General features: G+C 42.3%; 3 protein-coding genes across 4 annotated transcripts; 2 read left to right on the top strand and 1 right to left on the bottom strand.

The window, feature by feature from the left end:
- Positions 1–13,875: 13,875 nt before the first annotated feature.
- LOC118096288 (mucin-5AC-like) lies at positions 13,876–80,188 on the top strand. The gene is made up of 52 exons (XM_060276395.1): positions 13,876–13,948; positions 16,442–16,513; positions 18,411–18,672; positions 20,342–20,456; positions 21,965–22,055; positions 23,648–23,757; positions 24,183–24,396; positions 26,222–26,347; positions 26,607–26,724; positions 27,790–27,928; positions 28,960–29,070; positions 31,113–31,182; positions 32,255–32,392; positions 32,496–32,660; positions 33,202–33,296; positions 34,786–34,912; positions 35,649–35,904; positions 36,348–36,400; positions 36,744–36,844; positions 37,799–37,950; positions 39,009–39,147; positions 39,242–39,355; positions 40,395–40,574; positions 41,530–41,769; positions 43,032–43,188; positions 43,606–43,734; positions 44,146–44,290; positions 47,067–47,110; positions 47,199–47,387; positions 48,100–48,924; positions 49,354–49,569; positions 50,380–50,471; positions 51,075–56,955; positions 57,668–57,781; positions 58,632–58,897; positions 59,771–59,939; positions 60,520–60,767; positions 61,315–61,498; positions 62,227–62,458; positions 63,074–63,252; positions 64,007–64,080; positions 65,721–65,811; positions 68,361–68,392; positions 69,800–69,977; positions 71,481–71,585; positions 72,677–72,720; positions 75,446–75,568; positions 75,774–75,869; positions 77,381–77,509; positions 77,818–77,869; positions 78,434–78,545; positions 80,014–80,188. Exons 1-52 carry the CDS (start codon positions 13,876–13,878, stop codon positions 80,186–80,188), a joined length of 13,542 nt encoding a protein of 4,513 aa, XP_060132378.1.
- A 3,774-nt stretch (positions 80,189–83,962) lies between these two features.
- On the bottom strand, positions 83,963–122,317 carry TOLLIP (toll interacting protein). 2 transcript variants are annotated; one of them, XM_035121759.2, is made up of 6 exons: positions 122,149–122,317; positions 103,147–103,296; positions 102,019–102,201; positions 99,800–99,952; positions 97,264–97,354; positions 83,963–87,369 (listed from the first exon to the last, which is right to left on the bottom strand). In XM_035121759.2, the coding sequence occupies exons 1-6, from the start codon at positions 122,179–122,181 to the stop codon at positions 87,155–87,157; spliced, it is 825 nt and encodes a 274-aa protein (XP_034977650.1). In that variant the 5' UTR covers positions 122,182–122,317; the 3' UTR covers positions 83,963–87,154. The 2 variants fall into 2 exon arrangements, with proteins under 2 accessions (XP_034977650.1, XP_034977660.1); XM_035121769.2 differs by lacking the exon at positions 122,149–122,317 and adding an exon at positions 121,697–122,117.
- A 57,914-nt stretch (positions 122,318–180,231) lies between these two features.
- BRSK2 (BR serine/threonine kinase 2) lies at positions 180,232–563,659 on the top strand. The gene is made up of 22 exons (XM_060279665.1): positions 180,232–180,545; positions 389,083–389,177; positions 447,534–447,619; positions 461,336–461,476; positions 475,528–475,644; positions 487,949–487,982; positions 489,851–489,919; positions 492,277–492,423; positions 497,490–497,521; positions 498,699–498,863; positions 501,169–501,266; positions 504,090–504,240; positions 508,082–508,147; positions 515,413–515,436; positions 522,734–522,794; positions 525,287–525,899; positions 529,620–529,668; positions 539,463–539,586; positions 541,840–542,020; positions 543,971–544,060; positions 549,635–549,682; positions 563,399–563,659. Exons 1-22 carry the CDS (start codon positions 180,452–180,454, stop codon positions 563,620–563,622), a joined length of 2,709 nt encoding a protein of 902 aa, XP_060135648.1. The 5' UTR covers positions 180,232–180,451; the 3' UTR covers positions 563,623–563,659.
- Positions 563,660–576,716: the final 13,057 nt, after the last annotated feature.

Raw genomic sequence — 576,716 nt, 5'->3', positions numbered from 1 at the left:
CAGCCTGGGCAGAAGAAAACCGACAAGGTCTACACACTATCCTTTCTTTTGTTCATTCTACCTCTGTTCCTCTCACACCCTCTCTCATTCTGTTATTTGTTTGTGGGGGAAAGTCTGACATTCTGTTTTGTACCTGGCATCTAGCTATGAGTTTTGCAAGAGCTGGGTCCAACTTTGAAGTCTGGCTCATCTCTTCCTGACCTGGAAGGGCAAGAACCAGACAACCTCCAGCTGGCGGTGTTGATAGAGATTATTGCACGTGTGCTTTGGGCTGCCTTCTTGCAATGCTGCTTTGGTTTAGTTGTTTAGTTGTGTCCGACTCTTCGTGACTCCATGGACCAGAGCACACCAGGCACTCCTGTCTTCCACTGTCTCCTGCAGTTTGGTCAAACTCATGTTTGTAGCTTCGAGAACACTGTCCAACCATCTCGTCCTCTGTCATCCCCTTCTCCTAGTGCCCTCAGTGTTTCCCAACATCAGGGTATTTTCCAGGGAGTCTTCTCTTCTCATGAGGTGGCCAAAGTATTGGAGCCTCAGCATCACGATCTGTCCTTCCAGTGAGCACTCAGAGCTGATTTCTTTCAGAATGGATAGGTTTGATCTTCTTGCAGTCCATGGGACTCTCAAGTGTCTCTACCAGCACCATAATTCAAAAGCATCAATTCTTTGGCGATCAGCCTTTTTTAATATTCGGTTGGAAGCCGCCCAGAGTGGCTGGGGAAACCCAGCCAGATGGGCGGGGTAAAAATAATAAATTATTATTATTATTATTATTATGGTCCAGCTCTCACTTCCATACATCACTACTAGGAAAACCATAGCTTTAACTATATGGACCTTTGTCAGCAAGGTGATGTCTCTGCTTTTTAAGATGTTGTCTAGGTTTGTCATTGCTTTTCTCCCAAGAAGCAGGCATCTTTTAATTTCGTGACTGCTGTTACCATCTGCAGTGATCATGGAACCCAAGGAAGTAAAATCTCTCACTGCCTCCATTTCTTTCCCTTCTATTTGCCAGGAATGATGGGACCAGTGGCCATGATCTTAGTATTTTTGATGTTGAGCTTCTGACCATATTTTGCGCTCTCCTCCATATTTTGGACTTTCCTTTCACTTCCAGGCAATCTGCAACTAAGCAATCTTTTGGCTTTAGCCCAGCCACTTCATCAGCTCTGAATCTACTTGTACTTGTCCTCTGCTCTTCCTCAGTAGCATGTTGGGCACCTTCCAACCTGAGGGGCTCATCTTCCAGCGTCATAACTTTTATATGCCTGTTGTCTTTCTCCATTGAGTTTTCTTGGCAGGGATACTGGAGTGGCTTGTCAGTTCCTGCTCCAGGTGGATCACGTTTAGTCAAAACTCTCCACTATGACCTGTCCATCTTGGGTGGCCCTGCATGGCATAGCTCATAGCTTCTCTGAGTTATTCAAGCCCCTTCGCCACAACAAGGCAGTGATCCATGAAGGAGGCAATGCTGCTACTCCGATTCAAATTTAATTGGTATAAAAACGACAACATTTCTATATCCATGTGTTTTCTGTGATTGATATCTTAGCAATTTGGATTCAAATTGGTTTGTTGGCCAAAAGTGGGTATTTTTTATTGTGGAAGAAATGTTTTTCATCTATGGATATTTTCCATCTGTTGACAGAAATGTTAGTCGTAATGTTTGTTAGCTTGTTAACATGGATTTTGATATTATAAAATGAATAAACATATATGTGTGTGTGTGTGTGTGTGAATTTTGTTGTTGTACCCATATATTGAAATGTGCTCAATTGCTGGAATAAGGTAGGTGAGCAGGAGACAATGAGGAGTACAGGCAGGGTCAGAGGTCTTTAGGGTTGACAGTAGGCTCCTTGCTAGAGTGTGGGCCTCAGCAGGTGCCCATCAATATGAGCCTCTGATGCTGGTTCTGCTTCTGTGTTCATAAGGCACTAATGCTCAATATCTTATATTTTCCAGTTCTCATCTATTTTCCTGTGAGTGATATGCTCTGAAATATGTGTCATATGCTGCTTCCCTATTGTCCTAGGAACTGATCTAGAGATGTACAGTACACAGAGTTGCATGCTACCCATTGCTTTATTCCTCAAGAAAAGCTTGGTGATGCAGCTCCCTAGCCAACCAATGTTTACAAAAAATTATATCTTTGTGTGAGAGTGTGTGAGAGAAATTCATACTTAAATGCTGGCAAATCTTTGTGAGGGTTTTCCCCTCCCCCCAAAAAATCATATACTGCTGCAGAAATGTGGACAACTGAATTTAAGATGGGGAAAATGAGAAATTGAGAGATCAAAAAAGTTACAGGTCTTTCCTATAACATGAGAGCCAAGCATAGCAGTAGCTATAGAATATTGTCCACATTCCACAAGGTAGGAATGTGCCTCCTGGAATTGGCTCTCATGAGCACTGAGCACTATGCAGTACAATCCAATGCATGTTTGACTTTGTTTCAAGTTATCTCAGTTGAAAACATTAAATCTAAGATGACAACCAGCTTAAACAGGACAATCTGGTTTCATCCCATCTCTGAGAAGGGATGAGCTTGAACTTTGCTAATATTTACATAGCAATATTTGGGAACTCCTTCCAGTGTGCAAATAACCCAATATGTTGAGGGACAATCAGATTGCCCTGGCAAGTGAACATCCTGGGAGTCCCTGCATGCAGAGGAAGATGCTCTATCACTAAGCTATGGGCCCCCTTCTGTACTTGGCTATAGTATGACTTCAGTTGTTACTGGCTATCTACTTTGTCATCCTGTCATTTACTAAAATACTTAGCTAAACAAGCATATCAAATATATTGTTAAGAGTTTGTGGGTATCAGATTCCCAAAAAATCACTGGGTCCAGAATTGTTAAAATATAAGCCAGCCCTGTTTCCTGATCAGGTAATCGCCAGGGGGGATGGGCAATTAAGAGAACAAAAGGAAGGTGATGAGCCCTTAAGAAAGAGCCATTAAAAAGGCAAAAGCTCTGTGCCAGATCGCAAGTGGGTGGGGTTCCTCCTCCAGCTCTGAGTTAGAAGAGCATGCCAAAACATGCCAGAGTTTTGAGGCAGAGTTTGAGAATTGGTTGGGATGTGACCTAGAAGGAAAAGGTTGCAGTCTGGTAAAGGCGGCAAGCTGGAAAAAGGACCCGAGCCTGGTTGAAACTATGGAACCAAACAATAAAATTCACAGCATGTACTGCTTTGAAAGAGAATGTTTGGAAGATGATGTATAGATGGCATTTAACCCCGGTGAAATTAGCAAAAATGTATAGAATGAGTAATAGAATGTGCTGGAAATGCAATGAAAAGGAAAGGGACTTTTATCATATGTGGTGGAAATGTGAAAAGGTTAAAGGCTATTGGGAAATGATATATAATGAACTGAAAAAGATTTTTAAGTATACCTTTCCCAAGAGACCGGAAGCCTTTTTGTTAGGAATGATAGGTCAAGAGGTAACCAAGGAGGATAATACCTTATTTTTGTATGTGACAACCGCGGCAAGGACATTATTGGCCCAAAAATGGAAGACCCAGGACTTACCGACAATCGGAGACTGGCAGACAAAGATGATTGAATATGCAGAATTAGCGAGACTGACTAGCAGGATTCGAAACCAGAGGGAGACAAGGTTTCTAAGGGATTGGAGTAAATTTGTGGATTATATGGAAAAGAATTGTAGAGGTTTAAAGACACTTGCAGGCTTGAAATAAATCCTACGAATTGACTTTAAAGACTAGATATAAAGGAACTGCGAGATAAGAGCGGATTAGAAAACCTATTGAGGGGAGGGAGGGAAGTCAAACTCGGCGGAGTATTTTGTAATGAGTAATGAGAATTGTTAAAAGAGTGATGTATGTATTTTGAATGTTTGTTTGTTTGTTTGTTTTGTATATTGTTTTAAATGTGTTTAATCGGAAAATTTAATAAATAGTTATAAAAAAAAGGAAAAAGGACCCGAGCCATGGCTGATGTTTGCTTGAATACACAGTTGCAGCTATGGGAGAAGCAAGACTATCTTGGAGTGCTGTGAACACCTCCATTGTAGGGTCGGGTTGTATATATGTGTAAATAAACCATATATCATAAAGACACAACAGTCTCCACTGTGCCTAATTTCCAAAAGGAAACATGAACCTTGGGTAAAGTGTCTGGAACCTCTAGAATCTTCCACCGCTCAAAGATTGGAGTGACGTGCAATGATATTTATTTAAAACATTTTTGCTCAATTCAGGAGTCTGGATACTGAGGTGCCACGTGTGCTTTTCATGTACAGAGGTATTTGCATTCCATTTAAGTTGCTGGTACACATGCACACAGTTTCTTGTCAGGAAGCCCTGTTCTTTTTCTGTTCTCCATTCTGTTTTCCAAGTTTTATGAACCATGAAGGTGTAAACTTGGGGTGTGCAAACAGCTAACCACTGATTCGGACAAAGCAGCTTCATCAAACATCCTGGACTGCATGAAAAGGATCACATAACATTGTGTAATAAGAAGGCAAATGTATTGACCTACTGATTAAGCATCTCAGATTTAGCTATACATTTAGACCAGCAAGAATGTTGCTTCTAAACTCAGTGCAGCTCAAGAGCAACCAGTCAGAGAATAAGGAACAGATTTATTCAAAGGTCAACAACACCCACTGCATTTCAGGTCAAAGATAAGAAATGTATTAACCTTCAGACGTGTAATATAATTTATAAATTTTCTTAACATCATAACTGAAAAACATTTGCATCTCATTAAAGCAGCAGCAATAAAATGAAAAGGACCCCAGCCCCTTGGCCTATGTATGAATATGGCTGATAGAGTGAATCAGGGAATTTGAATACTTAATTACATTCCCTTGGTATAATAAGGTTCATGCTTTGTAGTCCTGTCTTATTTAACCATTATGTCTATGCTGTAGATAGTTCCATGCATTAACATACATGTGCTTTATTTATTTCGGTTTTATTTTATGCCTATTTGACAGTGATCTATAATTGTATTTGGACCATGGGTGTTGCTTGAGGGGGGGGACAAGGGAGCAGCTCCCCCCTAATCAAGTAAGTCAATAAAAATACTTAACTAACTGAGGTTCTGCCCTCCCCAACATAAAGCCTGCCCTCCTAACACAAATCCTGGCTATGCTCATGATATGGACTAATGTATATAGTCATCAGATCTTGTTTGATAGCACTATGTTTTGCAGAATTTTGGATAAACTTTTTCAAATCTAATAAACATTATTAAAAAATAAAATATAAATATAAACAAATATTTACATTTTAATGAGCCTGCAAAGCAAGATAAAGCACAAAACATTACAGATGCTCGTGCAGACAAGTGATAATACCCTTGATATCCTTAAGTAATTCCTTAATTGTAATTTATGCTTTTAGAGAAGGAGCTTTACAGAAGCAAGAATGGAGTGATCTGATATAAAACGAATCTAACTGTCTGTATTTTGTAAGTAATAGTGAACTAATTCTTTGAATTTGAAAACAAACAAAACAGTCCATCTGTGCATAAGTGGGAGACTAGGAGAAAAGTACCAAGGGTCACAAAAAATACAAAAACAAAAAATAGGGAGGGAAATGTAAGTAATGGGGATGACAGACCAGCAAGGACTAAGCATGCTTAGTAGGCACTTAGGGTGATAAAAGATCCAACCAAATCAATAGACTAAGTCTATTAATTTTAGTGGGTCTATTCTGACTATGACCTTATATGCTGACTGTTGGTATAAAGGGGTGGAGAAGGGAAATGACCAACCTGGAAAAAGGCATGTCTGGTTGTGGGGAACCCTGAACAGGACTAATCTATACGAGAGCTGGGCCAAAATTTGCCTTCCATTTTGCAATACCCTGCATCTCCTTGTTAATTGTAGGGTGACTGTCTGCAGTTTTTTATGATACAGTGAGAATTGCAGGGTGGGAGAGAAAAATTGGGGGTGGGAGAGAAAAATTGGGGGTGGGGGCTGCATTTGCCTTATTTTACTGATGAAGGTGGCTCAGGGATTTTTATTCTTCTTTAAACACTGTGAAAGTAAAAGTCCTGTGTGTGTGCTCACAGCAGTACAAAGCTGTCTCCATGCTGGCTTCCAGCCCAGCAGCACTTCCTGGAATAACTATGTCACTACTACGCAACAACATTTAGTCACACAAGCACCCCAGGAGGTGTTGCTGGGCTGGGAGTTAGCAAAGAGAGAGATGTGGGCTGTTGTGGATGTGTGCGAACAAGATTTTACTTGCTTTTTATGTACACAATGTGTACATACAGTACACATACGTTTTACATACAGTAAAATAGGGTAAGCACATCCCCCTGCTCCTGAGAAACAACAAAAACATTCTCCCAATTTAATTTGCACTCCACGATTTTCAGGGGCATGTTCAGTTTGGGTCCTATTTCTTGTGTTATCATGGGGGCATTGGGAGAGAAGCATTAAACCGTGGAGGATCTTGGGGTCTCAAATTTCAGTGGCGCCCTGTGCAATGCCAAAATTTAGAGCCCTTCTGCCTCTTGCGTTTCTTTCTAAATCAAAGATGCAACGTCCCCACTGGCACTCCTGGGGCTCTGCGCCCAGTGCAACCAAACCGGTTGTGCTCCCCTAAATCTGCTTTTGCATTAGACCCCCTCTGCTCATTCACCACAGTCCTGATCTTGGTTTGGCATCTGAGCAGCTGCTACTAATAGTTTATGAAACCATGTATTTAGCATCTGTTGTGCTTTGGCCCTAAATGTGCAAAAAGACTGTATTGAAAATAAACCCCTCAAGAAAATGGGCAGTAATCTATTGTTTTTCAGTGTGCACTTGGAGACTGAAAATCAAGTAGAACAGATGACATGACTAGCAAGATAAATATCATAAATGGGGAGGGAAGTGGAAAAGCTAGGACGATGGCACACAGCATGTCTTAAGAAAACCTTAAGAAAACATGCAGAAGAGTAAAAATCAACAACTTACCAGCATGTTATGCCTCACATCGAATCTGAAAGGCTCAGATTCAGGTGAGGATTCAGCTGCCAGCCAGAATTTGACTTTTAAAAGTGGCACCTGAAGCAAAATGGAGAATATTATTTGGATCCTATTGATTTGAAAGCAGTAACAAAATTCAGTACCAAATTCGGCACCATCAATTACAAGGTTACAAGTAATGTTGTAAGCGGGGGAAAGGTAATAATGGTCTTTAATGGAGTGTAAAATGGAGACAAGATGCATTATTATAGCTTATGTCAGAAGGGGTGTTATGCAACAGAAAACATTATGATCTGAGGGAGAGTGTCTCAATTTATCATCGCAGGCTAGGGTTTTCAGAGGAATCTAATTGAAATCTGATGATGTAATTGGATCATTGCTTCAAGGCCCATTCACTTCAGTGAGACTCCAAGACAGTTTAGACTTTTAGCAGAAAGTAATGGAAAAGTTTTTCCTGGGCTGTACCATTTTGTGCTGAGGGGGCATACTTCGTGTTTGAATGGCTCCCTGATCCCTTCAAAAGCAGCAGCAGCAGCAGCAACCACCTTAGTGCACACAGAAAAAGAGCATGGGGAGACAGATAGATTGAACTCTTGTCTCTGACATGCTCAAGGACTACTCTGATTGTTGCACACCTGCTCCTTCAAGGGAATATGATGAATCTTTATAGAGGCATGGTATAAATGTTGTGGTCCTAGGTGGTTTATGAGAAGCTGACCACTGAAGTGAAATTTTTTAGGGGGAAAATATATAAAGACCAAATTTTACACAATTTGTCTGATTTTCTCAATTATACAGCAAAATTGGAAGATCTGAACAGAATACCAGCATGGTATGCACTTATACAGAACCAATAATTGCATCTTCTCTTCAGACTCTGGATACATTTGATGGTCACAATGAGTTATGATTTATTATATGTTTCTGTGAAGGACTAGACATATAATCTCTCTTTTACTAATAGTTGTCGTTATGATTAATGAATGTAATATAATAAGTGGTCCTGGGAATTAGTTTCTTCTAGTGTTTGGAATTACATATATTTTGTTTCATTCCATAAAGTTTCTTTTGCAAATTGTTTTATTTATTTATTTATTTAAAAAACTCATCCAGAACACCAACCTGTGAACCACCAAACCAAGTGCCTCCATCTTGTTAGGATTCAGCTTCAGTTCATGTGCCTTTCTTTAACCTTCCAACCAACCGTGTTGCTTTCCACACAGGCCTATAGCACAATCATCAATGGAAAATTCCATGAAACAGCAGTACATGCAGGTAGTAATTAGAGTGACAAACATGCATACTGTGTCAATATTCTTTTCAGCAAGTGATAAGTATCTATGTTGCCACAGCAAGAACTTTACAAGAACAGTTCCCTGCTGGCGTACATGTTCAGAAGATATAAATACTATAGATGATAAGAATTACATTCATATTGTGCCTCTGGAAAGTAAATAGTAGGCCTACAGCAGGCATCCCCAAACTGTGGCCCTCCAGATGTCTTGGCTTACAACTCCCATGATCCCTAGCTAACAAGACCAGTGGTCGGGGAATATGGGAATTGTAGTACAAAACATCTGGAGGGCCGAAGTTTGGGGATGCCTGGCCTACAGCATGGGTGTAATCATTGGCTTCATGCATATTGAGATTACTTGTGGTCCAGAACTCAATGGGATACAGGATTTACTAGGATTTTTTGTTCCATCCGTCCAAAAGCATAGAAGGAGTGTTTTGTGCCTTCTTGAATTTCCTTTCCTTTCCCCCAGTTTTGCTTCATCTCACAAAATAAATATGATCTTTTAAAAACTGTGAATATAGCCCAAATGCTCCTATATTGACTAAATATACTGTATAGAGAGGGGAGAAGCAAAAAGCTGAGATATCTGAGGAGAACAAGGATTCTTAAAAATCAAAGTTTGGGACTTACCAATTTATTAATAAATAAGCTAATAAGAAAATAACTTTTGATATACAGTATTTCTATTTCACCTTAAAATATTTCTTTTTGTTTAATGACACATATAACATGGCATAAAGCAGAGCTTTCCAAACTTTTCATGTTGGTGACACACTTTTTAGACATGCATCATTTTGCGACACAGTAATTCAGTTTTACTAGCAAACCAGTGGTTACAATGCGACATAGCTACACACTGCAGCCGACACAGTAACATGTCACCACACACAGTTTGGAAAACTCTGACATAAGGTCTGTTACTGGGTCCTAAAGGGCTACACATGCTGTTCTGCATTTGCTGCTCCCCCTCTTCCTCTGTCTATTTGTATGTCACGTTTTGACAAAATGGTGCCCAAATGGTGCCAAATTGGCACACAACACATCAGATGAACAATAAGTTTTTTAAAAATCTGTTTTCCCACTCCCTTCCCACATAGCCTCTTTAGGATTTAGTCCCCCTGCCCCACTGCACAACTGCCCAGCCCAAATCAAGTCCCTGTGACTGTTTGGGGGGCGGGGGGAGATCATATGAGACAATGCAGTCATAGTTCTCCCTGGTGACTCCCATGTAGTTTGACCCTTAGTACCAGATGTAGGAGCAAACTTTTCTTGGCCTGTTTGTTAGCAAATAAGCGCCTCTTTGTCCTCTTTTTTGGCAATACAGAAGTGGCCTTCCTATTCTTTAGAAATGTTCAAAGCCTTTAGGGCAGGCATGGGGAATGTGTGGCCCTTCAGATGTTGAACTTTAATTCCCTGCATCCCTGGCTATTGGCCGTGCTTGTTGTTGTTAGGGCATATATGGTAAACCCTTGTAGCTGCAATTTAGATAGATAGTTAGGTAGGCAGGCAGATAGTTCATTGCCCATTGTTTAGGACAAGAGGAGTAAGACCTGAGGTAGGTTAGTCATGATTAAATAGCTGTTGGGGGGTGGAGACCCTGCTGGTGCCTTAAGGAGAACAAGAAACCATTTTAATTTACTTAAGGAGGCTTCTTTGTAAGGCACAGCAATCCTTTTGATCTCATCTATATATATAAAAATGTAAAAATCTTGAAAGTGTGTGTTCCACCTTTCTCCGTAACCGCTTGACCGATCGTCCTGAAATTTTGACACAACGATCCAGGCCACTCCCCGAGCGTTGCTGGGGACAAAAAATCCCATAAATCACACACCCCGGCAGGTATAGACCTGGTTTCCCACCAAGTCAAACAGCACCCTCAAGTGGCGTTATACCCTCCTCTATCTCCTCCCTTCCTGTGAAATCTAAGCCACACCCACAAACCAAATGACATCAGCAACCAAGCAACTGAAACCACCAAGGCGGCCATTATCAGACCCCTAGGCCCTGCCAGGCTCCTAGGCCCCCCACTAGGCCCGGGGGGGGGGGATAACCTACAGCAACACACTTGGGGGCACAGCAAGGGTTTTCTACTTTACAATTTAGCACCACTACCCCCCCAAAAAAAATCCCCCACCAAATAACCAACATTGCCAAGTGGAGGTAGGGGCCTGCCTGGGGGTGGGGGGTCTGAATAGGGAGCAGGGATACGTAATGGGTCAGAACAGGGTGGGGGGAGACACAGGGATGAAACCTGCCCTCTCCACAGTATCTTGCCTTGACTCAGGGGGACTCTGAGGCTCAGGGGGATCTGAAGGGGGGCTATTACCCTCCATTTCACAGACTAACGCACAGCAACGTGTGCAGGGCCAGCTAGTTAATCCATAAAGCAGCATTGCTTGTGAGTTCTGAAAAGATATTCGAAGGAAAAAAGGGGAAAGTGTCTAAAAGGTGTGTGGGAGAGAAATAACTCTCTGAAAAGACAGCAATTGATTCTCAAACAACAATGAATTTCACAGCTGAATTGAAAATAACCAATTTCTAGAACAGTCAATAGATAATACCAGGCTCCCAAAAGTATTTGAGCAAATAGGTCTGTTTGCTCAAATGCCTTTATTCTCAAACACCTCATTTTCACATAGTATTATTTGGTTTTTCTACTTGGCTATGAAGTTTGGAGAGAATTTGAGAAATAGCTGCTGTGCAGATGTGATAGAAGCCCTCATCCTCTTCACATCTTATGATAGTGCGTTCTGATATTTGCTTTCACATTGAGTAAAGAAAATAATTTCTTAGAACTGTCAGTCCTGCAAGGACACAAAGCAGACAAGTATCTGTATATTACAGGACATAGGAAGCTGCCGTAGACCACTGGCCTATTCTAGCTCAATATTGTGTACACTGACTGGCAGCTGTCATCCAGAGTTTCAGCCAGGATTCACGCAAAACGTGGGCTCTATAAACAAACTGTGACCCTTCTCCATTTTAGTGTAACAAACAAGTCCTTCTGAAAGGTCTGGGCTGCAACAGACGCTCGTGGGGCCACGGCGGGAGAGCGAGCGGAGGATGAGGGGCACAGCGCTGTTTTTAATAAACAACAACCTGGACTTGTTGTTTCTGATGCGCAAAAGGCTTTAACAATTTGGTTGGTTCTGAATATCTCAAGGGAAGAACTGGAGGTGAATTGTGGATGGGGCCAGCCTCTCCCCATGTGCTAACTTAAAGCTGTTTTATTGGAGCCTGAAAGCAGCCTGTTCCCAAGTAGACAGGGGGAATCTGTCAGATGTGATGGCATTTGAGGACGTCCTGTTCTGTACGAGATGGTCTCTGTGCATTTTGGCCTTTGTGTTCCTGCTGATCCTTGCATATAAACAGACAAAACTTAATTCTTTGGAAAGGAAATTAAGAAGCAGAGAAGAATTAATTCAGGTTAAGTAAGAATGCAGTGTGCAGGGAGGGGGGAGGCCACCGCTGGGGCACCCCTGGGGTGTTTGAAATATGATTGGCTGGGGGGTGGTGCCAGAAGGTGATCTCGCCTAGGGCGCAAAAACCCTAGCACCGGCCCTGATGGGGAGCTGAGTGTGGTACATGCACAATGACAGAGCCAATTCAATGCTGCAGCCACAATGGCCACACTGCACTGATCTTGGTCATTCTCCTCTGCATACGTTCCAGCTTGTCAGTATCCTTCTTAAACTGTGGTGCCCAGAACTGGCCACAGGATTGCAGGTGGGGTCTGACCAAGGAAGAATAGAACAGTACTATTATTTCCCTTGATCTGGACACTATACCTCTGTTGATGCAGTGTAAAATAGCATTAACTTTTCTTGCTGCTGCATTGCACTGCTGACTCATGCTAAGCTTATGGTCTACTAAGACCATCTTTTTCACATGTATTATTGCCAAGTTGGGCATCACCAATCCTATATTTGTGCCTCTGGTTATTCCTGCCTAAGTGCAGAACTTTACATTTGTCCCTACATTTTGTTAGTTTTGCTCCAGTTCTCCAATCCGTTACAGTCATATTTAATCCTGATTCTATCTCCTGAGGTATTAGCTACCTAAATTTGACAAGAAGGTCCACTTCAGTTCCTTCATCCAAGTCATTTACAAGGATATTTAAAAACACCAGGCCCAGAACAGAACCATGCAGCACTCCACTTGTCACTTTTTTCCAGGATGTCAAGGAACAATTTGCGAGCACACTTCAGGTTCACTGTTTGGAGAGTCACTTCTGGCTCTCCTCTTGATATCAGCCCCAGGCCCGGCTCGCCCATTGGCTCTAGTGGCGCATTGCGCCAGGGCACTCAGGGGGCGCTCAGGGGCACCCCAGCAAGTGGGGGAGCTGCGCGGCAGCCTCCCTTTTCCCTCCGCCAACCGCGCCACTCAGGGGAGAGCAGGGAGGTAAGCGGCGGGGCAGCCCTTCCTCCTCAGGTCCCACCCTGTGCTCCTCAAGCGGCGCAGCAGAGATGCGGCAGGGCCAGCGGTCACGGGTGTCCCAAGTGGGAGGACCTCTGGCTTTGGCGACGGCGGCCCTGCTGGTGGCAGTGACGGGGCGCTGGGCTGGCAATGGGGCCTACCGGATTTGGAGCTCGGCGAGGCCGGCGGAGTCGTACTCCCCTTGGCAGCTCCTCCGCAGGCCTGTGTACAACAAGCCTCCGCTGGGCAGGGAAGCGGAGCTGGGCGAGCTGGGCCGGCCTATGCGCCTGGAGCTGAGCGCTGCCGAGCAGTGGCGCCAGGAGGAGAGCATCCGGAGCCACCAGAGGTGAGTGACTCAGAGCCAGGAGCCGTGCAGGCCGGAGGGAAAGGGGGGGCGGCGATATTTTTTTTGCGTCTGGGCGCTGGGTACCCTTAAGATGGCCCTGATCAGCCCCTTACAGAGGATTTACCCAGAAGCACAATGGCTGCTAGCCATGATGGTTATGTTCAATATCCACTGTTAGATGCATTATGCCTCTGAATACTTGTTGCTGGAAAATGCAGGAGGGGAGAGTGCTCTTGTGCTTGGATCCTGCAGGCTTCCCACAGACATCTGGTCAGCCACTGTGAGAACAAGATGCTGGACTAAGGTGGGCCATTGGCCTGATTCAGCAGTCTCATTGTATGTTCAGAATAGAAGGTCTCAAATTATCATAGTTTTTTATACCTCAAAAAGCTTTCACTCCTTCTCAGCACTAACAAGGTAAAAAGAGGTGTTTGCCACACTAGATGGGCATCACTTAACACAGTAACCAGAATATTAAACAGTGACCTGCCTGTCACTCAGAAAACCACAGATTGACTCAAAAGCTCCTTGACTTTTTTTCCAGGATCTTCAATGGCATTGCCCGGGGAAGAAATATTACCTTTTTGATTTCTAATTTCCTTTATTAGATGGAACCTTGACAAAAAAAAATATACCTCCCAAAAGGCAAACATGCTTGGCCAGTCATCAAGGAACTGAAAGCGCATCCTCTATTTACCCCTGTATCTGCTATGATCCTCACAGCCCCACCTTGTTAGACCATGTCAAACAAGCTGGGAAAATAGACAGAACCTCCTGCTATATAAGCCCCTGAGAGTGCAAGGGAACTAGTCCTTCTGGCCAGAAGCGGGCTGAGTACCTGAACACCGAACTCCATCCAGTATGGGGTTTGGTAGAGGGATGAGGGTGCCATTATGGGCCCTAGCATTCATGATCTGCAGCATCCAACAGAAAGGTAATTTGCTTTGCTTCTTTTACAAGAAAAAAAAAGTGCCAATGCAATTGAATATCTCAATTCACTTTCAAAATTATACCTCATTCTATTTTGTGAGTCATGCAAATGTTTGAATTTCAACGAGTTTTTCACCCTTTTAATACTGTTTCAGTTAAATATTTAACAATTCCGAATAAACTAGGATATTTTAATATTGTACTGCCTGAAGTGAAAACATTTAGTGACATCTTAATGTGGATTGAATGGGGATCAAATAGAAAAGTACGATTTGTGCCTCTCCTTGAAAAGTTATAAAAGTATGAAATGCATGTTTCCTGGTTAGAAGTCTGTCAGAATACTAACATACTAACATTTTAAAGTTGCATATTGCTGTATTTACTTGACTATAATTCTCACCTTGTAAAAATGAAGGTGTGCTGTTACGCCTAGCCGATCATGTAATGGTGCCCGCATACCACTTGGAGAGTGGAGCGCGGACGCACCATTTCATGGCTTTGGGAAATGGCTGTATTATTCCCACAGTGTGTGTTAGATTTGATGGCACATTTACATTCGACAGCAAGGTTCTGGAAATTGAGTGTGCATTAGATTCGATGGTGCATTAGACTCTAGTAAATACGGTAGTATGTACAACAGCTAAATTCCAAAGGAGATAGACAAAGAGGTGGGCATCATTTTGCATTATCCCTCTACATACAGTCTTGTTCATATGAATGTATCTGATGTGTAAATTCGTATGTGGGTGTGTGTTATTTTTAAGCAAAGTAGCTCCCCAATGCAATATCCAAATGTTACCACCCCAGAAAAAAAAGCACTGAGATGATCCCTAATTTACAAATAAGTCTGGGAGTTGCTTACTGAAGACCCACAAGTCTTCAGGCCTGAGCTCATCTTTTAATCAGGTCCCTCATTTTGTTTCCTGAACTACATTGGCTAAGAGGCAGGACAGAAAAGGCACAAAAATTCCCTCTATGCAGGGCAGCAGGGGAGAAGAATTAAAACCCCTGCTTAGTCCCAAATGTTATCTGTCTCACTGTATGTTAAAGGGTACTAGAGTCTCATTTGAATCAGGAAGCATTACTGATGCCATGTGAATTGCATCCTGGGATCTGATTGATTGGTACAGTTCCTTACTAGGATTATTTAAGCTAACACCTGTATTCAGTGCCAAGGTTCAGCACTGGAAAATGTGAAATAGAAATGAAGACGAATTGAGAAAGGGTGTTGAATCTCAACCAAAACACCTGACATAAATGAGGGGTAAGGCTTTTTCAGGGCAGGTGTAAGATTTCTAGGCAGGGTTTAACATTTTAGTCATCATCACTATCATCATCATCATCATCATCACCATCCAAGAGCATTATTTTGGAAGCAGATTCCATTAAAATCAATTGCACTTGCTATCAATAGAACTTGAATGCTGGGTATTTAGAGGTCTTGTGCCAGGTTCACTCCTTTTTATTATAGCCAAAGCCTCTTATCGCAGAACAATCTTCCATTTACTTTCAGTGAGAGCCAGTGTGGTGTAGTGGTTAAGAGCGGTAGACTCGTAATCTGGGGGACTGGGTTCGCGTCTCCACTCCTCCACATGCAGCTGCTGGGTGACCTTGGGCTATTCACACTTCTTTGAAGTCTCTCAGCCCCACTCACCTCACAGAGTGTTTGTTGTGGAAAGGAGACTGTTAGCTGCTTTGAGACTCCTTAGGGTAGTGATAAAGTGGGATATCAAATCCAAACTCTCCTTCTTCCTCTTCTTCTTCTTCTTCTTCTTCTTCTTCTTCTTCTTCTTCTTCTTCTTCTTCTTTCTTTAGATTTTTATCTATGTTTGTCTAATTTTATACCATCAATTAAACCCCCACAGATATCTGTGAGATGTTTTAGAGCAGTGGGTGGCAATATATCTAATAACATCCTCCTGCAGTAACATCCTCCAGAGCCAAGATGATAAAGATTTGAAAGACTGATTAACTTTGGCTGGATTGTACCCGTTCATGATATCTGTTAGTTTGATATGCAAACTTCATTAAAAGGAAAATACATATTTATAATTTCAATGAAATTGAGAACCACTGTCAGCAGCTGGTATAGTTAGAGCAGTGTTTCCCAACCTTGTGCCTCCAGATGTTTTGAGACTACAATTCCCATCATCCCTAGCTAGCAAGACCAGTGGTCAGGAATGATGGGAATTGTAGTCCAAAAACAGCTGGAGGCACAAGGTTGGGAAACACTGAGTTAGAGTATCCACCAATCTCAGTCATGCATATTCTACACTTTGTGGTGAGTGTGCTTTTATAAGAGTTTCACACACTGCTTTTCGATTGCCAACTTTTGGATTGCTATCTTCCACCATGGGCTTTCTGCACACTGGTGCAAAAGCACAATCATAGCATTTCCCAGGCCCGGAAAGCTGAGATTATGACTTTAATTCTTTAAAGAATGCACACAAATGAACATACATACAAATTATGGTTTTTCTGTTCCCTTTGTTTGTAGCTTCTAGTGCAGAAGGTGAATCGGGAAAGGTCACCATCATCCCACCATTGACAACTACGCCAGTTATAACATGTAAGTCTACCCATAAATTGTCTCAGTTATTTCCTTGTATCTATTAAATATACTCATAAAAAAGGCAAAATGGATAAGGTCAAGAAACAGATGAATAGATGAGTAGATGATTCAACAGGTAAGTAATAGAACAAACATCTTGGCAAATTTGAAACACACACACACACACACAATGCATTCTCTTTCTGTGCAAGGTCCTCCCTGGGTCTGCACTCCCGGCACCCCCTCTTATTGGTTTTTGGTGCCAAGTAAAAATGGTTTTATTTACTTAGGTTTTTTATTGTGGCATATTGTGGGAGGGGAGGGGATTTGCTGCTGCTTTTAAATTTCAGATTTATCTGAACTGTTTTATTTGTTGCAGTGCTGTTTTTACTCTTCTTGTTGCTTTTATCTTGGCTTTATTACTTGCTCATTTTGTTTAGTTTGATCTTTATTTTTATCTCTCCTAACAATGTACTAAACAAAGAGAAAGAAGCAGAGAGGTTATAAAAGCAAGTTAAGCTGGTGGACATATAACACATGGACGCTGCAGTTCTTTATTCATGTACTGGGGAGCAGGGACTGTAGAACTCAATGGGACTTACTTCTGATCTGTATAGGACTGCACTGTAAATAACCTTAAATAAAGTCCAGCCGAGGATGTTCCACTTTGTGCAAGTGTGGGCACCCAGGGAGGCTGCACAATGCAGACCACCACAGAGATGATATGAAGAACGAAAGGATGCTCCCAAACACTCTTTGGTCGCCTCAGAAGTAAAGAAAGTGCATGCAATTTATTTTCTCATTAATTGATAGAGAATGGTTTTGTTTTGTTTTGTTTTGTTTAAAAAGTAGGTCTATTATTTCCAGATCTAGTATATATCTGCAGATATTTGCTCACCCCTAAAGAAAGGTAGAAATAAAGGGATATGCCTCACACTTCCTTGTGACCTTTGAAGGATTTCCATCTAGAGCAAAGAGATAACTGAAATCTAAACTATTTACTTTCCTTCTGTGCTGTCACGGTGTAAGCACTTACTTATTTCTCATTGTAATGAGATTACAAAATTCCTGCCCAGGTTTTGGCAGGGGGTGTAAGGGGATGAAGGTGACAGTCTTTGTGACAGTCATGAAAGGTCAAGGCAATGACTATATGGCGAGAGCTTGAGTATACACTATTTTCTTCCCAGCTCTGGAGATCTGTTACACCTTTGTAGATTTTACACAATAAATTGTTGTTGTTTAGTCGTTTAGTCGTGTCCGACTCTTCGTGACCCCATGGACCAGAGCACGCCAGGCACTCCTGTCTTCCACTGCCTCCTGCAGTTTTGTCAAAGTCATGTTCGTAGCTTTGAGAACACTGTCCAACCATCTCGTCCTCTGTCGTCCCCTTCTCCTAGTGCCCTCAATCTTTCCCAACATCAGGGTCTTTTCCAAGGATTCTTCTCTTCTCATGAGGTGGCCAAAGTATTGGAGCCTCAACTTCACAATCTGTCCTTCCAGTGAGCACTCAGGGCTGATTTCCTTCAGAATGGATAGGTTTGATCTTCTTGCAGTCCATGGGACTCTCAAGAGTCTCCTCCAGCACCATAATTCAACTCCATGGACAAAGACAACACAGTAAATAGGACTGTGCTTTCCCTTCTCCCCTTCACAGGTTTTAGTTCCCTTTTAGTGGTAAATAACATATTGCATGGTGTTTGATCCTCTATTCTCTAATTTTAACTTACGGTATTTTGTACTCAGTGTATATCCTGCAGTGGAATCTGATTCCAGTTGTGGGTAACAAAAGGGCACAGGGCTTCCCCTACTTCTATTGAACATGCTCTGTTCCACTTAAGTAATCAATTCTGCCATAACTCTAGTTTGTCAGTAAAAAGTGTACAGTATACCTTTACAACCTTTTGTGAATTTGCAGCCTTCAACTCAGCTCACAATGGGCAAGTCTGCAGCACATGGGGCAACTTCCACTACAAGACGTTTGATGGGGACATTTATGATTTCCCTGGGACCTGCAACTATGTCTTTGCCTCCCATTGCAACGCTGCCTTTGAGGACTTCAACATCCAGATCAGGCGCACAGTGGTGAACGACATTCCCACTATCAGTTCTGTCACCATGCGGTTGGATGGGATGGATTTTGTAATGCAAAAAGATGCCATTGTGGTGAATGGTGAAAGGTAATAACACAGACTTGTGTCCTGAGCAGACCTACTTCCTCAAATATTCCTTAATAGGCAGATAGAGCTCAGTCCTACCATGATCTAAGAACCAATAATCATGAAAGGTCCATGGTAGCCACTTCTAAATTGGGTGTCAGTGTCCAGCCAGTGGTGTGCAGTGACTACCATATTCAGGATCAATCTGTGCTCCAACTCCAGAAATCCCCATGCTGAAGCACACTGAGAAATACATTAATGAAGCCATTAAAGGCTGTTGAAAGCCCAAAATTCCCAACCACAGAGGAGGCTGCTTGTGGCCTCCAGTAGGAATGCTGTGGATATAGCCTATCTTGATTTCAGCAAGGCCTTTGACAAGGTGCCCCATGATATTCTTGTAAAGAAACTGGTAAAATGCGGGCTAGACAATGCTACCATTCAGTGGATTTGTAACTGGCTGACTGACCGAACCCAAAGGGTGCTCATCAATGGCTCCTCCTCATCCTGGAGAGTAGTGACTAGTGGGGTGCCACAGGGTTCTGTCTTGGGCCCAGTCTTATTCAACATCTTTATCAATGACTTGGATGATGGGCTTGAGGGCATCCTGAGCAAGTTTGCAGATGACACCAAATTGGGAGGGGTGGCTAATACCCCAGAGGACAGAATCACACTTCAGAATGACCTTAACAGATTAGACAACTGGGCCAAAGCAAACAAGATGAATTTTAACAAGGAGAAATGTAAAGTACTACACTTGGGCAAAAAAAAAATGAAAGGCACAAATACAGGATGGGAGACACCTGGCTTGAGAGCAGTACATGTGAAAAGGATCTAGGAGTCTTGGTAGACCACAAACTTGACATGAGTCAACAGTGTGATGCAGCAGCTAAAAAAGCCAATGCAATTCTGGGCTGCATCAATAGGAGTACAGTATAGCGTCTAGATCAAGGGAAGTAATAGTGCCACTGTATTCTGCTCTGGTCAGACCTCACCTGGAGTACTGTGTCCAGTTCTGGGCACCACAGTTCAAGAAGGATACTGACAAGCTGGAACATGTCCAGAGGAGGGCAACCAAAATGGTCAAAGGCCTGGAAACAATGCCTTATGAGGAACGGCTTAGGGAGCTGGGTATGTTTAGCCTGGAGAAGAGAAGGTTAAGGGGTGATATGATAGCCATGTTGAAATATATAAAAGGATGTCATATAGAGGAGGGTGAAAGGTTGTTTTCTGCTGCTCCAGAGAAGTGGACACAGAGCAATGGATTCAAACTACAAGAAAGAAGATTCCACCTAAACATTAGGAAGAACTTCCTGACAGTTGGAGCTGTTCGACAATGGAATTTGCTGCCAAGAAGTGTGGTGGAGTCTCCTTCTTTGGAGGTCTTTAAGCAGAGGCTTGACAGGCATATGTCAAGAATGCTTTGATGGTGCTTCCTGCTTGGCAGGGGGTTGGACTGGATGGCCCTTGTGGTCTCTTCCAACTCTATGATTCTAGGATTTGCTGCTGTGGTCATCATAGCCGCATGCCCTTCTAATTTGTCTTGGCTGGGCATGAGTAATTCTGCAGTCAGTTCTGTAACGGGATAGTTCAATCATTCATGATGGCAATTTGGCAGTTATACACCCTCAAAGAAAGTGACATGTCACTTTGCTTTGAATTACATCCAGTATTTCTGATGCTTTCTCATCAGGGTTCAGCTGCCTTACCCTGGATCAGGATTCAGTATTGAGAAATTTACCATCTATGTGAGAGTGATTGTCAAGCTGGGTCTAACCATACTGTGGAATGAAAAAGACAGTCTAATGGTAAGTGCTACATAATATTGACAAGTGTGAGCCCAGCAGAATGTGGCAGTGTAGAATGTTCCTGTTCAGTATTCCAGCCTACCAGCCAGCAATGCCTTCCTTCACAATACCCAATTCCACTCTCCCTTCCTGCTGCTTTTCTATTTCCCCACCTGCACCAGAAACTCAAAATTCTGTCACCACTGAGCATGCTCAGTCTTCACAGGGTTGTTTGGGGGGAGGGGTCACCCCTTTAGAGCCCCCGTAATATTTTTCTACTTCTGCACGTCCTGGAGTTCCCATGAAGCATGCTGATGCATCCCTCATATTTTTCACTTGCTCTGGCTTCATCATAATCATCATAACCCAGCAGCTGAGTTTACTTTTTGTATGTATGATGTCACCTGAACAACATTACAAATAAAATCATATTACCACGAGGCAGTTTGTTGTATAGGGTCTTTGCAATATGCTCTTATGTCGACTCATGCAAGTTAACATCACAGATTTTCAATAACTGGTGAAAAGAAACCACCCAAATAATTGCTTCTAAGAACAGATTGGGCATTGATATGCACAAGGCTCTTTGGGGTATTCATGCCTGCCTGCCTGCCTGCCCGCCCCCCTCTCTGTGTGTACACACACACACACACACACACACACACACACCCCTAACATCCTGTTCTGTTCATAATAAGTTCTTAGTAAAAGGTAAAGGACCCCTGACAGTTAAGTCCAGTCGTGAACGACTCTGGGGTTGCGGCGCTCATCTCGCTTTACTGGCTGGGGGAGCTGATGTTTGTCCGCAGACAGTTTATCCAGGTCAGCATGACCAAGCCGTTTTTGTCGAAACCAGAGCAGTGCATGGAAATGCCGTTTACCTTTCCGCTGGAGCGGCACCTATTTACCTACATGCACTTTGACATGCTTTCAAACTGCTAGGTTGGCAGCTGGGACCGAGCAATGGGAGCTCACCCCATCATGGGGTTTCGAACCGCTAACCTTCCGATTGGCAAGCCCTGTGCTCAGTGGTTTAGACCACAGTGCAACCTGTGTCTCCTTACTTACTTACTTCCCTTACAAATCTTATTTGCAGTCAGTTTCCAAGATATGTTTCCACTTGATGTTTTATCTCTATTTTCAAAGAGATGGAAAGACGTTTGGATTACACATTTAACATATTCACATTTTTGCAGGAGGTGCCACCTGTTGCTTCAATTTTTCATTTTCTAGTAAAATTTCACTTTTATAGCCCTAACCTTATCTATAGATTGCAGAACAGGGAATCCCATTCAAAGAACAGAAAGCATAAGTGGAGAAGAGTCAACTGCATATATATATATTGTTATGAATAGCACAGAGTGGCTGAGACTCACAAATGATACCCCAATTTTCTATTCACTAAATTTGAATTGCAACATTGATGGAAGTTATCTTGGTGTCTCAAGTTCAGCTGCTGTCTTGAATTTTCAATCTATATCATGGAGAGTGATATTAACTTTCATCAATTTTCTCCTATAAAATTTCAGCTGGAACTTGATAAAAAATATGCCAATCAGACCTGTGGACTTTGTGGGGATTTTAATGGCATTCCAAAATACAATGAGTTCTTTTCAAACAGTAAGTATCAAAAACACTGCTTATTGAAATTGGGGATCAACTATTTATATGTCATGATTCACTGAGTGCTGTGGAACTACAATCTCTTCAGAAGTTTGGCTTTTCATCCATTTCAAAATATTTTAAGTGGTATAAGCAGTGCTTTTGGATGGGGGGGTACTCATATACATATTGATAAAAATGACAGCACATTTTTTTCATTGGCAGGGAAAAAAATGAGGTGCCAGGAGTCTGTTCTAGTGAGCACCTATCATAAAAAAGCCCCGAGGATAAAAACCTGGTTGATTTATCTGATATCTGTCATTCTTTACTTTTAAAAACAACAACACACATTGAATATTTAGTTATTAGGTGAAATTCACTTTTCATGCTCATCAAAATAGATTTTCTTTTTTTAATTTCTTTCCCCCCCCCAACATAATCTTTATTAAATTTTTAGAAGTAAACACTGATACAAAACAATTTTTCTTGACATTCCCAGTTGTTTCCTTGTAGTACAGTTGATATCAAATGTATTTCACAACCTAGTAAATAATATATCAAAATAGGTCCCATATAATCAGCAGATAATTTCCATGAGATTTTCAACATATGGATGATATTGATAGCATTAAGTAAATAAATTAGTGATTGGAAAAACATTTCTGTTTCTGGGGTTCTAAACCAAGGCCTCCATAGTGCCCTCAGACACAAGCTGTGATGCATAAGACCCTTTGCTCTTCCCAATGTTTTACCGTTTTAATTTTAAAAAACCATGATGACATTTTCTTGTTGAGCAGAAGAGTTGCTTGCTTTTTCTGTCTGTGTTAATTTGTTTGGGCGGGGTGTAGATGTTTTACTTTTTTTGATAGATGGTTCAGCATTGCTGCTTTAACTTCTGAAAAATGAGTACTCTTGTTTCTCCTCTGCTTGTTTTTGCTGCAATCATACTTACCTACTGCGATTGCTGTTAGGGGGAATGTTGGCCAATGGTGTTTTAACGTCAATAGAGAAGACATACTGGAGCTTGTACATTGTCAAAAGTCCCTTTGAAAGTTACTGTTGCTACAGGGGAGCTGCTTTTCTCCCAAACAGCCTCAGTAAACAGTCATATGATCTCTCTGTGGAATCGACAGCCCTCCTGGAAGGGTAGCAAATCTGATGCTGGAACCCTCACTCACATAGATGGTTGTTTAAACATTGCCTTGGCCATACAGGAGCTGCCCATGAAGAAGCGACTTCCATGCAGCTAGGGTTCAGAATCATGTGCTGTTCCGATACAGTCAATAGCTCTTTCCCCATTGAGACAGGTGTGTGATTCAGCCCATGCTGACCCTTTTCTGTCCCATTGGCTGACAGAGAGCCATGTGATCTGTACCGTTCTCCCAGCTGGTGCTCTGAGGGGTTGTCCCAGTGGGAGGAAGCATCTGGTTTTCCACAAGGTATTTACTGTACATCCCATTGTGCTATAATGCTTTACTAAGAGTAGGGGAAAGAGCCATGTGACTATCCCTCTCAGCATCTCATTTGCCAACCTGGAACGAGAACCTCTATGCAAGATACTTTCTCATATGAATCTCTTTGAAGTCATGGGTTGCTGTTTTTCATTACAGGGGATGACATAACTGCTTTGCAGTTTGGGAATATGCAGAAGCTGAATGGGCCGACAGAAGAATGTGAAGATCCTACACCGGTATCTCTGAGCAACTGTACCGATGAATTTGTAAGAATTTTTTTGCTTATTCTTACACTTTACATTTGTTTTAGTTCCAAAGGGATGCTTAAATCTTAAGGAAGAGTTGTAATGGCAGAGAAAATATATTGTTGTTTCCTCAGTTCCAGAAATTAATTTTATAAGCTCCTTGTTGCAAAAACCTGATTTCTTTTCCTTGTATTTATGGCACTTTACAAAGTGCCATACGCACTAAATATGTCATTGTCATCTAAGACAGGAATGGGTGAACTTGTCATTCTTCACATGTAATTGGACTCTCCTACCAGCATGGCCACTGATGAGAAACATTGAGAGCTGGAGCCCAATGACATCCAGAAAGCCACAGATTCCTTATCCCTGATCTAGGATCAGTTAATCACCATTAAAATAAGTCCTTCTTGATAAAAACTTTTTGCTTTTGCTTTTCCATCTAGGAGTTTTGCCAGCGTGTACTGACTGGCTCTTCATTCTTTCAATGCAATGCTGTGGTGGGAGTTAATGACTACATTGAGTCTTGTGTGCAAGACCTGTGCCTCTGTAAACAAGATGATCTCACCTCCTGTCTCTGCGACACTTTTGCTGAATATTCCCGGCAATGTGCTCATGCTGGTGGGGAACCTCAGAACTGGAGAAGCCCAGACCTGTGCCGTAAGTGTAAATCACAGCTAGTCAATTATTTCAGCTGGACATTTGATACAGCTTGACATGATATTCAGCAATTACTCTGGTGAACTGGAAGTTAGAAGATGCAACCCAAAGTAGAGTACACACAAAGTTGCATGCTTATAAAGGTATTAATTAATTAATTAATTAATTGCATTTGTATACTGCCCTATACCCACAGGTCTCAGGATGAGCACCTGGCTAGTGGATGAGCACCAGGCTGTAAGAAGCTGAAGTGTTTCCACAGATCCCTATATTTAGTTTGTCCTATTTATGACTTGCATAAGTAGCAGGTGGTGGGAGATAGAGAGATACATCTAACTTGCAGGTGATATGTAGCTGAGAGAAACTGAAAAAGAAGCGGACTAGGGGACATGGGGACAGTTCAAAGTTATATGAATATATCATAACACTGTGTTTTTCGCAATCAAATGATAAATGCAACTAATTTAGAAGTTTAGATGTTCATCTGCTCATCAACTCTGCTGTTTTGGGGAATGGTGAATCTGGGAGGTATGATCTGCAGCGCATACAGGAAGTCATCAGAGACGCCCCAGCTTATATTGCTTCTGCTTTTGAGAGGACTTCCCCCCCCCCCCTACAGTCTTACCACTTGAGCAATAAACTATGAAAGGAGAGAAAGTCCATAAGGCAGATGTGTTCAGAAGGAGATATTAATAAAACATAACTAATGTCTATTAACCAAATGGTAAATACCAGCTAGGCCACCTGGGCCCGCAAAAAAGTGGAGGCACATATACCACTGAGCAAATGGCAAGCCACAATACATGCCCGGTTGGTCACATGATGTGCAGGGCCACTCCCTTTTGACTGGAGGGTCAGATCCAACAGTGGCTAAACGTCTGAGAGGGCCACTTTGACAAGTGGGTGGGGCCTGGCCTGAATTTCCAGCTGTGGCCTGAATTCCAAAAGTGCAGAATGGCTTCAATCAAAGAATCAGGACAACACTCTTAAGTCTACTTCTGATTCTTCCTTCTGGCACCATTTGCATTTGATACTTTTTTCTGTCACCTTGCAGGGCAGCAGAAAAAGGCACTAAATTCAAAAAGTGTCAGATTCAAGCCACAGCTTGAAGCTTCCCACACCTAACCATATGAAACCAGGCACAGGGGAGCCAGCCAGATTCAGAAGTCAGGTGGGCTGGTGGTTCCCCACCACTGCTCTAGCATAATGAAAAAAATCATAGGAATTATAATAGACCCCAGTGACAACATTAATCAGTTGTGGTATCTGAACATGATTCCCAATGAAAGTTCAACTGTATTTGTGAGTTGCAGTAAAGGTAAAGGGTAAAGGGACCCCTGACCATTAGGTCCAGTCGTGACCGACTCTGGGGTTGCGGTGCTCATCTCGCGCTATTGGCCGAGGGAACCGGCGTACAGCTTCCAGGTCATGTGGCCAGCATGACAAAGCTGCTTCTGGCGATCCAGAGCAGCACACGGAAACGCCGTTTACCTTCCCGCTGTAGTGGTACCTATTTATCTACTTGCACTTTGACGTGCTTTCGAACTGCTAGGTTGGCAGGAGCTGGGACCGAGCAACAGGAGCTCACCCTGTCGCAGGGATTCGAAACGCCAACCTTCTGATTGGCAAGCCCTAGGCTCTGTGGTTTAGACTACAGCACCACCCATGCCCCTGATAGTTACAGTAGAAAAGCATTAAATGCAACACACAGAAGGCAGGTCTCTGTTCTAGGCAGAATCACTACAGTATAAGGAATTGTTTATTAGCTGAGTGTGCTGCGTGTATCAAAAGGGAACTGAGTTATAATTAATATCCTTCTTTTCAGCAATGGAATGCTCTTCCAACATGCAGTATCAAGAATGTGAATCACCCTGTACAGACACTTGCTCCAACTCTGAAAGATCTCAGCTGTGTGAGGACCACTGTGTGGATGGTTGCTTCTGTCCACCAGGTAAGCTTCCACCTTTGTATCCAACTGTTGTAGCCCTTTACACACTTGCTCAGTAGTAAGTGCCACAATCTTAATGGGGCACTTGCCTCATGTTATTCAGTGTGCAAACAAGGAAATCTACAGAAAAGGCATGTTGTTTTTAGGAAAAGAGATGGTACAATTTTAATTTGTGTCAGGGAAGCTGTGCATGTAACCAACTATCATTTAACATCTTTTAGCCATTATGTTTAACTTATGTTTAAGTTATTTCTTTCTTTAGGAACTGTATATGATGACATTGACAATGCTGGCTGCATCCCCCATGAGCAGTGTTCATGTGTTTACAACGGAAAATCCTATGCTCCAGGGACAACTTTTTCAGACAACTGCCGTTCTTGGTAATTGACAACCTTTAATATGATGAACAAATACTTTGTGTAGGAATCTAGGCTTGATCCATGATTTCAACATTTTAAAAGCTCTGCCTAATTATTTGAATGAGTTATTTCTGAACATGATTCCCAATGAAAGTTCAACTGTATTTGTGATAGATTCCTCACCTTGGCCTCTGCCTAGTGCAGGGGTCGGCAACTAGGGACAGAGGGCAACTAGGTCGGCAACTAGGGCCCACAGCACCACCCGTGTCCCATTCTGCTATATACCGAGCTGCTATTTGGGCATGACCAAATGAAGCCAGTCTTCTGTACAACTCAATGGGTCAGGATTACCACTGAGATTGTTTAGTAGTTAAACAAATTCTTCAGTAACAATAGGATCCTAGGAAACTGCCTTCTGCCAGATTAGGCTATTTGTTCAACTTGACTATTGTTATCTACTCTGACTGGCAGGCAGAGATCTTTCCCATTGCATGCTACATCACTCTTTTAACTAGAGATTCCTGGAATTGAATCTGGAACCTTTTGCATGTAAAGTTGTGCTTTCCACTGAGCTGTGGAGCCCTTCATAGGGAAGAATTCAACATTGCGCTAAGGCAGCTTTGGTGGACTACAACTCCCATCATCCCTAGCTACCAGGACCAGAGGTGATGCGAGTTGTAGTCCAACATCTGGGCAATCATTCCATCAGGGCAAGCATTTCGGTCCTCTCCCTACTTCCCCCGCATGCTGTTCCAGGGGTTCTCCTGACACCCCCCCCCAAGCAAGCCAAGTTCAGAGGGCACCAGGGGGCGTGGCAGGAGGAGAGGAAGGAAAGGCCTATTGGGCAGGCAGTCCTTGTGTGGAGCTTCCACTGATGGGACGAATTAGATGAGTCCCACCCATAGCTTTTAAGTTCCCACATGTTGACTCTTTAAACACAAAGCTGTGCTGGTTCCTACACTTTACAAACGTTTCCACATACACATCAATGAATGGAACTAATAATGGAAAATAATATAAGCTAATGTCAGCGGCAATATCTTTCCTTAAAATGTATATTCATTCTCTTTCTTCCTTTACTTCAAGTTCCTGTCTTGGGGGCCAATGGAACTGCACAGAACTCCCATGTCCTGGCATTTGTTCAGTAGAAGGTGGATCACACATCTCCACTTTTGATGAAAAACGTTATAATGTCCATGGAGATTGCGTTTACGTTCTCTCAAAGGCAAGTCACTTAAGATGTACTGTTACTATAATTAGCAAAAATGTCCCCATTACCACAGTGCTATACAGGTACACAAACACTCATTAATCCTCTTTCTGGGATTATAAAACCAGTGTACAGTCATACCTCTGGTTACGTTCGCTGTGGGTTGCGTACATCACGGGATACGAACACACTGAATCCGGAAGTACCGGAACAGGTTACTTCCGGGTTTGGTGATTCGCTCATGCGCCGAAGCGCCGAATGACATCATGCACATGCACAGAAGCACTGAATCGTGCTGCGAGCATGTGCAGATTCACCGCTTCAGGTGGCACACTGCTCAGGTTGCGAACGGGGCCCCAGAATGGATCCCGTTCGCATCCAGAGGTACCACTGTAATTGTTCCAATAGTAAATCCCTTGCTATGGATATGATGTCACACAGCTTATTTAGTTTCCCTTTACAAGTTTTAAATCCCTCTCACTTCCTTATTACTTCTACATTATCACATCATTATTTTCCCTAAAGCAGTAGTGTTTTTTTAGATGTGTAGAAGACACAGACTCAGAAGAGACACCTTTGGGGAAAATTAATAAAGCGGGTTGGGGTTGGGGGTGGGATTTCATTTCAGGAGAATTACCTATGATACGACAATGAAACTGAAATAAAGTTGTTCAGGGAGATGCCACACATTCAAATAAAAGGCCTATGAGAGTGCCCTAAAACAACTAGAAAAGTTTGCTGACATATTTTTAAGAAGCCCAATATATTCAATATCTATAAAGGGGGGAAGTAGCAGATTTTCCTGTTCAACAGTTTTGATTCAAAATGTCTACTCTCTCATTTAAAAGATTCTGAATCAGTTTCCCTAGCTAAAGCAACCTTTATAAGAAGTTAAGTCAAATCCTAAAACCAAAATACTTTTGAGTTCAAGGAAGCTAGAACTGTGCATCTGCGATACTTTTTCAGTGCAATCTTAATTTCTGGGAGCTATTGCAGTAAATTTGCAATGCAGATGGTAATTCTTGGGTGTTTGCTTGCTTTTTTAGTTTTGTGGAGACGATACATTTAGTGTTCTTGGAGAACTCCGCAAATGTGGCCTGACAGAGACTGAGACATGCTTGAAGATGGTTGCCCTCAACATCAATGGAGACCAGACTGTAAGTTTCTAAACCCAAGGATAGAGAACATCTTTTAAGGCACAATGCCTTAAAAGACCGGAGTAACTAGGGTTGGAGGGTATTCAATTCCATTCACATTTAAAGGCAAACCTGGCTAATTCACACTTTCCAAAATTATATGGGGATTTAAACACAGGCACTCTTCAAAATTTGCACTTCTCTGAATTTTTCAGTACAGTTCTGTAGCCAATTTGTGCAAAAATGCATAAACTGAAGCTTAAAATACACTTTAAGTACAATTTAAGTGTACTTAAAAATTGAATTAGTGAAAATAACATGCAAAAATGCATTGTAGTAAGAGAAAAAGCTTTGCAAAAATGTGTATGTGAGCCAATTTGCACACAAACAAAATTGGATAAAACGTTTCTATTAAAATGCTGACAAATTTTCATGAGGAGTTTTTGTAAAAATGCAAACTGATGCAGAAATGTGGAGAACTAAGCTTGAGACTGGAAAAACAAGAAACTGAGAGAGACCAAAAATGACGGATTCACCCATTCCTAGAACAGAATCTGTATGTGAAGGCAACTTGCTTTTTCGAGCTGATGCCCGAAGTACTAGATCAGGGGTCGGTGAGGTTTACCTCACCTGGGCCAGGTCACTCCAGCAGAGATCCCTCCATGGGCCAGATCACATGTGTGTGTGAGCACACTCACCCACGATTTTCATCATTTGCACATGCGCAGACACAGTTTCTGGCGCCGCAGAAGAGAGTCCCCGTGCTGCGCTGCGCCGGTTTAGCGCAGCACGCAGGGACTCAACGAGTGGGCGGCTCGGTTCAGGGGCAGCTCATGGGCCAGTTAAATGACCCCCGTGGGCCACTTGTGGCCCATGGGCCTTAGGTTGCCTACCCCTGTACTAGATGTCAGAATAATAAAGTATCAAATAAATTGCCCTTATGTATTCCTGAAGACAATGGGTCAAATCCAGACAACCAGTCAGTGGAACTGTACTCATGGAAGTGGGAGGTTTTTGTTGATATCCCACACACCCAAGGAGCTACTCCAAAGAACTGTAGGGCCTTCCAGAAGAACATGGGAAGCAGTACAGTAAGCTGCAGGAGAAAGTAGTAGAAATCATCTCTCCTCACTCTTTTTTGTAAGTAGGACTCTCTGCTGGGATGCCAGCTCCACCATGAAAAGGTGTTCTTCCATGACAATAATCAGCTCTGAAAAGGCATCTAGTCCATGAAAAGCAAAATGACGTAGCACCTACAAAAGTTCAATTAGAGAATGACTGCAAAATACGTTTTAACTTGTTTGGATTAATGTCATCGAAAGAACTATTTGAAAGAGAGAAAGAACGGGGTGTGGGGGTGGGATAATCAGCTGAGGTTTTAAATCATAAAAGCCAACACTGTCGACCATATTGTTCAGAGCCTATCATCTTTCTGTTTTTTACCAGTTTATGAAATTATGGTGTAATTTGTGCCCTTTACTGTTCACAGTAATGAATGCACAGAGAGATGGAAAGAATCAGGATTGGATCGATGGAGCATCCTTTGAACTTCTTTATGAACAATATGCTTCTTATGGTTGGCAATCTGCCAAAAGCTTTGCCTTTTTTAACATGCATATTAGATAGATAGATGATAGATAGATAGATGATATACTGTGTTTTTCCCAAAAAATAAGCCACACTCCGAAAATAAGCCATACCCCGAAAATAAGCCATAGTGATAGGCAGTTTAACCTTGTAGGTTAAACTGTACCATACTTAATTTTAAAAAATAAGACAGCCCCTGAAAATAAGCCACCGTGTTTTTGTGTGGGTTTTTTTAAGGAAAAATAAATATAAGACGGTGTCTTATTTTTGGAGAAACACAGTAAAAAGTGGCCAGCCTCAAAATCAACCATTCAAGATTGGTTATATTAACACTGAACACTCCCTAATTCCACTTATCTGATAGCAGGACCTGCATGTAACAGTTTTTACTTTCCCCCCAATAAAGTTTATTAGAAGAAACAGAAGATGTAATTTATCACCAAACTCATTATTACTCCTTTCCTCTTTGTCACCAGACCATTGTGATCAGTCCTAATGGTGGTGTATTAGTCAACTCGCTCTACACTCAGCTGCCTCTCTCAGCAGGTATGTTGCATGTCAGACACCTCTGTTTTGGCAGCCTTAAAAGTTTTGAAATTTTAGGGGCAAGCTCAGCAGAAGGGTTTGTTACTCCACCAGCTAGCAAGCTTTGATTGGGTTACTATTTTCCCATTTCTAGTTCTGCAGGGGAAAGAAAGTTGTGTTTGTGTAGAGCAGGTGTGGGGAACCTGTGGCCCTCCGAATGTTGCTGGACCACTACTCCCATCAGCCCCAAGAAGCATGGCCAATAGCAGAGTTGATGGGCATTGTAGTTCAGCAACACTTGGAAGACCAAATGTTCCCCACAACTAATGTAGAAGTTTCCCCTGGAAATAAAGAATTCTCTTACAAACAGCCATGTTTTTAATAACATCCAGCCTCAGCTGCTATAATAAAATGCATTGTATGTAAGGCAACCTTTGAAAGGAACTTCCAGATTAGGGTAGCAAATTTGTTAACCAGGACTCTCCATAATGAGCATATAAACTGCTGCTGTTTACTACAAGGTCCTAAGCTATCTCCGTAGATGAGACCAGAGTATGTGAAGGACAGCCACCTCCTATAGGAAACTACTCATCAGCTGAGATATATTTTGTGAAAGGTCTTTCACCTGGTGTCCAGAGATTAAGGAGTTGGCTGCCAGAAATAAGCCCTTTTTTGCACCCCATTTATGGGACTGCCTTCTGAAAGATGTCTGGTGTCATCGTTGTTATCATTCTGGTGCCAGACTATTCTATCATATTCCCCCAATCCTTTGATGGTTACGATTTGTTAGATCCATGCCATATATGTCACATTATTGTTTCAGTTCATACCACTTAATCATCAACAAAACTGGGGCAAATGATGATATGGTGGCCAATGTAGATTGGGCTGATGGTTGGGCACAATCTGAAAGTAAACATATAACTTGTTTCAACTTGTATCAAACCCTTCACACATCCATCCAGCCCACAGTCACAACATGCCAATGTGCTTGCATGAATTGGCCTTCACAAACCTGGTTCTTCTTTTCCTGAGTAATGGATGGCAGTTGCAGCTCTGAATCTCATAAGAATGGTGTCTTCTTTGTCCATAGCTAATGTAACCATGTTCAGACCTTCGTCCTTCTTCATCATGGTGCATACAAACTTTGGCCTTCAGCTAGCGATCCAGCTCGTACCCACAATGCAATTGTATATTCATGTGGATCCATCTTTCCGAGGAAGAACTTGTGGTAAGAAGTATTTTAAAGCAAAAAGAAATTTGCGGCATGCCTGGGGGGGGGGGCAAAGTATTGTAAAACTGGACTATAAAACTCTTTTGGGTTTCTTTCAAAGGTCTCTGTGGAAACTTTGACAAGCGCCAGATGGATGACTTCACAGCCATAAGTGGAGTGGTGGAAGGAACAGCATCTGCATTTGCTAACACCTGGAAAACTCAGGCTGGATGTCCCAACATCAAACAAAATTTTGAGGACCCTTGCACGCTTAGCATTGAAAATGGTAGGCATATTTGAGAATTATAAGCAAGGCTCACAAACACTTCAAAATTATAATTCTACAGTACCTAGCTCATGGGGGAAATTAATTAAAGAACTGACTGAAAACAAATATTAATAAATGGGGAAAGCGAGGGTAATAAATAACAATAAAGCCTTGCAAATCAAGATCCTGTGGCCACAATCTAAACTGAAGAAGTTAGGTATGCCTACCCCCCTTTGAAATAAGTGGATGTATACATGGCTATCTCTTTCTTAAACTGTGGCTTGTAAGTTTTGCAAGTATTCTATAAACTAACAACCCTATGCATAATTGGATATATTAGGTATCTGTAGCATGCACATATTCAAGATTTAGATCATTTCCTTCCTCAGTCCATAACTTTAGGAGGCTCAGCAATGAGTGAACAGCAGTGAGTAGAAGAAGCATTGTAGCAGCACCAGGGTATCCTGTCTAGAGTCAGTGATGTAAGTTGAGGCAAAAGCTGCCATTTGCACCTATAGAGATTCCCAAAATGATATGGATTAATTTATTTTCTTTGTAGAAAAATACGCCCGTCATTGGTGTGGATTGCTGACTGACTCTGAAGGACCTTTTGCTAAATGTCATGCCTCAGTGAATCCAGCTTCTTATCATACGGTATGTAGCTACCTGTTACCTCTCATTGAAAACAGATTATTGGAGGGCGCTGAAAAGTATATTTAACAGGGGTAGGCAACCTGGTGTCCTACAGTTATTTTGGACTGCAACTCCCACTGTCCATGACAATTGGTCATGCTAGCTGGGACTGGTGGGAATTGTCATAAACATCTGGAGGGCACCATGTTGGCTACCACTAATTTATAAGGAAACATACTGCTAGGACAAGACCAAATGGGTGGAACTAAATGGAAGGTGTTATCAGTATTGGATCACTGGGGTCCAATCCATACCATCACATGTTTCAGGGATGAGGCAAGGTTTGTCATCTCAGAGAAAAGCAGAAATCAACAACTGGAGAGGGTGAAACTGATAAGGGAGTAAGGGAGCTGAGTGCTGGGCAAATAACATAGGCCTTGCCGAGGCAGTGAAGTGCTGAGCATAAACAGAATGCCCAGAAGTGAAGATGTGAACGTAACGAAATGTGGCTGGCACTGGGCACCACACCACGGGTTCCGGCACTTACCGCAGGGCCTGCAGCATGCCCAAGCAACGCGTCTCTCCTGGGAGTGATGTGGTGACTTGGGCACCTGCAGGCTCCATGCTGCCTGAAACGGCAGTGTGGGACTTGCGTCTGCCCTCCGGCTCTCCCTCAGCCACCCTACAGCTGAGGGGGAGATGGCGGAGAGGCTCCATGCAGCACGCCCCACCCCCATGGGTGGCTCACCCTGCCCCTGCCCCCAGCTGCAGGACGTGCAGGCGCTGCACCTGGCACCCAAACAGAAACTCAGATACCACAGACAAGGTTTTCATGCCATTCCATATCACCACATATAAACTTTTCAAAAGAGTCAGTTCACATATTCTCCTCTGAATCATCAACTGATGAGTTTTGCACATGTATGATCTCACTGGCTTTAAGACTTCTGTGTCAGATGAATGTCTGAACTCAATGAGTAGTATTCACTGATAGTCCTACTCAAAGTAGACCCACAGAAGTTAATGGCCATGAGTAACTTGGGTTCATTAATTTCAATGGGTCTAGTCTGAGTAGGAATACTTCCGTCAGCTCCTGGATCTAAATATAAATAAATATTTCCCCCTTTTATTCATATACCCGCCACATGATACTTCATTTTGCTTTGAAGCATAATGCTTATAATCCTGAGCTGCTTGCAAATAATGTTGATTTCCCTTTCCAGTTATTAACCAAAATGTAAGACTGACAATTGTGAAACTCAGAACTGAAAATCCAATTTGGGTCAGCAATTGTTATATTGCTAAAATGGCCTGAAGGCACATGCTACAATTCTACTGCTGAAGCCAAGTACATCGTGCCCCTGCCTGCTAAGGGATGAGAGATGACACTGAATGGGATATAAATTAGTCTGAAAAAAGTTACAAGTGAAATCTAACCTAGGCAAATTGAGAAAATGATAATTGACTTGGAATGGATTGTTTTTAATAAGAGCATTTTCCTCTTCCCTAGAATTGCATGTTTGACACCTGCAACTGTGAAAGAAGTGAGGATTGCATGTGTGCTGCCCTCTCTTCCTATGTTAGAGCCTGTGCAGCTGAAAAAGTAGAGCTTCCAGGATGGAGGACCAATGTCTGTTGTAAGTCTTCTAAGCAGCCATCTCGGGTCTTAAAACAAAAGAACTTTTCGTGCCAATGAATCTTAGCATTCTCCTTGTCTTGCTGGGTTCTTTTAGTGATGGTCTGGAGTAATAGACTTCAGAACACATCCCCCCCCCCAAATAATTCCATTAAAAAATTAATAAATGATGGATCTAGTCATGGACATTCATGCCTTGATTTTATCTAGGCTAGGTTTCTGAAATGCACTCTATGTGGAGATGCCTTCCAAAAACATCTGGGAGCTGCAGATTTCACAATGCAGCAGCCACACTACTATCTGAACACACAAATGCCACTCTAATTTCACTGGCTATTTGCTTCTGGTCTCAATTCCAAGTACTGGTCTTAACCATTAAATTCATAGTCTGGGACCTGGATACCTAAAGGATTGCCCTCACCCATAAGAACCTGCCCTTCCAGGTTCTGCTCTGTGTCTCCTTGATGCTCTGTGGCAGATAGGTACTAGGGACAGAGCATTTTTAGTTGTGGCACCCTCACTATGAAATGCCCTCCTGAAGGTCTGCCTAGCTTCTGTTTCAGCAGGCATTTAGCTATCTATATAACCACATGTATTCTTCCTTTAGTAATTTAACTTACTATTTTTTGATTCTTTTTTGTAAACTACTGTGTGTATGTCTGTGTCTTAGGACGAAAAGGCAGGTCACAGAAATGCTTTCAATCAATCAATCAATCTGTTTGTTTTTCTCTTTCCAGCCAAATACACCACTTCATGCCCCAAATCCCTGAATTACAGCTATTCCATCAGTTCTTGTCAACCTACCTGCCGATCTCTGAGTGAACCTGATGTTACCTGCAATGTCAAATTTGTCCCAGTTGATGGATGCACCTGTGAAAGTGGAACCTACATGGATGATTATGGAAAATGTGTACCTGCTAACAAATGCCCATGCTATTACAAAGGGACGTCAATACTCTCCGGTGAAGTGCTCCACGACGTTGGTGTTTTGTGGTGAGAGGATTTAAGCTGCTACCTTTAACTTTTTAGTACAGCCTTCACCAACCTGGTGCCCTCCAAATTGTAGGGACTAGCAAAGGATCTTCTAGCATTATCAGAATACATGATTAAGTAGTGCCAATATCTGCAATGCTTGCATTTTGTCCCAAATTCTTTTATCGCTACCTAACTATTTTCCCCTCCATATCTTATAAATAAATAGACCAAAATGCCTAAATACATAAAGAGCAACAGAATTTGGAAAAACATCCAAATTAGTGACCTGTATGGTCCCATTTTCAGATTCTAAATATTCCTAAATATTTGCTGGAGTAAACCCAACTGCTCTACTCTGTATAGGGCACAACTACAGACTCACAACTTGAAGGCTCCAAGTTTTGAAGCACAACCATAAAGTGAATGCAAAAGCAAACCTAATTCCTCTTTCTTTTACATAGCACATGTAGCCAAGGAAAGTTGAACTGCATTGGTGATCAGGACACAAAACAGGGTAAGGAGAATATATCTAAATATGTAAAATATGTTATATATACTTACTTTCCATCTTGGAAAGTTGTAGACGATTGGGCTGCGTTCCTTATTTTGTTAATTAATAGCCTTTTATATTGTAGATGGCTACAAAATGACAACTGGCCACAATTATTAAATATTCAATGGAAAAACATATTCATTAAATTCTTCAAATTAATACGGGCTTCCTAGTTAATTATATAATAGTTCCACAAACCATAGCAGACTTCTGTTCAAAAGGTTTGTCTGAGGTCTTCCTGTTCTGTGGTACCCATGCCTGTCCTTCCATCTCTTACACATTTTCTCTCCTTTTGCCCTGCTAGTCTGCGTTGCCCCCATGGTCTACTTTAACTGCAGAAATGCCACTGCAGGCCAAACTGGAGCTGAATGCCAGAAAAGCTGTCAGACTCTTGATATGCACTGTGTAAGTATGTAGGACCGGATTATATTTTAAGAGACCGTGCTATCAATCAGAGCGTCCTTTGCTTTTGCCATGAACTTATTAGCTGACCTTGGACAAGACACTCTCCTGTCCTCACCCTCTTTCCCATCTAGAGTAGGGGGTGAGGGATCTCAGGATGTTAGCTGAACAGGGCCCTCCCAGCCTGCATATCCTCAGGTCTCTTTTCAGCCCATTCCCCTCCCTGGTCCTACTTCGTTTCCTCAAGTGCTTTTGTCTGTTTGGAATGTGTTTTGAACCGTGACAAATGCCTATTGCTTGCCTGGATGAAGGATGGAAGATGAAGAAGTGTGTGAACCTCTGCCTTTTGCATGATCAGAATGTAGCCTACTGTACATAAGGTTAGGGTTACATCTGTTGCTCCACTCACTTTTACCTCTGACTCAACTTACCACTGGCATGAAACTCCTGGAAGCTTGTCCACAAGAAAGGTGAACCTCGGACTGAAAACATTCCCCATCCCTGAGCTGCAGGATTATAATGCATATATTGGAACTTTGCATAATTTGTTACTTTTTTCATTAAATATACATACCACTAAATAACACACACACACACACACACACACACACGGTTTACAAAAAAAGCAGGGGATAAACATAGGATCTTCCATTCTCTTCAGTGTCAGGGAAGGAACAGTCTTCACATGCACCAGCATCAAAGATAAGTGGACCAGCCACTGCTCATTCAAACCTTAATGTAAACACTGGAGACCTCCTGCCTTGCAAATTGGGGCTCCTGGGTATGCACAGGGGCTGCTGAATTAGGTGTTAGTTCACAATTTAAAGAGCATAGGCTTTTGCCCACTTGAATTCCCATAGCCTACAGTCTTTTGATCCAGCCCTGTTTTAGTGGACCAATTCAATTGTTATCAGCATTATTCTCTCTTCTGAAGTAATGCTTTCTTGGCTTTTACAGTACAGCACACAGTGTGTCTCTGGCTGCATGTGCCCTGCTGGGCTGGTGTCAGATGGTAAAGGGGGCTGCATCGCTATGGAAGAGTGTCCATGCATTCACAATGATGCCACATATCAGCCAGGAGAGAAGATTAAAGTCAACTGTAATACCTGGTAAGGACTTCTTAAAGAGAATGCCTCTTGTTACCATCATCTTATATATTCCTAAAATAACTAACATGAAAATATAAATAATTATCAGGTTGAACAACAGGTTGGCAGATAAACATAGAGTCACTTCACATATGACATTATTATTATGTGGCTATGACATTTTTTAATTAATAAATGTGTATTCTATTTGTCAAATTAAATTTTCCAGGGTGACTTATGTAAAATCCATATACAACAATGAACATTTTAAGGCACTGTAGAATAACAACATCGTGAAAGACAGCAGATAAAGTATAATTAAAAACAGTCAATTCATACTTTAAAGTTCTTTAAAAGGCCATAGACAACAAAGTGGCCCTCATCTGTTGACAAAGAAACATAGCAGCATGGGCACCAGCTAAACCACTCTGGCTGTTCCTTAGATGGGCTGTGACCACTGAACAAGCTCCCTTCCTGGTCAGCCCCTGTCACACTCCAAGTCAGTGGGCACACCTAGAAGAAAGTTTCTGATGGTAACCTTTGTGCATTGACAGGCTGATGTGGAGGTGAATGAGCCAAGTAACCAAATATAGCTGGATGGGAGGAACTTCATACCCTCAATAGCATAATGATACATTATACACACAGTCACACACATACATCTTGCTTATTTCTGAACAAATCAGGAAAGTGTTATAAGGGAGGTCTGGGCACCTGGTTGGGCATTGTGAGAACAGATGCTGGACAGGATGGGCCATTGGCCTGATCCAGCAGGCTCTTCTTATGTTCCCCTTAGGCTAGTCTACAATATGGTACAGTGAACTTGTAACGTTCTTGAGTGGCCTATGAAAGAACTTACATAGCTCATTTCTTTTAATTCCCACCTTTCTGATGTTTTACAGGTTGTAAGAAATAACACAGCTTCCCTTGCTCTCCCCTCCCCTCTCTACACATTACCTATGATTAATTTAAGAGATAAGTCATTTAACCCTGTGTTAAAGGAATACATGCTAGCGTATATCTGCACAAACCAAGGAGTCACTTTAAAATGCTCTGTTTTCTCCCTTCTTCTCCTTCAGCGTATGTAAGAACAGGATGTGGGAATGTACCAAGGACAGATGCCTAGGTACCTGTGCTGTTTATGGAGATGGGCATTATATCACCTTTGACGACAAGCGTTACATTTTCAGTGGGAAATGTGAATATACACTAGTTCAGGTACTGAGCAATTTGTCTTGGCCTTATGAATGGAGAATTCAGCTGAATACAGAATGAAGTCATCTCTTCCCTTATTTCACCCTCCCCTTCTTAGGATCACTGTGGACAGAACAGCTCTTCCCCCGGAACATTCCGAGTCATCACCGAAAATGTTCCCTGTGGTACTACTGGAACCACTTGCTCAAAATCTATTAAAGTCTTCTTTGGGGTGAGTAGTGTTACCAGTACTATTAGGGAACAGCATCAAGGTTTAGCATGAGATGATTTGATCTGTATACTACGTTTCAAACAAGCAACTAAGTGAGGCGCGCGCGCGCGGGGGGGGGGGGTGAACTGGAAAGAGAGAGTGAGGGCAAGAGGAGAGACTTCTATCCTCTCACCACCTACAGCCACCCCCTCCCTCCTACTAGTCTTGCACCTACTGAGCCTCTCACCTTCAGGCAAGCCAGCACCAGCAATTGAGAGCAGCAGAGACAAGGCCACTGCTACAATTGTTTTAAATGTTTCTAATTTGTGTGGTTTGTTGTTGTTTGTATGTTTGTTTTTACTGAGTGAGGGGAGATACGTCTGAGAAGAGTCTGAGAGGGGAATGCCCCAATCAGAGTGGTTCAGGATAGGGAGGAGGTATAATGTGGGGCAGGCCGGGTAAGGGGCACATGTCACAGGCAGTTAGTGACTGTGCCATGTGCCAGCCCCTTCTCCAACCTGGGTAATTGTGGTTGTCATATCAGCCAGCCCTTGGTTCTGCAGGTACTATTGCTGAATGCCAGGTCAGCTCTGAACAAGACCTTCCTCATCCCTGGTCTGATTATGGATGAGGAGGCCAATCTGCTCTGCATCACTGAGACCTAGGTGGGTGAGCAGGGTGGAGTTGATCTCACCCAGCTGTGTGTGTGTGTGTGCTTGCGTGCGCACACACGCACACACACAGAGACACACCAATATTTGGTGCAGCATTAGGGCAGACTTGAGGGTCGGGGAGGGGAAGTTGCTCTGGTCTGCAGAAATTCTCTTTCTCTTGGCTTTCTGAGCAGTTGGAGGTGGATCGCATCTAGAGTGTGTGTTCCTGGCACTGGGCAACCAGGAAAGATTAGGAGTTCTGGTTTACCACCCACCTAGCTGCCCAGCAGTCTGCCTGCCTGAATTTTCTGCAACACATTATACGTAGGGTTGATGGATGATGAACACCAGTTTTAGTTTTTGAACATTATAATGACTTTTCCCCATTATTTATTTTGTTCCCCCAGAACTATGACCTGATTCTCAGTGAGGAGCACCATGAATTAATACAAAGGGGTGATGGAGGCCAAGTACCTTACAAGATTCGCTACATGGGCATGTATTTGGTTATTGAAGCCAACAATGGGCTGATCCTTTTATGGGATAAGAAAACCAGCATATTTATCAAATTACGTGATGATTTCAAGGTGATGCACTTTTTACAAGACTAGTGCCTTTTACATCTTAAGTTTAAATGTGCATAATTTAGATGCAAATCCCATGCATTTCCATGACAATTATTTCAATGTAAGTGTGCTTAGAGCCACACCCTAAGAGCTTGTTTTCATGACAGAGACCATGGGGAGGTCATCTGAAATAGCCTCTGCAAAGAGGATGGTCCATAAGGGAAACTACTTCAAATGCCTTGTCTCTTCAGTATATATTGGTTCCCCTGCATGACTGGCTTTCACGCAACTGCCTCCACCGGGGTTGTTTGAAGATGACATGGGACCTATCAAACAAACAGGGCTATTCCACAGGGAGCTGCTGCCGCATGGAAGAAGTTGCAAGCAGCCTCTGCTTGTCATCCATATTGTAAAAAAAATATCATTAGTCAACAGGAATATGATTCTGATTTAGATGAGTATCTGTCTGCAATCTCACCTTGCAAGCATCTATTTTTCAATTGACCCAGAAAACACAAAGTTTTGATAGGGAGACCAAATATAATAGTTCTGTTATCATTTCAAAATATGATCAATGTTTGAACATTTCAATGAATTTTATACCAATGCAGTATATTTTCAATATATGTCTGTTGTCCTTTTAATCAGCATATGGCAGTAAGACGGAGAAGTTATGAATAGACAATAACTTGTAGATTAACAATAACTGAGAAATCGAATACAATATAAGATTCTTTTTTTGTATTTTTGAACAAATACAAAATAATCTTCATAGAAAGGAAAGAAAAAACAAATCTCTTACCTCCAGGCACACATGGCTTGTGTTTTCTAAATGCAACAAATAATGATAGTTTCCTGTAATAAGAGATGGCAGCGTGTTAATTGACCAAATGAGAGAAAATCAAAAATTAAGTTGGTCTAAGAGGTTCATGCAATTTATCTGTAACTCAAGTGTTTTCATTGCTTCTTTGTGCAGGGTCAGGTCTGTGGTTTATGTGGGAACTATGATGGCAATGGAATGAATGACTTCACTACCCGGAGTCAGTCTGTAGTAGGTGATGTGCTGGAGTTTGGTAACAGTTGGAAGGTGTCTCCCACATGTCCTGAAGCCAAATGCACAAAGGATCCCTGCTTCAAGAACCCTTACAGAAAGTCCTGGGCACAGAAGCAATGCAGCATCATCAACAGCAAGGCCTTTGCTGCCTGCCACTCTCAGGTATACCTTGGGTCAGAACTTTATTGAAGTCTAGAATTTTTCAGGTGTTCACCACCATTTCTGAGCAATTACAAGTCTGTAATTATACATGTGGTGGTTTCATGGATTTCAACAGTTCATTACAGAAGGCACGTAACACCCTACAGGATGTCACCAACTCTGAAGACTGTCTAGTAGCACCCTTAAGTAGTGACTTTCACAACCCTCTGCTATGCGACCCACTACTGTCATATTCTAGATTTTGGAGTGTGTTCAATGTAAATTTTTATCACTAGATCCTGTTTCTAATGCTTTGGATTGTGAAGGAGCCATTTGGAAAAATACTAATAAGAAGAGTTCAGGCTAAGTCAAGACAGACCATTTAGAAAATTAGCTCATGCTGATATCATTTCTTCCAATTTTTTTTTAAAAGTCCCTAATTGACTATTATGACCCATTTTATTGCCTTCTGTTGCTAATCAATTCTCGATGTGAATATTCAGCTATGAAATTTTAACACCCTAATACAGCAGGCAAGTTGCATGTGCATAAATGGAATTTTGCTTAGAGGCCTGTATTTCTGCCAGTGCAAAAAGATAATGGGAGGGCAGTTCCAGGTTTCTGCAGTCTTCTGGAGGGAAAGAGTGGGTATGGGTGTCAGTCCGGATACCCCTTCCCCTCCCCTCCTCTCTCCAAGACGTGATCCACGCTGCCTGAATGAGCAGTGCACATATTCTTCAGTAGGTTGTGTGAGCACACCAGTTGATGTACAGCCTTCTGTATGAACACTCTGGATCAGGGCCTCTATCTTCACCACTTAGGGCAAAGTGTGAAAGGGCGTTAAAAGTGCCTTCCAATTTCACCTGAAGGTTTTGGAGGTATTTTTAAAAATGCAACTAGCAGTAGCACTCCCTGAAAGGACACTTTTCATGGAGAGACATTTTAGATGTGAACTTCTCGCTGACTTTGAATTTCTTACTGTCCTTTTGTTTTGGTTTTTGTTGCACTGTATGCAAATATTTAATGTAAATAGAATCAGCTGGTATGGCGGAGAGGCTGATGATTACTGTTTATACATTAAATGCAAAGATGCATTTAGACCTCACATTTAGTTTGGCCCTTTGGATCTTTTGCACACTAGCCAACAGTCTATGAAAGCAATTGCAAACCCAGGGGGCAGGGGCGGGGATATTACCAACAACTTCTCAAACACAGTGTCGCCCATGGAACAAGCTTAGGAAATGTCAGCAGGACCCATAGCTGATGCTTCAATGTTTTAACAGGTTGACCCGACAAGATATTATGAAGCTTGTGTAACTGATTCCTGCGCTTGTGACACGGGGGGAGATTGTGAATGCTTCTGTACAGCTGTAGCTGCGTACGCTCAAGCATGTAGTGAATTTGGAGTGTGCATATCATGGAGAACACCATCATTCTGTCGTGAGTACTGGCCCTCACTTGAATGTATACTGGAAGTGGGAGAAGGGTGAAGGGGAAATGAGATAATTTTTCCATTAGGTATATATGACAATAAACAGCACACTGAAGAAAATGTCTGGGTGTGTGTGTGTGTGTGTGTGTGTGTGTGTGTGGTACAGTACTGTGAATACCTTCAATGAATCAGCAACTGCCTAATGTAGGATGACTGATATAACTATGTTGCAGTATATAGAAATAATTACATTCATTTTCAGTGCTCTCTTTATGCCTTTGCTTACCACCTCCTTATCAATTTAGGTATTGGCCTCATGAGCATACTTTGTCACGGTGCCCACCATTATTTTAATGGCATTGACAGCAATACAGATCCATGTTGGAATGTCTGGTACTCAACCTTTTTCTTTTGGTTCCCCTTAGCAATGTTCTGTGACTATTACAATGCTGAACGAGAATGTGAATGGCACTACAAGCCTTGTGGAGCCCCATGCATGAAGACATGCAGAAACCCGAGTGGGAGATGCCATTATCAGTTGCCTGGCTTGGAAGGTAAGAAGACTTCTGGTGCCTTATAGTGCTCATTAAGCCAGCTATGCACAACATTGAATAGGTTTCAAGTTTGGGGGAGTGTTGTTGGCTGTCTAAATCAATAGAAAATAGGTCACTTTGTGTTCTCATCTTTTTGGGCTTCAAACGGCTTGCAGTCAGGCTTAAATTCTATGAGCCAACCTAGATGTGATCAAGGGCTCATTCCACACACCTGCAAATGACCACACCCTTTTTCCTTTCATGGAAAGTTGGAAGCATGTGGAAAAGCTATTGGTGGAAAGATCCCAGCACTGGATTAGATGACAAATTTTAATTAAAATCCCCCCCAAAATAAAATAAAATAAAATGGAATTGCTGTTTGACAGATTTTATATATTGCTCTTATCTCCCTCATACCTTCCTTTGTCTCAGGCTGCTACCCACACTGTCCAGCAGACAGGCCTTATTTCAATGAGGATGAGATGACTTGTGTTGATGTGTGTGGCTGTTATGATGATCAGGGTAACTACCATCCACTAGGAAAAACATTTGACTCGAGAAAGACATGTCAATCATGGTAAGTATGTATAGCCTGACAACACTAAGAGAAATGATCATAGTAGAGTTTAGTTTCCAATTACAGTAGCACCTCCAGTTACGTTACCCTTGGTAACGTAAACTTCAGTTTGTGAAAGCAGCAAACCTGGAAGTGTTTCGCTGCGCACACATGCGCAGAAGTTGTCTACAACTTCTCTTTGGGTTGTGAAAACCTCGGGATCCGGCCGGACCTCTGGAACGGATCCCGTTCACAACCGGAGATATCACTGTACTCTCTGTATACCCCTTGAGATGTTATTCTTGTTGAATCTAGAATGAATCTTGTTGCTCTGATTGCATCTTTTATCATATACTCACAATATACCATTAGAATGAAATATGCTGAGAATCTAATTGGTTGAAGTAATATTTTTAATGGGATTTTACATATACAATAAATCCTAAAAACCAGAACAAGAAAATTATTAGAATATTCCTACAATTCAGTGTGAAAGTGGTAGATGAAATCACAGACAAAAAGTAGTCATCATGTGTGCCTTATATTTAGCAAGTTTCTCTTTGTATTATGGGTTTCTTTTTCTGTTCTGTGGACCAAACAGATAGTGATGAATGTGAAAAGTCACATGCAGAAGGTTCAATCCAGAGTAGGCACTGACAGTGACGATATTTTCCATATAGGATGCCCATATAGAATGTGTAGGAGAAGAGGTTGGTGTTACAGTAGAAAAAAAAACAACAAAAGAGGAATAAACCTTAAATGTAGCACCTACTTAGTCCCAGACACTGCCAAAAATAACTATGAAGAATAAGAAACAAGCTGTCAAATGGTCCATGATTGGAAGTGGGTGGGCAGATTTCATATTTCATATTAATATAATATGAAATTCACAGCATGCTATAGTCTGCAGGAGAACAATATGAAAGTATTCTATAGGTGGCACTTTACTCCCAAAAAACTTGCAAAAATGTATGGAGGACCAAGTCCCCAATGCTGGCGTTGTAAAAAAGAAATTGGAACATATTACCACATGTGGTGGACCTGCCAGGAAATTAAAAGATATTGGAATAATATATATGAAGAAATCAAAAAACTATTTAAACAACCAATAAAAAAAAGGCCGGAAATATTCTTATTAAACATACTACCACCAGAAACTCCAAAAGAAACAAAATTCTTACTGCTGTATGCAATGACTGCGGCCAGGGTACTAGTGGAAAGAAAGTGGAAGAGTGAAATCTTACCCACTGTATTGGAGTGGCATACACTCATGCTAGAATACGTACAACTGGCTAAACTTACTGACTCAGTAAGAGAATCATCAACACAAAAAATATCCAAACAGCGGAAGGTCTACAAAAAATATCTAAAAGTGTATTATCCTAATAATTCCATATTGGCAGATATAGAATAACGTTTGTAATATAAAAATGAGATTAAGGAAAAATAGAGAAGAAAGGAAGAAAACTATAATGAAGACCCGTAGAAAACAAAGAATTTGAAACTGTAACATTGGAAGGACGGGAAGTGTCTAAGAGGGAATAAATAGGATGTAACATAAAGATGGTATACGGTTCACATTGCGAAGAAGAATTTTTTTTGAATTATGCATTTAGGTTTTTTGTATTTATCTTTTTTGTATGAGATACGATGAGGAGAAAATGATCGTTGTATTTATATCATGCATATGTTCTACTTTGTATTATTTTAAACAATAAAGTCTTACATTTATTATTAAAAAAAAGGAAGTGGGTGGGCAGAGCAATTCAAACCCTTTCTAGGCCAGGCTTGGGGTATGTGTGGAATGGGTAGAGGTGTTCCTCTGCCCTGTTCTCCTAGCTCTGCTACCCTATGACTGGTGCCCATTGATGTAATGGCACATATGCAGCACTTGCCCTTCTACCTGCCAAAAGCCAACAGAGGATAGCATTGAAATAAGGAAGGCAGCGTGATTTTTCCTGAGGTAGGAAGGGGCTTCCTTTCCATTTCTGGCAATCCAGATAGTAAATGTTGCCGAATGTATATGGAGGACGAAAATGGTTGGAGGTACATTGAAAAAGGAATGATTCAAATAAATTGCCTTCAGCTATGCACAACATGGGAGATAGGATCAATGCAAGCAGACCTTAATGTAAGAGCAGGGTGCTACAAGTAGCTGTTTTTCAGCTATGAAATACGATGGTGCCTCCGGTTGCAGATGGGATCTGTTCCAGAGCTCCGGCCGATCCTGAGGTTTCCGCAACCGGAGGTGCTGCTTCTGCGCACGCGCGTGGCACAAAAAAGCACTTCTGCGCATGCATGTGTGGCAAAACCCGGAAAAACACTTCCGGGTTCGCCGCATGCGTATCCCAAAGGATACACAAGAAGAAGTGAACACAAATAGAGGTACCACTGTATTGGATAATATACTGTATCTTTTAAAAAGTAAATACCCTGTTTCTCATATTTTAAGACATACCCATAAAATAAGCCATAGCAGGATTTTTAAGCATTCAAGGAATATAAGCCATACCCCGAAAATAAGACATAGTGATAGGCGCCGCAGCAATGCCGGCCGCGGCAGGAGGAGGAGGAAAAAATAAGACATCCCTTGAAAATAAGCCATAGTGTGTTTTTTTGAGGAAAAAATAAATATAAGACATGTCTTATAATATGAGAAACACGGTATTAAATGAATGCTTGAGGGGGCAGGGGGGAAACTTTGAAATTAACTTCCAGATCAAACTAAGTATAAAATAAACACCAGAATGCAGTTTTATGATTCCTGGGTCTCACGTTTTCCTATCATTTCTTACAGTACATGCACCAGTAAAGGCATAGAGTGTAACTACGATGCCAAAGGTAAGCTGTATGTAGTGAGTTATGAATGGCACCTTATATCATATTTCATATGATGTTACCTAACCATTCTTACTCTGTCAATTTTCAGCATGCTACTGCTATTATGAAGGAAAGACATATATCTACAAGGATGTCATCTACAACACCACAGATGGCTTGGGCTGGTGCATGACTGCAACCTGTGATGTTAATGGAACAATCCACAGAGAACTATTCAGATGTGGTGGGACTACCACAATACCACCTACAGTTTCAACTACAGCACCAAGTGAAGCAGGTATTTCAATCCAAATCTTTTGCTTCAACTCTTTCCAAACTTCTCTGAGAGTAAGTTCCATTGAACACAATGAATAATACTTCTGAGTAGACATGCACTGCACCACACCAAAGAGCAGAGAAGCAGTTCCTACCACTGCAGTAGTAGCACAAATAGCACCACATCTTGGATGAGCTGTTAAAATCAGAGGTGCCATACAACACCACACAAAGGGACATTCTTCTGTTAACAGAGCCAGCACAAATGAGTCCCACTACTGCAACAGGGCTTGTACTAATGGAGCAATCTCCTTAGTGCTACTTAGGTATTTGAGCTAACACCATAACATAAATTTTACCAATTATCTCAACCAAACTAGATGTAAATGTGACATGATCAAAAGCAAGCATTTATAAAGTATGTAAGAAAATCAAGTGATAATGAAAAACGTTACAAATCTTCTATAACATAGGAAAATATCCCCAAATACACCATATTCATATACACACGGTTCCATCGGCTCAAGCATGGCAGCTCCCCAGATGGAATGATCTGTTTCCACCAATGTGCTCTTCTGGTTCCCCCTGCCCCCCAATCCCTGCCTCATCTATAGAAACAACATGTGAGAGGGGTTACATGGGAGAAGCAGAGAGGAGGCAGATGACAGATAACAGATAGGGAGATTTATGAACCAACTAAACCGGATTAAAATAACCAATTTTGTTTCTTACAGAAACCACTACAGCGCAAACAACAGTATGTGTCCATAGAACATGTGAATGGACTGTATGGTATGATGTCAGCTACCCTAAATTTGGACGAGACAATGGGGATTATGAAACACCAGAGAAAATAAGAGAAAGAGGAAATAAAGTATGTAAAATGCCAGATGAAGTGGAATGCAGAGCTCAGCGCTTTCCTAATGAAAAAATAGAAACACTCGGACAAAATGTACAGTGCTCCAAGTCTGATGGTTTGATATGCAACAATAAGGATCAGACACCACCAATCTGCTTGAATTTTGAAATCAGGTTCCTATGCTGCCTATACACACCATGTGGTGCATCAACATCTACACCAATTACTTCAAGAAAGCCAGAAACAACTCCAGCAACACCAGAAATAATAACAACAGAATCCATAACTACATCTAAAGTGACAGGGGGCATAACTACTACCCTGACTCCCCTTGTTACCACTACGCCAGGAAGCACCACTCCCGTTTGCCAACCCAAATGCCAGTGGACCTCTTGGTTCAGTTTTCACACTCCAAGCTCTGACCCTGGGGATGGCGATCACGAGGACATTAAGAGCATCCAGGCATCGGGGGGTACCATCTGCGAGCACCCTGAAAAGGTGGAGTGCAGAGCAGTGGACTACCCAGACCTCAGCGCATCTGAACTTGGACAGAACATGGTGTGCGATCCTACCATTGGACTCCTTTGCGAGAATGCCAAACAGAAAGGGAAGTACAAGATATGTTATGACTATGAGATGAGAGGACTGTGTTGCGACTACAAGCACTGTGAAACCACGCCAACGCCACTGGTCACAACAAGTGCCACCGCCACAGAAGCCCCAGGTAGCACGGTGGGCAAGAGCACAGCTCCAGCATCCTCCACGGCCTCTACGCCACCTCCCGTTGTCCACACCACCACTGAAAGCACCACCCTTGTGTCCACAACACCAGGAGTAGCCACAGGAAAGCCAACAACCACAGAAACACCAGGCAGCACGACAGGCAAGAGCACGGCTCCAGCATCCTCCACGGCCTCTACGACACCTCCCGTTGTCCACACCACCACTGAAAGCACCACCCTTGTGTCCACAACACCAGGAGTAGCCACAGGAAAGCCAACAACCACAGAAATACCAGGCAGCACGACAGGAAGGAGCACGGCTCCAGCATCCTCCACGGGCTCTACGCCACCTCCTATTGTCCACACGACCACCGAAAGCACCACCCTTGTGTCCACAACTCCAGGAGTAATCACAGGAAAGCCAACAACCACAGAAACACCAGGCAGCACGGCAGGCAAGAGCACGGCTCCAGCATCCTCCACCGGCTCTACACCACCTCCCGTTGTATTCACCACCACAGAAAGCACCACCCTTGTTTCAACAACTCCAGGAGTTACAACCGGAAAGCCAACCACCACCACCCAGTCAATGCCAATTTCCACCCTGCCTCTCACAACACCAGGCTCAGTCAGCACAGGTGCCATTTCCACTGGAGTGGTCCCCACTGTGACAGCCACAACACTCCAGTCCACTCCTGTTTCCAAACCTTCCTCAACAATACCAACCACCGGGACCACTGCGCAAACCCCTCCAGTCCTGCTGACCACAACCACTCTGGCTCCCCTTGTTACCACTACGGCAGGAAGCACCACTCCCGTTTGCCAACCCAAATGCCAGTGGACCTCTTGGTTCAGTTTTCACACTCCAAGCTCCGACCCTGGGGATGGCGATCACGAGGACATTAAGAGCATCCAGGCATTGGGGGGCACCATCTGCGAGCACCCTGAAAAGGTGGAGTGCAGAGCAGTGGACTACCCAGATCTCAGCGCATCTGAACTTGGACAGAACATGGTGTGCGATCCTACCATTGGACTCCTTTGCGAGAATGCCAAACAGAAAGGGAAGTACAAGATATGTTACGACTATGAGATGAGAGGACTGTGTTGCGACTACAAGCACTGTGAAACCACGCCAACGCCACTGGTCACAACAAGTGCCACCACCAAAGAAGCCCCAGGTAGTACGGTGGGCAAGAGCACAGCTCCAGCATCCTCCACGGGCTCTACGCCACCTCCCGTTGTCCACACCACCACTGAAAGCACCACCCTTGTTTCCACAACACCAGGAGTAGCCACAGGAAAGCCAACAACCACAGAAACACCAGGCAGCACGGCAAGCAAGAGCACGGTTCCAGCATCCTCCACCGGCTCTACACCACCTCCCGTTGTATTCACCACCACAGAAAGCACCACCCTTGTTTCAACAACTCCAGGAGTTACAACCGGAAAGCCAACCACCACCACCCAGTCAATGCCGATTTCCACCCTGCCTCTCACAACACCAGGCTCAGTCAGCACAGCTGCCATTTCCACTGGAGTGGTCCCCACTGTGACAGCCACAACACTCCAGTCCACTCCTGTTTCCAAACCTTCCTCAACAATACCAACCACCGGGACCACTGCACAAACCCCTCCAGTCCTGCTGACCACAACCACTCTGGCTCCCCTTGTTACCACTACGGCAGGAAGCACCACTCCCGTTTGCCAACCCAAATGCCAGTGGACCTCTTGGTTCAGTTTTCATACTCCAAGCTCCGACCCTGGGGATGGCGATCACGAGGACATTAAGAGCATCCAGGCATTGGGGGGCACCATCTGCGAGCACCCTGAAAAGGTGGAGTGCAGAGCAGTGGACTACCCAGACCTCAGCGCATCTGAACTTGGACAGAACATGGTGTGCGATCCTACCATTGGACTCCTTTGCGAGAATGCCAAACAGAAAGGGAAGTACAAGATATGTTACGACTATGAGATGAGAGGACTGTGTTGCGACTACAAGCACTGTGAAACCACGCCAACGCCACTGGTCACAACAAGTGCCACCACCAAAGAAGCCCCAGGTAGTACGGTGGGCAAGAGCACAGCTCCAGCATCCTCCACGGGCTCTACGCCACCTCCCGTTGTCCACACCACCACTGAAAGCACCACCCTTGTTTCCACAACACCAGGAGTAGCCACAGGAAAGCCAACAACCACAGAAACACCAGGCAGCACGGCAGGCAAGAGCACGGCTCCAGCATCCTCCACTGGCTCTACACCACCTCCCGTTGTATTCACCACCACCGAAAGCACCACCCTTGTTTCAACAACTCCAGGAGTTACAACCGGAAAGCCAACCACCACCACCCAGTCAATGCCGATTTCCACCCTGCCTCTCACAACACCAGGCTCAGTCAGCACAGGTGCCATTTCCACTGGAGTGGTCCCCACTGTGACAGCCACAACACTCCAGTCCACTCCTGTTTCCAAACCTTCCTCAACAATACCAACCACCGGGACCACTGCACAAACCCCTCCAGTCCTGCTGACCACAACCACTCTGGCTCCCCTTGTTACCACTACGGCAGGAAGCACCACTCCCGTTTGCCAACCCAAATGCCAGTGGACCTCTTGGTTCAGTTTTCACACTCCAAGCTCCGACCCTGGGGATGGCGATCACGAGGACATTAAGAGCATCCAGGCATTGGGGGGCACCATCTGCGAGCACCCTGAAAAGGTGGAGTGCAGAGCAGTGGACTACCCAGATCTCAGCGCATCTGAACTTGGACAGAACATGGTGTGCGATCCTACCATTGGACTCCTTTGCGAGAATGCCAAACAGAAAGGGAAGTACAAGATATGTTACGACTATGAGATGAGAGGACTGTGTTGCGACTACAAGCACTGTGAAACCACGCCAACGCCACTGGTCACAACAAGTGCCACCACCAAAGAAGCCCCAGGTAGTACGGTGGGCAAGAGCACAGCTCCAGCATCCTCCACGGGCTCTACGCCACCTCCCGTTGTCCACACCACCACTGAAAGCACCACCCTTGTTTCCACAACACCAGGAGTAGCCACAGGAAAGCCAACAACCACAGAAACACCAGGCAGCACGGCAAGCAAGAGCACGGTTCCAGCATCCTCCACCGGCTCTACACCACCTCCCGTTGTATTCACCACCACAGAAAGCACCACCCTTGTTTCAACAACTCCAGGAGTTACAACCGGAAAGCCAACCACCACCACCCAGTCAATGCCGATTTCCACCCTGCCTCTCACAACACCAGGCTCAGTCAGCACAGGTGCCATTTCCACTGGAGTGGTCCCCACTGTGACAGCCACAACACTCCAGTCCACTCCTGTTTCCAAACCTTCCTCAACAATACCAACCACCGGGACCACTGCGCAAACCCCTCCAGTCCTGCTGACCACAACCACTCTGGCTCCCCTTGTTACCACTACGGCAGGAAGCACCACTCCCGTTTGCCAACCCAAATGCCAGTGGACCTCTTGGTTCAGTTTTCATACTCCAAGCTCCGACCCTGGGGATGGCGATCACGAGGACATTAAGAGCATCCAGGCATTGGGGGGCACCATCTGCGAGCACCCTGAAAAGGTGGAGTGCAGAGCAGTGGACTACCCAGACCTCAGCGCATCTGAACTTGGACAGAACATGGTGTGCGATCCTACCATTGGACTCCTTTGCGAGAATGCCAAACAGAAAGGGAAGTACAAGATATGTTACGACTATGAGATGAGAGGACTGTGTTGCGACTACAAGCACTGTGAAACCACGCCAACGCCATTGGTCACAACAAGTGCCACCACTAAAGAAGCCCCAGGTAGTACGGTGGGCAAGAGCACAGCTCCAGCATCCTCCACGGGCTCTACGCCACCTCCCGTTGTCCACACCACCACTGAAAGCACCACCCTTGTTTCCACAACACCAGGAGTAGCCACAGGAAAGCCAACAACCACAGAAACACCAGGCAGCACGGCAGGCAAGAGCACGGCTCCAGCATCCTCCACCGGCTCTACGCCACCTCCCGTTGTATTCACCACCACCGAAAGCACCACCCTTGTTTCAACAACTCCAGGAGTTACAACCGGAAAGCCAACCACCACCACCCAGTCAATGCCAATTTCCACCCTCCCTCTCACAACACCAGGTTCACTCAGCACAGCTGCCATTTCCACTGGAGTGGTCCCCACTGTGACAGCCACAACACTCCAGTCCACTCCTGTTTCCAAACCTTCCTCAACAATACCAACCACCGGGACCACTGCACAAACCCCTCCAGTCCTGCTGACCACAACCACTCTGGCTCCCCTTGTTACCACTACGGCAGGAAGCACCACTCCCGTTTGCCAACCCAAATGCCAGTGGACCTCTTGGTTCAGTTTTCACACTCCAAGCTCCGACCCTGGAGATGGCGATCACGAGGACATTAAGAGCATCCAGGCATCAGGGGGCACCATCTGCGAGCACCCTGAAAAGGTGGAGTGCAGAGCAGTGGACTACCCAGACCTCAGCGCATCTGAACTTGGACAGAACATGGTGTGCGATCCCACCATTGGACTCCTTTGCGAGAATGCCAAACAGAAAGGGAAGTACAAGATATGTTACGATTATGAAATGAGAGGACTGTGTTGCGACTACAAGCACTGTGAAACCACACCAACACCACTGGTCACAACAAGTGCCACCACCAAAGAAGCCCCCGGTAGCACGGTGGGCAAGAGCACATCTCCAGCATCCTCCACGGGCTCTACGCCACCTCCCGTTGTCCACACCACCACTGAAAGCACCACCCTTGTTTCCACAACACCAGGAGTAGCCACAGGAAAGCCAACAACCACAGAAACACCAGGCAGCACGACAGGCAAGAGCACGGCTCCAGCATCCTCCACCGGCTCTACACCACCTCCCGTTGTATTCACCACCACCGAAAGCACCACCCTTGTTTCAACAACTCCAGGAGTTACAACCGGAAAGCCAACCACCACCACCCAGTCAATGCCGATTTCCACCCTGCCTCTCACAACACCAGGCTCAGTCAGCACAGGTGCCATTTCCACTGGAGTGGTCCCCACTGTGACAGCCACAACACTCCAGTCCACTCCTGTTTCCAAACCTTCCTCAACAATACCAACCACCGGGACCACTGCACAAACCCCTCCAGTCCTGCTGACCACAACCACTCTGGCTCCCCTTGTTACCACTACGGCAGGAAGCACCACTCCCGTTTGCCAACCCAAATGCCAGTGGACCTCTTGGTTCAGTTTTCACACTCCAAGCTCCGACCCTGGGGATGGCGATCACGAGGACATTAAGAGCATCCAGGCATTGGGGGGCACCATCTGCGAGCACCCTGAAAAGGTGGAGTGCAGAGCAGTGGACTACCCAGACCTCAGCGCATCTGAACTTGGACAGAACATGGTGTGCGATCCTACCATTGGACTCCTTTGCGAGAATGCCAAACAGAAAGGGAAGTACAAGATATGTTACGACTATGAGATGAGAGGACTGTGTTGCGACTACAAGCACTGTGAAACCACGCCAACGCCACTGGTCACAACAAGTGCCACCACCAAAGAAACCCCAGGTAGTACGGTGGGCAAGAGCACAGCTCCAGCATCCTCCACGGGCTCTACGCCACCTCCCGTTGTCCACACCACCACTGAAAGCACCACCCTTGTTTCCACAACACCAGGAGTAGCCACAGGAAAGCCAACAACCACAGAAACACCAGGCAGCACGGCAAGCAAGAGCACGGTTCCAGCATCCTCCACCGGCTCTACACCACCTCCCGTTGTATTCACCACCACAGAAAGCACCACCCTTGTTTCAACAACTCCAGGAGTTACAACCGGAAAGCCAACCACCACCACCCAGTCAATGCCGATTTCCACCCTGCCTCTCACAACACCAGGCTCAGTCAGCACAGGTGCCATTTCCACTGGAGTGGTCCCCACTGTGACAGCCACAACACTCCAGTCCACTCCTGTTTCCAAACCTTCCTCAACAATACCCACCACCGGGACCACTGCACAAACCCCTCCAGTCCTGCTGACCACGACAACCACCCTGGCTCCCCTTGTTACCACTACGCCAGGAAGCACCACTCCCGTTTGCCAACCCAAATGCCAGTGGACCTCTTGGTTCAGTTTTCACACTCCAAGCTCCGACCCTGGGGATGGCGATCACGAGGACATTAAGAGCATCCAGGCATCAGGGGGCATCATCTGTGATCACCCTGAAAAGGTGGAGTGCAGAGCAGTGGACTACCCAGACCTCAGCGCTTCTGAACTTGGACAGAACATGGTGTGCGATCCTACCATTGGACTCCTTTGCGAGAATGCCAAACAGAAAGGGAAGTACAAGATATGTTACGATTATGAGATGAGAGGACTGTGTTGCGACTACAAGCACTGTGAAACCACGCCAACGCCACTGGTCACAACAAGTGCCACCACCAAAGAAGCCCCCGGTAGCACGGTAGGCAAGAGCACAGCTCCAGCATCCTCCACGGGCTCTACGCCACCTCCCGTTGTCCACACCACCACTGAAAGCACCACCCTTGTGTCCACAACACCAGGAGTAATCACAGGAAAGCCAACAACCACAGAAACACCAGGCAGCACGGCAGGCAAGAGCACGGCTCCTGCATCCTCCACCGGCTCTACGCCACCTCCCGTTGTCCACACCACCACTGAAAGCACCACCCTTGTTTCCACAACACCAGGAGTTATAACCGGAAAGCCAACAACCACAGAAACACCAGGCAGCACGGCAGGCAAGAGCACGGCTCCAGCATCCTCCACGGGCTCTACGCCACCTCCTGTTGTCCATACCACCACTGAAAGCACCACCCTTGTTTCGACAACTCCAGGAGTTACAACCAGAAAGCCAACCACCACCACCCAGTCAACGCCCATTTCCACCCTACCTCTCACAACACCAGGCTCAGTCAGCACAGCTGCCGTCTCCACTGGAGTGGTCCCCACTGTGACAGGCACAACACTCCAGTCCACAGCTGTTTCAAAACCTTCCTCAACAATACCCACCACCGGGACCACTGCACAAACCCCTCCAGTCCTGCTGACTACAACAACAACCATGGCCCCCCTTGTTACCACTACGCTAGAAAGTACTTCAACTGTGTGCCTTCCAAAGTGTAATTGGACCTCCTGGTACGATTTGCACCGTCCTACCAACAGTCCAGATGATGGCGATATTGAGAATTTTGAGACCATCCGAAAAGCTGGTGGAAATGTTTGCAAACATCCACAAGACATTGAATGCAGAGCTGAAAGTCACCCTGATGTCAGCCTGTATCTGCTTGGTCAGGAAGTGCAATGTAACCTCCATGTTGGACTTTTGTGCGAAAATTCAAAGCAAACAGATAAGATGTGTCTGAACTTTCAGGTTAGATACCAGTGCTGTGAATACAAGCCTTGCCATCCTAGCACAACACCCCTGAGCACACCAGGTGTAGCTACGACAGAAACACCAGGCAGCACGGCAGGCGAAAGCACAACTCCAGCATCCTCCAAGGGCTCTACGCCACCTCCCATTGTATTCACCACCACCCAAAGCACGACTCTTGTTTCCACAAATCCAGGAGTAACCACAGGAAAGCCAACGACTACAGAAACACCAGGCAGCACTGCTGGCAAGATCACAGCCCCAGCATCCTCCACAGCTTCTACGCCACCTCCCATTGTAGTCACCACTACCCAAAGCACCACCCTTGTTTCTACCACTCCAGGAATTACAACAGGAAAGCCAATCACCACCACCCCTTCGACTCCCATTTCCACCATCCCTCTCTCAACTCCTGGCTCTGTAAGCACACCTTCCATCACTTCTGGAGGGGCTTCCACTGTTTCAACCACATCTCTTCCATCTACCCATTTTTCCAAACCTGTGTCAACGATATCCACTACTGGGTTCACTGTAGAAACAGCAACTGTCCCTACTAGAGTGCCATTTTCCACTAAGCCTTTGGTCGTTGTTACAACAGGTAATTACAGAATGAATCTGCATATCCTGGTATGAAAATCTTGTTTCCTTTGGTATATATTCCAACAGTTAAATTTATTACATGTTACTCAATTCCAGGTTTCATGCCAAATGTTAGCAAATTGTTTCATATTAATGGGGACTTGGTGATCTTTTTTCATATACCACCCTTTTCAAAAATTGGTATCCCAGTTATGAGACCTAGTGTCTATCAGTTAGCAACTTATCAAAAATGTTTGCCTAGATCTTAGTGTGCATTTTTCAAAGAAGTTTTCAATGCTCTTTCAAGTAGTAGATAGCTCTCTGGCTAGATATTTGGAATTTTATTCACAGCACCTGTGGACTGGAGGTGGTGTGTTTTTTGATACTGGGAGGAATATAGTTACGTTCCCCTGTTTCTTGATAGTATGGTAGGTATATAATAAGAACAGCAAGTAAGCGAATTATTGATCTGATTCATTAAACAATTAACTGGTTTTTGTCAAGTTTTCTCAATTATCAAGTTAAATTCTCCAGCTCTAAAGATACATGTAAGTGTGGTTGAGCTCAGTTGAAATTCTGAATTGTTATGCTTCAGTTGGTGCCTTGGAAGTGTACACTGAGGTCTTAAATATCTACAGTACAGTGTTTAGCATCCATTTCCAGCAGTATGTCTTCAAACAGTACGTAACAACTGCTATACTTATTTGTTTCTTTTTTTATTGTGTCTTCAGCAGCAACAAGTACTTCCATACCTTCTACAACAGGAACTAGCACATTCACTTTGAGCAGTACAACTCCATGTTTCTGTCGTGTGCCCGGATTTAGTAAGGGCTTGTTTTCTCCTGGTGAGTTTCTCTTAATGAATTTGAAAAGCAGCTGAAGCAATGTTTTCATTCACATATTGCTTTGATTGTACATATGCTCAACATACGTCCTTCCTTATACCTACATCAAGATTGTGCACCATTCTCCACAGGGGAGTCTACTTTGGTGCTCTGCTGTATAGTTTGAGGAGGAGAAACCTTTTTACTTACTTTTTACATTTACATTTAAATCATTTTATTAATCCTGCTTCATCTGGTTTTTTTGTTTGTTTTTTGCAAGTTTGGGGCTGGTATTTTCAATGCTTTATTGAATTTATGTATCTGTGTTTTACTCTATACTGGTTTACATGTTTTAACAACCTAGGGAACAAAAGTATTAGCTGAGATCAATTCTGTAATTCTCTCATGCCATACATTCTTTGAACAGTATTGATCCACAGAGATGTCAATAGATCCATCTCTCACCTCTCCCCTTTTACAACTGACTCATATTCATGTACATCTACTACTATCTGCTAGCCATTACTTTTAACAGGTGGCTAACATGTCTTTTTACTCCCCAGGACTGTGAGTCACAAGTTATACTTGTATATGATTTACTGACTAAGGACCAACTGGGGGAAAGGCCTCGGCTGAACCACTTGCTGATCTCCCATGGTGGTGTGGGGTTGGAACTTGCCCACTACAAATTACACAATCCAACGCATGCTTTCTCAGACTTGCTTCTGAGAAAGCAGGCTGAGAGTTGCACTGCATGTCAGTAGACAAATTCATCTGAACTTTATTTGTATTTTAGAATGTTATGACATGTTTTGTTTTACAATTTTCGTACATGGCGCTTTATGATAAATTCCCTCCTTTTAAAAAATAGGGGAAGTAATATACAATAGAACTGATAGTTCCGGATGCAGTTTTTATGCAATTTGCAACAGAAGCTGTGAAATTGAGGTGTTCCAGGGACCATGTCCTTCAACAACTCCTTCCCACCCATCAACACCATCAGTTACAACTGCAGGAACCCCGCCTTCTCCGTCACCCACTATTGTTGTTCCATCAACTGGAGTATACACTACTGCAGCTTTATCAACCCCCACAACTCCTGTAACAGGTTGCCCTGATATTGATCCACCAAGAAAGGTAATTAGCATTGTTTTCATACGTACATTGATGATAGCTTTTGCTAGCTGATGGGAGGCTGTAGCCCAAAACATCAGAAGGGCTCCATGTTGGGGGAAGCTGTTGGTTACCAAATGCCTCTCTCACTCCATTTTCACCCCTCTTAAAAACCACCAAATGAATCCTCTCTTGGTGAAGGAGGTGTCTATGTTGAAAAGAAAATCCTGACTATCTCAGGGACTTTTGGCCACAGTTCATGCTGTATGAACACCACTGTTTTGGGAGGTATGAGGAGCTGCCATGTCACTTGGTCACAATCAACTCTCTTGTTATAGAACATGGGTCTTATTTGTGCTATTGATCTCACTGAAAATGGATGGGGATCTTGATGTTACTGGATTCCAGGTCTTATTATAACTGACCACTGGTGGTTGAAACTGGTGGGAATTGGAATACAACTTTGGGTAGGCCACAGGTTGTCTACCTCTGTCACAGAGTCATATATGGAGAAATTTTAGCCAATTCCAATTGTTCTTTTTGCCTCACTTTTCTAAAACATAGCAAGCTGGCTTATACCAAGGCAGACTATGGGTCTATCTATCTCACTGTTGTCCTTGTTGACTGCTAATGACTTCTCAGGGTTTCATACAGGAGCCTTCCCTTGGGCTAAGGATTAAATATGGGACTTTTTGCATGCATGCCATGTGATTTATCAATGAGAAACAGCCTCTCCCCTAACACCCCATTTTTGCCTCCGGGTGAGTTTTCCTCTCCCAGTAGTAGAAGAACCCTTGGTAGTGGAGATGGTGTCTTTCTAAGAGCATGACAGTGGAGATGGTGTCTTTCTAAGAGCATGACACTTGTAGAATATTTTTTTCTCTGGTTTCCCTCTAGACCAATGAAACTTGGATGTTTAACAACTGCACTGTGGCAACTTGTGAAGGAAACAACAAAATAGTTCTGAAGCCACAACCACCTGTAGAGAAGACAGTATGTGTGAGTGGACTCCCACCAATAAAAATAGTAGATAAGGATGGCTGTGTTGAACGCTACGAATGTGAATGTAAGTATAAATGAGCATTCAGAAAAAACTACATATATCTTTATGATATGGAATGAGAGGTTAAGATGTTTAACATACTGGACTGTATCATACAAAGCTCAGGGGGTGTGATGTCATGCAGTTGCAATTCCATTTATTGAGGGAGGTGAGACTTTTGAGGGTCTGTCAGGGAAGGCAATGGATTTGCAGAAGCCTAAGACCTCTTGTTTCTCCAGCATACTCCTTAAAAAGTCAATAGGTGGGTTTTCTTTTTTCTTTTTTAAATGAAAAGGAGAAAAGGAGAAAATGCTACGGTTCAGCCAGCTCCTGCTCTGGCTGTCACTAGTCATCAGGACTCTGGCTATGGCAGTTGCTTCACCACAAAATCTGCACCATCAACATTGTTCTCTTAGAATTCTCTTATTATTCCCCCTTTCTAATTGGTGCACCAGACTAGGACCAAGCCCATCAAAGTTAACACAAGCAACAGCATAATAACCAATGATTTCACAGTGTATATTTACTGGTACTTTGGTTACTCTGGTTTGCTCAAGACTACACTCCAGGTGGACCTTATTTGATCTTTTGATTTCTGTTACAGGTATTTGCACTGGTTGGGATGCTAACTATCTGACATTTGATGGCACTGATTACACTTTCCATGACAACTGCACTTACATCTTGGTGAAAGAGATTGTGAATATACATGGAAACTTTAGTGTTTTGGTTGACAATTACTTCTGTGATGTAACTAACAATCAGTCCTGTTCCAGAGCCATCATTGTAAATTACAATTCAATGGAAGTTGTGCTAAGCAGTGAAGTGCATGAAGGAGTGAGAATTAACAAGGTACTGTGTGTCACAGATTTTTCGAACTGTATTAACTTCCTACAATAATTATTCTTTACCAAAGCAAAAACGTAAAAATTACACTTTATAAACCAGCTAATGGGTTGCAAAATTTACATAACAATCGTGGCAAAGTGCCTGTTTGAGAAATGCTATTTAATCCCGTTATGTAGATTATGTTTAGGATTGAGATGCCATTCCTCAAAGTGCATCTCTATAATGACTACTCAGAAGAAAGCCCCCACTGAGTTCAATGCACTTTACTTCCAGTTAATGGTTATAGAATCAATGACACACACACACACACACACACACACACACACACACACACACCTATATCAGTTAAAAACTACCAGAATGGCTTACCGTTTTAAATTATGGTAAATACAATAACACAGTAAAATAATCATTGCAGTGTTAAAAGTAGTATAAAAACAGGCAGCTAGGAACTATCAGCATGGCCAGGACTGATTGCCCTCAAGTGCTCTGGAAGACTCTGAATCCTCCAGATTTATATTCTTTTGCCTCTTTTGTGCTCCTGTTTCAGGTTATTTTCAACCATGAGCCAGTCAATGGAGATTTCACCAAATATGGTATTTCTGTCACCAGTACTGGTACTGTCATGAGTGTCGAAATCCCTGCACTCCAAGCTTTTATATCTTTCAACGGGCTCACTTTCTCAGTAAAACTCCCCTTTGGCCTATTTCAACATAACACAGAGGGGCAATGTGGTAAGTAAAGGGATCAAAACATCCCCAATCATTCAAATCCTTTTTCACAATGTTATTCCTTCAAAACAAATTTCTTTACATGGGACGATGTGGAGCATTAAAAAAGCAATAAAGAAAATTTAACAATGGGAGGAGAGGCCACAGCATGGTAGAACACATGTGTGTGGTGTTAGACCATCCCAGGTCCAGTACCTGGTATCTACATCTGAAAGTTATTGGAACCAAGAAAGAACTGCTGCCCATCAGAGTAGACCTAATTGGCTTGGTGGACCTATGGTTTGACCAGGCTTCCTCAACATCGGTCCTCCAGATGTTTTTGGCCTACAACTCCCATGATCCCTAGCTAGCAGGACCAGTGGTCAGGGATGATGGGAACTGTAGTCTCAAAACATCTGGAGGGTTGAAGTTGAGGAAGCCTGGGTTTGACTAATATAGCCATATTGAAGAGTAGGAAACAGAATATGCATATTAGGGACAGTGTTCTTGAAGCTATGAACATGAGTTTGACCAAACTGCGGGAGGCTGTGCAAGACAGGAGTGCCTGGCATGCTATGGTCCATGGAGTCACGAAGAGTCGGACACGACTAAATGACTAAACAACAACAATGATACCAACAATGGCTTTTTCAATTAGGAAGTCTGCTTCGTTATTTCAATGTCATTCAGAGTGACATTAATGTATACTGCATATTCAGCACACTTACGATGCAACCGTTTCTCCCTCCTAGGGGTATGTTCAAATGACAAGACAGATGACTGCCGCCTCCCCAACGGCCATGAAGCTTCCTCTTGCTCAGAAATGGCCAGCTACTGGAAGACGTATGATAAAAACAAGCCCCATTGCTATGGAGTGCCAACAACATCACCTCCGACAACAACACCGCATGAGCCAAGAACGACAACACCAGCACCAACACCCTGCACCACTCCATCTCCTCTATGCGAGCTGATTGTGAGCGAGTAAGTTCAACACAGCCTTTACAATTGCTTCAGCTGTTAGATCCTGCAGAGCAAACAACTGCTTTGGCAACTTTATTTTTATTTTTTAAAAACCCACTTCTGATGACACATAGGAACATAAAATCATCATCAAGGCATTGTGCACATGACCTCATCTGTCCAGCTTGTGGGCAGGACATAAGCCACTGGTTGACCACAGGACTAGAAAGATAGAGCTTTGGTCTGCTCCAGCAGGGCTCTTCATCTTATCTTCTTATGTTTTTATCTACTGCCAGGACATCAGAAATGTTTTCTAGGGATAGATAACACCCTTTTCCTTTATTGTTTTTATATTTCACGGATCCATCCAACAATAAGCATGGCATTGTTTTAGTATCTTCAAGGCATCCTGGCTACCTTCTATACCATAAAGAGGTGTAACATTGCAATGCTGTAGGATTTTTACTTCCATAGTAATACAAAGCTGATCTTTGTAGAATTGATATCATTGTGAAATGTACTTTTGCTAAGAAGGTTATCCTTTCAGTTGCAGTTTCATACTGAAAATGGGGTGGGAAGGGGACATTGCAATATTTATGAGCCATAGTTCAACCATGTATTCTTCTGTATTTGAAGTGTCTTTGAAGAATGCCATAAGGTTCTGCCTCCCAGAATATACTATGAAGACTGCCTCCTTGAAGCCTGTCAGTCTTCCAATGATTCTGTGCCTTGCTACAATTTGGAGATATATGCTTCCCTCTGCATAGCTAAAGGGGTTTGTACTGACTGGAGGAACATGACGCTAGGAAAATGCCGTAAGTGGAAGACAATGTATTTTCGCTTATCCTAAAGTGAGCAGCAATTTATCCTAAAGTGAGCAGCAATTTATCGTAGAGCAATAACAGCTGAGTGAACCAACCAACCAATCAACTATTCAGCAGATATTCAATGCAAACTGAACAAACTGGCATGTTCTAACTTCAGTTGCATGTTTGTTTCCCTCAGTCTTTGTCCTTTTCCCACAAGGATTAAAATTTCAGCTTCTGCACTTCGTAATGGGTTGAATCCAGACTTTGCTCCTGTTGAATGGAAGGGAGCAGCAGAAGGGAAGGGAAGTTGACTTTTCCTAATGGCTCCATCTCCCTGAAGCCCATTGCAACCTCTGAAACTGCTCCAGAGGGTTGGAGGATCCTCCAGATCGAGGATGGGGGCATTGGCAAACGTTGCCTCCCTCTCTTTCCACCAACAGGTTCTCTCCACTGGATCAGAATCCATCTGTGGATGTCTGTATTGAATCCATTGTGTATTATGTTCTTAGCTATGGATATTTCCATTTGTAGGTCAGGATTGAGCATGCACTGGGGCTTACAACAGTCCTCTGGGTGTGGGTGTGCCTTGCCTTGGCAAAAAGCCACTCCTTCATTCAATCTGATGGCAACCATAGATGCTTTTTGTGGTTTTTAAAAAGGTAATGGGAAAAACATAATATGACAACATGTATTACATAGTCCTGCCTCATGTTGGAGTCATTCTGCTTTTTAATGACACATTTTATTCTCTTATATACAGCATACCACTGCCCCAAAGACAAGGTGTACAATGCATGTGGCCCCATTCACCCTGTCACCTGTGATGATGGGTATGTATTAACCAAATAATTAGCTGCACTTTTGTATCTTTGAATAAGAGATAAATATGAAATATGTATATGACTTGCTAGAAAATGGTGAATGTATATCATATCAATATCTTTATATGAAGATCTTTAATTAGTATGGTCCCAAGTATGGCAGCAGCGGAGAGTTGATGTGTTAAGTATTAGGGGAATGTTGCATTAATTAATAAGATTTGGTTTTTTCAAAAAGAATTCTAATCTATTTATATGGTTATTAATTTCATGTCAATTCTCCCCCCCCCCCAATAATTATGATTGCCAGCTTCAGGTTTCTAACTCTGGTTAAACTGCATTCTTTGCTGGTAGATACTTTAAACCTGCCAGAGTCTGAGCAGTTCCCACCACAGAAGTCCCTGCCTTGGTCTTTCTACTCTACTCATTTTACAAGGATGTTCTAAAGAGTCAGTCAGAACCCTTTCAGGTTCTCCAGGCCCTATCCCTATGGCTAATCCAGGGCATGGTAATTCTAGTGTCTGGTGCTAAACACTTCTACTCTAGAATCACATACTCGCTTGTACTCTGCACAAATTAATGAGGCAAGAGTACAAATATAGGCCACATAAATGGAACAGCATGCTTACCTGATACCATAAATCATGGTAATGTTGAATAGTTATTCTAGCTTTAACTCTCTTTATTCAGCTTGGTCAGGGGCATAGGAAGATTGGGGCGGTGGCAGTGGTGCGCCACAAGCGATGCGATCCAAGGGACGCCATCGCCGCTGCCCGCCCCGCCCCCAAAACACACGGCCCACCCCTACGCGCAGTGCACCCCACCCCAAAACACATGCCATGTCACTGCACACGGCACGCCCCCAGAACATGCGCCATGTCACTGGGGGCAGCACACCTGCTCTCCGCCCTCGGTGGCGGAGCATGAAGCTCCGCCGCTGAGCTTGGTTACCTTAAGTCAAGGGTATTAAAAGGTGAGGTCCATCCCAAATTAAGTAAAGCAGAGCAGGTGAAAAGAGTTTAAGGCCAGGCCGCATTACCTTGTTCTTAGCTCAAAAATGGGATTGCGTTTCAACCCTGATCCCATGTTTAGTACAATTGGATAGCATTATAAAGTAGATTAAGAAAGGTCCTTTCAAAGATTTCTTCCTTCTAGTGTTTACAGCTTGAGCAGAGTGGCCTGGCAGACTAGCTTTCACTGGTTTAAATTGGGGGTGGAGAAGTGACAGCCCATAAGCCAGATTCAGTCTACAGCACTTTTGACATGAGTAGACATGGTTCAGTCACAGTGAGCGCTGTTAATCTACAACCATATGCACACTTACTTGAGAGTAAGTGCCATTCACCTCAAAAACTTATTTCTGAGTAGACATGCAAAAAATTGTGCTGACAGGATTCCCAACACACACACACTCACTCACTCACTCACTCCTTACTCTTGTTACAATTAACCTGTTACAATTAACCTGTTGTCTCTTATTATGCCATCTCCAGTATTTATTTATTTCTTAGGAAAGTGTCAATTTTCTTTTGCGTTTAAATAATCCCTTAGAATAATAGTGTTTTCACGAAGGTGAGCACTGAAGCTATTAAACTGTTTGATTATAGAACTGGAAATAATATTATCTGCTCTTTTTTTCCTTGCAGACCAACCAAGGATACAAGTGAGCATGTTGCTGAAGGGTGCTTCTGCCCCAAGGACAAAATCCTCTTCAATACATACACGGATATCTGTGTCAAAACATGTGGTGAGTTTCTCTTTTCCTGATGGGCTGATTATGTCAATTTAAACCAAAAACAGATGCTTAATTAAAGGTGTTGGAGTTCATCAGCAAATGATTGGCCCTTTATGGCCAAATTTCCAGGAAGGTCAACTCAATTCTATGTTAAACATTTGCTGGGAGATAAAATCCCACAAGTTTTAAAGACAGCAGTTGCTGTGACAATAAGAAGTCAGTTAACCACCTATAAAGCTGGAAGGATTATTTCCAGGGGCTTACCTGAAGCTATTTGCTATTTTGTATATTTCCTAGTTTCTAATTTCTGAGCTGCTGTTACTATGCTACACTTGTCCTGTATGGATTATTTCTGGTCTGTTGCCCCTAATAAACAGCTTATGAAGATCATTAGAGATGGTATGTAGAACTTAGAAGGGCAATCCTATACTTATCTGCTCAGAGGTGTGTGCATGTGATTTGTTGTTTAGTCGTTTAGTCGTGTCCGACTCTTCGTGACCCCATGGACCATAGCACGCCAGGCACTCCTGTCTTCCACTGCCTCCCGTAGTTTGGTCAAACTCATGTTCATAGCTTCGAGAACACTGTCCAACCATCTTGTCCTCTGTCGTCCCCTTCTCCTAGTGCCCTCAATCTTTCCCAACATCAGGGTCTTTTCCAAGGATTCTTCTCTTCTCATGAGGTGGCCAAAGTATTGGAGCCTCAGCTTCACAATCTGTCCTTCCAGGGAGCACTCAGGGCTGATTTCCTTAAGAATTGATAGGTTTGATCTTCTAGCAGTCCATGGGACTCTCAAGAGTCTCCTCCAGCACCATAATTCAAAAGCATCAATTCTTCGGCGATCAGCCTTCTTTATGGTCCAGCTCTCACTTCCATACATCACTACTGGGAAAACCATAGCTTTAACTATATGGACCTTTGTCGGCAAGGTGATGTCTCTGCTTTTTAAGATGCTGTCTAGGTTTGTCATTGCTTTTCTCCCAAGAAGCAGGCGTCTTTTAATTTCGTGACTGCTGTCACCATCTGCAGTGATCAAGGAGCCCAAGAAAGTAAAATCTCTCACTGCCTCCATTTCTTCCCCTTCTATTTGCCAGGAGGTGATGGGACCAGTGGCCATGATCTTGGTTTTTTTGATGTTGAGCTTCAGACCATATTTTGCGCTCTCCTCTTTCACCCTCATTAAAAGGTTCTTTAATTCCTCCTCACTTTCTGCCATCAAGGTTGTGTCATCTGCATATCTGAGGTTGTTGATATTTCTTCCGGCAATCTTAATTCCTGCTTGGGATTCATCTAGTCCAGCCTTTCGCATGATGAATTCTGCATATAAGTTAAATAAGCAGGGAGACAATATACAACCTTGTCGTACTCCTTTCCCAATTTTGAACCAATCCGTTGTTCCATATCCAGTTCTAACTGTAGCTTCTTGTCCCACATAGAGATTTCTCAGGAGACAGATGAGGTGATCAGGCACTCCCATTTCTTTAAGAACTTGCCATAGTTTGCTGTGGTCGACACAGTCAAAGGCTTTTGCATAGTCAATGAAGCAGAAGTAGACGTTTTTCTGGAACTCTCTAGCTTTCTCCATAATCCAGCGCATGTTTGCTATTTGGTCTCTGGTTCCTCTGCCCTTTCGAAATCCAGCTTGCACTTCTGGGAGTTCTCGGTCCACATACTGCCTAAGCCTGCCTTGTAGAATTTTAAGCATAACCTTGCTAGCGTGTGAAATGAGGGCAATTGTGCGGTAGTTGGAGCATTCTTTGGCACTGCCCTTCTTTGGAATTGGGATGTAGACTGATCTTCTCCAATCCTCTGGCCATTGCTGAGTTTTCCAAACTTGCTGGCATATTGGGTGTAGCACCTTAACAGCATCATCTTTTAAAATTTTAAATAGTTCAGCTGGAATATCATCACTTCCACTGGCCTTGTTATTAGCAGTGCTTTCTAAGGCCCATTTGACTTCACTCTCCAAGATGTCTGGCTCAAGGTCAGCAACCACACTACCTGGGGTGTACGAGACCTCCATATCTTTCTGGTATAATTCCTCTGTGTGCATGTGAATTAGGGCCTAAATAACACATGGGTAATTTTAGCTTTTTCTTACACTTGCATGTCTTTCTATAATTTCAAATTCTGTCTGTAAACTCAAAATGAGCACCTGACTTGCAGGGGGCATACCACTAGTGGTGAAGAATAGCAGGATGCTATGGCACCCTCAGCATCCATTTCCTTCTGCGGTTACACATAAATGCTCCACTCCATGTGATGAAATTAAGTTTTACTACTATGTCATTGAACACTAACACAGTATTGTTATGCCTGTATTTTTATTATACTGCATGGAGGTATATTTTTAAAGAACAACCTAGGAAGAATCCTGTAAAAATTCACCATGTGGTGAAATTCTCTGTATAAACTGGTTACTTAGCTGGAAAAAGCTGCATAATAATGTTTAAAAGCAAATGGTTATGGCTACAGGAAACTGGTGTTAAAGTTAAGCCAGTTTACATGTTTATGGAATATAAGGGATCTGTATGAATTCTTATGCCTTTATTTATTTCCAGGTTGCGTGGGACCAGATGGATTGCCCAGACCAGTGAGTATTTCACTTGGAAATATGATGCCTAGACCGTTGCCCATACACAGCCAATATAGAGAATCATCCAGAACTGAAAGGGACTAATAATTGGCCCCACTATAACTGCAACACCCTGCACCCCTGCACATACATTCACAAGGCGGCAAGCTGTTATTATTAGTGCTAAACCTCTGCTTTACCAGACAAGGGCGTCATTTTATATTGTAGGGGTCGGAGATCATTTCAAATATTAGGAGGGGAGATATAAAATATAAAGTCATTCAGAGGAGGGGGGGAGAATTCACAATATTTAATTTAATTTAGTTTCTTCTTATTGTTATATACCACCTCAGTGTGTGTGTGTGTGTGTGTGTGTGTGTGTTGGAGAATAACCAAAAGAAAGCAATAGAGGTCAGTGAAACTTTTCTTTGTAGCAAAAAGATTTGCAGTTTTGGTATGCATAACTGGCATGTTGATCCAGATAATTATTTAAAGTAACATTCACTCAACATGCAGAAACAGTGAGTTGGTAAGAAATATAGAAGTGCTTCTGAAGGAGAAGCAGACATACAGTAGTCTGAAATGCCAGCCTCTCCTGGGCTCTATAGCTGTCAGATGGATTGTACAGAAGTACCAGCACATTTTCCAGCCCCCTTTGGATTGAGAGTTACACCAGTTGTCCCCTGAAGCCTTTGAAACATCAGATTAGATACACTAATATTAACTTAGTCATGTCCATCAATTTCAATGGATCTATTCTGAATAGGACTAACATCTAATGCAACACTTTGTGATCTTGAAGACAGACTCTGCATGAAAGTGATGGAAATTAAAATAGCAGCTGGTAGAGATTGTGGTCTCCATCACTGATACTTTGCTTGGGTTTCAGAAGAAGACCAACAAGACTTTCAGAGGGACTAAGAAGGCCATGCCTAAAGCACATATAGAAGCAAAGCTATATATGTGCTTCTCCCTGAAACAGCCTAGAACAGGCATCCCCAAACTTCGGCCCTCCAGATGTTTTGGACTACAATTCCCATTAATCCTGACCACTGGTCCTGTTAGCTAGGGATCACAGGAGTTGTAGGCCAAAACATCTAGAGGCTACAGTTTGGGGATGCCTGGCCTAGAAGGAAATTGAACCTGGTTCAGCATAACTTTCTGTATCTTATAGTTTAAGGAGGTCTTTTTATAGCCATTTGCTGGGTGGTAGGAACAATCCCTAAGAAGCCCCCTCAAATTGTAATGCATGGCTCTGGTCCAAAGCTTATTGCACAGTTAAGTTGGATATTACAGGAAGCTTAAGATCAGCTAGGTGCCCCTTCTAAAGAAAGCTTAAGGTCTAATAATTGACAAGTAAGCAGATGGTGATAGGTTTCATTGCTGCCATACAGTGTTAACTGATTTGCTTTCTTTTTCATATAGCCTGGCTCCTCATGGAAGAGCAACTGTCAAGAGTGTATTTGTGACCCATTGACTGAGAGCGTCCAGTGCAAGCCACAAACCTGTGTGTCATCGGAAGCACCCAAATGTGAGAAAGAAGGGTTTGTGCCTATCCCTGTGCTGACACCCGGAGACCCGTGCTGTCCAGAACTTCAATGCAGTATGTATTTGCATGTATTATTTATTGATAGCCAATTCCAATCAATCCAATTCTGCCCTCTGTTGATGAAACAATTTGTGCTATTATGGTTACTGTTGCTTTGGTTGAGGGGGAAACGCAGACATCCAGACATCATTATATGTTGACAGGTAACATCAGTTGCACAATTCTATCCCAACTTAATTATCCCTATAGTAAATAACCACATATAAAAACACACACACATTTTCTCTTGTCATATGGGGACTGACAGGCAGATCAATAGTTAAATCAATAGTTAAATCAATAGTTAAAACTATTGATATGTGGTTTAGCATCTGTACATCATATCTAATTAGAATACAGGGTTGGCCTTTTTTCATGATCTGCATATAATATTTTTCTCATTAGAGCAAGGATCTGACAAGCAATAGTAAATGTTCCCTACTAAAGGCAACTGTAGAGCCAGTGTGGTGTAAGGGCTAGAGTGTTGGACTATGACCTGGAAGACTAGGGTTCAAATCCCTGTTCAAGCTCACTGGGTGAAGCTCAGATCCACATGAAGCTCACTGGGTGAACTTGGGCCACTCACTTTCTCTCAGGCTAACCTACTTCACAGGGTTGTTGTGAGAATAAAATGGGGAGGGGAGCCATGGTGCGCCACCTTGAGCTCTTTGGGAGAAAAGGTAGCATAGAAATGTAAGAAACAATAATAGTAACTGAACAGCCAAGCCATGTGTTTGATATATGAAAACTGGTAAACAATCTTTGGGTTTGGATGCTTTGCTTTGCTCACCATATACTCAAAGAGCTTTACTACATCTGCTTTGGACTGGGGGTATTTGTCAGAAACGGGAGATTTGCTAGTCTCCTTTCCCTCCCTTACAATGTGAACTGAAGGCAAGCTAAGTCAGTACTGAAATGTATTTATTTATTTAATGCATTTTTAGTCTACCTGTTAGCCAGAAAAAGGCCCGCAGCAAAACTTACAATGATCAGTAATAAGACAGTCCCTGCCCTCGGTCTTGACATATAAAAGACATGGCATGAGAGGAAAAGGAAGTGGGAGGGAGGTGTGGGGGGAAGAGGCATATTCAGACCTTGTATCTTACTGTTCTTTTTAGCCTGGAGGGGTAAAACAAGCTTATTGTGGATGGGTGGGGATTGGATTGGTCTCCCACTTGCCGGCTTGGGAGGCAAGGGGAGTAAACTCCTAGCAGCTTTTAATGCCCTGGAGTATGCTGTCCTTCAGCTCTACAATACTAGTGTGTGATGTGTTGGGTGATGAGTGGGTATGTATATGTCAAACCTCCTTCAGCTGTTCTTTCTCTGGCTGATGGAGGGGGCCATGCTGGTCTTCCTCTAGCATACCTACCTCACCCCAGTACACTCTCACCCACCAATCATGATACTGAATAGGATTATTGTACTAGCACCACAGGAATATTTGCTGGTCTAAACATTTAAGACTGGGGTGCTAGATTTGCTTCTTCAGCTCTGTTATGTTTTCTGATTATTCCACAGAATGCAATACTACTACCTGCTCCAACGAAAAGAAACCTTGTGAACTTGGATACGAGGCAACCCCAGTCCTGCTTGAAGGAGACTGTTGTGTCAGCTTTCCCTGTAGTAAGTGCTAGCAGCCTGGATAGCTCGGTTGGTTAGCGCATCGTGCTGATAATGCCAAGGTTGCAAGTTCAGTTCCTATATGGGACAGCTGCATATTCCTGCATTGCAGGGGGTTGGACTTGATGATCCTCAGGGTCCCTTCCAACTCTATGATTCTATGAGTTTATTCTGACATGTCGAGAGAGAAAGTAGATGAGAGAGATTAAAACATCAAGTTAGGCTGAACCCATACATAATTTATATACAGTGGAAGCATTCCACGTGCCCCTCCTTAAAACAAACAAACAAACAAAATTTTGCCATGAAAACATTTTGGAAACTGAAGACACATTCTGGAGTCCAGCGTCAAACAGTATGCACTACACTTCAAGGCCACCTTGGACTAGTGCCAGACTAAAAGCTGGAGAAACTCATCTTCAAAACTCCACTTGGCCGCAAAGCTCATTGAGTAACTTTGGGCCAGTCACTGTGTACACAAAATACCTTTAAAGCACATTTGAAACACATTATTTCCTCCAAACGAACTCTAGCCATTGTAGTTTACCCCTCGCAGTTAAAATTCCTGGCAACCTTTAACAAACCTCTGTGCCTAAAATTCTCTGAGGGAAAGAACATGTTTCAAATGTGCTTTACAGATTTATCTCTCACCTGAATCCATTTCACAGGGTTGTTGTGATGGTAAAAGTGTGTGTGTGTGTGTGACTACTTACATGGCCTTGAGCTCCTTGGAGGCAAGGTGATATATAAATAATAAACAGTGGCAATAAATGAATACACACGCAAAATGTTTGTGTATCTCCTTTCACTTTTGCACAGACAGGATGATATCCAACAGTCAAGTGAGCAATTACTCTCCTCTCGCCGCCCCACCCACCAATCTTTTTCAAAGAGTTTCCCTGTCAGATAAGTTATTTAAAGCTGGAGTCAGCAAAAGGTGGATGTAAACAGCAGCAACATCAAAATGATCCCCCACCCACTTAAATTAGCCAGGTGAAATGAAGAAAGCCTAGGGGGACGAGGTTCCAGGAATGGACCTTATAAACATAATTTCCCCACCATATTTTAAAGTAATTGTCTGTTTCTGTTTTCAGAACCGATCCCAGATGTCTGTCTTGTCAATGGAACACTTTACAGGGTATGATTACGAGTTTTATGTCTACATATACTATATACACAGATTAAAAGCCTTCTTTTCTATTGCTCCCTTTTCAGTCATAGGCAGAGACTGTAGCAGCAGCAGCAGCAACCGGACTTTGAAATTAATTTCAAGGGGTGCCTGTCAAGTCAAAGCAATGCTGTTTGAGCATGCTATATATTTACACACACACACACACACACACACACACACACACACACACACACTGATTTTCAGACATATTTATTATGTACCTTTCAACTGTGAAGGTTCTCAAGAGTAGCTAAAAACAACCAAAAAGAAATGTGAAACGGCAGGACCGCCTGACAACAATAAGAAAAAACCACATCATATAAAACACCATAAGGTTCTCTGGGGAAATAAAAGAAGGCATTTTGGCTTCGTACCAAAAAGACATTGAAGTCAGTGCTAGGTGAGCTTTCCTGGGGAGGGTGTTCCAGAAGAGGAAAATGGCAATGGTGCCCACCTGAGATGTGCTAGAACGGAGTTCCGGCATGTTCCGTCTGAAAAAAACCAACCCCTGCCTGTCACCCTCGCTGGCCATTGGGCATGCTGACTGGGGCTGGTGGAAGTTGTAGCCCAACACCTGGAGGGCCACAGCTTGGACATCCCTGCCTAAACCATGCAATGATTTCCATATGCAAATCTTCACTGACTGCTGTGCTGTTGAGTTGGCTGCATAATCCTGAATGCAGCCATTTTTCCAGTCACACTGCTACTTACAATGTATGCAGCGCTCAGGGAGACTGATGTATCCAGTAGGCCTTCATCACCAGCATAAGGTGTATATGCCAGTGAGATGAACAACAACTGGTTTTCTTTTCGGGTTTCGCCGTTTTGGGCCTGTAACATCTTGGAACCCCTCTCCAGAGCACAGGCCTCAAAATTTTCCCCTCAAGAAAGCCTTTCAACTTTTGGCCACTAGGGGGCAAACACATAAACTTACTGTACCGTTTTGTTGGTTGTTTTATGCTGCTGCCCGTTTAAAATGTTCCTTCGTAAGCCACTTGGAGCACTCAAGTAGGTTGGGGAAGGTGCAAAATAAAATGTAGACTTCAAAGTTAAGAATTTGAACTTGAGGCCATATTAGAATACTACAGACGGTTGGGGAGGGGGGGACTTCCCAAGCAAGCAATTTTTGAGTAAAAGTGCAAATCATACTAGATTATTTAAACCACCTACAATTAAGTTTCCAAACAGGGAAGTTTTTAAATGGCCATTTCAAATGGACGCTTGCTTCATTAACTGTGGGAAATGTTTGACAATGGGCAGATACTTCTGCCAGATGAAAAGCAACTCATTGAGGCAACTCAAGCCACTGTTTTCTGCCTTCTAATAATGGGTAGTTTTGGGATGTATTTAGGCAGGAGCTTACTATTAGAAATGGGTTGTTAAGATGTCGCAAATGGGTCATTACAGTAGAAATTGGAGTTCTTGGTAAGTTCAGAAGTAAACAAAAAATTACAAGAACTCGGGCCAGAAAGGATAATTTCAAAAATTCTTCACAAAGTTTTATTCAGGATAACTTTCAATGAACATCAACATCAGGACAAGGCCCTGTTTCGATGATTCTTCATCAGCGAGGTTTCTCAGGTCTAAGTGTACCAAGTATGTTTGCTTTCGAAACAGGGCCTTGTCCTGATGTTGATGTTCACTGGAAGTTATCCTGAATAAAACTTTGTGAAGAATTTTTGAAATTAGCCTTTCTGGCCCGAGTTCTTGTAATTTTTTGCAAATGGGTCATTGGCAACATTTTTTTTTAACCTAGCAGAGTTTCTCTGGAAAAAGTAAATCTGAATTAAAGATGGGGGGGGAATATGGGTTGATATGTTGATGACAATGTCATGTGGATCCTGGGTACGGCTGGGCAATATATAAATATATCATCCCAAACATGCTTGAAATCCATGTCGTGATATTGTTTCATCATTTTTGACCTCGCAATATATCATGAATCATGATATGAGTGTGCTGCTTCACAATCATATTTTTCATGGGTTGCATGGGGACTATATCAACATTTCCCACAGTAAACATCTCATGTGATAAAGTCAGAACCACATTACAAAATACTCAAGGATGCGTGCCAAGGAATGACCACTGCAAGTTTAGGTTAGGGTTGCCAAATATCTAGAAAAACACCTGACCTGCTCTGGTGCAGCAGCTTGACTTTCGAAAATTAACAGCTGAAACTTTTCACAGTATGGAAATGAACCTTATACCTTCTTATCTCTCTAGATCACATGGCTGTTAAACACAGCAGCTGAGGTTGGTTAAGAAGCTGGCAACCCTATTAGACATGTATTTCTTCTTACACTTTACATGCTTACTTAGGAAAATCCAAATATAATATTGATGTCACCATGGCAAACACAGTTGTCATATAAAACAGGAATTAATACTCAGTTTAAAAAGCAAGGATGTTTCCACAAAAGTATCTTGGATTTTTAGAAATGTGGCTTTGAATATTTGCTCTTTTCTGAACCCACTTGGTGGCCTTGGATAAGTTGATATCATTCATCATTTTTCTGTTCCCTGATTCCTTATTTAGAATATTAATGGAGTTCTTATAAAGTGAAATAAAAGCAAGAGCTGAAAACATTTTGTATGTAGAAATCTTTAACAAGAATTTGATATTTGGTTCACAAAGTTGCTTTATACACTCTGTTTATAAATACAACTGCTATTCTTTGACTTTTCCCAGGCTGAAATGCCTATTCCTAGCAAGCCTTGTGAAACGTGTGTCTGCAGCTCTGAAAAGGACCCAGACTCCAATACAAATCTTGTAAAATGTCAACCAGTTACATGTGATACGGATTGTCGAGCGGTAAGCACAAATCTTTATTTCCCCTATTACTGCTTCTTTCCCAACAGCACAATCCTAACTTATGTCTATGTACAAGTAAGTGCTATTGAATTCAGTGGGTCTTTTCCCAAGGTAAGTGGGGTTAGGATTGCAGCCTTAATCATTGCAGGTGGCTGCCTCTTCCACACGTATCATGCATGGTTAACTTTTCCTGTCTGCCAAACAGGGTTACGAGTACCAGGTAGAAGCTGGGGAGTGTTGTGGAAAGTGTGTCCAGAATGCATGCATAATCAACATGAATGAAACCACTGAGATACTACAGGTAATTATGTATTTTCACTCTTCTTCTACTTTCTTTACCCAACTGACAATGATGATTGTAAGCGTTCTCAAGCATACTTTTTGTTCATTCTTGGCATTCTTTTCAAATTGGGACACATGAATTTAGAGAACCAAAGTCTACACTGCATACACAAATGAACACTGAGGGGTCCAAGTAAATGACTGAAATGTGAACAGGCTAAGCTGAACAGGCAATTCTGTGGGGATTTGAATGGTCATTCAGTATCTGTAAGCATGGCTCTCATGGCAGCAACTGTCTACCTGATATTTGAGAACTCTACGGCTTGGCTAGGAGGTCAGAAGGAAGACGTGTGAAAGTTCTGTGGATTAAGAAACTAGTGAGCTGTGGGACATCAAACAAGGAAACCCAGAAACTAGCACCCAAAATAATGGGAGTCACTTGCAGGAGGTGAAGAATATGGTCCTGCAAATAATCTGTTGCTCCTAAAGAGGTGGTGCCCAATCATAAAAAGCTATCTAGTTAAACCTGATTGTGCAATTGCCTTGTGTTTATCAAGCAATGGGGTCAAGCTAGGTCCAGTGAGATCCAAGTAGCCAGACTACCTGTAAAAGGTAAAGGGACTCTGGGGTTGTGGCACTCATCTCGCTTTACTGGCCGAGGGAGCAGGCATACAGCTTCCAGGTCATGTGGCCAGCATGACTAAGCTGCTTCTGGCGAACCAGAGCAGCACACAGGAATGCCGTTTACCTTTTCGCCAGAGTGGTACCTATTTATCTACTTGCACTTTGAGGTGCTTTCGAACTGCTAAGTTGGCAGGAGCAGGGACCGAGCAACGGGAGCTCACCCCGTCACAGGGATTCAAACTACCGACCTTCTGATCGGCAAGCCCTAGGCTCTGTGGTTTAACCCACAATGCCACCTTCATCCCTTAGTGCTTAAATCAGGGATGGGGAACTTGTGGCCCTTCAAATGTTGTTGGATTCTAGCTCTCTTCAACCTCAGTGGTCAGTGATGATCAGAATTGTAGTTCAGCAACATCTGAATGACTGCGGGTTCCCTTCCCCAGTTAATATTAGAATCAGCAGGACAAGGTAGAATTGTTCATTACCATTAATGTCACATTTTGAATTGATTTAGTAGCATTTAAAAGCAGCCTTGACTGCTCTAAGTTCTCATCATTTCTCATCATTCAAATATATTTATGATGTATTGGATTTGGATGCCAGGTGATGCAAGTTCAAATGTCGTCTTGGTAATGTGGCTCTTGGGTGGCTAGTTCTGGGACAAGCCAATCTCTCTCAGTCCCATATACAATACATTTCTCACATGCAAAGCCAAAGCCCACTTACCTGCGTCTAAGTAAAAAAAAGACCAATTTTCAACAAGTGTGGGTTAAAATAAATTGTGACATGTCCTGAACCAATGAGATGTGATTGTGGGCAGTGGCAATCCAGCTAATTTTAGAGTATATTTGGTATGCAGAGCTTGCAAACAAAACGAATAATGCTGTGTTTTATTCATGACAACAGCCTGGTGAAATTTGGCCACCAGGAGGAAATAACTGCACCTACTACGAATGTGAGCAAATGAATGATACATTCATTCTGGTCCAATCTAAAAGGAAATGCCCCATCATTCATCCAGAGGAGTGTGAATCTGTAAGTTTTCTTTTTCCCATTCTTAATTTATAATCATTTCTGCTCTAATTATGTTAAAGCTCAGGCAATGTTTTCAAGAAGTTTTTGAGTAAGATATCATGTGCAATCACTGTCACCAGTTTTAAAATAATAAAGAATACTTGTTTGTCAGACTTATCCTGGACAATGGCTCTAGGGACACTTTGGGGGGGGGGGTCTGTAAGGGCACAGTGCAAATCCAGTACTAGAAAGTCCCCCCTTTTGCATGCAGCAGTAGCATTTTGTTTTGTTTTTTAAAACAACAACAACCTTCTTTTCCTGTTCTATAGCATGAACTTGAACTGACTCCTGATGGCTGCTGTGAAACTTGTAAACCTAAAAGTAAGTGAAGTTTTTGCTTACCTTGTTGATTACTGGGACATTTTACAGCAAATAACTGAACAATACTGTGCCTAGGTCCAGGTCAACTCTATTTAGATTAAGAACCATCTCCTGTTATCTAACCTTCATATATTGTTTGAGATGGAAAGAAACCTCTTCTGAAAGCTGCAGCTGTAGTTTGTCCTACTTCTTTTTGTTTTGTTTTACACTGAGTCTTCATAAGAACATAAGATGAGTCTGTTGGATCAAGCCTATGGCCTATCTAGTCCCGCATCCTTTTCTCACAGTAGCCAATCAGATGCCTGAGGGAAGCTGTACAGCAAGCAAGTAGCAAACTATGGTTGCTTTGAAAAACAAACCTACCGGTACCTACAAGAATCTTTCTGTAAATAGCATTTAGCAGAATGCTATCTATTACTAAAGACCAAAATTAAGACTACTCTTTGATGCCATATGTCTATATGCCTCTTTTGTTCTGTAGCTCATCTGTAGCCAGAGGTAGAAATCCACATCAGTGAACATTACGACATATTTATTGATTCCCCCCACCTCTTTTTCTTTCAGCAAACGACTGCAAGGTTCACAAGAACCAAACTCTTATCCGACAGAATGAATGCATATCTTCTGAAGTTGTGGAACTGACCTACTGTGAAGGGGCTTGTCCAAGCTCTTCAAAGTAAGTGACAAGAAGTCCTATTCATTTATCCACTTCATTTTGGGATAGTCAAGTCAAAGCAAGCAGAAAATTACAAAGCTCCTCACAGTGAACTTCATATGCATTTTGAAGCCAGGAGCACTCCCAGCTCTTGTATGTGAATACACCAGTACGCTGATTACATCCTGTCATTATGACAATGTACACAGAACCCTAGTTTGTTAAGGGTGCTGGAAATAGCAGCTCTGGGAGGGGAATGTAAACCAACCCCAGGATTGTTTTTTGGGATGAAAATTTACTTTAAATGTATGGTGTGTACATAGTCTATATCAGTGCCATTATTTCACTTCAGCTTGCTGCTTGGGCTCTCAAAATTGCATTGTGTCCCTAATATAAGAAACCAGGGGAGAAATCCAGTGTCACAGCAGTGGATGCAACAGGACTTCCCTTTCCTCTCCTTCTCCCTGTGCCCCTTCAAATTTGTTCTTTAGGGCCCCCAAGCCCTCTGGAACAGACTTTAGGAGTGCACAGGAGGCTGGAGTGGAGAGCAGAGGAATGGGAAGCCCCATTTGCACAACAGGATGCTGAATTTGGTTTAGTCCCAGATTCCAAAGTGTTGTGCATGTGAACATTTCCTGTGTGCGTATTAACTGCCAATCATTGAATAAAAGACTATCATCCTGATTCTACACTTTACACAGCTATATACAGGAGAAATATTGTTGTATTCTTATTTTATTTTTACATTTGGGACAAACTGTACTAATTTTATTGTGCTCTACTCCAAATATTAGAAGCAAAATGAATACACAACAGTATTTTAATCATTCTTATTAAACAACAGACAAGTTGTAAGTGGATTGGATCACTATTCCAATTTAGACACTGCAGCATTCAGGTGCATTAATTTCAAGCACCCAGACCCACAAAGTACCTTCTTTCCATGTACTTGATATCCTGATTTTCCTTGTATCCATGTGGCAGAACTAGAGAATCCTGATCTATGCAGATTCTTCAGTCTATGTGTAGGAACATTGGTGTGTTCCTACAGGAATATTGGAGGGGCAATCCCAATCCACAACACTTTTTTATTTCCCCAGATCTGTTTCCCTTCCCATATTCTGGTTTGGAAGTAAAACTTGAATCATGTGAAAGGAAAGTGTTTTATGTAGATGTAGCCTTTTGCATCCCCACTTCTCCACTCCTTGTGTTGCTTTGGTTCCTCCCTTGATTTGCATGTTGAGGACCAAATTGCTCATGAAACAAAAACTATAAATAGAAGCTTTGAAAGCAAATACATCTTTTTAAAAGCAGCACTTCACCTAAGCCTGTTTTGATAGGCAAAAACCTCCTGCTCTTAAAGCCAATCATTGGGATTTGGTAAATCTAAGCTGGGAATAGTGAGATCTAGCAGTCAGCCTAGACTGCTAAATGTGGCACAGTCACATTTTCTGGAAATCTTCTAACCTAATATATTTCACTTGGACAGGTATTCCAGTGAAGCAAAAGCAATGCAACACGAGTGTACCTGCTGCCAGGAGCTCAAGAGCCATAGGAGAAATGTGACCTTGACATGCCAGGATGGCAAAAGCATTGACTATGACTACATCTACGTGGACGAGTGTCAGTGCATGACTGCGTGCATTCCACAATCCAAAATTTAGCTAAGGGAAGAGAAGAAGTAGTGAATTTGCATTTGTCACAGGAAAAAGAACCCAACATGTTCCAAAGCAGCTAAAACCAGTCGCCATCTAAATGCTACTTCATGTCTCTCACTATGTCCCTGAAAAGGTCCACAGTAGCCTTTTTCTTGGTCAGCTGCCTAACCAAATTAATGTTCTATTTCCTGCATGATCATTGTTGGTCATTTTGGCTAGCTATTTACAAAAACAAGTACATTTAGAAAAGCGTCCAAGGATCCCTATAATAAAATGATAGAACTGTATAACATTGTATTGTAGAAAACCAAACTTCTGCTTCAAATTTTCTGTGCAATGCTGTTTATATTTGGCAACTATCTTTTAAATTACTGAGCAACCTTTGCTACAGAAGTAGTATTTTGTATAGCGTCAGCAGGCATGTGATTGTGACAAAGATAAAGCTGCTTTCCTTTTTACTCCTGTTTCTTAAGATTAATAAAAAAATTAAGCATGTTTCAACTTTGACATCCGCTGATTTCATTCACTGGGCATTGACATCCCTTAAGTCACATCACACAGGGCTATGATTCTGTTGTTTGGGACACCATAAAGGATGGGGCCTAGCTGTAGTCTCTCAGGATGCTTTTGGGCTTTGCATGGATGTTTCTTCTACCCAGTTGCAAAGTGCAAAGCAATAGCTGCTAAATCTTCTTTAGGCAGCATTTGAAGATTATTTATCATTACATTACAATGTTGTTTTACAATTATTTTTATGCCATTTTTTCTCTTGAGCCATCCTGGGCTCCCTTTGCAGAAGAAGGGCAGGTTATAAAACGGAAATAATAAATGATTAATGACTGGGATTTTTATGCCATCCGTTCAATCCTATTTAATTGAAAGTAAGCAATTTATCATTTCAGTAAATTCAGTATATATCATCCTCAAACCGCCCTCTCCTATGCCACTAAACTTCAAACCAATCTCTTGAGCTGTTTTCTAAACATAAGCCATAGAACCTACAATTTCCCTACCCTGCATTTCTCATTTTAATGGTGGAATATGATTTGGTTGACTCATTCTACTAACTGCTCTTCAGGTCAAATGTAAAAGCCTTTGGTGAAACCTATTTTTAACAACTATAAAGCATTGCTGAGCCCTGCAATATAGGGAAAGACACTCTGTAGACGGAGCAAGGAAACACTGTCTTCTCACTGTTAATCTTCACACTGGATTGCAGCCTTTAACAGATTCAGCTTGCTGTTCCCCTGCTGTTAAAGGCAGTAGAATGCATCCATCCTGTTTTGTTGCCTGAGGCACCCCCCCCCTTGCTGAAACTAAGTGAGTAGAAATGTTCAACAAGGCCTTGTCATTCATCTTTCCTGCATTTCTTGCACCGCCTGTGAAGAGTGGGGCCACTGTTGCCTGCTGCTCTCCTGTCTCCTATTTTTTACCTCACCACCTTCTGCACACCAGGGTTTCCCTGGTCCGCCTCCAGTTGCCTCAGGCTGCAGTGGTGTGAGGGAGGGAGTGCAACTCACCTCCCTTGTGGCTGCTGAAAAACGAAAAAGGGAAATGCCTTTTCACAGCCACTGCGGCCATCAAGTGACAAGGAGGAGGAAGTACAGGCAGAAGGGAGGCCTGGAAGAGGCAGCACCATGCACAGCAACAGCAAAAAAAAGTGCTGGGGAAGCAACAGTGGCATTTTCTGTTTTGCCTCAGGTGGCAAAATGTCTTTGTCCAGTCCTGCATTCTGGATTCAATGTTTCAGGGTTTTTTCTGATCCATGGGAGTGTCAAATACATTCAAAACTGAAGGTATGGAACTCACAATGAAATATTTTTTATACTCGGTTCCAAACTTCAGCAACCATCCACCTAGCACTGACTACATGTTCACAGGGAATTTAAAAGCAATATCCACTTCAGCAGAAAAAAAATCTCAGTTGTGTGCAAATATCTAGAGCGAGTGAAATGCTTTAGCTTAGAAGACGACAAGATGGAAACCCCATTCTAGTGTTTTTTAACAGTCTTAAGAGGATGGAGAATTGTGGACTTAAAATACAATTCTAAGAATTTTTACTGAGGAATAATTCCAACTAAGCTGAATTTAATTCATTTCCTAGTGACAGGTGTAGGTAGGGCTACAGCCTCAATGGGGTTAGAATGTGCTTGATGCATTGGCCATATGCTTTTTCATTTTCCTGGATAGGGAACGGCCAGAATTATACGAAAGGAGTAAAGACCGATGGAGACTCAAGAGTTGCATATTAATGTGCAGCGTCTCATGCACTTTTTAAAGAACAATGGAAAGCCTTCCAAAAACAGAGAAAGCCCAAATCGGGTATTACTGTATTTCACATTCACAGTAAAGATATTCTGACCCACTTTCTCTTTTAACCAATGGTATGAAATCAGCATTCTTCCTGAAAGCCTCAAAGCAACAAAAGTTGCTATGTTCTAGCATCCTGTATCTCTGAATCGAAGGGTGTTTTATGGAGATCCAGACACACGAGCCCTTGTTGTGGCCATGTTGTTTGCTTTCAGCCAACTGTGTTGCAACACTATATTAATTAAGTTCTCCCAATTTTCTCAGCTGGTGTGACTGTTATATTCGGTGAGTGGTGGTGACAGCAAGCCTTCAAACTGAAAGCACAATTCTGGTGCCTTTGACTGAGCTAACTGGTTATGATGTTCCTTCAATATAAGGAAAGCATGAGGATCCTTGTTTTCCTTGCCTAGCTAATAATGAAACATGCAGGCCTCAGAGTGACATCTAGATTACATTACAGGAGGCGATGCCTTGAGGTCAACAAGGAACATGGCTCTTTTGCCTCCATGCTGAGCAACACTGCTGAAACTCTTTAAGTGCCACATAAAACAATCTCTTACTTCTTTTGAAGTAAAACACACCCATGAGAGATAACGGGAACCTTTTTAAGTTCATTTTCAGCATTTTGAAATTATTTTCATCAAAGAATTAGAAAAACATAGGGAACCTTTTCTGGAGTAAATTCATCATGTAGCCCAGTACTAATCATCCCTTTTCAGATATGTACAATTAATTTCAATGCATCACCTTCCCAATTATGCATGCTTAGCATTGCAGTCATAAATCTGTCTATTTCATCCACTCTTCCACATTTGCACTTAGGGCACACTATTCCCCAAACAAGATCGTTTGGAGTATCACAAACAATGGTATACAAACAGTGCTGTAAAACACTCCAGCTCATCATCAGCAAAAACATTTTGGTGACAGAGGTAATGTATAAAGTGTTAAGGTTTTTAACATAGGCACATGCAGATTTACAGATTATATTAAATTGCATAATCACTACCAGACAGTAGTAATAAAAGTGTAATTTTATAAAATACCCCTTTCCAGAGTACTGCAATTTCACTTCATTTTATTTGCCCCATAAAACCGCCCTGTGCGGCAAATCCCTCTTATTCCTGTTGTATTAACCAAGAAACTGAGGGAGAAAGTACGACTTCGCAAGAACAGCAGTGTGACTGAAAGCAAGAATGGACTCAAACCTCTATCTGCCTGGTTCATCTGCAATACCCACCAGCCACTTCACCACACTGATTCTTAAATGATTCACTTTCCTTCAAACAAACTATCCTTGCAGTATGGATATTCCACAAAGTATAAACAAATACCAGGAAAGCCTCTGTGGCCTATAATATTTTGGGTTGTGTTTTACTCAGTGTAGCAACAGACTTGTCTACATTTCACTTATTAAAATTCCCAGCCTCTGGAACATAATGTCGCCTATTAAAAACAAACACTTTCCCATGGTTTGGTAGACATTTATTAAATTAGATAGAATGGGATAAAATATTTTACAATGCAAGAGACAAACATCTGAACCTCAATACAGTAAAAAAACAATGTCTTCAGAATTATTACAGCAAAACATCCTCTATACAGTATTACAGGTCAGTCAACACAAGCAATAATATCTGCAAAGGGAAACACTTGGAACCATCAGCACACACTCACACAGCAGTAGAGAAGAAGGTGGCAAGCATCTAGCTAGACAAAAATATTCCTGTATTTAACCCACTCACAGGTCCTTGGCAGGTTTGAAGCTAGTGCGAATACCAGTTCAGTCTTCAGCAGAGGTCTTCCAGCTGTGGAGGAATGCTGTGCCAGATGCACAAAGCTGAACATGCTGTTCATTTAAATGGAGCATATGAGAAATTGTATTGAGGATTGTGCGTTGCACAGCATTTATTTTACTTGATAGGTGACTAGTGCGTTTCAGTTCACACATCAGCAACTTGCACCCCAATCTTATTCCCATTGATTTGGAGGCAAATTTCATTAAAATCCATGGGGATTACTTCCAAACACATGTTTGAAGGATCGGGGGAAATCTCGGTAGTTATCAAGAAAAGATATGCATATAACTGTAGCCATGCTTGCAATTACCCCTTTCAACTTTAATGATACATAGTAGTCATTGAATGCAGGACATTAATTTAATACAGGACTGTGTGTTGTCATTGTTTAATGAAGAAAAGAGGAACATGTTAATAGCAATCTATCATATTTACTACCCATGTTCTTCGATGGTTCTCTCTGCTCTACTGTTTAAAAATGCAGCTTAACAACCACTACTAAAGCTTCCCAGACTTTCCACAGGTCTCATATCCTTGTACCTTCCAGAAACTGAATTTAGTCTTAACATTCCCATTCCTATTTATGTCTTTATTGTGAAAGTGCATTCTCAACTGTTTTCACTGTGTTTACAATTCAGGATCTCCCCTAAACTAAAAGAAACCCTTTAAAACCATCTCCACTGGATACCTCAGAATAATCTTAATAAAAATTCTGTTTAAGTACTTGGATGTAGTTTTCTAGAACTACAAAGTCCATTTTATTCTATGGGTATAATGCTACAGCAGATTTTTCCAAACATCACATTGTTATTCCAGACTTTCCGCTGAGTACGTCTGAGTTCTCAAAATATATTAGTTCACAAATAGGCTACCACAAGACTTACCTGTACTATGATGCTACTGACAATGTATGCCATTATATAAAAGTTTGATCTGGAAGTATTGTAAAATATGAAGAAAGGATCCAAGCTAATTTTCTGATGGACACACAAGCTTCTTCAGTCTAGAGCAGCCCTTGTCAATATGGTGCCCTTTAGGTGTTTTGGACAACAACTGCCAAAAACCATGCTGGCTGGGAGTTATACAAAGCAGCTGGAGGGCATCAAGTTGTTAAAGACTGATCTAGAGGATGTTGTAAAACACACACATTGCAACAGATTGTATTCATGTATTTAAAAGCAACAGAAGGATAGGAAGGCAGAGGACAGAATTAGTGCTCACAGATGCAAATCTGCAAGCTAGATGAAAGGATACATACGTTTTAAGCAACAAACAGAAAGAAAACACACACATTTTTGGTACTGTATTTAAAAATCATTTCCTCCCCTATATTTTAATCATTAAAAAAATAAATATTTGAACTATAAGCTGGCTGTGCCAGGAGTACTTATGATGATATGATGAAGTATTCTAGTGGACAATTTTTTGGATGCTTGTAGGAGCGGAGCAGGAATGGAGGGAAAAAAGGACAAAAAACATGCACTCTTTTTCCCCAAAGTGATAAAAGTCACAACCAATGTGAGAGTCTGAACTGGGTTCAAACACTTATGAAAGTACAAAGTATGGCTGGCAATTACAGAAAGTAATTAAAATGTTTTAAACCCATCAATAAACCAAACAGCACATTAAGAAAAAATGTGCATATTAAAGTGCATTACTTTGCTTTTTTGCCAAACAAGAAAGAAACTGATTAAACAGATAAAAAATTTGTCCTCTTCTACAGTTCTGCAGATCTAACATTACACAATGAATATGTACAATTCCCCTCTTCCAACATATTGGGATTGTATTTTAAATTTGGTTTGCCTAATTTGTGACAATGGATTCTTTCACATGCCTCAGTTTTGATGGAATTAAGGCCAACTGGTACTCAATGAGTAATGACTGTGTATATATCGTACTGGTATTATGCCTTGAATTTTTTTTCTCAAAATGGAAAAATAGAAGGTTTCACCCATAACAAATGATTATGGATGAAAAATGAAAATTTCTTTTAAAGCATTATTATTATTTTATGGTAACTGATCATAAGGACATTTATTAAAATGTGATGCCAAATTTTCCCAAGTATAAAATCTTCTCACCTTTATCTTTTTGAATGTCTCACAAATGTAGAAGCAAGGACAGTGCAAGTAAACACAATAGCATATTAGGAAATAACCCTGTTCCTCCAGTCTTTGCTATTGTGGCCCAAGAAACAATTAACTTCAGATTTCAGATGCACAGCAGCACATCAGATAAGAGTAGCTAGCTCTAAACAAAAAAAAAACTCAACAAATATATTGCATTGGTGCCCGATTAATAGGTTGAACAATGGAATCTCTCATTAGAAAAATCACAAAAGTTACAGGAAAGCCAGTTTGTGACTCTATACTAAGAATGCTATAGATTGCTGAACCTGCTTAAGGGCACTGTGTAATCACTTTTCAGACAAATATTATGTTGATAGAGGGAGGGAACTTTTAAGAAAAACCCTGTTGAACAGCAGTCTCCTGTGATCACTCAACTTATACTCTATCTCTTATGACAACAGAATGCAGTGTCAAAACTAGGTGAATAAGCTTGTGTGTGTTTGTTCTCCAAAATGGGGAAAGGAAAAAAGCAGCATAGATGCTCCAACTCCACCTCTCAAACCAATGCAGCCATGCATGACAGAACTGATACATTAATAAAAATGGCTGAGATTTCTATAGAACATATGTAAAAACAAAATGTTCAAATGTCCAACAACCACCACCAACAAAATGGGAACACAATCTCTCAGACAGGATGCTTTCTCAGGAAATTCTTCCTCTACCTAAATCCCTGGGCTTGGCAAATCAAAAGTAAGGGTAACAATGAAGATGGAAAATGAGCAGATGGTCTAAGATTCCTCTGCAATTTGAAGCAAGGAATTGATAGCAGCATCCTTGTTCCCTCTCTGGGCTTCTAGCACTGAACGGATTACTTCTCTGTCCATGTTGGGGAACATGTCCTGGATAGATTTTAAATCCTCTTCATTACATACGTGCTGGGGGTTGACAGCGGGAGGTGGAACTGCCACAGGTACCATGCCTGGGTTACAAACGGCAGGCATTCCTGGAAAATAGAGAGAGATAGTTGAGGAAGACTGGCAAGAATTCTTAAAAAATGATGAAATAACTTTCAAATACTATCAAATTCATAGAGTTAAAGCACAGTTAAGACAGAGATAGGGAACCAGTGGCATTTCAGATGCTGTTCAAGTCCCAGTCAGAAGCATCAATGACCGGAGATTATTGAAATTACAGTTCAACAGCATCAGGAGGACCAAACATTCCCCATCCCTAGGTTAATACGACCCTTAGGCCTAACTTCCCCCAACTTCAAAGTGTTTAGTGGGTAAAACCTTCCTGTTTAGTAATGGTATTGTGTTCTAGATGTAAAATCACAGACAAACAAACACAAGAATGAACTATTTTAATTAAAGAGCCCATTTGCTAATTTGGAAAATTAACTATTTACAAGACTGGAAGATGCCAAGCACATAAAAATTGGTTACTAACGGCAAAAATCTGAAAAACCTGTTAAATCCCACACAGTCCTTATATTTAAACAGAAAATACTGCCTCCTAAATATTTCATGCTGGATCCTATTAATACAATTCCTGCCCCTAACCTTAAGTTTAGATAGTGAACAGGATTTGGCTATAAAAAGGTAACCTTGAACCACAGATAAATGCATCAGTATCAGCCACAATTTGCACTACTGGAGAGGTAATAATGATATTGAAAACACAAGATGTTAATGATTCCACTAGCTGATATTGTTAGCAAGGGGGTTCCTACCATCTTGACGTTACAGCCAGTAAAAGCAAAAATCAGAACTAATGTTTTTGATTGGAAATCAAATGTATATATTTATTGATTTGTTTTTAGTCATTTTTGTCACTACATAGACTAAGTGATAACTCCAACGTTGACAAAATGCAATATAACTATCAGGACTGAGAAGAGGTCATTGCAAAAACTATTTGGGAGAAGCTGTTGAAGTTGCAGAAAATGTATAATATAATATTCAAATTAGTTGCAATCCAGACTGCCAAAAGTCCATGCTGAATTCTTCAGATTATTCTGTGACCTCAGCCAAAGTTTCACAAGCCAGTGTAGTAGATCAGCAGTGGGGAATTCGCGGCCTGCAGGCCTAGGCCACATATATGACATCAAGTGTGGGTCAGGTAGACACAGGCCAAAATAGTGGGTTTTTTTTTTTTTTTTGCAAATTCTAACCATTAGGGGATCTCCAGAGCTTCTGTATACATCATTATGCAAGGCACAATGACCCATTGATCATCCCCACTTCTGTGCACGGTTATGCAAGTACCAACAATCAGCAGTTCCTCAAGGGGGTACATCAACAGCATTATGCAAAAAATGTATCACCTGACATTAAGTGATTGACAAGTGGGTAAGCTCCCCTCTCATACTTTGCCCATGATGGGTAGGGGAAATAAGGAGCTTTGGCTGCCAGCTGGATCCAGTTTCCCACCCAGCTCTAGAAAGTTGTACACTTTTGTCTGGCACAACTCAGTTCTCTAAAAGCTTTCTTCTATTATTTAAGACATTTGATTAGGCTAATAAAAGTAGTATACCTGAATTTCTTGTGATTTTCATTCTGTGCAAGAAACAAAGCTCCCAATAATCTGACAATCAATGTTGCCAATTAAAGTAAAAGTAACATTAAAATTATTTTCTTATCACAAGACAGACACTTCAATTATTTATGAAATAACCTACTTGAATTAAAACTGATCAACACTAGTACTGAATAATACGTACTTCAATGTACACAGAGTTGTTCATGGGATGTTATTTCCTACTTACAAAGGATGTATTTCAAATTTTATAAAGCAGGTTTGGTCTCAATGTACCAGCATGGCTGCAGCAAGAAGCATTCAGGCATAAGCACTGGCATTTAATAAAACATAAATGCAAAAATGGCAATGTGTTTGATAATGCACACTGGGTATTTACAAACAAGCAATGAAAACTGTTTTGAAAATAAATGTATTCAAGTTGTACAGAAAATACTGCAGAATTGAAAACAAAATTCTAGTACAGTCAAGTGCCTTCATATCCCAGTACCCCAACCCCCTCAAAATTTCCTAAGGAAAAGTCAAAGCTATCAATGTTTATCAGTGGAACACATTCAAATACCACAAACAGGAGGGGTGGAATCTAACTTTCATGAGCATCTCTGCATCTTACTTAAAATGCTGCTCCTTACTCTCTATCTTTTAGAGACTTTCTTCTGTCAATACTTATGATGGAGGTCAGAGATAATTCAGAGACAGATAAAAATGCTAACAGTTGCTTATATCCCCCTACTCCACCCTGTGCCTGCTCCCAAATTCTGGACATTGAACATTTTACTAAATGAAAAAAGAGACACTTGACTGGACATTTTTATACTGCAGTTAACAGTGAGGATGTCACAATACTCATTCTGATTTCAAGTCATACTGTGTTGCACTATGGGCCACAACCAACATTTTACAAAGGAGAAAGGGGAAATGCAGCCTAAGTAGCTTCCTCTCCTTTACCCCCATTTTTATGGTAACATGACAAATAGGACAAATATTACAGTCAGTGTTGGGTAGCCCTGATGAAATTGACTTTAAAGTAGTTATTTATAAAGAAGCAATTTAGCAGGTTACCTCCCTGCCCCCAAGTTGATATAAAACTAATCTGTCACTGGAGCATATTGCCCAAGTGTGTACGTTCCAGATCACAGTCAAATGGGCATTAAGTACCCAGTAGCAGTTTTGTGAATGCCATCTGTCTTTAGGCGGTTTGGAAAAGCCAGGTTGATAACACTTCAAAACTGAGCTTATCTGTGGAGCAATTGATCAAAAGCAAAAATGAAAGCAGATGATTTAAAATCTAATAGGCAAGCAAATTAATGGCAAGATGGTTTGCTGCAGAACCCAATGGGATATGATTTTTGCCCTTCCACAGCTTTACAACTTTTAATTTTAAGATTGTTTGGTGTTGAAGCACAACCACCATCCTCCTCAGCACAGAAATCCAGAACCAAGGTAAAATGGTTGCAAATGGAAACAGTTAAGCTTGGGCATTAAATTGGCCATGAACTAGGCCCAGATTTAGCATAGGAGCAATGTAAGAAATTCATGGTTACTTTGACAACTCTGTGCATGCCTGCTCAGGAAAAACCTTTCCTGCAACCGAAACAAAAAATCTTTGAAAACAGCATAGGGCAGGTCCTGAACATAGAACATGTACTGAAACATATAAAAATGGTATAGACTAGTGGAAGACAAGGTACTGTTTGACACTCCTTTCTTTTGTTATTATGTTCAAAAGGGACTAGACATGCTAGAGGTACCACCTCCTAGTTCACAAAGTCCTTTCCCCAGCCCAGAATAGGAAAACAAACATTCAGGCACTAGCCCGCCTTTCAAACAGTGACCACAAGCATGGAAAAGCTACTTTAATTTATTTCAAGGATTATTTGTATTGTGTGTCCTCTGACAGCAGCTATCTCTTCCCTAAGGTAGAAATAATTCTGCTAGGTTCATCCCTTTCCTACTCAAAAGTGCACAAGTTCAGACTTCTTCACCCATCCTAATAAAATCTATGTAGGTCAAATTCACAAGACAAGTGATAAATAACTTCTAAAGTGTGGAGCCTTGTTGCAAATGGAAGCAATTTCTTTTATTAAAAGTAAGTGAAGTTATACAAAATTTCAGGGATAAGTCTGTCAGGTGATGGAGTGATCAATGAGTATATATATATGTCATCAAGAACACTAATCACTAATGGAAAGTTTGGAGAGAAACTTTTGCCAACTTTAAGATAAACAAACCTAATATTTGTAATAACAAAATTTATTATATGATGAACTACCTTCCATTTTTCTAAGACATTTTTGTTTCTTACTGAAATCACATAGGATAAAATAAATAATTCTGAAATTGGTGTATTGTGACATCCACCTGCAATTTCTTATATTGCAACATATCACATACAAATAAAAAGCAGTTTGCATGATCTCATGCATAATTCTTGTTCCTTTTGAATGGGATGCAAAAGAATTAAGAAGACTTACCCAGAGCCAAGTATTCAAGCCCTGAGGACAGGTGAAAGTGTGGGAAAGGAATAAAACATGGAAAACAGGCATTATTCTACTTAATGCTAGGAAATTTCCTCCAAGGAGATTTAATTCGGACACACTACAGATTTTAGATGACAGGATTTTGCCTGCTGTTTTAAACAGCAACATGCAATACTATGAATATTTTCACTAACAGATCTAGTGATCTACACTTACCCAATATCATTACATCCTATGAAATGATTGAGTAATGTCCACCATTTCCATTTTATGGACACCATACTGTCCCAAACTGTCTATTTCTCATCAGAGTTCCTTTCGTCCTAGTTCCTGCCACACATAAGCCCACTTCTTTACATCTAGCTACCCTTATATTTCACGTGGTAAAAGGAGTGGTGGAAGTAAGATTCCAACAATGCCAAACATGAAGAATAAGTTTCATAATTCAAGTTGATTACTTTGATGGGTGGGTAGAGATCCAAAAAATAATTCCAGTTTATAAAAAATGTTAGACGAAAACCATTTCTACAATCCAAGAATAAAGACTTCTTAGACTCCTGAGTGTTGAATGATTGTGTAAAAGTGTCATTATTGTTTCACTGTACCTTTAAGAGTCAGGAAAGATTTAATGACTGGGGCTCTGCAGCTGTGGAGCAGCTCTACAGGTGTTGCTGTGAAGCTGATGATGCAGGGTATATCAGGGGTGTTGTGTGTTGCCTCTGTGCTGGGCGTTTTCCCAGTGTGCTCTTGGTGGGTGGTTTGGTTGTGTGGGTATTTTGTATAAGCCTGATTTAATTTTTGTTAAATTTACTTTCTCCATTAAACCAAGCATTTGTTTAAGTCTTGGTCTCTATGTGTAAGTTCCTCAACCAGTTTCTGCTGATTTTGCTTTTAACCCCAACACTGAGAGTGTGGAAAACCTAGCTTCTACAAATAACATAACTAAATACTTATTACAATTTAGGTATTGCTGTCTACAGCTGGAAGATCATGATGACACCTGGTGTCCAACCTTTTTACTGCATATGTACTACTACAGAATTTTAGAAGATGGATTTTGTCTAATTAATTTCTGAAACCTTTGAAAATGATGAGTCAATTGGACTGAATATATGACATTCTGTACTTCATCCATCACACACACTGTTTTTATTTTGTGTGTGCATATATATATATATATATATATATATATATATATATATATATATATATATATATATATATATATACACACATACATACATACACACACACACACACAACAGAGAGGGTGGACAACAGGGTATCTATCTCCTCACTTCTTTACAAATATTTAATGGCATCACAGGCTGTTTTGCACAGCCCCTTTTCAGTCCGTCTCTGTTTACTCTTCCTGCCAAGGTACAACTAATCCTAACCCCTTTGTGCCTATACCCCCCCTCCTGCTAAGTATCTGTTTCCTCAGCATGATAGCATCTTATCCTGTTCCTAGATCACAAACACCCTGTTAATTGATGGCAACTGCAAAGCCACACATTTGCAGTTCACAGCTATGAGTGAAGTGTCCCTCATCAGCAAAAGCCTTTGGCTCTCTACAGAATCTGATCTTTAGGTCCAGTCTCTAAGTCTGCAGTCACACAGATCAGTCAGCATCAAGACGCTTTCAAATCAATTTAAGACTTCTCACTCACAAAGTGGTACAGTATCTTTTTCTTCACTATTTTAGAACCTAAGCCAAACCTCAACCAGTCTGCATGCTTTACCTATCACAAGTCTTCCCAGCAATCAAGCAGAGTACCATACAATCTTGCCATATGGTTTAAGTGACAACTTGTCATAATGGCTGGGGCCATAGGTGTTGTTGTGTATGGTGGCCTCACACTGGCTACCCGTGGCCTAGGTTAAAAAGCTAAATTCTATGAAAGTGCCAGAAATTTTTACACTTCTCAGTCCTTGCAACAGACCATGCAAAGGTTGAATGAAGTTGTACATCATACTAAGAACTAGACAGCAATGAACCATTCTTCTCAAACATGGACTGCATGATTCTGATACATACTACATTATTCACTGTAACAAGACACCCAGAGGAGGAATATCACCAATGCATAAGCTGAATAAAGATTGCAGAGCTAGTTACAGGACATCTGCTTGAAGAAGCACACTACTGAAGCTTTGTAAGCATGATAAAATACATGCTACTGGCAATTAATATTTATTCATTCACTGCAGAAACACTCCATGCACATATGCAAGACAATGTACATACCCTGCAGATCAGTTCATCAAAATATAGGGTCATTGAGTTTTGCAATACTACAAAGTTATGCCCTTGTTTTTACAATACTGCAAATTGCTAAGTATAAGTAAGAGGGAGACACTCTCTATCACATCTGGCAAATTGAATAATTTGGGTTTACAGCAGTTAAATTCAAACGACCAGTTTGTTTTTGAAAGTAAGATTTATTATTGTAAGAGTTCTAAAGACTGGATGGAAGATGCCATAGATATTTAAAAACTTCAAGTCAATTGTTTTTAAACAAAATATATATTAGTTGCTGGAGCTAAGGCCTTCATTTAAGAACAAGTACAATGAAAAAGGCATTTCCTTCTAGAGATCAGTAAAAAAGATTTTCCTAATTAATTGCTCCACAATGGACTAATCATTTTAATGACTAGAGACGATATCCAATGTTAGTCATACTCAAGAGTAGCTCCACTGAAATAATGGACAAGTCATTTAAGGCTAATGATTTCAATGGGTCAAGTTTGTGTATGACCAGCATTGGGTGCCACCCCACATTTTAAAGTTAAAAGTGAAACTATGAATGAAAGATCTCCACCAATTAAAAGCAATATGATGTATCTGATTAGTAATGAAGCCAGAGATGACTAACATCTTCAGCTAGGGTTGTTAAATCTTCTCGCCCCTGCCCCCAACTGCTTAGTGAGATAAAGGAGCAAGGGCCCAGCACAGCCCATGGGCCATTTCCTTCTCTGGTTTAAGTGAATTTAAAAGGCATTTTGCGAAATGAACCAACAAAAAGTTGAATGCTATGATGTGAAATATTCAAAGTGTTTTATTCCATCATTATATATATATACAGACAAATATGCAAATATACAGGTAGATTACAGTGTAGATTACAGTGTAGCATAGCATCAAACTGACAGTCTTAGAGACTGTCTAGCACCTTAAAGCAGGCATCCCCAAACTCGGCTCTCCAGCTGTTTTGGGACTACAACTCCCATCATCCCTAGCTAACAGGACCAGTGGTCAGAGATGATGGGAGTTGTAGTCCCAAAACAGCTGGAGGGCCGAGTTTGGGGGTGCCTGCCTTAGAGACTAACAAATGTACTGTCACATAAGCTTCAATTGTGACAATAGCCCTGACAAACTAAAAATGATCAACAAATTTGGAATTCTTTCATAGTACAGGTACTATGATAGCACAGCTAGAAAGATAGCATGACTGATTTAAACTGATCACTATTATTACCGTGTACAGTAAAGCTTGCAACTCACATGCATTTATCTTGTATGCATTTCACTTGATACTTAAAAAAAGTAGAAAGGGGGCAGAAAGGGGGTAGGTGGAGAGACTATAAAGTCTCAACTATCAGAAGTTTGGGAAATGCTTGAATATACAAATCATGCCTGTCAGGGGGTTGTTGTGGCTACTCCAGAGTAAAGACCGTTCTGTCTTTTAAGGGTTTTTTTATTGTGCATACTATTTACAGTGCAGAGATAGCAGAAAACATGACCTCCTAGTCACTGGCAGAATCCGGCAATGGCGCCCGTCTGCTTCGGGGCCAGCATAATAGCTTGGGCACCCCGGAATTCCGCCCTCTCACCCTACATTTGGGCGCTCGCCTCAATTCGGGCGCCGAAAGCAGCTGTGCTCCCTCCTCCAGCTGTGAACTAGTGCGGTGCAGGGGCTCTGATACATCGCTGAGCCTTCCTTCCTCCACTAGTTGGCTTGGGCAGCACAGGGGCTCTGACACCTCACTGAGCCCTCCCTTCATTCCGCTTCCCTCGTCATTCCCCCTGCCTGACCCGCTGCTACCGCTCTCGCTGGGCGAAGTGCTGTCAGGATGATGGGGGGGGGCTCCCTGTAGGGAGTCCCCCTGACAATGCTCAACAAAAACATTTTAGGGAAAAATAATGAAATATGCACTTCAGTCTGATCCTTAGTCACAATTTTTTGTTGATCATCATCATATTGGTGAGACATGTCATAAAGCTTCAGCCTTTGAAGAAGCTGACATCTCGCCATCCCAACTCCATAATGGATACTGAGTTGAAACTATTTGTTTTTATAGAAGGCTAAATATTCTTATGTACAGTAGCACCAGAAAACAGGGAGTGCAAGATAAGGAGAGATTTGCAGGGAGAAATAATTTTTGAAAATCAAAGGAGAAACTCCTCACTATGGAGGTACAAGTCTAAATGGCATGGCAAGAACTTTGGTGCACAAGGGATGGGAGAGCTTGTGTTCACACAGTTTTCCTGTACCCAAAACACAGCCTACTACTTCCACATAATTTTAAATACATTACTAGGAAAATCAATAGACCAGAAGGCAAACAGCCAGTTTAATCCATTTCACTCCTGGAGTTGTTTTCACTGTTGATCAACAACCATGTACATTTGCAGGTATGGAGCAATACAGATAAACATCCATTCTTTCACATAAAGAGGAAATAAATGTTTTAAACATTCCTAAACTTGTTCCAGTCAAAGGAGAGGTAAAAGATGTGAAACTTTTCATGAATAAAAAGCCAACAGGGGGCCTGTGACATTCACATAAAAAATTACTCATGCTTCTATCACAGCAGTACTTATTGCACTGAAAACAGATTATTTTGGCTTTTACTAGATACTGTTTGAAGCACTAAATAAGTAGTCTGGCCAAAAATAGTGTGTACCACATACTGGGTCAATTCAGATACCATGGTAGACCAGCGATGGGGGGGCACCTCTGGCTGCTGGGCCTACATAGGCCAGGATGGGTCCAACTTGGACGGCAATGCCAACCTCCAGAAACCACACTAGGTGTGGGCAGGTACAGCCATGGCAGCAAAGGACCAATCAAGAGCTCCCAATTGTTCCTCTGCAAACAGGGCTCCTTGTCAGTGCTGATCACCTAATCTGAGTCAACAGGGAGCCCTGCTGGGATTGGTTGCACTAGGGACTGAGGGGGCTCTTTTTCTCTGCTTAGAGGAAGCAGATTGAATTCAAAGTATTTCCTCCAAATAGAACATTTTTATCTTTGCAGATTATTCATCTGGAGGATGCAGTATGCATCCAAACAACTTCCCTTAAACAGACTTCAGAGGCATTACCTGTAACCGCTGATCAGCTAGCTGATGGTGGTTACAGCAAGTACTTTAGATTAAATGCATATTCCTGTGTTCTCTGATGCCAAACAACTGTTGCTAATTTTAGCTATGGTTAATGGAAACAAGTCAACTTCAAACCCCAGTTAATGAAGCTGGCTTGTTACCACTGACCATAACTACGATTAACCACAGATTGGGTCTGGACAACACACTAAACTGCGGTTCATTTAAAAAGAGAATTTGAAGTGTATTTTTAATCTCTTCTCAGTGATTGCCTGCGGTGGGTGGGTTGTAAACCCAAGGCTCGCTAAGCCTTGTTCAAAATGTAGCCATACTGACAGCTGTATAAATACTTCAGTTCTGTGAAAAATCTGTAAACAGCTTGAACATGCAAGTGCCTTATTAGCCTCCAAATTATAGTTTCATACTGAATGTTTGATTTTAAATGCTGGGTACTTCAAAGAACAGAGCTTGTCTCTGCCTCTGGTCTTAAATTAGCAATTTCCAAGAGACTTGTTTTTCAAAGCTCAAATTAAAAAGAAAAAGGAGTAACATACCTGTTATAGGCACATATCCAACTCCTTGCTGATACACTGTGGGCATCAGGACCACCGGCTGAGGCTGCATCATCATGGCAGCTGGTAAGGACTGGATATCAAAAGATAACAAAATAAATGAGTATTTGAACATTATTATAGGAATGAAACAAAGCAGCAAGAAAATGCACAAAAACCATTTAAGTCCTGCCATACAAAGGAAAGGAAGCAACTTTTTGGCACAAGTCAGTAAGTGCGAACACATCCCAGACCAGAAAAGTTAAATGAGTTCCATTGAATTAAAAGACATTCCAAAGGAACTATAATAACCTATAAATATAGAGTTCCATCTGTTCAAATCAAGTTTTGCTTTTATGATAAATTGCAGGCAGTTTAGGCACTATTTCACTCAGAGTACAATACTGAGCTTCAGAGGTAGAAGAATACTGAGCTTCAGAATAATTTCTGTGGCCCGGATCAGAAATGTGAAAGTAGAAGAAATTCTGCTAGTGCTGCTGCTTTGTGAATTGGTGTGCAAGAGCTAACAGAAAACATTGTGCTACATTATGCAAGTACTCGCACAATGAATTGCACAGACAAACCACTTCTGGATAAAACCCTGCTTTTTGTACACTGTTACTTCTCACAATGTGAGAGACTGGAATAAGCTTCATTTACAAATTTTGCTGTAGAAAAATATCATTCCCCAGTTCAGAAACAAAGCATGAAGACCATTAGCAAAATTCTCTTCAGTGCCCTTCATCATTAATAATTATTCTCTCTCTCTCAAAAAAAATATTACCTTATATATTCATATTCCCAAAGGTTTATTCATAACACACACAGTATTTTTAGTTGGACACAATGGGTCATTCTATATCAAGTGATCCAACTTTTTTACTTCATATCATCCAATTTTCTTAATATTTTGTACACTTGTTGAATGATCAAAGCTAAGTTTAAATCTCAAAATTTTTTATCTCATCCCATTTTCAAGTTATGAGAGCTTGAAATTTCTTTTTAAAAATGCAATTTTGGTTTTGCTGGACTACACGAAAACCTTAAAGGCTCAGTCCAGGTTTGAGATACATCAAAACTAAAAACACCAATGTCTTCAGAACTACATGGGCTTTAATATGATATGTTACATGATGGACTTACTCTACATTTCAAATGTAAGTTACAAATTTTTAAAAAGTGATTTCAAAAAATTAATATGATTTAAAATTTCCAAAAGTTGTAAAAGTTCCAAAATTTCTTCTTGGGATCTTAATGGGAGATATGTTTAAAAAATATTTTGTACATACATCTCTGCCTTATTGGGTTCTATTTAGGATAAATGGGTCTTATTGGAGTAAAAAATAATAGAATAAGCAAGACTTCAACATTAATATCAGTTGTTTCAGGCATTTCTTTAGAAAGTTATTCAATAAAAAGGTGTCTGAGAAGCTTTTCTTATAAAAATGTGTTCCAAAGCCAAGTGATAACTTGCTAATGCATGATAGGATTAACGCTTTGAATGACCCAATGTACCCAGTTAAGTCTTGCTTAACTGAGAAATTATTGTTGTATTTAAACACGTTAAAAAGAATAAAATCTGTGCCCGCTTCCTCTTAATTCTTCAATATGAGCATTTCATTTATTGCAGATTCATGTGCAAACAGCTTTTTCCCTTCTCAAATTCACCTTACTTAATATCAATAAACTTGCACCCATAGATTTTCTGGGGACAAAATGTTGCAGCTTAACCTTCCTCTACCACAGGGATGAAGAACCTGCAGCACTCTATACATTGTTAGACTACAGTTACCATTATCCTTGACCACTGGCTGTGCTGGCTGGGGATGACAGAAACTGGAGTCTGATAACATCTGGAGGGCTACAGGTAGTTACAGGTAGCTACAGATTAAGTTCTGAAACAATGACTGCACCTACTTTTTTAAAAAACAAGCTGAACACCACTCTAATCCTCCATCTCCCAACTACTGCTCTTCACTAACCCACACTTGCAGACTACTGCGCTACTGTGAAATGTGCAAAACTTAAACCAACCTCTTCAAGATATACAAAGCAACCTGCCTCAGAAGGGAAGCAGAGCTAATATGCAACACACAAGGAAAGGAAACATAAACGACTTTCTCCTCCAACACTGTAAAAACTTTGGAAGCCACAACTTTAAACAAAGACAGTGTAACAGAATAGGGGAATGTGTATATGCATGTATATGTATGTGTATGACTGTAATTGTGTTTTTGAGGGAGGGCATTCAATTACGATGTACTATTTAAAGTACAATGACAATAATCTATTTATGTCTTATGAATTCAATTCTGTTAATCCTGGCTTTCAATACTCAGTTCTGTTAATTCTGACACACCTTTACAAGTTATCTACTCACTTCTCTATTCTCTTCATGTATCAAACAGACTTTGAGTAGTTCAATATAGCAAGTTCCAGAAATTCAGTGCCTCGGGATCCAACAAAGCCGCTTTCTGCCCCATTTCGTCAGTAAACTCATTGCCTCCTGCACTAAAGCAACTATTGTCAATTAACTTACCGTATAAGACATGACCAGATTAATCATTCCTTCTTTGTCATCTCCTTGCCTTCCACTCAGGCTATACCATTCATCTTCTACCTTTCCTTGTTTCAGTGATTCAGGAACAGTAACGTGCGTCCAAGCAATGCGATCATCCATTGAAAACGCTCGCTGAAAGATATATATTTAGGTAATTATGAGGCGAGGAATTTAAAGGGACATAAATGTAAGTGCCACTACCACAGTTTTAAAATTTTGCTATTTCACATTGTGCTTTCAATGGAATAATTGTGCTTTCAGTGGAATCAAGTTCTCATCTGTTCTTCAAAAGTAGGTTAATTGTCCTTCCTAATCCACTCACAAGGAGAAACACCATGGTTCATTGATAACTTGGAGCACTAGGATTGACAGAAAAATAAACACAAGAACTGGAAAGTAACACTTCTTCAATCCTAGTGGATTTAATATAAAATTAAAGGAATCAATTCAAGTTACCGCTGAGCAGATAGGCCTAGGCCCATCAGCACAAGCATTTCTGCTTGTTTGATTAAATGAACTGCCTTCTCTCCACCAGTGTGCTGTTCTACGGATTCTCCCAAGTCAATTTGGGGCAGGGAAGCAGGGGGAAAGCCCTATTACACCAGCAGAAATCCTTGTGTGGTTTTCCGCTGACAGGATTAGTTAGTGGAATTTGGCCCAAAGACTCTTACCAGTGCCAAACTTTTTCTACTGTTATTATAAGTTAAACAGACAAACAGGAACTGAATAAGGAGATTTTAAAATGATGTGGAATTCGAAGGGTTTTATCCAATGATTACAAAGCAAAAAGCAACTACTTCCCTTCCCCCTCCGACTGTAGCTTTCTGCAACACAGTTCACAAACGTTTAGTAGTTCTGCCAACCTTCAAGAGTGGCTTTTGGGGAGGTACAGGGAGAAGAAGGATAAGAGAAAATATTGGATGTGTGAATTGCCTTATGTTTTTCAACCACTGGCTGCAACCTCAAGATTTTGTTTTATGAACACTACAATCCTGCACACAGTTAGGCTACTTAAAGCCTCTAAAGCAAGAGTGGGGAACCACTCTCGGCAAGAAGGTCAGATCAAATTATGGCCAACCCCCTGTGGACCACATTTGACAGATGGGCAGGGCCACAGAAGAATAATCAGGAGAACACTCTATGGCTCCTGGTTGTTTCTTTGCAGCTCCAGTTTTCTGTCCCACTCAAAGTCAATGATGTCAGGTAAGTGACATGTGGGTGTGAGTGGCCAAGGGAGAACAGCCTTGTGGGGCTACACTGGAAGGTGAGACAAGCCTAACTGGGCAAAAGGCTTCTCACCCATGCTCTAAAGCAGGCATCCCCAAACTCGGCTCCCCAGATGTTTTGAGATTACAATTCCCATCATCCCTGACCGCTGGTCCTGTTGATGATGGGAGTTGTAGTCCCAAAACATCTGGAGAGCCAAGTTTGGGGGTGCCTGCTCTAAAGTAAATAAAACTAATTCATGCAAGTAAAACATTGCCTTGGAGATTTACCAGCATGAGAACTAGGAGCTACCTAGTTTGGGAGAAAAAAGTAACTGCCAGATGGAAGCATGAACTGATTTTTATGTTTAAGAAAACATTGTATTTTTGCACTGATAATATGAAGTGTTTGCATTTACAGTCAAAGGGAAATAATTTCTGTTAGAGTTGCTAAACAGCACGCTTTGCTTTATTGATGGAATCAAATAAATGTTCTTGTGTACATGAAGGTCTTTTGATCCCTTGGGTAGCTCAGCTAACAGTTTTTTAATTCTTCCATTCCATCTACAGCACTCAAACCATTTCCGATGCTGTTCTGGAGGATCTCCTGACTATCTGGAGCTAATTTTGGGAGGCACAGGAGGTTGCATGAGGGAATTGGAATTGGAAGCAATTGCCTGCCCTCCTTTCCCCATTAGCAGAGGCACTGAAAATATCAAAAGCCCTTCTGTAAGCACAATGATACAGATTTCATAGGGTGTTTTTTTGCCAATTTTGATTAAGGAAGCAGACAAAGATTCCGTATTTTTGTTAGGCTCAGCTCTCAATACAGACTACCTAGGATAAAGGGCAAAAAGCAAAAATGATGATAGAGGCCCAGAGAGAATGTTCTCATTTAGTATGAACTGAAACTTCATACTAAATGTGCTCCCAAACATACCTCCTCCTATAGCCAACCTCCTTACAAATCAGGGTTTTGTTAAATGCTCTTACCTCATCAAATATTTCTAGATAGAAAGAATCCACTCCAGGTGGAACAGTGCACTGAATAACTTTGTTCCATCGGGGATTTTTGGCTCCATTGTGAGCTGTGGGAGTTTCATAGACAGCATAGCCAAGTCGTATTCTGCAGTATGGATCCATGCGTGTCATGCCATAGTTTTTTGCCAATTTTGCCTAAGGAAGTAGACAAAGGAAATTAATAATGTTGTTATTAGCTTTCCATGCACCTTCCTAGACTGAAGTGTCTACACTTTTTAGTTGCCATCAGCATATTAATGGTGATATCAGCCACTGAGAAGTAAAATTTTGTAAACAGAGTAGATTTGAATAAAGATTCAAATTAAGGCATCCTGCTCCATGAGTTACAATGCCTCAATTCAAATGAAATCTGCAATGATTCCATTTAAATACACTCTGCCCACAGCACTACAGATCTACTTTGTCCAAGTATAAATGCTGGCCATAATAAAAAGTTGTTCATATTATTTGTACAAGTTTACTTTAGGGCTTTTTTGTAATCCGTTAGCAACTGATTCAAGTGTTCATAGGGTTTATTTGCTGTGAGAACAAAGTCTGCATTTGTTTTCAAGGTTCAGTATACATAGACAAAAAGAGCATAACCTTAGATAATGAATACCCAAAATCTTTGAAGTTTTTTCATTTAATATTTTCCGGCTACATTTAACCAGTTATTCCAAAATCACCACAGAGCTACTAAAACTTTTCATGTTCTAAATAAGCACTTCAAAACCACCACAAAAATGTTAAATGTCCAAAGTTAGATGATGAAAAACCTACTGATGGAGAGCACATGTTCTCTCAATTCCTATATACTGCTTTCAGTTGATGCTGATGAGTGGTTTCATAGGAAGATTACACTAATATGCACTGAAATCATGCAATTTTGAACATAAATAGCAAGTTAAAACTGTATGCAGTCAGTTGTACCCTACAAGATCAATGCAAACTGCTTATTAGCCAGGAACCAGTGATGCTCTTTTTAAAGCTACTGTCAGCGTCTGTGCATAATAAATATGACAACACTGTATTTAGCACTACATCCCAGGAATCTACAAAATGTAAACATGTGACACATCTAACATGTACATTTTAAAATACCTGCACTACAGTGATGCTCAGTCTCCCAACAGTACCCATTGCTCCTCCGTACTGTAACTGTTGAGCTGCTTGAGCATCCAATTGGATCTGTTGCTGTTGCTGAGTTGGGGTGATGCGAAGGAAATCTTGAGGAAGTTCCCCAATATACACCTGTACAAGAAACACATAAACCAAAAATATAATTCTCTTTGCTCCACCCTGCAATCTCCTATTTGCTCCTTTTAAATATATTTCACTCACAACTCGCTAGCATCCCCCTATCTACTTTGTAACCCCACTTCAAAATAAGCTGTCAAGAAGAACTGGGTACATTATGAGACATGTACAATTAATGCAAAACTGTAACTCTTTTAGACATCTGAAATGGAAACCCTTAATAATAAATATTGTGAAAATTGACACCACTATGATTAGGACCCCCAAGCCCCATGTGAAAAGGAAATCAATGAAACAGGGAAATACCTGATTTGAGAATCTGAAGAGCTACAGTAAGGTTGCTATAGTTGTTGAGCTTTTTGGACAAAATCACAAAAATATTTGATATTTTTGAACTATTTTTAAAGGAAATAGGCAAAAATGACACTGCCGACATGGGTACACCGGATTTTCCCTGACATTTTGCTGATTTCCACCCGGACTCTGCTTCCGACTGCAGTATTCCGGGTATGTCTGGGAAATTCCAGATGTATAGCAACCCTAACTGCTAAAGATAAAGTTTAGTTGATTTTATTTATCTAACCGTGGCTAGTGATTGTTAGCTATCCCCACTGCTTTTTTTCTAATAATAAAAAAATGTTTAGGGGTACTCTCATTTTCCTACTCATATTGAAATCCTGCCCCTCAATGAGGCCAAACATAGATTCACAAAATGATTAGGGGTATGCGTACCCCCAGAAAAAAAGCACTGGCTATCCCTCTTTAGGATTGGAAGAAAGAAAAATAAGATGAATTTTTTATAAGTCATCCAATAAAAAACCTAGATACTAAGTTTTGTGGAGTATTTTCTACCAAAGTGGGCCTACAATGTAGCTTAGTTTATAGAATGCCTCAAACAAAGGTACATGTGTTTTGCACCAGGAGCAAAGTACTATACAGTAATCTGCTTGTTTGTTCTTTTTACCCCAACATGGTAAACAGAAACTAAGAGAGTAATGTAAGAAAACTTTAGGGAGTATTTTTCTACCCCAAGCCAAATTCAAATGCTTCTTGAGATAGTAAAATGTCCCAAAAATAAAGCTATATGTGGTATATTTCAAAATAAGTACCTACTTCTCTGGGTCAGTTCTCCTATTTGTAACATTCAGTTGGTTTACTTGGTAGGTTTTTTTGCCCCAACCATTTTCATTTACTTATAGAAAGGAATCTGTAAATGTTAAGTGGCTGAAATTTGGGGGCAGTGTTCACTATGAGAAAAAATTACAGTGAAGGATTACAGTATACATTTACTTATGTGAACATTCTGCAAACAAATGTGCACCAGAATTTCAACCCCTTTTTAATATGCAACTTTAGTCTGCAATACTCCTGCTAATTGACATCCCAACATTTATGTAATTCAGGATTCTGATTACAGAGTAAATTTAGAAATAAGAGTTGAAGTAGCCACATGAGCAAGATTCTTACATAAAGAAGAGGTAGAAAACTCTGCTTATTTAATATTCCACAATGCAAAGAGTTCTAAAACTGTAGGTCATAGGTAAAGCCTACTTTAACACTGTACCAATCTTTTGCTATACTAAATCAGGTAACATGTTAGGAATTCTAACAAAAGACAACAGAAACAGGCAAGCTCAATAACCTTCGGTGTCCTGGTTTTTACTTTCTGAAACATGGCAACTAGAGTTCTCAACTCAAATACATGTCTTCATGAATAGCATCATTTCCAGGGATATATAGGCCTTGGGCTACAGTTTTTTAATATGGCAGATAGCTACTCGTGTTCTCCAAGATAACATCTTTGAAGTGTAGGAGTTAACATAAAATTTAATTAACAGAAACAGCAGCTCTTGCTTCTGCCTCTAGACTGCAGCAAGAACTGCTGTCCTACAAAGACTATGGTAGTTTAGGGCTCCTTCAAGAGTATCAAGAAAATCACAGCTGAGCATGAAAAACCCTCATTGTCCCTAGAAAAGTGGCTGAAAAACTAAAGTTTATCTGAACATATGTATTTTTAACATAGAGAATTCCCAGAGCAACTGATTTATAAAACCAGTTCAAATTCGCAAGCAATAAAATCAGTTTAGAACACTATAACAAAATAAGACATAATGCAAGAACGGCAAACATCGTAACCAGGAAAGGAGTTTTTCCTGTGTTAAGTAAACCTTCACTAAGGACAAAATCAAAAGTCAGGACAGCACTACTGAAATGGCCACATCTCTAGTCACCATCTCTCTTAGAGAGCCTCCAAGACAGATCTTAATGCAAGGGGAGGCTTGCGGGGGGGGGGGAGGGGGATTGGTACTTAAGATATCCAGGCCTCAAGCTCCTTGGGCTTTAAAATTTAAAATCACCACTTTGAATCATTCTTGGAAACAGACCACTGACAAACTTGTCCTGCATTAACTCAGCATCACCCTTTATGTACTGCCTGCCTAACAGCTGGATCTAGAACATCTTGTTTTCTAATGATTCAGCTAATGAAGACTACTGTCCTACAACATGCATATGCTTCAGACTAGAAACTAATGTTAAGAATAATGATGAAGAAAAATGTCTATCAAATTAAAATAAAATGAACATTTTTTTTAAAAAAATATATTGTATAGTTGTGCAAGTAAAGACCTATTCTGGTTACAAACTTGTAAAATAAGACAGTCTTATCTTAGTTACACAGTATACCAAAATTATCACCTTATGTTATATAAATAACAAATCCAAATTGCTCTATATGATCATCTGCTCTGCAGAAAAGTCTACTTTTAAAACACTTTCATCATTTGTTCTTGTTACTCACCTCTCAGTTCAGTTTCAAAGAGGGGACAGAAGTAACTTGTAAAACCTCTATATGATACTGCACAGACATTTAATCAGTATGCAGCAGGAAAACTTGTATTTATGCTTGAGAACCAGAATGAAACACACACTCAGTGGTTTTACACACAAGGCAGAAAAACAAATTATAGGTCACAACTATCACAGAATCTTAGAGTTGGAAGGGACCCCAAGGGTCATTTAGTCCAGCCCCCTGCAATGCAGGAATCTCAGCTATAGCATCCATGAGATGGCCATCCAACCTCTGTTTTAAAACCTCCAAGGAAGAGTCGTCCACCACCTATTGTGAGAGTCTGTTCCACTGCTGAACAGCTCTTAGTGTCAGAAAGTTTTTCAGAATGTTTAGTCAGAATCTCCTTTCATGCATCTTGAAGTCATTGGTTCGAGTCCTACCTTCCAGAGCAGGAGAAAACAAGCATGCTCCACACTTCATGTGACAGCCCTTAAGCTATTTGAACATGGCTATCATATCTCCTCTCAGTCTCCTCTTTTTCAGGCTAAACATACCCAGTTTCTTCAAGCGCTCCTCATAAGGTTTAGTTTCCTTGATCATCTTCGTTGCCCTCGTCTGCGCACGTTCCAGCTTGTCAACATCCTTCTTAAATTGTGGTGCCCAGAACTGGACACAGTATTCCAAGTGTGGTCAGACTGAGGCAGAACACAGTAGTACTATTACTTCCCTTGATCTCAACATTATAATTCTGTTGATACAGCCCAGAACAGCAATAGCTTTTTTTGCTGCTGCTGCATCACACTGTTGACCCATGTTAAGCTTGTGGTCCACCAAGACCCCTGGATCCTTTTCACATGTACTGCTAGTAAGCCAGATGTCCCCCATTATTTGTGCATCTGGTTCTTCCTTCCTAAGTTACATCTGTCCCTACTGAAATTCATTTTGTTAGCTTGCGCTCAGTTCTCCAATCTGTTAAAGTCATTTTGAATTCTGATTCTGTCTTCTGCTGCTTTAGCTACCCTTCCCAGTTTAGTGTCACCAGCAAATTTGATGTGCATCCCCTCAATTCCTTCATCCAAGTCATTTATAAAGACTTTGAACAACAGGCCCAGGACAGAACCCTGCGGCACACCACTTGTCACTTTTTTCCAGGATGACGAGGAACCGTTAATGAGTACTCTTTAGGTTTGGTCAGTCAACCAGCTATAAATCCACCAAACAGTTACCTTGTTCAACCCACATTTTACCAGCTTCCTCACAAGAATATAATGGGGGACTTTTTCAAAACCCTTACTGAAATCAAGATACACTATGTCCACAGCATTTCTCTGATCCACCATGTTTTTAATTCTATCAAAAAATGGTAATACCAATGGTGTTACCCCTGTCCAGCAGTCCAAATACGGTAGTCTTTAAAACACACAAACACACTGATTTTCCTAATAAGCAAAAACAAGCTAGTCAACTTAAGAAATTGGCTTCTACATAAGATTCAGAGACTAGATGCTATCTGTCAAAAACTGCGGTTTGGAAGTTGTACCACAAAAGTCTATCAAAATTAAGATTCTTCAATATTGACAATGCATAACATAATTAATTTACAATTATGAAAAATGTCAGTGTTTTGAAAAAAAATATGCCAAAGCTTCTGACCTGCTTTGCCTGGCACAAAAGACTCCACGAAAAGAGTGTCCTTGCAGAGTATATTCTGCTTTTATTCTTAAAAGTCTTTAACTGCAAAATGACTAACTGTACAGACATCAACACCACCAGCTTTCTCCAACCAACCAACCAACCAACACCCCAGCAAAACACCACTCTATATATATACAGGTACAATACAATTACGGTAGGTGAGAGGTTGCATGAGTCATCGCAGGCTGCTGACTCATGCTGACTCAGCTCCCCCAGCATTAAAGAAACAGCGGCCAATTTTTAGCCGTGACAAAAAATACAATGGAAGAAGTAAAAATCCATATTAAAAAGTGAAACAAAACAAAAAACCCTATCAAAGATGAGAACCAGGAGTTCAACAAAAGGCCCCAAAAGTACACAGTGCTATAGAGTTGGTATGGTATACTGGGTAAGAGACAAAGGGTGGAGACCAATGTTGTGCCAGCAAAATGTTGGTTGGGGGTTGCAGATGGCTGCAGGGTAAATAAGTTTGTGCAAGCTGAAGTCCATTCTGGAAGCAGGACACCACAACTGCATAGCTCCCTGAGCTATGAATTAACCTTTGAATCAAATTTTACCTCTGCAGTTACCTGTAGGCAAGTCACTATCTCTCCATCTCTGTCCCTTACCTGCAAGCTTGGGATGATACTAACTTATGTTATAGGATACATAAAGTAAGTGGAGTGTTGTCAACATTATGTAACTGGTTTAAGATTTGATTCTTTTACTGCTCCCTTAATGTTGTTCTGTGATTTATAATGTTTTTAAACTGTAAATAGCTTTGAGTCACTTGCGACATTAAGTGGTAAATAAGCGTATTTTAATGATAATAGGATATTGTTAAAGTGCACAAAATCTGAAGACCACAATATCTTTGATTATAACCAAAACTGAATCTTCTGAATTTAGCAACTGATATAGGATACAACTTAGGAGAATCTTTTATTTATTTATAAAACTCTTTCCTTGTTTTTGCATAACACTAAACATAATATTTGAACACAGTAAGATAATTCAAGACAACAACAACTTGGATCCTAAACAGCCTAATGTTAAATTAATTGAAGGAGGCTGCTGAGGGAGGGGGAAATTGTCCAAAATCAGACAGACTTCTATCTGATTTGGACCATCCCTCCCGAATAGCACCTCTTCAGCTCCTGCCACCATTACCCAGATGGCTGCCCAGGGTGGGGATGGGGGTAGGATAGAACAGACAGGAAAATATGCTTCTGTAAAGTTGAGTTAGTTAACTTACCGTATATTATGATCCAAACTATTTTCATACTGATTATATGTTTGTGCACACATTCAAAACTGGATCTATGATGCACAAAAGAAGTCCTCTTCTGTATACTACAGCTCTTTCCTTATTATCTCAAAAACTATTTTGTATTTTGAGAGTGTACTGTTTATTGGATTGAGTGCCCCAACTGTATCGCAAGTATTATGTGAAATATAAATCCTATTAATACTTATTAAATGTGTCTGTAACACAGAGTACTAATACACCCCCCAGCCACATACCTCTACTATTTTCTAAAATTATAATTTACTTATTATCCTAAAAAGCTGAGTGTCTTCTTACTTTACTAGCTGAACACAAGAGCACAGCAGCATATATTTTTGAAGTTCTGAATATGAGCAATGAACTTTGTTTTTAAAGAGCTTTTCAAGCCAAGTTTTTTCTAAGCTCCAACTGAAGCATGCATACATTGTTTAAAAAACAAAACACCAAACAGTAACTTCAACCAAAAGCAGCAGGGATTATACAGTGTACCTGTCTAGCAACGCATAGAGATAAAAACTAGAAAAGCAGACTTTACAACTCTTTTCAGATTAAGCCTCCATAAATCTACTCCCCAGGCGAAATTGTCTCTGTCCCTCTGGCACAGCAGGGCGCACAGCAGCAGAGAGATCACCAGAGTTCTCTGAAAATTGCAGAGAACTGAAAAAAGCACCTTATATCAAGGTGGGCAGAAGATAGGGCAGAAGAAGTATAAAAGCTTAATCTCCCCTCACTTTAAACAACTGCAACAAAAAGGCACCCCCTTAAATTTGTTTGCTGAAGTGACGAAATCTTGGGCAAGGAGGAGAAACTAGGAATGGATTTTTATGTTTAATGGCTCAGTTCTGCTACTAAAAACAACTTCCTTGGTTGAGAATGTGCTTTGAGACAGTCTGTAAGCTCAGTTCTGTGTATTTCCCCCACCCTGCCACAAATCTGCACCTGGCTCCAGTTGGTGGGTGTAGGGTTCTTATAAAAGCAAAGTAAATTGCCCAAGGCAGAACTCGGCCGATTCCCATCTTATGCCACCCCTTTCCTTTCACTCTTCAATACTGGAGAGCTAGAGGAGGAAAGCTTTCAAGCAGGCAAACATAATGTGTAGAATTTGTGCTGCTTCTGCTCGTCCAAAAATCCCAACATGGCAAGGGACACCCACTAAACCTCATGCGCAGGGCAAGCAGGGGGTCCCGGTTCTAGAATGTGCAAGGACCTTGAAAGCACAGAGAAGGCTCCTTGTTTGTCCTCAACACTATGACAGAAACAGTGGGGGGGGGGGTAGAAGAAACAGTGTGACTTTGGAGGTGAGGCTAAAAGCATAGATCTAAACCCCCTTTCAAGTAGTGTGACCTCTACATGCAAGTAACATGTACAGAGAGAGAGGTTGAACATTAGCATCATCAGACATATGTGAACTTTAGTAAAAACTTCTTGGTCTAAAGCGCATGTTCTACCCATGCTCTTTACCTTCTTGTTGATATTTTCTTCAATAAAACTTTGATTCTAAATATTTATCTAGGCTTTTGCTAAAATAACAGATTAGCTATCTGGGTTACCTTTATTCTTATATACTGCCAGTGAGCAATGGATTTATTTAAAACTTTTCTTGAGGGCCTATTTGATGTATCAACTCTTTTATTCTTAGATGGAGGTTGACTGTAGCACTTGCTGATGAACGGAGGATTTGAAAAGGCAAGTATTTTCAAACTAAGGTATCTAATACTATGCAGTAGGCACTTAATGATGATGAACAGCAAAAAGGAATACCAGTACGTCATTTAAAATGAAGATCTAAGAGCATAATCCTATGCCCACTTACCTGAATGTAAGACCCATTGAATCCCATGGTACATACATCTGAGTAGACATGTATAGATTAGTACTACGGCTCCAAACCTACAGACCACATTGGATGTCTCCAATCTGATACTTTAAATGCATGAGGGAACTATGTTTTTTTTCCCCAAAGCTATGCTACTTGAGTTGTAAAAAATAGCATTTGTGCTGTCATTTACATGAAAGGCATTTTCCCCACCTATTAGTTAGAACTAGAAACATCTTGTGTGTATTTCCATCTCTTACATTTGTTGCACTGGGTTATTTGTAATACATGTAATTTTACAGACCCTCATGCCACCCTAGATTGTGAATGAAGCCACAAACTACAACAAGTATTTATTTTAAGAACAGTTTAGAAAGGCACGTAAAGGAGAATATCCATCTCAAAATCTGCTTGGTATGCTAATTAGTCAGTTCATGAGAACTGCAAAGCTCAATTCTTTATTCACTCACAGCTGCAGAGAACTGCAAACATACTCGAGTTATTTAAACATACAAGATTTTTAAAAATCTTTTGACCATATTATTTCTTCTAAAATAATCCTTATTATGGGTAGTTTTGCACTGTCAACCCCCACATACTTTTTGAAATAAGCTAAAATCCACACGAAATAGTATAGTGGCATTACAAATAAGCAAACTGATCTCAAAGAATTCTAAACTCCCACACAATGCATTTCCAAAGTAGACTGTCTTTGCCTAGCAATGGAAAAAGGTATCATTACAGTAGAGGAAAAATGGTTGTGGGATTAACTACCTTTGAAGGCAATATACCTTCAAAGACCATACTGGCTGTGAGTCTTGGGGGACCTGCTCCCTGCCTTGCAGGCTTCTTCAGCCAAGCCTAGGAGGACTTTTTAACTTGAATGGTTTAAATTTGGGGTTTTGTTGCTTTTAATTGAAAGACATGGGATGTGCCTGGGAAGAGATTAGCTGGGGAGAATGGGGTGGGGGGCAATCACAGTGGTTCAGGGTAAGGGGTGTGGGAGACGAGACAGGCTAGGTAAGGGGCACATGGCAGTTAGTGACTGTGCCATGTGCCAGTCCCCTCGTGCAACCTGGGGAGTTGTCCTATCAGTCAGTCCTCGGGTCTGCAGCTGCTGTTGCTGAATGCCAGGTCAACTGAGTAAGATCTTTTATCCATGATTTGACTGTGGATGAGGAGGCTGATCTGGTCTGTATGACTGTGACCTGAGTGGGTGAGCAGAGCTGAGTTGGTCTCATGCAGCTGTGCCCACCTGGATACTCAGGGCAGATCAGGGCAGACTTGAGGGTCAAGGAGGGGGAGCTGCTGTGGTCTATTCCACTTGTCAGGGACGCCAGACGCCTTCTCTTCAACCTGATGTTTGGCTGATTAACATTCTATGGCTTTTTATATGTGTTTGTGGGAAGGGGGTTATTGGTTTGGTTTTTGTTTTATTACGTATCTGGTATTCTCATTTTTTGTTTTTCTATTGTGAACTGCCCTGGGATCTTCAGATGAAGAGCAGTATGTTGTTGTTGTTGTTTAGTCGTTTAGTCGTGTCCGACTCTTCATGACCCCATGGACCATAGCACGCCAGGCACTCCTGTCTTGCACCGCCTCCCGCAGTTTGGTCAGACTCATGTTGGTAGCTTCGAGAACACTGTCCAACCATCTCGTCCTCTGAGCAGTATACAAATTGAATAAATAATAACAATAAAACAAAATGAGAAAAACTAAGAGTTGACATGCAGTGATATGCTACGGTACACTTGCACAGGAATACCATTTGAATGAATACCTTGTATTGACATTGTTATTTCCTTGAAGATGGCAGTTGCTAAAGTACCGTCACTGGTGGTTTCTTACAGCTTTGAGAGGGTACCAGCTAAGGCAAACAGCACCCTCGCTGCAAGCCCACCGTAATCTGAAGGAAGTCCTACACACTCCAAAACTGACTATCCTGTATGAACTGGTCCTAAAGTTCAAACTGTGTGCATGTGAAATATATGAATATTCTCTATACTTCAAATGCATTAGTTACATAAGGAATAAGGCTTAGGGCAGTGAAGTTTCCAGTACAACAATTTGCTTTACCTTTTTGATATCTTAAGATATTCTTTTTGTCCATTAAGACATTATCTATGCTACAGAAGAGATGCAACAGATTTTTTGCAAAGTAGCCACCCAGAAAATGCAGGCTCCCAGGCCACAAAAGTGTCTGACATTTATTGGGGGTTTTAATGTTCAATTTAATTTATGACATTTGGAGACAAATTTCACTACTTTCCCTGAGCATAGGATACATTTTAAATCACTTTCAAAATGAAAGCTGAAGTTATAGTTACAGTGGTTGAGTTAGAACAAATAGTGTAACAGTCTGCAAGTAAACAAAGTAATTCTCTTGCTCACTGCTAGAAACTAAATCACTACAAGGCTAAAGGATGTAAGCGAAGATGCTCACAATCCACAGGGGTATCAACAAGAAATTCATAACCCATCCCTATTACCAAAACAGAACAGCTTATACAGTACTATAAACAAGCCTAGATAGGCACACTTGATTTTAAATGTGAAAACTGTAAAATAATAAAATCATACAATTGTAGATTTGGAAGGGACTCCCCACAGGCCAAAGTGTAGAACCCTGAAATTCATTTTGTTAGTTTTGGCCCAGTTCTCCAATTTGTTATGGCAATCCAGAATCCCTATTATGTGGCAATAGCTATCTCTCCCAATTTGGTGTGGTCTGAAAGAGACAGTAGTGCTGCTCTATTGCCATTTTATCAAAATAAGAACAAAGATACAAGACAAACAAATTACAATACCCCCGGGGGGCACGCTAACAGATACAGTGCTTAGTTATAGTGGGCAATGATCAACAGTGGCAGAACTACAAATAGAAAAATTTGAAGAAGTTCTTGAAGTCAATTATGTCCTTTTCGCAAAATGCAAGTGCGGGTCGAGCTGATGTACATTTTATGAGTTCAGGACCAGAACTAACAGATTATGCAACAACACCATGAGAAAATGTACAAAAGGGCACATAACTGTGAACTCCATCCCTACAGGCCACTTAATAAAGCCTTACCTCTGCTATGAGCTGTCTAGACTAGAACCTAGAGCAGGCATAGGCAAACTCGACCCTCCAGATGTTTTGGGACTACAACTCCCATTATCCCTGACCATTGTTCCTGTTAGCTAGGGATTATGGGAGCTGTCGGCCAAAAACATCTGGAGGGCCAAGTTTGCCTATGCCTGACCTAGAGTGTAGATGGGCTAAGGAATGCATATGATCCCAGGAGAAGTCCCTATCCCACCATACAATATGGTAGGGATGGTTATCCTTACCAGTTGTAAGGATTATAACTAAATAATGCATATGAAGTGCTATGAACAGAAGGAGCACTATGCAAATGTTATGTATTATTTATGCAGGGAGGCCTTGGCCATGAATCTCATGCTTTTGTCAAATGGTCAAGAGAAAAAATGGAGGTGGGAGAAGCTTTTTCTGCAATGTCACTAGGTCATTTGATGGGCAGTCAAGAAGTAAATGGAAGATACCTGAATGAGGCAGGTAATCTAATATTGAAGAATGCATAGCAGTTATATTGCTATGAATATTCTAAATTCTGGAGAGGTCTCCCTACCCCTTGCCTACTGAAATCCTGTGAGGTTCAGGTGGGGTGGAGTAGATGGTCCAAAAATAAATGCTATATATCCATATTGGAAGGTGGCACAAGATTAAGGTCAAATGCAAGTGAAGGTTAGCCAATTGACTAGAGCAGAGGTTTTCACCCTTTTTGAGTTCACGGCTCCCTTTACCAAATACATTCTTTCTGCGGCACCCTTGTGGGGCTCAGGAGCCCAGTTATGTCACCCCTTATCTGCACAGCTGTCAGCCTTTAACCATTTTTTGAACACCCTCCCTTGTGGAGTGTTCCCTCCGCTTCCTCTCCTCTCCCCTCTCCTTTGGAGTCCTCTGGGCAGCCGCAGCTATTGGTCTCTGAGCTGCCTCCACCCCAACAGAGACTGGCCAAAGTTGAACGTGAGGCCAACACCTTACCTTGGGAGGCAGCAACAGGTGCTGCCAGACCGGTGTGGCAGAAAGGCTCCCCTTCAGCACCAGGCACTCAGCTCCAAAGCAGGCCTTGCACACAGCAAACAAATGAAAGGCCAGCACAGTACCTGCCCCCCACTTGTCTGTTCATTCTGAACAGCAAGGGCTGGTGGGCTAGCTGGCTGGGCTCCCTTGCCCACTTGCCTGCTTATTCCGAGGCCGCCACAGCTCCTGGCAACCAGCACCTCTTGGCCAGCCCCAGAGGCACCATTAACCTGTGGAGCTTGTAGCCAGGGCTGCTGCAACAGCTGTGCAAGCCTTTGGGATGCAGACACAAGAGAGCATCAGAGGGAAGGAAAGAGGGACCGAGGCCAGTGTTGCTCCCCTGACCATCATTCAGGGCATCCCAGATTGCCGTGGCACACTGGTTAAAAAACACTCGACTAGAGATTTAGTCTGCAATCCTTTACACGCTTTTGGGAGTAAGTCCCATTTAATTCACTATGACTTATTTCTGTGTAGACATGCATAGGATTGTGCTGTTAAAGTAATTCTGAGTTGATTTAGTATATTGTTCATAAAAGGTAAAGGGGCCCCTGACCATTAGGTCCAGTCGTGACCGACTCTGGGGTTGCGCGCTCATCTCGCATTATTGGCCGTGGGAGCCAGCGTACAGCTTCCAGGTCATGTGGCCAGCATGACAAAGCCGCTTCTGGCAAACCAGAGCAGCACACGGAAACGCTGTTTACCTTCCCGCTGTAGCAGTACCTATTTATCTACTTGCACTTTGACGTGCTTTCAAACTGCTAGGTTGGCAGGAGCTGGGACCGAGCAACGGGAGCTCACCCCATCGCAGGGATTCGAACTGCCGACCTTCTTATCAGCAAGCCCTAGGCTCTATGGTTTAACCCACAGCGCCACCTGCGCCTATATTGTTCATAGGAATAGCAAATACTTTCCTCCAGTTAAGAAAGAATAGACTTACATGTTCAATAAGGTTTTATTAAATCTCCCCACTGGTGCTTTGAAAGGATATAAAATGGAATCTTCCAGTTAGTGTTAAGTTAGTGCAAATCTCAAGACTCACACTGAGGCATGCCTCATTCGTTTATGTATTATTCAGTTGTCCATCACTTTCTGGCAGTAATTTTGCAAGCAATAAAGCTGAAACCTCACACTTATTTGAATGCAACCCCCACTGAACTCTGGCTTATTTCTCCCATATAATTGAGTGTAAACCTTTGCTGTCACTGTAGCTGCACTACTGGTTTTAAAAGGAGCTGCTATGATCATACTTTACAGCTTCTGAGATGGCACCAATTCAAATTCTATAAAATAGCACCCACAGCATACTCAGTATGGCGCACAATAAAGAAGGTAAAAACTGAAACACAGAGTTATGATGTAAAGAAGGGGGGGTAAAACTACAAAAAATACAACAAAACAGAACTCAAAACACTGCCCCCCTAGCCAAGAACAAGATTTTTAAAAGACGGCCAGACTACTCACATTATTTATTAAAACAATAATTCAAAATAACCTGTGTAAAATGTAGGGCTGGGTGATATCTGCTTTTCAGTATCATGACATATCACCAGTTAAACAATGTGATTTTGAGATATCATAATGTCTTAAATAAGGATGGAACTACAGTATATAGAGGTGAGAAGTGAGACAGACAAGGCAGATGCAGACACAGAAGAGGAGAAGGGAGGAAAGAGGCTTAAACAACAGGACAAAGTATATTTCTATTTTTTAAACTCAGAAGTAAATAACTTCCTCAATGCCTTCTTTGCCTCAGTCTTCTCCAAGAAAGAAAACAACGCCCGACCTGAAGAATATGGAGCAGATGATTCAGCAGGGGAAACACAGCCCAGAATAAGTAAGGAGGTAGTACAAGAATACTTGGTTAGTTTAGATGTATTCAAGTCTCCAGGGCCAGATGAACTACATCCAAGAGTATTAAAAGAACTGGCAGAGGTGATTTCAGAACCACTGGCAATAATCTTTGAAAATTCCTGGAGAACAGGCGAAGTTCCAGCAGACTGGAGGAGGGCAAATGTTGTCCCTATTTTCAAAAAGGGGGAAAGAGAGGACCCAAACAATTACCGCCCAGTCAGCCTGACATCAATACCAGGAAAGATTCTAGAGCAGATCATTAAGCAAAGAGTCTGTGAGCACCTAGAAAGAAACTCTGTGATCACTAAAAGTCAGCATGGGTTCCTGAAAAATAAGTCATGTCAGACTAATCTGATCTCATTTTTTGACAGAATTACAAGCCTGGTAGATGAAGGGAACGCTGTGGATGTAGCCTATCTTGATTTCAGCAAGGCCTTTGACAAGGTGCCCCATGATATTCTTGTAAAGAAGCTGGTAAAATGTGGGCTAGACAATGCTACCATTCAGTGGATTTGTAACTGGCTTACTGACCGAACCCAAAGGGTGCTCATCAATGGCTCCTCCTCATCCTGGAGAGTAGTGACTAGTGGGGTGCCACAGGGTTCTGTCTTGGGCCCAGTCTTGTTCAACATCTTTATCAATGACTTGGATGATGGGCTTGAGGGAATCCTGAGCAAGTTTGCAGATGACACCAAATTGGGAGGGGTGGCTAACACCCCAGAGGACAGGATCACACTTCAGAATGACCTTAACAGATTAGACAACTGGGCCAAAGCAAACAAGATGAATCTTAACAAGGAGAAATGTAAGGTACTACACTTGGGCAAAAAAAATGAAAGGCACAAATATAGGATGGGAGACACCTGGCTTGAGAGCAGTACATGTGAAAAGGATCTAGGAGTCTTGGTTGACCACAAACTTGACATGAGTCAGCAGTGTGATGCAGCAGCTAAAAAAGCCAATGCAATTCTGGGCTGCATCAATAGGAGTATAGCATCTAGATCAAGGGATGTAATAGTACCACTGTATTCTGCTCTGGTCAGACCTCACCTGGAGTACTGTGTCCAGTTCTGGGCACCACAGTTCAAGAAGGATATTGACAAGCTGGAACGTGTCCAGAAGAGGGCAACCAAAATGGTCAAAGGCCTGGAAACGATGCCTTATGAGGAACGGCTTAGGGAGCTGGGTATGTTTAGCCTGGAGAAGAGAAGGTTAAGGGGTGATATGATAGCCATGTTCAAATATATAAAAGGATGTCATATAGAGGAGGGAGAAAGATTGTTTTCTGCTGCTCCAGAGAAGCGGACACGGAGCAACGGATTCAAACTACAAGAAAGAAAATTCCACCTAAACATTAGGAAGAACTTCCTGACAGTAAGAGCTGTTCGGCAGTGGAATTTGCTGCCAAGGAGTGTGGTGGAGTCTCCTTCTTTGGAGGTCTTTAAGCAGAGGCTTGACAGCCATCTGTCAGGAATGCTTTGATGGTGTTTCCTGCTTGGCAGGGGGTTGGACTGGATGGCCCTTGTGGTCTCTTCCAACTCTATGATTCTATGATTCTATGATTCTAACCCGTTTAGGGACTAGCGGCGACTTCCAAGCACGCCCCAACTGAGGCCATTTATTTGTTTTGAAAGGCCATCATAAGGTCCTCTTTTTTGCTTTTCAAAATATGGCAACTCTAGTGGGGGAGGGGTACTGTTAGCATAATAAATTTAGATTTGCATCTGTATATCTATTTTTTCTAAAAGAAGCACATTTTAAATTTCAAAAATTATTCTGAAACACTATTTTTGTTCTCAAAATCCAACTGAAGATTTTTTTAAAAAAAATACTGCTCAATAATAATAATAAATTTATTAATTATATCCCAGCCATCTGGCTGGGTTTCCCCAGCCACTCTGGGTGGCTTACAGCATATCAAAAAACATAATAAAAACATCAAGTGTTAAAAAAAACCTGATACAGGGCTGCCTTCAAATGTCTTCTTAAAAGTTGTGTAGTTCTTTATCTCCTTGACATCTGAAGTGAGGGCATTCCACAGGGAGGGTGCCACTACCGAGAAGGCCCTTTGCCTGGTTCCCTGTAACTTCACTTCTCACAGTGAGGGAACCAGTAGAAAACCCTCGGAGGAGGACCTTTGTGTCCGCACTGGGCAATGGGGGTTGAGACGCTCCTTCAGGTAAATAGGGCTGAGGCCAGAATTGTTAGATGGTCTTGGCAGCCACTCCCAGTCACCAGTCTAGCTGCCGCATTCTGGATTAATTGCAGTTTCTGGGTCACCTTCAAAGGTAGCCCGACATAGAGTGCATTACAGTAGTCCAAGCAGGAGATAACCAGTGCATGCACCACTCTGGTGAGACAGTCTGCGGGCAAGTAAGGTCTCAGCTGCATACCAGATGGAGCTGGTATACAGTTGCCCTGGACACAGAATTGATCTGCGCCTCCATGGACAGCTATGAGTCCAAAATGACTCCCAGGCTGTGCACCTGGTCTTTCAGGGGAACAGTTACCCCGTTCAGGACAAGGGAGTCCCCCACACCCTCCTGCCCCCCAAAAACAGTACTCTGTCTTGTCAGGATTCAACCTCAAACTGTTAGCCACCATCCATCTGTCAACCACCTCCAGACACAGGACCTTCAGTGCCTGCACTGGTTCTGATTTGAAGGAGAGGTAGAGCTGGGTATCATCCACATACTGGTGGACACCCAGCCCAAATCCTCTGAAGATCTCTACCAGCAGCTTCATAGAGATGTTAAAAAGCATTGGGGACAGGATGAAGCCCTGAGGCACCCCACAAGTAAGAGCCCAGGGGTCTGAACACTCATCCCCCACCACCACTTTCTGGACACAGCCCAGGAGGAAGGAGTGGAACCACTGCAACACAGTGCCCCCAGCTCCTCTAGACAGTCCAGGAGGGTGTAATGGCTGATGGTATCAAAGGCCACTGAGAGATCCAGCAGAACTAGGAAACAGCTTTCACCTCTGTTCCTAGCCTGGGGGTCCAGGGGGGCAAAATTGTCTGCAGTTACCGGTATCTGTTTGTAAGGAGAAGCCTGCATGAGCTGATCAGGGACAGGCGGACTCATAGACAGAGTTTATGACTTTCTTGCCTCTTCAAGTTCAACTATTGTGAACAACAATAGTTCAAACCCATCATATTTACAGCTCAGTTCCTGATAATGTATTTGAATGGCTACTACTGTCAGCACCAAGAAATAATTCATCAAGGGAGATGACCCACAGACAAATCTGACCCTCTACAGTTGTCTGTACACAGTACACTAGGTAAGATTTCAGTTTTGACATTTAAAAAATAATAATAAAAGTTTTATTAAAACAATAAGAAAAATGTAAAACTGTGGCCAGAGTAGCACAAATAATGTGTTGGAATTCCATATATGTGAACTGTCAGAAATACACCATCTTTTAAATACAGATTTCCCCTAGGGCAGAAGACACTATCACAGCTTTGTAATGAGAAGAAAAACTTAGCTCTTTAGCATCCTTCAGTGGCTATGTGGTTACACTACACTTCTAGAAACAGCATTCTAAAATACAGTATAAGAGGAACTGGCAGTACTGTACTTGTTTTGGCACTGTAGCCACCTGGCAAAATAGAATGCTTATGCATCACTGTCTCAAGTCTCCCTCTGCACCAAAAATCTGCCAAGACATGAAAATATGATCCAGACAAGAGCCTTAGAATTTTTTGTATCAAATACAGAATCAAGTAATCCAAGGAGACTAAATACAATGGTTTGAATAGTGGAGAGGAAATGCAAGGCAAGCAGGTCTTCTACTCAGCAAGCAATTGGGAGGGATTATTAAAAGATTATTTTGGCTCCAGACATTAACAATACTGATATCACTGTAAAAAACAAAAATACTAAAATGCTGTATTCTCACAAACACCCCTACTATGTGATTTTATTTGCACTTCATTTTTATATAATTCCTTGTTATTTCAAATATGTCAAATTACCCAACATGCAAATACAAGCCCCTTTAGTGTTAACTCCCGGGCACAGATAAGAATTAGAAAGAAAATCAAGGAGCAAATCAGATATCTACAAGAAAACAGGACTGATAGAAAGCAGAAGATGGCTGACTAGCCTCTATCATCTTAAGTATTTTGTCAAGCCACAACTTCCCAAATCCCTGTGGAACAGAAAGACAGAAAAAAATTCATTCCAGTAGCACCTTAGAGACCAACTAAGTTTATCATTGGTATGAGCTTTCGTGTGAATGCACACTTCTTCAGATATCTGGAAGGATTTTTTTTATTTTGTTTCGACTACGGCAGACCAACACGGCTACCTACCTGTAACTAGAAAGATAGAAGTACTTCATTGTGTACACAGGCAAAGGCCAATTCACATACTATGTATTCACTATGTAATGAAATGTCCTATATGTTACAGGGCAAAACTTCTTCAGAAATGGTTTTTTATTAATTTATTATGTATTTTTAAAAAATGTTTAATGTTAAAAATCTTTTGCAAAGGGGAAAGCCAGTACCGGTATGCAGACCTTATGACACAAGCTTTCAGGATGCTCATCCACTTCTGACACACTATGTCAAAATAAAGCTCCCTTACAGCAAAATCCACGTGACCTTTTGTACAAATACAGACCTACATTCACAAACATAACATATACTAATTTGGAGCCTTCCACGAAGTCACTCTGTTTAAAAAGCCGGTAAGCTGCTCTAGGACTTTCTCAGCTCTTTTAGGCCAAGAGGGGAGGAAAGCATGGATTTCAAATACGTACAAATAGTTTCAAATAGTTTGTGCAAGTATAGTTTTTGCAAATACGCGCCCTCCAGCCGAGAGAAGCTCTTATTTGCAGCTTACACATTACACTGCCAAGGACAGAATTACGTACCGATATGAGGAATGACGGAAAACCATCCTCTTCTTTTAAAACGGGCTTTCCATAGTTCGGCCTGGCTGTTTCTCGTATTCCCTTCCCTCGCTCGCCCACTTACCGGCGTGGTTATGACGGAGGCGGAGGAAGAGGGAAAGAGTGAGGAAGGAGGAAGGACGGCGGGGCAATACCATTTTCGCGCGTGTCACAAGGAGCGGCCGGGCGGAGGGAAGTGAAGCGGACACATGGTCCGCCCCATCCCTCAGTCCTGGAGGGGCCGAGACTGAAGGGAACTGAGGGGCCCTCTCGGCCCACGCAGGTGAACGGAACCCGTCGCCCTAACCTTCCGTGGGGCAAACAGGGGCACCTCCTCGCCCCCCGCCACACCCTCGAAAAGAAGGAGGCAGAGGCAGGAGCGGGTCGGGGGCCTGGGGGACGCGTCGTCGATCACAGCAGCTGCCAGTACTCACCGGGCCCCTCTGAGTGCTAACAGTGGTCGCCATGGCACCTCCCTCAAACCGGGGTGGTCGTCCCTCTTTCCGCCGATGAAACGTCCCTCAATCCGACGCGGCAGAGTCAGCTGATAGCCCCTTCCTTACCGTCTGGCCACGCCCCCAGTCCACCGCTATCCGGCACTGCGCGTGCGCCTGGAGGATCCCACCCCGCCCCTCACCCTCAGTAGACGCCGCCGTAAGAACCGTTACGTGATCACGCGCAAGCGCAGGCCAGAGGAGGTTCCGTTCTCAAACTGCCGCCGTCGCTTGCCTCTCATCCTTTATCCTCTCATCCCCTTTTCGCCGCACACGATGGGAATTCCTGAGTCTGCGCGTGCGTCCAGACAGATTTGTTTAGTTTCTGGGGCCCGTTGCCGTGGATGTGCCGAATGACAGAAACGGCTCCGCAGGGGCGGCTGAATACTTTAGAAACGGTTTGCTTTAATGGGCCGTTATTAACGTCACTAGCCCCGCCCCGCCCATTAAAAAGGCACCGCCATTTCCCACCACAGCGGACTGAAAGCTAAGGGTTTATCGCTTCGCTGAACCCGTTGACGCAACCGCGCCCGTGCACCTCCTGATTGGCTGGCTGAGTGCGGGTGGGCGTGGTCGCGTTAGTCCTAGCGGAAGGGTCGCGCGACCTTTCATCCGTCGCTGCTTGTCTTCCTGCGCGCGCAGGAAAGTGAGATGGTAGAGTTCTGGTCCCTATCGCTTCAGACTAAGTGAGGGGTACCAGTGTGTGTGAATATAACCCACCCCCGAAACTTCCTACAACTAAAAACAGCTGGCACGATTCAACTCCAAACTTCTCCGTCTTTTCGCAGGTCAGAGCTCGTGCGCAGGAGAGAAACACACACTCCCACACACACTGCATCTACAGCAGGGGTCAGGAACCTTTTTCAGCCATGGGTCGGTCCACCGTCCCTCAGACCATGTGGTAGGCCGGACTATATTTTTTTTTGGGGGGGGGAGAATGAACGAATTCCTATGCCCCACAAATATACCAGAGATGCATTTTAAATAAAAGCACACATTCTACTCATGTAAAAACACCAGGCAGGCACCACAAATAACCTAGAGATGCATTTTAAATAAAAGACATTCTGAAAGTGATTGGGCCACATCCAGCCCACGGGCCTGAGGTTGCCTTCCCCTGATCTACAGTACTATACAGGAAAATGACAGCTTTGTTCAGCTCTCATGCTAATCTCACAAGTGAATGGGCCAGAACACTAATTATACTGCATGGCTGGTTCATCTGCTGCTGTGCAGGAGAGGGGAAAAACACCCTATCTAAAAAGTTTACCATAAAACTAGTCAGGCTGGGGAATAAATGGCCAGAAGTAGCAATATCAGCACATGATAAAGGAAGAAGTGGTAATACGACTGATAGAAAGCCAATGTTGTTTTGGTCATGGTAAACAGTGCAATTTTATGCATATTTAGAATTAGAAAGGAGTCTAGAGGTTATGTAGTCCAATCGTTTATGATGTTTATGATCTTAGAATTTTGAAGTGTCAGGCTTAGCTCTAGTGGCTTTAGCCCAAACGTAGCAGAGTTTTCCTGCACAGCGCAGAAGCTAGTTGAGGTGGAAATGACTAGTCGGCTAGACACAGAATAACGATTTACAGGATTTATTAAAAGAAAATAAAACCAGCAGAGTTTCTGCATACAAAACAAAGCAAAATAAATCCCCCCCTCTCTCTCTCCAACCATACGCAGCACTCCTACTTCTAACACCCACAAGAAACAACTGTGCTAGCATTCCTAGATAACAGAGTTCAGTGCTGGTCATTAACCAATCAGAGTTGTTGCCAGGCCAGGCAGACCTTGGCTTTCTGCAAAGAGTAAATTGACACTGCCTTGAGTTAATTGTGTGAAGCAAGAATCTGTAAGTTTCCCATGAGAACCAATTATCAGAAACCGAACACCCCCTCACAGATTCTGCTGGACAATTAACACCTGTGTAGGAACTTTTACTGTTCACTCATTTTTTCCAGCAAACCTAAACCCTTGCACATTTGCTTGTTCTTTATCTTTGCCAATGGTTTTGTTAACATATCTGCCACATTCTGATCACTTGATATATAGGTACATGTGATTACATTGTCTTGTACACTGCAACGAACATTTTGATATTTTACAGCAATATGTTTTGAATGTGACTTGAAACCCTCTGTTTTACTTAAGGTTATACAAGCCTGATTATCAATGTAAACTTGTATTGGTTCTCCACAATTTACATTTAAATCTGCTAACAAATGCTTGAAATAAACCACCTCGTTGCACAATTCACTCAATGTGGCATACTCAGATTCCATTGACGACACAATTACAACGTTCTGCTTGCGCGATCGCCAGCTGATTAAAGCTCCACCGAACATTATGACTAATCCCGTGACAGATTTTCTATCTGGCAAATTTCCCCAGTCACTATCACAGTAGCAACTCAACATTTCATCCTCTGAAGAATTTAGTTGTAACATATAGCCAATTGTCTGTTTGAGATATCTCAGAACTTGCTTTACCCCTTTTCAGGCATTTAGTGTGGGTTTTGAGACCAATCTACTTAGTATGCCTACTGCATAGCTAATATCAGGTCTGGACCATTGTGCTAGATACAATAGACTTCCAATTACAGAATGATATACATCTGGATGTTCAAATTCAGGACTCTCATCTGTATGAAGTGTTTTTATGAAAGGCCCAACTAATCCAGCATGCTGTTCTCACGGTGGCCAGGCAAATGTCTATGGGAAGCCCACAAGCAGGACTTGTACTAGAGGAGATCTATTTTTGAATGCTCTTCTATATGGCAGTACAGTGGTACCTCAAGTTACAAATGCCTCAGGTTACAAATGCCTCCGGTTACAAACTCCGCTAACCTGGAAGAGTTACCTTGAATTGAGAACTTTGCCCCAGGATGAGAACGGAAATTGTGTGCCGGCAGCACAGTGGCAGCAAGAGACCTCATTAGCCAAAGCACGCCTCTAGTTAAGAACAGTTTCAGGTTAAGAACGGACCTCTGGAATGAATTAAGTTCAAAACTAGAGGCACCACTGTAGTAGCAGCAGCGTAGCTAGCCACTTGGGTGTCCTGGGCGGCACGTGCACCCTGCACCCAGGGGAGAGGTGAGTTGGGGCAGGGCATGATGTGCGGAGACTTGCGGCCACCTTCCCCTCAGCTGTAGGGTGGCTGAGGGAGAGGCAGTGGGCAGATGCAAGCCCCATGCTGCTGCTTTGGGCAGCACTGAACCTGCAGGCGCCCGAGCCACCGCATCACTCCCAGGAGAGACGCATGGCTTGAGTGCCTGCAGGCCCCTCCACAGTGTGGCAGCCAGTCAACCCCCCCCCCGGCGCTGCCCCTACGTATGCCTCTTGAGTAGTAGTAATAAATATTTGCAGGTACCATGTTTCCCCCCTTTTAAGCCGTAGTCATAAAATAAGCCATGGCAGGATTTTAAAGATTTTTAAAATATAAGACATACACCGAAAATAAGACATAGGTCTACCTGCAGGCGCCCAGCAGCGAAGGATGGAATGGGGCCCGAGGACGCCTCTGGCCAAAAGTTTAAGGGGGGGTGTCGGGAATTCCCATTTGGCGGGGGGGGAGTTGGAGGGAGGGAGACGCCGCTGACTGGGCTCATTGCCTCTTTTCACGTTTTTTCCTGTAAAATGCCCGCAAGCTGGCTAAGCAGGAAAGAAAGGGGAGAGGACTCGCACATTGTCTCTCCCCGCCGACACCTTTTCCCTCCCCCCCCCAAACCACCACCCTGGGAAGCTTCCTCGATCTGTTGCTGGGCACCGACCCAGCAGGCCACTTCCTTGATCCGGCGGCCTGCCGGGTTGGCACTGATCAGCGCTGCGCGGAGCACCGGATTGAGGAGCCGGTCTGCAGAGTCAGCGCCCAGCAGTGGCGCACAGAGCATCGCCTCCTCAATCCAGGACGGCGTTGCTGGGTGCTGACTCTGCAGACTGGCTCCTCGATCCGGTGCTCCACGCAGTGCTGATCAGCGCCAACCCGGCAGGCCGCCGGATCAAGGAAGTGGCCTGCCGGGTGGGCGGCCAGCACCGGATCGAGGAAGCTTCCCTGGGGGGGGGGGGAAGAAAGAGGGAAAAGGTGTCGGCGGGGAGAGAAAACGTGCAAGTCCTCTCCCCTTTCTTTCCTGCTTAGCCGGCTTGCGAGCATTTTACAGGAACAAACAACGTGAAAAGAGGCAACGAGCCCGGTCAGCGGCTTCTCCCTCCCTCCAACTCCCCCCCCCCGCCAAATGGAACTTCCCGACATCCCCCCTTAAACTTTTGGCCAGAGGCGGCGTCCTTGCTGTGCGCCCTGAGCCAGCGGGACCCAGCAGCAGCAATGCTGGCTGTGGTAAGGAGGGGTACTTACAGTAATAATAATTTTTTAAAAGACACACACCCCTGAAAATAAGCCATAGGTTTATTTTATTGAGTAAAATAAATATAAGACGGTGTTTTAAAATGTGGGAAACACGGTAGGAAGCTGACATGGGCTAGATCTTTGCTCCCTGATATGGGCAGTGTGGTTTTTGAAGGGAGCATTCCAATATAGCATTATTTAGTTTAAAGAGGTACTGTCCATTCTAGAATTTTACCACATTCTGCTCAATTTGTAGACCAAGGCATATTTTACACAAGCTGGAAACCATTGCCAATGGTTTGTTCCTGTGAGCTTACAGGCTGGGTCAAATTGGGCTGAAGTAACATACATGTGCATGAGAATTGGCCTTTGAAGTCTTGGAACATATTCTCACTTTCTGAAGAAGTGGCAGTTGGTCCTTGAATAGAGGAAGAACAATTTGTACCATCATTAAAGAGGAGTCTGCATCAAATGGTAGTTGCTGCAAGTTCAGCCTGCTTTTTAAATATTTAGCATCTGACCTCCTCTAGCCTCTTGTGTAATTCCGGTCTCTTCAACAGAACAAAGACAACTTTCATATTAATCTGAGTGCTGTTCTGGGAGATAAAAATCTGATCATTTCAAAGTCTGTTTGAATAATGTTGCTGCTTCCTGCTGCTAATATCTGCAGCATTAATTTAGTCATTAATTAAAATTCATGCTGCAGATCCCAACAGCTGGAAATAGAATAGTGCAATTAGGAGCTTTCTAAATTTATAACAGATATTTTTATGCACTATTGTAATGCATGTATGAAGGTATGGCAGCTCAGAGTTATCATGCTAGCTCCAATAAATACAATGATTAAATGGATGCAATTCATAGAGTGTGAAAGATAGCAACTACTAGATTCTAGCAGGACAATTTGAAAACAAAGGCCACCAAATGTCAGCAACAAAATAGAATTCAAATCAGGCAACTGAACAGAGGGTTTGTTTAGCCAAATGATTATATATCCTGCTGTTTGCTGCCTTGATCTTTGAGTGCTAATGCAAATCAGTAGTATGCCAGAGTGGTTTTGTTTCTGAGCAGGGCCAGAAGGGGGCAGTAGGCTGCAAGCATGTCCTCATTTGATGTTAACGGTTATCCAAGAATCTCCAGGCTGTTTCTGCAAGGCTGTGCTTGATTTAGAGCAAATTTGCTGGTTGCTTGCGCTGAAGGCCTGGAGTAGATTTCTCCTAGGAATTTATTCTTATAGAAGGGAAATCTCAAGAAGTGGTGGTGCTTAGTCCAAGATTGTATTTGGCAGCATGGATACTTGTGTACTTACACGCTGTTAAGATAAAACTGAAATGCTGAAAGACAAACCTAGAAAACAAATTTGTGACATGAAAATTAAGTTTTGGCTCTGTGGCAGAAGACAAGAAAACCTGTTAGTCGTGGCTTTGGGTATTTCTGATCACAACCTTTGTTTCCGGCATTTAATTTGCTGAAGCAGAATTGACAATGCAGATCATCACTATAGCATTAACTGTAACTGAACTAGTTCTTGAATCCTCCTGAGTTATTGTCTGCTTGCCAGGTCTTGCAACTAAATTCTCTAACAGCTTGGTTAAGGAAAGTGCATCTTGAAAATCAACAAAGGTTTTTTGGTATCTGCTTGCAGCACAGTCCTATGGCTTGGCTTCATCTTTACTGAATTGCCAACCTCGCTGTGTTCAATTTGTTTTACTCCTGGGAAGATGTGCATAGAATTGCAGCCTTATCTTATTACCTTTGACATTCATATACCACCATCCCTCACAGGAGCTCAGTGTTAAATAAAGAGTTATTCCCTACTATCCATTTTATCCTTACATCAATTCTGTGAGGAGGGTTCATCTGAAAGGATAATTACTGACTTAAGATCACACAATGAGGTCCATGGCTCAATGGAGATTTGAAGCTGGCAGTGGAATACCAGTAGTTGGAAGCAGTGCTTTTTTCCCTGGGGGTACTCAAGGGTACACAGTACTGACACCTTTTTGAGGAGGAGGAGGAGGAGGAGGAGGAGGAGGAGGAGGAGGAGGAGGAGGAGAAGAAGAAGAAGAAGAAGAAGAAGAAGAAGAAGAAGAAGAAGAAGAAGAAGAAGAAGAAGAAGAAGAAGAAGAAGCAAAGCACTGATTAAAAGTTTGGCACTTACTGTAGCAACTTCATGGTGAGTACTGGCACTTTTTTTTCTAGAAGAAAAGCACTAGTTAGAAGACTGATTGGGGTATTGAAAGCCCAGAGCTGGTAACCCTGTAAGGCAGGCTTCCTCAAACTCGCCCCTCCAGATGTTTTGAGACTACAATTCCCATCATCCCTGACCACTGGTCCTGCTAGCTAGGAATCATGAGAGTTGTAGGCCAAAAACATCTGGAGGCCTGAGTTTGAGGAAGCCTGCTGTAAGGCAATAGGAACCCAGTGGGGTAGATAGAGCCTTTACCAAGCAAAAGGTGCTGCAATACCTCAAGGACTGCCTCTCCCCATATGAACCAACCGGGACCCTGCGATCATCACCTGAGGCCCTTCTTCATGAGCTCCCTCCACAAGAGGTCTGCAGGGTGACAGCACAAGAATGTGTCTTTTCTATGGCAGGTTCACATTTGCAGAATGTTTTCTCCTAGGGAGGCTTGCCTCGCACCTTCATTACATATTTTTAGGTGCCAGATGACAACATTCAACCAGGCATTTGGCTGATTAACATTCTACGGCTTTTTTAATGTGTTTGTTGGGGGGGACGTTATTGATTTGTCTTTGTTTAATTATGGATTTTGTATTTTTCTATTGGGAACAACCAAGGGATCTTTGGGTGAAGGACAGTATGTTAGGATTTCATAGTAGATTCTGTTCCACCTTAAACAGGAACAGGCTTGGAAGAGGATGTTGAATGTGTCACATGATGTATACTTCCGTTTGTTGTGCTATTATATTGTATTCTGTCGCTTTTGCTTTGCTGATGAAGAAAGACACGTTTGGTCTATCTTCCGAGATGCTTTAGAATAAACGCTTGTAAATATGCAAGTACTTCTCTCTGAGTCTCTTCTTGTTGTTGCTGCTGCTGCTGCTAAACCATGCTAACGCTGGAAATGAACTCTGCAGATAACGTGTCCAGACTCTGAGAGCCTGGATCGTATTACAGTTGGCTACCGGAGGGAGAAGACACCCAGCAGATGCTTACGGGGGGGGGGGGCTTGGTGGCCCAGGTCTTCTGTGTGTATGCTAACACAGTATACTATTATTATTATTACTAGTGTATTTCAGCCCATTCAATAACGGGCGCTAGAACATCCAGGGGTACGGAGAAGCGCTTGCGCAGCGCTTCTCCGAACCCTGGGACCTGTCCTTGCTGTCGGCGGCAGGGGGACAGGAACGAAGGAGGAGAAAGGGCTGCTTTCTCCTCCTTCCTTCCTCCCCCCCCCACCGCCGACAGAAAGCACGGGTTGCCGGCTCTATCGGGTGGGGGGAGGGAGAAGCAATCCGATCCTCTGCTTCTCCCTCCCCCCGCCTGACAGAGCCAAATGCCGGCTCTGTTGGGCGGGGGGAGGGAGAAGCCGAAGACCGATCAGATCTTCTGCTTCCCCCCCCCACCCGACAGAGCCGGCAACCCCGCAGCGGGGGCTTTTCGCCATTTGCCTTCCCCCCAGGGGGAGGAAAACGGCGAAAACCCCCGCCGCGCCATACTTCGGCTCCGGGACTGGCTTGGCGGTGGCAGGAAGAAGGGGAGGAATTCCTCCCCTTTTTCCCGCCGCCACCAAGCCAGTCCCCCAGCCGAATTGTCCGCTGCTGCTTCGACTTCCTCGGCTACGGCGAGCAGGCAGACAGCTTGTCTGCTTGCCTTCGCCAAGGAAGCACTGTCCCATGCCGGCGGTGCGTGGCAAGGCAGCGGGGGGGGAGGAGCGCTTCTCTCCCCCACCGCCTCGCAGCGCACCTCCAGCATGAGACGGGGCTTCGGAGCGGCGGTTGGCGGTTGTCTCTGCCTCCAATCCCTGTGTCCCTGGGGCACATGCGCAGTAACCCAGGGACACACGGAATCTGGACGCAGAGACACAGGGACTTTATTATATAGGATTACAGATGGGTGATTAGAATTAAAGTACCCTCTTCTAAGTTGTGGGCTTCAGCTAGGGAGGGTATAACAGTGACATCTAGTGATACCTGTGTAACACAAACCTGCTTGCACAACAGGGCTTCTGCTTTCTCTTTTCCCCTGTCCTGTCTCCCGCTTACCCCTAAAATTCACAGCAGATTTTGGGTTGCAGAGGGCAAGGAATGAAGGGAAAGTCCTGCTGTATAAGCGGATACCTGGTTGTGTTGAATCAGATGTCACCATAGGGCTCCAGACCTATAGAAGGCTCCAAACCTGGGAACAATTCCTATTGAACTCAGAGGGACTTCTAATTATTATTATTTTTAAATCTAAATTCTTTTTTAATCACGGTTTTATAATTGCAAATTCCATATATCACATACCAATATCCAATCCTACCTTACTACAGTGGTACCTCGGGTTACAAATGCTTCAGGTTACAAACTCTGCTAACCCAGAAATAGTACCTCAGGTTAAGAACTTTGCTCCAGGATGAGAACAGATATTGTGCGCTCCGGTGGCGTGGCGGCAGCAGGAGGCCCCATTATCTAAAGTGGTGCTTCAGGTTAAGAACAGTTTCAGGTTAAGAACGGACCTCCGGAACGAATTAAGTTCTTAACCAGAGGTACCACTGTATTACATTTACAACCTTCTCCTCCCCACCCAACTTCCCTCAGCTTCTTCTTCTGCTTTGTTACATTGTTTGTTATATTCTGCATGTATATATATACTATTAAGTGTTGTTACGATGTCATCCTCCATGTCATGTAAAGGTAAAGGTAAAGGGACCCCTGACCATTAGGTCCAGTTACGACCGACTCGGGTTGCGGTGCTCATCTTGCGTTATTGGCCAAGGGAGCCGGCATACAGCTTCCAGGTCTTGTGGCCAGCATGATAAAGCCGCTTCTGGCAAACCAGAGCAGCACACGAAAACGCCGTTTACCTTCCTACTGTAGCAGTACCTATTTATCTACTTGCACTTTGACGTGCTTTCGAACTGCTAGGTTGGCAGGAGCTGGGACTGAGCAACGGGAGCTCACCCCGTTGCGGGGATTCGAACCGCCACCTTCTGATTGGCAAGCCCGCATCCCAACTACTCCATGCCATACCTCCAAAATCCGTATTTATTTCTTTGAGCATGCATCTATGTAATTTGTATGTGCAGATATTAGGCCTCTTACAGAATGTAAAAATGAAAACCAATTTTTAAAATTATTCAAATGTAGCCTGATTAGTTGTTTACTCTCTGGAGTTATCCAACTCTCAAAGTTTAGCAAAGTTTCCAGCTCTTCAATTGTAGGTTATTTTATTGTTGTTGTTGTTGTTGTTGTTGTTGTGCTTTTTCCATGCTGAGGAGACAAAGAAAGCATTGAAAGTAATGTGCTTGTTTTTGCCACAATTCAAGCAAAGTAATGCAAATATTCAGCTCATTAAACTTAACAATGCTAAGTACAAGAACATCACCTACCAGTTGATATGAACTCATTTTTTAAACAAAAAATTGTAAAGTTTGAGAGATATCATCATGATTGTAGCCTGGAGAGGGAGTTACTTATTTTAGCTTAAAAGAGGTGATTTGGTTAAAGACATTGTGCCCGTGGCTGAGGACAACTGTTTGAACCCTTCCAATGGATCATGGGTGGGGGAGGGGGTGGGAAGGGAAAGGAAAGGAAAAATGGTATGGGAAATTAAAAATTGGAAGGAGAGAATATAATGTATGTAAAAATTCTCATACTTTAATAAAAATCTTTTTTTAAAAAAAAAAAAAGAGGTGATTTGGGAGTGGAGAGAAACACTTTGTGATCACTTTTATATCAATGTAATGAGCATGCAAACCACATAAACTCACAGTTCAGAGTCAATCCCACACAAAATCCCACAACAATACCAAAAATCCACATAGCACAGGCTACTTGTAGGGGTGGCTCTATGTTATCTTGGAACCTCCAAGTCACTGGAAGTGGCTAAAACATTAATAGAGATGAGTGAACCTGCCTCATTCTAGTAGTGCTTTAAGCAACATGGACTGTGATGTCATAACCAGTGTTGTTGTTTTTTAAGAGAAAAAGGTGTTTGTATTCACCATGAAGTTGTTACAGTAAGTGCCACACTTTTAACATTTGGGAGGGGGAAGGTGCCAGTACTGTGTACCCCTAGAAAAGAAGCACTGGACTCATCACATTTTATGTTTCCCCAGCTTTGCCATTAGCAGCCAATGATATGAGGTGGGAGGAGTGGGGCAGGAAGGTTGCCATTGCCACTGACTGAGTGGATCATGAAACAGCAAGTAGTTATTAATGGGAGTGACAGGTGTTACTATTTTCCCAGGTGCACTATTTCTAAAAGTAGAAGTCACTGGTGAACAAAGGCATCTGATGAATTCATACTAAATCTGGTAATTAAAGTGAAAATTGAAGCCATGGGAAAGGTGAGAGAACAGAAGTCTTAAAAATCCACCATGGTAACATATGGATGTAATTTTCAAAAGCGGCTTGGAGAAGCAGTTAAGGTGTCTAAAATGGCTATGAATCAAAATTTGTTTTGTAATAAAAAATTTAGACACTAGGATTTCCCCTCCCCATTCCATAATTTGAGTTCCTGCGTTTGTTCTTCCTTCAGCCTTTGCTTTCATTCCCCTCCTTAATTTAATGCATAATTTTTGCATGATAATTTGTTAGCATGATAATTTCTACTCCCAGTCTGACTACCCATGAGTGATTGCAGGTGCCAGTAAGAGAAACGAGTTGTTGCATTAATCCAACACTTTTTCTTGTCGGAAATAGTATGTATGGATATTTCATTATTGAAATAGGTCTGTATAAGTTGGTATTTCAGGGCACTTGATTCTAATGGGCCAGTAGCTTATTGGAGCACAGGTTCTAATATTCAGTTACCTGTGGAGACCTTACCAGCACAATCTGGAAGCAGTCATGGCTGCACCAAGATCTGTATGGTACCTATCCTGCTGACAAAACTAATATTGTGCCAAAAAAATGTTCCACATTTTATCTGAACATTTTATACCAATTCATTTTTCAAAATGCATTGGGAAAATATCAAAAGGGAGGGAACATTTCAGTGATGTTCTCATGGGTAAGGTGTAAGGTTTTTGTTGGGCTCACCTTACTTTGGAGGTGGACAAATATTTTGTGGGTGTTCTTTCCTTATTTAAATAATCTCTCCAGTTGTTTGCACTCTGTAGGTTTAATGGGCTCCTGAATTTCCTGAAAACCCTATTACTGGTAAGTCCTTGGCTGGGCTTTTCTACAAGTACAGGGAGACACAGACACTTTTTGTTAACATTTTTCTAGAGTATTTTTACTTTTAAATAAATCATTAGGTGAATAATGAGGGTGTAGAAATACTGTACTCTTTAAAGGGAAGAGCTTCCGTTGAAAAACAAAACCAGCAAGGGTGCAGATCTCAGGAGCTTATTAGTTATCTTTTCCAGCTTCTTGCATTTCAGATAAAGCCCAGGGGAAGATGTTGTGAGGTACTTCCTTTCCATGGACCTTTTTAGATTTCTCTACTTTTTGGTACCTGTTGAGGACTTTCCTCTTTCAACAAGCCTTTCATCCCATAAATGAAATGCACCTTTTACTTCTGCTGAGAAGCAGCCCCAGGGAGTCTTGGGCTTTTGCACCCTCTTAAATCCATACCTGTGCCATGGAGCTTGTGAAGAAAGTGGAGACAGAAGAATGCCCTTTCAGAGCTCCTCAAAGTTGACCTACTGTTTCAGTGCAAAGGCTAAGTGAAGCACAACTGTGAAATGTGTGTTCAGACAGGTAGCTCACTGGGCAGCAGAGAAATAAGGAATGAAATACACACCAGGCCAACAGAATGAATCTCTGAAATGTCTACTGTTCATGCAGCACAAAGTAAAGCAAGTGCAATATATCTCCTTGGAATGTTGTGTGTTTTGTCTCCTACAGAAACATAGAACACTGCACTGAATGTTGTACCTTGCCTTGGACTTGCTGTCAACAAAAGAAAGAACCATCTAAAAACCACATAGCAATATCAGCAGAAGGTTCAGATGCATCTCCACAAGTGAATTGTTTAGGGGTGGAATTAGCAGATCTTTTCTTGTGGAGAATTTCAAGCAAAATCCATGAGAGAATATAGAAGAGAAATGAGAAATTGTTCTTGGGTTGCTATGAAGACACTCTTCCTCTCCTTTCATAGGCTGTAGGACCCACATGCAGAAACCTACACACAAATTCCAACAATTGTGGAATTGTGTCATCCTGGAAAAAGTTACAAGGAGGGTGCCGCAGGGGTCTGCCCTGAGCCCGTTGTCGTTCAGTGTCTTTATAAATGACTTGGGTGAAGGAATTGAGGGGATGCTCATGAAAATTGTAGATGACATCAAACTGGGAGGGGTAGCTATTGCCACAGAAGACAGAATCGGAATTCAAGATGACCTTCACAGATTGAAAAACTCGGCCCAAACTATTAAAAAAAATGAATTTCAAAAGGGACAAATGTAAGGTTCTATACTTAGGCAGGAAGAACCAATGGCACAAATAAAAGATGGGGGGGCATCTGGCTTGGCAGTAGTACATGTGAAAATGATCTAGGAGGCCACAAGTTTAACATGAGTCAGTAGTGTGATACAGCAGTAAAAATAGGTAATGCTATTCCAGGCTACATCAACAGGAGTATTGTATCCTGGTCAAGGGAACTGAGAGGAGAGATGATAACCAATGACCATCTTCAAATATGGTGTAATATTGATGTATCTTTTCCCCCCTATGTAAGATTTTATTATATTAAGCAGTGTTGTTGTTTTTTAAAAAGAGTTTGCTTTACTCCCCAAAGACAGTGGTTCTGTTCACGCTGGTGGGCGCTGCCTTTATATCTGTGTCATGGTTTGGAAGATACTTGGTTTGGAACAAAAGGGGAGATGGAAGAAGAAGAATGGCTGCTATCCATTTCTAAAGTCAGGTTCATGGAGGCAAGGCATAGTAAGTATAAAACAATAATAAAGATTACTCTGCTTGTTTTGCCAAACAGATAAATAAATTCCAGGCTTCAATTTATAAAACAGACATTAGACCAAACAACACGCATCCCTCCCTGTCTCCTGCCTCCATAATTGTGTACCACACTGTCATAGTTAGTGATTGGACTAGATTAATATTGGCAGAACTGGTGTTCTGACAATTGCTGGAGACTGCAGCAGAAGAGTGGAAAGCACTGCTGAGCAGTTAATAAGTGGCCATTCTTCAGTCATGCAGCACTTGGAATAGCTTTTCAAAGGGAGAAAAGAAAATTCTATTGGGTTTCTACACCTGGTTGAGCAGCTCAATAGAGACAAAATTGAACGTTATAGCAGAATCATTATTTATTTCAAGACTACATCTTCATTGCATGGGCAGTCTTAAAATGAAAGTTATTTCAATGTGAATCAAGTTCACATCAGCATCTCAGACGGCTTCTATGGGAAAGGAGCTCTTTGCACATAATTTCAGGTGGCAATCATATCCAGCTGAACTCATTGGGGGGGGGTGTCTTTGTTTTCGTTTCAATGTGTTTAAAACATGCTGGATTAATAGGAACAATATCAAGGTGGCTTTTTTATATTAAAAACACCCTACTTGTGAGATGCAATTTTAGCAACAGCAAAAAATTACCTCTGATTAAAATAATGGTGCTGTTAGTGTGTTGGATTCAGGACAGATAAAAGAAATTATTTTTTTTCACACAGTACATAGTTAAACTATGGAACTTACTGCTGCAGGAGGCAATTATGGCAACCAACTTTGTTGGCTTTGAAAGAGGATTAGACAGATTCATGGGGAAATAAGTTTGTCAATGGCTAGTAGCCATGATGGCTCTGCTCTGCCTCCATGGTCAGAGGCAGTAATACTTCTGGTTATCAGTTGCTGGAAACCTCAGGAGGGGAGAGTTCTCTTGTGCTCGGGTCCTGCTTGCAGGTTTCCTATAAGCACCTGGTTGGGCACTGTGAGAACAGGATGCTGAACTAGATGGGTCATGGGCCTGATCCAGCAGGTGGTTCTTATGCTTGTATGCCAACTAGACGTCTGAAGTATTTTTCTTGACCTCTTAAAAAGCGCAATAGTGTTCTAGTTCTGGGCCCTTGAGACAGAACAGGGTAGTCACCAAATAAATAGCAAAACCCTTTGGAAATTGTCCTTTTGGTGAATTGATGAAATTTAAATGGAGGGTAATTCCAATGTCTTGTTCTCATTAACTCTGTGAAAAAATACATTTCTCTCTCTCTCAAGCAAAGTCAACATCATTATTCTTTTGACTCTGGTTCATTACAAGTAGTCTTTGCTTTTATGCAGTGAAACTGTGTTTATCCCCTATAATTTAGCTAATCCTTTCCTCTCCCTGCAGTAACAGGATAGACATGCAAATCAGCTCCTATCAATTTCATGTGTGAAGTGGAAAGTCAGGCAGTAGGAATGGAAGTGGGGGCTGGGGCTGGGGAGGAGGTTCTGCCACTTGAATGTCATACATTCCCCCATTGGGTACTCCAATTTTATAGCTATTAGTTTTTATAATTAACAGGGAATATTAAAGAGATTTTAAGATAATAGAAGGTCCCAATAGTGATATTCAGCAGGTTCCACCCCCACCCCCCACCATACCCTGTTTCTCTCTCTCTCCCTTCACCTCACAGTTTTTGGTGCTTGAGTGCCTTCAAGCAAATCATTATTTTCTGTTAGATGTTTAATCACAAACCTTGCAAGGAAATTTTCTGTTTTTCATGCTGCACTCAGTGCAGAACTAACTTCATTACCACATTGACACGCTAGCACATTTGTCAGCCTTAAAACCCTGTCGTCTTAAAGACCCCAGTCCAAAAATTCCCCTTGGAAAAATATTTAGTTTTAAACGATACAGTACAGCATAATTGGTCTGAAGTACCAGGTTTTTTTTCCAGCTTACCACTGGGCTATTCCTCCTGGGTCTGACAGGTTGTCAGGGTATGGGGGGGGGGGAGAGACTTTTGAAGAACAGTGACTAGTTTTAAAGGAAGCTTGAAGCTTGAGGGGGTGTCTCTATGGTAACATGTTTATGTAAATTTTCAGGTAAGGGATGTTTTCTGGGGCACTTTTTCCCCCTACTGGCATGACTGAGAGCAGTAACATTGATTTCAACAGAGCATTGTTACCTTAATGTAACTTGAAGTTCCAAGCTGTTCTTTGTATACCTATTGGCTGTTTTCCAATAAGAGGGCATTTTGCCATATTGCAGCTAAAGAGCAATTAACATGAGAAAAGCTCAGAAAAAACATACCAAGTATTAGAGGAGAACACCCCATTTTTAGATGATTGTCCTTTTCAGGGTGAAATGTCTTATTTGGGGGCCTGAGCAAATAAAGTGCTTGATGGCTCTGTGTGTGCATGTGTGTGTGTGTGCGCGTGCGCGCGCACATACACACACACCTATACACACAGAGAAAAGGGGGGAAATATTTTTTTAAATGGACTGCTGCTTGATAACCCAGTTGTGTGTGTGTCTACGGTTCATAGTAGGCTTGGGTCTTCAGTGCATGTTGGCCTCATGCAAGACGACATGCACATTCTCATTGAACATGGAGGAAGGGTCAAGAGACTGATTCTGCATGGGTATGGACAATCCGGCAGACAGACATTTTGAAGGGGTTCAACTTCTGATAATCATCTTGGCCCCATCTCATTGTTGGCTTCAGTTTTTCATCCGTCTGCTGTGAAAATGAAAACACATCTTGGATTGTATACTGTTATGTGGCCCTTTATGAAGCTGAGTGACATAACAGCTGTTTTGTCATGTTCTAGGCATGAACAAGAACTGAGGCATTCACAGCAATGTAAGGGTCAGACTACATGTTGGTGGAGTTTCAGGGGATTCTGATCACTGCAGCAGGACCACAGGGGGAGGAGAGGGAGAGTGTGTCCTTTTACCCCACATAGTCTCAAGCTGCTGCTTGCATGAGGAGCCAAAGGCCTCCATTGATCTCCCCATGCAAGTTATAGAACCTTCAGGGAATAATTTTCATTAGAAAAATTATGAATTAAGCGAAATTCACCGGGGGCCTTTTTAGGCACCACACCCAAAGGGGAAAGGTGCAAATCTGGGTAAGGAAGTTCTGCAGCCAATTCTGATGAATGCTCGTTCCTGTTTCAAGCATTTCATGACCTAACGGCAGAGTTAAGTATTCCTTTGACGGTTGATAAAACTGAAGGTCCAGCCAAAAGGTTATCCTATTTAGGGATACAGCTGGAATATAGTGGCGCAGACTTCCACTTTGCCCGAATTAAAATTGGTGGCTTTGCATGAATTAATTATGCAATTATGCAATTATTATTATGCCTTGCGATAAGATTACACTCAGGCTATGCGTAAAAGCTTTCCTCACCAGGTATAAATAAATCCACAAGTGCAAACTTATTTTGGGGTAAGCTGCAGAAACCACCCCAGCAAAACCTGAAAGGCATCCAGCCACTTCTCAAATGTCTTCTCAACTTTGCTGGAGCTGGCCTTTCCCTTGCCCAAAGTAGACTGCTTCTCTTTGGGCATTCATTCATTAAGTATCCTATTCCGGAGTCTGGAAGGCAGATGGGCACCAGGGGTTATATCCCTTACAGTATTGGTCGAAACTTTAACGTCTTTGACTGGCACACCATCAACACATTCCAGAGATAGGCCATACCTTGCCCTGTGGGTGTTGGCCCTGCGCAGCCAGGCCCACATAGGAAGGCCAGAAGCTCCTCCCCATGACCCCAGTACAGGCCAAGAGCCACCTCAGACTCGTCCTCGGATGTGTCAAAAGACATACCAGTGGAAGAGAAAGAATCGCCATCTTTGCGCCTCTTAGCCCTGCATTTGGAGCGACTCTTCTGCCACTTGCCAACTGATGATGGGACTCTGGGTACTGGAAGATCCTCCTCTGACGACTGGATGTGAAATACCTCCCTTGAAGTATCTGGGTGTACCTGTAGGGAAGCAGAAGCATGCGGGGAACTAGGCCAGGAAGAAGACCCCCCCATGCTGCTCAGGCCATTGAACTCCGAGGCCTTGGGGGTGCAGACTGCGAGCAGGGCAGACTGGAAAGCCCGCTGCATCATGGCACCCATACTCCTAGGCCGACCTCTGGGACTAGCTGGAACAGGGATCCTGGACGGCTGAAATTGAGAAAATAAAGCATCTGAAGGATCAAAGGCCTCACTTCCTTCATTAGTATCTAAAGGGCCATGAGCCTCAAAAACAGTAGAAGAAGTAGAAGGGCCAGGCTGAGAAACAGGCTGCCTTGCTCAGTGCTGAACAAGGGACTCCATTTCCGTATTAAATCTGGCCAGGGCCACAGGATCTGATCCCAGGTCAGCTACTATTGAACACAAGTGATCCAGCGTATGCTGGGACGAGCGGTGTCACTAGCCTTCTGGCTGCTCGACGGCAAACCTGAAGGCACCCCTCTGGGGGCGGGGCGTCCGGACACGTCATGACGCATGCGTCATGATGCACAGCGCATGTGTCGCACTATGGAGCAGGTTGCTGGGGGCGGTGCTCCAGCACCAGATCCGAGGATCCCGATGTTAGAGCGGTGGTGCCAGCAACCTGCTCTGTAGCTCGCTGACGCCCCTCGCCGCTCCACCTGAGCAGGAAAAAGCACAAAGTGAGCTACGGTGGTGGCCACGCCAAATCAAGATGGCACTCCCACCAAAACATGACCAGCAACGTCCCCTAGAAGAAGAGGTACAATGGCAGTCTCGTTGGAACCAATCAGGGGGAGGGGGGTATTTGCAAGGCTGGCAGAATCCCCCACGGACCCCCGAAACCAAACTAAATGCAGCCAATACGAGAGGGAACTCTCCGCTGTTTAAAAGCCGGCTTGCCTCAAAGCCCTGACGCCATGGAGAATAGAAACGATTAGGGAACAAAGCCCTGACGCCGCAACCGTGGCTGGGGAAAGAGAGCCGTTGAGCACAGCCTTCCGGCTAATAGTTGCAGCAATGAGCTCAAGGGGCCGAAGCTTCATAGGGCAAAGCCCCTTGAAGGTAGAGGGAAGGGGGAGGAAGGCGGGAGGGGATCAACAGGATGAGGAACTAAAGAAATAAAAGGGGAAATGGGGAAGGTCGAGAAATAACAAAAACAGATCACCATAATCGTCAAAGGTAGATTGGTCTCTCTTTTGGCTCGCAGTAGACACCATGCTGGTGTTCCGATGCACTGACCAAGAGAGAAAGCTCAAGGTCATGTGCATTGGCATATATAGGTCCCTTGATCCATTTGGCTAGCATCCCATTGGTCAGATTAAACCCAGCAACAAGGGACCTACCAATCGTACCCACCCACAACACAAGGGTTTGGTTGCCAGGTCTCACCGCAACACGTGCCCTCTTTGAGGGAGGACACGATTTATATGCAGGTCATGACAATTCAGCTGTAGCCTATTGCCATTCCCCAGTCTCAGCAGTATATTACCTTTCAATGTCTGTTTGCCGCAGCCTAAAGCTTCAAAAAGAACCATTTCCCATGTGTACCTAATCCTCTTTTCCACCCTAGTCACCAACAGAAACATCCTATAACAATGTATTTCATAGTTTCATTGGTCATTGTAAACTGGGCATTTTTTTCTGATGCTTCTTCTCTCTGTTTACTTCGTGGGGGGACCATCTTCTCACGACCATATGCCTGAAAGGAACTGCAATAAGTTGCAGGATTTTAATTTATTACCGGTATTATTATTGCTTACTGATACTAAACTCCAAGGCTACATTGCTCCATATAAGCAAACCAATGGAGTATCAGTCTTGTCCCCTCCCTACGGTAAACTTTTCATTTTCTGTATCTTGTTTATTCAGTTTTCTGTTTATCTACAGGCCTCTGCCTGGCAGGCTTCGTGTATCTGCTTTACACATAAATATCAGATACCATTCTGAAGCTTCAACTTGGCTGCCACTTGGCTGGTTGCCATGTTGATCTTTAGGATTTTTATTTGCCTGTTGCAAAATGCTATTTGTTTATTTCAGTTGATTTTAAATCTGCCAATGTGCTCTGAAAGCACTTACGAAGCACATTTCCCTAGCTTTCCTAGTGCAAACATGGAACATCTGGGCCAAATGTCCACAATGAAAATATTTATACACAAATCCAAGCAAACTCTGTGACTTTTCTTCCTTCTTCCTCTAGCTTCCAGCACAAATGAGGGAGAAGAAAATCCAAGGCTTCCTACAAATCAAGAGAATAGGTTAATTCCAAACTTTGGACTCACGGCTTCCTGACTCCTAAATTGATTTTTAAGGACAAACATACAATTGCTGTATCATGAGGTGAAATTGCTACATAAGTCATGATAGCGAAAGCATGGCATAACGGCTAATTCTGAGTAGTTGTGACATAGGAAACTATTGGTTCAGAGCTCACCTCTGGTGCCCATTTATGGGTGTGTGGCCTTAGGCAAGGCACTATGCTTCAGTCTTCCAGTTGTAATGGGCAGATAATACTGACCAACTTTACAAGATTATTGTAAGATTTTGAATAATGCATGCACAGAGTTTTGAAAACACATTAGTAATGTATTTGCAGCCTCTTCCAAAAGCAAACGAGGTATCCCACTGAAACCCCTTTGAACATGGTTTTGATGGCTTCATTTGGTAAATTTTGGCAAGTGTATTTAGAATGTGTGTGTGTGTGTATATATGTATGTGTATATATGTGTATATATATATATATATATATATATATATATATATATATATATATGCCATTTTATTTCTCATACTTTTCTGGGTAGGCCCTAAGTAAAGACATAGCTGCCAAGTTATCCCTTTTTTAAAGGGATTTTCCATTATGCTGAATAGGCTTCCTCGCGAGAAAAGGGAAAACTTGGCAGCTATGAGTAAAGACCAGAGCAGCTAATGTAAGCAAAAGATGGGTAAAACCAAATGTAGCATGAGCAGGCATTGCTCTTGCAAGAGGGCTTCTCCTTCCTCCCTACTTGACCAGGCTACCTCCCTGGGTAAATAAAGTCTGGAAGAATTAAATAACTACCCTCCTTCTATTTCTTAGCATTCTTAATCATCAACATATACAATTTTAAGATGTATTGGAATGTTCTCAAAATCACATTGTAAGGCTGCAACGCTAAACACACTTACTAGTCAGGGATAAGCCCAACTCATGCAGCAGAACTTACTTCTGAGTAAACATGCTACTGCACTGTAACATTCTAATCCTATCCATGTTTACTTGGATGTAAGTCACCCTGTGTTCAATGGGGCCTGATCTCTAGCAAGTAGTGGGTTTAGGATTGCAGCATTAAATACCTAAATTGGCATGGTACATAATATGAATATAGGAACATATAGCAAGCTGCCTTAGGCTGAGTCTGGTGGTGGCTCCTTCTGGCACAGTATCACTGACACTTACTGCCAACAGCTGTATAGGATTTTAGACAGGAGTTTTTCCCAACCTACCTTGACAAGCTGGGGACTGAACATGGGTCCTTTGGTATGCAAAGCATTTGAGCTACCTCTGAACTACAGCCTTTTCTTAATCATGTCTTCTGTACAGGAGAACAAACGTTGCTGAAATTCTTAATTCATGTTAGCAAAATAGTTAAAGAATCAGATGACATACTTTTGGAGAGTGTTTTTTTAATACAATGAAATTATAAATTTAAAATATATACTGCTTTTTAAAGTGGCAATAAAGTGATCTGAGGTGTTCCTAGAAGGTTGAGAAGAGTGATTCTTAAAATGGCAATAGGCCATTATTTTTCCAAGTAAGGCATGGAGAAAAAAATTGTATCAGTTCTGCAAGATCTTGGTCATTCAGCAGCAGGAAAAGGCTATTAACTATGAAGTTATTGTTGAAGAAGTAGGTGTATAATAATATGAAAACTGTGCAAAGTCCAAAGCAAAGCAAAACTGCATGTAAAAGCTTTAAAGGATTGGAGAGGTAATCTGACAATTTGGCTTGTTCAAGCCTTATGAGTAAGTCTTCAGCACTCATTCTCTCATTTCCCTCTGGTAACTTGGGAGTAATTTGATACTGTACAGGAACCCCCCTAATATTTTCAGACTTTTCCACAAGGTCTCTTATTGTTTCTGTTTCAGAATTGGTCCTTACCAGATGAGAATCGGACTTCTTTGTAGATAAATGAGGCTCTTTTCTTCCAGCTTGAGTTACATTGTCCTGCCCGTTGCTTTCTCTACGCTGTAAGGCAGGTCCTGGTTTATCATCTTGATGTTGAAAAACCTTGAAGGCATTATTCCTGTTTGTGCCTAGTTTTCGATTGATGTGTGCCAAGTTCCTGTTACGACTTTCTAATTTCTGAATCTTTTCCTCTTTCTCATTTATCAGGCTCATAATCACCTCCACATCTCTATCCAGTTCTTCCACCCATTTCTTGAGGGACTGTGATTTGTCCCTTATACTCCTGTTCAGGTCCTGAACAATGCTTCTTTCTTTCAACCGCATCTTATTTGGAGAATGCCGTTTTGCAGCTGTTTGACAGGCATCATATCCCTGACTTAGATAATTCCCCATTCATCAACTTATGTGTGCCTGTTTAGGGAATATTGTGAAGGCAGCGGGAAGAGTAAGATAGTTGTTTAGAATTCTTCCCTACTTATACCTTCACATCACTCTGATGTCATAATGCCATGATTAACCAACAGTACCATTCACTTGAAACTCTCAAAGCAGATAGCAAAGGGAACTGTATAGAAATACTGTATGGGGTTAGCCATAAGTGGCAATATGTACCATCAGTCTGTAACTGGTAAGCATGTTGTTGAAGCCCGTGTATTTACTGATAGTTTCATATTTACAAACACACATGCACCTCTGATGGGCTTCTTTCTCACACATGCATCCTCTTCACTTTCATGGCTTCTCTGGACACCTGATAAGGCATTGTCTCCATGTTATGATCAGAGTGGCATAAGTCTCACTCTAAGGCCAATGAAGCACTGGTTAAAACACATAATCACATCTACCAGTGGCAATAAAGGCAGCAAAGAAATCTTCTTCATGTCCTCTACTGCATCCTCAAATAATAGTCCAGCAAGTGACGCTGACACAAAACCCCACAGATATACTAAGTAGAAGAAGATAAGCATTACCACCCCACCCCACCCACCATCCCTCATCTTTCCCCTCTTTTCTACCCAATCTATTACTGCATGCAATACTAATGTCTCACAAAAAATTGAAACTGATTTGTAGAAAACACAACTTGAAAAAAGAAACAATGCAGTATTTTTGTAAACTAAGAAATCTTTAATAAAAATATGTTGATATGATGATGATGATGGTGATAATGATGATCGTGTTGGTGGGAACGAGCCTCTGGAGGCAGTGTAGGCCTGCTCTGGCTGTTTGGCCTACCATATTGAGGATAAAGTCCCTCCCTCTGAATATATGCAGTCCTTTCCCCATCTTTGTCCCCAGTAGGCACAATGTTCATACCACATTGTGGTCCTCCAATGAAGCTGGCAGATTCAGGACAGTTGATACCAAGTGCCTTTATACAAAGAGCATTGTTAAACTACAGGATTTGCTGTCACAAGATTACACCTGCCAACTTGAATAGCTCTGAAAGAGGATTAGACAAATTCGTGGAGGATAAACCAGTCTGGGGAGACTAGACATGATATATTATCTCCAGTATCACAGACAACATGCCTCTGAAATCTACCGTAGTTGCTGAGGAACATGAGGGGGAGAGTGGTGTTGACCTCATGTGCTGCTTGTGGGGTTCCCATGGGCATCCGGTTGGCCTCACAGAGTTCTCACATAGTGGATGATGGGTGTTTGATAAGCCTTTGATCTGAACCAGCAGGGCTGTTCTTTTAGGTGAGGTGTAAAGTTAAATTAAAAGTAGACCTGAACAAATGTGGTAGGCTGGTGTTTCAAAATGTGCACAGGTGCTGCTTGTTGGGTTGCAGGTCTCCATTAAAAAACTCAATTTGCCTTCAATAGCCCCAAAGACTTCTTGGTCGGGTATAGATCACAAGAGCAACCACTTATCAGAGTTGTAATGTGCTTAAAGAGAAAGCCAGAAATGCTATGGGTGTGTATGTGTGGAGTGGTGTCTGATCATAATAAATTTGTACAAGATGTTTCTTCAGTTGAAATATATTTATTGTCCAAATAAATTTAGGAACTGAAGCCAATTAATTCTGGGTTATTTTCATCAGCTTCTTGTTTAAAACCAATTAGAGGGGTATACAGAATTACAGAACTAGCAAGAAGATTGTTCCAAAGGATCTTTAATGTCACTACAGATTCTTCTTTGCTTTTGTTACATAATCTCCTCCTTCTGGATGAGTTGTTCTCTCTCCATTTTATGCTGTTCTAGCATGAAATTACAAAGCCCTGTGCTGCAAATTAATTCCCTGTAGGGACATCGGGTGCATCATATAAAGCCAATTCTGACCGGCTTCAAAAACCTGCCCTGAATAAATGCCTCCTGAAGAGCCCCTATCATCCCAACAGCACTCTGAGGGAAAAGCAGAAAGAAAGCAATGCTGAGGTCATGAGTCTCTATTCGTTTTTGTTTAGCGGCTCCTGGGATTTCTGATTTCACTTCTGAAGGAAGCTAGAGAATCTTCCAGAAGCAATGTAAAAGTGTTTTCACACATGAAGGTTAAAGCAGGTTTTGCCTTGAGCCATTTGTAACACAAATAGAAACCAAAAAGCACATATTAATTATAAATGCTTTTTAAGATGCTGTCTAGGTTTGTCATCGTTTTTCTCCTAAGAAGCAGGGGTCTTTTGATTTCATGACTGCTATCAGCATCTGCAGTGATCAAGGAGCCCAAGAAAGGAAAATCTCTCACTGCCTCCATTTCTTCCCCTTCTATTTGCCAGGAGGTGATGGGACCAGTGGCCATGATCTTAGTTTTTTTGATGCTGAGCTTCAGACCATATTTTGCGCTCTCTTCTTTCACCCTCATTAAAAGGTTCTTTAATTCCTCCTCTGACTTATACAAGTACCGTATTACTACCATTAGTAGTTAGCATAGGGGTTTTATTTTATCCAAATGAATATTTAATGTTAATGAACTGCTTCAGTGAGAGAGTTTCCTAGACCCAAAGAGATGTTTTTTCATTATGCCCCAGTGTGTAGGCTCATACCCCTCAACATTTTTTTCCAATGAAAAAAGGGACATTCCAGGATCAAATCAGAAACTGGGATGCTTCTCTAAATCAGGGACGTCCCTGGAAAATAGGGACACTTGGAGGGTCTGTAGGCTCAGTGCAAAAGAAGCAGAACCATAGCCTTCATTTTGGGGAAAACTTGGACTGCCCAATGGAAAAACAGAATTGGAAGGGTCTTATAGTCCAGCCTCAGCTCAGTGTCAGAGCTAGCCTCCCGGAAGGGCCTCCTGAAAATGAGAGCTTGCCTCCTACCGAGACAACTTCCATTTCCAGCAGTTGGTTAGTTTGGAGTATTTATACTCTGCTTGCTAAGCAAAGTTCACAAGGCAACTTACTGTATATTTAAAATACAACAATAATAGAATCATAGAGTTGGAAGAGACCACAAGGGTCATCCAGTCCAACCCCCTGCCAAGCAGGAAACACCATCAAAGCATTCTTGACATATGCCTGTCAAGCCTCTGCTTAAAGACCTCCAAAGAAGGAGACTCCACCCCACTCCTTGGTAGCAAATTCCACTGCCGAACAGCTCTTACTGTCAGGAAGTTCTTCCTAATGTTTAGGTGGAATCTTCTTTCTTGTAGTTTGAATCCATTGCTCCGTGTCCGCTTCTCTGGAGCAACAGAAAACAATCTCCCTCCTCCATATGACATCCTTTCATATATTTGAACATGGCTATCATATCACCCCTTAACCTTCTCTTCTCCAGAAAACTCTTCTCTTCTAAGATAGAAAAGAGTTACATAATCATAAAAAGTGCAAATAATTCTTTTCCCTGGCCCATAAATGGCTGCCAGAGTACCTGAGTACTCTAGTAATGTGGGGGTATGAATGCTCCATACTCAGGAGCTCCATAAGTGAGTGCATGTTGGTCCAGTTCAGAAAGGAGTAGGGGACAGATTGTACAATGGCTTTATGCAGCTCTCATTTTCTCCTGTGCATGATGGAGGTAGCATACGAGAAGACACACTCTCCTTCACCATTCTGTTAGGCGAGTGTGTGCACTGGCCCTTAGAGAGGCACAATGTATTGAAAGCTCCTGAACCACATTACCTGAACACCCTTTCAGAAGGTAGAGAATGGGAGGTGTGAGTTCCAGGATGAGGAAGAAATATTATGTTAACATAATAAAAGGAAAAGGCGTTTCATTGTGAAAGACTAGAGGAAAAGGGTTCAGAATAATGGCTAGTGTCCCAAACTGGGAAGCAAATGCATTCTCCAAGGGATTGTCAGTGCAAGGTAAAAAACAATCACCAGCTTGGCACCTCCCTGGGCTCCTTGCCAAGAAGAGAAGCCATTAGCTGTGCCTCCCAGCTCCTTCCCCTAAACAATCTGAGCACATTTAACCAAATTAGTTCCTTGAGCTGGTAGAGTTAGACCCAGAGGTGACTGTGGAGCCTGCTTTCTTGGTGGGAGTTAGTCATTGTAAAAGGAACTGTGGAAATACATAGCAAATGACACTCTGAGGGCTTTTTTTTCTATTATTTTTTTTAGCACACTGGTACCTTGGTTCTCAAACGCCTTGGTACTCAAACAACTTGGAACCCAAACACTGCAAACCCAGAAGTAAGTGTTCGGTTTGTGAACTTTTTTCGGAAGCTGAACGTGCTGCGCTTTGAATGTTACACTTCCAATTTGAGTGCCACACTTTCATTTTGAGTGTTATGCTAAGGTCTGTCTGTTTTTGCTATTTATTTTGCATTTTTGTGGCTCTTTTTTGTTGTATTTTTGTGACTGTTTGGAACCCAGTTCAGCTACTGATTGATTATGTGACTGCAGTACATTGTTTATTGCTTTCATTTTATGGATCAGTGGTCTCGTTAGATAGTAAAATTCATGTTAATTGCTGTTTTAGGGGTTGTTTTTAAAAGTCTGGAATGGATTATTCCATTTTACATTACTTTCTATGGGAAAGCACGCCTTGGTTTTGGAATGCTTTGGTTTTGGAACGAACTTCCGGAATGGATTAAGTTTGAGAACCAAGGTACCACTGTATCATCCCTGTGGCTGCTTCACACAAATGGAACTTCCAAATGATAAACTAGACTTGGATCTGTCCTTCAGTTAATTTCATGCTCCTTTTGCATTGGACTGATAATCAAAATAATAATCATGATAATAATAATAATATTCTCTCTGTGTTAACCAGGCCAAGAATCTTAGATGTAATTTGGGATTGGGTGATTGCCGCTGATTGTGTGTTTGTTATATGTTCTAAAGGAATGCTTATGCTTTACAATATAGAAACATTTTTCAGAAGTAATGTTTGAAACTTCAAAAAAGGAAAAAGCAGGTAAGCCTAAGAAATCTCTATCTCTCTCTCTTTCAAAAATTAGATTCAAAGCTTCTCCACATCCATTCAAAGAGCAGCAGGAGGGAGTATCAAACAGAAGATCTTGTACTTCTCTGTGTTAGCTTTTTAAAAAAATCACATTCAGCATTTGACCCACGCTATCAGAAAGCAATTAAAAGGTTCTGTTTCAGCTCCCCTCATCTTGCTCTGATTTATCCCCCCTCCATTTTTTTGCCCAGTAGCATAATCTGCTTTTTCACAAACCTGCTACGAATATGTAATAAATACATTTTCTCTTGGTGGATTGGTATTCAGCACAGTATTCTGAGTTCTAGCTACATTTGGTCATCCTTGCAATAAACACGTCCTTTAAAAAAAATCAGTGATAGAATGGTTTTAGAATGTTGCTAATTACATTTAATTTACCAACATCTTCCTCAAGCATCTCATCAATTTGACTGTTCAAACTGCTAATGCTAATAATAGCTTCTATATGTCTCCACTCAACCTATCGTAGACCCTTAATTCTCTGTGCTGCCTCCTTCGCACAGGAAGCGAGTGGGAGATTCAGAGGGAGAAAAACATAATGCCAGAGCTACCGCTTCATATTGCAGTCATTCCACACAGGTGGGTTATGTGCATGCACACCACGGCCACACCACGGTCATTGCAGGGCGGAGTTCATTCAAACACTGCCTTCCCTCCCAGCATCTGATTGTTGCCTGAACCAACCTAGATTAGGGCAACCATCTACCCCATAAAAGTTTCACAAATTAACAGCTTTGATTGCATCTCATTGTTCTGTTCCTAGCCATTTAGACAATGGCCAGACATCCATATTTCAGCTTAATAAGCTAAGATATGCCTGTTGTCTTTGTCCATGGAGTTTTCTTGGCAGGGATACTGGAGTGGCTTGCCAGTTCCTTCTCCAGGTGGATCACATTTAGTCAAAACTCTCCACTATGACCTGTCCATCTTGGGTGGCCCTGCATGGCATAGCACATAGCTTCTCTGAGTTATTCAAGCCCCTTCGCCACGACAAGGCATTGATCCATGAAGGGGTCTGGTGCTGGAGGAGACTCTTGAGAGTCCCATGGACTGCAAGAAGATCAAACCTATCCATTCTGAAGGAAATCAGCCCTGAGTGCTCACTGGAAGGACAGATAGTGAAGCTGAGGCTCCAATACTTTGGCCACCTCATGAGAAGAGAAGACTCCCTGGAAAAGACCCTGATGTTGGGAAAGATTGAGGGCACAAGGAGAAGGGGACGACAGAGGACGAGATGGTTGGACAGTGTTCTCGAAGCTATGAACATGAGTTTGACCAAACTGCGGGAGGCAGTGCAAGACAGGAGTGCCTGGCGTGCTATGGTCCATGGGGTCACGAAGAGTCGGACACGACTAAACGACTAAACAACAACAAAAGCTAAGATATGAACAATCCTTGTGTCTGCGCATGCTTCCTCTTCCTTTTTTACCATGTAGTGGTAAGCCAGGAAGAGTTCAACTAACCATTGTGTCCCATTGCGTGTAGGTTAGGAAACTATGGCTACTAGCTGCAGAACACCTGAGCCAGGCCAAAGACTCTCTGAGGCAGTTAGTAGGGCAGAGAGACAAGAAGACAAGGCAGGAGTATTGAACCAAAAGGGGAGCTCTTCAGCCAGGTAGTAAGAGTTAATAAGCAAGGGGTTTTGGTGAGAGAGGTGTTGCTCCAACAATAGGGTGGCTGCTGTGGAGGACTTATAATACCTGGTCTCTGTTGCTTTGCTTCCATCCTGGAGCCCTAGTAGGTCTACTTTTAGTAATATTTATGTGGGCAAGGAACCTTATAAGCACTCAGATCTATGATGTGGAAGGACCTGTGCTTTAAAGTGAGTTTTAAAGTGAAATTTCTGGCAGCTGTTTCTAGTCCAGCTCTGTTCCTAGAATCTTTGCAGTATGTATGTATTGTCCTATTTTGTGGGTGTGCAGCAATGGAGGACAATGGTTGCAAAACTCCAGTTTCAGCCTATTTAATAGAATGAGTTTGATGGGGGTGTCACTGAGTTCCCATTCATGACTGAGGTTCTAGAGTCACTACTTGGATGCAGTGGGGCAAGGAACCCATTCTCCTGCCCAGTGAAGCTGGATAGTAATGAGCCAGGGTGAATCTGCCTGTGAAGGCAATTGCCTGGTTGTTGAATGGGCCTTTGCACTTGCTTATACACTTGTATTGAATATTGGCCCAAAACAAAACCAGCATTTTCTCTCTCTTTTTTTTGGTGGGGGGGGGGAACCTGAAGATAATGTCCTAGTTTTCGTATTTATGGAGGGTGGTCATCAATAACCCGGCCCTAATTCTCTACTAACATGCAGTTTGTCATGTAGAACAGGTCTAAAATACTAATGCAGCACTGTAAATGATTATTTGTTGCTGGAAATCTGTTCTCTCCAAACATTCATTCACAAGATTAAATCCAAGCACTTCAGCTTAAGTCGAGGATGAGTAGAGCTCTCACCTCAGATGCATTAGGAGCCAGTCATTTCAAAAGCCTTCCTTTTCTTGGTTTTGACTTAGCCAGTGATTCAAGAGAGCCTCATCTCATAATCATTGTCTGATCAGCTTGACCTCCTTTATTCTAGCTTTAGTTGAACTGTTAAGAATGGAATTAATTCCTCATGTTAAACAACTAATTCCTGGGCCTCTCTACAACAAATGCCGTACGAACTATCAGTATCCATATAACCCAGGGCAACCTGTAATTTGGCAGGTAGATTCCTGTGCCCTGAATATTAGCATCCTCTGCTAAAACTGTGATGCAAACAATTGTGCAAATGCTAGTGAAATAATGGGCAGATCCTTTAGCTACTAATTGTACAAACACTTCCACAGGTGGAACAGCAGGAAGTTTCTTTCCATTTTTTCTCATGCAAAGCTGTACCACAAGGTGAGAAATAGCCCTTCTGTGAGCAAGAGATTCCTCCCACATCCAGAATGGCACCTTTGAATCCAACCCACTACTGCACTTCCTTTTCCTACCTGTACAATGAATGTTTCTAAGCTTTGAGATTTTGATGGCAGCGAAAAATGTCACTATTTTGAATTGTAATTCCTGAATAAATGAAAGCAAAGCACCCAGGAGGCAGGGGGATCCAGTACAATTATTTTGACAACATGGTCTTGTAGGCAGAAATTTATAAACTCTGAATTCATTTGTTCAGCTATATGTCAGTTAAATACCTGCTACTTTTCTTATAGCACGACTCAAATAAAATGCTAGCACCCCTGTTTTTCTAGATTTTCATCTTCATTGTGTTCTGTTAGCTTGTGGACTGCAGCAAAAAAGGAACCAATATACCAATATTTCCTCAAATGCACTGGACTTTAATTAATCATAACACCTGAGGACAGCTGTTCCTCCATTTATGGAGCATCACTAAATGAGATTATTAGTACAATTATCAGTGCTGGTAATGTGTCAAAACACATAAATTTTCTGGGCCTGGTAGTTCAGACCTGTACCATAGCTACCGGTACTTCTTCAGCCTCCCCTGTTTTGAAAACTGCAGTTCCCATTGTTGCTTCTCTCTAGTTCCAAATAACTTGCCTGATGCCAGAACTCCTGAATCTTGACTCCTGCAGTCTGTTGCCTGCTACCAAGCCTTTACTCTTACCGTATTTGTCTGAATAAAGATATCTTTATTTGTCTGAATAAAGATATCTTTCTTAATTACATGGAAAAGCCTCTCTCTGAATTATTTTTCAGTGTATCATGTGATCTAATCATGGAATTCACACAAATTGTGTGCTGTAGTTTAGCTTTACTAGTGTATCCTTGTCTATTCCAGAGCATAACTTTAGGTTAAAGTTGCACCTTTTGTTTTTAGTCCTAAAAAGCTCAGACAGACAGACTAATTGCTATGTAAATTTCCCAAGGTTTTTTCCCCCCACATAATTATTAAGGCATTGCACTCAGCACCAGCAACTTAATTGTCTTTAGTATTGCTGCTGTCACAAGCTTGAAGGCAAATGATTAATAAAACACAATTATTTACATTGTAATGCCAGCATTTTAATTAAACTGAAAATGCAGTTCATTTGCTTTTTGCCATGGGGCTGATTTCGTTTTAAACAAAAAATTAAGGTCAGCTCTTAAAATCAATCACTCTCCCCTGCCTGACTTAATTGCGAGTTAGAGAGATGGATCTCTTGTCATCTCTACAAATCTTTGGCCCCATTGATGACAAATGACTTCTGCAGGCTAGCCTTCGCACTCCTGAGCTTTCTCAGCCCAATGAAACACTTCACATCTGACCTACTGAAATATTTTTTTGTTATTCTGATATCTTTAAATATCATGGGTGATATCCAATGTTAGTCCAGCAGTAGACCTCCCTTGCGCTTAAATTATTTGACTCAAATGGATCTACTGTGCGTATGATGAACATTGGTTGCCACCCTATTCATTTAGTGTTTAGTATGCTATTTAGTGATTACCATAAGCAAGCCTGCCCCAAAGTATTAACACTGCCATATAGACCTCCAAATGAGAGAAGATTTTCCGTACCAAGCATAATACAACCAGAGGCATACCTGGGATCCTTTGTGTTCTCGGCACACCCACCCACCCCTGAAAAAAATCACTTTGCTGTGGTAGCCACATTAGAAATTACTATATTTTACACAACCCATATACATGAAGTGTATGGAGTGTGAGCAAGGCCAGGCAGGGCCGTGGCAAGGGGGGTGATGGGAGCGGTCCGCCCCGGGTGCCACCCTGGAGGAGGGGTGACACTCGGTGCGCCCCTCCCTGGCCCGCCTCCGTGCGCTCCGAGCAGGTGAGCGAGCAAGCTGCAGAGCGAGGCTTTTTACCAGGTGGCAGAGCAACAGCGCCTCCCAAGCCCCCGGCAAAAAAACTTTGCTCCGTGGCTTGCTCGTGGTTTGCCGGCAGTGCCGCTCCAGCAGAGGATCACGGCACAGCGCTGGAGCGCCACTGTCGGCAAACCGCTATGCAGCAGTGATGCATGCGCCGTACGTAGTGACGCTGTGCGTGCACGCTACATGCTACGTTGCACATGTGCGCTGTGTAGCAGATTGCCGCTCCGGGTGCCGGAGTGGCTTCCGACGCCACTGAGGAAGGGCGAACAAAATCACACGCCTTTGTGCCACAATGCAAGAAGGACAGGAACCTCTTCGGGTGTTTGATTTCACAACAACAGTGTTATGTCACCACACACATATGTCATACACTCCATAGTCTGCACTGGTTTATCTTCATACCACCTTGCCATTTCTCCTATTGCTCAGCTCCTAGCTCTTGTCTAAACTCGCAATCTTACACAGGTAAATGGAGACTGATTTCTGGGGAGATTTTTGTGCACATGCCCATCCCTCCCAGGCCTGCACCCCCTGTGGGGGCTGGTTTTGCCAACCCCTAGGTACACCTACTGTATCAATACAATGATCCTGGTGCAGCGAAACACTTGTGAAACCAGGTCCCCTTGTCTGCTATGGAGAGCTGTGAAATTCAAATACAAGCTGTATGGTGCCATAGCTGGCATTGGCATAACCCTGCTGGCTCAACAGAGCTGGCTATTGGATCACAGCTTATACCTGTCTTTATGTAGATAGAGGGTGCTTCAGGGCTCTTAGTATTTTGCAGGAGGACAGTGCACTGAAAAGTGTGAGATGAAGGAATGAATAATGAGAAGACGTATAAAGCACCCTGCAAGCAAATCAGGATGACTTGGGGATGAATGCTCACTATCATGTAACTGCCCTGTAAGCAAGTTGGAACAAATGTTCAATAAAGATTGGACATACTCTAACCACTGTGTAAGCTTTGTGCAAGCAAATCAGGATGAATGCCGAATAAACATGTTGTCTAGAAAAGCCCAGGCACAGTGCACAGCCAAAGAAGAGCAAGGGAGGGGAGGGGAGATAGGGGGAAATGGAAAGGTAGATTTGTTCAAGATAATATTTCTAATTTATTCTACTGCACAGCTCCATGCTATCTCACATATGTGCTACAGGGAGCATATACACCGGCATTTGCCTAAGCTTAGTTTGTTGGAAAATGTCCTTGACCTTCGACAGATAAACTTAGGAATCACATCATTCCCTGTGCTGCCCTGTAAACTAGCTCAGAGACACAATGCTTATCAGGAGCCTAAACTAGCTTTTGTATGCTTCTTTCTAATGTCCAGGACTTGGACAAAAAGTAAGTGTAACTGCAAGGGGCAGTTTCAAATGCAGCGGAGAAATAGAGGTATTGTTGACAATAGAACAAACCAAAACAAAGCTTACAAATTCAGCTCTAGTGCTTATATCTAAATTGAGATTCACTTTTTTCATCTTTTTTCTTGTGCAGATATCTTTTAATGTAATATCTGATGTTGGATATACTTCTAATTTGAAACATATAATGAAAAATTAATTGAAATCATAAATAAGTGATTCCATTACATGGTATGAGTACATTTTTATTCCACTCCACTGAGTTTTCCCTGAGAAAGGAGAAGGAAGAAAGGTCTTAAGATTCTTATTTCATTAAACAAGTAAATACAGTGATGGTTGTACTAAAATGCATGGAATATTAAGCTGCATTTCACATGAGTATAAACATTATTAGGTTTTGATATAAACCATTATCAATCAGTTGAGTATACAGAACGTAGCTTATTTTATGCCCAATTGCTTTTGCCACAGTTCCATCATATATCAATTCTTTTCAGTGTATTCATGGGTAAAATCAACCACAGTACAGTTAGATTCATTTTTCCATCAAGATACTTTATACATGTTGCCTGTTCATAATATGTGAAAATTAAAGTGGTATTTTGTAGCCTGAATGAATTTGCTGTTTGTTTCTCTTTGACTCTGGACAATTATATCAGAGTATTAGTTTCTCCCCCGCAGTTGGCTAAATACAGCAGTGGTATATAACTTTCAGTATTCCAGGCAAAGGTACACACACACAGACAACTTCCTACTTCTCTTGGCTTGCCCAAAGTCTCTCGCAGCACAGATAATGCTCTGAACCTATTGCAAACTAGCTCACAATTCAATCCAGCCAATGAGCCAATGTTATACACGTTATAGAAACATATTTTCTACAAATGAATTAGACCTACAAAAGAAACACACAGCAGCATTACAGGACAAGAGAGACTCACATTTAATATGATGGGATCTTAATTTCTAGAATGTTTATCTGCACCATGGTTAAAAGAGCATTCACTGGTGGTTTCCTTAAATATCAACTAAGAAGCAAATGTCTCTTAAAAAAAAACACCATGGAAATGTAAAGGTTTGTCCTGTTCTATGGCTTATTTTCAATTACCAGGGCATGGCAGACCGGCAAAGCCCTAAAGGAACATGCTATGTGCTTGAGAAAGCATAAGTCTTCTGCAAATGGAAAGTTGTTTATTATTTTTTATTTCCTTCACTTGTTCTGTCCCTCTGAGTGCATTTGCATTGAACTTGAGTTCCAGTAAAGCAACACCACCACCTACAGCTCAAACATCAAACTGTCCACCAAATATTAAATAGCCTCTGCTATAGCTGTACCAGGCTATAACTTATTTTTTTAAAAAATGGTCTGCTTGTGGGCATATTTAAATTGCTTTCTATTTTCGGCACTAGAACTGACAAATGCAAAGGACAAAAAAAAAGGGAAACATTCTGTTTTGTTTAGCTCACAGTAAGTCACCCTACTAGCCAAGAGCCACTGTGTGATGTGGATTAGTGAGATTTCAGAGAGTGTCTTGCACCAGCATCACTGATAAAGGAGGAAATCGTGTAGCCTAAGGAAGCTCAATGGTGCTTGTGAATTTCAAACAGCCCTTCCACTAACAGGGCTTTCATAGAATCCCAGAATTGTAGAGTTGGAAGGGACCCTGAGAGTCATCTAGTGATTCTAGTCCAACTCCCTACAGTGCAGGAATCTCAACTAAAGCTGGCATCAATGACAGATGACCATCCAACCTCTGCTTAAGATCCTCCAATGAAGGAGAACCCACAGTCTCTTGAGGGAGTCTGTTCCACTGTCAAGCAGCTCAATTCTCGCCGTGCTGCCTGGGGCTGATTGGAACTGTAGCCTAACAACAGCTGCAGGGGGTTATGTTGACTAACCATGGCATAAGTGCTAGAAGAGTAGCAGCAAAACTGGCAAAGAGTTTCTGTGGAACCTGAAAGATTAAGCATGTAAGGCAGCTTGAGGTTTCACAACATTTCACATGGTCAAACATTTCACAAGAGCCACATTTTTAAAAGGCAAATTCAACTCCATATATCTGATGGATCTGAGCATTTGGCAAACCTAAAGTTGTATCCAGTCAATTGTATACACTTTGAAACAAAGGCTGCTGAAATTTATTGATCTGGCAAAAAATAAAAACGTACAAGTTGCTTGCCCCATGTATCAACTTATCAATAATGAGTTGTAGAATTACTGCACCGGATCCATTGCTATTTTATTGGACAATGAACGGTTGAAACCATGCTTCAGAAATGGAACACTAGTTGAGAACTTTTTGGGGAAAGGCTTATAAAATCAAGGCTGCATAAAAGCTGAGTGGGGCATGAAATAGAACAGAAAGCTAATTTCGCTAAAGTTGGAAAACAATGTTTTGAACAAGTGCTGAGTTCATGAAATATCAAATAATATTGGGAATGTTCAGTGACCTTGAAAGAAGCTTTCCAGGGGAATAAAAATATAAATTGGTGGAAACTATTTGTTTCAGCCTTTCGTTAAGCTGTTTTTAATCATGTTCCTGTTAACAGAGTGTGGTCACTGGTGGCTGAAGTTACTTATCCCCATGAGTTTGCCAACAAAAATATGTATGCAAATATAGCTTTGTTTGAAGACTTGCCAGTTACTGGACCAAAATGAGTTAGTCAATCAAAATATCTTGTTAGAACAAAAGTACAAGACAGCTTTTCAGGCTGAACTGTTCAAAGCCACTGATCCATTGTGGGGACCAGCTTCTCATTCTCATTGTCATCCTGTGAGGAATGGCAATGTTTTCAGTCATCAGTGTTGAATGCTGTCAGCTTAGTGCAGGGTTGCAGCCCTTCAAATGCCATTGGTGGATCAGTAGCAAGAAGGTAGAAGCATCATTTAAAATTGAGCAAAAGGAAAGAGCAAATGAGATCAGCTTTGCAACAATATCTGGACAGTGTGCAGAGAAATATAGAAAAGAAGAACTCAGAACCCAAGTTCTGAGTTCAAAGGCCTCACTTATAGCCACAGAAAATCTACATGTCAACTGACTGCTACCCATTTCTGATTGTTGAGAAGAAAACTAGTAAAAGCCTCCTCCTTTAAACTCAGACATGATCTGCTAGTGGTGTATAACATTAACACCTAGTTGTTGGAAAGAGGTGAAATTATTATCCTTAACACAAATGCACTCTATACATTCTATTAATATGTGCATCTGCCCTTGCTTGGAAGATGAATGCTAGATTAATTTGTTTTAAAGGGCAATAAAGATGAATTACAGTGTAATCCTGTACATGCATATTCAGAATTAAGTTCTAACGAGTTCACTGGGGCAAGGTAAATTGGTATAGGATTTCAACCTTAGGCATTATTTATACACAAATCTATTATCTCCCATTGATGAGATTACAGCAGAAGTTAACAAGATGCTCCATGCCAGAACACCTTTCAAAATAAGGAATGAGTTAGGTATAGGATATGCATATAATGTGGCACAATAAGCTGGTTATCCATGCAATATGCAACATGTAACAGTGCCCTGCTCATGTAATTTCTGTATATTTTATTATATTTTAAATATATTGTACATTGCCTAGAGAACTTCATGTAGTAGGCAGGATATAAATGTTCCAGACAAGCAAACAAATAAACATGTTATAGGGGAAACTAAGACAAAATACCTTACCTTCCCAAACAACAGCAACAACAAATAAGAGGCACTAGAAAACTGATTTCTAGATGATTTATTAAATTTATATACTGCCCTTCATCTGTGGATCACAGAGTGGTTTGCAATATAGAAACACAAAAATACATAACATAATGACCAAAAAACAATAACAACCATGTGTTGGGACAGAGCTGCAGAGCTTCCCTCCCAGCTGTTGCAGCAGGAAGTTCATGACTGTGCAGGTGCACCTGTGGAGCCAGTCCAGAAGTTCTACAGGTGTGCCTGTATACCCTGACTTCACTGCCATCTGTCTTACCCAGGCCCATCTAAGAAAGCTGCAGTGATAATAGTTTTGGGAGTGTGAATCCACAGTTCTGTCATATCACGTGAACTGTTACTGATGGATCCAGAAAGTGTAATCCTTGTGTTCATCAAGGAAACTTTTCTCGAAGCCTTCTAGCTCCTAGCAAAACTACATTATAGCTGATGACCCATCTTTATCAATTGAAGGGGGGGAATAGTGACCCCCCCCCCGTGGTGCACAAAAAGTCCACCACTAAATCCTGATTAATATGTCACTATGATAGCATGTTTGGATCCCAAGCTGCACATGCAATATTTCCCACAAATGACATGGGAAGTGACTATATTTGTCATGACTTCATTCCTGAGTAGCAGCCGGGACTCTAGCACAGAGGGGAACTGACTGGATCAGAATGACCAGTGATGCAAGCTGCAGAAGTGCTGAACCCAGACCCAGTCCCGTACATCAAGCCCATCTGTCAGAGACCTCAAACTAGGACCCTCAGTCAGCACCACTAGGGACAGGAGGAGCTGTCTCCTTTACACTAGGGGTTTCATGATTGCCAGTACCTGCTCATCAGTGCAGGCAATGCACAAGGCAGCAGCTGATGGAAAACTGATGGATTGCTAGGCTGTGGGGACTAACGCTTTAAAGAAGTCTTGAGTCTTTAACAAGGAGGTGGAGTCTGGGAGGGAGAAACAAAAGCTTGATTGAGCTCCAGATTCTGTTAGAACAGGCTTCCTCAACCTCGACCCTCCAGATGTTTTGAGACTACAATTCCCACCATCCCTGACCATTGGTCCTGCTAGCTAGGGATCATGGGAGTTGTAGGCCAAAAACATCTGAAGGGCCGAGGTTGAGGAAGCCTGTGTTAGAACAAGTTGTTTTGTCTGATCAGACCTATCCAAGGTCCTGAAAACCTGACCCAATGCCTGACTAAACCACCATAGAATGTACTGTACTGTATATATACTGTAATACCTGGTGGTCCCCTCGTCATCAGGACTGTATGAGGGCCATACTTCCTTTGGGGCTAGTAGCCCAGATGTGGTCAATCAATCATGTTATTTATTTACTAATAAGTGCTTTTATAGTGTCCTTCAATTATATTCCCAGGGCAACATACAGAAGAAGAAGAAGAAGAAGAAGAAGAAGAAGAAGAAGAAGAAGAAGAAGAAGAAGAAGAAGAAGAAGAAGAAGAAGAAGAAGAAGAAAGAATTAAAAATGCAATATGATCTACCTCTCCCATGCAATTGCTTTATCCAAACATTATAGGTGCAGCATAGGATTTAGCCTTGCAGAAGTAGCAACTATGCTGCTACAGTAACACGTAAATTGGGGGGTTGAGAGATAAGTTAAGAATGAGCCACACCACATCCTTCATAAATATATCCACTTTGGCTTTTTTTAAAAATGAAATACATCACTCTTATAATTTTTTGACTAGAAAAGATAATTCCTTCCACGTTGTCCCAAAGCCAAGGAATCCCAATCTCACCATAGCCCTGGGTATTCCACTCCTGACAGAATCTACAACCATCAGCATGTTCAAGCAGATGGAAACCTATTCGGTAAGCACTGCATGTTGCTCTTTATTGACCTCCATCAGGCCCTTGACCAAGTGCAGCAAGCAACTGATGGGATATGAAAAGGCAAATCAGTGTTTCTGCAGCAGTGGTATGATTGACAGATGGGGCTGCCTAGTGGAGCAGGAAGTGAAGCTGTATCGAAATAATATGGTTTTCTATATGTCCTTGCACTCAACAAGACTGAGTACTGTGACCATCAGTGGTAATTGAATGTCATCTAATGAGTGTGTTTTCAGAGGCTATCATTGCATTACAGTGGGCATCATTTTTAGTGAGATGTTCCCGTTGACGTTGTCAAAGGTCCATGTATATCATTGTGATTGCCAGTCTTGAAAAGCCATGTTTCTGAGTATAAGAACAAGCACCTTCCAATTCCAGGCTACAACCTGAATAATCCCTGCTGGTCATTTTTTTCAAGGGAGAAGAAAATATAAGGTATTTTGACAATGACATAGGTATCCAAAGAGCATCTTAGAAAGTAAGTGCTTCCCTCCCTGGCAAGAGTAAAGCCTGCAGAGCGAGTACTGCATAGAATCCAGACTATCATGCTCAGCACACATAAAACTAGTCTACAGAGCCAGTTATATACCAACTGTACAGTGTAGCTGCAAAGGCTGAAGATTGATAGAATGATGCCTGTGTGCTTGATATGGATATAATACACTCACACACGTAACAAAATTACCAAACTGAGTATACAAAACCCACTGCTATGTATATACACACCCATTGTGAGTTCAGTGGTGTGACAGGATTGACATGGTAATTGACACAGAACACATATGTTAAACGAACCTTGACATCTTGCTAAGTAAGGATCAGGCGAAGTAGAATCCCTTTGTATAAGAAGGGTGCATTTTCCTGCCACAAAGATGTGAATGGAACATGCTGCATTATTAAATGCACTTCACCACCAGTCTTAATGGCAAATAAAAGCTGTGTATGAGAGAGAGATTATGTGGAAATGGCTTGGAAGGCCTGTTTGATTTGTGAAAAGCTGAACTTAAGGGCTGATTTGCTGAATAATGTCTTCAGTTCAAGTCTACGTACCTGAAATAATAATTTGCTCTTCGGTTATACTACTTGTGACATACAAAGTATTCAAGCCTTGCTGGAGAATACACAAATACTACAGGATGTTTGGGCTTACAGGACAAAACTCTTGCTGCCATGACTGAAATGTAATCGATAGATGGCAGTGATTGGGTGCAGCTACATTAATATACTTTTCTTCATCAGATTGCCTGAGCAGCCAGTAAAGAAAAGCCAATGGAAATGTGCAAGTGTGACATGCCTTGTGTGTTCTGGAGAGTCACCACGTGCAAGTGGCTTATGACTGGGTCTTATCAGATGTAATGGCTGCTGTTGTGTAGCAGGTCACCACTACAGCTTACAGTGTTGAAATGGCATTACAGTCCTGTCACATGATGTCAAAAAACATACCATACATCCACTATATTCAACGAAAGATTCATTGTTTGTTTTCATAAAACCACATGCTGAAGCATCACTTAGGTCTCATATACACATTCACACAAACCTTTCATTTGTGTACAGTGAGTGAACAGAATGTTATAAGGAGCTAAAAACAAACACAGACAACTATTACTAAGTTTGCTTATTATTTTTGTGTTGTATCTTTTTAGATCATAAGTGATTTGTAAGCCGCTCTGGAACCCTCTTTTGACTAAAGAGCAAGATAAAAATTACTGTATTCAAACAACAAAACAATGAAATAAGGATTGTTTAAATTTCCATTTGTATCACTTATTGCTCCAGAGTATTCTCAAATCTGAAATAATTTTATTTAGCCAACATAAAAAAAATCATGTTGTCTTTCTTTGCCATCCATCAACTTCTTTTGATATAGAGAGATAGAATGAATGAATTTGCATTATCTAGCTGTTATTTGTATAATAATGAAACACTTTCTCAGCACTCCATGGGAATATGAGGACACAACTAATCACTGTTTGCCCAGTACTTCTTAAAAATAAATATGCAGTTCAGAGAAAGAGGAAAACTAGATTGCAAGTCACATGAATATTTTTTTATGTTTTCCTCTGTAAAGTGTAAGTTTTAAGAGTAACTTTATAACCATGACCAACCTGAGTTCAATGAGACTATTGACCTCAATTACTCATGTGCATAACCATTTGCATGATTGGAAACATAATAGATAAAGGTAACAAGGAACATTTTGCGCAACACATTCGTGTAATAATGGTAATTGGAATGACTGGAAAAGATGGTAAATTTACAAATACTAACAAGCTTTTCAGCTAGAATCAGGCAAGAGGTCTTTGAAGAACTATTAACTCCGCTTCATCAATAAATTTTTTAAGAGATCTAAGGTCTGATACATCCACCCAGATTTCACTCATTTTCTGAAATGGATTCAGAAGCTAGCTGCCAAATGAACCTGTGGGTTTTGCCCTGGCAAGGAGGTTCATATGCAGCACAAGGATTGAAAGCATTTCTGCTTGTCCAACTCACTTACCTACTGAGTTCCTGAGGATTGCTGCACTACTTTTCTGCAACAAAAAGGAATAAGAGGACGTGTTTAACCTGCTCCCACTTCAATCCTAGCTACTTCCTCTTAGGCCTGTCCTGTATAGTTGCTGTGTGTGCTTGCGCACATGCATGTTTAACGATAACAAGCACACTGACGAACTGAATCACAGAGCTTTCCTACACAATCCTCTGCTGCTCATTGGGTGGTGGAACATATTTGGTTTTGTTTCAAGTGCTGTTCATTAATACTTTTAGAAATTTTTGTTTGTTGTACTTGCTTTGTTATTGATTATATTATATGGGTTTGTGGTTGTGCTGTTAGCTGCTCTGGGCGCTTGTAGTAGAAGAATGGGATGATGATGATATAATAACTAATAATATGAGTCAGCCACACCTACAAGTGTGTGACATTTAACTGTTTATAACATTTGTAATGCACTTCTTTTTCCTGGTCTTTGACAGCTGCAATACACACACACACCTTTTTCATAGAGTTGGAAGGGACCACGAGGGTCATCTAACCCAACTCCCTGCAATACGGAAACTTTTGCTCAGGCTCTAACCCTGACTGAGCTATTCCAGCTGACAGTGAGTGACATAATAAGGGTATAGGTGATATAAGCTGATATAAAGGTTCAGGTGATCCCTGAGGTATCCTGGACTCAAGTTGTTCAGGGCTTTGCAAATCATAGCTGCCAAGTTTTCCCTTTTCTCACGAGGAAGCCTATTCAGCATAAGGGAAAATCCCTTAAAATAAGGGATAACTTGGCAGCTATGTTGCAAATCAATGCAAGAACCTTGAACCTGGCTTGGTAGCAGATGGGCAGCCAGTGCAGCTGTTTTCACAATGGTGTCACATGTTTTCGACCAGCAGCTCCCAGCAGCAATCTGGCCATAGCATCCTAGTCTAATTTAGACTAACATCTGGTGTAATGATTACTCCAGACAAAGTACCTGCCTCACAGCTCAGAATGTGTGTTAAGAGTATTAGAGAGCCTCAGCAAATGGTGGAATGGAGGTTGTTGTTTTTTCATTTTAAGACAAGAAATCAGCCTTCACCTTTCAGCTTTTATTAGCCCCCTTCATGTTATTAAAGGGCCAGAGAGGCTACACTGTTAGCCAGTATCAGATTTACTCACAATCTAAGTAAGCTACAGCTCAATTATGAGGGGCCTCTAGAAAAGCAAACAAAATTTTAAATAATTGGTTAAAAGATAAAGGAAACGGGGAATATGGACTCTAAAACAGACCTTATCATTCTGATATGACAAAGATATACTTGATTATTTCTAGTTTCATTGTCCTTTCCATTAGAATAAAAACTTTTGGGGGTGAGTCCTGCCACAGCACCTCTTAAATTTGACAGCCTCAGTGTGTCTTAATCCAGTCCTGCTGCTAGCCTTGCTCCTGCATTTGTTACATGTTAGCGTCTACAGGAGCTCGAACCCTGTTTGGGATTAGCACTGGAAAAGGGAGGGAACTCTTAGGATCCTGAAATGTGCATAAACGAGAAGCAGGTGTTGCTGAGGTAACAAAATGACCAGCATGGGCAGCTGGCTAAGGTAGACTAATTATTTGCTGAAGAAGGCATGAAGAAGACATGGATTAAACTGAGGTTTTGTGATGAATATGTCTTCCTGACAGAAAAGTGTAAGCAGCTACACTGAAATGGCGGAGACCTTGCTGCAAGACACAAGACAGAGTAGACGCTGAGGCTCTGTGTGTGGAGAACAAGAAGTCCTGAGGTGAACTCAAATGTGGCAGCAATGCTGAGGAGATCTACAGGTCTGGTCAGAAGACTCATAACTGTAAGAAAAATCTGACTATTCTACATTTGTGACAAAGGTAGAGGGGGTGGGAGGCATAGATCTATAATTACAATTCATTATTATCCTTTCCAGGGCCAGACTTAGGTTTGATGAGGCCCTAAGCTACCAAAGGTAATGGGGCCCTTTATATGTCCAGCTGTCCTTTGTCAACAACAAATTGTTGCTGTTTTTTTTTGTTGAATATATGCTATATGGAAACTTATGGACCTAATAGTTATCTAAAGCCATTTACCACTGTTGCTGTATGTAGGTTTTATTTTATTTGTTTTTTATCTTATATTTTGGAAATGTATATTTTTGTGGGACCCCCAAGAGAGTGGGGACCTAAGCTATTGCTTTTTTTTAGCTTATATGTAAATCAGGCACTGATCCTTTCCCCCGTCCTTGTTCTCTCCTTGGTTCTCTCTGTTGGTTTGTGACCATTCTCTTTGCTTCCTGCTTTTTTTTTTTTGGTTACACGTAACCTCACACACGCCCCTTGCCAAGAAAAAGCCATTCTCTGTCATTAAATAGCTTTGGTGCTGACATTTGTCGGGGTGGGGTGTCAGGTGAGAAGCCTCCTATTTTAGGTCTTCAGTCTTTGCCCTGTGAGTCAGCAAGGACTGTCTCCATGCACCAGGAACATAAGCTAGAGTATCTGTCTTTAAACAGAAGAGTAAAAATGATGCCCTTCTGTAGAAGTGCCAGGGCCAGCCCTATTATTAGCCAAAGTGAAGTGGCCTGCCTCACTATCAGGTTTTAACACACCACTAAAGAGCAGCAACTTGTAATTTATTTAGGGTTTATTTGTTTTTTTACCACCATGGTGGGGGTGGAGTGGGGAGCCTGGAGCCATTTGGCACTAAATAGCCTTGAACCTTTGCTGAGTAGTGCTGTGGTCTTGGCTGTCATTGCTAGATTCCTATGCTCAGTGCAACAGTGAGTCAGTTGTAAAATGGTGGAAAGTTTGCATAGTAAAAAGCTATAATTTATTTGGTACTGTTAATCAAAATGGGGGAAGATGCCAAGCTAGAGTTGTTCAGCATAATTCAATGGAATCCAGTTTACTGAAACAGTTCAAAAAAGCGACTTATGGATGAGAACTTTGGATGAACAGCAAAAGGTGTATCTTTTTACTACGGATTTCTGTCATCTCCAAAGAACTTTCCAGTCCTCATTTAATTTATTCTTACAACAGCCCTCAGAGGTACACTTTAGACAGCATACCACCTCAGGGTTTGTGAAGCTTCGCTATGCTTTGGCATTGTCTGAATGGAGAAAATGTGTTTTGTCCACAAATCAGAATAGAAATGATTGTTTGAAGCAGGTTTGCAAATCATAGTTTATGACAACTGTGGCTTGCTGTGATGTCTGACTTGGAAAAACATATTTTTTGTCTTTTGCTCAGCCTGCAAAGGTTTCTGCACCACAGAGATGTGCTACTGAGGCAGATGGAAAATGCCAGGGCACAAGCAGCCTGTCCTCAGCTCTCTACTTTTTCCGCAGCCAGGCTTACGCTTGTGGTTTCCCTGTACAGCACAACTCTCACAGTGGTTCATAGTACAAAATTATAATTAGACAAACAATTAAACTAATTAAAACCATTTACTTGCAAACAAAACATTACATGCATACATAGTATGTTTTCTATGTTGGAAGTCACCTTGTAAAGCTTTGGCCCTAAAAGACAGTCTAAAATGTTAATAAGATATAATTTAAGGAAATAATTTCTGCAATAATTAAAAGAAGTCTCAAACTTAAAATGAAATGCATCTGTAATGCACTCTCATTCCTGCACTGGCCCTGCTCCTAGCCCATCTCAGTGCTTCAACCACCCCTCTATACCCAGATGTGAAATGTGCAACTATCACACGCCTTTTGTGTTTTGCATACAATGGCAATCAATCATCTAGTGGCATACTTTGAAAGTCTCCATTTAATTTGTGGCTGCAATCCAAAGTTGAGCTCAGCAACTTTACTCAGTTAATCAAGGCATATCGGTGAGCTGGGTCTTGTTTGTGATGGAAGAGGGATAACAAAAGAGCTCCCCCCCTTTTTTTTGCAGCGATGCATAAGCTGCTATTTGCAGCCAGAGAGACAGAGGAGGGTTGGAAGCCCCCACAAATTCTGTAGCTGCAAATTGAAGCCAGCTCTCTATAGGCCAGAGGAACTGTTCTGGGATGTGTGGGCATTCTTTACAGCTCGCACAAGATGTAATGATGTCTACCAACTTAAGTCCTACGCACGCATTACTTTTGTGTAGGGCAAAAGCATGTAGAGTGTGGAGCAGAGTTTTGCTTTTAGCTTCACCCCTGGTGTTGGGTTTTCTATCAGAATATGCTATCAATGGCAGGATACAGGTATTGAGCAGAGCTAATGTCGTCTTGCTCAAATCATATTCATGGCTATATACAGACTTTTTAATACCACTCCAGACTCACCGTGTCCTTGCACTGGCCCCTAAGCTGGTAACAGTAGGTGACTTTATATTATAATTACTTGGCATAAGATAGTTGCATGTAAATTTACATGTGGCTACAAACATATGGCAAGCTGTCATCTGTAGTGCCTAAACATAAGGTGGGGTGAAGCATCTGTCACTGTGACTCTCCAGATGCTGCTGGACTCCAGCTCCCATCAACCCTGACCATTACTCACGTGGGCTGGGGCTGATGGGAGTTGGAGTTCAGTAACATCTAGGTTCCTCATTTGTTACATAAGGAGATACAAATTTTACCTCTCTTCCACAACTGATCAGAAATGCCAAGTAGAACTATAACTAACCTCATCCTGAGATTTTACCCTTTGGTGAGTTTATAGGAACCTACCACATAACCAAACATGTGGATTTTGGGCTGCACTTACTCTTGACTACCACAGTTCTCATTAACAAATAAATTCACGTTTCAGCCAGGTGCCTAGTCTTTACATGTGATTTGTTTCCTGGTAAATGGGTTGGAGTCAATTTTCCTTTTTCTCTGTGGAATGAAAGTAAATGGAAAAACTCAGTGAAGCACCTCTTATGTGACCCCGGTCAACACACGTCTCAGAAGTTATGACTCTATCTGGAGCTACCTAATGTCAGCATGTATGATTTACCTGGTAAAGTTGTCACTCTGACCTGTAATAACATAGTACAATATTGTTGTCTTGCATGTTATAAAAATGATGCACAATGCTCCCATCTAGAAGTCAGAGTAAACATTTTACATAGCTCCTTGTCAGTGTACAAATGGTTGCAGTTAATCGATGCTATAAAACTTTCCTTAGGGTCCTGGTATTCAGGCTTTGCACCAGAGAAAACAGCTTAAATCTGACATTTTAAATACTGGTAGTGTTAATGACATAATTCTGGCTTTGGGAATTCCCACTGGTGAAATAGCACATAGTGTGCAATACAAATGTCAATTTTAAAAACACTTTCTGCAGCAAAAGGAAAAGAAGCAGCATACAGTGGTACCTCAGGTTACAAACACTTTGGGTTACAAACACTTCAGGTAACAGACTCCACTAACCTGGAAGTAGTACCTCAGGTTAAGAACTTTACCTCAGGATGAGAACAGAAATCACGCGGTGGCGGCGGTGGCGGGAGGCCCCATTAGCTAAAGTGGTACCTCAGGTTAAGAACGGTTTCAGGTTAAGAATGGACCTCCGAAACAAATTAAGTTCGCAACCAGAGGTACCACTGTAATCACAAACACCAGTACAGTGTTACTTTTATCTGCAGGAAGTTTTAACCAGAAGTTTAGAACACCATTAGTGCCTACATCTAATAGCTTTTAATATTAATGGAAGCTTTGGGAAGAGAGGGAGTCACATACTTTGATATCAAGAAATGAACCATTTGATTCAGTATCGTGAAAATGCTGTGAAGGCAGAAATCCTTAGAGGTGTGTATGTGTGTGTACTTGTAATTGAAACCACAACTTTTATAGATTTATTAAACTCCTGGTGAAAACCAATATCCCTTCCTGCTGAATTCTGTGATTTAAAAATATCTGCTTGCCCACACATAGATCTATGTCACTTCACAGATATCCTTACTGCACACATGGAGAGAAGGGGGGGAGGCCAGTGTGGGGTGCAACATCAGGGGTAAAGCAAGAGATACTTCATGTTATGTCCATGTTTGCCCTATGTATGAGTAACATGAGGAAAGTCTAGTGATGTGCTCAGGAACCACTTTCATAATGCATTACTTTTAGAGCCTTCCGGCTTTTTCGTGACTATCCATGCTCGTCCACAATAATCACTTTACCTTCCCTCCTGAAACACAAAATGGTGGCCCTGTCATCTAGAGCTACAGGAATATTGATATATTGTGCATCTGATCTGCTTTCATTACTGCCATGCAGTTCATGCATGGTCTTAAATTAAGGAATAATAAATATGAAATAAATATGAAATAGGCTCAGCAGAAAGTATTTGCTTCTACTTAACTGTGAAAGAGGGTATTCCAGTGGCTGAGGTCAAAAGTCTGCCTGCCTTAATTCTTGATGTGAAATACAAGAGGGGGGAAATGACCCTCTACTCCCTAAATAACTCCTGTATTTATTTAGTTAATTAGTTAGTTAGTTAGAACTTTCCTAACGCAACCTTTTCCATAAAGTCCCAGGGTGGATTACAACAATATAATAAATTTATAAAAACAAATAAAACCATTACAATAAAAAACCCATACGTAGAACCATTTCTAGTGGAATATTTATGCTGTTTATGAAGTTGCTATTTTCAAACCCTAGTCCCAAATTTACCCAAGTAGTTACTATAACAAACACCTCTTGAAACCTTTCTACATCTTTGGAGCACCTTCCTGTAGCCAATGCAAATCACAGCATTTTGCTTGATGACTAGTATATCCAAGCAAAGATGACATAGAGGTATCCAGACTTGTGGTGGGGAATATCCAGCCCATGGTTCAAATATGACTCTCCAGGCCTCTCTCTTTGGCTCTCAGAACTCTTCCTAGGTCACAACCAACCACCAGTTCTGCTTGTGCTGTCCCTAAGTGTTGTTGCCTGGCTGGATTGTGTCCTTCAAATGTGGTGATTGTGATGATGACAATGATTTTGATTTCTTACCCACCCTTCACCACAAGGTCTGAAGGTAGGTTGCAGCAATTTAAAAATACATTATTAAAATAAGTTTAAAGTATAAAATAATTTTAAAACAAATGCAATGAAAACAAGAAGTGCTATGGAAACTACATAATCAAGGTGCCAGATGCACTTATGCAGTGAGGTAATTTCACAATTTAGGAAATGCCATCTCCTGGGCTTTCACCACCCCCTGACCTTCATACACCCACCTAAGTGAGTTATGGCCTTGTCCAAGTCTGGAATTTTGGGTTTGAGAGCTTTGAGAGGATATTCTCCTCCATATTAAGGATGTGCTTCAATTCATTGCTGCTGTATATGTACTTTTTCTAGCAACTGATACTTCCCTAATTTGGCCTGATTTTTTTATATATGTAATTGTGACTTGGGGTTGCAATTCTATACCCACTTATGTTACAATGTGTCCCATTGAACTCAATAGTGCTGACTTCTGAGTAGATACCGGTATATGCAGAAATCTGCTGCCAGCTACAGAATCAGACGCAAGAAGAGGTTGCAGTCCTAGTTTTTCCTGGGTAGATAACTGCTTCCTTCATTAATTTATAGGTGGTTTTGTGATTGGAGTACTCCATCACCTGTATATGGGAAGAGTAACCTCTATGAGAGAGAAAAAGTGGTTTGAAACAGGCCTTTGGATCAGCCTCCCATTGGAGTTGGGGAGGATATTATTACTAGAAAATTGGATTCCTGAACCCCTCTTACTACATGATTTAGGTCATGGAATGCTATCATTTTATTTGAAATTATTGTAGTGTTTCTGTATGGAGCCTGTGAACCTGAAGACATGGAACTTTTTCAATAACTTCCTTATGGGTGGTATTCTGATGTCACTTTTATGAAATATATTTTGGTAGGCCTTCTTAAAAGGGTTGCCCTTCTGCTTTTTCATGTAGGTTCTTCAAATCAATAGAGTAGCATGATATTCCTCTGTTGCTGGTTAAAACACATTGTATCTCTTCTAACATGAACCTTAAAACTGTATCAAAACTAAACTGAAAGTTTGCCATCAGCAGTGCAACATAACTGTATCCCAAAATACTTACAGATGCTTAACCCACTTCTGGGGCTTTGCTACAATCAAGGGAGTAATTAAGGTGCCTGTTTGCCTTAGCGACCTACAGATTTGGGGATTGTGGCTATTATGTAGAAGTAAATGACAGTGATGTTGACCATGGATTATGGTTGGTTTGCAGCCCTAGAATGATTCAGCGTTGTACAAATACACACACAAACATGATGGCCACAAATGCCATATTTAGGGTTTTAAAGGGTATTTTATTCACATTAAATAAGCCTTAAAACGTTTTTTTCATTTTCCAAGTACTTTTGCTAGGCAAGTCTTTGTTTCTCTTTTGTGTATGTTTCCTTCTGTCTCTCTCCTTTTCTCTTTTCGAAATGTTTTCTGAAAACATTTTGGTGACATTTTACTATTTCATATAGATGAACACGTATCGATGACTCAACCCATGGTCCCACAGAGTGCTGTTCTTTGATCATGGAAGAAAATGTCTAGAACTACAAACATATTTCAAAATCCATAGCATTGCTCAATTGATTTTGTCACCATCAAGGTAGCAGAGAGCAATTCAACATCATGCCATTTACTGTGACAAAAGAACAGGCAAGGAGGTAACAGTGAAACAAAACATTTATTTGGGCACAGTAAGAATAGGCAGCAGTTGCTTCACCCTGTCTCATCAAGTCCCTAGTTAAGACACAGGAGACCAACAGTCTCTGAGTACCCACCAAACTCTGGAGCAGGGTCAGGTCTCTTAGTGAGTTTCCTACTCTTTCCAGCATCTGTCACCCAGAGTATTGGAGGCCCTAACACAGGCATCCCAAATTCGGCCCGTCAGCTGCTTTGGGACTACAATTCCCTTCATCCTGACCACAGGTCCTGTTAGCTAGGTGTGATGGGAGTTGTAGTCCCAAAACGGCTGGAGGGCCGAGTTTGGGGGTGCCTGCCCTAACACTTGCAGAGACTTCTCAATCTCAGAGAGAACTATCTTCTAAAGCCCTTCACCAGCCTCCCTCTCCTCCTTGTGGGGAAACTGGGCTTTATTTCTGCAAGGGCCTCCATCCAATTAGGCACCACCTGCCTAGTTAACACACAAGTTGCCTGTTTCGTCCTTTCTGCTTCTGCCTGCCGAGTCATTTGCCTTCCTTGTCCTGTTCTTGCCACCTTTGCATCACAAACGTGAAGCACTGATGGACAGTATAAAGTGTGCAGAGCACAGCCCCCAATCTTATAGCAAATGTTTCCATGTGTAGTGGAAGATAATCTTTATTGAGACTAGTAGATAATAATAGTAAGAGAGGGACTGGGGAAACTGGGCATCTCTCCAAGCAACATTCAGAGAACCTTTGCTTATTTCCTTCCATTAGATTCTATTGTTGGGTAACATGATAAGGGGCAATTATCTGCATTATCACAGATTCCTTCCACATCATGCAACAACCGCCTGCCCTGGTATGGTGAGCCAAGAGATACACCTAGAGCAGGCCTGTCCCTCTAGATATTGCTTAACTGTAACTCCCATAATCCCTAATCATTGACTGTGCTTGCTGGAGGTGTTGGGAGTTGTAGTTCAGCAACATCTGGAGGTCCAAAGGTTCCCACCCCTCATATGGAGTAGAAGTTCAATGCAGCCTAGAACATTGTAATGCTGGTGCATATGTGCGTTCACATTAGCTATGCCTGCAGAAAATTTCTTCCATCTGTAGATCTTTCCCAGCTGATCAGGGCACATGAGTAGAAGAACAATGCAATCTATGGACTTAGTCAAATTGTGTTTGACTTGTCAGTCCAAGATGCTAACTGGCCACAAAAGCATGCATTACTTTGAGAATGAGACATTACATGAAAAAGATTGGAGCACCAATCCCAGCACCAAGTCCCCAATGATAAGATCAAATACAGCCAAGGATGGTACATTCCTGTTTCTTCAAACTATTTATAGGACATCAAAACATTTGGATAAATAAGGCTTCAAATAATTGAGGGAGTTATTGTGCAAGTGCTTCACACCAGGGGACGTAACCTAGATTCAAATAAGAGTGAGTAGTGAGTTTCAGATCAAAGGGGAGCTGATAATGGGGTTTTGCTCTGTGTGTGGGGGAAATTGAATAAACAGTTGTGTGATTATTAAGTGATCAAGAACTACCAAAGCATTTCTTCATCATGCTCAAAAAATAGGCCAAAAATGCTTGCATCAATAATCCAAATAGCAGAACACTGATCAAAATTATGAATAAGTGGATTCTCAAAAGTTTTTCCTTATTAGTAAAGTTATTGAAAAGACTTTCATCAGTTAGAAACAAAAGTATGAACAGAAACTAGTCTGTGGACAGCCACAGCATTTCTCATTATGTATGAACATTATTATATTTGGTCTTTCATATGCTTGGAGAAATACAACATTGAAAGCACACTTATAGTTGCATTATGCCAGGACACATTACACATAACCCATGTTTGCTCAGCCCACAACTGCAGGGAAGGGGCAACTCAGTCGCATAATGTAAGAACAATGTAAAAATGACACATCCGCAGTGTCTCTGGAAACACCATCACTCACAGCTCACTGGTCAGGGCCTGACAAGTGCTGCCCATACAGAGGGTCATGGCAGCTGGATCACCATTCACACAACAAACAAGACAGCGCCATAGTATGCCTACTCCATCAGCTCCAGTGGCACAGCCAGCAATATCCTATAACCACTCTATTGCTTGGCTCTCGGCATTCTTCTAGGCAGGGCTTTGAATTTGTTTATGCTCCTCACAACTACTGTTTTATGAGCACGATTAACAAAACATGGAGGAAGGAGAAGACACACAATGCAGGGCACTTGCAGAGAGTTCATGCAGATTACCCCAGGACAAGGGTTCAAGACCCAACCAGACTGTGAGCATGACACACAAAAAGATCAGGCATAGACTGACAGCCAGCAACACTAGTAGCTCATTTCATAGGACATAGAATTGGGAAAGAGAAGGTGGGAATCCAAACCCCAACCAGGAGACAGATGCAAATGGGCCATTACATGTACATTTTGTATGCCAGGGCAAAAGAGAGGGAACTCCCAGGACTTGAACCTAAACAGAACAGTTCCCTAACCACACCCAGGGCCGGCTCTATGGCTAGGCTGGGTGGCGCAGGGCGCCATGGCACTGGCCTGCCAGGGGGCGCCACGCAGCTGTGCCCACCTGCCGGCCGCTCAGCAGCACCATCGGCAGCAGCGCCTTTGGCCATGCTGCGCTCTGAGCCCAGCCGCCCGGCCACCCGCCGCGCTGGAAAATGCGGCGGCGGCGGGCGGCGGAGGGATCCGTCGCACCGCGGCGCCAGGGCACCAAAGGTGCTTAAGACGGCCCTGACCACACCACCACAGTACATGCAGTAATACCGTAGGTCTCCTATCCACCTCTATTCCAAGCTCAACAGCCAAACATAGATTCCAGAAGCACATAAATTCCAGAGGCTGCATATGGTGTGTCCTTTTCTCATGTAACAGCTTATGTTTTACAGGCAGGGGTTGAATCTAGTTTATAACACATCACACACACCAAAAATAATGATTGGGAGGGGCTCTCCACACCTAATCCAATCAGGAGGGGTGCTGCATGACTCATTAATTTAGCCAATGGTGGCTGGTGCCCCTTGTGCCTGGTGCAGTGGGTGGCAGGGGAGATCATCAGTAGCTGGAGTCAAGAGTCGGTGAGAGGTGGAGTCACAGCAAAGACATGTTAGCAGCGGGGTCAAGTACTTCTCTGTGTTATGATGCTAAGTGTCTTTTCTCCATAGTATCCATGATCAGCGTCCCCCCCCCTTCTAGTTCCAAGTGTATATAACATGAGGCCCAAGAGAGGCCCTCCTATCTGTGCCATTGTATGAAATTATGGCCTCCCTGTGTAAAATTTTGTGATTGGGTCCTGAGTTTCATTGTATCCATCAGTCACTGATGTGGAGGCAGCTTTTTTCTTAATCCTCCTATTGAAGCCAATGGGATGGGCATTCTTTGTGACAGATTTGGGACTTGTGCCATCATTGAGTTGGGCCATCATTGGTGATGTGGTCATATTTTTAAGGGGTACAGGTTATGGCATGCCTCTCCCCTCCCCTGTGCTGCCCTTATCCCCCACCATGTCTTCTCCCCATCTTAGCCATTTTGCCAACATGTCAGGAGCTTCCTGGTGCTGGGTATCTGGAATTCTGCCAGTGTAACAGGGCTTCTGCCAAATGCAACAGCCCTACAGACAGCAATTCTTCAGGATATGACTGTACCCTAAAATGCTATATCAAACGCATTATAACATAAATATATTTAACATGGAAGTATAAAGCCCATTCTTAAAAAAGAACATTAAAGGGGCAAGCCTCTACAAGTTGACAAATTATTAACATTCTCTTCCTGCAAAGGAACAATTAAAGAGACTATGCCCAAAATAAAGCTAATTAACAATGACATTCTAAGTAATTAAAGTACCCATTACCCTGCATATGAGATTTTAATTGATACTCAATTGAATCTAAAAACAGTTATACCGAGTACATCGTACATTGCCACCCAATATACCTAAACTTTCCTATGTGCTTTGCTGAAGATGATTCTTTTTTCTCACAGGTGACTATTAAAGGGATGGTGTAGAAGCCTGCTTTATTATGAAAATAAAACAGGCTTCTAAAATTTATTCTCAAAATGCATGATCTGTCATTTAATCGCAAGGTATCTTAGCTATTTTTTAAAGGGGAGAAATCCACTTTGATATTAATATCACAAAATCAGGATTAACAAAATTTAAGGGATTGAGGGAATAAAAAAGTCTGAATAGCCCTCCTAGAAAGTGCAAGATACTGGATGCGGCAAGCCTCCTCGCAATGGAGTTCCACAATGCTACCACTGAAATGGCACCCTGTTTCATGCAGCCATCAGGCTAACCTCAAATGAAGGAGGCATGTTGGCCAAGGAAAGTCAGTGATGATATGGTATCTGTGAATTCCTATCCACTGGTATGTAAAGAATCTCAAAGACATCTTCATTTGAGAATGGATTTTTCTTTTCAGTATTGAAGAGGTAGCAAGTAACCGTTATTAAGTCAGGCATTTCTTGCCATCATGACAGCAAAGAGACATTGTATTGCATGATGACTCATGAAACCCTTTGAAACTAATATTTGTTTGGACTGTTTATGTGATTTCTTGAAACAGCACATCATTGACCTTGATTACGATGCCAATTCTAGAGATGTATCTGACACCTTTTGCATCCTCGCAAAGATCATCAGGTGTACTGTGCTATTTGAAAATACCGTCTAGCCATGGAAATCTAGCATAATTACTGTAGCATCTCAGTAGCAGTTACATATCAAGCTCTATAAACAATGATGGTGGTAGTGATGATAATGCTGCTCTGGGTTCTCACCAAAGAATCAGATCTAGTATGATTGCTGCATCTTTGTTGTATATGAAACTCTAAAACTGAGCTCTGAATTACAGAATATCTAAATAAAACACCTACCAAATATTAAAAGTGCCAGCACAGTCCTTTCCATGCAACTGATACCAGCTACCAGATGGTTACATAATACTATTAGTTGGGATCAGAAGACTCGTAAAGAAATCTTGAATAAGAAGCAATTCTTGAATTACAATACCCATAGCTGAGTTGATCTGCATGACCATGTTACTACACACCACAAGGCTGATAATATTCTTCTTTCCACTTTGCAACATGATACAGGAAACCTGTTTTCTAAGTAATCACATGCATACCATAAAAAGTTGCTACCCTTTTTTTAGTGGGTGGTGTCACAGCTAGCCACAGCCAGAAAAGATATATTGGAAAGGTAGCCCGCTGTACTAATACCATGGAGTAAATCCTTTCCCAAAGAGAGAGGCCTATGGAGTAAATTTTGCCTTCAAATTTTAGACCTGACTGATGCACCATATTTAATTTATCTGTTTTTATTACACACTAGCTGGCCCAGCCACACGTTGCTGTGGCTCAGTCTGTTAAATGGACCCTCAGAATCCCCATTCAGACTCCCCTCACCTTCAGAGTCCCCCTTCATTTTGTTGAAATGTTTTGCGCATGTTCTGTTTACACAGGGTCATCCCTGTAACTCCCCCCACCCTGTCCTGACCCATGAGCTATCCCATCCCCTCCTCCCCCACCCCCAGCTCAACCCTGTGGTTGTCCCCACCCTGTCCCGACCCATGACCTATCCCGCTCCTCCTCCCCCCACCCCCCACCCAGGCGAGCCCCCACCCTCCACTCGGCCCAGTCTGGAAAGCCGAGCTGAGATGCTGTGGAGAGGGAAGCTTTCCTAGGTGCAGTACCAGTGTAGCCGTCCCTAGAGGGCTCTGTTTTGCAACCTCTCCTGTGCTCCCAGGATGCACTTTCGTCTGATTTGTGAGTCCTGGAACACATGATTTTGGGGCTTTTATGTGGCCCAGGTGTGACATATGTCTACGCAAACAGCCTGGGGTCACTCTCATATTCGCTTGGGACGGTGTGTCAAAAATTGAACACAATCGGTCAAGCGGTTTTAGAGAAAGTGGAGACACACCCACATGTCCAGTTTACATATATATATATATATATATATATATATATATATATATATATATATATATTTGCATCCTGTCTTTTAGGCTAAACAGATCTAGAAGGTGGAAAACATGCAAAAACCATAATACAAAATTGAACAATCAAAGCCAAGATATATATAACAATCAACAGCAGATAAAAACAGGAAACTAATTAGATTCCCCACCTGGAAACAAGCAGTGGGAATAGGAAATCCAGAAAATGCCAACCTATGATGTGATTCCTGCCTTGCATGAGGTTGGACTAGATGGCCCTCGGGGTGCCTTCCCATTTGACCATTCTAGGATTCTTTTGCTGGGATTCTTGCCTTGCAGGGGGTTGGATAGCTCAGTTGGTAGAGCATAAGACTTGGGGTTTCAAGCCCCATGTTGAGCAAAATATTTCCTGCATTGCAGGGAGCTGGATTAGAGGACTCTTGGAGTCCCTTCAAATTCTTTGATTCTATGACAGTTTGGGGGGTGGGGGGAAGCAACACCTTAGTATCTAAGACTTGTCTTAGGCCAACACCTAAAGATCAGCAAACAATCGGGAGGGTGTTCCCCTCCCTCAGGAGGTAGTTCCATAGCCTTGGTGTCAAAGCTAAGAAGGCCATGTCCCAGCAGAACCCTCCACTGTAATTGTGGCAAACAAGACCTCAGAGGAAAATCTTAAAGTGCATCCATGCTATGTGGGTTAATACACTATTTAAGGTATCCTGGAGTATATTTGGGATTAGGAAGCAATTTTCTTCTCAAAGACTGAGATCATGGAAGTAAGGTGCTTTTATTTCTGTGTTTATCTATAGCCAGTCTGTGGTACTGCTGAATTGCTTTAATTATTAGGGAATGTGTTTATAAGTTTTTGGTGGCACACTTTTTGGAATGTTGTAAACTATAAGTGGCAATCTCTTTGGAGCTGCCTGAGTGTGGGAAGCAGGATGAAGATGGATAGAGTGATTGAGTCTGGAAAAGAAACTTTAATATCTGTCTGTCCATCTCCATCCTGCTCTCCATAATCAGGCAGCTCAATGAGATTGCCTCTTAAAGTTCACAACATACCAATAAAAGCTCTGTGGTTCTGAGAGCATTCCTGTAAAGCACATGCCCTATCTCATGCTCAAAAGTCTCAGCAAACTACCTCCAAAAGACCTGAATGGCCAATTTTTGCCAGTAAGCTCTAAAAAGGTGAGGTATGTAGAGGTAAAATGTCAGTGTGATGGTAGCAGCCCATTGTTTTAAAACAAAAGTGGCCAGCAGGAAGATATTACAAGGGGGAATATTGACGTGGACAAGGGATGGACTGAAGAGGATGCTGGATTTTATTTTGCCTGCTTGAACTTTCCCTACAAACACCCCTTCCCCAGCTGCTTTTCTCCTGACCATTCTCCACTGAGAGAGAAACAGCTACAGGGAGATTTTATGAGACAATGGGTTGGGCAGAAGAAAAATTCAGCAGCACCTATTGTCTGCCCTCCACTTCAAATCTTCCCCTCGCCCACTTTATACCTGTTCAGCAGAACTTGCATTCTAACAGAAGGGCTGTTGCTCCCATGTCATTTTAATATCTTTTGTTCCTTAACTGCATTTTGCTTGGACACCTTTAAGTTTCTTAATTTAACCTTAACCCTACTTAGCATTCATCACGCTATGATAACCAAGCTATCTTTGATTCTGATTAGTGTTGTGTGTTCATGTGTGTATGCACATGTGCACAATTTCTTCATTTTAAGGGCATCTGCCCCCAAATCTTGTCACTCAAATAAATAAATAAAACAAGCTCTCTAGGACTTCGTTTTTTCTTTGATCTCCCTTTGCTGGATTTTCTTTGTGTGTGTGATTTTTATTCCACAGTCTCAGCATTATTTGCAAGATGGACTTGAGTGACTGAACTGCAGGGTTTTTGTTTGCTTAACTTGCTTCAGTGCAGCTGATTCAGACTCTGTAGCTCTTTTTGTCATCTACCCATGCATGCAAAGTTTAAAACAGGGCAGTTTTGAATTCTGACTAACTACTGACCTTATCAGGAGATGAATCCCCTCACAGTTTTATTGCTGTTGCCATTGGTTATGATGCTCCGTAGCAGGCAGAGGCAGCAACTGATGCTGATGCTGATGGAAAAGAAAAGGTAGTGGATGGAGGGGGGGGGGAGAGGCTGAGGTGTTGTCAGGGATTGGCTGCCTGTAATGTCAGTCGGAGCCGTGGGCCCCAGCTCTTCCGCTGCTCCAGCTCTCCCCGAACAGCTCCTAGAGAGAACTAAGGCGTGCGGAGTGCTGATGACCAGCACCATGCTTCTTATGCTTGGATCTTAGATTTCCTCCCTCCCCAAACACTGGTTAATAAGCCCTCCTGTGCATCAGCATCCTAGGCAGAGAGAAGGAAACAAAAAGGAAAAGAAAGAAAGGGAGGGGGGAAGGAAGAGTGAATCTTCAGCCAAGTGGATAAGATCAGCAAAAGAGTCAGAGAGAGAGAGAGAGAGACTGGGTGCTTTGCACAGCGGCAAAGTGGGAATTTAAAGAGCTGCGGTGAAAAAGAGCCCAGAGATTCCCCAACCACAACACAAGGCATAACCTCGCAGAATTACAGAGCCAGGTAGAAATGACATCAACTGGCAAAGAAGGCAGCGGAGCTCAGCACGCACAATATGTTGGACCGTACCGCTTGGAGAAAACCCTGGGCAAAGGACAGACAGGTTGGTTCTTATGCAGCAGGAGCAGCCCTAGGGATAAGGCAGCAGTCGCTGAGATTATGGAGATGGGAGAGTCTAGGCTCTCTGGCCATTCCTTGTCTTTTACTGTGGCATCTGATAAATAATAGCTTGACTTTAAGGTGGTTCTCTTTTGCTCTGGCTCTGGGTGTTTGTGTGTTTTGTTTTTGTGATTTATATCTTGTTTTAACAAGTCCAGGTTGCTTTGTGTGGATCACTCCTGGAAAGGGGTGGTGTTCTGATGACAGTCGAAGTGCGTGTGGGGAGGGGCTGATTGAGTGGAGGGGGGGACTCGATGGAAAGATGCTCAGCGGCTGGTGAATTTTGCTTTGATTCAGTGCACCACTTTCCTTTTTTAAAACTAGAATTCAGTTGAATTGAGAGGCACATAAGGGACAACGAAGAAGAGAGGGAGGAAGCTGGAAGTCACCAGCCGTGTTTTATGACATCATGATTGAAAAGGGTGTAGTCCTTAAGGTGCAGTTGGTGGAGGTGCGGTGGTTTGGGGGCCAGGAGGGGGAAGAGACTATGTGAATCTATGGTACTGCCTTTGCTGGTTATTTGGAAAGTGTCCCTGGCACTGTCAAAGCAGAAAAAGTATTCAGGAGCAAAGAAACAAAAAAGCCATAATCCAAAAGCCTGCCCTGTCTATGCTATTTTCTTTTAATCTTACTATATATTTTACTGCTGATTTAAGAATCCATGTCCAGCAGCCAGAGGTTTGTTGTTGTTGCCTGAAAGGAACAATAGCAAGAAATATTAAAAGGAGGAAATGTAGTGCAAGGCATTAGCAGGGAGCAGGTGCTTTTGCCCTACGTGACATAATTAGATCCCTTCAGTGCATTCAAGATTGGGACTCACTGGTTGCCTGCGTTGGTGGATTCACTTCAAGGGCAGGGAAACAGTAATTGCAAAGAAGCGACCATTGCAGAAATGTTAAATCTCTGTCCACCAGACTTTCCTGATTTGTATCCCCTTTTGGCGTTTTGGTAACAGGTGCGGTGGGCAATCTTGTCTGACCACAAGGTTTCAATGAGCAACCCTAGAAGTGAATTTAAGACTCTTCAGCTTAGCATTTTTAGAGCAGAGTATGTGTGTGTGTGATTGCACACACACACACACATACACCAAATTGCTCTCCTCTGCTCCTTGTTGATATTGAGTGTTGTTCATCATGGTGGGACAATAAAACATGGTGCATTGTGGTTTGCTTTTTAAAAAAGACAGCCGAGCTTTGCCCATCTGTTGTCTAAAGGATTTAATAGGCGTTTCCATCCCCAGCTGCTGTCTGTGTTCTTGCTGCCCTGCATGGCAGCAGCTCTGCAGTCCCCGCAATTTTCTTAGGGACTGAGTTGAAATCCAGATCTTTCTCTGAAAGGGGCCAAGCTTTTCTTCAATGATTGATTATGAAGCTCCCCTCCAATTCTTTTTCATCCTCCCTCTCAAACCCCATAGCAACCACTTTTAGATAGGAATGGTTATGAAAATGGCATTGCTTTAAATGGTAAAGCGACTTTTATTTATTTTTATTTAAAAACCCTCCTCCTCCCTGTATGTACTGCAGTAGCGTAATGCATCCATTCACCTTTATTCTTCACAATGCTGAGTAAAAAAAACAACCCAAAACCCTTCCTCCAACCAACCTGATTCACTGTGAAATATATATTGACATGAATAAGGAGCCGAGGAAAATAAAAACTCTCACCAAAATGATTGCAGCATCATGGGTACACCAATAAAAATACTGAATGTTGCTTCCAGAGGTGATCTCTTGCCATGCACTCTTGACTGGGGCATCTAAGAGGCCCTAGATTCAGTCTTACTTTGTTACCACAGTCTTTGCCTTGTACCATGAGAGGTCTTTCACTCTGCCCAACTGCCATCTACAAAAAGTGTATGTTTTTTGCAAATGTAGCTACATTTCTGACTAATCCTATGCATGTTTTCTCAAAAGTAAGTCCTACTGAGTTTAACAGCAAAGGATTTGCAACCGAGTGAGCAAGCATAGGATTGCAGCCTTCAAATGTAAACCACAGAGTGTGGTATTATGCTTCCCAAGGGTTAGCTGCAATTTCCCCTCCCCCTCCCCTTGCTAATCTTCCTCCTAAGTGATTAGAGAGTGAGAGAGATTGGGGAGGGGAGGGGAGGGGAGCATGTGTGTGTGTGTTTGCGTGTTTGTGTTCAGAGGTTTCATGCTGTCTGCCTTTGCAGATCTTTGAGGAAATCATCTAGGGCTAGGATTGTTCTTCATGATTTTACATCTAATTATAGATGACCCTCTAGTCTCTCCATTCATGCACACACTGCAGTGATACAGAGAAGAAAATCTAAAAGCCTAAAGAATAGCTGCAGCAGACTTATGCACTCTTACTTGGGAACAAGTCCCTTTGAAGTAAATGAGACTTCCTTCTGAGGAAACATGCACAGGAACTGGATGTTTTGTTTTCTATTCTCCATACTCACCTTGATATACTTGGGAATGATAAACACCGGCATTTTCATTCCTAACCAGAGTTGGAATGATTCAGAATTATGCAGCCAAGCAGCATAGTTTGTGTTTATCACTTCTATGTTCCTGGAAGTGAAACAGTAAACTTTGGGTGGGAAAGAATATGAAAATTCAGTTGTTGGAGGCTTTATATTGTATAACATTGTTATGAGACAGGTAATTCAATAAAGCTGTTTAGGCCTTCTGAAAGTAGAGCAGTACTATGAGGAATTATACCACAGCATTGCATTGCATGGAATGAGCTTGCTCTCTCTTTGTTTGATACACTTGGCCAAATTATCTTTCAATCAGAAGATCTCATCATAGCATCCATAGCCCATTTGCTTCTTGGTAGATCTTCACAACCACTCATATTCCCTCCTCCTTTGCTCAACTAGAAGAAATATTTCTGCTATGAGGCCCTAACCCTAACCCTTGTCCCCTCTCAGGGATGCTCACTGGTATTCTCAGAAATACATGATATTGTTGAAGATCAAAGGTGAAGGAATTGGGAGGCAAGTGCTGGCTTCTGCTCACAGCAGCCTTGCAAAGGTTGTCATGAAAAGATAACTTTCATGTGCTGTCTGAACTTTGAATAGCTTTCTTCAGCCTCCACACCACTCTAAATGATGCAATTCTTAATGACTGTGAAGCAAGGAATGTTTACAGACAAGACCCTGCTGGTTTTCTGCAAGGAAGCCCAGATGCTGTGTCTTTGCTATCAGTGGAAGCTGGTGACATCTGGCCATGGGTATGCAAAACTGACCTGGCAAAACATACTCAGGATGCATTTCAAAGGGCTGGGTGATGACTGTGCTGATTCTCATTCAAAGCAGGGGAAGCAAAGCTTGTCCTGAGGAGCCTCCAGAGCTGGCACATCAGGCTTGCTGAAAATGATTGATGTTACAAAAGGAGGATTATGGCCTCCTGGTTTTAAAAGCAGGAATAGGGCACTGAGCAAAAGGGTGCACAAAATTTGCATACAGCCTTTCCATAGTATGGGGAGTGTGGCAAAAGCTGGGGGAAGAAATTCTTAATAATGCAGTGTAAGAATTCCATGCATGTATAATTAAATTAGACTGCTGTAGTAAGACAATTGCCCCTTTGTTGCTGTATAAGGCAGAGGTCAAATGGGTTCTGCTGTTGTTTCCCAAAACTGGACTTGTAGAATATGTGTTCAGCAGGGGGAGGATGCATAAAGTAATGCAATAATCTAATGATCATATTTGTAAAATTGTATTATGTGGAAACATCTTTGAAAATGCTGACAACAACAAATCGCACATAAAGGGATGAGCAAGAGATGGTTTATATTGCACTGAATTACACTATAGTATAGTTAATTATGGGAGGTTTGCACTGTAATTAACAGTAATGAACAAAAAGGATGTGCTTTTGTGTTTGCAATAAAACACCAGGAAACACGTGTGCTTAGATAACAGATCAGATGTGAAGACAAAAGCACAAAAATTCAGGTATATTATTCAAATGAAACAAAGTCTTCCTTAATTTGCTATGTGTGATATTTTGCATGAAATTAACATTGCATGTGCTTAAACCCTTTAGAAAATGTCTTTTTAATCTAGGAAAACTTCTGCATTTTAATTTATTTTCATCTCTTCTTTCTTGTTTGGAACACTAATGTAATATTTTGTGGTGTTGCAGTCATGTACCGTATTTACTCAAATCTAATACTCACCTTTTTTTTGCCAAATCAGGTTGCGAAAATTAAGCTGTGCATTAGATTTGATGGCACATTTACATTTGCCAGCAAATAATTTTTCAAGGTTCTGAAAATTGAAGTGCGCATTAGATTTGATGGCACATTAGACTCCAGTAAATACGTTAACTGTTGCCATAGCCCATCCAATACACTTGTGTGCTAGCTGTACTAGCATGAATTATACAAATGAGTTTGTGGTGCTTATGAACAGAGGTTTTGATTATGAACTGAGAGCTTTCCTTGCAAATTGGCTCTTTCCTGCCTGCCTGCCTGCCTGCCTGCCTTCTTTCTCAGGTTTTGGTGGCATTTTTAAAATTGTTGAAGCTTTATTTGTTGTGCTCCCATATAAAGGCTTTAAGTAAGTGGAGTGAATTTGGTCAACTATGGTATGTTAAGATTCTGTGTCTGCATTGCTATACCCACATACTCTCTATGTTTTGGGTGGCAATGTCTGAAGTGTGGGTGCTCCTCTACTTCTGGGGGCTCCCCTTGTAATTTAGAATCCTGCAAATGGGGGTTCTAAACCAGTTAGACATAACGCAGCATGAAGAAGAGAGCTTGCCATGTTCGTTCTCACCCTGCTTGTGTGCAGCCTTCACACATTCCCAAATTGGGCTTGAATGTATGCAGTACAGATTCTAAGTTCATTAAAAGCAAATCCCATTGAATTTGATAGAAATTTACTTCAAGCAAATACATTTTTTACAGGGACAGTTTTACCATGAAACAAAGTACATAAGTAGCCTTTGGTCTTATTTTCCATATTATTATAATTTCATGGGGTGAAATTATTTTATGGGGTGACAAATACCTTAGTCATGCGGGGGATGACCTTTGTTGAAGGATAGACAGGCTGTGCATGACTCTGTTGATTCTTCTGGACCTCTCAGTGGTTTTCAGTACCATCAACTATGGTATCCTACTGTGAAGGTAGCTAGGTTGGGAATAGGAAGTTACATTCCTTTGCTTCAGGAAAGTTGCAGTGAGTGGGGCTGGGGATAACTAGGTTTTTTTTGAGAGAGAGGAGAATGAAGGATAAAATTGTCCCAGGTCTTGGACATGGAGGGGGGGCATATAAACCCTTCAATTAAGAAGAGAATGAAGAAAACACACTCGGCCCTCTGGCATCTCAGAGCCTTAAAAATGGTCCTAGGAATGACTGTTCTGCTCCATCGGAGTTGTCTTGCAGTGTACCTAAGGGATCCATCTTATTCTCTATCTAATATCTACATGAAACTGTTGAGATAGGTTGTAGAATAAGGTGTCATAATGTTGGTGGTACCCAGTGAGATAATGAGGTTCCAAAATGGGTGTTTCAAGGGGAAAATTGGGAGGATAAGAGTGAACAAACAGGCTCAATCAAGGTACAGTAATATGGAGATGTTGATGAGTTATCTGGAATTAGGTGTGCGACTTGTCCTGGATAGGGTTACGCTACTCTTGAAGAAAGGCATTTGCAGTTTGCAGTTTGCTGCTGGACCACTTGTTCCTTGGTGAGTGGCAGCTGTGGCTGGGAGAGCCCTTTTCCTGGTATGTGTGGTGTGCCAGCTCAAGGAGTTGGAGCTGTTTCAATTTCAGACTTTCCCTTCCTTTTTGATCCCATATTGACAGACTCCCATAAAATCTTATTTGCTCCTCACTTTGTAAATATTAAAAAGATGGCCTCAGATTCTGGTATGAGTTATTGGCTTGCTGAGGAGGAGATATACCCTCTGGAGTTTGAGTGGGTTTTATTTTTGCTTGGCTTTTTTCTTTTTTTCTTTTTGTATGGATGAGCATTCAATTATGTGAACCCATAACTGCAGCCTAAAGGAAGTACAGTCTATAAACGGTTTTACCTCTTCTTTTGCTGCTTGTGAGAACAAAGCGAAAGTTTAAAAGAGGACACAGGAGGTCAAGAAGATTTGCCAGTATGTGTCAGGTCATCTGTGAATCTTGGCAGAACTGGTTTCCTTTAGGCAACATGTCTATATGACAGTTGTTGTTGTTGTTGTTGTTGTTGTTGTTGTTGTTGTTGTTGTTGTTGTTGTTAACTTAATTGTTTTATTATATTTATTATCTCACCTTTCTTCCACCATAGTTCTTAAGGTGCCTTACCTAGTTCCCTGGCAGTCTTCTATCCAAGCATTGACAAGAGCCAGGCCTTCTTAGTGCTAGCAAAGTTGCCCACTGTGTACCAAGCAAGGACTGCCAGGAACCGAGCTTCTAAAAAAACCTGGGAGGTGTGGCTACTCCTTCCAAGTTGCAGAATGGGCAGAGCATCAAGATGTTTGATTGGTGTCTGCTGCTGTAAATATTATATTTTTATAAAAGCTGGGTGGCTGCCCCTATCTATGCCAAGTGGTGGCAAGAGCCCATGGGGTCCCAGGCACACACATAGGGTCTGTTTCCCTTTGGAGAAGAAAAGACATGCCAGAGACTGTCGGGCTTTAAGAAATATGGTTTATCCACCTATTTATACTTTCAGTTTGCATGGGTGGAGTCCAGATCTTATGGCATACACATTTTCAGAGGCAGCAGTGCAGGCAACCTTCAGGCTGTCTTCCTCAAAGGTGGATCCCAGCCCCTCTTACTCCCAGCAACCCCTGCTTAAAAAACCCCATCACCTTGGCAACCCTTCAAACTCCTGCCTCAGGGCAGGGGGAAGTTCTCTTGCATTGGCAACAACCCTCAGTGGGCCCTCAATGGCCCTCTATTTTCCCCTTAATGGCTCTAGCTTGGCAGTATGGTTTGCATAAGCCAGCCCAGGAACTCCCTGTCTGTCAAAGCTCTGTGTTTTAATCCATATCCCAATTAATCAAAATCCTAGCTTTTATTCATTCCTAGGGTTTGGGGGACCCCCCCCCCCACATATCTGTAACACCATTCAGTTGAGGCCTGGGGTGAGTGGTATTGTTACCAGAGCCTCTTTAGGCAAGGGAAGACAAATCAGGACCCTGGGCAGCTCACAGTGGGCTCTGCTGCCTGAGTTTTGGAAGATGTCTCAACAAAGAGACAGAATCATCTCTTCGAAGGCTTAGGAGGGCTGGCAAGGTCTTCCCTTTTCAATGGCTCCATCCTCCAGGGAGGACAGTCTACAACCATTAAAGAACTCATTGCTGATTCTACAATTGCAGGCTCTGTGCAGGGCTGTGGAGCAAAAGAAATTGAGGGTGATGGGAGAGCCAGGTCGTCAGAGTGGGATGGTATAGAAGGAAGCACCAAGGACTCCCCTTTCCTCAAATGTGATGACTTGCAATTAATCTGAATATTAGCCCTCCTCAGGATGACACTGTGACCTAGATGCAGGGGACGTGACAGTAAATGGAGGAGCTGCAGTTTGGCTAGCTCTTAATTAGACACTTAATTATCCACCTCCCCCCCCCCAATATCTTATTTTGTCTCTGGACATAGCACAAGTAGCCAGTGAAGTTGGGCAAAGCTGCCTTCCTAACACCAACACCACTGCCACTTACTTGGATGGGGCAGGGATGGCACAGGGTGGAGCAGAGTTCAGGACGATGTGGATGTACGGTACCTGCAGGACCTCTGGATAGGCTCTGCTGGTACATCTGCATGGCTCCAAACTTGCCGCTGCCTTGCATTACCCCTGCATCATCCCGGTAAGCAGCAGGCATGCCAGTGTTGAGAGAGCAGCTCCACAGCACTATCCCACTGTGCTGGCCACTCCTGGGACATTCAGAAACTCAGGAGCTGAATGAGACTAGGAAAATATATGGGTCTAACAGGCCCCATCACATTCTCTAATTTGCTTGTTCATAAAAAGACACCTTCAAACCTGGACAAATCAAATCAGCTCTTGAGAAGTCCTCATATATGGAACAGAATCTTGGAAAGCCACACTAGGATATTGAAACCTGAGTGAACTATAAAAAAGGGAGAGTGCATATGCTTTTCAAGGATGCAACATTTGCAGAATAGAACGCTCCTTCTAAAGTTAAGGGATGCTGAGATATGTATAGGTCAGAGTAAAAAAATGCTAATGATTCAAAATTCCAATGAACATAAATGAAATAAAAGGGTAAAATATTAATCATAGTTCAAAAAGCAAGCAAATAAGCATTTTATGGGAGCAAGCAATCTACTTTGAAGCGCACAGCTTGCTTTTTTGTTACATTGTCAGATGAGTGGGATTATATTGCTATTTATATACCTAAATCTCAGACATCACCAGGGTTACAGAAATAGCAATTCAATAGATATGGCTTTTACACTGTTAAGACAGCTTTCTTCTTTGTATCCCTATTCCATTTAGCCACCTCTTTATTGGCTATCACTGAAACTAAAGACCTCACAAAAATGAGTTGAACACAAGGTAATCCATAACAAATGATAGGGTGATAGTTTCCACATATTCTAGGTTGCAAATGGTAACACCACACGGGAAACCTGAAGGAGGAGCTGACCCTAGTGTCACTATTGTTGAGATGGCTGTGCATTAGGATGAGATGAGAAGACAGACAAATTAAAAACATCTATCAACAGGATGTACAGTTGCTTTGTACTGAATTCTCAAAGTTGCACTTAAAGAAACACTGTTATGCTTTTATTGTGGCCTTGCTCTTGTTTTTGTGTATTGTAATACCCTTATCAGCTGCAGCGAAGGCTGGCTCATAAAAAATGATGACCCTAAATGTTTTGCAGAGTTAAAAAATTAGTTGCACTATTGAGAGAGAATTTTCATGAAGTCTAATGGTGATGTGATCATTCTGTAAAAGGCAAAATGTTGCTTTCTCTTTTCTTTTTTACCAGCAGTACTGGGCTTATATAAGAGACCAGAGAGACATGACTTTGCTTCTCAGTGAATGTAAGGACAGGACAAGAGACTAAATCGAAAGGGAGAAGTATTATAAAATTGGTCCCAGAAAGTAGTAGGCTGGCCTATTACTTGTTCTGAAAACAAGGCAGTTTTAAACTACAGCAGAAACTGCTGATGGAAAACATGGGTGATCTTCTCATTAGTTTGAAACAATACATAAAGGCCAGCTGCAATGGTAGATCAGTGGAAAGAGAAGTGAGGGTGACAACTTCAGCAGGACATCATCAGGAACATACCTGAGAGTGTGTTGTGAGTCAAGGACCTGCCACCCGCTTGAAGAAAGAAAGACACTAGGACACAATGTATTACGGTTAATGGGCGAAAAAAGGCCACAACTTTTATTGGTTACAGCATGTGAGTGGTATTGGCTTAGGCATTGGATCAAACAAACTATACATGACTCCACCCTGCTCAGCGGGGAGTTATTCAAGGGTTAGCAACCAGAAGGTGGAGCCTGTTGATGCAAATACAACTGGAATCTCCCCCTGATGTCACCAGGGGTCATGCCATGGCCCTAGCCACCAGTAGGGCATCGGACAGGATCCACAACCACTGGATTCCTTTAACGGAATACCTAGTAAGTGGTAGGCAATGGCTCGAACCTGCCCGTCTGGAAGGAGGAGAGATTTTCTCTAACCTAGGGAACTTTAAGTCAGTCACTAGATCTAGCAGCTGGCAAAATAGATCCTGAAGTATAGGAGGCAGACTGTACTGCTCTGTTGTTCAGGCAAGAGCAAAGTGCGGACTGCTAGTGTTTATTTCTTACTTTTAATTTATTTACATTACTTGTATCCCTGAGCAGGAATGTGAAAGTGCAGCCATATTTTTGAATGCCGGTATTTCATAGGGTTCATTTCATTTTGCTTTGAGAAACAGAAGTGACATGAACTTAGCTTTAAATTGGCTTCTCTGGGAAAATGAACTTTTTGATTCCAGGCAAATAGTTCCATGGTGTTGTAGTGCAGTTCCTTGTGGACTGGTGGATTGTAAACAAGATGATAACCCTAAATAAAGGGTTTACATTTTTGTTTTTGTTTTAAAAAACCACCCAAGGAAAAACTATAAGTCTATGCTTCTGTTTGTGCATAAACAATGTCTTTAACTATTGGAGGCAAGTTCTGCAGACACCCATTAAACACATAGAATTGCAGTCTACTTAGCAAGATGATGTGTAGTCTCTCCCTTCTGCTTATCATTGATTTGGTCACACAAGCCAACACATTTCTATCCTAAACTTATCATGATGGGTGTTCTCCCTTCCCACAGCAAAGTGACTCATGATTCCAGATAATTTGCTCAATGAATTTAAAATTTTGTTCTTACATGGAACATTGGGAACCAGATGGTGATTTCCTCAGTGTTATTTGTAATCGAAATTTATCTAGCATATCCCCCCCCTTTCCCTGAGTCAAGTGCATTTCTGTTGAACGTTGAATTGTGTGCTTTCCTCATAATTGGTTTGGTACTTGATGTGACATTGCTCTTTCACTTGGTTGGTTGAGCACTGAGGTGATTCTGTACTGTAAATTTTGTTTCATACAGTGTGGCTCAAATCCAAAGACCATCAGTGTAGCAGAGGGTTGTGCACATGTACCCACCAAACAGATGGTCAGCTTTGATGTCAAACACCTGTTTGGGGATATGGGGGGGCTTGAATTCAGCAAATACTCAACAAACTAATTGGTTCTATCAAAGCTGGCTGCACCCAAATAATTTGGACATCTTTGTGGACCCAATGTAACATAGACAGGTGAGATTCATCCTAGGTTCTGGATGAATCTATGGTAAAGTCCATAGCAAGAGTGAATCACAGATTCTGCATGCAGATGGCTCAGTACTTGAGACAGTCATCTGTTAAAGGATCTCAGATAGCAGAACTGGAAAGAATGCTACAGGGGATTTTAGAGAGCTGCTGCTAGTCAGAATAGACAACAATTACCTGTACATTCATTAACGACATAAATGGTCTTATAAATTATCCACATTATATGTCCATCCAACAAAGAGTTTCATTCATAAATGCTTGTTTCTACATGCAGTATTTGTTAAGTTGGGGGACTTAAATGAACTTACTTTTACTCTGTGCCAGTGAATTTTCAGCAGTAAGCAAAGGGTCACAAAACCAAACAAATAATTTTTAATATAAACATGTATTCATATCAATATTCATCAAATGTTTAGAGTGCTTTTTATTACAGTTCTCCCTGTATTGATTTGCTCATGAATCATTGGTTTGTGACTTTAACATTATGAATAATTGGTATATGATTTAACTTTAATGGTGACATGTGACAGTTTTATTTATTTTTCTTTTCAGCTTATTTAAATGGCCAAACAACTATGTGAGAAATTCATGGCTATGCCTGGCCTAAGACCCATGAATCACATGTGTTATCTTAGAATTGCTCTCAAGTGAGACTTTTCTGCTTCACAGAATGCAAGACATATATACAATGCAAAGCATTTTTTTTCCATTTTGGAATTTACACAGTATAATTAGACCTAGCCTTAAAGACACTTTTCTATTGTGTAACTTGTGCAGGAGTTCTTATCTTCCCAGATACTTCCAAACAGATAAAAAGGAATGGGCTTGGCTTCTAAAAATAGCTGAATATTTGAGGAAAACTGGACAGTCATTTTATTATTGATGTTGATGGTCAAGTTCCAGATTCGGTGTTATCCTTGAACACAACTTGTACACAACTTCAGCATATATTGACTTGCTAATTGTTACATAATCATATATTGTCAGGTCATGAAAGGAGAATGGTTAAGATTGCAAGTGAAGAAATAGGGAAGAAAGAGAGCATATGTGTATAGAAGGAAAAAACTTAAATATTTTAGGGTTGGACAATGTCGTTAATGTATCATGAGCCAGAGAGTTGCAGCTTGTCTTTACTTGTCTTTACATACTTTAGGGCAGAGCTTTCCAAACTCTGTGTTGTGTCATATTAGTATGTCAGCTGCATCGTGTAGGTGTGTCACATGAACGCTCCATGCTCTTCTCCCGGGGCTGAAAAGGGGTTAGTTTAACCTCCAGTTTGCTAGTAAAACTGAATTACTGTGTCATGAAATGATGCATGTCTAAAAAGTGTGTTCACCAACATGAAAAGTTTGGAAAGCTCTGCTTTAGGGTTAGGTATTAAAAATAGAGAATCAGCATGTGCAAAGTGGAGTTTATTCAAAGACCTAGAGCCCCCAAAGAAGCCATATTCTTTGCTTAGGGGATTTTTTTTTTTTAATACCAAAAACATTCTGTGTAACTCCCGGCAAGGTTTCTGTTATTCCTTACTACCTCTAAAGGACCATGGTAGACATCCTATCCTGGAGATTCTTGAATAAAACATTTTTCATTATGAACCATTAATGGTGATTTAGGCTGCTGTTAGTGATAGAGCACTGCCTGCCACGTTATTCATACAAAACTAAGAATAAATGGTGGTAATCATAATAGTAATGAATCATTGTATTGACAGTGAAGAAGAGTAAGACAAGCAATAGATGGTCAGCAGTCTAATTACTGATATGTGAAGATATTACTGTTTTTAATATCTTAGCAGTTTTTATACTTGGAGAGAAATTGGGTTGGTGAGTAAAAAAGGTTTCTTAAAAAGCCACTACCACTACCACCTCATAGTTTTACTTCACATAATGTGCTAAGTTTGTAGGTATGACTGTATTTTCAGTTAAATGTTTCACTTTTTATCGATTTAACTTTTCAGAGGTTAGTGGAAAATTATTTTCAGACATCCATTCAGTAAATGCGCTTCTAGCTGCCTGCACAATTTATCAACAATGGTCTCCCTATCTCCCGAGGCTCTGGCCATTTGTAACTCTACAGTTTTGCAGTTACTGTACAAGCTTTCATGGGAGTAAAAATGAATGTGTATTTGTGTGTGCTTTTCAGTATTTTGCTACAAGCCCATTGAAGACATATCCGTTTTACAGGTCCACTTCAAAATGCCAATGAACGGTCACATAAGCCGAGTTCTCCAGCTCATTAATTACAATTATTGTTAAATCACATTTGATGAAGGTAGCTCAAAAGCCGGTAGAACTGTGTTTCCCAACATAGCAAGTAACTAGTGAGACTTCAATAATATGAATGTTCCCCACCGGGCCTTGATTTTTAACTTAAAAGAAATACATACATTATGACCCTAAATAGTTAAAATACTAAAACAGACTAAAATTACCTCAACTTTCCAAACATCTTGGTATACTTCCCTTGGCCTGGCACTAAAAAGAGTACACTAAAAAGTGTCTGCTTGATTTCAAGAGGCAGGGAGTTCCAAAGTGTAGACACTGCCACACTAAGCGATGAAGTTCTTAGAAATGTGGACCTGTAGTAGGGACAATTCCATCAAAGCTGTCAAGAGGGCACATGTAGGGTAAGGCGATCTCATACGTAAACTGGTCCCAAGAACACTGGATGGTTGAGGCTGTTGGGAGTTATAGTTAAAAACATCTGAAAGGCACTGAGTTGGTAAAAACTGTTCTAGATGCATATGAACATTGAGTTTTTCTCATGACAGCTCTGTTGGCACCAAAGCAATTCACATACAGTATTTTTATTCCCAGGTTGATATCACATGGTAAAATGGTTGCATGTAACTGTGCCATCAACAGTATGTTGCCATTCAGTATGAAGACCACAAGTGAGATGGTGAAATAAATTATATAAAGACAGGCACACAACAGTTTCTTACAGTAGAAATTGGGTATCAAAACTTCCACTTTTGTGAAGACCTTGCTTGGACCTTAAAACAGACATAGATTTTGATATTGGGAGTGGTAAAGAGTTAGTTTTGAAGTATGGAGGAGCGATAGAGATAAATGCTTTTAGTTTGGAGCTGGTTTGGAAAGACTGCTAAGGAGATTCTGGCTAGCATTTTCAGATCCCAGGAAACTGAACTCATGACATTTTGTAACAATTATTGCCTAATCATGTGACTTCTTGCTTCCCCTTAGCCTAACCTTCACATTTGTAAAGAAAAACATACAGTATATGACAGACAAACCACACACACACACACAAACACGCCCTCCTGAACTTCCTTCTCACTAATACTGTGTGTAGAACCTCCTACTGCTCTAGAAAGTTTAGATCGTGAAACATTGCAGTTAGCCATGGGGAACAGACCCTCCAGCTCTATTTTGGAGGCTGCAGGGCTTGTGAAAATAAAACACAGATTATGCTAATTAAAATGTAGGGTATTCTCCCACCCCAGTTCAATAATGCAGAGAGAATACAAACTCTGCCTGCCCTTGTTAGATGTGCACATATCCTAGTTCCACCCCTAACATGCAAGCTACTTCAAGATGTGCAGAGGTATTCATGTCTGCAGCTAAACAAGGTCAGAGTTAGGCTCCCAGGCTTCCATGAGCAAGTTACGGTAATGGCTGTAGTCACTGTAGCCTGTCTTTGCCACTCTCCACTATTTCCCTGTTGCTTTTAGGCCATTTCTGTCCTTTAGTTTCTCCTGCTTAGCAGTTGAGGCCTGTTTCCCTAGTATGGGCTGTGATTAGCCAATGCTAATGCGCTTGCATTTCCAGCTCCTCTGTGCAGGAAGACAGCACTGTCAGGCTCTGCCTTACAATAAATTTATTATGTTGCCTTGCTGCTGAGTATGCTGCTCACTCTTAGTACACATGAAGGCCCTTGGTCTCTCTCTCACTTTCTTTGTTGCCTCTCTCAGATGTTGCACTTTTTCTGCTTTTCACCTTAGGATACTGTCACCTCATTGAACTAGAAAGTGGTGCAGTGTGCCAGATTCATTACTCTCAAGTCTGCTTTTTTTCCTGAAGGGAATGGGGGGTGGGGAGAATCACATTTGGCTTCTGATATGCTTGCTTCCTCTTACCGCAGAAGCAATATTAAAGGCTTAAGGAAGAACCTAGATCTATTGATATCATCATAGTTTTATAGTGCTGTCCTTGGTCATCACATTTAAGTCAATATAGAGATACAATCAATATAGAGATACAATCAATTTTGTTGCCATGGTAAGAATTATTGCAAATGTTTTAGTGTAATGTATAATAATATTAAAGAGGCAGCATAGTATAGCTAGGAATACGTTAGTGGGAGAGTTTCTTTTGGCTTTCCATTGCTCTGATAAGCTGGGTGGGCTTGGCCAAATGCTGGAGAGCACTATTCTGCTACCATTTTCTGTGTCCTCCATATCTTGGCTCAAAAGGTTACTTTTTGGTGTGTATTAATCTGTATTTGGATTTTTAAGACTGTATTTTATCTGGGAACGGGAGCTACTTAAGGACCAAGCAAACTAGCTTTTACTTGAAAGTTGTCACTGAAATCCTTCATTGAAATTGTCAAGAGAATAACCATGGCGTCTGTCCCAAGGATGGGGAATCTTAGGCCTAGGGATTGAATGCAGCCCTTCCCCCTGGCCTCTCTACCTGGCTCTCTGGACTCTTCTCTGCTGCACCCTTTCTCCCCAGGCCATACCCCTCACTCCCCCTGTGAGTTTTTTCTCCACGCCCTGTGGAGTTTTTTCTGCGCTGGTTGCATTTGTAAATAATCCAATAAAATAAAATAAAGCGAAAGGTGTGAGCAGGCAGGTTTTTTCACAAAACAAGTGAAAAGAATAGTGCCTTCACATTTTGCCTCATATCTCAGGTTCTCTTTATTTTTCTCTCTTTAAAATGAAAGCTGGCAGTCTGGTTCACCCTGTTACCTCTCCAACATCACATCCTCATCACCAGCTAGTTCCCCGTGTATTGGGAAGTGCATTTCTGGATGCCACCTAAGCTTTCTGCATAATTTAGCACCTGGAAATCAAGGTTACTTATTTCATGGGGAGACTACATGAGTACAGCATGCTCAGCCTTGCAAGCATTCCCTTCCCAACACACTGAAGGCAGTGAAATCTGGGACAGGGACATGAAGAGGCTATTTCAAGTGTCCTTTCCAATAACTACTTCAAACTTAGCCTAAAGCCTAGACTAAGGTATCTCCTTTGTCAAACAGCAACAAGACAATGGTTTGTCCTTTCTGTGCCTGGTAATCACAATTTCTTTTGTGAGTCTTTGTGATCACAGGTTATAACAGCCTAAGAACCCCTGAGCTCAATGAGTCTTCTAAGTCCTATACAAACCTGTCAAACCTCTATGTATCCTTTGTTAGCTTGGATGGCAGACATTGTGCATAGGTTTGGGTGGCTTTTAGCTTGGGTGCCTGTTCTTGCTGCTCTGAACCCCTGTGCTCCACAGGATTCCACAAGGGGTCGTCTTCTTGTAGAGATAGCCTGACTTAGTATGGAATCATGGCTTTGTATACTCTTTTTCTTTTCTATCAAGCTCTCACTCCCAGTGAGTGCCAGTCTGGTAAAATCTTGCCATAGCCAAGGGAAATCATTTCTTAAAAATCTCCCCTACCCCACCCTTGTGTTTGCCCAGAGCATAAGAAATGAAAAGTATAACTCTCTTACTCTGTCTTTTCTCTCTCTCTCATTAGCTTTTCAATTCCCACTGAATTACCCCATCCTCGTTTCAGAAGCAATTCATTGTGTAGCCTCATCCCCCTTTCTCTCCTTTCAGACTTCATAGCTAACCATTAGATTGCCATTTTTTTACGCTTTCTCAAGAAAACTTAATTTTTGAAAGAGCTCTGATCTCGTATCTGTTGCTCACTGAGTATCTTGACTAGATTATTTGAGGTTACACTATGCATGTTTGTATTTGGTAAACATGGTAGCTTGGGGAGGGGCAGCCTAATGAGATAGAAACCAGCCTATCCTTCAGCAGAAGAGAGCTGGGGGGGTCACTGTAGAAAATGGTTCCCCAAGTACATTTGAGCTAAGGTATATTCCTTCCAACCATTCTGTTGCTTCTGGCTGATTATGCACCAATGCTGGCAGGTAATCAAGAGATTTGCATGACTGGAGTATGTCTAATAGTGCCACAAAATGGCTACTTTCTTATTTCCTTGGTCTGTAGTGTTATGTAAAATAATTGATAATTACATGTACTTGTGGGAAGTGCTGTAGTCTGTAGCTCAGAGAGAGCAAACACTTTACCTGCAGAATGTCCCAGTTTCAATCCCTGGCATCTCAAGTAAAATGGTCAGGTAGCAGGTGATGGGAAAGACCTCTGCTGGGCACCCTAGAAAGCTGCTGCCAGTGAAGATACTGGACTAGATAGACCAATAGGCTAACTATATGTCGTTCCATATTAGCATAACACTTCTGATGCTAACATGAGGCTTTAGGATTTATAAATAAAATATAATCTCTCCCTTTATGTTCCATTGTACTTTACTCTTGGCTCTGTCATCATGCCACAAATTCAGACAAAAGTACTGATAGAGAGATGACCTCAGTGGTTAGTGCTAAGTTGTGGAAGTTGCTTCGTGTGAATAATTCAATAATCATCAAGTCAAAGCTGGATCATTTCTGTAATTGATGTAAGATGTTGTTTATACAGGAATATACTGGTTTGAATTAAGGTGTTACACACACACACACACACACACACACACACACACACACACAATCTTTTTATGGGTACTTTAAAAATGAACATTTTTACTGATTGGCTGTTTCAATAATTGTTATCTTCCCAAAGACTTGATGTAATAGCAAAGTATTTTAGCATTGATGGAATGATGGCTCTCTTTAACTCTAAATGACTACATTGCTCTGACAAATTAGAGACTCAAGCAGCAAATTCTCCTCTTCCTTCTCACTTTTGCCTTAAAGTAGTGTAATAGGCTTGGAGCATTGTCAGGGAGTGTCCTTGCTGGCACTGCTTCTAGAACCTGTGGAAAGTTGGAAGCTTGTGTTTGATTTAAGCCGTTTGTGTTCCCATCAGCTAAAATAAAATAAAATAAATAAAAGTCTTGGAGCTGAATTGAAATGCAGGTCTGAATGAGAACACAGGGTACCATGGAACAATGTTGTTTCTTTCTAACAAGAACAGAACGGCAACCTGAAAAGCCTGACACCATCTGAAGTCCAGTGCCACCCTAATGACTACACATACACTATCCTACTCAAGGCTGGTATTTCATTAAGGTATGCCCTTCTAGATGCTGCTTCAATGGGCACAGGGTCATGATGATTTTGGAATGCACCATAGTTTGCAGCTGTCGCATAGCTACTGTGAAGGTGACAAAAAACAACCTAGTATCTTTCAAGATATTCTGCACTTGAACTTGTCAAGTATTGTATGCAAGGGCCAAGAACAGCATGTGATGGGGAGCCCAGTGGGGGTTCCCTTACCAGTGAGGGATTCCCTAACTGATCTATCTATCTGTCACAAAATGCCGGAGCAGAGCAGTAGATGCAACAATCTGTTCTCAGAAAGAATCTGCTAGAGGGAGGGGGAGAGGGAGAGGGAGAGGGAGAGGGAGATGGTCCTTGCTAGGGCTGTACAACCACTTTGTCTAAAACACAAACAGATCAGGCTGATTTATACTGAATATAGATCAAGTTGAGGCAGCTACAAATCACTACAGAATGGGTTGGGTGGACCTGAATCAAATCGTAGTAATTTGTGCTGACCCAGAGCTCAAAACAGTCTCTGAAAAAGCCAAACAGACTCTCTCCAAAGTGTTGCAGTTATTAAGTACAGTACTGTATAACACTCTATAAGGAGAATGCCAGGGTGAGGCAGATAGGGAGGAGGAAAGCTGGGGTTTGCTCATTATTGAGAGCTGTAGCTTCCAACCCTGAGCTAGAATCTCATTAACACACTCTGATCACAGTGCTTTTGGGGGCAGCAGGGGTGGGGTGGGGTGGGGTTAAAGTATTAAAGTGCAGCAAGCTCACACTGCCTTCATTTTTTTGTAAGTTCTGTCTCATATAGAAAGAATTTGGTGGAGTTTGGTGGCATTTGTTTAGCTTGTGTTTTGTTTCCTTCTCAGTACCCTACTCAGTCTTTTAGTTGTTTGTTTCCCATCATTTGCACATCAATCCCAGTCTCATTCTTACACAAAAATAAAAAAGTTTGTCTGTGACTTAGTCTTAGCTACTTAGGCCGTGTCACTTTCCTTATTCCCTCTCTCTCACAATTTTGACCCTAGTTTTTAAGGTTAGGATTGCATTTTATTTCCAGCTGTGTCCTATTTTCTGTGCCTATTATTATTACCACATTGGGGTGTGTGTGTGTGACTCTTGTGAGTACATTGTGCAGAGGCAATGCACAGGCTACACAAGTGCAAATGAATGGGAGTACAATATTCAGATTTTCAGCTTGGGTTGGATTGGTCCAGATTAGTTTGACCCAATTTGGGACTGGATTCAAATTGCTGAATTGAGCTGTGAATCAAATCATGAAAGGCGGGGTTTGCACAGTCCTACTTGATGCCATATTTTCCATGAGCTGTCTTCTGGGTGCCCTGGCTTTGTCACAAGCAGGCCTTTCCTTAGAGAAGGTCACTAAGGAACAACAGGATCCACAAGCATCTCTGCGTTATTACGGTTGCACAAAGACAAAGCTCAGTATTATATTCAGACTTGGCAATGGCACACTTTGTAACCTAGTTAAACACAGACATTTGTTTAGCTAGAAAGAGCATGGCCATGAGCTGTGCGGCTTTTGAGAAGCTTTATGCTTTTCAGATCCCAGCTGCTGAAAACGTGATTTCTGTTCTGATTTAGGAAGCCAAAGAAAGAAAGAAAGAAAGAAAGAAACTAACTGTGTTCTATCATCTGAAACAATTTACCTGACTTTATTTGGAGTAATGCTGATTCAGAGCTGCTAAGAATAGAGCATATGACTTCTCCTCTCACATTTTGTTGATATTTTCTATAGCTTTCCTAATAGTACATATGTTACCTTATTGGGGCAAGTGCAGGTATCAACAGCTTTTGGAAGTGTGTGTACTGGTTACAAGAAGTTATAGGGAATGTCCTGCCAGGTTGGAAAAGGAGCAACAAACCAATTTCATCCCTGCCAGCATGACAGTGGTATGTTCCAATCAAATGTCAGCAGTGGGTGGTGCTGTGGTCTAAACCACTGAGCCTCTTGGGCTTGCTGATCGGAAGGCCGGCAGTTCAAATCTGTGTGACGGGGTGAGCACCTGTTGCTCTGTCCCAGCTTCTGCCAATTTAGCAGTTCAAAAGCATAATAGTGCAATTAGATAAATAGGTACTGCTTTGGCAGGAAGGTGAATGGCGTTTCCGTGTGCTCTGGTTTCCATCACGGTGTTCCATTGTGCCAGAAGCGGTTTAGTCATGCTAGCCACATGACCCGGAAAGCTGTCTGTGGACAAAACACTGGCTCCCTCAGCCTGAAAAACGAGATGAGCGGCACACCCCATAGTCGCCTTTGTCTGGACAACCATCCAGGGGTTCTTTATCTTTACCTTTTACCTAATATGTTCCAGTCAAATGTCAGCAGGGCAGTTGAGTTACTCCTTGACAGAGGAACAGCTTGCTACCACAAGCGGCTGAAATGGCTTCATCAGCAAGCCCCATCTACTCTATCCTTGTAAAACATAGAAAGGATTTCAGAAATCTCTCCTGACATTTATGATGTGGTTGCACCATAGGCTGCTTTGGCCTACAGCTGGCTGCAGTTTTGAAAGCGTGATTGCTGGAATCTCCCTACTTAGCACACAAATGCCTTGTGATTTTTTTTGCAAGTCAGGGAGAAGAATAATTTTTTCACCTCTATCTACCGGGTATTATTTTTTGTGTAGCTTTGATGTTCTTAAATGCGGATAGCCACTTAAAATAAGGGATGCCTGCCAACTCTTTTGTTGCCTCTTTTCTGGCAACACTACTCATTGCATAAGCCCAAATTCTTTTCTTATTGCATCCCTAATGATTTCAAAGATGTTGTACTGGTTTTAATGCGAGGGGATAGTTTAGTCTTGTGTATTCTGGTTTTGGTTCTTGCTGAGGTCAGATGCAAGCCGATGGCAGAGTTTAGCAATGAGCACTCCAGGGTTGGATCAGATTTCCTCTGCAGTGAAGGTTAGACAAAATTAAGGGCATATCATCAACTGATGCATAGGAATTCACTGCAGGCTTACAAGAGGAATGATAGGTGCAATCAAGCTCTGTTAAAATCAGTGGGAACTTTGCAATTGATTTCAACAGAAGGTGTCTCCTATATGCTTATAAATTAACAGAAATGAGCTTCCTTTCAAACTAGCATGTTATTGAGTTGCTCTTTGAATAATAGATACTTCAATAAAGAAAGGTAGATATGTAATAGATGATTTTCTCAAATTAGCTGTCTTTGTATATATGATAAAGTAAAACAAATAGCTTGGTAGGTTGGAAACTAAAAATCATCTCAAAAGTCATCTCAGTAGTTAACTATTTGAGTTATGGATTTCTTATCCTGTGTCCTCATGAGATGTTATGGCAATAAAGAGGCATTAAACTTTTTATGGTTTTTATTTGCAGCAGGACTTGCATTCAAGCTGCTCTGCAATCAAAGAATGGGTCACCTGACATCATGGAGACTGAGAGTTTCATGGACCAATTCACTCCCATGAACTGCAGGGAAGCTCAGGATCTTGCCCATTGTGCAGTTAACCATGCTCACCTCTGCCCTATACCATAGCATGCAGAGTGTGCAGTTTTCTGTAGCCATTAGACCTCTGCTTGATGCATGGGGCCAAAAGTTTGCTTTTCCTCTGTTCTGCAGTCTGAGGGCAATATATGCAGTTGAAACTGAAGTACCTTCTTTTCTTAGTGGTTATCTTGCTGCCTCCTTTCTCCAACTTGTCTATGTGGTTCTTTTAAAAAAGACAGGTAATTTTGATAATACAGCTGCAGTAATCTCAAGGGCACCCCGTGTTTTAAAATGAAAGCTATTTTTTGCCATTACATAAACTAGAAGAAACAACATTGATGTTCCACATTTGACAATCCTGGGCCCTGCTGATTTCCGTCTCTTCTTTCCTTAGGGACATTTGTCCCTGATCTCTCATACAAAATGTCACTGACTAAACTATATGGATATTGTCACAGTGGCCGGAGTGGACTACTTCAGAGTAACGACGCTACGCAGCTCTGCATTTTATTCTTTTATTGGTGCTGCGTATTTACAGTGCTCAAGTCATTGCTATTTACACGGAGCGATGTTGTCAGTCGGTTTCAGAACCTCCTAATGGCTTTTGGCGCGTCTTTCTCCAACACAAAAGCTTTGGCAGACCCATCCTCTTGCCCCTCCTCTTCCTGCGTAATTCTGGAGTTGGGGGGATGGGTCTTCCCCCCTTACTTGCCCCTTCCTGTCCCACCTGGGACCCTGGCTCCTCTACCTTGCCTGAGCCTCGGACACGACTTCCTGCTTCCCCACTGGAATCGGAACTCTCCCTGCTTTCCCCTTTGCTCGGGGACGGGCTTGAACTCAGGAGGGGAGGGACTTCGCGATATCCCCTGTCCCTCACATCCACCCCCCTCCCAAGCTCTCCTTCACCCCTCCCCAGGCCCCCCCCATGTGTCGGTGACGACTGGAAGCCTAAAAACTCGGTGCTCTCCGAGCCCGTTGGTGTGAACACCTCCCCCCAGTCCTGCGAGCCCCCCCCTTCCGCCTGGGAGGACGGGAATCCCAAAAAGTCCGTGGCGTCAGAGCTGGTGGGGGTAAAAATGTTTTGCCAATCTGCTCCTTCCTCTGACTGGGTGGATCTTGGCGACACCCATACCTCATCCTCTGGTTCCTCAAACTCCGCTTCCCAGCGCCATGGTGAGCTGTTCTCCCGTGCCTCCTCCTCCTCCCCCTCCCTTTCCATGTGCCAGGGCTTGGGTCTGTGGGGAAAGAGGGCGTGAAATTCTTCCACCAAGAATTCCTCCTGTATCTGAGTGGCGGGAACCCATTCATTCTGGGACGGTGGAGCATCCTCCCATGCCATGAGGTACTCCAGGCCCCCCACCCCCCACCTTGCATCCAGGATGGCCGTGGCCTCATTGAGTTGCTCCCTGCTTTCCCTCTCCCCCCCTCCCTCGGGGGTTTGTTCGCTGTCTCTGAGCCTGCTGCTTTCCCTGTACGGCGACAGCAGCGATCTATGAAACACTGGATGCACCCTCATGTCCTCTGGCAGTGCCAGCCTGTATGCCACCGGGTTGACCTGTTGCGTGACCGTGAAGGGGCCCAGCCATTTGGGTGCCAGCTTTTTGCACCTCCCTCTGGTGGGAAGGCCCTCCGAGGACAACCACACCTTGTCCCCCACCCTGATGACCTCCCCTTGTCGCCTGTGGCGATCTGCCCCCTTTTTGTACGCTTCCTTGGCCCTCTCCAAGTGTTCTCTGAGCTGCTGGTGCACCGTCTCCAGTTCCTCTGCCCAATCCTCAGCCTGTGGGCCCTCCTCCTCCTCCTCCCTCTCCCTCTCTGGGAAAGATCTGAGGTCGCGCCCGTAATTGGCCTTAAAGGGCGACACCCCTGTGGAGACGTGCACTGCATTGTTGTAGGCAAATTCTGCTAGTGGCAAGCGATCCACCCAGTCCGTTTGCCGCTGGCTGACGTAGCATCTCAGGTACTGCTGCAGAATGGCGTTGACCCTCTCCGCTTGTCCGTTGGTCTGCGGGTGTCTAGCCGTCGACAAGCTGACCTCCACCTGCAGGAGGTTCATGAGCCGCCGCCAGAACCTGGAAACAAATTGGCGGCCACGATCCGAAATAACCCTTAAAGGTAATCCATGCAGTCTGAAAATGTGATCAACAAACAGTTTGGCTGTCTCTTCTGCCGAGACTGCCCTGGCACACGGTATAAAGTGACACATTTTGGACATGAGGTCCACCACCACCAACACTGCAGTCTTACCCCTGGACGAAGGCAGATCTGTGATGAAGTCCATGGACACCACTTCCCACGGCCTGTGTGGTGTGGCTAAGGGCTCCAGCAACCCTGGTGGCGCTGCTCTGACCACCTTCGCCCGCTGGCAGGTGGTACAGCCCCTTACATAGTCTCGAACATCTTCCCTCACCCCTGGCCACCAGAAGTGTCTCATGACTAGGTGAGTGGTCTTGTCCCTTCCAAAATGCCCCGCTGTAGGGTTGTCGTGCATCTGCTTGAGGACCGTACGTCGAAGCTGGGTGGTGGGTAGGTACAGCGCACCCTTGTAGAAAAGCAGCCCTCTGCGTTCTGCAAAGTCTTTTGCCTGCTCCCTCCCCCCTCTCAGTTCTCTGAAGATGCGGTTGGCAAATTCATCCGCTGCCGTCAGTGCTGTGAGTTCTGCCTCGCTCACCACTGCTGCTCCGCAGGACCATGCCGACGGGGGGAAAATGTGCCTTGGGGCTGGTGGCGCCTCCTCCTCCATGTACTCTGGCTTGCGGGAGAGGGCATCCGCCCTGACATTCTGCTCTCCTGGGATGTAGTGTATGGAGAAGTTGAAGTTCGAGAAGAACTCCGCCCACCGTATCTGCCGCTGGTTGAGCACCCTGGCAGTTCTCCAGAACTCCAGGTTCTTGTGGTCTGTGCACACCTGGATGGGGTGCTTGGCGCCCACCAGGAAGTGTCTCCAGTGCTGGAACGCCGCGTGGATCGCAAGAAGTTCCCGATCAAAAACTGTGTAGTTTCGCTCGGGCTGGGTCAACTTCCTGGAGAAGAAGGCACAGGGTCTCCACTCTCTGTTGGCGTCCAGTTGCAACAAAATGGCGCCCACAGCCTTATCAGAAGCATCTGTTTCAATGCGTAGGGGCGCGTCCTGAACCACGTGGAACAGGTTCTGGTCTGAGGCGAACACCCTCTTGAGGCTTTCGAACGCTGCTTGCGCCTCTGGTGTCCACCTGAACTTCTGCTTGCCTCTCAGGCAGTCAGTGATGGGAGCCGTAACTCGAGAGAAGTTCTTGATGAACTTCCTGTAGAAGTTGGCAAAGCCTAGTAGGCGTTGGGCATCTTTGCGCGTCCTGGGGCTGTGCCAGTCCAGGATGGTCTGCACCTTGTCCTTGTCCATTGCCAGCCCCTTGTCTGACAGCTTGTAGCCCAGGAAGTCCACCTCCTTGGTGTGAAACTTGCACTTCTCCAGCTTCACATACAGGTGGTTCTCCTTCAGGCGCTGTAACACCTCCCTGACGTCCTTCACGTGCTGCACTGGGTCGTTGGAGTAAATAAGGATGTCATCCAGAAAGACCAAGCATTTCCTGAAGAGTAGGGACCCCAGGACGTGGTGCATGAAGGCCTGGAAGCATGCTGAGCCCCCTTGCAACCCGAAGGGCATCACCAGATATTCAAAAGAGCCCAGAGGCGTGAACATCGTGGTTTTCCACTCATCGCCTTCCCGGATCCTGATCAAGTTGTACGCCCCCCTCAGGTCTAGCTTGGTGAAAATCTTGCCTCTGCGTGCCGCTGTCAGGAGATCATCCACTCTGGGCATGGGGAAAGCCACTGGCTCTGTCACCGAATTCAGCCGTCTAAAATCCACCACAAGACGGCGCTGTTGCGTGTCTTTCTTGTCCACCCAGAAGACCGGGCTGCCCCCTGCTGCCTTGCTTTCTCTGATGAACCCCCGCTTGAGGTTCTTGTCGATAAAAGCGCGCAGATCCTCCAGTTCCTGGTCTGACATGGCGTACAGCTTGGCTGGGGGTATAGTTGCCCCAGGCACCAGGTTGATCTGGCAGTCAAAAGGCCTGTGTGGGGGCAGGTGGTCGGACTCCGCTTCACTGAAGACCTCCTGCAGGTCCCAGTATGGTTTGGGTATCGCCTCACCCCCTTTGACGTGCATGGTGGCCACCGTGGCTATCGGAGGCCCCTCCCCTGGTTGGTGCTGCATGCAATGTTCCAGGCAAAAGTCCGATCCAAAAGTGATGCATCTCTGATGCCAACTTATGGAGGGGTCGTGGCGCGCCAGCCAGCTCATGCCCAAAACGATTGGGGGGTCTGAGATGGTGGTGACGTTGAATGCCAGTGTCTCTGAGTGCCTTCCAACCGTCATTCTCATGGGGGGGGTTTGATGAGTGATGGCCCCTCCCAGCAGCTCTCTGCCGTCAATGGTTGCCACGTGCAGAGGAAAATCCAGCTGCAGAAGTTGGATCTGGTGCTCTTCCGCAAAGTTTCTCGAGAAGAAGTTGGCTGAGGCACCACTGTCAATTAGGGCGAGGACCGTCAATGGATAGCCATTTGGGAGCGTGAGCGTCACTTCTAGAACCACTCCTGCTCTGGGAGGGGTGGGCTGGCTCTGCTCCTCTCTGTGCGGGTGGGTGGGCTGGGGCTGTTGTCTGCTGACTGTGCCTGGCTGCCGCCCCTTGTCTCCTGCAGCCAGGCTTTCCCGTTTCCCTGCTGTGGTGCTGCGTCAGTGGGGGAGGGCACAACCGTTCCCGCCTTTCCTTGCCACTCCCTGCGATGTGGGCAGTCTCTGACGAGATGCTGGGGGGAGTTGCAGAGAAAGCAATTCCCACCCCTTCCCTCCTTGCGTCTTGGCGCCGCTGGGGTTTGAAAAGCCCGCGCGCGCGCGCTATCAATCTGCATGGGTTCCTGGTCCTGACTGGCCCCAGGCGTGGCTTGAAAGGGTTGTTGAGGGAGTGGCTTCTCCTGCGACCGTGGGAACCAAGCCCGCTTTGCGCGCGTTGCTTGCTTGTCGCTCCATCTGGATTCCTGCCTCACCCCCACCGCCAGAGCCGCTTTGCTCAGTTGATCCATATTACTGGGCTTTGGACCTCTCGAGAGCTCATCCTTCACCTCCTCATGCAACCCCAAGTAAAACGCCGCTTGCATTGGGGCAGACTCCAGATCCCACCCCAATCTGTGCACCAGCATGGTGAATTTCGCCCAATACGCGCGAACTGTCATATTTCCTTGGCGTAAATTATGAAGTTCCTCCTTAGTCTGGTCCATATGACTATCGGACGAATACATCGTTTTCAAACCTTCTAGAAATAGTTTGACATTCTTCATGCAAGGATTCCTTGTTGCAATTAACGGTCTTAGCCACTCCCTGGCCGCCCCTGTAAGGTGCTCCACAATAAACGCTACTCTGTGCTCATCATCAGGGAACTCATCGTGGTGCAGCTCAAGAGCATACACAATCTCAGTCTCAAAGCCCTGAAACTCCTTCGGGTCTCCATTGAACTTGCTTACTAGGGTCCCGGCTCTCCTTCCTGGCAGCACTTGGACTTGGGGTGCCCCTCCCGCCTTGTTTTTCTCTGCATCCAGCTTGTTTTGGAGGTCTACCGCCACCGCCCTTAAATGCTGCTCTTTTTCCTGGAGCTCTCTCACCTGTTCCGCAAGTTGTAGCCGGTCGTCCTGGACCTTCTTAGTCTCCTCTTTAGCTGCCTTCAATTCTCCCTGCGCCTGCAGCGACAGCTGTTGCAGTTCTAGCTGGGCTTGCTCAGCGATCTGCCGCCACTTCTCCGCCTCTGACACGCTCATCCCGGCAACTCCAAAGTAGCCCAAAAATGATTAGGAGGTTGCTGTCACAGTGGCCGGAGTGGACTACTTCAGAGTAACGACGCTACGCAGCTCTGCATTTTATTCTTTTATTGGTGCTGCGTATTTACAGTGCTCAAGTCATTGCTATTTACACGGAGCGATGTTGTCAGTCGGTTTCAGAACCTCCTAATGGCTTTTGGCGCGTCTTTCTCCAACACAAAAGCTTTGGCAGACCCATCCTCTTGCCCCTCCTCTTCCTGCGTAATTCTGGAGTTGGGGGGATGGGTCTTCCCCCCTTACTTGCCCCTTCCTGTCCCACCTGGGACCCTGGCTCCTCTACCTTGCCTGAGCCTCGGACACGACTTCCTGCTTCCCCACTGGAATCGGAACTCTCCCTGCTTTCCCCTTTGCTCGGGGACGGGCTTGAACTCAGGAGGGGAGGGACTTCGCGATATCCCCTGTCCCTCACAGATATGATGTGGTGTGTTCTGCCTATGAAAGATTATAAAGTTCACAAGATTCTATCGCATTACTTTAGAGATGTATAATGATAATTTTCTTAAGATAACCATCTAATCAATTTGGGGGTCTGTGTGTTGGGGTTGGAAAGGGGAGCCTCAAGTGAAGATTCCCCCCCCCCAAGCCCCACATGGGAAACATTCAAAATGAGTTCAGACTGATGAGGAAGCTGGTGAGAAAAACAGTAGGTATTCTGAGGCATTATTAGGTTAAGGGCACATTTTAGGGATCTGCCAGTGCCTTATGCCTGGGGATGTGAGGGGGTTCCATTTGGCCTGACATGCTCATTTTGAACAGTGGAGCCTGGGTGTGCATGCCAGTTTCACACCTTAAGGCTCACCTAACAAGGAGGGAGTAATTTCCTCCCCACCTTTAGCACCGGAGCCACAGCCTGTAACTGCATCACATACCTGGGGATCTGGAGGGATGCTTCCCTACCAGAATGCTACACCTGCTTAGACTTTATGAATTTGGTTTGCAGTTTCCTCCAAGTTGGCATATTTAGTAAATGTAACCTTTTCCCAGTGCTTTACCTCATGAGCCTTCTTTCTGTGTGTGTGTGGGGGGGCAGCATGTTCCGTCTTCTAGATTTTTAAATGTTTGCTGCTATGAATCTGAAGTATGACACTGAGAACATCCCTCTTACATGCCCCCATCATGCCCAGGCATGGTTCATAGATGAGAGACTCAAGAGGGTACACTGATTAACCTTAAAGAAGTCAAGATAAGGTGTGGAGCTGTAGGTGATTCCTCTGTTACGTAGAACCCAAGCCATTTAATCATTTTTGAGGGGAATTGCCCATATGGGTTGCTTGGCCACTGGCCCAGGCCCTAGGGAAGACGTGAGTTCATGCTTCTGTCTCTGCAGTGCTCCTTTGGTGTAAATCAAGAGCATATGCATTGAAGTGACGCAGATGCACAAAGGTTAGTGAACACAAAGATTCAGGCTATATATGATTGAAGGGTCAGAGCCTTTGAAAACCCAGGCAGTACATTTATGTTTTGCAGCAGAATGGGAATAAAAGCATTTTATTCTTTTCTCTCAGTATGATGCAACCAACCTGCTAAGTGCTATAGGTAACTCTGGTTATCAGTATCAGGCTTTTCCCCCCCAGCAGCAGCAACAGGTTTTCTGGCAGTTAATTTGTAAATGCAAGAAGAATAGATTATTGCTGCATCAGACAGTGATAATTGTCAAAATACACTTTTGGATATATTTGTTGTAATAGGATGGTGTTGTCAAATTTGAGGTGAAAAGAAGAAGCAAAAACAATTCTTATAGAATTGTAGGAACTGGATCTGTATCCTTGTTACCATAATATTACCTAGTACTCTTGGAGTTGGAATAATCTGCTCCAGGATATATTAATTCTCAGTCCTGTGCAGTCTGATGTTTTACTTCTTCTTTGGCGATCATTTGTAGCCGACTAAGATTGTCTTCCATGAACACAGTCTTAACAATGAGTATCACAACAGAGATGTGGTCAGGGATGATGGGCGTTGAAGACCAGTAACATCGGGAGGGCTGCAGGCTTCCCAACCCTGTTTTAGAAAGAAAGGAATGTATTCTAAGCATTAGGACTGGGGATGAAAGAAAATAGAAGAGAAGGAACTCCTAGGTGAGTATTCCTTACCCTCCATTTTCAAAACTCTAAAACAAAGCTGCCTCCCTAATGCTCCACTGCAAAATAAGTATTTAGACTGGAAACAAGTTTGAGATGCCAATACTCCCAAACTGGTATTTTCCTTTTCTTTTGCCCTGGTTCCCTGGGAAGTTATTATGACTTAAATGACGAGTTATAATGGAAACATCTCTCAGCCATGACTGCAACTTGATGTTCACTCAACTCTCCTTCATTAAGTGTGGTAGTTGTGCATTTTAAATACAGATTTCTCTCTGTATTGATAATCTTGTAACACCTAAAGTGCTTTTCTTTTTAAAAAAGTTAAAAAAAGAGACCCTCTAAGATTTTGTGTGTGTGCATGGTTTTAACCTTCCTCACTCCTTTCCTCTCGTACCTGAACAACTGTGATAATGTGGCCTTCCTGACACTTGCTCTGGTAGGAAGCAGTAAGCACCACACACCTGCTCTCCTTTCAGTCTTTTTGAAGTTTTGTAATATGAAGGGGCTTATTTGCAAACCAGAAGTCTTTGATCACTGACCTAACACAGTGACACAAGTTTCCTAGACCTTTTAGTTCCTTTGATGGAAAAGACTGTTGGATATGAGTCTTGTACCAATAATTATAAAATATTCAGCAAGATATAGATCAATGGTTGACAATATTTTTGTTATTAATGTTATGTATAATAATGATACAGTAACATATCAAGACGTTAATATTCCATTGCATTTTTTTTAAAAAGAAACTTCATTGTGCCCAGATTTCCTTGCACTAAATCAGAGAAATCCTGTTTTTTTTAAAGGCATGCAGATAAAAGATTATACCTGCAGGGTGGGGGAGGAGGAAGAAAGTCCAGAGGTAATACCTTTAGCTGTATCAGGTAACACAGCCCAAAAGTCTTCTAGTGACTAGTCCAACCCCTAAAACATAAAATTTCACACTAAAAGTAAACACGATAGCTGGGCCCAAATGCTCACTTACTTTGCCTAGGCAAGGGAAATCTATCCTCTTGGGACAGTTCCTATTTGACTATTTTAAGTTGTTCTTGAAGTAGGTCTGACTGATAAAATATGACCACTCCAAAGGCGTAAGGCTGCAAATGCAAAAGTCTGATAGCACTACCTTAATACTTCTGAAGTGTGCCAGGTGCTTTTCACTTTCCTATGCAAACCTAGGCCAAATCCTTTAATGGCTAGTAAAGTTTCTATATGTGAGAGAAAATCTAGCTGGAAATAAATTAACTTAATTTTAACTCTGACAGAAAACTAAATGTATGCAGGTTATTGTCGCTCTCGATAAAAATTTAAATAATCAAATGGCACTTAAACCCGCTGTTTAAGGTTATGAAGATGACTAAGAGCTCCCTTTTAGCTCTCATTCTACTTAGCTCTCTTAAAGGGGGGGGGGAGTGTGCCTCTGGCACCCATGACAGCAGATACTGTGTTGTCGTGTTTCAAACTATCATAGCAGCCTGACACGCCTTTCCTTGCCAGTTCTAGCCACTATAAGGCCTTTATTCCGTTGACCAGCATTGATGGGTTGCTGAGACAGATTTTCTTTGCTTCTTTTCTCTTTGATTTTTCTCTATCCCCATGGCTCCTTTTCCAGCTGGGTATACAGCATGTTTCTCAGTTCTCTTGCAGCACTAGGAAATCAAAGAGCTTTTGCTGTGATGAGGTTGGTGAGGTTCTGCAGCCTGCCCCAGGTAACTGTTCATGATTGAGATAGCTGCATATACGTTTTTACCTGTTTTTCAAAAAGATCCTCCTGGCCACCGCAATCACGGTTGTGCTATAGCTTCTAGCTATATGTTATAAATTGCAACGTTACAACTTTTATTCCTATTAATGATCATCTTTGTAATTTGCGGGCTTTAGAAAAGCAATGGGGTGACATCTAAAGATAGGCAGTGGGAGCAGTCTTATAGAATGGAATGAATCAGGATGACATTCTAGAACATTTCTTACCCATATTGTCCAGGTTATACAGACCTACTGGTAGATATGGGCCATGTTGTTGTTGTTTAGTCGTGTCCGACTCTTCGTGACCCCATGGACCATAGCACGCCAGGCACTCCTGTCTTCCACTGCCTCCCGCAGTTTGGTCAAACTCATGTTCGTAGCTTCGAGAACACTGTCCAACTATCTCATCCTCTGTTGTCCCCTTCTCCTAGTGCCCTCCATCTTTCCCAACATCAGGGTCTTTTCCAGGGAGTCTTCTCTTCTCATGAGGTGGCCAAAGTATTGGAGCCTCAGCTTCACGATCTGTCATTCCAGTGAGCAGATATGGGGCATAGGACACTTCAAATGGCGACCTGGCAGGATTGCCCTGTTAGATCTGTATCATTAGGAGACCTTAACACCAGGATTGACCCTGATGGAATATCAGCCAGCAACTGAGTTGGCTGATTCAGGAGACATACCCAATGCCTATGACAAAGCCTACTTACACCTGTAATTAAGAAAGTAATAGCCATTTTGATGCCAAGCCAGTGTTGTGTCATTCTTTGCTGCTTCTGCACCACCAGGTGGTCTCTGGCTGCTGCACAAGGGCTGCAAGTTAATTTTGCATTTCAAAAGTCTGTGTGGCTACTTAGGTGAGCAAGGTGCATTAAAAAAGCAAAACATGCAGAAATCCCCATATTGTGCTTCAGGGTGGCCTGAGGGTAGTTTCCTCCAAAGGTATAGTGCTTACCTGAGTTTGACTTTTAGCAGCTAAATGTGAAAAATGGGTCTGGTTTATAATGTATTAACTGACTGACTGACCACAGGTTTAGTGAATCAGTGCAGGTGGCTCAAGGCAAGCAACCCATGCCACACACTACAAGGAAAATTTTATCTGCTCACCCAGCCAGCCATCCTAATTTGGGATAAAGTTCCTCCTGAAGTTAAATATAACCGTTGTGGCATGAACATGAAAACAGGTCCCCATGCTCGAGAAAGTTCATCAGTGTCCTCAACACCACCCCGTCTTATCCAGTCCTCCATCTCTGATGCCTCACCTATTCCCCAAAGCCTCAACAAGGCCACTAATGAAGTTCTAGGTTACTATTCATTTTATATTTTGAGCTGTGTAGGGATAGTCCAAAAATGATTTCTGCCTCTTATCAATTTTGATGACCTAAAAGCAGTCAAGTAGTTGATTATCTTAGTACTGAAAGCAGAAGGTAAGGAGGAAATGAAGGTCACTGGTTCAATTTCCTACTGGAATTAAGTCCTTGAAAATAAGGATAATCCTTCATTTGAAGTTGACTCACTTGGTTAACTCACTGTAACTCTTTGCACCAGGTTTTGCAGTTTTATAAAATGTATTTTCCTAGACCGTGATACATTTCATTTTTCTGACAAACCAACCCATTTACAATTGCAGCAAGAAATCACTGAAAGAGGAATATGGCCTCACCTTGTCTGGACCTCATAGCTGATCATCGTGATATTTTGGAGTGATCTTAATGAACTCTCCGTGAAAAGTACTCTTGCAGCCAGAGAAGTGTAGGGTAACTTTGTGGGTGGTGGATCAATAGGACATCTCTCACAGGCCACTTAGTGTCCTGTCTGGACAGGCCTGGAATATAAAGAGGAGGTGAATAACCACATAGTGTGGTACAGTATCTTCAGCACTGATTCAGTGCCTTGTTCTTCTCTATATTTGGTGAGGTGCTGTTCTGTGTCACAGAGTTCTCTTTAGACTGCCAGATCTTTCGGTCTCCCTATCTTATACACATAATTTAGAGTTTTAAATAATAGGTCACTTCTGTCTAAAAAGAAGTGAGTCCTAGCATATGGAGAGCTCCATAGGTGAGTTGTTATACAAGTAAAACAAGCATGCAGACTTAAAATCAGTCTTCATGAACATATGTAGTCAAACACATGTAGTCGAACATATGTAGTCGAACAAAATTCCAAGTATGCTTGGTACTTGGCCAATAAATTATTCCTAATTCCTCCTAATTCCTATTTATCCCCCGAGGATGTATCATTATTGTAAACTTGTGATTCCTTTCAATGTATGTGTCTTTGTATATGTATATGTGTGTACACAACCTTCTTTTAATTTGTTTTGCTGTTTCCTTTGCTTATGAACTAAAATGATACCTGGATCTATCCTAGTACAGCTAACTGTTAATTTACTGCCAAACTTTCCTTGGAGCATTTCATGTGACAGCTTTTTGTAGTACATTACTTTGTATTGTTTCAATACCAAGCTTCATCTTCTGTCATACTGCCCAGCCACCCATCTTGAGGATTTTAGTGTGATCCTTATGTGATACCCTGGACTTGTGTTGGCCTGCAGCACTTGAGTAAATTTCACTCTATTATGGGAAGATGCAGCCTGTCAGATTAATCACAGATGTACTATGTATTTTCTTGGGCTGCAGCAAGGAATCAATTTATTCTTTAGCCCTTTGAGGCCTGCACTAAACCTACTCCACAATCTCAAATACACATTGCCAACCTGATGGGCTGGTTTGCAGAAGGAATTAAACAACAAGGCTGGATACTTGGACCTGAAATACAGAATGTTATACCAGACTTAGCTCAGTGATAACTGCTGATTCCATTTTTCTTTTATAGCAGAAAGTGATTATTCTATTATTAGAAGAGGACAAATAGTAATACCAAGTGTTGCTGAAATATACTCTTAACCTTATTTATTTGTTGCATTTATATACCGCTTTTTTCTCCCAAGGAGCTCAAAGTGGTGTACCTGGTTCTCCTCTTCCCAATTTCATCATCACAACAACTCTGTGAGGTAGGTTAGGCCAGGGGTAGGCAACCTAAGGCCAGTGGTCCAGAAGCTGCCCACCGGGATCATTAGACCAGCCCACAAGCCACCCCCGAACCAAGTCGCCCGCTTGGCGAGTCCACACCCTCTGCACTAAACTGCCGCAGCGCAGCGCGGCATGGGGACTCACTTCCACGGCACTGGAAATCACACAGACGCCAAAAATCACAGGGGTGCATGCTTACACGCACTCGCAATCCAGCCCACAGAGGGATCTCTGCTGGAATGAACCGGCCCAGACGAGGTAAACCTTGCCGACCCCTGGGTTAGGCTAAGAGATGGTGACTGGTCCAATGTTACCCAGTGAGCTTCATGGCTGAGTGGGAATTCAAACCCTGGTCTCCCAGGTCATAGTCCAACACTCTAACCATTACACCATTCTACTCTAGTGAAGTCCCAGTAGTTTGGCTCCATTAATCCTCCAATTGCCAATATTTTGAAATTATAACAGCCATGTTTGGTCTTTGACATAGTTTGACCAGTTTGTGCAGGCAAAATTGAATACAATTTTTTGGACTCTTCCTTGATACATAGGCAAAGCATATTAACTCTTGATTCTCACCTATAGTGTTGGAAAGTTTGATTTTTATTCCTTTTCTTTATTTAGTGTTGAACTCTTTAGAGGAAAGGTGGGCTATAAATGTAGTAATGAATAAATAAGTGCTGTTGCTTTACAGAATAATGTATGCAAATAAGATAGATCCCTTTCCTGATCTACATTTTAACACTGGATAAGATAACATGGTGATGGTCCGGAAGAGAGAAAGCAAGAGTGGAAAGGGGCACAAGGGAAAGATATGAACTTTGTTTATTTATTTGTTTGTTAAAATGCTTTATAACCCACTCTTCATGGTTCACACACTCACAGAGAGACTGTATTATAACACAGTAAAACAGTGTTTCAATTGAATGCAACTTAAATAAAAGCCACAATATAGTGACATCATAACTACAGCAACCAGATGCAGAACATCACTCAGTCAAATGTTTGGATGAATAGTTGTGTTTTACTCAGCATCAAAACTGCATCAGCATTTGAGGGAAGGACATTCCAAAGTCATGTGCCCAGGGGCACTGATTTACCAAGTGTCTTGCCTCCACCTGTTGCACCAGCACTCTCCTCGCAGCAAGGGATGGGGAGACTGGAGGGTGATCTTCACCTTCCATGCATCCTGCCCCCGCCTGGTGTGGTGCTTCTCGTGGGTCGTTGCTTGCTGTGAGTTGCCTCCAGCTAAGTCCAGCAAGTGGAATGACTATTGCTCATGCAATGGAACTTCCTTTCCTTCACCACCCCTAGATCTGCTCTGCGAGTTCACCCAATTAGCCACTGTAAAAATTTGTAAGAGAAGTTGGTTCAACAATACAGGAACAGCCACCAAAAATATTTCTCTGTTCTCCTGTTATCAAACTGGTCTCTGTTCTCCTGTTATCAAACTGGTCAATATAACCCAGGAGGCAACTCTCAGTTAGTTTTAGATATTTTTCTTGTCTTTACCACTATTGCTAATAAATGTGAAATGTGAACCTTGAAAGCATATTCCAAAGTAAGGGGCATTCAGTAATAGAGCTTCTGATCTGAATGCAAAAGATCCTGGGTCAAGGCCTGGACAACTCCATGTGATGAGAAAGCCCTGGAAAGCTGCTGCCAAAGTCAGAGTAAGCCATGGGTGTCAAACACAAGGCCCGGGGGCCAAATCCGGCCCGCCAGACCTCGTCATGTGGCCCGCCGAGCGCCCCAGCCAGCAGGACCCAGCAGCGGGACCTTGCTGCTGAAGCGCCGCGCCGACAAAGCGCCGACAAACAGCTGGGGCTGGGGGGGGGTCCCTTCACGCTCTTTTCTGGCGCTGAATCAAGGCGGCGACCCCCCTTCCCTTTCTTTCTTCCTCTCTCTCGTTCTTATTCTTTCTTTCCCTCTCCTTCCTTCCTTCTTTATCTCCGTCTTCTCTCCCTCTTTCTTTTTCTTTCCTTCTTTATTCCTTCTTTCCTACTCTTCTTTCTCTCACCTCTTTCCTTCCTCTCTCCCTCCTGCTCCCTCTTTCTTTCTTTCTTCCTTCCGTCCTTCCCATCTTTCTTCCTCTCCCTCATTCTTATTCTTTCTTTCCCTCTACTTCCTTCCTTCTTTCTCCCTTTCCCTCTTCTCTCCCTCTTTCTTTTTCTTTCCTTCTTTATTCCCTTCCTTATTTCCTACTCTTCTTTCTCTCCCCTCTTTCCTTCCTTCCTCCCTCCCTCCCTCCCACTCCCTCTTTTCTTCCTTCCTCCCTCCCTCCCTCCCTCCCCTCCCTCTCCCTCTCCTCAGAAACATAGGATGCTGCTTTATACTTCTGGCCCTTAAACCCTGGAACCAGGAGAGCAGCTCCAGTGAGTCAACCTCAGCCAGTCCCTTTGGTGAAGGGTGGTGGCTCACTGGCAGAACATCTGTCCTGCATGCAGAAGGACCCCAGCATCTCCAGGTACTAGTAGCTCTGCAAAGGTCCTGCATGAAACCCTAGCGAGCCTCCACCACCCAGTGCAGTTACCAAAAATCATTTTCCAATAAATTGTACAATAATTGTACATTTGAATATCTACTTGCCATTATTTTGACTATGCTTCTGCTTTCAGAGCTAGTTATTACTTACATTATTACAAAAAAACAGTAATAATTGAATGCAGTGACAATAATTTATGATAATAAAGAGTGGACACATAGTCCTACAGATACAACCGGCCCTTTGAGGGTGACCAAACTGCTGATGCGGCCCCCGATGAATTTGAGTTTGACACCCCTGGAGTAAGCAATACTAGGCTAGATGAGGCAGTGGTGTAGCTCAGTATAAGGCAGCTTTATGTGTTCATATATGTTTCCCTCTGAAGTATCTGCTGTGTTAAAACAGAGCAGTGTGCCTATGACATAATTGAATGCAGTGATTCTCCCAGCTGTTGAAAAAAAATAAAGCATCAGCCCATACAAAACACATAGTTTAGAAAGAGGAAAATGTGAACAGATGGAAGATTTTGTTTTCATCCCCCACAAGCTGATTATATATTTTTTGGTAGCTCTAGTTTGAAAGAGACGATGATGGGGTCAGTGATCACTGATTGCTGTGAAATCAGCAAACCTTGTCCAGCTGTTTAGGGAATGGTTGTCTGATCATGGAAATTGTGCTCCCATAATACAGTGGGATGGAGTAGAAAGATTCATGCTGGTAGCTGGCTGGGTTCAAATGAAAATAGCAGCAAGTTTTACTTAACAGCCTGCTAGTTGAAAGTGTCTGTGTTTCCTTTCTCAGACAAGATGGTCTTCAGTTTCCTCCCTCCCCCTTAAAGTTAGCTATCAAAGTTTTTATTTTGTAAGGTTTACTAATAATATTTGACACTGATGAGTGAAGTTGCACATTAGCAGATTTTGCCTCACTTCAATGGCAATTTGTAGAGATCACATTTGCATCTTACTTCCCCTCCAAAGGGGGTTTTGTATAGCAGCGAGTCATCCTTTACCCTCACAACACTTCTCTGATGTTGAACAGGGTGAGAGAATGTTTGACTAACATCTCTTACACCTGATCTAGCATGTTGAAGCATCTGTTAGGGTTATGCAGCAGTACTAAGAATAGATACTTTTGGTATCCCTATGTTTATCTAGTTTCTTCATTAAATATCTCTCATTTCACAAGCTTTGTAATGGGAACTGCTAGTACTTTTGATAAATGGATTAAAAGATTGTCCCATACCACTATAGCATTTAGATCCCCTTCTGTGCCATCTGATAAAATGCTGTTTTGTAACTTCCTGGACAAAAGCAGCATGGGGTGAATTATAGTTTGCCATTCCCCTCTCATTCCAGTAGGTGTGTCCATTAAAGAGGGCAACTTTTCATTGCCATTTACACAGTGTTGAGCACACATTTGTACACAGAGCATAGAAACTGCAGGCACAGGGCCTAACCCGTTTTCTTAGCTGATTCTGTACTTGAAGTGCTGACCTGAAAGCAGGACCTTGGCATTGTGTACATGGCTTTATGGAGGTTTATGCCACCATGATTTGTTGTACTACATTTTCTTTCATGCTGTTCCTGACCCCATAGAAGTAACCTTCCTGCTCAATTTTCTTCCACAGGAAGCCATATACTAGAGAGGAAAATTATTTTTTCTTTAGCCAGTGAAAGGAAGCGTTCAGCATCTTCAATGCTGAAATACTGGTAAAAAAAACAACCCAAAAAACCAAACAAAAACAACCCAGCACTAAACAGTTTTTTTAAAAAAAAAGAAAAAGAAAAGAAAAAATGTTGCCTTTCAACCATAAAAATACTAACTTCTCCACAGTTTACCTCTATATGATTTCTACTGGTCATTGAATAAATACAAAGCAAAAACATTGTTTGCAGCTTGATCCTTGAAAGTCAGAGTGACACAAGTTAACTTGCAACTTTCCTCTTGAATACACCAGAAGCTATTGATTTTATGAAAGGGTGAGATGTACAGAAAGTCCATCATTTTAAGAGGGATTGCTGTGCCATGATGTGACATGCTTTGAGGCATCCAGATATGGCTCCCAAATATAAAGCTGTGCCTAATCAATGATGCAACTAAGAATGCTATGATGGGGGCACAGGAAAGGGGTGGGGAGAAAACAGCTTGGTGTTTCTACTTAAAGGAGCATGCATCCTCATAGTGTATGAGTTGTATCCAACCTTGAGCAAGTTGAGTTCTGCTTGTGCAACAGGACTTCCCCTCCCCTCCCCAACACTCTGCAGCAGATTTTGAGGGTGCATGGGGTGGGCTGCAGAGGAGAAGTTCTGTTGTGCAAGCTTAAAACTGCTGTGCAAGCAGAACAGCAGCATTGGCTGCAACCCAATGTTTTCCGTTTTTCTGACCTTCATTTTGGAGCACAATGTCTTCTGATGCCTGCAAAACAATTAAAGGAAATATCTGCCTTTAAAAAAAGAAAGAAAGAAATTCTGAATTAATGATACACAAATGTGCCTTACTTTTGTGGTTGATTTTCATGAGATCGCTATAAAAAAAGAGCCATCAAAGAGAGAGAAAGTTAATTCAGAATGCCACAAAGCAGCTTGTAAAAGCTCCGCTGATATCTCTCTGACAATCTCATAAATGTCTGCAACTCATTTGTAGAAGCTGGACTAAATCAGGCTGTCATCACTCCTCACTGTAAGTAATGCCATTTACAGATATGACACTCTTTCTGCTGCTTGTTTTACCATATGCTTCAGCAGTCAGCCTCCAAACATGTAACACTGACCTTGTATGAATGGCCACTTTTTAACAATAGGTATACAAATCAATGTCTAGTAGCACTCCAAATCATTATGAGTGCCAGTGTGGTGTAATGGTTAAGAGTGTTGGTCTAGGACCTGGGAGACCAGGGTTTGAATCCCCACTCAGCTGTGAAGCTCACTGGGTAACCTTGGGCCAGTCACCATCTCTTAGCCTAACTTACCTCACAGGTAACTTAGTTTGCATGCACACGAAAGCTTATACCCAGTACAAACTTAGTTGGTCTCTAAGGTGCTATTGGACAATTTTTTAATTTTTATTTATTTATTTTGACCGCGTCAGACCAACACGGCTATCTACCTGAATCTTACCTAACAGGGTTCTTGTGAGGATGAAATGGGGATGAGGAGAACCATGTACACCACCTGGAGATCCTTGGAAGATAAAGATGGTATATAAATGTAATAAATAATATAATATTTGCAGTAGTTGCAATTACTTTAATGTTTTGGAGTGTCTTCCAGCATCCAGCACTCATAAGGGAACTGCTCCATTTTGCACCATATTTATGCAGCAGCCAGTTACGTAACTGGTTGTGGTTCCATTTAGATCTTACCAGCTGCACTGGCCCAATTCAAGACGTTCATGCTACCGTAGTGTTTTAAACTCTAAATGACTCAGACCCCAAATACCTGAAAGACCACTGCTTTCCCTACTGACACTCTTGGGTGCTGAGATCGACAGAGGGAGTCCACCTGGGTAGTTCCTCTGCCCTCAGAAGCTCAGGGGAAGAAGGCATTCTCTGTGGCAGCCTTAAGTTGTGGAACTCCTCACCATGGGCATAACCAGGGTTTATTTTAGCAGGGGGCAGGTTTTATGGGGGCAGAACCAAGTTATCTGTGATGCAGATGGTCAGTAAGTTATTTTTATTTATTTACTTGATTTGGGGGGCAGCTGCCACACCCTCCACCCCGTGGCTACACCCATGCTCCCAGAGAGAGAACAATATAGAAGAGTCTTGGATTTGATATCCCGCTTTATCACTACCCGAAGGAGTCTCAAAGCAGCTAACAATCTCCTTTCCCCTCCTACCCCACAACAGACACCCTGTGAGGTGAGTGGGGCTGAGAGACTTCAAAGAAGTGTGACTAGCCCAAGGTTACCCAGCAGCTGCATGTGGAGGAGCAGAGATGTGAACCCGGTTCCCCAGATTACAAGTCTACCGCTCTTAACCACTATACCACACTGGCTCTCAGAGGTGTGGCTGTCATCTTTATTATACAGCTTTAGGCAAATCCTGAAGGCACACCTCTTTATCCTGACTTTTGACACATGAGATACATATTTTTTTTATGATCTACCTTATTTTTGTAAGTTGTTTTCAGCTGTTCTTAACATTGTGTTTTAATTGTTGTGACTTTCCCTGGGACCTTAGGGTAGCAGACACGTAATACATTATTAGTAGTAGTAATTTTATTGTTATTTCAGCGTGTGGGGAAGGCATGGAGTGGGGAGGAGAAGGGGGAAAGACCTCTTATACTAGCAAAAGTCTGAGTACAGACTTTAGCTAGCAGGAGAAGTTAGTTGAATCCTGTCCAGTATATCATTTTGTTAATGATACTTTTAAATTTCTATATTTCCAATTGCCTCCTTCCCCTTGTCGCATTCTGCCCATTACTGGTATTTGCCATTGTACCATCCCTCTTTGACCTAAAGTTTGGTACCCTTTTCTCAATTTTTGGCCAGTGACATGCTTTATGCATGGGCCTTATACTGTATGTGACAGAACTGCACCCAATTGGCCTGTGTATGGTGTCAACTTGTTTGTTTCATCATCTTTGTAGCAAGTCTGTAACATTTTAACCATCTCTAGGAGTGTGTGTTGAGGGAAGCTGTAAGTGCAATTTAGCATTCCTAGATGCTGCATTCAGAGAAAGTGTTTTCCCAGTAAATGACAAAGTTTACACTTACACTTACACACACACACACACACACAGAGAGAGAGGGGGGGGATGGTGACATTTGAAAAAGGAAAAGGCTTGTCAGAGGCTTGACTTGGTAAGGATAGAAAAAATATTTTATGATTGCAAGGGGGCTGGGCAAAGCTGCTGTTCTGTGCAGATAAGAAGGGGTTAGATGCTGGTTTATATAAAAAGAGATAGAGGGCTCTTTTTTGGATTTATAGTGCATTGAGTTTAAACAAAAAAAAATCCTAGGGGATTTATGGATAATCATAAAGTAGCACAGATAGAATATCTTCCGACAAAATTTTATGAGAGATATATGCTGTATGTTTGCAAACAGGCATATAACATATCTTTGCATTCTTCTCTGAATTAAAAGCCCTGTGACTGTACCAGTGAAGGACATGTCAAATGGCTCAGTGAAGGACATGTCAAATGGCTTTTATGCAGGTGTGATGAGGGCAGGATCATGATCAGATTCAAAAGACTTCAGTACTGTATAATTGCTTATGCTGCTCAATAGGGTGTTTTTTGTTTTTGTTTTAAAACAAACTTCTAGTTACACTATATTCTTCAAGTGCCGTTTCCCCCCAACTTCCAAGTTCAGAAACGTAAAATCATCTGTATTGGTTATGTGAGTCATAACTGCAGTGTTAGCAGAAGCTGCAGTTAAAGCAACATGCCGTGATAGGCAAAGGAAGCAGGGCTACCAAGCCCTGATCTGATCACCATTGAAACAGATAACAACCATTATTCAGTGCCAGGGTTCCAGTACCTCCGCAAGGAGTAATTCATATGCTTGCCTTTGGCACAGAAACCTAGCTCTCTCCTCTGAGATAATGTACAGCTCCGTTATTACTCCTGTTTTCTCTCATCATCCTCTCTGCATTCTCACTCCATTCCCAAAAAGCAGTTGCTGTGGTGAGCACATTGGCAGAGAGAATTCCTGTTGGATGTCTATAGCTCATATCATACCAGTACTTGTGACTTGGATGCATTGTGCAGCCTGAGTAGACTTATGGCAATGTCACCACTTTTATATAACCTTTCCCCCACCCCCATTTCCACTATGACACTCACAATCCCTTGTGATAGTGTCTGCTCTGTTTGTTCCTTGGGCCCCCACTTGTCAAAATAATGAGATCCATATGTTGCCAACAACAGCAGAAAGACCACCAGATGGTCAAAGGGTATTGGGGGGGGGCAGGTCTCTGCTTTGAGAGTTATATCATGATTGTTTTGATCTAGGGAAGGTGGGGGTGGGACAGACAGAGAGGGCAGAGAATAGGAGAGGAGTGTAAACAAACAAGATACACAGCCTGTAGTCTGAACACCTATAACATATGGAGGATTGGGGTTATTAAGAGCTAGAGAATACTTGCAGCTTGCTAATAGGCAGACTATGAGCCTTTAAACTTGTGTTTAACTGCTGCAAAGTCACTGTGATTCAACAGGGACGCTCTGAGTCATAAAAAAAACAGGAAAAGTTTTGCAGACAAAACTTTAGCTCTAGCCCTTATACATGAGTTTGGATGAGTCATTTTATTCTGTTGACTTGCTAATACATTTTTTAGATCAATGTTGTTTTGTAACTAAGAGAGAAAGGGGGATTATCCATAAACACCTCAAGTCCCCCCCCTCCTTTTTCTATATATTTTTGAGATGTGAAACACTTTGTGAGTCAGAGCTGATTCATAAACTTACTCACTAAGAAAGTGCATTTATTGCAACTTTAGTCCTGAGAGTTACCAAGAGTTCACTGTCATAACAACCATTTCTGCCTTCTAGCTCACTTTAGACCAATCTCACTGGCATCCATTAACAAAAGCTCAAAAATTATTCTCTCCCCCACCCAGGATGTTAAAAGCTGGTCCATATTTACTTCTCTTTGTTCTACTCAGCTTTGCTTAGGCCTCTGTTTGTGTGTTGTGTCCAGTGTCAATTTATTTTCTCTTCCATCTTCTGAATCATGAGCTATATTAGTATTCCAGTGATGGACACAGCTGTACAGAAATTTGTTTCCTCTCTGTAATCTTGTAATCTTTGTAGCTAATGATGTGTTACATCATCATGCAAATGCTTGTAACTGAGCCTTTTTATTTTTAAAATTAAAGCCACTTTGGGAGGATGGAATTTAGGGTGGAGAAGTGCTGGGAGGAGTTGCTTAATCTTTTCCCTGTTCACATTTTTTTCTGCTCCCAATCCCACCCTGTTATGGGTTTCTCTTCCATATAGTCCCAAAAGAATGACTGCCATAAGAAACATACTTCTGGATTCTTGGTGGGGGAAGCTACTTGAGAAGGCTTTGAAGCAGGGACACAGTGGATGGTGAAATTGAGTTTTTGCCCCCTTGTTAATATTATTGTCAATTCCTCTTACTCCTTGATGCTGCTGTTTTTGCTGCTGTTTGGCATGTTATGTTGCCGCTTTGGGAATCCTTTTGGAAAGAAAAGCAGGGTGTAGTAAAATGTTAAGGGTCCCTTCCCATGTCATATCTCTGCTCTAAATTCCTGCCTCCTGAAGTAGTTTTTCATTTCAAACATGACATGTCACAAGGGCATACTTACACACATTTGCTCATAACATGTAGTTAGCTGCTTTGTCCCTTTCTGGTTCAATTTGCAGTGTTTGGAAGAATAGTTAAATGGTCCCATTTTCTTCTCATTCTCTTCCTTGATTGCAAGACAGTCTTTGTTTAATAAGTAACTGATACTTAATAACAAGTAGCAAGTTGGCTTAATAAGTAATTGATAATTGTGGAAAAGAAAAGAAAAGAAAAAAGAGGGGGGTTAATTATGGCGCTTTCATGGGATGGAAACAACAACAATTAAGGTAATGATGTAGATTAGCATCTCACTGCCTGAAGAAATGGAGAAAGATGCTGTAAAAGGACAGCAGACACAGGCATTTCGCCTGGGAGCTTTAAATATATTCCAGTCTAAGTTTAAGCAAAGCCAACCTGCTGACCTTCCTCAGTTGGTGCTCTTCATGGGAATGGACAGGGTGAGATGAAAGCAGCCCTAGACCATTGTTTTCATGATGATTTACTTCATATGAAACACTCTGGATATCCTTTGGGGGAAACATATATTCACTGAAGTACAGCACCTCCAGTTCTGCTCACTAAAGCCAGTGGAGTAGTTTGAACACTGTCACTGGCTTGGTTGCCCTTCTAGTCCCTGGATACCTGCTGGTGACATTGATCTGCAGAAAGAAGGAAGTGGCGGCATGTTTGTGTGCATGCTGATTCATAGATGTAGATCTTTGAGACAGGCTAGCTGTGTGCTTCACCTTGAACGTGGTGGGCATAAGCAGAAAAACTGGCTTGGGGAGGCGGTGGGTTCACTGCTGTAAAAAGAACATAGGAAAATAAATTAAAAATTGTCACCAAAATAATGTAAACATTGGGAGGCATACCTCCAAACACTTTTTTTGGGGGGGGGGAGATAATAAAATGTTTGAGAAATTCTTAGTTGACCCCCTTGTAGTTTCCTGTCTCTAAGGGGTGTAATGGAGTTCATTAATAAGTGGAAAGCATTAGAGATCTCCGAGCACAAGGTTTCTCTTTCTATAATGGAAAAAGGCTCTTGTGTTTTGAAAAAGAAAAGAAATGCTTTTAAACACTCCTTTTAGTCTCTGTATGCCTTAATATTAGGTTGTCCCTTTGTCCCCCCCCCCCTGTTGTCCCAGCTTCTCACATGTTGCCACTCAAGCATATTGTAATGTTACCACATCCTTTCTTCAAACATCTGAGGCTTTTCATGCTCCAAGGAGGCTAGCAGCTATTAATGGCAATATAGCAATGTTTTCATGTCAATTTCAGCTCTTAAGGTGAAATCTTGTGACATTTCCTGCAGTATGTGAATGTGTTTTTCCTTCCATGCATATATTCATGGCCTGCTTCAAAAGTAATTAACTAAAGCAGACAGGGAACCCCATTGTTTTAGAAGGGATCAATACTCTGTATGGAAATCAAACCACAAGTGGGGCTTTTCAAAATCTGCAGCAGCTATCACTGTGAAAGAAAAAGGTTAGTACTGTAACTTATTTGGTGGACAGTTCTGCATGGGGCAGGCATTTTCTTAGGTTCTTTTGATGTTCTCGTTATTACTCATTAGAAATGGCAACAGTAACAATTCTCTTGGTTCTCTTGAGTGATGTACAAAGGCTCTGTATTTTACAGCTCTTCTTCATTGCAACATAGATTTTGTATGTATATGTCCATCAGTGTGATCTGTATGCTGTGCACATATTTTCAGACCTTATGTAGCACATAATTAAGCTATGGAACTCACTGCAACAAGATGCAGTAATGGCCACCAACTTTGAGAGCTTTTAAATCAGGTTAAAGAAGTTCATGGATTCTAAGGCTATCAATGGCTACTAGCCATGATGGCTGTGTATCACCTCTACTATTAGAACTACCGGTATGTGCCTGAATGCTGGTTACCGGAGAGCACAAGTAGGGAGAGTGCTGCTGTTCTCATGTTCTGCTTGTGAGCTTCCCAGAAGCATCTTGCTGGTCACTGTGAGAACAGAATGCTGGACTAAATGTGTTTTTGATTTGATCCAGCAGGGCTCTTCCTACCCCTTTGGGACCATGTCCATAATAGTTAATGATATTAGAAGTTTGAATAGTTCTTTTTCATTGTGAATGGGACATGTAATTCCTATATCATAGGTAGGGGAAACTTACAATTAAGCCAGTTTCTCAGATATAAATGAATATATTAAAGCTATCTAACCACACCTAGGACTTTGATTCAATGCTTTAATATTATTTCATTTTATCCATTTATCCAAGATTTTCCCATGGTTAAGACTAACTAGATGCCTACAAATAATCCCAGCATTCTTAGAATATATAGTTATTTGCAAATACCCTTCTTTGCCCCTTCATAAGGACTTCTTTTATAACTTGCAAAATTCTTCCATTTTCAACCCAATTTAATATATCAGAGAACTCACTTGAGATGTGTAAAAGCAATAGAAAATCATTTGAATAACTTGGTTATTTGTTGCAGCTCTGCAGGTGGAATTTAGACTATCTTTGGAATGCACATGAAAATCTGATTGATTGCTTATAGCTGGGATCTTTGTGCAATACTATCTATTGATCTTTGCCTGAAAGGTTATGCGAGAAGTGGTAAGAAATGGAGGCACACTCGCCCATTTTCTTTCCCTAATGCATTTATCTGTCTCTATCATTTTGTTTGAGTTCTGTTTGTAATGAAAGCTGTCTTGAATGTCACACATTCAAGAAATACCTAGTCCTGCCTGAAGCACTTAGTGAATTAGAGGAGATTGAGGCAGTAGCAAAATATCTTCACTTCTTGATATAACAAAGAATGTAAGCCCCATTCAAATGTTCTCTCAGCAGGGCACCACTGAAAATTGTTTTCATGCAATTGCGCTTCATGTGACACTGAGGTCATTTGAATTTCTTTTGCAAGTGGGTTAGCCAGAGTATGTGGAAAGTACTCTTGTGAGCACTACACCTGCTTGATGGTCAATGGATACTTTAGGCAGCTAAATGCTGATTGAGGCAACAGGTCAATTCCCCATAAGCCTCATTTTACAACAGCTCCATTGGGGATTTGGGACAGGGAATTTCATTTGAACAATGGAGGTGGTTATGGAGAAATGTCCCTGCAACAAACAATTAATGTCTGTCTTAAGGAAAGCTTTTAGAATTTTTTTATTCTATTTTTTATGTCTCACTCAGATATATAATGCAACAAGCAATGTTTGTTGGAAGTGTAGAGCAGCAAATGCCGGGATATTGCATTTTTGGGGAACCTGTCCTAACATTAAAAAAAGTAATGGGGCATGCATTACCTAGGAATCCCTTGCTTTTATTTGGCTAGATAAAAGAATTAGCATTAACAGAGGATAAGGAGTTAATTCAGCATTTACTGACAGCTGCAAGAATTACTATCTGTAACAAATGGAAGAAAATGAAGACACCATCCATGAAAGATTGGATAATTAAAATCTGAAATATAGTTAATATGGCAAAGTTTACTAATATGGTGAGGATCAGAGAAGGAAGACAGCCTAATAACCTCTTTTAAGGAAAAAATGAATCAGTTTATAAGTTATTGGACTAATAAGCTTCCAGGCAATGTACTGTACATCTATTTATAGTACTTGGAACTTTGATTTCATTATGTTGAAACTGTTTTGTTGTGTTTTGTTCTCTTCCATCAATATTGTTTTGGTTTTTGTATATTCTTGTTTTGGTATGTTGTCGAATTGTGTATATAAGTTAATGTCAAAACTAAAATTTAAAAACTGGGCTCCTTCAGAATGAAGAGTGGGATATTTAATTAAATAATTAAAATATGCTCCATTACAATGTTGTGTACATGGGTCTACTGAATAAGTATTTTTTTCTATAGGAGAAGTAGGCCTACTATTCCAGATAACAGAACTATGTTTCCCTTTAAGAAAATTCTTTATTGAGAGAATGGCAACTCGAGTTAAAGTGAGAAGTTGTAATTCTATTCTGCAAAAAGCATGAAAGAAGTTATTAGATAACAAACCAGTGCCACTTAAATTTTAAAGCAGAAATCTAACAAACCAGATTATGGATACCAGGGAGCATGACCTACTATTTACACACTGGGTTCAGTTCAGTCTTGCTTTTTTGTTCCATTCAATAAGTTCAAAAAATAGGCACTTAGTTCTTTAATCAATTTGAATTTGCTTAACCATAAAGGCCACAACAGGAGTTGTAACCTGAATACAGTGGAACTTAGATGTACAGTCATATATGGTATTGTAATTCTGTAGTGTGTAGTTGGACAATGCTGATGTTCAAATATATATCAGGCATTTCCAACATCATAATTCAGTAGTATTAGTAGTAAAATTAACAATAAAGCAACAAAGTGTCCAAGACAGAATTATTACTGTAAGTCATTCCTATGTCTGGCATAGGCTTAATAACCATTGTTGCTTTTGAAAAAGACTAAGACATGGGGAATTCCAATGCAATTCTGTTCCCAAACCCTCAGCATATCTGCATTTGTCTTAAAGTTACTGGTGTCTTGTATCCATTTTAGATAGGTCACTGTGAAAAGTATAATACGAGGGCTTATATTAATACCCCCCGTGTAGCAGCCATTTAATAACTGCACCTACTGGAGGCTGCTGATATGTACCATTAATCTGGCGTGAACTGCCACATACCGTACTGCAAATGTGGATTTGCAGAAGCATCATGGAACTAGGCTTTTCCACAAGGCAGGTCATCTACAAATAGTAGGTAGGCTGCTGATTTTTTCTTAAATTGCAGGCCTCCCCTCCCCTATTTGCTTCATACTCTCAAGGGAGACAGAAATAAACAGATACACATATACCTGATTATAAGAGCAAATGGAGTACTGGCACCACTGATTTAAAAGAACAACATGGAGAGAGATGTCATCAAGGGCATTATACTGTGTAATTAAGTTATGCAGTTAATGAACAATCATGCACCTCTGTTTCTCCTAGCCTAATGCATTCACAGTAATTGACTGGTAGGTAATAAACTCTGATGGAATGGCAAATAAGATCCTGCCCAAGGAGCTTATGAATTCAAATTTAGCATACTTTTTTTAAAGTATTACATTTCCCACTCCCTGGGAAGTCTTAGCTGCACTGCAGTAACTGCATAAGAGTTAGCATTTTCTTCTATTATTATTTTAGTGTCGGTCTACAATAGTTTCACTAGAGGAAGCCATTTTAAGTTTTGCTGGTGCACAAAGAAGAAAGTAAAGCGCTGTGACCAAAATTCTATAACTTCATTCAAAACTTCTAGGTAGAAGTGCACCAATAGTTATTTAATGTCTTCCTAGTTCCAGTGTTCCCCGCTCCCACCTTACTATCCTATGCATTTAGAATGATCTCTATCCTAAAATAGTAATTAAAAACACTTAACACCTCTTATGAGGTTGGTGGTTTAACAAGAGCTCATTAACCACAGTGGGAGGCTTGGACTGTTCTTCAGGGGCGCTAGTGCACTTCAACACATGCTGGGGAACTTTTGTAGTTTTCACTGCCAACTGCAGCCCTCATGCAAGAGGGAAGAGTGTCTATCTAAGAAGCCCATTTCTACATGTAGCTGCTGTCCCTAGATCACAATGTTGAGTACGGTGTGCAGTTTCATAAAACATTAAAGTATGTGGCTGCTTGAAATGACTGCCTGTAAAGTACTTCTAAGTACTACCACGGTAGGTGCTTACTTGGAGTAGGTTTTGCTGTTGACGGCCAGAATTCAGCAATCGCTTTAATAAACTGCAATAAGAGAAAAGAGTGACAGCAGCACACATCTTTCATGGGTTTAACTGTGACTAGACAATGCTAGCAAGCAGCTGCATTTTTCTGTGAAAGTGTGCATTTTCTTCAGTCTGAGAACCTTTAAATGAGTTCCATATATGGTTGCATAAGGCTTTTCTTCCTATCTTTTTGTCCATTCCCCTGACTCCTTATTGAAGATGAAAGGTGATTGGCAGTCTGGTCAAGCAAGGCAGGATTCAGCAATTTATCTTCATTTTCATGGCAGTCTATGTGTTTGATTGCCTGAAGTTCCCAGGATAGCTCGGGGATACAGAATGCAATATTGGGGCTGTTTCTGTAGCTCTCAGCAATCATAGTAGAAAGAAGGAATGGTGAAAAGAGAAAGAAAGAAAGAAAAGAAAGAAAGAAAGAAAGAAAGAAAGAAAGAAAGAAAGAAAGCTCAGTCATAGGGGTGGTTGGGGAAGGCTGCCCTAGATGCTCTGGGGAAATTTAACCAATTTACTATAAGAGCAATTAGGCACAAAACACACTGAAAATATCAAACTTCCTACAAACCATTAAATGAAGTGATATTTTGCTGAAAGCAGTGGGTTTTTGTGTGAGAGAGGAGGTCTCTGGAAACAGACATTTGTAGCAATTATCCTTTTGATTGTATATATTTATACCCCCCACCACCACCTTTCAAGATGGCTTAAAAAATGTACTGAGATCTGAGAGCTGATTCCAGCATATTGAAAAGGAAGTGGTACAGTTCTCCCAGGACTATAGCAATTCAGCCTTCAGATGGGAGAATCTAATCTTGTTTGAATATTATTTCTCCAGATAAAATAAACAATATATACCCTCCCTGTATATGGTAAACTAAATAAAGGTTTTAGCCCAAATATATGCAGTCAGATACTCATAGTCTGGAAACATGTAGCAAAATTGTTTCTTCCCCTCCTGTCCCACCGTCCCCGAGGCTGCTGAACAAAACTGGTAAGTTCTACTGTTGCAACAGATTGTTCTATAAGGAACCTGGCTTTCTGACACCCAAACCTTAAATAGATGAGCTGCCACCTAGAGTTCCGGTTGCATGCAGCAGGATTTGTTGGTGACAGCAGACAGGTTCATGAGAGAACCTGGCCTACACCCAATGGCATGTCAAGTCTTTACATGCATTGGTAGCTGGTGCCATTTGGGAGTGGTAGGGTGGAAGGCAGGGAGACTGACAGCAGGTGAAGCCATACCCAATGACAAGCAGAGCCAACTAACTTGTCCTCATCCCCTTTCCTATAAGGGCAACACTGAGACTAAGGAGTAAGAATCTGGCAGGCAGCACAACATTACTGGCCTGGCTGTCAGTACTGAGGTTAGTCAGTTCCCCTTTTGCCCTAAAGGACCAGACTCCACTACTCACATGGCTGTTTTGCCATAATCAGATCGCAGAGCATACCATACTAATATAGAGTTGATTCACACAAGTGATTGTGTGAATCAACTCTATATTTTAGGGGAAAAAAGAGAGCTACATATCTTGCTTTTACTTTCATCTTGCCTCTTGGTTATCTTCGACTTCAAGAAAATGGAACACGAGTGGAGGAGGTAGGAATATAAGATTAATACAGAGGGAAAATACGACGATCATGATTCCATTGTTGCATATTGCATTACAATATGATGACATTTGTTTTACTTCCAATATTGTCCTAAACTTTGAGTTGTTTATGTAGATCAGAGGTGGGGAACCTGAAGCCCTCCTGGTGTTGTTGAACTAAACCTCCCACCCCCACCCCACTGTCCATGCTGTCTGGGGCTGGTGGGAATTGGAGCCCACAAGGTCTGGAGGGCTGCAGTTTCCCCATCTCTGGTATAGCTCTGCCTACTTACCTGTTTCAAGGAAATGCAAAACACACTGTGTTTTAAGCTATCTTAAAACAACTAAGGGGGAAAGTAAAAGCATCCACCTGTAGGAAGGTTTTTAAATGAGTCCAACATTAATCTACCTTCCGGAAATAACAGCCCCAAACTATTCCTCTTTGGCCTGAAACATCAACAGTAAAAATGAACATGATATACATGTGTAGATTTAAAAGGGGGGGGGGAAATGCTCTCTGTTGCTCTTCATTTCCAGAAAGAAAGTGTGAAATTTCTCCTGTTTTGCCATGACGAGTCCATGAAATTGCTGATCGTTTTCTTTAGTTTACTGACGGTCCCAATTATAAGATCAGGCTCAGGAACTGAGAACTCTGGCTGGCATGGAAATTTAGTTTGGGGATGATTTGCTCAGGTCTGTATGTATGCCTTGCAGGGTGCTCAAACTACTTTATAGTTAATATTAAGGTTTCATCTGAAGTAGGAAACCCACTGGCCTTTTGCCATTTTCCCTACAAATGAGTAATCTAAGCCCATGGCACCCTACTGAGCCTCTTGAAGCTGTGTGTTCCTGTGTTCTCCTTGATCACAGGGCCAATGCAGAATTTTACCTGTGTGAAGCACCTGCTTCCTTTAATAATGACAGACTTAGGCAGAGGGACAGCGAGTGAGCAATTTTATAGCTCACTTTCATATATGCATGACATAGGGATGCTTCGGACTCTTCACAGAGGTGGCGAGAGCTTTTGCACATCAGCTTTTAGCACTTGTAATAAGCATAGAGGAAAGGCTTGCAAAATCTCTCTCAGGTACAACTATCATCTTTCACTAAGGGGGAAAATGCATGACTTCCTGTTTTCGGCAATACTCTGACAGAGCAAAAAGAAAAGATGTATGATATGTATCCACTTTTGCTGCTACAGTGCAATGGCTGCAGGACAGGTGAGGGTGGCACAGTAACCAACTGGAGAGCCTCTGCCAGTCAGAAATCGGGTCCTCCTTCCAGAGGGCACGTGCTGCGGTGAGATCATCAGGACTGACCTCATTGTTGTGGGTGGGAGCAATTGGACAGCCACAGAAACCTGATTGGAGACCCCTCGGTTGCTGGGCAGATCTGGCCAATGGGAATTTTGTGAATTAACTGAGGGATCTTTATATTCTGCTTCACATTGCATTGAGCTTCCTCTTTTTTGCTTCATGCACCCGCCCACCTACCCCTGTATTTAGGGCCTTGCTTTGACCTTGCTATGCCATCGTGGGTCGTCTGCTGTTGGGGCAGGGGGCTGGAAGGAATTTTCCCATTTGGCTGATTGGCAGGTGCCACTTGGGTTTCGCCTGCCGCGTAGCAAATCGTCACAACTTGTAAGGTTTGGCGGTTAGGCATTGGTTAAATGGTGGTTTGGAGGGGTGGTTTATGAACCTGTAACCCCTCCAACGGCATGGACATGTCTAAAGCAGTGTCCAACTTTGAAAGAGGGTATGTTCATAACTTTGTACATAATGCAGAGCTGCAAAGGCTGCATGAACTTTCTACTGTATTCACTCAAAGCGTTTATTTCTGCATGGTGCCTAGTGACACTTCTCCATAATGTAGTGTGCTAATTAATATAAATTAATATTGAAGGAAATAGATCACCGCAGAACTCTGTGGTGTGATTGTGAAGTAATCTTCCAAACTACTATTTAAAAATCAAAATCAGGAATAAAAATTAGAGCTGGCTTAATTAGTAGAATGGTTTAGAGAGAACAATTACTTGTTTGCTTTCCCATCTATTCAATAGCATATTGTTACCTGCCATGAACATATAGAGAAGAATTCAGTGTTGTGCTCTGTCAGTCATTCTGTCAGCTTGCTGTCAGATGGGATTCTTTCTTCTTTGGCGATCACTCATAGCCGAGTAAGATTGTCTTCCATAAACATGGTTTTAACAATGAGTCTGTAAGTGACTGTGGAGGCCAATTCTGGATCCACATGTCCTTCCACAGTGGGGACATTGGTTTCCGGGTGGGAGTTGATCACGGTGTGGATTTGCCAAGCGTGCCTTCCTCTTAGCACGTTTCTCCCTTGTGTCCTGAGTTTGGGTGTCTTCAAAGCCCATGACACCTTTGGTAAAGGCTGTTCTCCAATTGGAGTGCTTACAGGCCAGTGTTTCCCAGTTGTCAGTGTTTATACTACATTTTTTAAGATTTGCCTTGAGACAGTCTTTAAACCTCTTTTGTTAACCACCAGCATTATGCTTTCCATTTTTAAGTTTGGAATAGAGTAGTTGCTTAGGAAGATGATCATCAGGCATCCGCACAACATGACCAGTCCAACAAAGTTGATGTTGAAGAATCATTGCTTCAACACTGGTGATCTTTGCTTCTTTCAGTACACTGATATTAGTTCACCTGTCTTCCCAAGTAATGTGTAAAGATTTTCAGAGACACCGTTGATGGAATCTTTTGAGAGTTGGAGATGGCATTTATAAGTGGTCCATGTTTCACAAGCATATAGTAAGGTTGGTAGTACAATAGCTTTGTAAACAAGCCAGATGGAATTCCCCCCCTGGCTGTTCTGAGGGTTCTTCTGGCACACTCACCCAAACCAATTTCAGGGGAGCAGGGAGCACACAGGGGGAGGAGGAGTGGGGGAAAGTCCTCTTGCACACATGGAAGTCCTTGTGCTACTTTCCAGGGACAGGACTCAGGTGAATGCTATTGAAGGATATGAGGTAAAACCAATTCAAACAAATAAATGAGCTCTGGTCCTTGGTAACATGATATTTCCATGCACATATGGCGATGTCATAGCTGTCCAGCAGAGAGAATAGAGGATTAGGTCCATCTCTCCCCCACCCCCTGCAAAACTGCTGACAGGCATAGTTTTAACCTGCATTGGCTGCTTACACCTCCACCATTATATGTCCCTATCACTTTTAAATAGCATGCTTTTTAGCACACACTACCCACTTTTGCCTTTCCTGTTGGAAGGGGCAGTAACAGGATGATAGTGAAGAATGTAGTGCTAAATAAATGCTATTTGACACAGTGAAAAACCTCCTTTCAACTGATTGTGAAAAAAACTATACTGCCCTGAATTGTTAAAAATCTTGGGCAGAAGAAGATTGTTGTGTTTATATCAAAATTTGTATTTCATTGACTTACTGTGAGATTGCACACTGTGATATGGCGTTACTGTGTTTCATGAGAAGCTGGTAATCACATTTCATAGTGCTAAAACTAGTGTATTGTAAAATACTTTGTATTGCATGGATGGAGCTTTAGCTGCTATGTGCTCTTCATTGTCAATTCTCCTTAGCCCATTTACAGGACAAAAACAGAAGACTGCTTGGGGCACTTCCAGGCTGTCACTATTTTAGGGTGTGATTCAACTGCATACCAGCAAATAAATTCAGATTGCAATATGAAAGTTCATTTGAAGCTCTTGTACAACAAAGCAACTCCCCCCCCCTCAGTTTGTTTGCTTTTTTTGCAATAAGTGACAGGGACATGCACTGGAAAGTGTGGGATAGCATTAGCTTAACACAACATTGCATAACCTCCCCATAAATAAATAAAAAAGACTGCTCAATAAATAGCTGTTGTTGCTTAATCTCTCTGGAAATAAATCAGGATGAATGCTCAGTAAGCAGGTTGTCTGGAAGCAACTTCGGAAAGAATGTAATATTTGTTAGCTACATTTGCCCCATCTAAGGCTGACATGGATTTACACACATGAATAAATGTCAGTTATTTTCCTTCTCTTTCTCCTTTTCTCTCTCTTTTTTAAAATGGAAATATTGTCTGCTTCCAAGGGCTTGTTTGCCATTTATTTATTTACTACATTTCTGTACTGACCAATTACCAAAGTTCTCTGTATGGTTTACAAAAGCAGAGATTCGGACCAAAGAAATAGGAAGAACAAAACATACCCCGTCGTTCTTATTTTTGGTTTGCTTATAACACAACTCCAGTGTCATTTACAATGGCACAATAGCCAGAGGTTCAATGGACAAGTATTTTCCCATCAAATGAAAGAGAAGTGGTACACAAAGGCACAAGAACCATGCCATTGGGGGGGGGGGGAGACTTTCACACCACAAACCTATAATGAAGCTGGATTTTTTGACCAGAAAGGTAGAGGAAGAGATCATAAGTAGCACTTAAAAGAAATACCACTGCTGTGACAAGCCCTTAATACAGGACTGTTGTGTGATTATTGCTATGCCCCCCCCCCCGTTCCAGTACCGCTTTGCATGCCTGAAACTCAGTTTTGAGATAAGAAAAGTGTTTATTTATTGCACTAGGTTGTATCAAGGAAACCCCAGACCCCCCAGGATCCTACATGATGTGTTTTTTAAGGAAACTGCTTGCAAGTGCTTGTGCATTGTAGAATAACTTTCATCAACTACTGGGAGGAATGCTGATGTTTCCTTTTGTCTCAGGACATTACTATCTCCTGGTGGCAATGCAAAAGTATCATGATAGGTTTGGGTTCTTATCTTTTATTAGTGAGTTCTTGGTGAGTGGGAGGCACCTAAATCTTAAATGCAGTCCGATTCTATGCGTCTTTACCCAGATGTAAGACCCAGTGAGTCAAAGAAGACTATCTTACCTAGCCATTGTGGTCGTTGACTTGAATTTTTTGTCTCTGCATCTTTCTGGTGCCTTCCAATGTTCTTGTCTGTGTGTTTAACTAAAGGGAATGCAGAACACCCTGAGGCCCTTGCTGTAAATGGACACTCAGTTTTGCTTAGGTTTGTTTCCCAGAACAAGGTCACTGTGCATTCCAAGGGCTTCATATCCTTGCTCTGAGATGTGAGGTATAGATGCAAAGAAGCAATACTTGATTGTGGGGCTTGCAATTCAGAGAAAGTAATTTTGTAGCAGTAATTGTAAATGTAGTAAGTATTTCCAAAATGTTGTGTACACACTGGACAATATTCTGGCACAAACTAGAAATTACATAGGAGATGTGTGAAGGATTGGATCCTATATGTAAAGTTCTATAGGTCAAAACCAGCCATTTGAATTGGGCCCAGAAACCAGCAGGCAATTCAGCCTTTGGGGGGTTGAAAAGCAGGAGGGATGCGTGTTTTTTGTTTATTGTTTATGAACAATCACTCCCTCACTCAAACAGGCAGCCTCTGCAGCTGCTTTTCACTTTTGAAAACATTGGGAGACAGAGACTATTCACACATTTTCTATGTAATGTGATTTAGGTTGGCCCTCAGAATCTAAAAAGTGTGGATATTTCCACATGGCGCGGTCTTTTAGCTGGTGTGCATCTCTTGTGCACACTGTTAATGTGGGATGAAAAGCAGGCAATGGCCTGGCCATTTTAAAATCAAATTTTCATTCTACTTTCTAGGCAATGTAGGTTTCACCTTTCAGAGATGCGGGAAATGCAAAAACCAATTTAACCATCCTTTGGGAAAATGACCTGTGACAGTGGCAGAATATGAGCCGTGCCACAGGGATAAGGCTGAGTCACATTTATGTGTATGACACAGGAAATTGTGTGCTGTGACAGAACAAAAGGAAAGGTGTTTGTAGAGAGGAAGAACGGTGTCGCTATCTTTACCGTTTATGCAGTTTTCATCTGAGGTGAAGCTATTTTTAACTTGAGTAGTGGGTTGAAAAAAGAGGGAAATGATTTCACATGGTGCAGCTTCATTTCAGCCCAGTGAGAGTTGTTCTATATTTAGCATTATTATTGTGGCTGTTTTGAAAGCAAAAGCAACTGAATTCTCCTACCCAGCCTTTTTATTTCACTACAGGTGCAGAGCAGTCTTTGTGTTAAGAGTGAAGTGTGAAACTTAGAGTAATGCATGCTTAAATTACATTTTCAGCATCTGGTCTTTTCTGAAACAAAAATATGTTAATCCCTAGGGTTTTCAATATTAGTAAAGGGGAAATGGTCAACACTAGTTGTTGTTGACTTCAACCATTATAGATATCCATTACTGATATTTAGTATAAGATATTTATTCTAAGATATTACCTTTGGATTGAATCAGTGTAGGAGAGTAGTTTTCAGACTATAAACCTGGGGGTGGGTTTCTCAGAAGTTTATCATAGATTCCCTAATGAGAAAATGGGTAATAACAGATAATACGCTAGAAATATAGTTTATTTACATTTCTCAGTCATAGGAGAGTTCTAGCAGTGATAGACAAGAAGGCATGTTCTCCACAGACCCTTCCCTTGGGAAAGATGATGGGGATGGTGTTGGGTGCCACTGACTGAAGACACTTAAAACATATTCAAGGATTAATGCCTAGCTGGCCATTCTCTCTGCCACTCCTATCTTTGGACCAGCAAGGAAGATGTTGGGCACCATCAAGCAGACATATTATTTATAGGCCCTTTTCTCAGGAAGCTCTTAAAGCATTAAGGTACAAACTTAATCATTCATCTTAGCTCTCATGGTGTGGGTAGGTGTCAAATTGTGCAGTAAAATGCCTTTCATTTTCCGTTTAATTTTTGGACTCTTAACTGTGTCATACAGTTCACTTTCTACTTGTCAAAAATGGGGTCTCTTGTCTTGCAATTACCAATCAGACATACATGACTGCTGGAACACAGCTTCTGGGATGCTGGAATGTTTCTAGGCTTCTGATAAACGTTATCCGATAAATGGTAACAAGAATGAAAAATCTACTCCAAGGCAATTCTCTCATGCATCCCTACAACATAGTGGAGTAAATGTATAATCTCTCCCATTTCTTGCTTAGGCCTGCAGAGAGGTGACTGAAACAACTGGCTAGCCTTATTTCCCCTGTAATTCTCTTTTTGCCCCCTAGAAAATGAAGCCTGGACTTTACATAAATAGCTGTAAATACTGTGGAGTGTCTGATAAGGGGATTTCACCATCCATGCTGAGCTCTTCTGGTATCATGCATCATTTCCATTATCTCATTTGAAATGCTCATTTCCCATATACGTTATCTGTAATGCATAATGGATTGTGTGTCTGCGAATGAAAGAAAATATCCCATAAAGCCAGTGAGTGCCTTGTAAGTTACAAGTATCAAGGTCTGTCAATGTGGTGATCTAGCTGTGTTAAGGGAATGTATGTCTAGTATGTTCTTACTCCTATGGAATTTGAGTTCCTTCCTGCCTTTCCATATGATTGTTACAGAGGTTTTCTATAATCACTCTGTTAACCTCCGGCGGGTTCCCTTGGTGTGGAAAACTATGAACAAGAAAATAGGGAAGGCCAAGCCAGGAGGTTCAGGGTTAAGAAAAATAATAATCCACAACTGCCTCCCAGCAGACAAACATACCATATACACATATATTCCAAGCAGGCTGATAAATCTACACAACTTTCTCTCTGTGATGACTGGCTGATGATCAGCTTTCAGATGTCAGTGTTTCTAACCCAACCACAGTGATTGTTGTAATTGTGATCCTTGTGCTTATATCATAAATAAGTTAATTCTCCTTTGTGCAAGCACTGCAGAACTCAGTATAACCATTTAAATATTTTTCAGTTTGCATTTAAAGCCAGTGGCTAGCATATGGCCCACTATACATTGTTGGTCTAAAACAGGCATCCCCAAACTGTGGCTCTCCAGATGTTTTGGCCTACAACTCTCATGATCCCTAGTTAACAGGATCAGTGGTCGGGGAAGATGGGAATTGTAGTCCAAAACATCTGGAGGGTAGAAGTTTGGGGAGGCCTGGTCTAAAACTCTACCATCCCTCAGTTTCACCATTGACCATACTGGCTGCAGGTGATGGGAGTTGGAGTCCAACAGCAGCTGGAGAGCAGCAGGTTAGTCACCTTTGATGTAAGCAGTAGTTAACAAGAGACCCAACAGTATGTGAAAGAAGGCCTAATGGGATTTGTGAAGTATTTTCTGGTCTCATAAACTATGATGCGTTCAGAGCAACTACTAGGCTTGGGCATAAGGATGCAAGTTGTGCCTTGCACCAATCCAAGGGCACAATCTCAGCCCTTTGCCAGGACTAAGGTTCCCCTTGCCAGTATCTTTCTCTTACTGAAGCCTGACCACACTTTCCATGGTTTTGTTGCCATTTACAGCTCCTCCTTTGCAGGCCAGTGAATAAAATAATCTCTTTCATATGTTTTTTTTTATAGTTCATATAATGTATATAGAGTTGTCATTTAAGTGCTGCGGAGGGATCCCTCTTTGCCATCATTGGCCCCACATGGGAAACTCATTAGCTTGCTTTTCATGTGGAGTGCTGCTGATTGATTGATGAATGGGACGTAGCTAGCAGTGAGCAGCCTGAGGCTGTTCCCTCAGTCCTTGATGCCTGCCCATAAACCTGCCTAGAATGAGAGACTAGGATGAGGTTGGCAGGTTCTCTTTGTTGTAAGAGATTTGGGGGTGAGCCAGACCCTCCGTGTCCCTATTTTCCAGGGACGTCCCTGATTTAGAGAAGCTGTCCCAGTTTCTGATTTGATCCTAGAATGCCCCGCTTTTCCTTAGTATGTCCCTATTTTCACGGGAGAAATGTTGGAGGGTATGGTATTCTATGAGCTTGTTTGGGCCCTGGGTGAGAGTGAGGAGGCTGGGAAGTGTTGAGGGAGGGAGGTATGTCAGAAGGAGAAGGGGTTACCATCCATCCTTTGCAGTAGCAGCTCAAACAATATTTCAGAAGGTATGACATGAAACATAACCCTAATTTACAATCTCTTGTTTATTTCCCAAAATGTAAGACCAAAATGTTATTAGTATAACTTGTGAAAGCTCCATGTTTCCTTGTTTGGAGTAAAAATTGCTGGCAAACACCATTTGCTATTTGAAGAAGAAGAAGAGAATAACTAGAAACAGTCACTGATAAGAGAATAAATCTTGTTTTTAAAAGAACATGTTTACTATGTAGTGATTGATCCCTACTCTGTTGCATAGGCGAATGCATTTAGGAGGTGTCTGATAATGAAATAAAACTGGTCTCCTGAGTGGAGATAATCATGGTCTTTATACTCTTCTTAATGGATAAACCTGTTCTCTGTGAATAAATACATACAAGTCCTATTGAACTCCGCAACTCAGAGAGAAGCATGTTAATGACCTTAATGTTAATGGCCTTATATTTATGTAGCACTCTTCATGGTGGGGAGGGGGAATTGGAAGCCTTTGCAGTGTAATGTAGTACTGATCTCTATAGGTCCAAATGTTTAGGATCAGAATAGATGGCAAAGTTGTTAAATCCCAGCACTACGATCTAATAGTACCTTTCCCCTCTAAATCACTATCCTAAACATGTCTGGCTTTGTACAAACATATTTGTTTCCTAAAAAGAAGTATGTCTCAGAGGTGCTCCCACAATTTACATTACAAAAATGGAAGGAAACACTTAAGCTGAAAATGCATTTACATCTACGTGGAATGATTTTTGGAGCAAATATGATGCTGCGTGGCAATGGACAGAGACAATAAAATAGCTTCAGAAGCAGGCATGAAACTGAGGTTCCTCACACCTAATTTTGTAGAGAATGTGGGCCAAATCCATTCTCCCTAGATCAGTGCTTTGATGGCCCACTGTGTATTAGGATATCTGCCATGGAGTCTATAAAAGAGAAAATATTCTTCTTCTCCCCTGTTTTCACAAGAAAGTGAGTTATGTTTGCTGCCAGTGCTAGGATTAAATACTGACACCTACAGAATTAAAGAAGATATTTCACATAACACACACCGGAGACATATATGACTAGCTGCACTCTGAAAAGGGTTGCTCCCTTGACGTGGCACAATCCAGAGATTGATTTATATGTCCTGAAGATTGAATTAAAAGCACCTCTGGCCTTGCGGGAGAATAGTGTAAAGAAAGCTCAACTTGTTAAAAGGACACTGGCAGAGTGACCTGAAGGAATGAGTGAAAAGGATAAAAGAAAATTGAATAGCCTCAGAGTAATGAGAGGATATGCCTCACCTCAATAAAGTTTTACTAGACTAATTAAAACAAGTATTGGGTCAAAGAATTCAGTCTAGACTTTTTGGGGGCCAGCTGGCCAGTCAACTTTTTTTTAAAAAAAAACCTTTTAACCAAGATTGGCCTATTCTCAATTAGGAATGCTGCAAAGTTATTACTGTTTTTTGCAACCCCACATCCACTTGAAGCAACCCTCTGCTACAGTAACCCCCCTCCTGAAAAATATGAAACATTTCTCCCTACCCCTCAGAAAAGTATTTGAAAAGACTTTCATTTTTTGGGAGACTAATGGTTCTGTGGAAGGGGAAGGGGAATTTGGTTAAGCTGTAATTGAAACCCACTTTTAAAAAGCATATTCCTGCAGTAAGAGCCAAACTAAGCATTATTCCCAATATCATTAACTGATATTTCTCTCCCTTTTCCTAAAAGGAGAGGTGGCTTGTATCAAATCAATGATGCAGGGGGAGATAGGTTAGCCCTTTCCCCTTGTGACAGAATCCCCAATGCAATTCACTCTCTCTCTCTCTCTCTCTCTCTCTCTCTCTCTCTCTCTCTCTCTCTCTCTCTCTCTCTCTCTCTGTGACTGCTGTTGATGGTGGAGAGCAAAAAACATACTGGAGTTCATACTTTGCCTGTGTGTTTTCCCTTTCTGGGTAAGAGCAGCTCCAGAGTGGGATTTGCATTGAGCAATTAGCCAAAAAGGGATAAAGGGTTAAACCAGGCACCCCCAAACTTCTGCCCTCCAAATGTTTTGGACTACAATTCCCATCTTCCCCGACCAATGGCCCTGTCAGCTAGGGATCATGGGAGTTGTAGGCCAAAACATCTGGAGGGCCGCAGTTTGGGGATGCCTGTGTGTACCTTCATCCCAATCCAAATGCGTTCAGCAGTAACTTATGTGTGGGTATGGATGAGTCTTGGGAGATCAAGTGACAAATCTTCCATATCCTATGTACTGTAGTTTGGGCCTAAGGCAAGGTCAGGGAACCTGTACTCTCCAGTAACTGTTCAGCTTCAACTTCCATCAGCCACAGCCAGCATAATGATCAGGGGACAAGACCAACCCTGTGGAAGGCCACAGGTTTCCCATATTTGCCATAACATGCCCTTTCTCGTTTCTCCCTTTCTATCTGAAAACATGGGGTATGGGGGGGGGGAGAAGCACATGGCTGAAAATAGTAGTCCATACTTTTCCTTAGTTGGTGAAATCTACTTCATTACACTACTGCTCCCACTTAAGGCTTCTTGAGACAACTGAAATTTTGAAGCCACAATCCTACAATTGTTATTCTAAGATAAAAAATGGGATTTCGCCACATTGGAATTCCTCCCCCTCAGAGGGGGCCCCTCTTCTCCTTGTGGCAGCAACAATAGCAGTGGCATAGGAAAAGAGTAGATGGATATTTGAATTGCCTTCCTACCTGGGTTGTAACGAGGCAGGAAAAAGATGGAAAGAGAGATTTGAGGTGTGCCTGGAACAAGGAGGGAAGGTGAAGATCAGGCTTTTGTTGCTCTTCAGGTGCCTGACGGCCATTACAACTTCCTCTGATGCTCTTGTTCGTTTGAAGGGAGCAGTACTCTTTCTTCTCCATTGCCCCCCCCCCCCGGAATCTCTCAGTGGAACTTTTTCCATTTGCCGCAACATGTCTCAAGTCCTTTTTTGGGGCACTGTATCCATGAACACTGTTCTCTGTCTTCTAGATTTGCATTTTTGTTGTTTTAAACTTGCAGTGTTTGTTTCCTAAAAGGCTAGTATAACCACAAAGAGAAAATTTGTTTCTTTTTGTAATCTAGAAGCAGCAACCATTGTGTCCTTCCTGTCCTTTGAGAACCACCTGAGTTCGTGTTCTTTGGTTCAATGAGTATCAGTGATTATATGTTTATATGGTGCCCCCGCATATGAAAAATGCCCCAAAGGTTTTTCAGAAGTTGAACACTATTGCTGACCACTAGGTGAGCATGTTTGATTCTCTGTGCATTTCCCCATAAGCAAATTCAGCTGGGTTTACTGGGATGGACCCCCAAATGTGTGAGACTAGGATTGCAGCCTTCATCAGCTGAAGTTTGCAGTCCTAACCATTTACTCTAGAGTACTCTTACTGCAGTTAATGTGATCACCAGACTGCAGTATCAAGGGTTGGTGATTGAATTGGTGCTTTAAAGTACATTGTTTAATTAAAAAGGTAAAGGTAAAGGGACCCCTGACCATTAGGTCCAGTCGTGACCGACTCTGGGGTTGCGCGCTCATCTCGCATTATTGGCCGAGGGAGCCGGCGTACAGCTTCCAGGTCATGTGGCCAGCATGGCAAAGCCGCTTCTGGCAAACCAGAGCAGCACATGGAAACGCCGTTTACCTTCCCGCTGTAGCGGTTCCTATTTATCTACTTGCATTTTTACGTGCTTTCGAACTGCTAGGTTGGCAGGAGCTGGGACCAAGCAACGGGAGCTCACCCCATCACAGGGATTCGAACCGCCGACCTTCTGATCAGCAAGCCCTAGGCTCAGTGGTTTAACCACAGCGCCACCTGGGTCAATTAATCACCAGTTAAAAAATATAACACCACGTAAATCCTCTTTGAAAGCATGAGCAGAACTGGAATGTTATTCTCCCGCTCTACATCATCAACATGTTAAGATGTGGCTTGCTTAGTAGTTGCTTGCTTAGTTGCTTGCTAAATATATTTAAATATCTGAGGCACATTTTTCCACAGTCCCTTGTCTCTTTTTTAGGTAGTTAAAGATAGTGATTAGAGTATCCATTATATACCACTGGAATATCCCTTTAAGAGTGAACAGGGCAGCATTATAGCAGCAAAATTGCACTCTAGTAGTAAAGATTGCTCACATTTTCCTGCAAAATGAGGAAATGGCACTTTTTTAAACCCTGGGAACCATAAAAGACAGGGAAGAACTGAAAATTGCATTGTAAAATTTATAGAAAGATTGAATAGGTTGCATTACTTGTAACGGCATGGTTTCTTGCCCCCTCCCTTTTTTAAAAAAATAAGCAGCCTTATTATAAAAGGCCTTTTCTTCCTCTTCATTTTTGTGTTATGTCATATATGCCTTCCTTTCTTTTCATTCTCACAACCCCTCTATCAAGGGGAGGGGGAAAGCAATGAACTATTTTGTGGCCTTAACATTTGTTGTGTATGAAACGCATCAGTTTCTATAAGACACTAAATAGCATTAATAAAATACAACTTTGTGCTTCTCAGGAGCTCCTCTATGTAAAATGTCTGTACATTGTGGAGGCCATATTTTAATGGAGAAAGCCGAAAAATCATCAGCATTGGCTTTACTCATTTGCAAAGGTTTGTTTAATCTCTATACACTAGTGGAAACACTAACAAAGCTCTCCCCTCATTCAAGTTCAATTGAGGTCCAATTAAAGAGCTCTTTGCTTTGGTTAAAATGCTTATTGAGGCCACTTTAAATCTGACAAGGTGTGTAAGAAAAACTTACCAGTTCATCCTTCTGCAGAGGGTTGCTATATTTCAAAAAGTAAAATTCCTGACACCCGCTGCTTTTTCTATCACGTTGCCGTACATCCGGTTTTACCGGGACATGTCAGGAATTTTCCTGATGTATGGCACTGCGTGTCCAGTGCCTTGTTTAACTCTAGTTGACTCACCTGCACAACTCAGGCATCTGTCACCCAGGTAGACACTGTGCTGGTATGCTAACAAGGCACACCTGAAGATCAGGTTTAAATCTTAAGCTGTCTGAGAGAAATGTCACTTGTTGGGTTCATCATGCTTACCTGGCATCACTTTTAAATCAGGCCCTGTCACAAATTCCCTATTAGGTGCACATTCAGCTTCTGCTTAGAAATCCCTAATGAAGAAGAGTTGTGGCATCATATGTTTTCAGGATCTTTAACTGCAAAAGTGGAAATGAAGTATCTTTGAATTCCAAGTTAGGATCATTATTTCCCATTGTGTGCGGATTAACTGCAATTGAATTAATTGTGCATCATGCTGACAATGCAAAAGCATACACATATCTTTAAGCGTTCTGTAATAGAGACCTGCATAATTGATGCACAGTGCCTAGGCATTGTCAAAAATTGGCTTCATGGAATACTGTAGTAGTTTGTGCTTCCAGTTGCTACTTTCTGCTTTATGGACCTGGTGATAATTCTCATACCTTTGGCATTTATCCATAAGAATAAAGACAGAAGGTGGAATTCAATGTCATATTATGGTGAACATCCCATCAGTGCAAGTATTAACAACTTGCCAGATGGAATTACCCCCCCCCCCCAATGCTGTTCTGGGGGTTCTGATCGTCCAGTTGCTGTGCTCCCTAGGACTAATTGGTTATCTTAGTTTTGAAATTCTTTGAAATTTCCATTATTATGAAAATAAGAATATTGTGGTGGGGGTACGGGTGGATGCCAAATTTTGTCCTCACTCAGAGCGCCATATTACCAAAGTCCACATCTGTTGGCAACTTGTTTTAACTTGATCGATCAGATAATTGATGACCAAGAGAGAACTTTATAGACCCTACACTGGATATAGGCCAGAATGCTGTGTTTGCACCATCTCGGTGTAATACATGACATAGGATTTGATATAACAAATCATGACCAGAAAATGAGCTAATTAGCATAACAACAGAAATTATAAGTGGGATGGCCTGGAATTTGGATACTGGAGAATAAATCTTCTTAGTGCTTGATGTAGAGATGTAACATTGAACCTCCATTTTCTATTGTACAGGGGTTTAATAATAAATGACAAATCTATATTCTTGAAAGGTGATAAACTTTAAAAGTATATGTCTACAATTACAGTGGTTCTGTGTTTGCTACGGCTAGCTTAGAGTTCCAATAATTGCTGTGTATGCTGGAGCACACAAAACTGCCCCTTTTTTGTGCGCAGAAAACTGGCTTTACAGAGAGATGCTTAGAGCAGTGATTCTGAAACTTTTCGATATGGCAGCCTAGTCCAAATTTACTAGTGTCACATGAATTTTGGACCTTAGGTCTTTATCAGCTGTTGGTTTTGTTCATTTTAACTGCAACCATTACTTGAGGTATCCAAGCAAAAAGTTGCTTAACACTCCTATTAATGTAGAATTTTTTGAAATATCTATAGTACCTACAAAGTTATTCACAGTTTCATTGCAGCTTATCTCTGATGTGCAGGTTCCAAAGTCAGCACATCGGAGGCATATTGTGTTGGTCATTAAAGGGATCTCCTTGTGAGGTTACTTTGGGGTGGCCATTTACCACATCTGCTGCAAACCACCCAAGAGTAGTTCACAAGTGTTAAAATGGAAGTCTTGAGCCTTTCTGATGCTCAGTTCCAACTGTCTAAAACAGCAATATGCTAACAAAACAAAAAGTTATAAGAGGTATTCCTCATTTTGGTTAAGGGTTACAACCAATAATTATTTTGGATTTACTTATAAAGTCTGATCTACTTGCACAGACTTCGTGACCCACTTGTGGGTTGTGACACAGAGTCTGGGAAACACTGGCTTAAAGGGCTCTATCACCATTCCTTGTTAGGTTTGAATGTGGTGGCATTGCTAAGCTAGTTGTAATCTAGTAGTCAAGGTATTAAGTGTGGATGCTGGCACTGTTGTACATAATGGACTCTGGTGCTCCACCATATGTGGAATAGCAGTGTAATACTAACATTTATGTTTGGGATTTAAAAGCTTGTGCTTCTGCTTAAGTTGTATGAGTTACTTCTTCATAAATTGAGGGAATGAATCACATGTTTTCATTCATATAGTGTATCCTGGCTTTTAAATCAATTCTGGATTTTAGAACACTGAGCAGAATCCATCCTTTGAAGGAAACATGATTTTGAATGATTCTTCAGTTAAGCTACTAGCTAGCAACCCACTTGATCTCTTGAAATATCCAGGATTTCAGGCTTTGTAAACGCCAGTGTGGGGAAAAGATGGGGAAATATAACTGGACAAGCTCAACAAACTAAATTGAGTGAACCTCAAGAGTTGTTAAAAGGAGAAAATGTATCATGCAGGATACACCAACTATGCGGAATATATATAATGGTCATGCCTCTAAGATGGCCATATATGCATTGTCCCAAAAGAGGAAATGTATCACCAAAAATGTATGACAAAAATGTATCACAAAGGAGAAATAAGATTTGCATAAAATCTGAATGGGCTAATTTATATGTATATATGCAAATGTAGAAATAATTGCTAAAATTAAAAAAAAATACAGTACATCTTACCATACTGGGAAGCTCTGTCTGCACAGGTCTTATTAGCTTGTCCAGGTGCTAGCTGGACAGTCCTTCAAATAGAGGGTTATCATCTGTAAATTAGGGCACATGGCTACAGCAATTGCCTCTACGGTAATCAAGAGTTACATTTTATTCAATCATCTACATTGCTTTATAAATAGGCTTTAAGCCCCCTTTCAGGTTGACCTCATGGGATCAGGTTGTGGGTGTGTAGAACCCTCACAAATGAATATGATATTCAGTGGTGGAACCTTCATTCATTTTACTGCTATACAGTTGCCTCTCTGTGTTAGATTACTTTAATTGTGACTAATACAGAGTAATATACTAATGTATCCCACCTTGTTGTTGTTTTACCCTGCATCTAGTTACTTCTCTGTAGACACAAGTCACACAAAGAGAGGGAGATTGCTTTCCTCCTATCTCTGAAATGGTATTCTTTTCTTCGGTTTTTATTTGTTTGCTTTGGGGTTGTGGAGATATATAATTTTCCAGTAGATGGAGATTGCTTCTCTTCTCCCAGGGCTTGCTCAGGGTCAGTAACGACTTCTGCAAGAACGATTTATTGACTTCTCCACTCTGGCCAGAATTAAAACTGTCACCATAGGGCCTGTAATCCCTAGACAGTAGCATTGCCTTCTCAGTCAATTGGAGGGAAAGGCTGCTTTGGTTACAGAGCAATTAACAAGCTTATTTCATGGTGGATGACTAAGGGGGGGGAGGGGGAGGGATGGATGGAAGGAAGGAAGGAAGGAAGGAAGAACAAAGTCAATTGCTGAACTGAATTACCTCCCCCCCCCCAATTTATCCAATCCTGCTTCATTTTTCTCATGTTTTCCCTATGTGGCGTGCATTTTCCCCCTACATATAATGAAGCATGAGTGATGGGGACATAGGTTTTTATGTATGTTTGTATTGAAATATTGTTGTCATTGTATCTGGCTAGTTATTTGTTATTTTACAGCAGACCAACATATTTCCTACGGTGCCATTTAATGCAGGCAGGGTTCCATTTATTTTTGGCTTCCAATTGGAAATTCTCTTTAATGTACACAGAGATTTCCATAAAGCCATTCTTTGCAGTGAGCTCCATCTGTTTTGTATCGTTTCTGATCTTACAGTGCTATAACCAACCTCCTGTTTATTTTATTTATATAAAAAATATTTATATACCTGTATTCATTTTTTTTAAAAATCAGAGTGGTTTACAACAGTCATACATAAAACTATACCATAAGAACCATATAATAATAATAATAATAATTAAATTTTTTTTAAAAAAAATGGAAATCACCTATTAATAGCCTGCATCAGCCTGGCAGGATAGAAAAGTTTTCAGCAGACATTTAAAGGTTGAAGCAGAAGTTACCTGCTGAATCTCTATTAGCAGAGTATTCCATGGGACTGGCCCAATGACTCTAAAGACTTGGTTTCTTGTTGCTCTCAGATGAGCCTTGTCAAGCCAGTGAATGAGCAATGAAGTTCCTGCAGATGATTTCAGTGATCAAGCTGGGATATAAGGGTTCTGGGAGCCCCTAAGGTACCCCGGGCCTAACTTTTTCAGGGATTTGTAATATAAGGACACTGAACCTGGCTCGGTAGCAGAGAAGCAGCCAGTGCAGATGTTTTAATGGTGTCACGTGTTGTCAGCCAGGTCACGTGTCCTATCGCCAGCAGTCTGGCTGCCTCATTTTGTTGCAGCTGGACCTTCTGAACCAGGCTCAAGGGCAGCCTCACATAGAATGCATTGCAGTTATCCAGCCTCAAGGTTTACCAACACAGGGACTACAGTGCTATGACTATCCCTGTTCAGGAATGGTCATAGCTGGCAAACCAGAGAAAGCTGATGAAAGGCACTTCTAGTCACAGAGGACACTTAGGTCTCTGCTGGCATAGATGTATCCAGGAATAACCAGATGGTAGCCCACCATGAAGCCTGCTCAGGTGCATTGGCTCAAAGGGAGAAGAGACAGCAAATGGTTTCACTCTTCATTTTGAACAAGATACAGAGTGCCTAAGCTGCTTGCTGTGATAAAGCTGCATCATTGAGGCATGTAGAATCCCTTTTACTCTCCTTATTAAGGGCCCTTCCGTTCAGTCAAAATTCTATTAATTGATGTAGTTATCCCTCTACTTCAGTTGTCATTTTGGTCCAAGTACTTCAACTCAACTTCATTGTGGGTTAGGTTGTAACTCAGCGTATCATTGAGTTCCAATTGAAAACTATCCATTTATTCTTTATTGATCTAGATCACAATAAACATAATATTAATTGCAAAAGGGAGGAGGTCTGGCATAGTAAATTAGAACATGGAGTAAAAACCATTTGTTTCATTGAAATACCAAATTGTTATTGAATTGAATCACAATATTGAATTGTGCTAATTTAAAAATATTGAGCTGAGGCATAAAGGAAAGCTAATAAAAAAATCAAATAAGATCAACTGGTGCTATTCCAAATTGAAAATGAGAGCCTAATTTTTATGCAATAAGATAGAAAACATACATATACATATACTGGAATATTTATAACTCCTCGTTTGTGTATTGGGACATGATAATGTTTTGCAAGCAGAAAAAGTATAAGCACAATTAAATTAACTGTGCTTAAATACTTTTTTTAACAAGACGTGTGAAACAGAGCTCTGCAGCTGAGTAGTCACTAGACAAAATTCAGGCTCAGTTGAAGTCAAATAGTGTCTGACTGTTCTGAGGCTAATTCTCACCAAACACTTGTAAACTACTTTAAGGCATTACCCCAGTCATGTGTGTCTCAGATGGGAGGTAGCCAGCAGATGTCTGAAATCACTACCTTAGCCTCATCGTTTAGCTTCAAAACAAAGATTGGAAAGGGTTTTCTCAAAGAAAATAGGGCATCGGGAATTATCAGGCAAAGCTGACAAGCATTCTTGTCAAGAACTCGTTAACACTTTGGCCATTTGCAGATGTTATGATGAATTAATAGAATGGCAGCTGGGGCTGGGGGCAGCATCACATGTACTGCTACCATCCCTGACTGCCACACAATCAGCTGAATGACTGCATTGAACACCTTTCTCCAACCTGGCATCCTCCAGATGTTTTGGACTGCAACTCCCATCAGTCCCAGCCAGCATGGCCACTAATCATGTATGAGTAGCATCATAGCCCAAAATGTCCAGAAGGCACCAGGTTGGGAAGGCTGGCATAGAATCTATGTGCATACAACTGTACGCTCATTGAGATACCTGTGGGCCATCAGGAAGCCTAGCAAATCAGGCTCATAGGCTTCCTATATGTTGCGACTATAGCTACTGGTATAGTAAAACATTTAACATCACTTCACTTCAATATCCACAATTTAAATTTAAGTTGTATGAGGTTTTGTGCTGAAATCAAACTTGTAGTAACACTTTGTACAGGCAGTGTATTATTTTTTAAAAAAACCAAAGTCTAATTATAAACCTACATTAATTGTCACTGCAGTTCAATTTTTGTTTGGTTTAGCTAAGTTTGTTGGTGAGCTGCCTCAAATTCCCTTTATGAGTTGTAAAGTCACATATATTAAATATTAAAAAGACCAATTTATTTATTTGTTTTTTTTAAAAAAACTTGCTGTATTACTAGTAGTACTTTATAAGATCTTAAACCTATATTTCTGAGCCTTCCTCAGAAGATATAAGTTGCTGCTTAAGGGAAGCAAATGTGCTTCTCTCTGAGCTTTGGCTATCCTTTGAATGGTTGAAGAATCAGTGCTGCTGAAGTTTCTTTCCACAAACCAGCCTAGACTCCTATCTCTTTAAGAATCCACTTGCCTGGTCAGTAGGTAGGTCAGTAGGTAGATCTGTCTTTGAACAAGGAAATCCTGGATGATTTTATGAAGGAAGCCTTTGGCAAGATTCAGGTTCTGAATTTTGCCTCCTGCTCACAGACTGAAAGCGGGGAGGAAGCAGATGGCCACAGCTTCAGGTTTAAATGACTCTGACTTTCTGTTCTGATTCATTCTTGCTGTAGGTAATCTCAAGAATATATATATTTATATATATGTTCACATTGGAATATCATACATATTAAATGTATGAATTCTCCTGAATTCTTGCTTCCAGCACTCTGATTGAGGTACACTTGTGGCTCTTAACAAGCAATGGATGTATGACTATTGCTTTCAGTAAAATAGCTGCAGGTCTGGTAATAGTACTTTATTTTATTCAGTGAATAAAACAGGTGTGAAGGACCAAATGTGACACTCTGGGTCACTCTTTCTGGCCCACACCCCTCACCAGTTCTGATGCTTCCCCTTCACAGACAGAGAGTTTAACTGTAGCAGTGCCTATGGCTTGCCTGAATAGAGACTTTTATGTGGTTGGAATGTGGTCACATCCATTACTTTTGCCTCTGGTCCTCCACACCCCTGCCAAAGGTTACAAGTAAGGGAATATGGCCTTTGGCCTGAAGAATTAAGTCGAACAGGTAGTTTTTGCATGAGTTAGGGTGGGGGAGGAATTTTGGTAGTATGAACATCCAGTACAAAGCATTCACTTACTGTATTATATATATATATATATATATATATATATATATATATATATATATATATACACATACACCTTCCAGTAGCACCTTAGAGACCAGCTAAGCTTGTCATATAATATACAGTATGTTACAGTTGCTCCACTTCCTGTAGACCAAGGGTGGAGAACCATCAGTCGCAGGCCAGGTACAGCCCCAGCCACATCCCTAGCCAGCCTTTCCTACTCAGATTCTCCTCCTCTTCCCCCTTCCCCTGCACATGCATGCTGGAGAACTCACAAACATCTGCATTTAGCCTTGCCTTACACTGTAGTGTAGACCTAGGTGAAGGAAGAATGGATGTGCTAGATTCGTTTGAAGTTCTGGTTGCAAAATAGGTGTTTTCTTTAGCTCTGTAGGAGCTGTACTCTCTCTCATCCTGTAATATTTTTCATCCTTCCTTGCAAACTCTCAGAGATAGGAGCACAACAATTATAATCGTTTAAACTTCTCACAAGAAAATCCTCTTTAAGCAGTTTATTTGGAGGTTCGGGGTTTTCTTTAAAACTCTTATCTTTTTTCCATTTCCAAATGATGTTATATACCAAAAAAGATTTTTTTTTAAAAAAAGAAACTGTGGGTGGAATTCAATGTAGCAATAAAGAAATCGTTCTGTCACTGCAAGCATTTCTGCTGCCCTGTTGGAACAATTTCCACTCTCCTTCCCCCCAGGCACTGTTCTCGCAACCCTCCAGAGCAGGTGTTAGGGACTTGCTGTATGCAGAGGAGTGGGGGGGCACCATATAGGGGGCCCCCAAGGAAGGAAGGAAGTCTCAGAGCCAGGGGGTTGTTGGTGGGATGATGCTACGTAACCAAAGGAAGGAGAGGGAGCAGAGTAGGAGCCCCTTATCAGTGTGGGAGCAATCGTAGAGCTACCACTACAGAAAAGGTAACTGTAAAGGGTGTCTTAAAATGAGCCAAACACAATGATGCAGTGTGTGAGAGAGAGACACAAGGTATTTTTAATTGTAATGGATCTTCTCCAAAGCAGACAATGGAAAAGCTGATGACACTGGTGCACTTTGGGGTGAGTTATTGATCCATGGGTTTGGCATTCATGATTTTTCTCTCATCCGGTGAGTTAATATATGGAAAAGGTAGGAGGGTTTTTAACTTGGTATTTTTATGCTCTTTGCCAGTGGATGGTGTAATGGAGTCTCAATTACTGACAAGCACCTAATCCCAGGAGAGTAAGGTGAGCTGCCAGGCAAGGTTAGGAAATGTGGTGTGTGGGAAATGTCGGAACTGGGAGGAGGCTTGAAGGCACAAGTGTCACACTTGGCACTCTTCTTAATGAGCTGTAACTGTGAAGACTGTCAGAACTGTCAGGGCACCAAAGAGCCCTTCCTCTGTAATCGACAGCCAAGATGAAGGGGTGTGTGTAGGGGGGGTGGGGTGAGGAATGGGGAATGATTCTAGCCATTTTGGAAAGAAAGGAGGAAAATCAGAAATTCAGAAGTGATCCTGTTCCTTGCATCCCTTACAATGGATGCCCCTTCTTGAAATGATGGGATAATTTCCAACAGATAGAGATGCCATCTCTTTCTTGCCTCATAGGTATCAGACACTATGCATATTTATAGGTAGAGGGGCATGTATCTATTATATATGGTTAACCTAGTGGGATTTGGGTTTTTCTTTTACCTTTTAAGTTGAACTCTGAACTATTGTAATGGACACACACACACACACACACACACACACACACACACACACAAACACTCAGAGAAACGTGTTCAAAAGGATTTCCAGAATATAGCTGAATGTGGCATTATTTGAAATGTTAAGGTTGAAATGTATCAGCCTCAGGTTATACTGATGGAATTCAGAATTGAAGAGCTTTCTTGTTTCTCACATTAGTTTGCACTGATGAAACAACAGAGTTTAGTAAACAGGATGCAAGTTTTGACAAATCTTCAGGGTATATGCTGTTCTGTACTAAAGTAGGTAATATTGCCATCTAGAGTGCCTGGGGGAACTCGGCCAGATGGGCGGGGTATAAATATATTATTATTATTATTATTATTATTATTATTATTATTATTATTATTATTATTATTATTATTATTATCTAGATACCAGTTGGAGCCAGTGGCTTGTATTTCAGCATAAATTAATAATAATGGTAGTGTTTGCTCCTTACACAGCCACTCTGGTTTCTTTAGACTCCTCCCATTTTTTCTTGTGCATTGGAATGGTTTGTGATTGTGCATTCATATATCTCACTGATAAGAAATCCCCTTCTCCCTGAGTATTTCTACCCATGGGCTCACACCCAGTATTTCTTTAAACTTGTTGAAATCAGCTTTCCTAAAGTTTTGAGTGTGTGTCTGACTATACTGAAGTTTCATCTTTCCTTGGTATCACAAACCCCAAGATCTGTACTACTTTCACCTCATCAACTAGTTATTAATAGTAGATGAAGATCATGTGTAGGATAGTTGATTCCCAATCTCCTCTTCTACCTTCTAGAAGAAGCTACTGGAGCCAATTTGTTTATTATAAAGAGAGCTCTCTAAAGCCTGAATCCTAAACAGTCACATATGTGAACAAGGGTAGTGTATATTGAACATAACAATAAAAATACTTTCCCCGCTACTTTGTTTCACTAAACTTTTGTATTACTGCTTTGATTATTTAAAAGAAGAGCACAGAGTAGCATATAAATCACCAAATTATGAAGGCATAAACCTTGGCAATAGAGTCCACGTCTTTTTTTGCACTGTATGGGCCACTGTAAAAGGCCACTGTTGGATGCTGGACCTTTGCTCTGACCCACAAGGCTCATTTTATATTCTTATGTAATAACAGACGTGGGAAATAATTGCTCTGAATCTTGGAAATTATTGCTGCTGCTGCTGCTATTATTGTTATTGTTATTGTTATTTTACAGTGTCTTACATCCATCTTTGGATGCTCTTTGGAACTCTTCAAGTTTCCTCCACCATTGTGTTGTTTCCTACAACAGTTTTGTAGGAAGCACACAAGTTTTAGATTGTCCATCCATCACATAGGTGGCTGTCTCCTTGGTCTTTTAAAATTGTAGCATTGTTTTATTTCATTGGCCTGAGTCGTATCTCTCCATAAGGAAATATTTTTTATTTTTCAATATGGAGCTGACTTTTCCAAAGGCTGCCCACGATGGTTTTATTCTTCTTTTTATTTCTGCTGTTTGATTTCTCTCCCCAGTATGGTTTTGTTTTTTTTGTCCTAAATATGTATATTCTTCAACTTGCTCAATTTCTTTACTTTATCATTCCCTTCTTTAAACATTATTTTAGTCTTAGCAGATTCATCAACACAATTATGTAATAGAAATAAAATCCAGAGGTGGTCTGCTGTGCTGCTCAAGTGACCCCTGTGGTGCATGGTGTGTTCTTAACAATATAATCCCATACATGTCTACTCAGAAGTAAGCACCATTGTGTTCAGTGACATTTACTCCTAGGTAAGTAAGATTGCAGGAGGGACCCAGGTGGCGCTGTGGGTTAAACCACAGAGTCTAGGGCTTGCTGATCAGAAGGTTGGTGGTTCGAATCCCTGCAACGGGGTGAGCTCCCGTTGCTCGGTCCCAGCTCCTGCCTACCTAGCAGTTCAAAAGCACATCAAAGTGCAAGTAGATAAATAGGGACCGCTCTGGCGGGAAGGTAAACGGCATTTCCATGTGCTGCTCTGGTTCACCAGAAGCAGCTTTGTCATGCTGGCCACATGACCCGGAAGCTGTACGCTGGCTCCCTCGGCCTATAGAGCGAGATGAGCGCCGGAACCCCAGAGTCGGACGACTGGACCTGATGGTCAGGGGCCCCTTTACCTTTAAGTAAGATTGCAGCCTAAACCTCTCATTGGAGGTAAATCCTATATGATTGACTATCAGCTACTTTTACAGCTGCAGGAGCTGTACAAGCAGGAATGACCTATGTATGTCTTGTGTCAGAATAAGTGTTTAGACTCATTGGGATAAACTTGACTGAAGCATTGTGCTGGAAGGCTGATTTGGTCATTAAATCTATAGCAACATGTATGGGTTTCATTTTCTCTGTCACTGGTGTGGCCTTTCCTTTTATAACCTGAAGCCATAATCATAAACCTCTTGTGAAGGAATCATGGAGGCTAAAAGTATTATTGAGATTCGGCTGGCTTGAGCTGCAAAAACAGCCTTTTTAGCGCACAAATGGCTGGCAAACCTTGATACTTACAGCTCTAATCCCACAGATATGTCCTCTCTAAATCAATCCACATTTGGCACCTTCTCTCGAGACCAGGTAATATTGTTTGCTTCTCTTTGTTTTGTTAAGGATAATCTATCGCTCCTTCTGTCTATATTTTCACTTCCAATGGGGGAATATCTCGCACTGTTTAAGGTGCATACTCAAGAGATAAATAATCCACATTAGCCATACCCTTTAACCACCCTCTTATAGGCATACTGGAGTACACTAGTTCAAGAGGACTTAAAGGAATGTTTTTCTTGCCCTTTGCATTACATAATTATGAATGCCATTGAGCATAGAGCTCCATTGTTACAACAGCTCCACAGGCTACCCAACTGTTTCTGGGCACAAATTACACTGCTGGTTATGGCTTAGAAAGCCCTATATGGTTTAGGCCCAGGCTCCCTTATGCACTTGCTCAGGCTCTGAGAACTTCAGGGGAGGCTTTCTCTCAGTCCTGCCACCCTCACAGGCATTTTTAGTGGGAATGTGGGATAGGGCATTCTCAGTGGCTGCACCCAGACCTTGGAACTCCCTTCCGAGACAGGCTAAACTGGTTCCCTCCTTGTTGTCCTTCTGAGAAATTTCATTGTTCCCGCAAGGAGACAATGACAATAAAGATCTGTTCTATTCAATAAAGATCTATTCTGTTGCAGATGAAGATTGTTTTTAAGGGAAGGCCTTTTAATAGTGCTGTGCTGTTTTTACTATCTGCATTTTATTATACAGTGGAACCTCGGTTTACGCCTACCTCCGTTTACGAAAACCTCCGTTTACGAATGCTGCTGACCTGGAAGTGTTTACATCCGGGTTCCATGGCGTCGGATGCGCAGATGTGATCTGCGCAGCTCGCACATGCACAGAAGCGATCTGCACTTTGCGCATGTGCAGAAGCGATCTGCGCAGTGCATGTGTGTGCAGAAGCACTCTATCGGTGCTACGTGCAGAAGCATGCCTTCGGCGAGCGAATGCCTTGCCAAGGGAACGCCTCCGCGGAACGGATTGCTTTAGCAAACCGAGGTACTACTGTATTTTTTTAATTTCATTTTAATTCTATTATAGTTTACTTATTTTTTAAAGTATTCTTTTATATGTTTTATGCGTTTTTAGCTTTCTGTGTTGTATTCATATTTGTTTTAATTTTGTGAGCCACCTTGTTTTTCTTCAAAGTGGTTTTTTATTATTACTATTGTAGTAGTGACTTGAAAACTCAATAAAGTTTGAAAACTTACCGTATCTGTGCTAACTTTAAATGCTATACACATCTATGATTAATATTGTGCTTCCTTTCCCCCCTGGTGTATATATACTTTCCGCATTGTATTTGCCTAGAAAAACCGTACCAAATTTTATACCAAAGTATAAAAGTTCGGCATGTGATGCTGATAAGAGAATAGTTTCTGCACTGGTACCCTGTTTCTCATATTTTAAGACATACCCATAAAATAAGCCATAGCAGGATTTTTAAGCATTCAAGGAATATAAGCCATACCCCGAAAATAAGACATAGTGATAGGCGCAGCAGCAATGCCAGCCGTGGCAGAAGGAGGAGAAAAATAAGACATCCCTTGAAAATAAGCCATAGTGTGTGTTTTTTGAGGAAAAAATAAATATAAGACATGTCTTATAATATGAGAAACACGGTATGACTTGATTTTTAAGCTTGCATATTTGGAAAATAAAGTTGTTGCACCTGTATTCCTTGGTAATCTAAATAACAGTATTGACTTTCTTATCTCAGGGTGGCAGAAATGCATTTCAAATTTATTGAAACAACTGCTTCCTTCCACATACTGAAACATAAACAGCTAGACAGCAGCATATGTTCAGTGCATTCATTCTCAGTGCCCTGCCTGATGCATTTGCAATGTTACTTTTCCAGTACAAATCAAGAGGCCCACATCCAGCCATTAGGGTAAGGGAAATGGTTTGACATACATTTAAGAGATGGTTTTTGCATGGCCAGCAGGGTCTTATTATGTGAACGGGCTTTCTTTCAAGCAATTCTGTTTTCTCTCCACTGGGTCATTTGGCTAGGTGACTTCCTCAGTGTGGTCCCTTGTGAGATGAAGCATTGAGCATGTTTCAGTGATTTAGAGGGCACAGAAAATGGATGTGGCCAATGGTCATCTGCTTTTCTATGTGTTAGAAATGGACCAGCAACCAAGGATTTCCTGCTGTTTGTTCTTTAGCCTAACCAATCTTCTTCTGTTTGCTGAAACAACAACAGGAGCAGGACAGCCAGGGCATTCACAGGGCTGATGATGATGCATGATGATAAAGCATGGCATAGTGCTTGCATATCCTTTTTTGTTAAGAAGAACTAAGGAAGGCTGCTGTGCTGTGTAGACTTAACTTTCACTGAACACAGGAAAACTTTCTTCCACATAAACATGCATATTGCCAAGCTGTAAGCTGCATGTGCTACGTAGATCTGGACTTTTTTTTTTTAGTCCTTGGGTTCGGCTGCTGCTTGCAGGCATAGGGCTGAATAAAAATACGTAAAACACCTGCCTATCTAACTCCATTAATACTATAAGCAACAGCTCCTTCGGAACTTTGCTGTTGGAGACCAAATTATGATACAGATGATAAATTTGTGGTTTGGGGCAGATGGGGGAGCAGAGCAATGGGTAACAAACAGGCTTACCGAAATAAACTGCAGACTTTTTACCTTTAGCAATTACTTTCCTGGAAATGGAATAGGAAGACAGAATCACCCTTTGCCATTTGCAATGCCTTTTCTGTTCCTTGTGAAAGACTGAACAACTCTTATCTTAGGCTGTACATCTGGAAGCACATCGATCTGCTCTTTTGCCTGCTCTATTAGACATATTGCTTCATATTTGAAGGCTGTTCCTTTGTTGATCTGTTCCTCTCCACTGGACCTTGTAAGGCAAACTTTTTCTTCAGAGGTAATAATTCCTGCCTGCCTGCCTCTAATACTGCATACATCTTGTTCATGGCAAGGCTATTTTTTTAATTTTTAATTGTATAAATTTATATCCTACGTCACCCAGTTTTCTTTATGTAACACACAATCGAAATATCAAACATAAATAAAAATGCAGAAAGAAAACCAACAAGTAAAAAAATATACATAACATTCTGCTCCAAGACCTAGCCTTTAAAGTGAAGCAAACGGCAGGACCACAGCACAACACACTTTTAAAAAATGTTTGGAAAACAGACAAGTTTTACATTTTTCTCCTGATAACAACCAGAGAATGACAGCTCCATGCACCAGCAGGGAATTTATTCCAAATCTTCAAGGCAATAACAGAAAACACCCCATGCTTGAAAGCAGGAACTTTCACAGCTTCACAGGAACCTTGGGGTTCCCAGAAGCGGCCTCAGTTTAAGTTCCTGCCTTGAAGCTCAAAGCAGGTAACAGAGAATAATGACAGACAATACCACAATCTTACTCACTGCTGTTGTCCACACTTTTCTTTCCTTCTTTGTTATTAGCATTTTATGGAAATGTTACGGGTGAGATGCAAATGTGGTGAGCCAGTGTGGTGTAGTGGTTAAGAGCAGTAGATCCGTAATCTGGGAAGCCGGGTTCTCGTCTCTGCTCCTCCACATGCAGCTGCTGGGTGACCTTGGGATTGTTAGCCACTTTGAGACTCCTTCGGGTAGTGATAAAGCGGGATATCAAATCCAAACTCTTCTTCTTCTTCTTCAAATAAGTTGGTGCATGCACAGAAAAGAGTCTTCTCACACAACGGGATGTTCCCACCTCTTTCCCCCCTGTGCATAATTTTTGGGCCCAATGCACTCAATGTGTATATAGGACCTCTGTCTTACTGCAGAAAATGGCACAAAGGGTATAAAATATGCCTCTGCTAATGCCTATGGATACATCCAAAATTAGAAATAATTTCTATAATTTAAATAGAAACACCATACATCTTGTCATAGTGAGGAAACCTGTGACCAGGTCAGGTGGCTTCTTACCTGCCCTTTGGGCTTTCTCTTTGCTCAGCTCAGTGTAAGGCAAGGATAGAAAACTATTTTCCTATGAAGGACCATGGACCCACAGAAAAACAATCCATTCGGGACCACACACAAGTAATAAGATATCTGACAGATGAGGCTTTTCCAATAATGATATTTTCATATGAGGAAATGCTTAACCTAGTGAATTTCTGCCTCCTTCACATCTGATAAAGGCACAATAACCTTAAATCATGCAAAACCTCAATATGTATTAGCTGTAAACCAGTTACGTTACTGTGGTTTGTTTTGTTTTTTAATCAACTGATCTTAGTTTGGTAATGCAACATTCAGTGCAAGATTAGGCAAGGTATTTCAGGATAGGGGTGGGGGATGTCAAAAGAAATTGAAGACAGCAACCAATATTTAGATGTCCATGTTTGGATGGAATCTGGATTTAATGATTAAAAAATAAACAATGTATTATACGAGCAATTTTGTGATTTTTTTTAAAAAATATCCTACAATAACTATAGAAATGTTATTGACACAAGTAAGTCATCCTCCCACCTTGTTCTTTCTTAAGCAAAAGGGATTTGAACATTTGATATGAATATAGGCATTTAAGTGCTTAAACAAGAAGCAACAACTCACCAACAAGATGCCCCCCTTGCTTGCCTTGCCCCCTGCCATCAACACACAAATTGCTGTAGTGAACTTGAATAAACAATACCCACAACTTCATTTCCCTTTAAAAAGAATACGAAGAGACCTAATAACAACAGTAGACTTTTCTGCCATTCTCTAGTCTCTCTCTCTCTCTCTCTCTCTCTCTCTCTCTCTCTCTCTCTCTCTCTCTCTCTCTCTCTCTCTCTCTCTCTCTCTCTGCCCCGAGCCCCTATCCCTGGATGATATTTATGTGGTTGTGAAATTTTTGTTTACACGTGTGTGTGATATTTTATTCTGGGTGGATTTAGGCTCACTCAGAAAAAAATGTCCCAACCTCTTCACATATAGCTAATAAAAAGCAAAATTTTATATATATATATATATATATATATATATATATATATATATATATATACTCCCCCCCCCCAAAAGAAAAATATGGATCATGGAGTCAAAAGTGAAGAACCATGGTTGTATTTGGATCCTTTGGAAGACATTTTGGAAGGAAAAAAATGTGGGTAAACTAGAGGGTTGTTTTATAAATTTCTAGCACTGGCCATAAGAAGAGGTAGCATTAGGATTGCCATATGTCAGCGAAACTCTTGACGTGTCCTGGTTTTTTTAGTGTAAAAATGGTGTGGGAGGAATTTTGCTGAACGGGAAAATGTCTGGGGAAACCTGGATGTATGGGAATGTGATGGAGAAGGCAGTGGAAACAGCTCCAAAATCTTAAAATCACTATTTTGGGGGAGGTTCCTCCCAAAAGGCTCAACAAAGCTCAACAACTTTGCAGGTGTCAGGAATTTTACTTTTTGAAATATGGCAACCCTAGGTAGCGGAAACATCCTTTTTTAGTATGCTGTTTGGAAGGTGATGAGAATGGCTGGGCTGGGTACAATCACAAACTGGATGTGGGCAGGAAGCAGCTAGCCTGGCAACCGTTCATGCCTCACATTTGAACAACAGAAAATTGTTGTCCTGTGGCATGGAAGGGATACACATTGGGTGCCTTGATGACATCTGCTTTATTGGCAAACACAGAGAAAAACAAATCCTGAGCAAATGAGCCATTAGGGAATGTTGTGATGAGCTGTTAGACTTGGAACTCAGAACTTTTTTCTCTTGTACCATCTGCTTTTCTTCCATTTCATTTGAGGCATCAGGGGCTGCCTCAACAGGCTCAGAGAAGATATTTGGAGGTGAGGAGTTGTGCCCTGACCAATGACATTTGCTCTGTAATGATTCAGTGGGGGACTTTCTTCATGCTTTGGAATCTGTCAACTGTAGCATTTGTGACATGCTAAGTCAAAAGGAATTTTCCTTTAGGTCAGATTGACCAGTGATCCTGAGGTTCTTTCTCCCCCCCCCCCCGTCTCCCTCCCCCTTGCAGCACACATCTGGTGCTATTTGCTTTGCAAGCACCTTTGTACACCTGCTCTCTGCTTGTGGTACATTGCATTCCAAAATGTGAAAGACCAGTCTATCTTGGGATGCAATGCGAGGTGGGCAGATGGTCCTGTCTCCTAGCAATCAAGAGAACCAGGCCTATGACCTAAAACTGCAATGCCCTCTGGGAATGTTCAGTACATTAGTGTTTTTTTGCTGTTAAGCAAAACACAAAATCTTGAAGTCTCTGCTGTTGGTATACAAAGGAAGGAAGGCTGTCCATGCCATTTTAAACACAGCAACATTTATTCAATGATTTTAGACTTCTAAGCAGTGTTGTCAATCCCCCAGTATAATGAAAATCAGATATCTGAATCCATCTGGTACATCTTGTTCAGCAAGCTTTGCCTTGTTCAAGATGATATGGGGGAAGAGTAATAAGCCGTTCAGTATCAGGCCGCAAGAAAGGTGGTGAATTAAAATGCATTAGAAAAAATATTACTCCACTGCTTTCTTTAGATCATTATTAAAATAGCAGGGTTTTATCAAGCTAAAAATATTCAACCTAGTGGGTGCATGAATAGCTGTGCTGTGGAGAGAAAAAGTGCAGGTTATTTGTATGAATGTAACTGCTTTTCTTGTGTCTAAAATTGCTTTCCCCCCTTTTTTGGGGGGTCTAAACTGGTGTAGCAAACATGAAGGGAGGAGAAGGAACTCCATGGCTTTTCCCTCTAAGACCTGCTGAGCATGGCAGGACAGCAGGCACAAAGTGTTTCTACACCCAGCTTCTCATGCAATTTGTGACATGATTTCCTATACAAATAATGCTTCCCCTTCCTACTACACACACACCTTTCCTCTTGTCTGCTTTGCCGGATGAATGGGTAGATAATGGCCCATTGTTTGCTGCTCTCTTGAATAGCATTTCATCATTGTCTTAAAGCCTCACAGGAGTGAACTTAACACACTGGGCTTTGTTGAAACAAAAGCACTTGTGCTCAATGTCACCAGCTAGACTGCAATGGGAAATGCTAATTTTGATAGCTCTGCAAGTCTTTGAGCTGGAGCCTGGAGCCATGGAGGTAAATATTACAACCACAGTGTTGATGCTATCCAAGCCATTTGCTTTTAAGTGCTGGACAAGCAGCCTTTTTTCACAGGGACATCAATTTTTGTGCCTAGTCATTTCAGCTGGTTGCATCATGCAGGCAGTTTTTGAATGTCTTCAGAGTAACCATGGTAACTGAGGGCCATTTAAATTTGCTGAAGGAGAATGAATTCCTCCCCCAGAACTCTAAATGAGACAGAATCAGAAAAAGACACATATCAGCCTGAATATTTCACCGATGTAAAGAGCAGGAACTAACAGCTAGAGCACCTATTTATATCCTCTAAGGATCTCCCCAAATGAGGGGACCAAATTTAGATCAGGTGCAAGGGCTGCTGAAGCTAGATTAGAATTCCACCTATTTATGCTGGGACGCGGGTGGCACTGTGGGTTAAACCACAGAGCCTAGGGCTTGCTGATCAGAAGGTTGGTGGTTCGAATCCCCGTGACGGGGTGAGCTCCTGTTGCTCGGTCCCAGCTCCTGCCAACCCAGCAGATTGAAAGCACGTCAAAGTGCAAGTATATAAATAGGCACCGCTCTGGCGGGAAGGTAAACGGCATTTCTGTGTGCTGCTCTGGTTCACAAGAAGCGGCTTAGTCATGCTGGCCACATGACCCGGAAGCTGTACGCCGGCTCCCTCGGCCAATAACGCAAGATGAGTGCAGCAACCCCAGAGTCGGTCACGACTGGACCTAATTCAGGGTCCCTTTACCTTTTATGCATAGGCGCTGTTGCTACCTTTTGTTTGTGTGTGTGCTCTTTCCTATATAAGTACATTCCAATGAACATACAGTACAGTACAACACCCGTGCCAGTATAAATAATGGCATGAGTTGCAAGGCACTGAATGGGCTATCTAGCTCTGACAGGAAATCTTATGCTCACAAAATATCCTTGCTTAATCTTTTATTGAAAGTAATTCTGCAAAGAATGTGAAGGGAAACATTTGTGGACTGAGGACATAAGAGCCATGGTGTATCTGGCCAAAGGCCTATCTAGTCCAGCATCCTGTTCCCACAACAAACAATTAGATGCCTATAGGATGTCTGTAAAACAGGACCTGAGTGCAACAATATGCTCCCCTCTTAGATTTCTAGCAACTGGTATTCATAAGCAGTGGAGTGGAGGTGGTCCATAGCCATAATGGTTCCCCTTTGCTAAAGAAATTAGAGAATTTGCATTTCCTTATTATGTCCCTGTTACCTTTTCATGGCAGTCTGTCCCAGTTTCTGGCACTAGAAAATCTTGAAGTTTTCTTCCTGGGCTAGGTCCCACAGATATTTTATTGCTGCAATTACTTCAGCTGTTAGTCACTGTAATTGATTAATTTAACAATTTCAAACTCATGTTTACACTGATTTCAATTAAATGTGGCCCTGGCCAACAAAACCTTTCTTCTCTCCTGATTGCCTTCCATCCAGTTTAGCTTAGAACAATATAAATGTTCCTTCTTCTCAACATAATAGTGTTAAACAGTGGATAAACAGGGTATTTTAACACTGAAAGGACTCAAAGGAAAACAACGCCTGTAATCAAAACTGAGGCTCAGACTCTATGCTTTGATGGCCGGTATAGAACAGGAAAAGCTGTTTCAAGGAGGATGATAGCATAAAAGAATTGAGGGACCCTTTCTTCGCCTTCCATTTCCCAGCTCCAAATTGCCACCCCAAAACTGTTGTCCCCCATGCATTATTTCAGATGTGTGTGCCCACAAACACAGTGGCTATTACAGGTCAGGATTATAATATTGCAGCTCCCTCCCATCCAGTAATGTTCTTTGATGAGTGCATCTGATTGGTACTCATGGTGGAGCAGTTTTATTATTATTTTGGCTGAGATCCAAAGAACCCATTTATGTGTAGGCAATGGAACTGTATGTGAGCCAGAATTTTCTTCAGCTTCTCACTGCACCATCTCTCACATTAGATGATGCAAGCTGATTTTCAGCTTGAAAAGGGCTTCATTGGCCATGGAAGTGGCCATGAAAATGACATCAGCAACCTAATGGTTGTTGCCTTGTGACATGTAAGTAGCTACGGTAACTTTTTTTTAGCATGCAGTATTGCACATAATCCAGGTAAGTTAAGCATTTTTGAATTTCATGGATTTAAATGGAAACGCTAAGCATGCAATTCAACCTCTTACATTGATGTCAGTGGAATGGAAAGTGCTTAACTTCGACTAGAGTTTGCCCTTTATCTCCATTACTATCAAAAAATTCCTGTGAGGTAGGCCGCTGTTTGCTTTTCACAGATAGGGAAGTAGGGTTGAAAAGATGCATTTCCCAAGGAGGCACAAGGAGGTTATGCCAAAAAGGATTTTGAACCTGGAGTTTCAGATGCAAAATTCATCAGTCTGTGCACTGGTCCAGACTGGGAAGAAACACTTGCTCTTAAGACATAAAAAAATACTTTGCTGGATCAGGCCACTAGCTGAGCATTCTGTTTCAAACAGCATCCAACCAAATTCTTCTGGGTGCTGAGAAGCAGAACATGAAGGTAATAGCTACCCCTTCTTATTTGGTCCTGGTATCTGTTTGTAAAAGTTCCATTTAGTTATAGCCACTGCTGCATGAATGTAGACAGCTACATCATGAATGTAAATTACGAACCTTGCTCAAATCTGGGAAGTATTTAGAGTGTTGGTCATTCACAGACATTATGATTGAGCATAGGAGTGTTAATGAAGGACATGCCACAGCAGTTTGTGATAGATGGCACCCAGAATCTCATATCCAGAACAATCTTTTGAAGTGCAAGGCATAGCTTGCCCTTGGGAACTGAACATCACTGGTGGCTATACAGATTGTCTATATTTTAAAAAATTGTGCACTTCTTAGAAAACAGAGACCCAGGAATTGCAATAATGGGTTTGCATTTTTTGTTAGTTAGTTTCCAACCTTTGTAAGGTTAATACAGATATGTCCTTCACAATCAAATATGAAAAAGATTGCTCCTATTATTTTTGAAGTACTTTGCATGTTTTAAACATCGGATTTAAATAAAGACAGAAAAGATAGTCTAGTTGGGGGGAAAAAACCCAAGAAATTCTGGAAAATACTAGAATTGTATAGATGGAAAGAAATACATTGTCACCTGGATAAATTTCCTTTTAACCAGTATTTCAAAATCACTGCAACAAATTAGAAAAGCAGGAAGTAATAAATCCAGAACACACCAAAGATTTGCCCTGCAGAGCAAGTGTCTCCAGATGTTTCAAGCAAGCTCAATTGAACATTGTGCTTTTCATATTGGGGTGCTTGAAGAGAATGCAAGAGCTGTTGCTATTTTGTTTCTTGTTCTTGAATTAAGCCAGCTCAGCCATTTACTGTGCCAGCAATTCTTACCTGGCTCTCATTCAAAATTCATCCCATGAAAGATTTTCTTAACCCTCCCTCTGCAAACTCACTAGACTTTCAGACGTATCTGTCACTAAGAATGCCTTCTTTAGATGGTGTCTGTCATTGTACATGCCATTCCTACAACCACCGAGTCTTTCTGTGTGCTATTTATTGTTCAGTGGCACTATAATTATCAGAAGCCTTAGTGACAAATTTGTGCTGAACCGGAGTACTCAAGATCCAGGGATTGCTGGAGAAAGTGAAAGCTCCCTGATTGTGTACTGGATGGCAAGAAAACAAAGGCAACACACTTAAAACTGCACTTTGAATTTTGAGACTGCAAGAGAGAACAGTGGTTCACATTGGAACTTCAGAGTCAAATTGTACTCAGTTCTTTGACTCCCTTTCCTTTTTTGTTGTCCTTAATTTTAAAGTTATTAATTTTAAATTATTGGTAAAGGCCATAACTCAGCAGTAGAACACACACAAAAAGTTCTAGAGTCAATCTTTAGCATTTCAACTTAGACTACAAAAAGAACTTGTCTGAAACCATGGGAAACTGCTGCTGGACAGGGCTGGGATACTTAGGCCAGGGGTCAAACGCAGGCCTTCTGGCTTCTCTATCTGGTGCTCAGAACTCTTCCTAGGTTACACCTCTTCTTCTTAGGCCACACCCCTCACTGGCCCTGCTTTTCATCCCAAGTGCCTTCGCTTGGAACTTACTTGTCCAGATGGGGAATAAAGAGGTGTGTGCAGAAAGTAGCCTACTGTATGAAAGTAACATTTGTAATTGTTGCTCCTCACACTTCTGCCACTGGTCCTGTCCACCACTGCCAAGAGCTCCTCAGAAGGCTGTCCCAAAGAAAATATGGCCCTTGGACTGGAAAAGGTTCCCCAACCCTGATGAAGACAGTATTGAGCTGCTCAAACCAAAGGTCTGACCCTGGTGTGAGGAAAGCTATCTGTCTTTCCACTGAATCAGGGCATGACATGGTGGGATCACAAAAGTTTACAGACTTGGACTTTTGGCCTAATTTTATTTCTCATTTTTCTGGTACAGATCTGCAATCTATCATATTGCCTTATCATCTGTTTTTGACTACTTTTCTTTTTGTGGACTGAAATCACCCGAAACAGGGTTAACGGTGAATATATTTATACAGCAGACAGCAGGCAAGCATCCTTCATGTACCGCATGCATTTTACAGCATACAAAAAGAGGTTCAACGTTCACCCTTTCTGCACCTGGGTTTGGCAGTGATTTACAACCCTATTACCGTAATGCTTAGCTAATCTGGATCCAAGGAATAATGGCTGGGCACCAGCATTTGCCCCTGGGAGCTGTCATGGATGTCCCACCTTCACCCAACCAGATGGTAGTGAACCATGCAGTGTGTTTGGGGCTATTTTTCTTCACTCTTTAAACAAGCACACTGTCAATTGTGATCCTCCAGAGAGAATGGACCTGATTGTGGTGTGGCACTTAATTTGCCATAATGCCCTTTTTAATGGCATGACAACAGACTCTTTGATTGCAATCCTAAACACACTTTTCTGGGAGTACACAGTGAGCAAGTAGAGGTGAGGTGCAGGAGGACAGAGCTGTGTGTGCCACGTGGTCTGCCCCATGCTCTCCACAATTGGCACCTTAGGAGCATTTGAGAACCCACCAGTGACATAAGGTGCACCTACCAGTACCGTGTTTCCCACATTTTAAGACACCGTCTTATAATGATTTTACTCAAGAAAATAAGCCTATGGCTTATTTTCGGGGGGTGTCTTAGTGGTTCCTGCCTCCTCCTGCCGTGGCCGGCGTTGCTGCTGCTGGGCTGGCAGCACCCTGCGAAGTCAGGAGAAGCCAGCCAGACCGCTGGGGGGTTTAGAAAAAACGTCCGGAGCGCGTCCCAATGGCAGTGCTCCTCCTCACCTAATGGCAGTGCTCCTCATGTGCCGCAAAAGCCACTAAACAACTGGGGGGGGGTAGAAAGGCAGCCGGAGCGCAGCCCGATAGCAGCGCTCCTCACGCACCACAAAAAGGACACAGAAAGCTGCCGGACAGGGGGCTAAAAAGCAGTGAAGCAACGGCCACAGCTTTAAATGGCTCGCAACGCCCCCCTCGCCGTCGCTAGGGCTGCCGAGGCTGGATCGTGCCTTTCATCCCGCACCTGCGCTGCGCGCCGGATTTTGCCCAATCCATCGGGGAGCAGGGAGCGCTCAGAATCTGGCAAGGGGGGGTCTCTCTTCCCATTCGGGCGCCTGAGCATTGCCGCTTGAAAGGCTGGAGGCTCTCGGCAAGGTGGTCTAGAGGAGCGATCGCGGAGCGCTCCTCTCTGCAGCTGCCGGTTGCGGTGGCGGGCGGCAGACAAAAAAAAAAAGAGGCCAGGCTGCTGCGCTCCGCCCAGCGCTGCAGGGCGCTCCGAGCGCTTGGCGCTGCGGAGCGCTCCTCTTTGCAGCTGCCGGTTGCGGTGGCGGGCGGCAGACAAAAAAAAAAAAAGAGGCCAGGCTGCTGCGCTCCGCCCAGCGCTGCAGGGCGCTCCGAGCGCTTGGCGCTGCGGAGCGCTCCTCTTTGCAGCTGCCGGTTCCGGTGGCGGGGCGGCAGGCAAAAAAGAAAAAAAAGAGGCCAGGCCGCTGCGCTCCGCCTGGCGCTGCAGAGCGCTCCGCTCTGCAGCCGCCAGTTCCGGTAGCGGGGCGGCAGGCTGCCTCGGGCAGGGAAAAAAAGAGAAGCTAGGCTGCTGGCTCGGGCGCGCGGAGCACCCCGAGCCTCTGAGAGCCAGCAGGACGAGGAGGAGGCTTGCCGGGTCGTCGCCCAGCAGCGCGCGCGGAGCGCCCCGAGCCTCCGGCAGCCAGCAGCAGCAACAACAATCCCAGAGGCTCGGGGCGCTCCGCGCGCGCTGCTGGGCGACGACCCGGCAAGCCTCCTCCTCGTTCTGCTGGCTCTCAGAGGCTCGGGGTGCTCCGCGCACACTGCTGGATGCCGACCTGGCAAGCCGCCTCCTGCTCTTACCGGCTCCCAGAGGCTCGGGGCACTGCACCATGCCTCAGCCCCCACAGCACTGAGCGCGCCTCCTTCGCCTCCTCTTCCCTCAGCGGTCTCGCTCCTAGGAGGTATGGCTTATTTTCGGGGTATGGCTTGTATTTCCTGAACGCTTAAAATCCTGCTATGGCTTATATAATGACTACGTCTTAAAATAGGGGAAACACGGTATAGCCTCCTTCTGTCTGGAATGGACTGAGAGGGGGATCATCTTGCTTTTTGTCTCAGGCAGCAACATGCCTTGGGCTGGCCCTGCTGCTTTCCAATCATGTGAGCTATACAAAAAGAAAGGCTTATTGTGCTGAACGATCATGGCAAAGGCACTGCTTCTCGTCACCCCAACCAGCTGCCTCCTCACTTCTCTGTCATTCTAACTCCATGTCTTCCTCCATGTGAAAACATGATGAACCCATGCACCCACTTCTGGAATTTTCACCAAGCTCATTAAAATCTTCGTAGTTGCCTTTAAATGTTCAGGCTGCATGTTGCCTTGACTATTCTGCTCCCTCCCAGTTCCTCTCCCCACTTTTCATTATCAATTCTTTACCTTTGTATCCCCTCCCTTTTTGTTCTAGTTATGGGTTATAGATTGGGATGACCTGTGCTGTGTATGTTTCCTGTACAGCACCTAGCACATAAATGTGCAAAGTAGACATAGTGGTAATAATAACCTGCTAAAGTTATTACAGAAATAATAATTGGCCTCGGTCCAATATACCTGAAAGGAGCGTCTCCACCCCCATCGTTCTGCCTGGACACTGAGGTCCAGTACCGAGGGCCTTCTGGCGGTTCCCTCATTCCGAGAAGCCAAGTTGCAGGGAACCAGGCAGAGGGCCTTCTCGGTAGTGGCTCCCGCTCTGTGAAACACCCACTCATCTGATGTCAAAGAGAAAAACAGCTACCAGATTTTTAGAAGATATCTGAAGGCAGCCCTGTTTAGGGAGGCTTTTAATGTTTAATAGATTACTGTGTTTTATTTTTCTGTTGGAAGCCGCCCAGACTGGCTGGGTAAACCCAGCCAGATGGGCGGGGTATAAATAATAAATTTATTATATTATTATTATTATTATTATTATTATTATTATTATTATTATTATTATACTGTGGGCAGAGGGGTGTTGTTTTTGTTTGTTATTACATTATGAGGGGCAGTACAGAAATGTAATAATAATAATGTTTAAAAACATAGGAGCACAGATTTCGCACTTGTTTCCTGAGCAGTGCACATTGAGATGAGGAAAAGCACAGACTTTAGTTGAAGCAAAATTGCTATAGAATGAAAATGGGGGAGTAATTATATGAGGAGGGAGGGAGAAAACGGGGGGAAATAGATTGGAACTGTGGCTTTGTAGCTATGGTTGGAGTAACATTCATGTAATATGCCATCTTCAATTATTCATTATTCTAAAAAGATTTACAGTAACTGAAGAAAGACAGGAGCCAGGATAGAGTACGTGGAAGCACTGTGCGCTGCAGTGTACAGGAATTGAACTCCTTATGGGGACAATTACGCTTTCCTTCTTAATGGAGATCTTATCAAAAGTGCTGTGGCTATGATCTGTGTGTAACCCATAGATGCCTCCATATGATTTTTCTCCTATTTATATATAAGTCCTTTGGTATATGAAATGAAGGAATTAATATTTTAGGAGGTAGGCCTTCTCTGAAATCGTTGTATGTGCTGGTCTTGTATGCCACAGAGCTCATAAACACACACAAACACAAGGGGAAAGCAAAGAGGTTGTATTGTAATGCCCAAGGATGAAGATGTGTTGTATCAACGCACTTCCTTGACAGGAAATTATTGCCCCAATCCTCTTGATTGGCTTCAGCACCACCTGTGCTACTGCTGAAGTGCTTTCCACCTTGCTGAAATGCTGTCCAGTTGCCCTAGAAAAATCCTTTCTTTTCCTTCTGACAGTGGCATGCACAGCTTTGCATAAGTATTCACAGCACCTATCAGGCCAAAAAGAACTCAGCCAAGAAGAGAAGAGGACAGAAGATGACCCTTGTCTGTTAGGCAAAAGTGGCAAAACAGCCTTTTGGACATCACAGCTGTGCCACAAGTGGGCTCAGGTGGATGGCAGAGGAAAGTTGTTCCCTAGCATCAAGCTGTAAAATCATAGAATTGTAGAGTTGGAAGTGTTATTGTTCCCTGTCTGCCTACAGAAGTTGGTGGTTGTTTATTGGTTTGTTTTTAAAATCCCACCCAGTCCTTAAAGCTTGGAGCTGACTGCAATCAACATATTACTATGTTTGCAACTATGAGGTGAAAGAAAGCACAAAACACAATCTTTTCAATCTGCAGTCTCTTTCTGCAATTGCCATTTGTAGTCTGTTTTGCTTCTGCTTAAATACAAAAGCAGTGTGCAAGAAAACCAAAATGTTCCATTACTGTAGTTTTTGTGAATTCCCATTTACAGTGTCAAATTTGTGCCCATTCATTCTCTTATGCTGGGACTGTGCAATTTATCCTGTATAAACTGCTGACCAGCTGTTGTGGCATATATCACACCAGAACACATGCTACCAAAAGAGTCCTTGATTGTATAACTAATGTTGTGGCATCCAGTAATCTCTGCTAGAATGGATTGTGGGGACCAGAGTCTGCTGTGGGATATGGTTCCTTGATACTAGTTTGGCCGTCTGCTGCCTAACAGAAATGTCCCTGGTGTCCTGATTCCTGTATCCCAAGCACTCTCTTGTTATTGTACTTTTGTGAATGTCCAGGTATATGGGGCAAAGTCGTCTCCTGTAATTCTACGCTGCCTTTGGCATCATTCACTCTCTTAATCTCTAATTTGTGTCATTGCCAATCAATCCCCACAGCAGCAGACACTGATGTCACAATCCAGGAGATTATTACCTCTAAGCAGAAATCTGGAGGAGAGCGGAGGGATTTTTCATTCGTACATAAGTATTAACTTTTAATTGGTTAGCCAGCTGAGGTAGAAGATAAACTCCAGTGACAGGCAGAACTACCTGTTTAAGGTGTAATTTTGTGTGTTCCGTAAAAATTGTCTGTCATATTCATTTGTATCCATTAGGCTTGAGCAGCCCTGAATCTGCCTGGCTGACTCTTATGAATCTATGGTATCCCTTGATTGTAAATTCAAACCAAATTGGTGTGTAAAAAACTAAACAGAAGAATTTTCTTTATGAAAGAAGAGACATTAGAATATATTTCACTCCCTCCACCCCTAATCTTAGTCGTGGCATTCTCCTGACCCCTCCCCTTGATGAGGTTACTAGCTGAGGGTCATATATGCATGTCCATGTGTTCATAATGGTAACTTCTAATATATTCCACTATATTTAATTCCAGTCCACTAATTTAGTATGATCAATACTTCTGTATATGCCACAGATCAGGCAGACCTTCAGGGTAACTTATGATCTGTGGGAGAAATGTGAGTTTCTCAGTCCAAGTTATATGGGAGGAAATCTGCATATACTTAGTAGGGGAAATGTGGACTCCGTAAGCCCTCTGAGCTCTGCTGAATTCTTCAGTGCAAAAATATATTGGATTAGAACCAAAGATAACTCTCAAAAGTTTTCACTGCCAACTGAATATCTACTTTTTCTCGCAGACCTAAGTGGGGCTTTATGGCCAAGGACCTTGTTATTCTTGCTATTCTTTTTGCTGCATTTTTTAATTTATTTGCTTGTTTATTTCATAAAATTTATACTCTACTTGATTGTAACACACACACACCCAAACCCCTCAATGTTAGTTACAAAATATATATATTATTTTCTTGGTATTATGGAATAGTGAAGTTTTTGTATAGTTTTATTGTTTGCTTGTTAATGAAGGGCAGGCTGAAAATGTATTAAATAACGAACAAAACCAACAATGGAAGGCAGTCTGTGGAATGAAAGTTTTCTCTCCCACCCTCTGTAGACACCCTTCTCCCCTTTGCCTGCAAAAAGCATCTCTGGGAACACTCATGGAGCATGGGAGCCTGCTGAGGGAGGAGAAATCCCCCTAGATTTCACAATTCAGTGTGCTGTTAGTAATAATCAATAGCTAAAGGTGTGGGAAGGAGATTGCTTGCTCAAGCTTCATTTTAAAAGTACTTTAAAGTTAGGTGAAAACTGCAATTCTGGAGAAACACTAGAGGAAACCACTGTTGGCTAGCAGGATTATGACTTTACCACTCTGCTCTACCAAATGCTGCTGAGAAAGTTTGCATCTATTCCGCTGGACATTTGCTATCATTTCTGCCTGTCACTGTTAGGTCCTTGAAGTGTGAAAGTTCAAGTCTTTGAAGCTGTTCTATTTCTTCTGCTACTGTTACTCCTTGGACTTTCACTGCCTATCATGTCTTTTCCTATGACTCTGCTGTCACTTTTTGTAGACTACAAAAGTATTGCTTTGACACAATACTTTATGAGGATGAGAGGGTTGCATCCGTTTTGGGGGGTGGAAGATTGGATGGGACACTGAAGAACTATGCCTTTTCCTACCCATATCTCTAGGGATCTCGAGGGTGCTGGAGTGGTAGGGAAGAGAAGGCAGGGAGTAGCAATCAGAAAGAGAAAGGGTGACAGACTCTCCCTACCCCACATAAATATTTTTCAGGGCTGCAGGCAGCAGGAGGAAAACATTGTTCTCTGAACTTTTATAAATTAACCTACCTTAGGATCCAAGCTACTAAACTGAAATGTATTGTGGCTTTATGATGGTGTGCGTAACCGCTGTGAAAGGATGTCAGGAATATTTATGTTTTTTCAACAATTGGTGCTGTAATTTCTAAGTAGTATGGAATTTTAGCCAATTGGCAGGTGTTTTAAAATTTGGGATTGTGTCTTCTGAAAAAAACAAACAGCACCCATTGGAAATTTGAAAAAAAATATGGTAATGATTACAAAGACTCTACCTAGTGGAGTGAATCAGCGACATCATTACCCTATATAAAAAAGCTTTTCCCAAGTTAGGCTCAGACTTAATAATAATAAACCTTTCTTGTCACTACACCACCTGTGTGCAGTGAAATTAAATGAGCCCCCCCCCCCACATACACTCAGTCTTGTTCGCACTCTGTGTGCTTGTCGGAAGTCAATTGCACCACTATTTTTTCCCCCCATTCAGCAGCCCAACAGATAAAAACTGTTCTTTAACCTGTTGGTGCAGCTGACTATACTTCTATATCTCCTGCCCAAAGGTAGCAGATTAAAGGGGTGCGGGCCGGGGTGTGAGTCGTCCTATCAGATGTGAAGGGTATAAACAACTTTCTGACTTATAGAAGACACCTGAAGGCAGCCCTGTTTAAGGAAGTTTTTAATGTTGGATGTTTTATCTTGCATCTAATATTAGGGTGGGAGCTGCCCAGAGTGGCTGGGGAAACCCAGCCAGATGAGTGGGGTATAATAAAGTGTTATTGTTACTGTTATTGTTATTCAGGACAGACAAAGTAGTGACAGGCATATAAGCCAAACATAATAAAAAGCACTAAAGTCACTACCTGGGACACCATGGTGATCTTTAGGTTTTTTTATTCAGCTGTGTGTGTGTGTGTGTGTGTGTGTGAGAGAGAGAGAGAGAGAGAGAGAGAGAGAGAGAGAGAGAACAAGAGAGCAACAGGCACACGAGAAAAATGCTACCGTGTTTCTCCTAAAATAAGACACGTCTTATATTTATTTTTCCTCCCAAAAAACACACCACGGCTTATTTTCAGGGGATGTCTTATTTTTTATTACGTATTTTTTTATTAACCATGCATTTTGTAAAGTGGGCAAGGTTGGGGCTCGGATCCGTGAGCGCTGCACCGCTTGCCGGCTTTTGCTCAGTCGGGGCGGGCTGTTGCTGGCTCTCACCGGGTCCTGCTGTGTCGGGGGTCGGCGTAGCGCGCTGTTGCAGGCTCCTGCTGAGTCGGGGCTCGGCGAGCGCTGCAGCTCTTCCCTGCTCCCGCTCAATCGGGGCTTCGTGCGGCTCGCGCTACAGCTCTCGCCGGGTCCCGCTGGGTCAGGGATCGGCACGGCGCGCTGTTGTCGGCTCTCCCGGGTCAGCCCTCGTGGGGTCCTGCTTGGTCGGGGCTCGGCGCGCTGTACTGCCGGGACCTGCGGCTCTCGCAGGGTCCTGCTGCAGCTCTTGCTGGCTCCCGCTCAGTCAGGGCTCGGTGCGGCGTGTGCTGCGCCTCTCACCGGGTCCCGCTGTGTCGGGGGTCGGCGTAGCGCACTGTTGTAGGCTCCTGCTGAGTCAGGGCTCGGCGAGCGCTGCACCTCTTCCCTGCTCCCGCTCAATCGGGGCTTCATGCGGCTCGCGCTACAGCTCTCGCCGGGTCCCACTGGGTCGGGGATCGGCACGGCGCGCTGTTGACGGCTCTCCCGGGTCGGCCCTCGTGGGGTCCTGCTTGTCGGGGCTCGGCACGCTGTACTGCTGGGACCTGCGGCTCTCGCAGGGTCCTGCTGCAGCTCTTGCCGGCTCCTAGTGAGTCGTGACTCCACGTGGGACACGCTGCTGGGCGATTTGGCAGGGCAGCAACATCTGTTTCTGGGCGCCGACAGGAAACTTCCTTTTCCTTTTCCTCTTCCTTGGCGCCATCCAGACCTGCTCCCCCCGGCTTATTTTCGGGGTATGTCTTATATTTATTCTACCCTTGAAAAGCCTGCCATTGCTTATTTTTGAGGCCCGTCTTATTTTAGGAGAAACACGGTAGTCTGTGGCAGAGGAGACTGACTCATGCTTTTGTTAGTGAATGTCAAATTGCAAATCTAGCAAATCTTACATCCGGGTGTTCCTGGACACATCCGGGAATTGGACTGTCAAAATATCGTCCGGGCAGATTCTGCTGAATCGGCAAAATGTCTGGGAAAACCCAGACGTATGGCAACTAGGGTGATTTTTTAAAGAAAAGAAAAGCCCAACGACTTAGTTTTTTGGGGGAGGAGATGTTCCCCCCAAAAGCTCAACAACTTCTTCCCCCCAACAGCTTTGTCTGGATTTTCACCTTTGGGAACATGGCAATCCTAGCAAATCTAGACTTTTCTATTGGCACCACCGATGGCGCATGTATGTGTGTTCCCAGTAGCAAATGATTCTTTCCTGTTAACTGTCATGGGGTCAACTTGCAGGGAGAAGGGAATTCTTTTTCTCTTTCTTTCTTTTTGCTGCCCAAAGCAATTATCTTATTTTTAGCTTTGATTCTTAGCAGTGTGCAGATAGTTGATGGGCTGATATGAAGTGTTTATATTTATTTTTGACAGTATTTGTAGAAAATGGTGATGATCCAGCAGTCAATTGGTTATTTGCATTTTGAGGTTCGTGACAAGTAGCACATTGTGACATAGCAGGTCTCTGATCTGTAACAAAAGCAAGCTCTGTAACCTCAACCTGACACACACACACCCAATGTATTGTCTCTCAAATGCTTCATAGTCTAACATTTTATGTAACAGCCTCATCAAATATGAATTTGGCTGGTGCCAAAAGTTCAGAAACCATGAGTCAGTCCTTTGAGTCATCTCAACCCAATATCACATGGACATGACTACAGTACATAGGTAAATGCTTCACTAATGCTCAAGGTGTTTGTAACGTTTTCTGGATAGTGCAAAGTTGTGGATAGTGCAAAGTTGTGTTAAGCATCGTTAAACAAATAGTTTTGTTTTTGTGAGACTTTGTCATCACAGTCTTTGTGAGACATTGCCATCACAATTGCTTAGAAGTTCCACCAAACCTCAATATCCTTAATATTTCAATAACTTCAGCTCTAAGGAAAAATTGGAAAATGCAACATCATTTTACAATGAGGCCTAGGAATAAGAGAAACCTCGCAATCTTATGCATGACTTCTTAGAAACAAGGCACCATTTAGTTCAATGGGGCTTAGTCTTAGGTAAAATTGCATAGGATTCTAACACTAAGCACTTTGGACCAGTAATATGCATGCTCTATGCTACTGCTGTAAAGTGGTTTTTTCTATCTGCAAATAATAATAATAATAATAATAATAATAATAATAATAATAATAATAATAATGGAATAATAATATCTCAAGAATGGAAGATTTGAGACTGAGCCATATTATTATTATTATTATTATTATTATTATTATTATTATTATTATTATTAACAAAGGCTTGGTTAAAAAGGATTGTTTTTGCCAGGTGCCTAAAGGTATATAATGAAGGTGCCAGGCGAACTTCCCTGGGGAGAGCATTCCACAGACAGGGAGCCACTGCAGAGAAGGCCCGTTCTTGTGTTGCCTCCCTCCGGACCTCTCAAGGAGGAGGCACACAAAGGAGGGCCTCAGAAGAAGATGATCTCAGGGTCTGGGTAGGTTCATGTGGAAAGAGGTGGTCCTTGAGGTATTGCATGGTCCTGAGCTGCTTAAGGCTTTATAGGTCAAAACCTGAATTTTTCCATTATTTGCTGCACATTTTGTGATTTTAAATCTCTGCTGGGGTTCTCTCACCAAAGAGTAAAAGGTAACGGTAAAGGTACCCCTGACCGTTAGGTCCAGTCCCAGATGACTCTGGGATTGCGCCGCTCATCTCACTCTATAGGCCAAGGGAGCCGGATTTGTCCGCAAGCAGCTTCTGGGTCATGTGACCAGCATGACTAAGCCGCTTCTGGTGAACCAGAACAGCGCACAGAAACGCCGTTTACCTTCCCACCTGCTAGGTGGGCAGGAGCTGGGACCAAACAGCGGGAGCTCACACTGTCGTGGGGATTCAAACTACTGACCTTCTGATCAGCAAGCCCTAGGCTCAGTGGTATTTGACCCAAATTTGGGTCTTGGCATCCAGGAATTCTCATTTTTTACCTATTTTTCCTTGAACCATCACTAACTGGGTTTAATTACGCCAGATTAATTGTCAGGCCCAAATTATTGTGCAGTTCTTGTTTTGTGTATGCCACTGAAACAGTTCAGTGAGCTGTATGATTGCTTCTTTCCTGTGCCATGAGTACAGGTCTGTAGAAGGTGGCACATCTAGCCAGAGATGCTCTATGAAAGCTACTCAGGAGGTTTTCTTTCTCATACCCTTTTATATAGAAACTCAACATCCTTTCTTCTACTTTTATTTCTCTTTTTGCACCTTTTTTAAAAAGAAGTCTATTGTCACACAAATTTTACTTGCATAGATAAATAGGTTATTCTTTATAAACAACAACAACAACCTGCAAATATAATCATGTTCAAATTGAGGTCTGGGGTCAGGTGGCAGGGAGAAGAACCATTTGCTTTGTGAGTGGGCCCAAGAAGGATACTATAGGTTGCAGAATTCACAGGTTGCATTCCCCTTTTGTTTGTCCCCATGGCTAATTCAGGAAATTGCAGGTTGTGAATGGTTGGCACATTCCACAAATGGGAAGGAACATCATTGGTGTGTGTACCCTCAGCCCCTTTAGTGCCAAACCTGTGCATCTTTTTTCCAGGTAACAACTCCTCATTTCCTGTTTTGTAATGGAAATGAGTGGGAAGCTTTTGTGTTGATCTGACTCTGGTGAAAGCTATCTCAAGCAATGTGAAACATCTAGCCACCCCCACCCCACCCCCAAAAACCTGGCACAGCTAATCAAAGGAGGGGGTAATAAAATAATGAAAAGTACAATTCAGCAAAGCATTAAAAATTAGCACGTTTTCAGATGGAAAAATTGGGTGAAATTCTTTGTTCGTTGTATCTCTAATTTGTGCTCTGTATGTATGAGGCTGAAGTTCTGTGTGCTTAGGATTAGTGGTTTTAACAAACATGTTCTCTCTGGAGGTCTGTTATCTTACACAAGCAGCTTGCTGTCTGCTTTGTGTGGCTGCATGAAATTCATCCATTGCAGCATTGCAACATTTTTACTTTTCATTTTTTGGGGGTGTGTGTTTTTTTTTTGTAATGGTGTGAAGCAGGAGGGAGAATTCATGAGCCCCTTAGTCACAGTGAGAGTGAAGAAATAGGCCAATACAAAAGTTGTGGCGGGCAGGTGCCCATTGTCCCATCTTCTATCTAGTCAAATTACTACCGTAATGGTCATCATCTTTGTGCCATTTGGCTATTCCTTTTTGTCCGCAGAGCTCTAGGGGCAGTATTGGCTAAACAAACACTTCTACTTTCCAGCAGATGAATCAAAGTAGGTCTGAGCCTCTAATGCTCTGGAAACCATTTTCATTTAAATTATTTTCCTGTTCTTTGAATCACACAAAATAAACCTGTTTTGACTTCCTCAATCTGTGAGCATTGAACAGGTTAAAAATGGAAACGAGCTAAAAGCTCTGTTTTTCTTTGCCTGAAAAATCCACTGATGCAGGGTGAAATTAAAGGCTATAAATAGTGCCTGTCCCTTCAGCTTCATCGTGCAAACCTCGGCTGTGTGCTAGGATTAGAAGAAGACAGAATGGATTTCTGTGTGGCGTCAACAAGAGCCAAGGATTATGCCCACTGTGAACATTGTATTGTTCATTTCTCACGGGCCCTTGCAGGGAAATTAAATCCTTTCTGATGCCAAAGGTGCAGGCAGCAGAGGCAGCTTTGAGGAGGACACGTGCATTGCAAAGCAATTTTGCACAGTGGCACTTGGCATCTCACGGTGGAGCCACAGTGTTCAGCATCAGCTGCACTTTAGTACAGGCACACAGCAACGCAGCCTCGATCGCAGGAGGGTTCAGGGCTTTCCCTGCTCTAAGCTACAACTGGTATCATCAGCGATGTTCATTACTGTAGAAATGTTTCTAAGTCACTGTTGCACTGGAGGGGAAACAATAGGGTTCTCCCCCCCTCAACAATTGTTTGTCTAGTACGTATCATGGACACTGGTATTGAGAAGTCTTCACTGAGTTAACAGATCCATGCTGTTATCTGCAGGCAGAAACCCACGATCTCTAGGATTCTGCTTGAGACAAGTCTTCTGTGTTTAATTCACAAGGGACTATTGAAGGTTGATATGCCCTTACCTTGTAGGGATTTGTCTGCAGATGCATGTGTGCCTGCCTGCCTGCATTTTACCCCACCATCTCCATAGCAGCGGCTCTATCTGCTTTGTCCTTAAGTGCATCTCCCAAAGTGATTTGAGAACCAGGATCAGTGTATGTTTCTCTTTTATTGCCTGCTAAGTAGGGACATCCTCTTCTGGAGCCCCCACCCCACCCCCTGAATTGGTGATTTAACAAAGAAACTAGGATTTCCCTCCATGTATTGTTTCATTTCAGATTACCCAGGACCCAGGTAATGTCTGTGGTAGAAAAGCAAACAGGAGTTTGCAAGGCTGCTGAGGTATTTACTGCTAAACTTGAAACTACAAAAGCAAGGCCTAAAACGGCTTGCCGTTCCATTGCAATATTCCCTGAGGGTCAGCAGACTGTGCTAAATAACATATATCCATCCTATAATAAATTTGTGCAGCTGTATTCTGTACAAACACACCCACATAAATGGCATGTATACTGGTTTTCTGTAAACAGTGGAGGATGAGGATGAAGAGTGTGGGAATTCAAGGAGCAGTTGAGGCAAAATATTAGTTTTCAGTTGCTTTTTTGTACATCAAATTATTATGGAAGATAGGGTACCTTGAAAACCATGTCCCACCCAGAGTTGACTAGTTTATTTTGCAGAGAGCCTGTAATAATCTCTCAGACATGCAAAATACCCCCATTCATTTCGAAATGACAGCAGGTTGTGAAGCAACAATGTACCACGTCTCATAAAAATCTTTATTTTAGCAGGTGTTATGGGTAATCAGCAAGATTGTATCTACCGGTCCCAATAAGCAGAACCATAGTGTGTCGATAACAAGATAACTGTTTTTGAACCTCTCCAGCGAACTGGGCTGGCTTTGGATAGTTTGAAGGAGGCATGTCCTAATGATCAGCTCACATTACATTTCTTTTTCACATGTTGATGCTCCTCCCTTTCTGATAGCTATTAAGGCCAAACTGCCATGCCTTTCCCCACCTCTTTTCTTTCTTTCCTAACTTTTGTTGCTGTTGTTGCTTTATCAGAGCTGGTCCTGTGTCTTTCCCCAAGTTCCTTCTTCTTTCCCTTTCCAATCACCTGTGTTTGGCTTTGGCATGACAAGTTACTTGCCATGATTTTTGAGGGTATATTTTACACATCTAAAGAGTGTATACTTTCATTTAAGCTCAGGATAGGCTTTTACTGACTTTTGATAAGTTTGCAGAGAGGGGAGGCATGAGGAAGATGGAAGTATGCCTGAGCAGATGAAAGCTATATTGTTGAAATACCTAAGTGCATAGGTTCTGGTAAACAGATTAATTATTGAAGAAAAATTGCTTTCTTCAAAGAGATCAATACATCAGTGTGGTGCTTTCCTACTGAGACAGCTAACCCTTGTGTAACATTTTTAATGGTTATATTTTAAGCTGTTTCAAGATTCTCCTCTTTGGATGTGTCACACTAGGATATCCTGTTCTTCAGAGGTTTATCAGCTTGATATTCCTGCTTGAAATATCTGAAATATTGGTATCATGGCTGGTAGGTGACCATTCTTCGTAAAGCTGACTGCAAACAAATACTAATAAGTGATCTGTTTATAAACTCTCAGTGCCTGCTAGTGATTAGGAAGAGTGTTTCCTAAATAGGGAATTGGCCTGCAAGATGGAGTCTGCATGTGTCAATGTCAGCTGATCTGCAGGGAGTTCAATCCTGCTTTCTGCAGGGACTGTCTGAACCAAACAGGATTGAACTCAATAGGTATAATTTGATACATGGGAGTGGGTTTCCAATCCTGTTTCCTGAATCCACATCTCTGTCTGCCCCACCCCTGACACACTATGATACTAGGTATGCAGCAGGTGGGCATGGTTTCAGGAATACAGCTTTGAGGGTCAGATGGGGAGGTTTAGCAAGCCAATTTTGGCCTGCGGGCTGGAGATTCTCCATCCCTGGTATAAAGAAAGAGCTTACTAAGCCTTAGAGGCAGAAAGAGTTATGTAACTTAGCTCATTGGGCTAGTAAAAGACTGGGCTCTACATAGCTCTTAGAAAATTTATGCAGGATGAATTATTTTGCTACCTGTTTTTAGATGTTTGCTTGCTTCCAAAAGCCTGTAGACTTTGCTTGTATACTTATAAATAAAACAAACAGCACAAATACATCTCAAGTCTTTAGTATATTCTCATACAAAGGAAACTATATCCTGTATTTATTATTTAGAAATTTTATAAAGCACTTGTACAATAAATAAATAAATCTTCAAATACAGTAGAGTAAAAATAAAATAAAATATAAAATATGACTAGATTAAACTGCACAAACTGATTAAAAACAAATATGCATAATTAAAACAAATATGAAATCAATAAAACTTTTAGAAGAATTATAACTACTTTCTGCTTCTGAAACAGAAAGGTTTTCAGAAAATGCCTTAATATATAGTGAGGGTTCTGCCTAATGTCAATATTCAGAACATTTCAGAGTACATGTGTTATTACACCTGAACTTCTTACTGACACTATAAAAAGGTAAATGTAAAGGTACCCCTGACCGTTAGGTCGAGTCATGAATGACTCTGGGGTTGCGCTCTCATCTTGCTCTATAGGGCATGGGAGCCGGCGTTTGTCCGCAGACAGCTTCCAGGTCATGTGGCCAGCATGACTAAGCCGCTTCTGGGGAACCAGAGCAGCGCACGGAAATGCCGTTTACCTTCCCGTCGGAGTGGTACCGATTTATCTACTTGCACTTCGACGTGCTTTTTAACTGCTAGGTGGGCAGGAGCTGGGACCGAACAGCGGGACAATAAAAATAATAATAAAAAAACCTAAATATAAAGTAAAAATAAAATAAAAATAAAAATAGTTGACAATAAAATACGTGTGCTCTTCTGTAAAGTAGGAGAAGCCAGTCTGATGCTCATCCAGGGTTGTTGGACTCCAGTTCCAATCAGTCCCAGCTATTATGGCCTATTATCAGGGGTGCTGTGAGTTGTAGTCTGGCAACATCTTTTGGGTAACACGTTTCCCATTTCCACTGTAAAGGAGGTGGGGGTGGGATGGTCATGGAATAATAGAGCAAGAGCGCGCCCCCCCCCTTTGTACAGCAGCACCAGAGAAGGCTGAGGTAAAAACTGCTGGAAAATAATACTGCTGGATTGTATTTACTGGCTACCCATTTGTGCTTGAGTGGAACCTCTGGTTGACTAAACCTTAATCCAGGGAAACTGCATTAAAGCCTAGGGAAATGTACCCCTGGCATTGTTAGGGACAACTATTAGTGTGTGATGGAATAGTTGATGAACTGAGCATGCCAGTGACTGTGGCCATTTGTGCAAAAGAAAAAGATGCTTGTGGGGAATGGACATGCCTTTTTTATGTACCCCTTACCTGTGGAAGCCCAGCAGCTACAAACAGGGATGAGTGTGCCAGTACAGAAAGTGTAATGTTTGCAAGAGATTGTGTCTACTGTATAGTGTGACAGCACATATATGTGTTTGCATACTGATTGGATTATATATAATTGGTTACCTCATCAGTGCACTTCTGGCTTGAAAAACATCAACATGGTACCTTATAGTAAGCCTGGATTTTTCTTCTTGGAGATAGACTTCAGATTGATGCTAAAAGTCATAGGGACTAGGCAGTGCCACTATGGCAGTCTCAGATTTTTTTAATTCATTACTATATAGATCTTTTAACCAGAGGTATCAAGGATTGAACATTGGACTTTCCAAATGCAAAAAAATGTGTTTCACTCCTTCAGTAGAGCTTTTCTCTTTGACCCAGCCAATTCTGTCAAATCTGACTGCTGCCAGCAAGTAATGAACCCATAACTCTTTAGGTACAGATCGTTCACAGCACTGCTGTCTGAGATCCTTTGTGGACATGTCTGCAATTCAGGATGTTTCCTGCTGCCACCGTTGAACAGTGTAGCTGCAGCAAAAGCATAAGAAAAAAAGTTTTCTTTATTCATGTAGGAATTCCATGCCAGTTTTACCTACACAGAAGTATATCCCCAACCAAGAAGAAAACTGTAATATGTACGCCAGCTATGTGTTCTGGCTCACTAGAGCATTAATTTAAGCAGCTGAACCCAGGGCAAGACTCCTTTGTTCCATTGTCAATGGAAATTGGATCAGTGTTTTGGTGTTTGAATTTCCACCACAGTCACAAAAGTAGTTCTGACAGTCACTGCAAGCTATAAAAAGCATTGATAATAGGTCCTTTAGGATATTTCAACCATGCAAAGAAGCACACAAAAGTACGCAAATATGAGGCTTGTGAAAGGCACCTGCTTGATTATCCGGAGGCGATTAATACTTCCCACAAGTCACCAAGGGTGCGGCTATTTACAGTCCTGACCTTATCATTCCCATAATGCATATGAAACCCTGATGCTGCCTCTAGTACATGAACAACTTCAGTGAGCAAGCAGATGGTCACTCACCATGCAATCACAGCCATTCTCTTCTTTAAGGGGAAATTCACATTCTGTATATTTTTTTTTAAGTCACAGGAGAAAATATCGGCAGAAGCTTCTGAAAAGTCTGTCCAGAATTTCCTAATATCAACTGCTTCTGTAGAGAAACCTCCCCCCCCCACTCCATCATTATTGAGGAGCATATTCCATTTCAATTTTTCCTACTATGACTTGTTGCTTTTTTAAAAAAATGGTTACGGGGTGGACCTTGGTAATATGGCAACCTGTGTGACGCCAAAATTTGACACCCCTCCCCCAACCCTTGCAATGCCTTCTCAAAGCTGGATAAGGGAGACACTGGGATTTGGGAAGGAGGTGTGAGGCCCTGGCAGGGTTCTAGAGCCTTCCTTCTAGGCTTTGGGAAGGAGGTGGTACGATTTTAGGACTCTATCAGAGCCCTCACACCTCCTTCCCGCTTACTAGGCTTTTGATAGGAGGTGATAAAGCGCCCTCTTGGATTAGCGCCCTGAGTGGCAGAACAAGTCACAGTACCCTAAATCTGCCTCTGTACAGGGGCTACCATGTATCTCAGTACTATTTATCTTCTTCCCTAGTTTCATCGCCAGTAGCTGTGGTCATGCATAGGACAAAACAGCACAGAGATCCAGATATAAAACAAAGTATATCTTTTATTTATGATGTTTATTAAAATCAACAGATGGTATATGTGTGCAATAAAAAAAATGATCAAGAGGGTGGATTGACTCCCCTTTCAGTAAAGGTTACCAAATTGGGGGCAAATAGTTTGACTTTGGGTGGAATTCTATCCCCTAATTGAACTATAACTATGATCCAAAAGGATGGACAAGAATGTCCAAAACCCAGTGGTGGATTTGGGGCTTTCATATGTCACTGGCATCCTATGTGGCACCAAAATTTGGCACCCTCACCTCTCACCTTCTGTTCTACATCATTGTTGAGGTGCCCCCTGTGACACCCTCTCAGCTTGGTGCCCAGAGCAGGCGAACTGGTTGCACTCCCCTAAATCCGCCTGTGCCAAATAAAATCTGCTTTGACTCCTGGACATCAAGATAGAAACCTCACTCACATAACCACCTCCTGTTTGAAATAATGCAAACAATGGCACTTTCAACTGTCACTCAAGCAAGCTGGTGATCCACTATAGCTCCTAGGAGGAACACAAAACAGTTGACATAACACCCCTTATCTCTATTCCACATAAAAAACTTTATACCTTTTGAAATAAAAACTTTGCCTCAGAAACAAGATTTCTCCACAGACTCTCATTCTTCTATCACCTAAATAGTAGGTGTCATTTTATATACTCTTTATCATATACAGTATATCTCTTATGAGAGATTGTATGGTGCAGTTGTAAAAGCGTGAACCCAGCAGCTGGAGACCCACCACTCAAATCTCAGTCAACCATGAACTCAATGTGTAGCAAAGCAAACTACTTTTCTTCAACCTGATGTGGAAGGTGGGGTTACCCATAGTAAGCCGAACTTATGTGTTTGTTACAGCAAGAATTACTGAGAAAATGTATGTGATATATATAAACACTGGGATTGTTGTTAGATGATATCTACAAAATATATAATGAGGGTAGAAAAATACTACTGTTCCTAGATATCCATTCAGTCAGATAAACAGATGGAAGAGTACAAACAGTTCTCAGAGAGCAGGAAATATGGACTTATGCCTACAGCCTGATTTGAATGCCAAATACATTTTATGAAATAAGCCATAGAGGGGAACCTGGTGTAACAGATTCATGTAGTATCAGAAAATCTAAAATACATTGGACTGTTAAAGAGGGCACAAGGAGAAGGGGACGACAGAGGATGAGATAGTTGGACAGTGTTCTCGAAGCCACCAACCTGAGTCTGACCAAACTGTGGGAGGCAGTGGAAGACAGGAGTGCCTGGCGTGCTCTGGTCCATGCGGTCACGAAGAGACAGACACGACTAAACGACTGAACAACAACAAATGTTAATTTACAAGCTTTTTTAAAAAATAAAATAGTTGGTCTCTAAGGTGCTACTGGAAGAAGAAATTTTTTTTTCTTATTTTGTTTCGACTACACCAGACCAACACGGCTACCTACCTGTAACTTCCCTAACTGTGCTTTAGGCACAGTCTGTCCCTTGCTCCCACCTTAACAAAGGGGCTAATTTGTGCATGAGCAGAGCCCAGCAAGCTTTTTCTTTCTGTCAAAAGCAGTGTTAAAGCTAGGAGAAAATGTGTTCTCTTCCTCTCAAAGAAACCCACCCCATCTTTTTCTTTCTTTCTGGCAGCAGTGTTGACCATCACAACCCAGTCATCTTTGTGTGTGAGTGTTCCTTATTCAGCCCGGGGTGTTCAAAATGAAGGTTGCAGAACACCATCAGTTTAAGGACCTGGGCCAGCGTCTGACACTGGGATGTTTTCAATCAGGAACCTGGGGTGGGGGTAGGAAAAGAGAATGGTTATCTTGCTTTCTTTCATATATATATGCCCCTCACCTGTGAGACCAGAAACACATACACAATAAAATCATATGGTATAAGGGGAGTTGTCATGTTTCCTCTGTGAGTTAACTGTGGTTGGTACTGAAAGTCTGCACTGCAGGCCCTATTGACCAGCTTAAGCCACCAGCTGAGTTGTGCTTAACAGGCAATCTAGTTGAAAACTGGAAAAGCCCAGGGTTTGAAATGCATCAGTTTTGGCATAGAAGTTTGATGAGTTAACAGGAATAGAAAGGTAACTAATGTCCCGTACATCAGTTCAAATGGCACCGAGTTAGGATTTACTTTGGTGCAAGGGGCATTTGATTGTCCTGTTAGTTAAAAGGTAAAGGGACCCCTGACCATTAGGTCCAGTCGTGACCGACTCTGGGGTTGCGCGCTCATCTCGCATTATTGGCCGAGGGAGCCGGCGTATAGTTTCCAGGTCATGTGGCCAGCATGACAAAGCCACTTCTGGTGAACCAGAGCAGCACACAGAAATGCCGTTTACCTTCCCGCTGTAGTGGTTCCTATTTATCTACTTGCATTAAGATGTGCTTTTGAACTGCTAGGTTGGCAGGAGCTGGGACCGAGCAACGGGAGCTCACCCCGCCACAGGGATTCGAACCGCTGACCTTCTGATCAGCAAGCCCTAGGCTCAGTGGTTTAACCCACAGAGCCACCTGGGTCCCTAGTCCTGTTAGTTACTGGATAGTAAATAAGAACTACTGGCTCCTATGGACAAAAACACAAGGGGTAAGCAAGGAGCAGAGCATGCTTTGTGTTCATTTGGTTTCTTTTCTTTTTAGTGTGGGGTGTCTGGCAGGGAATTTTTGCAGCTGGAAAATCTGGTTTTTTAAAAACCTGGGTTTAAAATTGCCCACTGCCTTCTCCCAGTCAGTCAGTCAGTCAGTCAATCAATCAATCAGGAATGCAAGGATGGGCAGGGCAGGATTAAAGACAGGACAAGGCAGCAGCAGCCTATTATTGTAACCATCTTTAGCTGCTTCATAGTGAAAATGCAAGAAGTTAAAACAGAAACAAAGGGACTTGCCAGAATTAAATTCTTGGTCGTCATGGTGACTATAGCTACTTCATTTGTCGACTGCTGGCTAATGGTATTAAAAGCTGCCCAAAGGTCTGATGCTTTCCCAATAATTCAAAACCACAGAAACAGGGACATAATTTGTTATAAAGCTCTTGTCATCATGATAGTTTTGTCACAGTAAGGAATGATGTATCTTGGGTAGATGTTGTTTTTTTAAAAAGTTATGCTCTTCCCTGTTCAGCTCTTGGTCATCTACTAGACAACCAAGGCTGCTTTACTGTCTAACTGCATCTAACTGTTTTTTGCTGCCCGGAGTGGTGACTAGGGCAACCCAACCAGATGGACGGGATAATAATAATAATAATAATAATAATAATAATAATAATAATAATAATAATAAAGCTGTCAGGTTCAGCCCCCTATATATTCATTTAAAAGGACCTCATAATAATGTAGGACAGTAACACAGCCAGCAGTAGACAGATGAAGAAGCCGGAATATTTTATAGCTGTTTACAGTACGTAGCTAGAGATTCTGGAGATGGAAAAGGCATTTCCCTTAGCTTTAATCATTCCCCTCCATGATACTTACTCTAAGTTGTCAGGAACTTGTACAGCTCATTTCCCTGTCTTTCTTTGGCCTCCATTGATCCCCCCTTTATTTTATTGATTTACTTGTTACATTTCTATATCCCCTTTCCCCTCCAAGAAACGCATGGCAGTGTACATGGTTCTCCTCCTCCACATTTTATCCTCACAAGAACCCTGTGAGGCAGCTTGGGTTGAGATATGGTGACCAGCCAAAGGTTACCCAGTGAGTTTCATGACCAAGTGGGGATTCAAACCTTGGTCTCCTAGGTCATAGTCCAACAATCTTACACATGCACATTGCAAAAGTGGCATGTTTAATTATAAATAATGAATCCACTTGCCTCAATATTTCGTCAAACCCCCTTTACCCCATTCTCTCTGTATAGGCTTTACTGCCATTAGTACTTCTACATACTTAGGGTGTTCCCTTAGTATGTAGAAGCAATTACAGTGGTACCTCGAGTTACAAATGCTTCAGGTTATAAACTCCACTAACCTGGAAGAGTTACCTCGAGTTGAGAACTTTGCCCTAGGATGAGAATGGAAATTGTGTGCAGCGACAGCAAGAGGCCCCATTAGCAAAAGCACGCCTCTAGTTAAGAACAGCTTCAGGTTAAGAACGGACCCCCCGAATGAATTACGTTCATAACTAGAGGTATCTTATTTTTGTGTGGCCAACTTTCACTTCCAAAAAGATAGGTAGTTAACCAGCTAAATTCTCTATTAGAGGCTGCCAGCCAGCAATGCTCTCTCCCCCCCCCCCCCGGATACACCATTCCTCTTCCACCTTCCAGTTTTCCACCACCTCTAGCAACATTTCAATGGTCACTGAGGCTATGTCCACATGAGTGGCTTAAAACACAGGGAAGTTGTTCTATCCATGCCTCCTCCTCCAGTTGTCTTTCAAGTTAGTTGCGCTTGCTCTACACAATAAACCTACAGGATACATAAAGATTGTGGCTAACATTATGCATACTGGAGTAGACAGTAATGTGTACAGAGCCTGAGCATGCTCAGTCCTCATTGGAAGGTTCTGCCCCTTAGGTTTTCTCCTTTTTTATTTTTGTACCTCTGCAACCCTTGGGGTCCCTCTAAGTATGATACCTGACTCTTTTTCCCCAGTGGTCCTGTTTGGCTCCAGTCCTGTTGGCACTCACCATTAGATGGAATCATGATGATGATGACTGAGGGGAGGAGATGAGTTCGAACAATTTAAAGCTTTAAAAATTTTAAGCAAGTGCTTCAAAGTTTGCCCAGAGGGCTATAGGATGCCATTGTAGGCTGATGTAATGTTCACTTGGTAATTTCTTGGCATTTTCGCTATGGAAGGTACTAGATGATTTGGTGCTAGATAAGTTCACAGTGGGTGGCGCTGTGGGTTAAATACCACTGAGCCTAGGGCTTGCTGATCAGAAGGTTGGCGGTTCGAATCCCCGCGACGGGGTGAGCTCCCATTGTTCGGTCCCTGCTCCTGCCAACCCATGGTAGCAGTTCGAAAGCACAAAGTGCAAGTAGATAAATAGGTACCGCTCCAGTGGGAAGGTAAACAGCGTTTTCGTGCGCTGCTCTGGTTCGCCAGAAGCGGCTTAGTCATGCTGGCCACATGACCCGGAAGCTGTACGCTGGCTCCCTCAGCCAGTAAAGTAAGATGAGCACTGCAATCCCGGAGTCGTCCGCAACTGGACCTAACGATCAGGGGTCCCTTTACCTTTTAAGTTCAACAAGAGAAGCGGGTATTATTCCACCATCTACACAACCAGAATCTCTTCAGGTTGAATAACGGATAAAGAAATGCTGAGATTCTCAATTTAATTACTTCAATTTATATTTTGCCTTTTCAACTGCTAGGTGTTCTTCCTCTGTTGTTATTTTTTTACCAGACTAAGCAGTCTGGTAAAACTGTTTTGGAGATGGAGCATTGCTGGTATGGACCTATACTATAATTTTTTTTTTAATAATTAGCAATGAAATATTTACAACAGTTTACATAGCCATGTGTAAGTGTAGCAATTTAACACTTGTTGCACCTTTGTTTCAAAATTTGTGAAAAAGCTAAAACTTCAATGCACTAAAACGAACATTCACTTGCCACAATCCATTGCAACTTCTGCACTGGCCCACTGAATATAAAGTACTGGACCTGGAATCTCCCAAGCACTGTATATCTAAAGGCTTTCAATCTAAGGCACAACACAGAAAAACAGAAGGGGAAAACAAGCAACTCTTAACGTTACACGGCCGTTCATGTAATGACCAGCTAGAATGGAAATAGTTGCCCGAGCGGGGTGGGGGTGGGGGGAGAGAATGGCTGCTGGTCTCTCAGCCAACTGATGGAGTGGGCCTGATCTCATTTCTCCTTTTCCTCTGCTGTAGCTAGGTGAAATGGCAAATGGTAAATCTTGCAAACTTCCCATTGTTTTTAAGGGGCTTTGGTTAGAAGACTGTCTCAATAAATTATGCTCACCATCTTTCCTCTACTTCTCCCAAAATGAGAACATCCATTGCATGTATGTGCCTCTTTTTCCTTAAATGTTTTGAATGGTGTTCTTTTCATTGACAATATTGGAGTAATAGGCCATGGGCTGAGGACCATTACTGTGTCATGCAATTTTCACCATCTGGGTAGTACTTTATCTCTGTGAAATTATATAGCAAATAATCCCATTGACCTTAGGCTAAAGTTCTCCACAAGATTTCACATGGGGAGTGTTTCGTTTTGTTTTTGGTCAGGATGCATTTAAAGACATGAGCCCCAAACCAATTTTACACCCTGCCAGTTTGCGTTTGCTTCTACTGTGGTTGCTTCATTTGCAGCCAAGGGGCTCAAAAGGACTGGAACAGATCCTCAGTATAGTCAAATAATTATTAGGCATCACATATAAAATGCAAGCTATTTGGTGGAAAACTGGTATAGATTACACACACACGCACACACACACACTCCTTGAGCATATTCCAGCCAAAGTTAAAAATGGTGTGAGAATGTTAGTTTGTGTTGCCTTGTCAGTTCCCTATCTCTCTCACTCACTCTCTCCCATACACACAGAGGTTTCTCCGCTTCACACATTTCTATGGTGTGTAACCTAAATTCAGGGTGTGTGGGGAGGAAGCAGCTGTGATAGCATGTTGTCATTACCTTTGCTAATAGAACATGATGCTTCCTATCTTTTCCCATCCGCAAATGGGGGAAGTGGTGCAGATAGGGCCCTGGGATTGGTTACAATCTAGAGAAATCACAAAGCAGATGGATATTGAGCAGATAAGCGTTAATCTGCCCTGGGAGAGGATTAATCAGGTGAAATATGGCTCTGTGTGTGTGCATGTGTGGTGGGTGGGGGAGGAGATGGTGGGCAGCTGGTTTGCCTGTCATCTCTTCAGCTCCTGATTTTGTAGTCCTTGTTTTTGTACTATGATGTGAAAGAAGAGAGTTTTAGTCATCTAATTTTCATTGACCATCAAACGCCTGGCAAGGGGGAACGTATCATACATTCTATACATACGGTATTCTTATTTATTCTGCTAGTACAATGTTTAAAGAAACTCTGTTCATATTCTACTTTCAGTGAACAAAATATTCTTCCCTCTTTTGCTTAAACAGCTTTGCTTTAGTTTACAAATCTGCATGTTTTGTTTGTCCAAACAAATGCAGCAGTTGCACTGTTCTTGTACTCAGTGCATCTAGCCCCCCCCCATTTCTTACTGTTTGTTGGCATTAATTAATTAACATCTGTCACCAAATAACATTTCTCCAAACAGAGGGCCTACCACTTGCTTGATCTTCTTCTTGCTTTGAACATAGCTGAAGAAACCTTTAAAAATTATTTTTAACCTCTCTTGCAAGTCTGAGCTCATTCTGAGCTTTGGCCCACCTGACCTTCCCACAGATGTTGGGCATTCATGTATATGTCTCCTTCATGATTTCCCCTTTCTTCCATTTCTTATACATGCCCTTTTAAAATCTCAGCTTATCTGTAAAGTCCTTATGCAGCCACACTGGTTTCTTTAGATGCCTCCCACTTTTCTTTTTTGTTGGAATTGTCTGCCTTTGTGCCTTCAGTATTTCACCTTTAAGAAACTCCTACCCATCTTGGAGTGACTCCTTTCTCTTTGAGTATTTCTCACCAGGGGAATCTCACACCCAGTAGTTCCTTAAGCTTTTTGAAATAAGCCTTCTTAAAGTCCAGAGTGCGTGCCTGACCACACTCGGCTTTCCTTTGCCTGTGTATAATGAAACTCAAGAGGACACCCAATGTTCCCAGAACTTCCACTTTGTCAATCAGTTCCCCCCCTGTTAGTGAGGACCAGGTCCAAGATAAATGATTGCCTCGTTGTTTCTTCCACATTCCGGGAAATGAAATGGTGAGCAAGGCAATTCAGGAATTAGTTGGAACTTACCTTCTTGGCAGAGTTTGAGTTCCAACAGATATTGGGGTAACTGAAGTCTCCCATGACTACTATATCCCTCCTTTAAATGTTTGGTCATTTGCTCTAGGAAAGTATCATCCAAGTCTTTGGTTTGGCTTGGTGGTTTATAGCAGACACCCACAGTAAGTTCACTGTTGTTTCAAATGCCCACCCTAAATTGTGCCAGGCCTGAAATGGACTGAAGGTAGTCTAGACCTAGTTGCAGCATGGTACAGAATTAAGTTCTTCATATTCTTGTGTGCCGTTTCAGCTGGCAAAGCTAAACTTGGACTACTACTTAATGTTTGTTTGTTTGTTTATGTTATCAAAGCTACTAGCATGTTGAGTTACCACCACACTTGGTGGAGTGAATGGGTTAATAGGGTGAGTCACCCATTGTTCTTTTGTTAAAACTAAGCAGGTGGTTGTTTGTGGTTTAATTCATGATAATAAATTCTGATACATTTTTTTGTCACTTTCTGTAAGAGTGTTTAGTAGTGGTGAATATACTTTTCTTCTTGTCTGTAGCTTTTGAGTGTCCGAACTTGTTTTACAGGTTTCCTGTGGTCAAACAGTTTGCCATAGTTTGAAGTGGCACATGGACTTGGGAAAATAAATGCTTCTGAGACATCAGGTTATTAAAACTAAGGGGTCATGCTGGGAAAATAAATTGCCACCAGCATGTACTGAAGTAGAAATATTTGTTAAGTTGCCTGCAGCTATGGATGTATTTATTTATTTATTTATTTATTTATTTTTGCCCTTTTACAAATAATAAATACTTACATTTCCCTTTCACTGTGATCACTTTTTATTTTTATTGGTAATTCAGAAAATAATGCTTCTTCCAATCTAGTTTTGACCTCTTGCTCATGGAAGGAACCTTCTGCGTTTCTCTTCCTGTGTGAAGAGTGCTCTATGAATTATTTAATCTCAGCCAGCAATACAAAGAAATAATAAGGACAGAGGAAACAGGTACTTACATGAAGAAATGTTTAAAGTTACTAGGCTTACAATAAAGCCTTGAATGTTCACCACAGCTGCCTGTTTAATAGCTTCAGCCAAAGCTTGCTAACAAGAACAGATACTACACTAGATCAGCTCCAAAGTGCCTCCTTTCTGTCCTTTAATTGTTCTTCAGCCAGCTTAGTTCCAGAAAATGCCCTGTGTTATGCCTGTTAAAACTACCTTTAATAAAAGTAAATTACTTCCCTTATTCCCTCTATCAAAACTCAAGTAGTTGTGTTCCTCTCAGTTTGGAAGCAAAACAAAGCCAGTAAAAAACAAGAGCTTTCCATATATACGTAGGTACACAGAAGTGCTATAAGTATGTAAATTAGAATAATGCTTAAAACAACAAACTCAAAAACAGCCTGCCAAGGACCTATGAGCTTCCTGAACTAATGAAATGTTGTTGGCAGTTGAGGCTATGGAGATAAAGTTGCTTGCCCCATTGTCTAAAGATGGAACTTCCAGGTTCATGATGAACATCAAAGACAGGAACTAGCAGCCTGCTGCTACCTTTCGTAGGACAGGGAAACACATGCTGCTATTCAGTCACAAATATGTTAAGACCCTGGATTTCTCCATGTTTTCTACAAATGACTCTTACTTCAGCTCTGGAGAAGGGTAAAAAAGAGGGGTGTCTAGCAGAACAGTCTGGAAGATTGGGTGGGTCTGTTAATTATGTTTATGGATGAAAGCAGTGGAGGCACAAGCCTTGTTTGCATGACATAGCAAGCCGTATTATGGCTTAACAAATGTAAGGGAACCTGGAGAGGCATTTATAGATCCTTTGTTCCTCTGTTGTTGTTGTTGTTGCTTTTTGTGTGTGCTAAGCTAAGTCCATGTTTGGTTTAACATGCCATCCAAAATAGGGCTTGTGGCTAAGCTCCTTCCTCCCTAAACACAAGCTGTAATTATTCTGAAACCCCAGAGAGCTGCTGTTTGTCAGTGCAGACAATACTGAGCTGGACAGAACATTGCTCTGACTTTGTATAATGGTGTCACCCTTTTTCCTAATCATCCTAGAATTCTCAGCAACAGCTCAGGTGCTTTGGAAGTTTGCTGAGTTCAGGCACTTAGGCTTGGAGAGCTTCAGCCACAAGTCAGTTAAACTAGCAACTTATATAGAGCATGCAAGGAAATTCCCAAAGCCTTCATAGTTGACAGTCTTCTAAAGTCTTTTACAACACTTATTTAGGACTGTAATCTGAATGAACGCAAACATTCAAAAACTTATATGTAGCAATATTGAAGCAGAGCACAGAAAGTAAAAAAAAAAATAAATGCCTTCCATCATTGACTCCCCATAGTCTGCCTGCTGGCACAAAATCTGTTGCACTATCAAACATGTTGCTCTAATTGCAAATGTGTGTGGGCAGAGCTTGATGCACAACTATTAAAAATGGGGAAAACATAAGCCCTATTGATTGAAATATGGTCCTACTTCAATCAGACACCTTCCAATATCCCGAAGTCCCTGAAATGACTATGTTAGATGAAATACATTGCTGAAGTTAATAATATGTGCCACAATACTAGATATTTTCCCCATTCACTAGGAGAACTGCTCAGTTAATAAACCATATGGGAAACAGCCCTACTAGAAAAGTTAACCAACAAATTGCAGTTAACACGAGGACCTCTTCACCATTGTATGGCTCCCCTTTATGACATACACAGACCCAAAAGACAACAACATAATCCCTCAACAGCATACAAATTGTTATGTCTAATTTGACTCAACAACTCCCTTCCCCTCAACATATCAGCAAAACTCACTGCAATCAACCAAATGCAACCAAGCATGCCCTGAGCTCTCCAATCTCTCTCACCACCAACAAAAACTAATAAATGAATAGAGGAAGCACCTATCCACGTGATGCTGACACAAAAACAGTGCACCTACACTATGCAAAAGAAGTAAGTCATTACCCCTCTTCTTTCTCCCACCTCTCTCTATCTGCCTCTTTCTCCCCCACAACCTCACAATGCCTATGATAGCAGTATCTCACACTTTTTGTTCCCTTCATAAAAAAAAAACATGAATCTAAACTAATGGCTCACAGTAGTGCTCCTAGATATACCTAAAAAAATTCCTATACCCTTTAAAGGTAGTGATAACTTTCTATCTGACAATATCTAAGAACGGCTGAATTGTCTTAAAGAAAACCCTTCTACTTTGACACCTTCCTGCTCTGTTCAGCTGCTGTAATAATGTCAGAATGAAGTTAGTAGAAAGGGAACTGGAAACTTGACACAAGGACACTTGAGGTCTTTGGAGGTCTCCCCCCCCCCCAGGAGTGCTTGGTCAGAACTTTAAAAAGGCTTCCCTTAAAATGAGCTCTCTCCACCACTCATAGCTGCCAAGTTATCCCTTTTTTTAAGGGATTTTCCCTTATGCTGAATAGGCTTCCTCGCGAGAAAAGGGAAAACTTGGCAGCTATGCCACCACTCTCTGTTTCTATGTTTCCCCCATCCCTTGATTTTTAAATGTAATTACTTCTGGTTTTCTGTCTTCTTACTGTTAGAAATGTCACATTGTTTAGTTATCAGCACGCTTACTCAGAGAAGTTTATTAAACGTGATGTGGTGTTTCTGACATAGCGGTCTGAAAAGCAAAATGGATTTCATGGCTGGGTTCATAAAATGTGCCTCTTTGTATGGGTGGATTTAATTGGACAGTTTCTTATTTAGGAAAATTGCTCCCTGAAAGGCATAGTGTGGGTGGGCAGATGGTGTCAGTCAGAACAGAGGGAAAAGAAGATCCGGCTGAGTGACTATATGGGCTAAGCACAAAGCAAAAGGAAGACACTCTTCAAGCAAAGCAATTGCTTGCTCTTGCCTGTGCGCATGCATTCAGCGGACCTGTGACATGGTTTATGCTTTTAATTGTGGTACAATTCTGTATTTCTGATTTGGGGATATGTTTTCCTGGTTTTAGAGATTGCTTGTGTTACTTCCCAGTGTAAGGATGGTAGCTCAGTGGTAGAGCATCTGACTTGCATGCAGAAGGTCACAGTTCAATTCCCAGCATCCCCAAGCAGGGCTGGGACTGTCCCCTGTCTAAAACCCTGGAAAACTACTGATAGTTTAGAGCAGACCTTTTCAGTCTCGGTAGGAGTCCAGTCCAGCTCAGTGCAGGTGTGATTGGATGGTCTTGAATGTGCAGAAATTTATCGTTACCCCTTGTGAGGGCAAAGGCATTGACAAGTTTTCTTTTACAAAAAAGGCATGGTAGGTTTCCCTTTGAGGGGGTAACTTGCAGAGAAACTTGTTTGATTATACACCAGACAGAATTTTACTTTAGATATCAGTTTTTCAAAAAAGTATATTCTTCTCTTGCTTGATGTCAGGGACTGGCTGGATGGGGAGTGGTGGTGGTGGTAGCCGCCTGACCAAGAGCCCCCCAGGGGCAGCACAGAGGGAGAGGATTTAGATCCTGTTTCCTGGTGGTGGGAAACCAGTCACACCCCAGAGGAGGGGAAGAGCTGGGAAGTACTGGAGGCTGGGAGCTTGGAGGATGATGAAGAGGAGGAAACAGGCAGGTGCCCCAGCACAGGCCAGAGAAAGGAATCAGACTTGTTAGATCCACCACAGAGCCACCCTGACAGCTTCTCTGCTAACAGCTTGCAAGCCCCCACCTCCACACCCCAAAACTCTCACCTAGATGCATGTCACCGAGCCAGGAAGCAACAGAGAGGGTCCCTTGGGGCTTGCTGAAGACAGGGAGGGACCTGACACAGAGGGATAGGGAGTGAAGAAGGAGTTACAAGCCAGTGTGGGCAACTGCTTCATCTCTAGACAGAAGCAACACTTAGAAGTGTCCATGTGTTATTTGATTTGCTTCTTTAATAAAGAAACTAACTGTAAGTTAGCCAGTGGTTCGCTGTATTTCCCTGATCTGTGAATGACCTGTTCTCCTTGTCGGCTCCCTGACACTTGCAAAGTATTCCAAACATTTTACTTAAATGAGGAATGCTTTATCCTTCCAGTGTTTTGTTTCTTATTTTTATTGATTATTTTGAATATATGTAGAGAGGGCATGGGGGGAATGGAGTTGAAATGAAGTGATATCGGAAATGTGACAATGTTGAGGGACAATATTTATCAAGAACAAAAATCATCATACAATTGTTTTAAGTTCATGTGCTGAATTGGTCTAACAAACATTTGTGCTAACCCTTTATAAAAAAGAATATAGTTTTCAGCATTCTGAAGTAAATATCAGGATCATTCAGAAATGCAAATTTCATGTAACTATAATACAGTTATTACCCTGGATGTGCATTAGCCTATGCTTTAATGGATTATTTTGGCAAAGAGAGACAGAGAAATGAGAAGTCATACTAGGAGAGAACAGCAAAGAAATGATGGCTGCAGTTTTATGCACATTAACCTGGAAATTGAGCAACCTGAAAATTAGCCCAACCCTGTTAGCCTATTTTATGTAACAATCTCTTTGGCTGCTAGTTGAGCCAAGCTGCTAAACAAGCCAATGTTTGACTCCAGGAGGAAAAGTTGGTTTCTCCAGAGCTGCTGCATAAGCTACTTATAAAAGCCCTAGGAAATGCTGCTGCTGAATATTTCCAAGAAAATACTAAGAGCCCAGGGATATTATTCAGTTGCATTTTTAAAAGGGATGCATCCAGTATTAAATTGATGCATATGTCAACTTTAGACCACAAGTACAATGTTTAATTTAAGAACTTTCGACAATGTATGAACTACAGTGATTCCTTCTGCCCTTTGTTTCTGTTGGTGTTATTTTAAATACAATACAATTTCAGCAGTTGCTTTCACACCCACACTCCACTGCCTCAGACATGATTGGGCCATGTCCATTTACCTGTACAGTGATACCTCAGGTTAAGAACTTAATTCGTTCCAGAGGTCCGTTCTTAACCTGAAACTGTTCTTAATCTGAGGCAGCACTTTAGCTAATGGGGCCTCCCGCTGCCACCACACTGCCGCTGCACGATTTCTGTTCTCATCCTGAAGTAAAGTTCTTAACCTGAGGTACTATTCCTGGGTTAGCAAAGTCTGTAACCTGAAGCATTTGTAACCTGAAGCATCTGTAACCCAAGGTACCACTGTAGTTCCTATTCAATAGCCCTAGTGAATTTACTATTGAGCAAGCAAGGTTAGGAGGGAGGCAGATCTGTCTCCTTTAGGTATAATTCTTTTGTCCTGCCATTTCTCACTGTCAGTCTCCCCATTGCATTTATTCATTCTTCCACCCTTTTCCTGTTCCCGCCATATTCATTTAAGTCTTTTATGCACCCCCAAACTTAAAAATGCCGCCCACAGTCTGCTTTAACAAATGTTTCACTCCACATCAACTGACAGTTTGTCTCATTGCTCAGGTTTCTATATCTCTTCCTTCTGTATTCCAAAACAGCTGCCTACACTACCTTTTCTGTAGTGGTTTCCCATCACAGAAGCCTAAAAATAACTGGTCAGACAGTAAGTCTGACACCATCAGTGTTCCATGTTTTTGCTAACCATGGTAAGCATATTGCCATTCCCTGGTTCTTCCCAGCCTTGGAGAGCTCAGCCTAGCAGTTGTGCTCTCCCCAGCTCAAAGTCTGGGAGGAAGGCTAAGGGCTGCTGGGTCACTTCATTCCTGTGGTTCCAAGGGTATGTTGACCAAGAAGTGACCAAAGTGAGAAGCTCCCTCCCAACCTTCCTTTGGCTAGCTGGGGCAGCTTGAATGAGGGTACCCTAACTGCCAAGCAACTGCAAGTCTTTTCTGCGGGGAATGCTTGGACGTCACTACTGTACAGGGCCAGATTAGGTTTAGGGAGGGGCAAACTTTTTGGTTTGGCTAGTAAGGCCAGTCATAGTAGATGTACAGTACTGTGATTTATGCTGAGATTATACATTGGGAAAGACCTCTCAAAGTCCAAAAACTTGCTGTCATCCAATAAAACTTAGGGTCAACAGAACAAGTAGTTTTTTATAAGGACAGATAAATGCAAAGGGCATGCAGATCATAAGGGGAAACGTATATGATACAGGCAAGACACATGCAAAATGAACGAGATTGTTGGAGCTAACAATGTGCAATGCTTTGTTTGTAATTTCCAGGCATCACCTGGGTTCCCACAAATGAATCACTAGTCTAACCTGCAATCACAATTTCTTATGTTCTTCTGTGATGACAGTCATGATATTCTACTGAATGATCAGACAATACAACCCAGTTAGATACTTTTATTTATGTTCAATGGGGTGCCTAGTTCCTCATTTCAAAGCCTGTTGTGAATATTTTATACTGGGAATTTAGTTTTCAGTTCAAGGGTATCGACAAACTTGTTTGTCTCTGAGGAAAGTTTTTTGGGAATTGAGTGCACTGGCAGAAGCTCCCCAGAAACCTCAGGGAGAAGAAAGCTACACCATGCCATGAATAACAAATGGCTACTGCTTGCATGAGAAAAGTGCAAAATGATTTTGGCTAATTAAGTGTGAGAGCAAAACAATTCCTATTTCCATCCATTCTTTCCACATCAATAGTCTGTTTTCAATTTTCAACTGCAGGTTATCCCATAAAACAGCACCAGTGTGTCAGAAAGGAAGGAATTTAAATGATCTGAAAAGCCTGGCATATAAACTTCTGTCAGATAATATTTGTAGGAACTAGAAAATCATATAGACAGCTTGTCTTTGTTGGTCTCAGGGGTGGTCTTGTCACTGCTTCCCTGGGAAAGGGTATAGCTCCTTTAAGCATACAAGATTGCTGTGAGATCCCTTCTGAAGGAAACTAATCTGGATCCATGTGATATAATTACTGCCCCATGTCAGACCTACCTTATTTGGACAATGTGTTCACCTCATTCATTCCTAAATGACCTTGATAACTTAGATGAATTTTAGTCTTGTTTCTGCCCCAGTTTTTGAAACAGAAGCAACCTTGGCTACCCTAATGTCCACTAACAGGGGAAGTGTGATCCTATTTATTGTCCAGAAGCTGGTTGATGGGAGATTGTAGTTCTACCCAATGGCCTCTGGCCTGTGGGATGTCACAACTTTCCAGCCTTTCTCCTTTGGTTTCTAACATCTGCATGAAACTGCTGTGAGGACATTCAGAGATGTTGTCTGGAATTTCATCAGTATGCAGATCAGCTCTATCTCCATTTTCCATCTTCTGATCCTAGAGCGGCAGGGAGATAATAACCTCTTGTCACTTCAGAAGCAGATCAGGGCAAGCTAGCTGAAAATGAAAGATGGATGTAGTTGGCGATGGGTTCAGCTGATCTGTAAGTGGGTTTCTACCCTGTTCTGAAACACTGCTCCTGGATCCAGGGCTCTCCCTTAAGATTTTTCGGGTGGCAGCACCTTCACATCAGGCTGGTTTTCTAGTCATTCATGCTCAGTTAAATCTGGATTGCTATGATGCTTTCTTACTGGCTATGGTGCTTTCTATATCTCAGAAATGACAATTGGTCCAGAATTCAGCTGCCAAAGCTTTGACTGGAGCTGAACAATTGGAGTATTTGATGTTCAACCATCTACACATGCTACCCATTTGTTTTCGGTCTCAGTTTAAGGTACTGGAGTGGACCTTTAAGGTTCTTAATGGTCTAGGATTGGGTATATCAGTAACCACTTTGTCCTATATAAACCTGCCTACGCTTTAAGCAGAACTTACTTTCCTGTTCCATCACTACTGGATGGGTCCAAGAAACAGAACTATTTTAGGTGATGGTGCCAAAACTTTGGGATGGCCACCTTGGGAAAACCAGTCAGATTCCTTCTCTTCCTGTGTTTAGAAGGATTGCAAAGATGTACCATAGTTGTTCAAACAAGCATTGAATGTATAATACACTAATTTTTTAAAAAAACAACAACAAACATCCTGATTTAAAATGTCTGCTATCCACCGGCACTGTTACTTTGTTCTAATTGTAGACGTTTTCACCTTTCTTATTTATAAAGTGCTTTATTGATTTTTGTTTTTGTAAGCAGTATTGGATGTAATTTATTGCAAAAAAAAACAAAAAACAACAATTATTCTTACATGGAAAGGCTTGGAAGAGGAATTAACTTAAGAATTAATGTTTATATTGATTCAGTTGTTCTGTACATAGACCACACATTTTAAAAATGGTACCTGGTTTGTAAGTATAGAATGGAGAATAAGGGGTCATATATAAGGGGTTTCCCATCAGAATTCTGCAAGTGTGGGCTGCCCTGAGGCAAAGAGTCCTGGACTTGACAAGAGTGTTGATGGTCCCTAATATTCTGGTGATGTGTTTCTATGGGAACTAAATGCTAGACAACTGCTTTTTATCAAGACTTATCAGGACTATTCTGGAACATTCTGAATAGGGAGAATTGATCACTTACCACTCCTTAGCTAAGGATAATGCAATTTATTAATTCGTTCAATCAATTTATATCTCACCCTTCCTCCCAAAAGAGCCCAGGGCAACAAACACATCTAGTCATATTCTTACTATTTTAAAAAAGCATTATAAAAACAGTTTAAAACATTCTCTCAGCCAGTGATTTCAGAGTTGCCAGAAACTGTACATTCTATCGAATGCCAGGAAAAATGGGACTGTTTTAAAATTTCTCCTGACACACATCACCAGGAATGTCAATCCAGTTGTGTGTGAAGGAAACAAATGGGGGTGTTAGTATTGAATGCAGACAAATTTTTACAATTGCATTCAGGGTGGTCTGGTGGTGTAAAGAAATCTCTTGAAGTTCAGGAGGAAGATGTTTGTGTTTGTGGGGCAAGGGTTCATGGTGAGAGTTCTTTTGAAAACTTACAATATCAGGTAAAAAAAGCAAGCAAACAAGGGCAGGACATGTTTGGTGTGTGTGTGTGTGTGTGTGTGTGTTGTGATAAATGTAGTGTTGTAAAGTTGTAAAGTTCATTAGTAGGTCGTAAATCCTTAGACCCACGCAGCCAACCTTCAATGGCTGCCCAGTACGCTCCCCACCTCGCTCTGCAAAGCTTCTTCTTGTTCGGACCCAGCAGAGTTACAGTGCAGCTGGAACGATGGCAGTCTGTGTCTTCAATAAAACAGACTCAACTCCGTTGCTTCTAATCTAACTCAACTTTATTACAGAAGTGTCACAGATGGGGTGTTGGCTACTCCCGAGTAAGCACTCCACACATCCTCTGGATTTTCATAGTTTTATTGTGCATGCTATATACAGTGGTGAGATGTCTCAAATCATGTCTGCTCTGCATGGGGCAGAAGCCCACAATGGCGTCTCGTGGGCTCTGACCCCCCTTTTAAGACTCCAAACGCCCCTCCTCCTTGCTCTATGGGTCCTCCGTGGTCCCAAACCAGGCTCCTGAGGTGCCGTTCTCTCTCCTCCCTCCTTTCCAGCCCCTGCTGAAGCTAGCTCCTCCCCTGCTTCCCTGCTACCAACCTGGAGCTGAGCCACCAGGACTCTGCAGAGCCCTGGACCCGTCTTAACCCTTCCTGTTCCTGATTTGAACTCCCAGACTTGCTGCTGCTCTCTCATCTGATGGAAGTAAGCAGAGTGGGCTGCTCTCTGCAAGCCCTCTCTCTTACATCCACCCCCCCTCCAGGCTCCCCCCCCTTTCTGAGGCCTGGTTTGCCTGGTCTGATGTCTGTAAAGAGGGCTGGAAGCCTGACAGGTCTTCCTCCTCTGTAGTGTGTGTAAAATCCTGTTCCCCGTCGGTGCTGGGTGGCTGGTCCGTGTAGTTCCTTCCGTTGTCATCCTCCTCCTCCCTCTGGAAAATTGCTTCCGATTCCCGGAGGGCTCCTTGGGTCTGCGTCTCCCCTGCTCCCCACCTGGGATCGCCCTCCCCCTCTGTGTTCCCTGTGCTACTGACGTGTGGTGGTTTGGGTCTGTGGGAGAAAGGAGCGTGCAGTTCCAGTGTGCGGTCCTCCCCTTGCATGGTGTGCGTGGTTGCCTCCGCGTTTTGGGAAGCAGGAGTGCCCTGCCTGGCCATCAGACATTTTAACCCCCCCTCCCCCCACCGGGAGCCCGGGCTCGCTGTGGCACTGTAGACCTCCTCCTCTTCCTTTCTTTCTGGAACCTCTTGGCTGCCTTCTCCCTCCACCCTTCTGTCTAGTGTCTTTTGTGTGATTTCCTCCCCCTCCCTCCTGTCAGCGTCTTGTGTTGGATGTGTGTCACGTCCTCTGAACCTTGGGCTTTCCCTAAAGTGTGAGAGCAAAGACCTGTGACCCACGGGATGGACCTTTCTCGCTGTAGGTGCTTCCCCCCTGAAGGTGACAGGGTTGATCTGTGTCAGAACCTTGAAGGGCCCCAGCCTTCTGGGTGCCAGCTTCTTCCCCCTTCCCCCCATGGGAAGGCCTTCTGACCACAGCCAGACCCTGTCCCCTCCGTGGAAGACCTTCTCCAGTCCCCTGTGATGGTCTGCCCCCTCCTTGTAAGCCTCATTGCCCCTTGCCACGTCTCCATCCAGTTGTTGGTGTACTGTCTCCCTCCTCTCACCCCATGCCTCAATAGGTGGTCCCCCAATCTCCCCCTCCCCCTGCTCTGGGAAGGCTCTGGGGTTTCGCCCAAGACTGGCCTTACTGGGTGTGAGCCTCGTGAAGACATGTACTGCATGCCCCTCCGTGGGGTTGTCATGATATTGCCTGAGAATCTTCCCTCTGAGGGAGTCCTGGGGCATATACCGGGCATCATTGCTAAAGAGTAACCCCTCTTTCTCTGCAAGCCCTTCCCCTGCCCCCTTTTTCTCCCTCAAGTCCCTCCGTATGTTCTGGGTAAAAGTGTCCTCTTTGGTGAGTTGGCTCAGTTTCTCTTCCTGCATCCCCGCCTCTGCGTCGTTCCATCCGCCTGGGGAGCTGATGTGGTGCGATCCTGAGGATTCTCCTTCTTTCCTGCAGTGCTCCTTGCCGTCTGCATCTCCAAAGGTGAGATCTCCCCGGCGCTGGCTGCCCACAGGGTCATTGTCCATTAAGTCCAAAGCTAGCACTTCTGCGTGCTTGTTCACTGTCATCTTCCGAGAGGGGGTCTGTTGCGTGACCTCACCCTCCTGCAATTCCCGGCCGCCTACGGTCAAGACGCTCATGGGCAGCTCCCTTGGGAAAATGGGAATCTGATCCTGCTTAGCCAAGTCCACCGATAGGAAATCGTTGCTGCTGCCCCTGCGGAGAAGCCCGACTGTCTCCTGGGTCTGGCCTCGTGGCAGCTGCAGACTCACTTCCATCTCTTTGTCGTGCTGTGGGGTGTTACAGGAGGGCTCAGTTGTTGGTGCTCTGCCTGGCCCCTCCCCTCCTGATCTGGCATCCAGGCTTGTGTCTGTGCCTGCCTGCTCTCGCCATTCCTTCCTCTGGGGGCAGTGTTCCACCCAGTGGCTGGGTGCATTGTAAAGGCATCTCCCGCCTTTCTCTTTCCTCTGTTTTCCCGCGTCAGCGTTTGAAAGTACCCGCGCGCGGGCTTTGTCCCTCTGCATCACATCTGGCAGGAGGGGGCTGTGCTGTGCTGCAGCTGCCTCCCCGGGACTGTATGGGAACTGTCCCCTCTGCCCGGACTCGCCTCTCAGCCTCCTGCACTTCCACGCCACCATGCCTCTCAGTCTTAGAGCCAGCTTGTGCTGAGGGTCGCCCTACAAAGTGCTGGCCCGTCCCGAGTGTCCTCTCTGCTTGTCCAGCCTCCGCTCCTCCGTCTTGGCTGTGTTCAGAGCTGCTCGGTTCACTAAGCTTGGCTTCCCCTGTGCCCGGTGCTTGAGCCGTTCCATAGTTGCAGGGTGCTGGCAACTCATGCCAATCCTCCCTCGGCATCTCTCTCTTCTGCTTTAGATGCTGCCAACTTCATGCCGGCTGCTACATTTGCAGCCCTCTTCCCTCGGGGTAGCCATCAAAAGATTGTGGGCTTGCTGTCACAGATGGGGTGTTGGCTACTCCCGAGTAAGCACTCCACACATCCTCTGGATTTTCATAGTTTTATTGTGCATGCTATATACAGTGGTGAGATGTCTCGAATCATGTCTGCTCTGCATGGGGCAGAAGCCCACAATGGCGTCTCGTGGGCTCTGACCCCCCTTTTAAGACTCCAAACGCCCCTCCTCCTTGCTCTATGGGTCCTCCGTGGTCCCAAACCAGGCTCCTGAGGTGCCGTTCTCTCTCCTCCCTCCTTTCCAGCCCCTGCTGAAGCTAGCTCCTCCCCTGCTTCCCTGCTACCAACCTGGAGCTGAGCCACCAGGACTCTGCAGAGCCCTGGACCCGTCTTAACCCTTCCTGTTCCTGATTTGAACTCCCAGACTTGCTGCTGCTCTCTCATCTGATGGAAGTAAGCAGAGTGGGCTGCTCTCTGCAAGCCCTCTCTCTTACAAGAAGCATAAAAGAAACAGCAAAACCAACAGAAGCTAGCTGCATGTTTGCAGCTCTTATCTCTAGCTCTTCCTCCTACACACTCTTCTCCGGCAGAAACTCATACTCGGACTTTCAGACTCAAAACTAAAACTGAACTCTGAACAAAGGAAATTGCACGTATCACTTGTGGGCAGACACCCAGAGAATCAGAACGCCTCCAGAGTGTTTTAACTCTGTGTTCACCAGAATCCCAACAATGTGTGTGTGTGTCTAATAGCCACTTCATGTAGCAAGAAAGTTCTGCTGTTGCTACATATGTATCCAAATAGGTTTGCAAATGTCCCTTAGAGCAGTAGCATGTGATGATGTTCCCTCCCTCCCAGGAACCTTTTACAGAATGGGGAGCCAGCTTTTTTTTCATACAGTGTCCCTGGGAGGAATGGCATGTATCACTTGCTGTCTCTCCAAGGGATTTCCATGCCTCCATCTGAAATTAGCAAGTGACAGTCAAAGAGGCAGCCAGGCTTTTCAGCTGCTTGGAGTGGCTATCTCCTGCTAAAACAAGAACAAAAAACAAAAACTTGGAAAATCCTTAAACCACTGGTCCTGCTAGTTAGGGATGATGGGAGTTGTAGTCCAAAAACAGCTGAAGACCAAAGGTTGGGAAACCCTGGTTTAAACTATTGGTATCACTTACCTGTGCCTCTCTGTGAAGAGAGTTACCTTCACACAATGTCATAGTTCTACATCTGGAGCATCTCAGAGGGCACAGTCTAATAGTTGTGGTTTAGATGCCAATAGTTTAGATACACTCCACATGACCTCTGCTGAAGTTACATTTTAAAGAGGTCTCAGCTTCTCAGTTACTAGCAATCTGTACCAGTAGTTAAGGATTACTTTATTCTATCATATACTATAGATCAGGCACCCCCAAACACGCTCCTCCACCTGTTTTGGAACTACAATCCCCATCATCCCTGGCCACTGGTCCTGTTAGCTAGGGATGATGGGAGTTGTAGTCCAAAAACAGCTGGAGGGCCAAGTTTGGGGATGCCTGCTATAGATTTTCAGTGGGATTGGATGAGAAGGTGAATAATTTGATCCTGATAAATAAAAAAATTCCTTCAGTAGCACCTTAAAGACCAACTAAGTTTATATTTTATAAAAATATAAACTTAGTTGGTCTTTAAGGTGCTACTGAAGGAATTTTTTTATTTTGCTTCGACTCAGACCAACACGGCTACCTACCTGTAACTTGATCCTGATAATTGAATTAATTTACCCCTTGACCAGAACAGATGCCAGCTACTTCCTGTCCATGCTCAATGTAAGGTTCCATCTCTTACCTTTGTATCTCAGCTTAGGGCACAGTTTGTTGCAAGAGTTGTGAAAACAAACCATTGATTTGTGGGTCTTTCATGTTAGAATGTTTGTTCAACCTGCTGGATCAATAAGCAGAGGTCACAAGGACTCAGTAAATATAATTCTTTATCCTGCTGCAAAAGAAATATTTTAAGCCATAAAGAAACCTCATTACTATGTGTACTGCACTGTGGAGGAAAGAAGACATACGTGCTCCTGGGAAGTGACCGTAGCTGGCCCTTGTTGGCCAGATATTAAATGTTAGGTAATGCAGAACATTAATGCCTCTATTCATTCACTCTGCCAAAGCAACTACTCTATACCGAACTTAAAAATGGAAAGCATTATGCTGGTGGTCAACAAAAGAGGTTTAAAGACTGTCTCAAGGCAAATCTTTAAAAATGTAGCATAAACACTGACAACTGGGCACTGGCCTGCGAGCGCTCCAGTTGGAGAACACACCAAAGGTGTCATGGGCTTTGAAGACACTCAAACTCAGGACGCAAGGGAGAAATGTGCTAAGAGGAAGGCATGCTTGGCAAATCCACACCGTGATCAACTCCCACCCGGAAGGATGTGTGGATCCAGAATTGGCACCCACAGTCACTTACGGACTCATTTTTAAAACCGTGTTTATGGAAGACAATCTTACTCGGCTACAAGTGATCGCCAAAGAAGAAGAAGAATGTCTGCTCCAGGTTTATTACCCTTTCTAACTTGATATTTCCCTACCCTTATCTATATATTGAGTATCAGTATATATTGAAACATGCTTAAGCATATTAAAATCAACATGTTATAACCAACTGAGCTTTACACAGAGTAGACCCATTGAGATTAATGTACTCAAATTAGTCAAAGCCAAAGCTGTGTAGGGTTTTAAAGGTAAACACCAACTAACGTTAGTACGACTAACGTTTGATTCAACCTACTACATTGGATTGTGACCTCAGTGTTATTTTCCTATTGCTCAAATATCAGCTCACAGATTTTCTTCCTAAATACATAGGCACTTGAGATGCTTTATGTATTTGTTGTTGTTTAGTAGTTTAGTCGTGTCCGACTCTTCATGACCCCATGGACCATAGCATGCCAGGCTTTATGTATTACATACAGAATATTTGTTCTCCCTATGCACATGCAGTATGTGTTGTACATTTTTACACATACACACACCCCACACCAATACACATAATAAAAACTGGGTAAGTCCTGTATAATAAAAAACATGAGTAGAAAACATACACAATATAAATCATAAATGCCTTCTATGCCGTCTTCAATAATATGTAGCTGAGAATTACATGTACAAGTTAAAAATGCAAACTTCATAAAACAAGAAAATAAAATAGTAAAAATATAAGGCACTGTCATTATATTTCAGTCACTAGCAATTAGCATCTCACTGATGAAGTGCAAATTATATCATGCCACCTTTCTACCTTCTTTGTTTATCTGAACTCTTGCTGTTATTTCGTATGTTCTCCCACTCTAGAAAGCCCATCAAAATAATGTATATATTTTACATTATGCCAGGCCTCCTAAAATGAGTGCTTTCAGAAGAAATCAATACTGTTTGGCTATAGTTCATCAGTAGTGGTTTCATTTGTTCAGTTGATTCAGCAGAAACAGCCCTGTCTGTTTCTGACTTGTTTGCTGGAAAAGAGAAGTAGCAACTGAGTTAACAAGAAATTTAAAGGGCTGGACAGATAAGAAACCATATTTCCTGTACATGTATATTGGTGAAGGTGGCACAGAGGGGATCCTGATAAAAGTTCTTGAAAGTCATTTAGCTGTGGGTCATTTATGAACTCCAGGTATGGAGATATCTTCTAGCATTTGGGAAAGGACCCAAAACTCCCTGATCCCAATCAGTACACTTATGTATATGAAATAGGGCTCTTGCAGTGTATCTTCCAAAATCTTCTTCAACTTCCAAGCAGCTCTGTTAGTACCAATGCATATCATCTTTATCTTTATGAAGGTGGATTCAACACCAGCTGGAACCCAATTTGGTACAACCCAAATGGCATTTGTAATGATTTTTAGAATTAGCATAGAAAGTCTGCATATGTGGGAGGGTTGCAAAGTCCATTCTATAGGTAACATGAAAGGCAAGGTCTAGTATGTCTCAGGATACCCCCCAAGACAGGCACCCCCAAACCCAGCCCTCCAGATGTTTTGGGACTACAACTCCCATGATCCCTAGCTAACAGGACCAGTGGTCTGGGATGATGGGAAGTCACTGTGCATGCCCACTATGTACTGTAGAATCCATTCCAGAACCTTGTAATGGATGGCATCGAAGGAATTCATTACTGACTCCACCCAAACTTTTCTGAATAGAACCAAGTGGCTTCCTACATCTCTATGCTTACTGCCTTCAGGGCGGATATTGATTCCCTCACTCTCTTTGTGACTCACAGCTCCTTCTGATTGCTCACTACTGCAATGTGGCTCTCTTATTTTTATTCTGTCTTCTGGGGTGGGCCTCCTCTACCTTTTTCTGCTTCAGCTGATGGAAGGAATTCTCTCTCTGCAAAAGTATTTTGGAGCCCATATTATTATTTTGCATTAAATCCCCAAAGGCTGAAGAAGGTTGCACTGAAGCCTTAAAAGCATCCCCTGAGAGCAACCATTGAGCACAACTACCTTTTCATTCTTGTTTCTGCAGCCACGAGGGATATAAACTTCACAAAGTGTAAGTGACAATTGATATTCTCATAATTTTTCTAAGTCTCTCAAAACATGCTGTGCCCCTTCTGATTCCCATTTTGAAAATCTATGACCACAAGCAGTATTTGTTCTTGGCAAGCAATGTTATTCAAGAGTTTGTGCCAAAGATGAAAGTAATTGTATTTACTATTTATATAACAAGTGACAGTTTGTAAATCTCGGATTTTCTTAAAAATATGAAAACATTAAAGGAGTTGAGAAAGAATACATCAACATCAGACAGAGTGCTCTTTATTTCCTATTGTGAGACTTAAGCAGGAACTGAGCCCCAAGTCTTTTCCCACCTTTCCCACCCTCTTTTCAAACATACGGAGATATAAAATCTTTTTTTGCAGGGCTGTAGGGCATGTTGTAAAGTGCAGTGCCAGTGCCAGTGAGACCCAAACCACCCACCATCTTAATTTGTTAAATTTAGGTACCCAAATATGTGTCTTTGGGGGTTGTATTCACAGTAGTGCTAAAGAGAAAGTTACACCAGTGCAAGGATTTCTCCTTGTCTGGTGGAATGCTCTCCTCCAACCATCTAGAGCAGATATGGGAATAGTGCAGGAAATCCTTGAACTATCACAACTACCGGTATTTACTTGAATACCACCCTATACACTACCATATGCAAATCTGTGAATAGCCTTTTGCCTGAGTCTTTTAAATACCTAGCAACACTCCTGGACTGAAGGGTCCAACAATTAAGTCCCCCTTAATAAAACTGGAATGCATAACCCTTCAGTGAGGTGTGAGTGCAAGGAACTGTGTACAGTTGTTCTTGTAGTGTATGTTAGTTTTCCCAGCCTACACTCTCTGTAAAGTTTTCCCCAAGTTGATTGCTGTTCTGTTCATTTGTTTGTTTTGGCACCATTTTCCCCTGCCCATTAGCAATGTTTGCACAGCTTGAGAGGCTAGATCAGGGGTCCACAAACTTACCCGGCTTTGGGCTGGTTCCTCCAGCGCTGATCGCACTCCCATACGCACGCGCACTTGCTTTTACTGGCATGGCACGGAGCTGGAAATGGCTTCTGCGCATGTGCAGACATAATTTCCGGTACACTTCCGGGGAAGTGCGGCACCAGAAATAGCTTGTGCACGTATGTATGGGAGCGCATCCCCCCGCCCTCCGGTCTGCGCATGTGCACAAGATATTTCTGGTGCCGCGCCGACCCGGAGATGGGCAACCGCACTGCGGTGTGCCGATAAGTGTGGGAGGCGGGGGTTGTGGGGGCTGCACAATTGGCTTGCGCGGGCTGCATCCGGCCCCCGGGCCTTAGTTTGGGGACCCCTGGGCTATCCAATTGTACCCACCCACAACACAGGGTTCGGTTGCCAGGTCACACTGCAACATGTGCCCTCTTTGAGGGAGGACACAATTTGCTTCTGGAAACTCCACTGTAACAACAGTCTGCCTACAGCAAACATGATTGCTGTGTAAAACATGGAGTGGAACCACTTCAGATTTTTATGCTGGGTGGGGGTGGAACATCCCATTCCAGACAGGCTGCCTTTGAATCAGCAAGGCCCATTACTAATGTGCATGCTTTTCTATCCTTCCTCCATGTTCCCAAATGCAAAGTTTTCCCTTGAATTTCCTTCACTCTTTTGGTGTGCTTATCCATGTTTGGTTTACAGCACAGATGCTGCAAATTATTGCAAAGAGGGCTGTAGATTTCCACCCGGCTAATTAAAGGTTTGTTATTTTATTTCAGCCATCTCAGAAGTAAATGACTCCACTGTAGCTTAGGAGGGCATGTTGCTAATTTAGGCTGCCACTGGTACCTCCCTGCTTCTCCTGGGTAGTTAGTGTTGACATAGCAACAGCTTATACTGGCTTGTACATGTATCCATATGCAGACACATCTGAGTGATGGAGATGTGGTGAAAGAAATTCAGCAAGATGTTAGAGGTGCTGAAAAATCCCTGAATTTCTATGCTCCTTGCCGATAACAAGGCTTAAACTTCTAATTAATGGAATGGTCATTCTAGTGATTGATACTGAGAAATGTCTAGGCTGATTCTTAGAGAATTGCAGCATTATACAAAGTGCTATAAACAACATGGGGAGAACCTTTGAAAGTGATTAGTGATTCTTATGATGCTCAGCAGTAAGCCCACAAGAAATGCCTTGATGATGGCCTGAAAGTGAGGCGTGTTTGAAGAATACCAGGCAACCATCTTCCAGGGTTTCATTCACCAAATTAGACTTAGCTAATTTGAGATATGTTATACACAGGTAGATCTCAACCAAGTCAGTGACTATGACTAGCATCAAGGACTATGTCACCCCACATGAACTGACCTGGACTCTGTGATTGTCATCTGAGGCCCTTCTCTGTGTGCTCCCTCCATGGAGGGCGGGAACATGAAAATGGGTGATTTCAGTGGTGGCTTCCTGCTTGTGGAATGCTTTCCTAGGGAGGCTCAACTGACATAATCTTTGTCTAGTTTTAGGCACCATGTAAAAACTCCTTTTTACCTGGGCTTTTGGCCCTTAACTTGAAGGGCTTTAAGGTATTTATGGCCTCTTTCAGGTAAGTTATACCTGTCTTTTATTTGTAGAGATCAGGGCCGTCTTAAGCACATCCAGCACCGTGGTGCAAAGGTCCCTCTGGCGCCCCCTCCCTTTCCCAAAATTTAGAACTTGGGAGCTGCCGGGTCAGTCAGGTAAAGGCGCATGGAGCTGGGCGCACCACAGTTCCCCGGGCAAGGAAGGCCGGCTAAGCAGCCGGACAACCGCGAGAGGCCTGAAGCTGCAAACGAGCTCCATTTGGCCTAGGAGAGACTGGGCGAGCAGCAGAAGCAGGAGGAGGACGGAGGGCGCCGTTGGGGCTGCCTGACTACAGCCCGCTGCCGATGCTCTCGCTGCTGCTCAGCGGCCCGAGGAGCAGGAGATGGTTGCCCCGCCCCGCCTGTGCCCCGGGAGTGGTGGGGCGGCAGGTACCGGTGACGTGGAAGAGACCCCTCGTGAGCCGCTCCCGCCATCACCGCTCCCACCGTTCCCTCAGGCGACAGCGGCTCAGTGGGCAGTGGCTGAGGGGATTCCCACGGCCAAGGGAGAGGTGGCAGTGGAGGAGGAGCCATGGGGCTTAGTGGCTCGTTGTGCCCCGCCAACGCTGGGGCGCCCCTGAGAGGCCGGCACCCTGGCCCAACGAGTCACTAGCCCCTATGGGAAAGACGCCTCTGGTAGAGATACTTTTTAAAGGTTACAGTTGTTTCTGTTTTAGTATTTCTGTTGCATCTTTATGCCACTTTAAGTCGTTTCCATGAGTAAAACGACCAATAATTATGAAAATTAATGCTGTACTGTGGGAGCTGGAGATGGCTAGATCTAGAGCAGAAGTTAAGTGAGCTGGGCATAAGGAGCTTAGTAGACAACTATTAACCCAGCAAAGGTACAGAGGGGACTGAGATATGTATAGCCTTATGCCTACTTCCTCTACATCCTGGATATCTGTTGACTCAGTGTGTGCAGCTGATCATTGATGGAGCTCCAGTTTTTTAATGCACAACTAACACACATAACATGCTAAAATTACTTCATCTGAATTCAGTTTGGAAGTGATAGCATTGAAATTCTTGATTATCATACCGGTAATTAGGGAGGGAGGAGGAATCTGCTTTATACATAGAATTTGGCAGTTCCAATCTGACTGAGCTTTGCTCTCATCAGACCACCTCTTGTAGCAAGCACTCGCTTAAGTCTGAACCACTTGTTCATTGTCAGATTTTTATGTAAAATTGTTAGCAAAAATATGTATATTATACATATAAAAGAGTCAAACTCTGTGCTGTACTATATTTATAGTATGCTTTCATAAATGCATTAATATGTGCATATTTTTACACAGTTATATGCATTGTTGTATGTATTTATAGGAAACCCAGATTGTATATGTATATTATGATGCATATAATCATGGAACACTTATTTGTATTTTAGCAGAAGTGGGGATGGAGGATTTTGCTTATTGTCAAAATTAAGTAGGAAGACAGCAATTGGGGGTGGGGGAGTGCAAATAAGCCTGATGTAGAGAAAAGAAATGTGTACTTCCAAACAGACGCATGTCAGATCCAGGCTTGATATCTGCATTCAGCACCCTCTGGCAAATGCCTGAGCCCAGGAGCCACAATAGGGCCCAGCACCAATGAAAAGGAGGCCAGACGGGAGCATTTCAAAACAATACCTTGCCACCTGGTGGTGAGAGGCATAACAGGCAACTGTAACAATTGAATAAGTTGTCATTTTAATGCAGGGTGGCGCTGTGGGTTAAACCACAGAGCCTAGGGCTTGCCGATCAGAAGGTTGGCAGTTCGAATCCCCGCAATGGGGTGAGCTCCCATTGCTCGGTGCCAGCTCCTGCCAACCTAGCAGTTCAGCAAGGGCTGCTGAAGCTAGATTAGAATTCCACCTATTTATGCTGGGACACGGGTGGCGCTGTGGGTTAAACCACAGAGCCTAGGGCTTGCTGATCAGAAGGTCGGTGGTTCGAATCCCCGTGACGGGGTGAGCTCCTGTTGCTCGGTCCCAGCTCCTGCCAACCCAGCAGATTGAAAGCACGTCAAAGTGCAAGTAGATAAATAGGTACAGTACTGCTACAGCGGGAAGGTATATGGCGTTTACATGTGCTGCTCTGGTTCGCCAGAAGCAGCTTTGTCATGCTGGCCACATGACCTGGAAGCTGTAGGCCGGCTCCCTCGGCCAATAATGCGAGATGAGCGCGCAACCCCAGAGTCAGTCACGACTGGACCTAATGGTCAGGGGTCCCTTTACCTTTACCTTTTAATGTCCACGGCATAGCAGGGCAATACTACAGTGGTACCTCGGGTTACAAACACCTCGGATTACATACTCTGCCAACCCAGAAGTAGTACCTCGGGTTAAGAACTTTACCCCAGGATGGGAACAGAAATCATGCGACAGCGGCGTGGTGGCAGCGGGAGGCCCCATTAGCTAACGTGGTACCTCAGGTTAAGAACGGTTTCAGGTTAAGAACGGACCTCCAGAATGAATTAAGTTCGTAACCAGAGGTACCACTGTATCTTGAAGAGATGAGGAAACTAAAATGGCAGCTTGCATGCTCAGTCAGTGCATGTGCCTGGGACACCTCTCTGTACTGGGCAGCCTAATGCAGGAAGCCTGGTTATTTTATTTTATTTTTTAAAAAACAACCCATCCAACCAATATCCCTGGTATAGGAAGGCAATTCTACTTCAGGGTCATTGGATTAAAATGGCAGCTCTCTCACTTGCCGTTGCTATGGAACTTGTTTCTCAGCTTCTTCACCGCCACTGCTGCCTGCCACACCACATCATCACCTAATTATATGGGTGAGGATAATACCAAGGGCACTTGGCCCAAGGCCCTCAAATGTGGAGCCAGCCCTGGACAGTTCAGTTGACTGTCCTGAGAGGGTCTTAGATATTTCCCCGAGAGGTAAAAATGGGTTGCAAACAAGGTGCTTGGAATTCCTCCAAGTGGTTGCAAGTAAGGAAGGAAACTGTACAAGTCCCTAGAAGAGCTATATCAGGCACCCCCAAACTTTAGCCCTCCAGATGTTTTGGACTACAATTCCCATCTTCCCCAACCACTGGCCCTGTTAGCTAGGGATCATGGGAGTTGTAGGCCAAAACATCTGGAGGGCCGCAGTTTGGGGATGCCTGAGCTATATTGTCTGCTATAGAGTCTCAGTTGGTGTAACCTGAGCAACCTAATGGTGACTGTTGGGAAATAACTGGTGAACACCAGTTAAGCCTTAAGTCCCACATGTGTGGGAAACTACAGAAGAAAAAAACGGCCAACTACCAGAATTAAAAAAGCACAGTGCTTGACACACTCTCTAATCAAAAGAACCCCCAGCAGAGTTTAAAACAGAAATATGTGCAGTGCTTGCAAATCAGTATTATGCCCTCACAATTGTGCTCCCCTGCCTCAACTGCTCCTCAGAGTGAATAGGCTACAACCTTAAGTAAATTTAAATGCTTTACTTACAGTAATCAGAGATCTCCTTAATCTCAGAGGTTTCAGTAATCCTTCAATGCCACAGCAGAAGCAACACAGCTAACCTATTCTTGGTTACAAAATACAGAAGTTGTAGTCTCAAACACGCGGTCTGAGTCCGGAGCCTCAGACATCTGCTCAGTTACATGGGTCAAAGATAAAGAGAGAGGAACAGGAAAAGAAAACTTTATTTTCACTCTCTGTTGGGGATGAGGAGTCATGACCAATGAGAACCTTCTCTAGCAATTCAGAACTCTGTGATCCTTAACCCCTTACTGACAATTGTGCACAGTTAAGTTTGGCTGCATAAACTTCCCACAGTGACCTTCCTTTCACTTTCTACATACAGTAATTGTTGTTGTTGCTTCTATTTCCCAGGTGCTTGTCTAGTAGGGTTGCCATATTTCAAAAAGTAAAATTACTGTTGAGCTTTTATTAAGGAAGAACCCAAAATTGTTAAACATTGGAGCTGTTTCTGCTGTTTCCCTACTGATGCCGTTTTTACACCCGAAAACCAGGACATCTCAGGAATTTTCCTGACATATGACAAGCTTATTGTCTAGTACTTGTCTGGGTTTTAACTAGAATTTCCTTTAAAGAATGTGCTTTGTCCTAGAGGCTGTTTTCACTGATACAGTGCTTTTGGAATACTGAGGGCTTTAGGCCAAAATTTGAGTTGATGTGTGATGTATGTAGATTCAAGATTCAGTTGTGGTCAGTATTAAGCCTCTGCTTAAAGTGTATGCCTTGTCATAGCTCTGCTATTCCCTTCTGCCAACCAAGAGAGGTTCTGAAAGATGTGTGAAGGATGGCAGGCTTCCAGCTACTTGAGTGCTTCTGGACAATGTACTTTAAAGCTGAGTGCATCCAGTTATCAAAAGAACATACCCCCTTAGGAGAGGAATGCAGAAATATTATAGAGTGAGCTATTTATATAATAAGACCATACCTGTGACCATACAATGCTTCTGAAACCCAACAATCACTGTTACTCTTCTATCTAATATGTGACAAAAAAAGAGTTCTGCAGAAATCACTTACTCTCAGCTCTAAACGCCTCTTCCTTTTTGCTTATTCTGTGGCATTTCTTTTTAAGAAACCCAAACACACCAATAGCTGGGTCTACACAGACAATTGATAGTAGAGCTTTTGTCAGGCTAAATACATACATCTCCATATTGACCTGAAGTGGCATATCTACATTGCACTCAGCTCATGTCTCTCAGTGGCATGCTTAAAAATATATATACAGAGGATGGAATGCACCTAAAGACAATCATTATAGTCCACTTCAAGGCAGGATATTTTATGCAACAGCCTGCATTTGCACTATCAGTCCTGCTCTTTGAATTAACTCCTGTGATTCAGATAAAAAGTTGCCACACATGAAGAGTAGGACTGAACTACAGTATATAAAAAGTGCACTGGAATATGTGGGATGATGCTTACTTGATGCAACTTTATCTGATATCCCTAGAAACAGAATGAATGCTCAATAAAAACAGTGTGTCTGGAAGTGACCTGAGATCCATCAATGCTCTTTCACATATTATACTTTTTGTGCCTGTTAAAATTGTAATGCATTTTAATTACTTCACTGCACCACATAAAGGCAATACATTTTTAAGAGCTCCCATTAGTGGGAATATAATTTTCTACCACCTTGATAACTTCAGATTCAGTGTTAAGTATTACAAAGTTTCAAGGAATATTTTACCTTCTTCAGACACGATGTAAAGATGACTTGAAAAATGTAGTTGTGTTTTGCTGAAAATGTTTGTTCATATGTGCTTGTAATGTTGCTTGTGATATTACACTGGATTTATCACATGCCATTTAAATCAAGGAATAGATTGACGTGAAAGGGGAAGAGGAGGACAAGAAAAAAAGGGGGCAGGAGTATGAGACCTCTTACATCTCAATACATCTAATCATAAATTAGAATGTACACATTATTTAATTGGCTAAATTGCTATACTTCTTCATATGTGTGTGTTTTAGAATGCAGTATGTGCTTAAGATGTACCCAGCCCAGAACATTTGCTTTAATGCAGCATTAGTAAATGAGAATAGTGGCATCAGATTTCAGGGAAGTGTGCCTGATTCAGAGAGGAAGCCAATTAGATTGCTAATGATGAGGACAGGAGCTTAGCAGGAAAAATTGTAGAGCCTGGTGAGAGGCAATGTGAGAAGCTAAGCTTAGAAAGAGCACTTTGCTTCCCCCACCAACAACCTCACGTTGCACAGGTGTGCGAATTGAACATGCCAGTTCTTGAAGGTGACCTGAGATGGTCCCAGGCTCCAGGCTGCTGGGGAAAGATTGTGCTCAGGTGTACTTCTAGATTTTAAAGGGCATGCTTGTGAGGGGCCTGCTTATTTTCTAATGATTGTTTGGAGGATTCATAAAAGGAACTTGGAAGGAAATACTAGTGCAAGGTTAAGCAGACCTCCTCTTTGACCCTTCATCTGTAAAGTATTCTCACACCACTTTTAAGTGTTCGATTCTCATCCAAGGAGAAAGAAAGTAAGGCATAGGAAATTTAAAACCTACGGTATTGATTATAGCTGATTTATTCTCTTCTCATCCTTCTTTCATTCAGTTCTGGTGCTAATGTAATGTGAGTGGTGCATAATCCACCTTGGAGCCCTCCAAGGATTTAGTGCTCAAGATGTTTTGGAATTGTGGCTCCTTACTTGGTTTGGTTTCATTAGCTGGCAGTGCTGGGCAGAACCAGTAGAAGAAATATTTAATTACCACAGGGTCTCTTTCTCATACATAGCTTGTGAAGCCTTTTTCACCCCCATTTTTTTCTTCTCAACCCGTCCCCAGGACCCTTTAATACATTAAAGCAATGTGTTAAGTAGACCTCTCTTTGCTTTGCATTGCATTACTTACACTACTAGTCATTCACTGTGGCTGAGTTTGAGATGTCATGGTCATATGCATGCTGTGATGCCCAGGTTCTCACTGATCACCTTTTGTGTGGACATATTATTCATATTGTTTGCTAAGAGGCTGAGCTGGAAAAGAGGAAGTTCCATGTTTGAATCTGGACTCTGCCACGAACTCTCTAGGTGGACTTAATCAAGCCACTAACCCTCAGCCTATGCAATATGGGGGGGGGGGTAAGAATGCTGACCTACCTTAAAGGGTTCTTGTAAGGATTAAAACAGGATAGTGTGTTTGTATAGCTCTTATGAGTGCACAAAGTGCTTCATATGCAAAGTATTATTAGTATAATTAAGAAGAGACAGGTTGGATTAGACCAAAGGCCGAACCAGTTCAGCATCCTGTTCTCATAGTGGCCAACCAGATACCTATGGGAAACCCACAAGCAGGAAATGAGCACAATAGCACAGTCCCCACTTGTGCTCCCCAGCAGCTAGTATTCAGATTGCGAAAACAGTGTGGTTATCAAGAGCCTGGCAGGGCAAAGTACATGATTGATGGCCTGTGTTCGCTTTGATGGGTAAAAGTTGTTCAGGTTGTTCTCTCCCTGAGAGATTCAGGTTGTTCTCTCCCTTAGAGATTCAGACCCTGGGTGGCTACTCACCCACTAGTGCTCACTACAAGTTTGCTCTACAAGCATTTAGCCCAGAGAGCTACTTACAAATTATGTATAACCTAATCCTATGAATCATCACACTGAGGCATTTTGTATTTAATCTTATAAAGGAATAAAAATGGGACAAAGCCTATTGGGGATTCTGTGATGCATTTTCTGTGCATGTTGGAGTATTAAAAACATCTTCAGGCCTCACTAATGATGTTGATAGTGAGTGCATTATGTTGATGTCTCTGAAAACTTCAAAGAAATGGTCCAGGAAGACCCTTGTTCTTGAGATTCTGAATCCCCGACACCACTTCAGTTTGATATTAATAGGTATCGATATTTCATTACACTAAGCAGTATGTTTTTAGAGAGGGCAACTAGGGCTTGAGAGGCTGGAACAAAGGGTGCCATGGGTTTTGATGTCTTTATGAGCATGTCTTTCAGTGTGCAAACCTGTTGAAGTAATCCTTTTTTTAAAAAAAAAAAACCTGTTGAAGTAATCCAAATTGTTTTCTTTTCATTTCATCTGAGACTACACTCATGTTTAACTTTTCTTTTGTACCCCTAAGGTGAGTGGTGTCACTTGGGGAATATCTAACCATACAAAAGTAATGGAGATTTACCTTTTGCTTGTTCTTCCCAATTAGGTGCTCACACCTTTCTGTCTGCTCATTAGGTTAGAAGCAGAACTGTAACAACTATCACATTAAATGTTCTGCCAGAATTATGAAAGTTTGCTTGATTCTGCAGACTTTCCAGAACCAAGAGTCATTTCACTGATATGGCTTGTGTAATCTGTGGATGAATGCCACTGGTAAAGAGAGAGGATGTGACCTGCAAATTCTGCAAAAAGGAGAGTCTGTTACAGAGGATTTTAAAGATTTTTCTTATAACTCTAGCAGTTGTGAAACTCTCCAGAAAATAATTCATAAACACATTATTCTTAATCATGCTGACAATTGTTCTTCATTTTCTTTTTCCAAGTTGCTGAGACCCACCCTGCAGGACAATTTGCAGTACACCAGGCTGTATTGCTTTAGAATGCAAATACCTCTTACCAGCAATGGTAGTGGTGGAGGGATTTCCTAAGATTCTCTAATTTGACTTGCAAGACAGCAAGCAGAAAAGTAGTTGGGAATATGGTGCATAAGGAAAGTGAGACTGAAGCTGTCTGCTGGATCATTTACTGTGAAATTCTGACAGCAGACTACATTATAGGCTGCCAATCTGTAGGATGGGTGCTGCAAGTACCAAAGGCAGTTTGTTGCATAGCTGCCCAAGATCAGAAAGACCTGTGAATGTGCCATAGAATTGTACCTTTCTCTTCAATGATGTGCTGATGTGTGCTTCTTAACTAAATTCTAGAGAAAAAACAAATCTCAGACATTTGGTGGAGGGAGGAGACAAACTTTGGATTTGACTTGTAGAAACTTTGACAGCAGTATGGCCATCAGTGATATAAACATTTCTCACCAGTCAAATAGTTTAAAACACATTTCCCCCATTATGTTTACATAACAGCACTTGAAGAGGAATTTAAAAGCTTGCTATAAAGATGAGGGACATTTTTTATGTTATGGCAATAGTGTGATTTCCAATCTTCCATGGCCTTATTCCATGCTGCTTCACTATAAAGCAGGCAGACAATTTGGGTAGGTGAGTGGAGAGGTTTGCATGGGAAGAGGCACTCTGTCTCCAGCGACCAGTTGAAGAGCAGGTCACAATGTTTTGGTTCTTACCGCATGATTTCTACATTTGCACATAGTGGGAGAGATCCCTGGGAGAACTGCAATCACTCTGCTCTTTTAATATTAGGAATTGGACCTTAGATTGTCCAACAAAAAGTGCCCCCTTGCTTAAGAGTTTGAATATCCCCCTTCATCAATAGATCTCTTAGGTTTTTACACGAGTAAGTCATAGAATTGTAGAGTTGGAAGGGACCACAATAACACAGTAAAATAGAATACAAATCAAATATAATGGAAAACAAACCCATAACTCCAGCACAGAGAACAAAATGGAAAGGCATTATATTTTATACATCTTTTATACCAGGCACATACATCTTAAAGAACCACCTCTGTGGTTCTTATTCTGTAAGACCAATAAGGCTACTAACAATCTGGTATATTTGTAACAGATTTTGAAAGTCTCCAGTTGTATTTGGCTGCTATAAAATATATCCTGAGGGTGTTTTTAGGAAAATAGACTTCCAAATAATGCATATTAAACCAGCCAGAAGTTTCCCACCCACCCCTAGTAAGAATTGACAGCGTAAACGCATCTCAAAACCTCTCTTCCAGCCTTCCCCTTAGAGGGGGGGGGGGCAGGTGCACAACTTCTCAGAAACGGATGTTAAGCCTAAGATTTGGGATCAAAGGCCTGCATTTAAGGAAATCTAACTTGTGTGTCATCTTTTCCCTAAGACTGCTTAGTATAGTAGTGTATAAAATATGACGTATGCATTTGGCAAAGCTAAGGACTGAGGGTGACTCCACACATGACATGGGAGATTTATTTATTTATGTATTTATTTGAAACATTTTTTTTAACCTGCTCTTCACTGCAGCTGCAATATCATAACAGGGTGCAAAAAAGCATACAAAAAGTACGTATAATAAAATATATATATATCAGTTTATGAATAGCCACTGGCTTTAGCTCTGAGGGAAGCCTGTAATCCCCCTCTTCCTCTGCCAGTTTCACTGCTCCAAACAAATTTGGAGCTGCCTAAACATGTTTGATTGCAAAAATTAAAATTGGTTAATCCCATCATAGATCTCTGCCATATTTGTTTGTTCTCTCTCTCTCTCTCTCTCTCTCTCTCTCTCTCACACACACACACACACACACACAGCTAATACATGCAGACTCTTCTTAGCTACTCACTCTGCCACATGTTGAGCTGGCAGTATGAATGCTGACACTATGCATGGAATTAACTGCAGATGAGAGTCTCACACTTCTGTTTGTGGTGTCTGCAGTGAGACAACTAGCTCAATGTGTGACAACACACCTAAAATTTATTCTTATTCCTATTCTTCTTCTTATTTCCATACCACCCTTCATCCAAGGATCACAGGATGGTTTACAATATAAAAACACAAAATACATATTATAGTAAAAACAAAAATAATGCACACAAACCCCAGTTTAAAAGTCCATAGATTGTTTAATTAGCCAAAGGCCTGGGAGAAGAGGAACATTTTAGTCATATGCAGAACAGACTGTGAGAACCAAATTTTTGATTCTTTTTACTGACTTAATGGTAGGGATAGCTGTCAAGGGCTGAGTTTCTGTATTCTGTGCTGTGATGTCAAGTGCAGTTCACATTTAGGACCTCAATACTTAAAAATGCCACCCACAACCTTGCGCATGTGAGATTCCCATGTGGGTTTTGCTTTAGTTTTGTGCTGTCCCTCCCCTCCCAAATCAACAGGTGGAGGTGAACTGGAAACTAAACAAAATAAAACCCAGATTAGGTGTGCATGCATGCAAAGCAGAGATTTTGCTGGATCATATGCAATAAGATGCAATAAGTAAGTGTGACTTATTTAAATTGTTGTTGTTTATTTAGCTGCGTTCAGGGTGAGGTGGAAACCTAACAAGAACATTTCTAGGCTTCTGCAGTTGGACTGCAATTATAAAGTGCTTGTAAGCCTAAACAGAAAGAAAGAAAGAGCAGACTTTGCTTAGTGTAGAAGAGAATAATCATGAAAAGATGCAGAAAATCAAGCAAATCTGCTAAAATATAAGATGAAAACCCAAGAGTAGTTTTTTTTGGTGTGTGAATGCATCTGTGAATGAATGAGATGGAGATGTAGCCTACAACTCAAAAGTGTTGGTGTGTTTCATCTCATCCTTACCCCTTATGCCTTTAAAGCTGTCAGTACAGAGGCAAAATAAAAGGACTTTTAATTATTTCTCACCAGGTGAAGCTGTCTCACTGCAACAGACTTTTAGAAGCTAGTGCTGGATAATGCATTCAGTCATCTAGTCAATCTCCAACCAGTCTGAGATTATTTGCTATGGTGGTTCCCCCGCCCCGACATGCCGAAGCAGTTCTCTCAGTCTGGATGAAATGTTATCATCCTATCTGACACTGTACCTGCTAGCATTGGATCCGATGTCAGCTCTCAGCTTTGTAGGGTGCATTGCAATGCAGGAAAATACTGAAATTTTAAGAGCTATGAGTTAGAAAAAGAAAGTGGACCTGGTTTTCAAGTGGGCTTGCTTTACAAGATAAGAGAGAACTTTTAAAGTCCCACTTGGCTAGGTACAGTTTACATTAGTTAGATGGATTTCTTCCCTACCTTGTCCTCAATGCAACACAGAACCAGGTAGGAGCCCAAGGCTTAAATATAGGAACTTAAACTTTTTTCGGTGTTAAAGCTTGAAAACAGTACCCAAAGTTGTACTTAGCATGCTGAAGGAAATCGTGCAGACACGCTTAAGCAGTGGTGTAATGTGCTCCTTGTTAACCCCTCTTCATCAACAGGTTGGGCTGTTGTGTTAATTTGCTTGATTGGCTGATTTATTAGACTTCACGTGGTTTTATGCTTTAAAAGTTCCCAAAGTAATTTAATGTGTGTGTGTGTATACAGGCATAGCGAAAAACAACAACAACCCCAAACCACCCACCTCATATTAAACAGTGTATAGTATCAACACAGTAACAATTATAGATGCTGAGCCAAAGTTACTGATGTGGCAGAAACTTGAAATTATTTCACTGTACGTATTTATATCTAATCTGCCTGATTAGATTTTTTTCTGATAACAAGAAAAGTGAAATTCAGCATTCATGTTAAGTTTTGACAATGGCTGCTAAGAGACAACCAGCACTCTGCATCTGGTTTAGAGGAGTGAGATTTCAAATAGATAGCTGTTTCAAATTGCAAGTCTGTCTGGATCAGTGGTCTGTGTAGTTGTGTGTAGTTGGATTTTCCCTTCTTTCATATGCCTTGATATCTTTTATCTTCTTTTCTTTTGGTTTTTGTTTAAATGTCAGCCCATCAACAGTGCTAAGGAAGACTGAGCAACACTCCGTGTAGAAGAACCATAGTCATGGTTGGAAACCTAAAGGATTGTAAGGCATGACATTCATTCCTAGATGGGTTCCATTGACCAGAAATAGAGGAGTGAAAACAAAACAAAAAGTGCTGGGTAGCAGCTTCGGGCAGTGATCCAGTCAACAAACTTAAATTAACAGCTCTCTTGCCTCCTTTCATCAGGGCCAACTCTACTAAACCCTTGAGTAAAGAGCCTATAAGGCTGACTAACTCCATCTCCCTGAAACTTCTATTCAAAATTTTGTTCAACTACCTCATATGTATATGAAGCAGTTTAGTCATGCTGGCCACATGACCAGGAAAGCTGTCTGGGAACAGACAATGAGTGGTCCAAGATCATCCAGTGACTGAGGATTTGAACCCTGGTCTTCCCTGTCCTTGTCCAATACTATAACCTTTATGCCACCACTGTTGGCTGAGGCAGTTGAGATTTGTAGTCCAACCCTATCTTGAGGGGCCCCACAATGACTACCTTGATGTATCAATAGAATGAAATCATCATAATATTAACAACAAAATTATGAGCACAAGTATTCAAACAGGCTATAGAACTGAGCCAATTTAACTGACAATATGTTAGGCTAGGACGTAACTGAGCTCCAGTTTGTATTTCTGCTCCATTCTGAACTCATTGAGTAGCTTGTGATCTCACACACCACTAATTGCCCTGCCATATAGGAGTGTGGTGAAGTGATTATGTTGATAATAATAAAAATAACTACTGTATTTAAAACCCCAGGTAAATAAAACATTGGTTCCTCTTTACTTCTGCAATAATTTATTTTTGTGTGTCTGCATTTTAAATACCCAGTTACTGCTAAGTACCCAGACTAAAATGTTTTGTTTTGTTTCAAACTGGGAAGCATTCTAAAAATACTGGGTAGCATTCACAATTTTCTTTTTCCTGAGGCTGGACAACATTCTATTCCTTTACTTTGAATTGGTAGCCAGGCAATATCTGTTACTCAATTACAGTACCTTAGAAGGCAAAGCAAAGCAAGGAGTGACAAAATCCCGCTGGTACATTTTCTCATGTCAGCATATGGAGCAAGATTGTCACACACTCTGTGGTGCAGTCATATGGGGACTAAGCATAGAAAATATCGAAGTAAACATTCCTGTAAGTCTCATGCTGGGATGTCAGAAACAGGTAGATTTATTTGGCAATGTTCCTTTCTTTGACACTGCAGAAGGGTGTGCAGAAACTGCGAGAAGGTAGCTATCTTGGGGACACCAAACTTTTTCCATGGGAACATTTAATAAATGATTGGATTGAACCTGAGGGGGTGAGAGAAAAAGCCCACATTATGTCGAAGAGCTTTCATATTTTTATTTTGTCCTGGATGCAGTTTTTATTAACTCAGCTTTTATTTTTAGCTGCTCAGACTCCCACATGTTACTCTCTTTATGACCTTTACATTCAAAGATATGAAGCTCTCTTGGATCATCATCTCATGCATATAACTGCTGCCTTCTGTTCTTCTTACTCCAGCCCTTTCCTCACTTCAGCAACCTGTGAAGCGCATGTGGCCATACCCACTATTGTCTCATTTCAGCTATCTTTATATATTTATGTTCATTTGTAACTGTAGTGCCACCCTCTGGCCATCTGTGCTGGTGGTGTTGATGTGTAGCAGGGTGGGGGGTCGGCCCACACTTACTGCCTCCGGGAAGCTGTCACAGTAGTAAACAGTTATGCTGCTGCTGCTAAGAGTCCCTCTTTCAAGATCCCTATCCATTTCCACTAACCTGGATCTGGATCTCATTGTTCTGCTAGCTCTGCGAGATGTTTCTAAGATTCATCATCCGTTGACTTTAGGCATGTTTTATCGGCTCTGTCTGTTTCCTAGGTTGCTTGTATTTTAATTGATTTGCAACCTGCCCTGAAGATGAAAGCCGTAAACGGCCTCGGTCCTATATACCTGAAGGAGCGTCTCCACCCCCATTGTTCAGCCCGGACACTGAAGGCCGAAGGCCTTCTGGCGGTTCCCTCACTGCAAGAAGCAAAGCTACAGGGAACCAGGCGGAGGGCCTTCTCGGTAGTGGCGCCCGCCCTGTGGAACGCCCTTCCATTGGAGGTCAAGGAGATAAACAACTACCTGACATTTAGAAAACACCTAAAGGCAGCCCTGTTTAGGGAAGTTTTTAATCTGTGATATTTTAATGTATTTTGGTATTTGTTGGAAGCCACCCAGAGTGGCGGGGGAAACCCAGCCAGATGGGCGGGGTATTATGATGATGAAGAAGAAGAAGAAGGAGAAGGAGAAGAATAAGAAGAAGTTGAATGGAAGGGGAAAGTATGCTAAAATAAATAAATAAATAGTCAATGAACAAATGTTGGCTGCAGCCTTCTCCATATTTTGTATTGACTGCAAGGTAGCCGCTGCCATTGCACAACAGCTAGAGTATCTTTTATAACATCCCATAGTTATATGAAAAGCCAGTGTGGTGTAGTGGTTAGAGTGCTGGACTAGGAGCTGGGCAGGTTGGTGTTCAAATCCCCACTCAGCCATAAAGCTCATAATCACAGTCTCTCCTCCTAACCTACCTCACATCACAGGGTTGTTGTGAGGATAAAAATGGGGAGGGGAACCATGCCACCTTTGTTTCATGCCATCACAACCTTGAGAGGTATGTTGGCCTCAACCACTCATAAGCTTCATGGCTAAGTGGAGATCTGAATCTGTCTCCCTTGTCCAAGTCCAGGGAGCAGAGATTATTGCTTTGCTGTTCTTAATTTTATTAAGCATTTTGTGGTTTTTATATTATATTTTATATTGTAATTTTATGTTGTGAAGTCCTGAGATCTATGGATGAAGGGCGGTATACAAATTCCACAAACAAATAAATACCACTATAAATGTAATAAATCAGTAAATAAAATATTTAAGGTGGAAGCCACCTGGCTGATTCGAAACAGCTGTTGTGTGTAACTTTGTATGCTTCTTGCGACAAAAATCATATTTTGCCTTTCCTCCTCCCTCCTCCATTCTTCCCTCTATTGTTCTTTGCATCTGGGACAGGGTTTGGGGCAATGACCCTTTCTCCCTTGTGTTTTCCTATAGTAGCTTACACACATGGATGGCCTCTGATGTGGATTGTTTTGAGTGGCACATGGTGTGCCATAAATAGTAAATATAGTGGCATAATGAGCAGTTTGAGCCAATGCAGGTGATGCAGCTTTTCTTCACTGGAACCATGTGTCTGTGTGAGCTTTTGCTGTGACAGTAATAAAAAGGGGGTGGGGGTGGGCCTGGGGAATCAAATAAATGACAAGCTTCAGAGCACCAGAAATAGTGTCAGTCTGCTTCAGTGGGGTTGCACTTGACTCCAAAAGATACTATGGTTCAACAGTTGTGATGGATGGCAAAAAGGGAAGGTTTGACTTCCTGACAGACAGGCAGTCCTACTGGGTGTTTAAAATCTGCTCTTGGGTCTGTGTGGGTGCAGGCTGCCTCCTTTTCTTTTCTTTTCCTTAAAAAACCCACAAAACTCTTTCAGGTGGAAAAAATTAATACAGTTTTGAAGCTTTTATTGCTTTTCAGTGCCAGAGCAAAGAAGGTCTTGAGGGCTGTACTGACTCACACACTGTAGATGGGCTTTACACAAAGTCAGATAAATGCTGTGCTGATCCAGTTGTTGAATCTCTGTAGGCCTCATCACTATAATATCTATTGAAGCATTTTTGACAATGTGTTTTAACCCTCAGAATATCTCTGTATTTGGGGTAGAATTGTCTGTGTTGTGCGGATGGATATTCACCCACCCACCCATTATTTATTTATTATGTTCATACACTGATGAATATACTGTAATAAAATCTCTAAGTGGTCCACATAAAATCTGGGAGAGATGATCAGGGGGTTTGGGCTGGGTGTTCATTAGTATGTGGATGATACCCAGCTCTACCTCTCTTTCAAATCAGAACCAGTGAAGGCGGTGAAGGTCCTGTGTGATTGCCTGGAGGCGGTTGGAGGATGGATGGCGGCTAACAGATTGGGGTTGAATCCTGACAAGACAGGAGGCAGGCAGGTGTGGAGGACTCCCTGGTCCTGAATGGGGTAACTGTGCCCCTGAAAGAGCAGGTGCACAGCCTGGGAGTCATTCTGGACTCACAGCTGTCCATGGAGGCGCAGGTCAATTCTGTGTCCAGGGCAGCTGTCTACCAGCTCCATCTGGTACACAGGCTGAGACCCTACCTGCCTGCAGACTGTCTCCCCAGAGTAGTGTATGCTCTGGTTATCTCCCGCTTGGACTACTGCAATGTGCTCTGTGGGGCTACCTTTGAAGGTGACCTGGAAACTACAACTAATCCAGAATGCGGCAGCTAGACTGGTGACTGGGAGCGGCCGCCGAGACCACATAACACCAGTCTTGAAAAATAAAAATCTACATTGGCTCCCAGTACGTTTCCGAGCACAATTCAAAGTGTTGGTGCTGACCTTTAAAGCCCTAAATGGTCTCGGTCCAGTATACCTGAAGGAGCATCTCCACCCCCATCATTCTGCCCGGACACCGAGGTCCAGTACCGAGGGCCTTCTGGCGGTTCCCTCGTTGTGAGAAGTCAAGTTGCAGGGGACCAGGCAGAGGGCATCAGATGTCAAAGAGAAAAACAGCTACCAGATTTTTGGAAGATATATGAAGGCAGCCCTGTTTAGGGAGGCTTTTAATGTTTAATAGATTATTTTATTTCATTTTTCTGTTGGAAACAGCCCAGAGTGGCTGGGGAAACCCAGCCAGATGGGTGGGGTATGAATAAATAAATAAATAAATAAATAAATAAATAAATAAATAATTTATTTATTATTTTTCGAGGGTCAATTTGAGTGAAACATCTTCTAGAAAGGGATTGCATCTGTCTAGAAAATAACTGTGGATATGGATGTGTGCAAGTTGCTTGCCAACAACTGAATAATTTAGACTTCTCTAGTTCAATTCTAGACTAACAAGAAACCAATCTCAAGTACTAGTCCTAATTAAGGGAACTGAGATGTCAGCAAGGATCTGCTTGCCTACAGCTTCGCTTGTGGAGCTCAAGACCCTCCCCACACCTAAGACATGATGAGAAATAATCAAAATCTGTTAGGCATTGTGGGCATGGTACAGAAGCATTGTACAGACACGCTGAATGCTGGATGTGGTTTTCACCCCATTCAACAGCATTTTGCAATAACGGCAAACAATTCATATGTAGATATCAGTGTCTGCTCTTTTTTTATCACTTTCACTGGATCAGGACAGTTATTACAAGTATCCAGACATTAAAAAAAAAAAAATTGTGGGATTGATGTTCTGACTGGAAAAAGCATAGCATCTGAATATCTGAACTGTGTATGTGTGTGGGCGAGTGAGAGAGCTTCTTAGAGCTCCCAAAGCAGCTTGCATATACATTAAAATAGTAAAATATATAAAAAATCAATATAAAGCATGATAAGAGCAAAGTGGAAAAGCAGTTTAACATAAAAACTATATAAAAAAGCCAGAAGGATTAGAAGATCTAGAGTGCCTGAGGAAGTATAAGTTTTCTAATGTGCCTGTATATCCTGATCATCAGCCCTGAGTGCTCACTGGAAGGACAGATCATGAAGCTGAGGCTCCAATACTTTGGCCACCTCATGAGAAGAGAAGACTCCCTGGAAAAGACCCTGATGTTGGGAAAGATGGATGGCACTAGGAGAAGGGGACGACAGAGGACGAGATGGTTGGACAGTGTTCTCAAAGCTACCAACATGAGTTTGACCAAACTGCAGGAGGCAGCGGAAGACAGGAGTGCCTGGCGTGCTACGGTCCATGGGGTCACGAAGAGTCGGACACGACTAAACGACTAAACAACAACAACAAAATCCTGATAAATTGATTTATTAAAACATTTACATGCCACTTTTCGCTGTATAGTCAAAGTGGTTTTCAAACATGAAGATATAAAATACCTAAAATACAGCAATTTTAAAAAATGATCGGAACCACCTAACATACATCTGTTAATTATTGCTTCAAAGGATGGTGGGAGTTCTGTGATCTCTTCTCCCATAGGTTTTTATATATATATAATGGCAGAAGCAGACGTGGAGGAATTTAGATAAGGGAGTGAGTTAACCCATAATATTTTTCCTGGCAAACAATCCCACCTCTGCCTGTCCACCCACCCAAGCACTTTATGACCACCATCAAATCATACATTCCTGCATAAATACTCGAACAATTAATGACCACTAACAAGTAAAGGAGGAGGAGACTCTTACAAGTGCTGGAGGAGACTCTTGAGAGTCCCATGGACTGCAAGAAGATCAAACCTATCCATTCTTAAGGAAATCAGCCCTGAGTTCTCCCTGGAAGGACAGATCGTGAAGCTGAGGCTCCAATACTTTGGCCACCTCATGAGAAGAGAAGAATCATTGGAAAAGACCCTGATGTTGGGAAAGATTGAGGGCACTAGGAGAAGGGGACGACAGAGGACAAGATGGTTGGACAGTGTTCTCGAAGCTACGAACATGAGTTTGACCAAACTGCGGGAGGTAGTGCAAGACAGGAGTGCCTGGCGTGCTATGGTCCATGGGGTCACGAAGAGTCGGACACGACTAAACGACTAAACAACAACAACAAGTAAAAGTGCCACTCAGTGTGAAACATAAAAGATTGTGTCAAATTAAATGCATGCTTTTTTAAAAAAAAACAACAACAACACAACACATTCAGTGAGATTCAAGTGGGGAAAGTGCAGTTATTGTGTCTCTGGGAGGCAGCCAAACACTGATGAGTAAAGGAGAATCCAGCAGGCGAGGTTCTCTTTTAGATCCACAGGCCTCAGTTTCTTTGGCAGCTCCTAGCCTTCTGTTTTTTTTTCTCTGCAGAGAAAAGAATGAGATTTCCAAACCTTGGTTAGGTCTCCAGAACAGGAAGGAAGGCATTGGAGGTTTTTGTTTTGATGATATGTTGCTTTCTTGCGAATGTTACAGAATTTTGCATATAGAGCTGTAATTCATTCATTCCTTTTATTTATATGCCATTTCCCACACACAAATCATGCTCAATGTGGCTTACCACAGAGAAAACAGGAATGCATTTCAAAAGCTACAAAAATAATTCCATAACATAGCAAAACAATAACATAGTAACAATTTCATTATAACATAGCAAATATAATAGCATACAAAACCCCCACATTTCAATACTATAAATATACCATGACTACATAAACAACATGCAGCATCCAAAGCAAAAATAACAGCTTCGCTTTAGTAATCTGTTTGGCTCATCCTTCAGTTGTCCATAAGGTTTGGAATCACACCTGCCGCGCAAAGCAGAACAGATTGTCATAGACCCAAGACTCCTACCTCCTCAAACCAGAGGCAAAATTGCAGTGCGAATGTGTCAACGATGTAGCCTTCAGCCATCAAATATTTATTCTTACAACATTTTTGTTTATTTAATAGTTCTCAATGAGGTGCTGTTTTATCTTTGGCACTATACCAAAAGCGCCCAAACAAATTATTCCTCTTGTTGAAAAGTTTAAGGTGATGAATGAATTACCAGTAGATATTTTTCCTTAGGACCTGATCTCTAGAATAAAATAAAATTAGCTTGTGGCAGTTTATGAGCATGTGAATATTTACACAGGTGGGAGCAAAAGCTGAAATAGAGCATCTGTTAATACTTGTTATTTATAGAGGATACAACGTCTGAATTCTGCACCTGTCTTTTGGTTGTTTTTGCAGTTAGGTGTGTGTTAAAGATAGTAAGCATTCCATTTAGCCTATGGACCCTCAAACTTTGTATTCTTCTTTCTGAAGCTTTATGAATTATGCAACTGAAAAACCTGGGGATTAGTAACATCTGCTTCTAGAATAATATTTTTTTTTACCCATTATATTTCAGAAAAAGATGGACAGGGTTTTTTGTGCCGAGGACAGTGAGAGGAGCTCACCTTTGCATATCAGCCTGTTTGTACTTCTTAATTCTGTTTTTCAGCTCCATTCATTCCTGCTTCCAGAGTTTCTGAACCTAGATTCAAGTGTATCCAATGCTGAGTTTTAGGGACTGACTGGGAATTATGTCAGTATACCAGAAGGGACCTGGATTATTCTTGGCAACCTGTGCATTACACCAGCAATTTATGCACCAAGGAGACATCAAATTTCATGAGGACCAGTCTTGGCCCACTGGGGTAGAGATTGGATAGACCAATCAACCCACAGTGATCTGCAACATAAACTGGTTGGAGGTTATGCAAATGACCAGATCTCGGGCATTTTATGCAATACTTCATTATAATCCAGGAATCTTTGATTTATGTCAAACATGTGCAGGACCCCAAACTTGCTTTGGTAAAGGGATCAAAACTACTTTATGTATGTGTTCCTTTCATCTGACTATTTGCTTCTTACACCAATTGGAGGAGTTCAGTGCTTGTATTGGTGCCTCCATGCCCCACATAGGACGAATCACAGGATGGAACAAATATCTGGATGAGGCTTTCCATGGAAAGGAGATGCTATTACTGTAGTCCATATTAGTCATCTTGTTGTTTATCTGATGGGCTGTGATCCTGTCACAGGCATCATTTTCCCACTGCATCATTTTTCTTCTTGGGGTAGACTTCTCTTGAAATTCTTTGTGTCATCTGTACAATCTCCTATATGCATTCTAGAGATTCAGCTAAGGAGCAAGTTAATAATAACAACTCTTTCCTGAAAGCATGAGAAGCTCTTGCACAGACATGCTTCAAGGCAGACAAGCCTTGGCTGAGTAATGCTTCCAGAATCTAGCTCTCTCTACTTGAAAAAGAACAAAGCAGAGTGAAGAGGACCAAACAAAGGGGAAAAAGGCAGGTGCTCACAATTAATAGATGCATTAGAAGGGAAACTCAAGGCCAATGAATGCCCCACTGAGTTGTTCATATGCTTATGTGAAATCTTCCCCAATCCCCTCCCCCCAGCTGCAGTATGACAAAGGGAGGTGGGTTGCTGACAGGATGAATTATGGCTCCCCCCTCCCAATGTCTCTCCATGATGGAGTGACACATTTAACCTCCCCTGTTGATGCTTCTGCAGGTGAAATGAATTATGGGACCTTCTGTATCCCTTATCAGGTCTGGCCTGTCTCTGGGGCCAGTCCCAGCTGCTATTATGTTGGGAGTTCTGTTTTGGCTTAATACCAAATACAAATCATGTGCATTTCTCTGTCTGAAGACCCCAGGCTGCTTGAATATGGAGTTCATATCCTTGGGGAATGAGGAGGGGGAGGGAAGAAGGGGGAGGGAGGACAGATAAAACCTGCCCAGAATTGCTAATCAGCCTCTTCCTTGTGTCCTCCCAGTCTGCAGATGGCTTCTGGCTGGGTTGTAAGCCTATCAAAGCAAAACACCTTCATTGTCAAGCTGGTGGAAAGTGCCTTATGCTTTTGTTGAATGCTCTAAAGAGGGGCTGGTGGGTTGAGCATTTTAAAGATTACCGCAGAAGTCCAATTAAGCTGGGAACTCTCCTGTGAGAAATGATCATCGACAGAACTAAAGCTACTAACAAAATATATGCTTTCCCCCCTTTAATCTACCTTGAGTAGAATCCATTGTCCATCAATTGACAGCAAATTATGACAGTCAGAACTGACCAGAGCAGGATGTCTTCCTTTGCTTGATCCCTGTTTTGAAAATCCTTATAATTTGCTTATTATTGCATCTGTGGTAAGTCTGTTTGGACAGCCCAGGTGCTTACCTCTACCAGGCTAAGAGGCAAATAGAGGAGTGAGACAGTACAGAAGACCCTAAAGATTTTAGGGGAAATCCATGGGAAATGGAGAAGGGGTGAGAAAGAAGCAAGTAGGGTGCCCTTAATTCATTTAGTTATGCAATTTTATAATAATACATGTTCCATTTATATTCATTGTGTACACATAGCCATGTGTATTGTGCTCTCTTGGGGTTAAGTACGCGAGATACTGCAAAGTTCCCTCTCACATCAACAAGGAATGAGACTCTAATTCTCCTCTTCTATGGATTAGAACAGCATATGCTATCTGTAAAATATAATAAAAGATGTATCACACCTTTCACAAATTAATTATTATTTTAGACTTTGCTTGTTCACAGACAAATATTGGTATTATTACAATTACCTTGTGAACATAAAGAGTTAAAGCAGGGATAGTGGAACTGGGACATTCAAGCTTTAGTTTATATATCTACAAGCAAACAAACATAAACGTATACATTATTATTTCCAATGGCTTCTGGTCAAGTAAATGCTGTCATTTACTCAGCCAATCTCATTTTTCTATTTTTATTTATATTTGAGCAAGCTGCATGCAACAAAAATATTTACTGTACACCAGAATTTTCATGAAGGGGAAAAAGATATAATTAATTGACATTTGACCATTTGTTTCAAAATATTTGAGTTTCCCCAACACTATAGAAAGTTTTAACATGACAGCTGAAAAGGAAAAGGGACAGTAATCATCCGTCAGACTCCGATAATGTCAACACCAGAAGATAATTTGCATTATTTGTTCACGGAAATACCACAAAGAGCTTGTGCAGTCCACATCTCACTCTGTCCTGGGTGCTCCACTTCCAAATTTCTAGTACATCATTGAACAATGCGACTGATTGAACGATACTTCCTCCTTTATCAAGTTCACTATTTGTCATGGGGAGCAAGTATACACCTGCCTCCTCATCCATTTACCTGGCTTGCTTGCTTACCTACATCTGCCTTTCCTGTGTTGACTAAGTATTTGAATTGTTGGCATCCATCTGTGTCAGAAGACAATGGAGGAGTGTGCCTTTAGGTGAAGCCACCTGTTAAAGTTACAGCACCTTCTGTGGCTGTAGAGACCAACACATGGGGGATGTGTTTTGTTTTGATTCTGGCCTACACAGTGTTGGTTGTATTCAACAGATTTGTCCCCCTAGCACAAGGACATCCACCTACACAATGGGAATACTTCCATCTCTCCCTGTTTGCCCCATGTGCCCCTCCAAGTCTTTCCTGTTGGGTTTTTATGGGTTCCCCCCAGCAGATGATTGTGCGCAGGGAGTGGAAAGAGAGAGTTTTTACAGTGTTTTTCCATTTATTGAATCAATGGATTGACCATGATTTCAATAGGTCTAACTCTGAGTGTGACTAACATAAGGTTACCAGACGTCCCTGTTTCCACAAACCAGTCCCCATACAAAATCCATTGAAGTTGAAAAGTGTCCCCGAATTCATTGGGGAAAAAAAATCTGGTAAGCTTATACTAACACTGGGTGTAATCATAAGCAATACAGCGAAAGAGAACCAAATACCTTCTCTGTGTGACTGTTAGCTGCTTTTCTGATCCAGATGCGATGGAGATATCAATACTAGCTCTTTCTGGCTATTTGGGCATATTTTTCATGTTTTGGGCAAAGGCAAATCTGAGCTTAAACTTCATGTGGAAGCTACTTTCATTTAGCAAAAGAGGGTAGAAGCTGACAAAGGTTTTAATGAGAGAGATTGAGGATCTCTCGCTCTTTGTCAGGCACTGTATGGCTTGTTGTGTTCTAATAACTTGGCAAGAAATACCTGCCAAATGGCAATGCTGAGTACTGGCTTCACATTCACAGTAGTTATTTATTAGTTGGGGCCATTGGCTTGGATGCCCCTTGTCCATGGTACTGAAATTTAGGAGTTCTGTTTCAAGCTGTAATAAAACCAAATGAGAGTTGCTTTCTTCTCCTAATAAATATAGAAAAAGAGCTATGTGGGTAGTGTGCACCATCATTATTGATTACAACCATAGATCTTCCATAACATCATATTTCATGATTATTGGAGGGTCAAAGTAGACATGACACTGGGAGAGTTGTGATTTGATCTCCTGAGATTCCGGCCTTTTTAAAAATATAGTTCTGAACAGTCATCCGGGAAGAGGGGAGATCAAATATCTGTATCATTTCTCCAATGTCAACTGGCCCACCCTATCCAGTGCTGATATTTGTTCCAGAGGGAAAACATAGCAACATATTTGGCAGAAGGGTTGGATGAATTTTCTTTTTAAAGTATGTGCATGTGTGAATAAGTTTTTGTTTTAAATCTAACAAATTATTCATCTTTTCTATTTGGACTTTCTTTCTTTTTAATCTATCTATGCCTACCAAGATGGGTGGGGGGAGTGCAGCTTTTAGGTTTGTAACATCTAGTCCTCCTGATCCCTTTGCAGTGCAAATTGTCTAAAGTTACCTATTACCACATAATCAAGGCAGGTGCCTTTGGCTTCTGCAAACAAGAGGACATGGTGTCCTTGTTATGCTCCTCCAGCAGCTCATGTATTTATCCCCTCTGAATGCTGTCCCTTAGTTCCACAGTCTGAATTTCTGTTGCATCCTGCTAAGTAGTAAATGACAGCGTACTATGTCAGTCAATGGTTTCCCTGTGTTAACCAATGAAAAGCAATTAGTCAACAGCTGTTCTGCAATTAAAAAGAAAACTGGCTGAAATCTATCACCGAAATCTCCGCAGGAAATGCTAGACCATGTAAAGTACATGTTCCAATCAGAGCTTTGGATAGATCTCACTGTGGAGTCGAATATTGACAGCAGTGAAGTGTTTAGGGACATCCAGGTCTTTTTCTACACAACAGGTCAAAGTCTTTGAGCTCTCCCAGGAGTAAACTTACTTTAACAGGTTAAGGCATAAGAAGCTTCTAGGAGTCAGCCTGTCACTTCCCTTCCCATACATGATTTACTGAAGGTCTTGGGCTATAAGATCTTTATTTCTCTTTGTTGTCTGTTGACTTTCTCAGACATCCTAAGCATTCTAGTCAGTGTTTCAGTTTGTGCTAATAATGCCAAACAGCTTGCTTTCTACCTCCGTTGCTCTCATGAAAAGGTCAAAAAAATCTGCACCAAAATGCTGCATAGCACTGGGCAATGGAAATTTTGCGTGCAATTTTTAAAAACAGAATGGAAATAGTTGGGTTGGAATGAATAGATAGACCTGTGGGTGGACTATGGAGGGTCTACTCCCTTGCACTCTCAACACAACCAGCTGAATTCCTTCAGGCTTCCCACACAGCTGGGTTCCTGCTGTCCACACTTTTAATTCTCTTGAATGTTTGCATTTAATGATGCATTGTTAGTGTTTAAATTATAATGTCAACATTTTTTAAATTTCCATTGTTACATTTGTTTCATGGAACTAAAGAAAGCATATATATCGTTTCCCTGTGGTTTCACAGCCAGGCATTGTTCAGACCTAGACTGGCTGAGGTTCAACAAGGTAGCTGCAGTATGTGCCTTTTGTCCATGCCTTGAGCTTAATCCTTCTGACCTAGATTGTCTTCCACCCACTTTAATCTCTTGCATAGTGGCTGGCAGTGGTCCTTCTATGCTGTATGAAAAGAGTCTGCCTTATAGCAAATTTGTAATGGCACAGAAAGTTTCTACTTGGCATAGAATGGCAAGTTTGGCATAGAATAAGAGTTTCATCACACAACAGCTTTTAAAATGGATTTTGGGGGTAGGATAGGCCTAGCTTGCAGTTTAAAAATGAGCTAGTTCCTCTTTCCTAGCTGTGGAAGTAACCTTACACTTAAACCTTTTGTGGCTTAAGTAGATTCTATTTTATAGTAAGCACATGTGTCTTCAGTAACTGTGTGATTGGCAGAAAATCGGCAAGTGAACATTTGCTGCTTCTCTGTTAAGCAAAACCGAACCTGTTGAATTTCCACATGGCATACAACTCCTTGTGGCACAGAAACCCTAGCAAAATAATGAGGATATGCAATGTCTCTTTAGAACCAAAAAGTGATTGCAGAGACTGAGAATTGTCCACCTTTCATAAAAAGGTTTCTCTGCCAAGGGATGTCTGTGAAGATCCTGATTCATGTTCCATGGTTGAGCCTTGGTACTGAAAACAGTCTTCGGAACTCAGATATAGCTAAATTTGAGGTCATTTTTAATTTCAATTGAAGCTTTAGAATACAAAGTATAGCACTTTGTTGAGCTATTTTCTGAAAAAGGTGATCTAATGTTTCTAAGTACAATGGACACCGCAGGTCAGGATTTCAGCACAATCAACCGAATAAACAAATGACCTGAAGCCAAAGCCTTATTTAATGCATGGCATCTTTCTGGAGGTGAACATTTCCTGAAACATATAATAGTTGAGTGATGAGTATTGCATTATAAATGGAAAATAAATTGAAAGGAGGGGACTTCAAAGGGTTTTCTAGCCCTGTTCAACCTCTTGCCCAAAGGCAGTGATAATATAATATATAATTTAAGCTTGATCATAAATAGCAAACTGGGAAATCTCAACTGTGTTGAGAAAGCATCTAGGTAAATATCTTTACTCTCTCTCTTAAAAAGCCAGTAGGTTTTTAAAAGTGAATCTCACTAAAGCCTCACTCTGAAATTCAGTATTCTGTTCATGGTTAATCATGTTCAGAAAAATGGATGTTTGAGTTCTCGAGGATTACTACATACTAAGGAGATCATCTTGTCATTTTTAATTTTCATTCCTTCTTAAAGGGGGGGGCAACAAAATTGTTGTTGTTGTTTGTAACTTAGCACATAGAGGTTTTTCCTATTCTATTCTGTACCCAGAAAGATAATTGGCTTAAAATAGACAGCTGTCCTAAGAAGTACTGTATCCCAGGTTTCCTGTAGCACACACTGGCCTTTATGAAATGATGTTCATAAATGAATACATTTATGACATTTTTTTTCCAAGTTCTTTGGACATTTTACAAACATAAAACCACTTAAGGACAAAACACAAACAAGAATAAGCTTTAAAACAATATCTGTGCTGTTAGTATAAAAATAACCACAGATCTGCATCAAAGCATCATGAAATTAATATATGCTCTGTCCAAAACCAGAAATATGGAAGACCATAAAATAGGCACTGGTGACCCTCTTTGAGGAGGGCATTCCATAACCAGGGCACCACCACAAAGAATGTCCTGTCCCTAATGGCCGCTTGCCTCACTCCATTAGATGACGGGCCGCTGATGAAGTTCTTCAGAACTGGGCTGGTCCTTCAGGTTACCTAACCCCAAGCTATTTAGGACTTTGATGTATAGTACCAACTAGACTAGGGACGTGGGTGGCACTAGGGACATGGGTGGTCAGAAGCAGCTTAGTCATGCTGGTCACATGACCTGGAAGCTGTACGCCGGCGCCCTCGGCCAGTAAGGTGAGATGAGCGCCGCAACCCCAGAGTCGTCCGCGACTGGACCTAACGGTCAGTGGTCCCTTTACCTTTACCAACCAAACTGGGAGCTGTGCTATGCAGGGGTGGTCATTGTTGAACACTTTACAAGGGCCACTCCCCTGAAAGGCCCCCAGTGCTATGCTCTGGAAGTTCCTGGTCCAGCTAATCACCCTTAAATGGTGGGCTGATGGAGAAGGCCACATGTCTTAAAACATTTTAACAATTAAGAAGAAATACACAGGCTTCTTAGTGTGGTAACATACCTCTGCCAACAGGCAGGCAATTCTGATAGACATAGGCCCTGTCCTTTGCCCAGCCTCTTAGGTGTGAGAATCCAGTTTTTGTATCTCCACATATGCCAGTCCTTCAACTTTCCAACATGAGAATTTAATTCCATCTTTGCAAATGTCACCCAGTGCCTGTGTTATTATTCCTTGTATTGACACTTCCCTTCTGAAATTTATGACATGAAGACAGAATTCAGTCGTGTGGAAGAAATTATCTTTTATCTTTGAATAACAAAGAAGTGACTGCTCATTTGTGTCATCTCTCCTCCACTTTCTCCTCTATCTATCTTTTGCTTACTCATTGTACCACTACAGTATAGTTTGCTTCTTTGGCATTTATTCTCAAAAGTTGACGTAGTCACTCTGAACACTTTCTGAATGCTGTGGTTCTTTCTGAAATTCACCCACACCTACTACAATGCCTTGAGGTAAACCAATGTGAAGTGCAAGTTTAAAAGGGGAAGAACATTTTAAATTAGTAATATTTTCCTTTTTTCTTTCTTTCAGAAAGCGGGGGAAGGGGACATAACTGATGTATTTATAGATATTGGAAAAAATATGAGTCATTGACTTGAAACTCTGAAATCTAGGTTTAATTTCTGAAATGTTAACTCCCTGGTAATATTGAAGAAGTCACTGATAACTCAGACTTCAAACGGTCCTTAGGGTGCAAAATGTGATATAGCAAACTGTGTTTATGATGTAGAATGTAAGGTCCCATGCTTTATGCCATTTTATATAAATGGTGCTTTCTGTATTTATCAAGGATTAGCTTATAATGTGATAAGCTTGCCATCACTGTTGGGTGTTGTATCCAAGTCCTCGGAGTGTGCATTTGTTCTGGGGTAAATGAGAAGTTGAACAAAATAGCTGAACAAAATTCAGTTACATTTATTTTAATTTTAAAATGAACGTGTAATGAATGATTGGGCACAAATGCACACCCTTCATGTCTATTTGTTCCATTTGTGGTATTCAGTAGCATCTCCAGGGATGGCAAGAGAGTTGGTGTATGGGAGCAGACATTTCTGACTGCTCCTAGTGGCCATTTTGTTTTCCCAACAATTCCCAGGTGTATTGTGAGGCATTGGGGAGGGGGAACTGTGGAAGCCCTCACCATTTACCTTCCAGAATGTAATTAAATCAGGATGTTCTAGGGGAAACAAAATAGTGACCACCATAATTGGCTGCTGCTGCTGGCCTGCTCTGCTGCAGCCTCGTGGCACCAACAGAATGGTTTTATTTAAAAGTTTATGTATATATTTACATGTATATATTTACCAGAGAAGTGTCTTAGCCAGGCATCCCCAAACTTCGGCCCTCCAGATGTTTTGGACTACAATCCCCATCATCCCTGACCACTGGTCCTGTTAGCTAGGGATCATGGGAGTTGAAGGCCAAAACATCTGGAGGGCCGCAGTTTGGGGATGCCTGGTCTTAGCCTTTAGCAAACAGGGCCGTCTTAAGCGCCCCTGGCACCGTGGTGCGCCGGATCCCTCCGGCGCGCCCCCCCCGCCCTGTTTCCCAGCACGGTGGGCGGGCAGGCACAGAACGGTTGCCGTGGATGCAGCTGCGTGGTGGACCGGCCGGCCAGTGGGCGGGCACAGCTCGCGGTGCCCACCTGGTGGGCTGGCGCCGTGGTGCCCTGTGCCACCTAGCCTGGCCGTAGGGCCGGCCCTGTTAGCAAAGTGGAGTGATTTATAGCATCATGAGTGTCAGTGCCATTGCCTTCAAATGCTGGAAATAAAGAGGCAAGACACAAGGTATGGGATATAAGCATAGCTGCCAAGTTATCCCTTTTTTTAAGGGAAATTCCCTTATGCTGAATAGGCTTCCTCGTGAGAAAAGGGAAAACTTGGCAGCTATGGATATAAGTAGGGCTGCTTTACTAAACTACAGTATTAAGAACTACGGAGCTGCATTTGGGGGGGGGATTATGTGTAGGAAATACTCAGTTCTCTGTCAGACCCATAAGCCTGCCATGTAGGACGAACCTACTCTGCAGGACTGAAAAGGTGGTGTTAACTCCATCTCTTCCCCCCTGCCACAACCCTTACTGGGGAGGAGGGAGGCTTTTTTAATTCACACCCTCTTCATACCCCACAACTCAAAGTGAGTGGCATTGATTAACCTCCAAAGTAATCCATACACTGCCTTATGTGCCACAGAGCCTTTTGTGGAATCACTGTTCACCTGAAAGATACCTCAGGGTACTCACCAGTTGTTTCAACCTTTTTCCTTTCCTTCACACAGCTTCCAAGTAACCAAATTAAACCAATCAACCTAATTATCCACCTCCCACCGCTAACAGCACCTTCCCAGCACTGCAATTGGCTTCAGTCTCAAGGAATGCTCGGTGTGAACAGTCCATGATATTGAGCTGTACAAGCAGTTCCTTGACATGTAATTCTAGCATGTACATAGCTGCCAAGTACCCTGTTTTTCCCGGGTAACCCCCATATTTTCTTACCGTTTCCTGCAGGTGCCCCGAATGGCAAAATACCCCATATTCCCCCGGATTACGGAGCTCCTGCCATTAGTCGCTTCTACGCACTTCTGGACATGCATAGAAGCGACTTCCGGTGCCACTGTGCCCATTTCCAAAATGTCCGCAGCGCCAGAAGTAGCTTCTATGCACTTCCGGACATGCATAGAAGCGACTTCTGGCGCTGCAGACATTTTGGAAATGGGCACAGTGGCATTGGAAGTCACTTCTACACATGTCCGAAAGTGCATAGAAGCGACTTCTGGTGCCACGGCGCTGCTGATCCCGGATTTTCCAGTCCGGAACTTGGCACCTATGCGCATGTATTGAAGCCTCCACTTGAACACATACACGAATGGAGTCTCAGAGAAGGCAGGTTTAGGAAGTAGAGGACAGTTGTGTCTTGGCATATTCTCATGAACACCCAACTAGTTAATAAAAGCCAGAAAACAAATTTTAAGGTCAAATAAACATGACACTATATTTTCATTATGAAACCAAGTACAATGAGATAAATAATCAAATAGCAGACAGTGACCGGTGAAAAGTAATTTCGGGTTTTAATACTCTTTCCATTTTAATAATGCAATGTTATGGTAGCAGCAGAAGGTAATTTTCAAAATATGAAGTTTTATCTTGGACATGTCTTATAGCTTCATGGGTTTTATGGATTGAAAATGGGTAATAAAATATTGTATTACAAAAAAGTGTCATAAGCAAACTCTGTCCCATCATGAGCTATCTTTGCAAAAGGGCGTCCCCACAGCAATCTGCAGGACTAAGCAAAAGAGCTTGAGTGCTTGACAGCAAGTTGGTTACCACAGATCCTCCAAGTGTCCCTATTTTCCAGGGACGTCCCTGATTTAGAGAAGCCATCCCGGTATCTGATTTGATCCCAGAATGTCCCACTTTTCCTTAGGATGTTCCTATTTTCATTGCAGAAATGTTGGGGGGTATGTGGTTATCCAGCCCCCAACCGTCTGAAGGCATAGAGAAGGTTTTATAATGTTTAATGTTGTCTTACGTTTTTATATATGTTGGAAGCTGCCCAGAGTGGCTGGGGCAACCCAGTAAGATGTGGGGGGTATAAATAGTAAAATTATCACTATGGAATGGGACATCCCTATTTTCATTGGAGAAATGTTGGAGGGTATGTTACCAATGAAATCGGCACACAGTCATGCACACCCTATAGCCCAAAGGAGAACTCTTGCAAAGGAAAGAAATAACATCCCTTGATACTTTGGAAAAAAAATATACAGTACTAGCAATTAAAATAAATGATTACAATTTGAGCAAAACAGCTTGCTTCTTCTTGTCATGGAGAAAGAGAATTGTCAATATTCAGACAGGGATTAGACCAGAATAAACTGTGTGTATTGCATAGCTGCCAAGTTTTCCCTTTTCTCTCGAGGAAGCCTATTCAGCATAAGGGAAAATCCCTTAAAATAAGGGATAACTTGGCAGCTATGGTGTATTGTTATTTTGTGGAGTGAGATCCCTTGAGAATGAATAGTCTTTACTATTATTAAAGTAGGGAATATTTCCAACTCATTGTTATGATGATGACTAATCAGCATGCTCTAAACACGAAAGGGAGACACCTCAGTAAAGAACAGGAAATGTCATTGTGGACATATTTTCAGGCTTGATATTTTTGATATTCTTCTTAAAGGGCAGGGATTTTATGCTGTATGTGCTTTGGGAGGGCACAGACAGAATCTACATATTGGTAGCCAGTTTTTGCTTCTGGTAACCTGCAAAGCCCAGCTTCCTTGTTTTCAGCCCCTTTCTTACCTGCTGTCTGGTGAAAGTTTTGTGGGATTTTTGGGGAGGGGGAGCAGTTGTGTGCACAAATCCCCCTGTCTGACTCACAGCACCACACCCAGTACAATATGCATCCTCCTGGTGGCGTATCTCCCTTTATTGCCAAGGTCTTGTAAACATTTCTGGGCTGGTTGCCACAATTTCATTCTTGGTTGCCTTTTAAAGAGCTATCTATAGATCTCTGAGGATAAACTTACTGGTGTTATAACACAACTGCCAAATCACAATGGGGGTGGCAAGTTGCTGAAGAAGGAGAAAGTTGCGTGTGAAGACCCCTAACCCCCCTCCAAAATAAACCACACAGGACACAGAATATTTGTTTAAGATTTTTGGCATTATTTTGACCACAACTTTATTGATTACAGCATGTGAGTCGTTTCTTAGGCATTGGTTCGGACTACCGGAACCTGCACCGGCAGGAACAGGACTGACAAGTGGAACCTCCAGAGATCAGTAAGGGGAAACATACTAGGGGAGCACAGAGGCGTAGTTCACCCCAGATGCTCCCAGGAACTCTGGCATGGCCCTACCTACTCCTGAGAGGGAATTGGACAGAGCAAATCGAGCCCCTGGATTCCTTTAATGGAATTCCCTAGCAGCAGCAACAAAAATGAGGGGCAGGCATAGCCAATCCATAATCCCCTCCACCAAAGAATGAACCAATGCCTAATCGCCAACCTTACAAAGTTGTGACGATTTGCTACACGGTAGGCAAAAACCAAATGGCACCAGCCAATCAGCCAAGTGGCAAAATTCCTACTGGGCCCCTGCTCCAAAAACAGACGACCCCTAGATAGGCATAGCAAGGTCAAAAACACAACCTTGAATTATAGGGAGGGTGGGTGGGAGATCTGCTGCACTATGTGAAAGAGAAAGTACTTCGCCTTATGCAGCCCCTTAAATAGCCCCTTAGTTGCCAATCAAACCCCAACCAATAGAAAATTTTCCCTAGTAACAAAGAGGCAACCAATGAGGTGCAGAGATCATCCAAACAGGCCCACCCCAGCAACAAGAAGGCAGTTGGTGATCTCACCACAACACGTGGCTCTCCATGATTTGGAGGACACGATTTCTAAACAGCCTAAAATAAAATAAAAATAAAATCCAGAAACTGATCATAGTGACAAGTCATGAGAAAATGCCCTCGTGTCAACATACCCTCAACAATTCTATTTCTCTTCCATCACCAGACAACTCTGCTGTTTCCCCACTTTGTGTACTTGTAATTGATTTCCATACAAATAACTGATATGATGAAGAAGGCACATTTAATAGTCAAGTATCCAATAGGAGTTTGAAGTGAAAGTTCACATGTTGCTGAACATTCTGTTTTCTGTTGTATTATTAGTTGCAATGACATAGGGAGGCTGTAATGGGAAACTTAGCAGGAGCTTTCTAATAGCTGTAAGTAGATTTAACAAAATATTCTTGAAGCAGAAAAGGGAGGATATTACTAGAATGTGTGCCTATGAAGAAGTAAATCCCATTGCATACTTGGGCGTTTCTATGAGCTAAGTGCATATAGAATTACAGTCTCATTCCCTCTTCCAAATTTCATTTCCCTTGGGATAGCAGATTTTTTATTTCAAAGCATTTCAACTTGAGATCTTAGGATGATCCTGTATAAAATATTTTAAAGTTTGAATAAAGGATGTGCAGCAATTACTACATGGTTTTTGCATCATTATGCCACCCTGGTTCCTGCATTGCATCTTCCACCTTGACATTATAATGAACAACTGCTTGTTATTCTTGGCTGGTGACAAATCATGGTTGGTAACTGCAGCTTTCCCCGCTTCTTTTTCTTTTAAGCACTCAGTTATTTTAGTGAACATTTTTAAATTTTAGAAAAATAGAAATATCATTTAAAATGTGTTTCCTGAAATCCCTGATTTTTGTGGCAAGCAAGTAAATTACCAAAATATCAACATATCACTCTCTTTTGCTGTATTTCCAATATGGCTGTAGCTTGATATTTTTGTCAGGCATAAATATAATTTCAAGTCATGCAAGGCGGATGCTTGACTCTTTTCCCATTATTGAGAATAGAAAGAAATGAAGCATAATAATAAGCACAGCAAATAATGTATCCCTTGGAAATTCCCTTCTTTTCCTTGGGTGACTGCTGGAGTACTTCTCAAATGGAGACATTAATTTATTGCTGTAAGCTACATGATGCCATCTAAAACAGGAGGTTAGAGTTCAAGTTCTTTCCTATTTCCAGGGAAATGCAATTAAGAGTCTATCACAAACTAGACAGACCAAAGGAGACAACAGAGCCACCTGCTGTGGCAGATTATGTGCCCTCTATTGAAGAGTGAGATGGTGACAGCAGCATTCAGCATCACCTGCGAAGGGAAGGAGGAGGACTGAAGGCATCCAGCAGAGCTGACTTGCTGAACTTTTACACCAAAAAATGTATGGGAACAGCGTACATTAAATTACACTTCAGTGCAGCCTAAGCCTGCATCAAAGGAGCTGATTCCCTTTCTATGCATAAATGCAGAAACTGAAAGGAAGAAAAATGCAGATGTCCTTACATTATCCATTAACCTTCTAAATACATTTTAAAGCCTTTTTAAAGAAAACAATAGACTTGGCTGCACAAAATGGGGTCGGGAGAGGGCAGGAAACCTTATCTTAGAGCAGGCATCCCCAAATTGCGGCCCTCCAGATGTTTTTGCCTACAACTCCCATGATCCCTAGCTAACAGGATCAATGGTCAGGGATGATGGGAATTGTAGTCCAAAACATCTGGAGGGCTGAAGTTTGGGGGTGCCTGTCTTAGAGGAACAATGGAAAAGATATAGGGTAGAGGACATTTTAGGTGACCAATTTCAGGTAGGTATACCTGTAGATGTCATGTGAGAGGAGTCTGGGACTAGACATGCATGGCTGTGAACAAGAAAATAGCCATTCTCTGTCTTTTGTTTCCTTTCCCCCTCATAAGATCCCACTAAACATGGCATAGCATCTCATTCAAGAGTTCCCCCTCCTTGTCTCTGGCAGCCACTTACAGGGTCAAGGAAACTCAAGAACATTGCCCAAGAAGGGGAGATTGACAACCAGCTGGTAATTTTCCAAATCATGGGAAGGCTTCTTATGAGCGTTTTTACCACTGTCTCCTTCAAGCAGGCAGGGACCACCCCCTCTCACAAGGTGGCATTGATCACCTCTCTGGCCTAGCCAGCTTCCCCTCCCTGCTAGTTTTGATCAGCCAAGAGGGACAAGGGTCCAGAATGCAAGTGGTCATCCTGACATATCCAAGCAGCTTGCCCACATCTTTGAGCCTTACTAATCCAGCACAACAGGAGTAGAAATTGTACACTCTACACTTCTTGAGATACATTTGCTTTTAATAGTGGAATCAAGGTCCCAGTGGAACGCAAGCAATTTTATCCTCAAAATGCTTTGCAAACAAGTCACAACTAGCTACCATTGGTTCTACCACATCCTTTTGCCCAGATTGTAAAAGGTCCAATACTTCCCAGAAAAGATCTGCCAGACAGCACAATAAGGATGCAATAGAGGCAACAAAGCCACTGTCACTAAGTTGATTTGATAAGGAGTCCTCATCAGTGTTTTATTGCATTCAACTGGAGGCTTCCTTCACTTGTGTTCAGACTGTATTCCAGCTTGTCTCATTGTCCTAAACTCTGGAGTATACCAAGGAGCCAAGCAAGGAAGCTTAGGGGTGATCATGTCAATGGTTCAAGCCATTCAGATGTTTCAGAAGTTAGCTAGGGCTTCAACAGAAGCACCAGTTATACCAGCCAGAAAATCCTCCAGAGTCATCTGGAAACCCATTGGATCCAGTAGCCTCCAAGGACAGACCATATGGGTCCTCCGCCTCTGCGGAGGGGAAAAGGTGCTGAAAGCCTAAACCTCAACAGGAAGTGATCTGACCATGGCAAGGAACTGATGTCAATATCCCCCCTCCTTCCTGCCCAGTTGAGAGAGAGTGTGGCCTGCCACATGCGCTGGGGTGGTGACATGTTGGGACAGCCCCATGGTTGTCATGGCAGCCATGAAGTCTTGAGCCACCCCAGAGCCAGTTGCCTTGGCATGAATGTTGAAGTCCCCCCAGAACGAGCAATCTGGGAGTTCTCAACTCTGCCTCTGAGACCAGCTATGTCAGCTCAGGCAGGGAGACTCCTGGGCAGCAAGTTGGATGATAAACCAGAAGAACCCTAAAATGTCCCAATTGCCCAATGCCAGAAACACACAGTCTAGATCCCCAACCTCACAGAGAGCCTGGAGAGAGAGAATTTCTATAGACTACAGCACCTCCCCCTTCCCAACCCTCAAGTCTGCCCTGATGTTGCACCAAGTACCCAGATACGGTATGCACAGTTGGGTGAGATCATCCCCACCCTATTCACTCACCCAGGTCTCCTCATCCACAGTCAAATCATGGATGAGGGAGGTCATACTCAGAGCAGACCTGGCATTCTACATCGACAGCCGCAGACCCGAGGGCTCTGTTGTTGACCCTTTCCTATGCCTACCAGTACCCTTGCCCTTGCCCCAGAAGTTCTTGTTTGCTAAACTAGTTTAAACTGTTAATATAGTCCAACATTGATCGGAGAGCCAATTAAACAGTAATTGAAGCATATAGGACTGTACTGCCTAGGATGCACACACATTAAAGAGTTTATCAGAGGGAAGACATCTCTACCATTCACCTTTCCATATTTGCTTGTACGAGATTTTATTTTTTAAAAAACAGTTTAATGGGGTGTTTCAAGCCTACAGACTTGCTGAACATTTCAATCAACTCTTATACAAGGGAGGACAATTTCCTCAAGAACAGGTCAGGATAGTGATTCTGTGTTATTTATGACTTTGGGCTGTAATTTCAGTGGATATGCTGCTTTACGTTTCTGTAATAAATATTTTGCTGCTTTTTAAAAAAAACTTCTAGCACTTTTTTGTCAGGTGTAAGTCTGTCTCTGTTTGGTTTTTAAAAGTGACTCAGATAGGACTGGCTTGGTGTGGGTATGAAATGTGTCACACTGCATCAGCCTCTGTGGAAAGTGACACCGCAGAATTGCATAGGGATAGTTACTCAGTGACTTGCATGTCGTGTTTGCCTGGCTAACTTGTCAAAGCTAGTTTTCACTACCCTTTGCCCTGCAGCACCAACCTAGCCCCTGAGAAGTGGGTGTTCAGCATCAGCTTTTTGCTTCAGACAGCATTGTCAAAAGATGGGCAACCTGGTGGAAGAGAGGAAAGGCAAGTGGGGCTGTGTAGTACTAGCTAGCTCATCTCTGAGTTCTGATGAGCCAACAGATAGACCCTTCTGTTTGTATAAATTGATTATTGGGAGGGGGGTGAATACTGTGTTTCCGCAACATGTACTCTATATATATTATGATGCATACTCAGGGGGCATTAGGGCATTAGGCCACCCTGACTTCCAGATAGGCTTTGTGGCATGAAGGAGTGACTGTGGAACCAGCATGGCTAGGACAGTTTTAATGGGCATTTTCCTGCTAAGGGTGTTTGGTGGCCCCTGCATGAATAGACCAAGGGTCCATCATAACCCAGTATTCTTTTGCTATCTTTTATTATCTATTAGAATTATATACAGTACTGCCCTTCATCTCAAGATCTCAGGGCAGTTCACAGGATAAAATACGAGGGAATTTAAGACAATCCCACCCACTCTCAAATAAACAGCACCCACCCAAGTTAAAAACCCATCACCATTAAAACCACAATATAAAACCACAAGGGGGTTGTCGGCTCCACTGAGGGTGGCCCTGCCCCCAGGGCAGGCAAGCTGGCTTTATAGAGCTGCCTCAGCAACTGGTGCACACCTAGCTGAGGCAGCAGGTGTTTTCAATGCTGCCTGCCTGCCTGTCCAGAGTCCTGGCCTCCACCCTACTTGTACAGCTGTAGGCAGGTCCTGGTCTGGAGACTGAGTAGAGGCCACAGGTCCAGCTGATGGGGGGGAGGCTTGCTGAGAGACCACAGGTCAGCAGGTTAGGGGAGATGGAGGTCCTCCGTGCAGCTGCTGCAGGCAGTTCTTTGTCTTGTGCTGTTTCTGTACTCAGATATGTTCAGGCAAAGGTTTATTCAAGCCAATAATGGGCAAGACTCTTCCTCTAATGTCCAATGTTTGCTCACTCACACTTCAGTGCTCCATTGGTGTCGCAGCTTGCTTCGTCATCTTCACTTCCCTGAATGGATGGTGTCAGCTGTCCAGCAGCTCAGGCCCTGGCATCGCCTCAGAGGGGAAGCTGGAGAGGGATGACAACAGCATTGAGGGCAATGGGCACTCCTCCTGCCAGGTTTCAGGAGGAGGCAATGACATCAGAAGACTAACCATCCAGTGTTTTACCAAGACTACCCATCCTAATGTCTCTGGGCACTTCAACAGCAGAGGATAAAGGTTATGGGGCTTCTCTTGTTACTTGTTCCCTGCCCCTGGTATGCAGAAATATACTACTCATGAAGGTTCTATATATGTACCATGGCTAGACCTGCCATCAATGCTGTTGGTGGTGCAGAGTATGCTTGGGGAAAACAAGGATACTTCCCAGGTCTTGCAGCTCTGTACAAGCAGAGAAGGGAGATGTTGGATAACCACAGCTAGTTTTAGAACAGAATACTAGCATTATAATATTGGTGTTTCCCCCCCTTCTGACTTGTCAGGTGGGTTTTGTATATACAGTATATTTTTCTACAGGATGTTCATACAGGCAGGTAATAACTAAAGAGGTCATATTGATCCCAAGGAATTCTGTCTCCCATTTCTCTTGTTCTACAGCATGGGTAGCTAATATACTGCATTCCTGATGTTGTTGGAGTACAGCTTACATAATTCCTGGCTACTGGCCATGTTGGCTGCGGCTGATGAGAGCTGGAGGCCAGCAACCTATGGGGGCCACCACATTGGCTACCTTTGTCCTACAGAGTTGTAGGAGAGAGGAGCTGCTTTCATAATCACACCATCCTATTTAACTATTCTAGTTTAGCTAAACCAAGAGATTTTGCAGACTGGTTGCTTGCTATTAGAATTAGTATACAATGTGAAGTACTAGGGGAATAATGTAGTTGATTCAGCCCTTGACTAGATGTCAGCCAGCTCCTCAGGCAACGGATGTCTCCCTTTAGTGAGTTCATGAGTGGCTGCTGCAAGGCAAGCAACTGCTTGGTGTGTGCGTGTATTTTAAAAAATAAAATAAAAATGCATATCCACTTAACTAGAACTTTTTATATGCTGTGTATGTACAGCCACTCTGCCATGTATGTACAGCCACTTCCTGCTGTAGAGCTCACCAAGGACCCTTCAGTGCAACACCAGTAACAGTTGTATTACAAAAGCACAAAGGTGTTTGGCAGCCTTAGGCCATCTAGTATGATATTCTTCTGTGAAACAGAAACTTTCTAGATTTCTCTCCTGGTCTCTCCTAGATAAAACTTTACCATCCAAATCCCAGTGTGGCAAAAGCTGAGAGAAGGTGCACCACAGGAAGGTTTTAACCTGACCTCAACGGGTCATAGCTAAAGCTTCAGAAAATATATAATTGACTTCGATGGGGCTATCATTGGAAGTAAGGCACAATGTTGGTAACATTATCTGAGGCATCTGAGGATTGTGAGTAGATCTCAGTAGCAAATAAACTGGAGCAAACATGATTCGCCCAGACATTCAGCAAACAGGGCAAGATGCTAAGGTCACTGAGTAAATTATTCAATGTGAATAATTCTCTCAGCAAGCCTTCTGACCCACTGACTATATGATAGCATTTGATTTCTGGGTCAGATCATCATCTGCATACAGTGTAGGAAGCCAAAGCCAGTGCCTGCAATCTTTTGTTGTTGTTGCTCCCACGTCTGATTCTCTATCATATGCCCCTATAATTTCCTGTCTGTGAAGTAACAACTACTGTACACTCAAAGGGACTAAAACGGAGCTATGTGGCCTAAATATTTTGCAGTAGTAGTTGAAGGGTGCTGCTGGGTTGTTGTTTTAAAGGTAGAGTTAGATGACCTTGTAACCCCAAACAGATGAGGCTATTCAAGTGGGAAGGCTGGGACTGCAGCTTGATTTAGGGCCAAAAAAACCTTCCATCTGACATGTTTGCTTTATTGTCAGACCGCTAACCCATCAAAGATGCATTTTGGCACCCTTTCTAATATTCTGTAGGCTCATGAAAAACAGATGAAAACCATAATAATCCCAAATGGAAAGTCATGCAAGTTGCAAGCATGAAAGCTATTGAAAACACATTTTAGAATACATGGGCATTTGTAGAATTCAGATTATCCCTGCACAAAGAGGAAAGAGAGGAAGAAAGAGGGATTTGAAGAAGCATCTCCAACACCAGAGGTTTGAATGTGAAATTCAACACATCCACTTTCTGCAGTTTGAGGCTGTGGCGTAGCATGGGTTGCCAGTGCCCAGGCCACACAAAGGGAGTGGGAGGGAGAGAGGGAGGTAAATAGACAAAGTACATATTCACATTCAACTGCCTAACGGTGTCTGTGTCACCCAAGAGTTCACAGGCGCGGAGATAAGTTTGTTTGCGTGGAGAAGCCATTTTCAACAGAGCTGAGTGGCGCAAGTGCACAGCTGTATTGAGGAATACAGATTCTATGATTCTATGAATCATACATAGATTCTATGATTCTATGAACCATTAGGTGTTTTAAATTTTGCGCCCCTAACAATTTTGTGCCCAGGGCAACTGTGGCCTCCCCCATGCTACACCACTGGTTTGAGGTGCTCCATTTTGTCTATGCATGTGACAGGGATGACTGTGGAGCCTGCAAGTCTGGCTTTCTGCTATGGAAGGCAAAGGAAAGTGGGCAAAAAGTGACATTCCTCTTTATTCTTCTTTTTAGGGAAAGCAGTTATGCTTTTGATTGCACCTCTCAATGATAAACCCCAGGAAGTCATGGTTGGCTTCCATATGCAAACCACTGCTTTGACGAACAAAACCCAGATATAAAAAGCTTCCTTACACTGAGCTTCATCACTGTCTATTGTTCCCAGCCCGGTGTATACTGATGGGGGAGGCAGCATATCTTCACAGTCTTAAGAAGAGAGCCTTCTCATCCCAGATACCAGAATAAGGAATTTCACTTTCACTTGTTTTAGTGGAGCATGGCTGCTACCCTCTTAGTTACAGAGTGGTTGAGAGGGGGAGCTATCTGTGGGGAAAGTGGCAGACGGGAGGATAGCTCTTTCTGTCTTGCAATTGCCTGCAGGTGGTTTCCCCCAGCCAGGGTTTTAAGCCCATGTTTGGGGCCTAGATTCTTAAGGGAGAGTAAAAGAGGCTGAAGGGAGTTGCAGGGATATAGTGGCAGCCAGAGAAAGCTTTTTGTTGGTTTAGCCAGGGAGCCCTACTACCTATAATTCCTTCCCTCAGGTGCCTTTTCCAAGCCAAGGTGCCAGACCCAAACCACAGGTTTAAAAGACTCAGCTTGATAGGTGCATGCAGGGCAAAGGTGGCTGCTGGGAGGAAAGATTGCCAGTGGAACATGGATTTTTTTTTGGGGGGGGGGGCGAAATGCTCCTCCTCCCACATTTCTCTTTTCTCTTCTATAGAGCTTTCTCCCAGTGCTATTTTGTGGTGCAGAAATGATTGCTAATCTGAGTTTCAGGGTAGGGTTGCCAGACTCAATAGAGGACAGGACTTCTGTGCCTTTAATTGCCCTGCTCTCTTTTGAGTCTGGAAACCTTAAAGAGAAACCAGCAGACCCTTTGCTTGGAAATTAAACAAAGGGTCTGCTGGTTTCTCTTTAAGGTTTCCAGACTCAAAAGAGAGCAGGGCAATTAAAAGCACAGAAGTCCTGTCCTCTACTGAGTCTGGCAACCCTATTTCAGGGAAGCCTAAAACTGCTTTCGTTGGGTTTGTCAGGGACTGAAGCTAGAATCTTCGACATGCAAAGCACATGCTCTTTCATGGTTAGATACAGCCCTCATTTACTGACCAGCAGCAACCTGCTTGTGTTGTACTGGAGGAAGATGGGTTGGAATATGATGAAGTTTGCGGTCTGAAAGTGAATTGCAGAAAGCAGCCAGCTAACTTTGTGATAACATGACTATAGGTGCATTATTATAAAACAATTCCTGTTTGCAGTTATGGTCAGAAGGCATAGTTAATAGCCAGGTTCCTTTTATGTAATAAAAAATAGTGCTTCCAATAGAAAGGGATACGGGCATTCTCATTTCCCTTCCTTTGCACCACGCAAATGCCCAGAACCATCCATTCATATTGAAATCCCCAGTCAGTTTCCTTTGTCAGCTTATCTGGAAGAAAGAAGGAATGAGAATGACATCTCCAGGTCTTTGGGCAAAAATACCCTTTTGTTTAAAGTTAGTGCTTTGAACAATTTTTGCTGACTTGGTTTGCAAGCTTTAGATTATTCAGTAGGCAGTGATATTTTTTTAAAAAAAGCCCTCAGTTTGCACTGGAATGGACAATGGGTTAAAAAACTGAGTGTCTCCCCTCAACCATTTCCCCCCTCCACTCTCCCCAGAACCTTTTATATCATTGTTGTTTTACTGCCTGAGGAATGAAAACTGCACTGTCTCTTTCGGTCTCATTTCTTGTTTATCAGCTGAACTGTTGTTTGGGATACTTTAAGGTAATATGTAAATCTGAAGATTTGTGGATAGATGGATTAGCCCATTCCAAGGGGATGCTGTGGAAATGAAGCCCTGGTGACTTTTCAAGAGGGGAAATCCTTATTCTACCTTGACCTATAAGGATTTGACTTGAAGCAATCAATGTTGGGTCCCTGTTTTATCAGGGTGAGGGAAGCTGCTTTAATTTATAGGCAGGATTTACTTGATTATATTACTGTTTGATTCTCTCCCTTCTTATAAGGTTGTGAATACACCTATAACAAATGGGGAGGAAGTGGAGGGCTTGTATTGAAAGACAGTAGCATAGTAATGACATGCAGGGATAGAAGATCTTCACAGGGTCTGCCTTCTTTCTTTATTTCTTTAACATTTTACAGATGTGTAAAGCAGTTAGTAACATTGCCGTGTCCATAAGCCAGGGAGAAAATAAGAATTTTAACGCTCCCCCAAAGTGACTGAATGTCATAACATGTAGTTCCTGCCTGGGGAACTGTATGAAGAAAAAGATGGCTGCCTCCATGGACCAGTTGGGCTTGGCCATCTTTTTCCTATATGACATCCTTGCAAGCTTCATTCCATTGTATACGATACGATATTTGCTCTGCATCTGTGAGGAATTGAGCTTTAACTATGGCAGCACCTGTGCTCTGGAACTCCCTGCCTCTTAACATTAGGCCATTGCTGTCACTGCACTGTCCCAGATGCCAGCTAAAACCACTTTTGTTTCAGCAAACCTACCTACAGTGTACAAAAAGCAATTAACAACATACAAATAATGTCAACAACATTTAAAAACAAGTATGCCAAATAACTCATGCCAATGAAGCAGCAGAGGCAGCAGCTAGAGTGTAGGTAGAACATAAAATATTCCCATGCTATCATGTAGCTAAGTTCAACTCTAAAAAGCTCCTACTGTTCCCACCTTTTACTATTCTAAAGTCTGTTGTAGGCTACCTCACTCCAGTTGCATTTGTGAAAGATGGTGTTTGAATCAATTGGTCCTGGAGATTTCACACAGGGAGTCTTTAAAGAGCAAAGTTTTCAACACAGTTGATGCATATCCATGGAAAGGAGACTTCTTATTGCACTACTTATGGACGTGCTTATTATAGCTGCCATATGGTGGCTGCCTCTCTGTATACTGACATTCAGCTGCTGAATGATAAGGGTAGGGGGGAATTTGATGCAGTTCACATTTAATGTTGAATCTATCAAATTTGAATTTTCTGAAGCAACATGAGAATCGAAGCACAGCCATCCTTTGAAATTTATTTGAATCGTGCAATGCAGTTTCCCAACCAATGTTTAGAAAAACACATTATATTCAGGAAAATTCTTGCAAAGACAAAAAAGTACATTAATCAAATCTGCATATAGATATATATTTATTAGAAGAAGGTCACACTAATGCAGATGAATTTTCACAAACCCACAAATTGCTGCAGGAATAGGAGAACCAAATTTAAAATGATTGCAAAAATGAGAAATTGAGAGAATTGAAATGGAAAGATCTTCCCATCCTATTGAATGGGGCCATCAATGGTGTGAATCTGATAGAGTATTTCTCCCAAACGTAGTGTCTCCTACTGCTGTGAATCTGAAGCATATCTGTCATATCAGATCCCACCCTCAGATTCTGGTTGTTATGTAGGATACTGTGTGGAAGGAAATTGGGAGGCATCTGCTCCTAACATGTTTGTTTTCCTCCCCTTCATTCCCTAGTTTTGCTGTTTCTGACAGTTTATGTGGTGTGACAAGTGAGTTCATATCTCTGGTGCTTTTTCTGACCTGAACATTTTTGGCAAGTGAAGCTGAAGCATGAGTCACCCACAGCATGGCTGGATGGCTGGATAAGTCAATGCCTTGTTAACTGAAGGACTCCAGGTAATGCTGTTGGCCAGTGCGTCTGAATGAAGGTCATGGTGGCACATTCAAATGCCTTCCTTTTATTAAATGGCCAAAGCCCCTTCCAGTTTGGTAAAGTACTTTCATAGCAGGTGAAATTATGCAAATCTCAGCTGTGTCATCTGTGATCTTGCAGTGTAGAACCTTTGTAAGTAAGTGAAGGCTAGTTTTTAGATTGTTAGCAATGACCCATTTACTAAAGTTCTGGAGAGTATCTCATTTCATACCTTTCCTGTTTCTCTTATTGTTGTGACTAAGACGGTCTTTTGACTGAGCACTGAGCAAGGTGTAAATCGGAATAAGCACATACAGTGGAGTGCAGCCACAGAACTGGCTTCTGCATATTTAAAGGAATCTAAATTGGTTTGTTGTTCTAATAGACTGCCTAATAGACACTCTCTCTGCCGCCGCCGCCCTGCAAATTGAAGCATGACCTTTAGCTTGGACTATTCTGCCATGAGTGAATTAGCCACCTTGTGGGGCCTAGTTCCAGAGGACATGGAACACCCCCCCACACACACACACACACATGCACATACTCACTGATAAAAAATAATTGCCAATGTTAACTTTGTACATATATATAAAAATAACCACACAACTATCTTGGTAACAAGGCTACATTTAGTGCACTGCAAGCAAAATCATTGCCCACTAAAAATGTCACTGCTGGTAATTCTCAGATTGCACTGAACAAACCTGAGCATTATGAGGGAGGAATGCATAGGACCCAATAGCCTTGGGACTGAGCCAACTTGATTTTGAAAATTGATCCTAAAAGAAAGGAGAAAATGGCATAATTGTATGTGGATCTAAGGATATGACATCAGACTAGCTGAGCTAATGGTGAATTACTCAATTGTGAGAGTAAGAAAGACTCTCTGTTACAACATACTTCTGAAGATTTATTTTGGAGACATTTTGCTGTTCAGTCTCTAAATCTGATTTGCTTTAGGAACTCAAGGAAGTAGTAAAGACAAAGAAAGTAGTGAAATTTTAAACCTAAACCTAAGTTGCTTTGGTTCAGGAGTCATAATCTCCAGACTGTGGTTGTGAGCTCAATAAAATATGTTCTGGAAGAGGCCCGGGCAATGTTGAACTATTTGGCAGAAATTGTTAAAACACCACTGGAAAAAAATTCAACCAAATAATATCTTTTTTTTCTGGTGTAAATAGATTTGGTATGATTCGATGAGTGAATGACTATGGGAGGGCAAAGGAGAGCCTTTCAATAGGATGGATGGTGACATTGTTGATAAATAGGGAAAATATTTAAAGAGAGGAAGGCTTGGGAGGTAAGTTGAGAAGTTCAGTGTTGCGTTTATAACAATAATGAAGCATCCAAGCAGAGCTATCAAAAAGTAAGTTGAAGACACGAGAGAGACACTCTATTGTTAGAGAGATGGAGACCTGAAGATCATTGCTATATAAATCAGGGCTTTCCAAGCACATTAGTGTGTTGGCTGCAGTGTTTAGGTGTGTCACCTGAATGCTCCCCACACTCCTCCCAGGGCTGGAAAGGGGTTAGTTTAACTTCTGGTTTGCTAGTAAAACTGAATTACTGTGACGTGGAATGGTGCATGTCTAAAAAGTGTGTCGCCAACATGAAAAGTGTGGAAGCTCTGGTATAAATGGTACTGAAGTCCATGGGAGATGTTGAGATCACCCAGGGACAGTACATAGAAAGAGAATAGAAGAGGGCCAAGTACAGAGTCCTGATGGAAGAAGAGAGAAAGCAAATGAAGAGCTTCCCGCCTATGGAAATATTCAAAGAGCTCTTAGACAAGTAATGGGGAAAATAGCTAGAGTACATCTGTACAATGGAAGGATGCTGGTTTTCCTTACATTGGAGTTTTTGAAATGAACAAAACAGAGATTGTGAGAATTTACACACTACATAAATGATAAAAAAATATTCATTCAGCCATTATTGAAATAATAATATATTTTAATTAATGCTTAATATCAGATTTATGGCTCTGCTGTTCTGACACTCTGGCCAGGTTACCGTACACTGGATGTGCCTTTGGTAATAGTCGCTTAATGATCTGTGGCCAGTATCCTGCATCTGCTGTTGTTTTTCAATGGTGAGAATTTGGCTTAGCAACTATCTCTGCCTGTCACAGAGTAAATCCTCTCCTGGTAACACCACTATGCATGCAACAGATCCGCTATTTGCCTAATCTTAAGAGTTTTGCTTTATTTGCACAATATTTTATTTCTGCTCCCTTCACGTGCACATTATCCTCTGCAAATACCTTGAGGGCTCAAATACCTCCAGTAGAGGATTCCAGTTCTTAAGCAGTGATACCTGTTTTGCATCAGAGGCTGACACATTTTTAATGGTTTTCAGGTTAGCAAGTTCACTGAGTGGAAGGGAGCCGATATCCATTTGTAGATACCATTGTTATATAGCAATGGTGTATATCCAGCTTTAGCCCCTGGGTGTCTCCTTGGGATCAGCTTCTTAGTATAATTTTATCCATTTAGGGGCTGAGCTATTGGCTCATTTAGCACTATGGCAACACTGCTACTTCCACTAAATTTGCTTCTGTTTTTGTTTTTGTTTTAATGACTTACAGCTCAGTCCTGGGCATGTTTGCACTGATGTAAGTCCACCTGAGCTTGAGAAACTTCAGGACAAAAGCAGCTGCAAAAGCAACTACAGTGGTCCCTCGGCTTACGAATTTAATCCGTTCCGAATGCACATTCATAGGCTGAAAAGTTTGTAAGTTGAAAAAAGCGGTTTCCCACAGGAATGCATTGAAAACGGAAAAAATTGTAAGTTGAGTAAACCGCATCTAAAATCCGTAAGTCGAGAAAACCCCATCTAAACCACAACGATTTTCCTTTCAGATGTCAAAAAACCCCTGTAAGTGTGCGGCCATTTTTTTTCCCATTCGTAACTCAAAATTTCGTAAGTCGAGTACTTCGTAAGTTGAGGGACCACTGTATATTGCAACATTTTATCCTCAGAGCAATCCTGTAAGAAAGATGGGGCTGAGTGTGGCTGGTCCAATGCCTTGTAGAGCACCGTTCAAAATGTCCTAACCTGCCACAGTGTCCTAACCTGTCTTTCTGCTGTATCCATTTCAAATTTGTGTATGGACTCCTATTTTCTTTAACACTTATCCCATATTATCAATAATGCTTCCATGCACAGATGAGAGTCTCTCATTTATTAATACAGTATCAAATAATACAAGTTATTCATGGCACCCTGGGTTGTATTCCACTAATTCTTACTCAGAGTAGAACCATTAGAATTAATGGAACTATGTGGGCCATGACCATTAATTGCAGTGGGTCTATTCTGAGTAGGATTTAGTGGCACACAGCATCTTTCAGTGCATTTGGTGCAGTCTACACAAGGCAAGTACTGAGAAAACTATGATCAGAATGGAGCCTGGGTCCCCAGGGACTACTTTGTGGCTTCTCTTTTTTTGTTTTCCAACAGGCTAAATTAACTGAACTTGGGTTCCAGTGCAATCAGTGTGAATGTTTCACTTATTGTAATGGGAGCTAAGTTTGATTTACTTAGCCTGAATTCCACCCATGCCCTTAGGGCAAACACAAAGATTCAACACTTTGAGAACTCCAGATTGGGTTTTTTTAAAAAAAGGAATCTCACATACTTCTAGCTATTATACATGCAAGTGTAGGCCCAAAAATGTGTGGACAATGTTTGGTAAAATCTCAGAGCCTGGAGAGAATTTCAAAGAGTGGAGCTTTAATGCCCTACATAGCATCTTGCCCTGTGGCAAGTGCAATCATGCAAAATACTGGCTAGTTTGCTTAATTACACAAGTCAAATAATTTTCAATTTCTTGGTATGTAGTGTTTCCTTTCTTGGCATAAAATTCTGGTGAATCTCAAAAGCACAGTTTATGTACCACTTAGTCAATGAAGTCACTGACAAAACAACTTATTTTAATAGGGCTGAGTATTATTATTATTATTAGTAGTAGTAGTAGTAGTAGTAAAGCCTTGGACAGGAGCTATGCCACATATGTCTTCCATCCAGAGTTTACTACTGATGGAACTGAATGTGTTTGTTTCACAATATTATTAGAATAATATTATATAAATAATAGAATAATTGGTTTTAATGGCACAAGGAGAAGGGGACGACAGAGGATGAGATGGTTGGACAGTGTTCTTGAAGCTATGAACATGAGTCTGACCAAACTGTGGGAGGCAGTGGAAGACAGGAGTGCCTGGTGTGCTCTGGTCCATGGGGTCACGAAGAGTCGGACATGACTAAATGACTAAACAACAACAACAAACATCATAGTCTTAACATCATCCGTGTGTTTGTTTGTTTGTTTGTTTCTAGGGCATTCCTTGGTTCCTTGCTCCCTCTCAGAATGAAACAGTAACAGATTACAAAATGGTTCCTTAAAAATTAAGAGGCTTCCCATTGGGGTGGGGGAAGGAACGGGGTGAGAGCAATACTATCCAAACAACCTGTCTGAAATTCTTAATTGCAGAAAATGCCACTATGTTGTCAAACTTGAGCCTTGCTTTCCTGTCAGACCTTGTTTTCTTGAGGGGAACTCATTCCCTGGAGCCAGCCATGCTCACGTGATAGAAGAAGACATGAAAATGTACTAGGGAGAGTGCAAGGGGGCACAGCCCGGCCTTGACACTGACACAGATAATTGAGTTATTGAGTAGTTAGTATAAAAGTTAACAGCTTCTTGAGATGTCACACAGCACTGAGGCTGCTGTGAAATTAATTATCCCTCCGGTAGCATTTATACTTGCCAGTTTCCCCACATCCACACCCCCGGTTAATGTGCCTAATGCCATTTGGCACCTGTTCCAGCCTCTCTAGAATCTCTGCACTTTCCAGCAGTGCTGACATGTATAAAAACTGATAAGGCAGAGAAAGATGGGATACACTGGTACAGTGCTGTTAATAGCAACAACTGGACAACTAATTAATTGTGATTATTTGCATAGCGCCATCGCTTTGCAATGTCTAACGGACATCACTACTTTAAACATGCCATCTGCTGCTTTAAGGCTAGGATTTTCAGAGGGAACTAAGGATGTTTGACACCTAACTCCCCTGGGCCTATTCAGAATTCCCAGCCATAAATCCCATGGGTTGATGATGATGTAAAGCCATCTGTCTTCATGTAGTAACCATGCATATGATGTGCTGCATCTTTTCAGCACTTGTCAGTCAAGACCCCAAGGGTCTTCCTCTGGCAGTCTGCTGTGAATTCAGACTCGTGTTCAGCCTTTGGCTGCTCCATGTCTCCTTCTCATTAGGAACTCTAACAAAGAGATGCTGGCATCTCCATTTGACAAGAGTGGAGTTGCCTTTTCAAAATTTGAAGAAGCATTGCAACAACTGTTCACATTATACATTTAAGTATATCTGTGGACTCTTCAGTGCCTGTTGAATTGGCTCAGGTAAAAGGCTTGTTGTGTCTGGCATCCTGATGCCCACACTGACCAACTGGATGTTTCCAGGGAAATCCACAAGTAGGGACACAAAAGACCCAGAGCACTTGATTTCACTGTCAGTTTCCCCTTTAATTTAAAAGGTGCCGCACAGCCTTGTTGTTGAGTACCAGCAATCTAGTTCATTTGCTTTTAAAAGTTAAGCTCATCTGTTTTGTACAGGCTCAGCGTATTCTAAGGCAGTTCCTAGTGCCTAGCAAATCTAAAACTTTCCTTCAATCATCACCATCCCACCCATATCTGAGACGTTGTAATACTGTCTGTAACAATGTCTACATGTTGCATTTTTAAAATGTGCTATTTCCGAACATCTATATATTTCCTAGCTATTTAGATGCCATTTCTCCCCAAAAGTCACTCTGTACCAGCTGATCTGCGTAGCACATAATGTGTGCATCTTTTGAATCTGGCAGACAAGTTTCCAAACATCCATCACAAGCTCATGAATCAATAGTCCCAATTTTTAAATTTTCCACTACAAGGACCCCTAGAGATTTTTGAATTAATTTATGTTCATCACCTGAGAAATGGATCACTTCTAAGAGATCATTTCCTTGGTCCTCAACATGACACCCTTCTATCCTGAGGATCTACATTCTCCATGACTGCAGACAAGCTATTAGCAAGGGCAGGAAGATTATTGTAGTGATGATTTATAGCCAGCTTTTAAAAAACTTTTCTTTTTCTTTTTCGCTTTCGTGGCTGACAAATAAAAAGAAATCGCGGTATAAAAACAAATCAGACTAAGAGGAAATATGATAGTGATCTTCAGATATCTAAAGGGCTTGGCACATGGAAGATGGAGCAAGCTTGTTTTCTCCTGCTCTGGGTTCAAGTTACAAGAAAGAGATTTTGATAAAACTTCCATAAGAGTTGTTTGACAGTGTAATGGACTCCCTTAGAAGGTGGTGGACTCTCTTTCCTTGGAGATTTTTAAGCAGATGTTGGATGGCCATCTGTCACAGATGCTTTAGCTGAAATTCCTGCATTGCAGGGGGTTGGACTAGATGACCTATGGGATCCCTTCCAACTCTACAATTCTATGATTCTATGGTTCTAAGTAAAAGATCCAAAAGACAACAACATGAAAACAGAGAAAATGACACAACAACAACAGAAATCTGTTTTTCCCCTGCTCAGGATTGGGTTTTTAATAATTTCCTGCTGTGATATAAATTCATTGCTCTCCTATTGTTCCAGCTCTGCTAGTTTGTCTACAGATTGGGGAAGTGATTCCAGCCTTGCCAGGTCATTTCCTTCCCACCCATCTGTTCTGATCAGATGTCAGTTGGCATGTGTTCTAGATTTCTCTCTCTGTGTGTGCCCTGTTTAAAAGAACCTATTTCACCTCTGGTGCTATGGTCGGCTAGCACTTCAGTGTAAGGCATAAAACCTTTGTGCTAAACCCTGCAGCCCAAGGTATCTCTGAATTTATTCTAAGAAATAGCTGTTCTGGAACTGAGAGGACTTTCCCTGAGCATCTGCATATTACAGATATTCATACCATGTGTTTGCAAGCTTTGCAGATGTGGAACTGAGTCCTTTTATGTACTTTAACACATCCAGTGCATTCTCAATGTTGTAATTAATATTAGCAGCAGAAGGAACCACTACCCTCACCTTTGGTAGGACAGAAAAGAATAGTGCTTCATTTTCAATTGGTGCACATCCTATATCTTCCCGCTGAAACCCTGTAACTGTTTATACCACAAATGTTCTGGGGCATTTTTTCATCCTAATTTTTTGTGCTATAGTGCAAGAGTGCCCCTCCAGATGGCAATAATGCAGTAACATTGGGGAAGCATCAAAAACAAGTAATAAACTGGAATGATGTGTGGATGGTCCAGTATAAATTTTCCACTTATGGATTATTATTGCATCAGTGGCAAGTTGCAGAATCCAGACTGCAGGGGGCCCTGATTCTCACGAAAGAAGGCGCATTCTGAACTGCTCACTTGTCAGCCCAAGATGTATTTCTCCACAATGTATTGGAGAAGGGAAAGAACCACAAGAATGAAACGTGGTTTTCTATCCAGTTCATATACAGACACCAGCCTCTAACACCAACTTGCATGCATGCTTGCTATCTGAAAGAAGAGTTCTGGGATTCTTCAAGTTTTCGACATACTTGGTTAATTATTCTGAGGAAGAAATGTCACCTCTGAAGCATGTCCATGAAATACATAATTAAAGTAGCCTGTGTTCAATCACACTGTTAGATAGTTTAATTGAAAGCCACATTGTATCTACATAATGAGACAAATAATATATATGTCTCAGACCTGATGAAAAGTCTCAGCCCACAGTCTTTCCCCTTTTAATTGCCATGATGGTAACTGGCAGGAGGCAACCACATACTGGGCTGCCTTTGATCTGGAAATGCAAAGTATGTGCAGTTGCTGATATGGTCACTGGAAGGTTCAAATAAAGGAGGGAACTGCAGGGTGGTTTGCCTTCCAACAGTTTTGCTCAGATCTGTTAAAGTAGGCCAGAGCCTACTAGCTTCTTTCACCTCCTAAGGAGAATAATCAGTGGTGAGGTAGAGGCCATACCTAGCAACAGTGGACATGTTTCGCATATATAAGCTGGTCCCAGGATCAGTGTCTCGTTTCACTGCTTAAGTGATACCTGGTAGCAGAAATAGGAAAGGTCCCTGGCTGGGAGCTAGGGAAGTGATTGCCAGAAAGAGTAGACAGGACTGGATGGGAGCTGCTATAGTATAGTGGCTAGAGTGTGTGTTTTGGAAATCCCTACTTCACACTTGGCCTCAAAACAGAGAAGAATGTGGGTTGGGAGATTCTTGTTTGTGGTTTTTAATTTTCTCCCCTCTCCCCTGCAAAGGTTGCTTCCACAAACCAGCATTCTTTCCCCTGCCTGAAGGTTATTGTCATATCTGAGGTTTTTTTATGGAACATAAATTTTCTAGCTGCTTTCAAGTTGATACAGTCTGTTTGTTTGTTTGTGTGTGTGTGTCTGCGCGCACACACACCCGAGACAGAAATAAGGCACTGGGGGGGAATTTGCTATCAGTTAATACTGATGTAGGTCTGGAAGAACCCATAACAGCTTAAACTTGAATTGTATGTTTACTTCGGCAAAGATTGACTGCAGAAGTTGTCCTAGGATATGATAGAAATAATGGCCCATTACCCAGGGATTCCTTAGATAAAGGTTGGGTTTGTAATATAAAAAGATGTTCCTAGGCTCATTTGCTTTTATTGTTGCATTAATGAAGGCTTTACACTTCCATGTGTTACATGTGTATGCCAGATTAGGTCCAGTGCTTGCTCTCTATCTCTTTAGTGGACACTTAGTGTGGTAATGTAATAGAAGATTAGAGAAAGCTAGGTGACAATCCTCTTCTCAGCCATGCAGTTTGCTGGGAGGCCTTGGGCCCCTGTAGCTGCTCTCTCTGACTAACCAGTAGTTTTTATCTACTCCACTTAAAAACATTGGTGGTTAAGCAGTATATAAATTGCTTAAATCAATAGTGAATGTCAGTATTCCTCCCAAAGCTTGAAATTTGGCTCAGAAAATGAAATTATTTCCCCCAAAACTTGGGAGATAACTCAGTTTATTCCAAGCTGAATAATGAGTCAGTTTGAGACTCTGTCCTGCCATGTGATGCCCAAAATCTTCCTGATGCAGCACATGTGGAAGGCTTTGAGGCATTTCTCCTGGCAGTTTTAAGTTACCCACAACTCATTTCCATAAAGCAGCATGCTCAACATGCAAGCCTGGTAGACCATCTTGGTATTGGACATTAGCTTCACATTCTTCCATACCCTTTTGGAGAGGAGAGCTATTGTTGTAGCTGCCTTGCCAAGATGCTTGTCCAGCTCAGTGTTGATGGAAAGGTTACTGGTTATGATGATATGTCTACCACCTTGAGTGGGGTCACCAGTGCTGATGCATGGAGCGCTGGTGATGTCCTCACCCAGGATGTTGGTCTTCATGGCAGGGAAGATTCAATGGTAGTTGTTACAGTAATGGTGGTCACCTTTGTTCTTGTAGAGGATCACAGTGCTGGAATTACATATCTTATGGCACTGATCCTTGTTCCCAGCATTGCAAGCAGAGGTTGTGGAGCTGTTTTCATGAGGGAGGAAGCTGGCTTTCAGAGGGTTGAATTCCAAAACATCTTATGGGCAACAGGCTAGGGAAGGTTGTTTGTTCTGTTGTTGTTGTTTAGTCGTTTAGTCATGTCTGACTCCTCGTGACCCCATGGACCATAGCACGCCAGGCACTCCGATCTTGCACTGCCTCCCGCAGTTTGGTCAAACTCATGCTGGTAGCTTTGAGAACATTGTCCAACCATCTCGTCCTCTGTTGTCCCCTTCTCCTTGTGCCCTCCATCTTTCCCAACATCAGGGTCTTTTCCAGGGAGTCTTCTCTTCTCATGAGGTGGCCAAAGTATTGGAGCCTCAGCTTCACGATCTGTCCTTCCAGTGAGCACTTAGGGCTGATTTCCTTCAGAATGGATAGGTTTGATCTTCTAGCAGTCCATGGGACTCTCAAGAGTCTCCTCCAGCACCATAATTCAAAAGCATCAATTCTTCGGCGATCAGCCTTCTTTATGGTCCAGCTCTCACTTCCATACATCACCACTGGGAAAACCATAGCTTTAACTATACGGACCTTTGTTGGCAAGGTAATGCCTCTGCTTTTTAAGAAGCTGTCTAGGTTTGTCATTGCTTTTCTCCCAAGAAGCAGGCGTCTTTTAATTTCGTGACTGCTGTCACCATCTGCAGTGATCATGGAACCCAAAAAGTAAAATCTCTCACTGCCTCCATTTCTTTGCCTTCTATTTGCCAGGAGGTGATGGGACCAGTGGCCATGATCTTGGTTTTTTTGATGTTGAGCTTCAGACCATATTTTGCACTCTCCTCTTTCACCCTCATTAAAAGGTTCTTTAATTCCTCCTCACTTTCTGCCATCAAGGTTGTGTCATCAGCATATCTGAGGTTGTTGATATTTCTTCCAGCAATCTTAATTCCGGCTTGGGATTCATCCAGTCCAGCCTTTCGCATGATGAATTCTGCATATAAGTTAAATAAGCAGGGAGACAATATACAGCCTTGTCGTACTCCTTTCCCAATTTTGAACCAATCAGTTATTCTGTATCCAGTTCTAACTGAAGCTACAGTTTGTTCTGTGCTATGTGATAAATCCATAGTTGCTGAGAAGTGTATTCATATCATAGAATTCTGTAATACTGTGATACATGGGATGCCTGCATTTGGCCTTGGGCTTGGCTGTCTATATACATTAGGTTAAAAATTAAGGAGAATGCATTAACTGTAAGAATTGTTCACAGGACGTCAAATGAAGTTTGGTGGACTATAATTTAGAGCTGGGGTTTGTATTGGGGGGGGGGTCAGAGCTGAATATTTTCTCCTTGGTTAGCCTTTGGGGGGGTTGCTTTCCAGTGGTGAGTGTGGCCACCTCACACTCTTGGGGTGCCTACAGATGGTCACTATTCTATAGGAAGGGTTCGGGCACATGCTGGACATTTATTTGTGCACAATTAAAATGGATTAGATCACTATCAGCCTAGCACAGGAGTGGGGAATTTTTTTGGCTCCATGTCCCAGATCCCTATCAGACCCAGATTCCTCATCCTCTACCCTTTTAAACTCATGTTTTCAGAAGAGGAATGTGGGAAGACTTGCAAAGGTTTTAAAGCAGACCCCAGGGTCCTGTTGCAGCATGTTTGGTAAATATTTTATCCACTCCTCTAATGGACATCATGAAGAGCTTGTATAGCATAGCAGTTGTGAGCTATAGGCTGGAACTTCCCCAGGCCAATGCAGCCATGAACTCAGTGGGTGGCCCTAGGCAGGCCTTACTCTGTTTCTTCATTTATTTTATTTTATATTTTGATTTGTGGTGTGACTTCTCTCCCCATGCCAACAACAACAACAACAACCCACTACATTTTTTTCAGAAATTCAATTTCACATGCACATGCACACCTGGGATTTTGAATACCATATGGCCCAATCCATTTATCTACCTCAAGCAAGATTATTTTTCCATCCTCCCCCATTAAAACATTTCCTGACAAGTCATAATGAAATGATAGGTTTTGAAGTTCTAAAATAGCTCTTATTTATTGCATTCAGATGAGCATATAAAATGAAACAGAAATCCCTTTCCAGCATGAGGGCACTCGGTCAGCGGAATCAAATAGGCAACATTTTTGTAGCTCTGATTATTTCAGAGCATTCTGCTAAATCTGAATGGTGAGATGTTCACTATTAAGCAATCATAGACCTTTTGCAGTTCAATAACTAGCAAGAGGGACAATAAAATTTGTGCAGAGCAACCCAGAGTTGAGCCTCAAAATCTGTTTTCAATTGCAGGAATAAGTGCTAGAATGTACCATGTACATAGATAAAAGTGCCCCTGAGAACAGAGTGCAGTTTCCATCACCACTGTGTAACTACAGAATCACCAACCCTATCAGCGGTTAGTGAGCAAAGGGCTTTCAGTGAGACTTAGTACTGGCTTCTTTTTCTTCAGTTATTTTTTCTTAAGAAATAAAGTGCAGGAGGTGAAAGTCTGAGATCTACTGTTTATTTTGGAAAGTTGTTGGTTCACTATGTGTTTGGACACCTCTTAAGATACCAGCTTTTGTATGATGGTTCCTGGGATCAAAGAACATGTCTGGATACAATAGGATGCCTTTTTTAAAAAAATGAAAATGATGGGGTGAGTTTTTCAAAGCGCCATGGAATTTTTGATTTTTTGATAATTCCTGACCAACTCTGTGTATGAGGCTGCTACTCTTTTCATATACTTTTCCTGTCTTTTAAAAATAATTAAACATGCTTTCAGTCTCAGTACAAACTGCATGAGCTTTGTTCAATGGGTTTCCATCTCCCTTTACTAGGTAACCTAATAATATTAGTATTTTGTACACATAACTGGGCTGTGCACTTTGCTTACTTTTCAAAGCACATTACTGTCTTTTGAGAGCTCAGTGGGAGGACCTTCACTGATGCAGGAGTTTGATTAGATGGATAAACAGACTTTCCATATTCCTTAATGATTGCATGGTGCTGTAGCTGAACATCAAAAGCAGGGCCTTGTGTGCATGTTTGTGCAGTCCATGGCCTCAGCATTTTTTCTCTTTTCAAAAGGAAAGACTCGTATTCTTTTTTTACCTGACTTCTGCAGCCAACTGCTTCCTCTGTAGATGTTGTAATACAATAATGAGGGAGCAGCAGGGCCTTTCCTCATCATAAAGTTGTGCCCAATTGACCCCTCGTTCTCTTTTCTGCAAATGAAACATGGTGAGCCAGAATCAGTGCATTTTGTACAACATGAACTGGTAGTTCTTTTTCTCCCCACAGCTGACAGTTATAAATGCCTCTAATCTGTGCTGTGACCCGAATCATTACTCCCACATTGCATACATTAAAATTTTTACATTTAAAAAAATCTTTCTAATGCACCTTTTTCCTGCTGGTTAATTAAAGAGATAATAGTCTAATTATTCTGACCTTTAGTCTTCCCTCTCTCTTTCCTTCCCCCTTCTCTTTTCTTTTAATAAGCTGGAGTTCAGATTTTCAGTTGTTTCCTTCAACCACGAAGCTGTATTGGCTTGGAGCTTAAGTATAATGATATAATTTCTTTTGGCATATCTCTCCACACCCCTTCTCACCCCACCCGCTTTTTTAGTACTGTGATGCAGAAGGGAGTGAGAAGTTGAAGCAGTTTCCATAGTTAGGTTGTGTAGGCTGTAATTTCACAGGTGTCTGGGTGTTCAATGCATAGGGTACCTTATGTCTCTGGAGCAGTTTCTCCACACACCCTCCTATTGAGAGGAGGAGAATCTGAGTCTTTGCAGGGTTGGGTCTTCCAGCAAGATAGTCAGGCCAAGGTGAATGACCAAGGGGCAAGACAAAGCAATAGTTCAGGCTTCCTCAACCTCTCAAAACATCTGGAGGGCCAAGTTTGAGGAACCCTGCAATAGTTGGAGGGACAAACTGAGGTAAGAGCCAAAAGACAATCCAGAGAGATTAGGCGTCTGCAGGGAGAGAAGCAATTAGTAGATCTGAAGAATGAGGGAGAGAAATATAAATAGGGACAACTGAATTGAAGCTAGGGTGGTTGTATGCTCACCTTTACAGAGGACAGCCCTCTATTTGAATGACTCCTTTGAAGGGTTACATATTCCAAGTCGACTTTAAAGATGAAAAACCAGAAGAAGGAAGATCAGGGGGCATGATATGACCCATAAACAGCACATAAGCATCTGATTGAGCAACCACACAGTTCTGTTTAAATTATTGCAATTCTCAGAAATGTGCATCTAGATCAGGCTTCCTCAACCTCGGGCCTCCAGATGTTTTGAGACTACAATTCCCATCATCCCTGACCACTGGTCCTGCTAGCTAGGGATCATGGGAGTTGTAGGCCAAAAACATCTGGAGGGCCGAGGTTGAGGAAGCCTGATCTAGATATATTAACTAGCATATGTAAATCTATGCCTTCTTTTGACTTCTTTCTATGTTGATGAATTTTCTTTTATTTGGTGATGCATAAGTGGCCACCCTAACCAGAAGTTGAAAACTACTCCATAGCAGATCTGTGGTAAGACAAATTAGAATATGTACCTTTTAAAAAGAAAGAAAGACACATGGATATTTGTTTCCTCAGGCAGCAGCAGCAACAACAACAAGGGGGATGCCTACTGTCCTTTATGCCTGTCATAATTTAAAGTGGTTCAGGATCCCACATTCTCTCTATTGCAAAAAATCCCTCAGTATTTTCTACTTCACTTTTGCAACAGCATTGCTAGAGGGAAATAGCTCAAAATGCACTTAGATGAACTGAGAAGGAAAGAAGTCCTCCCCTGCCATCCATACTGGGGAAGGGGGAATGTGACCAGAATTACCCTCTTACACAGCAAACCACCCCAGGTCAGGGCAATAATAGCACCATGACAGCTGTGACAGCCACTCACACTCCGCCCATCTCAGAATACTCCCACTAATTTTGAGTTTTCATAGATTTGCATGAAAGAGCAATGTAAACAAAGCCTTTGTATTTGTCTATATATCTGAGAATTCTTGTACATAAGCAGATAACACCAGCCCAAGTGCCTAAAATGAGGGTGCTGGTGCTGTCTTTAAAGCACCTGATCTTTTCTTAATGTAACTCAGTTTGCATTAGCCTGAGGTCTGAACTTCAGAGGTTGTCCACAAAATTTCAGCAAACCTTCGGAACCCAATTTAATCCTCCTTCTCTCTGCTTAAGGGCTCAGGCGCCTCTCTTGCTCTGTTCAATGTTAATCCATCAGCCCATTGAAGTTAAAGACCGTCACTGTACTAAATTCTGTGAGTTGGATTTGGAGAGACACCAGTCAAGTGTTGCATCTTTAACACCCAGGAGCTTACTCAGAAACTGGTAATGCTGAGTTAACCCAAGATTCTTTACTGGACATTTTTGTATTTAGTACAGATGAAGGTGTAGCGAGCCCAGATGTCCCCCCTGGGTGATTACTGACACCCAGCATCTCTGCAGCTGGTGAAAATCCTGTTAGAGCACTAACAGTGAAGATTAAGAGGGGTCAGGAGGGCACGGCAGGCTGTATCAGCACTGAGTGAATTGGTGCTAAGTATTAAGTGGAAGGCCTGTTCTCCGAAAGGATTCAGCCACTGGTTTCTGCATTTCAGTGTGTTGCATCCAAAACCATGAAGTAATTTCCAGTTATGTGGAGATAGATCTGAGAGAGGTTAGCTGCACTCTGATTATTAGAAAGGCAAGATCTACATTTGATGGATTTTTTTTTACCTTTCTGTGCTTTAGAGATCACGGCTGATACCTAAGGGGTACAAACTTTGGCAAACCTCCCCCCCCCCCCTTATACTGGTACATTTCATTTTTCACAGATTTTCCTACAAACATGGGAACAATTGTTCTGTGTGGGGCTTCAGAAATATACCCCTTTGCCCATTCTTTTAAAGATGGTTTTAGTAAAGCAACACTGGGGTCATTTAAAGTGAAGTGTGGAAAATGAAACTGTGCATGTAATGGTAATCATGGTGAGGGGAACTGCAGATCTTTGCTTGCTCACTCACACTTCCCCTTCCGTTGCATCACCATTGCCTGGCCCACTACTTTCCATGCATTGGTGCTGCATGTTCCCATGTGGGAAGCCTGTTTCACATATGTAGTTAGCATCCCCACACAATTCGGAACATGATCACTCAGGTTCCCACATGAGTAGAGCAGGCAGCCTGCTTTAGAGCTTGCCCCTTCCAGAGCTGGGCAATGGGGATGTGAAACTGGGGCCACACTTCACCTCATACAGTGAAGACATAATGCCTGAACAGGGGTTAAATGATAACGGCGAAAACTCTCATATAACTGCATGAACTGTTCCATATGAAATGGTTAAGGAGTGCTAACCATTCAAGAGGAAGACTAGAGGCTCAGATGGTTTTGCACACAGAAAGTCCCAGGATCGACCCCCTCCTGCCAGTTAGTGTAGGCAGTATGGAGCGAGATGAACCAATGGTACAAGAAAGCTTCTATGATTCCCACCGCCACGTTCATGAGATTTTGAGCAAAAAGTGTACAGTACAAAGTTACATACCATGGACATTTAAAAATTGGGAGTCATTATGAGGACGCGGGTGGTGCTGTGGGTTAAACCACAGAGCCTAGGGCTTGCCGATCAGAAGGTTGGTGGTTCGAATCCCCGCGACGGGGTGAGCTCCCGTTGCTCGGTCCCAGTTCCTGCCAACCTAGCAGTTCGAAAGCATGTCAAAGTACAAGTAGATAAATAGGTACAGTACTGCTACAGCGGGAAGGTATATGGCGTTTCCGTGTGCTGCTCTAGTTCGCCAGAAGCGGCTTTGTCATGCTGGCCACGTGGCCTGGAAGCTGTACGCCGGCTCCCTCGGCCAATAACACGAGATAAGTGCCGCAACCCTAGAGTCGGTCATGACCAGACATAATGGTCAGGGGTCCCTTTATCTTTATGTGGCCCAGACAATGTCTCTGTTCATTTCTACTCCTGCATGATGAACAGTAATCTTTGGAACAGCATAATTGGTGCTCTTATCAAATACGTTCCTTTATTTGAGGGGATCACGACTAAATTGTGGTCTATTTGACAACAATATATATATTTTATAAGTGCTTTTTTGAAGGCATGGGAAAGTTAGAAGATTGGTGTGAGAGTAGCCTATTGTACCAGTTTCCTCGCTATCTATTTACTAGACATATCACTTTAAAATGAATGTTTAATAATATTTATATATTTATTTACTTACTTTGTTACATTCATATCCTGTCTTTCCTCCAAGGAACTCAAGGCAGCACGCATGGCCCTTCCCTCCCATTTCCGTAATAATGATATGCTGTAATCAGCTCGGTTCTCAGGTTTGGGAAGTCTAAAATTTAAATAATTGTATACATAAAAATATAATGCAGTTGAAGCTGATAGGAAACTTATTAATCTACCACAAGAGATAGAAGATCTTTCACTAGAGACTAATTATCATTTTCAAAATCTAGTTTACTTAACAATGAGGTGGGTTGGTTTTTTCCAGCATAATAACAAGTCTACCTGTTCCCAACTTCCACAAAGTATATAAAATACATATCCAATTTTAAATATATAGCCACCACCCCACCAAAGTAAGTTGGTTATTGCTTCAAACATTGCATTCAACCAGTGCATGTCTACTTCTTGTTATATCATCTTTCTAAACAATATAGGCTGGGGTCTGATTACGAGGCAATAGTCACCTAGTGCATTCAATCTGGACACAAGTGAGAATTAAGACTCAGCAGTTCACCATTTATTAGCCTCACCAGTGACTAGCTTCACACTAGAACAAAAAAAAAGTTCTGAAATATATTCTTTACACCTTAAATTATAGGCCTGTCATCTCCACAGAGTTAGTGTACATTCATTTTTATTTAGCCTGTTTTCAAAACCATATATATATATATATTAAAATTAATGAGGATTAGGCAATGATTAATGTACCAGTATTCAGATTCAATAGATTGCTCATGAAATCTCACTTTTCATTTTCATCAGTGGAGTATTTTAAAGTGGTAGGTTGCTTTTTTAGGGACCTGCTCCCACCCAAAGCCTGACCTTGAATACTAATTAAAAAACAAAATTGTTTTTGAAAACTTGATTAAAACCTTGCTTTAATTTTTTAGAAATAAACATCCAAGTAAAAACAGACCCTCTTAAAAACTAACCCAGCCCATAACTCAGGAGACTGAGCTAGAAAAAGACTGTGTTCTGTGTGGTAGCAAAAACTACTGAGAAGTCCAGGAGAATGGGCAGCATTGCATTTCCCTTGCCTTTCTATTGGGGGAGGTCATCAATCAGGTCAGCCAAAACTATTCTGGTGCCCAAACCAGACTGGACAACAGTTTAAAAGTAATCCAAATATTAGCTGCCTATCAAAAATATCTGACACTAGTGCTAGAGGTATGCTTTTTGGAACCCAATTTAATATATGGTGCTTCTAAGTCATTATACCATCCAGCTGCTGTCATTTTTTTAAAAAAAATTCATTATGTACATATATATTGAATAATTTATTGTGCTCAGAAATTCTTGTACACAAGCTAGAGAGTAACCTGGGCTGAAATATAAACAGATCTGTCTGAAGAGACTATGCAATGGGAATAATATCAGAACTCTGTTCATGGTGCTGTAAGATCTCCCTCGCTTTTTCAAGTACCCTAAACTTGTCTGTTTGCTACCTTTCACCCGTGCCTGCTCACTGGATTTTCACCCTCCCGACCATTCCACAGGCTCTGCTTTACAAGGAATGACAGTGGACCTGTTTGCTGATGTAAACCGATGTGAGGTATATCTTAAATAGGATCTGGCAATGCTGGCCCATGAGCACCAATGCCCATGAAAAGTCTTGTTAAATAATCTACAATGCATGAGGGGCTATGGGCTCTTCTTGTTAAGTTCCTGCTTGCACTGGCCCAAGCTCTCTTTAATGAATATGCCCCCTTGAACATGACTACATTTCACCTTCCTCCCACCCATTCTGAACAGAGGAGAGGGACAAAGAACTTGTCTCTGTGAATAGCAGCACCTGATATAGGTATTGGGGGGGGGGGAATCATGCCCACATAATTCTGTGGCCCTGTCTCTTTTTCTGTCCATTTTGATGTGGCAGCTAATGTCTTATATACTGTGCTCTCATGGCAGCCATTTTGTGTTATGTCATAGCATGCAGAGCACTGTATCAAAATTCGTGATGTGCCCACTAGCCTGAAATGTTCGGCAACCCCTGTCTTAAAGTGCTGATCCCTTCTGTGCCCAACTGTAGTTATAGTTGCTATGATCTATGATCAGCCTTCCTTCTCATCTTGCTAATCATTTTTGCCTTGTCTTCTGTAACTCACCCCCCTGGCCCCCAATCCATTGCAAAAATCTCTAATAAATGGTCTGGCTTGTGGCTATGGTGGCATTTCCATTTCCATATATACAAGTATGGACCATGGTCATCCTTATCAAACAGAAACAAATGTTAATTTTGGTGCCATTGATTGCATCAGCATTGGTAGGTGAAAGGTATGGCAAAAAATAGAAATGTGATATGACCAAATTCCTAAAATGGAGGAGAAAATAGGGGTTGCAGTTGCAGAAGGCACAAAGATGGAAGTGGGAAGTGGAGTTGTTGTTGTTGTTTAGTCGTTTAGTCGTGTCCGACTCTTCGTGACCCCATGGACCATAGCACGCCAGGCACTCCTGTCTTGCACTGCCTCCCGCAGTTTGGTCAAACTCATGTTCGTAGCTTCAAGAACACTGTCCAACCATCTTGTCCTCTGTCGTCCCCTTCTCCTAGTGCCCTCAATCTTTCCCAACATCAGGGTCTTTTCCAAGGATTCTTCTCTTCTCATGAGGTGGCCAAAGTATTGGAGCCTCAGCTTCACGATCTGTCCTTCCAGGGAGCACTCAGGGCTGATTTCCTTAAGAATGGATAGGTTTGATCTTCTTGCAGTCCATGGGACTCTCAAGAGTCTCCTCCAGCACCATAATTCAAAAGCATCAATTCTTCGGCGATCAGCCTTCTTTATGGTCCAGCTCTCACTTCCATACATCACTACTGGGAAAACCATAGCTTTAACTATACGGACCTTTGTCGGCAAAGTGATGTCTCTGCTTTTTAAGATGCTGTCTAGGTTTGTCATTGCTTTTCTCCCAAGAAGCAGGCGTCTTTTAATTTCGTGACTGCTGTCACCATCTGCAGTGATCAAGGAGCCCAAGAAAGTAAAATCTCTCACTGCCTCCATTTCTTCCCCTTCTATTTGCCAGGAGGTGATGGGACCAGTGGCCATGATCTTGGTTTTTTTGATGTTGAGCTTCAGACCATATTTTGCGCTCTCCTCTTTCACCCTCATTAAAAGGTTCTTTAATTCCTCCTCGCTTTCTGCCATCAAGGTTGTGTCATCTGCATATCTGAGGTTGTTGATATTTCTTCCGGCAATCTTAATTCCAGCTTGGGATTCATCTAGTCCAGCCTTTCGCATGATGAATTCTGCATATAAGTTAAATAAGCAGGGAGACAATATACAACCTTGTCGTACTCCTTTCCCAATTTTGAACCACTCAGTTGTTCCATATCCAGTTCTAACTGTAGCTTCTTGTCCCACATAGAGATTTCTCAGGAGACAGATGAGGTGATCAGGCACTCCCATTTCTTTAAGAACTTGCCATAGTTTGCTGTGGTCGACACAGTCAAAGGCTTTTGCATAGTCAATGAAGCAGAAGTAGACGTTTTTCTGGAACTCTCTAGCTTTCTCCATAATCCAGCGCATGTTTGCTATTTGGTCTCTGGTTCCTCTGCCCTTTCGAAATCCAGCTTGCACTTCTGGGAGTTCTCGGTCCACATACTGCCTAAGCCTGCCTTGTAGAATTTTAAGCATAACCTTGCTAGCGTGTGAAATGAGCGCAATTGTGCGGTAGTTGGAGCATTCTTTGGCACTGCCCTTCTTTGGAATTGGGATGTAGACTGATCTTCTCCAATCCTCTGGCCATTGCTGAGTTTTCCAAACTTGCTGGCATATTGGGTGTATCACCTTAACAGCATCATCTTTTAAAATTTTAAATAGTTCAGCTGGAATATCATCACTTCCACTGGCCTTGTTATTAGCAGTGCTTTCTAAGGCCCATTTGACTTCACTCTCCAAGATGTCTGGCTCAAGGTCAGCAACCACACTATCTGGGAAGTGGAGGCAGGGAGTAAATTAGTAAGTTGCAAGTGAAGTAAGCAGGATTGAAACATCAATTAAAAGAAAGTATGAGGCGCAATCTCCTCCCTGCTGCCTCTCCCTCCCATGATGTTTCTTCCTTGCACTGAATCAATCCTCCTCAGTAGATCACTGGACCAAGGCAGGCCAGCATGGCTCGTTACCCAGATGCTACCTAATTACACTTGCATGTTTCTGAAAGATACCTTACTAAGGATAGACAGTGAAGGCTCTGCTGTGTCTCCTATCACCTCTCTGGTACCTGAGAGGATGGATTAATGAGGCCTGAAAAACTCCCCTACAGATGGACTTTGATTCTCCCATTTTTTTTAGTGATTGGGGGTGGGAGGACAGAAGTTGGTCACAGAGCTTGCTTCTGTGTCTAGGATAGGATGTAGGGCAGCTTATTTTTTGCTTTCACAGATGCTACAGCTGGCTCAATCTGAATTAACAGTTGCATTTCCCCTAGACTCCTCCAGATCTGTGGAAAAGTCAATTTCCACTCTGGCAGCCACAAAGTGTAATCTGTAATGTTTAGTCATTTTGTTTGACGAAAGACTGAAACTGCAGCCTGTTTTTACTGCCCCTTTCCACAGATGTTTCAAAGCTGCTGCCCCAACTTCCTCCGTTTTGGTAGTTTCCCATGTCTTTTGCACAGGAATGGGAAGGGAAACCTGCCTAAAAATCAAAGCCCAACTGGCTGGAAGTTTCAGGCTATTTCTCAAATCCCAACAGATGTATTTCTGTTTTCTACCTGAAAGCAATATTCAATTAAATTCCTTTTTTATAAGGAAGTTCGTGTGTGTGTGTGTGTGTGAGAGAGAGACATGGCATGACATTTTGGTGCTTTAGGGGCTTTTATTTGATTTTGGCTTTTCTTGCCATACACCCGGGTTTCCCTAAACATTTTGCTGATTCAGTTAAAATCTGCCCAGACATCATTTTTCTAAGTGATTCCCAGATGTGTCTGGTGAAACTCAGATATATGGCAGCTGTATGAGAGAGAGAGATCAGTTGAGTGACACCACGCTAAAACAAAAAGTAAAGAACCCTGTGCCTCTGCTCTATTCAACTGGCACAAAATATTTCCAAGAAATACTGAGACATGAAATACTATAAGAAAGATACTAAGGGGCTGATCAATAGAGTTGATCTCAGCTCTGTATGTTTTGATCCTGCTGAGATCAGAGAACAATCCTCCTATCAACTTCATGGTGTGAAGCACGAAACCTAGCAATAGTGGGCTAAACTCAAAGCTTCAGAGGAGTTTCCCATGTTGGGAACCTGGAAATGTCAATCGCTGGCCAAGGTTAGTGCTTATCAAGTGGTTTGGCTTTGGGATGCCAATCTCCCTCTTCTGCAGAAATTCATAATGCCTGAACCAAACCTTACTTCATCTCCTTACCAGTATTTGCTCCTGAAAAAATATCTGGTGATCTATAGTGAATTCCCTCCCAGTACCTAAATGACAGCATACTTCTGTCAAGCACACTTCTCTGCTTTCATTGTCAATCATAATGTATGTTTGCCATATTGCAAAAAAAAAGGTGCACATTGTCAGGAATAACAAATAGGAGAGTGGGGTTACAGCAGGTGTGGAGATGAAATGACAGAGGTCTCCAAATTCACGAGGGCACTTTTGGAAATCTAAGTGGAAAAACTGGAGATACTCAGAAGCCCCCACCCCCAGAAGAGGCAAAGCAGCTTTATACCTCAAAACAAATTAAAAGCATGCAACTCCCCTCCCTGTGTCTGAGGACACTGTCATACCCACAGATGCCACACAAGAGTTCCCAGGCCTATAAAGATGCCTGAAGATTAAATAATTTCCCCCCTCCACCAGGTGAGGTTTATTGTTGCAGAAGCTGAAAATGTTCTATTTTGGCCACAGTAGCTGTCCTGTTCCTCAACAGTCACCAATCTTCTTCCTATCCTGGTTGGAATTCTTTATGGAAGGCAAGTGTGAAGGACTGTTATAGATTCTCAGATACTAGCATATGAGAACTTTGATATTATCAGTTTGGCCTTTTATGTGAGGCTGTTTTGGCTTAATTCAGATTGTGTCTCTGAAGCTCTCATCTTGCTCTTAGCCAAGTAGTGTGAATCGAAGATTTAGTTACCCTGTGATTCTGTTTTCGGTGATGTGGGGAAGAGAGGCTTGACATAAGAGTGTCCCTGCCTTGAAGTAAGGCCGTGGTGAATTAACTGAAGGGCTCTTGATCCTTCTAGCTCTATTAATCTATTGCCTCTGTCTAAGCAAGAGTATGAATTTTGGCATCCAAGCAGAATTCCAGCAGAGCTCCCAAACACTGGCTTGGATGCAACTGTAATTATAGTGGCTTCAGCTTAAAAGCAATTTATTGCAAAATTTCTCCAGAACAGCCCTCTGATACCATGTCAGCATTGAAGAGCCGATAGTTAAAATTACCTCATTAAAGAGTAGAGTAGTTCTATCCTCTTCTATTTAGATTTAAAGGAATTCAGCCCCTCCTTATGTGCAATTAGAAACTGACAGCGTATATTTTGGGTATCACTTGATACCAGGCTGTAATCTTATGGGCAATAATTTGAGATAACAGTTGCTCTAAATAAATAAACATTGACTCAACGAGAGGACAGAAGTAGTTAAGAATAATTATTGCTTTCCATAAACTAGCTTCTTCTCATGCCTATGGTAACTTTAGGTAAGAAAACAGGAGGAAATGTATCCCAAAGAGGCAGAGAGGGTGAACAAAAGTGTACTGTGGATCCAGAATATTTCTTCCAAATTATATTCCACTGACAATGTTGCAAGCTATATTGTTTAGCTTTTGCATAAATTTTAATATTCTTTCTGCAAAGTTCTTATAAGGATTAATCAATTAATCCTCCTAGAATCCCCGTGAGGCAGGTAAGTAAATATTATTATCCTTATTTTACAGCATGAGAGTCTTTAAATCATTAAGTACTGAAATTCTGCTCCTTGTTAGCACAAATCTGGAGTGACCAAATTTTCAAAAAGTGTTCCCTGTAGCAAAAGAAGGCTTATTTCAGCCATCTGTAACTTGTCCTACTACTTAACATCCTTGCCTTTGCTGCTTGGTAATTGTAGATAAGCCTCTGTAAAACAGCTTGTTTCTAGAGACAGTCATGTAACTACCACATGGCTATCAAGCAGCTGTTCTGGGCCAATCAAGTAAGAAGTTACCTGGGTAGCCAATGTAAAATTTGTTTTTGTGAAACTCCAGTTGGCCTTGGTGCAGATGGGACACCTGGTCAGTGGAAGGGGGAATAAGAGTGAAATCTATATGCTTATTGGTATGATTGATAAGTGATTAGCTAGGAATAAAAGGGGGTTGTTCGGTTGATTCCAGGCTGCGTTAGTTTGATTTAGTTCTGATTTAAATTAGTGTGCCTGGTTCCATTATCAAAAGTCACTGCAAGGACTCATGCTAATGCTATGGGTCTTTCCCCATTTTCTCACTCCCCCCACCTCTGCCAAATCCATTTTGGAGGGTCAAGAGAACTCCCAGAACAGCACATGGGGTGGGGGAGGTGAGGGGAGATCATTCTATTAGGCAAGCAGAAATGCTTTTTGCTGATACAATGATCTCCTTAACACTACTTTGAATTCCACTCAGTGAGCCTAAAGTCATGGCTAACTTGCTTTATTTATTCAATGGGACTTAAGTTCAACTGATGTAGTCTGGATCCAACCCATTGTTTGATTGCAATTCAGCTTTGAAAATTTAGCTCCAAGGTGTCGGATTAGATTCAATGACCTCCTAACAAGGGGAAGGCTGGAATGTGTTTCATCACATTTTTTAGGGCAGGTGAGGCTCACCTCCGGCTCTCAAATCTTTCTGGACAGCAGCTTCCATCATCCCTTACAATGCTGACTGGGGCTGATGGGAATTGAAGTCCAACAACACAGGTTTGCCGTTCCTGATTTAGGGAGTAAATCTAATACAAGATATGATTCTATGCACACTTACTTCAGAGCAAACCCATGAGTAAATGTGCAGAAGAGCAGACTGCTAGTCTCTTGGATACACACTCTCCAAAGAGTGGCCTATTTCTCTTTAAATGTCTTTGTATTGGGAAGTTTACTTAGCCTCTGTAGAATTCATCAGTGAAGCATTAGAATATGCAGCACAGAGAAGCTTCTTCCTGCTATTCTTGTACTCATGTCAGTCTTTTCTTTGTATCATCTTGGGGTTTCTTGCTTTCTTTTGGCAGAAAAGAGCAGTGAGCTTTCATCAGTTTTCAGTTCATGGCTTTTAATTATAAATGAAAAGACGGTGTTAGCTCCCCTCCCTGTGCCCCGCTTTTCTTCCCTGGCCTGAAATTAGAGGGCTCCTAGTGAAGCTTAGTGGTTGAGATCAAAGAAAAGTTGTGGAATAGTCTAATGTTGGCATAGCAGGATCTGTGGCATTCTGTCTCCCAGCCACTGGATATCTATGCAGCAGAGCTCCTGGGTATGTGGGGGATGAAATGAAAAACAACTTGTAAACACAAGAAAGAAAGAGAGAGCATCAGGAAGGTGATTTTGGTATGGCTGTATAACAATCCGCACTTACTTAATATTTACTTTATTTCCCAATCGGCGTTTAATAATGATTATTAATTTGTAAACTAGGAACAGCTTTCATGGGTTTCCCAAGCCTTCTCCTACTAGATTTTTACAATATCAACAGTATTAGTTGCTCTTAGTCCTTTCCCAGGGGTGTTTGGATGCCTTATCTTACAAAAGAGGCATCAGCTGTTGAGTCACTACCGTAGTGTGCTTATCATAAGTTAGAGCACCTACCAGTAGCATTTCTGTATGGTAACAGCAGTGGAAACTTCAGAACTAGTGTTTTCAGTTTCCAGACCATGTGGAATGGAAATCTAGTCAAATGAATTGCTTTTAGAATGATTCCTCAACAGAAAACATGCATTGCGTGGGTAGGCACTTCGGGGGAAGGTGTGCCTGTTCCAGCTAAAAAGAAGAAATTGGTTACAAAACAAACTATAATTGTTTTTCACTGTAATTTCCCCCCACTGTTCATGTGCTTTTACAGTGTGATTTATAGGATTTGTACTGTGGGGGGGTGGGGTAGGTGGGGAACTCAGAGATAACATGAAAGGTGCTTTATCAGAGAGAACTAGATCAAAGACCTTGTGTTCTCTTACTAATTTTCTTACAAAATATAAGCTTCTCATTCTTTGTATTGGCTTTGATGAGGAGCTGGAATTGTTGAACAGATTTGCAAGACTGACAGAGGCAAAGACTGAGAGTCCCCTTCTCTTTGTAGGCCAGGACTGCATGTTAAGCCGAGCTTGTGTGCAAGCAAGCCAGTGCAGGGGTGAGGAATTTTTATCAGCCTAAGGGCCACCCCCCACACACACTCACAGTGAGGCAGCAGCAAAGCAGGTCTGTGCTTAAGTACCAGTGAGATGCTTGATTGGCTCCAGCCGTACACCACAAGCCCTCTCTTGGCTCTCTGCCCCCTCTCAATATCCTGCTAAGTGGCAGCAGTATTGCTTCTGGGAGGCTATTGCTGTGGCTTCACCCCACCAGGGGAGTCACCCCAATTGTGACCTGGAAGGAAGGTATGAGTGCTGGAGAGAGGGCATGGCTTTGATAGAGTCCTGAGGGCCAAATGGAGAAGGTTGGAAGGCTGCATTTTGGCACCAGGGCCTGAGCTTTCCACTTCTGAGTGTATAATATCTACAAGGCTTTTAGCTTTGTGTGAAAAGTCCACCCATTCAGTGGACCAATGGGGCATTTATCCTGGTTACTGGCTACGTTCAAGGGGTGGTACATTGCCAGTGTGGTGTAGTGGTTAAGAGCGGTAGACTCGTAATCTGGGAAGCCGGGTTCGCGTCTCTGCTCCTCCACATGCAGCTGCTGGGTGACCTTGGGCTAGCCACACTTCTCTGAAGTCTCTCAGCCCCACCCACCTCACAGGGTGTCTGTTGTGGGGGAGGAGGGGAAAGGCGATTGTTAGCCGCTTTGAGACTCCTTCGGGTAGTGATAAAGCGGGATATCAAATCCAAACTCTTCTTCTTCTTCTTCTTCTTCTTCTTCTTCTTCTTCTTCTTCTTCTTCTTCTTCTTCTTCTTCTTCTTCTTCTTCTTCTTCCCACAAATACCATAATTAGAAATGTAAGAGTAAAATGCACAGGGGCAGTTGGAGACAAATGGAGGGAGGGGTGATTTTGGAAGGCATGCAGAGGAAGGAAAGGGAGGAGACACATATATAAACCATAAAAAATTCTACTCATAAGAATGACATTATTATTATTATTATTATTATTATTATTATTATTATTATTATTATTTAAACTTGTTTACTGCCCTTCATCCGAAGAGCACAAGATGGTTCGCAACATAAAAATACAAATTGAGAAGACCAAATACATAATAAAACAAAAGCAAAAGCAAACGAACAACTGCCCTCCTAATACAACCTATAAGTATTCAGTTTGGTGTTGAGAATCTCCCTGGTATGGTATACAAACTGGGCAAAGTTAAGAAAAAATGTATTGAAAATGGCTGAACTGTATCAGCTTACACACTTTAGCTGCAGAAGCAAGGAGAAGTTATGTTTTCAACCATCTTTGCCAGTAAGAATTGTTGTCAAGATTTGAAAGCAACTTAATTTGTTCTCGAGGTCCCTTCTTAACCTGAAACCATTCTTAACCTGAGGTACCACTTTAGCTAATGGGGCCTCCCGCTGCCACCACACAATTTCCATTCTCCTCCTGAGGTAACGTTCTCAACCTGATGTACTACTACTTCTGGGTTAGCAGAGTCTGTAACCTGAAGCGTCTGTAACCTGAGGTGTCTGTAACCCGAGGTCCCACTGTACTGCACTCTAGACCTTTCATTCTGTAGTATGCATTATTACAATGACTCCCTATCTAACTGAAGAGGATGGGCATCTTATGCAATGCAGATGGCTTTTTAGTCACTGAAATCATAGTAGTGGTGGGACTGAGAGAGCTGGCAGCAGTGTCAAGTGTCATGACGCCAAAGTCCAGCAATGGTCTGGATCCAGACAGAGTGTGAGGGGAGCCCATGGTGCTGTCTCAGGAGGCAGGAAGCCTCAGCCCCACCACTGAACCAGAAACCCCCAAACTAGAGGTGCCCTACAATCCCTAAGCCCACTTGGCTAGCATATACACCTCTAAATGCTTCATACTCCACCAAACTGAAGCATCAGAGACAGCTTTGTGCTTGCCATGTACCCATGAAGAGATGATGGTGTCCTAGAATTGAGCCAGAGGGCTTCCTTTAAGGCTTTACACTCTTCAGCAGGGGTGTAAAGACTCAGAAATTTAGTCAGGCTCAGGGAGCATAAAAGGGCTTAGTTGAGTCTAAGCTTTCTTTTTACAAATAATGTGCTCTCTCGGCTCTGTCCATGGTCCTGAAAAACCTCCCACCAGTCCCTCTTGTTCTCCGGAATCCTAATTAGACTTTTGAACCATGATTGTCTGTTTCCTGCCTGTCCCTCTGACCTGCCTATGGGCTCTGCTTTATTAGGACTGGACAGTAAGGGATTGTCAGACAAAACCACAAAAAGTTCAATGGATCATAGAATCCAGATGTCTGTTGCTGTCAGTATGAACAATGTAGTAAATCTTCAGGCAGAAATGTAAAACAGCAACAAGTGTAGTAAATATCCGGGTGGACTTTCAGTGAACATAGCTGTCTGAATCACTCGCTTCATACAGTGCTAATTAATTGCTATGTGACGGAGGATTGCTTGAGTGGGTCAGTGTAAGAATGTTCATTGCGGAATAGTGTTTTACACTACAGTGTGAGGTGAATGACCAGGCAGAAATTCAACAGTTCCATTTTTTTCTAGTCAGTTGTTGTGTACATATGTCCTGATTCTATTCGATAGTTGGGAATTACATGGTGGCTGATACTGATATTGAAGATGTGATCCAGCATTTAAGCTTAAACTTAAAAGAAGAGTTAAGGATCTGATACATTCACTCATCCCTCAAGAAGTATGGAACACAAGAATTTAAGCTTTTTTAGGGGCATGAGCAAATTGCTAAATCCAAAGTGGATTTTGTTGGAGGGCAGAAGAGAGAGAAGAATAAACTATTCCCTGCTGAATCAGTCCAGCATTTCCTTCATACAGTGGCCAACCAGATAGCTATAGGAAGCCTGCAAGCAGGAAATGAGCACAACAATGCTCTTCCCAGTTGTGATTCCCAGTAACTGGTATTCAATGCATGCTGCCTTCAACACTGCCTTTTCAGGCAGTATGAAATATTTGACTGTTCTGCAGAGTGCCACTTAAAAGGCTTTTCAGGCACTAGTGTCTAAGGAAAGCTGACCCACCGCTTCACCAGTCTTCAACTTGTAAGGGCTCTAGGGTGGGAAATTGCCCAGTTGGGGGTAGATCAGAAATAGCCAGCTCTGTGTTGCTAGCTTGGAATGCTAGGCAGCCCTTTGGTAGTAAGTAATTAATAACCTCTTCCTCCACCATGTTTGTGTCTGTCTGTTTTGCATGTCTGACAAATTGATGGTTAATGAGGATATTCTTTTTATAATTTTTTAAAAACAAAATATAATAGTACAGTGACACACCCTAAGTCTAGGCTGCTTTTCTTCGATGCCCTTAGACACTTGCTTATACAAGATGACTGTTTCATAGTGTTGTGATGCTCCAAGAACCTAGTGTGCCTTTTGGGGCTATACGTGCAGGAAGACAAGAGAGTTGTAACTTTACACATATATTTTTAAGAGGAGCCCAAGAAAGGACTATCCATTTTGATTTGTGAGCAACTAAGTTTAAATTCTGATTCTGTGACTTAAGGGAACAGCAATCCAATCGAGTAGTTCAGGAAGGAAGGTAGTAATATAGATTGGTGCTTTGTAACCTTAAACACTTTCTTCATATCCTGGTTTCTGAAGAATGTTGCTGTGCTAGATAGTTCTGTTGAAATAATCCACAAAACACTTGGAGGCTTCAAGGGGTAAACATTGGAAGTCAAGTCAGTGCTTTGCTTCATGAGCTATGAATGATAGTTAGGTGACTTTGCTGAGAGTGATGTGAACCTTTCAAAACTGAGATAAAGGAGAACTTGAATGTAAAAAGGGACCCTTTCCAGATATTTAAATCATTCAGGCAGCCTTTTAGTGTCCAACCATCATTTGAGGCACCACAGCAGCTGGTGTGAAGTAAGATTGTAGTGCTTAGAAGAGCTGCCACTGGTGACATGAGGAGCTAGAATTCAGATACGGGAACGAAACTTATCTGTCATCCCCACAGTTGGTTGCTGTAGGCATTGGGCACACTTTTAAAGAATGCTGCATTGAACTTAGTGGGACTTATTGCCAAATAGAGATGCATAGGATCAACTGTAAGACACTTTGGGGTTTTGGTATGGTACTTTAACATTGTCACTTGCTGCAAGTTTTTGGAATAAGTCAAGAAAAATATTGAAATTCAAATAATTTAAACAATCTAGTCTTCTAGTTGATCTAGCAGCAGGTCAGGAGGGAATGGAAAGAGACTAACCTTTTTTTAAGCCCACTACTGATTAAGCCATGAGAAATTCCAAGAATGATGCTTGGATATGTCTGTTCTGCAGAACCTGTTTTAAATGTTTTTGCTATTCACATCTGTAAAAAATAGGGACCAACAGCATGAAAAGTATATGTAAATATCCAAGATGGTTGAGTAAAATGCTAGCATAGCATGATAACTGAGTATGCTGCTAACCATATATCTCTCTCTGTTTATTTTTTGCAGGGCTTGTGAAGTTGGGGATTCACTGTGTAACATGTCAAAAAGTTGCTATAAAAATTGTCAACAGAGAGAAGCTCAGCGAGTCAGTGCTAATGAAGGTAATTTTCTAATGGGAGATCTGGAAAAAGGAGGGAGAAAAGTTTTTGGCTCAGTGGTTTCTCTTCCATGCAAAATTAATATCTTTAATTATGTTTAACAAACATCCCTGTCAGTGCTAGGGTTGTGTTTTGCATAATACTATTAATTCAGGACTGGGGGTGGGGAGACTGGAATTAAAGAGGGGTGTGTGTGCATGCGCTTTAATTAAGAACAAAAATTAATGTCCAGTAGTGCCAAAGTAATTTAATGTAATACAGTTAATGTCTAGGTTGGGCTGATCTAAGTTACACCACAAGAATGGGGCTGTTCTAGTTGCATTATTCTGACAGATGTGAGCATCTGGTCCTGGGCTGTCATTATTTCTGTGGAGAACCTTTGTTCTTTGAAGTTGGAATTTCCCTCATTATAGGTGGCTGAGTCTTCTGGGCTCACTATTGGCATAGGAATGCTCTGAAACTAGATTTTGCGTCAGTGAGAGACCTGTCCAGGCTTAATGAGATTGAGAAAGGCTGTCTCACTTCCCTGTTTCTAACCATATTAAGAGTGTTTAGCAGGGATGGCTGGAATAGAAATTTAATAGAATTATTGTTAATGGAATACTTTTGATGATACCACTAGTTTGTCTTTACCAGAATGTGTGCTTCTTTTCTGTTTGTCCTTTTAAAATTTACAGTAAGTTCTTCATCCCTAACAAACTTCTGTTAGAAAGAAAGGATGAACTATTCTACTTCTAGATGAATTTAGGAACAATTTGGTTATTGAATGGGTTTTAAGAAATATCTTTTCCTTTATCATTGTCTTTATAAGTATGTTGCCTCCTTACAGCCCCTGATGTCCAGTCTGGGCAGCAGATTAGTAAAGAGTATTTGTCTTTCCCAAATGTCAACTTACTCATGGAGTCCAATATTTTATGTTCATTGATGCACTAGTGAAATATGTAAACCATTAATTTACATATTAATACTCTTGTTAGGAACCCCATTTACAGGTAACATGACTGAGGCAAACCCTCAGTGTAAGTTGATTTTTGTTGCATTTGGTTGCCTCTGACTGTAGTACCCCTTTTTTCTCACTCTCCCACCCAGTTTAGTTCAGTTTATTTTTATTTTTTGTGGCTAAAGCTTTATTTTATTTTGTATATTCAGGGAACTGGCCCCTTTTTTCTGCAGCTGCTCTTCATTTGAGCAGTGCAGAATTGAGAGGCATTTGGTAAAGTGCTTTCTAATCATAACGTAATACTATCAATATTTCTAGAGAGAATAATTCAGAATTGAAGCAGCTGGTCTCAATTAACAGAACTGCTGCTGTGGAGATGATACATGGGCAGGCATGGTGGAGAATGAAACTGCAATCAATGTGTCATTTGAGTCTGCATTGCCCTATCTAAGGGACTGGGTTGTGGGTGGATTGCTAAGCGTAGGCATATGGATTATTCTCTGAGTGTCCACTTGGGCTTCCTAGGCTGCTAAATTCAGGCACATTTTTCACAGCTCTTGCTTTCAAGATGATTCTGTAACATTATTTCCAAGCAGCCTTTATTACTGGTGTCGAGCAGTTGACTCAAGGTATGACTCTGAGCCGCTTGTAACGCACTGGGAGAGTTATACCCTTGCCAAGCATAAATTATCAGTTCTCTGCTAGAATAAGTGTGTAAATTTGTTCAGAATTGTTTCTCTGGCACTACACTTCTGTAGAAGAGAAAGCCATGCAAGCCTGCTGTGCCTGTTAAAGCATATCTTTTCACTTACAATTTGCATCCAGTACCATGGGCCATTGCTACTGCTGCTGAAAGCAGTTCAGGTCAAGGTTGAAAGTAAAACACTCTGAGGTTCTATGTGTCCTGAAGTGTAAGAAAAGAAGAGCTGTACAATGTACACTGTTAACAAAATGTTGTGGGCAATCTCTCACATCATGGTTTCTCAAATATTGTACTTAAGAAGACAACTTTTCAGGTTATCCCAAGTAAAATATGTCCTCAGTTCATGCTTCCATTGAACTGAGCGGGAGGGGGGGCTCATATGTCTTACCTCTGGTCAAATGGGCAAGTTTTACATCCATTTAGAACTTCTTGTTCTCTCCACAAGGGTGCTGAAGTGGTTCCCGGAAACTTTCTAAAAATGATCTTTTCAGAAAAGCAAAAGAGGACTTCTGCTGGATCAGACTAAAGGTCCAGCTGGTCGCTAACACTGACATACCAGATTCTTCTGGAAAGCCTAGTAGCAGGGTGCAAAGGTATCAAAAAGTTGCACTATATTTTTGGTGTCAGGTTAAAATTGTCTTCTGCTTCTGGCCAATTGATGGCATGTAATGGGCTGGGTTTTTTTTTACTTATTATTTTTCTTTTTCTTTTTGGTTAATTTTATATTCTGCCAGTTTTTCTTTTAACTTTTTATAGTGTGTATGCTTTTAGTATCACAGAGATTGATTGCTATTTTATTGTTTAGTTTTAAACTCTTATATTTTATAGTTCTGTAAGTTGCATTGGGTCTTTTTTATTTTAGAAAGGCAACCAAGAAATGTGATGAATAGTACTAATAGTTTTGTCTCCAGAGGTACCCTGCCACTGAACATGAGGATTTCATTTCTCCATCATGGCTTGATCGGCACTGATAGGACTATCCCTGTTTGTCTGATTCCTATTGTAAAAATAAGCTAAGGTAGTTCCATCACCATGTCTTTAGACAGTGAAACATACATACATTTGTACATTTAGAACCACAGCCTTAGAATACTATTTTACTCAACAAAAACCATGTGTCTATGTGGGAGTTTGTGGGTGTGGGTGGATGTCAGTCTTCAATTAAAAACCAGCACCAGGACTGCTTGTGTGGCATGATGATTTTCATGATTAATTGGTTGTCAGTGCTGTCATATTGATGTTCACCCAGGAGATTTGAATAGCACTGGGAGGGGAGGAATTGCAACAAATAAACAAACCACACCCAAGCTGTCAAATCTTCATCTTATCACATGTATTTTCTGTTGTTCTCACGGAGATATGAATTCACTTATACATTGAGCCACTATTTTGAGGGTTAAGGATTTTAGGCTTTTCTGTTTTTCTGGAGCAGAGCAGATTAGGAGTGTATGCATGTCTGTGTTGCATGTTTGAGAGCACGTAGGTGGTGAACAAACTGCAGAAATGATTGGCACTCATCAAAGAACTCAAGTGCACATAAACATTCATGCCCCCTACTCTGCAACCCTAGTTTGTATTCCAATAACAACCCATTTATCTCAGAAGAACTTTATGAGTGAGAGCTATCCTCTGAGTTCAAAGAGATAAAAAATATGTGTGTGTGCATGTGTGTTTGTAGGGTTTATTTTTCCTGACTCCCTTTCCTGCTCTATGAAGCTTGAGGATCTATTACTGACTGTAAAATAGAGTGTGTTGTTTAAAATCTGGAACTTGCAAGTGGCACTGAGAGCTTGCTCACTTGTCATCTGTTTGAGCATTTGAAGAAGTTGGATAATTGTGTGTGTATTTTTCTGCAGAGAAGACAGACTCCCTCCTTTTTTCCCATCCCACCCACAACTTCTTGCATGTCAAATTATTCTTTAGAGGGGAAATTAAGCAAGAATCATGAACACATGCTGTACCTGTCGAGAGAGCAAACCTGTCAACAAGCCTAGGACATCTCACTCTAAATTTAAAATGATGGGTGAATTGATTCAGTTGAGCAGATTTCATGACTGGTTTGACCTAAACCCCAGACATCTCACTTTTACGTGTTCAGATCTACACAGTGACAATCAGGCATTGTCCTCTGTATAGTCACATTCTGGAAGATAATGGATTTTGTATTCCTTCATGTACCACTGAGACTTCAGGTGTTCTTCAGCTCTTCAGGTGTTTCCCTACCATACCAGACTTATTGTTTCAGTGCATCCAATATATGAATAAGATGCTCCCATCTTCACTTCTTGCCAGCCCATGTACAAGCTGGGTGCTGCACGTTTGTGGAAGCCTAGCCTGCAACATTCCTCTGAGAGTTCAGGCTCAAAAACTGAAGGTGCATGCATTTTGGGTTAGGTGAGATTTAGTTATCAAAAGCAACATTGCTCTGTTTCGAAGAAGCTGCCATGCCTGGATTCTGAATGCTAACATCTGTTGAAAGTATGCATCTGTTCAGTACCGCAATCTTGTAAACAGATTTGTGAAACTGTCTAGGATTCATCTTTGCAATGCAACACATTATCTGAGAGCAGATTTCTGTAGAAGGCTATATAAAAACATCAACCTCAGTAACCAATTAAGGAGTTTGTACACATCTTTCTTCATCCGCTTCCACGATAACCATGTTGTTCTGATTTGAAATGAAATCAATGTGGGTGAACTTCACTTGTTGTTGTTATGTGTTCTGGAACATTATGGGTTGACAGTGCAGGCATTGTAACAGTTTTAGCTGGGTTGTGTACAATAGGTTTCATTGACTGAGATTTCTGGGGAGGGGGGAATGTTAAAGACTTGTGTAAATTCCGTACATGTTACTGGCATATTGTGGATTTTCAGTTGTCTGTGAGTGGTACTCCCCTTTGCTCTCTCTCTGGCCACTCCAGTGCGAGTTGCTAGGAATACAGGAAACTATTGTATACTGACTCACACCATTGGTCCATCAAGCTTAGTATTGCCTACACTGACTGGCAACAACTCTGTAGAGTTTCAGAATGGGGACCTTTCCAGTCTTGCCTGGGAAGTTCCCACTGAAATACAACCTGAGTCTGAGTTATTAATAGGACACAGCGCTGGAGTGATCCTCTGCCATATATGAAAGTTGTGAGGGGGGAATTGTTTCGACAATGACTAGCTTAATACTGGTATCTCTTTCCTAGTCTCTCTCCCCATTTTACAACCTGTGCAAGGCAAGAGGGAAGCTTTTGCTCTTCCTTTCCTTCCCATCACTATGATCACATTATGCTTCTTTTTCCTCTCTCTGCCCCCTTTCTTTTCTATTGACTCCATCTTCCTTTTGGTATAATTTCCCCTTGCACTCTCCATCATTGTGCTCAAAAGAGTATATTGTTTCAACCCATGTGGTTTTAGTTCTTGCTTCCTCCACTCAACAAAAGCTTACCTGCCAAAATCTCCATGTCTTCCATATTGCTCCCTCTGTCTGAATTGTACCACCCTGTTGTATTAGTCTTGCAGGCTTCCCTTTAATTTCTTCTGCAAAACATATTCTAGACCTGTCGATTTAGTGTTCAGGGGACACCACCTGATGCTTTCTGTTTCTATGAAGGTCTCCTTTCTGCATCCACACTTTAATAAGCCCCGTCTCTGTCCCTTGACTTTATTCTCTCTTAAAAAGAAGTAGTGCTGGCCTACGATATGGAATGTGGGACCATATAACTTCAGAGGCCAGGTGGAAGACCTCATGACAGAATGCTCTTTCATACATAAACTCCCTACACATTAACAGATCAGAGAACAAAGGTTAGGATGATTTTTACTGATACTTTACCCTTCCTAGGCTCAGAGTTGTTGGCATGTGGGAACATCCTCCAACTGCATTCTGTAACTATATAGTTCTGTACATGCAGATTCTTCTATGCCCTGGACACAGAACATCCATTTCACCTTCATGCCCTGTACAGTGCTTAGCTCTACATCACCACCAAGTAATATTCAGGTCACTTCCACACAAACCTGTTTATTGAGCATTAATTCTGATTTGTTTGCAGGGAGGTTACATGTTATCCATACTTTCCAGTGCATTTTCCTGTCACTTCCTTTACTGCAAGAAGTCTGATCTCCTGGGGAAGCGGGTTTGTTGCTTTTTATATACAAAATTGTGCATTTGTTTTTATTGCTGACATTTAGATTGTGAAATTGCTTCAAGGTATTTTATTGGAAGCAATTTATAAATGCAATTAAATAAATACATACAAAACAAGACCTCACAATCAGCTATAATTTCTCAACCTGAAATTGCTGGTGTGTGATTGAATGCCACCTCAAAGTAGTGACAGTCTTAGGTGAAGCTGATTTACTAAGTTCTTTGATAGCTATGGCTAATGGAAGTTACAGTGTACTGTTTTCATAGTAAAAGTTTCAAGTGGGTTGGATTGAAGCATTACTAAACTATACCATGAATATCAGACAAATGACTGGGCTAGTATTTTGCTTACCAGGGAATAATAACAAATTAATATTGCATGAGGGTAATGGTAGGTTAATGCTAGGCAAGCCGGTGCCATGGGAGATAGGATGAATTTACCAAACTCTCTAATATTGGGAGTGAAAGCTATTTTTAAATGCCCTTTTTATTCCCTCTGAAATTTCCTTCCAAACGACTCTGAAATAAATCCCCTTTTGTAATGTTCTTATCCTTTTTTCTTTGATGAATTTTCTCCCAGCCCTCCTACTCTCTCAGCTGTTCCAGAATTTCCTTCCTAAATCTCTTCTGTCCTTCATTAACCTCCCAGTGTCCTGCACCGCCCAGCCATGACCGCACGGAAAAAGCAAAATGGAGGGAAGTAATTGTCCATTTCTTTCTCTTTTAAATTAAATCCTTGATGTTTAAACCTGATGTCCAGTACTTCATCCCACAATCTGTCCCTTTTGACATGGCCTTTCATGAAAACATACTTGAATTTCCAACTTTTTTAACCCATGAGAGCTTCTGCACTTTAACAGATTAATGACGGATAGAAATCAACAACTTGAAGCCTTTCCTAGCATGGATCTGCAGTAATGGGATGGGAACAGTTTGTTATGCAGTTGTAGCATGTGCAGAGCCTCTGACCCCAAAAGAGTGGAAAACAGAGTTGAAGACAAACAAAGCTCCACTTAAAAAAGAGTGCTACCATATAGTCTCCCTACTTGAGGGCCAGGGAACACTTTTCAGCCCAAAAGCAGCATTCCTGCAGGGACACCCTTCCTGAGATTCCCTACTGTACTCTACTTCACGGTAGTGGTAGTTTGTTTTTTCCCCATCCCAGGGGGTGCTGAGCATAACTGAGACTGCTTTTCTCTTAATAGTGAAGTTTAGGGAATACAAGATTAAGTTAAGAGGACTGGAAATCTCTAGTCGTGGTTGATGGAAGTCCAAAATATTGTCTTAAGTTATGAATAAATGTGAAGTGATGTTTTGGAAATATATGTAAAATCTAATAAAAATATGTACAGAGAGACTGCTTTTCTCACCTGTTCAAGAACAATGGGGGTGGCAAATCATGCAGGTTTCTGCAGTGCCATCTCTGGCTCCCAGACACTACAATTCTTTGGAAATTAAAGTGTTTCAAAAGATAAGTGGAAAGTCAAGTACTGGAAATGCCACCATAATAGACAGTGTTGTAATACCAACTTCTCTCCCATTTTCACTCCAGACTTCATTACAAAATGAGGCTCCAACCCCTCAGGAATGCGAGGAGCATCGTGGAAACATAAGGTTTAAATCTGCTGGGATGCTTTCCAACGGGTGGCCACGTTTGGCCACAGGGGGTATTGAACCTGTAGGAGCCAACTCCTAGTGGCAGAGGTCCCTTCGCCCCCCCATAAAATATTTGAGGGGAGTGGGGCCCCCGAAGTTGATGGGTATTGCCATTCAAATGGTGTGCATGTACTGTGCCTTGTGATCAATTATGGAGGACAGGGCTTTGTTGTTGTTGTTTAGTCGTTCAGTCGTGTCCGACTCTTCGTGACCGTATGGACCAGAGCACACCAGGCACTCCTGTCTTCCACTGCCTCCCACAGTTTGGTCAGACTCATGTTGGTGGCTTCGAGAACACTGTCCAACCATCTCGTCCTCTGACGTCCCCTTCTCCTTGTGCCCTCCATCTTTCCCAACATCAGGGTCTTTTCCAGGGAGTATTCTCTTCTCATGAGGTGGCCAAAGTATTGGAGCCTCAGCTTCAGGATCTGTCCTTCCAGTGAGCACTCAGGGCTGATTTCCTTCAGAATTGATAGGTTTGATCTTCTTGCAGTCCATGGGACTCTCAAGAGTCTCCTCCAGCACCAAAATTCAAAAGCATCAATTATTTGGCGATCAGCCTTTTTTATGGTCCAGCTCTCACTTACCTACCCCCAAAAAATATTTTACTCAGGTTGGCACCCCTGATGGAACCTGAGCCTTTCTGGAAGTGGGAGGGAGTCCCATTCACTTAGCCCAAATGTTGTAATTTGCTGTTTTTGAAAGAAAGAAAAATGCTTTGTGCAAAAATGTTTAATAGAGAGATTACTTAAAATAAGAAACCAAGAATTAAGTGTATGTGTGTGCAGGACAGCATAGACCATGCTGCACTACCTGTTAGTCATTTGGTTATACATGCATCATGAGAGATTTCTGCCATTAATGTCTTATAACTTTCAGAAATCGAATAAGGATGCACAAAGACATGTAAACGTTGTGTTTAATTTTAGACTACTCATATTAGCATTTCTGCCAGAGTTTTACTTTTTATCTTGTGGTAATCTGAAAAGTTTAAGAACTCTGAATCTCCTGTTTTATGCAGTTGCAATCTAACTGCATACTGTCTGTAATCCTCTGCAAAATGCTACATATTTTATACACCAGATTTTAAACCCAGTTTTTTCTTGCGGTAGTACAAAATAAATCGCCTATGCTAAATAACTTTTTCAGCATGTGACGATATAATTGGAGAGTGGAGTAAGAAGACAATGCTGGGACATTGAAGCAGAGAAAGTCCTTTTAATTCCTGTTCAATGGGTTTAAGTAGCTAGTTTTATTTTCAGTGAGCTGTCTTTATGGAGGGTAGATTGTACTCTTATCTCCTTATTTAGGGGCATATGCATTCAGAGTATCTAACCTTCAGAAAAAGTTCAAATTTTGTTAACGTGGGGTTGTGATTGCATAGGGCTACATATGGAACAACTGACTTGATGCAGGATCAAACAAAAGCACACATAATCACAAAATTGGAAGGGAAATGAAAAAGAATGATCTAGTTCAATTCCATGCTGATGCAGGAAATCTGCCGCTGCAGCATTCCTGATAGGTGGCCATTCAGCCTCTGGACAGATGCAAATGAAGTCAGTATTGATTATGATACATATCCACAGCACACTCTTAAGAGCTGCATGTCTTTGACTATTTGAATTGTTAAAACAACCCGCTGGTGGCTGATGAACATTGCTGCTCCCCTTCCTCCCATCTTGCTTCAATTTATTTCTTATTGTATGCTTCCATGGATTAAAAAGGTGCCTGCAAAAAAGAAAATGGACCAAAACCATTCTTCATTGTAAGCAGACATAATTTGTTCTGTTGATGACAGCATGTTTCTTTAGACAAGCTTTCATCATGACTGCACCGTTTCAGCTCGCATTCTGTCCCTAGTGTAAAATATAAAACCCTTGGATGGACTGGTACGGAAGCTTTAAGAAAAATTTTATCCACCCGCTGGTGATTTTGCTCCACCCGCTGTATGCATTTTCTAAAACACAATATCCCGCTTCTTAAGCAGAATTTGATCTTTGGGTGGTGTTTTAAAGTAATATCCAGAGGGAATATTTGTGCATCTGGAGACTGTTAACCTTAGAAAATGAAACTTTATTACAGTAACATCAAGTGGCTGATTTCAACTGCTCAAAGCCAGTTTGATTCATTATGGTAAACACTACTTTGCTTCTGGGCACCTCCCTCTCAGGCTGTGCCATTGTGATGCAGGAAGAATGTAGAGAGTTCTGTGGCTTCTTGACATATCAGCCAAAGCACTGTAGGCTACAGATAGCAATGGGGAGTATCATTATTCTCAAAAGTTGCCCTCTGTTTTCTCATGATCAAGTGGATATCTCTGTAATAAGTGGGTGGGGAAAGCTTTGTAACACCACATTTTCTGTGAACTGATAAACTGAGATTAAAAATGACTGAATTAAAAATGCCCTTGGAGAACATGTATAATAGGAGTTCTTTGTCCAATCATGGCTGCTAAAAATTACGCAGCAGTGTAAAAACATTGCTAGCTTACCACTCAACATCAGTGAGTTGCACTGAGGGCCTTACTTAGTGTGTTTACTTACCTGAAAATTAATTCATTCCTCTTGAGCAGATGGAGACTGGTGATGTGATGATAATACAACAGACAACAATCACTGTAATCAAAATTGAGATGTTGAAAAGTGAGTATATAGACTTACTATGCCAAGACCTGAGTAACCCTTTCGTTAGCAGATGCAGCCTCTTCACTTCTACATTTGCGCTATAAGCAATCAAACCAGTAAGCCTTAAGTTAACCATAGTTTACAGTTTGATATGAGCTGAGAAACTACCAGCCGTTTCAGATATCATGATATATCACAGTTTATTGCAGACTACCCCAACCTTCCAGATATTTTAGACTACAACTCCCATAATCCTTAAACATTCTCCAAGCTGGTGATGGCTGATGGGAATGGTTGGGGAATGTTAGAATGAGCAGCAGTGGGTCTTGAGCTCCTGTCATCCAGCATGGCCATGTGATTGGAAGCATTTGTTCCCTTTTATTATTGTTCTTATTAACTGTAGTTTCACATTAACTGAAGTTCATTTTAGGAATGCTTTGTTGAAACAAGCCAGCTTGTTTGAAGTTAACTATAGAATGCTGGAAATATGCCAAGATTATTTCACTTTGTTAGGCTTGGAAGAAATGACAAGCTGCAGTTAATAAAGGGGGCAGAAAGAACAATAAACAACCAGAAGTAAAAGCTTCTTATCTCCTTGTGGCTGTGCCACAGGAGAAGAAAGGGAAGCAGGCAAGTGGCATGGGATTAGCTGTGGCTTCTTAATGTCAGCCGGCACTATGTTTGTCAGCTGCTGAACAAGTTAGGACTGTGGTTTAATATTCTGGTGTCTTCCAAACCTTAGTGTACCAGTTCTGATGAAATGAGAAGCAACCAGGGAAGCTTCCTGGTTTGATGGCTTCTGCTTTGAAGGGAGAAGTGGCTGCATGTACAGGCAAAATTCTTGGTCATATATTGTCTTATTAAGCCATGATATGATGGGTTCAAGAATGCTCTGTTGAAATCTGCCCTCCAATTTCTCAAAAGTTTTCCCTTGTGAAACAGGCTTCCATTTTTCTGCTTAAATATCGGGGCATTTGAGAATTTCTTTAGAATGTTGGTGGATATTAAGCTTTTACTGTATCATTGCGAGGTGACCAAATTTGCAGTCTGGCTGCCTGCACTTCCTTCTCTTGAAAAAGCCCATGGAAGGATTTATCTCATGAAGGATTTATCTCTGGGCTTTTATTAAGGGCAGACACCTGGCTGGCTGCATAGTGCAGATCACTGATGAGAATAATGGAATAATAGAAATGATGCTCACATGCACCCTCACCAACCTCAAAAGAAGGCAAGCGCAGCAAAAACTTTGCAACCTATCCATGAGAATTTCACTGAATTTCCCCCCTCCTCTTTGATAATTTTCTGATACAATTTATTTTCTCATTAACTGGTGGATAATGGTAAAAAAAATGTGTGATAATTTTTTGGCACAAAACTGGGTTTTAGAAAGAGCAAGAAGTGAATGCACTTGCAGCAAATTCTTCATTGTGTTGTGCCAGTTTTAAAAAATTTCACCAGTCATCTGTATTGAAGAGACTGCCTGGTACGTGTCATGGGATAAATTCATCCATGTGCTTGTTTTCATTAGAATCCTCTTGATGTAAAATTCAAGTAATATTTGTATAAAATTAGACTCCTCTTTTCAAAAACATCTATAGTATGCACCAATTCCACAAAATTAGCTCCAACATACATTATCTAGAATAAATATTCATATGCAAATGCTCATTACAAACCAGGGAAAGCTGGTTATCAGCAGTCAGTTTTTCTGCCATCAAATATTTTATATTCTCAAGTTTGCACTCCATTTTACTTTTGCCCCCAATTAACCAGATCTTGACACCTGAATAACTTTGTGGAGTCATCTACATATAATTACAGACATAGGGTAAATTTTTCTTTGCAACACAATTTAACCTATGAAATGGCTCTCCTTGTCTGTTCAACTCACCTCTTGTCTCTGCATCACTCCAGATTTCCAGTACTGTAAAAGCTTCCATACTCTTTTTCTTTTGCCATTTCCTAGTTTTGATCCACACCTCCTTGAGTGTGTGAAAGCTATTTTGAGGCAACACTCTGACAAACTTTTATTTCTGTATTGTTTGAAAGTTCAGGGATTTCCAGATAAATAATTCTAGGACCAGAACTGCCACCCCTATTCAGCAATTAGCTCTCCTCCACTGTGACATATGTAAGAGGGACAAAGTTCCCAGAATATTTCACAGCTGTTGGGCAGAAGACCAGGCAGACTTGCCAGCAACCTGGACCACGACCTGATGGAGCAGCATGTTAGCATGCTGGCAGGTGCTCGGCTGGGAGGAGTCTAGGAACCAGCTGTGGACAACTGCTTCCAGATGCAGTTGACCCTGAAATAACACAGCAGACTATATGCTTGCCTGCTTCTATTGTTGTGATAGTTTAGCGCAGTGTTTCTCAACCAGTGTGCCTTCAGATGTTTTGGGACTACAACTCCCATCATTCCTGACCACTGGTCTTGCTAGCTAGGGATGATGGGAGTTGTAGTCCCGAAACATCTGGAGGCACACTGGTTGAGAAACACTGGTTTAGTGCACCCATAAAGCCCTATTTATGCATTACTTGCATGAAGAGGGTAATCATGGTGACAGGGGCTGTGTCACCTTCCATTTAGACCTGCCTCCAAGGCCACAAGCTCCTCCCACCCCACCCCACCCACCATTGCCACCCTTCTCATAACTTCTACAGCCTGCTGTACTTGAGGAGGTTTCCCATGTAATGTGGAAACTTGGACAATCTGAGTTCTAAATCACACGAGGAACCTCCACATGAAAAATAGGATCTGAAGCATTACAAACCCTTCCTCTCTTCCTTCTTTCTGGCTCTGAAATTCATGCAGTTTCATGTGCCACACTGAGGGAGAGGTTTCTGCTTTTGGCATGATCTTCTACAAGGTTAAACTAACACAAATATAGAAATGGTGTTGTCATGACCTCAGAGTCCAGCAGCAATCGAGATTCTTGAGTCGATGGCTACAGAGTCTCCAGCTTAGAAGCCAGTTCAGGTCCAGGCTCCAGGGCTCTGAGCATGCTGCTGGTGCATAGCTGCCAAGTTTTCCCTTTTCTCGCGAGGAAGCCTATTCAGCATAAGGGAAAATCCCTTTAAAAAAGGGATAACTTGGCAGCTATGTGCTGGTGATGCAGAAACCACAGCACCTGAGGCTGATGGACAGAATCCCCCAGAAGACCCTCCTGTACCACCACTAGTGGCACAGGGAATGTCCCATGCAGGAGGATATAGAAGAGAAGAGGGCCCGTTTTCAGGCCAGAGGATTCGCCCTTAAGAATCTGATGCTCTTCACAACAGGGGTCAGAACCTGAAAGAGGTAGTCTGGAGCCAGAGGCTTAAAAAGGCACGGTCTGCTCTCAACCTTTTTTGGAGCACGTTGCTCACTCAGTTATCTGTGGTGCAGCAACTCCTGAATTCATTTCTTTTCCTAAGAAGCCTGTACCAAATGTAGTTCATCCAGACTTCCTGCATCATTAGCATTATAAATACTGAGTTCCTCCCTGTTGCTTTTTCATTTTGCAGCACAGCATTCCTTTCTTCTAAAGTAGACTCCTGAGCTCCAGTTCATTAAGTGGAAGGCACTCTATGCAATATCTAAGGGATGCTCCTTTAAGTACTCAGTGAGAAACAGCTAAAGAGGAGACTACTTACCTTGTGTGTATTGGAACTTCTCATAGTGAATCTTCTCATAGTGTAGAACAGGTTGTTATTTTTTCAGCTTTTCACTTATTCATTCTGAATGTGTCAAATTTTGGTTGAAATCAAATAAGAGCACTCAAAACTGTACCTTCACGTGTAAGGTCACTGTGGGTTGAGCAGGGTCCCATTTATCCCATGCCTTGAATTTCCACAGTGACCGTCTCTTCCTTCTCCTGCCACCCCAAAGACACATCAAATTTACGTGTGGCAGATGCTCCCATTCCTTGGGGGGGTGGGGTGTCCAATGAGACTTGTGGTTCTACTCCAACCATTGGCAGGAAAGGATGCTCCACTGAGGAGCTGGTTCACTCACCTTCATTGTTACTGCCTTGCCTTCTCCTGGTGTCGTGAGAGCTCATCAAACTTATCTGGGACTGGTGAAGAGATAGGGGGAAGCAGCAAAAGTGCCAGGAGGTGTGCCAGCTTCTCTGCTGAGCATCCTTTGAGCATTAGTGTAGTAGTAGCAACAGCAGATCACATTGGTTGAATCACCCTCCACAATAAAGGGCACATTGTGAATAGAAAATGCCTTTCAAATCAAAAGAGTGATATTGTTCATTTGTGATACACCACTGCCGAGGCATTCCATGCTAACATCTGTGTTTAGGCCATCTTTGTTCTTCTGTAAGTAACTGAAAGAGGACAGAGTCAGGAATAAAATCACCCTCTGATTCAACAAACCAGAAGAATTTTAGTTTGCCCTCTGATGTGTGCAAGAGGTCAACTTGCTTGCAGCAAGTGAAGCTGAGATGAAAAGGCATCCTTTAGCTTTGTGATTGTTGTCCTTAGACCTCTTTATCATGGTCTGGTAATTTCATGTGACACAACAGTCCTTATTTCCAAAATGCTGGATCTAGGGCTACTGTGATAAGATAAACGTGGTTGAGTAGTGAGCAAGGCACATATTTAAACAATCACACAAGACATTGAATTCTCTGCATAGATCCACCGCCATTCTCAAACACGGCAGTTTGGTCATGTGAATCAACTTTAAGTTCCACAGGCATCATCTTGGAATATGTGAGTATATAAAGATATATAATTATTATTTCATTAATTGTCAACATTAATCATGAAGCAGCATTATCAAGGGATAAGGATAAGATGCAGTAACATCTCAGTCCTGAAGATTCTATAGCAGAAGTTTCATAAACCATACTGCTGGTGCAATTTATTTCTTTTTTTAACAGAGCACTGACACTGCAGGGAAAGGCAGAGTAATTAATTAAATAAGTTTTTATAATAAAAAAAATCAGTTCAGTTACAAACAGTGGTGAGTTCAGATGGATCAACAGGCACAGTTATTGCCTTGCCCCCCCCCCCACACACAGGTCTTCTTTCTGCAGACCTATGTCTGATGAAAGTACAAATATGCACCCAAACTGCAAGAGTAGGAAAGGTCCTGGGAGCCATTTTAATTTATGTTTAGGAGCCATATGAGGATGATACTGCATAATAACCTGAATTTCCAGTCCTGCAATGCAGCAGTAAAGGAGGCTAGAGAGGGAGGGGGGAGGCAATGCTTTCTCCTGAAACATTTAGGGGAACTGTGTACTGTATTTGGGTCAGCTAAGTCCTAAAGCAGAATTTCTGTGCCGTCTCTTCAACCCACTTTCATACATTATTGAGAAAGATGCCAAGCCTTAAAGAAACCAGGGAAAATATTAATAAGGAAGACACTTTTATTATGGTAGCACGCGTGTTTCACTGTTTTGAGGCTGCTATTTCAGGAGCCACTTAGGTAGAGAGTTTCTAATGAGCGTATTGCAATCTGGATAAGCCTGTGAAAAGTGACTTCTTGGAACTCTTTCAGCACAGTTTCCAGTGTTTAGAAGCAAAATATTGTAGAGTTAGAAGGGATTCTGAGGGTCATCTAGTCCACCCCCTACAGCCCAGGAATCTCATCAGTGACCAATGGCCATCCAACCTCAGCTTAAGAACCTCCAGTGAGAGTTCACCGCCTTCCGAGGAAGTCTGTTCCACTGTTGAACAGAAAGCTCCTCCTGATGCAGCAACCCACAACGCTGTTTCATAGCAGGAAAATGGTTGGAGAGGATGGCATGAGTAGGGCAAGGGCAGAATAAAAGCAATTATTTTATGTACTGCTCCTAAATGGTTTTAGCCACTGTAAAACCAGCAAATAATATCGCAAATAATCTACCAAGGCAATTGAGCGTTGGGCTGATGGCAATAGGGCAGAATTCTACTTAGCAGCATAGGATAGGCCACTAACTGTTCCATCACAGCTATTCACATTCATAGAATCTGGGAACTGAACTAACAGTTGAGTGAGTCTGTCTGGTAGTATGTGTGAATCCAACCATCACCACAGCATATAATGGGAGATGGCAGAAAAATAATTAATTTTGCTATTTTGCAGATTACATGTGTCATGATATACTCTGCCCCAAGGACAAATAGTTGGTTTTGTTTCATTTCATTTTGGAGCTTCTGGGTTTGTAGAGAGTTAAAATTGAGTAATTTTAAACACAAGCAAGTTATTTGCATAAGCTGGAACTAATGGTAGAACATACCGTTTTCTGGAGCACCCCTTTTAAGATGACATAGTTGCACTGAAAACACATAACCCTGGAAATTTCAAGTATTAGCACTGGGTTATGCAGTATTGGTGATACATGGGAGCTGCAGCTTGTTTTGACAAGGTGGGAAATGTCCTGAGAGATCCAAGGTTGAAATAGCCTGCCCAGGTCAGCCTTTTGGAGCTTGGTTTTTATTTGCTAGAGCTACTACTTGTACAGAGAGTAGGGCACACTCATGCATCACAAAAAATAAGAAAATGAATCACAAGGGGGAAGAAAGGATAAAATATAAACTTTGAGCTTGTTTACATGTATTTAGAAATAATTGCTATAATTAGATCAAATGCTGTAGAGGGAAGGTACATTCTCCTTTTACTTTTACTCACAGTAGCTGAGGCCAGTCTTTTCCACCAACTTCTGCCTTCAAAATCAGAGGTACTGTTACTTAAAACACTGTTTAAAAGTAAGGTGAATCTATTTCCAGTGCAAGCATGAAGTGGTGGCTATTACCAGCTGTGTCACTAATTTCCCAGGGCCTCAATAGCACTTTGGCCATCCACACTAGCAGAAAGTGTGCAAATTCCAGATGAAAGGACTAGCATGGAAGCAACCTTGCACAAAATCTCTTCCCCCCCCCCCCCGCATTCCTCTTTTCAGCTGAGATGCATGGTAGCATTCTCTTCCCAGAAGTCTCTCGGGCCTCATCCCAAAGCATTCAGTGATCCCCCTTTCCCCTATGCCCCCACCTACGGTACTAGCTACTCAGGGAAGAAGGATGAATATTGGCAAACCATGGGGCAAGACTGGGAAAGAGGAAGTTGCTGAATATGTTAAGATGAGATATGAGATAGATTCAGAAGGGAATGCTGTGGCCACAGTGTCGTTCACCAGGCACTAAAGTGACATGGAGGAGAGAGGGAAGTCCTGAAAAGACTCTACTGAAGCCACACTGCTGGTCTTCAATCAGTGAGACAGAAGGTCTTGATTATGGGTTTGCCTGGCTAACCAGATAGATGATCAGCACGTTAGCAGAAGCACTGATTGTTCCATCACAGCTTTAAGGCTTCAGAATGTGATCACCATTTGGGTTTGGGAGGAAGGGCAGAAAGACAAGTAGACAACCATTTGCAATTTGAATTTGGGCAGAAACAGAAAGGCATACAAAATGTTGCAAGTGAACATGAATACCAATCTCAAGAGGCTGAAATTTTCAGCATGGAAGGGGTGGGGTGGTGAATCAGGGGTTGTTATATATGTTTGGCTGTAACATGTAGTTAGTTTACCCCACAGAGAGAGAGAGAGAGCACTATGGATTTAGTTGAACTGGATCTGGAAATGTCTACCCAGTTGTAATCTGATGAAGGATTAGTGGTTGTGCTACCTGCTTATCAGAGTCAGCTGGCATCTAATGATGCATATTTGTAAACAAAAATATATTATAAAGACACAGATTACAAATAAACAGATATTATTTCCATTTGTATCTTACACGTCACCTTGCCAACAAAGGTCCGTATAGTTAAAGCTATGGTTTTCCCAGTAGTGATGTATGGAAGTGAGAGCTGGACCATAAAGAAGGCTGATCGCCAAAGAATTGATGCTTTTGAATTATGGTGCTGGAGGAGACTCTTGAGAGTCCCATGGACTGCAAGAAGATCAAACCTATCCATTTTGAAGGAAATCAGCCTTGAGTGCTCACTGGAAGGACAGATCGTGAAGCTGAGGCTCCAATACTTTGGCCACCTTATGAGCAGAGAAGACTCCCTGGAAAAGCCTCTGATGTTGGGAAGGATGGAGGGCACAAGGAGGAGGGGATGACAGAGGACGAGATGGTTGGACAGTGTTCTCGAAGCCACCAACATGAGTCTGACCAAACTGCGGGAGGCAGTGGAAGACAGGAGTGCCTGGTGTGCTCTGGTCCATGGGGTCATGAAGAGTCGGACACAACTAAACAACAACAACAATCTTACACTTCAGCGTTTGAGCTGAGGATGGCATACAGAAATTTAGGTTACTGACAACAATCCTGTGGTGTAGGTTAGTGTGTGGCTCCCATGCAGTGCATGGCTGAACACTCACTTGCTTGGCCAAACTTTAATACTCTAACCTCTACACTATACACATTACAACACTGACTTAACACAAGGAAACTAAACCCTGTAGAATTGCCTCTGGGCATCTCACTGCCCAGGAGGGAGGGGAACATATTTTCTATATACTGTAGCTATTATATGTACATTATAATTTAAACAAAGCCTAAATTTTAAAAAAATTCCACCATAATTAAGCAATCAACACTTTGGTTGCCAAACAAAATCATATTAAATAGGTGAGGGGAAAAATAAATAATTTCAACATTTACAAATAGATAATAGACTTTGAAAAATGGTACACAGATTACATGTCATAAATTTTGGGGCATAAGATTTTTTATTTATTTATTTGTTTATCAAGAATGTATTTTCAGCTTGATTGGGAGGAAACATTATAGAGGGAATTTGAAACATTTTAAAACAGCAACAGCAGTCATTAAGAATTCATTTTCAACAGGAAATCTGGGGGGAAATTAAAATTAATGAGGAGGATAAGGGAAAAGAGGGGACAACTTTGAAGATGACAGATTTTTGCTACTGAAGGCACCCACTTGATGTTAATCAGAGGCAGGTCACATATAAGTACTAGCCCTTGTCCTGCTGTTATGGTCTGCAGGCTGAAATCAGTGTTGCATTTCAGTCCCTTTGTGCTACTGTGCAGCAACCACAGAAAAGAGAGAAATGAAAGTTGGATACAAAAAGAGAAGACGCTGGTTGCAATCAGCCTAACTGCCTGATTGTTTCTGCTGGTTTAGGTTGGGAATACTGTATCAGTTACAGTTAAACATCATAAATGATAACAGAGCAACAATGTAGCAAAAATGTGCTGTGTTGCAGAGAGCCACATGGCATGGACTCATAGAAATTGTCCATCTAGCCTAATCCTGTCAAATATTGCTTCCCCACCCCATAACTGGTCTAACTTCTTGCTTTCTTTGCTTTATTCAAATTCAACTTGCTTCTAAGTGCATATATTTAGGTTCTTACTCTAAGGCGGCAACCTTAGGTCAGTAATAACTGGCCAGTTTTGCCTTCTCCATGGATACAGTGGTACCTCAGTTTATGAACACAATTGGTTCCGGAAGTCTGTTCATAAACTGAAGCGTTCATAAACTGAAGCGAACTTTCCCATTGAAAGTAATGGAAAGTGAATTAATCCGTTCCAGACGGTCTGCGGAGTAAGCGTTCATAAACTGAAGCAAACTTTCCCATTGAAAGTAATGGAAAGTGGATTAATCCGTTCCAGACGGGTCCGCGGAGTACTTAAACTGAAGCGTTCATAAACTGAAGCATGGGTGTAATTGGTTCCGGAAGTCTGTTCATAAACTGAAGCGTTCATAAACTGAAGCAAACTTTCCCATTGAAAGTAATGGAAAATGAATTAATCTGTTCCAGATGGTTCCGGGGCGTTCATAAACTGAAAATTCATAAACCGAGGTGTTCATAAACCGAGGTTCCACTGTACAGCCATTATGCATTCGCAAAGGGGATTATATGTGGAACCACATATTCTGCTAATCATGCAAGAGCACACTGCCTAAGGAGCATTAAAGAGCCTGAAGTGAAAGCAACTCTAGACTTCTGTTCTGTAGAACGGCTCTGTATTAAGGTTATTTTGAGCCACCATGAGAAATCTGGCTCAGGTGGTAGGTTGGAAGAGGTGGTGGATTGAGTCCACCATCCATTACCTGATGCTGCTGTCCTCCTGCCAGCCCACCAGTTAGCCATGGAACATGGCAGCTGAAGCAAATATTGTTGAATCTGTAGTGGCTATTGGGGCTCCTATAGTTCTCTCCAGGGCACAAGTCCATACATCCACACTCTCTGACTGTTAAGCCTTGGGCAATATTTGCCACTATTGCAGCAAAGCAGTGTAAGACCAAGTGCCTACACTCACGGTGTCTCTTCTGGGGAAGGACTCTTTCTTCAGAGCACAGCACTGAGGAGTGAGATGACCCTAGAAATCCTGGGACTGCAGCAAGGACTGTGCAGGTTGGGGAAAGAGAGTGCTGGACTGTAGTGGAGAAGGGAGGGCTCAGTCTGCTGCACTCAATGCAATATCTTCTGCAAGCCCTGTCTTTACCCTTCTTGGGCACAGTGAGTAAGATTGTGAGCAAAAGTATTTCTAATGAACTGGTATACATTCATCAAAATGAGGTATCTGAGAATGATCTTACCGTTGGCTTAATTGGAACAAGGCTTACTAAGGCAGAGCTGTAATCCTGTTTCTGTTTGACTGTTTGCCAGGATTCTACCCTGGAACTTTTGAAGGAATAGTAAAGAAGAGAGTGTGTCTAAGAATGTTGACCATGCATCTTTCTCAACCCAAAGCAGATGATATTAATAGCAGGGTTTCCAAGTAGGAGAGTCTAGAGGTTTCAGACAGGCTTCAGCCTTGTCTTTAGAACTTGGCCATTATTCTAAGTCTTTTCTTTGTTTTCCTTTTGCTCTTTTTTGCATTGCATGCTTGCTTGCTACTTCTTGAAGCTGTTTTTGTTGGTTTCTGCTCTTGTGAGATTTAAGAATCTTAAACACAAGCATTTCCACACTGCATCAAGTGAAGGGCGCTAAGATTTTAAAAACAAATGTTCCTGTGCATTTATTGTCACTTGACGGTGCCAATGTGCCTTCATTGCTGCAGACACAGGAAAAGTGAATTCCTCTTGCATGCACTTCTGATGTCTTTAGGCATATGGCTATCAGCCATGGTTCATAAAACAGTAGCAAAAGTTGCAGAGGCATAGCAACTTGAGATGGAAAATGCAATTAGATAGTTTAGTCTATCCCCTTGTCAATTCTGTGTGTTTTCCTTAGGAACCAGAGCACAAGACCAAGGGCCAACTTCATCAGTGCTTATGCACCAGTTGACTTGGCAGAATTGCTGCAGCCTGTGCCGTCAAAACAGTCCATTAGAAATTAAACTGGCATAGTGGGAATCCTTAACAGGTGTCAGCAAAGTCAGCTCCTGCTGTCTTTCAGAGGAATCCCTGCCACAAGGGAAACTAATGGAGGAGGAAGGTGCCTTATGTGCTGGACATTCATCAGACCAGGTTAAGAAAGCAACAAGGATGTGAATACTGTATTGCAGTATCAAAGGTGAATTAAGATAGTTGGGGACCCTGGTTTAGTTCCCAAAATAGTGGGCCCTTTTCCTCCCAAAAGGTGTAACAAAGTCTTGTGGTATTTTGAAGGCTCACTCCCCCCCTTTTTACAGCATAAGCTTTTGCAGACTACATGAGCATGTGCAGTTTCATAACTCTCAGCAAAACTCAAACAAAACATTTTGCCATCCTTGATAAAAGAAACAAATACTCTGAGTATGTGCAGTTTCGCATGTTTAACTCACTTAATTCTTCATTGGTTGTACTAACTTCCTGCCTTGGACCAGTCAGCAATTCTCAGCCCAGCCTACTTCACATGCCTATTTTGGACTTGGTAATCATATCATAAGGTAAAGGGACCCCTGACCATTAGGTCCAGTCGTGACCGACTCTGGGGTTGCGCGCTCATCTCGCATTATTGGCCGAGGGAGCCGGCGTATAGCTTCCAGGTCATGTGGCCAGCATGACAAAGCTGCTTCTGGCAAACCAGAGCAGCACATGGAAACGCCGTTTACCTTCCCGCTGTAGCGGTTCCTATTTATCTACTTGCATTTTGACGTGCTTTCGAACTGCTAGGTTGGCAGGAGCTGGGACCAAGCAATGGGAGCTCACCCCGTCACAGGGATTCGAACCGCCGACCTTCTGATCAGCAAGCCCTAGGCTCAGTGGTTTAACCACAGCGCCACCTGGGTCCCTAATCATATCATAAATATCCATTTTTTTATCCCTTTAGTGCATCTTTGTACTATAAATGATTGTGTTTTTCTGCCCTCTCTTCACAAAAAGGGCAGTAACAAGGCTTCAACCAATCTTAATCTGTCCTGGTTATTGCATATTTTAGATGCACAATTCCTACTTGTGTTCAACTGAGCTTATTCCCAGAGGACTATGTACTATGACTGATTCCTTTGGGGAGTTCTCTTAGGCCTGTAGCCACTGGGTGTGAGAGACCTGGGAAAGCAGAGTAACCAGCCTTCATTTCTTTTTTAAATAAATACTTCTGCAGGGAAGGAGAATATTTCATATCAGCCCACATTGTATAGTGGTATTACAAGAACGTGACACAGGGAGTACTTTATCTCAGAGGAACCCACAACAGGAAATATGCATTGCTAGGGAAGAAAGGAAAGACTAACTACAGATTTTCCAAAAACTAGAAAAGGAAACAGAAGCAGGAAAAAAAAGTGCATGAATGGGAAGGGGAGAAACAGCAGTTCTTTAGGACCCAGGAGTTCCAGTAGCAACAAGTCACTCATTAATCACAGCTCTCACTTCACTCATTGGCTGGAACACTGGAAATGTGGGAGTGGCAAAGCTGGCTCTTTTCTCAAAAACCATTTTAGATGGTTGCCTGCACAATTTGCTTTATAACTTTCCTTCCATTAAAGCTAGAGACTTTTTCTTTTTAAAGAAAGCTCAGAGTCCCCCCCCCCCACTGCACTATTATAATCTGGCCATGTATTACAGACAAACTGGTTGGTGGCAACCAGCTACACTAAAAGCCACTTGCTTGATACTTACTCATCACTTGTGAATTGGCACCTGCACCAGCATCACCAGTCCTAGTTTTCTATGGGGTAGACATTTTCTTTATCAGAGAGCATTTAAGCACACAGCTCTCCCACCCACACTTTGAAATGGTATGATTGAAGAAAAACTTTAGCTCTTCATTCTTCTGTTTCTGTGCTCTAGTCCTTTGTGGGGCCTTTTGGTTTTTCTTTTGAGTGGGGCACTGCTTGGGAATAATTCCCTTTAATTATCACCACTGTAAGTTAAGTTAGATATAGGTGCCTCAAATTATAGCATCTCAAGAAAGTAGGGCCTTTTTGATTTCCATTTAAAAAGTAATCCCGGCAACAAGGGAAGCAAATCATTCTTGCAAGATAAAAAAAAAAAACCTAGATTGTAGGAGGAAAAAGCATTGATAAAAGTGCCGTATTCACCTTTCAGAAGGAAAGCTGGCAACTCACAGCTCTGCCAGCAATGTCTGGTGACTTAAACCCTATGCTTCCTCCTGCTACAGTTACACACTCATGGAACAGTATGCCATAGCTGCCAAGTTTTCCCTTTTCTCGCGAGGAAGCCTATTCAGCATAAGGGAAAATCCCTTTAAAAAAGGGATAACTTGGCAGCTATGCAGTATGCTCTACTTCACAAGCCAAAATTCTCACAAGACAGTGAGTAATTTTGCTACTACGTTAATAAAGGGGTAGCATGCTAACACCTTGGGATGGCTGCCTAAAGCAGATATTTTTCTGACATATAAGGGATAAACCGTAACATTTTGATTTTTTAAATGATTTAACTGGATTTTCTGAAGGAGGGAAATAATAATATTAACAAAAGGTAGTTTGTGTGTCAAAGAAGCTAAAACAGTTCCTAATGGGAGTTGGACAATTACTTTCATGGCAGCAGAATGTATATTTCCCAGTCTGAGATGCTCTAGGTGCCTGCATCTGCATTTCCAGGACGTATTTTTGCCTGTATCAGCACAGCTGTAATTTGCACCCACTGCTGTGTTAGGCCATAAATCATGGCAGATGGCTACTTGCTCTAAGTTACTGTGTGAATTCTCAATGTGCTACCCGGGGCTTTTCCTGTCGTCACCCAGCTTGCAGCCACGCAGCATAATAAATGTACCTCTCCTTGCCTGTCCACGAGGTTTTCCTTGCCTATTTGCTTTCCCATCTCAGTGATCTTCTAACTGGCTTTTAGAGCTTTCTGTGCAATAAGATCTTTTGCTTGATTGGCTGGAAGTGATGTCGTATACAATCTTCTAACAGCATGTTTTCCTTTATTATAATAATTTGTCTTATTTGATAATGATGTGGCAAGAATTTAGTCTTGGGCTTTATGTCACATCCTAATCTGCTGCGTATTCACTGAAGCAGAAATGATAACGGACAAAGTCATTCAGCTCATCCTTTTGGTTTTAAGAGGAATTGTTGCAAAAAGTGCCTTGCTTGAACAGACCAATGGTTTATCTAGACTAGCATTCCCCAGTCTGGTGCCCTCCAAAGAGACTACAGCTTCCGTCGTCCTTGATCATTTGCCATACTGTCTGGGGCTGATGAGAGTCGGAGTTCAACAACATCAAGAGGGCACCAGGCTAGGAAAAACATATTTCAGCCAACATTCATTGGTGGGCAACCAGGTGTTCCTGGAAAGCTAACAAGCAATACATGAAGGCAAGACCCTCCTCCTCTTGTTTTTTTCCAGCATCTAACTCTCAGAGGGTATAATATATACTGCTTCAGAACAAGGAGGTGCTAAAAACTGGCCTTATTATTCTCATGCAAACATAGAAGAAAAGAAATGTTGACCTAAATAATAATTATACAAGATCTTGCTACCCTAATGTGGGAAAAAATGACAAAGGTTGGAGAGTAATGGGCAGGAGCAAAATTATCTAATATTAATGCTCCACTCTGGTCATTTATGTCCTGGCTTTTGGTTTAGGGTCCTCTGCAGCTTTTTGCTTTTGTTCAACATCACATCCTAGTTGGCTCTGCTTCTTAAAATGCAACAGACCATTAAAAATAGACACAAGCCAGACACAGCAGTGGAAGAATTGCCACTGATGTTTGTTGTCATTTTAAAAGAACATAGAATTGAGAGGGCGAGGAGTCTGACAGGTAGTGAATGAGCAGCAGATTGAGAGGTAGAAATGAAAGAAGAAGCAAAAGAAAGTGGAAGGAAGATTAGAGAGACAATAAGAAAGTGCCCAATGGAAAGAACAGCACAGTGATTCAAATGGAGCTTGTCCATGCAGGTAGAGTAAGCAGGCCGTTCAAATGATTTCTCCAATGCAGGGAGCAGCACATGAGTATCTATGTTTGTGCTTCTTCTGGCATACTTGTTCCCCTATGCTTTAGCTTCATTAGATGGACCTTGAGAGTACTCAGGGTCATAAGAAGAATGAAGAGGTTGTGACATTGCATGGCATTCTGGGGCACAATCTCAGTTACATAGAGATGCGCTCAGCAAAGAGAAAAGAAAGCCCTTGCAGTGGGGGTTTCAGAAGAAAAAAAGAGGGGGAAATACATACTGAGAGGTACAGGGCAGATTACATGGTCTTTGGAAACAGAATAATGGGTGCAAATTAAAGGATATCAGTGGAAATGAATGATTATCCTAAAGCAAGGGGTACAGCTCATTGCCTCAATAGGCATCGAATGGCCACAATAACAACAGTAACACACATTGTAGTGCACCAGAGTGGCATGTGAATTAACCCTGAAGCTCTCGCCAACAAATGTGAAATCCTCTTGTATCAGTGCAATCCTAGCTGCCTGACCTGTGCTGCTTGAGGGAGTTAGGATAAAGTGGAGATTACATGCTGCCAACAAGGAGGGATTTAAAAGCCTCAATGCAGGGCGCTGAAAATGGGAATCTGAGCCCCATGGATCCCCAGAGACACCCACCCAAATGCTTCACTCCATCCTGCTGTTCCCAGCCAGGGGATAGGAGTGCTGCCCTGCCCTGCATGCATGTTATCTACAACAACATGCATGACTTTCCTCTCTCAAGTATAGCACCTACTGGACTACTTAAAGCATACTACTGAGAAAGAAGAAAATTCAATTATATTTAATTTTTTTATTTGATGTACTTATTTTTTCACTCTTCAAAAAATGCTCTCAGAGCATCCTACAGTAGAATAATAAAAACCACTGTTAAGACAATAAGACATCACAAAATAAGTCACAGAAGAGCAATAGATTAAAATGCCATAATAAAACCACAATACCACATCAAATACCTAAAAGCTTCAGGCAATAAAAGGGTTTTCACCTGGCAAATATAATTTTAAGAGAACCTCCCTGGGAAGAGGATTTCAAAGATGGGAGTACCCACCCTGTCTCCCCTCATTTCACTTAGGAAGGCATCTTAGCCCTGATCTTAACACTTGGCAAGCAGGAGTGGCTTGAAACATTTTCCTGCCTGAAGTGAAGAAGAAAATTATGTTCTTCCCCTTTTGTGAACTGAAGCCAACTAGACTGGTGTTTGACCCTTTGGGGATGGGCCAGCCTCCTCTACTAGACCTGAGGGCAGCAGGCTTGCCTAGGGAATGGAGGGCAGGTCTTGTAGCACTCACAGCTCTGCCCTCCAGCACATTAAAAGACATCTGAAGGCAGCCCTGTTTAGGGAAGTTTTTTATATTTTATGCTGTCTTGTTTTTAACACTCAATTGGGAGCCGCCCAGAGTGGCTGGGGATACTCAGCCAGATGGGCGGGGTACAAATAAATTATTATTATTATTATTATTATTATTATTATTATTATTATTATTATTCCCACTGCTCTGCTACTTGGCTGCCTGACTCTGCCTATTAGTAGGGCTGGCCCTGCTGGTGAAATTCACTCATCTTGGAGAGATTAATGGAAGCTGAGAGGTGGGTATGTGGTGATGAGAAAGTTAAGTTCTGAACAGAGGAACTCAAACTAAGGTACAGGAATTCTATGGAAACACATGCAAATGTATGGGATCTGTGCCATGGACTTTACCAGATAGAGAAATGAACCAGCCCCAGTATGTTTCTGAGCACAATTGAACCTACAGCTCTGGCACTCCTGAAAAATAAATGTAGACTTAAGCACATTCTGGCATGGGCAGAATGTGATTCTCTGAACAAGCCAGTCACCCTGCTGCTGACTGCTGGATGATGTAAATATGCACTCTGATTATTCGGACTGACTGTATTTTTAGACAAATACAGTAATGGTAGCACATCTGTAACACTGCTGTGTTGGGATCCGAGGTGTCTTCTTTTGGTGGCATTTTGAAGCACCCAGCACCAGATTTGCAAATATGTGTCACTGGTTAATGTGATTCTTTCCTCACCTAAGTGCATTCACTGCTGTTGGTTTTCCTATGTGTAATAAGATATGTCTGTCACTTATTATATATAACGCCTGTGATGGAGCTGATGAGAAGAGACACATTCAGTTCCAACAGTTGTCCTTTCTCCCATTTTTTTAAAACACATGCAAAAATACAGGGCCCTCCAAATTGTCCTACATTATACCCATGTACACGGGTGGCGCTGTGGGTTAAACCACAGAGCCTAGGGCTTGCAGAACAGAAGGTCGGTGGTTCGAATCCCCACGATGGGGTGAGCTCCCGTTGTTTGGTCCCAGCTCCTGCCCACCTAGCAGTTCGAAAGTATGTCAAAGTGTAAGTAGATAAATAGGTAAAGCTCTGGCAGGAAGCTAAACGGCGCTTCTGTGTGCTGCTCTGGTTCACCAGAAGCGGCTTAGTGATGTTGGCCACATGACCCGGAAGCTGTCTGCAGACAAACGCCAGCTCCCTTGGCCTATGGAGCGAGATGAGTGCCGCAACCGCAGAGTCGTCCGTGACTGGACCTAATGGTCAGGGGTACCTTTACCTTTACCTTATACCCATTATCCAGAAATGATAATGTGTACATACAAAATATTACAATATAACATATAATGAGAATATAATAGTGAGGAACCCATACAAAAGACTCTTCGGTAATCTTCCTGGGTCTTAGGCCTGTGTCTTAGGAACTGCAATTATGGTTCTTCAATTATATTTAAACAGTTGTCACTACTATCTTAGGAAGAGTAAAAGCAGTATCTCTCTCCCCCCCCCCATTTTAGGTCATAAGTCTGGCCCTTGCTATTGGAAGCAGCAGCAAGCTATCCTCCAAATTCATTTGCACAATCTCTCCTGCCGGCGCTTGGGTTCAGCATAATATTCTCAAGACTTAGACTTCTGCATCTCTCAGCTACTCTGTTTCACTGTAGGGCTCATAATCTGCTTAGCTGACTAGGTTTTTTATGATATAGTCCTAGAGGAAAAAGAGAGTGAGAAGAGATAATTGGTTTCCCAGTTCTGTCCTCCTCAAAACTTTTCAAACTGCAGAGTGAAGAGTTTCTTGTTCTCCTCTGTCTACACCAAACAAGAGTAAAAGAAAGTTAAACTTGTGTGTGAAACAAGTCAGGAAAGGGCCCCTGCATAATGAGGAGGCACTTCCTTTGCTTCTGGTTGGCTAATAGGAAACAATATGATGTTAACATAGGTTGCTTAGGAACTTAACCTGAAGTAAATGTTAAGGTGGAAGAAGAAGAGCCACGTAGGTAGATCTTTTGCTGTTAAAATAATATCCTAGTTCCTCTTTCTACATGATTGGACCACGTTTAATGTTTAAACACACACAGCTGCCACCATTGTGTCTAGTTTGGCCCTAATCACCTGGAAAAGATTAGAAAAATTCATGCTGAGTTTTCAAGATAAAATGGAATAAGAATTTAATTAATAAACAAGCATGGGGCTCGTCTACCTTTCCACTTGTCCCATGCCTAGAAAGCAGTTTTCTGCTTGCCCTGTTCCTTTCCCAGGTAAAACCCACTCTTCTATGCTAAATCAGAGCGAAAGTCAATCCAGAAATAACCCAAATTGCCATTTTCTGTGAGCACTAAAGAGTGATTTCCCCCAGAGGAAAGCAGCAGGACAAGAGGAAGTGTGGATGAGTCCATTCACAGCAGCTTCTCTTTCCAGGTTTCATGAACTTTGGGATCGGCACAAAACATGCCAGAGAAATTTAAGAGCCTCTGACCATAGCTGACCAACTTTTCTTTTGCCAGACTGACTAAAACAGGAATCTGTGGCTATAAAAGGATGGCATGTATGACATTCAAAGGAAGAGGGTGTTAAACTATAGAGGTAACAGTGCTAATTTTTTTAGTGAATGATTTAGATTCCTGAATGGCTGGCCTCTGCAAATCTTTTGAGCATGGGTTTGTAGGAGCACATAATTTCTAGAGATCTTGCAACTAGTCATTAGAGTCCATGCTGAGTATAACAAGGGAACAAATGAACCTCTTATAGCAAAAATCCCTTGGAAACTTTCCCTTTTCCTTGACACATATACTCCTTCAACCATAAAGAGGGGGGTGGGGCAGTGGGGTGACAGGACACCCAGGTTTTCTAAGGAAGACATCTCAGTTTGCAACTGTATTTTCTGCTTCTGTGTTGCTTCTCCCTGCCATTGTGATGAGGCAGTTCCAAATAGGGAAAATGGGCCTTCAACAGTCCTCAGGCAGAAAGAAAACAGAGCGATGTTGGCTGACGCTTAGGCTTTGACGGCTGTTCAGACTACAAACCTTACCCAGAGAAGTCTTTTTGTTTTCCTTATGGCAATCCCCCCCCCCCCAATTAATAAGCAGAACCTTCCCCACACATGCATTGCTAGACTGCTTGCTTGACGCCGAGTTGCTGTGATGCATGTATGTGTGTTTGATGCCCCCCTTGCTACATCACTATTAGGAATAAAGTGCATAGCTCTGCTGTATACTGCTGCCTCTTCTCTGTGTGGACGGAGGAACATTCCGATGCATTTTTTTTTGTATCAGAAAATATTGTTTCTCTTTCTCTTTCTCATTTGGACTGAGCAAGGTATCTGTCAGCAAGGTGCACAGCACTGCCTGTCCAAGCCAATGGCTCATGCTCGGAAATCATTCTTGTTAAAGCAATCACATTCTCCTTGAAGTGATTACAGGCACTGCCTAATATTTAGCACATACCGTTTCCTACATGACGTTCCCCACCTTAGCTGAGCCCTCATTATTCTCCCCTCCTCCCAGCTCTTCCCTTTCCCTGCCACAACACCTTGATAGCTATCTTGTTCTAGGCATGTAATTTTTTTTTAGGGTCAAAGAAATGGTGGTTCTGGTCCTGGAGGCACTGTGCATGCCCTGTGTGTACAGGTGAGAGCTTCTGGAGCATAGCCATTAGGTCCAAAGGACTGAATGATTTGAAGTGTCTGGGATCTAATGCTGCCCAGCTGACTGAATGTATGTCTGGGAGCCTGGGGCAAAAGCCACTTGACCCCTTTGCACCTCAATCAATCCAGCTGGAAAATTGGGTAAAAAGCAGAAACCTTGCTGAAAACTGATGCCATATGTCAGCTGAGTTCTCCTAGGGAAATGCACACATGGCAAAAAAAGAGATAGAGAGAGAGGTGGGTACATGACATTCAAGGCTTATGTGTCATGAGATAGATTTGGATTAGGTCTCCCTTGGGCTCAGTGCCTAGGAACACAGAAATATTGCTGCTACCACCATTCCCTTGAGAGATCTGGGAGACTTTGTGTTATAATACAGCAGCTATACCTCCTGGGGAAACGGGGTTTTGTTGGCGTCACATCCACTACGACATTCTGGTGTGTCCCAGCTGTGAGAAGCTTTGTTCTTGTCATGTTCTTTAAGGTCTGTGCAGTGATTCTGAGAGTCACGCTGAGATACACTCAATCAGACCTTCTGCCAAAGGCATGTGGAGAGAAAAAGCCCAAGTTGCGGAATAATACACAGGATGTCAAAAAAATGTCTGTTTGAATTAATGTATGAAAAAGATGAGGCCAGTCTCTGCATAGCTTCACCAGTGCTATCCTATGTTGGCATCTCCCAGCTGGTGGTTCCTTTCCATATTAATCTGCCAGAGACTCAGGGCTCAGCCACCAAGGGCGTACCCACCATGCGGCAAGTTAGGGCAGCTGCCCTACTCTAGAAGCAGGGCTGGTGGGCAGAGGTGGAGCACAGCCCGGCGGAGCGCGAGTTCGCCATTCCCGCCGCACCGCGCCGCACCCTCCCTCCAGCTCCCCGGCGCGCCCTCAGGCAAGGCCAAGCGCGGCGGGGAACCAGGGAGCGCGGCGTGGTGGGCGGGAACGCCGAACTCGCGCTGGGCTGGGCTCCGCCTCCGCCCACCAGCCCTGCTGCTAGGGAGGGGCACAGCCCGGCGGAGCGCGAGTTCGCCGTTCCCGCCCGCCGCCCTGCGCCCTCCCTCCAGCTCCCCGTCGCGCCCTCTGGCAAGGCCAAGCGCGGCGGGGAACCAGAGAGCGCGGCGCGGCGGGCAGGAACGCTGAACTCGCGCTGGGCTGGGCTCCGCCTCCGCCCACCAGCCCTGCTTCTAGGGAGGGGCACAGCCCGGCGGAGCGCGAGTTCGCTGTTCCCGCCCACTTTGTGGCCCCTCCCCTTCCGTGCCTTGGCCCCTCCCCTTGCCCCCCCCCCCCTAGTTTTGATCCTGGGTACGCCCATGTCAGCCACACTTCTCTTGATTTCTGGTCATGGGTCCAAGAAAATAACATGTTTACTGCTGAATCAGAACAAACATCAATCTGCTTTTCTTTGGATTGACATGACTACAAATCATGGGACGACAGAATAAATCATGGGGGGCAGGGAATCTCCGTTCCAAACTCCAGATATAGCTTGCCCTCCCAGATTTTGTCCTCCATTGTTGCTTATAATGAAGCATGCAGATGCTGCTCTGCCAGCACACTTGTGTCTTGGACTGTGTGATCTTAACTGGGAAACTGACACAAGAATTCTGTGGATTTGCTTGAGCTATACGTAGTAACACAAGAAATGACTTGCACCCTGGCAAGCTGGGATGATACGACCAATGCATATTAGTCCTGGCTCTGCAATTATGAAACTCAACAAAAGTCCATACCAAGTTGCACAAAAGTATGGGGAGTGACATTTCTGTGTTAGACTCATGAATAGACCTGGAGGAAACATCAGTACCAAAATACCAATGACTCAACTGTAAAACTTATTTTAAGTATCATTGCCAGAAGGGAAAAGTTAGCCCCTCTTTCTGTGAGTTTTCCATTGGATTTTAGGACCGGCTGCTTGTGGGCACCAGTTCATACAATCTGTAGGTTCAAACTGGTCAAACAAGCATTTCTTTGTGTGACTTATGTAAGATACAGATTTTGTTTGCATTAAAAACAACAATGCTATTGCCACTTTTAACAGTGGAAAATGTATCCCCCCCCCCTTCATTGCACCATCATCTCCTCTGCAGTGGTATTCTGCAATCGGATGTGTCAATGTAGCTGAGTCTTTCAGATGTTTCTAGTCCTTAAATGGACACTGAAGTATGAATGCAAGCAAACACACTTGGCTTTCACCTTGCTGTAACTAAAGTAGGCTGTTTCCAGTCCTCGATAATGGGACAGACTCATATATCACAGGCCTATCCTGTGTCCTTGGATTTAAATTAGGAATGACACTTCCCTTAACATGAATGATGTACCCAATATGAAGACAACCCATGACACTGAAAATACAATGAGAATAAGTAAGCCATCATTTGCAATGTTATGAAATATATTTATGTGGTCATACAAAATGAAGATTCATGGAATGTTATAGGGTGATATCCAATATTACTCTTACTCAGGCAGACCCATGAAAATACATGGACTTGACTGACTTAAATACATTGAAATAAAAAAAATTGTCCAGTAGCACTTTAGAGAACAACTAAGTCAGGGATCCCCAAACTTCGGCCCTCCAGATGTTTTGGGCTACAATTCCCATCTTCCCCGATCCCTGGTCCTGTTAGCTAGGGATCATAGGAGTGGTAGGCCAAAACATCTGGAGGGCCGCAGTTTGGGGATGCCTGAACTAAGTTTGTTCTGGGTATAAATTTTCGTGTGCATGCACACTTTTTCAGATACAGGCACGAAAGCTTATACCCAGAACAAATTTAGTTGCTCTCTAAGGTGCTACTGGACCTTTTTTTTTCCGACTGCGTCAGACCAACACGGCTACCTACCTGAATTAAGTACATTGGTTTCAATAGGTCTGCTCCAAGTGTTACTTAGATGGATATTGCCAAAAGAATTATAAAATACAGTGGTACCTCTAGTTACGAACTTAATTCATTCCGGCGGTCCGTTCTTAACCTGAAACTGTTCTTAACAAGAGATGTGCTTTCGCTAATGGGGCTCTTGCTGCTGCTGCTGCTGCTGCTGCTGCTGCTGTTACTGCTGCTGTGCCACCAGCACATGATTTCCGTTCTCATCCTGGGTCAAATAATAATAATAATAATTTATTTGTACCCTGCCCATCTGGCTGAGACTCCCCAGCCCACTATGGGCAAAGTTCTCAACTCGGAGTAACTCTTCCAGGTTAGCAGAGTTTGTAACCTGAAGCGCTTGTAACCTGAGGCATTTGTAACTCGAGGTACCACTGTATATTTAACATGCCAAATGTGAAATTTAGCACGAACACTCAGCACAGTGCAATTGATGGGATAGAAAGAACTGTGGGAAACTGAGGAGATTCTGGCTGGTGAGTAGAGGCTGCAGTTTCTAGCGACCTCCCCCCCCCCCACTCCTGCACATTTATCTGCCTCTGTTTAGAGGATTATGTAATGCCCATAGGTTGATTTGATAGAACTAATCTGAAAGGTTGTTTTAAAACCACCACCTGGCCACATATTTTGGCATTCAAGAATTCAAAAAACTTTAAGAAAGCAACAAAGCAATGAGCGGGGTGGTCATAGTTTGCGTTAGCCCCATTCCCCTTGCATCACAAATGGCCTTCTTTCCAGTGTCGTGCCAGAGGGTTTGTATAAAGGATGCTGCTATGTACACCATGGAAAAAACATTAATCATAAGCCAAGGTCAGCAAGACAAGAACACAGAGTAGTAAAGTATGCATATATTGAACAAGTACTGTACTGTATCTGTCTTTTTTAAGGGTCCATCAAGCTGTGTTACCTTGTGGGTTCGCCACCTGCTTCAGAGCCTATTGAATTTTTTGAGATTTTTTTGAGCTTAGAGGCAGGTGTTTTTGTCCCTTGGTTAATGTTCTTTATATGCTGGCAAACTGCCAGATTACCTAATTATGGACCAGCACATGTGCTGTTGCTGGCCAACAAACTGCATACATATGTCAAATGTGGTGTGCCCGTGTTGTTTAGACAGCCATCTTTTGTCTTCCAGCAGCCATGCTTCGTTGCAGCTCGGCAAAGGCCTAACACAAATAAAGGTGTCTAGTGCTGGGGAAGGTTTGGGGAAAACCCTGGTAAATCACAAGCTAACGTCATCTCAAGCAGAAGGACAGACCAGGCATTGGAGGTGTTAACACTTTTTGGAGGTGTGCCATCGTTAACACTTGCTGCAGAGGGAAGGCTTCTCAGCACTGGTGACCCCGGAGAAGTCACCCTTCTGGAAGCCTGGCAGGACTGCAGCCAGCATTATTAATCCAATAAGACAGCTCCTGCCAATTAGATATAGGAGGGTTATTTATCCCAGGGGCTCATAAGGAGGTTGATTAGGACATATAGTCTTTTTTTACCTGCCTTGTAGATCTTTACCTGTATTTATGTTCGAGACAGAGAAATACACAGATTTTCATTCAAAACCAAAACACTTTTCTTTAGTAATTGCTTTGTTGTCATATTTGTGTGCTTCAATAGCTGCCAGTTGCATCAGCTCACAAGATCATTTGATCTTCATATTTAACAGGCATACAGCTGGCTGTGTCTTAAAAATGCAGTTGTGGTGCACTGAGGTGTATGTGGCTGCGATGGTTGCAAAATAAGAAAACAAAACATATTTTAAGAAAATCAAAGTGATATGCAAGAAAAGCTCTTACAGAATCATAACATGTGAATCATAGAATTGTGGAGTTGGAAGGGATCCCAAGGGTCAGTTCCAACACCCTGTAATGTAGGAATCTCAACACGTGGTTCCCCATCCAATTTGAAACCATACTGGAATTTTGACCTGTCACACATCTGTTAAAAATACACAGGGACTGTTTGGAGGGTGGCAAATCTAACTGAAATCAAATCAGCACAAGTCAATAATTACTACAAGGTGAGTAACATCCACCCACCCAGGCAGCATCTCACTTGTGTTTGTTCAGGTCCATTTTTCAGTGTCAACAGCACAAGTTCACCTATTGGCTGGGTCTACAGGTGCAGAGGGTGATGTTGAGTCTAGTAGCGATCACATGGATTGGAACCCATGCAACATAGCTCCAAAATTTTTGTTTACAATAGTACAGACAGTCATTCAAGGGCACTTCTCACTGGCTCATTACTTGTAGCTTATGCTTCTTTCATCCAGGCTTCATCATGGAAATGAAATGACATGGGTCTCAATGCATCAAAATAGTCCCTCATTGGCAAGTATGAAAGAATAATCAAGTCCAAAGTTGATGGTTGGTAGAGGTAGAGCACCATTGTCCCCTGCAACATTAACTTTAAGTCATTACACAACATACAAGCAAATTTCACATGTAGATCATGATCAACAGCAATAGCAGTCAGGTAGGGAGTGTAATATACAAAGAAAGTCTGCCTTTTTGAATATTGAAATTATGACACTTTAGAATTCTTCGCACTAAAAAAAAGTTCCCATTTGCTGTCAAAGAATATAAGTTATTTACTGCAACATACACACATAGTCTGCAGGGACCCAGGTGGCGCTGTGGTTAAACCACTGAGCCTAGGGCTTGCCGATCAGAAGGTCGGCGGTTCGAATCCCTGTGACGGGGTGAGCTCCCGTTGCTTGGTCCCAGCTCCTGCCAACCTAGCAGTTCGAAAGCACGCCAAAATGCAAGTAGATAAATAGGAACCGCTACAGTGGGAAGGTAAACGGCGTTTCCGTGTGCTGCTCTGGTTTGCCAGAAGCGGCTTTGTCATGCTGGCCACATGACCTGGAAGCTGTACGCCGGCTCCCTCGGCCAATAATGCGAGATGAGCGCGCAACCCCAGAGTCGGTCACGACTGGACCTAATGGTCAGGGGTCCCTTTACCTTTACCTTTTACACACATAGTCTGCATTACACAAATGAAAAAAGCAGCCTATGTGTTCCATAACATCATTAATGTAAAATACTTCTTCATGCTGAAGGTTGGAACTGTTTATTAATGTGGTTTATTAGAGAGAGAAAATGTTGTGACCCATGATCCAGACACCATGCACTGTCTGGCAGACTCATAGAATGATGAGGCTCCAGCTTTGTCCTTGGGGGAAGAACTGCTAGGACCATCTTCAAAACTCTCCTAAAGTAAAGGACACAGTCTTGCCCCCCTCCTCTGTTTCAAAGGAGGAGTCTCCCACAGTACCCTTAACTCCCCAGCCCACAGGAGTCAAAGACTGCAGAAAAAGGCAAAGGTGAACCAGCTGTTCTGGGGAGGTGGGACTTACTGCATTATAGCCTTGCCAATGTACACAAGACTTCTTTTGGAGCTAGGCACTGTGGAGACAACAACTAGCATAACAGGACTATGGGATCTCTCCAAGGTTGTGCAAATGATCTGGGTGCCTTGAACTCTGGATGGGACACTACTGGGCTTCCCCTTTGACCACATGCTCATAGAACATGATGCACAGGACCTCCCATTAAAAATAAACAAATAAATAAAACAAACCTTGTACATGTTCATTATTTGGAGGGCCTGAACAAAGAGCTTTTCAGGACTAATACATATACAAAAAGTAAAAGCATACCTGGCAGTAATGGTGGACCAAAACAAATTGGTTCAGGTGCAATCAGGTGAACTAAAAGAGAGGAGCATGCCTTCTAAGAGCATTACAACCCACATCAAAACCAGAAGACCAAAAATGCAAAGAAGCATCCACACCTGAGCCAATGGATGGATGACTTGTGGATGGAAGCCTTGTGAAAGAAAGATGGAAAGAATGACAGGAAGAAACCATGGGGGGAATGCTCTAAAAGGGTTCATCTGGAAACACCTTGGATTCAAGACTGAATCCAGCAAGCCTATAGGCACTCTAGGTTAGTGCCCACAATGAGTGTATACATTGTGGGACAGCTTGCCTGCATAGGCACACCTACCTGTGTGTATGTCTGAGGCCCATGATCCTTCCATCTTAAAAATGGATGAAGAAATAATATACTGTAATTTGGGACTTTGTGTTGTATGCCTGTGCGCAAATATATCTTGTTGCATTGGGTGTGTGTGCGTAGATGCTCACTGTGTGCGCAGAGCTGACAGCTTTAAAATGTGTGAGCTGCCCCTTAGGCATCTATACTTCAGCTAGAGAGGTCCCATTACATCCCACTTGTACTTATAATGAAACATTCTACTTAGAAATCTTTCTCTCACTTTGCGATCCCTGTACCTGCTTTGGGGGCTGTTTGTACCTTGATAAGAAATGAAAAAAGCTAAAGGGGGGAAAGCCACGGGGTTTCCCCTCCATATCTCATATTCACACATTTCACTTGGCCTATTCATCTGATCTTGTTCCTTTCAAGCTCACCATCAAATTCTGAGATGCTGTAGAAGTGAAATGAGCAGAGAGTGGCATTGAGGAGACATGGGGAAGAGTTGGAATTACTCTATCATTTGACCTTTGCTTTGCTTTGCTGCCTTCTGACAAGGAAATAAGGCTGCCTTTGAAGAGACTGGCATTGTTCAACATATTTCCCCAAGCTTATGGAACACATGCATGATGGATAAATCTACTTGACAATGCTTTGCCCCTTCTGCAACCCTACTACATTGCTGCTATGTTCTAGACAGTAACAACATTATACATTTTGCAATTATGCTGGGGAATGGAGGAACAGCAAGCTCATTTCCTTGGACAGAAACATCTAACACAGGCTTCTTTTTGTTGAGGAACAGATGACAGAGAGTATATGGAGAATGAGCATCCTTGGTCATGCTTACACAAAACAGTTGCATTTGTTTAACAAGGATGAATCCGTAACATGATGTAGCTCCTATTAGGTATGAATCAGTCTATTTCTGGTCTGTATTGATTTCAAACGTGTTCAGTCATCCTAAGTCAATTCTGTCCCATTTCTGCATTAATCTGCATTTTTTTATTTAAAAGTCTGCATGAAATACCGTATGCACCTTTAACATATTTTATCCAAAACTCATGTTTAAATACAAGTTTTTTTTAAATCTCAATCTAATTGCATTTCTAAATGTATTTTATTCTAATATACATCTTAAAACATGTTTTGATACATTTTTGTACCACAAAATTCAGATAAGTATGAAATCTGAATGATAATTATATTCTAATCCAGGTGTTAGTCTGGGATGTGCGGATCTGGTCAGTTTGCACTGGAATCCACAGAAATCTGTTTACTCAATGTATCCTAGAATGTGTACTGTTCACATTCAGCAGACAAGAAGCGGCAGCACTGAATTTATTAGGTGATCCCTAAATAGAAATTGAAATAGTAATATGTTTTATTCATGGTAAAATATTATGTCCATTTTTGGGTACACACAGGTTGCAATATCATGGAAAAAGCAGTATGTAAACCTGAAGGGCATATATCGATATTTCTTATCATTATTCATTTTTAAATGCTCCTTTTTCCTTGTTTAAACGCTTTTATTCCTTGTTTTTTTGTAACTGTTTTAAATTTTTATGCTGTTTTGATTTAAGGTTATACAATAAGTATATGCACTGAAGTACATATTTCCTAAGATACATGAAACTGCAGTAATTAATGAGACTGTGGAGTATCCATCCATAGTCCAGGACAGTTAAATTTATTCCCCTTCCTTCTCCTTTCCCTCTCTGGCATCCCTTCCTTTGGGTAAACCTGTTTCATTTGATAGTGAATATTTTATGCAGCACTGAGCATTTTCCAAACTGTGGTGTCCTAGTTTTTCTATCTCCAGCCCCAAAGCAATGTTTTACATTATGATGCTTTCTTGGGCGAGGGAGAATAGTCTGGAGTTTTGCAAAACTGCAAGAAACAAAAGCACCACCACTCTCTAGGGTTGTGCAGGGAGTCCTGTCTTATTCCTCCTCTTACTTCCTTATTACTTGACAGAATGAAAGCTGATGCTGTGCTGCGAGTGACAGGCATAAAATGGGCAAAGATGCTGTTTATTGGACCAAACTTCCACATGTAAAATGTTCACAAAAACTTCCATTCCATATTGGGCCCACCGGTCATGTAACCCATTGTGGTTCTCAGACAAGCACTAGTATAGGGCACCAACCAAACCATAATGCATAAGGATTCCCCCAGCTTGGCAATCACTACCACTGGCTCCCTCCTTGTTGTCCTTCCACTGGCAGGTGAATTTGTCTTTTCTTGCAGGCCTTTGGGGACTTACTGCTTTTAAGAAAGGGGTTCTTAATACTGTGCTGTACTGGGTTTTTTATTATCATTATCATCTGCATCTTAATATATATGTTAGATATTGTTTTAATTCCATAGTTAGTTTTGACAGTAAACTTTTACACAATTTTAGCTACAGTATGTGTGTTTTATCTATATTTCTTTTAATTTTGTGAGCTGTCTTAAATCCCAGTTTGGGAAATAAGGTGAAAAGATGATGATGATGATAATGATGATGATGATGATGATGATGATGATGATGTGATTTGCTCATATACTTCATGGCATATTTATTTGGTTCAAATGAAATGTTGTTATTTCTCTGTTTGACTCAGAGCTGGTCTTTGTCAAAGGATTCTATGTTCTTTCTCCACTCAATAAAAAAATTCCTTCAGTAGGAATTTTTTTTTGCTTCGACTCAGACCAACACGGCTACCTACCTGTAACTTTCTCCACTCAGTTTCCATATACATTTCAATGTATTTCCACATTATTATTATTTTACCTTAATAACTATATCACTCTATACTAGCCTTCTGCTTGTCACACTTGCCAATAAGGGACCCCAGTGCAATGAAACAGAAAAAGATCAGATGTTTCCAACCAAGTAGCTATTTCATGTAGAATAAGTCTCCCCATGCTTTGCCTATTGTTATTTTCTGACATTATCATCTATGGCAGGCATCCCCAAACTTCGGCCCTCCAAATGTTTTGGACTACAATTCCCATCATCCCCGACCACTGTTCCTGATAGCTAGGGATCATGGGAGTTGTAGGCCAAAACATCTGGAGGGCCGCAGTTTGGGGGTGCCTGATCTACGGCCTTTTGATTCTCAGATTTACCCACCAGATCCTCATATTTTACCTCCTATTGCTACTGACACCACACCACTGTTCTTGCTTCACTATGGTATCATAGGGTAGCTAATGAGCGAGTTGTAGGAGAAAAGCAAATAAAGGCTAGAGAAATGTTGTCCATAGGGAGGGAGTGTAACAAATATGGAGGGGACAATGCAAGGGCCCCATTTAAGATCACCATTCACCACCTCCAAAAGCTGTTGTTAGGGAAGCTTTCTTAGCCAGTTTCACATGGAGGACTTCACTTGCCTCTCAGCCCATGTTTCTTGACTCTGCTAGAGGTCAAAACATGAAGCTTTCTTCATGGATTGGACTTGTCATTTCCTTTGACAAAAGTTTCCTAGACATAACTTGTTTTAGTTTTTCTTAGGGCATATCTTCATCAATAGCTTTGTTTGCAATCCCATGCATCTTAGAGTAAGACCCATAGAGACTTAACATCTGACTCAACGTGCCTAGGATTGCGCTGTTATGTGGGTTTTACTATAAAATCAAAATCCAGTTGCAAGGCACCTTTGTGTTCACTGAAATCTAGTTTCTGATTCAGGGATAGGACTTTTAAACCTTTTATGAAATAGTGGTATATAAATATTTTTCATAAATAAATAATGTGCCCAGGGCAAACTTCCACGAAAGAGGACATGAGTTTCAGATGGGCGTGAAGTTCATAATTTCTCATTTGCAAAACCAAGCACTTCCTGATCTCACCCTGATTTAACAAATGAAGAAGGAGATTTTCAACTTGTGTTCCACATGTGATACTGCCTGGAAAAGCTTCCCTGGCTAATCCTTGACTTCTGTTTCCTTCTATAGAGGCTTCAGTGTGTTCATCTACATTAGCTATAGCAGCTTTGGGAATACACCCTTTCCCTTTATTTGTAGAATGAGCTTTTACAGTAACTGCAAAATAGCAGCATAGAAAGTGAGGCTTCAGCTTGTGCTTATTATGAATTATGAGTGCAGCTCTAAATCCTCTGCAGCATTTACATTACTGCCCTTTGGGGGGAAATGCAGCAGGGTGTGCACTGATCAGCAATCATGCACAGTGACGTGCACGCAGCATAGATGGCAGGTAATGGCTTCTCTCTTCTAAAGGTCTTTTGGGGTATAGGTACACGAGCTGGAGAAAGGCCAGCAATGTCATTAACAATGGTTTTAGCATATGATTTTTACGTCTTTCTCCTGGTGGAGCGAGAGGGCTGTTGCAATGGGAGGGGAAAGCTGTTGCAGTTCCCTAAGGAACGTGCTTCACCTCCAAAACGTTACAAAGCATCAGTTCAGTGGAGGACACAGTAGCACTTAAGGAAGTTGCGGCTGAAGCAAGGCAACCCATTTAATCCACTTACTGAGGTGCTCCCTGTTCTCCACTTGAAGAAGAAACGATGCATGCGTCAAGCAAAAGGAAGCCAGCATAATTCAGAGTCTTTTATGAACTAGGCCAGGGATAGGCAACCTCAGGCCCGTGAGCCGGATGCGGCCCAATCGCCTTTTCAATCTGGCCCACAGACAGAGGGTCCGGGGATCAGCGTGTTTTTACATGAGTAGAATGTGTCCTTTTCTTTAAAATGCATCTCTGGGTTATGTTAGCCGCTTTGAGACTCCTTCGGGTAGTGATAAAGCGGGATATCAAATCCAAACTCTTCTTCTTCTTCATAAAATAAAATATTTGAAAAAGAAGTATCCACTATTACTGCCTTAACTTTTCCACCACAATCTCAGCTTCTCTGTTTCTCATGATCACCTCCAGAGCCCAGGATACAGAGTATTACAGATTGTGCTCCACCAGCAGCCATGTCCCTCATTTAGGAATACAATGCATATTGATTCCTGGTGATGCTTTTAGTTTCCTGCTTGTCTGTGAGCATTAAAGTCAATTTCCAGTTTTACTATTTACTGTCATGGCTCTTAAGATGCATGCCAGTAGATATGTGTTCAATGTAATTTGAGAATAGTTAGGGGCATGTCTATTTCTGTTTTAAGACATTCCTAAGGTTTTTAAATGTATCTCTTAGCTCTCAACATTCTCAGGCAACAAGTGACACATTTCTGTCTCAATGGACCTTAAGGCCCAGGTTGGTGGGAAATAAATTGGGGCATGGCCTGCAGAAGCTGAATGATGACTACGACACCCTTATTTATCCATTGCCTTATATAACAAGGATCTCAAGGCGACTTATGCTAATATAACTAAAATACTAAATGCATTCAATAAACCTTCAGGTAAAAGTTGCCATATTAATTATCCAAAGATTAACATGTTCACACATGTTAGTATGATCATAGTATGATCCACCATTAAAATAAAACAACAAAGCTGTACAGTGCCAGGTAAGAAAACTTCAGCAATAAAATGCCTGAGGATAAAGATTTGACCTGGTGTCAAAATATAGCATTGCTGGCTCCAGGTGAGCTTCGCTGGGGAGAACATACCATAGAGGAGGAGGAACTACTGGAAATATATTAACCTTATGGACTCTGATCAATGGGTGGAGTAGCTACATCTCTACTGGACCATAAAACTGGCCCAATATTACCAACTGGAGCCATTTTATCACAGTCCTGTAATACTTAATGGTTGCCCCGCAGCCCATCATCTCCTGGAATCATAAAGAGTGAAAGCTTTCCTTTCCCACTTTAAAAAAAAAAACCCTACTAATTATGTTTCCACTAGCCCTATAGAGACCATCTAGGAAATGTGTTTGAGGTTTCCATTAATAGTTTCTTGCTACAGGGGAAGAAAGCCAAATGTATTATTTGTGGGCATTTTTTCTTTCTTTCTCTTTTTAAGGAATGTCGGTAAGCTTGGGCCAGAATACTCGTTTCAGGGCATTCTTCTCATGGCTTTTTAATGCTTGGGGATGGCAGTCCTCATTCCTTGTGATGCATGTTTACAGGTGCATTGATGAAAAAGAACATGTCATGGGAAAAGCAGAGAACACAGCCACGTGGGCATTATATCATAAACCTATGAGGCCTGGGAATCAAAATTGAATGTAGCACAGTGGCCTTCAGCTGCATTCCAGTGACTGATTTGTATTCCAGAACTTGTGTATCAGAGCCTCAGCCGAGCTCTTGTTCTTTAACCTTTGTCCTCCACAGGGCTACCTTTCTGCTCCCTTATTATCAGCTAGCCTGCCACAGTGGCTCAGACTTACAGAGGAATATTGTGGGTGGGTGGATTCTTAACCCAAGCACTATGATTCTTCAGCTGCATATCTGCAGTGATGTTCTAGCAATTTACTAGTCTGGGACACCTTCAGAACGAGAACAAGTCCTTTTATGTTGCTGTCTAGTAGACAGCATATTTGTTACATAGGTAGTATCTACCATTAAGGAATATATAGGGATCCTCACGTGCATCTCTTTGGAAACTCACCTTGTTATTATTTTCCCTTCCTCTTATATCCTTGTGATTATTTCCTCCTCCACTTCATTCAGTGACACCAAATAAGGGAGTTCTCTGTTTTAAAAGGCAATGTTGGGGAGGAGAGGGAAGAATCTCTATATAGCCTCAAAGAGATGATACCCTTAGTCTCTAAGCGGTGGCGGCGGCAGCAGCAGCAGCTGGATCCCAAATGATTAATGAGCATATGTTCTGTGTGTGAGTGAAGATGTGCAAGCACAGAGCGCAACTAGCTATGGGGACCCTCCAGGGAGAGGTGGGCAGCTCTAGTACGGCATGGTGGTGGGCGGCTTAGACAGAGCTGACTGCACAGAGGCAGCAGCTCTTAATGATGCTGATGTCTTAATCATCACAGCTGCACTGGTGGCCCCTGTGTGAAGATATATTGTGCCCCCGCATTGCTCTGTTGAACAAAGGAGCTAAAATGCTCAGCTTGACCCCTTGGTGTTTAGTGGGTCTTGGAACCCAAAAGGACCGACTGTGCTAAAAGAAAATGCAGGGTGCCAGAGCAAGGAAAGTGGAAGAATAAGATTCCCTTTTAACCCATTGACAGCCACATTCCACTCTCGCGGCTTCACTGCAGCAAAACTTGTTGTAATAAGAACCCGAATTCCATTAAAAATGAAGATATTTATGATTCTGTGCATTCCAGTAGAAACAAATCCTTGGCTTAACTCACGTTTCACAGTAGGATTGGTTGGGAAATTGATTTCCCATCCTGTGTGAAATTGTAAACCTTTGGGGAGCACATCTTATTTTCTTGTTGCAAAAAAACCAAAAAACCAAATGTGGCTTTGAGATTTCCTGTTGAAATGGTAAATGCAGGCTAGGGTTGCCTTCCTTCTCACCCCACCTCATTCCAGCAAGACTACCAGTTTCTTTAATGGTTGTGCAACAGGCAGAAATTTAGCAGATGATGTTTTCCCTGTTACTCCATCCTCATGCTGCAAAAAGTTTCTAAAAACTGCTACATTTCTCACTAATGTACATACCTATTTAGGCAAAGAAGCCCGACAAGTGGGTTGTTGTTGGTTTGAATATAATACAAGGGCTTTAAAGAATTTTTTTTTTGTAATTTAGAATGAACAAAAAACAAAAATCACTTTGGATGTGGTTTGAAAATGGCGGCAGACGTGTTCTGCATTGGAATCATAATGTTGAAAGAGAAACAGCCTCCCTCCATTCGGAGCCCTCAGGCAATCTATAACAAATGTAAAGGATTGTGGCATATATGTACTTTGAAGACTATCTATGGCAACTCGTTGCTCATGACAAACAAGTTCTTTCTTCCTTTTTGTACTTGTCTTCCCATAAGTAGAGTCTAACATTTAGACCCATTTGACCCACATTGTAAGCTACTGCAATTTCTGCTTGTGATGTTGAATCAGGCCATATTCTCCCATGGGGCAGGAAACCAGCATGGCCTGGGGAGGGGGAGGGGCCACCAGGATGGAAGCTAAAATTGGTGACAAAAGCTATACGTTGTTGTGGTTGCTTTCATAGGTCGTAGACTGGAGGCCAGGCAAATTGGAGGAACAGAGCAGGCTCAGTTCCACAGAAGGTGTGAGAGAGGGATACTAGGATATCTACACCCAACATGGTCTCTGGAGCAGAGTGGAGCAGCCAATATATCCACTGTTAGCAGCATCCTAAGGATTACTTCTAAACTACCCAGTATGAGAGACTTTGCTGTTGCCATTCCTCTCTGTAAGGAGACAAGTTTCTTGAATAGCAGTAGGGCCAATGTGGTGCCCTCCAGAGGTTGTTCAACTTCAACATCCATTATCCTTGGCTATCATGCTGCCTTGGGCTGATGGGATTTGTAGTTCAGCAACATCTGGAGGGCCCCATGTTTGCTGGCCATGCTCTAGAATCACTCCCAGTGTTTCCTTCTTGGTACAGAATTAAGGATGCAACCCTAAATACCCTTATGAGAGAAGTCTTAACTATGCTGTTAGACAAATAACAAAGCAGTAAAAGTGCAGAATGGAAGTTGGTGTGATTGGGGAAGCAAAGCAAATGTTTTGAATGTTGCTATTTTGCAGTTGGCAGAAGTTGCTGCTTTGGCATTTGACAAATTGAAATAACATTGAAGAAGAAGCTAAAAAAAAAAGATTGGGCAGAATGACTTTGGATGGAGAGCAGGTGTACCCTACTTGACCTCTGCACTCTGAGTGTACAGGTTCATTGCCGCCTGTCACCCTACTGCATGGTTCTGAACAGCAAGGAACAAGATTTGTAAATTGTTTGAAACAGGGGAACATATACGTCTTAAGAACTCATTGTAGGCAAAAGAAACTGTGGAGGGTGTGGACTGTTTGGGTAGCTAACCTCTAGCAAACTTGAGTAATTCTGCAAGCAGGTGAAGGAGGTGCCTCAAGCTTGCTTTCATCCACTTGGTAAAATGCAACCACAAAAATGATACTACTAAAGAAGTCATTCTCTTACAGAAAGAGATGAGTTTGGGCAGGGCAAGGATGGTGTGTGCACCTATATGTGTTTGTGTGCACACATGTGGCATGCCAAGGATAATTCAGAAAGCCACAAACACCAGTGACTAGAGGACTCTGCTTTCTGTGGCTTCCCCTATACTTTCCTCCTAGAACTGGCATCTGTTTGATATTGATTGGCTGGCAAAATGTCACCAGTGTCCCCACTAATGAGAGGGATGTGTGGGTGGCAGTATGTGGGGGAAGCAGGAGAGGCTATATAACCTGAAAACAAAATGATCTTTCCTGGCTGCTTTGATCACTCAGCTCCCTGCCAGGTAGGATCCTGGATGGCAATAGCACTGATGGGAAGACTTGCTGCTGCTGCTGTTCTGGCTGTCTCTACAAGGCAGGGGATGACAATGTTTTCACTGAGGGGGTCCAGGAAGTTTGTTGTCATTGCCATTGTCACACAGTGAGCCTGAGGTGGTTCTGGGCTGAGCACAGACAGCTTTTTTTGCTGTCAAAACAGAGGCCGATTTTGTGATATAATTTTTGCTTTTCTTTCTGCCCGTGTATGCGTGCTTGCTTTTCTTTGTGGTCTCATACTGTGCAGCCTGAGTTGCATACAATAACAGCCAGTGAAAGGTTTGAGCTGAAAATATAGCTATTTCTGCCATCCTCTCTACAGCTGCATGGGGATGTGTAATCATGCAAAGGTCTCTGGGGTGGGGGCAGGGGGAAGAAGCTCTCTCATATAAAGGTTTGTGTGAGTGCATGTGAGTGCATATTCGCACACATTATTCAATATTTGCTCAGCAACCCTGTGCACAGCTCAGGATGCTTGGGAGGGGAAGCTATGTGTTCATGAGATGGCAAAGGATCTTGCTGCACTGACTTTCTTACAGGGCAGAAAGTGATTCTGGACACAGTGGGGGAAAGGGGGCAACAAAGAACTCCAGCAGTGCTAGGCAGCAGAACAAAACGACTGCTTTAAAACATCACAACATGTGAAAATTGGCCTATGGCATGCTCTGGAAATAGCCATGTATTTGCAGGCTGACATCAGAAATATCAGCAAGGCCTTCTTCTCTGTACAGGGCAATACTTATACCTATATGATGTATAACTACGGCAAAGGATAATAAGGTAGTTTTGCTTTTGAAAGGCGATGGAAGTGTGGCCAAAACATAATCAGGCCTGTAGAATTGACTAGTCCTTCAACTGTACATACTAGCCCACAATGAATGCAACAATGATTGTGGGACCAGGTAGTGAGCATGACTGGAATCATCCTACACAGGTCTTTTCAAGGAACCCACATCACCCAGCCTCTGCATTTCTACTTTAGCACTTAGCCTGAAACCATGGATTGTCTCCTCTCTGTTCATAGGATGCATATCATGATTTTCTCTCTTTTATAAGTTTTTTATTTAAAAAAACCACCAAAGTGCATCCATTTAGAATATGCCAAAAACTCAAATCTCCTAAAAATTGTTTATCCCATAAAAGCTTGCTGGAATAGTAAAGCCTTTAACCTCTTTTTAAATATCTGCAGTGATGAACTTCGGTAGGCTTGTCTGGGTGCTTTTAACCTATGTCAATAATGCTTATTGGGATGGGGCAGGGACACAGTATTAGCATTTTTGGTACTCTAGGTCACCCTTCCCTAACCTGATGCCTTCCATATGTTTTGGACCTCAGCTCTCATCATCCCTGACCACTAACCATGCTTGCTGCAGCTGATGGGAGCTGGAGTCCAACAACATATGGAGGGCACCATTGCTGGGGGAAACTGAACTAGGTGACACACACCACTAAACAACGAAGCTCCTGGGCCTTTCCCCTCTTTTCCTGCTCCTTGACTTCTCCTCTCTTCCTGCCCAGCATTCTTTCACATACTGATTTCCAGTGAAGAACTGTGCAGCCACTTGCCTGCTTCTGAGCCTCTCACCATGTATACCTTGGCTCCCAGTACGTTTCCGAGCACAATTCAAAGTGTTGGTGTTGACCTTTAAAGCCCTAAATGGCCTCGGTCCGGTATACCTGAAGGAGCGTCTCCACCCCCATCGTTCTGCCCGGACACTGAGGTCCAGCTCCGAGGGCCTTCTGGCGGTTCCCTCATTACGAGAAGCCAAGTTACAGGGAACCAGGCAGAGGGCCTTCTCGGTAGTGGCACCCACCCTGTGGAATGCCCTCCCACTAGAGGTCAAAGAGAACAATTACCAGACCTTTAGAAGGCATCTCAAGGCAGCCCTGTTTAGGGAAGCTTTTAATGTTTGATGGATTTTTGTATTTTAGAATTTCTGTTTTTTGGAAGCCGCCCAGAGTGGCTGGGGGAACCCGGCCAGATGGGCGGGGTATAAATAATAAATTATTATTATTATTATTATTATTATTATTATTATTATTATTGGACACTCTGTGAGCCATGCAGGGGTGCCAACTTGAATAAAATATGGGGGGGGGCAGGTAAGCCCTTCCCCACATAATCAGCTACATGATGCAGCGCGCACACACCATTTGAATGGCAATGGGCTAGAAAAGGTGTCATTCCTGTGTACTGGTACCCTAGGTTCCCTTTCAGTACAGTGCTTGCAAGAGATGGTAAGATGAATTGCGAAGGAGTCTACAGGGTTTTGAGTTCATGCACAACGTAATCCTCAAACACATTTGATTTAGGAGGGTTTCTTCTCCATCTCTCCCATATTACTCCACCTGGTTTCCACATCTGTTTAAAAAGCTCATTGAGCTTGAACCCAAACATCGTTTCTGCTGCTGCAGCTATAGGCCAAGAAAAGAAACAGGATATGTTGCAACCAAGTCTGTTGAAACCCCACTGGGGAAGAGGGGTAAAGCTAGGTCAGCATAGCTTCATCAATCACTGGAGTGCATTTGGCACAACTTCAGCCAAGGCCTTCCCTTCCCTCACATTCCCTGCTTTCATAGCAGACAGGGCGAGAAAAGTGCAGACTTGACTTTTTGATTGTGCGTGTGCTGTCCTTTGGCTTTTCTCAGAGGCCCTGGATAATAGTGTGCGGTGGTTCTGTTTTCCTTGTACAATGTCACAGATCCTCTTGAGTATTGTCGTTTTGTTTCAACAGCATATACTTATTTTTAATGGAAGGAGAATTACAGTACTGTGGGGTTGGGGGAGCCTGAATGTGGGTGCTTCTGTCAGTATCAGACTGAGGCATTTCAAACATAATACGTTCCTTTCTGTAGTGCTGAAAGGTTAGGAAGACAGACTGCTACTCTTCCAAGCTCCCTCTTTGTTATAGGGCTGCATAGAAGTAAACAAGGTGTGTGTGATGTTTAAAACTTTAATTGGATTTAACTCAGATTTTTGGAATTTATTTTTTATATTGAAAATATAACTCTCCTAAGTGTCTCCAGCATTCATGAATATAGTGATGGAAACAGAATACGACAGCATTAAATGACCTACTGGTTTCCTGTCTGCTAGTGGGCCAAGTTCAAGGTTCTTGTATTGGCAAAAGTCCTGAATAACAAAATCTAGGATACTGAGATAATCTGGGGGGAGCACTATTAGTGGTCCCACATCGACCAGAAGCACGACTCATGCATTCAGTGTTGTGAGCCCAACTCCACAGAATGTCCTCCATTTGTATTTTTCATATTTTTTTCTGTAAGCCACTTTGAAACATTTGATGAAAAGTGTCATATAAATCAGTTTTTTTCAAAAAATGCTTAGGTCTAATGAGAGTTCCTGTCCCTGAGTGGTTTTGGTTACAATTGATGAGGTAAGTTAAAGGAAGGTCAGTGTGGAAAGTTCCCCCAACATTACTGCTGTGGAAGGTATTGTACTGGAGACAGATCTGGGCTCCAGCTCTGGAGAGGCTAATTCTGCTGAGTGTTGTCACAGAGCTGTATGTCAGATGGTTGATTTGCCATGTACTATTGGACAGCTGATTATACTACATGCTGAATTAATAAATCCATTTTGTCAGTTTTCATCACAGCTGCCTGCCTGCAGACCAGGCATTATTTAAAGAGACATGCACTGCAGATAGATGCCATACTTGAACATGTTGGCTCTCTGATTGGTGGCTAAAATGAAAATAGTTGAATGTAATGATGTATTAAGTAGTGATTCTGAGCTGGGACAGCTGTGTAAGTAAGGCTAGAAAGGCTAAACAAAAGCAGAATTTATTATAATTTGTTGTTATAAAATTACATTTTCATGCAGAGGGGTTGTGCTGCTTCACTAGCAATGGAGCTTTGTTATGTTGAACTTTCCTTATTCCAATATATCACAAGCAAGCATCTAACATGTATGGAGGAAGTCTCCTACTTCAGATTACATTTCCCCTCCTATGCTTTTTCAGTCGATTGAGTGATTCCTCAAATGCATGTTGATCATCAACTCAAACATGGCTTGAATCATTTGTAAATTCCCATGAGGTGACAAAGAGTCATCTAATGGTGGGTTGAGGGAGGAGGGATAAATGGCCTTTCCCTGACATTTACAATACTCAGAGATAGTGCTTGGAATTCCAAGCAAAAACCTATTAATTGTATTGGGGCACTCTGTTCCTTTCTGAGTACCAGCTCAAGGGCCTTGTGATTAAATCAGGTGCTGTGCAAGTTGGCCATGAACTAGAGGAGGAGGGTGTGGGAACTAAAATTTGTATCTCAGTGCTTGGGCTGATGCTGGCAATTTCAAATTTACTTTTGCACTCCCTGGCCTGAGTGATTGGAAATGTTACCCAGTTCCCCCAGCCCTTCCTACTGCCTCTGTGGAGAGGACAGCCTTTCAGCTTTCTACTATATAAGGAGGGCCTGCTGGGAGTGAGTGTGAAACAGATGGACAGAATAAGGTAACACTAGCTTCTGTTTCTATCCATTTATGGAGCAAACATTTGCAGTTCCATCTTTTCTCAACTAACTCAGTCACCCAAAAAGTGAGGAAAATGAATGTAAAAGAAATGCATAAGAGCATGCATAAGAGACAGGAATGACATTTGCCTCTTAGAAACATAGGATGGGCTCTGCAGATTATGTTGCGAGTTAGGATATTGGAAATAAAGTGCTGCTTTCTCACCGACATCCATGCACGTGAATTGAGCTTAAAGCAAAGAGAAGCCAGTTCTCCTGGAGGAAAAGGGCTGGAGGTGAGGACATAAGTGAATATTTTGCATTGTTCCTGCTAAGGGAAATGTTGCCTTCGTGTTAGTCTCTTTCATTAGCAGAGTCAGTGAAGCATCTTACTAGCTAATCAACTCCCTGCTTAGACCCTAAAAACCTCTAATTGGCACCTGCAAGGTCATAAAGCAAGTGATATGCCTTTGTGTCCACTTTGAAGTCATTTCTGACCCCTCTCTCCAGCCAAATGCTTTTGCCATGACCTGGACAAAGCCCCTTGCAGAAAAGGGGGACAAAAAACGAATCTGGAATCCTCTCTTGGGGACTGGGATTTGTGTGGCAGATGGATGTGTCTTTTTAACATTATGCAAATGTCACTCCATGATTCTGGTTTACTGCAGGCTCCTGGAGCCTCTCTCCAGCCTAGCAGTTTGAGGCTTGTCTTGCTCTCTGATAATTGTATCTGCATTAAAGCAGCCAGCCCTGCAGGGCTCTACTCTCATCCTTCCTGGCTTGGAGCCAGAAAGCAATATGTGGGTTTCCTGGTGCAAGGAGGCATAAAAGTGGTACCAATCGTTGGCAAAGGTGAGGGAAAGAATGCACAGTTGTATCCCGTACTTAAGATCTGTTTGGTTTTTATTTCAGAGGCTTCATACTGATTGTGTGATTACATGGATTTCCACTGTGTTCTCCTAACCAATCCAGTGATACAATTACTACAGTCTCTGTCTGCCCTATATCATCCACTGGTGTTTCCCTGGAAATGTGAAATCCTGTTCTTAGGCAGACATTCGCTGCTGCGCTGCAGAGATAATTTTGGAAACATGGCTACACTTTAAGCTTTTGATAGAACTACTACACAATGTCTCTGCAATGTTTCTATAGAATGGAGGAAGAGTTGACAATGGCATTGTATCAATTTCCACAGCAATCTGGATAAGGATCGTGTCATTATCCCTGGCTTTCAGTATTTAATTCAGTTACATGGGAAAGCAATAATAAATACAGACAGACATTTCATTTGAGAGAGCAAAGACAAAGGCAGGTGAAATTTATTATCCTCATGTTGTTCTTGCAATTTTAGTGGAGTCTGATTTCCCCTGTTTCCAGGTGGTACAATCCAGAATTGATAGCTATTACAATTTTACCAAATATCTCATGTCACCAATGGGGGATGTAAGTCATAGAGAAATCGTTGACTTGTTGAAGGTCACAAAGAAAGCGGGGGCCAATTCAGGAATGGAAGTACTGTCTGAGTGTTCTGATATAACCACTAGACATGCTGGTTTGGAAGTGTTTTTAGCGTCTATGTTATGTAAGACAGAAATTATTTTCACTCATGAAAATAGACTTTTATTAAAATCAGTCCCTAATGTATCTATCAAACACTGACAGGCAACTTCCTGCTTGTAGCTTATGTTATATTTGGTTTCCTATCTCTGCTTCCCCTTCCCCCTCAAAATAATAATACTGTCATCATCATCATCATCATCACCATCCCCAATGCTACCTTTTGCCCTGTAAACAAAACTTGCCTGCTCCAGCCATATGATGATCAATGGAGGAAGATCAGATCTGCCACTGCTATTGCCATTGCAGTAGCTTCTGAGAAGACTAAATTTCCCAAGAGCCACTAACGCCTGTGTCCTGGAACACTACCAATGCCTCTGGAGAGAGACAGGAGGGAGAGACTTGATTTTTTTATTCTTTCCGTGTTCCTGGCACAGCTGGAACGACATTGCTACTGCTCTAGCTGCTGAGTCTTGTTAAAGGAAAGGGAAGCGAAGGATTATATGACTAAACAGGAATACTTTTGTGTCTTAGATTTTAATCTGAGCTGTAGAAGAATTGGAACCTCATAATGCTATTATTTCTCTGAGGTGAGAAATATGAACTTCTGAAGCTCCTATCCAGCCTAGCAAGCTTATTTGGCATCTCTACCATAAAAGATGGTTTTCAGCACTCCATCCCATTTAGGTGTAGACAGGAAAGAAGCTCAGTGCTTTGCAAACTGAGGCTGGCTTTATTCTTAAGGGCTCTTTGAGTCTCACTTGAGTTTCATTGGACAAAGTAAGTGGGCTGCAAAGTGATACAGCACCGGGGGGGGGGGCATGCTTCCCATTCCAGACTCCAAACTTGGTAAGGAAGTGGGTATGGGGAGATTAGCTCCCACTTGAGTGGTGCCCTTGGTTTACTTTCTCCCATTCAGCAAACTGTCTTCCTTTCCTGATGCCAGAAAGTGCTGCACCTCTGGGCAGATAATGTTGTGGTTTGGGCAAATATACTCACTGCCCCAGTACTGAGTGGCAAAGTCAGCAGTGAGAGGCAGACCAATGCCTCTATTTCCCCTTTGGAAGGGAGCTTCGGGATTATGGGGAGGAGTAATGTTTCTGTCACTTATCCTAAAACCAGGAGCCAGTTTCAGGAGGGGCTTGGAAGGAAGGGGACAGTGCTTAGCATTTCCCTTTTACCAACTCCCACCCCAAACATATTTTCTGGATGGGGTGAAAGAAACATTTATACTTTCCTTCCTAGAGCCTAGAGGCCACATTTATTTTAGGAGTATGGTGCCAGGTTTGGAAAAGAAGACCAGGACTCATCACTAGTTCTGATTAAGGCAACAGCCTAAACAATAAATGGAAGAGTGGGAATTTTTCATTTAGCTAGTGCAGTTTTAAAGCTGGAAACCATACTGACATTCACATATGATGTAAAAGCATAAGAAAAGCTCAGGGGTGCTTTGTTTTCTCTTGTATAGTATGAGCGCAAGGGCAGATTCTTATAACCACTTTAGTGAAATGAGTGTCACAGAGTTGGTAGTTAGCAGTGAATTCACAATGGCGCAATGGTCTGCCAGTACGTTTCCAAGCACAATTCAAAGTATTGGTGCTGACCTTTAAAGCCCTAAATGGCCTCGGCCCTGTATACCTGAAGGAGCGTCTCCACCCTCATCGTTCTGCCTGGATACTGAGGTCCAGCTCTGAGGGCCTTCTGGCACTTCTCTCACTGCGAGATATGAGGTTACAGGGAACCAGGCAGAGGGCCTTATCGGTGGTGATGCCCATCCTGTGGAACACCCATCAGATGCCAAGGAAATAAACAGCTGACTTTCAGAAGACATCTGAAGGAAGCCCTGTTTAGGGAATGTTTTAATATTTGATGTTTTATTCTGTTTTTAATCTGTTGGGAGCCACCCAGAGAGGCTGGGGAAACCCAGCCAGATGGGCTGGGCAGGTTATAAATACTTTATTATAATCATCATCATCATCATCATCTGCAGACTTTGTAATCAAATGTCCTGATGACTTACCAAATCGGGACTCAGGTGTCTCTTGGTGCCATAGGGAACCATCATCTGGGCCTCTGGAGAAGCCACTTCGCCATAGATTTAGTGTTCATCACCTTCCTGTACATTTTGTGTGTGCCACTTAACCAGCAAAAGCTAATACAAATTACCTCTGCATGGGCAGGCACCTTTTAATGACTCATGTTGCAGTTTCCTTCGATTCTCTGTTGGAGCTGCTATTACTCAATGAACTCTTTTAAGTTCTGTCATGCTACATTCAACTGCAATCAGTGCTCATGATAAAGTTTTCCTACTACCTTCTTCCCATGAGCAAACTGTTGATCAGACACTTTTTTTCTTGGTTCTTATTTACTTCTACTACATAAATATTATTCAACCCTAATCCAGAATTCTATAAAGTGCCAGGAAAAAACATAGATATTTCTGCAGAATAACTGAGCATTTATTGAGCTTGCTCTGAGCATTATAATATTACTTACACCATCCTGCATTAAACCATCAGAATTGTACACTATAGATGCATGTTCCTTTGTAGATTTTATTTGTAATGATCAACTGCTTTGTTTTTAATATGAAAGTTTCTAGCCCTTGTTATTAAATTGTGGAAGCATGGGATAAGTGTAGCTTGAAAACTCAAGTGAGAGTCTTGTGACAACTTAAAGGCTGACAATCTATTATAGCCTAGGTTTTTGTGGAGTCCACTTTATACAGTTTTTTTAAACTTTAAGGTGCCACAAGATGCTTAGTCTGTTTTCAGGGGGGAGGGGAGACTAGACAGGTACCCCTCTAAAAAGAGGGTGACTTGCTAATGACTGAGAAATAAAAAAGTTAGTATAAGGTAAAGGTAAAGGGACCCCTGACCATTAAATCCAGATGTGACCGACTCTGGGGTTGTGGCAGTCATCTCGCTCTATTGGCTGAGGGAGCTGGCGCAGCATACAGCTTCCAGGTCATGTGGCCAGCATGACAAAGCCGCTTCTGGCGAACCAGAGCAGCACATGGAAACGCAGCTTACCTTCCCGCCAGAGCAGTGCCTATTTGTATACTTGCAATTTGACTTTTCAAAGGGTTGGCAGGAGCTGGGACTTAGCAACAGGAGCTCACCCCGTCGCAGGGATTCGAACCGCCGACCTTCTGATCAGCAAGCCTTAGGCTCTGTGGTTTAACCCACACACCACCCGTGTCCCAAAAAGTTAGTGTAGCTTACAGTAATTAAAAATACAGCATGTAGATCCTAGCAGTGGATTGTTTGTTGCAGAAGGTGAATATTTGCTCTTTTACGCAATATTTGCGGGACCCAGGTGGCGCTGTGGGTTAAACCACAGAGTCTAGGGCTTGCTGATCAGAAGGTCGGCGGTTCGAATCCCTGCAACGGGGTGAGCTCCCGTTGCTCGGTCCCAGCTCCTGCCCACCTAGCAGTTCGAAAGCACATCAAAGTGCAAGTAGATAAATAGGGACCGCTCCGGCGGGAAGGTAAACGGCGTTTCCGTGCGCTGCTCTGGTTCGCCAGAAGCAGCTTTGTCATGCTGGCCACATGACCCGGAAGCTGTCTGCGGACAAACGCCGGCTCCCTCGGCCTATAGAGCGAGATGAGCGCCGCAACCCCAGAGTCGGACACGACTGGACCTGATGGTCAGGGGCCCCTTTACCTTTACCTTTACCTATCCTCCCCCACTTAGTGTCGAAAGTGAATCAGAGAAAAACTGTAACTGAGGCCATTGTCTGAGCAACATAAGCCATAAGCCTCTGTTTTTATGTGCCTGTTCATCTTAAGCTTTTGGACAGTAACTAAGAAGTGCCCTGAGACAGCCCTAGCACCCCATCTCTCACTTTGGTCGGACATGTTGCCACAGCCGTCAACAGCAGGGGTTTTTCAAAGGCAATGTGCTGCAGGCCTTTCTGGAACAAAAAGGGGGGATTATTGGTATGAACATAACACATGTCAGGATCCAGTATCAGAAATACTCCAGGTCTTCTCCACAATGCATAAGGTAGCCTAGATTTTTTTTAAAAAAAATGTGCTTTAGCTGTGGCACAGTACAAGTGGTGATCTCTGTTCTGCCCTGCAGTCAAAGTAACATCCTAACCATGGCAAGTGAAATGGGGAAATCTATACTGTGGTCTAGAGCCAGGCAAGCATCGTACCAGCTTTCCTGCCTTTCTAATTTTGGCCATTAGGAAAGTGTGCCAGAGCCTCTTTGACTCTCTCCAGACCCATGCCAATTGCCCATCCACAGGAAGTTATGACACAATATGCCAGGATGAAGCAGCTATAATAGTACCACCAGTAGCAGCTTCTAAACTGAGTTCAGAGTAGATTCCTTCTGGAGTTGTATCATTCTGCTTCTTGAGAGCCAAGTGCTCAGTCCCTCTAGATTTCCCTCTCAATTCATTGGGCAATGTAATTAGGGCACCAATAGTTTGTTATTACATAAGTGTACCTGCCAATCTGTTGTTCATGGACTGTAAATTCACCCATATAGTGACACTTAGTGAAACAAAATAAAATGGGTATTTGCTAATTTCATGTGCGCAATTAATTAAGGCTTCTGGTTCATCAGAGGAGATTAGCAAATCTGCCTCCATTTTTCCTCTATTCTGAATGTAAGAAGGTATAGTTGGGTTTTACTCAGAATCTGCACATCAGACTTTGAAGCTCTGGGTACCATATGAAAGAAATGTCAGTATTATTAAATGAATGGAGGCTGTTTAAGAGTAAACTCCTCATTCATAAGACTTCAGAAATATGGGATTGTATTCAATGTAGCAGTAAGGAGATTGTCCAATTTCTCCTCCTCCTGTGCACTGAGGTTCTCCCAATGCTCTAGAGCAGATTTGGGGAGGGCGTGACAGGCACATGGTGAGAAGAGAGAGGGGAAAGTGTGGGAGAAATAGTTTTACTTTAGGATTTCTGAATACCACTTTTAGCTTATTTAAGGGGGGAAAGTAGTTATCTTCATAAACATGAGAAGGTTGCTGTAGGCTTGTATTTTTTATTGTTTAATATTGCTATGTGCATGTAAGTGCCCACTAAGGATAGCATTTCATGTATGTGATGTGGGAACACTAACCCATGAAAGCTTTTGCCACAATAAATTTGTAGTTTTTAAGGTGTCATAAGACTCTTTGTTGTTTTTGCTGCAATAGATTACATGTCAACCCCTCTAGAAATAATTTGTGTAAACTTTGCATATCTGAGAAGCAGGCTTGGCTTCAGATTTGGGGGGGGGGGCAGGGGGGAGGCAGCAGCACCGTAATGGGCTGGAGAAACCGAGCAGCTGCTCAGCTCCCCAACTCATTTCAGGACTGCTGCTGAGTAAGCCCATGAGAGCTTGTAGCATCTCCCAGATTCTCCCTTGAGCTTGTGAGTGGACTTACAAGCACTGCAATGGGCCAGGGACATGAGCACACACACTCTTGGCTCATGGTCTTAGAGGACCACCAACAGGGAAGCTTGCTCACTCACAAACATGACAGAGAGACTGGTGGATGGAGGGCCACAGCCGGTGGAGAAGGTAAGTAGTAGTGGGTACTGGAGGAGCAGGCAAGGTGTCAGCCATGGTAGACCCTCCAGGGATGCCTGCACACAAGCAAATGCCCCAGCAAGGTGTGTCCTAGTGCTGTGGAAGTTAATAACAATATTGTTGTTAATAATGTGTTCATTCATTATTACTAAGCACACATTATTATTTCTATGCCCTGCCATTTCCTGAATTTTTACTTTGTTTTTTGTGTGGTTACTACACCGTGGGAAGTCAGTGGTACTTAAGGGGTGGCGGTGGGTAATAACTGAAGACACACAGTAGTACAGATTCTTAAGGTAGTCTTAAGACACTGATTCTAACAATTCCTTGTGTTTTGCTTTTCTCTTTCAGGTGGAGCGGGAAATAGCCATCCTGAAGTTGATAGAACACCCGCATGTTTTAAAGCTGCACGATGTTTATGAAAATAAAAAATATTTGTAAGTATTATTCACATGCCAAGGGGATGGGATGGGTGTGTGGGAAATGCATTAAGTATCCGTTAACATGGGATGTAGCCCACTAAATGGCTGTACACAGCAGGTGCACAAACCACAAAAATTTCATTTTTATGCTTTCCCAACAAGGTTTTTAACAGTGCCTAAGTAGAGGGGTACATGACCTGGAAGCTGTATACCAGCTCCCTCAGCAAATAACGCGAGATGAGCGCCGCAACTCCAGAGTCGGTCACGACTGGACCTAATGGTCAGGGTTCCCTTTACCTTTACCTTTAAGTAGAGGTGTAGAACTGGTATTCGTACTATGATGTGGTTCTGGTCCCTTTCTTCAGCATGTTTTTAGCATAAAATGTGATACCGTATAAATCCAGCAGGTATTCCTCTAAAAGCAATTGTGTATAGGAGATAGTGATTATCACTGCCAAAGTTGCTTACTGATTTGCGGGGACATCGCTGGCAATACATATCAGTAGAGGAAGTAAAGTAGCTTGGTGGTAGCAGGGATGATGGTAGCAGTGCCTGATTTACGTATACTAAACAAGCTATAGCTTAGGGCCCCACTCTCTTGAGGGGCCTCCAAAATATACTTCTTCTTAATTGTTTTTTAGCTCAACAATTACTTTGACAAAATACATATTTTGTTATATGCAAATGGCTTTAGATACCTATTAGGTCCATAAATTACCATGTAGCATATATTCAACACAAAAAGCAGCGACAATTTTTGTTGTTGACAAAGGACAGCTGGACATATAAAGGGCCCCATTACCTTCAGTAGCTTAGGGCCTCATCAAACCTACATTTGGCCCTGGGTGGTAGCACAGAGTAGGAGCGAGCCACACCTCAGTGGCAGACCACCTGCTTTGTATGCAGAAAGCTCTAGGTTCTGAGAATTATATTTCGACTGTGTCAGACCAACACGGCTACCTACCTGAATATGGAATCAAAAGTTTGCCCTTCTTCATTTTTTATTTTGGCTGCCTCATATTAGATTTAGATTAGGGGAAATAAGCTTCCTTAGGTTTGATGGGGTTACTATGCAATGAACATACAGAGGTTTTTTTCTTTTAGTACAACAGACCAATATACATAGCTGCTCTTTTGGAAAGCAAGTGAAAATTATTCTTTTCAGACTTTAGTGTGCTATACACATACTATGGCTATATCAATAGATGTTCCTCTATGGTATGTATCCTTCCAATTTGTTCTCAGACTGGTGGCTTAAAAATGTTTTTTTCCCTGAAGCCATATAACAAGAAAATTGTTTTGTTTTGTTTTTTAAAAAAGCAATGTTTTTTTTATCAAATAAAATACTGCCCCTTCCAATTGTTCTAAAACTACATACAGAGCCATAACTCAGTGGTCCATATCAGACTCCTGTGTTGCATAAAGAGTGGAGAGGGAGCAATTGTGAAAAAAATTGTCAGGAAAAAATGAGAGGAAGTGAACAGGAAGGAAGGAAGGAACTTTAAGAGGATGGATGTATAGGGCTTCAATAGGTGTTGGGAGGGGCATAAAATGAGGTCAGGAGCTAAAGGTATGTGCAGCCCTGGAACCACAGGTTGCCCATCGGTTATCTAAAGGACAATTTAGATGATTACCAGAACCAAACCAGTGTGTGACTTTTCAAGGCCACTCATTGAGTCTGCCTGCACTAGACTTTGAACTTGGGTTGCCCAACATCAAGTCTAGCAGATCTTGCAACCAATCAGTTTAATAAAGCACTTTGTCATTAAAATCTTTTGAATTTGAATTTGATTATGTCTCTCTTGCTGAAGTGCAATTAAAATCCCATAGTCAGTTGAGATACTGAAGGTTTTTATGAGTGGTGGGGTTTGCTTCTACCAAATAAACCAGCAACTCTGTTCTGCTGTCTTTGCACGAATAATTAATATAGCTTGTCTAGAGTATTTTCACAGTGAGCCAGTGAGTCTGAACCATGGACAGAGTTTCCCAGAGTTTATTAAAAAGAACCCCAAAATATTGAATTTCTTGCCAGACAGACATGCCATATTAATCTTAACTCACTTGTGTATTGCGGGGTGGGGCAATTATTTTTAAATGAGAAAGAGAAAACATATGAGGGAACTAAATGGTGTCTTTTCAAGTTTCTAACTGTATTGCAAGCAAAGGTTATTATTATTATTATTATTATTATTATTAAAGCTTTGCTGGAGGTAGCCCTTTTAATGTCACAACTCTGTCAGGGTATAATAATTGGTAAACCAAGAAAAGAGTGTTGTATGGATGTAATAATCCCATGTGGACCATACAACTGGAACAATGAATTTTTATCCAATAAGATTGTGCCTACAGTTCAAGGGTTGGTTTAGTAGAAGTGGCTGTAATTTATTTTGGCGTGAGAAATTCTCTTCAGCAGTGAACTGTGGCTACCAGCAATCTTTCGTCATAATGCCCATCGCTTTACTGACTACTGCACACATCTCTCTCTCTCTCTCCCTCCCTCCCTCCCCCTTGAGGGCGTGTGTGTACACAGACTGCACACACCACACACACACACACACACACACACACACACACACACACACAGAGAGAGAGAGAGAGAGAGAGAGAGAGAGAGAGAGAGAGAGAGAAAGAGAGGTGTGTGCAGTAGTCAGTAAAGCGATGGGCATTATTATTATTTTGTCACCGACTACATAAAATGTCTTAAAGCAACTTGACAATTGTACATAATTCCTACCTGTGCCCCAAAATTTACTATTTTGAAATCATTATGGTTTCTCCTGTAGGAAACTAATTGTTCTAAGAATGAGTAATTTAGGCCTAGGGGAGTGGTGGGTGGTTGCACAGTAAAACAAAAAACACCAAAACACCATCTTATGTCACAATCAGGAATCAATGTCATATAATTGTGTTCCTCCCAACCCCATATCTTAAAAGGTCAATGAAGTTACATTTATCTTTATATGATTACCACATAGCTACTTTAAAACTGGACTGATCATTTTGAAGTACAGCATTGAAAAGGTGGAAAATACTATTGTTTGCATGAGGTGAAAGCAGAGACCTTTATGACCAGAAATGTTATTTGTTTCATCTGTATCCTCCCTTTCCTACTCAGAGGTCAGAATAGTGTTTTATAGCGCAATCTTAGGCATGTCTACTCAGACATAAGTCCCACCATAGGTATGTATGTATGTATGTATGTATGTATGTATGTATGTATGTATGTATGTATGTATGCATAAAGGTAAAAAAGGTAAAGGACCCCTGGGCAGCTAAGTCCAGTCAAAGGCAATTATGGGGTTGCAGCGCTCATCTTGCTTCAGGCCAAGGGGGCTGGCGTTTGTCCACAGACAACTTTCCGGGTCATGTGGCCAGCATGACTAAACCACTTCTGGCGCAATGGGATCCCGTGACGAGTTCCAGAGCACATGGAAACGCTCTTTAGTTTACCTTCCCGCCATAGTGTTATTTATTACCTTACCTTATGTTTGTATGCAACAACCTTGTAAGGTAGTTTATGCTGAGTGGTGATGATATTCTCAAGGCTTCCTAACAAGCTTTGTAATTGAGCGTAAATTTGAATCAAGATTTCGTATATCCATGCTTATCCACAAAAGCTCATCTCACGGCAGATCTGTACATTGTTAAATTGCCCTAGAACTCTTTGAAGTTGTTTCTACAACAACCTAATCTCGTGTAGTTACTCCTAATCCTGCATAGAATTGCACTTTAAGTAGGCATTGGTAGATCTGTTCATTTCTGCCTTTTTCAGTTTCTCGTTTTTTCCAGTCTTAAGTTCAATTCTCCACATGTCTGTATCAATTTGTGTTCATTATTGTTAATATTTTTTAAAGTCCTCATGAAAATTCATCAGCATTTCAGTCTGAATTTCTCTTAATATACACATTTTTTGTATGGAATTTACCCTAATACACACATTTTTTGCAAAGCAATTTCTCCAAATTATTCTCACTATCATATGCATTTTAATGCACATTTTATCATCGTAATTGCATTGTGAAATTCAATGCCTTAAAAGCCGGCAACACCATTGAATAGTTGTATGGATCCGAGCAGTTCATCCATGACAATCTAAACTACAGTTGCTCCATCTGTAAATTGGGGTTTTTCTACAGTTTATTTAAGGCTGAAAATGCATTTGATCCCCCTTAGAACAAAATAAAATCATAGGCACACATCTATTCATTTCCTGCCAGAGGGAAATGGGGAGGGGGGAACCCAATTTTTAAATGAAGAGGTCTTGGCTCAGTACCAAATGAGGGTTTAAAAATTCATGCCCGCCATAAGAATTTATATAGCTCTTGAATAATTTATATGCCTCACCAATAACAAGGAGCTTAATATCTAATAGAGATTATTTAATCAATAGAAAGCAGCACTAGGGGGAAAGTCCTGAAAGAATTTTGTAACAGTCTGGGTTGGACACTTTCAGTATGTTGAGTAGAAACGTACTGGGATTTCTCTCTTTCCCGCTCCCCCCAAAGAAAAATGCTGATTTAAGTGTAGAAGGGTGTTTGTTTCACTGTAACTCTCTTCCGCAGTTCCCCTTCATTCTGAACTAACCAGATCACTAGCTGTGCAAAACTATAGCTGCGAAATATAATGAGTTTCCTAATTACTGGTTGCATCAAAAGAAAAGAATACTTCATGCCTAAATATACTGAGGAAGGAAAAACTGCTCTTACGTGAGTGCTTGGCTTCTGACTTGGATCACTAATTTCACTCAAGACATGGGAGTCATGGTGCTGTTGACTGCTGAGTTTTGTCTCTGGTCATTCTTGTTTCCTAATTGCATATGGTGCCAGGAATTTATTTTGGGAGAACATGGGGCTACTTTTTATTTCCGGCATAGCACTTACTGCATGCATGTCTGAAGTTACGCCTCTGCAACTGTAAAAGGCAAACGGATTAAAGGAGCCAAGGAAGGGCAAATGGAGTTGACCCAAAGGTCTTCCTCCTACCATTTGCTGTATCTCAGGTATATATGGACAGCCATGATCAATCCTGTTCTATATACTTATTTAACAAGGCAGGCAGTAACAAAGTCCTCTGGGAAGCTTAAAGTATCAATCAAATTTTAATATAAATAACCAACAATAAAATAATTATATAACTCAAGCCTCAGAGACTAAAATCATTAAAGACACACATTCTAAAAATGTGTGTAGGTTTTAAAAGGTTAACCACAAAAAGGGTGAGCATCTCTTGGCATTCCACACCTGGGGTGGCCAACATAAAAAAGCCCTCTCCCTAGTAGCCACTTGCTGAATTTCACTTGGCAGAGGTACCCAGAGAATGGCCTCTGAGTATGATCTTAAGGTTTGTGTAAGTACTTATGCAAGGAGGCAAATTCTTGGGACCTGGTTCCAATCTGTTCCACTAAAAGTAAAAACTTGGACCCAAAGAAAGACTGACAAGCAGTGCAGATGGTGAATCACTGGTGTACAAAGTTCAGACTGTCCAGTCCCAGTTAACAATCTCATTGCCTAATTTGGGGCCAACTGAAGGCAACCACATGTGCAACATGTTGCAATAATCCAAACATGAGCTTGCCAGACCATGGCAAGCTTCTCTGTCTAGGTAGGGTCACAGCTGGTATATCACCCTAAAACGATTAAAGCCACTCTGAGGCACAGAGGACACCCATGCCTCTAGTGACAATTTTGGATCAGCAACCCCCACCACTACTCAAAAGCTCCCCTTTGTGTGACAAGTTGGCATATGTGTGTGACAAGTTGGCAGCTTTCCATTGGAGCTAATAGGGCATGGTTCTCTCCCTCTCACAACAACCCTGTGAGGTAGGCTAGGCTGAGAGCCATGCTCCATCTTCTCTTTGCCAGACACACTTTGGTTTTGGCCCTATCCACCACTGCTCTGTGGAAGGTTGATGATGAGAGAAAGGTGCCCTCAAGCTGAAAAATATGTCCCACCTCTCCTTTAGGGGTACAACTACCTCCAAAACAAGGTGAACACCACTCGCCTGGTCAGACAATACCACCATCTTGTCTGAACAAACTTCCGTTTATGGCTCCCATCTAGTCTATTATATGTCCAAGCACTTATTTAGTACACAGCTGCGTCAGTCCGTATTTCTAGCTGACCTTACCCAGCAATTTCACAGAGGATATTTGATACACCCCTGCCCTCTGGTTTAGTACTTAGCAAGGTGAATGTGCCCAAATGTTTATTTGTTCATCCCCACCCCACAATGATGAACATGTTATTGCGAAAATGTACAAATTACTGCTGGAATTTGGAATGCAAGAAGAGCAAGTTAAAGAATGTATGATTAAATGGGCAAAAAACTTTGGGTATAAAATACAGGTGGAACAGTGGGAACATATGTGGACCAAAGGGTTAAAATACACATTGTGTTATGCTTTAATAGTAAACTTTTATAAAATGATGTTTCGTTGATATTTTACTCCTGAGAAGTTATTTAGAATGTACTGTATAAAAATATGTGTTAGAAATTTAAAGAACATGAAGGGACATTTTACCGTGCTTGGTAGACATGTAAAAAAGCCCCCCCCCCCCGATACAAATACACACACACTGATATGGATAATTTTGAAGGTTAATTTTCAACTAAAGGCAGAACTCTTCCTGCTAGGGCTTATGGATCTACAATTAGAAAAAAGCTTATGGAACTTTGTTTCAATATATGATTATAATGGTGACACTTTTATATGCACAAAGATGGAAAGATTAATCATTACCAACAATGGAGGAATACGGTAGTTAAAATCAATGGACTTAGCTGAGATGGCAAAACTGACATGTTTAATCAGAGAAAAGTCATTGCTAACATTTACTAAAAAATGGAAACCTCCCATAGACTTTTTGTGTGAAAAAGAAAATGAACTAATGACATTTGGGTTTGAGGATTGAAGACAATGTTGTTCATAGGCACCGTCTATGCAGGGCCCAGGGTGCCTGGGCACCCACAATTTTTTATGAAGGGTCCGGGACCCTCAATATTCCACTGGGTGGTACACGCATGTCACAGGGATGTCCTGACATCAGATCAGCACACCTTATAGTGTGTGTGCATCATGTTGGCACACCCCACAGTGACGTCGGCATGCCCCAGGCACCTACTGTCGCAGGGGCAAGGCCTGATGTTGGTTTATAGAAAGTGGTTTTATTGGGTGTTATATTGGAGTGGCTGAGTTGAATAACATTTATGTACAGGCGAAGAATCAGAACTTCCTTCCTTCCTTCCTTCCTTCTCTTTTTCTTCTCCCCTTTATCCCTTCTTTATCTTTCTATCATGTATTTCTCTCTTCTTTTTCTTTTTGGTTTGTGTTTTTATTTAGATTAACATTTTGATTTTAAAAAATAATAGATAATAATCTTTCTATTCCTTTTTCCAAACTCCCCCCCAAAAGAAGTTCAACCCCACCTCACAAAAGTTTACAAGCCAGCCCAGCTACATATATATATATATATATATATATATATATATATATATATATATATATATAGGCATATTGATGATTAAAAATAAGTTAACTAGAGCTTCTCAGCCTGGTTGTCTTTAGTAAATTCTTACTCACTATGGCAAACAGGCAAATTACTATTTATAAGCTCGTAAACTCAGGTGCATAGGAACAGACCTAGAGGCCTTGTTCACTTGTAGCAGTAAACTATGATTAATTATCGTTACGTGCATGAGCCTCAGAGAGCCCAGCTACAGCTCTCACTCCCCTCTTCTCCTTTTGTGCAGCTGGGAGGAGAAATAAATTGTGATTCAGGGTTCACTTTCCATGATTTGTGGCTTGTTACATATGAACCAGGAAAACGTTTTAAAATAAACTCTAGTCAATGGCAAAACAATCCAACTTCAAACAAAATATAATTTATTTTAAATACTGATTCTTAATTCATTCATAATGACAAGCTGGGAATTGGGGAAAGGGCAAAGGAATTCCAAAATATGAATCCAAATTGCACAGGAGGAGGAGGAAGAGGAGGAAGAGTGAGGCACTTGAGGCTTTGCTCAGGCTCACTGAGGCTCGTTTGTTCAATGCTAAACTATTGTTTTGCATTGCATGCAAACCAGCCCAATGAGTAGGTCCCACTGAGGTCCAGCGCCAAGGGCCTTCTGGCAGTTCCCTTGTTGTGAGAAGCCAAGTTACAGGGAACCAGGTAGAGGGCCTTCTCGGTAGTGGCACCTGCCCTGTGGAACGCCCTCCCACCAGATGTCAAAGACAAAAACAACTACCAGACTTTTAGAAGACATCTGAAGGCAGCCCTGTGTAGGGAAGCTTTTAATGTTTAACAGACCATTGTATTTTAATATTTTGTTGGAATCTGCCCAGAGTGGCTGGGGAAACCCAGCCAGATGGGCATGGTATAAATAATAAATTAGTAGTAGTAGTACTTATTTCACATTTTATAGATGAAAACTGATGCAGCAATCCTATCACTGGCAGACCCCCTGCAGTAACTAAAGCCGTGCCATTTCCACTGGCTAGGGCAGAAAGCTGAGGGCTGTAAAATCCTCATATGTTGCAGTGCCAGCTCCAAGCTAAGGCAGATCAGGCTCCTCTCCATGCAACCACATCAATAATAATTGGGTTCAACTTGTTTTGGCAGAGGGGGCGACTACCTGAATCTCCCAGAAAACAAGAAAGGGAGAGTAATACAGGTTTGCTGGTATGTCTGTGGGTATATACAGAATACTCTGTTGTGTGCTGATAGCTAAATATTTTATGGAAACTGTAGAATTTGGGAACCTAGAATTCTAGAGTTTGCTTTCTTCCTGATGTTTCCAGATAATTCTGCAGTGGAGAATTTAGCCATCGCAGTGCTGCTGTTACAGCTTTCTGTGTCTTTTAAGATCAGCTCAGAGTTTCAGTATGTTCAGAAAAAGAATATCTAGCCTGGCTGCTAGTCTCTCTGATGTGATGATACCTAAAGGAGCCATTTGAGGTTAGGAGCTTGTTAGCTATTATTAGCAAGGAGGTGAATCTGTGATACAGATGGGAAAACAACAAAGCAAATAAGAACCAAATAAATAAAACTCCCCCCCCCCTTTTGCTGAAGGATCACTTGGTTGGTTCATATAATCGTTCCAATTTTCTCTGAAGGATAAAACCATTCTTCATATTGAGCACTTTGTTTATTTCCCCATGAACAGTTGAATCACATTCCCTTTAAGCTCCAAAGTTTTCCTTCATGTGGTTTTATCTCTGCCTTTCAGTGAGGACCCAGAGCATAGCTGCCAAGTTTTCCCTTTTCTCGCGAGGAAGCCTATTCAGCATAAGGGAAAATCCCTTAAAAAAGGGGATAACTTGGCAGCTATGACCCAGAGACATACCTTGGTCTCTTGGTGCTTTAAGCCAGTGCACTTTTTCCCCCTGGTGGAACGCAATGATACGCAGTACTGCTACCTTTTGGGGGGAAGGAGGTCGGAGAGCTTTTGGATCCTGTCAGAGTATCATGGCTCCTTCTCTAAGCCTGGGAAGCATTTGTCCAGCTTAGGGAAGGAGGTGCAATGCTCTGAAAGATCCTGGAGTCCTGCTGCCTCCTTCCCAAAGCAGGGCGGGGAAGCCTCTTCACCTGGGCGGCAGGTGGGTGGGTAGGCAAGGGAGTGTCGAACAGCTAACCCACCCTCACTGCCCAGTCTTGGTGTCAGGCCACCCCCTGCCCCATTCGCTGGGCCCTCCCCCTGGTTGCTGTTGAGTACCAGCAATTTTTTCTAGAAAGAAAGTGCTGCTTTGAGCCCTCATTATAGTGCATTTTGCTCATTTAAGCCCACCCCAAATAACATAATAGAAATAACTACAGGAAAGTCACAAGGTATTGCAAAATCAAAGTGGAACAAATAGAACTCTTTCCATTTGCTGCTTCCTATTCTCCCTATCTTCTGCTTGTGCTCCCTCCCATATACCCCTCAATTTTCTCCACTCACCCTCCTTCTCTTCATCTCATAACCTCCTTTCTTACTTCAACTTCTTTTTAACTCTTTTGTCAGCACTTTGGACTTAGGGAAGGAAGCAGCTAGCTGTTGATGAGCACTACTGAGCAGGGGCAGTGTGTCCTGTTTAGCCACCTGAGGAAAAATGGCAATGTGTTGCTCCCTGCCCCCATCCTCCTGCGGCCACTGGAATGCCTCCCCTTTTACCAGTGTCTAAAGTGGGTGCTTCAGCCCACCGCATTAGTGTTCTGGTTCCACCACGGAGTCTGAGTTTCCTGTGGCCGGCATTTCCTTTCTTGCAGCCACTACCCTGGTGGGAAAGGGCTAGCACCTGTGTGCTGACTTCCATTGCCACTTGCTAGGAACATTCCTGGGGTCATGAGAGCAGTGTAGAACTTCACACAGCCTGCAGTGGTTTTTTTGGGGGGGGGATGAGAGGGGGGGCCATTTTGGACAAAGGTTGGCATCTCTACGAATGATAGAGACCATATCAGATCCTGCCCAGCACCCCATTTGTCACCTTCCATGTGTTGCACATGAATGAACAAGGTGACCCCAAAATGACAAACATATTATTTTCTGTTCAGTGACTCAGATGCAAGCTCCTAAATACATTGAGTAAGCAGGATATGTTTTAATGTGCAAGAAACTGCAGAAAAGTTTCTAAAATATAACAAATGTGGACATAATTGATAGTCTTCTTCCATTCCAATTCTGGAAACACACAGTTCCTTCCCCAAAAAGATGGGAAAGCTGAGTCATGTGGACCAACTGTATTATTTAATTTCTGCCCCTGTAGTTTCAGTCAAAGACATCTGTCTATGTTTGTAATACTAACTGGGAAGGTATTTGCAGCTGCAATCCTAACCTATTGAACATAGTGGGGCTTACTTCCATGTAAAAACGCTCACAGATAGATGAACCAGCAAAGAAATGTCTATGAGATTAGTAAGAGTACTGAATAATCCTTAAAGCAGGAGGAAATCAAAATTAGCCATCTTGGCAATTGATTCTAAATCCCAGCAGGAACCTCTCCACCTTTGAGAACTGACCTGTAAAATGGATAATCAAAAAATGTGTGCACATACAATCTCTGCGAAAGCGTCTAGGTTCACAGTAATAAACTTGTAGTTAATAGCTGTAGTTAGAAGTATTTGGTAAATATGTTTATATTCCCATTCCATGGTGGGATTGAGTTTAATTCAATTCAAGAGCATGGAGCAGGAGTTGGGTACTAAAGTAAGGCTGTTTAATCAAAGCCATCTGGTGGAGGCAATCTTGAAGGGAATTGATTGAATGCGAAGGAATAGCTTCTGTTAGTGTCTCTGGTGCACTAGTAATTTAGAGCCAGAGTATTTGAGATGTTGCATTACACAGAAAACCTCCTTTGTGTATCAGCTCTTGCACCTTGAGCATTGCTTAACAAACAAGTCTGCCACTCTCCTCATGTTAGCAGAGCTGTTAGCACAGAATACATTGTCTCTGTGCTCCTCTTGCTTCCCCTGACGAGACAAGAGCACCAATCTTTTAAAAATGTCTTACTCCATTTGTTTCCATTACTGTCTCTGACGCTTCTGGGTGGTGAACAAAAATAAATAACCCTCTGAATTATCTCTGCCCCTCAGTTTGTTTTACTTTTCATTCAAGATGTTGATGCTGCATATTGAGGCATTTTTAATAAGTGAAAGTTGATAAATAAATAAATTTGCTGCGCTGTTCCTACTGTGGGTAAGAAAAATGCTAGACTTGTAATTTTCTGAGCTTGAAGTCTGTGTAATGGAGGGCATCTGTCTGCATGTCTACACATCTTTATAAATGAATGGTGTTGTATCTAAATTAGTATTATACCTTAAGCTACATACAGTTTTGTCCTACGGCTTTACCCTGTCCAAAACATCAGCTGTCCACAGCAGAAGGAATGAGTTATCCAAGTCCCTAATTAGAAAGCTAATTTTGGACATACCACTAGATTTGCCAGATGTCACTAGATCGAGACTTGGACAATAACCTGTTCCCTACAGAGTTTCATAGCAGAAAAATGAATCAAACACCACATTGTCCAAGCATGGTATTCTAGGCCCATCTTATACCATAGATGCTATTAAAAAGGGGGGTTATAACTAAAGATCCTGGGGTCACTTCTGCATAGTGTGCACCCAGGACAGGAATTATTTCCCATGATGACAGCATGGGAATCTGAGAACGGTTTGGTACCACTTGTATCTAAGCCCCATTTGACTAGTGGGGACTATTGGCTTGGTTTAGCTTCACATAGCAAACCTTTGGTTTCATAGTATCTGATTGTGATGGAAACTGATCACATAGTTCCTTTAAGCAGATAGAGACACACTCTTGATATCTATCATAGTTTGATGTTTTCCTGAAAGATGGTTCTAAAATTAAGCGAATAATTTAGAGGTTAGACCATGCATAAGGTCCCTGGTGTGATCTCCAGAATCTGTAGTCAAAAGATAGCAGACATTGGGGAGCTGCTAGCAGAACAGAAAGTGCCAGACTTGGCAGACCAGATATCTAACTCTATCAAACAGCAATTGCCCCATTATCCCTTTTAATGTTGTTTTTAAAAATTGATTGTGATGCATCACCATCCTTATACAATAACACACAAATGAAGGTATTTCCAATAAGGAAAAAAAATGTTATCACAATGAACACCATGATACCCTATACATTTTAATCAAGTAAGTTTGAATGGATATATTTCCAGGTTAATATGCAAAGGATGACAGTGCACAAGAGTTTCCATTATTTGCTTTTACCTGATTCTTCTTCATTCCATATTTCATGAAAAGAAGTGATTTTCTACCATGCTTTAACTCCTACATTACTTGTTAATTTTTTTGAGTCAGAACTATCCCGATACTTTTGTTGTTCTTCACTCGTGAACTTTGTCTTCCATATGATTTTTTTTTGCATCTAATCATTTATTTATACTTTTTATATTTGGGTGTTTTTATCCTGCCTTTCAATGATAAAATCAAACTCTAGTGGCTTATAAATGAAAATGAAAATCTCAAAAATTAAAAAGCAAAACAATCTGCATATATGGTACATTGTATATAATAATCTTGCAGTTACCAAATATTAAAAACGTCCTGGTAATTCTTTATTCTTTTCCTTAATTGCCTCTTGTGTAAGTCAGTTCTGATGGGATTAAATTTACAGAAGAATCCATGCTTTTCAGAGCACCTCAAAACAAAACAAAACAACTGCAAATGTTTTATTAGTCACCTACTTCTAAGTCTGAAAGTTGGAAATTTGCTGCCACATGATCATTTTTTAGCATGCAAACAATTTTACTGCTAATGTGGTTGCAATTCGGAACTTCATGTCACTGCATATAGAGTTTAAATGTGCAGAGAGGCATGGGGAGAGAAGAGAGGGCAGCGAAGTTCCACTGTGTACCTAAAAGTCATTGCTCTATCTACGGTAGCAGATACTGCCCCATAGGTAGATCCATGGTCCTTTTAGGCAGAATGTATCTTTAAGCATTGGAGACCAATTAAAAAGGATACTGAGAGCAATGAAGTCATCTGTTCTTGTTGTTTTTAAGCCTATATTCCAAGAGATATCTAAGAACTCCAGACATTCAATTGCAGCTAAAAACGTACTACAAAGGCACTAACTTTCACATTGTCTCACTTTGCTCCCTCTAGAGAAAGTTGCTTATTGGTTATTATGCAAGCATTTATGCATGGGTGTGTATGTTTCAAACATCTGCTTGATCGCATATAAACAAATGTATTTTTCCTTTCTGGTTTTAGATATTTGGTGCTAGAACATGTCTCTGGTGGAGAGCTCTTTGACTATCTTGTAAAGAAAGGAAGATTAACGCCAAAAGAAGCCAGGAAGTTTTTCAGACAAATCATCTCCGCTTTAGACTTCTGTCATAGTCATTCAATCTGGTGAGTAAAGCTGCATAAGGTACATGACATACAAGTGGTACCTTCAAGAAAAGGTGGCAGCGTATCCTTACCCAGCAATAGTATTGCTTCTGATCAAGCAGCCAACCCGCTATGTCCTCCTCCAGGGCGCTACCCGGTATAAGCAGACACTCAAAGCTCTGTGGCTGCTTAAGGCCACTCAACATTCTCATTGTGCTGTTTTGCAGGGCAGATACGTCTTTGGGAGGGGTATTTAAAACTTTTGCTTTACTTCTGCATACCTCCAAATTTGTCCGTCATGATAATACCCTCCTCTTGTTCTCAGTGGGCCTGTTTTGGTTCCAGTTTTTTCAGGGCTCAACCACCTGAGTTTGCTGTTACAGGGACTGAAAATGTTATATTATATTTATGGCATAATATACCGTATGATGTTTATGGTGTAAGATTATCTAGCAGGTCAGCCTCTAGGTCATTGAAAGCTCTTTGGCTTTTTACAAGCCATTAGCTAGTCAATGGTAAGGCTTGGAATCTCCTGTACTGTGTGCATGCAGCTGCCAGCCCCTATTACTATCTAGATATGCTGATAACACACGTGCTTTCACTGAAGGCTGTCCATGGCCTTTCTTTGGTCGCGTTCAGTAATATGCAGTATGATGAGTGGCTCATATCTGATTAAACCCTTTTTCCCCATGGTGAGCTTGAAGACAGGGAGACACCTACTGTCACATTCATTTACAGTGAACACTTTAACTGGGGAAAATCAAAGCCCAGTGGAATCGGCAGCTTAATTTATAAGGATCTTGGGGGCATTTGCCAATAAATAAGAATAATATGTGTCATATTGTGCCCTCTCCCTGAAGAAACCTGGGACAATTACCAATTCAACAAACTCATTTTATGGCATCCTTGGGTTATAGAAAACCTTCTGGTGTTTGGCAGCCTTGCCTAGACCCCTTCTGGGCATTTGATTCACTATCCCCTTTAATTTCTTTTCCAGTAGGGAGTAATTTTCTTTTATCAGTCTGTTATTGATACCCACTTGGATGATTTAATTGTTGAGTGTGGTTTAACCTGTTAACTTGCAGGCCATGTTTTAAATTGAACCAGTTTCCACTTAGGGCTTTAACAAGTTTGAGTAATTTTTAAATTACACTGAAATTGAGTTTTTGCCACCAATTGGAATGCAAAGTTTCTGTTCAGCTACTGACCCATAACCATACATTTATTTCTCAGTAATGTTGTTTCCTAAGATTTGATTGGCTGTGAACGGTGATTTACATAATGGATGTAAGGCTCTTTTTCAGTACAGATGGCATTAAGATCCTTAAATCTGATAGGGTAAAGACTACAGCAAGATGAAGAGTGTGCATTGCATAACCACTGCTGATGCCTTGTAATAAATGTGCAGTGATTATGAAGACACTCCTTGAATGACTACAGTCCTGATATACCCATAACAAAAAGGGGAGCCCCATTGTCTTAAAGGCAGACTTCTATATAGACAGGCTGCATCTTTCTTTTGGCAGGGAAAGAAAATAAAGCATATGTAGAATGTAAAGCTTGTACAGCTTATTGTTGAGTTGATGTACAGCACAACCTTGTGCATCGTTATTCGGAAGCAAATATTGTAGTGCAGCTTACTCCAAAATGTGCACTGGATTGCAACACTAATCTGTAGCTGAGCTGCAACATCTACATGTGGGGTGGGCTGAGGAAGAAGAGGATCTGAGTGCAGCTTTTGATGTATATCTGGAAGTTGTGTTTGTGTTTAAACTGTACCACTTTGAAATAGAGTGGTTTTCACCCAAACTTAAGATACGTAAGTGAGTGATGACAGAAAAGTTGCCCTTCTATCATGATTTTCCTTTCTGATCGATCCCTGTGTCCTCAGCTCATTTTCTTTCAATGCTTTGGTCTGCCCAGCCAAAATTATTTTCCTCCAGGTTTGTGTTATAATACAGGGCTGCTTACACATTTGCATAAAGCTACAGCATGATTTTTGTACAGTTGCACATTCCTCCATGAGATTGGGGAGAGTGAGAGTAAAAGGGCATTCTTTGGGGTGTTTCAGGCAAGCGAGTCATGTGCAGAGGAAGCATAGGAGAGGCAGACTTTTTCTGATAAAGAATATCCTATTGATTTCGGAGCACAGGGTTTGCTTCTTAAAAAGCAACAAGGAGTAGTTTCCTGACTGTCTAGAGGTATTGCATGCATTGTGAATCCACACCACACAAGCTTTGGGTTGCACTAAGCTACAAGTGTAGACTAGCTAGCTCACAGAAAAGAGTGGTGACAGGTTATGGGGTAGATTGAATGCCAAGTCCAGAGAAAATAGGCAAGTAGCACAGATGGGTTTATAACAGTCAACAGAGCACAAGGGAGAGCTGACGGAAATCAATAACAGCTTGAGGGTCCAATCTGAAACTCATTAAAATTAATGGAGAGAGTCCCACTTACTTTGGTAGCCGCTGGATCAGGCCGAGAGATTTTTCCTTATTAAACTATATGACCAAACTCATAAGTCCTTTAGACTGATACTTCATCAGTCCACCAGACACTTACAGTTCCACGGTTAACAAATGGCCTGCAGGTTATTACTTACATGATCAAAGGTGCCTTAGTTTAATAAGCCATGGGGTTGTTGTTGTTTTTTCAAGTTGTTGCTTGGCAGAGGTGGTACAGTTGAGTTGAGAGTAATGGGGTTTGACCTTGGAGATCTAAGTCAACTTGCCCTATGGCCCAGGCCAGCCCTCTCCACTCTCCACCCTCCTTCCAGTTTTGAACAGAAAAATATTCTAGCCATGTTCTCATATGGTCTTGTACTAGAACAGGACGGAACATGGATGTGAACCCAATTACAGGTTGAACAATCTAGTCACCTGTACCCTGCCACAGAAGCTGAGCTGGAACATTGCCGTCCACTCCTAGGATCTGCTGCACTTTCCTGTCAACTCTTAAGTCTGATTGGAGCAGTTTTCAAGGAAATAGATTCTGTCTTGCAGTCATTGGGTTGGTGAGGGAAAACTCTTTTTGTTGCAACCTTAACTATTTGTGTTATTCTGTCACCTGGTATGGTCACTGTATGAGAGCCTTGCAGTTCCCAGGGTGGTGCTGGTCATGACACTTCATAATGAAAAACTGGAAATAGACAGTTTGGTTGGCAGGGAGCGAGGATTAGTTTGGGAGAGGGGCATTATAATTTGCGGTTTTAAATGGTGAAATCTGACCTTGTCCTGTCAGGGGCTGGCAAGATGACAAATCTTCTACTCTGCTTGGTTATCCAGTCATGGCCATGCTGAAAATGAAGACTTCTTCTTTGGATAATGGCTGGGCAAGGCTGCTTGTAACCCATAGATAATATTTGCTTTCTCCAGCAACTCATGCTAACCTCCTCTTTTCCCATGAATTCCAGAAGTGGGCAAATACAGAGGAATCTGAGAAATTCCCTCTAGGGCTATTTCACATTCCCTTTTCACAGCTTTGTATTTTTAATGACCCAGGATGGAATCCTGTCTCTGAGGATTTGAAAGCTTTCCCTTCCCTTGGACAGCCACCCAATCTTAAACCCAATCCCTACAGACAGCCACCCAATCTTAAACAACTCCTCACCCACAATAATACAATCACCAGACTTAACATGGACACTGGTACCAGAGCCTGCAATAAACCCAGATGCCAACTTTGCTGCCACATACACCCAGACAACACCATTACTGGCCCCAACAACATCCAACATACCATCTCAGGACTATTTAATTGCTCATCTTCTAACATTGTGTATGCCATCAAATGCCAACAGTGCCCTTCAGCTCTCTATATTGGACAAACAGGCCAAACCCTACACCAAAGGATAAATGGACATAAATCTGACATCAGGAACCAGAAGACAGAAAAACCAGTGGGAGAACACTTCAATCTCCCAGGACATTCTATACAAGATGTCAAAGTAGCTGTCTTACTACAAAAGAATTTCAGAAATAGACTGGAAAGAGAAGTTGCTGAATTGCAACTTATCACCAAGCTCAAAACCATGGAGGGACCTGGTTTGAACAGAGATATCGGATTCTTATCTCATTATACATGATAAGCGATCTTCAGCCATCTCAACCCTTGCTTTTTCATGCAAAACCATTTGCAGTCGTTTGCGGTCATCAACAGCTATCAGTCAGTCAATCACCCATTTCCACCACCCTTCTGAGTGATCCCCCCTCCCCATCCCCACCCCTCCCCACCCCTTCTCTACATAAGTGCCTGGAAACTTCCATTTCACTGTATCTGAAGAAGTGTGCATGCACACGAAAGCTCATACCAAAATAAAAACTTAGTTGGTCTTTAAGGTGCTACTGAAGGAATTTTTTTTATTTTACTTGGTAACAAAGTCCATGGATTTTAGGATATATGCAAAAACCATTTTTATTTGCTGAAAGATTTGACAGGAAGCAGGTCAGCTTAAGAGTGCAGTGCAGTGGTGTGTGTGTGGTGTGTGTGTGTGTGTGTGTGTGTGTGTGTGTGTGTGTAATTTGCTGCAAAGTAAATAAACCAGGCCCTCAATACTCCTGTGTGTATGTCACTCCTCAATCTGTCTAGCATGGCAGACAGGTATTGTATTCCTAATTTTTTCTGCCTGAGGTGTAAGTAGCATTGCTTATTTGAGTGAAAGAAGCAACAGGAGGCTGGTGACAGGCATTCCCCCCCACACACACACACACCTGAAAAGGAGATTTAAAAGGGGGCTCAGTGCTTGCAGTATATATATGCTCACCCTATTTCTGCTGTTGGTCAACAAAGTTTGCAGGGGTTTGTGCTGCTTCAAAAATCTGACCAGAGATAACAGTGGGACAAAATGAATATGTGTGCAGCATAGGAAGGGGTGTGAGAGAGAGAGTGCACTTGCAGACTGTGTTCTCTTGGTCACACCCCATTGGCAAATGTTAAATTGGCAAAACAGCTTATCCACTCATGGTTGGGTCAATGAAAAGTTTTTTGTTTTGTTTTTAAAGTTTTCTGACTTTTCCCCCAAGTGAGCTTATTCTTTCAATTAAAAAAATTATACCAGCAACATCAGAAATCAGTAGGATCAGCATAATGATGATAACCATTTAATCTAAAGGCTTCCTGAAACAAGAAGTTATTTGCCCACTCCTGATTTTTTTTTAAAAAAAATAATATTTATATTGTATTGAAGTGACTTCAATTAAAAGAAATAAAGTGATGCAGAAAAAAATAAGGAAAAGTGAAGGGGGAACGACAAGAAAGACACACACAATCAATCCATTGATTAAAGGGTATCATATCTATATTTTTCTAGTTCATCAATATCAATCTATTGGCCCCCATTAGGGCACGCAAAGTCCATTTTTGTTGTCCCATTGATAATTTCCACACTGCAGGTATATAGTTCAACAGAATATTTTTCCCTGAAAGATTTTACTTTTCCTGCGCAGTCATTGTTACACAGTCCAGCACTTTCTCACAAAACGTATAGAACACTGTACAAACATATGTTTCAGGGAGGCATTGTCCTTGCCACAACTCCAACACTGAGCTATCTTAGCTAACCCTTTTATATATATATACAACTGTAAAGGAGTCCCATAAACTCAAAATATTATTTTCTGTTGTATAAGTCTTAATTTTAAACCCAGTGACACCTTGGGTATTGAGGCTGAAACATTTCCCCACTGTCTGGGAAAGCATGTAACATTGCAAGCTTGTAGCATTAGTTGCAGCTTGTAACATTAGGGTACCTAGTGCGCTTTTATCTTCAGCTGCTGTGTTCATGTGCAGTTATTTGAACATGGGGGATCCTTGGGGAAATGGCTTGACCAGGAGACTTGAGAGATCAAATCTGGAGCTAACAGAAATATCCTCTGTCTTTGGATCAGCTTGCCAAGAGAGCAATTCGTGGGTTACAAGGGTGAGAGAATTGCCTGTAATTCCCAAGCAAGGCCTTCCTCACTACAGAAAGCACAGCAAATGAGGCCCAAAGTGACTTTACTCCTGTGATTGCCACAGTATGGTTGCCCAAGACTTTGAAGCATCCAGAGGTCAAAAACAGGCACGTCCAGTTTTGCATGCTGACAACCCAGTGCGTGCTGGTCTGTCATTCAAGCACTGGCCCAAATTACTTTGAAATGAAAGCATTTAAAGGAACAATGCACATACATATCCAACATTGGTTGTTCACCTGGAAAACCATATTTTTCCTGGCCCATTGGATCAGCATCTTGTTTTAAAAACACTGCCCATCCTTGGGAGATAAGCATCCCTTTAGGTGAGTCACTGGCGGGGAGAAGCCAGAGCTCTTTGAGTTTCCTTTGCATCGCTCTGAGGATAGTGTAGGAACACTTCAGGTAGCTGAGCTGACAGGGAATGGTGTTTTAGAGCCTGAGGGAGCTCTGTGAGGGAGGAGGAGCCCCAGTTTTAGATTTCCTCAGAAGGCATTCCCTCTTGTGAGAAAAGAAGTAAAAACTCCACACAGCACTAAGAGGAGTCTGCATGGAAGAGCAGGGAGAACAGCTAAAGGAGTCATGATTGGCTGGCTGTGACATCATCAAGCAGCACAGTGATTGGTCCTGCTTCTGTTTGTGTGAGTGTGTTGGCTTTTCCCTTCTGGTTTTGCAGTGCTGACAAAAGTATGATTACAGGAAAGGCCCCATGGCAAACCTGATTAGGCTTCAGTGGTAATAAATAATGCCAATTATTCCATAGGGGAGGGAGAACATTGAAAGGAATTTCCCTCTGGTAATGAGTTGCAGGATTCTGTTTTCATCTTATTTCTATTTGGGTTATGAGAGGTTATTAGGGGGGAGCACTTGGAGAGGGTGATCCAGGATTTTGCATGAATATTGATAAATGACAATTACTTGAGCCTCTTCCCTTTCCATCGCCTGAGGCCATGTCTGCTGAGATATACAGGCGGGACTCTTAGTAATCTTTGTGTATGTGTTCATGGGGGGGCAAACGAAAAAGGAATAAGAGCTGTGTTTGCATCCTTCGCACTAAAAAGAGGGGGCTGATTTAGAAGCCATATGTCAGGGTACTACAGTAGCAAAACGAAAAGAGCTGCTTTTGATTCTGCAAGCTGTAACATTGTAAAAGGCCACTGCGTATGCACATACCTTTTATTAAAAGAGAATTCAGACTTTTGAGTCAAAGAGTCTGAGATGTTCACAAAATGTTAAGCATCGTTGAGAAACAGACTTAAGGCAGTTCCACTACATGGAACAAAGGCCAGTCTCCATGTAACACAAGGTGCTTGGCTCCACACACCCCTTCCAACATTCTGCAGACATTTATCAATTGACTACCACTACAAGATGGTTTCTCTCATTGAGACCACATCATCTGCTCAGAACATCACAGATCAGTAGGCTATGGAAGCAGGCTATGGAAGCAGAAAACATCTTTTTTTTTGTTATCTTTATTTATTTATATTGTATTAACACCCCTGAATGGTTTACAATAAATCTTCAAATTATCATAAAAAACCCAGTTAATAACAAGTGATTTAAAACATTTAAAAGATAATTAAAATGAACTGTAAAAGATTAAAGCACATCAACATCTATGTGTCTGAATAGACCTTTCTAAACAAAAATGTTTGAAGCAGGTGCTCAAAGGAGTACAGGGTGTCAACAGACAGTGAGTTCCGAAGTGTAGGTGCTGCCGCACTAAAACATCCATCTCAGGGTCATGGGTTCAAGCCCAACAATAGGCATTGCAGAGGGTTGGACTAGATGACCTTGTGGTCCCTTCCAACTCTATAATTCTAGGATTCTGTGATTCCTATGTTCCTTTTAAGACTTCTGCCTGACTTCCTGGAGAGATAATTAAAGAAGGCTTCTGGTCGAGTTTGACAGGGGTAGGATAGATGGACCATTAGTCTAATTCAAAATAAAATCAAACTTTGTATCATATTGCAGGAGTACTCATAGATCCATTTGTGCAATTTGATTATATACTGTGATGTGTGCAATGCAGGAAAAAGCCTCCACTTTCTGGACTATACACCTTTAAGGTTTCATGATTAGGGAGTTTTTTGCTTCCCCCTCCCCCCACACATATATGCACTCCATACATGCATACCCACATCCTTAGAGAAATATCCTTTTAGGAGCCATGCTTCAGGAAGGATCTGCAAATCTACTATCTTCAGAAGGGCTGTAGCCTTTGTTAGATGTCATTCTAAATGGGGCTGGAACATTTCTGATATGTCATGTACTGCACAATTATTCCACTTTCATCTTCCCTGTTGGCATATGTGGCTCTATATGAAGCACTTTCCTTCACTCGTTCACCAAAGCCACTGCCTTATTTAATCCTCCTTTCCAGCCAATGTGTAGAAAGCCCCAGGGGCATTTCAGTCTCTAGAACAATGAAAGGGTATTGTGTCCTCTTTCACCTACAGAACGAGGAGGTGACACCGATCATGTAAGACATGGAACCAGAGAGATCAGCTGGAAAGGAACCAAATGAAGTTCATTTACCCTGCAATGTTCCATTAAATGCTGAGCAATTAGCACATGTTGTGGGGTTTTGTTTTAGTTTTCTTTCACTTTAGCACAAGGGGGTTCTTTTTCCATATTAATTAGATCATCCAGGCTGTTGGACTCTTAAAGAAATTGCATCTAACATCCATTGCTCCACTAATCTCTCTGCCTTTTATGTTGGTTTTTAGCAAATGGAGACTGGGGGACAATGATGTTTTATATATAATAATAATAGTTCTGCTTTGAGCTGAACTTACCTTAGCACATGTCTGCATTACTAGTTTGTCACGGGTAAATGATTATGTGATATATCAGCAGAACATATTTGAGCTGTGCCATCTACTGTGACAATATATGAAAACCAGTACTGTACTGTATATTGTTACTTGACTGAAAATTGCTCCAAACATTCCTCACTACAGAAATGTATGTACACAGAAAAACCATAAATCTGACATCATGCTTGTCACATGATATGCCCATATGATCTTCAATATCTGCTCCCCCTTTCCCAGGGGCGTTGCAATAGGGGGTGGGGTGCCCCGGGCTCCGCTCTGCGGGGGGCAGCATGGCGCCCCCTCACTACTGGGGCAGCGGTGCGACCGCCATCATGGAGGCCCCAGTGTTGCTGGCCTCGCCCCTTGCTTCTTCCTGGTGGGGCAGAGGCAAGGGGCATCAGCGGTGCCTGCTGACGCCCCTCGCCGCTCCATAGCACGCTTTGTCTTCTTCCTACTCAGGCGCAGGCGGAGCGGCGAGGGGCATCAGCGGAGATGCCCCTCACCACTCCACCTGAGTAGGAAGAAGAACACGTCGTACTACGGAGCAGGTTGCCGGAGCTGGAGCACCGCCCCCTGACAACCCGCTCCATAGCGTGACATGTGCATCGTGACGCATGCGTGCGACGGATTCCCGCCCCCCAGCAGGGTGCCTTCTGGTTTGCCACCCTGGGCAGCCAGAAGGCTAGCGACGCTGCTGCCCTTTCCCAAAAGTAAGGCTTTGAAGCCTCTGAATACAGTCATACCTCTTCTTGCGAAAGCTTCATGTTGTGTTTTTTCGAGTTAAGAATGCGGGCAAACCCGGAAGTGTTTACTTCCAGGTTTCACTGCGTGTGCATGCGCAGAAGCATTCTGCACAGTTTGCACATGCGCAGAAGTGTTCTGTGCACTTTGCACATGCGCAGAAATGCTCTATTCGTGCATGCGCAGAAGCACCACTCTGGTTGCAGACTTTTCGGGGTGTGAACAGTACCCTGGAACGGATCATGTCCGCAACCAGAAGTACCACTGTACCAGTTTCTGGGAATCACAGGTGGGCAGAGTACTGATGCACCCAGGTCCTGCTTATGGGTTTCCTACAGGCATCTGGTCGGCCACTGTGAAAACAGGATGCTGGTCTAGATGGGCCACTGACATGCTCCAAGAAGCTCTTCTTATGATCCTAGCACAGGTGGGGAAGCCATATGGAACCCCTACATCATTTTATGCAGCCCTCAGCAAAACAAAAAGGAAAGGGGGGAAAGCTGCCCCATTTTTCTGTCCCATCTCTATTTCTTCTTTCCTGTTCATTTCCTCCTTGTTCCCCCCACCCCCACATTGTCCATTTGGTTTCAGAACAACTGGAGGGGGCAGCCATGTAGCAGACTTTGGGATGGTGTCACTGCAAGTCTGATAAGCTGATAAACCTGATAAAAAGAAATGGATGACTTAAAAAAACACACCATTGATGGGGCTTTTGGGGGGGATTTCTGGGAAGAAATTGTTAGGTTTTGTGTGTGTGTAGCACACCAGTCTGAAAGCAATTACTTTCTCTTGCTTTCCAGATCAGGAGCTATGTTGTTCTGGTTTTTCCTTTATTATTATTATTTTTAAATGGTGTACTTATGTGAAAATTCCTTTAAACCCAGTGGGACTTACCTCTGAGTAGACTTGCATAGGATCGATAGTAATAATCTGACAAAGCCATTACTGACACCAACTTGAATAAAATATGGGGGGGGCACCCACCCACCCTTCTCCCTGCATCCCCACACTTCTGTGGAGCACACTTTCCTCTGCCACGTGCAACTGGACCCAGACCTCCCCTTCCTCCCACCTGTTTGCCTCTCGCCCCCTGCCCACATGCAAGAGGTTTCTGCCCACTAGCCCCCATCCCCACCCGCTCACCTCTCCTACTGGCCTGCCTGCCCTTCCTCAGCTGCCCTGCTTGGAAATGGCACTGAAAGCTGGGAGACAAGCCAGGAAAAGAGGGTGGCACCCGGCTGCGGAGGAGGTGGCTGCCCGAAAAAGGGAGGGAGATGCCAACTTGCAGAAAATATTGGGCAGGCCCATTCCCCCTAAATATTTATGGGGACAAGGGACCAGGGCCCCATAAAATTGGCACCTATGGAAGCCAGTGTGAAATTAGTTAATTTTTGTCTCTGGCTCTAATGGTCACTGGCTCTGGCTCTGCCCACCAAAGGATTACCTCTGAGGAAATGTGACATCTGACAGTTACACACCCCTGTTTTTAAGTTGTTGTTTTCTTTTTTTGTTCATGTGCATAAATTCATTAAATTGTCTTTTTTTAACCCCAATAATTTCTATAATGTAGAAAAAACAATAAACTAGCTTATTTTTTAGAAGGCAGTGTTGCTATCTAGACAGATATAAATTTCACCCTGAGAGGATGAGTCAAACACTGTGGAACCTCGCAGGGATGCTCTCAAGGGATGACTAGCAACTGCTCATTATTCTGAGCTACATTTTTGTTAAACTTCTATTTTCATGTCCAAGTTTGCAGTTTCATAAAACTGGGATGGGCTAGCTCAGGCACTGCGAAGCTCCCTGTAGACTTTTTAAAAATCACTAGGGCTTTTTCACAGCTCACTCCAAGATGTCCAGGACTTACTGTACAACAAAAAAGGCGTGCTGGTTCTGAGCCTGCTGTAGAAACCACATTGAAAAGCTGAAGTGTGTTTTGACTATTCCAAACCAAAAGTCAAATAAATAATTTCAAGTCAGTCATACTCTTTATAATAATCCTCTTACCTGGAAAGAGTGGGGTCAGTGCTCTATGACAACCTATTGCATCCCAACCTCAAGAATCCTAGTAGTTAAAGTTATCAAAGGCTGCTAGATGTCCTGCCAGGAGCAATGGGATGCAGCTACTATGAGTGAACTCATGACCAGCAAGCTCAGAGCTTGTCCACACTTTGTCCCCTGCCTAGAAACCATGGGTCTGAGAGTTTTTCACTTGACCTGTGCATGGGTCCAAGCAGTTTTCCATTTGCCCTGCCGCTTTCCCTGGGTAAACTCTCTCTTTACTGCTGAATTTGAGCAAATGTCAGTCTGCAGAAAACCCAATTGATGTTTGCTCTGATTCAGCAGTAAAGTAAGGAGTAGGTTGCCTCGGGGGGGGGGGGCAGCAAGAGAAATGGAAGTGTAGGCAAGCCTTTAAGGCAGGGGTGTCAAACTCAAATTCATCGGGGGCCGCATCAGCAGTTTGGTCACCCTCAAAGGGCCGGTTGTATCTGTAGGACTATGTGTCCACTCTTTATTATCATAAATTATTGTCACTGCATTCAATTATTACTGTTTTTTTTTGTAATAATGTAAGTAATAACTAGCTCTGAAAGCAGAAACATAGCCAGAATAATGGCAAGTAGATATTCAAATGTACAATTATTGTACAATTTATTGAAAAATGATTTTTGGTAACTGCACTGGGTGGTGGAGGCTCGCTAGGGTTTCATGCAGGACCTTTGCAGAGCTACTAGTACCTGGAGATGCTGGGGTCCTTCTGCATGCAGGACAGATGTTCTGCCAGTGAGCCACCACCCTTCACCAAAGGGACTGGCTGAGGTTGACTCACTGAAGCTGCTCTCCTGGTTCCAGGGTTTAAGGGCCAGAAGTATAAAGCAGCATCCTATGTTTCTGAGGAGAGGGAGAGGGAGGGGAGGGGAGGGAGGAAGGAAGGAAGGAAGAAAAGAGGGAGTGGGAGGGAGAGAGGAAGGAAGGAAAGAGGGGAGAGAAAGAAGAGTAGGAAATAAGGAAGGGAATAAAGAAGGAAAGAAAGAGAAAGAGGGAGAGAAGACGGAAAGGGAGAAAGAAGGAAAGAATTAGAGGGAAAGAAAGAATAAGAATGAGGGAGAGGAAGAAAGTTGGGAAGGACGGAAGGAAGAAAGGAAGGAAGGAAGGAAGGAAGGAAGGAAGGAAGGAAGGAAGGAAGGAAGGAAAGAGGGAGCAGGAGGGAGAGAGGAAGGAAAGAGGTGAGAGAAAGAAGAGTAGGAAAGAAGGAATAAAGAAGGAAAGAAAAAGAAAGAGGGAGAGAAGACAGAGATAAAGAAGGAAGGAAGGAGAGGGAAAGAAAGAATAAGAACGAGAGAGAGGAAGAAAGAAAGGGAAGGGGGGGGTCGCCGCCTTGATTCAGCGCCAGAAAAGAGCGCGAAGGGACCCAGGGGCAAAAAGCATTTCCCCGGCCCCAGCTGTTTGTCGGCGCTTTGTTGGCGCGGCGCTTCAGCAGCAAGGTCCCACTGCTGGGTCCCGCTGGCTGGGGCACTCGGCGGGCCACATGACGAGGTCTGGCGGGCCGGATTTGGCCCCCGGGCCTTGTGTTTGACACCCGTGCTTTAAGGTCAAAGTGAGAAAGGCAACATCCAACTGTTCCTGGAGCTGCAGAGCAACCAGCCACTCAACTATCATTCCCTGAAAAGAAAAGCTGGGAAAAGCACTCATAGTGGATAGTCAGCACCAAGGGTCTGAGTGATTGTGTATTTGAGATGGGTGGTGTTGGAAGGGGCACTGATAATGGTAGCAATCTTCCTCGTTTTCTTTTCATCAGCTAGAGTGGGCATAGATCATGCTGTCATCATCTGGTCGCTGTTATAAGCAAGCCAAATCCATCAACATCCTGAAATGCTGCTTTTGATTTGCACTCTCCGGTTCAACAAATGGAGAGAACTCTTGGTGTCCAGTGCTGCCCGGGTTTGGTTTCCTTTGGAATGATGTCAAGGGAGACTTACTGGAATTTTGTAATAGCTGTACTTACATACACCATGTACCAGGTGGAGCATAGGTGGAGGCTCTCAACAGACATCCCAAAATCCTCTAGAGAGAAGCTAAGCCTTGATTCCCAATTAAGGTCTCTCCTTCCAGAAGAGCCCAGGAGTTTGGATCGGTTTCCTTAAGAAATGGAAGGTTCTTGGCTACTCCTCCAGGGCAGGACCATTGAGAAAATCCTCAGCAAACCAACAGGTTCCATTAACCCCTCCCCCGTACAGTCTTACAACTGAAAATCACAGGACGGGGAAGTACTCAAAGAGGATATCTATCCCAATCCCATAACTCTTTTCAAAAGTATCATCTTCCCACCGCCATTTCATTCATATGTGTGTGTGTGCGTGTGTGTGTACACACACATGCACACACACATACAGAGAGGTGTGGCAGGAAGTAACCCTTGAGTCTTGTTTTCTCCCAGGCCAATGAGATCAATTGGAAGCAATTACAGAACAAATGAGCCAGGTATTTTGCCAGGTGGCTTTTGCCTAAGGAGTGGGGACTGCTCTCTGTCTTAACCCATAACCTGCTCCTCTCTTCACAGCCACAGGGATTTAAAACCAGAAAACCTATTGCTGGATGAAAAGAATAACATCCGGATAGCAGACTTTGGGATGGCGTCACTGCAAGTTGGCGACAGTTTGCTTGAAACAAGTTGTGGGTAAGTTGCAATGAGGCCCTAAAGCAGAGGCTAGTGACTACTAGTCCTGATGACCAAATCAGAATTCGAGGTTCAGAGGTGGCATGGAAGGGGGCTACTGCCCTCCTGTGCTGTTGGTGGGTTGCCCAGAGGCATGTGGGTGGTTGCTGTGGGAAACAGGACACTAGTCTATGTGGACCTTTGGTCTTATCCAGCAAGACTTTTCTTATGCTATACTCATCCCTTCCCATCTTAAGAAGACTCTGTAGTATTGTGGGCGGGGGGTGGAGGCCAGGATGTAGATGGGCTCCTGGTAATTCAGCAGTGCCAGGGTACATTGTCTACACAAAAGCAAGTATCCAGTATGTACTTCCTAGTGCAACACAGAGGTTAATTTTCCTAACAGAAATGAAAACCACATCTCATCTTGACAAGAAACAGCTTGGACTGTTAAGAGGTGGGATACTGATAACCTCAATCACTTCTATCAAAACATCCCTTCCCCATACTGCTTTTTGTTAACAATAAGCATCAAGCTTCCAGACTTGGAATCTGAGGTTTTTAAATGCAAAAGTCCTGGAGAGATTTCTTCGGAATTTTTGTGAGATGGCTTCCACACGCTGTTCCACTCACAGTGGGAGAGAGTGGTATGCATTGCAGTAAATAAATGAAACTTCCTACACACGCTTACATAAGAGACCTTTTTTTTAAAAAAAAAGCACCCAACCAATCACCACCACAACAAGCAAAGATTTGTTTTCCTTTGCAGTAAAGCCTCTGGTTTCATACTGTATACAGTATATACAACGAATTGCAGTTCAAATGTAACTATCGGTATTAAAAGCCTACAGGCATATGAATTTATGAGTTTCTACAGCAGAGGAGAAATCCCCACCCAAAACACGTAAAAATAGAAAGCAGAGCTGTTTAAATATGCTTTTAAAATCCCCAAAGACTATAATAGCCAGATTTTCCCTTGTGTTTAGACTACTATGGAGACTCAATTGCAGGTTTCCCCGAGGAATTTAGACTTGCTATTTATGGAACCTCTGTACGCTGCCACCACCTACTGGTAGTAATGAAGAACTCAACTGACCCCACTGCTGTTGTCCAGTAAGCAGCACTTTCCAAGGTTTTTTCTTTCTTTCTCATGGTTGCAAAGAGATCTGGAAAGTAAGCAGTCTGGTAGGCATCAGTGGCATACATCAGCAAATGCAGAGACTTGTAATTGGTACTACTGATATTTAACTTGCTTCTTGTAACAGCAAGCCCATAGGATGGTACAGAACCCAGGTGAGAACAGAGGCAAGAGGGTTTCCATATTTTTCTAGGGTATGTTCCTCAAATATTTACCTGGAACCAGTGCTTTTCTTCTAGAAAAAAGGTGCTGGTACTGTGTACCCTTGAGTACCCGCCCCCCCAAAAGCACTGCCTGGAACACTCATTCAGCAGAAATGGATTCTGTTAACATACTCTTCTTTCCTTGTGTATTAATTTATGCAGAACATTTAATACCCCACCAATTGACCTTGTGGGTTCTCACAGCAGCTTACAAAATAACAATAAAAAGAAAGGCAATCTACATGTAACAGCTGAAGCAACATTAATATAAACACTGAAAACCAAAACAACAACAACAACACCAAACAGCTGCACAGATCAAGCAGCGGGACCCCATATATAAAACCAATTCCAACACAGCAGCTAAAAGACCTCCTGAATAAAAAAAGACACAATGCATTTCCTGAGAAGATGGGTGGGACCTGCCCAGCAGCTCCACAGTGAGGGTACCACCACTGAGAAGGTGCTGGTTGTAATAGCTTCTGGTCACACACAATCTTAAGGCACGAAAGAGGTCGTGTGGGGGAACCTGACCATTAGAGTATCCAGGGACATGGAAATGGGCAAGGTGACTTAGGAAGGGTCTATGAGTAAAGCAGGGGCTTCCTTGGGTTCAAAATATCCCTCAATGAGCCCATAAATTGTAACAGCAGCTATACTAACCAGCTCACCTCATCTTTCATGTAGAGGGCTATGTAGAATGCACACACACCGCTCAGTGGAAATAACTATTATGTCACTGTCTTAAACTTCAACATGGCTCCTTTGGGCCAGTGAGCCCACTCAGTATATGAGCATGTTGGTGAGCAGAGGGTGGGAACAAGCTCATTAATTATAATCTTTGCTTGGGATTTACCTGTCAGTCTCTTAAGTTTGTCTGTTATGCTGCTTAGTTTCTTGGCAATTTGGGCATCTTTTGGTAATCCCTACACATCTTGCAGCGGAACTATAGATGGTTTCCCCAGCCACTCTGGGCTGCTTACATATATAAAACAAAGTAAAATATCAAAAAATAAAAACTTTCCGATACAGGGCTGCCTTCAGATGTCTTCTAAAAGTCATATAGTTCTTTATCTCCTTGACACCTGAAAGGAGGGCATTCCACAGGGAGAGAGCCACTACCGAGAAGGCCTTCTCCCATGTATCTACTGAACCACATTTTAAGTCAGATTGACCATAGCAGGGATGTTGACCTTGTGACCTCCCAATGCTGTTGGAACGCAACTGCGGCAACTCCAAGCAGCATGTCATATGGTCAGGGGTGATGGAAGCTGTAGTCCAGCAACGTTTGAAGGGCCAAAAGGTCAGCCACCCTCCATTTCATTGCTTTTCATTTCCTCTGCTCTATTCACACCTTCTTTTTCAAATGAAAGAATCTATGTAGTTCTATTGGAGCCTTCTCCCCTCCCCCCTTTTTTAAATAAAAAAATCTCTTCCCAATTTTAGATTGCCCTGTAGGTTCATACAAGTTAGGAGCTACCCGGCAGGTAATGTAGCAGATGGCACTGTCAGCCCAGCCTAGAATCTCAGAGGGCAAACGTGCTAATCTGTGGGTAGTGCTGGAATTCAAACCTCAGAGCCTGGAGCAGAACAAAGCCCCGTGTTGCTGCCTTAAAATGCACTAATAAAGAAATCAATGGAAAGGAAGAGACGTGAATGTAATAAACACAACACAGCAGCTCTGTGATCCCCTGCTTTGCTGATACATTTTAATCACCATCACTAGGCCTCCATGTGAGCTATTACACCACTTCATTAATTCTCCTGGCATGTAACCCAGCATGGCTGATACTGGTGCCTTGCATTGTTGTTTCTGGTAAGGGAGGAGTGAGGGATGCACAGTGTCATGCCACACAATTTCAAATGGGTGGGGGTGGGGGTGAAGGACAGAGGGGAAGTCAGAATTCTGACCAATCTTTTCCTAGGGCCCTTAGTTAAACCTGCATCAGAGCTTTTCACAGCAACAGTTTCGCCTATGCTTTGTCCTCAGTGTGGAGCCAGTGCTTGTAGACATCTTTTTTTTTTTTTTGTGAATCCTGAAAGAGCCATTAAATCTTAACAGCTACATACTCCTGTGTGCTCAGAAGTTGATTTTCTAGCAGAGAGAGAGGAAATATGTGTTGGATAACAGTATGCGCTATTGATGGCCGCGAAAGGAATCTCCAGTTAACTTTTATTTGGTGAACTGTAGGGATCAAATTGTGTTTGATGCTGCAGCGAAGCAGATATTCTGTATTGCTGGAGTGTAAAAGTTCAAGTGCTCTGTTAAAGACTTCTCTATACAGATCAAGCCTGTCCATCCCAGTGTCCTCTTAGGGAAGGTTCTCTTAGGTCATCCACCTCTGCCTGGCTTTAGAAAGGCTACACTGTGTAGCCTTGAACATTACCTTTATGCAGCTTTGTGTTTTTTCTGTGGGATTTATTTATTTATTTACTTACTTACTTACTTTTTTACATTCCATCATTCAGTTATAGCTTTTGCTGGGATTTACTCATTAGATCAGCACAGATTGTTTGCTTCTAACGCTGATGTCTATAGATAAAAACATCCCTGGAGGAAATGATAAAAAATGCAGCCTTGATTGTTTTCTATATATCTTAGAGAACAGGGAATAGGGAAGGTGGGGAGGAGAAGCAGGCTAGCTTCTTCGTTGACATAGTTCGCCACTGCACATCAAGCCTTGATCGTAATAAATCCCTCATTTCTGGAACCCTCCACTGCTCACATCTTCATAGGGAGGGCAGAACAGTTTTAAACATGTGCACACACATACATGCAACTGAGGGGAATAATGCGCCACAATTGAGGTTTGTTGGGAGAATGGCAACCCCTGAAGCTCCGCTTGCTATAGAAATCACACACCCAGGCAAGTTTCATGCTGATGAGCTGGTCCCTGAAGCACAGGGGTAATTCAGCAAGACTTTGCATTTCTCCAAGAGCCAGGGAGGCCCATGAGCAAACAGCAGAGAGTGGATGGAGCTGGGGAGTTGGCACGATGCAGCTTTTATTAGTTCAGATTTCTTCATTCTCTCGCTTGCCTTTACCTTCCAGGCAAAGAAAATTCAAGGCAATTAAATGCTGGGAAGGCTCTCCCATCTGTCCCAGAGCCACTTCTCCACCGCATGATGCTTTTATGATATTGCAGATTGCTAGTTATAGCCCCCTGGTGCTTGACTGTCACCAGGGGGGGAAGTCAGGATGGCTTTGTTATGATGAAGGTATCTGGCTGGGACAAGGTAACTTTCTGTTTTGCCACAGACACTATGTTGACCTGGAATTAGCTGCAACTCTCCAATGGTTTGACTTCACCCCCAAAGGTGTGCTCTTCCATTGTTTCCCGAGACAGAAGGATGCCAACAAAGCTGCAGTGGTACAGCTGGTGCAATGGTGGACTTTCCTTCCTTTCATCCCCTGCTTTCCTTAGTTAGATCACAAGCCTCTTTGGATCAGGCCGTAAGACATCTTCAAGAAGTTTGTAAATATTACATAACATATGACTGAGGTTTAACTGTCCCATTCCGCACCCCCCTCCAGACTCAGGAATTACTGTAATATATTCATAACTGCATTTGCTTGGGTCCTTTGGTTGAGAAACATGACAGTTATATATACTTGAAACTGGGTTGAATGTGTAGCACATGCATGCCTTAGGATCCTATACGGTCTCCTTGTTGTGGCTGTTGCACTTTTTTCAATTCTTAGAGTGAAGGGGCTTTGCCTGTTTGTACAGTGGTACCTCGGTTTATGAACACAATTGGTTCCGGAAGTCTGTTCATAAACTGAAGCATTCATAAACTGAAGTGAACTTTCCCATTGAAAGTAATGGAAAGTGGATTAATCTGTTCCAGACGGTCCACGGAGTACTTAAACTGAAGCGTACTTAACCCGAAGCATGGGTATGATTGGTTCCGGAAATCTGTTCATAAACTGAATCGTTCATAAACTGAAGCGAACTTTCCCATTGAAAGTAATGGAAAGTGAATTAATTCGTTCCAGATGGGTCCGCGGCATTCGTAAACCGAAAATTCGTAAACCGAGGTGTTCATAAACCAAGGTTCCACTGTATACGTAGTTGCTCTGGAGCTACACACCATACATTGAATGCACATTATTCTCACCACCCCAAGAATCTCGGGAACTATAGTTTATCCCTCACAGAGTTAGTTTCTAGCACCCTTCAAAAACTACATTTCTCAGAACTCTTTAGGGGAAATGATGTGCTTAAAATGCTTGGTGTATTTGCAGCCTATGTCTATGACATGTATCACTCTCTCTGTTGCAGACAGACACACAAATACATATTCATGTAAGTGGGGACTGGACTCATTTTAATCTAAGCTAATTCAAGCCCTGGGTATATCATGGATTCAGGTAACTGCCCTTGTAGAAGGAAAGGAGTTTTGCTTGGGGCTGTGGGATCTTGAAATGGCATGCGAAGGGTCTTCTGACATAAATGCACTGTGCAAATATATACCAAGTATCTCTAACCTTTCTTATTATATAATTAATTATAATTTGGTTGTAAAATATAGAAAATACAGAAAATTGATGCAACAAGGTCCTGCTAAAAGATTCTCTGGCCATCAAGGCCTGAGATAAACCATCAACAGAGAAGCAAGGTGAGCTGGGGGCTGCAGCTGGACAGCTTTGTGAGGCACACATTCTCTTTAAAAAGTAAAGACTTGAGCAGGAGAACTTCCCAGAGGCTTGTGCCTCATGTTAATTAGCATTAGAGGTGCCATTTCCCTTCCAATCGCCAAAATTCCTTAGGCCTGGAAATTGTAGAGGTGGTTATTGAAGGTTTTGACATTTTCTCACTTCGTTTTTGCTCATGTTAATCTCCTGGAAACTTGACTCCTCTCCCCCACTCCTTTTTTATTTTCAGTTTGCACAGTTACCACTTCTCCTGTTTCCTTATCATAGCTTGGGTGGGGGAATGAGTCCCCTGATATAAAGGAATTGCTGCAGGCAGCCAGGCTGATTGGGAAACAAGCTGTAGCACTAAGTCTCTGTGCTGCTTCACACAAGATCCCTCTGCTCAAAGTGAGCAGTAACTATGATGAAGTTGACACATCTGTGTGGTTTGCTTCCACCCTAAACCAAATCCTCAAAGAAGCATTCTCTACAAAATAACAATTATAAAAATGGTGTGGCTGATGAGAGGTCCTTTACTAACTGTTTTTGTGCAGCAGTGTTTTGTATCAGTGCCTCTGTAGGGAATCCTTGCTCTCATTCAGAAGACTACGGATATATGGGAGAGATGAAATGATTTGTTCCAGTTTTATTCTGTTACAGGTGGTGGTGTAGCACTGTACCAAAAAGGGTGCATCTGCACCACCTGGTGCCATTCCTCCCCTCTCCCAACATACTGTGAACAGCTGGTAGACTCCATGCATCATTCCAAGAGATGCTTCTGATCAGAGCACTATTTGTGTGTTTTTGTAGGGAAGTCTGCACCTCAGAGGCAGACCCTTATTTTTTTTTATAAAAAAAAACTGTTGTTGTGTTTGCCTAAGTTCAGATCACTTCAGTAAAAATTAATTTATTATCTAAAACTGTAGCTGGTGTCTGGCTGCCTTTCCATCCATAGAACCATAGAGTTCTATGGTTGGAACTCTGTACTGACTCCCCCCCCCCCCTATATTTCTCATTATGTTCAGGAACATTGCCTGCACAAAGGAAACATGGAAACCTTATTTAAGAACATAAGAACAGCCTGGTGGATATAGAAAATCCACCATGCAGATCGCACACTCTTTAATTTTCTTTTCTGATGGCTCTGTACCTGGATCCAGCATCCTATTCTCCCAGTGGCCAACCACTTGCCTGTGGGAAACCAGTGAACAGAACATGAAAGGGCACCCTCCCCTTGGATGATTTCCAGCTGCTGGTATTCAAAAGCATTGCTGCCTCCAGCTGTGGAGGTATAGCACACAGCCGCTGGAGCCATTCTTCTGCTGTTCTTTTTCATGTGTGAATTGTAAAGGTTCACAGAGCAGCAGAGGAATGTACTTGGAAAAGAAGGGGCAAAGTAATCCAGATAGAAATGTGCACTAGATCACTTCTGTAGGCATCGTACCAAAGTCACATACAAGCAGCAAGGCCTCTCTAGGGCAAACTCCAAAATCTTTTTAGAGAAATGTTCCTCTACTCCCAGGTATTTGATGAGGTGAGATGGTGGCTTTAATGATTTTTTAAAGATGATTTTCTCTTATGTTTTGTCTGCTGGGGTTATGTCACTTATTATTTTGTTGTATATTATTGCCTTGTTTTAATTTTTGTGTATTTTGATCTGCTGTAAGATGCCTTGAGACTTTTATTTAGAAAGAAAGAAGCATTTCAGAAATTTTATAAATGAAACTAATAATAAACGAAACCACTGTAATAGGAAAAACAGAAATCATTGCCTGAATTGCAGCACCTTCAGTTCCCTACATTACAACTGTCCCTTTAGACATTTCCAAGCAGCCCTTTGCAGATCCAGAGGTCCTCTTGTTTTATAGGTGAAGGCCCTGACAATTAGGTACATTGAAGATACATGTTTTCAACTGGAAGATGTGCTTCAGATTTATCACTAAGTTCTGCATTGTTGTATTTTGGTAGGGCCTCTCCCATTTTTAAATGACCATATGTTTTGTTTTGTATTTCACCTACCCACCCACCCACATTTACTGTAAGCCACCCAGAGAATTTTATGTTATGGAGCAGCAAGACCACCTATTTAGTAGTGCTGGTTTCCTATATTGACATTCCTTGGACTTCTGAGATGATCCCGTGGAGGTGATCCCATAATAATGTGTGAACCAGATCTAAAATGCATATTTCCTGAACCCAAAAACTCGCATGTTCCAACTCAGTCTCGTGTCCATTAAGTCCTCCTGCTGCTTTTTCTGCTTCTGTGGACATGGAGGTTTGCAAGGCATAGTCTGCAGCAGAGAAGCTTTAAGCCAGGGGTCCCCAGACTTACCGGCGTTTGGGCCGGTTCACACCGCGCCGATCGCGCGGCGGGCCGGAGGACGGGGGAGCGCGCACCTGTGCGGGCCGGCGGGCGGGGGAGTGCGCGCCCGTGCGCATGCGCAGGGGCGCTTACTGGCGCGGCGGCGCGCTTCCAGGGTGGAAAAAGCGCCGAAAATCCATTGTGCGCATGCGTATGGGCCTCCCCCGACCCGGAAGTGCACCAGAAATGACCTCTTCCGGGTCGGGAGAGGCCCATACGCATGCGCACAAAGGATTTTCGACGCTTTTTTCCCGACCCGGAAGAGCGCTGCCGCGCTGCGCGCTGTAAGAGCGGGCGGCGGGCGGCGGGGGTCGTCACGGGCCGGATTGGCAGGCCAATTGGGCCGCATCCGGCCCCCGGGCCGTAGTCTGGGGACCCCTGCTTTAAGCAGTAGGAAGTTGCTTTATCTGTCCCCAGCCTGCCAGTTTTCCTCTGCTGTGCTCTCTACCAGCTACTTTTCTGACCTGTGTCTGGTATGCAGTTCCACCCTGAGAGTTACAGAATGGGAATGTGCCACCAAATTGTTATGCTTCATGCTCAAGCCAAGGCCTGCAGAATGGCATTTCAGAGTCCCATTGGTGTCTACAGAGTTTGCAACTGAGGGAAGACAACCTCCATCTCCCTACAAAGAAAAAGAAAAACCCTGGAAAACAAGAAACGTTCCTAATTCTCATGCCTCTTCCAATGTACCACAGCAGAGGCCGCTGGCAAAAACTGCTTCTTGATCTTGCTGAGTGATATTGTTATTGAAGACGCTGTGCAGATTGTAGCTTTACTGCCTGGAGATGCAGCAGAAAAGATGAGGATATGCCTGGGGGGGAGAGGCAGGGATAAAGTTGCTTAGATGCACATGCACTGAATAATTAGTGATAAGAGCTAAAGAAATATTCATGACTTTGTAGGAAGATAAATAGATTTTTGATTAAATTTGGATTTCCATTTCTAAAGCAGTCAAAGCTGTTTGGTGATTGGCAGCATAGAAACGATTTTTCTGTGCATCCTGGTTGGCCTGAGGAACCTGTTTAGAGCTGTGATCCAAGATAAAGCTGGAGATATACAGTTGCTGAGAATTGGCAGGAAATTTAAAGTGGATCTGCCAAGAGCTCATGTTGCTGTCACAGCAGTTGAGGTGCAGCTGTTGAGTGGTCAGGTTAGCCTGATTTTGCTTCCCTATTTCTCCCTGACCCCCTGTTTCATCTGTATAAAACATTAGTTACATCATTTCTTTACTTCACCAGCAATTGAAAACATAAAACTTTACTTTATTCTGTGTAGTTTAGATGACCTTTTTAAACCTCACCTAGAAGATCTAATGGCTGGGATCATACCCCTGGTTGAAAGTACCGGTAATTGATGGCGTGCTCCAGCAGGGACAAACATTGCAGTGGGAGATGGTGTAGGGCAGGCATCCCCAAACTTCGGCCCTCCAGATGTTTTAGACTACAGTTCTCATCATCGCTGACCACTGGTCCTCTTAGCTAGGGATCATGGGAGTTGTAGGCCAAAACATCTGGAGGGCCGCAGTTTGGGGATGCCTGGTGTAGGGGGAAAGAATCCATTCATAGTACCATACTAGGTTGGTGGAGCTCAGGCCAGACACAGGTGGTTTTGTCCTTGGGGCCCAAAGTAAGAATCATGCAGGAGAATACATGAATACAATAATACCTGATTGCTTTTGAACATGAGGAATACACTAAATATGATGTGCCAGACTTGTGAACTGGATCTCCCATGTCTTGTCTTGTCTTTTTTAAAAATAAAAGCTGTGGCAAGGGACAATTTGAATCAGAGCTGTGACCCTGATGGAGGGGAACTCTTCCCCTCATTTCCCTGTGTTGTTACTATGAAGTGGAGCTCTTCCTTTGGGACATTTCTTCCATAATAGTGATAGGAGGCATTTATGCTATACTGTACCAATAACATCCCAGTGAATTCGTGCAAGGATGTGGCACAGAGATACAAGCATAATGGTCTGAAGCTGGCACTATGCACTGTGTTATTATTCCATCCCATAAGAATATATGCACAGTAATCACTTCCTGGTAATCTGCCATGTGATGGTAAAAAAGAAGAACTCATCTTGTTTGAAATCTGCATACATTATTAGAACTGTTTGGGTCTCTCTTGCTTTGTCAGGCTGCTTCTAATGAAGGCTGTAAAGCAAATGGCTACTGCTATATAATTTCCAGGATGCAAAATTATTACGTGGCAGGTTGGAATGAATAATTGATTTCAGGGAACTGGTTCTCAATTAGTTGCCAGGCAGGGAGCACAGCAGCAGACAGTGGTCTGAGCACATGTTATGTTGGTGGGGGTTGCTGCTGCTGCTGTCCAATTCCCCCCCCCCTCACTGCTTTGATGGGCCATATGTAGAAATCATGGATCAGCAAGCTCTTTTGACCAGTAAAAACTGGAAGAGCAAAAGAAATAGGTTTAATGATGGCTACGCAATACAATTCAAGAGCACAGCTATGTATTATTTAGAGCAAATATTCTCCAGCTTCCTCTTGGTGAAGAAGAAATACTTTTAAGGCACTCTTAAGATAAGAAGCATAAAAGAAAGTGTATTGGTTAATGCATACAACAGTGCCATGCTTTGCTTCTGTATCAATCAAACACGTGGCCCAAAGGGAGGCAAATACTTTGGGCAGACAGGCAGATAATAGACAGGAATACAGGAGGTAGACAGAAGCAAAGCAAGCCTAAGATCATTAATATACTAGCTGGGTCCTGATGGAAAATCTGCTTTCTTCTCTCAGATATGCAGTGCCCAGACTAAAGGAAAACAGCAGATATGGCAGCTTTGTAATAGCCCTTTGGTGTGTTTCTGGTTCCCTGGAGCCAGGATGTTCGGAGCTGTTCTACAAGTGCCTCAACGTGAACTACCTGTAGCTCCCTCCTTCAAGCAGAGTCCCCAGTAAAACAGGAAGCTAATGCTTGATCTGCAGGGCTCCCAGTCTAAGCACCACAATACCCAACAGTGTCCTCTCATGCCATCATATTTTAAGTGGAGGCATTTGATGGATTTGCTGATGACAGTTTTAGGGACTTGTTAATTTGGACGTGCTCCTAGCTTGTTTTATGAGCAGAAATGAAATCTCTTGTCAGAATAGTGAGGTATAATGACTTTTGGTTGATACTGACCTGTCTTTTGGCTATTGTGCTTTCTGGATATATAAATTTTGCCCATTTATTTTAGTACTTCACTGAACTATTAATATTTTTATGGCCAAAAGCTTTCTATAATAAATGTGCATTAATTCAGCCATTCATTCAGCTGTGAGTCACTGACTGACGACATCTGCCAGTTTTAGATAGTTAGTGACAACTTTCCTGTTCTTTCAGCCTATTTTTAATAATCTTACAGCAGCTGGGTGAACTTTAGAATTTCCCTGATACTGCTTGAATGGTAGAGCTGGCTCTGAAAGCCCATACTTTCAACTACAACTACAACTAATCCAGAATGTGGCTGCCACACTGGTGACTGGGAGCAGCTGCTGGGATCATATGACACTGGTCCTAAAGGATCTACATTGGCTCCTAGTACATTTCCGAGCACAATTCAAAGTGTTGGTGCTGACCTTTAAAGCCCTAAATGCCCTTAGCCCTGTATAGCTGAAGGAGCTTCTCCATCCCCATCATTCAGCCCAGACACTGAGGTCCAGCTCCAGTGGCCTTCTAATGATTCCCTCAGTGCGAGAAGTGAGGTTACAGGGAACCAGGTAGAGGGCCTTCTCAGCAGTGGCGCCCTCCCTATGGAATGCCCTCCCATCAGATGTCAAGGAGATAAAGAACTACGCAACTTTTAGAGGACATCTGAAGTCAGTCCTGTATCGGGAGGTTTTTAATGTTTGACATTTTATTGGTTTATATGTGTTGGAAGCCATGTTGTTGTTGTTGTTAATTGTTGTTGTTGTTGTTATTCACACAATAAATAAAAATGAGGAATTCAGTACTCACTGGATCATGTTTTTTTTATCTTCCAGATCACCACATTATGCCTGCCCAGAAGTAATTCGGGTAAGTGAGCTTAAAACTTCTTTTTTCAACAGCAGCAGCAGCAACAACAACAACTTATTTCCCTCTTTTATTATTGGGTATCTCTGGATAGTCCTCCACTTCCATTACAAAAGTCTTAAATTTTCTCACATTGTCTGGTTGTCTGAATAATACAAGGGGTTTAGAAAATTTCAGTACAAGGACATTCATGTGATCACTAACAGCCAGAGCAACAGTCCCCTGTGTTTACTTGGTTTTATTTTCCCATTCAAACTATTTTTTTGAGCTGCCTTCTGCCCTTTCAGTTTTCACCTAAGAAAGGTGAAACGCGCTACTCTTGGTGTGTCACTGGACAACAGGGGAGAATAATGGACAACTATTGCAGCCCCTAGTGACCTGGTAAACAAAAGGGTCTGGTTCCCACTTGTCAGACTCGGGGGACAATTGTGAATTTAAGCTTCATAAAATCAGTAGCAGGGGATTGAAAGCTGATATCATGATCTGGCAAATATGACTAATTCCGAGCCCCATAAAGAACCAACTGGGAGAGAAACAGCTTTTTCATATCCTCAAGGCATCTCTAACATTTCAGGTTTTGTGCTGATTCTTCAGAGATTTTCTTACCCATGCCATTCCAATACATTCTCCTTATCATCCTGTGGATCATAGACAATGACAAGGACATACAATACTTCTTAATAAGAGTTCCCCAGACATTTTTCTTCATGTCATGGGGTAACTTTAAAAACAAACAAATGCAGAGAGTTGAATTGAACATTAAAGTTTTCCTCTTTTAATCTTTCCTTTAAGTACTGAAAATTATGTGCTCATTCAGTGGGCTGGATCCTTAATACCCCCTCCTGCAGCCCTGCCCACCTCTCAACATTCAAAGGGGTTCAGAGTTCAGTGGCAGTCATAGCACAAGCCCTGACCAGCTCTGACAGCAAACTCGCCTGGCTGCATGAGAGTTCCCAGTGTCTCAGTGTCAGCATGAGAGCCACTGGCAAATGAAAAGTTAGAAGTTAACTTTAAACTCCCTGTTGTACCTTTTTAACCATGTCATTGTCTGCCCTGTAGCAGATGTCACCTATGACATTCAGCCTGTGCAATATAACAGCAGGTGTGGAGCAGGTGGGTTTGGTTTTGGGTGAACGATTTCACGGGCCAAATTGAGAGACATGCTTTGGCTCCTGTGCCAAAGGTTCCTCTCCTACCTTCTGAGTGGTTGACATTAGATTTACAATAACCCTTTCATCCCTTCTCCCTTCTGTGTATGCACAATGCGTACCACAGTACTGAATCCATCCTCTGGAATGGGAGGTGTGTGCATAACTTCCTATCCATCTCCGGCCTTCTCTCTCATCTGGGTGTTACATTACTGGAGATCTGTATACAGGTCCACAGAAAGGGAAAGGGCAAAGCAGCTCTAATGAACCCTAAGGCAATTCCTAAATGGGTGGGCACTATGCCCATGCTAACCTGGCTAGTGCCATATGTAGATGCAATTTTGAATGTGATATATTTACAGTGACTGAGAGGTCCTTAAACTGGGAGATTAATGTTCTATGCAGGGCAGAGTGACAGATTGGGAAAGCATAGGCTTAAGCAGTATGGTTATGTTAAAATTGTTGTTTACTGTTTTAACATACGGTAAGTCCTTTGTGCTTTCAAAAGGTGGTCTTCTCTACTTCTTACCTGCCAAACTGTACTAAATATACCCTATACTCATTGTGTGTAATTAAACATTTTTTTGTAATATATGAGATCTGTGTAATATATTGGTGTAGTTTGGAGAAAAAGAACGTTTCCTCCCACTGAATTCAAGGACACCTGGATAATTATTTATCTAACAACCTTCAAGTTAAATCTCCTATTTCCATATTATACAGGGGGAGAAATATGATGGGAGAAAAGCAGACGTCTGGAGCTGTGGAGTCATTTTGTTTGCATTGTTAGTGGTGAGTCATTACCTTCACTATATAGGACAAGTACTGTATTTTTGCATTCATGATGGTCTATTGAATCATAATTTCAAAAATGCCATGCTCAAAATTTTGCTGGATTGCTCAGCATCCCTCTGCACATGTACCTACATATCTGTCATAGGCGTGTATTAAGGCTGTGCATCTGTTCTGGACAAATCCCAGACTCTAAACCAAATGGGACTGAGCTGGGATTTGCCCAGAGTGGATCAATGCAAGCCCATATCAGGTCAGGGCTTGTTGGCAAAATCCAAAGCTGTCAAAAGCAGTGTGTGTGTGTGTACTAACAAAGGAAATGAGAGAGGTATTATAAAGGAAGTGTCCAGACTAGTGTACATACATTACTCGTATGTAATGGAGACAACAAGGTCATACAAATGGAATCAATAACACTTTCATCACATTCCATTTATTAAATAGTAGAGCACCCATTTATTAAAGACTCAGAAAGAAACAAAGTGAAACAAAATTTGAGAATAGTTTCCATAATATGTTTGATTCCTTTTCAGAGAAAGGGACATGTATTAGAAAGAATTACATCGGTCTAGTTAGATCATGAAACATAGCTGAAAGAAGTTGAGAAAAACAATGTCTGTCAAATTTCTCGTTATCTAATCAATATTTCATTGAAATTGGGCTGAATATCTGTGTAATAAAAATAAGAATAATTTTATTATTTATATGCCTCCTCTCTGACTGGGATGTCCCAGCAACTCTGGGCTGTTCCCAACAAGTTATTAAAAATATGTGCTTTGTCTGCACTTAGCTGTTAGGTAGAAAGACATGCTTTATTCTTTTTTAAAAAAAGCATGCTTAACAAGATACACCTGACTTAAATCATATAATTTCAGACTACTTACTTGCAAATTATATCATCACTGGGTGTAAATTAAGATATATTCTGCAACACTAGACCTTCCATATGAAACCTAATACAACTACATTCAAATGTCAACATTGTTATAATTCATAAATATAGTTAGGACATTAGGAGGATTTAGTGGCTTAATAGTCAGAGGGTATCCTTTGATTAATATATTGCTATAAACCTTATGCTATCAAAGGCTTTGTTTTGGTACTCAGCATTACACATTTACATGCAAGGCAGCCTTGATTCAGTTTGGGGCCTGATTCGGCAATCCTGTGGATAACATGGGAAATTTGATAACCAGTTTTCCCCCAATTTGCTTCTGCTATGTTTCATAGCATACTGAAGGCAAGGATAAGAGGTAACCCAGAGAGATTATTTGATGCAGAATATGTTTTTGAGAAAGCCATTACCATATCACCCACTGGATTTTATATCTTCATTTTAGGCTAGTGGAGAAACACATATTCATTGCGGTCTCTGGTCAGCTTGAACATTATGTGATCTAGCTATTTGGTTAGCACCAGGAGCTGATGGTATCCCAGCTCTCTGAACTGACTATTTTGAATAAAGACCTTAGAAAGAAAGCCTTTGTCTTACGCGTGAACACTGAACATAGGTCATATTCTGGTCAGTCACACTTCCTTCTGGCCTTTTGACATTTTGTAAGGTGGAAAAGTCTCCCATGCTAAACAGCCGTCTTTTAGTGTTTGGTGTAAATATGTCCAGAGGAGATTAGAACTGAGGAGCAGATAAACACATCTGCTGCTAAGAGTTTGCCCTGGAGGATTGCCACCAGATCAAAGCCTTGAGTTGCAACTACAACTAAACAGCTAAGCTGAAGTTAAGCAAATCTTTGTATCTATGGATAATTTTCTTGAAAACCATTCATGCTATGTTCTGTTCCTCATTGTCTAATTAAAATTCAAGATAATTATCTATGTTCCACCAAGTTTTATTTTCTATGAAAAGGATAAAGGGATATGCTGCTTTCAGAATTGTTCTCTACCCAATCTTTGTTATGGGTCCATTATTTTAGGGCCAAACCACGTGACAGAATTTGGTTCTGTTGAGTAGCTAGTGGCAGGATTCAACCATTTCTGGCACTACACATTATTTAGGGAGCTAAGGCCATTCCGACATGTTCAAGTACTCTGTTATGACTAAATTAAGTCCAAACAAAGCTGTCCCTTTCTGATGACATGATCTAGCTTGGCAGAAGTTTGCCCTCTCCTACACTTCTCACACTAGGATCCCAGTCTAGAGCAGGGACCCCTCTCCTCACATGGACTGTTTATCAGAAAAATACTCTGCAGTTAATAGCCTGCATTGTGACTAACCTCATACGTAGTTTGGGCCCGAATGTCTCCTCATTTCTCTCCTCTGTTCTGTCATTGCTTGTGTCCAACACCCATTTACCTTTCTTCCTTCCTCTACTACTTTTTCCTCTGCCATGCTGTTTCAGGGTGCCCTACCATTCGATGACGATAACTTGCGGCAGCTGCTGGAGAAAGTGAAACGTGGTGTGTTTCATATGCCACATTTCATCCCGCCAGATTGTCAAAATCTCTTGCGGGGGATGATTGAAGTGGATGCCTCGAAACGGCTGACGGTAAGAAGGCATTCACTGTAGATCTCGTGACTTCTGCTTTCCACTCATCACCTCCACTTCTAAAAGTTGTGTGTTTTTATTTAATGTCAGAGCTCTGTACAAACATAAAATTTCATACTGTGGCCACTGATGCTTGGGATGCTGCTGTTGAAATGAGGGTTGGGGTGGGATAGATCTCACAGGGTGGCCATCAAATAGAACATCCTTTTGTTGCACTTTACAAAGGTAAAGTGATGGATGTGATAGCAGGAGCTCTAGTGATGGTGCAAGTAAACCGATAATGACCTGGGTCTCATGTTGTTGCAGTTTGGGCTCAGCTTGCAAACAGATTGCAGAGTTTGCCGTTATATGTTTGCCATTACAAAGCCTCCATTTATGAATTTTGGCACCATTGGTATTTGGACCCAGACTTTGTTGCTTGCATGTATCTAGATTTACTCTCCTGTGTTTTCTGAGAAGTTTTACCTTGGTACTTTTTGCAGAGGAACTATGTCAGGGTTGCATGGGAACATTTGGTGTGTATACCATGCCAATAATAATTTTGAAAAGCAGGATGTCTAATATAATTGGTGACATTTCTTGCATTTTTGGTACCAGACAACATAGACAGTATATAGGTGCCAGCAATGATTTTGTAGATAATATTGAGCTCACAGATTCCTTCTGCATGGGAGTATGTATGAAAAAATGTAAATCCAAAACTCCTCTCAGAACTTCATTCTGTTAAAATATTTATAAATCACAACTTGGATCATTGTTTGACTTTCCCACAGAAGACAGCACTCTATTAGGTCAGTCTACATTAAATGAAATGATGATTTAATGACGTGAGCCCCACACCCTCCCAGACACACATCTGCTAGAGGTGGAAACAAAACCCTCACCTCATTGCATAGTAATTGCCTATCTTTCAGTTCCACTTATTATCATTCTAGGTTGCATGCAGCTTAGTGAGCAACTCATAATATCCTAGATCCATCACAATCTAGGTGTTGCTGAGTTTCAGAGTTCCCTCTGATTTCCCACCTTACTCCAATACACATATATTTTGTGTATATTCTTGTGTTTCAAAGAGCAGTGTGTGTGTTTTGCAAAAAGTCTTGCATCCTTTATTTATATAAACTACTGTAAATTTTCAGTGCTTCATTGTCATTATTGATTCTTGGGTCATTACAAAGTCCGCTATCTAACTGAGGGCTTATGCACACTTATCGCTTACCTTTCCTCCGTTCTTTCCAGGCATGGTCTGCTATTTAAAGCTCTGTCTCTTATCTTTTCCTCTGGAGCTATCCCCATGATAGCTATCCTTACAGCTCGATTGGAGCAAATGGAAATCTCCTGAAAACCCAAACTGATGCTTGTTCCAATTTAGCTTTAAAGAATGAGTTTTCCAGCTTAGGGCAAAAAACCCCACTTTGATGTGCTGTGTAAAAGTGCAGACCTGTGCCTAGAAAGAACAGGGGGGAAAGTAAGAGAGGATAAGCCCTATAGTAATTCAGAGTGTTTGCATTTGTCCCTTGGTAATGTACAACTAGCCTTCCACAGTGACTGATCACAAGCTCTGTGCGACTTGAGAAGTTGCATATGCTTTTATTTTCATCTCTAATGTGAAGATGAAAGATTTTGGGGTCTTCCTAAAAAGCTGCAGAACTTTATCCCTCCTCTAATATTAAAAATGGAACTTCTACTGCGGGTTTGTCTATAGAGCTTGTTTTTATAATACATAATGGGGCCATATGATATAGCAGGGGTAGGCAACATGCCGCCCTGCAGATGTTGGACTCACATAACCCTCAATCAGCATGGCCGATAGTACTGGATTTTGGAAGCTGTAATTTGACCATATCTGGGCTACACTTCCTCTGATATATGGAAATGGGATTTTTAAAGCTTCTTTCCAAAATGGCATTAAACGTAGCAAGCACTAGTTAGAACAGAAAGGAAAACCTCTTGGGGAAGCCTGTTAAATGCCTTTGTCACTTAAACTCATTTAAATACCATGTTTTAAATGAAGGTAGAAGGAGTGAGATTAACTCCCACTGTGGATCACCTTCTCTAGCTCTGCATAGCAAAAACCTTCAGTCTACTCCTTGTCAAAACCAATTGCCTTCCTGTAACCCTTCCTTGTCACTTTAAAGTAAATGAAAAGTAACAAAGCATTAATTAATTACGCCATCTTTTAAAAAAATAAAAGGCAGTGGACATGTTGGCAGCAGCAAGCAAGGAATGTATGATATCATCATAATATTTCAATGCAATTAAATTGGAGTAAGAATAGAGACTGATTTTATAGAACATATTCCATATCCCCAAGTAGAAAACCTGAAAATGGTTTCCGAAACGAGCACTACGGCTGCATTTTAAAGGCTAGTTTCTGACCAAGTCCTCTTTAGCCCTACAATGTTTAGCTTGCAGTGGCAAGAGCAAAAGAAACGCAACAGACTTCCATTTGATATCCTTACATGAAGGGTCAAATTGTCTCAGTCTTGGCTGCAGCCATGACCTGACCTGGGAAATACTGAAAAAGCATCTGAGTTGGAAACTGTCGCCTTAGCAATTGTAATGTATCTTCAGAATTGATCCAAGAAGGCATTGGCCTTGCAATGGGGAGAGAAGGCAGTTCCCACCTCAGCAAATGGAGCCCAGAAATGCTGGTTCCTCTCTCCCCATAACCTTTGTGTGTGCCAGCATGAGAGAAAGAAGAGTGTGCCAGTGTCAGGTGTCTCTCTGTGTTAGGTATGTTATGTGACTTATGTGTATTAAAGGAGTGTGATTGTTTGTATATCTGGCCCTGCCCTCCTTAGCTGCCCTTCCTTCATCCTCACTAGCTCCAATGCATGATAGCTGAAACTGTAGAAAGGCTTCAGAATGAAGCCAACATTCATAGGCCTTAGCCTATTCATCTGTACCAAGGGCCACCAAAAATTTTTAGACCAGGAGACGCATTCTTATTTTTGAGAGAGTGCTGGGGGTGCCCATCACAAAATGCCTGTCATTGGGGGGTGGGCATGGCATAACACAAAATTAGAGGGAGCACAGTCATGGTGAAGCTCTTTCCATTATTGGATTTCCATACAAGAAAAGGCTTTACCTGTTGAATATCTGTCTAGAAACTAAGGCAGAAGTAGGAAATGTGCATTAAGGGGGAAGGGGAAACAGCAGCTCTTTACAACCCTAGAGATTACGTTTTACCTATGATCCATTTGCACAAACTGTTTAATTGGACCGGTGGGCTGTACTGGTTTCTGAAAACACAAAAGGGCTACTTGACTTATGTGGCTTAGGGCTGCATAGGCCTATGCTACTGATTGGTAAAGTGCTTGGGAGAGGAGAGGGGAGGTAGGCTGAAGTTGTCAAGCCAGAGACTTGGAATGCAGCTGGCTGTTCCATAACTCTAGAGGTGACCACTGTAAGACTGTGGGAAGCCCACACCCCTGGTCCTAGGGGATCCATAAGTGGGTGTTGGAAGCTGAGAGAAAGAATTAGGGTGGGGTTCCCCAAGGCTACTAACCAACCTTGCGGGATCGGTGCTGTAGCTGGGGACCACCCTACCATTACAGTTGCCTTACTCTCCCTAACACTAAAACTCTAGCTTTGACAAGGTGAGCTAGTTTGGAACAACAAGCCTAACATTTCCCTTTACTATCGAAAATAGAGGAAACTTAAGATTTTCTTACCCACTTTCAACTTTTTCTGTTCAGAATTCTGTTCCTTGTGCTTTTGATTTTGGTAAACCCCTGTCACAGTCACACCAAATAAGCTGCCTCATTAAAACAAAAAAGAAGTCTGTTTGGAGCGTTCCAATATGACTGTTATATAATGTACAGAAGCCTCTGATTCCCCTGCTTCTCTTGGTCTCAAAGCAGTCTTCCCTCAGCCTGTTGTGTTCCTTCACGTAGCTATGCACATGTTTTGGCTCTCCAGTTCTCATTAGTCTGGAAATGAAGTGGAAAGTAATGAGAGCAAGACAGCTGCCTCAGTTCTTGCTGGCCAGTTTTAATGGGCTTCTGATCCCTTGCTTCAGCCAATGGGGTTTATAAGTCGTTCCAGTTCTCTGCCCTTCTCTAGGTCACACATAGTTTCAGCCCCTAATCACAGTGCGCACTTGTGAGCTCAGCAGTTTGATTTGAGGCACATTCACTTGGAATCATCATCCAGCAAACAGTCTATCTCTTCTGTTAGCCAGCTGTTAGTTTGAATAGCATTGGATGAGGCAGAGCAAGAATTACTGTATGTGTCTATGGCCTTCATGATTAAAAGTCATTTTGCATATCTGTCTGGTTGATTTTGATGCTGCAAGGATAAGGTCCAGCATGTGACTTCTGTACATGGTCTACAACTCCTGCTGCAGTTCTGTTTAGCACAGTTTGTTTAGAATTGAAGACTATAGCTACAGTATTTCAGTCCTTGGACTCACTGGGTTCTCATTCGGTCTTCGCTTCTGTGTCTTTAATAAAGCCCTGAATCTCATGCAAGCTCTGGCATATCTTTCCCTTCCTCAGCCTTCAGTGGACAGAGGTAGAAGGGCAAGAAAGATTACACCATGATGCAGAGCAATAGGCCAGAACTGTGTTGTGCACCCTTGGAGAGAACAGGAACTTGATGTGGGGGGTGGAGTCAGGCAAGCACAAAGTCTTCTTTGTGTGACATGTAACGTGATGTCTCCAAATGATGCCAATTTTTGAAAAATTCGTTCCTGTACAATTTGACTGAGAAATGTTTGATGCTGAGGTTCTAGGCTTGTCACTTAAAAACATTTTTTCCCCTTTGCATGCAATCCAGACCAATTTCTGGTAATAAGCTTTGTCCTGCAGCTATTTTCACCTGTAATATGTTGCAGTTTGAGGATGAGGGACAACTGGCACTTGTTTATCTGGGTTTGGTGTGTATAAAAAGAATTATTAGTGTAGTCACAGCATCCTGCCATAGGAATAGAGACAGGGACTCTTCTGTAGAGATAACACCTCTGTGCTCTGATGTTGACCAAATTGCAATGCTCAATAGCATAACATATGTACCTGTTATTTTGAGTTTACTCATTTCTTTTGTTTACTCTTTTCTTGTAGCTAGAACACATTCAGAAGCACATATGGTATATGTAAGTAACTTTTTGTTGATGTTTGGAAAGACATATTAAAGTCACTGCTTTTCAGGGAAGCTAGAGAATTGTACATAGCTTCTGCACCATGTCTGCATTGTGGGCAACCATGAGCTCAGCAGAAAAAAATAGAGGCCCACCATTGTCTGTGCTCACTGATTAGATTAGTACTGTTAGAGATTCCTGTGCATGCTACACTATTTTGGATATCCCTTTTTAAAATCACAGGGGGAATATATGGGTTTCTTTCCAGCATTCATGGTTGCTCAAAACATATCGGAAGCACCCCTAACCTGGATGGTTAAGTCCAGTCAAACTTGACTATGGGATGTGGCGTTCATCTCACTTCAGGCCAAGGGAGCCAGCATTTATCCACCGACGGTTTTCCGAGTCATGTGGCCAGTATGACTAAATTGCTTCTGGCCCATCAGGACACTGTGACGGGTGCCAGAGCACATGGAAACACTTTTTATCTGCAAACAAAAGTCTTTCCCAGTCACACCCAGTCTGCCTATACCTGAAAAATGAGCCTTATTTTTATGACATCAGTATCTGTTAGTGTGAAGGTGTGTGTACCTGCTGTTGCCATGACTGATAGCAGTGGTAACATTCAGGAGATAAAACGGGTCAGCTAGACTGAAATGTTGTGACACATCAAGTACAGGAATGACAGCTAACAGCTGAACAAGGCATTGCACTTGGGTTCCATTCGTAATATAGATAGTGAATTCTGCTTCATAGAGTGCTTATGAATAAGATTTTGTTTTGCATTAAATTAAAGTGGCAGTACGCTAAAAATAGAAATCCCCTAAAACAGGTTGGTAACTGTGATTCTTGAATGCACATTCCTGAGGATCTTCATTGCCCATAGTAAATATTTTACCTAGATGCTTGCTCAATCTGTGCTGCTAAAAATCCATGTCTTGCAACTGTCCTTCATACTTTAGCCCACGGTTGCATATTTACTTGAAAATGCATTTACTGAAATGAATGGGGCTTACCGTATTTCCATATATGAAGTTACTATTCAGTGGATCTGCAAGGTATTCATGGTATTAATGTCCTTTTAAATTATGAAGATTGAGGAAGTCTTTTCTTAGGAAGACAGAAGGCTTTTGATAGCCTTGTTATTAAAATGCTACCATGTTTTACGTTTTTTCTGTTTCCTTTTCTGCAGAGGGGGTAAAAATGAGCCAGAACCAGAACAACCAGTTCCTCGAAAGGTGCAGATTCGCTCTCTCCCTTCCTTGGAGGACATTGATCCTGATGTTTTAGAGAGCATGCACTCGTTAGGTTGCTTTCGTGACAGAAATAAACTCTTACAGGACCTGCTAACAGAAGAGTAAGCATTCTGTGACATAATGTTACTCTGGTGCAAGGACCATGTATATTAAGATGAGCAAATAATACTTTTTCAGCAGATTCAGATGTGAAAGAACTTCCTTGTGTTAAATCAGACTTGTCACCCACCCAGTTCAGTATTATCTATCCTTCCTAGCAGGAATCTCTTGGGGGTTACTAGGAGCTGATGCAATTCTGTCAGATACTGCTACAACTACTAGTAGTAATAATACTCAACATCAGTATACAGCTTGGACTACTGTAATGCGCCCTAAACGGCCTCGGCTCTGTATACCTGAAGGAGCGTCTCCACCCACATTATTCAGCTGGACTCTGAGTTCCAGCTCTGAGGGCCTTCTGGCGGTTCCCTCCCCGCGAGAAGTGAGGTTACAGGGAACCAGGCAGAGGGCCTTCTCCGTAGTGGCACCCGCCCTGTGGAACGCCCTCCCAGCAGATGTGAAGGAAATAAAAAAACTATCTGACTTTTAGAAGACATCTGAAGGCAGCCCTGTTTAGGGAAGTTTTTAATGTTTGATCTTTTATCATGTTTTTAATATTCTGTTGGCAGCTGCCCAGAGTGGCTGGGGAAACCCAGCCAGATGGGTGGGGTATAAATAATAAAGTATTATTATTATTATTATTATTATTATTATTATTATTATGTGTACAAAGTGCTCCATATGCATTATTTAGTTGTAGTACAGCTATCTTGTAGGGTAGCTCAGTATATCTTGCAGGTGGTAGGAAGTGAGGGGCTGAACCTGACAAACAGTGATCTGTCTCAAGCCACCTTGTGAGTTCACAGCAGAAGCAAGATTCAAATGAGAGCCCTCTTGATTCATAGCTCAGCCTCTTATTTATTTATTCAGACTATTTTTAACCTTGGCTACTAACCAGAGTTATAGAGGCAGCTCCTTATATTTTTTTAAAATATAGTAAAATAGACAAGAGTTGCCACCTGCATAATCGCAGAAAAGCATATATAATATAATATATAATAATAATAATTTATTATTTATACCCCGCCCATCTGGCTGGGTTCCCCCAGCCACTCTGGGCAGCTTCCAACAAAATATTTAAATATAGAAATCCATCAAACATTAAAAGCTTCCCTAAACAGGGCTGCCTTGAGATGCCTTCTAAAGGTCTGGTAATTGTTGCTCTCTTTGACCTCTGGTGGGAGGGCATTCCACAGGGTGGGTGCCACTACCGAGAAGACCCTCTGCCTGGTTCCCTGTAACTTGGCTTCTCGTAGCGGGGGAACCGCCAGAAGGCCCTCGGCACTGGACCTCAGTGTCCGGGCAGAACGATGGGGGAGGAGACGCTCCTTCATGTATACTGGACCGAGGCCATTTAGGGCTTTAAAGGTCAGCACCAACACTTTGAATTGTGCTCGGAAACGTACTGGGAGCCAATGTAGGTCTTTCAGGATCGGTGTTATGTGGTCTCGGCGGCCGCTCCCAGTCACCAGTCTAGCTGCCACATTCTGGGTTAGTTGTAGCTTCCTCTGGCTCAGGAATGGCCGCCAGAGCAACTGAATGTTCATTCCATCACAAGTCAAGGGTTCCTCACAGGCTCCCTCACAGGCCAGGGACGCTGCTGCCTCTCACAGCTTCTGGCTGTGGTGGCAGAGGCAGAACACGCTTGGGGACCAAAGTTGTACCACTTCAGATACAGAGGGGAGGGTTATATGCTTGAATACTCCTCCATGTAAAAACCCAACCAAAATGTGTCCCTGCACATGGAAATGTGTCTTCATTATTTGCATCTTTCCCATGTGAAGAGAGTGTTTTACACAGAGCAAAACATTTATTTATTTATAAATGTATTCATATCCCTCATATTCTGTCTCCCCAACGATTCAATTGCTAAGTTCCACCTCCATTGTCGAGGGCAGTATGCTGCTAAATGCCAGCTTCGGGGATTCCCAAGTCAGTGGAGTGCTGTTCTGCACTGGTTCTGCTCATGGAGTTCCCATGGGCATCTGTCGGTCACTGTCAGAACAGGTCACTGTCAGAACAGGTTGCTGGGCTAGATGGGCCTTTGGTCTGATCCAGCTGGGCTCTTTTAATATTCTTATGACCTGAGAGCATCATATTAACTCTGTCAACTAAAAACAATTCAGAAGGTAACAGTTCTGTTTCAAGGCGTAGATATTCATGTAGGTAAGCCCATTCAATAATGTCTCCACTAGCTCTTTCTTCCATCATTTAAGATATTTAAGATATCATAAATGAAGTTAATATTCTGCAGAAAGCTGGAAAATTTTATTGGATGATGATGATGATGTATTGTTGTTTTTCCAGAGAAAACCAAGAGAAAATGATTTATTTTCTTCTCCTTGATCGGAAAGAGAGATATCCTAGTCATGAGGATGAGGACCTTCCTCCTAGAAATGAAATAGGTATACCTGGAAACAAATGTGTGTCTCTAGAGTGGGTCCCTGTTTTGGTGTTGCTCTCACTGGAGGGACTGGCCACACCTTATCAAGTGTTATAGCATGTTACATAATATTCAGTCTATTTGAGAAGCTCCTTGCACTTTCAGAAAGTCTCATATAGATACAGACCTACCTGCACCAGTTTATGCATCTCCTTGCATGGCTAGAGTTTCCCCTACCACCGAAATAAAAGCTGGTGTGGGTGGGAGCTCCATGTGTGCATGGAGCTCCATGTGTGCCTCAGACTGAACTTGGAGCTTCATACTGAAGCCACAGTCAGCAGTCCTTGATCACTTCACTCGAAACATGTTCTTAGCTATGTATGCACATAAAGCAGAAAGGAAGCATTTCCAGTGAATCCAGTGGGTTTAAATAATGTGGATGCAGCATACTTGCTTTCTTACTATATCTCACGTAATGCTTATAGAAAAATATGGGAGAGTCTTTTCTGATGTGCTGTTTCTGACTTCTTAAGGTATACTCCCTAGACAATGAATTATACATATAGGGGAGTTTCTTAAAGCTCCATAGACAATTAATTGATTTGACTAAATGCTTTGGCACAAAAGATCATTCTGCTACTTATTATTTAAGTGGTTGAATTTTGACTTCCTGCGCAGGCAAGTGCAATTTTATGCCTCAGTTGTGCCTCTGAGGTAGGCTTTCCTCCTTCTCTTTGCATGCCACAGATGTATCCTAACATTCGTTTCATGCACTAATGCAAACTATTGTCTGGATTTTTCTGTGCAGGAAGAAAAATGTCTTCCCTGAATGTGTTACCATTATCTCTGAGCTGCATATATCTGTGTGATGTGTCATCATATTTTAGAATTCATGTGCATTATTATTCAAGTGTTAGTTGTGCTTCCTTTCCCAAGGGAAGCATGGTGGATAAGTTTAGCTCTTTGCTCCTAGCAATATCTCTGGGAATGCAAAGCAAGGTTTAATTGAGAGCAATCATGCTTCTGATGAATATCTCATCATTAGCCATTAACTGTGGCCTCAAACAAAGAGATGAGAGGAAAGGATCAGGGAAGTAGTGATGGTGTAATAATAGTTGCTTGGAGATGTTACTTACTTCAAAGATGCATGCCATGCAGAATAAGTGTTCATCTGTCTAGGTGCACATGGGCAAATTTGAGAAAGCTTAGAGCAATAGTTCAGGCTTTGGAATTCTAGCTGATGCTAAATGAATGATTCAACTCTGGTAGTCTGTTGTTCTTTTCTTTTTTTAACTTTCCTCTTTTTGATCCTGTGCATGTGTGTGGTTCCCTTCTCTCAGAAGTATGTTTTCTTCCTCTCTATTGAACCAAAATTTCTCCTGCAATGTAGTCTGATATCCTCTTTGACATTATTCCACAGTTGCACAAAGCACACAGATATCTCTCTATACAGGCCACTGCAGATTTATGAGAATAGATAGCAGCATTTCTTCTTTTTAAAACTTTACTCTAGCAACCCTACTGTCAAGAACAAACTCATCAGCACACATGCAATAATGCTTATTTGTTTCCATTCTGCCTGGCTATAACATTGCTTTGGTTTCTTGGGGAAGAGGGATGATGAGATGAAAGGTCACATAAATCAAGACGTGAGGGTATAAAATATGGTATACTGTAGTTAAAAAACCCTGTTTTGTCAGAGGGCAGTAGTTTCTTCAGTGCAAAACAAGAGTTTTTAACACACATAACATATTGAAAAGGCAAGTTAGTTGTTGGAGAACTGGGGCAGAACACTGTTGTTGACCATTCCTGAGTGTTGCATAGGCTAAAAGTGGCAGATTCCTATACAGTATTCTCCAGTAAATGCCAGACTCCATCTTTGCTATTTTTTTATTACAAGACCCATTGGCAGTAAATGTTAGTTTAATCCTGCAAGCTTAGGCTCTATCTTGCTTGCCCTTCTAAGATGCCTTCATTTAACTTTTAAGTACCTGCTTACAGGCAAATATAAAACCTTCTTACCTAAAATGTCTCTACATCTGGAATATTGTACTCTCCATTTGTCTGGTGCTGCTATTTGTCTGGAATATTGTAATCTCCATTTCAGTGATTGCTACATTGGCCTGGTTAGCACGTAAAGCTAAACCAGAGATGAAAGTTAACTATGGCTTAATGAAGTGAGTAGCAAGCTTGCTTTGTTCATCTCCCACTTCTGCTGTGCTACTGGGAAGCAAGCCAGGGTCTGGCTTACTATGGTGCCTGAACCAGGACTCATTGCTTCCTCCAAACAAGCTACAAGCAGTAAGCCAAGAACAAACCATGGTTTCTGAGCATGGTTTGTTTGGAGAGAAATAAACCACAAGCCTGGGTTCAGACTTAAACAGACTCTGGTTTGTTTCCCAGCAGCAAGGCAAGAGCAGTGTGGAGGAGTGAAGTGAGCACTCTTATCATTTCAGCTTACCCACCTTAAACAGCAATTTATTTAACTGGGAGAAGTTTAAGTGGGAGAAGTTCATTTTTCATTTCACTCTCCAGATAATCACAGTTCTGTTTTTACTTGTTTGCTTATATTAGTTGAAGATCATTTTTGAAAAGCTGTTGAGAGATACTCATGGTTTCCATTCTGAATGGAAACTCATAGTTGAGAGATATTCATGGAGTGAAGAGGGGTTTCTCATGTGTGATATTGTACAGAGGAGTCTTAATGTTTCAATTTTCCACTGGGGTCCCCTATTTTTTCAGTTTAGAAAATATGGTGTGGGTATTTCCTGGGAAGCAAAGTATTTTGAGCCGGGGACATCTGAGGTGTGTTCAGCCATGCTGACTGCATTATCTCTGCATAAAGACCCCCCCAGAAAGCGTGTGGACTCTCCAATGCTGAACAGACATGGGAAGCGGAGGCCAGAAAGGAAGTCAATGGAGGTCCTGAGTGTGACAGATGGAGGATCCCCGGTTCCAGCTCGCAGAGCGATTGAAATGGCACAGCATGGACAGAGGTAGGTGGTCCCCAAAGCCAAAAGTCAGGAAGCCTGTGCCATTTGCTCAGAGTTTCGGAAGCCATCTCAGCTGGCACCATAATGTTTATCCAGGTGAAGCAGCATCAGTTTAGGTTTTCTCACAGTAGCCCGTGCAGAAATCTGTAAGGAAGATAACTTAATTACTTTATTACTCTAGTTACTGTTGCTTTTTTAAAAAAATTATATGTATACTTTTTTTACTCCTTTGCTTCTCATCCAGCATTTCAGAGCAGTGCTGGGGGGAGGGAATAATTACCAAAAGAAGCTTGCATAGGCTAAAGATAAACATCTCAGCTAAATAAAAAGTGTCACCATAGCCTCTGGTCTCATCCAAAAATGTGTGCATGTTTCTTATGTGAAAATCAATTATTTCCTATCTCTGACTGAAGAAACATGGCAGCCATGGTGTTGCAGTGAGCAGCAGATGGCCACAAATAAAATAAATAAATAAATAAATACCGGTAAATAAATAAATAAATAAATAAATAACTGTGCTCCAGGAAAGCATAAATAAGCTCAGTGGACTTCTTTGTGGTCTTCTGGTTATATTTTGAGTGGGACTGAAAGTCTAAAAGCTGAAGAGATGAAAGGAAATCCCCCTGTGTGTTAAAATTATATAGAAATGTACTAAAGAACTCTGTGCATCTAGCTTAATTTAATTTTTTCAACACAGACCGGTGCCTCAGTTTTTAGCATAGCATTTATCCTCCCCAACTTTAGCTGATGTCCAGTCGCCAAGTAGAAAACACAAGAGGGCCTGTAGTCCACTGCAGTTAAACCTCTAGTGTGTGCAAAGAGTAATTTGCCAAGACTAACCAAGTTTGATTGCTGGGGGTAGATAGCTGTGCACTCTACAGTTTTTGGTCTGAGCAAAACAGGATGCCTGAAAAGTAAGTAGTGAAATGGTAATTTGGTAAATGATGTAGTGGTCGAGGCTAATTCGATCAGAGATGACAGGCTAAGAAGCAAGTGTAAGCATGGTGAGGCTAAACTGCTACTATACTGAGCTATCACCATTGATTACATAGGCTCCTTTGTCTCAACTCTAAAAGTCCATTTTGGGTGCTGAGAATTTTGCTTACCTAACAATGAAGCTCTTCGGGAACAGAATGATGGATGCAGCTTGTGATAATATCAGAAACTCACCATGCTGTTTTGCATTCCAATTTACATCAAGCAGTTGTCTGGGTAGAATTTGCGAGGACTAGCCAACTGAGAAAGAAAACCCAAATTAGGAAGAATGTCATTTCCTGATTCTAAGACCCTGCCTTAATCCTGATACATCAAAGTAGCTTGCACAATTCCTGCTATCTCTCACCTTGGGGTGGCAGTTGCATAGCAGATTCTCAGGAAAGTGCAAATATTACACAGCTTTGTCTCTCACCAAATGAGAGTGTGTGCTTTTATTTATTTGAATGTTGGCAGGGGATGGGGAGCATGAACACTGCTTTAGTAGAAACTGATAAACTGACAGAAGTCCAAAGAGTTTTTTCTGAAGTGATGCTTTTATACAAAAGGTTGTGCCACACAGCAAAGGGCGCGTCCATATTTTTGTGAGTCAGAATGCATGCCAAATAGAACATCTGCGCTTTTGCTCATATAGTTGATTGTTAGGCCATAGCTGCTAAAGGAAGGTACCAATGTGTGATTGTGAACAGGGAAATGGAACAGACATAGAATGAATTATTATTATTTGACTGCACTTTGGTAAATCAGATGAGCCACCTCATCTTCAGATTGCAAAGGCATACAGCATAGACTACTGCCAGTGTACTTATTCAGAACATGGACTGTTCATTAACAACAAAGGTGTTTGGAGATGGTGACCATCTGACAGGAAGACTGTCAGTACCATCAGTAATAAAACCCAAGTACATCCAACCAAGAGGCAAACTTTGTAAGGCTTCCAGCATAGTATTATGCTCCAAGTAGCATTTGAAAGGCAATTTTTGTTAGAGTTCCATCTGCCCTGAAGAACAACATTCTCAAGGCATAAGTGGTCCAGCACTAATTCCCTTTCCTAAAACAGTTTGGAAATTGTGGTTCTAACAGGATTTATAGCAGATAATTCTCAGCATCCTTACCTAGGATCCTTTGATGTGTCAATACACTGCAGGTGGTGGTACAAAACCCAAGGTTTGTGGCACAAAACCACACAAAATCTTGGCATGGGTTTTGGGGGGAAATAAGAGTTGGGGTTCATAGTTAATGCAGCTGAAAGGAGAAATATTAATGGGCTTTGGAAAGAACCTCTACCTTTTCTTTGACATATTTGTGGAGAATATTTAATAATATGTGAAGCCTGCCAAGGGGTGGGATGAAGGAGCTATCTACCAGCATAACTCTACCTTCAATTGCTTTCTGTCTGTCTGTGCTTGAAATGTTTTGTTGCCATGCATTGTCTTCCTGGCTGCCTGAGACTCAAAAGTGCACAGGTATCTGTTGTGCTGGTTTGACTGGCCTATTGTAACCCCGCTAGTTGCCAACCCTAATGTGAGGGGAAAGTGTTACTTAGCTTCTTCAGTGCTTTACATTTTTTCCCAGTGTATCTGGCTCTTTATATATTCCCTGCCTCTTCCCTCCCTGTTCACTATTACTGAGGGAAGAGATAAAATGCAGGGCTGAATATCCTAAAACCAACTTGGTTTTTAACATTTCTCTACTGAAAATCCTGCTTCCTCCATTTGCTGTTTTGGTTACTGTAAACATCATTTCCTTTTAGTCTTTCTATTCTGGGGACTTTAGTACATCGTTCTTCATCATATTTATAAACTCAGCCTTTCATCTCCCCCAAGATACATCAATGCCATAGCAGCTGCCACGTTCATGGTGCATTTTCCTGCAACAGGTTCTTTTTTTTCTCCCTCCAAAGATGGGTGCCATAGGCTTTTGGGCTTCTCTTAAAGCAAACAGAATGAAGTACAGGGAGCAGATTAAGAACGGGAAGGGGAGCTGAGAGAGTTGGTTCCATCAACAAACTGGTGTGCTTTTTCTTGTGGGTACTTTACACTGATTATCTTGAATGACAACTTTCATTTGGGTCTGGTATCCTCCAGATCAACTGTCCATAGGCCAGACCTGTCCTTTAGACCTTTGTTTGCAGATGAGGCCATTGGGGGTGGGGGGGGGGACTTGTGGGAACAAGGTATGTATAGCAGAGGCCATTTTGAACCACTTAACTGAATCTGCATTCTTCAGACCATGTTTAATATTGGTGGCCTCGGCTGAATTCTGACATGTCTCACAAATCTCTGTGATGAATATGATTCTACTTTGGGTCAGCATTTCCTCATTGGCTAACTTGGGTTTGGGGAAGGCATGTGCAAGAAGTTTTAGAGACATGGTTTGTATAAAATGAATCTTGCCTCATGCCACCATGACCAACTTGAGAGTTGTGGCTTGAGCCTTCATCATCAAAATCAGTATCAAGTCTCCCCACTTACTTCAATGGTGTAGTACAGGCATCCCCAAACTGCAGCCCTCCAGATGTTTTGGCCTACAACTCCCATGATCCCTAGCTAACAGGACCAGTGGTCAGGGATGATGGGAACTGTAGCCCAAAACATCTGGAGGGCTGAAGTTTGGGGATGCCTGGTGTAGTATAAGTCAAATCTAATTTGAGCACACCCATAAATTTGGTGCCTTTCCGGGGCAAGGCACCCAATTGGTAAATGAACACAGTTCTGATCCCTGTTCCAGAGCATTTCTTCAAAATGGGTGGGGTAACTTTGGGTGGGTGGGTCTCAGGGACTGCATCAGGCAAATCTCATATGAATGTCCACATTAGTAACTCTGTTTTCTCACTTTGTTCCTGCCATAGTAAAACAATGTTCAGTAAAAGCCTGGATATCTGTGACGCCAATCCCAAATTCAACAAAGAAGAAAGGTATAAACACCAACAATCTGTTCCTCTCCTTTACCTCACTGCTATTCCTTAAAGATGCAGTACTTACCTTCTCACTGGGGAAAATTTGCTTGCACTTGAGAGAAAGAGACCCAGTTTGGGGTGGACCAATAGCTAGTTTTCTTCCACATCGGCACACTATTCCAGCCTTCCCCAGCCTGGCACCTTCCAGATGCCGGACTATCCCTGACTACTGACCATGCTGACAAGGGATGATGGGCGTTGTAGTCCAATAACATCTGGAGGGCACTGGGTTGGGGTTGCACTAGTGTGTTCTGTGACCATGAGTCAGTAACTAGTTTACAGGAGAGTTAAAGTGAGGAAGGTGGTGGCAAGCCAGGGTTCCTCCATCTCTCAAAGACCCCGGGATGAAGCCATCTCTTCCTCCATATACCGTACTTTTCTTCCCTCTGCGAAGGCACCTTTGTAAGTCGAAAAATTCGTAAGTAGAAAAACACCATTGGAAACGCGATTTCCCATAGGAATGCATTGAAAACGAAAAAATTCATAAGTCGAAGCAACCCTATCTAAAAATTCGTAAGTCGGAAAATCCCTATCTAAAACCGCCGCGGGTTTTTTTCAGATGTCGAGACATTCGTAAGCACATGGCCATTACCCCCATTCGTAAGTCAAAAAATTTGGTTCTCGAGTCGTTCGTAAGTCGAGGTACCACTGTAATCATTACAGTTGCCCTGTTAGGTAACTCACTATATCCATTTTTGTAGTTGGGGAGCTAAGAGCAGAAGAGAGTTGTTATTTATATATACAATTATATCCCACCTTTCCTCATATGTGGTTCTTTCCTGTTTAATCCACATAATCCCCTATGAGGTAAATTAGATTGAGAGACTGGCTTCCCAGTTTAGTGAAAATTTGAACCCAGGGCTTCCAGGTTCTAGTCCAACACTCTATCCACCCCACCCCCACTGGTTCTGATCTGACTAGTGAGTACATTGCAGTGGCAAGATTTGAACTGGTGGCTTCCTAGTGTTATCCACACTTTTGTTTATCCACTGTTGTCCCACTGCTTTTCCCCTGGGGAAAACCACTCTTTAGCACTGAATAAGAGCAAACAGCTGTTGGATTTTCCATGGATTGTTGTTCGTTCTGATTTAAAGCTAAAGAGCAGGTTTTCCTGGGAAAGAAGCAGAGGGGGGGGGACTACTTGGACCTGTGCTTTCTAAGCATGGGGCAAGTGGAATTGTGGATGAGCCCTCAGTTGCTTAGCCACTGCACTTGAGCTGGTATTCATAATATTGAAACTGGGCTCTTGAACTGAGCTTTTGCGAACCTTGGCTCAAAAGTCTAGAAACTGCTTTTGTAGGCCAAGAAAGTCCACTAAATAAACTTTTTTAAAGGACCTGCAGGTTTCTCATTTAAAAGCTGCAGATAGAGGGAACTCTGCCTGTCAGCAGATGGATGGTCTGATTCTGGCGCAGCATACAAGGCACTCATTTTTATGAGGGCCTGCAGGAAGAGAGCATTGAAGCCAAGCTGCCAGGAACTCATAAAAAGTTCACAAGCTGGGGGGAAATAATGAGCTGCTGTCTTGTGCAGTGCTCGTCAGGGAGTCCCCATGCTCTGTTGCGGGAGCCAGAGCCTTGATACAAATCTCAGCCTGGAGTGACGGTTGTGGGATAGGGTTCTGAAAACCTAACCACATCTTGTTAGCCCTGTCAAAGTTATTGCCAGACAGATCAGGACGATAGCCCAGCCTTGGCCATTTCCCCCTTCCTTATCACTACAGTGGCTTTTGATGCATTTCCCTTAAGAGGAAAAAAAAGTGTTTTACTAGATCTTCCCACTATCATTCAACCCACCTTAACCTTTTTTCTCCTGTAGTTACACAAGTCTCAGCCAACTTACCATTTCCCCAGAATGGGTGCCTGCACTGATGTTTTTTCTTTTGTTTTGAAAAACAGACAAGTCTCACTCTGCTGCAGCAGCCTCTCTTAGTTTTGGACTGGTTCTGTAACAGGGGAAGTGTAATGCTGGCCTATTTTATATGTTGAGCATTGTTGAGGCAGTGTTTGTGAAGCACATGGAATGCTTAGGAGGAGGAGGCCTCTATAAATGCATCAATATTTTATTAGTGACAGGAGTAACATTTCCAGTTCTGGTCCTTCCTGGAAGAACTGACAAACGTAGGCTCCATTTCACATCTTGAAGTCAATACAAATGGACTTTTACAGTGGGTATGCATGAGTTGAACAATTTTTGGGAATGGCTCAATTCATAAACAGATCACAACTCACCACAAGTCTCAACTATTGCTTAGAAAAGTTCATTGAAGTAGGATATGCAGCATCACACTTTGAAGTTAAACCATTTGTAAGATTAGTTTAGCAAATACAAATCCACAGAAAAGATCTACCATGTTCCATAGCCTTTTGTATAAGAAGAATGTATGGGCATTGTACTCCCATCTATAGAAATAATTATGATTTGAAAGGCATTGCAGAAATTAGTTACGATTACAAACAGCACACTCTTAACTCTGACCCAAAGTGGCAGTTTTCTGATCTACAAAAGAATGCAGAAAATGGAGGGGAGGGGCATGTGTGAGCCACAAAGGGGAAAGGGGGATTTCTAAAATTTTATGGGTTATGTCTTTTTTTTATGTACACTGAGGAAAGGGTTATGGGAAGATGAGAAAATATAGTTCCAAGTGCAGGAGGAGAAAAGAAGTGCAACAAAGAAAACCCCATCAAAATATTTCCTTGTTGGGATAACAAATCACACATTTGAAATGGTGCCTGGTCAATGTCTTAACATTTCTCTCACTCTTGGTTTATTTTAAAAGGAATACTGCATCTTTAAGGATCCTGCCCCTCTAGATGCACACAGTTGTCTTGGTAGCTGAGGCCACTGTTCCTTTCCCTCCCTCTCTCCCTCCATTTCTCTCTCTCTCTCTCTCCTATTCTAGTCTTTCTCTTTCTTTCTTTCTTTCTTTCTTTCTTTCTTTCTGTCTCTCATCTGTTGCCCTGTCCCTCAGTGCTTCTTCTACATCCGGGTTGCTGCAGCTCTGTAGTTCACATGCTTCAGTACTGTAGGAAATGCACATGTCTGCGCTGCTGGGTTTATTGTGTTCTGGGATTATTATTTTTGTTTAAATAACCTCATTTCCCTACTTTCTTTCCCCATTGTCAATGTGATGTCCATGCTCATTGTTAAAATCCTAAGTGCCTTTCCCTTTCTGGGAAAACTAAAGATTAATAACATTTATGTGTCCACATTGATATAAACACACACACACACAAACACACACACAATTTCTGTTTACTTTCTCAGCATTTGTGTATGTGTTATGTGCAGGCACTTACATGTTGATTTACATGCACATCCAGATAACCAGATAATGTACTTGGGAACATCAACTGTAAAAATATATACACTGCTAAATCTGGCAACAAAATGTGGCCTTTTATATATGAAAATGTGGATTTTTAAGTTTAAAATATTCCTTCTCTACATCAGTAATATTCACCAGAACTTCACAAAGATGGAAGGTATCCAAGGACTATAAGGGATACACAAAGAATAATGTGTATGGGTGTAAATAAGTTAGAAATATGTATCTGATGGACCTTCTAGTAACACCTCAAATCTGATTGAAAGGACATATATCCAAATGGCAATATCATTTATGAAATGGCGGAGCGTTGAGCGTTTTATTTATTTTACATTTTTGGCAAAATCCCTAAGTGGTTTACAAAAATTAGGAATTCAAAACACAGCTAAATACAACAAATTGCAATGAATGCATTGTTAATAAGACAATCATTTAAACAGCAAGTCAGCTACTGAAGAGGATAACGCTCTCAAGCATCCAAATACACCTGAGTAGACAACTGAGATTGAGCTCTCCTATCTCTCTTGTGGGGGGCAGAGGGTTAGTGCTATATAACTGAAGAGGCCTGTTTCCAAATGGTTTCCAGCTGACGATCCACTGGCCATCCTACAGTGAACAGGGCCTGGTTATTGTAAAGGATGATTTGGCCAATAGCAGGGGAGGTGGTCATCTAGGTATACTGGTCCCAAGTTGTTTAGGGCTTTACATGTCAATAATAAAACATTGAATTCAGCTCGATAGTAGATAGCCACCTGGTTTAGATCTTCAAGCACTGGTGTACATACCTAGACAATCAGTACTCCAGCCGCAATATTCTGCACAAGCTGCAGCTTCCAAAGCAAGTTTAAGAGCAGCACCTCAAACAGCATGTTACACCGTGGACCACTATCGCTGCCCAGGAATGGGCATATCTGTCACACCAACCAAAGTTGGTAGTGAACACTATGTGCCACAGTAGTCACTTGGGTCTCTACTGACAAAGATGAATCTAGGATACTATGAACCTACTCTGGTGGAGGAAATGCAAACACATCCCGAAGAAGCAGACGTCTAATTTCTTGACCATGAGAAAGACCTATCTATAGGGTTTCTGTCTTCCCAGGAATCATTCTCAGTTTATTCCATTACTGTGGCCAGACACTGGCTCAGGAAATTCACAGCCTTGCCTGACCCAGATGTTGCAGAGAAACAGAGCTCTGTGTCATCTGCATATTGATGAATATTTGCTCAAATCTCCTAATGGCTGCTCCAAGTGGCTGCATATGGTTGTTAAATAGTACTGGGGACATCGGGTGGGATTCACCTAAGGAACTCTGTCAGCAGAAGCTCTGCACAAGGACTTCTGCTTGTGCAGAAGTGATTTCCCCTGCACTCCCCCCAAATTGTTGGGGGGAGGGAGAACCACCAGAACAGCCCATAGGAATTGGAGAGTGGGGTTATATTATTATTATTAATTATCCATCAGATTGCTTTGGTGACTTCCAGCACATACAAAAATATAATTAAACATTAAACCAAGGCACAGTGCTCCAATGCTACTCACTGGAACTATCTCTGCAGTTAAGAGCTGATCCACCATAATAAAGTGCTTCCTCCTACCAGCCCATGGAGATGATCCAGGAGAATACTGTGGTCAACAGTATCAAAAGCTACTGAGAGATCCAACAAGATAAACTGGGTTGCACTCCCTGTGTTTCTCTGCTAGAAGTCATCCATCAGAGTGATCACGGCCAATTCTGGTCTGAATTCAGATTGAAATAGGTGCAGATAATCAGTTTCCTCCAAGAGTGCACCTGTAGGTGAGCAACCACCACCTTCTCAAGCACACTGCCCCCAAAAGGAGTATTAGTAAACAGGTGGTAGTTGGGATAAACCTCTGGATCCCGGTACGGGTTTTTCAGAAGTGTTTACACAGCGAAATGCAGTTTCTCAAAGTGATGCATTTACCAATCCCTGGATCCACCTGGTTAATCCTGCATGGCTAGCTTTAATCAGTCATGATGAGCAAGGGTCAAGAGAGTAAATAGTAAGCAAGTAGGCAAGCATCTTGTCCACATCCCTAGGCCTCGAAAAAACTGAGGCTGATCCCATAAAATAAGACAAGACAGTTCACTGGATGCTTTATCAGACTCTATTTCGGAAGCAGAAGACAGATCAGCTTGAGGGAGAGCAATTTCACCTTCTATGTGTCTTCTAAGCTGCTTATGGCTCAATAGTGCATGTTAGGATAGGGCAGTAAATTTCCACTGCCAGAACAGAAGAGGCTTGCTGTGGAGATGAGTCTCCTAAAGCAGAAAGAGAAAGTAGTTTCAATACCCTATGGCAATCAACATGTTATCATACAATTAGGTAGAATTGTGGAGTTGGAAGGGACATTTTTTAATTGTTGTCTAAGACATCGTATTTCTTTACAGCTTCCATGTTGCACAGTCTCAATGCTGAGCAAACTTGGGAAATATACTTCAGAAACATAAGGAAAGGCCATTCTTTGGTGTATCTAGTGTTTTGCACTCGAGTCCTTTAAAGTTTCCCATAGCAAATTGGGATGTTGTTTGAGATTTGCTTAACCAACAGGCTCTTTTGTTTCTATGACAGCCTCCTAGAGAAAGTTAGATAACTTGGTTGGTGGGGTAAGCAACCAACCAACAATGCACAGTACCTGGTTTAAAAGGAGATTAAGACTTAAATGAAATCTTTTTAAAATGATCTCTACAGAAGTTGGGAAGAGGGAGACAAAATTGGGATATGAGGAAAAAATGAATAATAATCATGCAAGTTTACTCCTCGATACATCTACAGATTTCTGCTTGCCCATCACAAGTGTGATATGACTTGAGCAACATTAAAATGAAAACCAGGGTAGAAATGTAAATTAGCAGTGATATAATTTGTAGTAGGACAGAGAAACAGTTAACATCTCTTTAATAGTTTGTGCTTAAGGCTGCATTTATTTTATATTGTGCATTTATTTTCCACCGTTTTTAGGCAGAGAACCCCTGATTTTAATTTTAATTTAATAAAAATAGATTTTTATCTATTTTGGAAAAAGTTGAAGGTCTTTTCAGCCAGAATTAAAGTAGAGTTGCAACTTTGGACACAACCTACTCAGGATTTCTACATGAGTCTTTCTCAGATGAATAGCAGTCAAAGGCAATACATATATGTTTTTATACATTTCAGCAGAACTCTTAACAGGAGAAACTCCCAGTAAGTTGCATCCTTCACCTGTAGCTTTGTTCACCCGGGCACTCAGAAATATTGGTCTTAATTATCAGTGCATTTAACAGTACATATAAAGTATAGATATACACAGTGGAAAAGGAGATTCCTAGCTGATCATTACTGGGCAGGAGAATGTTACATGAGCAAAATGGAGGAAGATCCACATCCTTTTCAGTACGGCCCACTGTGTAAAATCTGGTTATTTGCCATAAATAAAAACAACTGTAAATCAGATCTGGACCATAGCTGCCAAGTTTTCCCTTTTCTCACGAGGAAGCCTATTCAGCATAAGGGAAAATCCCTTTAAAAAAGGGATAACTTGGCAGCTATGATCTGGACTGCTAACTCTACAGACTAGCTTAATCAGGGTGGGCAAAGCAATGTTTTATTATTCACCTTTACACTTGATGTGTCTGCCCCCGTAATCCCAGATGCAAACTTCTTCTATGATTATGAGCTATATGGAAATATTTGTCTAGGAAATGAAAACCTCCCCCTTTCCATACGTATTCCCCACTGGTGCTTCCATCAGCAGCAGATGCCTGTGGCAATAATTATGACCATGTAGTTCTCTGAACAGTATTTCACTCTGCTTTTCCTACTCTTTTCTCCACCTGCTTCCACGTCCCTTTCTTTCTCTCTCCTTCTCCTCTATTTATTCCCCACTGCCAAGGATGACAAGTGCTGACGCATTGGGGTAAGCTCCAGTTTTGGATTATACCTGTTGTGGGACCTGTTGTTTTCTTCTGGGTAGAGAAGTTTCTTTTAATGATCACCGTATAAATATTATTTATCATGAAACTGTGTTACGGGGGGGGGGGGACTTACAGGAGGAAACATTTTTATACAACAATGTTTGTGTGTGTGTTTGTTAGTGAGGGGGAGAAAACGCTTGCCCTGACTTCACATGCATCTTAGAGGCCTAGCACATAGTGAGGGCAAATCTCAATATGACACCTTGGCAACTGTGATCAGATCTCCTATAAAAAAAAATTCTTTTACATTTGTTTTTGAAAAGGTAAATATTAAAACCAGCTTGGGGAAGGGAGCTGAACCAAATCAATGTCACTGTGGTGGGGAAGAGCAGTTGACCTTTTTTCCTCCTATCATCTTCCCAGTTAAAATCCTCCCAGCTGCTATTTGTCCAGTGGGGGGACACTTACAAATACACCACTGTACCTTATAGGAACCTATATTTCCTCCTCAGAAAACATATAGTATCTTTGGAGGGAGCAACTTAGATCAGGAAAATAGTGCAGGAGGAAGGAATTAACCTCAAACCCCCCCCCCAGCTGCTTTTACATTTTTTTTAAAAAAAAAATGTCTTGCTTGGCCCACTGAGAAAACTACCTCATCCTTACACTGAGGGCATATGCTACAATGTAATGTATGTCTTGTAGGGCAACGTGTGTGTGTGTGTGTGTGTGTGTGTGTGTGTGAGAGAGAGAGAGAGAGAGAGAGAGAGAGAGAGAGAGAGAGAGAGAGAGAGACTGATGGTATTTGTAATCCAGTAGCATCTGAACTGTCCGCTGGCAGTCGAGCTGCAAAGCAAGACCTTTATAGCCATGGTCATAAGCAGTGTTGGTGCTGGGCCATCCTGTTTTCTGTGCTGTATCAACGGAGACTCAAAGTGAGCCAGCAGGGAGTGGAGCCAACTGCCTCCATCTCTTGCTGCTATCTCCAGTGCTCACACTTACATAACTACAACAAGCAGCTGGGCAGAAAAGTCCGCATTAGGCGCTAACCACAATAGCAACAGTTCCTTCTTGTCTCCATTAGGATGTATTGAACTTACACACAGGTGTGTTTTTTTCTAAGTGCAGCCATCCTTCGTGGTTGGGTAAAAGGTCCTGCAGCCTCAGAATGGCCTACATGGTTGTTGTAAGCTGCCCTGTGCACCATATTGGAGGAAGGGAGGGATATAAAATTATTTAATCAACAAACTGGCCCCAGTTCATATGCAGCTCCTTATCGTCTTCATGGTATGGGATGTGCTTAAATAACGGCTGTTACAGGTGAAATGTGGGGCTTGATAGAAGGAGCTGCTGCAGTTTCAGAGCAGGTGTTTGGTCGGCTCAGTTGGCTTCAAGATTCCATGGTGGCGAATTTTCTGTCACCTATTTAGTTACAGTGACAGCAAAACCGATATGTCTCTGTGGATGCATTGCTTCCACTGTTGTCTAATCATCCTGACTCTGCTTCCAATATCTAAGCACCTTCTGAAGAAAAGGAGTGCTATACCAAATGACACAAAACCCCACTGGCATGAATATTGTATGTGTGTATGTATGCGTGTGCACATGCAAAATTTTAGAATGTGAAACATCCATAAAGATGGTCCTGTAGTGAAATATATACCGTCCCATTCTTTTATCTGAGTCACCCTCTCACCGGCCTTTACTTAAACAAGCACTAGAAGGCATGGATGCTGACACCCCTCTCACCTCCTGCTGAAAACTCCTAGCATTTTATATTTTTCCACAACTTGGAACATGACTACTGATCCCCTATGATGAAACTGAGCAGACAACTTTCAGAATTTTAAAAGAGCCCAGAGGCGCTGTTAAAATGTACATGAAAGGGCCCCCAGTCTGAATGGAAACTCCTGACACTGTAGAATTCTCAAACCCCATCTTCATGCTACATCCACAAGCATAACCTACTCATATTCCTGAGTATACGGTAATTTCTGCAATCTGCTGTGGCATGGCCTTTCTGCCTCTAACAAATGCAAGAACAACAAAAAGTAGCACAAATTTGTCAGGTGCTATTTTTTCTGGCACGGAGATACAAAATAGGAAATGCTTTTCCTGTTGAATTTCTATTTATTAAGCTGCGTCAAATGCACAAGAGCCCTGTCTGGGGGCAAAAGGCACCAGACACACCTCTCTCTCTCATATCTGTCCTTTTTTTATTCCTGTTGAGTGGGTACTCATGCTTCTGACATGTTGTGTTGCTTTCCTGGGGAACGGCAGATTATAGAATCAGAAAGATCCCAACCATCCACTTCCTTAAGCAAAAAAAAAAAACCTCTGAAGGTCATTTGCTTTTTTTTAATTATTATTTTTTTGTGGGGGGAGACACGGGAATGTGGCAGGCTGATGAAGAGGATGCTTCATGGTCTTTCTATGGCCTTTCCCTTTACAGGTGTGAAAAATGTTTCCAGTGTCTAAAATAGTTTTACTGTGAAGCAGGATAAGGATCAGACATGTTTCAGATATTCTGGTATAATTTCTATCAGACACATATTCAGAGTTTTTCTTCTTCTTGTTGTTGTTGTTTAGAGCCTGAAAAGATAATGTAGTCCCTGTCCACAGGTTTCAATCATATAGACATAAAAGAAAAAAGAGATGGGAAGGAAAGAGGGAAGCAAACTTTGGAGCAGCTGCTCTCTCGTTGGCCAATGTATGGGATCAGGCTGGTCTCTTCCCTGCCTGTACAGTCTTCCTGGGAGGCAAGGGTTGCCTTGACTGGTGGAAGAGGGCAGAGTGGCTCTTTTCGATTCTGCAGCCCTGAGTTCCTGGCAGTTGGAGCAGGCTGTTCATTCATGGGAGGGGGCATGGGGGGGGGAGGACAAACTCCTTGCAGCTGCACCTTCTCTGGCTTCCAGATGGAGCCAGGATTGCCTCATGATGACCTTCTAGCATTTCTCAGCAATACTGCTCTTACAAACTCATGGTAATAAAATGTTCACTACACACTGTGTCACTCATTAGGGGTGGAGAGGAGTGTCTAAAATATGTTCAACGCTAGAAGGAAGATACCTCAAAGTATGACCAATTGTAAGAAATTTACCCGACCAGAATAATGAGAGACAAGACTCACCTTAATTCCTCCAGAGATTCTGTGAAGGTTATATGCAAATGGATGTTTCCTGTTAAATAATTGTGGTTCAAATCCATAGATAAAAGACCCTTTCAGCAAAGTAAGGTGTCACAATTCCTTTTTTTGTCCTCCCAGTGTGACTACTCAGGTTACGCATGCTGGTGATAATGTCTATGGAGCTTCCCCAAAAGGAGAATCCATATTGCTAACCAGCACATGATCTCTGTCTTTGCTTCAGTCTGAATTCTCAGTGCTCTTTCAACTCAGCAGTGCTCTGGGCCAGTTTCATGAGAAGAAGCTGACCCCTGGTTTCTTTCTGATGGCTGATGGGTGAAGAACAGCACCAAAGAACCATCCTTCAGAAATTTTAAATAATGCTGCTAGGGTGCTCTGTTTTCTTAACCTGCAAAAGGGATACTGACAGGAGTGTAAGACCTACAAAACCCCACTTCTTATTTTCATTTCCTTTAAGGCATTGAGCTACAAGGATGCTTCTCGGTTCAGTTTGGAGGTTATTCTTTATAAACAAGCTTTGACGTATTTAAGTGTAACATTTTCTTTATAGCTGCAGGGTTTAAAAACTAGATTAATAAAACTGTAGTTTATTCACCAAAGGCCTGCAGCCAATTTCCTGGATGATAAATAGCATAGCATATAACTCTCCCCTCACTATGTATCTCTATCCCTCTCTGCTCCACGTGCCTTTGTTTCATTCTTTCTTGTGCTGATCCCCACTATCTCCCACACTGGTGGAGTGAGGAATGCAGGCCTCAGGGCCTTCCAACAAATAAGCAGCCTTGAGAAGGAGGGGTTTTAAAGAGAGGGGACATCTACAACACTCCCTCTGGAACCCAAGGGAGGATCATCCTTGGCCAGCAACTCCCCAGTCTTTTAAAAGTGCTCCCTAAATTGTGTGTGATCCTTGTTCTCGTGATAATTCAGGAAGGCATCCCTGCTGCCATGGCAATGAGGAAAACACAGCTAGTGGGCTGACATTTGCTGCCTCCCATCATAGGTGTAGAGGGCTGGACCATAACTCCCAGATTATCAGCTTTCGGGTTTGTTTGTTTTTAAAAAACAAAATCCTTCTCTAGCCATCGTAGAGCCTGAGACAGGAAGCAAAATGTGTCGGCACCAATTGCGTGTTCAGACCCAGAGACCTCCCCCCTAAAGAAATTCACACTTGACTCCAATTTTGGTTTGGTTTTTTGGCAGAATTTAGGCCACAACTTTATTGATTACAGAAAGTGAGTGGTTGCATAGGCTCTGGTTCGACTAGCTCCCTGCACCGTTGCAGGTAGCACTGACCCAGGGCACCAGCATAGGTCAGCCTAGGGTGAACACCTGGATAAGCGGAAAGCCAGGAACAGGCTATCCATTGAGTTCCTGGATTCCTTTAACGGAATACCCTTCACATAGGGATGGCGAGAGCATTCCCCCATCCCTATCACCTCAACCAGAGCCTATCCGCAACCTTACAAGTTGTAACAATTTGCTACATGGCAGGTGAAACCCAAATGGCACCAGCCAATCAGCCAAGTGGGGGAAATTCCTGCCGTGCCCCTGTCCCAACGACAGACGACACATGACGGCATAGCAAGATCAAGCGCAACAAGCCCTAAAAATAGGGAGAGGTGGGCGGGTGTTCCGAATGCATGCACCAAAAGAGGAAGCTCTGGGTCACGTGCATGCAAATATATAGGTCCTTCGATCCGTTTGGACTGTGCCCATTGGCCAGATTGAACCCCAACATCGAGGGACCTACCAATCGGGTGTTGTGGCTGACCAATCTTACCCACCCACAACATAGGTGGTCGTTTTCTAGGTCTCACCGCAACACGTGTCCTCTTTGAGGGAGGACCCGATTTCTGCCCATTTGCAAAGCAAGCCGGTGCCTGCTTTATAGGGTTGTTTGTTAACAAATGAAGTCATGGTTCATTTAGGACAGCAGAGCTAGCCAATTACACAAAAGCCTAGAATGACACGCCCACTGGTTGTAGGAGCAACTTCCTGATTCACTTTTATCTGGGCGGTAGTGTGTCTACCCCCAAAAAAGGAAGCATCTTTCTCACTAAGGACTTATTTCATACCCTAAAATGTAACCCACACATACCCAGGGCTTTACACATTTTTAATAACCCTGCCAGTACAGATAAAGTCCACCCATATTAAACCTGTATTGCAGGGGGGGCGGGTACTGGCTGAGAGGACATGGCTTAGTTCAGTGTTGTTATAACAATATAACAACAGGGGGGAAGGGAGCGTTGGGGTGACAAATAACAACTGTGCAGTGCAGTTTCCTGGCATGCTATTTTTTAGGGAGATGCAAGGGAGCTGTGAAATTGAAGCAACAAAAGGCAAGAATGGAGAGTTTCGGCAGTTAATTAAAGGCCAGGGAAAGAACAGGGTTTCAGTCAAGGGTGAGAAGATGTCATCTGGACACCAGGTGTACCTTTTGATGGCTAGCAAATCTGCCCATTGAGACGCAATAGCAGGGTAGAGGCTAGGACTACTCAGCTTGGTAGACCCAGTACCCATGCCTTATTTCTCAGTCACCAGATTTATGAGAAATGGTAGACCTGCTATCTGATGCTAGTTATATATGTATCTATGGGCAACTTGCAACTTGCACACATTTAACTTGAACAATTTCAGCCTTATGTGCTTGTCAGCCAGCAGCTTAAATCATTACACATTAAGCACACACAGGGTGGGGAGCTTAAAAGCTCTTTCTGAGCCAACATTCCCTGTTGATGAGCTATACAGATGTACATTATATACATCCATTATATATCTCTTACCTTAAACTTGCATGTCATAGATCTAGTTGTATGAGCAGAATCAAAATGCTCTCTTTGAGAAATCTATACATTTGTTAATTTGTTTTATTGAAACCAGTCTCCCCCACCCACCCACCCACCGTAAGGTTGCAATATAGTGACATACAGATCAGGACTAAGTGATATATTGCATATTTTTTTGTTGACTGGGCTTGCTTCCATTGTTGTATCATCCTTTTTAAAGACCATGGTTCAAGCAGACATGAGGAAGGTCAAGCCAAAGATTTCAAGAAATACCAACATAAGCTGGCAATTTCTTTAACATTTTTTACATATGGGGCTGTTGAACATGCTTTTGATTTGTGCTATGGATCAATGGTGCTGATGTGGAAATGAAAGAGTAGGAAATTTTGAATGTGCATTGTTTATAGCCAATGTAGGTTTCTCACAGACATTAGACATAACCGGAGATGTGAAAATATCCTTGGTAATGTGTGTTAGCATTGGTAACTGGGATTAACAAGGAGCTCCTTTGCTTCTGTATTCGGCCATGTGAATTCCATGCTGTTTCTGAGCCACTTACCTATGCATAATCATTTTGATGAATGGTGATAGCGAGGGCCTGAGGCCTTTGGAAGTAGTCTTGTGCCTGTAAACATATGGGCCAATGATTTCATATGAAATACCTTGCTAGTCAGTGGGGGGGAAATATTTCCTAAATGGAAGGTTAAGAAAGATCTATCTGATTTCAAAATGATGATGTTCTCAACCAACAGGAGGATAGGCGATTTATATACTGGTTGGTCTGCCATAGTAAAAACAGCTGCAGCAGTGCAGCCTATTTCCTTCCTTGCCAGACATTTCTCTTTTTACCTGATATTTACGACAGAGATCATAGTGAGATCATGGAGGATAGGATGGGGATCTTATAAGGGAGGCATTTCCAGATGCACACAGAAAAATATTCTTATAAAACGTTCCTTCAGTAGCACCTTAAAGACCAACTAAGTTTATATTTTGGTATGAGCTTTCGTGTGCATGCACACTTCTTCAGATACCATGCACACGAAAGCTCATACCAAAATATAAACTTAGTTGGTCTTTAAGGTGCTACTGAAGGAATTTTTTTATTTTGCTTCGACTCAGACCAACACGGCTACCTACCTGTAACTAGACTTATAAAACGTGCAACTGATGAACAAAGGGATGGGCAGCTTCATGTACATCTGCCCTTTGAAAACAAATGTTGGCTATATATGCAGTTTTTTGTTAGAAATGTGAGCCACAACTTAATGCAGAGGTTTAATATGGTGGTGGCTGGTACAGCAGGGTGGTGTGTCTTTTGACAGGGGTTTCTCAGGGCCTTGTCTTCCTGTTGTGTTTACTCAGGTCTCGCTCAATCAGTGGAGCTTCCTCTGGCCTGTCGACCAGCCCGCTCAGCAGTCCAAGGGTAAGTGGGGTTATTTTGGGGTCATGGTTTATAACTACTCTCTCATGTGAGCTCGGTGACATCTAATATCTCTTTCCCCATTTTGAAGGGTGGTTTTGTTAGCTCGGGATGTGGGGCAGCTATAAAGCACAGCTTGCTGTTTGTGAATGTTGGGATAGGGTCCTTCTGCAGGGCTGCCTGTGCTTCTGGCATCATTGCCACCTAAGGTATCCTTGTTGCCTAACACGATGCCAACGTATATAACCCTGTTAAGAGAGTTTATCATACGATGAGGAAAACATCTGCTGCTTATTGCAAGCCCATGGTGAGGCACTGAACCATAACAGCTAGAGCTACTTTGGGATTGAATAGCACAGCTGAAGAAAGCTGGAAAAACAATGAACTCTAGACTGAACAAGAATCAAACAGAGTTGGATTAGGATGTTCCAGTAAGGAAGCTGAAAGTCATTTGGATTTGAGGGGCAGAAAGAGAATCATTCTGAAGAAGTAAGAAATTGTGCAGTCTTTAGAGAGTCTGCTTGAACAGGCCCCTTTTTGTTAGTCCTTGGGCATGCCAAAACTCAATTGATTCTTTAAAAAAAAAAACAGGCAGTAGCTTGTCTAAATATATGTTTTAACTCACGGGTGGCTAAAATAATGTTGGCTCAAGGGTAGTGCTGAAAGTCAGGTTCTTCTCCAAGGGATGCATGCCAATAATGGGTGTAGCCAATGCATATTTCTACATGCACACACCACAGACATACATTCCACACATACACACTCACCACCATACAAAACACACACAAACAGCATCTATCCTCACTACACCTACAGGCATACACACGTTCTCCCACCCTCTGTTACACAAAGAGTTGTGCACACATTCTCTCTCTCTCTCTCTCTCTCTCTCTCTCTCTCACACACACACACACATGATGCAGGCAGGGAACCAGTTCATGTACACTTCTTCTGTTCTTAGTCAATTCAGCTTCTGTTTTTACATACAGTTATATGCAATTATCACAGTTTTATGGAATTTTCACTTCTTATATGAGTTAATTGGCCAAACTACAGGGCAATATATTGTTACACATTTGTGACTCTTTTAATGGGCTTGCACTCATTCACAAATGAACAGTAAATACAATTTTATTGTTACTTTTTTCTAATCCATGCTCTATGAAAGGAATATGTTCTGCATTTTTTTAAAAAATATTTTTATTCTAACAGTATTCTTTTTTGCATTTTGTTTCCTGAGTGTGTTGAATTTCTATTTTAAAGTTTTTCTTGGACTGTTCTTGTATCTAACACTTGCTAGTTAAGTTTTGTTGTTGTTATACAAAACAACATAATCCCCTTTTCTGACTTCATTTATGGCTGATTATGAATTGTGTGTTGGGGGTGGGGTTTACTGCATAAAACACAATGATCAGTCACAGAATGGAATTCTGGTACTGTGTCATAAAAACTGAGGAATATTTTTCTCTTTTGTTTTTTAAAAGTATATGACTATCTGATGACGGGAGGACTTAGATGCAATAGGGGCACTTAGAAAGCAAACCTTCTTTGGTGACCCTTGGGGTATTTTACTTAAACCCTAAAGTGGTCATAGTTCCACGATCTCTTAAGATTTGAAGCCCAAACTGGCCCATGGTTCTATGAGCTCTTAAGATTTCATACAGGAAAGCCTGGCAGAGAAAACTGGGTCCCTCTGGGTGGAAGGCCAGGAGAGGAATGGTGATGAAATGATAGAAGCTTTCCCCCTCCTCAGCCTCACTCACACCCTCTCTCCATGTTATTGAAACCTGTGCTTTGACTGAGGAGAGTTGATGTGTGTAGTAATCTGTGTGCTTCTATCATTACCTGCTGCACACATGTTATTGTGATTTGCATTTCCTTGCTGTTTTTGATTGTAGTAGATGTTTTGAGCTGGGAGAGAGGGCACACCCAACCTTACATGCTTACATGTCAGGTTCTCTTGTGGCTTGAATGATGCTTCCTTCCCCTTCCTCACCTCCCTTCGGCTCTGTTCTTCTCTATCTCTATCTGTGAGACAGTCAGAACAGCTTAGGGGTACGGCCTTTTCTCTCTCGCTCTCTCTTGCTGCTTCCCCTCCCTCACCCACCCTTTTAGTTTCTTATTTTCTTTTCCTTCATGCTAGTTTTTGCTCTGTGGTTTTTTTATTTGCTGACACATGGTGGGTTAATATGATGAAGCTTGTGACAAAACTGTTGTTTTCACTACCGCCACTGCTGCTGTTGTTGACTATGCTGTGTTCCCAGCTAACTGCATGTCTTTTTGTTTTTTGTTTGTGTTTGTTTTTTGTTTCTTTGCAATTCCCTAACCCCCACCTCCTTCACCCTCACCTCCATAACTCTGATCTCCTTGTGATGTGGCTCACAACCGCAACTCAAATGGGCTTTATTTCTCTATTCACCCACTTTGTGCGTATGTGTGTGTGCGTTTTGCTTTTCTTGAAATGCATGGGTACTTTCTCTCTGTGTATCTTGTAGCCTATCAGAAAATTTTTCATCCCCCCTCAGACTCCTGACCTCCCTTTCACCCCCCGCCCCCAAGTCTCCCTGGACTCCGATGCTTGTAGGAATGCTTCCAGGCCCGGACATGTTCTCCAGCCAAAGCCAGCACTTCAACCCAATCCAAAGACACAGACTTTGCCATCCAAGAACAGATTGGCTGAAAAACCACTCCAGTCTACCAAATCCAATCCCCTGCCCTCTGGCAATGCTACAGTCCCTCCTTCCCCAAATGCTCCTGCACAGAACACTCAGGGTCGTCCACCTGCTCCTGGGTTTAGCCCACAGCTGGCTGTTCCTACCGTGCAAACCAACCCTATGTCTCCTGTTAGATTGCTCCCTTCTAGTACTGACCCAAGCACCAAATCTATCCCCATCATACAGGTCACCCCTCACCCCTCTCCAAGGGGCAGTCCCCTCCCTACCCCTAAGGGGACACCTGTCCATACGCCAAAGGAGAGCCCAGCAGGCACACCCAACCCTACGCCACCATCCAGCCCCAGCATTGGAGGAATGCCCTGGAGAACACGGCTCAACTCGATCAAGAACAGCTTCCTGGGATCTCCACGCTTCCATCGCAGGAAATTGCAAGGTACATCTGATATCAAAATGCAGCAGTGTTAGGTTGGCAGGTCAAAGTACATATCAGTGTAAAGAGTGGTTGGTTAGTAGATAGCAAAGATAGAGAGTATCAAAGGAAATTTGAAAGTTGCTGTTTCACTGTTGTTAACCAAACAATGAACACCTTGCAATTCTTCCAGTGTGTGTCAATTACCATATGAACTCCATTCCCCCTTTTTTCATAGAATCATAGAGTTGGAAGAGACCACAAGGTCTCCAGTCTTGCTCCAGTCCAACCCCCTGCCAAGCAGGAAACACCATCAAAGCATTCTTGACATATGGCTGTCAAGACTCTGCTTAAAGACCTCCAAAGAAGGAGACTCCACCATACTTCTTAGCAGCAAATTCCACTGTCAAACAGCTCTTACTGTCAGGAAGTTCTTCATAATGTTTAGGTGGAATCTTCTTTCTTGTAGTTTGAATCCATTGCTCTGTGTCCGCTTCTCTGGAGCAGCAGAAAACAACCTTAACCCTCCTCTATATGACATCCTTTTATATATTTGAACATGGCTATCACCCCTTAACCTTTTCTTCTCCAGGCTAAACATACCCAGCTCCCTAAGCCGTTCCTCATAAGGCATCGTTTCCAGGCCTTTGACCATTTTGGTTGCCCTCCTCTGGACACGTTCCAGCTTGTCAGTATCCTTCTTGAACTGTGGTGCCCAGAACTGGACACAGTACTCCAGGTGAGGTCTGACCAGAGCAGAATACAGTGGTACTATTACTTCCCTTGATCTAGACGCTATACTCCTATTGATGCAGCATGGAATTGCATTGGCTTTTTTAGCTGCTGCATCACACTGTTGACTCATGTCAAGTTTGTGGTCTACCAGGACTCCTAGATCCTTTTCACATGTACTGCTCTCAAGCCAGGTGTCTCCCATCCTGTATTTGTGCCTTTCATTTTTATTTTTATTTTGCCCAAGTGTAGTACTTTACATTTCTCCTTGTTAAAATTCATCTTGTTTGCTTTGGCCCAGTTGTCTAATCTGTTAAGGTCATTCTGAAGTGTGATTCTGTCCTCTGGGGTATTAGCCACCCCCTCCCAATTTGGTGTCATCTGCAAACTTGCTCAGGATGTCCTCAAGCCCATCATCCAAGTTATTGATAAAGATGTTGAACAAGACTGGGCCCAAGACAGAACCCTGTGGCACCCCACTAGCCACTACTCTCTAGGATGAGGAGGAGCCATTGATGAGCACCCTTTGGGTTCGGTCAGTCAGCCAGTTACAAATCCACTGAATGGTAGCATTGTCTAGCCCACATTTTACCAGCTTCTTTACAAGAATATCATGGGGCACCTTGTCAAAGGCCTTGCTGAAATCAAGATATACTATATCCCTTCATCTACCAGGCTTGTAATTCTGTCAAAAAATGAGATCAGATTAGTCTGACATGACTTATTTTTCAGAAACCCATGCTGACTTTTAGTGATCACAGAGTTTCTTTCTAGGTGCTCACAGACTGTTCGCTTAATGATCTGCTCTAGAATCTTTCCTGGAATTGATGTCAGGCTGACTGGGCGGTAATTGTTTGGGTCCTCTCTTTCCCCCTTTTTGAAAATAGGGACAACATTTGCCCTCCTCCAGTCTGCTGGGACTTTGCCTGTTCTCTAGGAATTTTCAAATATTATTGCTAGTGGTTCTGAAATCACCTCTGCCAGTTCTTTTAATACTCTTGGATGTAGTTCATCTGGCCCTGGAGACTTGAATACATCTAAATGTATTTTTCCCTGACCCTGAGCTTGAAAAACCAATTTTAAATTTTCTCAGCAGGAAAAACTAGTTAGGCTTCTGCAACTCATAATACTGTTTGTAATGCTTGATGGCAGATGGAGCCCACTGAGAAGCAAGAACTAAGTGTAATGCAGAGGTTTGTCAGGGCTACAACTCCCATCATATAGTGTTGTCAGTAATTACTTACCAAGGTCCACAAGCTGCGAAGCACCATTGACTTAAGGGAGTACACCTATGGAATTTTATTATATAATTATTATTTTTACAGAAGACCTCTTCTCACATGCATCATCATTAGGAAATATGTCTTTAATCATACATCTCTCTCTCCCAGAAGACTACCTGAACATGGCAAAAGTACCAGTTTTTATACTAAGATTACAAGGAAAACCCATAGAAAACAATTGGTTGCATCTATAGTTATTTCATGACATGATTCCCACCCCCTTCATAGGCCCAGATCTTCAAGAAACACCTATCATATTGCATTTCCATATGTATTCAAGATTAAGGCAGCCACTACACGTTTTCTTGGAAAGTTGAGCACTTTTAATTTATTGATGTGATGGCTAGGGTTCAGGAGACAGACCTACAGATACAGACAAGTGAACAAAGATGCTGTATGGTCCACAGAGATAAGATGGTTTATTAAAGAACTGACACCCTTCATGGAGGAACTGATGTATGCAGAATATAGCTCCAGGCTGACTTTATTTATACCCTATTACATGATTAGTGGGTTTTTGCACAATTGCTGTTACAACTTTGCCCTGTGCAGCATTTATCAATTGTCCTCATTGATATCTGTTTCTAAGGAGACAGCCCTCCCTCCCAGTATTCATTACAGGGAACCGCCTAATAGGCCAGCATTATATAGAATTGTGTGTACAAAGCATGATTAACTGAAGCTCTTGCATGTTCCTCATGACACAGCATTAAATGAAAATTCTCATCTCTGAAAAGCATAGAGCCACTCCCTCTGTAACAACCCATTTTGCTGAATCATTGAGGCCCATAGTCTTTTCAGTATTTTGTATTTGTAGTATCAACGATATGGCAAAATTACATTAACCCAGCTCCATGAACCACACAATGTGCTTTACAAAGTTCCCTTCTTCAGCTTCCTTTCATGTCAGAGCAAGTAATGAAGACACAAATGATCTGAGTTCTGTGCAAGGTGCTGTCTTCACTGATGTGCCAATGCCCCAGCATTGTTTTTTTTTAGATGGAGAGGAACTCCATGAGGACTCATGTTAATAAAGGTTACATAAGGCACAATTACTGCTTTATGCACATACATTCCTGTCTGCTACTGGAAATCTCTTTTCTTTCCTAATTCAAGGTTGGTTAAAATATGCAAATAGGAAATTTCCACAGCTCAGCATTCCAGCTCATTTGTATCTTTGCTGAAATGTCTGCTGTAGTATATGACAGCTTTCTTATTCTCTGTTTCAAGGGGAAAGGGCAATAATATTCCATCTATGGACTTTGCACATAATCAGGGTGTTGTGGGGCTAAGTGTGCAGCATACCAGTTTTTAGTTTTCTGTGGGTTATAGAACTTGTATAACTATTTTAATGCTACTAGTAAAAATCAGGAAGATACAATTATGATACAATTATGTTGCAAATTACTTTCACAACAGTCATCAATTTTAAGTTGAATAAATACAGTTTAAGAACCCAGGCCAAACTATGAAATCTCAGTATATAAGTGTTCAAGTTAGGTACATGTGGATCTAGGAGCAGTGTGGGTCAATTATTTGATATTAAAGCAATAACAGTTATTTGATATTAAAACAATGAAGTGCTTGAGATATATTCTGGATGAACTTTGATTCCACATTTATGTTATTGACTTTGAATTGGGAAAGGGAGGTGTTATTTAATAAGCATTTCCTTTTTCTCCTCCTCCTCCCTCTTATGCTTTCTCTCTGTCTGTGTATGTATATATAGTACCGACGCCAGAAGAGATGTCAAATTTAACTCCAGAATCTTCCCCAGAGTAAGTAACTCACTACAGTACTATTAGTATCAGCACCAATTTGTTTCCTGTGTACTTGACAATAGATCAGAGTGGGACAGAATGTTCTTTATCCAGCACTCCTAACAAATGAATGCATACCACTCTGGTTGCAGCAGGTCACAAACAAGGTGTCAGGGTCATTGTTAATATACACCCTCAAGGGTAGTGCTAGGTTAAAGGATAAATTTAGGACAAGGGCTAGCACATATGACTCATACAACTCCTCAAGAGGGGTTTTTGCACACCCAAAATTTGTCATTTAAAAAAATAAAATCAACAGTGTTTTTTTATTTTGTTTTTAATTACTGTTCTTGTGAATCTCCTGCTGCTATGCTATGAAGCTGGATATTGTTGTGGCTTCCAATTCCCACCCCCACTCAGAAAAAGAAAAGTTTCATTAATTCTTTTAAAGCTGCTGACTGCTCTTTCCACTCTGATTCTCTCATGGCAAAAGACCTTTGTGACCTCACCCAAAGATTCCCCAGAATTTGACTCTATAAAAAATCAATCGGACACGTTGCCCCCCTGGGTGTTGACCATTGGTCAGTGCAGCCCACAGCCTGATAATGGTTAGCTACTACTGATTTAGGAAACTGCAGGAGCTGAAGAAAACAAATGGATTGCTTTGTTGTCTGATTAGGATAAAAGAACAAACCCAGTGCATAAATATATTCAGTCCTTCAGTGCATTCCTCTCCACCCTCACTTCATAGGAAAATTCTTAAAAAGGAAAACCAACATCCAATTCTTTATGTATTTAACATACTCTGTTCCATAGGGTTTAGTGAATAGCTTTTTCAAGCAATCTTCCTTACACTGGACCCTGTGTCTCTCTTTGGGACCAATAGAGCAAACAGCCTTTTAAACTTAAGCAGTGTCTCAACTTCATATATTGTTCAGTCACAGTGAACTGCTGCCCTTTCTGACTTTCTTGACTTTACTTTGGAGCCTAGTAGGGAGTGACTCATACAGTAGGAGGTGAAAGCTGGTGTAGGGATGGAAATTTATATAACAGTTCAGAAAGGGCTGCACAGGAAATACAGTAGCCATTCAGAAATAATGTGTTTTCTCAATTGCATTAGACCCAAAGAAATTTTAACAAATGGGACGCGGGTGACATTGTGGGTTAAACCACAGAGCCTAGGGCTTGCCAAACAGAAGGTCGGCGGTTCGAATCCCCGCAACGGGGTCAGCTCCTGTTGCTCGGTCCCAGCTCCTGCCAACCTAGCAGTTTGAAAACATGTCCAAGTGCAAGTATATAAATAGGCACCGCTCTGGCGGGAAGGTAAACAGCATTTCCGTGTGCTGCTCTGGTTCGCCAGAAGCGGCTGTCATGCTGGCCACATGACCCAGAAGCTGTATGCCTGTTCTCTCGGCCAAAAAAGCGAGATGAGCACCGCAACCCCAGAGTGGGTCACGACTGGACCTAATGGTCAGGGGTCCCTTTACCTTTACCTTTAACAAAAATGTTATTGAAGAATTACATATGACTAAATGCCTTTTGGGGGTACTTGGCCTGTGAACATTTCTCCAGAGATTCCCTTCTAGGCGCTATTAAATGCAAAATAATCCTCCATAATTTGCACAGCATTTTCTGCTGTGTTCCAGATTGCTGCTTTCTTGGCTGCTGAAATGATCTTATATTGGTTAAGGCACAGAGTGAAATAATCATGAGCTCTAGATTAAATTTTGAACCAAGATCTCTTAACTGGAGATGGTGATATAGTCCTTGCCATTTTGAAGTGTGAAAACTGAGTAGTGCAACCCTGATGTAACAGCAGTCAGGGCAGTAAAGAGTGGTGGAAGGGACTCAATGGGATCCTTTTATTTCTTTTCCACCATCTTCTCTCTTCCTTCTCTCTCCCCTTCTTTTTGTGTGACATCCTCTGTGAATGTGCTGCCTTTCTCTGTGCCTCGCTCTCTCTTTAAGAACTGCCGGGTACAAGTGAAGGCATCCTTAGTAGGCAGTTTGGATGCAACTCAAAGCCTGAGGCCTTTCCCCCCTTTCCAATATAATTGCTGAATTAATGAGTACAATTGGATGGCACCCTGCAGTAAACATAATAAAAAATAATGAACTGCATTTTTATTTCAATCGTCAGTGCCTTTATGCTCTGTGGCCACTCTAAAGTTCTGTATTGTTTTTGCTCTGAGAGCAAGATGTCTCTGTAGCAGAAGAGCCCTTACCAGCCCCATGGTTGAAATGTTACATAAATGTGCTTCCTTTCTCTGTTGCTGCATCTTTTAATGAATCTAATTCGTTTAACAGTTCTGAGGACTGGATATTATACCTTGACATGTCTAGGTAATGTGTATCATTTTATTTGTGGAAAAGCCTAGATAAGCTCATAGAAATTAAATGGATAAGCCCAAATCCCCTTCTGGTGTAAAGCAGCATGACTCCATCTGCTTTTTAACATTCTGTATAGCAGTACATGTATTTAAGAAGAAAAAATTGATAATAATCCAAATTGTGCATAACATTTTAACCTTTACAAACATTAAACAGGCACCTCCATCCAAAACATTTTCATGTGTGTGTTATTTAAAGTCTGCTTCCAGTTGCCTTGTTTGGGCAATTATAATGGTGTGGAGCAGGAGAGCAGAGCCATACCTCCCAGCCCTGGCCCTACGATCACAACTCAGTCAGGACCTCCCTCCTGCTGTCTGCCTGCATGTTGGTGAGCATGTTTAAAGTTTGCTCATTGCACATATGCCCCCTCCATGAGCTAAAACCAAATATTGGGGGCGGGGAGCCTATGAGCATCCCCCTACAGGCATTATTCCCACCGCATGGACAACAGGGAATGAGCTGTTGAGGACACGATGACAGCCCAGTTGTGCACAGCAGTCCTCTCACACTCTGCACAACTGTCACCATGTGGATTGAAGGACCAGCTATGGCTAATCAGCTTTATCCTTCCCATCAATTATTGAGAAAATAAATTACATGTGAAAATTATCAGAGGAGATGGAACATATCTGTGAAATTATAATTGTTTGGGTGCCGTGTTTTCACTGCACTCACCTTACTTTTGCAGTGGCCAAGGGATATTTTTAGGTGTCCTTTCTTTCATTCCACAAATCATCTCACCAGTGGTGTCTGCACTCCAGCAGCCTTCCCGGGTGTCCATGCTTTAGTTAAAGATCAGGAGACATTATGAGATAACTCCTCCCATGAGCCTTTTTCAGATTAAGAAGCCCAGGCAGATGGGGAGACTGCAGAGTGCTGCAGAAAGGTTTACACATACCAACTTCTGCTACCTTGCAATAATAAAGTTAGCTCAAAATCTCAATACCCACCAAAATTTGCAAGAAATTATTTTTCTAGTGCCCTGAGAATGAGACAGAAAAATGGAATCCTCTTTCACAGGGGAATAACATTTCAAAGAAATTGGAGAAGCATTTCCCACACTGTACTAGTTCACATTGGGGACGCGGGTGTCACTGTGGGTTAAACCACAGAGCCTAGGGCTTGCTGAACAGAAGGTCGGTGGTTCGAATCCCCGCAACGTGGTCAGCTCCCGTTGCTCGGTCCCAGCTCCTGCCAACCTAGCAGTTCAAAAGCATGTCAAAGTGCAAGTAGATAAATAGGTACTGCTACAGCAGGAGGGTAAACGCCGTTTCCGTGTGCTGCTCTGGTTCACCAGAAGCGGCTTAGTCATGCTGGCCACATGACCTGGAAGCTGTATGCCAGCTCCCTCGGCCAATAACGCAAGATGAGCGCCGCAACCCCAGAGTCAGTCACGACTGGACCTAATGGTCAGGGGTCCTTTTACCTTTACTAGTTCACATGTCTCTAACCATACACATTCTAGAACAATTAGATATAAAAGGATGACTAGAGTGGGATCCTAGCATCACTTGCTAGTTCAGTGTTTATCCTGAGGACTTATCTGTTAATGCAAAAGAACTTAAGATATAAGAAAAATATGTAAACAAAAGGTATTTAAAGCACCTTGGTCAACTTCACTAGATGATAGATAGATAGATGATAGATAGATAGATAGATAGATAGATGATAGATAGATAGATAGATAGATAGATAGATGATAGATAGACAGATAGATATAGATAGATGCTTTTTTATTTGTGGGTGACAGGGACCATATTCTACTGTGGCAGCACAGACCTGGGGATTGGGTCTGGAAACTACCATAAAAAATGGTACGTTGAACAGGTTTCAAACACATTTTAGGCAAAACTCTGTGATCTTTCTCATTGGTATCTTGCAGTGACTTCTCATACTAATAATGTAGGTACAGATATGCCATTGGTGCAGAGATATATTCTCCACTTACTGCATATCTGGCTGGAAAGAGAAACTCAAGAGAAAATCATTTTTAGTTAGGCTGCTTAGTTCCTACTGAGATCAGTTGGAGTGAAACATCCTAAGTGCATACATTAGGGGTGGCTAACAGCTATAGAGGGCTCCCAGCAATTTTTTCTGCCCCTCCAGGGCCCCACTGATTTCAAAAAGGGGGGAAAGTTAAAGTAGACTCAGCACCCTGTTGGGTAAGCAAATCTTCCCCCTCCGGTCATATGAACAGGGAGGGATAACAATCAACCTTCTCAGTTGATCTGCATGGCCCAGCTGAGGAGGGCATTTTGCCTACCTATGTTGGTGAGTGAGAATGTGGGGTGGCCATACTCACTGCTAGTATACAATATACAGCCCTTGCAGCATTGATCAAGGGTGAATGCAGCCCTTGGGCAGAAAAAAGGTTAGCCTTCTCTAGTGTACAGGACTGCAGGCACAGGAAGCAGTTCATGGAGATAGCTGCCTTTGAGCCACAAGCCAATAGAAACATAATGGAAATGGTGGTTGCCTAACTTTTATTCTCTTGGTGTTTCTGTTTGCGATCACCTTCTATAAATCTGACATTTTAAAAAAGAAAAAAGCATTGCACCATGTGTGCCAGATGATGGAGCTATGCTGATTTGCAGCAGGGCCTCAATTCAGCAAAGTCCTGAATAATGGGACTTGTTTGAACTGGGCTGTATGTATGTGTCCACTAGGATTTGACTTAGAATTTAGCCCATAGGGGCTATAGAAATCCCCTGTAGAAGCTAGAGCCTCTAATACAAATTGAGATGGTATATAAGCATGTTTTACAATGCAATCCTATACAGCACATGTCTCCTTGGGAATAAGTCTTGTTGAGTTCAGTGTGGCTTACTCCTAGTTAAGTGGAAATAGAATTGCAGCATTGGTCAATAGAGAGACAATTCTGTTTAAATCCATGGGTTTATTTTAGATATAGAGAATGACTATTATTGTTTGTCTACAACATGATGTAAAATTGAGTACTTTCTCCAGTACACCTTGTTGCTTTCTACCAATCTCTTGGGGTGGAAATCCTTTCTTAAGATACATGTCAAGTTGATTCTGCAATGTTTTTCAAGGTTGTTTTCCCCCTACGCACTTCCTACCCTTCAGATATGTTGTGCAAGCTTTTCCTCTAAATCCTAAGGTTGCCCCCGGTGTGTATTCTCCCCTTTATTTCTTTTTTATGTTTCACTCTCCTTCCTTTAGAGTTATTTTGATTATCAACCCCCCCCCAAAAAATCTGCTAGATCAGTAATGATACCCTACCTTCCAAAAGAAAAAGGGGGGAAGTCCATAGAACAGTGCTTCCCAACAACATCCTGTCTTGGACTTCTGAACATTTCCAAGGAAAGAGAGTTCTGCAGTTGTGGTGCAGCCACTGAGAATATCTCCTTGTGCTCCCTTACTGTTTGAATCTCACCCATCGATGGTGTTGCTAAACAGATGCCCTCAGTCAATCTTGGGAGTTGCATAAGGGAGGAGGTGGTCTTTAAGGGCTACTGGGATTAACTGGTATGAGGCTTTATATATCAAAATTAGCACCCTGAATTATGTCCCTAAAGCAATAGTGCAGGAACTGGGAGCACTGCTAGTGCTGAATATGACAGCCAGCTTTCAATTTGGAAATTCCAACCCACCTTTAAAGTAAAACGTTGGGCCAGATTCAACTAACTGGTCCTGCTAGCAGATGCCCGCATAAGGACTTCCACTAGAGCAGCGGAGTTTGACCCCCCCATCCTCCCCCCGCCCCGATTGGGGGGTGGAGAACCACCAGAACACCGTGGCGGTGGGAGGAAAGAGAAGATTGTTACACCAGAACAATCTCCCTAGCACCATGTTGAATTGCAATTACAAGGTGGCCAATATAGAACCTTCAGATATCACGCTACATGACCTATCATCCCTGCCCATTTTGCTGGGGTTGATGGGGGTTGTAGTCCAACAACATTTGTAATACTATCCCTGATCCAGATCATAACAGGACCCAGAATGGCAGAGTTAAGGTAAGGATCCACCAGATCCCCAGTTCTCCCTTTTTTTTCAAGATAATTTTTATTAAATTTCCAAATAAAAAACAACAACAACAATGACAACAACAAACAAACAACAAACAATTTTTTTAAAAAAACATTTTATCTTCTATTCACCTATTTTAGTTCTGCCGAGCTTTGACTTCCCTCCCTCCCATCATTCGGTTTTCTTTCCCACTCTTATCTCGCAGTTCCTTTTAGTCCATCTAATAAAACCAGTTCGTAGGATTTATTTCAGTCCTGCAAGTATCTTTAAACTTCTGCAGTTCTTCTCCATATAGTCCACGAATTTACTCCATTCCTTTTGGAACTTTGTCTCTCCCTGGTTTCGGATCCCGCAGGACAACTTTGCTAACTCTGCATAGTCAATCTTTTTCGTCTGCCACTCCTCAATTGTCGGTAACTCCTGTAATTTCCATTTTTGGGCTAATAAAGTCCGTGGTTGTAGCATACATAAATAATTTTTGCAGATCCCCAGTTCTCAGGGTTCCCATTTTCCTGTGCTGCGGACCATTGCAGGGTCCTCTGTTGAGAAATGGGTCTTGTCTGATTCTTGTTCTGTGTGCAGACTGGTCTAGAAAGATCCCAACAGCCCCCACAAAATGGAAAATGAGTTGCAGTAATGAATCTAGGGAACCCTCGGGATTCAAGCCTGAGTGAGCAGGGTGCTAAACCCAATCAGAATTCAGATTCCCGTCCATATCAGATCCCTGTGCATGTTTAAAAAAACATTACTTTAGCCTTCAGCTGATGTATCTACAACATGTCCAGACAGTGAGTAAGCTGTAAGACTGCAGGTTCTGAGTGGGGTGGTCTTAGACACAGACCCACAGGTACAGTCAATAGGAATATGTACCATATAGTTCTGGGATTACTTTGATCACATGAGTGTCTAGGAATACACCAAACTAATTGAGCCACTGGTGTATATAAATCTCTTCCTTCCTTGCCCCCAACCCCTATTTGTTAAACTAGTACCTGATAAGTCTATGCAATATGGATATTCTGCCAGGTCTGCTGAATTTCCCTCCTTCATTATAAAACATCAGTGCCACTATCTATGCCTCTTTGCCCTGCAGACCCAGCACAGTTACATCAGGAGGACTCGCAAGAATCTATTCTGTCTTGTATCTCATCAGAAGAACTCTGTATTGCAAGCAGTTACAGGCTCCAGGGTATCACTGGAAGCTTAAGCAGGCCCCTATAACCTTTATTCATGGTGATCATTCATGAGATACAGTTTTACCAACAGTATGCACCTTTTTATCCCTTCTTCTCCTTTTAAAATGTATTTTTCTTTTAAATCTCCTACCATTGGATGTTAATCAAAACATTCGTTTCAGAACAGACCCTACCCTTGTGATTATATGAAGTGTCAGAATGGATACAGTACATCCTTTATCACGGCTCAGAGGCAATTGAAATATCCCAGTTTTTAATTTTACAAAACGGTCTTTGAGATTTTTAATGTCAATTTCATAATGTTCATAATGCTTAAGGCCTTATTGGAGAAGCAAGTTTCGCTTCTCTCTAATACAGTGTTTTGCTTGGTTGGCAGCACTTTAGAAAGAAAGCGGTGTAGCAGTTCATTATAAAAACTTTTACTTAGTAAACTTGTTAGGGAGTAAGGTTCATTGAACACAGTGGCCTGAGTTTATTCCTGTGCAAACATGCTTAGAAAATTGTGCCGTTAATCTTGAATAACTGAGGCTGCATCTTCCCACCCTTTTTTTCTCCTTCTGTGTAGAGTTAATAATGTTTCGGATAGCAGTTATTATCTCTGTTGGAAGCAGCACTGCTTAGATCATGCAGACTAGTGCTGTGCCAAAAAAAAAACCCCTTTAATTTCTCCAAGGTTTTCTTTCCTTGCAAAATATCTTTTCCTTTTTTCCACCTCATTCTCAGGAGACTTGAGAATTCCCTTGAGTTTTAAGCTTGCTTTATTGCAAGGTAGGATTGCATTTTTCCTTTTCTTTTCTGTAAACATTTTGCCAGCACACTGCAGCCTTTTCAGCTGCCCTGCTTCCTGACCTGGAAAAAAACTCTGTGGGATGCCTTTCCCTGAGGTGTAATTGAATTGCGGAAAGCTGCAGGGCGCAGGGAGGCTGCAGGGCACAGGCCATTGGTGAGGTAGCCTTGCAGAATGAAAGGACCATCAAAAACACCCCTCATCCACCACAGAAGTAAAGTAAGTTCATCAAAAACTCTGTAACCCACCCATGAGGATTTCACTAGAATTGTCTCTCCCTGTTTAAATGAGAGAAGGAAATAAACCCCCATTATTAAAACGTATATATTGTGCCGTATGGAAAGGTAGCATGTGTTTAGTGGGTCATTGACATATCCAGCAGCAGCATGCACCTGCTGTGTGGTCCATGTACCTGTGCTAGAAAAAGCACTTGCTCCATCCTTCATAGGTTTCTATTCAGAGGTGTATTGAAGCAACCTGAAGTCTGAAGGGACTAGGGCAGGTTGGGTGGATAACTATACATATAAATATCTAATCAGCAAAGGCTTTTAATGTGCAAGGAACAGACAGCATAATTATTCTGAGGCCTACAGAGTCATTCTGGTGTGTTTGAGGAAGACAAAAGCCCAGGCTTCTTAATAGCCTACTTAAATGAGTGGCCCTTTCTCTTTACTGTTCCCCATGCTAATCTTTGGCTTGTGGTCAGATATAGCTGCTTATTAATATTTCAGAGAGTTGTGCTTTCCCAACCCAGTTTTAACAGAGGAACTGGGAGAGATTTGCCAAATTGTGATTGTTTTCTTTTCCTCTATTAGGCAGGCAGGCAGGCTGACAGATGTAGGTGCTTTTTTATTTTTTTTTAAAGCCAGCTTGCTTTTGAAAGCTAGTACTGTAGTGTAAAACATTTCTCTCTTAAATGTGTGATATTGCTATAGATTAAATAACCCCAGGACTAGACATTGTAATGAGTGTCCAGGAGGCTATAAATGAGCACCGTGCACGCTGGATTTTCAGGGTGCTGGAGAACACATTCCATTCATGTGCAGAGTGCTTATAGAAAGCAAGGTGTGCATGGACTGCTTGTATGCATATCAGTGGCACACACAAAGAGACCTACCAGTGTCCTCCTTATTCAGCTCCCTGCTGTATCTTGTAAAGCTGTTTCACAGTTGTATTATCCATTAGTGCCTCTGCCCTTCTAGGTTTACTTGAGCAGTACTTAGTCTTCTGTTTCCAACTGTACATACTGTTGTAGTAAAGCCAGGTGCATCACTGGGGTGCTTTCTGTCCTGAGCAAATATGACTCTCTTGACACAATGACTTACACACAGCATAGCTAAGGCCTAGTTGGCTGTGTATTATAATTGCCTGTGCTTTTCTTCTCTAAATCTTCTCTTTGCTTTCTGTTTTTTCGCCTTTTCTTTCTCTCCCCCTGGATTGGTCAGGCTTGCCAAAAAATCCTGGTTTGGTAACTTTATCAACCTAGAGAAAGAAGAACAGATCTTTGTGGTTATTAAGGACAAACCGCTGAGTTCTATCAAGGCTGACATAGTCCATGCATTCCTCTCGGTAAGTACGTACATAAACCTAAACACAGAAGTGAAACTTCGTGAGCTGTGGTTTCTCAGCCTGTAGTTCCAGACACATTCCACACTAGTGCCCTTTAAAACTAAAAAATTATTTCTGTTCTCTCCTGTGGCCACATTTTTTCTTGGTTATTGACTAATCAGTTCCTGTTATCTGTGGGAGGCGGTTTTATTTTGGGTTTCTTTTCAGCTGGAGTAATTGCTTTTTTTGAAATTTTATTTTTTTTTATTACCCTAACCATGTAATTGTGACCACACAAGGAACAGGAACTGACTAATGTAAGAGCCAGAAGTGGAAGCCACTTTAAAACAAAGAATGGAGGGAAATTAAAGAGACAGTAGCCCTAGGAAGTCTCAATGCCATTTTGAATTGCATTTTAACAAAACGAGTAGGGGTGCTTTATAGTACTAGAATGCAGGAGAATATACAGTGGTAGGAAAGCTGTTTTCATTGATGTAGTGTTTTTTATTGTTACTATGGCTATATAGCATGTACTGACTAAATGTAATCTTTATTTATTTATTTTTATTTAAAAAATACAAGCTATTTTTAAAAATCACAGATCAGATCTGAAAAGGGTGGGAGGACAATATGAAGAATTCTGGAGTACATTGAGTCGGAAATGCTGTCATCTAAATTCTCTGTAAAAACTGAGTGAAGAGATTATGTCTGCTCCATATTAAATGGCTAGTGTATAAGTGACCTTTGCCTCTTTGTTCTTCAATTACACCATCTTTCCCTCACCGTTACTCATTTTCTTTTTTATGTATTCATTTCTCACTCATATATGCCAGACTCGGAGCTGGCTTTCTTAGCAAAACTTCCCTGTGAAATAAGATTTTAAAAAGAATAACTTCTTGGGCATATTTTTCAGGTTCCCCAGAGCATGGTATATAAATCCAGCCATACTCCAAGCAAAATTGCACATAAAATCACTGTGGCTATACATAACAGGGTGATTCCTTTACATTCCCATCTAGTAGCTTATTTCTTACCCTTTTATGGGGACCAAAGCAAACTCTGCCCTTGGGAGAATGCAGTCTCAAGACATGTTCTGGAATTCTTTGGGGCTTCTTTTAAAGTGGAATGTGATACAGTTGTATCTGTAAGAGCAAAAATCCCAAATGATCTTTGCCATTTTTAAGTCCCTCAGAGTGCAACTCTATATAAATCTACTCAGAAGTTGGCATTGGGTGAAATCTAATGTTAGTCATACTCAAAGTAGACCTGTTGAAATAAATGGGCATAAGTAACTCAAGTCTATTGGTTTTGGTGTATCTGAGTATGGTTTAAGTTGGATAACAATAGGACCTACTCCCAGATAAATGTGTATAAGATTACAGCCTCAAATAATTATTGGAAGCTAGTGTGGCAGAGTAGTTAACAGCATAAGCAACATGGTGCTGGTTCAAATCTCAGTTCATTGGGGACCCAAGTCAAACTGCTACCTCCCCCAAACCTGTAATATGGAGGTAATAAGAGTTACAGGTTTGTTCTAAGGTGCATGAAGATAATGTATGCAAAGTGCTTTCAACACTATATTAATAACTTCAAAATGCCCTTCTTGTCCTTTCCACATTATCAGTCCAAGAATGCTTCCTATACATTTTAACACTTGTGCAATACTCTCACAAACCCACACGGCAGTGTTTTACCGTGGTCCCACTCAAATCTGCAGGGCTGGTCCAGAGAAGAGCACAGAATGGCTATGTCCCTGCACTCTGTAAACTTTGTTCTTGAATGCCTTGGGGGACTATTTTGCCCCCAGTGCTGCTTAACATCCATTTGAAAGATTCTGGAGGCCATCATTAGGAGATTTGGAGTGTGGTGTCAACAGTGTGCAAATGTCACCTAGCTCTGTTTCTCTGTAACATCTGAATCAAGAGAAGCCGTGGGTGTTCCAGACTGGTGCCTAGACAAAGTGGTGGACTAGATCAGGCCCAGTAAACTGAAATTGAATCCTGGTAAGGCGGAGATGCTGTGTGTGAGCAGTTCTCATAGCCAGGAGTTTAGGCGTTTAACAATTTTTAATAAATGGTTAGCTGCTGAGATCTTATTGAAGTTCATTTTTATTGCTGCAGATCAGACTGAAATGCTCCTTCTTTCTTAAAGAAAGGGCAGTCCCACAAAACAGCAGTCTTTCCCATTCAGATTTTGATGCTTTTTAAATTGGTGTGTTGTCACTGGTTTTAGAGTGGTAGTACCATTTGTTCTTCATGTTGTTGTTTCCACTAGATCCCCAGCCTCAGTCACAGCGTCATCTCACAGACAAGCTTCCGCGCAGAGTACAAATCCACAGCGGGCCCCGCTGTCTTTCAGAAGCCAGTGAAGTTCCAAGTGGACATAACATACACAGAAGGTGGGGAGGCCCAGAAAGAGAACGGGATCTACTCAGTCACTTTCACACTTTTATCAGGTAATTGTCACAAGCTTGCTGTCTGCATTGAGGAGGAGGAGGGGGAGCACAGACAAAATAGCGAGGGCGGCCTTAATTGTAGTTAATTTCTTCAACAGGCAGCAACAATTTGCATGTATGTGGAAGTGTTCAAATGGTTCCTAGATTGTTGTAAGACAATCCCTGCTGGATCAGGCCAAAGGTCTCTCCACTCCCAACGTTCTTGGGTGCAACCGCAGCCTCCCCAATTGTGATTCCCAGCAACTGGGATTCAGATGCAGACCATCTCAGGCAGTAGAGTCAGAACACAACCATTGTGGCTAATAGCCATTGATAGCTTTATCTTTTATGGACCTGTCTAATCCTCTCTTAAAGCCATCCAAATTGCTGGTCATCATGCATGGAAAATTGCATATCACACTTTTTTAGGATGCATGTGCATAATTGTAGTGTTAACAGTTGTACCTTCCTAACACAGCTTATGTTTTCCTTATATGTGAGTGTCAGATATACATTATCAAACATGATGATTTACATAGTTTGTATTTCTTTTCCTGCATAGGGTTGACGATCAAATATACCATTCATTAGTCTTTAAAAGTGCCACAAAACTTTATGTTGTTTTCGCTGCAACAGATTAACACAGCTGCCTCTCTGGATTTGTTTGTGCTTGAGGCAGCTTCAAAATGAAGCATTTTAGCAGTCAAACTAGTCTTCAGAATTCTGGAAGAGAGCTTTCAAAATTGGTGCCCCCTTAAGATGTTATTTGGGGCATTTAGCCTAGTGTTTTTTAGAGCAGGTCCGTGTAGCTTGTAACTTGCCTGGATGAACATTGTCCATCATCCAGGTATGGCGGTCCAACAGGGACTCAGTAAATCTGCTTTTGTTGCCTGCCTGAGATTTAAAAAAAATGGTAGGCCTGTCAAACACTTGGTAAGCCACATTATATGATTAGCAGTACTCAAATTGAGGTGGGCTGAGTTTACCGCTCCACCCTCTTTAGTCATACTGACTGTGTTTAGCTTCATGGGACACCAGCTGTTTTGAAGTGCTTTTAAAAAAGGCAAAATCTTTGGAAATGGATGGTTATTTAGATTACAGATAGTTCTACCTTGCTTAGGGAATTTGGGTTATGCAAAATCCTGGAAACTAAGCAGTGTTTTTTTAAAAAAAATACAAACAAGCAAACAAGGAACAGTATTTTTTGCTGACCATGTTGGGGAGAAATGGTAGAGGTACCAGGGGTATACGAACTAGGTAGTTAAGTATAATATAATGAGATCTACAGATGTTGCAAGGGAGCTGGAAGGTCTAGTAAGTTTCAGAAGGAAGTGTGTCTTCATAAAGCTTTATTAAGAATGTGATAGGCATAACCTACTGCTACTGATATTAAACTTTCATAGAGCTGGAACAAGGTCCTTAGGTGCATGCTGTACAGAACATAAAAGTGACACCATTCCTTTCTAGAGGATTTGCCATTTTCATTAACTAGGCAAGAAAGAAGAAAACTCAAGGATTGATAGAAAGTCATGGGGATCAAGAAAGAGAGAATGAATTAGTAATGGAGGAGCAGGTAATGTGAGCCTCTGGTAGCTGGTTCTGAAAAAACTTTGTTGCATAAGTGAGTCTTGAGATAAGGACTTGGGAGAGAAAAATGAAATTATTTGCTGGGGTCTATTCCGAGCATAGGAAGCAGCATGGCTGGAAGCCCAGAGACAGGAGTGAGAGAAAGAAGCCAGAGGGGCTGGCAGAGGAGGAGCAAAATGGTGGCACAAGGGGGGGATATAAAGGAGAAGAAATAATTAACAGGAGGAAATTGGAAATATTTGTAAACATAAGGATGAGAAGCATTAAGATGAAGTCTAATACTGAGCAGAAAAGTTAATGGAAAGGTGCTCTCTCCCTACACTCTCCCTTCCACAGCAGTGTTCAGTTCTTCCACAACTCACAGTCCGATGTGTCTTTTCACAGGTCCAAGCCGTCGCTTTAAGAGGGTAGTAGAAACCATTCAGGCACAGTTGTTAAGCACACATGACCAGCCTTCAGTGCAGCAGTTATCAGGTAAGTAGCTTCCACAGCTCAGTGCTTTGCTTCAGGCAAGGACATGAATTGGAAGCACCTATCAGCATAGTCCTCAAGTTGCACCTAGAAAACTAGTTTCATTCAGCACAAACAGTAAGACTCCTCTGCACATCTCTCCCCTGCCATTTGCTCCACTCCCACCTGCCTTGCACCAATTCCCATTTCCTAAATGCATCCCCCCACCTCCACGTGAACTGCCCTGCCCTGCCCCAAGAGCCATTTGTCCCCCCTTTTCACAGGAAGTGTCATCAGCAGTTTGTTTAATTCCAAAAATCCACACACACACACAAAAAAAAACCATGGACATGCCTCAAAATGTATCTGATGAAAGAGTCCTCTACAAACCATTTTTAAAAAGAAACAATGGCCTGAGTTAGCTCCTGGGGAGGAAGTGACTTTTGCTAGCAAATGGAAATTACTGGAAGTTTAGAGCAAGACTGATTTTTGGAAAGTCACTTACTCTGAAGAAGCCATGTGCCATTTTATCTGCACACTCTAATGAAGTGGAAATGGCTGAGCAATGGCAGAAATATCTTGCCTGTTACAGTTTTATGCCACACTCCACGAGGAAATAATTTTTTATTACCCTTTAGCCCCTTTCATGAATGGGATGAACATTTATCTACTGGCAACCTCTTCATTTAGCAATTCCCCTACTACGTCTCTAACCTTCCACAAGCCCTGATCTTTACTGCTTTACCTCATGAAGGTCACTAGGATAAGCAGATTTAGCTTTTTCCAAGCAAACAACAACTCTGCAACACTACAGGAAACTTTTGTCTGTTGGAAAGTGTATGGGGAAAATAAAATAAAACAAGAGGTACATAGACCCAAAGTCCAATTTCTCTCTATGCCAGTGGTAGCTCATCTCACCCTTTAAAGCCACCCTTGTGATGACAAGCATGCGAGAAATGTAATATATTAATGGGAGGAGATAGGCAGCCTTCCACAACTGAGAGCAAGTATTGGGAAAGAATTACTAGATGTCTAAAACTGATCAATATAATTTGAGTCTGGACTTTAAATCTGGTCAGACAGATTGCTGTCACTTACTTTGCATCTGCAGATGTCTGGCTGTCCTAGCATAGGAAGCAAGGAGCTTCAAATTAATAAGCAAAGGGAGCATCAGGGTAGATTCCAAGACTCAGCACTGCAGGATGACTGCTTCTTCTATAAATTCACCATGCAGTGGTTGTAGCCACATGGGAAGAAAGTTGCCTTTGTCCTCACTAGCCCCAGGTCTTCATGCTTTTAGAAGAGTTCAATAAGGTTAGCATCTTTTTGAGGCCAACAACAACAACAACAAACGTCCCATGTGTAGAATTTACTCATAGTGACTTATTAAACAGCCTCCACTTTCTGTGAATTCAGACTAAAATAATCCTGTGACTGGATGGAATTCTTGACAAGAAACATTTATTTCGTATGTGGCTGTAATTTAAAAATTATATGGATGTCCAGGCTGTGGTTGAGAAAACAGGGAAGCAAAAATGTCACCCAAATGATGCTTGTTTGAAATGGGATAGGAAATTTTGAAATGGGATAGGAATTATTGGGGAGTTGGCACCAAATGACGCTGTTTTAAAATGGAATAGAATTAATGAGAAATTGTTCCCAGGATAATTGCCAGATGAGCCTTGAATGGGCATGGGAAGGAATGCTGCTCTCCTTCCAACACAAAAGCCACCTTCTTGCCCCTGGCACCCAGGAGATCATAGAATCGTGATGGGCCATTCAGCTTAGCATAATGTCTTTGCAGTCTAGGTAACTCCAAATCAAGCTGCATTCTGTGAGGAACAGTTGCTTACTTCAAAAGCAGCCTCAGTCAAAATCAATGTTCATTTAATCTGCAATTCACAGATTAAAGTGCAAAGCATTTGTAACTGATTCTAGCCTCTGGAGAAGTCCAGAGAGCTCACCTGCTCTAACAAAGCAGTGTTCCCCACCTTCCAGGTCAGGTGCCATTACAGGTGAGTGACTGGGGGACTCTCTGTGCACAAACATATATATATACTGTGAGAGGGAGAGGGATGATACAGTATATTGCAACAGGTGTACCTTACAGCTAGGTGACCCCATCTCTGAATGTGTCTCCAGCTCCATCACTGCCAGCAAGGACTTGTGACTTCGTGGAGGTGATGCTTGCTACCTCTCTGGACCCTGCTTGGTCTGCTGAGCTGTGGGCTGGCCCATTAAACTGGTTTGCCTGGGTTTCAGAACAGGACTGTTTTCTGTTGTCTCTCATTCTTTGCAAGCTCACACCAATATTGATAGACATTGCGTCGTTTCCTTGTCTGTGCGTGTATCTCATTTCAGTGGTGCGTTCCTGTGTCACACCTGCACATCCCAGTTAGTATCTCTCATTCTCATTCTCATTTCTGCTTCTTGGGACTCGCTCTGCTTACTACTTTTGATCTAATGCAAACTGGAACAAGCTCAGTGCACAGGTGAAAGCAAAATGCCACTCAGCACCAAAGCACTTCAACACTGTGCTCCCTGAGCTACTGGAGATTTCTTCCTTGAAATGATCACTGATCAGGCAGCCTTGGGTACACACTTTAATTCATGCACCTGAATTCTGTAAGCTCCACGATCTTCAGAGTGAAAAGAGAATACAGTACCATCTCCATGGATATTCACTCTGTCAAGAAGTCCTTGTTGAATTAAAGGAGAATCCTGCCTGGGTAAATAGGGAAAAAAAAGTATCACACTTTTGCCCCTGTCTCAATCCTGTGCATTCTTTTGAGGCACTGTTCCACAGAAGAAATCTATAGCCGTTAGTAAGAAATGATGTTTCTGAGAATGAATAGTGATTATTTCCATTTGATACCAGTTCTGTTATCAGGACTGATTGCTTTCCTCTAACAGACACCTCCTCTGGGAAGGAGTTAACTGTCTGTGTATCCCTTTCCATAAATGGCAATATTAAAGTAATCCATTGTTCCATCTGAGCAGTAAATTATCTGCTTTTCCCCTGCCCTGTTTTATGTCCATGGTGGTTCCTAAACTTTTCAGCCATTGTTGCAAGTTCCAGCTTCCAGCAATAGGCTATATGTAACCGTTAACAATGCAGTGGGACATTTTGTGCTTACTACACTTCCTGCATTGATAATATTAAGGAAAGGATGGGATTTCTGGGTTGCAACCTGCTAACTTTATTTTCAGCATCAGATAAGCATCAGAAACCGATGTATTTAAAGTAGGTCCCACACAGTTCCTTCATCTCATCTTTATGTATTTATGCAAACTTAAACGCTTATTATTTTGATAAGCTGTTTTAAATGTCCTGTGGGATGAAGGGGAGGCCTGCATAATTGTAGTGCTTTATTCTTTGGTAGGTCTTGATGTGAATCTTGCTGAACTTTTTACGCAGAAGCTTTAGTAGAAATCATTGGTTATTTATGAAATGCAGTAATCTCTGAATAGGACTGCAGTTTCCAGCATCTGTGTTTGTGAAATAAAGCTGCCATTCATTGAGAAAATGAGGAGGAGATGATATGAGTGTTGAAACTGCAGAACATACTTTATCACTACGAGCTACTGGTGGGGGGTTGCTTTTTTTGGTAATACTTCTCTGTGTTTAAACAACAACAAGAAGAGACTCTATAAGTAGAAGACTTGCACAACAGAAAGGTGGACTGAGTCCATGCAGACCAGGACTCGTATACGGCTGGGTTATTGGAGAGCTCCAGTTAATGGAAATCTTCACCAACAAATTGCATGGATGCCCAGTTTTGTGTATGTGTACACACACAGAGAGGGGGGGGGTGTCAAATAGTACTTCATACACGTCAGTTCTGGATTCCTTTTAGGATTTGGTTAATCACTAAAATAATATACATGTTATTTTTATTAACAAAAAGAGCTATATTTATGTAGCAAAGTGTGTCAGCTTCTGCCTTCATCAGCTGCTGTGGTAAAATGAAATGAAGCTTTTTTTTCAAGATAGCCATTACGGATTGCTCCACCTTTTTTTGTCAAAACAGAACATCACCAGCAAATCTTGCAATATAATCCATATAATTGACTGCAAAAAAGGGATGTCATATCCAGAACATAATAAAAACTACAACATGTTTTAGAAACCAAAAAAGTGGTGAAGCCAGTTGCTAAACATTTCAGTCCTCAGAACCTGTCAGACTTTTCAATAATTACTATAGATATGCTAACAGATCCAGCAATGTTAGCAAAGAGGGAAAACACAAGGATGTACACACTGGGACGCTTAACACCGCATGACCTCAACCTGGAGGATAAGTATCACCAGCATTGTAAATAAAACCCTTCTGAGCATTCCACCCTCAAAGCTCTATTAACTCCCACCTTGGAAACAGCTCCACTTTTACTAGAACAACTGATGGAGGCAGAAGTCAGCACATAGGTTACTTGTTAATCACAGTAGCCTATAAATATATATGTCTAAAACATCCATGCATGCACGCATGGGAATGATTTCAGCGGCTTGTAAATAAGAGGAGCCCTTTCCAAGGCCTATCTGTTCCAGCACTCTGTTTCCCACAGTGGCCAGCCAGATGCCCCTGGGAAGCCCAAAAGCAGGACACGAGTTCAGTGGCCCTCCTCTGTTGTTCCCCATCAAATGAAGACAGTATATAGAGCCGTCATGACTTGGTGGCCATTGATAGCCTTGTCTTTCATCTTTGTCCCATGGATGCACTCTTTCCAGGTTCTCCTTTCACTTTTTAAATAACTAGTTTTCGTTGTTTCCTGTAACATTCTCACTTTGTGCAAGGCCTCTACAGGACGCGGTGGCTGCCTTTTCTCAGTCAGATTCTCAACTCCCTGCTGGATCCTTCCTCACATTGCTATTTCTGATCATGCTCCCTTATCTACAGTCACCCCAGACCTGCCTCTCTTTTCCAAGATCCCTTCCTGCTGGATTGTTTGGTGCATACCTATCCTTTTGCTTTGCTCTCTACCCTAACATTTATACAACTTAACCCCTTTTAGAGAACATCTATATTTAGCCATCTTTGCTAGCAATGTGTTTCCCACTTTGCAAAGGAGGAAGTGCTGGAATGTCTCTGAGGGCTGAAATTTGGTTAAATGTCAGCATTCATGGGAATGAAATTTGGTGAATGTCAGCATTCATGTGGGAATGAAGCCAGTCCTAGTTGTCATTTTTTGTATTTCTTTCATCTTTCAGACATACCCAAGTAAATGCTGACATTTGATTAGCTCTCAGAATTCACTTGTGGGCCTATAGATTTTTGGACATTTTTCACAAAATTTGTCTGAGGTAGCCAGGATGTAAAAGTCACCAAATCTTGGACATTCATTGTAACACATATATTAAATATACAGCAGTGATAGGAAGGAGAAAGTGTTTGCTCTGTGTTACATGATTGATTAATATATATATATATATTCTAGCATAAGTTTAGGAAGAATCTCAACTGAGTGTAGAAATGCCAATCCCATATATACTTTCTGCTCCAGGGGAAAAAATGCTACATTACTGCCTTCTATGAAGAGAACTGGAAACGATTTTTTATATTGTTTTCCCTCCTTCCTCTTTCCACTCTTACGATCTAGACACCACTAACTGTATGGAGTTGATGACTGGGAGACTTTCCAAATGTGGTAAGAACTTCCCTTCCACCTTCTCTCCCCCCCACCAGCCCCCCAGCCTCCACTGAACAACCTGACTACCCTTTCCCTTCTCCCTTTTCTGGACACTCTTTATGACCACCCACTTTACCTCTTGCTTGCCTTTTGAACACACACATCACCCAGTTTTTTCCTCCACGTGTGCGCAGACCTGCCATGTTACACAACCACTGCATCCATGGTTTGACGTCTTGCAAATTCCTGTTCTCACACTGCCTCCTCCACCCCCCACCCCACCCCCAAAAAAGATGTCTGGTGATGTTATACATGCTTTTAAGGCTTTACTCTGACTTCACTTTCAAATCAACCTTTTTCTGTTCTGCAGCCGTATATCACTTGCCTTTCTGCTGTGCTACTGCCTGGCTCCCCCCCTCCCCAAAGCTCATGCTGAAAAGAGGACAACAAGGTTCTGCCTTCATTCCATCAGTCTCACCCCACTGTTCCTAGGGAAATTCCTCTCTTGCTCCCACTACAAATGAAATATCTCATCCTGTGGGTGCATCCTTAGTTACTGTAAATAAGCTTAACTGCAGCCCAACTCACCGTTTTGCTTTTGATGGAAACCAACTGTGAGGCCTACAAGTATAAAGTGAACAAATTTCCACTGTACAGCTCATCTTCCTTGGCTTGAGAGACTCATACTTAAGCCCTGTTCTCTCTACTCAATCAGTTATCTCCTTTCTTTCTATAGTTCTTTCCAAAAATAGAATATGGCAACTCAGAACAGAGACTGACGACCAAACTACAGATGACATTAATCATGTGTTTTAACACAAGCATGCTTAAATTGACCTCCTTTGTTTTAGAAAGAAAGTAGCTGGCCCCGATCTGGATTGAGCTGCATACCATTTTTCTGTTGTACATAATCTTGGTTGCTTTCCTCTGCACACCTTCCAGCTTGTTGATATCCTTCTTATGTTACGGTGCCCAGACAAGGGCAGAAGGTGCTCTTTTGTCAGGGAGAGCCAACAGAGAAAATTGATGTGGCCAGTTGGCCACTGGACAGGCAGGCTTTCAGTTTCTGTCCTTAATTATTGCTGTGGCAGATACCCAATGAATGCTCCAGTACCTGTTTTCCAAAGTGGGGATTCACCTCACATGTCAGCCTTATACAGAAACAAGAGGCAAGCAGGGGGCCCCAATAGTATGTGGCAAATGAGTGTGCTGCATTTTGTCCCAGCCCCAGCTAGCCTGTCCAAGAGTCCCAACAGGCTGCCATCATGAGAACAGGTGGGTGGGCTGATGGAGGGTGGGGAGAAGGGTCTCCCCCCCCAGCCCACTCCTTCTCCCGAAAAAGAGGGGACCAGGGTGTGACCCCTCCCTCACAAAGAGACTCACCCAACGAGGCTCAGATTCCGCCCGCCTTTCTGACGTGACTTGCCTAGGATAACTTGAGACAATTGCTCCCTGCCCATAAAGGAGCCATGGGGATTCTTTCAGAGGCACAGAATTGGGGCGAAGCAGTCATCTGTTTAGCAAAGGGTAACATTCAGAATTTGTGTAAGTAATCAAATGGAACACTGCACCATCTTGCAGAAATGCAGCACTAAAACCCCATAATAATTCAAGCTGATCAGTCAGAATGAAGGCAAGGGCATGTGGCTCTCTGATTCACTCATCACAACAGAATCCACAGTTTTGCAGTTATGCTGGCTGTTTGCCGTAATAAACATTGACTGACAGCTCTGCTACAGGACTCTGCTACAGGACGCAGGTGGCGCTGTGGGTTAAACCACAAAGCCTAGGGCTTACCGATCAGAAGGTCGGTGGTTTGAATCCCCGCAATGGGGTGAGCTCCCGTTGCTCGGTCCCAGCTCCTGCCAACCTAGCAGTTCAAAAGCATGTCAAAGTGCAAGTAGATAAATAGGTACTGCTACAGCGGGAGGGTAAACGGCATTTCCGTGTGCTGCTCTGGTTCACCAGAAGCGGCTTTGTCATGCTGGCCACATGACCTGGAAGCTGTACGCCGGCTCCCTCGGCCAATAATGCGAGATGAGTGCCACAACCCCAGAGTCGGTCACGACTGGACCTAATGGTCAGGGGTCCCTTTACCTTTACCCAACTCTGCTACTGGGGTTGCCACTCATCGCCCTGCCGCTCCCCAGCCCTGCTCCTGTTTCTTTCATGGCAGAAATAAAGAAGGCAAAGCTTTCCACACCACTTACCTCCATGCCAGCAAATATTTCAGCTGCTAAATTTCTGCATGACACTGGCAGGCTCCTGTTAGAGGCACAGGAGCAAGGCCAGGAGACTGCTGTGCTAGTGTACAGAACCTCAGGTTCTGCTCAAAGTAAAAAAAGCTAGTGCACCTGTTTGTGGAAGAATTCAGCAGCTGGCACAAGCAAGGTGTTCACATGGTGCACCAACCCAGAGCAATCACCAATTGATTTCAGCAGTGGTGGCAGGCTGGATCTAGTTGTGGCCAACCACATTTGTCAGCTGGGCAGAGCTACCCAGCTGTCAATCATCTGATGGCATACGACACCGCTGCAAAATTTAAACTGGGCTAAATACAGGCTGCACTTGCAAAGGAACAATGGAAGCACACCCTAAGGTTCCCAATAGTTCCTTAGCAGCTGTGGCTCTCATGTGACATCAGGTGAGTAACAGGTGGGTGCGTTGGGATGAGTATGGCTCAGTGAAATCAGACCTACAAGCTCACAGGTTTTGCACCCATGGGCTTCAGCAACTATTGATGTGAAATAGTTCTGCTGAAGAGCTCCCTGTTAGCTCTAGCTACATAGAAACCTAAGTCTGTTTCGTTATTCTTGAAGCACCAAGAGTAAAATGGGCATCGTGCTGCCATTGGCTAGCTATTAGACGTGGGCTGTTGCCTTTGTCACTTTGCCATGGAACACAGGTATAGTGACATAATCGTTGTTGTGACACTAATGAGATCCACTTTTAAAAAATTATTATAAGTTAATGAACAGCATTAATGAATACAGCATGGCTGTATTCTGTGGAAATCCCAAAGCATCTGGGAGAAAGTACACCTGAAGATACTCTCTTAAAGAGAAGTAAGAAAAGAGGAATGAACAAGAAGTGTGGAAGAAGGCACATATATCAGGCATTGAGTGGTTGGGTTTGGGACTGCAAGTGAGGCCCCTGTATTCTCTTGAAACATTCATGTTCCTCTCTAGAGTTGAGTTCTGCATGCTGTGCACTGTGCTGATTGGATGCCCCCTCCCACCCCACAGTGTCACCATAAGTTCTTCCCCTGGTTGGAGTAGTTTTGCACTTTTAATGAAGTTCCCCTACTTTTGGAGAAATGAATAGATAAACACTTTAATTCTTTATGCAGCACTTTTTAAATGAAAAAGCGGCCAGAAGCATAGGAGTTGGAACAAGTGATGGCTGAGCTTGTTGGCTGGTGTGCACATCTGTTATTTCAGTTGTGAAGCCAGGAGCACTTCATGGCTAAGAGGTGTCCTGTTATATTTTTCTAATCCATCTATCTTTATTGCCAGTTTCCTGCTCTGAATGTCCTTCTATTTCTCTCTTCTTTGGCGATCACTCGTAACTGAGTAAGATTGTCTTCCATGAGCACGGTCTTACCGGTGTGTCTGTAAGTGACTGTGGAGGCCAATTCTGGATCCACATGTCCTTCCACAGTTAGATTCTATTTCATCTAATGGAAATATAGTCAGCATAGCCAGGACTTCCTTCCTTAACTGATGATTTCCAAACTGTTCTGAAGGATGTTAAATTGTAGTTGTTATCCTATATAAATACCTTTGTTCCAATTTAGCTTACAGAGGGAATCTTACAGATCAGAATAAGCTGCTGCTCCATGCTTATTACTTCTGAGTTGTCCCGATCACCTTGTGCTTCCTGTGGCTCAGTCCAAATCAGTTACTACAGCGAGCCACAGTATTCTTCTCATTGGCTTGTATCCTGGTGATGATAAGGAGGTATATGGATTCTGGATAGTCTTTCTTTCGGTTTTATGTAGACTTTGAATTACTTCTTGATTCTGTAAGCAAATGTAACCATGTCTGCCTATTAGGTGTTGCTTCAAGTGACTATGTAAACAAGACAAGAGTAGTGGTCTTTTAAAAAGCTAAATTAATTAACAGCTGACATGACTGTCAATGGCTATTGCCTAAGAAGTTCAGGACAAGACATGCTCACTATATTCCTTGACCTTAAATTGCTGGAGTGAACAACAGAGGACAGAGTGATTTATTAATGCTTCCTATAGTGCATTAGGAATTGATCACTATTGGAAATGCAGTGCTGGCCTAAATTTACTATGTTTTAAGCAGCTCATTCCGATGGACAGGAAGGGGTATTGTTACAATTGCACTACAGTGTAGAATAGCTACCAATGAGGAGTTTTGTTTTGTTTTTAAATCCTGACATTTTCCTTAGTGTTACTGGTTTTAATGTCACAGTGAATGCCTTGGGTCAGATTTTCAGATACAGTACTTAGCATCTGGATCCAACTTACACAAATGAAACCTTTGTAGAATTCCTTAAAATATGTTCCCTCAGAAATGACTTACAAATTTCCTACCATAAGAGTCATTTCATGCTTTGCAGAGGGGCCTGGGTGTGCTGGTGTTCACCACCCATGTTGGTTGTGGGAAACAAAATGTGAAGGTGGTCTGATACTCCCAGATGCCCAAGAGGGTGTGTTTTGTAATGGCTCCCTGACACATGTCATATGGCCTTTCTGCAATTCCTGTACTGTTGAGCCTATAGCATATTGAGGAAAGGGTGTCTGAAATTAGAAAACGGTACCATTCACTTTTAGATTTCTGTTTCTAGTTCAGCCACTGGGTGTAATAACATTTACCATTGCCTAGTGTCATTTGGCACAATTCTGCACTGTAGGATTTAACCCCCACTTAACAGCTGACACGCAGTGGTCAAATCATGCTTAGTTTGGTCAAGTGCGCCTGCTCACTCTTCAGGACAGGCACACACAGCCAAAGAACACAGCAGAAAAATGCCTAGTCTGCTTGCTTTCGCTCCATGCGCCTTTCCCCTGGGAAGAGGCAGTTGCAGCTGAAGCACACAGACCCAGTATTTTTCTGGATCGCCGCACAAAGAAGTCATGCCTCCTAAGGAGGGGGGGGAGAACCCCTTAAAGAAGGCTTTTTCTTGCAAAAGGGCTTCTTTATTCCTTTCCCCAAGAAGTACATGCTGAGCAGGGCTAAACTGCCAAACTGCTTTCCAAAGCACCTCCCGTACCCTGCATTTTAACAGCTCTCCAGCAAGGGATTTCAACAGGTGAGTGTGGCTGTCCACTCTGTCAATCATGTGATTATCACAAAATTGACAGGTGGGTGATCCCATCCGCCTGTCACATTTGACCCACATGACTGATCCTGATAAGGAACTGGCCCATGGAGTCAAAAAAGTTCCCTCTCCTGCCCTAGACATTTTAAGTTTGAATACTCAAAATGCTTTAGGCGTTCTTCTCTAGGAAGACGTCCCTATCTTTCTATTATTTTATGTGCCCTTTTCAATACCTTTTCTAACTCTGTGAGGTGGGGAAACCAGAAATGGAGGCAGTGGCCACCACAAGACTTCTCATCACAAAGAAGACCCATTGGCTCTGGTCAGAGTTGAGCTCTCCCAACTATTTATCAGACTTTGGCATCATTTCTTTGTGCTTATAGTTCCTTACTAATGAATACTGATATAGTGATAAGGGGCCTTAAGGGAAGAGCTGAAAGAGTGGTAACAGAGATACACCAAGGTTTCTGGAAAAGTTATGGATATAGGAATAATACCAGAAGTAAACTCTGGACTGTTGTGGGATGGTTGTTTTGTTTTGAAATTGACAACACCTCCCTCCCCAATCATCTTTTCAGTGATATATGACATGTCTCCTAAGAGCAGGCATTTACAGTGAACAAAACCAGAGACTGAGCAAAACTTTTCTCATGAGAAAAGCATAGACTATTTGCTTGCTGTGATCTTATTTATGTCCAAATACCTCAAGGACAAGTGTTTTTTTAAAAATAAAATAAAAAATGTGTTGGTCTGTTAGGGGAGATATTACCTTAAGGGTTTAGCTAAAGTTATGGAGGGGTTTCCACTTGCATTTTTGAGGGTAAGGTGGAGCCTCCGAAAAGAAACTGCCCTATGCTGAGTCAGGCCATTGGTCTAATTAATAATAATAATAATAATAATAATAATAATAATAATAATTATTGACCAAGTACCAACATACTTGGAATTTTGCTATGTCTATCAGCTCAGTATTGTCTATGCTGATTGGCAGCAGTCCTCCAGGGTTTCAAATAGGAATCTCCTTGAAGATCGAATGTGGGGCCTTCTGAATACAAAGCAGTTGTTCTGCCACTGAGCCATGACCCTTCCCATTTAAGTTTCCAACATCATCAACTTCCAAACAAAATTTGAATAGCATCACCATCTTTTCTCTTGATATATCCATGTATATGGCATCAAAAGGAAGGCAAGTGCATCATTTCTCTTACTTGACTGAAGCAAAAGAGAATATGTTGGCTTCTTCAGCAAAGTTGCCTGCAACATTGAACTTGCTGTGTCACAATAGCTTCCTAACAAATGGTGAATGTATTTAGAACTAGTGTCCATTACACTGTCCATCCGGATACTGTCTTCTTTCATACTTTGAAACTTCTGTTTTGGTCTACACTCAGTTGCAGTGCTTTCCTTGTGGCCTTTAGTAGCTACATTCTGCTACATTCATGAATTGGCTGGTAATAATCTGCTTCCTTGGGTCTTTGGCACTTCCTTTATATCCAAGTCTTTGCCTCCTTATCCGATACTCAGGCAACATCCATCACTTCCGTTTTCTCATAAACCGATCCTTGTAGCTATGATTCTTTTTATCTTCTGCTGTTTAAGTTGTCAGCTCTTTGGAACTACTTATCCTTATGCATTTCTTTTCAGAAGGTTGGTTAGCGTTTACAGACCAGCTTATTCAACAGGGTGCATTCCTCTCTGAACATATTCTGATATTTCAATGACTTTCCAGTAATCCAAGCTGGGTTTCTAGGCTACAACTTCTCAAGCAAAGGGATTCAAACACATTCTGTTAATGTGTTACAGCCCCAGCATAGCTACAGTAAACTCTTGCAGACAACAACTCTGCGTGCATAACAGAAAACAAGCGTTGCTTCAAAGATCTTATAATGTAGAAGAGGAAAAACACATGCACAGAGTGGTAGTCAGCTGAGTTTTACCCAGAGTGGACCCACTGAAATGAATGGACCTAACTTAGTCATGTTCGCTTCATTGAGTCTCCTCCGAGTAAAACTTTACTGACTTACACTGGGGTAGGCAACCTAAGGCCCATGGGGCCGGATGCGGCCCAATCGCCTTCTCAATCCGGCTCACGGATGGTCCAGGAAGCAGTGTGTTTTTACATGAGTTGAATGTGTTCTTTTATTTTAAATGCATCTCTGGGTTATTTGTGGAGGCTGCCTGGTGTTTTTACATGAGTAGAATGTGTGCTTTTATTTAAAATGCATCTCTGGGTTATTTGTGGGGCATAGGAATTCATTCATTCCCCCCTCCCCCAAAATATAGTCCAGCCCACCACATGGTCTGAGGGACGGTGGATCGGCTCACGGCTGAAAAAGGTTGCTGACCCCTGACTTGCACTCATAGTCTACTGACGCACTACTAATTTGTCACATGAGTCTAAATACCTATAAAGTGAGTTTTTCCACTGCACTGAACAGACTACAAAACCTAGTTGTGGTGACCACCATGACAGTTTCACAGTGGTTGACACTCAGTGCTTTTTTTTCTTAAAAAAATATTTAGGGGTACTCTCGTTTTCCTACTCATATTGAAATACTGCCCACTCAATGGGGCCAAACTTAGATTCACAAAATGTTTAGGGGTATGTGTACCCCTGCGTCCCCCCCCCCAGAAAAAAAGCACTGTTGACACTTAACATGAGTTATCTTTCGCCAAAGAACTTCAAGGATACATGCAATAACCTTTTTTTAACACAATTTGTTATTCATTGAAGCCCATCTACTGATGCATTAAAGGAAAGATGAATGGGAACCTTCAATTTTGTGATTAGCTGGCCCCTGGTTGTTTGCAAATCAGCAGACAAAATTGTCCAAGGGCCAGGCAGTTTGATTCCCTCTACCCCCTCCCCCCCCCCGCCCCTGCCCTGCCACTAAACAGGACATTTATTTCCTTCCCAACATGGGTGCCATGGTAAAAACAAATGAAAGTGCTGAATAAATCAATCCCATGTTCTCCTACTTTCAGCTCCCGGGAATACTTTCACAAAGATTTCTCGCAGACCCCATTGATATTCCATCTAAAAATTCTGATTAATATAGTAGCGACAAAGGTCAGCCTTCTTTGTATTTTAAAGAAGGGCAACCCAGATGATTGAGAGTGTTTGAAAATGCAGAGGGGAATTAGGCAAGTATAGACTCTGTATTAAAATTAATATACATAATATTAAAATTATAAATCTCCTTTAAGAATTTTGCCAAGTGCTTTGCATTTTTACATAAATAATACTGATGTTCTTGGTTCCTGGTTGTCTTCTATATTCCTCTGTGAAAACAGCTCAGTATCCATTCTCCTTCTGCCTTTCTTTGCCTGCTTTTTCTGCACTTCCTTTTCCCTCAGATCTTCCTGAATAAATTGATCAGTTCATAGTTCAAAAACACATGCACGTTCTTTTACCGTTCTCGGCAGCACATGTAGCTTTTTTTTGCACTTTATTTCACAATTTTTGTTTACTGGTTCCATTTAGCGTGTGAAGGCATGGGGTCCAAAGCCACGTGAGGGTCCCGATTGACCACAGAGGGGCATCTAAGGGTGAAACTTGCATTCCTCTTCTTTCTCTTCTAGGATCATGTTCGTACATGAGCTTTAAATTTCTCTCATGCTATTTCACAAGACTGTTGAGCTTCTTGTGCTAATGTCTGATTACTGGTAAGGCAGAAGACTATGGAAGAAGAGAGACATTTGTAATGGGAATTAGTATTCTGGCCAATGTAGGTCTATTTTCTACCTTGCGAGCCAAAGTTTCTGTATAGATGTGTATCACCACCATAAAGATATGATGGGGGAGGGGAGAGGTGATGGTGATTTATAATACAACTACATTCTGAGAGTTCAGAAACCGAGATAATTTCCTTTGAATCTAACTTTACAGATTAGATTGCAATTCTAGAAGCTGAAATCTATTTGGAGATGGCACTGACATCACAAAAATGTAGCCAAGCATAATCAATACCTCTCCACCTATTTGGGAGAGAGAGGAATTATGAAGACTCATGGTTTTCTCCCTAGACATGTACAGGTGCTAGGGGAATTGCTAGCAGGAAAAGGGCTTCTGTCAGGCAGCTGGGTTAGCGTGTTGTCATGTGATGTAAACTGCTACCTTGGTAATGTAGGCTGAGCAGAGATTAGTGACGTCTGTAGATGAGGGCTTGGGGACCTTTCTCTCTCTAGTTATTGTTATTGTTATTGTTCCCAACTTCCATCATCCCCAGGCAGCATGGCTCCTCATTATTACTATCATGTATTTTTATTTAAATGTATATGGCCACCCATCAGTTAAATTCTCCAGGCAGTTTGCAAAATAAAAACAAATTCTCATGGGTCATGGGAATTGTAGTGCCAACATCATCTGGAGGGTCACAGATTTGTAGGGCAAATTAGGAGAATGTAAGAGATGTATGTAAGGCAACTGTAAAAGCAATATTCCCCCCCCCAAAAAAAACAACCTCTGGTAAATATTCCTGATAAAAGATCTAATATTAAGTCCACCCAGTGCAGTATGTCAGATGTTGTACTTGTTTGGAATAATATTTTTTTAAAAGATCAAAGAAATGTCATTTTATCTCACAAACTACTCCAGCACAGCCATTTCATGCATAGCAGAAGTGCAACCACAACTTTACCATTGTTGTTACCGTTTTCATATTTATTTCTGAAGTTATGCCATTCTTCCAGTGGCTGTCTCTAGCAGCTTCATGGAACAGGACCTTTTCAGAAAAAAGCGAAGTTAGACTGAGTAGTACATATGCAGTTACCTCCAGAAAGTTGTGAGGGTTTTTTTTTGCTTGTTTTTTAAGCATACAACAACCTCTGTCTGCCTTCTTTTGCTGTGTCATTATAGAGCAAGACTCTGCCATATTCAATCCTTACAGATACTTTGCAGAGAATCAGTGCAGAGGGATGTGTCTCTTTAAACTTGTTTCTGCTATAAATTAGTAATTAACACACACATCTATTTTTGTGTGTGTGTGTGTGTGTGAGAGAGAGAGAGAGAGAGAGAGAGAGAGAGAGAGAGAGAGAGAGAGAGAGAGAGAGAGAGAGAGAGAGAGAGAGAGAGAGAGAGAGAGAGAGAGAGAGAGAGAGAGAGAGAGAGAGAGAGAGAGAGAGATTCTAGCTGGAAATTATGACAAAGTGTACACAAGAAGCTGTTGCATAATAATTTGCTATTTTAAAAAAGTTAGAGGAGGGAGAATTTACAAAATAACAATACAATCACACACAGAAGCCTGTTTACATGTGAGCATGAGGACCGGAGCATATAACAAAGTGTCGTACACATATCATTTTGTATGTCTGCAAGATTTCAGGGTTTGGTTCATATGTCTTTAAATCTGAGGGAGATAAAACTTTTGATTCCCTTCAAAATTCTGGAAATCTTATCTCTCCATTATTCCTTTCGCTTCAGCATCATGGGAGAAACAGTGGTGGAGTTGTGTCTCAGTTGTTCTTAATCATGGCACCTCTGGAGGAGGTCTTTGCTATTGAAAACTAAGGTTGATGCTTTGCTGGCAACTGGCCCTAAGGAAAGGGACTGTTTTCTGTGAAAGTGAAAAGTGTGAAAGACTGTCTTATGAGAGGTGAAGAGTATCCAAGTTACACTTTCCTTGCAACTTGGTCCTTCTGGTAGTGTGGCTGGTGTTGTTCTGCTCAAGTTGCCAGCTGGATAGGGCAAGTGGAGAGAGAATTGCCTTCTAGCCTGGTCACTTCAGTTCTTACCATTGTGCAATTAGTGGCCATTTTTGTATCTGATATTTAAAATAATAGATGCAAATAAACAATGGTTACACACACACACATACAAAAAGAAGGATGGCTCTATTTTCTATTTGAGCCAGAATGGACTTGATCTTAAGTGCCATGGCTGCCACTTCACAGAACAGTTTGTATATCTACTCTTACATAAGTCTTCCAGACTGTCACTTTAACAACTTTCTTAAGAATGAGTACCATTGAACTCAGTGGGGTTTACTCATGAGTTGGCGTGTATCAGATTGTGCTGTTCTGCATGACTAACACACATACAGTGATCCTTGGTATGTCTGTTCACACATCACACAAAGATTGCTAGAAGCAAGATTTTAACAAGGATTTCACTGTGGATTTTTTGCAACCAAACCCACCAGGATACTTCTCCAGGATGTGGTGTAAAGGGTGTTAACTTTTCCAGGAGATACCCTGGGAGAAAAATTGGACTGAGTTGAAATGGTCCCTTGTTCAGATTAATCCCAAGTCTTGGTAAAACATTTTTGTTTCTCTGTTTTCTACAGGGTACTGACATACTTATTTATTTAAATTATCAGTCCCAGAAAACTTGTCCAGTTTCATCCAGTGGTCTCTTAGGCAATATCTAGTCCTTTGTTTGTTCACTACAACAAAATAGAAGTTCCCCAAATTGTCAGTCTTCCAGCATCTACATTTCACACGGACTCATCAGTGGTTTTTAGTAACTAGCAACTGTTGTTATACACTCTTGTCACAATTCAGCACAGCGTTAAGCACCCACAAACCCATTGGAATCAGTGGGCTTAAATGCACTTAACACAGTGTCGGATTGTGGCCTTATACATCTTAGGTAGTTTCCTAGAATTCATCTTATTTTCAAGAGAGGCAGTAACTCTCTTTTGGATGCCACATGAGATATATGGTGGCTAAGATGCAGCTTAGTTATTATTTTAAATAAGTTTCATAGGCTCCTAAGGCCATATTTCACACCACAATAAGCAACATCAGGCAGAACAATGCAAACCGCTGTTGCCTGGGGAGTGTGCTGGATTGTCCCTCCACTGTGGTCTGCTGCCAGCACTAGGGTGACTGAAGCATTACAGCTCTGCTGTGTATCTTCCATTTCCACCATCCAAATGTGCTGGAATGTTGCAAGCAGAATTCCCCCTGGCAGCAGCCAGAAAGAAATGCACCCAATCAAGCATTTGAGAAGCAGGTTGAGGCTGAGTTGGCCCATGGTTCACAGCCTGGAGAACCAGTCCCACTGCTGTTGCACAGTATTGGGCTCAGTCCAGTCAACGCATAAGTTCCAGGCTGGCACAGCAATTGTGCTGGTCCTCATCCTCACCTTCTACCCTGGCTGCCATGTGTGGCAGGGCTGCAGAAGTGCCAGTGGCCTCACCACTCCACAAAGCCCAGCAGTTGGTTGCCAAAGTTTACATTGGTCCCTAAGTTCAGTAATAATGTGGGAAGAGTGCACAGGGAGGGGATTGACAATCCAGGGCCCTTGACTCACAGGGGCATTATGGAGCTGCTGTGGAAATGTTAAACATGAATTGTCTGTTGCATAGGATTGCTGGATTTAGGCATTACTGCTACAGTATGGAATGCTGCCTTAGGGAAACAGCAGCAGACATACCAGTTCAGGGATATATGAACACTTTGTAGACTGGGATGCTAGGAAACACCTGTGCACATTTGACATAGGTTGATGGCAGTGTTCACATGCGTTTGGGGGGGGGATGCTCCTTTGCTGCTAAAATTCGTACAAGCTAAAGTACTTAATGTAAATAGCATAATTGGTGTGCAACAGATGATAGAAATAGACATAAAAAGTTTAGTGAGCATTCCTAAAGTTTGGAATAAATCACACAGAAGCTGAATGATGGAGAAGAGTAGAATCATAGATACAGATCCTGAGTTGTATTTTTACAAGTGCTGGAACTCCTGTGCTCACACACAGTTCTACTGCCCACAAAGGTTTCCCCATTCAATTCAATGGAGAAAGTAGATTTGCAGATTAATTCCTTTATGCAAGCAAATCTCCTCTTCTCCTTGAAGTTAAGGGAGCAGCTTGTGTATGCAAGAGTTCTGTGTGTGATCATAAGAGTACATGTGTGGCTACGGATCAGGCAAAAGAGATATCACTGAAGCTTCAAGGCATAATTTAGATTACATATTTGATCAAAGGTGCTTAGAAGAAAACGCCATTGGAAGCAATAGAACTGACTTCCCAGTGAGCATGCTTAGGATCAGAGTTTTGGTGGTTTTGCATTACTCTCGAATTCCTTCACTCAGGACATTTTTTCAGAGGAATTTCATGTAGGCCCAGTATTATCCAGCATCATGGCATTCTCCAGGCATGCCAGTTGCCCTTCTAGGCAAAAGTTCTGCTTTTTGCTATACAGTGCAAGATTCCAACCACCAGGTGTGGCATTCTTGACCCCAGGCTTTCCATATGCACAGGCAGTTCAGTGCTCCCATCCTGATGCTCTTCCTCTTCTGCTCATTGTCTTCATCCTCCACATACACCCATGCACGTGGCTCTGGACCGCTCATCACGTTCTTCTCGTTTAAAACCCCATTGTTCATTTGTTTGTTTGTTCTCTTCTCTCTCTCTCTCTCTCTCTTTTCTCTCTCTCTTTTTTCTCTTTCTCTTGCTTTCTTTGTTTTCTTTTTGTCTCCTCTGTTTTGTATACCCAGGCAGCCCATTGAGTAACTTCTTTGACGTAATTAAACAACTTTTTTCAGACGAGAAGAACGGGCAGGTGAGCCATCCCCCCGGCACGCCAACCAAGCATAGCGCAAACAGCAAGCGGAGCGATTCCGATGCTAATGACTATGGGTCTAGAGGAGACACTAAGTACCCCGCTGGCAAAGAGAAGGCAAAGATGGCCTCGTCACTCGGCCTACAAGACCAACCTTAAATAAATGCAATTTTTAAATTTAAAAAAAAGGAAAAGGAGAAAGAAGCAGTTTAAATAACTAAACACACACACACGAAGAGACTCAAACGAAAATGAATGAGTATTCTTTAGCAAGCTAGCCTCTAAAACAGATGGATGTGTATATATATTGCTACAGCAGTACAAAACTGTCTATAGACAACTTTTGTATGAAGGAATGACTGTGTACATATATACATATATAATATATATAAAACACAAACACACACATATATATTTATATGATATAATATATCTCTCTGAAACAAAACACAAAAGCAATGAGAAAAGGTAGCACAGATGACAAACCCAGTTTGGCAAATCTTGGGTTGTTTTTTTTGTTTGTTTGTTTATCTTCTCCAAGCTCTTTTCTTTTATTTCCTACCTGCACCCCAGTCACCTTCTGATTTACTGCCCTGCCCTGCCCTGTTTTGTTCTTGTTCTGTTTTCTCTGTGTTTCTGACACCACCGCTTGTTTCCACTCTGCTACCAGGAATTATCCCGAAAAGTTAACATGTCAGCCAACAGCTTCACCTTCTGTGCTCTGCGAACACTTGTTCACGGAAGGCCACTGATGTAAGACTGTCCACGGACTGGTTCTGTTTGGGGACTCCCAGCCTCCCCTCTCCCACTGCAGGAAATGGGTCTCCTCCTTTTCACTCGCCCTACAACACACACTTTTACTTTTCGGTGCTCTGCGCTGGAGAACTGCTCAGTTATAAAAATTGCACAGTCGGGAGTCACTGGAGTGACGTCGTTGCCCTTGACAGCACACTTCCCCATTGGCAAATCCAGACTGCGGGAGGGCGGTATTGTGACATATTCATATATTGTTTTGTTAAGGAGCTTTACCACAGGAAAGTTGTCCTCAAATTTCACCACCCCAGATCCTTTTCCCACACCACCCAACTCCCTCAACCCGCCCCCTCCAACTGTGTTTTTGTTTTTATAATCTCCAAATTTTCCCCCCTCCCAGCCTGCTGGAGGGGCAGAACACAAACTTAGGGAAAAACTACAAGACGGAAGTCAAATCAAATAAGAACACTGAAACTTAGGGGGGAACGCAGCTTCCGGCAGTGAGGAGGAGGGACAAGAATCCACCTGCTGGAGGACAGTCTCTGCTGCCGCCCTGCACTACTGCCACCTACACAGCCACTGTCGTTGCTGCTGCTGCTCCTCTCCTCAACCCGCTCTCTCTCTCTCAGTTCCTTCCTTCCTTCCTTCTGCACTGGGACTTCCTTCCGCCGGCTGAATTCTCTCCTGCCTCGTGATTTGGATGCAACTATTGTGTCGTCAGTGCTGCATTGATATATCAGTATTATTTATTTGCTGGTTTCGTTTATTTATTTGTTATTTAATTTATTTAATTATTTATTCATTTGGGTCGTGTGCGTTTGTTGTTCTTTTTTTTTAATGCAAAGGAAGAACATGAAACGAGAGTTAAAAACAAATAAACTTCCCCTTCCTGTGTGGGTGCGCGTGTGGGTGTACAACCACTGGTAGTTATTCCGAGCAAGATATGGAGGAGATAGCACTATGGGCGAGTTTAAAAAAAAAAACACCACAAAGCTACTGTAAACTTCTAAAAGTATTGCAAGATATTTTTATATATTTTTTTTCAAAAGTGGGTGGGTGGGCTGGAACTTCCTTGTGTGTGTTTAAGTTATTATTAGGTCTTGGTTATTATTTATAATGCATATATATAAATATATATTTAAAAATTTAAGCTGTTAGATAAATCTTCTGCTTTCATTACTGTGTAGAGGTAACACTGATTCCTATTTATTTTTGGGGAGAGGGGAAAAGAATGATGACAAGACCACTTAACTTCATCCTCTCACCAATATTCCATTTTTTGTTTGGCTTCTGTCTTTTATCTCTCTCCAACTATCGCCAAGTGTATCTCAATCTGGCCCACATGCAAAGGTTTCCAAAACCATGATCATATGTGTCAAAGACAAAAAAAGAAGAAGAAAAACAGCAGGAGTAAATCTCCTTTACCAATATCTTTTAAATGTAGATTTTAGTATTAGTGTTCAATTCTCTTATTACCTTCAATTGTTGTTTGTTGAGTTTTTATGAGTGTATGTTGTATTGCAAGGTTTTTTAAAGATAATGTTAGATTTCTCCCTCACTCTTATTTCCCTTCCCCTTTGTTTTTTTTTTGTTTTTTAATTTCATTTGTCTTTGTTGTTTATGGATTCTCCCCACCCTCCCCCCTTTCTTGGATCCATCTTTCTTGTACATAGGTTTGAAGGGGAAAATCCTTTTTTTTAAAAGAGACACACAAAAGTGGGAAGATGTTCCTTTGTTTTGCTTTGTTTTCTAATCTGGAAATTTTATCTTGTATTGCTGTGTGCATGTCGGACACAGGAAGGGTGATGGTTGGAGACGGAGGGAGGTGAGGATACAAGAGGTTCGGGGGCAGTTTTAATTGCATGATATTGATGTAAATTAGTCTCTTTTGCTTTTGTTGTATTTTCTGCCTCCACCTTCTGCTTCCCTCCCCCCCCCCCAGGCTTCCCTTCCAACACCCTCAGCCCCCTTTCCCCTCTTTTATCTCCCCTTGTGTATAGATTTTGATGCTTCTGTTACATTGTACCTCTACAAAAGGCTGGGATTTCAATACAGAATAATAAATGCTACTACTACTAATAATAATAGTAATACAGCAAAACCCATACAGTACAAGCAGGAAGGGGATTATCTACACAAGACATAAGAATAAACGAAAGCAATACCTCTTGTTATCCTTCCTATTTTGTACTTTGAAGACACAGACACACACGCACATGTGGACACACAAACTGACATTATTTAACAGTCAAAATGGACAAAGAAGAACCTTCTGATGTATCCCTTGTTAAATAACTGTGAGCAACTTTAGTTCAAAAAAACCAACAATAAATTCATTCAGTAAAGATACTGGCTGTCAGTGTGTCTTGTTTATGGCTGTGACTGGAGGAGCACCTTCGAGCAAGGTAAGTTCCAAGCCGATGCCTTACTAAAGGCCACATTCAAGGAGGGAGCCCTTAGTAGATCTGGAGGCAGAGTTGACGAGCCTCACCTCTTCAAATTCAAGCACAGTGGTACCTCGACTTATGAACGACTCGACAACTGAATTTTTTTACTTATGAATGGGGCGAATGGCCGCGCGCTTACGATTTTTTGACATCCAAATGGAAACCGCGACGGTTTTAGATAGGGATTTTTCGACTTACGAATTTTTAGATGGGGTTGCTTCGACTTACGAATTTTTCCGTTTCCAATGCATTCCTATGGGAAATCGCATTTCCAATGGCGCTTTTCGACTTACGAATTTTTCGACCTACAAAGGTGCCTTCGGAATGGATTAAATTCGTAAGTCGAGGCACCACTGCATACCTTTCAAACTGAAGTGTCTGGCTGGCTCAGGGTGGAGTGGGGGAACCAGAAAAGCAGTACATACTGCAATTTGCAGCTAGAGGGCAGCTATAGGTAGTGTTGATTAACTCTTCTCCTCCCTCGCCCTTATCCCCAGTGCATTTTTGCTATGTGTTTCTTTTACTTTTATTTTTTTTTAAAGGAAGGAAGATGTGCTGCTTTACATTATTTATTCATTTTTAAGGACAGGCAGGCTTGCGTGTTCACAGACAGGCTACCTGGAGCGTTGAGGAAGGGCAGGTTAACAGCTGGACCAACGCCTGATTTGCTGGCATGTACGCCTAGCATACAAATAACAAAGCCAGGAGGAATTTAAATCATATTACAGTTGCAGAACTTGCTATGGGTCTTTTTATTTTACCTCCATTGCTACACTGGGAGTGGTGGGCAAGGGAATTGCTCAGGGCATGTAGTACGCAACAGCTGCTGTTGCTGCTGCAGTATATTGGCAGCAAGCCATCTCCCCCAACAGGTGTAGGAAATAATTTTTTTACATACTGGATGTGTGTCAGGTGAGCTTTTGTGGTGTGGGTGTGGCCTAGGGAGCTCTGCATCCACTAGGGATTGATAGTAAGTAAGAGGTCCTGGATAGGTTGAGGCTGTTCAAGCAGATACTGTTCCAAGCTGAAGCAGTAGATCTCAGGATAAGCAATTATGCAGGACTTTCCACAAGTATAAGGGAAGGGGGTCAGCAAAACACACACACACACCCCAAAACCAGCAACCTTTAACTCGGTCTTCCACTACAAGGCAGCCTCTTGAAAACCTGGTTCCATGTATTTGTTGCTGCAGTGATGGGACAGGACACCCTGATTGCAAGGTGAGAGTTCAAATAATGGTTTTCTGTTCTATTTTTAAAATGTAGATTTAGTATTATGTTCAGCTTTCTTTTTACCTCATATGGTGTTTGTTGGATTCCTATTGCATTGCATTGCAGGGTTTTGGGTTTTGTTTAACTCTAGCACATTCTTTTCTTTTACAGCCTAGGTTGTTGCTTTGTTTTGTTTTTCTTCTTGGGACCATTGTTCTTTTACAAAAGTTTGAAGAATTTTGGTGCTGCTGTTCAAGACACATAAAGAGCGTGCATTTATGTCTGTCTGCCCCCCCCTATATATATTAAAAGCTTTATCTTATATTGCCACAAGGGAGACGGCTAAGGGTGGAGGACGAGGAGGATGGAAGGTTTTAATTACATGATATTTCCATCAGTTGGGCTGTAATCCTAATTTATCTCCCCACCACCACTCACCAGAGAGTAAGAATTTGGTGGTGGTAATAATAATAATAATAATAAATAATAATTTATTATTTATACCCTGCCCATCTGGCTGGTAGTTGCTGTAACTTCTCAGTTACTCAGATTTAGGTTGTAGCTTTGGTCTCGTGCTGTAGTTAATCCTTCTACCTTTTCCTTCCTTTCCCCTCAAAATTCCCTTCTGCTACCCTTAGCCTTTCCTTCTCTTTTCTCCTTCCTTTTCCTGTGGCCTTTGGGAACAATGTGCTTGTAGTACTCATGAGGGCCTGCGTGCCACTCTTTGAAAGCCCTGTTTTGCTTTGTTTTGGTGCATTTGAGAGAAATATTCATTAGGGTTTTTTCTGTTTGGGGGGTAAAATCGGTACTTCCTTACACTGTTTAGAACGTTTTAAAGGCATAGTGACACACAACACCTTTGATCATAGAACTCTGGAGTTGGAAGGGACCCCAAGGGTCAATCTAGTCCAACCCCCTGCAATGTAGGAACCTCAGCTAAGGCATCCATGACAGATGGCCATCCTTTCAGGTATTCCTCTATCCAGGATAGCCTGTTTGAGCTTAATTGGACTGTTAGCTTCTGAACCAGCTCCTTGGGTGGTCTTTTAAAAGCATTTTGTTCTGTGTAGCCTTCAGGAGGTGACTGCATTCAGCTCCACGCCATTAAAAGCTTCACCTGCTGTTTTCCGTACGGTATATCAAATCTTAGTTAAGGATGCAGAAGAAGGCCTGTCTGGGACTGTTTCCTTCCTGCTAGTTGGCAACCTTGTATTCAGAGGAGGACAGAGTGCAAAATAATGGTTGGTTTCCTTATGTAGTTTTGCTTAAAGGTGCATTCTATTATTGGGACTAAATAGCATAGTACACACACAAAATAATCTATTATTACCATCTTGCATATCGTACGGTACTAATGTTCTATGCTTTGCCTGTAATTGCATTTTGTGGCCACCAGAGGACACTGATATTTTCATTCAGCTGTGTGTTTTACTATAGCTGCTACTGTAGTTACTCCTGCTACCGGTATTATAATGTTTATACCCAGCCTTTTTCTCTGACGGCTTGCAGATAAAAACAAGAACTGCTAAAAACTTAGGAAAACTGATTATTGAAATACATTTAAACATTGATACAATTAAAATTATATACACACACAATCTATTTACCAACAATTACAATAAAAACAGCATGGCACCAGCCCTTTCATTAAAAGCAGTCAATTCCCAAAGGCTGATTGCAACTTTTGGGTGCCAGGGCAGAAGATTGAAGAATCTATGGTTTGTGCTGCTGTTAGAATTGCTGCAGTCTAATTCCTGTTTTTTAAGAAGGGAACTTGTCACCTCCTGGTGCACCCTATCATAGAATTGGAATCGTAGAGTTGGAAGGGGCCCACAGGGGGCATCTAGTCTGCCCTCTGCAATGCAGGAAGGTGTATGTGACCCATATGGGGATCGAACCTGTGCCCTTGGCATTATAAGCACCATGCTGTAGCCAACTATGCTAACTGCCCTGTTCCGTTTTGCATTTCATCCCTACAGGATGCATTACACCAGTATGGCATGTCCTCCATGGGAAATTGTTCATATATTTGCTGCTGCTGCTGCTGCTGGAACCATGGGCATAGTGGTGGGGGTTAGGGGGCAGTTGCCCCCCCAATCAAGTAAATAAATAAAAATATGTAACTCACCAATAGCATTGCAGATAGCTCTGTTCTGCCCCCAACATAAATCCTGCCTATACTCCGGCCTGGAACTCCTGGCATATAGAAGCAGCTTTGGCAGTAACTCCATTACCCTTGTGATGTATGGTGGGCCACCTTGGGAGCAACAGACTGAGCAAAAGGAGGAAAGTAAATGAGGCTGCTTTGCCATGCTGACGGGCGTATGAGCTACTGTTGGCACAGAAAAGGTCATGTGAAGAACTGAGTAGGAATGGATCGAGTGGTTGTCCTGTTGCCTGCTCAACCTGCACCTCCCAGCCACCCATATCTGCACTGTAAAATAGGCATAAATACTTTAGCAAGAAAGCCATGTTCCGGAGGATCTTGAGCGGTCAATTCTTCTTTAAATCATAAAGAAATCTGGACAATTGAATACTCTGAGTAAAAAAAGAAAATTTGAGTTAATTGGACTTAAAATCGGGTCACGGGGAAGGGATCTAGAATGGAAGCCTGACCACTCATTGAGTCAGAAGGCAGTAACGTTCTCCCGAAGCCGAGAACATTTTTTTATAAAAAAGACTCTAAAGATTGAGCTGAAAATTCCTCCCCAGAAGCAGGGAAAGGGGAGGAGGAATGCTATTTGACAAAAAAAATGTTCTTGGTCCCACACAGACTCTTCCAAAAGGGAAAAGGGTCTTACTATTGCTAGTTGAGGGTGATGTCTAATGGAGTTTAGCAGGAGTGCCACCTTGGCCCTGCGACCGTGGGTGCCATGCAGCGTGCGTGACCCTGGCACCAAAATTTCTGGGTGCCTGAGCCCTTCATGGGAAATTTTGTGGGTGCTCAGGCACCCAGGGAGTGAGCACCTATTGCGTTTTGGAGAATAAGTTAGCTGAGAGGAATCTGTGATCTGTAAGTGGATATATGAATATTTCCCCAAGGTTGAGATGGTTTAATGCATGTTAATTACCTCTTAATGCACCCTGTCAACTTAAAGTTTCTGTCCCTTCATGCATCTTTCCAGTGCATGTGGTGATGTGATTCTGATCTGTTTATAGGTCTAGGTCTTGACTGGTGTTTCTTTAATTGTGCATGGCATAATGAAAAGGTCGGAGGGTGAGGATAATGCATGGGTCCTAGTAGGAGTAGTCCTGTAGTATTTCCCACAAATTGAACAGCAACAGAGCTGTGTGGCAAAGTGAAATCTAGGTGTGTGTGATGAAGGGTCAGCTCAATTGTTCCTGCTGAGTAGTAATTGCAAAGGAGGAAATGTTACCCAATCTAAATGGCATGCTAACTCCCCAAGCAAAGGTGAGGAACCTGTGACCTGTGACCTGGAGCTAAGCAGAGCCATCAGGAATCTTCCTAGGCCACTCAGAGGCCTGGCTTCACCGGGGCAGAGGAAGAAGGGGGCAATGGGAGCTCACCGCCCCCAGCAGCGCGATCCTGGTGGGGTGCCATCATGGCTGCCCGCCTGTGCTGGGCACCCCGCCCCCACAGGTGGTGGTCCCTGCCCCCAGAACACGTGCCATGCCCCTACGGGTGGTGCGCCATACCCCCGGAATGCACGCCAGCCCTGCCCCCGCCTGCTCTCCGCCACTGGGCTTCACACCCTCCTTGAGTGTTTACCTGGTTGGAATGTGTCTTTGAACTCTGACCCTGTATCTTACATGTCCATATAGAGGGGTGGAAACTAACCTTCTGTACAAAGGTAAGATTTGCATTCATTGCATCCCCAGCTACCGCAGGCAGGTGTCCCACCCCTGTTAGATTCATGAGCCACCTGCCCAGGAGGAATAACCTGCAAAGCACCAGGAAGAACCTTCAGCTCTCCTCCAAAAGTGTGCCAGAGATTATTCGCACCTGCTTAGTTAAGTGGGCACAAGCCCCTCAAGGGACTCTTGGATCTGCTGAGGGAGGGGAGGGGGAAGTCAGAAGAGGCAAGTGACCCCAAAGCCACATGAGAGAAAAGGATAACTGCTTTGGCGATACCTTATTTTTTAAAAAGCACACACATCCAAAAGGCTACATTCTTAAAAGGAATTCTGCTGGAAAGAGCCTTGGGGTTGCCAAAATTGGAATCCTCTCCACCCCCTGGGTACCTAAAGGCTGTTTGACTTGCACTAATTATAGCAGTTCATCTTGGATCCTTCATGACAGGAACCAACTTCTCTAGACAGGTGTGGATTTTCCAACCTGCTTCTCCCCTTTTCCACCCCCACCCCACCAATCTTGTTATAATGCTTAGTCCCTTGTATGCTGGGCACGGGCAGGGTATGGAGCGTTCAGCTCATTATAACAGGTGGGGGAGGCACACAGGCTGAGCCCAACTGCCTCATCTACTTATTCAGCAGAAGATCTAAAGGTAAAGATAATATCTCTTTTTAAAGTTCCAACTCCTCTGAGGGAGATAAGTATAGTCGTACCTTGGTTGTTGAATGGAATCCGTTCCGGAAGTCCGTTCGACTTCTGAAAATTTTCGACAACCAAGACATGGCTTTCTGCATGCAATCGGAAGCCATGGAAGCCCCATCAGACGTTTGGGTTCCAAAGAATGTTCATGAACTGAAATGAAACACTGTTTTCAGTTGCAGCGTTTGGAAGCCAAAATGTTCAAGTCGCAAGGCATTTGACAATCAAGGTACGACTGTAATAATCATTTCCATTCTGCTAATCGTGTCGTCTTCTTTTAAACAACCTTTCAAGGCACACTGTAATATTTTAAAAAGGCAGAACTACACTCCACTTATCCCCAACTGTGCTGGCAGGCTACCAATCTAATTTAAAAAACATTTAGGATAGCAAGCAAAGTGCAAAATGATGCGCTGAAGACAATGGAGGGAGAGGGATACCGGTCAGATACCTCAGTCATTTGGAAAACCCATGTAAAAATGGAAATGTCTTGAGGCACTAGTTAAAGGGCATGGGAGACTGTGCTGTACAAATATTTGGGCTGAATGATTCACATTTGCTCCAACAATTGGTGTTGGAAGCTTCTAGAAGGAACAAACAGGTGGGGAAATGAAAGAGAGGAAAAGCAGCAGCAACTTAGTGCAAATTAAAAATGAATTTGGGGAAGATATAATTTAGAGGAAAAATAACCCTTTTAAGACTCCAGGGCAGAAGTGTAAAAAGTCACCTGGCAAGAGATTACGTAGGAGCAATAAGTTGAACTAAAGCTTCCAAAGGTGACTCACCCTTGCAACATGGTCCCAGTACGGGTCTTAGTGGGGCAAGAATAAATTCCTTTGGCTGCGATTCTATGCACACAAAGCTCCATTGAACTCACCGGGACTTGCCTCTGAACAGATAAGCCTAGGATTGCTCTGTTAGTCTTTGTGTTTTTGTAAAGGCTAGTCATCACTGCACCTGAGAGGAAAAAGTAGCAGTCTATGGCTACTTTGCAATCTAGTACAGAGATTCCAGCTAAGGATTGTACTGGCAGTACAGCCAATTTACCATATTTGCTGCAAAGCATATTAAAAAGTTGGTGTCAAATTTTTCATCTTTATATGAGTGTGTAAACACTGCCCAGTGAATTACAAATGCCTTGGCAGAAGAGTTATATCTAAATTAGCTAGACAGATATAGTGGATGTCTAACTTACCTTACCTTCTCCCCTAATGTTCCCATGCCTTTAATATACCAGTGCATAAACAGAGATAAATATATGCAGTCACCGAGGAGTGTGTGTGTGTGTGTGTGAAGGGTTACATCTGTATGTGAAAATCGTGTATAGTTAAACTCTTAGAGCCACTCCACTCTAAAGTTTTTGCTCCATCAGCCACTTAGAGATTTTATATATTAAGCTGCGTATAAATTGAAACTGGTGAAAGATAGAGCAGGAACATCTTGGGCTGCAGTCCTCTCTACATTTACCCAAAAATAGGCTGCCTTGAGCTCGGAGGACTTACTTCTGAGTAGAGACTTAAGTTTGTATTGCTGGATACTGGAAGTGATTCTGTCAGCCCCCTAGGATCAGAACTTGTATTGAAACTGCCCTAACAGCAGAATAAGCTGTGGTGACACCCTAGTAGTTCAGCATCCCACCAACCCCCCCCCACACACACACAGGAGGTGGTGGTGGTGAGCACTTATAATTTAGAAGACATCTGAAGGCAGCCCTGTATAGGGAAGTTTTTAATGTTTGATGTTTTATTATGCTTTTATATTTGTTGGAAGCTGCCCAGAGTGGCTGGGGAAACCCCGGTCAGATGAGTGGGGTGCAAATAATGTTTATTATCAAGAGGAACTCAGAGGCATACTGCTATAAAAGGGGTAGCTGCACTTTTGCCATTTATGATTTATAGCCCCTGATACAGTCCTTCCTCTATAACATGCATTTTGCAGCTTATTTTTTATTTATTTATTAGGGGAGGGGTTAAGAAAAGTGGGTTTTGCTTAAAGCCAAGCAAAAGAGTAAAAATAATGCTATTTCTACTTTTGGTTGCATCCCTTAAATTTTTTTTCCCATGTGGAAGTTCATTATCTTTGGCATTTGTAGGTTTTTTAAAAATTGTTTTTATTAAAGATTTTCTGGGGTTAGAAAAATACAAACATCGTCTCTATTTTCAGATCATAAAGGCCTTTCTACTTTAATGTTTTATACAGTATAAGGTTGGGGGGAGAAGTGAGGTGGGAAGAGAGAGAGCAGGCAGGGAAAGGGGGTAGTAAACTTTCATTCGTTTGCCTAATAATAATAATAATAATAATAATAATAATAATAATAATAAATTTATTTATTATTTATACCCTGCCCATCTGGCAGGGTATAAATAATAAATATTATTATTGTTAAATTATTTTAATAATTATTATTATTATTAAAAGGAGGGCATTCCAGATTCAGAGTGCCTGTACTCTGAGGCTTGTGAAATTTGCCCGGGAAGCCCATAAATGCCGTCCTAAATTCCATCATAGAAGAAAGGCAGGTTATCAGAGTAATTATATAAAAGACATACCAGTAATTGAAAATGCTACAGCTTGAATATGAGAACTTCTGGATGGATATAATCTACTACCAACTGAGCTGATGCTCCTCCATATTTCCCATGCAGAATATCTCCTGTGGGAGTTATTTTTAGTGCCATAGAATCATAGAATTGTGGAGTTGAGTGGGACCATGAAGGTCCTCTAGTCTAGTCCAATGCAGTTCCTGCAATGCAGGAATTTTCTTGCCTAACATGTGACCCACAATCCTGAGATGAAGAATCTCATGCTCTACTGACTGAGCTGTCCCACAAGTAAGTTTCCACTGGGCAGGCTTCTTCCAAGAAAGGTAGGCAGACTTGAAAGGGCTTGAGAAGTGGGGGTCAGGTGTCTCAGAGTAACTTGGGCCATTGTGAGATGATTGCCTACTGTGTTTCTCCAAAAATAAGACAGTCTTATATTTATTTTTCCTAAAAAAAACACTATACCTTATTTTCAAGGGGTGTCTTATTTTTTTCCTCCTCCTCCTGCTGCGGCCGGCATTGCTGCTGCACCTATCACTATGTCTTATTTTTGGGGTATGGCTTATATTCCTTGAATGCTTAAAAATCCTGCTATGGCTTATTTTATGACTACGTCTTAAAATAGGGGAAACAGGGTATTGCTTCTCAGTCTCCTCCCCATGGGCGTACCCAGGATCAAAACTAGGGGGGGGGCAAGGGGAGGGGCCAAGGCACGGAAGGGGAGGGGCCACAAAGTGGGCGGGAACGGCGAACTTGCGCTCCGCCGGGCTGTGCCCCTCCCTAGAAGCAGGGCTGGTGGGCGGAGGCGGAGCACCAGCCCAACGAAGCGCGAGTTCAGCGTTCCCGCCCGCCGCGCCGCGCTCTCTGGTTCCCCGCCGCGCTTGGCCTTGCCAGAGGGCGCGACGGGGAGCTGGAGGGAGGGCGCAGCGCGGCGGGCGGGAACGGCGAACTCGCGCTCCGCCGGGCTGTGCCCCTCCCTAGAAGCAGGGCTGGTGGGCGGAGGCGGAGCCCAGCCCAGCAGAGCGCGAGTTCAGCGTTCCCGCCCGCCGCGCCGCGCTCTCTGGTTCCCCGCCGCGCTTGGCCTTGCCAGAGGGCATGATGGGGAGCTGGAGGGAGGGCGCAGCGCGGCGGGCGGGAACGGCGAACTCGCGCTCCGCCGGGCTGTGCCCCTCCCTAGAAGCAGGGCTGGTGGGCGGAGGCGGAGCCCAGCCCAGCGGAGCGCGGGTTCGGCGTTCCCGCCCACCGCGCCGCGCTCCCTGGTTCCCCGCCGCGCTTGGCCTTGCCTGAGGGCGCGCCGGGGAGCTGGAGGGAGGGTGCGGCGCAGCGCGGCGGGAATGGCGAACTCGCGCTCCGCCGGGCTGTGCTCCGCCTCTGCCCACCAGCCCTGCTTCTAGAGTAGGGCAGCTGCCCTAACTTGCCCCGTGGTGGGTACGCCCTTGCTCCTCCCGACTAAACAGTACAGGTGTCTTACATCTTCAGAGAATGAACACCTTGGGCCCCACTACACCCCCACTCTTTTGAAACCCTGAGCTTAACATGTATGTAGTCTTGCTTCTGTCCAGGACCCATAATTTTAATGGAAGGCAAGTATCCAGAATGTTTTATTCCTGCCTAGACATATACAGAGGAATTGAAGGGTCCTGTACTAAATCTATGACTACACTGATGAAGCCCTGCTAACAGGATTGAGCAGGGAGATAGCACAGCCTCAAACCCTGAGCAGAGCCACACCATGTGTTAAGGAATGCTGGGAACTGTAGTTTGTAGGTCTGTGAATGGGAGGTGACAG

This window comes from Zootoca vivipara, chromosome 1 (genome assembly GCF_963506605.1).
Source record: "Zootoca vivipara chromosome 1, rZooViv1.1, whole genome shotgun sequence".
Lineage (NCBI taxonomy): Eukaryota > Metazoa > Chordata > Lepidosauria > Squamata > Lacertidae > Zootoca > Zootoca vivipara.
The sequence above is the reverse complement of the archived record's forward strand: the minus strand, read 5'-3'. Positions and strand labels throughout refer to the sequence as shown.

Bases quoted from the DNA above. Each gene is read 5' to 3' on its own strand.
- BRSK2 (XM_060279665.1), top strand. From the start codon at position 180,452: ATGACATCAACTGGCAAAGAAGGCAGCGGAGCTCAGCACGCACAATAT. The intron at 508,148-515,412 runs GTATAAACACCA...CCCACTGCCAAG, and splicing joins AAATTCAACAAAGAAGAAAG to GATGACAAGTGCTGACGCAT. The intron at 542,021-543,970 runs GTAATTGTCACA...GTCTTTTCACAG, and splicing joins CACTTTCACACTTTTATCAG to GTCCAAGCCGTCGCTTTAAG.
- LOC118096288 (XM_060276395.1), top strand. From the start codon at position 13,876: ATGGGGTTTGGTAGAGGGATGAGGGTGCCATTATGGGCCCTAGCATTC. The intron at 72,721-75,445 runs GTATGATTACGA...GACTTTTCCCAG, and splicing joins TCAATGGAACACTTTACAGG to GCTGAAATGCCTATTCCTAG. The intron at 75,569-75,773 runs GTAAGCACAAAT...TCTGCCAAACAG, and splicing joins GTGATACGGATTGTCGAGCG to GGTTACGAGTACCAGGTAGA.
- TOLLIP (XM_035121759.2), bottom strand. From the start codon at position 122,181: ATGGCGACCACTGTTAGCACTCAGAGGGGCCCG. The intron at 102,202-103,146 runs GTATTTTAAAAT...CTACTTCCTTAG, and splicing joins TGAGCATCACTGTAGTGCAG to GCAAAATTGGCAAAAAACTA. The intron at 97,355-99,799 runs GTAAGTTAATTG...TTTGATATCCAG, and splicing joins ATCTGGTCATGTCTTATACG to TCCTTACCAGCTGCCATGAT.